This window comes from Seriola aureovittata, chromosome 22 (genome assembly GCF_021018895.1).
Source record: "Seriola aureovittata isolate HTS-2021-v1 ecotype China chromosome 22, ASM2101889v1, whole genome shotgun sequence".
Taxonomy (NCBI): Eukaryota; Metazoa; Chordata; class Actinopteri; order Carangiformes; family Carangidae; genus Seriola; species Seriola aureovittata.
The window spans coordinates 8,877,069-9,415,628 of record NC_079385.1 but is presented as its reverse complement, the minus strand read 5'-3'; the positions used below and the strand labels follow the sequence as shown (position 1 = coordinate 9,415,628).

Genomic DNA, 538,560 nt, shown 5'->3' with positions numbered 1-538,560 from the left:
GTTGGTAATGAGATGTGAGCCGGTGTGCTCAATGCTAGCACTGAGGCCACAGCACCTGGATGGAATTCAGCCTTAATTAATATTATTTACACCTGTGCTTTCGTCGCTGTGGCACGTCAAAATTTCCTCCATGAAAAAGCCACAAGGACCGCTAGGAAAAAATGTTAACAAATATAAATGTTCGCCCTTTGGATTTAGAAGAACAAGAAGAAGGTAGTGCTTAAAATGTTAGATTTTAGCAGGTTACTGTTCCCAAACCTGCTAAGATAAAATGCTGTAGCTCCTCTGTTCTGGTGGGTTGGACTTTAATTTTTTTTTTGATTTCCTTTGGACAAACTAAAGAGGGACTTGATTTGCTGATCAGGTAAGATCAATTAGTTTCTCCGTTAACCATGAAAAGTGATTTTGACATTTTGCTGTTGGTCCGTTTTCAAGGACAAGACAAGTTTTTTTGGGAAACTATCCGTTGTGGCTTAGTAGGGTACAACAAGTTTATATTTTGTTTTTTTCTTGGGTGGAAAAACACAAAAGAAATTGAAGTTCCCACAGTTTCCCCACTGTTTTGAATGGCTTTTTTTTAAATTTAGAAATCGAGAAGGTTAGCCTAATTTATACCTATGCTGTTCTGCACTCTTTGACTTCTTGCTAGTCCTGGTCGTGTGCACTAGCCTAGCGTAGACCTAGCTGCTCCACTACTGGCTAGCTAGACATTTCCTGATGGATGTGGAGGAATATCAGGCTAGCTTTCAGTGAAAAACCGTGAGTAAAGGTAACATTGGAGTCCGTGCAGCCTTAACCTTATTTGAAATTAAATTTGATTAAACGTTCGATGGGTAAATAATTTGTATGATTTGTGGACGTGCTAACGTCTAAAAAGATACAAATTGACCCACTTCGTCACTCAATTTTTAAAAAAATGTTTGCGTCAAAACGTCGTAATATGACCAAACACCCGTAGAAAATATTACATTGCCACCAGTCACCGCTGTACTAAGTGTTAAAACACGGAAATCCAAGCGGACATCACAGTTGCTACCATGGCTGTAGACTTGATTTAGGAAAAGTGAAGGTCCATAGCTAGAGCATAAAGGTACATACACAGGGAAAATGGCCTTAATATTTAGCTCATGACCTCCAAAAATCATTTTACACTACCATGCTTCTCTATCTTTTATACGCAGGAAAATACAGTTAAGTAATTATAGTCTACTAGTCAAAAAGAGGAATCCCTTGCAGCATATATGTAAGACATGTATGAACTTACATTTGCTTGTCAATTGCTGCTCCAATGCCCGGACCATCGGTACCACTGAATTAACAAATCATGGTTTACACATTTTTTGAGAAACAGTTGTGCCTTAGAGTTGGATGGATTCTTAAAAGTTTCATATTCTACTTATGAATGGTGGCATTTACATTGACACCAAGATATGTTCTATGTCAACACATAGCTCAATTGTTAATCTGCTCCTCTCCACAAATTCCACAAGCTTGGCCATCCACTGCAATGCACAGTGTTAAAGGCTGTGGCACATGCATGCGGTTTAGAGATTGTAGATGGGTTACTGGTGGGTGATAGCAGAATACACATTGAAACAGGGTGGCAAGTTCCTTGTTCATCACAAACCATTTGTTTACCCCACCACTGCACATGTACTGCAGACCGTTCTCGCTTCGTAATCAGTACAACAGTTGTGTGTTGGTGGAACTGTGCTGCTTGACCAAGGGACCTTGAACAATTGTAAATTGGCATGGTGTGTGTAAATTGTGTGTATTCCCTCACTCTCCCGCTCATAAACATGCTGTGTTGTGCCATGCTGTGATGGGGGGAAGAGCACACTTCACCTGTCAGCCCTCATCATAATTGTTGGTGGTTGGCTGTAATTTGACAGCAATTTTCATGTCAGCAATGAATTCCCAGCTAATCGCAGAGTCTCCTTGCAACAGAGGGTGCATACTCCAGTGACAGGAAAGACATGCCTCCACCATTCAGCGAGCCTGGGAGAATCGTTGTCGGTTACAAACCTCCACGGGCTTGTCAATCTCCCCATTATTGAGAGAAGAGCTGCGTTCTGCTTGTACTGGCAGCGAACAAAGCCTGTCTTGGTTAAAGGACAGGAGAGAGTTAAGCAGGCAACAAATTTCTGCTGATCTCAGCCAGTGACACAGGGCACAGATAGCTTCCTTACAACAAAAGGAACCATAGCTGGAAGGCAAAGAGCTGTAATAACATGTAAATATAAAGAACCTGCAGAGCTCTCTCTAAGTGTGGAGTCGCTCAGCACATTTCTGAAAGATGCAACATTCATTATATCCAGCACACGATTTTTGCAGAATAGTTTAGCCCTATTATACAAGCACTAAACATCCTCCGTTTATAGCATTCATTGGTGATGATCCGTAATTATCAGGGGAAAGGCAGTGCTAGGTATTAATTTAAAGTTGCCCGGGGCAAATTTTGGAGAACACACAGCCGCAGAGAAACCCAAGGTGTTTGTCTCGCTCTGCAAATCTCTCCAGGGAGAGGAGAAGCTGGAGCAGCTCTGCAGGGAGCAAAGAACCTCCATCTCAGAGGCACACTGAAGAGAAGTTTCAAAGAGAAACTCTCAAGAATAGATGGCGTGTTTTATCTTTCTGCTCTGCTCCTATAGCTGCTCTGTTGTGTTCAGCAGCTTATGGGTGGATTTTCACCTGACAGCGTCAGATACTCCAGGTTGTTTTTAATGGCAGGATGAGTGAAGTTTAATTTTTTCACTTGTGCGGTCCTCAGAGGAGGACTATTGCCTCAGCTTAATGGGGAGTTGACTGCTAGTTTCAAATGCTTTGAATACTGAAGAAGAGCACAAGGCAAAACGAGATCAGGGAAGTTTGTTTGTGTGTGTGTGTGTGTGTGAGAGTGTGTATTCATAGAAGAGGCATTCTGTATATATTCCTCCAGGTTTGTGCTGTTTTCTAAAACCATTGCAGGAAGGTGTAGCATGGGGTTCATCCTCTGTGCTAACAGTAGGCCCAACAAAAAACTTCTAAAATGTTTTGTGGAGCATCAGGATATGCATAACCAGCCACTTAGCACACTTAGTGGCTTAAAACCACCAGAGCGTGACTTTCAAACTCTCTTCTCTTCTTTCCCACAGAACCTTAATTAATCAGGAATCCAACCAATTGTAGAACCATGACATATATTAATATGAACAACCAGATATGTATAAGAGGAAACAATAATTCAACAAAGGAATAGTCATTATTGTCAACACTGCACTGGAGTTGCTCTCCACAGAAGACATGAATGAAAGCACAACCCCTTGATAAAAGCTTTCTGTAGAGCCCAGATGAGAATACATTATTTTCAAATGCAGTGCATTTGTCAGTGTTTTAACTATACCTGTATGTAGTTTCAGACACACTGGCATCACCACAGTGTTATCTTTATGCAAACAATTTTTACACAGCAAAAATGTAGGTAATATGTGCATTGAAACTGCTACTGTAAAATAAAAAGTGGAATATTCAGCGTGGTTAAAATGGTGCAAAACCCCTGAAGAATATGACCTCAAGTCCTTCCAAGCTTAAAAGTTAAAAGGTACTTGAAAACTGGGATTTCAAAAAAGCTATTGAATCCCCTGAATACCTTTTGCCCATTATAATACAGCTGTACTGCAATTCTTAGGGGAAATTTGGTGTTAAAGCAAGAGGTTTTGAAAATCTGTTCTTAAATTGCAGACACATCTCACCCTAGATTATACTTATTACACCTTGCATGCATTGGTTCATAGAGAGCCAAGAATTTCAATACATTTTGAAATTTAACCCTTTTAACCCAAATTAAAAGATTGTGTTTTAGTGTGGCCTGGGACTTGTAAAATTCTTTTTTTTTTTTTTTTTTTTTTTTTTAATATTTAGATCCAAATGGAAAAATGTATAAATGCACCTGTGGTCAACCTGAAAGCAAGGCGGTTTTCTTCATTCCTTAATCACACAGATAGAAAAAATATATAGGCATGATTTTCCCGATATTATGTAAAAAGTATACATTTAAAGCTACTTAAACCTGAAAGCTTGAGGCAATTTATACATTTATACAACCTGTGAAAGCATTTCACTTAAAAGTATTAACTAATCTCTGTATGCTATGGCTGTGCTTCATGCCTTTTGGGACTCTTTTATCCAACACAACCACACTACGTCAGTACTCATCATATACCCCTATCCTTTCCAGTGAGTCATCCTCTGAAGGTCAGCACATGGTGACCCTGTTTACTGAGCTTTCATGCCCATCGAGAGGTCTCGATCCTGGCTTCCACTCCAGCCATCGTGGTTCAGTACTCTGCATGGCAAGACCAGAGGCTGCGTCAAGACTTGCATCAGGCCAGCCATGTTAAAAGGTACTGTTTTGCCCTTATCCAACCTCTCGCTGTCATCTGCCCTCATTCTCTGTGGGGTGTACATTAAATTAAATGTTAGGCTCTCTCCATCTCCACTCTCTTGGGTGATCACCTTAGTTCTGCCTGGCTGGTTCAGCTGTGAAGAGGCCTTTCTTGTTTCTACTACACACGAATAAACAAAGTCAGATGAAATTTTGAAGCGTTGTCCCCATAAGAGTCAGCTGTTGAGTTAAACGCTAGCTCAGGAGTTAAACACCAGCTCAGGGAGGATGGCACGGTGAGGGCAATGAGAAGCAAGCCCGTTTCAGTATTAACCAGACTACTTCAGACTGGAGTAGCTTGAGTAATGGTACTATTTTAATAAGCTTAAAGCAGAACTGTTCTGAGTGGAAAATTATACAATTGAGGCAATTTCATGTAATATTGCAGACTACAAGTTTAAAATGAACTGGAAGACATTGGGCATTGTTTTTTTGGGGGGGGACACATTTTCAGAACTCACCCCTAGCTTTTTGTTATTATAAATGAAGGGCAGTTTAATAAATAGAAATACTGATAAAGTAAGCCTGTGTACTAATGGTGGAAGAAGTATTCAATATTGCTAAACATGACAATACCGCACCATGAAAATAGCCCATTAAAAGTTAAAGTCCTCAATTCAAAATTTTTTATTAATTGAAACATTATTAGTAACAGATGTTCATAAAGTATCAAAAGTAGTACTCATTGCAGAATGGCACCCATCAGTGTTGGATCATTATGTATACATAATCCTCTAAGCGGTACTTGCATCAATCATAGTAAGGCATGCTTGTATCTCCCTGGAATTTACAAAGCGGTTATGCTTTCTCTGTAGATTTCTACAAAAGTAGCTAACTGGATGCCAAGCAAACACCAGAAACTCTTTTGTTTCTCTGCCTTACTGCAAACTTTTCATTTTTCTGCTTGTTTTCGACTGCCCCCAAATTGTAAATGGTGTTTCAAAAGACAACACTGTCAGACTTTGGTGCCCGGGTATGTGATGAAGGGGGCTGGCGGCGGGGGGTAAGCCATGGGAAGGATAATGCACTGCTTGAGCATGCATGGTTTGATTCTTGCAGGAGAATGACTTTACTGGGCTATTACCGCTTCAGCTAGACGGCACTGAATTGTTCTTTTGTTCTGGCAGTGGAGCTCTGAGGGGGTTTCTCACAATGAATTCCTATTGATTTTTCTGGTCATGTCATCAAATTGTATGTGGCTTGAATCGTGACTACTGTTTTCTCATCTGTTCCCTGAGGTTCCTCTCCTATTAACTTTTTATCCTATTTGGAAGGGACAAAACCAAACAAAAGGCAGGCAGAATGAAAGCTAGGATGAAATTAGAAAATAGATGTACAAGTGAGCATGCCTTCCGTGTAAGTCACTTGTTCAATAAAGTTCCAGGAAATTTGATGAATTTTGATCCTTAGCCATTTTGTTTTCATTGCTGTAAACGTTTACATGATGGGATACGTATGAGATGCAGCTAGGTCCTTACTTGATGTTGAAATTTTTGAAAATAGAATTCTTTTAGAAACTAATTGTTGAATTCATTCAACAATGAAACTGCTGAATTTAGTTCACTCAGGTGTTTAACCCTTACAGCCTTTATTCCAATTATATTTTTATCACTTCAAATCAACAGTCTCATTAACATAGAACAATGCTTGGGAAATACATTTACTACATGCATACAGTCCTATTGATCTCTGCTGTCATTGTCAACTTGACTCTTGTTATAGGCTATGTAGGTATGTGTCAGTTTTACCATTGATACAATTTCTTCAGTGATTTAACAGCCATTGGTCCTTCAATGGTTGTTCTACCCTCACCTAGTTCCTAGTCATCTTGTAGTTCGCTTTTGATGCATACTGAGAGCCCTTCCATTGTGCTTTGAGTAACTTCTTGATGTTTTTTGTGGCTTCTAACGCCTGTTATTCCAACTCATTACATGATTTATTTTTGACATTTGTGTGGTGAGTTAAGTGGTTTCTGTGGGATTACTTCAACTGACTCGGATGCGTTAACAACTACTCAGCCATTTGGTCCGCCATCTTACCAGACATCCAGCTATTACAACTGCGAATTTAATAGCAAATAAATGAACATTGCAATCTAACTGACATTACTGTCAATTTGCTGACTTTATGGATCTACTGTTACATTATGTTTTGGAATGTCATAGAGAAACCTTGATTTATTATGAAAGTGAAAGGCAAGGCAAAAAGTAACTTGTGTAGCACCCTTTAACAAGGCAATTCAGTACTTAAGAAAAACACATGGAGATGTATAAAAGAAATACAAGGCAATATAAAAAGACATGATTTTAAAGCAATAAAATTAAGTAAAAGATAAAATGTTCAGATAATGACATTAAGCAGACCTGCCCCAGATGACCTTCAAAAAGCTTTAGCAATCACTGCAACCATACACTGTGTCAAGCAACTTGAACTAGCATCTTTCGTCATACTTTGATAAGGCAGTCCGTTATGCTTTAACATGCTCACCAGGCATCTTCTCTCTCACTCTCTTGGTGTGATACTGAGGCCATCTGTTAATGTGCTGCAGTCTTAATTATGCTCTCATCACACTAAGTCAATCAGAGGTGCGTCTGAGCCAACTGTAACACAGCTAGCAGGGCTTTACCAATCAATAGACTATCCTTCCAGGACTTCTGTAGCTCACACCAGCTCACCATACCTTATCAGTCACTTAGTCTCAGTGCACTGATTGGAAATCTTGCCATTATTCTGGTAGAAGTGGTTTTAATGACATCTTTGTATACTGAAAGCTAACAGCAATTCCTGTGTTCCTCAGTTGTAATACATTTTTTTTCCATTCATCTCATCACACTCAGAATACTTGTCTCATGGTTCACGGATCTTATGGTTAGTGGGCCATCACTCACCACTCATGTTGCCTCAATGTATATGCAATAGTGGATGTATATTTGTGAAATGATGTGTGTGTTGTGCTTTCACAAGCCTTTTTCCCAGAAGTGTTGTTTTTAAATGCTTGATAAATTGTATTATCAGCTAGGCATTTTATGATTTTCCATTGCCATTTGACATTTTCAAGGTCTCTAGTTTGACAACAGTTGTATAACACGCACGCACAAGTGTTGTTGAAACAGCAGTGGTAGCAGTGAAGACAGCGGTTTATTTAAAAAAAAAAAAAAAAAAAAAAAATTATATATATATATATATATATATATATATATATATATATATATATATATATTATATATATATATATATAATATATATATATATATATTTATTTAAAAAGATAATGAACTGTGTCGGTTGTCAGTGTGCTAGCTATATAAGATACCCATATAATGAACCTTAACACAGATTAACATTACGTTATCTCAGGAAGGTGATATTTTATGTCAACATTGAGACCCAGCAGTGGACAAAACAAATTGCATTTCTCTGAATATCTACCTCTTTAGCAGTAATCCCAAGGGAAACACTGGTTCATTAAGTATCTTAGATATAAAAACTTCTCACCTACACTTTCTAAGTGGCTCATTTACAGCTTTTTAAGTCCTATTTACTGATATTTTTATGACAAAAAAATGATTAACTTTCCTGTATTAAGCAGAATATGCATTCTTTAACACATGACTTGATGAAAAATGTATGTAACCACTAACTTATAGCCTTCATAGTTAACCTTTCATTGGTTGGGTAGCACACATCAGTGAAGTAAGGATGAGAAAAATGAACAGGCTTGACAATTGAACCATTTAGTCCGCTCAGTTTGTCTGTCAGGAACGCCACAATGAACATAGCCGAACTGCAACGTGCTACCTGGAGGTTCTGTTACCACATCTGCGTAAACATAGAGCCAAGGGTTTTAAGGGTGCTCTTGAAAATAACCTTGTTGTTGATGAGTCATTAAAACACTAATGGTTGTTCTGCACTTAGTTGAATGGATGGGAATGTTGTTTATTTACCTGTCCTTAAGTTTCATGATCTTTTGATGATGATCTTGAAATTTCTGGCATTTGCAGTTCCTCTGTGAACCATTTCACTCAATCATTGACATTCAGTCGACCTCATTCCATATCATCTCTTGGTTCAAAAGTTCATGTGAAGATGTGCCTGTGTACTGAGCATTAGCTCTCTGCCCAGTCTGCTCTCTCTCCCTCAGTGGGCTATCGGGCTCCATCGGAAGCTTGGCTCTAATCTGCCGGCTCGGGGGTGTGTTTCCTGCGTCGGGGCTGTGGCCCAATCCATCTGTCTTCATCAGTGAGCTGGGGCGGCTGTGGGCTTGGGCCAGCAGGACCCTGCTAAGCACCAGCTGCTAGCTGCCTTTTACACAGTTTCCCACCAAGTGGGACATATTTACAGTACAGCAAGCTGCCCGGTAAGATTAGAGGACCTTTCAGCTCTTAGCGCCTGGAATTTTCTTTTCCCTTGTGGTTTCCTACTGTCTGTTTACCCCCTTAGGTTTCTCAACACCCTCCACAGCCTGTGCTTTTTGGACCTATTTATCAATCTTAGTGTTATTCTGTCTGCCTATGTGCCTGTACATCACTCATATTTTGGTGTATTTAGGTTAACATGGGTACATAAAGGGTGTGCATGTCAGTTGGTTGTAGGTCCTTGACACTGGCTTTTGACAGTTTTCAATGGATGGACCATGTAGTTGTTGGTTTAATGATCCTGGCTCATGCATGTCTTTTTTTTTTTTTTCTTCTTTGTGTGTCTGCCAACTGTAGTCTTTGCTTACTGTCCATCCATTTGTCCATACTCTCACACTTTCACTATAGTCGTATAAACTCGCCACTTGGGTCAACAGCTTCTGCATATCCTTCTTAAAGTGAAGGTTTTATTAACAGCTCCTCTGTGAGAAAGAAAATGCTTCTCTTAAAAACTCACCACCCCAACAAACATATTGCTTGGGTGCAACAATTTGCTCATAGAAATAGAGCAAAAAAAACAAACTACCTACTTATACTTCCTCTGCTCAGTCAGTAACAGATGCAGGTGACCCTGTAGATTGGGTCATAGTGACTGGATTGATTCAGAGGGGCTGCCACTTAGCATGGTGAGACACTAAGCTAATTACCTCCCTTATAAACACCAGCCTGGCCTTTAGATCCTATTGAATAAGGCCATGGGCTCTGAATGATGAGACTGGGCGGAGGAGGCCATGAGGCCGGGGGTCCTTCCTATGGAAATCAATTTTGGTCTAAATGGCAATGAGATTAGTGCAGTACTGATCTGTGACTTTGATTTTCTTTTCCACCTCCCCACAAGCTCCCCTTCCTGTTCTAACTGCCATGGAGTACTGTCATGTGAGCAAATGCAGATTAAGTAGTGTGTCCTCACCAGACTGGAGAAGCAGTGGAAATGTCACTTGAAAGCATACAAGCAAATAATTTGTTTATTTTATCTGTGGTACCGGCATGGCACTAGGGTTGATGTTGGACGGTTGGTCCACCACTTTAGTCCAGACATGAAATATATCAAAAATAATTGAATTGATTGCGATGAAATTTAGCACAGACATGTTTGAGGATGAATTGCAGTAACTCTTTCTACCTGATGGGTCACTGGATGAATTTCAATTTGTCCAATAGTTTGGTTTATGACAAAATACCAGCAAAACTGTATCTTATATCAGACTCAACTGTACTGTGTTTATTGCTAATTGTTAGCATACTAACACACAATACTAAGGTGATGAAAAAGGTAAACGATATACCTGATAAGCACCAACATGTTGGCATTGTTGTTGTGAGTATAGCATTTAGTGCAAAGCACCACCAGCACAGACTCAGAGAGCTGCTAGCAAGATTGCAGACTCTTGGTCTTACTAGAATTCTATGGCCATTAAATAACAAGGAAGTCTCTTTGTAGAAGAAGAAATACTATTTTACAGAAGAGACCTGACTAAAACTGCATAAAATGGTTAACATGGGGAAAAACAAGCATATAGCACAATAAGATATGACCTGAAAAAATAAACTATGCAATAACCTTGCCAATTTAAAACGACTTACCTTGTAGATTATTATATGAAAAGCCAGTTGTGCCAAAGTCCAGAGTAGACGACAATAACTCTGTTTGTCTCAATACATTCTACATATACAGTACATGTGAATAGAATTAACCATGTAGCCACAGTAAAATATCCTTTAGTCAGACATACCAAAGTATTTAACTGCACACATGGTATTTCCTTCTATGCACCTACCTAATCTCACCTGGAGATTGTATATCCTTTGTGATTGGTAAAAGCCATCAACTATATACCTCTGCAGGATTGTATACGCTTGATGCTCCAGGAAATAATGAAATATATGTGCTGGCTGTTCTTTCATGTGCTGGTCTGGTCTTGATGTTTTCAATAGCAAGGAATGAGGGTAATGCACTCTAGTGTTGGCAGTCACGCTCCAATAAACTGCGATGAGTGACAACAGCAGAGGTCCAATTGATACTGATAGTACAATGACATCTCTTGGCAGGGCAGTAAAAGAAAATGTCCTCCCTACCATCTCGAGCGCCATTCATCCTATAGTGAAGCAACATGATCCCATGGGCTTTGTTGACTGGGATGTGGTACAGTATGATGTGATTGAAGCTTTCTCTTAATGATTTGTGTGTGCGTTTGCTGGGTGTACGCCTGTGTTCTTGTGCATGAATTAACTCGGTATTGGCAGCCATATAGCATGGAATGACGATCCATGAAGCACTTGGTATTTCGTAGCCAAGTCTATATTTATATTTTATGCACATCAACCAAACTCTAGAGCAAGTGGTAAGTCTTGTAAATATATGTATGGCTTACAGACGTGTTTATTTAACTAGTATTTATTCTGACTGCTGTGACGTGATAATGTGTTTATTTTATTTTTGTATGTGCATATGTCAATACAGACTTGGGTGTGAATCATAGAGAAATCACGGAGGTAACCGCAGCCTCTGCAACCATCTGAGCAGGTTCTGCAATATATACAGCAGAGAAGAGGTGTTGTAAAGTGGGAATACTCAGCTCTGCCTGGAAGAGAACAAAAGACAGATCCTACCTAAGGTCTCATTCTCTCACAAGATATGAGATGGCACGTCGGCTTCTGTTCAGCCCACTACTGTTTCTCTGGGGTTGTGGTACTATGACAGCAAGCAACAGAGGCTAATTGTGTTGGATCTAGTCAGACTGAGAATTTGCATGGCCCCTATTTGTCTGCCTTTGTGGCATAGCTGTATTATTTTCTTAGGTTTTTTTTTTTTTTTTTAGGGCAATTGCATGCAATCAGAGTTGGATCAGACACTGCAGAGGCTGTTCTTTCATTATTGGCCCCACTCTAGTTATCTCTTGATTGAAGTCTGCTTTTTTGCTCCTTACCTATGTTGAAACACAGTCGAAACACTGCCTTCCTGCAGCATGTTACTCAGTTTTTCATCATTTTCTCATAATCTTACTTTCTTTTTTTCCCCCTCTCTCTCTGAGGGATTATCCCTGAACCTTAAGCTTGTGTTCCATGCTAACTGTGTCAAACTCTTAAGATATGCAGTAAACAACGCTGGCATCGCAAAGCAGAGTAGAATAGACTATGCCATATGTGCTACAGACAACATACATGTTTCCCAATGGAGATGCTAACCTTTAAAATGTTAATTGTTGTGCCCTGTCTTTAATCATGGGAGAGAACCTACCTCCAAAATATAGCTGTTCTTTCTGTCTGTGCCCACTCAAATAGAGCAAGGCTGATTTATATTGCATAGGGATGACTTTAAAGACAGCTTCAAGGCAATGTTGCGCAATGCTGAGTTGTCCAAGAAGTGCTGTTTAGTGTAGGTAGTATGAGAAGCAAATGTGGAGAAAATCAAGCAAAATCTAAAACGGAGAATAAAGCTCTTTTGTATGCTTTTGTCAATTTTCTTTCCCCTTCTTTTTTTGTCAGAATCGCTGAATTTCTACACTTTCACTTCTCAATCCTGCTCCCATTTTACTCCAGAAGCCATCCATGCCCCCCCCAGCCCTTTCTCTCTCCACCTCTCTTCCAGCAGTTGATTTATTATGCCTGTTATTCAGCGGCGGCATCATAGAGCTGCAGAAAGCAGCATGCCGTTTGCAGGGCACCAGCAGCGCCTTTGTCTGCAAGGCACGCTGCTACCAGCAGGCCTTTGGATGCTTGTTGCCATTTCCACTCTCAGATTTTATTGCTGCGGAGAAATGAAAGCCATATCATACCACACCCCACGTGGGGTGCTGAAATGAATATTTTCCCTCTTTTCTTCACAGCCTGGCTCATCTCCCTTTTAATTTTTTAAAGACTGGTGAACTCCAATCTAGAGGTAATATCAGATGGAATTTGTCTTTGTGTCCGGGTCATGCTGTGAGCGGTTATCGTCAATGATGTTGATTTCACAGTATGTCAGATTTCACTAGACTGAGTAATTTCTTAAAACTGCAGTTACCAGTGTGCACCACTTAAACACTGATGTGTGATAAATTGTGATACTTTGTTTTTTCTGTTCTATTTGACTTGAATGAATGAAAAAATATCAGAGAAATTGGAAATAAATTACTGTGCTGGTTTTGTAGATCTTGATGTTAAGGCGGATTTTACAGTGCGTTGCCCCAACCTCATTATCTGGGCAGAAGAGCAGAAATCTTTAAAGAATGAAACTTAATCATTTAGCATGGTGTCTTCATAAAAAAAGCCTGATTGCTTTGAATGTAGCGTACTGTAATTCTTCCCATTCATAAGCCTCTCTTTGTTGGCAAAGGGGGCAGATAAACAATATTCTTCACAGTAAAATCACAGTACATGAGTCACTCTATTCTACTGTGTTCTATTCACTTAACAGTCTTATCAAACTGTTTTTTGTCTATATTGTGTACTAAAAGCTCCCAGTGTAGTAAGATTATTTCAACCTGTTTCAAATAGATACTCTATCAATTTGTTTCAAGAATTTTGTAGAAATGAGTGCCTGAAATCTTCGAACAACAAAGACTAATATAAGTTTTACTCTAAAATCAAGAAAACAAGAATTTATTTTAGAAAACATTAAAAAAAAAACATTATAGTTTCGGTTAATTGTTGGTCTGCAGTGTAATGCGTGCAAGTTCCAAATATTAATATGCATTCAAGCATAATACTTATATTATCTCCATACTGTTTGCATTATATTTATTTGCAATATAATAACTGTCTGCATTAGAGTTTATATGTCATGTTTCTGTTTTCTGACAACAGTACCTTGTTGCTTTTTTGGAAATATGGGAAGTAAGCTGTCAGAAAGTGGGAGCTCTGATTGCGAAAAGACAGGATGTGTTGTAGTGTGGTGTAGTGTTTTTTGAATTGATGGGAGAATCAGCATGGCAATCTTCAATAAAGTAACTCAAGTCTTTTGTCAAGTAACAATGGAAACTAAAGTCTAATGCTGGCCGCACTAATCAATATTTTTGTTTTAAGCCTGCTTTAAATGGCTGTAATATCAAAGGTGTAACTTGTAGTGACAAACAGAAAATTATCACCAAACACTGCAGTTAACCTGAGGTGTATATAGAGTTTTAGTGTCTTTCAGCTCAATCTTTTGGTTTTACAACCTTCAACATTAGTTTTAATTCAGTCTCATCAGTCACATCAAAAATCCGCTGATAAGCTGCCTGCACACTACCTGCTCAGATCAAAAGATTGTTAAAATTGGATTCTTTCATTCAGCAGGTTGGCTCAAACACAAACACCATGTGACGGCTGGATGAGTAAACAGCAACCTTTTACTTACACCATTGATATTGTTAGCCATATGAACTGTAAGCATATTAACTTGAACAGGAATCAAACAGAAAATTACTTAAAAGGGAGTTTTTTGTTTGTTTTTGCAGTGGTTTAGTCTTTAAACTGACCTTTTTTATGTTTCTTTCTTGGCTACACCTTTTTCATCATTATTTAAAATGAGCAGCAGTTAATGACTAATGGACTGATGGTTATCTTTTGAACCCCAACACATTAACTGTTCTTTCGCATCCAAATAGAGAACGCAGCAGTGTCAGAACATTCATAATTATACATCATTAAAGTAATTCGATGCCCAGAGGAGCAACACAATTAAATGGAATAGGTTCTTCATAATAGAGGTCTGGAGATGTGTTGTTTTCTTGGCTCAGACATCACGATAGAGCCACAGCACACTGACCCCATCAGAGAAACAGCTTGTTTGTTCTAATTAGAGGACACTGAGGGAACAGTCAACTGCAGAAATGAAAGTCAAAACCTTCACCTATGTTTATCGCTACATCTCAAGTTTGAAAATATTCAAATTCTTAATTCATGAGGACACACAAACCTGTTAATATAAGCCTGGGGTTTTATTTGTACACAGAAACAAATCCACATGGACTTTGAATTGGTTTCTAGTCATGGGTGACCAATTAATATAGTTTGTGGCTGTGAGCAAATATGCTGTCAATGCAGCTGTTTGTTGTGGAGCTTGTTACCTTCACTGTAATAAGTTAAACCTACCCGGTTCACCTCTAGGAAATTAATTAATTAACATCAGCACCAAAATTCATACACTAAAACACCAAAACACTCTTGTTTGCAGAAAAGTTTGATGATGCAGATATATTAGAATGAACTTTAAAAAGCACAAACGGCTTTATGAATGATGTGACTCTGTAATTTATTTTGAACAAATGGAGAAGTCATGTATACAGGGCACTAGTGGAGTTAAACGGCGATCCTGCTCAGTGTTTTTGCACTGTGTGGTACTTTGATGCATAATCATTATTGGTGAGATTTCTCCAGTTTTCTATGTGTTAAGTTGAATTCACACACCCGGCCTTCCCCTTACAGGTGTTGTTTCCCTTTGGGGAACTGAAAATGTGGCTGTTAATTAACTTACTGCCGATCCCACACTTGTAGCTCTCTGTCAACACTTCCTTTACAGGAATAATCTAAATGGTCTGGGAAGTCACACGTTCACACTTGTGTGCATGTGTGAGCAGTTGTATAGTTGTGTCAAATTAAATAGCACTTTCTCACCAACACATCCACACAGCCACATGAGAAGCAGCGGGGGATTGGGTGGGGCAGTTCAACCGATATGCAGATCAACTGGACACTCTTGCGAAGAACTTGCAACATTGACTTTGATCTTCACATTGTGCAACAGTTGATTATTGGCACCAGTTAAATTTTACACATACAGGCCCAAGTGCAAGATCATTTGTAAATACCACATGTCTAAATTGTCCTTTCACCAGTGCCAGAATGCCTCTGGCTGTACGTGGCTGTATGTGGGGGTTAGCGTATGAAGGGAGTACAGTTGCACTCGCCATTGGAAATAATGGCTTTGTGCTACACATTGTAGCAGTGTATTTGATGTAAAATCTGTTTAAGCCCAATTGATTGACAATTTTTGTATTTTAATTTGGATCTGAATTATTTTTTTTTATTTTTTATTTTTTCCCCCCATGGATGGAAACATGCTAACACCAATACAGACCTATTTGGGAAAGAACATTACAAATGTTTGCGACAGATATTCACTTTTCAGCCCCGTTTTGTAGCCTACATTTGTTTACTTTTTGTCTAATTGGGTGTTGTAAAATAGGATTTTAGCAGAACAGCAGCTTGGAAATGGTTTGGAAGTGATTGCTGGTTAACATGTAGTCTCGATGGGCTGCACCTCAATCACTATTTCATTCTTGTTTCATTGTCTGATAGAAACAGAAAATTGTAAATGAGAACAGCTTTCGGGAATTCAGCTGTATTTAAACACTGTAAATGACAGAAATGGAAAGGGCTGAAATGACAGAAACTAGTCAGAATCCAAATACAACACAATGTCAGTTGTTTACAGCGGTTTCATGAGTTTTCAGTTACGTCCGCACTTTTGGACATTGACCATACGCGGTCCAGACATTTCCTTAGTTTTGGGCTGGTCTTGTTTCTGATTTCTAAGCAGATTTATGGATGTATATTCACATTGAACATCAGAGATGATGTCCTCGGAAAGTGTAAGTCAAATTGAGTGTTAAGATATGACTGACTTACAACTCTGACAAGGAGTACAATTTTTGACTGAAATTCTCACAGTATCTTTGCCACCCCTTTCTCTCTCCCATGCCTCCCTGAGGTTTTTGGCTTTTTCTTTATCCATATCATATCTGATCATGTCCTGTAATTTTGTGAAGTTTTAAATCATGTCCTGAGTGGACGAGTTAAAGGGACTACAGAGAATATTTTATCCTCCACTATTAACAGTGGTTAATTAATACATAAAGCAGAAATAAGGATTTACATATCAGTAGGCAGTTACGTCCACGATTGGTGATGACTTTTCTTTGTCCTCTGTCAAAATGATACACTTAAGGGGGCAGTAAGTACTTCAAATGAAGTCCAACCATTTCAGGCAGCAATTAGCCAGGTGTGTGGAGGTGAGAAAGTATGCATAATTTGAAATTCTCTCTCAACTTCTCTTTACAGTTTTCACATAGCTACTGCTGTCGCTTTTTGTGTAAACAACCTAGTGTAACACCATGACTGCCTTTTGAGGAAAAATTATCTGAAAGTGTTCATTATTACTACTTCTTGCCCCTCTCTGACAGCAAGCTTTTCATCTGGCCTCCAAGTGAGGCTGTTGAGAGCACCTATAAACACCCTTCCCTTCAGTTGTGTTTGAACAACACATTATATAAACTACATTGTTTCAAGCGTACCTCAAGGATAACAATTTTGACAGAATTGCCTGTCCCAGTCGGAGGCTGGCATTGCCTGACCTACACAAGCCCCATTCTTCAATAAAATACAGTCATTCAAATGCTTTTAACCCATTTGTAGCGTGCTACCCCAAGATACACAGAACATTACAGATCAATAATTCAGGATATTGATTCACAGACAATTGCGAAAATGTGAACAGCCTGGGACTGCAACGTTAGGACCAAAATTCAGAGGCCCAAAATGCCTGTCTGGTTGCTATTTATACTTCTTCCGTAAGTAAGGCATGGAATAATACAGTAACACAAAAACTGACTTGAAATGTATAGTAAACAGTTGAGTTGCTGCCCTGAGATAATTTTTAAAGGTCTTGTCTGTCTGTCTGTCTATTAGTTTTAGTTTATCATTTTTGGTGACTGTATTTGTTCATTTTTCGTTTATCACTTCAGTTAAATTCTTTACTCGCAGGTTTCTTTTGTAGCCTTTTGTTGTGATTGGAAAAAGTGAAGTGTACAGTATGGGCAGTGATTTGTGTTGCTTTTGAAGGTAGAGTTAATAATGGCCATAGAGCTCTTTTTATGAGGAAGATATTTGTGTATCGTATGTTGAAGCTCTACAAATGATAAGTCTGTCTCTGCTGTCAGTACCTTGAGTGACGGTAGTGCTACAGATAACATCAGGAATGACCACTTCTAGTAAGGCCAAAGGATACAGAAGTACCATAAATGAAATTGGAGAAATGTGGATGAGCAGTTTGCCGTGCCTTTATTTTAAGAGTAGAACAATGGCAGAAAATCAGAGGTTGTTGTCCGTTAGCATCAGCTGCAGGCTTTCTGCTTTCTGCTGTCTACATCAGAGGAGCAGCACTCATTTGATCTCTGAGAAACTGGCTGTCCATCCAGTACCAGTCTGTTTTAAATAAGATAGCTTCCTCAGCCGGCTGCTCTGCACACACTCATGTGTAAGTTCCACTTTTCACTGCATGATTTGGCTCCAGTCCCAAGACACATTGTTTGAAATGTGTGTCTGTTTGGGAGGAGCCCTTCACTGTGAAGTTCAGTCATCAGAGAATGGATGGATGTGAGGAGACAGCTGGCATGGTACAAGCACACACACATACTTGCGCACACACACAAGGGTCCGTAGGGATCGTATACACTGTGCCAGGTAGGGCAAACACACAAATCATACATGCGCACTCACAAACACACATCCACAAACAAGCCCCTTAGGCTCACTTACATAAAGCTGGGGCTAGTTTAGCTGGGGATGAGGGCAGAGTGAGCGGAGTCGAGCAATACAAGGACAGACAGTGGGCAGGCAGGCACCCTCATCTATAGTTTGCACGAAAAAACCCCTGCAATGGAAACATAGTATTAAATTTGCTAATCAGCCAAGGTGTGGTAAATTCATCTACATTTAGTAGGTATAAGACCCACATGCATGGATGCATACAGTATGTAATTAGATTGCAATGGTACAGTTTTCACTCATCATTAATTTAATCAATTTTTATACCTGGTTATTGGTATTTGGGCTCACAGGGGCATGCGGTGTAAGTATTATACCGTTTTAAACATCACAAAATTGTGCTTTTTGCAGGAATTCTATCACTATACTGTGATTTGCATTTGTACACAAGCTGAAAATGAGTACCATTGTATTCCAAAACATAAAAAACACTCTTATACATACATGTCTTTCATCTTAGTTTTCTCATAATGCATGGAGTATAAGATCAGAATTTTACATAGTTTTAAATATTGGATCAAAGCAGTTGTTGCTTGGTCTGCCCAGGTATCCAATGCAGCCTTATCATTATCCAAACAACATAGAGCCAGTGGTTTTCCTTTCTTCCTAGTTCAAATGAATGATATCCAGTTGGTCTGATCTATTCTTAGGAGCATTTATCCAAAGGACATTTTTCTTCCTGTTCCAAACAGAAAATATCCTCACACTCCTCTGCTTTCACAGCTCCAATATTTATAGATGAGGTTAACTCGGGACATGCTCATGTAGGACACATCTCTTAACACCCAATACCCATTCCGACACATACCATGATGCCAGCAAGCAAACAAGCAAGTATTGAATTACCTTCAGTGCTCTCAATCAAACTGTCCTAAACATCTCATGCATCAGTGGACAGAGCAAGTGATGTTTTGCTCGCTTGAAAAATTGGACTTTCACTATTTTTGCTAACCATCTCACAGACTTGCTTCACTCCCAAGCTTGCCAAAATCAACAGCCCACTGTCAGACTAACATTACCTACCACAACATTTGCAGACCCTGACTTGTGAATTGATTATTAAGTTAGAATTACCTTTCTCCAGAGGGAGTATGAAACAGTTCAGAAAGCGGAAGAAAACAAACATCTGTCGTTTTTTTTGTTTTGTGTGCTCTAGCCACAAGTGTGCTTATTTGCTGTGTTTTGGAAACAGGCAAGGTTGTGCTCTGAGGTGCAACTTGGAGCATGAGTCGACATGAGTCACAGGTTGAGTGGTTCATAAAGTTGATCTTGATTTGTAAAACAAAGATTTTCAATGTTCGCTGGAAGTCACAATATTAACAACCATAAAACAAAACTCCTGCCCAACATGACCAACTATAATGCACTACCTCTGATAGACATAATTGTTCCATATCTGTAATAAGCTGCCAAGTTAAGAAACATTAAGATTAGGTTAGGCTAAGAATCTGGAGCAACACATACACATGTTCACAAGCTTTGGCCCATAGCATAAAATTTGTTGAATGCTTGTTCCTTGTTTTTTGTACTCTTTTCATCTTTATTCATGACCTCTGATCATACTGATGCATTTAGTGAAAAACCTTTTGTGTTAAGAGCACTTTATGAATACATTTCACTGTCTTTAACAAGCACATCTGCTCCTTATAACCTTTTTGACTTTCTGCTCTGTTCTCCATACTTGCCTTGTTAGAAAGGCTGTGGCAAGGGCCCAGATGTAATTCAAGAAAGACATTGCTGCAGTTACCCTTCTCACATCCTCCTTTCTGCAGTATATCTGTTCTTTTTCACTCTTTAAGAAGTGAATCCCTAACCTTGTGAAAGTCAGCTGTAGTAGAGTGACTTTTGATCTTTGGTTGTCAGAAAGGGAGCAAACAGAGTTTTAATTTGCCACATATAACATTCAAAAGTAGGTGGTACCATTTATCATAATGCTTAATACCTGAATAATACTATTGAACAGCATGCTTGCTCAAAAGGTCAGGGAGTCTTTGTAACAATGGGGAAGTTGATGCCTTGCAAGACGCAAAACTTAGAAAACGGCATGCTAATCTCACATAATGACATCAATGATAAAGTCAAATCAGGTGCTTGTTTGGCACTTTACTCTTTACAGTCTTGAGTGGCTTTCCAACAACAATTTTAAAAGCAAAAAATCAAAATAATGGATGAACTCATGAAAGGACTGAATATTAAGGACTTTTTGTAAATATGAGAACCTCAGATTATTCATGCTTGTAAGTATTCAGGGCTACAAGCAAGTCATCTTTGGGGAGACATTTGCCATTTCCGATGAGGAATATGGCACCCACATTCTCTGAGAGGGAGTGGAGAGGATGGACACCTGGTTGTTCAGATATTTAATTAATTCAAACAGGATGTTCTTTTGCTTCCACTTGAAAGGTGGCTGTTAAATCCTAACTTGTCTAATGTGGGCTAACTTTTGCTTTGTTTGGCTCAGACACAGTAAACAGCGGGTTAATTTGACTCATGCTGTGGAATCAGAGCTATTTGCTACTTAAAGCAGTGTAGCTGGTACTGTATGATGCACTCAAACAACCCAGCTGAAAATCCTGCATACTAGCTGTGTAAGTGGTGGACTAAAAGGAGGTTATAATCCTGGGCAAAGGAAGTAGAAGTGACTGTTAGGGGTCACCGCAGCAGAACACCATCCGCATAGTTGATTTGGCATATGTTTTTATGCCGAATGCCCTTCCTGATGCAACCCTGGGTTTGAGGGGCTGGGGGATCGAACTGCCCTACCACCTGAACCATGGGCCCTGGAGCTAAGAAGTGAGTGAGTGCTTAAAATCTTGGTAGGTAAGCCAGCATAAGAAAAAATGATTAGGGCTCCAACTAGTAAGTAGACTAATGATTCATGTACAAGGAAATTAAAATTGCATTAAAAAGGCTCTCTACAACTCCAAGAGTCCAGGTGACGACTTCTAATTAATAGTTTTGTTAGACAATAGTCCAACACCCACACATTACATATACAGGGATATAAAACAGCAGTGAATCCTCTTATCTGTGAAGCTGAAACAAGCAGTTATCTTAAACTTGTTGGCTATTAATTTTCTGTTGATATATAGTTGATTAATCATCTAATCATTACAGATGCACTAAAAAATTTTTTTTTTTTTTTGTTTGGTTTTTCATCTCACTTGAGTTTGCTGGCCTGAGTTTACAAATCCAACTTAACCATCATGCATGCGATGTTTAATTGGGTTGATTATGTGATGGGAGGTGCCCTAATGTTCCTCTAACGTTGGCACTCTCTTTGCTTAAGACACTCATCATGTTCTGTTCACAACAGACTTGTGGGTCTTTGAAGTTCCCATATCAGTGCAAACCTAGATAAATCACTTTAAAATACGTATATTAAATTGTTGAAAATGTATAATCTCCATTACCATTACACTGCCCAGAGGGGGCAGTGTGTCGCTGTGCGGGGATGTTGAGCCCCGGGTCAGGGGGAAACTGCAACATTTATCCCCTCTTACATCACCTCTCCTCCTGACGAAGTGCACTGAGCGCTTCAGGGGCATACTAATTCTCCTGATGTGTATTAGCTCCCCATATCTGCCATTCAACACAATGACGATAATTTGGCAGAAAGGTGAAAACAAGTCTAGACCCAACTGCAGGTATCCACTCAGCACGGAAGCTGATTTAGCTCAAGATGTCTGCTTGTGAAGACAATGAAATGATACAGTGCAGACATTTAACATGTACACAAGTCCATGCAGAGGTTGATACACTGTAACACTGAAGCATAAGAGAGATGCTAGAAAGCTTTTACATTTGCTTCACTTATGTTTTATGTGCATTTTTATTTGACATACAACTTGTATGAACTGTTACATAATTTACACATCAGTTTTTCAGCCTGATTTAATGGAAGGTTAAACATTTTCTAAAAGTGAGACAAGACACAATTTGCAAGTGCTGCGAATGCTGGCAGTCAGAGCACCAGGGGTTTGATCTGTGTCACAAAAGCAGACGCACAATTTTTGAGACAAGAGAAACATATTCATTCCACAGTCTCAGTGTGAGCGAATGTCTTATTCAGCATTTTAATTTCAAACATGTTTGTTTCTAGTGCAGATTCTAATTCTCACTTATCATTGATATTCACTCTTGAAAGCAAATAGTTCAAGGGAACATTTGGGTCCACAGAGAAATGCCTTACTTACTGAATGCCCTGCATTTTCAAGAGGCGGCATCTGACTCAGAAAAACACCCCGTCACTGGTCGCTTCATGAGGCCATGTGGAGCTCAGTACGTCTGACTTTTTGTCATGCCTACAGTAGGGACCATTACAAACCTGATTTATTCGGCATGCTGCTGTGAGCACACCCATCTGTGAGCTGCCTGTAAAACTGATTCGTGCAAAGGATCAATTTCCATCTGATGGTTCTATTTGTCTGTATTCCTGCACGCTAAGAATAAGTGTTGCAAGAAATGTGGAATGAGATTTCATTTTCCGCATGGATCCATCATATGCTGCATTCGCTGGCATGATATAGTATCATTATTGTACATCAGCCATCTAATTTTAGTTATGTCTCTACGGAAATACAAATTGCATCTTCTGCTTCACTGCATGGTGTCCTGCTCCCAACCACAGACACATTTTCAGGATTTGTTATTTGTTTAGTGTCATCTTTTTAAATGAAATATTCATTGTATTGTATGTGCAGATATTTATGTATGAGCAATGGCGGAACGGGAAAACAAACTTTAAAAGACAAGGATAGTTCATTCAAGTTCTATTTGCTGCTTTCTTAGTGTATTAGCATCCTTCAAATGCAGGTTGTATCTGTGCTTTTGTCTTTTGACTCACTCCCTCTTTCCCCTCCAGTGCCAACTTCAAACTCTCAGAGCCCACATGCAATACCAAGAAAAAACTAAAACCAAGATGTCGGGTTTATTTTCACTCTCAGAAACATGACAGATGAAAAATAGATGGAGAGAGAAAAAATTCTAGGCAGCGGTGACAGCTTTGAAACCTTGGAGAGCCCACTGCAACCAATCTCTGCTTCACAGGCGTGCAGTGGTGCACTGTGGGAAGTCGGGACGGTGTACGGTTGTTTCAGGAGGAGAGAGAATGAGAGAAAATGGCAGCAAATGAAGTTGGCGGGCTGTGGAGTATTGTTCCCTCCTGCTCACAGTAATGAACAGGCCATTGGAACAGACTGGGGAAATTGGTCCCTGGCGGGCCCGGAGCCTTCTTTCTCACCTTTCAGGTGTGTTCACTACACATGGAACACACACATACCTGTGGACAAATATGCATGAAGATTGTCTGCACATACTGGCATGCACTCAAACAAGCATCCATTAAAAGAAGCCTAACACTACAACTCGCTGTACTCAGCAGAGGTGGTCCCTTTTCATCCCCTTGTCTGTGTATTGGGGGATTCCAAACGCATTTCCACATTCAGTTGCCCTTACACTAGGCTTGTCATAGCCGCAGATGGAGACGGATGATGGTACACAAGATCAGCTATTAGGGCTCCTGTTCAAACCTAACCTTGCGTGATATGCCTTGCTCTTCTCTCGTTTATTTGTGCACTACACATCTTAAGAGCAGTTTTCATTGACCAAACCTACCTGCTGTGCCTGAAATAGTTTTAATGCTCATCCATGAATAATAATAGAGAAATGTTAAACATGTCTGCATGCCAGCCTTCATAAAAAGAGGTTCTAGATTCCTTTTTAAAAAAAGTGGTGTGATTTGACTGGACAAAATGAGTTTATGAATAACTAATGATGTGTTAAATTTCCTTCCATTTTATCTATTTATTTGTGCTGAAGCAGAAAATAAAATATTAATGACATTGCTGCTCAAATATATATCATACAGTCATAGTATAAACCATGTTCTCTGCTCACTTAATCTCTTAGTTTTAACCAAGTTTAAGTCCCACTGTTCGGAGCTGTACTCCATACAGGGTTGGTCATTAGGGACCATTGAACAGCCGATATACTGAATGTAGTGCATGTACTCTTAAGTTCATATGCTGTGTTACGTCGGTATAAGGTTAACTGGATGTTTGAGCCACTCTTGCAGCTAGTTAGCCTTGAATGGGACATGGATGGAGATACTCATCATTACAGGGCAGTAAAGCTCTGGAGAGACATCAGTTATGAATAGTTGATGTGTATTTTGTGAACCAATCTCATAAAATATTACATAATACAGGGAATTCTGTCTCGCAACACGAGCACCAGTGTAAGGAAGTGCATCTATCTGCAGTTTTATAAGCTGCAAGCACTTGCTTGTCTGGCTAACTAGCTTACTATCTACGGTTGTTACCTGTTAATTCCAGTGGCCAAGGGGCATATCATTGGCTAACTGTAGTTTGTGCAATAACAAGTTAGGAGAAAAACAAAAATGTGGGAGCCAAGATGTCACTATCAGAGTTTATAGTAACAAGTGTTTCTGGCTTGCTCTTTTTTTGTTTGGCGAAGTCCACAAAAACCAACTTATATTAGTGTTACATTTGCCATAATCATCTGTTGGTCCTCATCGTCCAATCAATTCTTTTGTAACGGTGAAACATCTTGTTTGAAAATATATATTTTGCATATATATATAATAGAGTATTAAAGCATAAATGAAACCACTGTGTTGCTGGTCCAGGTATGATTAGGATTAAGTGTCCAAACCATCCAAAGGTTACATTAGTAGAATAATTTTAGATGCAATACGCTAGAGACGGATCTTCCAGCCAAACTGCTGAGTGTTTAGCATTACCTTACAGTAGCTGGCTTCAGTTGATCAACTCTTGTAGTGGCAATTGTCTTTTCTGCTGACAAAATCTATGGTTGTTGGCTAAAAATGAAAGACTTGTTTGTTTGTTTGTTTTTTAAACCATGTATGAATTGGAAGACCTGAGATTGAATGAAAAATCTGCCAAATTATTATTTTAGAACTACAAAAATGTGACAGCGAAAAGCTTGAAGTAGCATCAGTAATTGCGGGGCTTAGCGAATGGTCAATGCACACACCCCAGCCACTCTCTCACCGGTCAGTGTCGTCCCCTCTGACACATAATAAACATTAATCCTTCTTGAAAGGTGTTTCTACCAGTTTTTGTTTCTTCCCCAGGCAGCAAAAGTGCTAACCGTTTAAGAATTCATTTAAACTTCAGTTGTAACCCGCCTTAGGAGGATGACCCTGAGTCACAGATGAATGCTAAGGTTTATTAATACAGTATGTTGTGGCTCTCGTGTTATTACTGCTGTTCCCTTTATTCGTGATTCTTTATTCTTTGGAGTGAAAAGGGATTTCAGTCTTGGTTTGAGAATGACTATGACAACATGGGAGGAGTAAAGCCCAGATCGCTGAAACATTTTGTCTCTGAGGAAATGCCATCTCTTGGCCTGTTCACAGCAAGAGAATCTCTTTCTCAGATTAAATCGAAGGCAACTGGACTTGTATTTGTCTGTGGAAGACGTTTCGCCTCTTATCCAAGCGGCTTCATCAGTTATGTATTCTTATGTAAGGAAAAGGCACACTCTTTTGAAGACAGCAATGTCAAAATCTTGGACAGGGAGGACAGATGGTTTGAAAGGGGAGTCAAGGAAGCCATCTATGTAAAAGTGGAGAGGCCATCGCTAAACAGGGGAGGGGGTCTGCGACACCATCTATCCCATCTCAATGTCGCCCTTTCATCGGTACCCAGGAGAGTCAACAACATAACCTCAGACGACTCTCAACGATCGTCATCCACCAGGGGCTCACCTGACCCTAACGACTGTCGTTCACACGGGATAACAACAGGGTCACCTGACCCTAACGACGGTCGTCCACATGAGACCACAACAATGGTCAGGTGAAACCAGTACTTTCACAGGTACCTTGGTGGACCCACCCACAAGAGGTTAAATACCTGGGTCCTACTTCACTTTCTTGGTCAGACTAGTGCGGACTAGAGAGACCAATACATAAGAACTGATGAAGCCGCTTGGATAAGAGGCGAAATATCTTCCACAGACAAATACAAGTCCAGTTGCCTTCGATTTAATCTGAGAAAGAGATAACAATGACCTGGACGAATGAGAACTTGCACAGACAGCAAGAGAAGGGGAAAATAATATGATCATTGAGGAAGGGGGCCCTTAAGAAACTTGCAAAGCCATGTTTCTCAGTATATGTAGAAGAACTGTGCAGTAACTGAAGTCTTTTCTGTAATTCTTGGTCTTCTGATTGCAGTAATTAGATTGCCCAGTGGAGGAGTGAGAGCTTGGCCATCTCTTTCAGCACTATAATGTCCACCCCCACCTTAACATTGTAAGGAAGACCTGTGACTCATAACTTGCAAACAAGACTGAGCCCTAATGTGTAAAATTAAAGAAGTGTTCTCACTTCAAGCATCCATTGACCTCTAAACCTCTATTACTGTAGCAACATTATGTGTCTACAGTATGTCTTTTTCTACAGCTAGACCTCTCTCCTTCCCTCTTTATCTTCCTGTCTTTCTCTTTTTTCCTTGTTCGCCCTTCCTCCCTGACTGACTCAGCTTCACATCAATCATGCCAATGTTTATTGTCAATGAAATATTTAGTACAAGGGGGTCTGTGTGCGCCGATTGCAGATTTCGTCTCAACCCTGAAACAATAGTGTGTGTGCGCGCGCCCCCGCCCGTGTGTCTCAACTGATTTAGATGCAGGACCTTGATGCCAAGAATCTTGATCCGTTTGTATGCTATTTCTGTGATTGGAGTAGGATATTACAGGTTCACATCTCAAGGTTCATCTGATATTTGACATGGCTGTCGACACATAAATAACATGCCTGTGAGTGTGTGGATTATGGATCTTAATGAGGTATACCTGTGCACTATGCAAACACAGAGGTAAAACACAAATGCATTTTCCAAATCTCTCTACAAATAGTGAAATATGAATTAATATGCTTTTTAGGTGTTTAGTGATAGTTTACAAATGCATTAATAATTTTAGTGTTATCATTCATTCACCGTTTTAACATCTTTATAATTACACACATAAACAAATCTTTGTTAGGAAGCATTTTGTAATTGTTTATACCCATGAGCAAATCTACTCTTGTGGGTTCAAAACTGTATGTGTTTAAAGGCAATTATATAAACTAGGCTCCTGTTAATCTTCCTTAACAGTCTATACTCCAGTTATGGATGCTTTTATAAGAGAAATTACAATATTTACGAGTACACCAATAAACACTTTAAAATGTCATTTTATCTGCTTACAACTACTTTGTGCTAAAATAGTGTCATAAACCATTTAGTAATTGCTAATATACCTTTTTTGAGGTCAGCCTACTGTTTCCACTCATAAGAGGACTGTATATCTCTATGCCACAGAATCAGCTAGTATAAGGCAAAAAAAAGTGCATTCACTTAGGAGTCAGCATTTGATATTTTGGAGGAAACCAAGGACTCATATTAAAAATTGGAGAGTTTTCAAGTGGTAACAAGAACACATGGCTAGAGACAGTAAGCAATTTAGTAGCAAAGTTTAATCAAAGTGCTGCTGTGGATACGTTGCGCTGCTGTCTGAGTGGTTAGAAAGCATCGAGCTACAGAGTTAAAATGCTACCTCTCTAAAGTTGCTTTAGAGAGAAAGCTTAGGAATCTGATGGACAAGTAATGGCTATAACAGTGTGTGTGTTGTAAATAAATGCAGAGACTTGTATGTATATACATTTGCAGTGTTGGTAAATGAAGATAGAATTATGTGATGGATGAGAGAAATGCGGACTGAAATGCTGATAATTGTTGACTGTACAAAATTTTGGCTGAATGGAGCTGGTGGATGAAATGAAGGTGTGAAATATCAGATAATTAAGAGTAGTTCTTCTAAAACACAAGGCCCAGAAAATGGAAAAACTGAATTCCAGAAATCACGCACTCAAAACGAACAAACACACATCTTTTGGTATGCAAATGTATGGTCATTATGTGTTATGACAGTCTGAATTTTACTTACATTTTGTAATATTCTAGTTGACAGTACCAACACATCCTAGCACAGTTGTTGCTGGTGGATGTAGTTGCTTAGAAAGTCATTGAATCAATGAACTAATAGTCGGAACATTCATCTGCTGGTTTGTATCTGAAGTACCTTGTTATATTTCAAATACCATTATTTATTTTAGCGGTTTTGTCCCAGGAGTGTAAAGATGCTCTCCAACCCTGCTTTGTACTGCACCTATATAAACTCTGGACTTTGATACATAAGTAATTGAGTTTTCGAAACAAAATGTTTTGGATAACAGAGTATTTAATGCCTCCTCAACAGAAAAGAGGGCGTTCATAGCTGGGGACAGAGGAAAAAGGAGCCAGAGAAAATGATAATGGACAGAAAGAACACCTACTGGGCTGGAATTGAAAATAAACTGCAGGGGACAGTGTGATACGGAGAAATGTGGAGTGGGAGGAGAAAGATCACTTGGCTATAAGCAGCTGGGGCAAATGGCGGAGGGGACAGGGTGAATAAGCCAAACCGTTTTTAAACAGGTTTGACACAAGGGCCCCAGGCCATCTACTCACTGCACAGCTCAGTAGGCTGCCTTAATGGCACCCCACCTACTGCCACCCACACACCCTCTAATGGCACTCAAACTGCCAACGTCTGCCTCCCTCAAGGCCACTGTATACTTGCTGTAAAATGTAGACCTCTGGCAGGTTGTTGCAGACAAGACACAACACATTTGCAGGAGAATTTGGAAGCACTTTGAGTTTGGACAGTGGGCACAGGCTTGCTAGGAAAAAAGTGGAAGTTATCGTTCTTCCATTTCTTTGTAAATAAAGGGTTGGTAGTTTGATCCCTGGTAGTCTTGTCTGCCAGTTAAGTTTATTTGAAAGGTATGTGCGTTGGTGAATGTGATACAAGCTTTTTGTGTCTTCTAAGGTTAAAGTAACAATTTGATATTTAGGGAAATACTTATTTGCTTTCTTGCTGAGTTAGATGGGAAGATTATATCTGTAAGAAAGTGGCCAGCAGCTGTTAGCTAAGCTTAGCATAAAGAATAGAAGCAGTGGGAAATGGCTTGATTCTTCATGATTTAGTTACATCAGATAAATACCAATACTGTGTAAAGCACTTCTCTGAATTTATCTCAGTAGCTGAAATTTCATCTACATTTAACAAGTGAGCAACACTGTTGTTTCCATGAATATAAAATTGTATAAAGTGCACATCATAGGCTAAATTGTGAAAACATTTTCTTGGTATGAAGCTGTGGACCAAGGACTTATTTTCCTTGGCAAATGCAAAACGACTAAACCATGATACATTTATATTTTAGGCCCTGTTTTAAAACATGCACCATTTACAAGGGCATCATGATTAGGCATATTTTAAAAAATAAGTACTACCCCATACAGCTACAAATGGACTGTCATTACTACATTCAACTAAGTACAGACATTCTTTAGTCCAATTCTTTAATTATAACTTTGAGTATAGACAAGACAGAAGCTGGAAGTCTGCTGACTAATTCATCTGCACTATTTGTGTTGACAAGATATCGGCCTGATCTCTGCAGACAGCTGTTAGCTGGTATTTACTTCCCAGCAGGGACAGACTGAATAAAGTAGAATCCACACTGTTCAGTCGACTTCCACAGCCTTGCATCTTGTAACCAAAGTTAATATCTTATAAACCGACAAACTATCCTCGGATCAGTGTGCTCAGTCTTTCTTCAGCCTGTCCCTCTCACAGATGTGATCGCTAGACGAGCTATGAGATGGCCAGAGTCAGCTCACCATCCTGAGTCATGACAGTCATGTAAACTGCAGTGGGTCCACGTGGACTAATAATTTGTTTACCAGCTTACGAAACATAAGGTCGCTGATGTAGCCACATAACTACCTAAGGATTGATCTCGGGATTTTAAGAATTGATTTTGAGTCATTCAAATAAATATTTTTCCTTTTTATCCAGCCCTAGTGATGTGCTAGACTATTTCTTCCTCAGGGGCTGATAACATAATCTCCATGAAACCACAACCTTGTGATACATCTAAACCAACTGTTTACCCCTGCTTCCAGTATTTATGTTAAAGGGGACCTATTATGCAAAATGCACTTTTCCATGGTTTTCTATCGGTAGTATGTGTCCCTGGCATGTCTACGGACCCCCCAAACATGAGAAAAGTCCATCCTCTCGTTCTTTTGCTTTCTCCACCTTTCAAGAAATGTGTGCTCAAACGAGCGGATTGGAGATTCGCCCCTGGTGACGTCAAGAAGGGCGATGCCCCTCCCCCCGGGTGGGTGACGCTCCCCGAGCTAGGTGTGTGTTCCGCCCCCTGAGTCCGTGTTACAGACGGTATCGTTACTTCCCTCGCGAACACCGGCTTCGGTAGAACAATGTCGAAGGTACGAGCGAAACACAGTAGTTGCTTTGTTGTTGGCTGCACAAACCAACACAGAAGTCTTTTTTTAATCCCTCCGCCCGAGGATCTGAAGACCCAGTGGATTAATTTTATTTTTGATGGAAATGTTCCCGCTCCAACTCCGAAAGTGTTGTACGTGTGTGCTAACCATTTCACCTCGGACTGCTTTCTCAACGAGGGCCAGGACAACGCAGGATTTCCTACAAGTCTGAAGATAAAGCCTGGATCAGTACCGACTTTCCGTGACCCAACTTTGAACGTGGGAGCTGTAAGTTTTACCATTTTATGTTGCTTTACTGTTTGTTCACGAGAGCCTGTTGCGTGTGTTGTTAGCATGCCAGCTAACGCGGCTAACGTTTAGCGTCGTCGACACGCAGCCGGGTATAGCGGGGTACAGATTGTATGTAATTCTTCTGCTTCGTATCGCTGTGTGACATTGCTTAGAGCCACCCTGTTAAATGTATTATACTTTAAAGGCGTTTTAGCTGTCTGTAAAGTCAAGCAGGTAAAATTCGGACTAAATATCGGCTCTGTAGTGATTAGCATAGGTGTCCGGGCTTGTTTATTAGTGCTGTGAAAGTTAGTATGAGGAGTCACTCTTTATGATGTTGTCTTAACGTGATATAATCTTTACACATACATTACCTTCAGGGAATATCTAGATAAGCGCATAGTTACAGGGACTATGTGAAAGGGGATAGGCTATAATATACATTTTTAGCATTTTATGCATGTAGTAGGCTATTTATTGCACTGCTTGCAGCTGTTGCCATAGGACACATTTGGAAAGATGTTGGTGTAACCTCTGTTTCCTTTGTTCAGGCCAGCACATCCAGTGCATCTATACAGCTTCCTGCAACAAGGGATGTTGCATGCCAGACTGACCCACTGCAGGCACACAGTTATCCTTGAAGATCTTCAGCCTCACATCAGAAGTACAGGTCTGTAGCCATCTGAAGTGCATCTACTTTTGATAAACCTAACAGTCATTTATCAGTCTTGGAATAATGTGCAGGTAAATGAAGCTGTGGTTACTTAGAATTTGTGAGAGTGTGTAGGCTAAGGTTTCTGTCATCATCTGTCACCTGGCTGCCATGTAGTACAATGAAAATGCTGACCGACCACAAGCCCAAACAAAAGAAGGTGAACCACTGTTCAAGGTCCAATTTCCAAAAGCCATGAAGGGAGAATGCAGAGCTAAACCAATTAAGACTGAGGCGACATTCTATAAGTGTTATATTATTTTATTCTTCAACCAAAAAATGTTTTGTACACATTGTATTAAATATTGCACATATAATGTTATGACAGTTCCATCAACAACAAAATACAGTAAAGAAAATGTCAGGAGGTAGTTAGAAACAAACTTTCAATCATTGTTTTGTAAAAAAAAAAAGTGAAAAATGTAAAAAAAATCTTTTGTGTTTTATCAAACAGGGAATGTGGTGGACCTCATATTTGAAAAAGTCTTTGTTGACCTGGGACCATACACAGAAGCTGCTTTGGCCATCCCCATCCCAGAGGACCTCACTGCACAGTTCGAGCGGCCTGAGAAGGAGGAGGAGGTCATATCCAGCTCTGTGTCCCGGTTCTATCATGGGCCAGTCTAAAACCCACGTACCGGCCTGTGGCGTCTGGAAACACGGCATGGATGCGTAGGACCACGCAGGCTGGAATGACGACTCAGATTCTGCGACCAAGGAAGCACCAGCTCACAAAGCTCCTATAGGCTAGATACCTGTACTGACTAAAACAACTGGACAGGGCATTTAGTCTTGCAAACATATATCTATGTTGTGTCTCACAATTTTTTTTTATGGATCCAGTGAATCCTAGTGTTTTTTTATCATCACTGATTATAACTGCCTCATTTGATGTAAATAAATGCTTGATTATTACTAAAGAAATGACTCCTCTGAATTCATATATTATATGCACACTATCTGCTGATAGAAGAACTTTACAAATCAAAGAGCAGCTAAACTAATTTATTTGAGTGTGTGTTACTCTATTTGTGGTGTGTTATTACCATTGTAAAATTATGTGCACTGAAGTAAAACAAGACTGTCTAACATCTTTTATTTAGATTGAAACTATGTTTTTACAAAGAATCAAAACGTACTGGTGTATTCCTCTCAACCGTAAAGGACCATAGTCAGTGCGGTACATGTTGCAGGCAGAACACATTGAGGCAGAGCGGCTCCAACCCAGGACGGTCTACCATACATGGTAAATCTTCCACGATCTCCCATAGCCGTCTGGTAACCTACAGTGAATTGCAAATGGTAAATGCTATGGTTGATTATAAATGTAGTGTAATCAAAACAAATTAGTGATTAGTTTGTCCAGTGAGAATGTTACCTGTGGTATCTCCAAGCAGCAGATGTTCTCAGCTTCTGTGGGCATGGTTCCACAGTTTCCACAGGAGCACCTGTCCAAAATATAGAGAAAAATGGAAACATTCACCAAAATATAAAGCTTGTGAAATTCAAACACTGACAGACAGTGGAGCTAAGGTGGGTAAGAAGTAAGCTTGGCTACATATCAAGCGCATATAACATAGGTAACTTATAACATGTCACTTATTGCATATAATGTGGAGCTTGACAACAGTGTAGTGTAGAAAACTGCACAGTTCAGTCTTTGACTAAAGATTACTGTTGCTGTCAGACATGTTTATGCTGATTTACAGCTTTCATTGTAATACACAAAATAAATTTACTACATAAAGGAAGATGTCATGATGAGCATCACTGCTCAAAACATGGAGAAAAATGATTTACTTTGTCAGCACCTATTAAAATATCTGACTAATACTGACATTGAACACCTGTAGCAGTCCACATACAACAAACATTTTCACACTGTAAAAGTATATCTAAGGAGGCATGACAGATAACTACATTACACAATTCACATTAGTGCTTATTTACCAAAAGAGCTCCCAGTAATGACGAGACAGTAACAGTTAGCATTAGCTACCTAGCTACATGTTAGTAACTGTGTGCCAGCTCTCATCAACAAACTGAAAATGAAATGTCAAAATACACAAAATTGGTTACCAACCATTCAGAAACGTCCTGCTGCAGTTGTAGAGTTTGAACTTCTTCAGCAGCCTCTCCCTCTGGCTCAGATTCTGGATAAAAGTTGTGTGGTTGAACTAAATCGCTACCGACGGCAGGTCGCCGGTCATGGTCACCGTAAACATTAGAGCACGGTGCCAGAAGCCCGAACGGCATCCCGTTCCAGAGAGGGGCGTGGTCAGGCACAGCTCATTGCATTTAAAGCTACAGACACAGAAACAGCCTGTTCTGAACAGGGCTGAAACAGAGGGGTTTACAGGCATGCTGAAATATAGGATCGGAGTGGATTTTTTAGCAAAAAGCTTCAAATACATGCTTTGGGGACGTCTGAGACTTATTCAAACTTGTTGAAAAGGAGCATAATATGTCCCCTTTAAGTTAAGCTAACTGTCTTGGCTGTAGCTTCATATTCATCATGAAAAAGCACAATCTAAGTCCTTTCCATTTATATCTTATTCTGCGACACCTTAAATATTTGACAGACACAATGGTGTCAAGGGGTCATGCTGAGGATTTGGGTCAAGAATAGTAACTGTTCAGTCAGTGTCTGTCTGCTGTCTCTAGTCACACATTTTGATGAGCAGCTAAGAGAAAACCGAAGCACTGCTTCAATTTCAGAAGCCATCTTATGGAACTGCTATCGGAATGAATGCCCCACCGTGTTTGGATTGGAAGATTGACCCCCTGTGTAGCTAAAATTGTCCATCAACTGTTTGTTCTCTCAAGGTCTTTAGGTTTCTTGGATGTAATGAACAACAGTCTCTTAGGAGTGCTACACTGGTTGTGGTTGTGCTACATTTATACATTCAGGCTTGTTTTTTGGATTTGAGATCTGATATGATATGATCCATATGCTATACTTCTAATTGCACAAAAAACATAATTTGTACTTGAGTGTGCTCAGTCAATTTTTTATTTCCTGTTAAACTTTTTAGTCCTAGTCTCTCTTTAGTACAGTTCTGGGGCAGAAAACGTGTACACAGCGGTATGTGCAGCGTTGGAATGATTATTTGACTTTAGACAGCTTCTGGTAAGAATAGAACCAATGGGAAGCAGCAGCCGACCACACATTCTACTGTGGAAGCATGAGACAAAACAGAAGAAGGCTGTCTGAAATGTGATATGTGGTTGGGCTGCTTTCTGTGCTGCTTCGAACTTCTTGTAGTGTCAATTTTTTAAGTTATTCATCTGGCTCAATGCTGATATTTGTTAAATTGCTGAAGATCAAGAGTTATTTTTGGTCTTAAATATATTTTACACAAATTTTCTCCTGCATTTAAATGTATTCATCCAACCACTCAACCTGTCAACCCACAGTATGTTGTTGCTGCCAATAATGTGAATCAGAGTCTGCATGGCTGCAGCCTGACGGTATGCTGAATGTTTGGGCACAGTTTGGTCAGTGACTGATCTGAAAGATGTTTGAAAGCCTATTTTAGCACTCTCTTTCTCCCTCTCCAACCCCCTCATGCTCTCACACTTAAACACTTAAGGACAGCCTCCATCACACTGACATTGGCAATGACACTGATGAGGCAACTAGGCCACTGCTTTGACATATTGAGAGCAAAAAAAGTGCAATAATTACTCTTAATTTGTGCCACATCATTAGTTTAGGTCAACTGATGATTTCACATTAGCGCCTTTTGGAAAAGACTGTTAGAAGACACCATTAGAAGAGGCCGACTGTTCTGACACAAACTTAACTTTAAACGAACAGAAGAAATGAAACAAACAGGAAATGAGACTGTGTATAATTTTGAGTGCAGCTGGTGAAGAATAAGGTTGGACTTATTTTAACAGCTGCCCTGTGGAGAGAAGGGAAAACATCTGTTTTTGTACCAAGGGCAGTTATGAAGATTGATCAGTCAATTTGCAATGACTGAACCCTATCTCCTCTGAAAAATTGGCTTAAAGCATGTGGTCTTAAAATAAAAATTGCTTTTGAGCAGAGTGTCTCTCCGGCTTTGTGGGTGATGGGGTGGGGGGGGTGTTTCTTGTATGTATTTACACTTTTGTGTGCGTGAGTGCGTGCATATGTGTTGAGGTGTGTGTGAGCACAAGTGTGTTCTTGTTTGCGTTAATGTGCACATGCATTCTTTGTGGTACATGGGCATTGTCTGTATCTAGGAGCTGTCCCCCCTGTCAGGTCTCAAGTATTTATAAGTCTTGACAATGGAAGACAGATCACCAGGCCTCAAGCTGCCGCACATCCATCCTTCCAAGGGCTTCCAAAGACAGCCTTCAACATGCATTACTCATTCCCATGCTGCTACAAACCAAATTTTCAGCAGCGTTCTATGGGTTTTTCCTCACGTGCCGGGTGTGTGCATCAGTGGGAAGCATGGGTGTGGTGATGTCTGCAGAGCTGCATGAATCTTCAGGGGAACAACTTTGTTCTCTTTAAATTCATGCTTTGAATGACACTGTCCCCTCTGTATAGTGCTTTCATTTCCTGTGGTGTGCTGTCTGCCACCTGAAGTCGGTTTCACCTGTGTTTATTTGCATATTTGTCTACAACTCTCAGTATGTGGTGATGTCTAAGAGTGCTTGGTTGTGTATGGTTTTGGGAAAAATAGTCTTCAAGAGATTTGAGCCCAAGCTGCAGTTACTGCACAGTAACACACATAAAATCTTAGTATAAAATCATTTTGATCTATGAAATATTTGTTCGACAAATCTGACATTTAAATTGGGAATTGGAGTCTTCTAAGTGGGTTACTAAATATTGGACACATTTTGACCTGCTGATGGCGCTAGATGAAAAGACCATGAACATTGACACTGAGTTACGTGGTAATACATCCAACAGTTGCGGAGACATTTCACAAATGTCAAATCTGCTGGAGGAAAAGTCAGGAGATCACCAGAGCTATTAGGATTCATCCTGTGGGTGCTGTTAATGCCTGTACCAATAATGTTGTAGCAGACTATCCAGCAGTTGAGATATTTCAGTCTGGAGCAAAGTGGTGGATAAACCAGCAGACAGACATCCTTAAAGCCATGCTGCTAGTGTGTCTGAAAGTGTTTTCACACTAAACATTTCAGCCCTCTTGTCCGTGCGTATATATAAATGTTAACAGCGTAAAGAAGTTGGCAGGATACTGGAAGGTTGCCAGTTTGAATCCTCAGACCAGTCAGGAAAGTAAATGAGTAATGCTGTCTGCTCACTGAGTAATAACCATAGAAATCATATGTTGAAGTGGCCTTAAGCAAGGTGCTTAATCCTTGACTGCCACAGAAAAGCTGCTTAGTTGCAGGAGACAGGAGATGACTCTGGTTACTGTAAGCAGCCTTTGGCTGTGATGTGTGTAACTCTTCAAATGGTTATAACAGGGTGAAGTTGAAAATAGCTTGGAAATTCAGCATCAATTCCTGAGCAATAATTACAAAGTAATATAAAATTTCCATGTGCTAGCTGTTGATTGTTCTCTTTTGTCATGATATAGGTCATATATAACTTTGTATTAATTAAAGGCAATTAAAGGCAAATAAAATATTGGCCCAATATATAAGGGTAATAAGCCATATAATAATAAGGGTGCTGTTACTGTTTTCATTTTGAAAACACGATGTGTGATGTTTTGATATGTGGGCAGATGGAATGGTGAGTAGCTTTTATTTTACATCCCATGTGTCACATGTTGTAATATGGCTACTGCTAAACAAAAATGGAAACAAATATCAACTTGCATACACTTCAAACCTTGGAAGAATAAGATTTCTGTACTGTGACATACAAGCATAGATCTCTGCAAGGTGAATCTGTGACCTTGACATTTTATGACGGTAAACAAATTTATGAACTGTGGTACTGACTGTCTTAATAAAGCCTTTTTATATTTTGCTTTTTATTAATGAATATCTTTTTTTTTTTTTTTTTTTTTTTTTAAGTAGCCATTGTCCATGAAGTATGATGAACTTCTCATCTAGAATTGGCATACATGTATGAAACATACACATTTCAACTATGTGGACAGTATACCAACCTGAGAAATTTGGTTAAATATTGAAAAGTGGTTCCTACATTTACCACTCATGAAAATAGGGACATTATTGTCAGTCTTATGAATTGTGTTGCCCTGGTTTTACTATTTGGGGAAAAAAAACAAGAGTTGAATTAAGATCATAGCAAGGAAAACCCAGTTTTTGTTAGCATAATCCCAGTAGTGTGGATCTTATTGATTCATAAGGCAGAATTTCACTCTGATTTTCATAGGATCCAGGACTATGTTACAGAAAATCCTCTGAGATGCATATAGTATTGCATAAAATGCCAAGACTTTTTTTTTGTGCCGAGTGAGATTATGGGTGTATGCTCGCACACTTGAACACCGACACATAGTGTACACAGCAATAGTACACTATCATTTTAACTGACCGCAAGTGCGGTTTTTCAACTTGTATGATGGATTGTTTCCTTTATCCTCTGGCGGTTTTGGACCTTTATTTTTGGGTCTGCTCTACAAAAGGGAATAGCCACCAGGGACAACACTGCCTCTTCTAATCCAGCAAGTTCTAAATCTCCAGTATGATTCCAGTCTCAAAGAAACAATACACCCTGGAGCTTAGGGAGAACTGAGAGAGAGAGAGAGACGGGGGACAAGAGAAATGGGAATAGAGAACTACTGAAGGGAGTTGAGAAAGTGAACTCAATCCTTTTGTGAATACAGAATAGTGTTGAAAGATGGCATATTAAGGTTCAGTGGATGGGCTTTTTTGGCCCAGAAGTAGTATTTTGGTATTGTAATGCTTGTACAAAAGCCTTCTTTAAATCTATTGATGCCAAGTTGCATCCGCCCCTTTTCTTTCAGTATATCTGGAGACTGCGGTCCTTATCAATAAGGACATATTTTGGGATTTGGAAATGCTGTACAATTCACTTGCCAAAAAAGGTGACTAAATGCAATTGTGCTGGGAAGAAGGAGAACGCTATAAAAGGAGACTAGAGAAAGAAAGAGAAACATATTGAAAGAGACAGAGCTGGAGATAGCATTGTACATCCTAGAGACCAGTTTTTAGAGAACACATGAAGTGCAATGGCAACCTTACCCTGAAGTTGGCATTAAGTTCCTATGGAAAAGGACAGGAATCCCTTTAAACCCACCACCCTGCCTGGATCAAGGAAGAACTGCTGAACTCTCTGTGGGTTCATAGAACAAGACGGAAAGATAAAAATAGGCCTTCTTCCTCTGAAAAGGAAAATTTGATTTGCATCTTTTCTTTCTTTCCCATTCCATCTCTCTCTCTCTCTCTCTCTCTCTCTCTCTCTCGAGAGAGAGAGAGAGAGAGAGAGAGAGAGAGAGAGAGAGAGAGAGAGAGAGAGAGAAAACCCTAACACGATCATCATCATAGTATTTTGCCTTTACTACTACTTACTACGTAAATGCAGTTGCACACATGGGTCATATCTGCTGATATTGAGTCTTTGATATTGAGATTTTTTTTTTTTTTTTTTTTTTTTTTTTTTTTAAAGGTGATAAACCAAATGTATGATGCCCAGTAACCCTAACCCCATTTACCCTAACCCAACTAAAAAGCCATTTGTTACTGAAGACTAAAACGGCACCAAGAGAAGAGTGAAGGTTGAACTTGCATTTTTCAGGTGGCCCGAAACTTGACTTCAAATAAATGCTAATGGTTTTCCATGTCTGCTAGATGTGTAAATAGGCAATTTTTGCTAACACTTGAACTTTAGAAGGTGCTGCTACTATGTCAATATGCTGCTTTTAAATGAGTAGACTGGGTCATGTTTTGGCATTTCACAGCTGCATAGATTTGTTTTCACACAAGAGGGGGGGGAATATAAAAATATCTTTGTGCAGATGAATCGTAGTGTGGAACCATCACAGGTAGGATGGACACACCAGGCATTTAGCAATGGATTAAAATTCACAAGGGATCTAAAATGGATCAAGTTGTAAATAGTCTTTATAAATCTATAAAAATGTCTTGATTTGCCAATCTATGGACTGGGAAAACTGTGGTATATACTAATACTGTATAAACTATGCATATGGTCAGAACCATCATACAGTATATTGGCTGTATTTGGGTACAGTCACAGTAAATACACACCACATGTTTACAGCTAGAATGTCGCCTGCATATCATCAGGTTATTTAGTAATGAACTCAGCGAACTGTGGCTACCCTCAGTGCACCTCATTACTCCCAGTAGATCACGACTTTATTGCCCATCATGTCAGAGTAAATGTGTGATTATATGTGGTTCCAATTTAACATGGTGAACTGTAAAGTAGCATTAATTTGGGATAGAGATGGCAGCCAGTGAGTGGAACAGTAAGCCGAGAAAGAGAGACCGTGTTGAACCGAGTTGTATACGGGTTTGGGCTGTTGTAAAGAGCTGCTGAGGCATTTGTATAAATTATTCAATCTTAATCCTCATTTTGAAATACAACAAACCTTCTATGTTGGCAATAGGTCTTGAGAGCGATGCAGTTTGAGAGCAAGAATGGGGCAGCGATGCCATTATAATATTCTCACAGGAGCATTTTCTGAATCTGCAACAGCATTGAATAATGAAAATGCCTTTACCCAACAGATCCATTCACTCCTTAAACAGCAGAGAAATGTGCAATGGCAGTAGAATACATGATGGTACTTTGAATTTGCCACTGAAGAAAGGTAGCTACTGGCTGTAAAACAGATAGGCATGTATTGCAGCTCTATTTTGTCCTGCTTAAATTAGAATGTGTGAGTGTACATATGAATTTGCCTGCTTGTGCAGGCTACCCTCATCATTGATTTGAATGTCCTATATGAGTGCATACACGAGTGTGTGTTTTTTAAGTGCATGAGACACTGTCTAAGACATCACAGAGCTCTGTGGCTGCATCTCTGCTGTGAATAGTGGGGATTCTTTACTTAAGCATGCCCCCGTTTGGCCCCTGAAATGCGCGAGCCTATTTCCCCATAATGGTTCTATCGTGTAGCCAGCTCCCATGGGAGCCTTGTTGCTCGCCTCGTTCTGCTTTACTAACCCCCTCCTTCACATATGTGTGAAGGGGGAGATGAGGAGGAAAGAAGGGAGCGAGTGTGCTGTACAGTGTTATGATGAGTGAACACTGATGAGGGACAGTTATTATGCAGAGCTTATTATTCTCTCTCTGCACTGGGGGGGATTGTCAGTTGTGGCCGCAGCTATTCATTAAAGCTATGAAATATGACCCAGCCCATGGTGTGTGTGTGTGTGTGTTACCCAGAGGCCAAGCCAACAGATCTACTGTGGAGCTTTTGTAGTAACTAGAACTCATTCACTTTTAAGAGTTGCTGGACACATTTACTTTGAGTTCTTTTTACTGCTTGTCTTTGCTGCCTCTTTTCTTACTTATATGTAGACACTCATGAAAAGAAAGAGCTCAGTAAAATGAATTTTCAATCCAGTCATTGCTTTTTAATGGTCATAATGGAATAGCTTAAATTGAGGACTTGTATTCCTAGACACATCTTTTTTGGAAAGCATTTATAAACCATAAGTGTGTGTGTATATACCTTCAGGCTGCAATCATACCCATGTTACCATTGACAGTTGCTTTCACTCATCATATTTGTCCCTGTAGTGTTTCCCTTGTTATTCTTTTGTTACTGTAATACATTAGTCATCATCTCAAACTGAGCAGTTATCAGTGTACCTGATGGTGTGGATCAGGCATGTCCAAAGTCCGGCCCGGGGGCCAATTGCGGCCTGTGTTCAAATTTTCACCGGCCTGCAGCCTCTGTCATAAAATCAATAATATGCGGCCCGCCAGCACTGTTGACCACAGTATAAAATACAAGTGTACAAAAAAAGCTATTTTACATTTTACCTGTGCACACAGGTGACCTGTGGATTGAAATTGGAGTATTTTTTCGCTGAATTACGAAGCAGTCGGCACCAACAGCTCCCTCTTGTCGACTTCTACCGCCAGCTGGATGAAGGCAGGTTCCAAGAATTACGAACATTTGCTAAGAAAATGCTGAGCTTGTTTGGCTCGACATACTTGTGCGAGAAGACATTCTCGGTTATGAACATTAACAAGAGCCGCGTGAGGACGAGACTAAGTGACTCTCACCTGCGTGACGTCTTGCGCATCAAAACCACTGTTTTTGAGCCAGACCTGGACTATGTACTGCAGTCGAGATCTCAGTATCACCCTTCACATTAGTGCAGGCAAGATATGCGTTTAGTCCTCTGAGGTGAATAAATTCTAAAATCTCAGTGAATTGATTTTTTCGTGATGATCAAAACCACAGTTTTGAATATGCACGGACCACTGTTAATTGAATTTAGAAGTTTACAGTGAGCATTTAATAGTGAATAATATGTAATGTTTCAAATGAACCTAAATATGTTTCATCTTCCCAAAAGTTTTTTTTCCAGACAGACTTTTTCTTAATTTTATGTGGTCTTCCAATATGAAAGGCAGTAATTTTGGCAAAAACTTGAAAATGAAAAAAAAAAAATGAAGTATGCCATTTGCAATAAAAATTTCATAAAATAATTCATTTGTATTTAATGTTAATGGTTCAAAGAATGTCGGGCTGAATGGTTGGCCCCCACACATTTTCACCTTACCAAATCTGGCTCTCTTTGCAAAAAGTTTGGACACCCCTGGTGTAGATGCACAAAAATTAAGTTACCAAATGTTTTGTTTTTTTGTCACTGAACCTGTAATAACTGCTGTTGCTACAGACATGTTATCACCTTTTTAGTTCATTTGAGAACTTGTCAGCAAACGGTTTCAGTTATAGAGCAACATTAACATTCATTTGGAGTTCAGTTTCTGGCTACTAGCTGATAATAAGTCTAATATTCCCTGTCCTTTTAGTTCTGTTTTTGGTATCCAACTTTGTTTACTAATGCCAAGCTGGTTTTCTCTTTTTTCAAGTGGTGGTGACCTTTTTCTTTTAAATGGTAGATACATTTGATCTCTGCTTTCCTTGTGCTATAAGTTAGGAATTAACTACTTTTATTAACAAAAGATTGAGCGCCTGACATGTTTTATATTAAAACAATAGTGTGTAGGTCACAGGGTGAATGATTCATTAAGTGGAAAGAGAACACATACTGAAATCTATAGTTCACTCCCTGTTTCTTGTGTGCATGCCCCTGACCTGTTCCTATTTCTTACTAAAAAATAGGTCAAGGACCCTTAGGCCCAGAGCAGCATGGGCCCCAACCCTCTAAACCATCTTGCCCCCAATCCTCATTACCTATCACCTCAACAGATACTTCAGTGGCAAAGCCCACACCTACCTCCTCCTCTTGTTCCTCTCGGCAGCATCCCCCCAAACTTCCATCATCTTGGCCCCATAGCCCTCACCTTCAGCCTTCCCCCATTCCCTAGCCTCGACCCGCAGTCTCCTGTATGAGATGATCTTTACAGTGATTAATGCAAGAGGGAGGTTGAGACTATGCTGTTGGCCCATCTCAAACCTCCAGCCTGATGTGAGGCTCAAGCTGGCGAGAAGCACTGCTATTTTAGTCTCGGTTTATTGCTGTTTTTGCATTTGTGTTGCTGTAATCTACAACATGTCACAATACCTTTGCTAGCAGAGTTCAGTGAAATACCAGAAACCACCTTGCAAGGTTCATGTTTTCAGTGGTGATAATAGCAGTATTGGATATGTGGATAAATTATTTTTTGTAAATTGTCTGTGTATCACATTTACAGAGTCTGCTACTTTGTTCATTGCTCCATTTAACCAATTTTGCTTATCAAGTACTGTTTTTTTTTTTTTACTGCTATTTGTCACTGGGATCAGCTAGTACATTATACATTTTCTAAAGAAACATTGTCTGTTTTTTAGATGTAACTCAATGTGTACAGACTAAATATGAGCTTACATTAAATGTTTAGAGTTGCATTTTGTCTGGGATTCTGCAGATCTGAGTAACTGTTTGTCACCGCAGTCTTTCAGTCATAATACCTTTCAGAGGGCTTTGTAAATGACAGGCCTTGGTGGCCATTTTTCATGTGGTTGCTAGGGTAACAGGTTGAATCAAAGACGTGCTCTCAACTGCGTGTGTGCGTGCGTGTGTGTTTGCTGTCCACCGCTTGTCTGCACAACTGTAACTGTATTATTATTTGAGGGCTCAAAACCTCTTGAAAGGGTATGAGCTGTATAATTTGTTCAAACAGTAAACCAATTGAATAAGAAGGTCGATGACTGAGTGTGTTTGGATTATGAGGATAATGATCGTGCTGACAGATAAGGGCTTCCTAAAAGCTGCCAAGATCAGCCTGTCCGCACAGAGAACTGCCTCACATTTTACCTGCAGAAAAATCATGTAGTCTTTCTGCTCTGATTCCTTGAAAGTTGCTATTCTATTACTTGAAATCATCATGATGTTATGATCAGGGTTTCAATACACAAGAAAAAAGGTCATGTGTGCTTGATAATGAATACTAAAGCTATCATTTGCCAGCACTGCGAGACTTGTCACCCTTTATTGCAGTTCATGGCACCTTTCTGAAAGCGCCTGGGGGCCATAGTAGGCTTTTAATTGGTGAGCCAATGATTTTCTGTTGTTGGACCATTGATTTTTATTTGCATAGTTATTTGTTGATGGATAAAAAGCTGGTGGCAGCCTATTGATCAGGTTTACAGAGATAACATTGAGAAGTGATGGGGTTGAAGGACCAGTGGGGAATTAATATTTGGATTAGAACTTGTAGACCAGTATTATAGTATTCTTAGTGAAGCCTAGTGTCACTAGTGTTGTATGCATCATAAATTTCATTAATGCCATCCACATCCTACAGATGGTAAAAATATTAACTGGTTCATCTTCTCATAACTGGCCATTGTTACTGTGGGTCATGCTAACTTTTCACTGCCAACTTTTAGACATATTAGAAACACATACATAGGAGGAACCAGCGTAAGCCCTCGAGGTTTCTGACTGAATTTCAGTTTTACAGAAATTATTTTTAAATGTTTGTCTGAGTTTGACTGAAAGTAAATACAGAAAGTACCAGTCGTATTGGCTATTACTAACTGCATAGAGGTGTACATAAGGAGCAACTAGCTAGCTAATCAAACTAGCTGCATGCCAGTTGGTTTACATGTGTGAGGCTGTAGGTGCATATCGGGTAAGTATTAGCAAGTAAGAGAATTTTTTTTTTCAGTGTTTTTACCCTGCATGTGTGCTGCTTCACAAATGTTGTTTTTGCTATGTTCAAAGGTCTTAAAACAAATAACTTTAAAAAGGACAAGGTAGTTTTCAAACTAAAAATATATTTAATGATCTAGAGTATCAGGATTTATCACTGATTTTTGTTGTCCAGTTTGTAATCAGAAATCACAAATATAATCTCAACAAACAAATCTTAATGTAACAGAATTGCATCACCGTAAAGAATCAAAAAATAAACGGAATCAGAACTTTTGGGATATATGCTCATTTCTTTTCTTGCAGTGTTAGAACAGATGAGCGATACCACTCTCCATTAAACTCCATTTAACAAGTAGCTTGAACCAGCAGCTGCTTAGCTGAGCATAAAGGAAAGGACTGGAAATGGGGTTCACTTCACTCTGAGTAACGCTGAAGCTGATGAATCTAATTAACTTTACATTTTTTTTGTTACAAAAACAAAAGTGTAAAACTTTACCTTTACTGTAAGGGAGGTTCTATGTGGGAATGTTTCTTGGCCAGTTACATCACGGCATCATCTTGTCATCACAGTGACAACAAGACTCCAGGAAGCGGATTAATCAATCAACTTTTCTTTGTACTACCACCTGCTGGCTCCCGCTCCTTAATGAACAGACAGACCTGAGAATGGTATCAATCTGCTCATCTAACTCTATTGATTGCAAAGTGTCGTCAAAATTGAAAGCATTCAACCAAGCACCAACTATGGGAACAGCATTTTTATTTTGGCCCTGCTGCATTAAAAATGATCAAGAAAAAAGACCTGTAAGTTTTCCATGAACATTTCCACTCAAACTAGTGTATTGGCATGCTTCAGCATTACAGATTGTTAGAATCTACAATTACACTAGACCATTCTGATCTGAATCTTGAAGGACACACTTGACATCAAGCTGGTTTGGCAGGAGAAGGTCAGGTCATGCTTGTGTTTTTAGAGGGCGTTTGTGTTTACCTCTCAGTTTGTGTCGCCTTGCTTCAGATCAATCCGTAGCCAGATTAGCTTTGTTTAACAACGTTTCTAAGGCTGACTTTGACACATTTCGCCTTGTCCGCTGAGAATTCATCACATTGAGGAGAGCCAGCGCAATCCCACTCAATCCCCCTTCCATGCTAGCATCAATGACAAAGGCTCTAAATGGATTAGTGTAGGTGATTATTGCCATTGTCACCAGTCAATAGCTTTTGGGTGCGTGTTGTGTGGTGTCGCCCAAGAGTGTATGGCATGTGTGAGTGTGTCTACGAGTGAGTGTGTTTAGACTTCCATTTTTAATACCTAATGAAAACAGCATCCTTGTTAGAGATTTTAAGACTCTGTCCCCAACTGACAGAATGAGATGGTCTTTTTAAAAAAAAAAAAAAAAAAAAAAAAGGCAGAAAAGCGGCACACTGAAAGAAGGGATGTAGTGACATGTGTAAGGGGAGGAGAGGCAGGGGAGGGGTGTGTGAGGTGAGAGCAATTCACACTACAAACAGTATTAGAGACCCTCCCTGCAGAGAGCGAAGGAAATTGCCCAGAATTAAGATGGACCGGAAGGGTAAGGTGGTGATGGTGGCGTTAAGAGGAGGGGTGGGGGCTGCACTCTGCAGGATGCAGGGAGTCTTGGCCACAGATCAGTCAGCCAGGAGGACGAGTGTTGGACAGGACACGAGAGGGAGCCTGGGGAGATGGGTAAAAGATGCAGGCAGGGAGAGAGACTGAGAGAAGGAGAGAGACAGATGGATCGAGGTGTGAGGGAGGCAGCAGGGTATCGACAGGGGAGGAATTGTGTTTCAGGACCTCACTGCCAAAAATATGTTTCCATCATCCAGATAGAGCGAGAGGAAAAGGAGGGGAAGGAGCAGAGCAGCGGGCAAAACACTGAACTATGTATTGTAAGAATGGCAGGGGGGGGCGTTAGTGGAAGGGTTAGAGAGTCAACTATAAATAGTAAGACCCCTAAGGTGATGATTTTCCGTGGGTTTTAGAGCACAGCATTATGTGCAAAATAGTGAGGTGGGTTGAATTTTCATGTGTATGTCTGTGAGGTCAGTTGAAGTGCCTCTATATATGATGGTCAAATAGAAGAGAGGCAAGCACTGCACTGTCTGTGGTATTATTTGTGTATTTATCTACAGCAAATCATGTACTGCTGAATGTGTTTCCCCCGACTGTATCCTGGGATGTTAATTGTACTGAAAATCTAACTCGATAACTCACTCTGATTTCAAGGGAGTAGCACACATAAGTCATATCTCGAAGTTTAGGGGATGTAGTGTAACCTGCATATCATACACATACATACTTGAAATCTGTCTTCTTTTTTTAATGATTCCAAATATTGTTTATTTAGCTGTTATTGCTTCCTCATGCAACTTTCAGAGGACAGACTACAGCGAGCATGGGGGGGGGGCAGTCCTGTACTGAGGACTCCTTCTAGCGTATCAGTTTTCAAGCCAGTGTTACCTATCTGTTTAATTAGCAAACATCATGCCAAGTTTAGAAGTTTACAGAGGGCTACAAGTGAAAGCCAAGTCTGTTGGGGTTACCAAGCGCCACAGCGGGCAAGATCAAAAACAACAACAAAAACACAGCCTCGGCATGCTCCTCCTTCAAATACAGAAATCTCCAGAGTGGATGAGCTGAGAGTGCACAGTATTACAATATGTTCTTCCCACCCATGCTGATATTTAGCAAAGTAGTCATAATGCTTCAAGACAGCACTACTATGACAAATATGACTTGAAAATGTTTCCACTCATGGATCCCACACTACAAGAAAGACTATTCATAGTTTGGTCTACCACATACAGCACAATGCTGCTTCTGTTTAACAGCAGTTGTAAGTATGGCTCATGCATACAATAATTCACAGTGCTATTTGAACTGAAGTCACAGTTCTAGAATGCAACTTCATTTTCAAGTGGGCTATAATTTCTATAAAGTGAGCATGACTTAAACATGGAGAGCCCAACTAATTTGATATATCTCCACCCACATCTCCTTCACCAGTATTGTTAAATCAATAACAGGATCAGAGGAAGAAAATAATTGATTAGACCTCAATGTTCCTTTGGAAATGTAAAGAGTTTTTTGGCAAATGATATCGAAACTTAGACCTCTAAACCATGCCAGCCCCCTGCTAGCTAATACCCCCCCCAAGCTACAAACTACCTAATATGACCCACAAGCAAGCTAATACAATGTGTGCGTTACCTATTACAACCTGAAAGCTAGCTCATGTGCCCCAAATTACAATGGGTTTTATAATTTTACATATAGACCCTCTAGCGCAGAATGTTTTACAGGAAGAGAAAATTGGGTAACTTCTGGCAACAACCAATTGGCACATTATCAACTCATAAAGTTAAAATGTTAGCAAACACTTGACCACGGTTGCCTATTTACACATCCAGGAGCAAAAGTGGATTTTATTTAGTCGTGTTTCTCTCTTCTTGGTCAATGTTGGTCTCCTTCCTTTTTGGCTCTGTTTTGGATTCCACTAACTCTGGCTCTTTAGCTGCTAAAAGAGCACTATGATCACCAGCTAGTTGCTAACTTTATCTATCTGTCATTTAGTGCTCTCCTACCCTCAGGTTGCCAGAGCTTTTTCACTGAAAACAGCTGCCTGCTGCTCCTGAAAACAGGGTTTATGAGTGGTTAGTTTGAACCAAAACAATAAGGCTGTGGGTTGTAAAACCAAAACAATTACATGAACGTTGTGTATTGCCGAGGGGAACTGCAGAGATGGTGATAATTCTGTTCCTTCATCACTAGGAGCAACCTGTTACCCATCACATGAAGCAATTTCTTCTATTGTTAATAGAAAAAAGTAAAGGTTGATTATTGCGGCTTTAAGGTCCACCACAAACACAAAAAATATTAGTTGGTTGCTAATTTTTTTTTCCTAAAGTAGGTGTTGCTGCTGGCCAAGGTCACTGTATTTATTTATTTTTCTGATAAAGTCAAGTGAGCTGGGGAATCTCTTTCAGCTGCCAATAACATAACACCAGTCAGTGGTGTGTAGCGCTGAAATGTTACAGCTACATCTAAAAATCAGTAGCTCAAAAAGGTCAAGGTCAGTTATTCCATGTTTTGTATTTAGGGTCAGGCAGAATGATCCTATAAATCGGTTGAGTGCTTTATTGGCTGTTGTAGGACATGAGCTCCTTCAACACCACTCATACTCAAGTGTACAAAAATATTTGGAACATGTCCTATTTTAATGAAGCAAAGGTCACTAAAAGCTATCAGAGGGTTTAAGTTGCTTCTTATTCTTTGGAAACCATGATTTGTTTTAATTTTGGTCTGTTGATCATTTTAAAAGAATAGACTTCTAAAACTCATTAGTGACCTAAAATGTTGAATATGTTCTCATAACAGCTGAGAAATCATTAGAAATATGCCTGGTTAAGTCATTCTTAAGGCAGTATGGCTGGTGAGATTTGAGAAACCATGTGCAATTTAGCATGAAGACAATTTCATATTTCCAACTACATTTCTCTCTGCCAGCCTAGAGAGGTTGGCTGAAAAGCTCTTGGCACATTCTGTTTCGGATGTGTTCACAGGCACAAATGGTTAGTGGGAAAACAATCCTGGCGAAGTTATATTAAAATGCTTTTCAGCCTCTTCCTTTCTATTTTTTCTCCACATCTTTGCGTCATTATGCATGTTTCTCTTGCTCATTTCTCCATCCTGCTGTCACACAGTTAGGAGGTGCAGAAACTCCTTTAAAGTGACTTGATTGCTTTGATGGATTCTGATAGCTTGTATGAGTTCAAAAACTTCAGCAGGAGCTCCTTTACTCTGATGTTATTGAGGGCAGCACACACTGATTCTCTTTCATTTTGGCCAGTAGGACATCTATACCTCCAAAGCATATCCAAAACTTTCTTTCAAAAAGGCAGCATACCAAATGAATAATCCAGTTAGTCCTTGCAGCTTTTAAATTTTGCTGACATTTTCTCTACATTGCACTTCCCAGATCAATCAAGTAATCAAACTGTTCCAAATACCAAGCCATCTTTTCCTTTTGAGAAATGTGGTATTTAATTTAAATAAAATGCTGCTGCTGCTATCAGAGATGTTATGGATGACATTCTATGCATAAGTGTGGCAATTACTTGCAATTTTTCCTCTAAATAGATTAGATAAATCTGTACCAGTGCACCTGCAAATTGTGCAAAAAATGTTTAGCTTCTTTATTTATCTTATATATATTTATCATTGAAGTGCTAACTGCCAGTGGTCTTCTACGCTGTCTCCTAGAATTTACGTTCATATGCTACTAATCTTTTTTGCCAATGCAATCACTGGCTCGATTATGTTCGTCACAGGTAACACGCGCTACATTTTTATCAGCAGCAGCGATGACGGGAGGTGGTTGGGGTGAATGGCGGGCGTACAACTGTCACACCACAGTGGTGGAGAAGTTCGTATCCACAGTCCTGTCTGTGGCTAGGTTAAGGCAACAAAAGCACTTTTATTAATTTTAGGGAAATAATGTGATTGTCATTAAATGTTAAAAATCAGATAACGTCTGGAATCACTGGACATTTTATGAATAAACCAGATCGCAAGCTTTCCTTAACTTTAACAGGGCAATGTGCCATAATCCATAAAAACGTTTAATGCTGTAGTCACTACATGTTGATATGTTATATGATATTTTACTGATATGTTCTGTATTGACATTTTTGTTGATGTAAATTAACATTTCCTCGTTAAGTTAATAGAAAATGTAATCTGGTTGTAATTTTGTTGCAAATGCATTTATTCGAATTAGTTAGATTTTTTTTTTTTTTTTTTTGTGCAGGCAACACCACATATGTAGCCCGTGTAGTGGACAATACTAATCAGCAAACTATAAGTTGCTCTTATAGTTCTTGGGAACTTCAAGGACTGATAGGAAAACACTTGCACACACAAGAGTCAGGGCAGATCTGAGGTCAGGCTGACACAGGAGAGAGAGAGACTCTGGGTTCTGTCGGTGGTAGTTCTGCGTCGGACAACCTGGTTCATTTGGCCAGATGAACCGGCGGGCTGATTGTGTGGGTCACTCTGTGTTTGGGGATAGTGGTAGAGGTGAAGAGGTTAGAGTCCTGTTTTAAGCGGGCGGAGAGAAGCAGACTGTATGCACGACTGAATGTAATCCCTAGGAGAAAGGATTGGATCTTTTACACTGTACATTAGAAAGTTCCCAAACCTCAGGGCACAGAACAGTACTTAGCCACAAAACATTTGATACAGGTCTGGTATGATTCCCCATAAAAGCAAAATAATTATAATTCTACAACTTTATAGGCTGTTTTTGTGGTAAATACCTCGAAGTGGATGCAGTCTGTGCTGCATTGTATTTCTCTCCCTCTCTCTCTCTCCCTATCATGCCCCCATCAACAATACAACCAACTGATTTTTTTTATTTTTATTAAAGTAGGTCACAGCAGTGTGTGTAATGCCCTCTGACAACCAGGGAGTCCCATGCCGTGCACGGTACCTTGAACCAGCCACACATTCTAAGTAGATAACACTTCACAATTGTCCATCCTATGATAGATAAATAGGCCAAGTGAAATGCACTGAAATGTGCAGATTGTAGTTGCAGAAGCACACTCCATTCATTTCAAACTCTGGATTTCTTTTCTTTGCTCAAGTCGATACAAATGTTGAATTTTGGCTAATGATTTATGGTTTCAGTGTAATGTTTACTTGTGATTTTGCACACACGAGATCAGGCTCAGATCTATCCATGATTGTACACACTGTTCGCACAGCTGGCACAGCATGCATACCTTCATTGAGCAAGACGTAAGGACAACTGAGTGTTGCCGAGAAGTCTTATCTTAGTTTTTAGTTCAGTTAGTACTTAAAATTAAATTCAGAGGCAATTTCTCGACCAAGTATTCAGTAAGTTTTATACTTTATGGAGGAAAAATGATACTGTATGATGTCTCTCATATACATTAAATCCCATATTGTGCAGATGTATAAAGCAGGAATATAGTTTAGCATAATTTAGATGATATTCCATAACAGCTTAGTTTCATGTTAGAAGTCTTGTTTTTATGCGTCTTGCCTATAAATATTTCATATCCAAATAATAATGTCTTCATGTGATTGTTAAAATGCTGCTCCATTGTAGCCACAGCAGCTCAAGAAGACATAATTTGGGAATCTGAAATGAAGCCTGACAGCCAGTCAGAGCATTGGACTGTCTGGCCAGAGGGCCCTCACACCCTGCTGAGCTCAGTGAACGGACAATTGAACATACTGCTTGCTTGTCCTCACACATTGTACTCTCTCTCACACACACACACACACACACACACACACACACACACACACACACACAAGCAAGAATAACAAAACCCTCACAGACAAGGCAGGGAAAGAAAGATCGCTGTGCAAACCCACAGGCAAGGGTGAAGGTAATGTTCATAATGTGTTACATATAAGTTTTATTCTTTGGTTTAAAGTGCTCTTTAACACAGAGGAATATACTTTGGGTAATTTTTACCCAAAACGGATTCATAATTATAATAAAAACAAACTCATTAAAAACTTTGATCTCACTGGGAACCCATCCTCTACCGAAGACAGGAACACACACACACAGACGCACACAAACACACATCTGGCTGCTGTGTGCAAGCTGCAGATCCTCTCTGTTCCTACTCAAGGAGATGAGTCAACCTTAGGTTTCTGTCACTGCTCTACAGTCTAGAAATACCTCATTGCCGATGGGATTTTCCATCCATATTATATCAAGATTTATGTTTTGTTGCGTTATGTTTATGTAAAGAGACTGTACATTAAAATAGGAATACTTGTTTAGTCAATTTTATGTAGAGCACAACAATTATATTTGAATATGAAATTTGCGACTAATGAAGTTTGACTTGACGTGACTTGACAAGTGTATCTATTGCATGAAAAGTTGGGGACTGTCCTGTCTTCATCCCACAGCTCCCCATGAACAGAATTTCTGAGCTGTCGGAAAACAACGCAAGGAAGGTCACGCTTTATAATGTTACCTGTCAGCCAGCCAATACAGCATTGCCCCGGAAGAAATTTAATTAGCTTGAAACGGCAGCAGGGAGGGAGGCGACATTAAAGGAATTGAACGATAACCAGCTTTTAATCCCGTCCTGGCAAGAGAATAGAAGAAAAGAGGGAAAAATCGTTCTCTATCGAACAGTCGTGACTTTGATTGAGGTGGAATTCTTTTAAGGTGATATGCAGTGTAATTAGTAATGTGCATGTGTTTACAAGATAAATAAACCACCCTCACTTGCTTTGATGTGTAATGGAGCCTTCCTTAGAAATCGCAGGCTGGCAAAGACTGGCCTCGCTGAGACGGCTATTTACACCATGTCCTATAGCAGGAAGCCCAGCAGGGAAAGCTTTGTGGTGTTTTCAGTATAGTGAGATGCAACTGTGCAATTATATCCAAGTTTCAAACTCTTTTATGATCCAATCAGTCTAAAAGGAGTCTTAGTGAGTATCCTGCAATATAAGATTTGAATAGAATTTCAGGGTTTTCATAGGGACAAAAACACTGGATCCTTTTTCTCTCACAGCATTCAAACAAGGTTAGCCAATGCATGGCACTTTATTGCAGAATGCTGATGCGGTCTGTATTTAGAAGGGCAGTTCTACTGAAAGGCTAGGGCGTGAAGATTGTGACGGCAGACACTCACTCTGCAGTATCCTTGAGTAAGAAGCTGAAATCTTATAATACACAGGTTTTGTTCTATAGCAGAACCCCTGACCCTTCAGCTCAGTCAGTCTTGGTTAAAATCCTCCTTTTCATGAGGACTTGATTAAGTAAATACCTATATAGTTATGATTAATATATTAATTCAGTTTTTGCATTCTTTTCTATCGGAACAGTTTCTCACATTAGTCCTTGAGAAAAGCAATCATTGCACTCAAAGTAAAAGCTGTTTGCAAAGACATTCAAGTCTTAACAGCTGCATTTGTATTCAACAAGTAGTAATACCGACAACCTTCACAGTAATGCAGCTTGGTTAATAACACAACTTCAATGAATAGCATGAATTAAAAACATACTGAACTCATTTTCCTAAAGTCACCAACAGTTGTGTTAGTGACATTTTATAATTTGCGGTTGTTGCATATACATGGGGGAACATCAGGGCAAAATATGAGCTGTGTATGAAATTGTTATGCAAGAACACAATTTTTTTTTTTTTTTTTTTAGCTTTTGTAAAAGACCCTCAGTAAAGTCATTTAAATTAGTGATGATGCAAGCAGTTCGGTTAAGTATATACATCTTGAGTAGATTAATATTGACTTTGGTCAGCACAAATTACAAAGAGAAGAGTATCTTACAAAAATGCCTCATTCTTCAATCAAGGCCTTCTGGTTTAGTTACTTGCCAGAAAATCTAATTTTGGTCTTGGATATATGTTTCTCATCAAATTGCAAGCCAAATCTAAAACAATGACTGTTTTGTGTTGATCTTTGGCTGGAAGCAGATATAGCTGTAATAGCTTTTTGTTAATTAAATGTTAGTGTTTAATGTCAGTTTTGTTAATGTTGAAATTAAAGCTGAATCAATCATATCAGTTGTCATTACCAAATGTTAGCATGCTAACATGTTTAGCATTTAGCAGAAAGCCTAAGTAGCACCTCAGAGTTGACTGTAGACTTGAGCTTGTTCACTAGTTGCTAACTTTGTCTGCTTTGTACATCAGGGTTATCAGAGGTTGTTTGCATCAAATGGCTGCTTACATGGAGTTGCTGAGAGCATCTGAGACTCAACCATACAGTACATAAGTGGATGTAAAACCAAATCAAGCTAAAAGTCTAAAAAGCATGTTCTGTGCAGTTTCTATTTCTACTTAACAATCAATAGCCACAGGCCGTACATTTACAACAGTCCATAATTATATCACACAATTATTCTATGAATGAAATACAAATTGTTTCATAAACAGAAATGTTTAACCGGTCTGGCCGCAGAAAGCTGGTCTCCTAGCATAATATCATTTACCTCTTACGCCTTTTGATAATCTAGTAAACATGAGCTGGATGGAGTTTACTGACGTCAGATTACGCAATTTCTGATGGTCACATTTTCAAACATTCTCTTTTCAGTGATCTGTTTTTTTTTTTTTTTTTTTTTGTGTAGCAGTTCATGGTTTAACAAGTGAACTATGGGAGGGATTGATACTACTGAGTACTACAGAAACCACATCACCCACCCAGCCTATCTCTGTCTTTGTTCGTCTCTCTGCCTCTTGCTATCAGAAGAAACGGAACATATTTTTATGTTTTAGCTCCTGTTTTTGTGTGTAGCCATTCACTTCTCCTCTTCTAAAATATTCCCTCTGAAGCACTTAGCCTAATTAGAGATCATTTATTCCCAGAACTAATCAGTCCAAGTGTTTTTATGTCTTCTAAAATAATAATATGAGAGAAAGCTGTTGCGCTAAGTGAGGGTTCAACAACCCACGCTGCTTACTTAATTTGACTTGCGTGTTTCGTTTTTTTTGTGTGTGCATGTTTGTGGGTTTGCTGTTATGCAAACCATACCCTAATTTGATTAGTGGCTAGAATATAAATACTTAGTAAAAGAAGGCATGTAGGATTCCTCTGATAATTTATCTTCATAAATGTTGTGTTGGATAAAAAGACATGGATTGTGGTGGTTGCATGCTGCTTCTTTCCCAATCTTATTGTTACAGTTACTGGGTTGATACACTCAGGAGTTGGAGGCAAGCAAACTAAACAGAAGCTAAGTAAAAGCTGTATAGTGCAAAGGGGTTTTAAAAGAGGGGAAATACAAGATCTGCATTGGGTGATATTGCATGATTTGTCTTTTAAACTGGAGGTTGTGCAATTTGTGGCAAGAAGCCCATATGCTATGGTGGAAGAAATATTGTAAACCTTAACTCGACTAAAAGAAGAAATACCAATATGTGAAATATACTCCATTACAAGTAAAAGTCCATGATTAATAACTAATTAATAATCATTGTTGAATTATTTTTCAACTGCAATTGTGACGATGAGTGGAAGAGCATCACACATGCATGCATGCAAACCCACAATACTCTGGTGGCAAACAGTGTGCAAATGAATTTCACATTACTGTAGGTCACTGAATTCATTTCTGAAATGGCAATTGGTATAATCTCTCAAGGGACTTGTTGTGAGTAGTGGGCCGCATTTACCCAGTTACCCTTAAACCCCAGTGTAGATTAAGAAATACATTTTCCCACCATCATCCCTTCTACCAGAGCCCATTTGTTCCCCTTTAGACGATATGGATTGAACTGTTTTTGTCTGTAGTTAATTTTAACTGGGATGCGGCCGGCTGTGAAAAAGTCAAAAGCTTTTCCTGGAGAACAAACATCCTCCTTCTTATCTTGTCCTTTTGTTTTATGAAATACTCTCCCCTAGGCTCATAAAGAGAAAATCTGGCTTTTTGCAGCCTTATCTGCTGTGATCTGAACTAGAGAACTCAGTCATACAATTCAAAGTCAACCTTGATCTGCAGGCCAGCACTGTACAAAAAACATTTGAGAAGTTATTCCAAAAATTAAGTATTCTGCCACACACTAAAAGGCTTCAAATCAAATCAGTCATTTTAAAAACTTTAATATTTTAGAGAGTAAAAGCCAGTACATTGAAACAAGGCTCTCACTGAAGATGAATCACAACAGCAAGCTAATTTAATGCGTTTGTTACTGAAGGCAGAATATCACAACTGCCATGCTGCTATTATGGCAATACAGTGTTTGCAGAGAAACTGTCCAAGTACCAGCACTGCAACACAACCGCAAACACAATTCCTGTGCTAAATTGACTCCAGCTGTCTGTGTGTGCGTGTGTGTGTGTGTGTGTGTGTGTGTGTGTGTGTGTGTGTGTGTGTGTGTGTGACCTTGCGAAGCTGACTCTCCTCTTTAACCCTGAGCTGTGTAGCTAGCTCAGCGCTGTCTCTCCCACACCTTGTCCCCATTGTTGCTGATCTTATCGTTCAGCCTATCAGAGGACTAATGACCCCGGCAATCGTTGCTGACCTGTTGGGGGAAGTGCAGCTGCCAAAGAGAAGGGAGGAGAGTCCATTAAAAGATTAATGTAAGGAAGTGGACACTGTCCTCCTGGACCTGTGGAGCACTACAGCAGGAAGGGGAATTTGATTTATTGTCATCCCCCCTCCTCACTTGCTGAATAGGCAGAGAAGGATGAGTGGGGTGAAGTGGCTTGCTTTGTCAAGAACTGACTGCAGGAGTATTTGTTTTAGATTTGGAAAAAAAAGAATCATGCTATAATGACAATAAACACCCATAGTCTTTAAATAATTTTAGTTTTTAAAGATTTCATTGCAAATGGACTAAATGCTTCCATTTTCGGCTGGCATTAGTCAGCAGAAAGTTAATGAGCAAGTCAACACTGGGGTCTGACCGGCCAATTAACCTGTATTTTTAAGGGACCACACTGCCCTATTCATCATTCAGCATGCCACAATCAGGCATTCTGTTACTTTGGCAACCATTTTTTAATATATATTTGATCAAAGCGTAGAGTGACAGGCTCTGCAATATACCACCATTACCAATGCATTGGGCATAATGTTGGCATTTGTGCAGGAAAAAGTTTCCTATTATATGCTTTTAGTAAAGATTTGCTGTCAAGCTTGAGAAGCCTTGTTTATCTGACTCCTTTAGTAAGGGCCTGAACTTTTATAATGGGCACAAACAAAGACTTCTCCTGCACTACATGAGTACTGATAGAGTCGGCTTACTGCTGAGAGAGAGACGGGGGGGGGGGGAAGAAATTATTCTTCACTTTTGATTGTCAGGTTGTTGTCTGTCTTGTTGACATCCGTTCTTAAGTCTAGGCTTCATCTAGCAGTGCATTGCAGCTGTAACAGCTCATACGTCCTCACTCATAGGATAAAAGCTGTGTTGGGCATCAACAATTTCTCAGTTGAATCACTATAAAGTTAACATCCTTCATTAATACCAGCCTCTGAAGGCAGGAATCCAGAGTGAGGGTAATCCACTTCGCATTCCTCCGCCCTCATTCTCCACCTCCAGTTGATCGTATCCAGGTTAAATGTTAATTAGACAAAATCTCAGACCTCCTTTGTTTTAATGGCTGTAACGATTGCACCGGTGAGAGAGAAAATGAGAAGTGCAGAGTTTTAGGAGAGATGGATGTGAATGGTTTCGCAAACACAGCTTGGCTTAGTCTGTGTGGACTGTCCACATTTCACAATGGACCATAATGGGCTTTCTTGCCATTCGCAGTGTTTGCATCATTAGCCAGTGATGACTTTGCATCTAAGCCTGACTGAGATGACCATGGCTGTCAGATGTCAAATAACAATAAATGGGCTACTGAAGCTAAGTGCCCCTTGCCACGAGCAGAACTGGTACCTGTTGGAATATTACAATATCAGCAAGTCCAATGAAACGCATGAGTTCTGTGCTCACAGAGAAAGGTTATCATGCTCCAAATGGTTAAAAGTCAAACTCTTGAGCAATTTCCTGTTGACTAAGGAGAAGTGGAAACAAGCCACAAATATTACATTGATGTCACATTTTAAGTTGATACAGGGAACTTGCTACCAAACTGTTGCCAATCTGCACACCCACCATTAACATTCATTTGGAATTGCGTGTTGTCTCCTTTTAGCCTCGGTCTGGTCTAACTCCACTTTAGCTGAAGAGCACAATGGAGCATTTAGCAGCAAGTTGCTTACTTTGTCTGTGTGCCATTTGGTGCTGGGCAAGTAGTCTTTTTTTTTTTTTTTTAAATTCCTGAAAACATCTGGAAACAGTGGTAATGAGAGCAGTTAGACTGAACCATAACAGCAAAGACACAGGCCAGATTATGAATACAATCAGTGAAAAGATACTGAGACACTGTGTAGAACTGGGGGGGAACTACAAAATCTACCTCTTTCACATTACAAATAGTAATTTGAATCACTGTTGAAATACAAATGTTGATTTAGCTTTGACTTCATCTGACGTATCTTTTTGGGACTTCATAGCTATTTCTGCAAATTAAAATATGGAGTATTAATGTTATAAATAATTCAGTCCTAAGTACAGTGTGTCATTACAAAATGGCATACAGTATGTTTTATTAAAAAAGTGGATCATTGTAATCTGGCAAATATAGCGGCCTGAACAAAAGCTGGATTTAAAGTAAAAGTGATTCTTCTTAATGCCATTTGTTACAGTAACGTGAACATTTCAGTCACAAAATGTATGTAACATCTCAGGGAATATGAAGGTTTCATATTAAAGAAGTCAGGTGGAAAGTCTCTAAAATGGCTCTCAAGCCTTACAGAGACATAATTTGTGTATATTTTAATGATCAGTCAGTGATGGTGACATAGTCATTAGTTTGAGAGGCAAAATTGATTTGTTTTTTTTTGTTTTTTTTTCAATTGCAATATGACAACCAAAATACCCAGATAGCAGCTAATCTCATTGCTGTGACAGTTGCATAATGACGAATTAATTTCAATGCACATTGCTTACACCCTGTCTCTGGCTCTGTACAGAAACAGCCTCCACATAATATTTCAAGAAAGAGGGGGCAACCTATTACACAAAAATGACAATCACCAGCACAAATATCACTTTCCTTTGACTTTCATCTCAAACATGCTGACATATTGCACAGACATCACCTGAGGGATGACATCACCTGAGGGATGAAGTCACCGTGTCAGGAAAATATACACAATAGAAGGCAGTTGGTTATTTCTTGCAATTTAGGTAATGTTTGACATTTGCGAACAAAATGATTACCTCAACTTTTCAATTACTGTACTATTACAGAGAGTAGACAGATGCATAAGACTTGGACCTGGACCTCTCTTTCTAACATAATTTCCCACTGACAGCTACGTTTTTTTGGTCTTTAAAGCTTTTTATTTTATTTTTTGCTCCATCTAGTCACAATGGAAAGTAAAGGCAGGGAAGAATATTGTATGTAATGTGCTAGATCAACATGTTCACTTTGGCAGCCTTTCAACTTGTCACAACTTAATGTTACATTCCACCCAAAAATCTATTTTTGAATACAAAAGAATCAAAACATCCAAACAAACATACAGCTGGACAACAGCGGATAAACTTGATTAAGTTTCTATGATTGCATTTATCATTTTTCCAGCTGTAAAAACTTGTCACTACTGCAGTGTGTTTAAGAGCCTCCTTTCAAGTCTACATTGTGTAGACTTTGGGAGATGTGTCACTTTAAGTCTTCACTGCTCTCCAATTGCAAATTTAAAGGGTAATTCATGTGTTTTTAGCATTGCAATTTTGGGGAACTGATGCAGCAGATGCCAAGATATCCTGAGTTGTACTCCCTCCTAGTAGAGCTTAAGCTCCAAAAAAACACCAGATTCGACAATTCCCATAATGCAACTCAGTAGCTCAACTCAGCCTCAGTACATATTCAGCTGTTTTCACAGGTTGAGTTGTACTCCTCATGATAAGTAAACTCATGTTTATGGGTAGAATCGGTGGAGTGCCCCTGTAGGTTTGCCAAAAAGCGTTTTTTTTTTTCTTTTTTTTAATCAAGTGTTATTGAGCCTAACAGTCACATTTGAACAGATGGGGAAAAAAACTTGGTCAGAGAGAGAGAGAGAGCTGGGTATTGGAATAGGAGGATGGACACGGAAAAAGGAGGAATGGTTAGAAAAAAGACAGAGGGGTCAAGGATTTAGTCGTTCTGGAGTGTGGTCAAAAGCACTAAAAGCTTTATGCTTTAACAGGATTGTTAGGCAAGATACCTCAGGCCTCACTGGCTCATGTTGCTTAGAGCGTAATTATCGGTTGGTGTGGTATTTTATATGCAGCATGGGTAATTAAATCGGTGGATACTGTTCCGGAATCGATAAGAGCCCAGTGACATAAAGTATTACCACTGAACCACTGTGTGTGTCTGTGCATGCAGGTGGGGGACAAAGTGAGAGTCAGACAGAGAGATGTGGAATGGGGGGTGGGGGGGTGGGGGGGGGGCAGCACAAATTGCAAGCTAAATTTTTATTATGACAGATGAGATGGGTTATTGGAATCCAGGCAAGGCTTTTTGACTGTAGATGCCATTACAGGACACGGCTGCTTTAAATCTGGGTCACCTATCGACTTAACCTCGCATTGGGCATCAGCAGGGCCTCATTGCTGTGTAATTATGCCTGGAATAAATAGGGCATTTGGCTTGTGGCACTACACCACATAGCAGCTGGTATAATGGACAGTGTGGAATTCATTTGTTCTCTTCTGTTCTTTCCTAATCCCTCCTCTCAACCTCTATTAACTCTCTACATTTTTCATTTCTTCCTCTGAGCCCCCTTCTACCCTTTGGTTTTCATACCATCATTGTTTCGGTCCTTTTTTTGTGCCCTGCTTTATCATATTCCCAGCTGTCCTTGAGCAGAAGGAAGGGGGGGGGGGTCATATGAGCCTCAGAAAGGATACACCATTAAGAAGGAGTTTTTAGGAAAACACTCTATGAAGTGTGAGGCAGGGAGAAATTAAAGGCAATCCGCAAAATGTGAATTCAACCACCACAGCCCAATCAGGGAGCATACATATTCTCTCTACACTGAAATCCAAAGCCTCCTTATCATCTAGCCTACTGTTGTCGGAGGTTTTGAAGATATTTTGGGTGGCCGCTTGGCTCCATAATGCTTGTTCAAACCAGATCTAAGTGCAGCACATTATTGCCTGCAGAAACAGTTTCTGGCGCTTTGGCCACACAGCAGCTCAAAGAAACTAATGCCCCCCTAAGCTACTAGCAGGGTGTTCTCCTACTCCTGGGTGTGACTATCCTCCTTTTGTGTGTGTGTGTGTGTGTGTGTGTGTGTGTGTGTGTGTGTGTGTGTGTGTGTGTGTGTCTTGCTGTGAGGTGACCGGCTCAGTAATTGGTCCTCGAGGCTTTTACCTGGCAGCAATGACTGGCCATGATGGTGCCTTTTTTTTCCCTTCAACTCCAAATGGCCTCATTGGCCATTTAGAGCTCATTACCAATACTTCTATAAAATGTTTCAACTGGCATGAAAGGGGGGGGAAAAGGGCAGTACATTTTTTGTCTTTAATTATATGCCAGACATTTGTTAGAAGTATGCAAGCCATTTTCATGCGTATCACAAAGAGAGCAGACGCTTGTCCCTTTGCCTTCATTAGAATGAATTCTGTACAACTTTGCTTTTATTAAAAACAACAGGGGTCCAGTCCCCGCTTCTGCCTTCATTGTTTTTAATCTTTGCTAATTAATTTGAAGAGGTTCCGATTTAAAATAATGGAAATGTCTGAGAAGACATTGTCTTATGCTTATATGAATTCAATGCAGCTGTTTGAACAATGTATAAGAGAGCTATTCAATAATTAAATACTTTTGTGTCACTCTGAGAATGGCTTGTTCCAAAACATATGCATGTTTTTTTTTTTGTTTTTTTTTTTTAATAAAGTTCAATAGTGTTGAATCTTTCTTATTCTGAGGAGCACTTCTTTTGTTTTTACTGTAGAGGTCCCGCTGGAGTGGGTTAGGTTTGAATTTGGGAATGTACATCTTAATTGCTTCACTTAATTGAGTTGACTAGTTTCCTTTTGTAAATACTTGGGTAAAATTCAACAGAATTAACCATTCTTGGGAAGTGTATTTCTTTTCCACACCTCTGTGAATTATTGTACCACTTTGACACACCATCCAGAGAATGTGAAAACATAATCTCTACTGATCACAGGTAAATATTAGGGTGTCAGCAATCACATCTGTAGTTGTGTGCACTGCTAAACTATACAATTATACCAGGCCTTGTATAATTCTGTTTGCAGAATTGTCAGCAAAATTGTATTTCACTATCAATAGAAAAATGGCTGTTACACTGTTGTACAGATCACATAATCAACTGACAGAAGATTGATGATCTGGTGAAAAATGTTTTTTGTTTTTCATTCCTCTTATGAAATGTTTATACAATGATCCATGCTTTACTGATCATGCTCAAATGATCTTTTCGAATAAGAAAAGCTTTGTTTGTGGCTGAAGGGACAGTACAATATTTCTATCATTAATACCTACAATAGTGCTTTCATGGGTTCTTGTTTTCTGTTCTTGTAGGTATGGAAGTGGTGACAGCAGCGCCATACAGGCTTATCTTCATCATGATAACGTTACATTGCACCTATGCTGACAGGCCAGATGTTGTAGAGAAACAACAAAGGCATCGACAGAACACAGATGTCTCTTGGTGTAATAATAAAAGCCTTCACTTTCCTCAGATTTGTTATTTGCCACTATGTGGGGAAAAAATGAAGGCGCTGTTCTCCTGACAAGTGACATCTTGTGGTCATAAAAAAAAGTCATTTGTAGTGGATGATGGACCTTTTTGTCACAACAGACATGTTTACATGTCAAAGCAAGTAAAATACACAGGTGTAACTAGAAAATTCCAGGGAAATTTTGAGTGCCACGGGGGCTACTGCCGGGATGAGTACATGATTTATTTCCAGTGTTCAAAAGTCACCCTGATCATATTCTGGTTTTGAGAAATGTCTTGATATAAAAGACTCTGATATAAAACAATGTCACATCCCTCCACCATGTATTATGTGGGAAATATCTCATATTCTGTGTTGTTTTTTTTAATAAAACGAAAGGCAACATGTCTTCAAACGGGCATTTAAAGGGTTAAAATCCTGAAAACTAATAAACATTTGGTAGGTTTGAGCAGAACTGAAGTGGTTTAAGAGATGTATGCAAAAAAAAGCAGAAAAAAATATTGATATATGATGATTTTATAGCATTTTCTTTGTGTGTCCTTTTTTGGACGCGAGGAACCCCAGAGGGTACAAAATGTGTTACCAGTGTATAATAGACCTGTAACAGTAACTGACATTAGATTTTAAAAATATGTCAAAAAAGACAATTTCTTGCAGAAATCCATACCTTCAGCTGTAACACAGCCAAAATGATCAGCAAATCAAAAAAGAAAAGTGAAGAAAATGTCCAAAAAAGGACAGAGGGAACCCTGAGGGTTAATAAATCCCATGAACCGCTATTTAAAATACCACTTATGTTTTTTTCTGTGCTAAATTTAACATTACTGGGAAGGAGAGCAACGCGACTAGAAGTGACAGCGAGAGAGGGCTAGTAGCTTCTCCTCTCCTCTGTCTCAGCGGAGACCGTCACAACTTCATTCACTCTTTTAACAAAACAAAACAAAAAGCTACGAAGGAAGCAGTAAATGGACTTACATATTTAAGACCTAACTAAATGTAATTTAAGACCTAACATGCGGCTAATGTAAAGCTAGCAGAGCTTGGAGAGTTGGTTATCTGGTTGCTAGGCGCACGCACGCACGCACACAGGTCAGGAGCTGCCGTTGCCATGGCAATGCGAAAATCTGCCCAGAATTTGGCTTCTACATGGCTTCAAAACAACTGCAAATTATGAGAAAACCGTTACTTCTTTTCAAAAACTGAAAAGACAGTGCCAGGCACTGAAGCCAGAAGTTTCTACAGTCTCTATTTTATTCAGATATTCCTTAAAATGAGTGAGTAAACTCCGTGCGAAGTCAGAGAGAGATTCTTTTGAAAAAAAAAAGACAATTACATTAGGTGTCAATGAGAGAGGGACAGGTATTGCTGCTGGACTTGGCACCCCCGTTTAAATTTTGTGCAGAACCTGCCTGTCAAAGTTACATTTTATGAATCCCAACAACTATGTCTACATTTTCAGAAAGAATTATTTGTGTTAATGAGGATTGTAATAAAGGACTGTATTAATTGTTGTTTGTTGATCCTGATTTCTATCTTCGCCCCAGGTGTGTCTGTCAAAACACAGATGCTGACAACTCTTCTTTGATTTGACTGTTTAATAGGTTCAGGCAACAGTACAGAACATGGGCACAGCTTTGTGTGAATGGTTCTGTCCAAAGGAAAGAAAAAAAACATATTATCTGGCCCACATTACACACACAAACATATATGACATATGCACCTTTAATATTCGTAACAAACACACCTTTCTGTATATGTAGTACAACTAGTTAGCATAAACAGCAAACTCACTAACTTAAATACAGAACAAATATGTAGCCACACATCCACTTCTAGCTGACCAATTAACAACCATATGCTTTAAGTTAGCAAGCAGCTCCAAGCTAGGTGTCTATAATTATCAACTTATGAAAACAAGGATAATGAACTAGCAACATAAATAATACGACTTACAGGTCTCACGGACGCACGCACACAATAACGGTGAAATCAATTAGTCTCTGACTGGCAGCCTCCGTTCTCTCTCTCCACTCTGCACCCTTTGCCGTCTTCAGGCTCGCATGTGCTCGCTCCCGATGCGCCGCGCGTATCCGCCGCCGATCACCGTCACGCACCCAGAGTAATCGATAATGGTCTATGTCCCTTTTGTACAGCCGCCCCCAGACAGCGATAGCTGTTTGCACCAACAAAGGGCTAACCATCCTAGGAGAGTGTGGGTTGATCCTTATCATCTGGTATGGCTGGGAGGACGACCAGGCGGGCGACAGGCCTGGTGTAGACCTTGTCCTTTATCTTCACGTCGGCGGACCTCACATGACCGTCTGCACTGGTATGCACCTTGATTACCCGTCCAATAGGCCAGAGTGCCCTCGGTAACTGGGGATCTACCAGCATGACTACCTTGTCCTCAGCGAGGTTGACTCGGATGGTGTGCCACTTCTGGCGAGCTTGCATACCAGGGAGGTAGTACCTGATAAAACTTGACCAGAAATGGTCTGTCAAGATCTGAGAGTGTCTCCATCTGCGTCTGCTTAAGAGCTCAGTAGCTGGATACACTACCTGAGGAAGAGACCCATCTCGCCGCCCCATCAATAAGAGACTTGGGGTCACAGGGTCTGGATCAGCAACGCTGGACGATACGTAGCCCAATGGCTTAGAGTTCAGAAGGCCCTCCACTTCTATTAACACCGTCCTAAGTACCTCCTCAGCCTGTGCCTGAGCCCCCACGGTCGTGTAGAGTGCCTGTTTGACCGAGCGAATCTCCCTCTCCCACACTCCTCCAAAGTGAGGAGCCGCAGGTGGGTTGAAATGAAAGGCTATCTGCTCCTTGGCGAGGCTCTGTTGTAGTTTAGGCGACAGTGCTGCAAACGCCTCTCGTAGCTCCTTCTCGCCTCCTCTGAAGTTCGTTCCTTGATCTGAGAACAACTCTGCTGGGGTCCCTCGGCGGGCAATAAACCTCCTCAGAGCCATCAAAAAGGAGTCGGCATCAATGTTGGTGAGGAGATCTAAGTGCACGGCCTGCGTGGTGAGGCACTTAAAGATTATCCCCCCTCTTTTCAAGTCGACGGCCTACCTTCACCTGGAACGACCCAAAGCAGTCCATACCCGTGGAGTAGAAGGCTGGCTTGAAGAGGCGAAGGCGAGCGGCTGGTAGGTCAGCCATCTTGGGGACCACAGGTCTGGACTTCCACCGATGGCACTCTGCACACGTGTGCTGGTGGCGACGGATAGCTTCCCGCCCCCTGAGGATCCACAAAGTACGCCGAATTTCGGCGAACACTCGCTCCGGTCCAGGGTGATGCAAACGGCTGTCGTAGTCCTGTATCAGCAGTTTGACGGCGGGGTGGCTGGGGTCCAGGACGATAGGATGCAGGGTAGCGTAGTCTAGCTCCGCCGATCTCCGTAATCTCCCACCAACCCGGATGACTTTATCTGACTCGTCGAACTCTGGGGACAAGGTAAGTAATCGGCTACTTGACAGAACAGGTTTACCGGCTTTCAAGAGGCGCATCTCATCTGGGAAGCTGTCCTGTTGGGCTTGTTGGAAGATGAGGGTCTCTGCTTCCTGGTAATCTGCCACTGTAGGACTACTGGACTGATCTGCCGCCCCGTGAAGCGCCTTTGCAGTAATCTCTACAAGCTCCCTCCATGTGCTGCACTTGCTGGCGTCTTGGATTCGGGGCTCACCAACTGTAGATGTGACTCCGCAGAAGGTCGACTTCCGGAGTTCTGATACCTCTTCCTGAGCAGGAAGGGGAGGGTTTCCTGGCCACTCATCCCGGGCTTGGAGGAGGAACTGTGGGCCCTGACTCCACCGATTGGGTTCTGCAAGATCTCTCAGGGTCTTTCCTCTTGTGATATCATCTGCAGGATTCCTTGCTGAATCCACATAGCGCCATGTCCGGAGATCTGTGAGTTCCTGGATTTCAGCCACCCTTGTTCCAACGAAAACCTTAAAGCGGCAGGAATCGGACTGTAGCCACATCAGCACAGTTGTGGAATCAGTCCACAAAGTGATCCCACCGATCTTCAATGTGAGCTCCTGCTGCATCACTGTGGCTATCTGCGCTCCTACCACCGCTGCACACAACTCCAGTCTTGGCATGGACAGAAGACGTTTGGGTGCCACTCTCGATCTTGCCATGAGGAATGCCAGGTAGGTATTACCCTGATTGTCCTCTGTCCGCAAGTATGCCACAGCCCCATATGCCTTCTCGGAGGCATCACAGAATATGTGGACCTCACGAGTGACGCTGGCACTGTCCACTGCTTCAGGGGTGTAGCACCTTGGCAGGCTGATGGATGGTAGGACTTGCAGTTCCTCTACCCACTCATTCCAGGCATTTAGAAGCTCTTGGGGGAGGAGGGGATCATCCCATTCTCTGTTTTTGTCCCAGAGACGCTGGACCAGAACCTTGGCTCTGGTTGTATAAGGCAAGATGTACCCAAGAGGGTCATACTGGCTTGCCAGAACCTTATACACATTCCGCATGGTCGGCACCTCACACTCCACTGGCCGCTGCTTGTACCCTAGGCTGTCTGACTGGAAGTGCCAACTGAGCCCGAGCGTTGATTCAGGGACCTCTACACTATCTTGGGTGAGCCAGAGCTCCAGGCTATCTGATCGGGCATCCTTTGGCAGGTGACCAACGACGCTGGGGTTGTTGCTGGCCCACTGGCGTAGCTCAAAACCACCGGTGGCTAGAAGGGTCCTCAGCCTGTCCACGAGTTCCCTGGCCTCCACTACTGTCGGTAGACTCTGGAGGCAGTTGTCCACGTAAAAACATCGCTCCACTGAGGACCGAACACTGTCTCCAGGCTCACTGTGGTCCCAAACATGCTTCTGCACAGCATAGATCGCGCAGCAGGGACTACAAGTGGTACCGAATGGTAATACCTGCCACTCAAAGACATCTGGAGGGTCGTCTCTTCTCATTTCACGCCACAAAAAGCGCAGTAGAGGCTTATCTTCTGGTAAGAGGCGGACCTGGTGGAACATCCCTTTAATGTCACTGCTGATGGCCACAGGATGTTCTCTGAAACGAAGCAGCACCCCCAGGAGTGATGCACCTAGCGTCGGTCCAGGCAGGAGAGACTCGTTGAGGTTCAGGCCTTTTAACTGATATGAGCAGTTAAACACAATGCGATTTTTCCCATTGTGGGTCACCATGTGGTGCGGGATGTACCACGATTCCCCTTCTTGGCTGAGTGCGTCAGGCTCCAGTTTGAGGACTGCGCCTGCATCGACCAGCTTCTGTATCTCAGCTTTGTAAGCTGTGGTCCTGTCTGGATCCTTGGCCAATCTCCTCTCTGTGCTCCGAAGGCTTGGCATGACTGCCTCCTTGGTGGCATGGAAGTGTGGCATGTTCCTCTTACGGAGAAGTGGTGTGGCATAGCGCATTACTCCGTTCACATCCACACGTGTGGTCTTCGTTTCAAGTAGATTTACCGCCTCTTGGTCCTGTCTAGACCGGGTCACTACTTTCTCCTTCCTATATGGCAGTGTATCAAGCTGCCACAGCTTCTCGACGTTTCTGAGGAGCTCCGTGTTGGCAGGGACTGTGGACGTCAGGAGACACTGCTGCGGCCGTAGTTGTTGCTCCACTAACCGTGCCGGGCCCTGCAGCGTCCAACCCAATTTAGTCCGAATGGCGACTGGTCCACCTGGGGGACCCAACTTCACTGGCTCAATGGGGGTAATGAGATGTGGGTGATCCGCACCAATAAGGATGAGTGGTCTGGCGTTCTCAAACTGCTGGAGGGGGAGACCTGCTAGGTGCCTGTATCTTTTCTGAAGACTAGCCACTGGATAGGAATGGTCAGACAAACCCAAGCGAGTAGCTGTAAAGGCTCTGTTGATGCAGAATCTCTTCTTGGGCTGTAAGGCGGGAGATAAACTGAATGATACAGCAGCCCCCCGGAGGATCTGGACGTCCTGACGGATGGTTCGAAGAGCGAGATCTTCTGGTGTCCCCTCTAGACCCAGCTTCTCTGCAGCGGCGGAAAGGAGCATTGTGCGCTCAGACCCATCATCCAGTATGGCATAAGTATCCAGGGTGCGCTTACCGTTACGCAGGATCACCTTAATCACCTTTAGCAGCACACGGTTGCAGTCCGTTGGTCGATCTAGGTAGAGTACCTCGGTGGATGTGTTTACAAGGCAACTTGTCTCTTTTGACTCCTCCTTAGGCGCTCTGCTGTTAACTTCATGGAGTACTTGCAAGTGCTTACCCTGGCAGAGTCCACAGAGCTTCTTAAGGGTACACTGTGCAGCCTGATGGGACCTTCCGCAGCGCCAGCATTTGTTGTTGGACCGTATCCACTCAGTGATCTGGGCTTTGGTGAGCTTCTGGATGGCTGAGCACTGATTGAGGTAATGTGCTTCATTGTCACAGTAAGGACAGTATGCCTTTGCTTTAGGCCTCCTCTTATCTGAAGGGGCGGAGGAGTTGATTCCCCTTCCCTCTGCATCCTTAGCCCCATGGAAGACAGACGTCGTACGATGTACATAACGACCCTCTGACCTCCGTCCCTGGTTTCCTTTCTGTCCTTTGTTAGGTGAATTGCCATCAAAGTCTTGACACCATGTCTCATACTGGAGCCAATCTGCGAAGTCCTGGAGTGTGTACGTGGTTCCTGGACTGCGAAACATACAGCGCCGAAAGTCTGACCTCATTTCCAGCGGCAGCTTACTGAGCAGACGTGCTACATGCGATCCACATTGCAGCTCAATCTCACCTGCTGGACCCAGAGTCTTCAGCATTCCCACCAGCGACTGAACCCGTAAGGCGAACCTCTCAAAGGCGGCGGTGTCACCGCGACAGATATCAGGTGAGGTCATAACACTGTCTATCCTCTTTAATGCGACCTGGTACGGCTGCCCAAACTTCTCATTCAGAGCAGCCATGGTGTCTGAATACGGAGTGGGTGAATGGAGGTATGAATCCGCCACTAGGCACGCTTCTTCCAGCTTTAGGTGGTCTGTTAAGATCTGATATTTGAAGAGCTCTGTTGCGTCAGCTGGTAACAGGTTCTCTAGAGCAATCTTCAATCGAGCGAACTGACTTGGGTCTCGCTGGCTGAAGTCCGGTACAGTTGGCCGGGGTCCCCTGTAAGATGACTCTGCTCGAGGGGGTTCACTGTAGGACTGTCCGTAGGAAGGCTCTGCCGGCCTTCGCTTAGGTGCAGGTGCACCTTGCGGTGGAAGCGCTGGTTGAGGTGGGGCCCATTGTGCTGCTGGTGTATCAGCCTGCAGGCCTGGCTGGTGCTTGATTGGCGTGGAGCTGGACTGTGGAGGATGCTGCTGAGGATCTCCATAACCCAGCTGTTTAGGGAGCGGACCCACCTGGTATAGACGACCCCTGTCTGGAGGGGGAGTACTCACTGCTGCTGGTCTGTTGTGGGTCTTAGCAACGGAGGGGGTATTGAACCTGATTTCCTGGAGCTCGTGCATCACCTGGTCCAGGAGGTCTGCCACTTTATTCCTCTGTGGTTGCTCCTCGGGCTCTGGCCATGGTGGTGGGGGTTCTGGCCATTCCTCTTCTTCACATTGTTCCCCTGCTGAAGGCAGAGCTTGAGCCGGTGGGGGTACGTCGTCAGGCCACTCGCCTGAACCTGGCTGTAGATCGAGGGACCTTATGGGGGCGTTACTTACTGTAGCTGCCTGTGCTTCCTGGAGGCTGCGTACTGAGTCAACGAGCGACCTCATGTCCTTTCTGAGTGAGTGAAGCTGCCCGAAATCCCTATGAATGGCTAACTGAGCTTCACGAAGCCGTGTGTTCTCCTCCCTTATCACCTCCAGCTCCTGATAGAAGCCAAAGGAGCTATACTGCTTTTCCTGGTCTCTCTTGCCTTGGAGGCGATAAGGTGAGTGGTTAGAAGAAGTGAGGGAGGTCATCTTGGCTGCTCCCTCTTGGTGATGATACTCATCCTCTTCATGCCCATGTTCGTATGGTACTGTGCTTGAGTAAGGTGTAATTTGTGGTTTACCCCTTGGATAGTCCAGTTCGTAATCCTCTAGATGACGTGGTGGATGTCTATCCCTCTTAGGACGGGCTCCACTGCTGTACTGTTGCATCCTTATCCTGGAGTGAAGGTCAGAATCCGGCTCGAAGGACCTCAATGTTAATGAGGATTGTAATAAAGGACTGTATTAATTGTTGTTTGTTGATCCTGATTTCTATCTTCGCCCCAGGTGTGTCTGTCAAAACACAGATGCTGACAACTCTTCTTTGATTTGACTGTTTAATAGGTTCAGGCAACAGTACAGAACATGGGCACAGCTTTGTGTGAATGGTTCTGTCCAAAGGAAAGAAAAAAAACATATTATCTGGCCCACATTACACACACAAACATATATGACATATGCACCTTTAATATTCGTAACAAACACACCTTTCTGTATATGTAGTACAACTAGTTAGCATAAACAGCAAACTCACTAACTTAAATACAGAACAAATATGTAGCCACACATCCACTTCTAGCTGACCAATTAACAACCATATGCTTTAAGTTAGCAAGCAGCTCCAAGCTAGGTGTCTATAATTATCAACTTATGAAAACAAGGATAATGAACTAGCAACATAAATAATACGACTTACAGGTCTCACGGACGCACGCACACAATAACGGTGAAATCAATTAGTCTCTGACTGGCAGCCTCCGTTCTCTCTCTCCACTCTGCACCCTTTGCCGTCTTCAGGCTCGCATGTGCTCGCTCCCGATGCGCCGCGCGTATCCGCCGCCGATCACCGTCACGCACCCAGAGTAATCGATAATGGTCTATGTCCCTTTTGTACAATTTGTCTCCTTTTTACGGTTTGGCCGTGAGCTCGAGTTAAAAATAAAAATAAAGGTTATTTTTTACTGCTTTACGCACTCTAGCCAACTGACGCTTTCACTCTAACTTTGAAGAAAAAGTGATTTGCACTCCTCCTTTGAGTGCTCACAGTTTGAAAAGTTTACATGTTATGTAAAAACAGTTCCTGTCTTTTTGAGAGAGCAGAAGTTTTCCTCCGTTTTATAGTTTGAATCACATTTCTACGTGCAGGTATGAGAGAGCTGGGTGACTCAGAAAAAAGGTGCAATTTTGTAGAAAAAAGGTGGGTTTCTAAAGAAAATTCCAATGCATTTCTAATGCATTATTTATTCCCAGTTTTTTGGGAATAACTTTGGGAAAAATTGGAATTTTAACACCAAAAGTCATAGCACCCCTTGCGGGATCAAGACGCACGTTTTGATGTATATATTCCCGGGGTTTTCTCAATGCTGCGGGACGAGTTACGCGCCGAAATTTGGCGGAAGAATAATAAACCACAGCTAGAATAGCTGTGGTTTATTATTCTCAGCTCCTCTCAGCTAGAATAGCTGAGAGGAGTGCCTCGGAGCTGAGCACCCGTGGCACTAATTAATAGCAACAATGAAGAATGCATTCCATTTAGTTGAGTCAGGTCTAGGGTTTGGTATTGCACATGCTGGCTTACAAGATTTGCTTTTTGGAACACTTTATTAATGACGCTATCATCAATTTTCATGCTATTATTGGTTCCACCTGAGCTTTTCCTGGTATGACAAGTCAGAATGTGTGCTGTGGAAAAATGTCTATTGGGTGCACGAAGATTCTTATAGATTCTTAGAACATGGGATCATTTTGTGTCCTAACCGTTTTGGCAATGTCGGGTCAGTTAGTTGATACCTTTGGTTAATGACCAAACACCTTCCAAACTAACAGACATGTTCAGTGCTAATTGACTTCCACATTCTTTTCCAACAACCAAGTGGTTTTAGAAGCCTAAACTTAATCAAATCTTAACCAAGTGGCAGAAAGTGTTCATGAGTTATTGCTGTAATGGTCCTATAGAATCTTTTTAGAAGGCACTTGCAATACACTACTTTGCAAGGGAAATGATTACATATCTCATGATAAATAACCACAAAGATTTTGATTTTCCGCTCCTGCTCCTGGGCCCATTTTGTCAGCTCTAAACAGGTTGTTCTGGTCTACTCTTTTCTGTCTGACAGGCAGGCAGCTAAAAGCTCATTTTGGGTACAACGAGTCAGAACACATGGAACCTGTGGAAGAAACTCTCTGAGTGCTCATCTCAGGCTGACAGCAGGCAGTCCCTCAAGCATTACTGTAGTTGGCCGTGACTGATTTCTCTGAGGCAGGCAGAGCCACAGGAGGCTAAATGTTCTGCTTTGGCTCGTCCGTTTTGATTTGCTCTCGATGTACGTCTGTTTGACATTGTCTTTTGAATGTGCTGTCTTTGTATTCACGCTGTTAGCAGCAGTTGTTTACACCTCTAAAAGGCAGATAAAGCCAGGACAGCACAGGTGACCGGGATATAACACAAAAATTATTTTTAGATGTGTGCTTTTAGATGACCTTTCGCAGGTTATTTTTCACTACAGTGAAGTGCATTGTGTCTCAGTTGTAAACATGGATAACATTCCCACAAAGTGCTGTAACCAGGAAAAAATAACCTGCATTTAGACTTTTAAAATATACATGATGTGTCTGTCCTCTAAAAGCACATGAAATGTTTATCTGTGTGTGCGCAGGTGTCACCTGTTAAGCAGATGGTGGACAGAGCGACAGGCTGATTCATGCAGAGAACAGCTGCAGAAATCAACCTGAATGTAGAAAAGTACTTGTATTATATTTATCCTGTCAAAGCCTCAGATATTAATTTATTTTTTCTGCAAATGATCTCTCATGTTGACAGCAGCAGCACATGGCATGTCTTTTGTCAATGTGCACAAACCTAAAAAGGTTGTAGTGGAGTAATAAAGCATTTTATTTACTCTATTGTCAGTTTGAGCCATAGGAAGATGTTTACAGTGACAGTCTGCCAATAAGGGAATAGACATTCAGGCTTAGAGTAAGAAGAGCTAGTGCTGGAGACCCATATGGTGTGCGTGTACACTGCAGAACAGTTGCCAAGGCGACGTTATCACCCATTATCTATCATTGGAAGCAACAAATCCAGGCTCTGTTATTTATTCTGTTGTTTTCTCAGAAATGGAGGTGACAGAGTGATGGTGGAGAGAGTACATTATTGATCAACACAAGACCCGCCTTGTCCCCTTGTTCGTTCTCTGATGGCAATCCCACAGGCCTTCCACTGAGCTGAGTGGTGGGCTATCTTGTTCAACAGTGGTTTATGGGGCCTGTCATTGGGATGTGAAGGAGCATATAGCACAAAGAGAAGCTGTGCCAAGAGAGTCCTGAGGGAGGCAGGAGATGTGGGGCTGGGTCAGAGGTCGCAGGCTGTGAGTACAACAATTTAAGGCTACGATTCCTGAGTGGAAGAAAGAGAATGGTTGAGTATGTGCAAGTTGTGCTGCGCCAATACAGTACTTCCACATACCAATGCTTTGATCAGAAGATGAAAATAAAAGTGAAACTGAGGCACTTAATTGCCATAAATCTTCATTGTTGTCTATAAAAGAAAACACAGAAATAAGCCAGAATGGGCACCGTGGGCATAGACTGTCCTGGTACCAAAAAATACTCTAATGCATTCAACACTTGATAGTCTGCTACAGTGTGTATTGAATAGGAAAGGGGATCAAGCACCAATGGCTGCGGTACTGCAGTGGACAGGACATGATGATTGTACTTTTTTTTTTTTTTTTTTCTCTCTTTTTTTTGACGTCCCACTTTGAATGCTTGCATTGTGAGGTTGGGACACACATCTTAAATGCATCACAGTTGATAACTAAAGCTGTATGGGCTTGTTGAAAAAAAGCATCAATCAAAGTTCAATGTATATACAGTTTAAAATACTGCAGTCAGTAGTGCACCAAGTTGACAGCGAAGCTAGCCTTCAACTGTTAGCCATTGCCCACGCCAAGACTTGAAACTTACATGCCATTTTTTCCCCCCAAAATAGTTTTATCCTGTTTTGAAAAATTTTAAAATATGCACAATAGCTGCAGTACCATTATGAATTTTATTTCATTACACCAGAATGAATAATTCAAGTTTGAGTTCAGAAATTATTCCAATCCTGCCAACCCAAACACCTGAGGAAACTAAATGGCAACAATTTTCTTTTAAACTGAACAAAAAGACTTCAAATGCAGTCCCTCACCCCCCTCCCTACATTTAAAACCAAAGACAACCCACGCTCAAAATAAGAGCAGTGTGACACTCCCTTTCTATGACAGTACAAAGATGGCCTTCCTCTGTTAGGAGAGATATATGAGATGGAAGATACAAAGCCAAGGCTCTTGATAAAATTCATCTATTTCTGTCAGAGCTGGCCAGGGGAAAATTTGCAGCAGTATCAACCGACAGCTTTTTTTTTCACTTCTTTATCTCATCCTACCTCCATCTCCTCTTCTTTCTGTCTTCCACTCTTTCTTCCTGAGCAACAGCATACATCAGCAGAGAGGGAGGGAGAGCGTCACCTCGACTGTCACTGATATCTCCTAAATCATTTTGTCTCTCTGAAGGCTGACCCCTCTGCTGTACATTTTTGGGCTATCAAGTGGCACTGAAAGTCACACTTATCATGAAGTAAGGGATGACTACCAGGCTGCCACTTATTTCTCGATTTCACCGTGATGGGAGTATGTAGGTGTGATTGAATTCTCCCCTTCTCCCTCCTCTTGAGCATTTAGGCCCACTATGGGAGAAGTAAGTTGACTATTTGAAACTGCGCCACACATTCCTCAAACTAGATTATTGTTATTTCTTCACATCCTGGATAGAGGTTCATAGTCAATATGCTGCTATATGAAGAAAAATGTTGCAGCAGCAGAGCTGCCCCCACAGTTTCAAATAATGCACCATTGTTCTTGGTGGTTTGTAGTAGTCAGTGCTGAGGATACTGAGGGGTAAATATGATGAGAGAATGCGTAAACACATCAGTCATACTGGTGTTGCGGAGGTTGCTGATATACTACTGTAGGTGGAATTGTCATGCCTGGGGATGATGGTGCAACTCTTCTCCATGAGAGCATGAAACAGGATTACGAGCACATCAGCAAACATGCAAACCACAACCTTTATTTTGGGACAACTATTTGTCAAAATAATACAGTTGCTGACTTAAACCTTTTGCGTTTGATTTACTTCTCTTGATATAGCACTTTGATATAGAAGCACATAACAAAATGACATATTAACTTTATGTAGCAGCTAGTATCAGTGTTCAGTTTTAGTCTGTTAATAATGAAAATAGTGTGTCACACTTATACCTCAAGTGAAGCATTTTCACACCGTGTGATTTGTGTGATTTCACCTATTTCGTGGTGGTATCAATAAAGCACCTCATTTTATCATGAGGGTGTCATCTAGCATCTTATCACCAGAGCAGCATGTCCAAAGCAATTCAATGAGAGCTTGTCATGGGAGTGAAAGTGGCTCCTCAGTATAACTGACAGCTTTCCCACATTCAGCATGACTGTTTAGATCTGTGCTTTCCTAAGGACTTCACAGACAGGTTTCAGTATGCTTGGGGGGGTGGGGTAAATGCCCCCCCTCCGATTGGACCTTGGCTTTTGACTGCGAGCTGATATGACTGGCTGCTGCAGTTTTGCTCCTGACGCTTGGTTACCCACTGCTTGTCAGCCAGCTCCCATCATGCCACATGCCCCTGCAGCTGTAGCTATGGGCAACACACACCTTGTCACAAGCAGGAGCATGATAATACGCCCATAAGTTAAGTGCACAGGTTGTCACGTCCTGACCAGTAGCAGCTCGATTCACACGTAAAAACACTTCTTTCTCTTACGCCTGTCACATCACATATCTAAATAGCAACAACTACACTGTTACAGACCTCCCTACTGTCTCACCGTCTGACCACTTCCTGACTTTAAATGGCACAAAATCCAATCGCTGCTCAGGTTGTGGTGCGAAATGAGACCCAGCAGATGCCTCCTAACATGATCTGTCAGTCTGTTGGAAGGGAGAAAAATATGAAGCAGGGGGGTGGCTCACCTTGATAAGCAGCCTTTCCTGTTTTTGCATGATTCAAATATGGATACACACTACAAAGATGTATCTCCTCCCACCAGCCGCATGTTTTTCAAAGGACCCCCTTCTCCTTTCTTCTTTTCCCCACCCTCCACTCCAACTCCTGCTTCCTCCATCAGTGTCACCAATTGCTTTTTTCCAGCCTGCTTTTAAATTAGTCTGTCTCCCCATCTTCGCCTCTCATGTTATTTTCATAGAAGGCAATCCAAAGTGCATGTTAATTCAAATATGGGATCACTGTCCCTCACAAGAGATAGTGGACAGAAAGCAATTGGAGCCCAGGAACAGGTTAGACATGTCTGGCAGACAAGCCCCAAATGTGTCTTCTGCCAGGACGAGTGACAGAAAATGCAAATAATTTCCATCTCACTTAGCCAGTGTCTAGACGCTGCTCTCTTCATGACTTTGAAGCTACAGAACACTTTTCACTAATAATATATAGCAGGGTAGTTGTTTGAACAGCTTTTGATTTATTTATTTATTTTCTTTCATGGGTCCATGGGTCACCGGCTTCATTAAAAATGGTGTCATTTATTATGCATCAGAAAAAGTAAAAAAAACGCATTCTTAAAGATGTGATTAATTTGGAAAGGGCTTGCTTGCACACACTTCTAAGTTACACACACGTAATGTACACACACTAAATGAAAAAAATCCTGGTCCTCAACTCTTTGCCCATGACATGAATCCACAAGCAGCAAGCCCAATCTTTGGTTACAACCATATTGATGAACATCTACATCCAATATGTTGCTCCATTGATTCTTCATTATTCCAGTTCCCAGGACTATTTCAATGTGGCATGGCAGCAAGATGTACACAATTAATTTGTGCTTTCTATTAAAACCGAGTCATTAAAAGCATGCTGCACAACAATTTATAATTAAAATACCAGCACAAGCAAGAGGTGAAAGTCTCATTAGCATTGGTGCAATGTGCTGTTTATTTCCTTGACTAATTTAAACAGCCAGTTTTAGCTGTTACTGTGATGATTTATGTACTGCACATACTGTATGTATTATAGGCTGACTGTTCAGAGATGGTGACAATACCAGGAAAAATAGGTTTCTTTAATTACAAATAATAAGTAACATCGATGTCAATGGTGTGTGTTTGTGTGTGTGATGAAAAGCAGGAATGCTGCATGTTATTCACATTATCATATGCTAATGTGGCAGCCCTTAGCTTTTTGAAGCTCCAGTACTTCACTTGAACTCAAAGTTTTGTTCAAGACCAAATACCGTTTAAAACTAATACTATTCCCATTAACCTCAGCAATGTTAGATTTTGAACATGATAAATGATACCTGCTAAACATTAGCATATTAGCGTTGTCGTTGTGAGCATGTTAGCATGCTGATATCAGCTTTTGGCAAGAACTGTTGCAGTTGGCCTTATATCAATAATTAGCTGTTGCTTGATAAAACCTTAATGATCAATGTCATTGACAGGTGAACTCAAATTTGCACTGAATTGTTCAAGTATCAGTCTTTTGTCAATATTTTGTGTCCAATGTCACAGACATAGATCTATGCCATGATAATGAGACACAATTGATTAGCTTTGCTTCTCAAATGAGCCCTTCACAGGGAAATTGAAATAGCACACAGTCAAACCATACGGACATGATTAATGATGTTTTGAGATTGGGATCTAGTGGTATTCACATAATCAGCAGGGGAGAATTAGTTATTTCCATTGCTGTGTTGTGGATGAGCAGCAGCTCTTATGTCATCCCGTCACCCCAATTATGTTGCATTGTCATAAACTCTTGATTTCTCAAAGGCTTTGATCAAGTGATTGGACAGATAATGAAGAGAGTTGTTAATCAAGTGAAAACATTCCAAATGACCGAAATAATTAATAGGCATATATGTAATTTTAACCATATATTTACTGTCGACATGGAGTGGAAGTTTTTGTCGTAAAAAAGGAAAAGCAAATGTGCAGATTTGCGCTAATGCCATTTGACATATTAACTGTTTACATTGTGAGCAATCAACTCACATGTACAAAATTCAGTAAAATTCAATCGAGACATGGGTGGAAAGTCATACATGTAAAGTACATGAAGATTGGGGTTTTCTCAACCTTGAGTATATTTCTGACAGACCGTGATTGTTGCTTATTTCATGCTACAAACGACATACAATATTTAGAGTTGATATAATTGACAGTGGCCTGGAAACAATATTGCTAAATTCCGATTGGTGCATGGAATTACATGGCATCACCTTGCTCGCCAAGAGACCAATATGCATACAGAAATTTAATTTGAAGTAATCAACGCTGTTCTAACTTTTGCATATTGTGTGACCATGTGGGTCCTCATCACTCATAGTTAGAGGCTCATTAAGAAAATAGGGCCTTCATTGCTGCCTCAAGGTTATTCATAACAGATTTTTAAAAGGTTTCTGTCATATGTATGATCTCATTTGACATTTGCTTTTGTATGAACATAAAGTTGTGAAGAGTCACAGACTACAGAGTGTTTTCCCTCGTGGACCTTAACACTTGCTTATTGAATGTAGTGATGAAAGTGGGGTTTGTAATTGTCAGGGCTGGATGAAATTAATTGCCCTGCACATCTCAGTTAAAGTTAAATAATGACTTCTACTGAGCAGAAATTTTGTGTTGTCAAAATTAGATTTTGGGGTTTATTGCAATTTCAAGTTGAATGAATTCAACTCTCTATTTGGAAGAGGAAAAGTGTATTATTTCCTCTTTTAAATGTGCATAGGCTTCCTTTTTAAAGGCCAAATTTTAGCCACACTATTGTACATTACTTGTGTAATGTCTTCCCAGCATAAACTTTCCCTCCATCCACCTGACTATAAGCATGTCTGGACTCTTTGGGAAGCTAGTGAACTGTGGAGCGGAAAACACAGACTTGCGGTGTCAACAAAAAAACATATGCAGCTTGACTGTATACAGTCACGCTTCATTGCTTCCATGAAACTTTATGCAGAGAGTTGACCCCTGTAGTGTGTGTGGTCCAGTAAAAACACATGAGCCATGCACATACTCACACACAGTGAGAAGTTACGCCCTGGGACAACAAAATGCTACTGCTTGTCCTCTGCTTGTTCCGCCACTTAAAGGTCATGGTGTGATTTATGCACCTGTTTTGTGAGTTAGATGGGAGCTGTTTGTGCTTTGGGGCACCTGACTGATCGAAATGTGAAATATGAAAATGAAATTCTGTTTATGAATTGATTTACAAGGTTGAGCAGGTATTTAGCTGCCCAACAGAGAGCACCTGGATAAATACATACCGCATTTTGTGCCTGTTCGTGCATTTATGTGGGTGTGCTGATGTGTGCATGCAGGCTGCTTTTAGCATGTGTGCTGAGTGTTGCATGCAGTCATACCAGTGCAGTGTCCTGTCATGTTAAGGTCAGGTCAACATAGTATGATGTGTTACCAACCACACCAATTAAACATCAAGTCATGACATCACATGATTTTTTCATGTGCCTGTGGTCTGCTAGATAAAATAGTAAAGTGAATGCATCCACACATTTGTGTGGGTGGGTACTCACACTGCTCCATTTCTCCATCTGATGCTAGCATCTGTCTTGACATGACAGTGTGCTGCGTTGGAGACATGTTTTCTTTAACATGGCAGCTCACAGGGGAGAGACACAGATGGGCTTTGACTTATTGGATGGCCAAGGATGATGTTATTCTAGTTGACAAGTTGCCCCATATCTGGTTTAATCAAATACCTACAGCATGCTCCTTTTCATAAAAATTTGAATTTTCTTGTCGGTGATGAATTAATCAATTAATTTAAGGGTGGCCTACATTTAGAAAAGATAGAAGTTGCTGTGACTCCCAGATGAGTTTGTTTTTTCTTGTGAAACTTACATGTTTGAACAAAACAGATGAGTACATTTTGAAAACCTTAATAAAATATGAGAATTGTTTTATTTACCATGTCTTCCCTGGTGATTGTGTTATTATGGTTATCATCAAGCACACTTCCAGTTATCATTAAAAAAAAAAAAAAAAAAAAAAAAAAAAGAAAAAAAGAAATCTACATTCACATGAATTTTTGCTCTGGTACAGTATGTTCTCCAAAATCACACAGCATGTTTTCTAATGCATTTATTAAGTAGCTACAGCAGCTAAAACTTCATTTATGAAAATATTGGAAGGTAATGATATAGAATTAAATAAAACAAATGACTCCTGCACTCTGGGGCTTTTAATTGAGAGCATGAGGCAGTGCATTTGTAATAACGCATTCACGCCAGAGGTAAATAGATGGTACTTTTATGCACAAGCTTGTTTAGCACGACAGCTGTGTTGCATACATTACTGCATTAAATCAAACTCAATTACTGCCAACTCATTGCCCCTATGCCCCGAGAGGTGTCTGATGCAAATGCAGAAGTACACAATCCCCCAGTGCCACTGTGTGTGGTAAGGAGGAATCCTACAATATGCAATGTAAAAATGGAGGGAGCAAATGTAGCATGATGTGGTAAACTTGCACATGAATCCCGTTCAATTAGGATATCTTCAACAGCTCCTATGTTACAGTTGTTCTGTGCTTTTTGCTCTTGGGTTTGCTGCGGTGTGCTGAGGAGTTGCTCCAATGTGGCCCATAGTGCTGATGTTGTTTTTATGTGCTGCTGCTGTGCTTTTTGTCACTTTAGAGGGTCAACCAACACACTGTGATATCCGCTCCAGCACTTAGATGCACTATGTTACGCTGATGGAGGAGGCTTTTTGGGGACAGCACTACTGGGATTCGATCTGAGTGGTAACCTCTGAAATGGAACGATGTATGAGCATATATACGTGTGTGTATGTGTGTGTGTGTGTGTGTCTATGTGTGTGTGCTGAGAATATGTTTAAAAAAGAAAGTGGGGCTGCACTGAATGACAGATGAAGGGAAAAGAAAAAGACACAAAGGGAGAAGCAAGCAATATGTAGAGAGTGCGAGGAAGAAAGGGAATGAAAAGAGAAAAAAGTGGGGGACTTGAAACACTCAGACAGCCAAATGGAAAAGAGGAGTGCCACAAACACTACAGCTACGCAGAGGGCCATGGCACCAGTTTTCTCCAGTGAGACACACTGGAGGTGTCTGTCAGGTCAATTAGTACTATTGTGCTTACATTTTCCACCTGACTTCCTTCATTAGTGTTTTTGTCTGCAGCTTTGAGCCTCCTCGATGTGTCTGCATGTTCAGGAATACATCAAGCCTTTCCCTTGCACTCTCAGCTTATGAAAGTAGTTTAGGTTTGCCAAGCACTCGACCTACAGGATGTCACAGCTCTCATGCTATGGGTTTTTAGCATGCTTGCTGGTTAGTCTGTCAGTTGGTCGGCCAGTTTGGTCTAGACTGAACTATCTCAACAACTGCCGGATAGATTAAGATGAAATGTTGTACAGACACTCATGTCCTCAGAGGATGAATTCTACTGACTTTGGAAATCCCCTGGCTTTTCCTTCAGGGCCACAATGAGGTTGACATTTTGGATTTTAGTATAGACCTCTCTAAAACTGCTGGATTGATTGCCATTAAATTTAGTTTAGACATTCCTATGACTGTGGTGATTTCCTGACTTTACACACATTTTGGCACTTGATCCTCAAATGATGCAGCCTAATAACTTTGGTCTCTAATGCTAATCTAGTGAACATTGCCTGCTAAACAAACACAGCAAGTTAGCATCGTCACTTTCTCTTATGATGCTCTGCATTTAGATTTTTTCCAAAGACAACATTTTGACATTCTGTGCTGCAGCTTTATGGCAGGTTTTGATTTAATGTTGCTTTATATGCTTGTTTTTCTCAGTGTTTTTTTTTTTTTGTTTGTTTTTTTTTTATATAACAAATATCTTGTGAAAACATACTTCTTGAGACACATTTTTTTGTTTGGAAGAATTATAATAATTTGATCAATTTTGCCTTTTTGTTTGAGCCTCGTGTGGAACACTTTTGAACTCTTACTTTTTTTTTTTTCTTACTACATTCACGCTTTTTAGTCAGTTGCAGCTCTTTGTTTCATGCTTGTGCACTTTAATTTACACATTTACATTTATATATTCTGCTATTTTACCAACACTATAAGCATCAGGTACAGAACCATTGTGGTATCTTTATAATAACTGATAAATGGCAGCTTATGAGATAATGGGTATATTGTATATATAGTCTATCACTGTGTAAAATCAATAGAAATCTGTACAATCAACAGCAGGTCTCTTTGCCTGTTCATTTATAGTCTATAGTTTCATTGATCCACTCTCTGTGTGGGTTGCTGAATAATCCTGGACTCTGGCAATTACAAACATTCCCAGTGGTCCACTTATGCATGATTCAAATTCTAGCAATGTCCAGCAATGACATGTGCCTTGATGTGAGATGGGCAAAAAGCCAATATGCACTGAGATATGTGCATATGAAACACTTGTCAGTCACCTATGGGCGCTCAGTATAAGCTATCCTACAATAAGAACGGAACAAATGAATAAATCAATCTAAAGTTATAATAATTGATTCAATGAACATAACTCTTGTCATCCCCAACTTGCAGCATCTTTTAGTTTGTATTTACTTAAAAATGTGTGTAAAGCACAATAGCAACGTGAAATGCAGTCATTTGAGTTTTTTTTTTTTTTTTTTTAAAGATGCCTGAAAACAGCAGAGGCGCGCCTTTTTAAATGTGTGTTTTGATGTGTCGCACTTTGAGCACACACAGAGCGGCTGTTTTGTGGGGGCCAGGAGATAAGAGACAGAGGTTTGAATGTGTGATAGGGAGGAAGGGCAGCAATTCCCTTTTCAGGTTTTTTTTTTTTCAGGCCACCTGCTGGGTCCTCCAAACACAGCCCCACGTGGCAGATCAAAGCACAGCATCAACACTTTGTTTTAGAAGGCTTCGTACAATTAGCAGTGTATTTATGCGCGAGGAATGGATCTGACAGCATTAGCAGCTAAGTGACTTGAGCTAGTGACAGAAGTCATCTTGTATGAGACAGCTGGGAATTCATTTAGCACTGACTGTCAGTGTGTAAACAAACACAAATTACATCCTGAACTGCTTTTCTGGCATGTTCTGATACAATCTTGGACATACATTCCACTGATTGTTGTACCAAAATATGAAACGAAGTGGCAAACTGTTCAAATGCCACAGTAAATATGGAACCATTGTAGCATTTGCACCCTAAACAATGGTTTACTAAGATCTATGTCCATTTGTCTTCTGGTTCCAGTGGACTGCTTTAAGGCCTTACCAACCTTAACTGAGCGAATAAATCGCCGTCACACTCCTCAAATGGTGTGATCGCCTGTCACAGCCCTTCACATCAGTTTGCTTTATTGGATGTGGCTCACGCCTCCAGATATTTATATCTTTTTACAGCTATGTACTGTAGTAGCTAACAAAACAAAAGAGAGAAAAAAAAGCAGTGAGGGAGAAAGAAGAGGCAGGAAAGCTAGGCAGGCAGCTAGACAAGTAATGGTGTGGAATACAGAGAAGGAATATGTGGAGCTTTGGCTGGGGACAGCCTCTAGATCCATCTTCTCCTGCTTAAAGCCCCAGCGCCTGGGTAATGGCCGCACGGTGGGTGCTTTCAGAGGTTACAGCGCAGGAGATGAGGGATCTAGGAGTGGAGAGGCCAAACTGAGAGGTGATTTCCCCAGAAGAAGCCTCTTCATTTTGGGGGCTGGAGGAGGTGTTGGCATTGCCACTGCTGCTGGAGCCTGGAGGAAAACAAGCAAATTGCTCCCCACAGGAACAGGGCACCAGCAACAAACTGGATCTGACATGAGAGAGTGTTAGCTGCTCTACTGCCTCTCTGTTCTTTTTACTTATCTCTGCACACATCAAACATTAATTTTATCCCTTGATCTATTTATCCAGCTTTTCCTTTAATGTGTCTATGCATACATGCATAGTAGATTACATACATTCATCTATACACTAATGCATCATTGAAGTTAAAAATTAATTTTGGATTTGGCATATAACAGAAAAAGATGTATTGTCACCTACAAAATCTATTGCGGCTCACAGCACCCACACGTTTTAATGAGGTCACTACTCTGACTAGAATAAACAGAGTGCCAGGCACATGCTAGATAAGATGCATGCAACTAGTGGGGGGGGGGTGTCTCTTCTGGGTTTTGAATGAAAAACTATGGTTCCTCTGTTTTAGGTTGAGATGCAACAGTTTTGAGCAGGGAAGCCAACCTTTACAAAGTGAGTCACCATGGCAAATGCATTGGTTCTACATTTAAGTCAGAGGTAGAGTGCTGGAAGAAGACAAGGCCCAACGTCTAAGCTGTCATCTTGCATTGTGAATAAAGAAGGGAAAGCTTCGTGAGTGGAACAAATTCAACTCTGGGCTCACTCCTGCTTCCCTGATGACGGCGGTTGTTGGCGCAAAGCTGTTGTGGCCTCTCAAGCTTTATCCCTTTTCAGTAGTAAATTATATCATCAGCTTCACACCAGCAAGATATGGTCTTCCTTCTTTTATTTTCCCCCTCTAAATACTTGAGTGAGATTCAGTCCATTTACCTGAATCAACTTCAGCCATCTTCAATTTGTTAAAGGCTCTTTGGCACCCCTGAGTACAGAGGAAGATAATTGAATTGAGCTCATTCTTCTTGCTGATTTCTCATGTTACCTAAAGGGACTTGGGGAGGAAAGCATTCTCAGTAAAAGGCCTTTTTCAATTTATTGCAAAGGATATTCATGAAAGGGAGTATGTAAGGCATATGCAAGGCTTAGAGGGGGGAGAGAGTATGGCAGCAAAAGAGTGGCACTCTGAGCTTATTGTTTGTATGAGATCTTCTGACCGTTTCCTCACCAATACTAAATGTTCCATTCAAGTATGTTGAAATGCTCTGAGAAGGTTTATTTTGTAGGTTGGCTAATATTAAAAATAATATTTAAAAATTTAATTAGGATTTTTTTTCCATTCACAAAGACAGTGGATGAGTCTGTTGGTGCACCAGCTAGTTAGCAGTTGAGTACTGATCAATGGTTAAAGCTAGCAGATGGTAGCCTAAACAATAGTTTATTTCTTTATTTGCACAATTAAAACAAAATACACAGAAATAACAAAAAATAATGTACTGTGCAAGGAGAGGCAGAAAACCTAAATGGGCTTATTTGAAGCCTTCACCTAATTCATGTTAAAATATTAACAATATTGGACAACAGAAGAATTGACAACAGAAGATGAATAACATTAACATATATACATATATTTGTATATATGTGTGTGTGAATTTGTATGATGTGAGAATCCCATATACATTAAGTACATCACAGTCATATTTTAATAATCTTCATCATGATATCCAGACATTCATAACTGAGCAGTAGCTTGTGCTGTCAGTTTGTGGAACTATAACATTAGCTAAGGGGGCATTAGCTCAGATGCTAAAGTTGAGACTGAAAGCTGTCAACAGGATCAATTTAAATCTTTATCAGATGTGATTTAACAGATGTTTGTCACGGTTACCTTAAGAGGAAAACTACATATCCATCACTAAATGTAATTCCACTTTTTAATATAAGAATAATGGAAAATAATTTAAGGAAAGTAATATAATTCTAATGTGAGTTTTGAAGTTGACTTCAGGTGAGATACATCTAACATATTTGTTAATGGCACAGATAAACCCTAATGAAAGAGAAGTACTTTCTTTCCCTATTTTTCATCCATGTTATATAATCAGTGCAATTTATAAACAAAATGTTATGTCTAATTTAATATGTGATCCCCTCAAGCAGTATTACTGGAACCATGCATTTGACAAAACAATCCTGCATTAGGGTCAGTTTTAGGTTAAAATCTGCATAACTTGCATATAACCCAACACACAGAGCACTGCCCTTTCAGCCATCTTTAATTGATGTCGATATACCAGAGGGACATTTAGGATTAAATTAGCCCACTGGAAAACGAGAATTAGAATTCTAAACTGTGAAACCCACAGTAAGAATCAGCGAAACAGTCGTGAGCCTTGGGCCCCTCTTAAATGTGTGAAATTAATATTATATAAAGGCATAAAATGTCCTTATTAGAGCAATATGAAATTGAATTACTAATAGAAACAGTAATAGATTTAAATAGACACCACATTCAAAGAGAGATCCATGTTTTCTATGACACTTGTGAAATGCACCAGAACATGGAGTTAGAAGTCTTAAATAGTAAAATGACAACTTCTTCTGTTACAGAGAATAAAAGCTCTCCCAAAGCAGCAAGATCACTGTTAATTTCTAAGCTGCTGCAGCATTTTGACATGTCTCCAAAACTGTTGACACATTCTAAATTAAAATCATCCCTCTTTTCTTTCTTATGAAGTAATACTTCATTAGCTATGATTGTTCATCCATGCCATGAATACAAAGGATTATTTCCTGAGAAATAACAAAGGACCTCTTTTGCCTAAGAACCATGGAAGATAAAAGGGTAAAGCCTTTAATGAATTACTGTGGATAAAATCAACGGCGTATGTGTATTCGCACAGTAAGTAAAATTCAATTATAAAAGAAGAAAAAATGCAAATGCAATCATGGAGAAAAAACAGTGTATGGTAGAGATTTTTTAAAGCCAAGATTCCATCAATTCAGGTTTCAAATGTTGCGAGTGCTTCGACATTTCATTTTACAGCTCTATGAAGAGAAGAAACATTTTTTGTTATTTAAATTATGTTTTTGAGTGTGTCTATACAGGTGTATGTGTGCCTATACATTTCATTATAGTATGCAAATATGTATTTCTGTCAGTTTTTGTTTTGATGCTGGCCTTGGTCTTCATTTCCTAGATATGGTTTGGTTGGAGCAAGGGAAAATATTCCCTGTTGGAAGGGATGGAAACAATATATCTCCCAGATTGCCACACTGTTGGGCTGTCAATCCGTTTGTGTTTTTACCACCACAACAGCAAAGTCTGCAGCTTCCCACACACACAATCACATCAGCCACCACAGTACATTCCTATGAAGATAGCAGGTTTGATGTATGTGTGTGATAGGGAGGGGCTGATGTTTGTGTGAATGGAGTTGACACCTATCTGAATGGGTCATGGCTATGTTGTTGTACGTCTTCTGCTCGTTGACTTTTAAGGCTTATATTGAAACAGTAAAAAGGACATATTGACTGCTACCACTGACACTGTGCACACACAGATTGCCTATATTTCACCTGACTGAGACATTATAGCCACTGTGCAGCAGAGGTTGTTGCGGCAGCCTTGCTTTGACAGTCTTGAGTGACACTGGCAACGTGTGCTTACACACAGACCCAGGGCAGATGGACACAGACGGACAGACAACAACAGAGGGAAGCGAGGGAGGGAGGGAGAGAGAGAGAAAGCAGCCAAGGGTAAATTCAGCACCATGGACAGCTACCATCAGACATCTCTCCAGGCAGCATTTGTTTGTCGTTATCTCCGGGAGATGAATCACTTAAAGCCAGCAAAGCCAGTGCTGGATAAGCACACTGGTTTGAAATGTCACTATAATAGGATTGCTTTCAAGTCCCACATTCTGGGGTTGGTTCCTTCCTTTTACTTTTTTAATTAATTTTTCTCAAAGTTCCCTGAGTTTCTCAGATAATCCGCCTCTAGTACCATGTATGTACCTCACCAGATCAGATGGTGTTAGCTTTATGGACTACAGCTTCCCACTCCAGAGTCTGACAACTTGCTTACTTTTGCCTACCTATAGCTTTTAAGCTAACTACACATTACATATCATTGCAATGGAAGAATTACAATCTTAATTAGGTGATACAAACTCACTTTGTGCAGTGTGAAGGTTTTGCTTTTAACAGCATGAGTGGTTAGGCATGGAAGGCTTAGCATGGCCTTAGAAAGTCATTCCACTGTTGTGAGATTTTTCATCACTTCTGCCAAACCCCTACAGAGGACTGGTGATTTGGGATACAGCAGATCTTCCATTATAGTGATTCAGATACAGGATCAGCTTTGCTGAACTATGAATAAGTTACATTGCCTTAAATCAGCTCAGTATTGTTTAAATTATTAGTAAATTACAGCTTTCTACTCCTACATGTAAGAAGTTGTAGTGCTCTCTATCTGGTGAATATGGAGCTAGCTAACCATCTTCTGGCTGTTGCTTAATTTTTAGCCTACAGACATGAGTGGTCGATCTAACTTTTGACAGGAAAGCGAATATCCCAAATATTGAACTATTTCTTAAACCCTTTAAATTGTGAAGTTTATATTGTGCTTGAATTGAACATCTCTTGAAATGAATATTGGTTTAATCAAATTATCTGAGCATGCAGTAAACCAGGGGCAGGGTAGTATTCCAGATTATTAAGATATTGCATGGTTGCCAGGACTTTCAGTATATAGGTTGGGGGAACGTGTGTGGTGGGGCACAAATGTCTGGGGCCCATCACACACTAGTCAAACATCTACAGTCCTATAGAAATTTCAACTTTTTACATTCTAACTACTTTTGCAGTCAAAGTGGAAGATAATACAGTAGCCAGTGGATTGTGGATGCCTATTTCTGAGAATATTTGCATTGAATATGTTTAGCTGTTTCGCCACTTTAGAATTTCTATCATAACTAGAAGTGCCTTGCTTAGCTTGGTTTTGTTTTTGTGGTGCACTGAGAGTTGATCAGCTCTAGGTGATATATGTTCCTGTCCTCCACCCACTTGATCCAAACCCCTGTGCTTGACAGAGATTACTGCTGACCAAAAGCTATTTTACATGGTCTGAGGTTGCAGTACTTAGAAACAGTGCTATACTCTCCTCTGCTGCACTCTGTTCTGCTTTTGCTCTCCCAACATTTGATCCATAACACCACTCTGTTTTTTAATCAGAGCTTTCAAATTTGACCTTGACTTAAATCCATCAAGCTGACATTTCGGGTGAAAACGGGGGCTCAATGGCAGCCTCAAAAATCCAATGATCAGCTCTCCCATGTGCTCTCAGAGGGCACAATTCTCTGTACTTGGAGCATTATAATTACAAGCTGGTTCCATTTGCACCCTCCCTGCACTTTTTTTTTTTTTTTTTTTATAAAAGGTATGGAGCCTGTGAAAGCTAGCAAGAGGTAATTATCATAAGAGTGTGTGGAACAGGGTTCCATGCATAGGAGATTATAGTCCTCTTCATCCCTCCCTCTTTCCCTCCATCCTCTCTTTCTCTCTCGCCCTGTTTGTGAATCACTTTTAACCTACAATCCAAACAGCTTTGACAGGGATTATGGAGTTTTGATGAGACACAGAGAGGCTGGGAGAAAGTGAGTTTGGGGTAATGAAGCAGCAATGTCAAGGAATGATTTATGAATGGCTCTCTTTCCTTCACTCTGCCTTCACTGAGATATAATCAGTTCAAATATCACATTTCAGAAAAATTCAATTCTGACCACGCACAAGGTGATCAGTGTACCATTTCGAGAAATTGGATGGCATTGTTTGTTTAATATAGTATTCCAAGCCTTCCAATGATATGTCAGCAATATTTCCACATAACAGGAGAACAATGCACATTCAGGGCAATATCTGAGGAAGATTGTATGGCTCGGCAAAGAATCATTTATTAGGATTCACGGGTTTTCTTTTATAAACCTTCTCACTGTGTTGAGGCATGGGGAAAAGGGTTGTGTTACTGTTTATGATTTCAGACAGATGAGTCATAGGCAAACAAGGCCCAGGGTCACTGCCTGAGCTAATGAACATTTTACAGGCAACACCATCAACCACAGAGTAGACTTCATCTTGTTTAAAACAAACCGGTGCGAAACATCATACACTCAAAAATAACGAAGCATACTGCATACTAAATATTAGCTAAAATTGGATTTTATAAATGCTGTGGGTTTTGGCATCGACATTAAAGGTAGCATGTAGGTTGTTATGACAACCATTGATACCGCCTTTATTGGATTATTGCACCGTTTTCCCTCCCACCGCATATTTACATTTTAGACATTAAGCTGACATTTTATCCCGTGTTGCCTATAATGAGTAAGCAGGTAGGAGTTCAGCGTCTTGTTCCAAGACGAGTGAACTGACAGAGTGCAGGATTGCTTGTGAAAACCAGACATGTGACCTTCAAGTTAACATTTCTCATCTGAATGGTGAGGTTGTGGAAGCTAGGTTCAGTCATCAATCAATCATAATGCAATGATCATCACACATGACGAAACATGTCACATGATGAAATGGCTAGTCTCACGCTCTGTAAAGTTGAAACATTCAGATTCCAGTACCCCCAAAGCTCAATGACCAGTAGTATCTTGTGGACCGACCTCTGGACAGAGCAAGGATACCTTTTAAAACTTCATGCTAAGCTAATTGCCTCCAGGCTCTAGTTCTGTTCTGAATGCACAGTCATGAGTGGCATCAATGTTCTCATCTAACTTTTGGAAAGATGGCAACTCCAATCCAAAAATGTTGAACTGTTAATTTAACTTGGTAGTAATGTTATGTCTTATACACATTGGGTGGTAAACTAGATTTCTTAAGAGCAGAAAAAGTCTAGCATAAAGTATTGGTGTGTGTGTTTGAGTTTTTCTGATTTTTTTAATTTAACAGTCAAATTTCATGACCCCAAACAACGTGCAACTTATCAAACTTGTGTGTATATTCTTACCAGCAGCCGTAGGGAAATATCTTGTTCATAGGCCTTCCATCATCTTTGACATTTATACTGACTTATGTCTGTTACAGTCAGTGTGCTGCTCTGTGCTAACCATAACATATTGTGGTTTTCCATTTGTCTTCATCGAGCGTCTTGCAAAGCAATCACAGTGCCCATCTTGCCCAGAACCATGAAGGATGACTGCGACTGGTGGAGGGCTCATGTTTGTGTTCCTGTACAGATGATGCGTTACATTCCTGGCAGGCCTTTGATGTTCTTTATGTCTACCAATCAAAATGTATCACCTCATTTGACTATATATTGTTATGAGTGAGCAACAGAGAGCTACAAACACACGGCTCTCCCATTCTCTGACTGACTGGAATATCACTATCTGTCTTTGCAAAGTGACTGGCCTTATTCATAAGGGCCTTGGATGAGAGTGTATTGTTTTGAAGGAGGGATAGAGGCTGCTTTTGAATGAAGCCTTGATCATCACAAATGCATATCAACAGACATTTGTTGTGGAGGCGCTGCTGTGTATGCAGGATACAACTTCACTGGTAATCAGGAAGAACAAACTTAACCAAGCTTTTAATTGTTGTTTGTGTAACTGTCCTATTTAAATCACGATGGGATATCTGCGCAACATAAAGGCATACAAGTGGCATAATAAGGGATTTTACAGTATATCCTCTCAAAATAGATTTGGGGGTTTCCGTAAGAACAGAGTCGACAAAGCCAATAAGACGTAATCATTATAAACTCTCTGTAAATTTGGGCCGACAAAAAGTTTTATAGAGCAAGTCCATGGCTAAAATATGTTTCCTGACTTAAATGGTTTTTTTTTCAGATTCTGATTCCATTAGCAGAAGTTATGTGAGCAACAGCTAAAAAGAGGTAGGTCATACCCAACAAATCTTCAGAGAATTTAGAAAAAAAGTATTCATTTTAACCATATCAATTTTTCCTCCAATGTCCTTTTCCATTCCACCATACTATACTTAACATCAAAATCCTGCTTTAGCAGTCCTCTGACACAAATGAAAAATGCATTTGACCAGTGTTTCATCACTGTATTCTGTCTGTCGCAAAGCCAGACCGCTCTCTTCAAAACCCACTGACAGCTGTAGAAGAAACCCGATGTGAGCTGTACAGTACATGAATTACAGCCTGAGTTGAGACAATTATGTTCCAGAATTCCTTCTAGGCATCTGTGTTACAGATCAACGAATCTTTTGTATTGCTGTTAAAGGAGACATTGCCCATCTCGTGAAGAAAGGATTCAGTACTTTTTCCCTCAAGTGGTGCAGTTGAATCACTTTTTACTGACGAAGTTGTAATAGAATCCACTATAATTCAAATAAAGTGAGGCTCTTGTCTCACTTGTGCAGAATTTAACACAGTATTGTTGTCATTTCACAACTGCTTTTTTTGACAGTGCAGGTTTATCACGATTTAACAGTAAAATAAATTGAAAACTGGGTTTGGCAGTAGGTTCACGTACGTTACCTTGCCTCTGTGGATTAATCCAGTATTCTACTTCATGTTCATCGTTTTTGGCTTTTGCAGTTCCTCTGAGATCAGATGAAAAATGCATTTGAGAGTTAATTAATAGAGAAGTGTGTCTTTTATTCACGAGCAGAATCCAGTTAGAGGAAAAATGTCCTAGTTAACACCTGACCATTGGGCCATTGTCAGTTGACATTATAGAGAGAGATCTGAATGCTGATACACACATATTCACATATCTCATACATGAAAACATACACAAACACACATATCTAGAGACTGGATCCCACTGAGAGACCTACTAAGAGGTTTACCACACTGAGCCAGAAGGCTGGCAGCCTTTTTTCAAAAAGGCCCCCCAGCAGACTCCAAAACCCACTCTCCTGCTCCTGTACATGAAATATGGAACAAAGATGAATTATACACAACACCTGCTCATTTGACATGCCAAATATACACGCCTTATACAGCAGAACAGGAGCTTCTGTGACGGCACACCTGTTCCCCAATGTGACAAGGCAGTGACGCCTCATTTAGGTGGCCCCACTGAATCATTCTGCCTGTATGTATTATTGATACATTTAATCTTTCATGTCGCTCAGTGTTTGACCTCTCACTGCAGGCTTCGCGGGCAGGGTGTATCATAGAATGTAGTCTTTGATTTGTCAGTGTTTAATTGCTTTTTACGGAGATGAATGTGTTTCAAGAGGGAAGGGTATTGATTCAAGGTTGAGCGAGCAGTAATTCTTTGTTATAATTATACTTACGAGGCTGTCACTCATATGAGTTTGCAGGTGCACTCTAATGATCTAAGAGCAATGACTGGGTTTGACATTCAAGACATCGTGGAGAGAGCGACAGATTCAAGACGGTTCACAGGGATTGCATTGAGCAGAATAACAGACTGTTTGCCAAGAATTTCTGTACCAGTATTACAGCCTCATTTAAAGCTTTATTTAGACCATCATCGCACATATTGTTTGACAGAACTTTCCTCTGGATTTCATCTTGTTCCCACCGACATAATACCACTACTAATACTTGAGTGAATGAACACCTTTTAACACTCTGAACATACTTTAAAAGCAGAGTTCCATTAAATGCTAGATATTGGAACAGATGCTGTCAAACCCTGCTAGTCATTGTATGAAGAGCTGCCTGTCGATAACTGGTAAAGCAGGACTAGACATTAGGAAGTTTTTAAAATACCACATGCTGACACTTATATTTATATACAGCATTCTTTCTCTGTGTACCTGCATCTGTGCTGTTAAGGCATGCTGTTCCTCTCATCTCCTGTCCCTCCCCTTATTCGCGTCGCTCCATAATATATGCCCACCGTCTGCTTCTGCCTCCTCACATTCATGATAACAGTCATTATCACCCTCACAAGGAGGCATGGCATCCCCCCAAGATGGAGACTGCCAAGACTCACTATTGAAAGGTCATGCAGGAGGGGGGACAGAGGGAGGTAGACAGGGCGAGGACACTGAATCACAGAGCCGGTTCCCAAAAGCGGTCTCGTGAGGCAAAACAGGTGAACTTAAAACGGTCTTTGTAGGTCAGAAATGAGCGATTGCTGTTGTGAATGACACAGTAGCCAGACAAGGAAATGAATCCAGAGGGCTAAGGATGGCAGATGGTCATCAAAACATCTGTCATGTATATATACAGAGGTTAATTGCTCACGAGAAGCAGCTGGGTGTGCAGGTGATGAGCTGAGGCGGGAAACTGAATAGTGACGATAAGTGGCAGGGCTCTATGCTCACTCTTTTCAGAAAGAGCATTTGGGCTCCTAAGTTGAAAAATTTAGGAGTGCATCAAGGACTTTAGGGCACAATGAAAATTAATCGAATAATGTGTTCTTCCTCAATAAGGGGACAGGAGGTGACATTAACAAGCTAAATGATTTCATTTATTTGAACACAAAGTGCAGTAGATTTGTAATATCTTTCTTTAATTAATAATGATGTAATTATGACAGTCATCACGATGTTCATGATGAAGGTCATGGTTCAGAAAAATAGTTTATAAAATTTACTGATGTGATATGAAAAAGGTTCAGTTGGGCGAAGCCCCCAGTTTCATCGTTACTGTTATTTTATCAACCTCTGGGCTGTCTGTCTTACTTTTTCTTCACACACAGTGCTCTTAAATACATCTTACAGTTTTCACACATATATTTTTAATGGCAAATGCAAGTGAAATGCTCGCACTGTAGAGCCCTGGGTGGGCAGGTGAGGAATGACAGGTCTGGAATGACAGAGGTCAGTATCCACTATAGATTGGATAAAAATACATTATTTGGATATGAACAGATGCTAGCTTCTGTAAATCAACGCGATCTTTAAGTATTTCCTTCATCTGTCATTTTAAAAAAGTGAAGCCTGTTTCTGAGGTGTGCTTTCCAGAGTATTGGGGTTATCGTAACTTGGTGTTATCTATATCCATAAAACTCACCTATGCTGTTTTCTAAAGTAATTTTTTCAATTTTAATCTGCTTTCTAAAACCTTCTACAGCCTTTAGTGCTAGACATTTAATGTGTGGTGGTCTAGGGCTTATGGGAAATAGTCAGATAAACTGGAAAAAAAACCAACTGTCCAGTGTGTCTTCATTAGGGCATCCATGTGTTGGCATATCCATATATTAATAAAGGATTTTTAGTTTCACATCTACAATCGGAGTGCCCTGGATATTTTTTTTTCTGACTGCCATTGCAATTTCAACTCATATGAGACTTATTACACTGGACAGTTGTTTTTTTCCAGTAAAAACAGAAATACCAGATACCAATATTAAAATAACTTTTTAAAAACTACCATCCTTCACTAAATTTACAAAGCGAGCCAGATAACACACTGTTGTGAGAGGCTCTGTTCCGAGGCCGGATTTTTAGTCATTACAACAGTAACAAATGAGGTTTCTGTACTTATGGTACAGAGCTGGGAGGCTCTGGTTTCACTTTGGTTCTCTATTTCTAACTACTTCTGGTATAAATCTGATTAGATACTATATACACTTATATTTTTGTGATAGATACAGATAGTAGCTTTGTCCTACACCCTTACACTACAGCTTAATCAGATCAACTGGAGGAAATAAACACAAGAGGCGGATGGAGCAGCTTTTGCTCTGTCAGGAAGAGTGTAGTAGGGAAATGCAAAGTGCATATTGAACAGATAACCCCTCAATACATTGTAAATAGCTGATAGACTGGGCCACACGGGACCACTGCCACGAACCATACATTTGATATTGAACTATGAGAACAAAGAGCTTCGGTTTGAGAGTTGATTAGGTTTGAATAGCTATAGAGATGACATTATATGATCATCAAATACAGTTCATGATCATCAAGTGCATTGATTTCTGTGATGAAAAGCACTAAACAAGATTCGCATGAGTGGGAGTCTGCTGCTCCGCACACAATCCCACACTGTGATTGTGGAAGTAAAGACATTAGGGAGGCATAAGGATTTACCTCTTGCTGTGAAATGAATGAAGGTCCAACTCATTAAATAGAAAATGTGAAAATGCTGTTGCTAGCTGCTAATTTGCAGAGTTCAGAGAGTTTACTGCGCTCCCTTAATAGCCTGAGAGGATTATTTAAGTGTCAGCGTTTACTAGTCAATATGATACATGTTAAACTAGACTAAATAGAGGGAAATGTTGAAAGCACACAAAGCGACAGAGGTGCATAACAGGAACGATTGAATAAAGTGAGAAAAAAACATTCAATCCATTTACGCTTGTACAGATCTGCTTCCACTTTGCTAAATGCAATTAGGCCCATCCACTCTGTCCAAGTGACACCCAGAAGGCCTTTTAAGAAGTCAGCACAAATAGATCTCCCGGCTTAAAGACAAGAGAGGGAGAAGAGGGAGGGGTAAGGTATATACAGAGGAGGGCTATACTCTCTCTCTCTCTGTTTGAATACATCACAGAGAGAGACAGAGTGAAAGACGGACTATACACACATTCCCTCAGAGGAATCCGCTTTGTTTACCCCCCGACAGGAAGGCAGGGAGGGAGAGAGAAAACATGGGCAGGAGAAGTGTTCATAAATCATACTTTACCATTTGTTCATCCTCTCCCCACCTTCATCTCCCTCTCCTCTGTTTGTATCAGTCCCTCTCGCACACAGTTGAGGGGAGAGACAGATGCACGGTGGTTGTAGGAGAGTGAAGAGCCCTACTGAGATGTGTTGTGGAATTATCTTTGCCGTGTGAAGTTCCTCGTGAGATCAAACACCGTGGCCATCCCTCGGAGTGGGCGAACAGTCATAAACCAGCCAAGCATTTCTTACTTTCCAACTGCAGTTGTTCTCTGCTTGTCTTGTAGTCTTTCTTTCTACTACATCTTGCTAGTGCATGCTACACCACCAGCCACACACTGTACTCTCACTTTGTCACAGAAGCTCTCACTGTCTCTGAGTGTCGTGCTGTCGATGTCCAGACTGTATCAAATTCTGTCTCTGTTTTTTGAAGCTTCGTGGCAGTGATGTTTACTCACTACCTCCAGCACTCCATCATGCACATCAATCCAGATTGTTTGTGTGTGTCGTTGGCTGACTGGAAGTCTTCTGTGTGGAACCATAGAGCAAGTTTTAAAAAAATGTTACTCACTCTTGAAGAAGTACGACCCTTCATCCATGTCATCAGCACACTTTTTATTTGATTCTGTCTGTGGCACAGATGTCTGTTATGGTATTGAGCTCAGGACTGTGAGACTTTAAATGAGACTCCAGAGAGGAAGTTATAGTTGTTTTGAGTCTGCCTGCATGACACCCTGTAACACTGATGTTGTGATCGAGATCACATGGTGGACCTAGCTCCAGCTGGAGTTACTCAGGCAATTTTTGGAGGTGGTTGAAGTCACAAAGTAATGGCAGTTTTGAAAGTGTCTCGCTTCCATAATTGGACATATTTGAAGATAAAACGGGACGTTTTGGCAGAGCACAGTCTCCACACTTTGCCAGCACAGAAGGAAATTTTTAGCTGGATTCTGTTATAAGAGCAATTATTGCATGAGTGTATGTCTCTTAATCCGGTCAGAATCTTCAAGGATGGGGCAAAACTCTAAGTTAATGTGTCCTTGCAAAATATGCTTGTAGTAGTCTGAAAATGATTAAACTGTAAATAAGTCAAATGATTTTTGTGTATACTGTGTATCTTAAGAGCAGTTTTATTACTGAAGTAGGATTTCTGGTCCATAATTTGGCCTACTGCTTGATCACCCCTCGTCTAAATCTAAATGCAAGCTCTCCACACACCTATACATCTGCAATTATGCTGATAAACAAGACTAGGTCAAAACCTAGTGTATAGCTGGACCGCATATGGTCAACGTTTGAATTTGAGGACGTAGTTGAAAACTGTTGAAGAATGGCTTTAAACAACTGACATCATCATATCCTATTCACTCCTTCTCACTGTGCACACTTGCAGTATTTTAATACAGCTGAATCCCTAAGAATACTTGTCATTTATGTTTTTCAGCTTCAAGTTTGAAATAGTGAGTGAAACGTTGCCCATTAAGACTACATTGCTGCTCTGCCTAATAAAATCCTGATTTTATAAGTGTTACATCGTCTGTCTTTAACTTATGTGTTTGGTGATTTTGTCAAAGGGTGCGGTGTGATTTTTGGCTATATTTTAAGAATAAAAAGCCAATAACTGTGTTGTTGTCGGCCAAGCTAGCAGCTCTAGAGATTTCAGTTTTGGTCAAATAATTTGGTCAACTTTTCTGTCAAAATTTCAATTTATTCAGTAGTTTGTATTAATGTGCTAATTAGCGATTATTAACATGCTAATGTGCTAAACTCTGTTGGTGAGACTGGTAAAAAAATTAAACCTGCTACAACCTGCTTGTATTACCATTAGCGTGTTAGTGTTATCTTTGTGAGCATGTTGGTTTGCTGATGTTAGAATTCAGCCATTGTTGCCAGAATATTAGGCTTCCTGCCCAGTTGAGCTACTTGTTATTTAACTGGGGAGGTAGAAATTGTTTTGGGCAGGTTATGATAATGTGGGTTATATTTTGTACCATTTGAGTGGTTTCCTCTAACAAAAAGTCTGGCTTTGCTCCAACAAACCTCCACTGCTCTTGACACAGAGAAACTGCATGATGCCCATCAAAACCAAATGTCATTTCGGGATATCACAACTTTTTTCTTTTTCCAATTATTCTGTCGTAGTTGTGTGATAGAGGTCTTATAAAAGCTTGATGTTTAATATAACATCTAAAAAAAAAACTCTTTCCAAAAATAACTAATTGGGCTACTTTTGGACATTTGGGTGGGTTCTTGGCACTCATCTTATTGTCGGCCCAATTTGGCAACACTGCATTTAGCTTAAAGCACCACTGTTCCTCAGTACAGCCTCACAGAGCTGCTAGTGTAGCTGTAGACTCTTAAACTTGGTTCAGTTTACATGCCACTACTCTTAAGAATTTAGAGATCTGTAAATGCGAAGCTGAGAAACCCTTGAGAATACAAAGAATTACATGTGATAAGCTCATTTTTAGCCTGTTCTTTGACTCTTTGTAGTTGCACCCTTCTGCTCTGTAGCAAATGTGCTAGTTGAAAGGTTCCTTTTCCAAAAATGAAAAAGAAAGCAATGAGCATATTTTGGGTTAACCTACCCATTCGTAAGAGTGCAGTTTATCGTTACAAATCATTTAGCTAATATTGGCAATTTCATTTAGCTTCTGAGCTATCAAGTTGGATTTCAAGGGTGACAAAGAGTAGACCAACAAACTTTTAGTTGGTGCAATCATCAACCTGCATTTCCTTACACTACCAAGCAGGGTAATCCAGCTTTACTGCCAAAGGTGTTAAAAAAAGGTGAAACTCCATAAAAGGAGAATTGCTGACATGGGCTGAGCCTCCCAGGCAGCACTTTCTCCCACCCTACCACTAAGATTGGCAGACCCAAAAGCCCCGACAATGGCCATAATCCTAACCTGTGAGTTAGCGCTGCCTGAGAGGCTCAAATCCCTTCACTGAGCTAGTCCCTTAACTGGGCTCTGTTCCTGCTCAAATTTAACTGCTGGAACTCTTTTGGGGTGAGTCCTGACCCATTTCCACCCCTGCTCATGGAGACGATAAAGATGGGGACTTAAATAAATGGAGCCATGGAGAGCAGAGAGGGAAAGCAGGAAGAACTAAATTGCAATATTTTGCCAGTGGGTGGTTTATACGCGCTGTCCACATTCTGTGATTTAGACTAACGCATGGGGCTGTTCAAATGACAGAACTGTATGATAATCAAGTGGCGTTAATCTGTTTAATGATGCTTTGCAAGTTCCAGATGCCTTAAATAATAAATAATTTCCATCTATTGGGATGTACCACATTCTTTATCTCAAGGAAACGCAGTATTAGCAGTGAACATCCATGAATGCACAAATGAACCATTTTGCCAGATGTGCAATTATGAATATGCAGGTTTAATGTGATGGATTGATGGTATTTAAAAAAAGAAATCCACTTCTGTTAATCTGATGAATCCATTTGTGAATTTATTGAAAACTTATGCACAAATGTGATTATTTGTGTCTGCAAACAAGCTTTCACGCTCATTTGTCTGTGTCCACATGTCTGTGTATATGCCACACATGCATATCCAAATATCTGCGAATCGTATACGTTTGGCTCTCTGCCAGATGCAAGCCGACGTGTGTCACATGCCTAACCTCGAGCGGTGGCCGATGCTCACTGCTTAATAAACTTAATGGACTCGTTGCTAACCTGGGATGAGTTCATGAGGTGGCTTCATTTCACACTGGCATTTTAAACTCCTCATATCTATGCAAAGCAGGCTAGGGCCAAGGCCGCGTAGTACAGTGAGAAAGCATCTAACACTGTGACTGGCTCTTGATATGTATTGTTTTTGATAAAATAATTGTTACCACTTTAAATAACACAATCTCCCTATTATTAGAACAATATGTGAGAACTGTGAGAACAATGGTCTTCCTCTGAAGTTGTTTATTTGAATGCAGTGCTTATTTAATAGCATAGGAAGTTGACGAGCATTTGCAACCTTGTCAAGAGATGCGTTCATAATGTGACAGTAATTTGTAGTTTTATATATCAGTCTGGCAGTGTGTGTGTATGCACTCATGTTTGTGTTGTTATTTTCCACTCATATTAAAATTTAGCATGTAGGAATATTATTATATATATACATAATACTTTAGCAGACAAATCGGCAGCAATGAAACTTTATTTCTACACGCTTTGCTGTGGTTTTCACTCACAAAAAGAAACTTCATTATTGTCTACCTTATTGGCTCATGTCCATTTTAGCATATTAACCCAACACAGTTCCAAAAATGGATTCAAATATTCATTCACAAATCACCAACTTGCTTAAAACTAAATACATTAAGTCCCATTGAATTTAAAGGATCTAAACAGCACTGCAGCCTCAGCCCATCCCATTACACTGCTCACATTTAAATGGCAGTGTTTGTTTTTGAATACAGATCACATTTCAGCTTATCAGAGGGACTCTTGTGGTGGAGGGTTTGCAAATCTGCAACTGACTAAAGGGCACAGCAGCAGAGACAGATGTTGCAGCCACTGCTGCTGATGCTGCTGCTTCTGCTCGCAGACACTACAGCTGTTGAGACTGCTCTGCCAAGATGATCGTATCCCCCACTCACCACAAACACACTCCACACAGTCTTACAGTCTGCTATGCTGATCTCTTGCACCATCCTTTGTTTTCAGCTTGTTGTTCTGCTCCTTGCTGCCTCTGCTTCATACTGTTTCTGTGTTTGTAGATACAGTTAATTCTCCAACTTCCCATTGCAAGTATTTAACCCTTCACCAGGCTGTCAATTTAAGTTAGAGCTAACTCCCCTGCTCCATCAATTTAAAAAAAAAAAAAAAAAAAAAAAAATCTATATCTGTCTGTCTCCATTCCATGTCTCCTCCTCTTCCTTGCATTTTCCTCTCTCACCTTAAATTTCTTCATCCAACAGCTTCATTTTTCTGCAGGATGAATCCTCTCTGCCTGCTGCTGGCTAGAAAATAAATTGCTCCACAAAAGCCCAAGAAGCTCATGAAAAACCCACCTCTGCCCAGTTTAATCAATAGCAAAGCTTCTAATTAAACGCTCCTTCAGTTTCATATGCTCATACACTTCAACCTGTAATTTTCTGTACATTTCATGCGCTCAGGCTAATCTTTTGCCAGCTTTCTTCAGCAGGTCAAAATTAGATTTCTTTTTTTCCCCCCTCATCCCCACTTCTTCACAGGAGTTGTACCTCCATAAATGTCAAGCGCCACTGCGGGTCTTGCACTCGCACAAGCCGATCATAGATTTAGACTCCACAATTATGTCAGAGCGCAGGAAAAAAATATTAATGAAATACCATGTCTCGAGGGACCCTAAACTTTACCTTCACCCATCATTTACATAAAGGAATTTCACTCAGTATGTTTTTTATGGATAGATCCATATTGGCCAGGTCATATTTCATAGATCATTCACACATGACTGAAACCCTTGTAAAACCACCAACACTGAATGGCGACTGTTTATTCCCACACATCAGTCTTTCATGCCTTTTACAGCAGTTTGCAGGCTCTGTTATTTGTCATATCAGTCAATCAGCATTTTCAGCTGAGGTGGAATTGTTGCTCTAAATCTTTCACTGTATTTTTTATTTATTTATTTTTTTTATGTCTTTGTGTCCACCGCAGAGGTAATTGACAGCTGTTTGTGCACCTTCAAAAGGAATAGGGAGGAAAAATTAATGGGATGAATATCTCAAAGGTCTAAAACAGGAGGTGGGTTTCAAACTGACAGCTTACCCTGGTGCAGTGACAAAGGAGGCACAGTCGCCACAGACAACACGGAGAGTGTCACGATAAATTGCGTTGCTGAATAGTTTGGCATTTCTATAATCAGGACTTTGAGGTGGCAGACATGAAGCAGGACAGGCGCAGGGATGATGGAGGAGGTGATGACAGCAGAGGATCAGCCTTAAAACACCACCTCTGGTATCCCTCCTTTACGTAACATCCTCGTGTGGTAAAATGCTGCTTTTTAGAACAGGTGAAACTGAGTATCTCTTACTTTATCGTGTTCACTGTCAAGACCTTGGACATGCATGTTGAAATAATCTCTAACACTATTACCTCTTGGTCTGCCTTTTCTAATTTTACCGTGTTAGTGGTTGTACGTCTTTGGCCTTTGCAGAGCAGATAAAACCTGATGAATGTTGGAGTGACTCTTTCGGCCTCAGCTGATTAATAACTGTTTAATCAGGGTTTAGTCGTTAACAGCTGTGGACATCCTGCTCCTCATTTATTTAGCAAAGGCACGTCAGTCACACCCTCCTTGCATTTCACCCTTGTCTTCTTTTCTCTTTCAGTCTTTTTTTTTTTTTTTTTTTTGTTCTCTCCCTAACTCAAAGCTATCTGTTATCACTTAAATTATACTAGGAAAAACTAAATATATAAACTGGTTCTCTAGCAGCACCTTGCCTTATAGTCATACATGTGCAAAGTATTAATGAAACAGTTCAACATTTTGGAAAGTACTGTTCGCTTTCTTGCCGAGAGAAAGATGAGAAGATTGACACCACTCTCATGTCTTGGCATTAACTATGGAGCTGGAGAAAAGAGTAGATTAGCTCAATTTAGCAGAAAGACTGCAAGGAGAGATAGTTTGGCGCTGCCGAAAGTTCAAAAACAATGTAAGCCTACTAGTACCTCTGAAAGTCGCTAATTAACAGTCTGTGTCCCGTGTCTTTAAACTGTTGTTTACTTAAAGCTATAGCTAAATAGCTACAGCAAGTAAGTTAGTAGGTGTGTTTTTGAACTTTAGAGGCGATTAGCTTAGCATAAAATCTGGAAGCTGGGTGAAGCAGCTAGCCAGCTTCTTTCCAGATCAGATTTTTTACTTCTACTTAATGTACAGACATGAGAGTGGAATCAATCTTTTCACCTAACTCTTAGAAAAAAAAGCTTATATTTACTAAATCATGATCATCTTTCTTATAGTGACTTGTAGCCCTTGTTTTAATGATTCTCATCTGAGTTGCCTCAAATCTTAAAAATCCTTGTGAATAAAGGCTTTTACCTTGAGTCACCTCAAAAGTAGTGGGGGGAAAAAAGACTTTTCCCTGCTCTTCAACATTTGCCATGTATGCAGTCACAGCTGTGACTTTACAGCCAGTATTTTACTGATGGCCATTAACAGATTAGGTGGGGTTAAGCAAGATACTCAAGGATGTTTGAGCAGTACATTCTGAGGAAGCACCAAGATTTTATAATTTTTTTAATTTTTTTATTCAACTGCCGATTAGTCACAATGCCAAAAGGACTTTCTCAAATCAAACTGCATTAGAAGGTCAAAACCACCAAAGCTTCAAACTGCCCTCTTCAAACTGAGTGTGTGTGTGTGTGTGTGTGTGTGTGTGTGTGTGTGTGTGTGTGTGTGTGTGTGTGTGTGTGTGTGTGTGTGTGTGTGTGTGTGTGTTTTATTTTTTACTTTGGCAATCTGTGCTCTACAGGGACGCAAGGTGAGGTAGCTCTGAAAGGTTTTGCTCGAAGATAAATTGGGTAACCTTCTTCTGTCATTAGTAATACCTTTTTCCACTGGTGAACAGCAAGACGGTGCAGGCAGAGGGGTGATGGAGGGAAGACGAAGCAAAGGGGTTGGGGAGCCGGGGGGGTGCAGTTAAGGGGATGAGAGCCAGGAGTCAGCGGTAATTAGCCATGAAACAAAAGCCCAATCGGCTCCGTTATGGCTTGAGTTTCACACCTTGAGCCATCTCTCTGTGCCTTCGAGGCTCAGAGCTCAGCGAGGGCCGGGACTGCTGCGAGGTGTCCAGCTGAAACAGTCGTTTTCAAATCCATCACGCCGCCTACACACTTCTGTCTCAGTCTGGCTGGTTGGCAGGGAGGTGCTTTGTCTGGCTGACTTGTCATGTCCGTCTGGGGCACATGACTATGGATCCCGCTATAGTCACGGAAGCAGCTTCACTGGTGAAACAACTCCACCAACACGGCATGCTCTGTTATTTGACTGTAATTTGAGGCAGAATGTTTCCCTGTCTTGGAGAGGGATGGATGAAAAGATTGATACTATTCTCATGTTTGTACACTAGGTATAGAGATAGAACCACATAGCCTGTCGCCCCGTAAAATCACTTGTTTTTACATTCTTGTTTGTGAACGGATCAGAAAAGGAGATACATGTTAATTAGTGAGCGTTAGAGATGCTGGTATTTGGAGGGAAACTATCATTTTGTGAGGAGTGACTGTTCAAAAGTGCATAGGCCTACCAAATTCATTTTTAATCAAATTTAACATTTATGTAAAAGTTGCATGCCAGGATATGGAGATTTTTTGTTTGTTTGTTTCATTCTGAAGATATGTTTGAGCTTGACTAAATCCATGTGAGGATTTTTGTTCTCTGTCTGCAGACAGCAGAGAGCAAAAATGATGAGAAGTAATATCATTTAAAGGAGGGGTATTATGGTAAACAGCAATTGTCGAGTCTTGAGGTGAATTCGCTGGTTGAAGATGTAATTTAAGTGCTGTTAAAGCACAAAGCTGGTACTTTTCACTACCACACAAACTTTTGATGTAACAAAATTACACCATTTGAAGAAGCCATGTTGAACTGCCTCTCAGTGTGATCTTACAACTGTAAAGAAAAAAATTTGAGAAGTTGCACAAGCAATGTTTGAGTGTGAATTCTGTTTAAAAACTGCTACATAGATTGGATCAGCCTTTTAAGCCTGTCATCCTCCTACATAGCTTGCTAGCTCCCTGGCTACAATCACAAGAATGGCCGTTAGTGTGAATCAGTTTCCAGCAGCTTTACAAGTTGTTTAAGATACTTTATCTTTCCAATGACAACTCGTACATTAATAATGTTGTGTGAAATGTTTACAAAATAATTGTAATACTTTCACAAATTGTGACACATTTGGAAAAAGGAGCTTTCTCCGCCACCTTAACACTATGAATCAGGTAAAGTAGCATTGCTATCAAGTTAGCTAAACCTCAGTGGCCCATGGGTACCTATTAGAGTTTGCATTTCCAGGTTTGCACTGAGCAAGCATAATCAAAATGCAGGTGCTGAAAATGCAGTTGAACTGTTTTCGCTTTTCTCTTCAAGATAAGATCCAAGTGGGTCTCAGCACAAGCTTCCCTCCCACCTCCATGACTGCACTGTTTTCAGGAAAGGCCTGTGTTGACAGGCCCTTCATTAGAGTCTTTGTCCTGGAAGAGCCTAGTACATAATTAATGTCTCCATGATGGATTACATGGGTGCATTGCAAACAGCGAAGAGGTCGGCAGAAAACAGGGAGAACTGATGCAAGGCTATTTTCCCTATTGAACATGCCCACTGTGTGCCCCTTCTGCACTGGCACCGAAATTGCTGATTATAAAGTCACAATATTTACACCAGTGGTGACTCTAGTACAGGTGCAAGTGAAAATTAACCCCCTGCGTCTTCACTTCCCTGTTCCTTTTGTGTGAGAGTCGAAGGTGGACGCTGCCTGACGAGATCATCTTTATTGCGATTCTCACAGGTGGGGCTTTGGGTAGAAGTAAACCATTAATCAAAGCCATTGTTAATGATGTAGAAAGCACTGTGGAAATTAAACCCCTTCTGTTCCTCTTTACATAATGTTGAGGTGCTCTGTGTTTATGATGAAGGCTCTGTGGAGAGTAAGTTCTTTTGTTGTACAGGTTTTTTTTTTTTCTTCATGTATCAGTTGGAAACTGTCAGCTCTGTATTAGTATTATCCTATTATCATACTGTTTTGTGTTAATGAATTTCAGGCATCTTGCTTTATGTCAGCTTGCAGCTCAAAGGTTTAGTTTAAAGATTTTATTATTTGACTTCTATGTAGGATATCAGGATGAACATCAATGTGCTCCCTTTCCTCACAACCTCCAGGCAAAGTTTGAATAAAATAAATTAAATTTGAAATATTTGCAACACATGGCTTTTTACATGAGGGATCAAGTGGGCTCAAGTGGAATGACATCTAATTGAAAGTGCAGGGAATGTTTGATCTCAGTGTTTTCATTTAATACCATCCCCAGGGAAGCCAAGCACAATATTATCTGCCATTTCCAGGATTTTTGGAAGTTTGATTTAAATCTGACTGGAACTGCTTCGCTCCATCCACAACAACTCCAACATGTGTTAAGGTTGTAAGAATCCCCGTATCCTGAGCCTTCCTGAAGCACGTCAGTCAGCTCCAGATTTTAGTCCAAATAAATTTGTCTGCGTCTTGCCAGTGTTCAGCGTACAGTCTAGCGCATCAGTGGATGAAGTGACTGGTTCAATTATACATTTACTTAGACAAGTAATAAAGCACTGCCACTCTGTGCCAAAGCTGGGGCTGATAATACCGGCTGTACAAGCTGTTGTCCCAGCCTCCTGTTCCTCCCCTCTCACTGATCAAGACATTCATCCCACAGAGAGGCACACTTATTGGAGCGACTGCAGCTCCCAGCATTACACTGGTACGCTGTCAAAAGCCCCTCCTTGCTGGTTCTTCCATTGCAAAAACACATGTTTTTTTCCCTCCTCACAATCTTCAGATACTGTATGTAAGCTTACTTTTCCAACATCCTCATATGATGACACTATCAGCCCAACCTCTTACCGTGCCTCATGTCTACAGACGTGATGAGCTTTATCAGGAATGCATGCTTTGATTTTCATGCTCACCAGTCACAAGGTTGTGAGGAGAAAAAAGGTCATAATTCTCTCAAGGGACATACTGGCATATTTGTTTTTAATTTTATCAACATTAAAATATCTTTAAATAAATGATGCGATCACATTTTCATGAAGGGGGGAAAAAAATAAAATTTTCCCTTTGCTCATTGTTTATGTTTGCCCTTTGATGAAAGCATGTTAAAGCTCACATGCAGCTGGGGTGTGTTTGATGCTGTGAATACCTGCTGTTTAGGAGGTGGGAGAATGTCCCATTTGTTTGTGGAGGGTAGTCTCATAAAAGAGCATCACTTATGAGCTTCAAGAAGGCACTCTGAAAATCTTGAATGCATTATGTATGAACAGTGTTTACATGTGATCGCAATAACGTCCATAGCATTTTCTGATTCATACGGCTATTTGTTGCTCATGTATTTTTCTCTTTTGCAAAGGATGCAGATCTCTGGGGTAAAGCCATCTTTACATGCTCATATTTACTGTGTCTGAATTTACAACTCAACAATATACCTCCTTTCTCCACTTCTTCTCCACTCTCTGTAAAACTACCAACCACCATAACGTATAAGATCCCCCGAGAGGCCATATCCCCTGCCTCACTGCGAGAGGGAGACAGACTGACGGAGAGTTTCTGATTGAATTGACAGCTCATGACTTCTGCTAAGCTGTCACATTTGGAAAATGCTGACAGGAAGAGACTCCATCCCGAAGCTTAACGCTCCGCTAATTGGATATGCATGCAAGAGAGAGGGAGAGGGGGCTTCATTTAAAACCAATTAGCCAACTTGATAGTTTTAAATTAACCTGAGCTAGATCCAAGCTATGCAAATTTTCATTCCTTGTAACCTCACACTCACTCACACGCTTTGACACATGCTCTGCCTTGTAGCTGATAATTTAGCAACTATCGCGTGATCATGTGCAGTTTCTGAAAGCTAATAGTTTTGGCACTTATTTCTTCTAACCACTGAGTTATGAGTGGAGGATAAACAACAGCTCTTCCAATTAACACTGCTGCGCTTTTGGGTGCAAATGATTGTTCAACACTTTCAACATAATGTGACTTTATGGAAATGGATACCTGAAAACTCTGCACATGCTTTAAGAGTCATCTGCTTAGCAATGCAGTGCGATAACATCTGTGGAAGTGTCCTTATCATAGACTCTGTAATCCATAAAAGAAACCACCCAAGCTGTTAGGAATGAACTCTGTATTTTAAGAGTCTTAGAAGAATTTTGGGAATTGTTATCCTTTCACAAATGTCTATCACTAAAATGACCAATGTTTTGGATAAAGGATCAGTTCCTCCAAGAGCAGAAGAACAATTCAATGTGTTGGCAAACGGTTGCTCGGTACAAGCCCTTTCTTGGCCTTTGGTTACCAGGGAAACCTCTTAGGTCTGTGTGTGTGTGTGTTTGAATGTGTTTGTCTATTTGTACTCGTATAATTATACACATACACAGCTGGCTCATCCATGAGTTTTTATGTAACCATGGATATATGGCTGTGACTTATATATTCATATACCCTCTGCCCACCAGTAGTGTGAGGCAGGGTCGGGAGGGATTACAGGTCTAGTAGATGGAAAATGATATGATCACTAACTGTCGTGTGTCTGCGTTAACACAAAGAGCGTCATAATGGACCTTTTTCACAGAGGACATTTTGACATGTTACAGGGGGTAAATTAATGCTAGCCGGATTCCATTCAACTACTTTAGTTTCCGGGTCCTGGTATTGTGCATGCTGGCTCGTTTAAATTCGCTTTCAATTTTTTTTTTTTTCTTTCCCCAATGTGCAATACGTTATAATAGTCTTAGTTGTTTTTCTGACATGCTTCCTGTCCTTCAAACAAGGTTAAGTCATCTGTTCCAGGCAGGTTGCAGAAAAGTGCTGAAAACTGCTGGTTGTTTGATTCACATAGTGTTCTCTCTTGTACTCTTCTGACTTATATAAATATTTCCTCTGTGGATGGTCCTGACTGTCTCTGAATCTCCTTTTTATTATTAAGTTCCTCCAAAATTAAAGCCTTGGCTAAAAATGTAAAATACACAAAATGTTAAAGAGAAAATAAAAGTGTTGGAGTATATTAGGGTGCCAGGAAATATTTTTATCACACATTTCAGTAGCAGGTCCTCTGTCATTGTACTCTATAAATATGCCTGATCTGATTAATATCACAAATTACACCTACATCTTAGTTTCAGAATATATTGTTTCTTAGTTGAGTGAATATATATATTTATGTATATATGGAAAATTATGGTTTATCACAATGTGGGTCTTATTTTATACACTGTAGGTTGATTGCTAAAATCCTGCAACTTGGCAACATTGCCAAAAATAAGTCTGATTGGCCAGAAACTAAAGAAATAATGGTGAAACTAATGAAAATAAGACCAAGTTGTAATAAAGTGTAATTTTCCTTTAAGGTCTTGCAAAGTCTGAAATGGTCCAATACCTCACTGGAAGATTTTGCGGAGATTTCCATACTTCCGTGTTTTCTACAGGTGGGTCTTATCCTTCATGCTGTTTTTAGTCATATTGGTACAGTGAATCAGAAAGAACTACATGGACAAAACAAACAAGGTTGACAGCATGGAAAGAATTGTAGCTGAAATAATAAGTTGTCACCCAGAGGAAATCTACTTTACATTAATGTTGTGACAGCAAAGCTGTAGGACTTGGCCAGGCTTCAGATGGTGAACCATTCTTCTTTATCTTCCCTGTTCACACAAGGTGATGCTGACGTGCGTGGCCAATCGGCTCAAGCGGATGCACTGATTTTGACTTGAGGGAAGAGCCGCAGTTACTCATGCGGATGGGCTGATGCCATACCGAGAGAGCCGACTGGTGGAGGTAGGATATGAGTCTCTCTGTCAGTGGCAGAGGAGAGGGGGAGTCAGGTCTAATGAGGAGAGACAGTTCTGCTTTACCCTCTCCTCCCCTCAGTCACTTATCAGAGGATTGAAAGCCGTGATGAATCCACACCTTACACACTTCCAGTACACACAGTACTGCGTGTGCACTTTAGCTCACACACTCAGAGAAACATGCTGTCTCCTATGAGAGGGACTGTCACATCCCCAGTACGTCAGTACATATTTGGCATTCTGACTTTAGTTCCAAAAATTCACTCAGTATCTACAGTATGTTGGTTTGCACAAATGGGTGACTGTTATGTCAGTAAAATTAAAGTTATAATCCTTTACATTTCAACCCCAGTTCAGTAGGTGACGCTCATGGTTACCATGGTAACAGCAAGTGTGGTTTAGTACTACAGCAAGCACTCCTTGACCAGCCACTTGGTCAGAAATACAACAGAAGAGCAATTGGTGTACCTGTCTGTAGTGCAGCAAAACAAACTGATGTTGTAATGCAGGAATTGGGCAATAATAATTGGGAACATGAGCTGATTTCATGCTGTACACACATTGTGAGAGGTTTTCCACACAACAGGGCAGAGTAAGGTCTGTTACCCTGCTGAGGAGCGAGAGGTGTGCCGTCTGTCATGTTAAACTTCAGCTAACACTGACTGTTCGTCCTTGTTCCAATACTTAACTGATCAACTGAAAACATGTATTTCCTGTGGGTCCTTCACAATAAATGGCTGATTGCCTTTAATGTAAATCAGCAACAGAAGGAAACAACAAACAGCTCGGATAGGAGAGTGAACAGTAATCATTAAGGCTGTTATTAGTGACATAACACGCTTCTTGTCCTTCCACTGGGAGGAGGGTTACCAGGTCAAAACGATGCAAAAAACTACTGTATGGAGAGGTAATCACGAAATGTAAATATACTGAATGTATAACTTTCACTAGAAATTGAAAGTACATTAGTAAACAGTAAATGGTGCAGGGGCTGCAACTAAAGATTTGTCAGTTAATTTCTTGAGTATTTTTCTGCTAAATATAATAATTGCTTAAGATTTTAGATTTTTTTGTAAAATTCTCATCACAATTTTCCAAAACAAACCAAACTCACAAAATATTATGTTTGATGTATGAAAAAAGAGAGAAGAAAATCCTCACATTTGAAAAGCTGTAAGCTGGATGAGTAACTTCCACAAGTAATCAATGATTTTTTTTGTTTGTTTTTTCCCTCAAATTGTTTAAGTATCAATGAAATGTTTTTGCACCCTCCTGTCTGTATGCGTTTGATTAAATTACACAAAAAGGGAGACTCTTTGTGTGTGTGTGTGTGTGTGTGTGGGATGTAGTAGGAAGAGAGAGTGCACATCACATTTCCATGACTGTATAAATGTGTGTGAGAGATCTGCAGCACTTTAAGGTTGTTGTTTTGTCATATCTCCTCCTCTCTCTCTGTGTGGCATTCTGTCAGAGCCAGCCCAGTGACATTTTCAGGCAGCTGAACTCTGGGACCTTTCAGTGTCATCCTCTGTTGTCATTTCTGACTGCTACAGCCCAGACAATGATGCACTCACACTGTTGAGGGAAAATGATATACAGCCAACCTCAAGGTCTGCCTGCCTCAAAGTTGTTTTTCCACTGCTCCATCAAACCGGCTCTTGTTGGCACAGAATACCCCTCACTGCTTTGATGAAAAAACAAGGGGAAAAAAAAGATTTTAGCGATGTAATGTGTAATCGGGATTTGAGAAGAAATCTAACAAAACTTTAGATTTATATTTGCTATTAAATCTGGCTGACTCAAATATGTGGAACATGTGCAATACACATCTAAAAATAATTCCCAGTTTTAGTTTCTTTCTTTTGCTTAATTATCACAAACCCTAAAAATAAATCCATCATCTTCGTAGTTCATTGTATTCCAGTTTGCAAGCCCCATCATTAGCATCAGTGGTGGAAGTGTTCAGATCCTTAGTAAAAGTACCAATACAGCAATGTAAAAATACTCCATTACAAGTAAAGGTCCTGCATCAAAAATCCCACTACTACTAAGTACAGTATTAGTGGCAATAAGTGAAAGAATAAAAGTAAAAGTACTGGTTTGGTCCCCTTGACTGATAAAGATATATCAGTGTGTCTGCAGCATGTTACTGTTGTACCTACTGGAGTCGGAGCTAGTCTGAGCTACTTTATACACGGTTTTATTTACAGGGACACCAGATAAATCTGAGGGGTCGTGGGATGATTAATGGGGGAGGAAAACAAAGTTCAGGTACTCAGGCCTGTTTCCAGTTTTTGCACTTTTTCTTGAAGCGTTTTTTGTGGAGATATTGGATCAACTGTTCATCTGTTCAACTCAAGAGACCTCTGAATGTGACCCTGGCTACCCACTGCTTTTCGTCAGAAGCCAAAAAGTGCTCTAATCTATAATGTCCTGTATTTTAAAACTAGGTTATATTATCAGTTGTATAAAATCTTCATTTTAAAAGTAACTAATAACTAAAGTTGTGAAATGAATGTAGTGGAGTGGAAAGTACAATATTGGCCTCTGAGTATTTCATTTCTTATACAACTTTTATACTTCCACCATGACATTTCAAAGTGCAAGTATCTCAAAATTTTACTTAAATACAGTTCTTGAGTAAATGTACTTCGTTACTTTCCACCACGGCCCATCGTGGACTGTTTAATTGCCCCTGACAAAATCAAATGGGCTTGGTCCCTGAGAGAGCATATAACCACACGCATCTTATCCATAAATCAGGTTCGTGGGGCCGATGCAAGGTGACAGTGGCAGTTATATCGACGCCTCAGCTGAATCACATGCCTGCTGCAAGGAAATGGACCTGTCGGAAGGGCTGTGAAATAGTGCGGCAGCTGCGTCACTCACAGCTCTGCTGCTTTATTTCATTATCATACTGGAACAAAATGTGTGTGATAGTGTATTGCACCATGAAGGCAACAGGTGCAGCTGAAACAATTTCCAATTTGTGTGTTTTTAAGATTCAAACGTGTGTTTGACATGAGCAGCCATACACCTGTTTGCCTCCCACTACCACTTCTCTCAGAATTATCTAATTGCCTAAGAGGATTTAACTTCTTTCTCAGAAGACAACCTGGGGACTGTTCAGCCTCACTAAGATACACATCTGCTACCAACAGAAAACTGCTGCATTACCCTTGTCCCAATCGGCTTTCATTCATCTCAGAGTTCCCGTGCAGTTCTGTGAGCGTGGGGTGCTGTATGGCTGCCTTTAACCATGTTCTCCTTATTGATTTGAGTCTGGCTGTAACCTCGTATCAGGGCTTTGCAAAGTTCTCTGCTGCATTAAGTCCTGGTCCTAATTGAAGCCTCCCAGAGGCTAACTGGCTCGATTGCTCCGACATGTCAAAAAGCATCAGTCAGTTAAATGGGGCTGGGAGATGGAGAACCGTTATTGCTGCTACTGCTGCTGCCTGCAGGCTGTGACCTTGTGGTAAGACTGAGCTTGAAATGTCTCCTCTAAACTCGTTGCTTCCCCAGAACATCCAAGTTCTATTCTTGACTAGATATCCACCAATGAGTAAACATGTGCGTGTATGCATGTGTGTTTGTATGTACTTTAGGTTCTGGTGCATGATGTAGGCGTGTGTGTGAGCTTGTAGAAAGATATCCAAGGCCCAAGGCTGCAGAGTAAAATGAGTGACAGTTGTTTTGAGTGGCTGGTGATCCTGCAGCAAATCCTCTCCAAGATTCATCCTGGGCTGCTGGGGATGGACGATTACATTGCTGGATCTGCCAGGAGATAGGGTCAGAGCATACAGTACTGCATGTAAGGGCTCACTACAGAATGTTGCCATAGTAACGCAGAAGTGATGACAAGTTGTGATAAGCAACATACAGTTTATGGTCCCTGTAGATAGATGGTAAAATAACTTTACAGTTAATGTGGTGTGTGTCATGAATGCATTTAACAAATGCTTAATGCACACCCTGGCACTCAAAATTCCAGGGAAATTTTGAGTGCCAGGGGGGCTACTGCCGGGATGAGTACATGATTTATTTCTAGTGTTCAAAAGTCACCCTGATCATATTCTGCTTTTGAGAAATGTCTTGATATAAAAGACTCTGATATAAAACAATGTCACATCCCTCCATCATGTATTATGTGGGAAATATCTCATATTCTGTGTTGTTTTTTTTGATAAAACAAGAGGCAACATGTCTTCAAACTGGCATTTAAAGGGTTAAAATCCTGAAAACTAATAAACATTTGGTAGGTTTGAGCAGAACTGAAGTGGTTTAAGAGATTTATGCAAAAAAAGCAGAAAAAAATATTGATATATTATGATTTTATAGCATTTTCTTTGTGTGTCCTTTTTTGGACGAGAGGAACCCCAGAGGGTACAAAATGTGTTACCAGTGTATAATAGACCTGTAACAGTAACTGACATTAGATTTTAAAAATATGTCAAAAAAGACACTTTCTTGCAGAAATCCATACCTTCAGCTGTAACACAGCCAAAATGATCAGCAAATCAAAAAAGAAAAGTGAAGAAAATGTCCAAAAAAGGACAGAGGGACCCCTGAGGGTTAATAAATCCCATGAACCGCTATTTAAATTACCACTATTATGTTTTTTTCTGTGCTAAATTTAACATTACTGGGGAGGAGAGCAATGCGACTAGAAGTGACAGCGAGAGAGGGCTAGTAGCTTCTCCTCTCCTCTGTCTCAGCGGAGACCGTCACAACTTCATTCACTCATTTAACAAAACAAAAAAAAAAAGCAACGAAGGAAGCAGTAAATGGACTTACATATTTAAGACCTAACTAAATGTAATTTAAGACCTAACAAGCGGCTAATGTAAAGCTAGCGGAGCTTGGAGAGTTGGTTATCTGGTTGCTAGGCGCACGCACGCACGCACACAGGTCAGGCGCTGCCGTTGCCATGGCAATGTGAAAATCTGCCCAGAATTTGGCTTCTACATGGCTTCAAACAACTGCAAATTATGAGAAAACCGTTACTTCTTTTCATAAACCGAAAAGACCGTGCCAGACACTGAAGCCAGAAGTTTCTACAGTCTCTATTTTATTCAGATATTCCTTAAAATGAGTGAGTAAGCTCAGTGCGAAGACAGAGTGAGATTCTTTTGAAAAAAAAAAGACAATTACATTAGGTGTCAATGAGAGTGAGACAGGTATTGCTGCCGGACTCGGCACCCCCGTTTAAATTTTGTGCAGACCCTGCCTGTCAAAGTTACATTTTATGAATCCCAACAACTATGTCTACATTTTCAGAAAGAATTATTTGTCTCCTTTTTACGGTTTGGCCGCGAGCTCGAGTTAAAAATAAAAATAAAGGTTATTTTTTACTTCTTCAAGCACTCTAGCCAACTGACGCTTTCACTCTAACTTTGAAGAAAAAGTGATTTGCACTCCTCCTTTGAGTGCTCACAGTTTGAAAAGTTTACATGTTATGTAAAAACAGTTCCTGTCTTTTTGAGAGAGCAGAAGTTTTCCTCCGTTTTATAGTTTGAATCACATTTCTACGTGCAGGTATGAGAGAGCTGGGTGACTCAGAAAAAAGGTGCAATTTTGTAGAAAAAAGGTGGGTTTCTAAAGAAAATTCCAATGCATTTCTAATGCATTATTTATTGCCAGTTTTTTGGGAATAACTTTGGGAAAAATTGGAATTTTAACACCAAAAGTCATAGCACCCCTTTCGGGATCAAGACGCACGTTTTGATGTATATATTACCGGGGTTTTCTCAAAGCTGCGGGACGAGTTACGCGCCGAAATTTGGCGGAAGAATAATAAACCCGAAACAGAAGATTAATAGATGGCTCCGCCCCGAGGCACTCCTCTACAGCTAATATAGCTGAGAGGAGTGCCTCGGAGCTGAGCACCCGTGGCACTAATAATAATACTACTACCTGTTACTACTGCAGTAAGGCTGACCAGACAGTGTTATATTTGGTGGTTTGGTAGGAACTTTTGTCTTTTTGCTCTCTCATAGCACTCGGTGCACCTTCTCTTTTGATGCCTCTGTCTGCATCTCCATGTCAGCAAGGTGAAGAAACTAGTGACTAACTTCAGAAGGAAGAAGATACAGACACTGAGCACAGCATTGAGGTGAAGTGCAGTGCATGGCGCAGTCTCACAAGTACCCAATCAAACATGCCTGCAAAGACCCTGACTGGTCTAAGAAACTCATATGCCGCTATTGAATCAGTTGCAGCCAGTGTGTTGTTCTTCACAGTAGTGCAAGTGAGGCAGCACTGAGATGTGGGAGGCAAACAGAATAAACAAACTGGTTTGGAAAAAAAAGGATGGCTGCTACAGCCTGAAGGCAGTAGCAGGGCATAGGGCGCAGACTAAACTGTAAACTGTCCTACAAAAAACCATCCATCCCCTCTACTGTGAGCTGATGTCATCAACAGAGCACCTCCAGCCTCTGGCTTTTACCCCCAAGGTGCAACATGAAGTGCTTTAGGCACTCTGTTGTGCCAACAGCCATCAGACTGTGCAAAAGCTTTTGTGTGAATGGCCAACAGCCACCTACTGTAGGATAGTGCTGAAACAGGGCACCTGCACTCCCTGTGTAAACTAACCTGGAACACCCCTGTAACGATTTATTTTGCATGGCATGGACTGCCCATTTATAACTGAGATTGATATAAACAATCGTTTTTCCTGTGAATATGACAAGTTCTGCTGCTACACATAAAGCACGGCTGCTAATTTTGTGCGCCTTACTAAATGGGTTATAGTGTTGCACTTCCATAAAGTCAGGGGACTCTCAAGAAACAGACAAAAAGAATGAGTAAAACTGATCCTGCACCTCTCACAATGGAACTCAATAGCATCTTTCATTAGATCTTCCCCGAGTGTTAGAATTTTTACTTTGTTGTGCTGTGTGTGTTCAGTATGAGGTCAAGAATATGCAAGTTGAACTATGCTGTCTTGAATAATTGCACCTGTTGCCACCAGTGCTGTGGCAGTCGAGTTAATGTCACAGTATTTAATTTATGCAGTGATACAGTGCAGCCTCACCCTAAAAAGTGGATGTGCAGCACACAAAACCTCAAGTTGGTCATTTCTGGTTTAACTTCAGCCACCATATAAATGAAAAACAGTTGCCTCCAATACAGGGGAAAAGGAAACAGGGTATAGTATAATGTGCTTAGTTTAGATTGAAGAATGCACACCCACAGCGCAGTTGCCAAATACCTCATATCTAATTTGACAGCCATGCCCACAGTCACTGACTGAGATTGTCAACAACCGGAACAACATCCTAACTAATGTGTAGGTTGTTGCTGTGTTTCAATTAAGTACAAAGAAATTTTACAAATGATATATAATTGCGTAGTAGTTAACTGCAGGTTGGAAACCTCTCGTCTTTTTTGTATAATTGTCCTCAGTGAAACAAACATTGCAATTAAACTAATTAACATGGAAATAAACATTGAACATACATGAAATCGTCCTATAAACACCTGCTTGTACTCATTGGCAGTCACTAATTTTCTATCTGAACATTTACTAGAAAACATTGCAATAAACCCTACTTGGGTTTTGTTGCAGCTCCAAGACACATCATTCAGGGACAACTCTAATATTGTTTTTCTTCCTTATCTTACTCTTGTGGGTGTGTTCAGGTTTAATCTAATCTAGGTTTTTCTAGTTGTTTAGCCACTTTGGAGCAAAGGATATGGATACGACTAGCACTGGGATTGAAGTTTGCAATGGCAGTAGGTGCATGACTGGCAGTATCTCCCAGGTACACTTTCTGTTTGATTGATGATGAAAGATTATGGCTTCAGTCTTTCTCTGTCACCCATTGTACCACAATGGTGGATAGAGATACCAGAAAGGCTTTTGCTTACACAGCGCTGTTTGCTTGGAACTGGCTATCGACACGGGCCATAAATCACTCTCTAATATTTTTATGCATCCAGTCCATCCAACTGCTGCTAATGTTTCCTCTCCCTGCTTCCTTTGTAGCTCATTCGAGCTGAGCAGCGACGCATGACAATGTGTGCGTAATGGGGATTGCTAGAATCGGCTTGGCAGAGACACAGGCTCTGTTCGGATTGGCTTAAAAGTGCAACTCCCTAGACCTTGCAATGTGTGACATCAAGATTATGTGGAAAAGGGCAATTGAAGACAAATCAAATGCAGCCTTGAATTATAAGGACTTGCCCTCCAATGACACTAGGAGCCCCAATCCTACATAAATCCTGTGAGTATTTAAATGGCTTCCACGATTCTCAGATGCTAAACACTGTCATGTTGCATTACAAAACCTGTCCTTCAAACGCATGCTTACTTTTCCATTCCCTGTGCATTTGTACAACTGAACTGGCCAAGAGACTTGACCAAAAAAAAAAAAAAAAGCCTCAGAAGCAGTAAATCTCCTAAAGCAGTTACATCGTTTGCCTTGAGTTGATCACTTCATCTTTGACCCAAACCTCAACAATCTGACTCCCCAGCACAGTGACTAAGGCTGTTGTTGCCTTCACGTCCTGACCTCTACTGCCTTAGCTTGTCACGCTCTTATCAAATGCTATCTGATGGCACCGGAGGGCCCAAAGCAAGCAAACAATCTGATATGATCTGTCTGACTGGTAAAGGAGATGCTACTCCCCTCCACTCTTCTTTTTTTTTTTGTCTCCATCTATCAACACCTGTGGTGGTTTAAGGGAAATCAAGTGCTCCGTCTGTGTCTTTCATCTTTTTGTTTTTTATTTATTTATTTTTATTTTTTACCTATCTGAACGTCTCATTTGCGATGTGTGTGTGTGTGTGTTTGCAGCTCCACGTGTGCATGATAAGAAAATAGGATCACACTTTGAGAAATAGTTCAAAACTTTGGGAAATAAGCTGATTGTCTTTCTTGCCAAGAGTTAGATGACAACGTTGATACCACTCACTCACTTGTCTGTCACACTGCCTTATCCTGGCTATAGTTTAAAGAAAATCCACCTACCACCACCTCTAAAGCTCACTAATTAACATGCTATATCTTATTTAATCTGTAAAAAAGTGAAAGTGAAGACAATAATAGTTCAATTATTAAACACCAGGTCCTAACAGCGATTGTCCAGTCATCCTTAACAACCATAACTAGGCATCACAGGCCCATCAAGCGCTCTCTGCATGTTGAAGCAGAGTGCATGGGTCTGAGGTAAGAGCACATTCATTGTGGTGTTTTTCCCCTTTGTGTGGAGGCTCGTCGAGCCAAAGTCCAAAATAGCATTTCTTTTGCCAAACACGTCAGTTAGTCTGAACACAAAAAGCGTTTATCTCTGCATTATTAAGAAGGAAACCTACAAACAGTGCAGCAATCATGTAAGCTAAACAGCTAAACTGTGGGAAAGTGAAGTTCAGAAAAGCAATAAAACACAATCTCTCAACAGTCTACAAGACATATTAAATATACACGTAAAGTCACTCAAGATGAAAAATGGCAAGTGCAGAAAATAGTTACTAATGAGTAGGTTATTTGAAAAAATAAATAAAAGAACATCTGATGACAGTTTCCATTATCCCCTCTATTGCCTGTTTCAATATAGCTACGTTGCATTTGCCGGAACCTGACTAATAGTGCAATTTGTAGCCTTGTATTTCAATTCACACAACATTTGCAGAGAAATCTATAAAGCAGAAGGAGCACGCCGCTAATGCACCATCCCACACACATCATTCAATTTCTCTTTCATACACAAAACACACACATAGACATAGCAAATGACAATGTATTCACAACTCCTTCATCTCAGGTGCGATGTAATGAGCCTACATTATGTCGCCGCTTTGCCTTGAATGAGGCAAAATTCAACGAGCATGCAAAATTCAACGAGCATTCAACATTCGACAATCACAGTTTTGAATAGACTGCTCACTTTCCGTGCTCATATGAAGTGACAATAAGTAAAATGAGGAACCACAATGTAATTTGATTGCGCAATTCATTCTACTTAAAAACACTACAAATTCAGCCAATGACAGAAGATTTCCTCACAGGCTTGAAGGAAAACTCACCATCACGAAGATAATTTAGGGCTTAACAATGCTGATGTGGGTAAGTGAATGCATCATCAAAACACAAATCCCTTTCAAAGCCTCTGCAATAAAAATATGGCACGAAAACGGAAACGCCTGTGACAATATTTTGTAAATTGATGAATAAATGATGTATTTAAAATGCAAGTCAGACTATCACATTGGGTTTTGTTCAGTAGCTGCTGATGTTAGAAAGAATAAATAAAATAACTCGTCCCTCTATTTACCCTACTTCAATGAAGTGGCAATCCAGTTTGCAGTGGTCATCAGGATGCGAGTCACTTTTAAAAGGTGATGGCCACAGAAGCACTCATTATAATAGTAGACCATGAGAGCCATATGGAGTGGCAAACTGAAGAGATTTGTTTTGAAGGCTTGTGATTTTCTGCATGTCGGCCGTTGAGCTTCTCAGGTCTCTAAAACTGTAATCTGCACATCTCTCTCCACTTCTATTCCCTTTCCTTCTCTCTGCAAATATCATCCTTTTTTCCCCCCATATTGACCATGGAGGATTGTAGTCCCCATTTGGCTTAGCAAACAAGCAGACAGACCCAAAAGCACTTAATTGATTGTGATGGCCCATTTGACCTTGATTCAGCCACACTGGGTTGCTTTTTAAAACACTAGGCCTAGGCGACACGACAAGACAATTCAATAAGACTCTGTTTTGTGTTTTGATTTGCCAGACGGCCTCCGATGCCACAGCCTGCTGATTGCTCCCTCTTTTTTTTTTTTGTACAGTGAGCTCATTTGACGGCAGCAAACAAATAACAGGCTGCTAAAGTCCACAACATTCTCCCTCATTCACACATACACACACACTTTGTCTTTTGGTTTCCCACAAACCCCAACATACCTGAACGAACAAACACACACACACACACACACACACACACACACACACACACACACACACACACACACAGTATTTATTTTGCTCTTCTCTCTCTCTACCACCACAATTTGGCAGGTGGCACAGTGCTGGGTTCCATTAGGAAAAAAAAGAGGGAGAGAGGAAAAAAATCTATAAAGGCAAATAAACAAGAGTGGGAGCTGCTGCCAGCTTGCCTTGCATTCTCCACCGGATAATAGAAATGGAAGTGCGATAAGGTTCTTGTATAACCTCCCACGTTGGGGTGTAACTGAGTTCACTTTGCCTTTCCTGCATTTAGATTCTGGCTTTGGCACTGGTTGATGCTATATGATTTGGTCTAAATAAATCAACTACTGTACAAGACAGAGTGATGCACTGCACAGCGTAGTTTGTGTGTTTTGTTATTTTTTTGGCACAGGTATCCAAATTAGGCCTTGAATGTCCATGTCCGTTTTATTTGAGTTGTTTTTATCCCTGTATCTATTTCAATTGTGTATCTAAAACAGTTGCATAAGTGGTTGACACAGTTTAGAAAAGAAGCAGGTGCAGTTGCAGCCATGCAGGTGTATCAGGCTAATTTGAATACTGAAGCAGCGCTTGATGTCAGGAGTTAATTATACATGCCAAATAAGTGACTTTGTTATGCATGCCTCAGACTAAGCTTGACTCATTATCAATAACATTCAGCATTCAAAGGCAGGTGCTTGTAAGTGGAAAGCCATAGTAATTGATGACAAACCTCTTTTATTTTAGTGAAGGAGCATCAGAAAACCATATCTCTACCATAGATTTTCCATCCAAGTAGGTAGGAGGGGGGACCTGTCAAGCCCCAGAAAAGTATCTACTTTCGCAGGCAGACAAAAGACTGACACAGTGCAGTAATTTACGTACCTTTTTGTACCTCATCAAGCACTATACATTGCTGAAGGCCTCAGGTTTTATGCACATTACAGGGACACATTGAGTTTTATGTTCTGTGGAACATGATATAACAGGGCAGGGCTGGGGTTGATTCATCGGACCGTTTGACTTCCTCTCTTCCTCATATTAAATATCCTTATCCTTGGAAGAGCTTTTGGGGAGCGAGAGGGAGCCTTTTGAAAGCTTGTCTTGTCCTCTGAAGGAACGTATGAGGCATTCTCTGCCCCCAGTGAGAGCGAGTGATTGATAATATAATCAGAGGAAAATACAACATGGGCTGTGAGGTAGTACTCAGCTGACTGTCTTTCTTCTTCATATCATATAACATATAGTTAAGATGTGTACAGTAGTAGCTTTTGGTGTTTTTGTAGTGATGTCTGCTGTAGAAGAGTTTTTTGGAACAGCAGCTTTTGGAGATTTTTTTTCTCCAATTTTCTTTTTTACTGTGAACACTTAAGCAAAAATTGTTCAGAGATGATGTATATTAAACCAACAGATGCTTAAAAGTTGCTTGTTTACTGCTGAGAGTGAGATGAGATCATTACCATGTAGATCAGTGGTTCTCAAAGTGGGGTCCAGGGATCCCAAGGGGTCCTTGAGAGGGTTCCTGGAACAAAATCTTAACAAATGGGGGTCTGAGGTCTAATTAGTTCAGGGGTCCTTGATGTGAAAAAGTTTGAGAACCACTGACGTAGATAACTGCATGTTGGATATGAAGCTACAGCCAGGAGATTGTTAGCTTAGTTTAGCAAGCTAGGAACAGCTAGCACAGCTAACACTTCTAAAGCACGCTAATAATGGAATAAAAAACTAAGGTGTAAAAACGAAGTTGGGGTTGTACGGGTGTATTACTACAAATCCCGGTGGGCTGCCACTGGAACAACGCTCAGGCCCTTTTTTTCTCCCAGAGAAGAAACGGAATATTCACAGTTGGCACAACTTGGTTCAGTTACATCTTTTTAAGCACTTGAAGATCCAATCACCACTAAAGTGTATGTCACTGCAAGAGAGCCAATAAAAACAAATTGAACTGTCAAAGTTGTCATGTTGACATTTAAGGTGAATTAATGATGAGGTCAACTCATGCATTGAGTAACATGCAAGAAAACATTCCACCTTAAAAGTTTCTTGTAGCTGCTGGTACACTGAATTCATTTTTTTTTCTTTCTTTTTTTTTTTCTACCTAACTGTCGTCAAATACTAAAGATAAAAGGCAGCAAAAGATCCTTTCATTCATCATTCACTCTTCTGATGGTGTCTTTCTTTGTGCTGCATTTGCAAAGAAACTTGGACAGCTTGTGCTGATGGAAAAGAAAGCTTGCTTGTAGTAGTCTGAGCATGATGAAACTTTTCCTAAAGTCAGTCTAACATTTGATCATATGGGCTGTCATAGTTGACTGATGTTTGTAAACTTGCCACTGTTTGAACAGTGCTTATACATCTTCTAAATGAGCCACAACCTTGAGCGCGTGCCTGTCATAGGTGTGCTCCCCTGGGCCAAATCCACCACTGCTGAAAAACAGTCCTGGGGGAAACGCTGTCCTCCTTATGGACGGTAGAAATAAAAGCATTCCCCTTGTGTTTTTTCAATAATCTCTTTAGCCTAATTAGGAATAGTGGGGCCTTTTAAATGTTTGAGTCATTGTAGGAATACAGAGGCCGACAGGTGAAGATGGAGATGAGAAGCTTTAGACAAAGAAAAGAAAGAGGCTGCTCTGATGCATTGTACACGAAAACAGAGGGTTTATGTCAAGACAGGAGGAGGGATGGTGAAGGAAGCGCAATGAGGGAGAAAGAGAAACAAACAAAAAACGTGAAAGAGAAACATGGATGGGAAAAGGCAGTGTGAGAGAGACGAACTCAGCTTTTAAGGTTGTGAAAGAGCAAAGATGAAGCCAAAAAGATGAAGGGAGATGGAATGAGACTTCCCATTACCCTCAGCTCATTTGTCCTGTGGCTGTAAAACCTGAGGATAGAGATACTCTAATGAGCAGGAATGCTTTGTGTGTGTGTGTGTGTGTGTGTGTGTGTGTGTGTGTGTGTGTGTGTGTGTGTGTGTGTGTGTGTGTGTGTGTGTGTGTGTGTGTGTGTGTGTGTGTGTGTGTGTGTGTCAGAACACAGCTCATAGCATGAGCAAGAGGAGAGTTAAGTTCTTTCATTAATCTCACAGGATGTCCTATGTGGCACATGCATGTATAGGAGCTCTCCTGTGATGTAGTTTTGCTTTAGTGTTTCATACTGTTGTAATGTGATGGTTGTGTTCTTCTCCATTTACACTGATCTGCTACCATTGTAGCCTGCTGTGCCCAGAAGAATAGTAATTTTAGGTTGGAGTATTATGATGTAAAACCAAACATGACAGATTTCTGAATGCTGAAAGAAACATGAGTAAGAACAATGAAAAAATAAATTCTTAGCAGCTGAAATTGAGCTGAAAATGAGGCAAAAGAAGGCTTATAGCCAGGTTCCCTGAGTGTCCTTGTGTTTTGTTTTTCTCTGTATTACTCTAAGCGGAATTTTGCATAGAGAGGAAGTTGCATATAAATCCCTCATTATCCCTGTTCTTTGAGGTGAGGGGTGTGTGCGCGCACGTGTGTGTGTGTTTGCATGCATGGGTGTAACTGAGCAATACAGTCAGTAAGTGCATGAGGTCGGGGGGTGTGTGTGTGTGTGTGTGTGTGTGTGTGTGTGTGTGTGTGTGTGTGTGTGTGTGTGTGTGTGTGTGTGTGTGCGCGTGCGTGCGTGCGCGCACGTGTGTGTGTGCGTGCGTGCTCTTGTCAGAAGCACATGTTCTCTAAGAGCCTTCACTACATACCCGCAGCCTGTGGGCTGATGAGCATTGATTGGATGAATGGAATTATCAGATGCTGCTGAAGGCCACCCAGTATTTCTGTGTGTGTGTGTGTCTGTTTGCATGTTTACAAGGAGACAGGTGTTTCTGTTTGTTCTCATAATTTTTTATTTGTTTTTTTTGTGTCTTTCTGACCCATGTGTGTTTGTATAAATGAACATACAGTAGATTTATTGTTGTCAGATGCTGGTGCTGAAGGCCACCCAGCGTCTGTGTGTGTGTGTGTGTGTGTGTGTTTGCTCATGTTTGCTGTGTGCTTGCACATGTGTCTGCATGTATGCTGGCGACAATGCCCTTGTAGATTACATGGGGAGTGCAATCTGTGTTTAGCACACTCGCCCTTAGAGGGCGGATTATAGGATAAACAGTGGCAGGCTCCTGTCACCATATACACACGCACATACGCACACACACATTGTGGGTTCTGCTGCTGGGTACTATGGGACAGATGCAAGGTGGTGATCAGCTGAGAGAGCCGTGAAAGTTGTGCACATACGCTGATGCTCATTTATCTGCATTTGCACATGTGCTGACTGCCTGATTAGTTAGTTGCTTACAGTATTCACACCCTGCAGGCTTGTGTGCGTGAGTGAGAAAGTGAGAACAACTAAGAGGAAGCATTTTGTTATTTGCTGTTTTTATTCACATTTGAACTGTATTGTTTTCTGTACAAACACTGATTATTTACTTCAACTGGATACAGTGAGGTACAGTGGGAGTTCTCATTCACAGATGAACTTGAATTGAGAGAGAGAAATGACATTTCATTTGAAAATACTTTTATTTTGATAATTTTCAACGCAAATGATGTTTGATTAGTTAAATCAATGAGGGATTAACAGGTAATGCAAGAGAGCTGGACACTAATAACTGTTCCATTCATATGGACACAATCCCTTAGATTATGACAGTATCATGTATTTCAATCAGGAGACACTAATAAGAGGAACAAGAGAGTATGAGAATTTAAATTTAAATTTATTGTGAACAGAAAGACTTTTGCGCTCAGACCCCGGCAGGAAGTGGATCACCATGGAAACGATCCATAAGGTTAAGGTCATTCCAATAAGAGGAATCTTCCCCCGGAGTCTAGACTCTGGTGGTGGCTATGAGGAATGGAGCTCAAGGATGGGAATGTCTTTGAGGGGAAACTTGATTGGATGGTCTAATTGGAGATGGGCTGGAGTCCACGGTTGAGGTGGAAAAGAGCTGGAGGTGGGTCGCAGATTCTTCACAGTGCTGGGATGACAGCTGAATGACAGCGGAGAGAGAGAACAGTTTTCAAGTTTGACAGCTTACGAGCGATTGCCTGAAGGCCACCGTGTAAGGTTGTGATTGGGTGCAGATGTGAATAAGTGGGTGGAGCTCATAGATAGTGGGAAATGATGCTTGTGACATAGAAGGCATGCGCAAGGAGATAGTCTTCCTGAATGAACTCTTGCTAAGCTTCAGAAGACAAAAGGGTCATCTGCAAAGCTGTAAGGCCTCATTATCTAAATCACACTTGTCTTCTTCTGTCTTTGGCCACTTATTCCTCTTCAACCTGTCATTTCCACACTTGGATTCATACGCACTCTCACCAGCATTCACTCATCCATCCATCCATCCATATTACGATCCTCACGTGCACTCAAATGCATGTAGGCACATGTTGACTTATACATGCACACATGAAATCACACTGTCTGTTACGAACACACACGGAGGCACACTCCTTTGTCTTCCGCCGTGAACTCAAGGACACTCAGTCAACATTTACTGCAGCTTTGATAGCTTTACAGCCAACGTTATTGCTGCCTCCCTTCCTCCTCCTCGTGCTCGTGCTCCTCCTCCTCCTCCTCATGTCATCAGCAGGCCTCGGTCTTTTGTATCATGTTGTAATTAACCACGCAACAGGGAGTGGCTCAGCATCCAACTTTCAACTCTGCTTTGAAAGAGCAGGCTTCTAGCTTCAAGACAAAAACCATCTGTTCCTTCTTTTTTTTTTTTAATTTGGGAGACACTACATGTAATTTGAAACATCATTTCATGTCTTGCTTTGTTGCAACGGCTTCAAATGCGCTTCAGTTTGTACTGACACTTTCTAACACAAGTCTCCATTTTGTGTAATTTATGGAAAAAGTCTCAACTGGTACCATTTAAAGGAGGATAATAGCGGCAATGTAAATACACTATAATTGATGCTATTGCAGTACAATTACCTTTCGACCATCGTGAGAGCATGGCTCAATGGATGGCATCGTTAATCATTCCACCACTTTGGTGACTGAAAATTCTTAGCGAAGATAGGATGCAATAGCATGAAATTCTGTACACTTATTTCTGATCGTCATAGGCTGAATCGTAATGGCTTTGGTGGTGGTTTTGAGTGAAACATCTTGATTAGACATCTGCAAAAAATCCAACTTGATTTTGTTTTATTGATTTATCAGTAGAGGTCCATGTCATGTATGTTAGGTTGAGATGGCTGAGTGACGTGCAGCACCTTTTCAACACTTCCTCTTTTTTTGCTACATATTGATTTGATGGTGTTTTAGCAAAGAAGTTACAAGATCAGGAGGAAAAGATTTTTAACATGCCCTTAGGAAATGTTGCATTTCTCCCTTTGATTTTTGACATTCTTCTATCATACCTTTGATCTTTCTAATGTGCACAGCTGGGAGATGATGATTTGAGGATGAAGTGGAGGAGAATCGTTTTAAGCGCATTTATAAAATGTAATTCTGTACGATTTTAGATTGAACACAACACGCACAACTGAAGCCTATTTTGGTTTACCATCATGTTTCTTGCTGTTTACACTGGGCACAGGCAGCCTTGTGATGTTTCTCACAGGGGTGGAGGTTTAGTTTAGTATCGTGGAGAACCAAACTGAGACGTTTCAAAGCAGTCTACTGTAGTTTGCTTGATGAAATCTTGCCCGGCGGCATAATTCCAGATTCAGTTAAACCAGCATTAAACATTACCACACAGTCACCCACATCTCATCACATCATCCCGTCCAAACCTTTGGCCCGGCACCTACAGTGCATTTCACCCGCAGAGCCCCTCGTGAGCCCCTTATCGGTAGCGAAGACGGAGAGGAAGAAGGGTGACAATTCATTTAATCGCACCATGAATGCTCTTCTTCTCTCTCGGGGTGATATTGAAAAGATGCTCCAGGCTTTCCCCCAGCAAAGCGCCAAGTGGAAAGGCCCCTGGGAAATATTTTATTCAGGCGACGCCAGATTTTGTACTCTGCTCACACACAGACAAACTGCAGTTTTTATGAAAGAGGCATCTCTGTCCTATATTTCAGTCTTCAGCTGCCGCACACAGTTTCATATTCTGTAGGATGATTTTATTCTAAGAGACTGGAACTTTGAAAATGAAAGCTGAAGGTTGTTTTAACCACTTGTTCCCCTTAAATTTCCCATTAAGCAGCTTTGAAGATAGAACACTTGACAGTATCACACTTACATTCCATATCTGCCTCTTCCAGAAATTCACTGAGGCTATATCACACTTATGTTGAAACAAATATGAGTAAGAACATGTGGAGTACTCTAAATACACAAACCTCACACACATGGCTGCTTTCTCTCCATCAGACGCTCTCTTTTGTTTTTGTCATTACCTGGGCACTGGTGATTGTGTTGCAAAAACACTCTTCACATTTTCACTATCCTGCCATCTTGCCTCATTAGATGTGCACACATGTGGGAGCACCGCATCCTGCTACAACCCACCCAAACGGGCCCTCACTAAAGTTAATGACATGGAAGTCCCCTACTCATGTTGTGGCCCTTGAACATGTTTCTACATATTGCATGTGTCTCCAGTTCTGAGTGTGGGTGTTCCGGGGTCTTTGAATGATTTGCTCTGCTCTCAGTAATTACAAGAGGTGTGAGTGAGATATTTCACATCATAATGCTCTTATTGAGCCGAAGCTACCAGGATAATCCTTTTTACTTTGACAGTGCCATTTAAAACCAACGCTGCTTTATGTAAATAAATGAATGAATAAGGAATTGTGCAAACCACTGCTAATTTGTAGGTAATCACCGAAGGAATTTCTCTCCTAAATGACTTGATACTTCCTGAAAGCAATACAGCTGCAGGCCCTGTGTGCTGCTTTCATCAGCTGTTTTATTTATTTCCTTCCTTTTCTGCATTTACAACTCAGCTCATTGGCAATGATTTTGCAGAGCAAAGGGATCACAGAATTCCAGGCTGATAAAGTGTATGTGTCTGGTGCATTGTATTTGTATGCGAGTGACTACTCAGTTGGAAAAGGAGATCATATTTATTTATTTTTTTTTTTTTGGAAGTCATTCCTGTCAAGGGTTGGGTTTCAATAACTGGAGTCATTTCAGATCTGGTTTCCCGCTGTCAAATTTGCTATGCTCCAATGCTAACAAATCTATTATCAAATCTCATCCTCTCCCTGCTGTTTTGTTATAGACACAAAAAAGCCGTGTAGAACATTTTAAGGCACCTCGTTTTTAGGCAGCACTAATCATCATTTTCAGCTGTCAAAAAAAAGCCTATAGAGTCTAAACTTAAATATTGTTAGTGAAAATAGAAATTATTCTGAGTGCAGTGCCATTAACGCACAACAGACTTTAATCATGTTTGATTATGTTATGTAATTATGTTATGCAGTCGACTACAGAGATTACTTTTTCAGAAGCACTTCTCCACTCCATGAAAAAAACTTACATTATTCTGGTGATAAAAGCTGATTTTACAGCAAGGCTAACAAGTGTCATTCATGTGATACCAGTTCAGTTTATTTCTCCCCACTCAAGAAGTTATCTCTCGATTATGTGACACAACACTATCGGCTCTTTTTCCACAACATGATACAGGAAGACATGGAGGAAAAGAAACTATTCAACTCTTACATTACTTACCTGTTTAGCGTTCTAACAAATAATTATGCCACCTAACAATTCACTGATGGGCAGAGAACAATGTGCATCGCCCATTGTAAATACAACATTCCATCGATGCAATCCATAGAATCACATTTCAGCATAATCTCTCATTAATGATTAAATTCAGAGCGCAAAAGAAGTGGTTCATTAAGAAAGGTGCAGTTTCCAGCTAGTCAACTGCAGAAATAAAGCATGATGTTATGCATGATAACACAAACTCTCTCAAATAAAGGGGTAATTCACTTTTTTATTACATATGATTAATTATGGTAGCTTTGTTGATGCTACTTGAGTTGTGTCTGCTGAATTATATAGTGTTTTTGGATTTTCCCCCAAATGTAGGCCTATACAGAAAGCTTCTGTGGTAACAGAACAAAACTTCATTTTATCTGGTTTTATTGCAGCAACAATCTTAAGATAACTGCAGTATCATTTTCCCTCATATTGAAGTGCAACTTAAATCATTCATGTAGATTTTAATAGATATTTAAGACATAAATGTTAAAATTCAAAATATAGCTAATACTTAAAATAGCTCTTTTATCTATTTGATATATTAAATGTATTTTTAGCTAGTAGTCATATTGAACTAATTGATACAAATTTTTCTTGTTTCTTGAGGAGTGATATCGACTGATATCAATTACCGTAATCGGCTATCAGCTTTTTCCTGCTCCAAATCACTACTATATCAGCCTTTAAAAATCCACTATTGGTCAACCTCTAATTTGTAGGTCCAGTGTGAAGAAAAGGTTGGATGACTGTCAAAATAAAGCCTGTCTTTACACAAGTATATGTGTGGTGAGTATAAAATAGAGATGGGCCTCCGAGATTGCGTAGCATTCCTTTAAGTGCTGTTGTTTTAGGTGACGTGAAGCAATCTGACCTGTTGATTGGCGAAAAATGCTGAGAGCAACGATTTCCTGGAGTGGCGAACTGACCTATCTACTAATTGTAAAACCACACAGCAATCAGCAGTGAGGGATGGTGGGCACAAAAAGATGGGCTTCTCTGTGGAGAAACTCATCTCTCCTGGTGCGAGCAGTCAGGGACAGAAGAGAACGGAACAAATAGCGAGGGGAAAAGAAGGACAGAGTGCGGTTGGGCTAGAAAGCTGTTTTTCCTTTCTGTCCAGACATTTTTACTCAAAAACATCCCTCAGGTGCAGTAGTTATTATGGAGCACAAAATTGCCTAATGTGCTTATTTCTACTGCTAATGCAGCAGGCAAGCAGGAAGACAGGGTATAGCTCTCCAAGGGAAAGTGTACAGTACAATGAGACCTGTAAGCACAATTTAAGTAATTAGATGTTGGGGCTGGAATTAAGGCCCTGTACGTGCACAAAAAAGTACTCCCACATACACTTGCACCCATACACGGCATGCAAACACACGCAGCATGATGAAAAGCAGCAATAAAAAGCAAGTTGTAGTTATCCATCCTTTTCCCACTTCTTTCTCTCCATTATATCTCCCCTTTTGACCTCTTTGCTTCAAAATCTTATTAACAATGAATAATAATTTCAGTATAATTCTAACACCCATGCTGTACTCGGCAGGTGGCAACTCGTCCGCTCACAGTTTGAGACAAAGGACGGTGTGATGTAAATTTGGAGGAGGAGGCGGGAGACCGAGAGAGAAACAAAAGGAGGGGGGCGGGAGACAACAGTGGAAACAAAGTAGGAGAAGGAAACAGAAAAATAGCAAAATGTAGAGGCACAAGGAGCAATAGCGAGGCAGTTGTGGCAACATGAAGAAAACAGGAATAGAGAAGCAAAGCCAGAACAGCAAAGCAGATGGGGGAGGGGGGTGGACAGTGAGAGGAAAGCAGGGGGAATGGAGAAAAAAGGATAAAGAAGGGGGAGTCAGGATGGAAAGTAGTGTGGGTGTGTGATTTATGCCTGGGGAGCTCTGTGTCTCCTGGTGAGGCTGCCTACTGATTCCCTAACCTGAGAGGCAGAGGAGGAGGGGGGGAGGGAAGGCAGGGGATTATCATCAGCCTGTATGGTAGGTATATGGAGCTTAGAGACTGGAAAAAAAAAATGTTTAAAGCCAGATAAAACAAGTGAAAATTTGCCAAAGGAATGAAATAGTTTCCCTTTTTCAAGTGCCAGGATTTAAAATGATTCATGAAGATGGTTGTTTTTGCAATGTAGGGCTCCTACAATCCCCACAGCAGTGCTCATAACCATTATATGACCTGATCAAACACACATCATGTTGAACGTGCTGCAGAGTTTCTGTGAAGTGAAATAAATATTAAGTCTAAATGATGCACACCAGGGATGCAACATATGGTCTCTTAGCTTTATTAGCTAAGGTAAGAGGTGAGGATGGGTCAATAGCTAGACCCATCTTTATCTTAGTGGTTTTTATTTTGCAGCTCATCAAAATGTCTATTCCTCCAACAGAAAATATTGGTAAGGGGGGGGGGGGGTGTCCTGTGTGAGATTTAAGCCAAGAAAGTCACAGCTGAATGCTATGTTGCACATGTCACACAACACGCATACAGATTCTATAAGGGTGAATATAGGATATATTATTTCTGTATCGTCACCATGGATGGAAAGAGATCTGTCTACCTTGTTAGAATAAAAAAAAAATAATAATAATAACCTTGGTGATCCATTTTCCAAATGACAAAAGACATCCACACTCTGTTGTTCCATTGTTGTTTTCTCTCTGTATTTGCTGTTGTATAAATGCTATGCATCAAGCTGGGTAAATTGCCTCCCTTGGCTGGATAGAAATACAAACACATGGTCACACTGAGATGGCACTGGTACGTCATGCAGAGAGGCAACACACATTCATGCAAACATACATAAAGTATGTGCATACAGAGGTAAACATACATGCTGTGCAGTATCTAATTTCACACTTCCCTGCTAATTTCTATTGACTGACACAATCCAATGGTCTCACACTGATCACAGCTGATGAGATGTTGTGCCATAGAACATGCTTGACGAGCAGAATTTGGGTAAACAGAGGCCACAATGTAATACACACCTCTTATCTGCTGAGCTTTTGCATCCATGTGAGCCGGTTGTGTCGTTTTCTCTCTTTATACAGTGTGTGTGCTTGCTTTTCTGAGAATATGTGCGTACTTCTAGACTCTTCCACATCTGTATCATTGGGGTGCTGTAAGTCAGTGTAGTAGTCCCTTTGCTATTTATGTGACTGTGCTCCTCTGTCATCCTACATTACCCATAATTACCCACAAGAAAGATAGAGAACATATCCCCTGGGACAGATGCGCACACACATCCAGCACATAAACAAAATAACAGAGACGTGTCTATGAACATGGAGACAGTGTATCCTCTTAATTATCTCCTCTTCAGCTACTTGGAATGTACCGTAGGAAAACACAAATTGATATAGCTGGCGGCCATCCCACTGCAGGCATTACCATTTGGTTTACTGGTTGGTATGCTTATCTCAAATTCGTCGTCAAAGAAATGATATATGATGTGGCGTGCTGGTGTTTAAGTATGCTAGTATGCTCAGCAGAAGCTGTGTGGGGCAGAATTTTAGATCGCAATTTGCATTCATTTAGTCTCAAGCCACTTTCTAGGCTGTCTTCACAGTAATGTATGCGATTAATGAGATGTAGTTCACGGACAGAAAGACAAAAGGAAAACAAGTGATCTGTTAAAGTGATGTTTTTTTGGCTTTCATACATACAGCAGTATAGTGACATTTGCGATAGAACCTGCACGTGATACAGAAGACTAAAGCCTGTTAGACCAAACTGTAAAACTGAAACGCAAAATACATCCATTAAAGCATAATATAAATCCTACATTTGGAAGACTTGTCTCTGAGACGCATACACTCGTATGCAAAACGCCATATATGAGCTGTTAGGATCTCCTATAAATTAAAAAACTTTGAAGGCAGACTAACTAAAACTAACTAAAAGTTTCATTACAAACTTGCAAGTCTACCAACATTAAGACTGAGAACAACCCACAAAACCACACTCTCTGTACGAGCCAGTATCGAGATATTGATCATGTGAATATATGATTGCCTAGTCTTTTATTTGGGTCTGTGTCATAACCTGCATGGAGAGGAAGCAGATTGTAATTTCCAAATTTCCATTCATCCTTACAAAAGCAATGTAGTTTGCAAAAGTCACTCTTCAGAATCAAATCTGCCACTTGAAAAAGATTTATTTTGATCACGGTGCTGCATTTAGCTTCACTTCCTTCTCTCTCGTAGTTGGTTTTCATCATATACGCAAAAATGTCATATGTAAGAATATTGAAATCTTGCCTTTAATGGCTGCTTTTTTTCCAAACGTGATGTAAAATTGGCAGTGCATAATTCTTCCTTTCCCTCTGAGTGTGTTGAAGCAAATGATTGTTTAGCCGCAGCTTGAAAGCACCTCTTCTGTGCTCTGTAAATGTTTGCAATAGATTGCTGTGCAACTAACAAATGCCAGAAAGTCATATCTCTGGCACCTGTTTATTTACCCCACAGTGTTTAGGCACACTATTTCATAGTGGGATCCCGAAATAATTTTTATCGCATGTGTGCGGTAGGTTTAAAACCATTAAAGTTAAGATCCAGCAGTTCGTGCAGCGGCTGATAAGTAGGACAGCTTGGCATCATGCAAATGTGGTGTTGATTTTTGTGCCAGTTGAGAAAATGTATTCTTTGAATCAGGACAGGTCACTGGCCAGAGAAGAATACGCTGTTTTTGAGTGTTGTCAGAGAATAGTTTGTTTTTCAGTGATTTGATCTTCAGTAGTTATGGGTAAACAGGCTCTCCACAAACTTTTTATTTTATTCTATTTTTTTTTTTTTTGAATTTCAAATCAGTGATCATCCACGTCTGATGGCAGTAGCTCATTTCAACCAATCAAATTGCCGCACAGTGCCCACCATTTAGTCATCCTTTGATGTGAGGTTCAAAGGGTTGCAAAGCTGTCAGCAGTTGTCTTCAGATACATCACCCGCAATAAACTGAGCTGAAAGCGAGGCAGACCTCTTGCCGCTCTTGCTCGCTTCGTTTCTCTTACGCAACACCAAACAGCAAGAGATCTCAGCCGCCGCAGACAGCGAGCAGAGGAGTTTTCAGGGTCTGTTGGAGGGGAAACGTGGACACTATCAGGCTGCAAAATACAACGCAACCAGGCAGCTCAAGGTCCAACACACACACACACACACATACACAGACACACAGACAAACAAACGCACACATGGCGATGGAGGGAGATTTCAGAAGATGGATGGTCAGGTCAGGATGATATGACTGCGGTGAGTGGTGAGTGAAGATAAGCAAAAGACAGATGAGCTTCCCCTTTACCAGCCGACTGATGAGCGGGGGTCTTGGCGAGGGGAGAGGGTAAAAGGTGGGTAGCAAAGAAAAAAGGAGGCAGTGGTGAAATATCATTCATTAATGGCTGCCTGGGAGGCTAGGACAGGTAGAAGTGTTGGGAGAGTTGAAAAGAAATTCACAGAAGAAAACAGGTTGCCATTTGCTAAGCATTTACTTGTTTGGTAGCTTGAGTGTAGCTTACTGTGATGCCTCAAATTAGAACTAAATATTTGCAATACTAATAACAGTAATTCCATTTATAGCTCTAACTCCGAAGTAGTGCAACCATTCGTATTGCTCAAGGAGTTCTGCACTGTTCGACATCATATCATCCCTCATTTAGACAACATTAAAATCTGTCCAACCGGTGCTGTCACCTGCTGATCTGTGCAGCCATCTGCCATGACTGTGCTGCATGTTCCATTACACTGCTTTTGTGAAATACACTCACTTCATCCATGATCACTCATCTTGTCACTCACTAATAGTCTTCTCATCAGTCACAATCTTTCTCTTCATCAGCTGCAATTCTGGGTCTTTCCCCACACAACTGATGAAGGAAGAAAAGGCGCCAGTCTTTCATTTAAGGTTTTGTGTATAATTAATGCATACAAGCTGTTCTGCAGAGACTGCATCAAACTGTAGGCTTTGAATTCTTCCTCTTTCCTCCAGACTCGTAGAGTTCAGCGTTCAATGAAACAATTGTGCACACAGGACACACACGCGCTCCTTCCCTCACAACTTTGACTGACTGAAACTTCCTTTTCACGGGCAGGTGGCACATCTGTTTTTAACTCAACTCCACTCCTGCAGAATACTGAAAACATATGCAGAGGCAGCAGCTCTTCTGAATGTGTTGCTTATTGCCCCGCAGCAGTCAGTACATCACCTGCGAGGCTCTATACAGTACATATTTCTGAGGCACTCATCATTGCCGGAGACGTGAGCTGCATTTTTTTTTAATCCGAATGTCAAATCATCAGAATTCCATTTCTAATATTTTCTTGTTGGTAAAGATGGGCTCGGGGCTAACACAGGCGCTGACTTCAGTTAGGGTGTTGTCATTGTGCTGGCAAGCTAACCAAGCATTTTTTTTTCTCTGCAAGTGAGTTGCTAATGGAAGTTAAATTCCAAAGTCAGCAAAACAGTAAAAATAAATAAATTTTTAGAAAATGATGTGTTTACTATGCACCTTTAACATCCAACACATTTCAAAAGTTTTGATTCAAAAGAAACGGCATTCAGCAAAGTTTAACTTTGACGTGGTTGCTCTTTGTGTCACAATCAATTGAAAAATCAGCAAATAAATAGCCACACTAAACAAATGGACTCAGTGATAGCAGCATATGTAACATAGATTTTATTAATCTGTCTTGGGTGTACATGTGATGTAATTTTGTAATTTGGGATGTCACAAATATAAGTGAATGCCCATGTTTACTGCATTTGTGAGAATTCTTGAACAAGACATGATGGCAACACTTCCATTACTTATGTTAAGTTACTATAAATTTGTAGCATCACTCCTTCTGAAAGGGCATTTACTCAGCATAGACTGAATTACATTTTTACAGATGCAGCACTTCTAATCCATCTTTTATGTCCCAGAAATTTGGAGAAGTTACAGAGCACCACTTTAAATAACAAATTAACTTTTTACTCACTAGTAACAGTGTGGAAGACTGCGTTTTAAACCAGCAGCAATGAACCCGACGAATCAAAGCCGACGAGAGCCATGAACCGAAACAGTAAAGTTGTTGGATGTAAAACCAAAACAATGAATTTAAAAATACTAATATGATGTGTAGAGCTGAGAGGAACTGCAGAGTTGTGTTCTTTGGGTTTTGTCACGATCAGCAATTCTTTTCACATTATGCAGTCATTTAATCCATTGTTCATCTAAAAATACTGCAGCTTTGAAGAAAAGGCAATATTAATACAAGTAAAAGTATTTGATAGCAGGTTTTAAAAATAGACAATGTCCAGATTATTGTATTGTGTATATCTTCCAAATCTATTGTTTTCAGACACCTTGTCCGACAGCCACAATATTGCATGTCACACCAATGTAAAGGCAGGGCTTAGAGTGCTCAACATTCATTGTGGTTACATACCCCTGTGAAGGTTATTACTTTATTGATTACCAGAGTATTTAACCACTACCAGTCTCCTAGAGCCCAAACTCCATTGATTTTTCCAGGCTGCTTTTAGACAAAGGTGATGAATTCTATTGAACCTGTTCACATGGCGGAACTTCAGTTTCCAGCTTTTAAGGTAAATTATAGTTTTAATCTTTCACTCTAACCCCCTGCAACCTCACCCCCCACCCCTTCCTCCTTTGAACATTTTTTGTTGCCATTTGACCGCTGCTATCACACTGAGCCTTGAGGACAAAGAGCCTGTGCATTGAAAATGTCCTTTATGAGGAGATTGTACTGCAACACCCTGCTTCTCTAAAGACTCCGCTGGCAATTCCTGCACTGTGTTTACTCCCTTTATTTCACTTAACTTTTTCCTCCATCTTACAGTAAAGTTAATTTCAAGCTACTCTGGTTTCTGAAATCTTTTTACACCATAGAGAAGAGAAAAGAAAACAACAATGTCTTCTCGTGACTCCAGGGTGGGCCCCTCTCCAGCTTTCCTCTCCATAAGGCCTCAGATGGCACACTAAGTGGACGCCAACATAAGATAGGAAATAATAATAGCAAAACAACAAACCACAATGCTTTAAGCATGGCTGGTGAAACTATCAAACTATCAAACTAATTAGCAGCCTAGCGCCTGGGATCTTTAGTTAGTCATCTGAGAAGCCCATTAAAGGCCCCCCTCCTGACTTCTCCCTCTTTCCTCTTGCGTTCTTGCTCACACAGTAAATTTATTTCAGAAGACATCACTTTGAACATTATATTCTCCAGTCTCAACACATTTAGCCTAATTTTGGCCTCTGTGTTATTACAGCGCATCTATTTGGGTCACTGGGATGTTGAATCATTATTTTACAGTATGTGTTGACATTTCAAGGTAATGTCTTGTTTAGCACCATTACTGACAATACAAACTAACAGCATAATCATAGAACAGTGTAATGGGTTTTATTGACTCTTAATTTGCACTAAAATGTTTCTTTGTTCTCCCACGGGTCTCGCTCATTTTCATAGTCATTATGATTTATTTATCTTATTGTATCAAGTCATCTTTAGTGTGTAAGATAGATAAATAGACAGGTAGATGGAAAGATGAGCAGATGGGTAGATCTTAGAGACGAGTAGCTAAATAGGTGGTTTGATAGATAGATAATGGATGGATGGATGCGTGGATTGATGGACAGATTGATGGATTGATACTGAATAGGTAAATCGAAGGATTAATGAAAGGATACTTGGACGAATGGATGGATGATAGATGGATGGAGGATGGATAGATAACTGGATGGATACTTGGAAGGATGAATACTTGGATGGATGGACGGATTCTGAGATGAATATGTGGAGGAATACATGAAGGGCCACTCGGATGGGGATATTGATGGGTAGATGCATGGAACCTCGGATGGAAGGATGGATGGAATTATATTGAATTGATGGATGGATACTTGGCTGAATGGATGCTTGAAAAGATGGATGGATAATTGGATGGAATAATTGGAATGATGGATGGATGGATGGATTCCTAGATAGTCATGGATGGTTGGATGATGGAATGATACAAAGAGAGTACAGCATGTGCTCTGTAAATAGAAGTGGTAATTTGTAAGCAAAACATTTTGAAATTCTCAGCAGCTCGGACAAGTGGCCAAAAAAAGACTGTGCTGTGTGTATTGCACAACATATACTGTATATACTGTATTAGTACATTGTGTCTCCCTCTGTCACTGTCTCCTGAGCAGCTCTTCCTGTCTGTCAGTGCACACCCTAATTGGGGCATTATGGCCACACGCAGACACACACCAAGCATGTGTCTGACCCTGTCCTAGAGCAACCCTAGCCAAAATCAATATAACAAAGGACATGGCTATTCCAATCATAGCCAAGCCTGTTCTCTGTGTCTACTGTAAAGCACTCTGTCTCAAGAAAACACGCATTATAAACACCACCTCTGAGGCATCACATCAGTGGAAAGAGGACACACATCTCTTAGGGCTAATGACATGCACATATTTCTTTTTCTTATTTTGATGCAATAAATGGCGGAACAAGCATGATAGCAGAATAATGGTTTGGTATTTATTAAGTGGGTTTCTGCCAGTCTGAAAGATCCCTGCTGAGAGTGAGTGCTGCTAAATTGAGACCCAGAATTCAAAGGAGCTGTATCTAGATAAAGGCTCCGTCTGATTCACACAATCACAGAGTAGTTGCAGGCATTGTACGGCTGTCAGTCAAATCCAAACTTAAACTAACTTTTCTCTGCAGTCATTTTTGGTCATGCGTTTCGCTGCCAGTGATGGAGGAGGTGAGAACATCTGTCAAACACCCCCCCCACACATACACACACACACACATACACTCATACACTTTTCCCTCTGAACTTGCAGTTCCTGAGGACGCAGCACGTATGTCAGGCTTCAGCTCCAAATCTAACACGCTGCAGCAAGCCAGTGGAATCGCTAGGTGTCCACCATCTGTGTGTGTGACCTGCCAAGTGCCATGTCATCATCATCACCATCATTCAAACCTGCATCAATCTCTGTGTGAATCTGTGCGTTTGTGTGTGTGTGCCTGATAACGGCGCATAGCTTCCTGTGAAATACGTGCATGGTTGCACATCAAGTCTGTTGTCTGGTGTGTGTGTGTGTGTGTGTGTGTGTGTGTGTGTGTGTGTGTGTGTGTGTGTGTGTGTGTGTGTGTGTGTGTGTGTGTGTGTGTGTGTGTGTGTGTGTCTGTGTCTGTGTCTGTGTCTGTGTCTGTGTGTGTCTGTGTGTGTGTGTGTGTGTGTGTGTGTGTGTGTGTGTGTGTGTCTGTGTGTCTCAGGTTATTCTTTATTAAACCTCATGAGGAAATTTGCTCTCTCTGCCTTGTGACCCAGCTGGGGACCAGCTCTTTTTCTGAGCTCAGTGTCTTAGTCAAGGGCAGTGGCAGGATTATTCCCTTATAACGAATATGCTGGGAACTGATGTTTGTGTCCTCTGTCCCAGGTATGGTTATTGTTTGGTTACTAAAACAAAATTAGGGAAATATTGTGATTATAACCGATGCATCCTGCCTAATGCCTCAATATGTAACCAAAAACATTATATTTCTAACCTTATCTTTCCTTACAATGTAGGGAATAAAGATGACATTGGACAACAAAGGCTTTGCAGACACATTCATTATCAACATTTTACTTTGGTTTTTTGTTTTTTCAGGTCTACACATTACACACTAGTCCCCGAATGCATCTATGTATTACACATGGGAAGCTGAAGGAATCAAATAGTACATAATACTGAAGGGTATGTCTGTTCTACACTGACTTTTCTATGTTTGGAATAAATTGAAATATTTTATTTTCTAAAACGAAGCCTGGCGTTCAATCTATACATATTAAATAAATATTCTATAAAAATGTTGCTTTATATTGTTTATTGTTTAACCGTCTTCCATGCCAGAGGTATAAGCAGGCTGATTGCATGTTTTAAAACAACAAATGTCAAAGCTTTAATTAACTGTATGTGGGCTGAATCGATATTGTGTGTTGTCAGTGAGCAATTAGTCCTACAAACAGATTTGTATTTACATAAAAATATCACTGACATGAGTGCTATGAAGTTGCCTAGTGTGGCTGATGTTAGCAACACCAGCAGTATTCTTACCTTCCAGGTAAACATCCACATGCCTGTGCTTAATGTGGTACACACTTAATGTTGTACACACTACTCCAGTTGAGTGATTGTATGTCAGTTACAACCTTATTTTCATTTTCTAGATCAAATTACTACGAGATGTCATATGCACCACCTTCCACCTTGCTTGTTTACAACAGTCTGCCATTAATGTGGAGAGCTCCGGCTAGTGACTCTATCACATCTTAGACACAACAGTTAACCAGAATTTTTCATTATTAATGTTAATAATTAATTTAACTGACTAGTATTTCTGGTGCCGACTAGCAAGGGTTGCAATGTTTAATCCTGTTGTTTATTAATTGCGCACATTCCTAATTCATATAGTGCCACAAAATTCAGTAACAGTTTTGGAGAGCACATTTACTGTATATATTTCATTCCAGAGGAAACAGCTTCAAAAGAAAAAGTGATGCCAGAGTACAAGAATCAATATTTTATTCTGAAAAGACAAATCTCTGATGCCAAATACGAAAGATATATATATGCGAAAGAGAAACTAGTGCATATGAAATACTGTTACTAGCTAAAAAAAAAACAAGCCCTTATAATTATAAATGTTTTAGCAAATGAAGCAAGCTTCAAAGATAAATGAACTTCTTTTTTTTTCGTTCTAGTTTCCATTTTTAATTGACATTGTTATATGTTATTACTAAATTTCAAGTGAGTTACAGTAGAGCACAGCCTGCCAGGCGGCGTAGGCAGTATTCAAAATGTATCTTCAAACAACTCGATCACCTCAATCTATTGTCTCCCCGGTGATGAGGGACCTGGCCTTCTGGCAGAGTTATTCTATTATAGAGCAGCTCATGAAAAAAACAACTTCCTCTCTGCTCATCCCCAAAATAAGATTTCGATTGATTAAATGCCACTGTTGGAAGGGAACATCATCAGATTTGACCAAAGTCTCTCAGCGTGTTGCCACTGCTTCAGATGGGTGGAGTTCTGAGAAAGTCTGCAAGTGGGAAGATAAATGGATGGAGAGGGAGAGACGGAGGGAGAGGAGGAGGATGAATGTATTGTGGAATGGAGAAAGATGGAAAAGAGGAGACATAGGAGAATGGAAGGGAAAGAGCAAAGCAGCAAGGTGATGGATTGTAGGGAGGATGGGGTGGCGATGGAGGGGTGTAGAAAGAAAAAGCGAGACTGAGAGAATTCTGCCCTGATCTGCAGCATAATCATCCAATGTGTCTCCGTCTGGCTTGGCAAAGACATCATTAAGGAAACCCGAGGTCGTCTGGGTTCACAGAGCCACCGAGGCTCAGCCACGCTCCCTTCCCTCCTGCCACTCAATTTGTATAATTTACCTCTGTTCAGAGTCTCTTTTGAAAAGAGCCTGTTTGACCCCTAATGTGGAGGAGTCAAAAAGTTGCGTCTAAATGAAATGGATGGCTGAGAGACTCTTTGCGAGTGTGTGGCCAGTCAATAGCCTGGCAGGGAGATGCTGATGATGATTCTAGGGGATGGCTGCACTTTGGAGGAGTTGTTTAGGTATGCAGGGAGAGCAAGGGAGGGAGACAGAGCAAGAGACAAGAGAGGTGGTGATGGGAAGAAAATGAACAGTTGAAGTGTGCCCTTCCCTGAGGTGATTTGTACAAGTGACCCCAGATTGAAGGGATGCTCAGTGGCATGCACACTCCTCCGACTCCTGTGGAAGAAGTTGTACATTCTGTTTATGTTTTATACTCCGTCATGATGAGGCTGCACTCTAAGGGATGGAGGGATGGGGAACAGAGGGGGTTGAGAGTGTATGGTGCAGTGGAGGAGTGATTACCCGGTGTAGAGCTGAGGGATGAGAGCCAGACAGGTATTTTATTTTGTCAATTGGAGTGTGCAAATGGAAATGTCAGAGCGGCCGGAAAACTAATGAATCTGATAGGAGAGATGCCACCTCTCTCGCCGAATGCCTGATCAATTGCCATTGTCTTTTTTTGTGCGCTGATGTTTTTCGTTGTTATTTTTTGATTGTTTTCTCCGCCTTGCCATGCTGTTTGCGGTTAAGAGTTTGGTGGTGAACTTTGAGTCAAGGAAATAAAGGAATCGATCTAAGACAAGAATCAATGCTTTCATCTGTTACTTACAAGTCTGGGCCTTTGAAAAGTGATTTTGGATAAGAGTTCTCTAACTCGGTTAGCAAAGTAAACTTAAACAAAAGAGGGTGTGCCATCCCCAGAACAATTTGTTTGCCTGTGCCACGGTTAAAAACGTTAATTCACGCTCACTTATTTCTACATTTCCATTTAGTCACAGATATACACTCCCTAATGGCAATAACAGAAAACAAGTTTTCTCATTTCAGTTAAGCAGGTAACTTCCATAACCTTGGAGCATTTTTGTGCATCAGTGACACAAAGTGACAGATACGTGTAGCTGAAATTTAGACTGACAATGATCCAGTGTGTCAGGGCTTTGTGCTTGTTCAGTCACAATTTCTGGTTACTTGATGAGAGACTGCAAGCGCTACACTGGATCAAAAGAAAACCTTGCATTTGCACTATTCTATTTTGACAAGCAGGCTAATTTCTGCCCAGGGTCATCAATATTTCTGACACTTCAGTGGTGGCATAAATATAGAATGAATGTCCCTTTGTTGTGCTTGGGGATCGACATGTCTCGGAGCATCAACAAAAATCACTTGGATCTGTTTGTTAGCTTGTTCAGTCAGTCGACGAGACTGTCGCCGGTCCCTCTGGAGTCTGCTTTCAATATCATGCATCATAAACAATATCCAATTTGGACTATTGAACTATGAAAATACACTGCATGAGCAGGGGAGGGAGATGACAAGAAATCAACCAGCTGTGTGAGTGATGAGTAAAAGGAGTGGTTTGGGGTAAAACAATTCAGATGTATGTTGCAATGTGATTATTTTTCATCAGAAGTAGGAAAGAACAACATGATGGTTTGATATAAAGAAAATAAAGATCTGTCAGTGGAATCAGTGTGCCGTTATATCTTACCTTTAAAAATAAAGGGTATCCATCCCTTTGGCTGCCTAACTCAATCCCACACTAATGTGGCTTTGGTTGAGTTATATCAGTGTATATCAGTTTCCTGACTGCTGTGGGCTTAAGACCTCTTTGTTCTAAGCAGAGTCACATTCCTTTGATTGAATCCCCCTCATTACCTTAGTTCCCTTTTGATTCTGATCAGGCTCAACAACCCCTCTCACATTTTCTCACCTTGCTAAACCTTTGCCAGAGTTGCAAACAATGGCACTTGCTCAATCTTTACACCCTCTGTTTGAAGCCAGCGGTGGCAACAAGCGCCTTCCGGCTCTAAATTGAAAGCCAATCAAGACAGAAATGGTCGTTTCTTAGAATGGAGACCCAGCGAAGAGCCTTTCCCACTAATGGCCTGCAGGACTAAGAGAGAAGAGCCAGGCCCTCGTTATCACCCATGTTCTTTTGGACGCACTTCAGAGGAATGAGGAAAGCTTTCTCTTTTGACAGAATTGAGACAGGGTTTACAAATGGCATTAATCTCTACAGCGAGTCACACAGAGAGTATGTACCCTTTTTCTCATATTCATATATTTTTGAGTCTTTTTCTTGACACTTTTTCTTTACTGATCTCAACATATTCAGTAGTAGGCTCTCACAAAGCTATGCGGTAGCTTTTCATTTCCTAGTGAGAGCAAAATATTTCAACATGGCCTCAAGAGAGAATAATTTGTTACTGGGACAATAATGAATGTGGTGGTATTCCACAGTCTGCTACTAATTCCAGCATTAACATAATACAACTTAATAGGTCACTCAATTTCTTTTATTTCATAGATGAACAGCTTTCAGTCAGTAGTAACATCATTCTGAATGCGTACATTATGGAGGAGAGCAGATTGCCAGACTGTTAACTACCCCGCTCCCTTCATTTCAGTTGCAAATAATTTAGATAGATAATTTATGTAAAACACAACTATCATCAATATGAAACGGTCATTCAATTTTGTTGTGATCTAATCTAAACTGGTGGATTTGTCTTATCTGGAGATGAGAGGAAACAGGAGATGCAAGAGAGGAGAGAAAAACACAAATATCAACACAGAGAAAGGACAGAGAGAGGGAATCTATCAAAAAGATAATGAAGATCAAACACAAGGCCTTGCTTATTGTTATTCTAGTTTCCAGGGAAGCGTGTAATGAACTGAAGGAATATGGGTGTTTTGTATAACCTTACTGTGAGCCACATGCTGCTCCACAGTGTATGGAATCACACAGAGCTGCCATCCATGTGTACCGCGGGGTTGGGAGGATGATTGATAGAAGAGCGCAGCCATTTGTGTGTTCATTTTGGGAGCAAGTTTAAAATATCGATGTAAACAACCCTGACAGACAGCAGGGAGCCGCACACAAAGACGTCTTTTTCTGCCCTTCCCCTAATTTGATTAGCATTAAGGCCTGAGCAACAGACAAAAGTGATGAGAATTGTGTGTTTGCGGTGCAATCACCGTGTTCAGGCACGGGCAGTAATTTGAAACGTCCGCGAGTAAGAAGCGCAACACATTGCCAGCACCGCGGGTGTTCCTGCACTGAATGGTCATCATGAGCCTCGACCCCCCATCCAATAAAACCCACCCCTCTCTCCATCCAACTCTGCCATCATTACATCAAAGAATAAGGCCACCCGTTATGATGAAAGAGAAAATCAGAGCCATTTTATTTGGGACAGGCCCCTTTGCTGCTGTATTCCTGTAGCACACAAATTCTCTGGAGCTTAGAGGAAGGCTGCCGCTAAAATTCATTTTTAGAAAACTGACCACATTAGATTGAGAAGAGACAAAGTATACAAATAAGGAAAATATAACTGAAGAGTGAAAGAATGGAAGTAAATGATATCATTAAGTCTAATTATGTTATCACAGGAGCTTTCTTTACCTCTAAAATGTATCAAATGTGCTTACACACACATTCATGCACTGAATTTGAAAATGCCTCATGAGTTTTCCAGATTTCTTTTCATTGTTACAATATGTTTGATGTTGGTCATCAGCTGTAAATTCACTACTGTACAGCTGCAAAGAAAATAGGCAGTATGTGTCCGTGTTGCCATACCAGCACATCGCATAGGTACAATCATATAATGAGCCAGTTATATGAGCGTTGATTGTTTTAGCTTTCTATTCATGTTGCCTTTGTTTGAAAAGGTTATTCCAGATCATTTCATCCAGGATTAACAAATCAAACCTTTAGCGGCACCAAGAGGAACCAAACTAGATGAATGACAACTAACAGGATCATTTTAGGTGACTAATATCATGTTAGCCTGGATTAGTTAAGCCATGTTTGAGGAATGAGGTCCAAGCCATATGACAAGCATTAATACAGTAGGAGGTTATAGGCCTATTTTCATTTCAACGTGAGTTCTCTCATTTTTTTTTGTATTTATTTCTGCCAGTCTGTGTCGACACTTCACTAACCAGTCAACAGAAACACAAAGTCATTTAGATGTGCCAGCAATCTCAAACCAAAACTGTACATCTCTTTTTATTTTTGTGCATCTGAGCAACATTGATGTCTTTTCCTTGTCATGCTCTCTATGCCTAGACTATTTTGTTGTTGATGTTCATTGCTTCATTTAGTTTTCGCCTCTCAGAAAAGCTGCAATTTATGGCCTTGTAATTGCTGCAAAAAGTAAGCCTGAGAAAAAAAAAAAGCAAGTCAAGGAAAATGGTACCGAAGTGGTTTTAATGAGACACCCAAAACAATTATATTTAGGTTTCTTTTTCCTGTACATTTCTGTATCTTTAACCAAAGGATCTTGATAAATGACTACTACACCTTTTAACATAACACATCTTAAACTAACAATTTCACACAACCTCTTCTATTTGTTGGCTTAAATTAAACATAAATTCCATAAGGTTATAGTTTCCCCATCATTTTCCGTTTTTTTCCCTCACATGCTCCCCTGGTTATTTGAAAAATTGTGACAGTTGGCACAGATGCTCTATCACTTTGGCCAGTGCATAATTACCAGTGAGTAAATTAGCATTTATGCATGTGTTTGCAAATATTAGTTTTATAGGCATTCATTATTTAAATCTCAAACGTCCTGGAGACAGGTCTACTTTACCTCAAAGCTCCATTGAACAAGTATTACCTATCTCTTCTTGAAGCCTTCCATCATCCTAATGGAGAGAAAAGTCTGCAGCCGGTATTTTTACAGACGGTTCTGAGTGAAGCATTAGGTGAGCAAGCCTGCAGTAAAAAGGTGGTACTTACACAGAGACTATAACTATAGGTGCCTCTTCAACCATTTCACAACAGGAATTTAATGTTCACTGATGATTAATGCCGGCTGCCGTGAATGTCGATGGTCTAATAGCGCTAATGAATCTGATGGAGGCGACAGTGCCTGTGCGCCGCAAGGCTGACAATACTTTGTTAAACCTACTAAGAAAAGAGGGCTCCTGCATGTACTTACATGTTTGCCTGTTAGGACCCTTCTTACCCATTTTTTTTTTTTCTTCCCCCCAATCCCAATCCATTATTAATGTGAGCACATGTACGTGAATAACTCATTAGTCTCTGCATCGATCTGATCCGGGCACAGGCTGCATCCCCACTTCATAGAGGCAACTGCAGCGAGACAAAGGGAGGCAGCAATCAATCAGTAGCCCAGGAAACCAATCATCAGTTTGACAATGGGTATTCCAATTAGCGGAAAAGCCCTCTGTGGAGTCATATCGTTCCCACATTCAATCCAGGTTGATTTTTCACTGACCTAAACAAGAGTTATGGCCGGGTATTTGTCAATATGTTGGGTTACTTACGCTGAGAAACCTCTAATTTGCATGGCTGTCTGAATCAGTGGGCTCCCTCCTCTTTATATGTGGAAATTCATTGATGTCATGCAAATTGTAAATATGAAAGCAATTCTAATCTCATGTTAGTTCAAACTCGAAATTACTTCACATAAAGTAGCTGTGTGTTTTGGTATTGCACTGTATATAAATGGAGTTCCACACGTGGATGTGTGTGCATGTTCATGCTATTCTAACCACGCACTGCCTAGACTGGAAGAAAAGAACATCATTTTTAGCTGCACACGTTGGGAGTGATGGTTATGGAAATAGAGACAGGAAGAGGCCAGACGGAGCAGAAATGCACACACACAAATGGCTTTTGACTGGTTGCTCTTTGATGAGCCATACCAAATCTGATGTGACATTCTGTCTCTACTTTTCAGGAAATACACAGAAATGCATGTTCAGAATTGCAATGCACTGGCTCACTGATGATACATGAAAAAATTCACCTGTCATCGGCACTAACATCAGCTACAAGTGATGAGACACAAAACAATTTACACTGCTGCAGCAAAACTGTTGCTTTAATTAATACAGGGTCCAAGAGGCAAATACATTTTTATTCTGTCATGAAAGAAATCAGTGCCTTGTTATTGCAGTCCATAGGTCATCCGGTTGTTTTTCCAATAGCTGGCTATAAAGGCCTCTTAAAAGCAAGCAGTGGCATTAAACATAGTGCTAGCAGCAGGACTGTAAATGCATGTTGACATTTCACTTTTCATTGGAATGTGGCTGCCTGTAGCTACACTGGCTGACCTACGTGGAAGTTTGTAACTTTAATAGCCTGATAATTCAAACATATAAAAGTGCCTATAGCAGCGTGAACATTGTTTGCTTTCTGCAGCCCTTGCAGTGCTGTAGGAATTTTTTATCTCATCTCAGATAGAGGGTAAATTAAATATTTAATTGCAGCTTTCAAAAAAGAAAAAAAACATTTATTATGAAATCAGGCTGTTGTCTGAATAAAACTATAATGAATGTGAGGTACTTGGAGAACTATTAAGTACATTGTGTTTAAATAGTACCATTGTACGCACTCTAGGAAATTGTAGTAGTGTTCCCACGTGTGCTCTGTTGTAATAGCAGGTCTGAATCAACTCAGCAATATTAAACAGGCTCACGGATTCACATTTCCAGTATTACATTTTTCCACATTTATTCCATCTAGTAATGTAGAAAGGAAATTACCTGCCAGTCTCTGACTTAATGATTGCCTTGTGTTTAAATAAATAAATAGACTATTGAACTTGCACCCACCACTGTTGGATTGCACCATCAAATCTCAGGCTGTGTGACAATGATCCTCAGAAAATTAAAATGAATATGTAACCAGTAGGAACACCCAACTCTAAGCTTTCACTGAGCACGCTTTAATATCTGCCTCAGTGCAGATGGCTTTTTTGAAAGGAACAAGGAGGTTTTAATATTTGAAATAGTTGAAATATTTGAAATATTTGACGATTCAGCAAGAAACACTGTGGATTAAATGGTGACAGCTCACTGGTTCTTTTCATATGGGATTTAACTTAAATCCAGAGGGTATTTGTCTAATATAGGTTGCTTTGAATGTTCAAATTCAGACAAAAAAAAAAGGTCATATGCCTGCCAGTGGAGGGAGAGTGTCGACGGTGACGGGAGAGAGAGGGAGACTAAGCCAGAGGAAAGAGAGATTGTGGAAATGCATAAGATTGGGATAGAAAGCAGGAGAGATGAGTTTCCAGATAACATTAAGCTTATTCACTCAAGTATGTAATCAAATCATGAGTTGTAAAAATAAAAAATAAAAAAAGAACAACAACAACAATAAGGCTAATATCCATGAGCTGCTTTAATTTCATAGAACATGTTTGGTCAGTCAACTCATTTAGTGGCTTCTTTGGCTGTTATGTTGTGTTTCTCCAAGCACGCAGACTAAGAGAGACTGAAGCTGCTAAACCTCTGGGTATGAAAGGTTTGTGTGTGTGTGTGTGTGCGTGTGTGTGTGTGTGTGCGCATGCTTGCGTGTGTGTGTGTATATCAAGTGTGCCCTTGACTATTTTGTTCTATTTTTGTCAGCTTCTATACGTAACTCTTTGTGTCAATCGATGACCTTGAATTCATGTTTGCATGTACCTTTGCATGTTTTTCTATAAATGTAAGTAGATTTTAGCTCTGCCAGGCTTGTTTGTACATCTGTACTTGTGCCTGTTTTTGCAAAGAGACAGACTCAGTCTGACCTGAGCATTACCTGAGGAGCGCACCATGTTATATTTTAACTCCTTTGTCTTTGACAGATGCCTTGGCACTAAAAGCCTCTGTCCATGGTGCTGAAGGCTGGTCTGATGTATGAGCGTAAGGCTCTGTTTGATAAATCCGCCATGTCACTCTGCCTCTGACAACCATTCATCATGCTTGGCTTTCTCATGTGAAATGTTCTGTGTGCTGGGTAATTCAGTAAAACAAATAAAATGTGAGTCCTAAAGCTTAGACTCGGCTCTATCCAACCCTCCGTTGACTTTTCAGTACTGCACTTTATCTCTCTGTCGTAGGGACGCTGTGTCCCTCTCTAAACAGGAGCAGCAGCAGCTGTAGCTGAAACACAGTGACTATATTCAGACCAGCTGAAGGACGAACATGTTCTTAATGAGGCGGCTAATGAGTTCTGTTCTTTTGTTGCTGTTTTTTTTTTGTTTTTTTTTATTCTGGGTAAGGACGACCATTCAACCATTCAGCTAAAGTCTCCTGACTTTTTCCCTGTGGACTGACTCAAAAGGCAGTTTTTTGTTCTGTACCACTTGGATATTATCAATATTTAGTTTTACATACTTGTAATTGAAATGTCACATAAGTTATTAGACACTACACATTAACCCATGGCTGAATGATGGAGAAAACAAATATGAACCAGATGTATTATGACTAATATGAGAAAAAAAAAAAAAGCAAAAGAGAGAAAGTAGGCAAATGTTTGTAAAAGAAACAATGACATTTATTTTTTTTCTCAGCACTTTTGTTAATTAGTCTGTTGTGCCCATTAAACACATATAATACAGTTAATAAAAAAATGGCTTTTTAACTTTACACCCAAAGCAACAACGAAATGTTTTCTTAAAATATGTATGCTAAAAATACTGAGAAGGTATTTCCACTAAAATTACTGGAGAATAGCTTGTGATTTTGCAATGATGACATGGCCATGTTTTGCTGTGACTGACATGTTTCTTCAGTTTCTTCTGTTTACCTCATGTAGTTCTTGTTGTAGGCACTTACCAGGGCAAAACGGACTGCTTCTAGCGGCAATAATGCATCAGTCACCTCAGTTTTTTTTTTGTTTTTTTTTTTATCAACCTGTTATATCTCTTTTAGTCCAACATATTCACATTTTTCCCAGTCACCATTGCAATGAGAACTACACAGCATAAACAGCCATTTGGAAAATGTCCTCTCTAGATGCCCATTTTGTAACTGAATTTCATTAAGCTTAATGTGACATTGTAATCAAAAGTAGTCTGCTCCTTGCCTTAATTTAAAACCCATTGAAACCGTTCAGATACAGAGGATTTGTCATTACATCAACATAATAGAATATCTAACAGTATTTCCATGAAAAATCAAGAATCCATTTTTAAATAGAAAAAGGGTGGGGGGGGTATATTTCATCAAAAGGCTTACACCATAGTCACTGTTATTTGTCTACTCTACTAAATCTCCCTTCCCATAATAGACAGGTGTTATTACTGTATCTCTAACTCGTCTATGGATGTTTGACAAAGCATAGACGGTATTGCTTGGGACCACACAGACAGTTCCACAACTCTGAACACATTTAACAGTCAATTACAAGAGAGTTGACCATCATCATCATCATCATCATCATCATCATCATCTTCACTTCCTTTTCACTGCCTGCATTTCTGTATGAATGGTACTGAAATGTATCTTTTTGCAGTAAATGCCCCTTCCTGTTGATGTTAGCTTGGTTTGATGTAACGGTTACAAAGCCACCAGCTACGGTTGAAACTGGGAGAGCATGTAGTCTATTTTAAACAGTTCCATCCCAGTCCAGTAATAGTTTTGCCAGTGTATCTGAGACAGGGACCAGCAATGGGTATGCCTTAGAAACAGTATTACAGATTCCTCCACCCCTGCCCATGGCCTTGTCCATTCAGTGTAGTTGGTGTGTGGTGTTCCACAAAGCTGCGCTTCTTAAAAAGCATTGTCAGATACATTTATGACTGTGGCTTTCACTTCCACTCCACTTGGCAGTCCCTTACCCGAAACCCACAGCTTTGTAAAGAAAGGAGAGTGCATACCGGTAGCTTCCACTGGTGTCAGCAAAGCTTTGGAGTCGCATTTCCTTATATCCCCATAAAGGTGGTGGTTCCTCAGAGACACATAAATAAGCAGGCAGGCCGCTGAAATCACAGCCAAGAGCACACCAAAGACAGTGATTACTGCTGCGTCCCATTTTTCTGTGTCCTTGGCTGCCAGCTCTAATCCCTTAGTGGTGACATTGACACATTTGGTGTCATGGTTGTAGTGGATGTTGCGGACATCCACACATACTTTGTAGTGAGTGGCAGGGCTTAGGTGGGTGAGGTTGTAGACCTGGATGTCAGAAGGAACTCTGGTGGTAAACGCTGTGGTGGGATAGTTGACATCTGACAGAGTGTACCATTTAATGTTGGGAGCCAGGGTGCCAGGGCCGGTTTTCCAGGAAACCAGGATGGAGTTTGTCTCCACTGATTTGACCGCGATATTCAGAGAACCATTGGCAGGTTGGGGAAAATATCCATTCACCTCTACTGAAACCGATTTAAGATCAGCTCCAACCAGATTATGGGCAACACAAGTGTAAAGACCAGCTTCATTTTCTGTTACATCATAGATGTCAAACGTTCCCTCTGGGTGCATGTAGAACTTGTCAGACACTGTGTTTGGCAGGACTCTGGTACCAGATGGGGTGATCCAATAGATGTCCGGCTCTGGTTCAGCGAAGGCCCGACAGTGGAGTGACACTGAGCTCCCATTCTGTGCTTTAATATGCCCAGGCATGCTTTCGGGAGAGATGAGTGGCAGACAAATCTCCATCATCTCCCTGAAGTGCACCTGTCGAACATGCTGCCCTTCATACTCTGGAGGCTCCACACAGTAGAGAGAATCGGGCTCCATGAAGCGAATGTTGGTCTTGTTCATGTTCATCCAGCGGACTACACAGTCACAGCGGATAGGGTTGCTGTGCATACTAACTTCTCTAAGATTTGGGAGGGACTCGACAGTAATCCTGTGGAGGGCACTGAGCGCATTGCCATTTAGCATTAGGGTTTCTAGGCGCGGTAGTTTGTAGAAAGCATTAGGATGGATATAGGAGAGTTTAGGATTGTTGGTGGCTTCTATTTTGGTCAGCTCAGGGAGGTTATTGAGAGCAAAGCTGTCAATTGAAACTAGCTCTGGCATGCTATTAATCCCCAGTTCTTTCAGATGGAGCATATCCACAAAGTCCCCTCTCTGTATTCTTGCAATTGGGTTTTTATTTAGATCCAAAAATTTAAGATTTTTTACATTTCTTAGGGCTGAATGAGGCACCTCAGGGAAAATATTATCATAGAAAGAGATGCTCTCTAAGTTATCAAGACCAGCCAGTGCCTCATCAGGAAGCTGAGACAAGTTCATTCTGGTAAGTACAAGACTGCGGAGGTTACTGAGAGGTTTGAAGTTCATATCATCAATAGAAAGAACTGGATTCTCACCAATCATCAGGATCTCCAGATTTGGCATGGGTTCGAACCACTCTCTTTTAATGGTCTTCAGCTTGTTTGAATTGAGGTGGAGCCGTACAAGGTTGCTGAGACCCTGGAAAGACATCGGGGAAATGGAGGAGATGAGGTTGTGATTCATGTAGAGCTCCTGAAGGTTAGCAACCTCTGCCAGACATCGCTCAGGCAACTCTCGTATCCAATTCTCCTCCATGTGAAGAGACAGCAGCTGTGGAAGGTTCCCCAGATGGACGTCACTGATAGAGGATAAGTTGTTTTGTGATAAATCAATCTCTGTGATGTTGGCCAGGTAATCCAAGGGTTTGTCAATCTTGGCAACATTGTTTGTTTGCAGTAATAGTACCTGTGTGCCCACTGGTAATTTTTCCGGCAGGCTGAAGAGTCCCAAGTCATTACAGTCAACTGTCTGTGCCTCCATGTACACGGAACTGGGAGAAAACCAGGGTCTAATCTCGCATACACAGAGCTTTGGGCAATCAGGCCTCTCCTCAGTGGCCACAACAAAAGAGGCCATGGCCAAGCCGACAAAGAGACGATCCACAAATGACACGTCCTTCATATTGGACCGATTCCCTCCAGTAAGAAATTGGTCCTTGTAGATTAAGTGGTCTGAGCTGTTAACTTCACAAATAATGAATCATTTGCTGTAGCTGCTGAGGCGATTGACTCACCGCCCCTGCCACCACCACCACTACCAGCTGCAGTGGGGTTCCCAAGGGATTTTTTTGTCTTGCTGTGTAGACGCCCTTGGATGTAATGACCAATCACTCAATGTTGTCTGCTGGTGTCGGAGTTCAGGGCCAAAGTTTCAGGCAGGCAGACCCAAGAAGATGGGCAGGGGAGAAAAGAAAAAAGGACTGACTGATATTATATCTCAAAGGACTTATATTGAGCACATTTATAGTCGTCTATGAAGACTCTGCTGATGGCAAAGATGGATGTCCTCATTGATTGTCGTTACTAGCTTCCAGAGTCCACAGCCCAGTCCATTCCTACCTGTGTAAGAAAAACAGGACAGAGAGAAGTGGTGTGAGTATTACATGATAATAGAGGTCATCAGGGAATGTAGTAAAAGAAGGATTTGGGCATATTGACATTTGTTATGGGCACACTGATGCATGTTGACATTTATACACGCTCCCTTCAAGACACAGAACCATGGATTTATATCTGCTTGACCTTCTAGACTTCATTCTGGGGACATACTGCATGTGCCCCTACAATATGGCATTCAATCCTGATGTTAGCAGTGTTAGTCTATTATTGGTTAAAGAGAAGGCTTTATTAAGATTCTTAAATGGCAGACATCCTAGGGCTTAAGCTTAGCCTTTAGGACAAGCTGCTTAAAAACACTGGAATATGTCAGTCACTATAGCAACAAGTAAACGGGCAGCCAATAACACACACCATAGTGAGACAGCTAGGCTTATATAATATATGAAATCAAACAATCGACCCAAATGCAGTTTGTACCTGTTTATTACAAGATGCAGCGACCATAAAAATGCATTAATGTGTTGACATAATAAATTTTTCTGCAATCAACAAATCTGCACATTAAGAGGATTTTACATTTTTGGGAAATGCAGATCATGCAGCTAGTCAGTGGCCACACATCACTAACACCTAACTAAAGGTGTACACACATACGTGAGCGCACACACACACGCATAGACAAACAAACGCACACATGGCGATGGAGGGAGATTTCAGAAGATGGATGGTCAGGTCAGGATGATATGACTAGTCTAAAGGGAGAAAATGCATAATTATACTGCCATGGTCTTGGAGAGAAGAAAGAAATTACTACAAATCAAATCTATGGTTTTGCTAAATGACAAAATCATCATCAAAATGAAACCATAGCTGTCTCTGAAATATCTCTCGAAATATATCTGTGAAAACTGAGACTGCTCACAGAAAGTAGTGGACATGCCACTGACTGCACTATATAAAGTAGTGCATACATTTCCTGCTCAGAATTCATACAATCAAATAAAATGGTATAGTAACTCCGCTCATTGTGTTTTTAGGTAACAACTTGATATTTAATATCAAGTTTGTCAATAATATTCAATAAACTTAATATTTGTAAGTAGTTTATTTAGGATGGTAAAATGCGTTTTATTTCACTGTCAATGAATTAAGAGCCAGAAACTGTTGACCAGCAGTACCTAGTGAGTGTGGGAATTTTTGGCACATTATAACTCAGTTTTTAGCCCTTTTATGAAATAGGGCACATTTAACAGTAAATGCTTAAGCGTTGTAAGGCCAGCAAATCCACCAAGTGACCACATTTTACTTTTTTATCTACCATTTATGGTTTGGCAAATGGTGATACAGTTCTTTCAGTAACAGATATTGATTGAAAAATCTTGTTTTTTATGTAGTGTCTGTTCTAGCATCATGTTATTAGTGTCCTCTATTTCCTGCTATGACAGAAGCTCCACTGTTGAAGTGTGCAATATATGTAACTGCCTCTTACTGAACAGATAGGGTTGATGGTGCTTGAGATATTTTTGGCGTATAAGAGCACGCACCACATCATATGAAAAGTCAAGAGAGACGAGGGATGAAATGGAAAGAATCAAAAGGAGATGTATGACGGCGCCTGGAAAGTGAGAACAAGAACAGAAAGAAATGGTTTAATTTCATCACCCTCACTGTTTCCACCTCAGTGGCCACAGGGGACATGTGGGGGAAAAAATAAAATGAAATAAATAAGTAAAAACTTCTGAAGGCAGCAGAAACGCTGCAGTTTGCCCCACTGGCGAAGCCAAGCCATGGGTTCATTTTTCAACCTCTGCTCCAGCAGGGGCTGGAGCCTGGTTTGGACGGGGGAGGGTGGAGGGGAGGCAGACATGGAGCTAGTAGAAGGAGAGTGAGAGAGAAAGAGAGCGGGTATTATTTTTCAAAAGCACCTTGCACTTTAATAAGCTGCAACACCCAGAGCATTCTGATAAACAGGGTTTAAATTCTCTCCCTCAGCACTGGCTCTTCATTGTGGGCTATGTAGTTGATCCGCACCCTGGAAACAGGGCCAGATTCTGTAATTTAACCCACAGCATTTGGATCTCGTCTCTCCTCGCTATGGCTTTCCTCTTTACTAATCACAATTACCACCAGTGTAATGTGGTCAGGTTAACTGTTATTGCATAGCTTTATTGTGCAATCACTGCTGGAGGCTCTAACAAGGTGTGCTGTTGTGTGTTTTAACCGCTGTGTTAATTGTGTCAGTGTGGATATATTTGGACTTCCATTTTCGGGATCAATATTTTCTGTTTGAGACTTTGCAGCACTCCAAAGCAGAGCGTCCGTATTGGCAGTGTTGGTGTGGAATAAGAAATAATGTTGCAACACATTAAATCAGGTATTACTTCATCGATTTTGGCTAGGTTTGGTGATGGTTTGGGATCCTAAGAAGGGTTAGAAGAGACAGATTGACTAACATTATTTTAGTTTAATGTGTCCCACATTGATGAAAATTTAGGATAGGATTAGTAAGGCATTACCAGAGAATTGGCAAAGTGGTGTGGCCAGAAAACACAACATATTTCCCTGCTTATTAATGAGGATAAAATTCTGTTAATAATCCAACTCTTGGTTCATAAAAATCAAGATTTCAGATGTGGTTGTGGCCAGTAGTTATTTCCCAAGCATCACACTACATTTTGTCAGTAAATTAACAGTTCCTGCAAATGTTTGGAATGGATGTAATTTTTTATTTTCCTTATATAATCTTCTGATTATTTTTTGGATTATCAATTAATCATAAATCTATATAACTTGGTCTATAAGATGCATATAAAAGGAAAATATTGAGAAATGCCTATCACAATTTCCTAGACCTCAAGTTGATTAAATAAAATTGTCTATTTTGTCTGACCAGCAATCCAAAATGCAAACATTATCAACTATTAAAAACACAAAAAAAAAACAGGAAATATTGACATTTGAGAAGCTGGAACAAGTACAGTACACTAATGGCCTTTTTGCTTCTAAAACACCAATTATGCAATTATCAAAACAGTGTACAGCAGATACATTTTCCAATAACCAAAACTAGTTTCAGCTAGTTCATATATCAAGCTTTCAGTCTGAAGTAAAATGGCCTTAATCCCACTAGAAAACGGTATCACATTACACACAGAGTCAAAGCGTTGCTTTAATAAAACCATTAAAATTGTTGAGATTTTGTGTTTTGAATCTCTAGAAATTAAAAAGACTTCAACATTAGCTCTAGCGTTGACGATGAGTCATGTGAACTAAGTCAATACATTTAAAATTGATATTTTTTCTCAAATCATTATTATTATTATTATTATAATTTTATTATTATTATAATTTTATTATTTATCAATGCTGTTTTCAAATGTATGTTGCCACTTAACACTGTGTATATCATCATATTGAATATGAGAGCAAGACCAGATCAAATATTGACTATGTTTTAAAGTTACTGTATTAACATTGTAGACAGATCTATTTAAATCTGGTTTAATTTACAGTCTCCAGAATTTCCGCTCAGGTCCCAGTGAAGGGCTGTTGAAGTAAAACATTAAGAGTCACTTGTAAAAAGGAGCTGACTGAATCAGAGGTGACATCTTGTGTGGCAATGTGTCTGATGTGGCAAATGTACCAAGACTTCAGGCATGCTTACTGCCTGAGTGGAGTAGTGTTGAGTCAATGACTTGGTTACATAATAAAACAGTTTAGAATAGATACAATTGAGATACGACAGCTATGTAGTACACCTAGAAAATGTTTAATACAATGCTTTCTTTCATTCTTTCTTTTGGCAAATGTAAATGACAAGCGGAACATCGACGTAGCTCAATACACCTAATCAAGGTGTGTTAACACATCAGCAAAACTGAAAAGCTCTCAGCAACACAGCCACCCTTTAGAAAGCTTGTTTTGCTGCAGATATTGGGCTTGTTAAGGGTACAGCTTACTACTGCATTTCATCACACTTAAAATTGAAATACTGCAGTATACTTTCCCACCAAACTACATCATTTTAAGTGAACTATACTAATCAGCTACAGGCAGTTGAACAGGCAAATTGGTATTGTGCGTTTGCATTATGTGAAGCCCAGAGAAGAGGCAGTCTGTATTCTCGGGGCCTTGCACCGTGACTGCTGTAACTATGTAGTCCACACACCGCTTGCACTAACCTATTAGTAAGAGGTCCAGTCGAGCTACCCAGCACTGCATCTCTCACACACACACACACACACACACACAGACACACGCACACACCCACACACACACGCAGAGCTTCTATATAGAGCTAATTTCCCACAATCCGTTGCTCAGTTTCTGGTAATTGAGGTGGAGCGCGAGTGGAGGGAAAAGGGAGAGAAGAGATCTGGAGGACAAAATGACTTGCCAGAGGAAGAACTTGTTATAGTATCAGTAGTGGTGTATTAACCTCTGGTGACCCTGAAAATGCTGTCATTGCAGGAAATATTAACCGTAGAAAGACCATGAAGGAGAAGAATCAGCCAAAAGCCCAGAAAAGATTCGGAGACAACACAGACTTCCAAGCAAGAGAAGATGTGTATTTGGCATTAAGCGGCTGCGTAACTGTTGGACAAAGAGGAATGTGGTTTAATATGGCTGGGGCAAATACAATTCAAAGATGGATGATTGTAATCTGTGCCTGGAAAAACGTGTGGAAATCTAGACCGGGGCGATACATAATCAACAACTGGTAATGTAACCTATAGGGCCTGAAATGGGATCTCCTGTAAACTAATGTCTACCTGCAATAGCACATTAAGCCTACACTTTGACATTTGCTCAGGGAGCCAGTGGAAGTCTTTTATAGGTCAGTCCAAGGTGTTCACTCATGGAGCTAACACGAGTTCCCAGGTGTACAGGAAGAAGAGGTGGTGGTGGGGGGGAACATTCAAGCAACAATCTCCAAAGCACCTCCATTACAGTAGCAGGCTGACAGTCTAGCCTATGGGCTTTTCACTTTCGCCAGTTTTAATCCAGAATGTGAACATTACAGCAAACAAGTTCCTGGTATCTGGCTTCTGCCTTAACTGTGTGAAATACGGCCGCTGGTTAAACCTGTCGGGTTCAGATATCTTTTTTTGTTTGCCACATGGGGGCCACAGACACAAGCTGTAAACACAACGCTGATATTTTATGTTCATACGAAGAGCTTGGCAGCATATTGCGTATTTACATATCACGCAGATATAGAGAAACATTAGCATTTATTTGTGACTCTGTAAGTCCAACGTAAACTCTCTTAGCTCTGTTTTGGTCTCCACCAACAACTGAAGGAAATCTGTGGCTCTTTAGCTGCTAAATGCTCCACTATGTTCACCAGCTAGCTCAGTCTCTCTCCTCAGTGATGCTGGGCAGACTGAACAGTGGGTTCAGGCTGAACATCTGCCTTCTAAGGTTGAAAATGACACTGCGAGCTGAAAGACGTTATAATGCTCCATAGGGCTGAGGAGAGCTACAGATTCAGGTGATTATTATTAGAACCTTACTGATAACTGGATTTGTGAGGTCTGGTCAATTTATTATATCTGATTATTATCTGTGGGTTTGTCATTACAAGGGACCTATGGCAAATTACACATAGTCAATTGATGCATTACATTTAAAAAAATATTAATTATAACCGCTTTTAAGAAAAGTATCTGTACTGTAGGCCAATGTCATATAGATTTTCACGCATGTATTCAAAAACTAAGTTTTATATACATTGTGGCAGTGTCCCTCCATCACCATTAACAGTTGGGAGCAACAATATATGTGTATTTATAGGCTTATTCCAACTAAGAAGCGATTTGGAAATGACAGTGTCATTGCATCACCATTATAAACTGGTATGTCTTGTCTTGTTAGTCACAGATTTCACTCTTAATTAGTATGACATTTGACTATAGTGGATGCCTTGAAATCTGTCCTCATTAAAATCAGCACATTTAGGCAGTCTTACCTGCATAATTTTCTTTCTTTTTTTTATTTTTTTATTCTGTTGTCTTAATTTTACACAGGCACATACTTCATGTGTTGAGTGGATTTCATGACTTATGTTCTCCAAATATACTATTTGGAGATTATTTGTCCCCGGGAAGGTTTGCCACACTAATCATGATATACCTGAATTGGGACACGTCTACATGGCTACGTTTAAGAGTTTCACCCACTGTCAAGGTGAAAAGCCTTTCTATTCAGCATCTTGGCAACACCCCACACTTATTTCCCACCGGGCCACCTCCATTATACTAACACCGTGGCTGTTGCGGACAGTAATGGCACAAATGCAGTTTGATTAGAGACCAGTGAGATATGACCACTTTAAATTAATGAGTGTGCACAGTAGAGGCACAAAGCGTTGCTCCTCGTGGCTCTGCACTGCTAATTCAGGCAACCCTGACTCAAATCGGCCGGGCAGCCAAACAGCCAGGCAGAACTGTTTATTTTATGCTGTTTATTGAAATGAGTTATAAATCCTCCCCATCGCTTCACAGGGCTTGGATGGAGTTTTGCAGAGTGGGGGAGCTAGAGATGATTACTTTGTTGCAAGTTGGATGCCCATCGATGCCCTGTGTGGCTACAGGTTGACCTACAGTTCATGTAAAAGTAAAACTATTTATTATACAAAATACATGTTCTGTAAGGATTATGGTGCGCATAAAAGGAAAATTTGTGAGATCTGTGCTGTGGAATAAGTTTCAATGTAGGTTTTGTGGGAGCATATTGGCCCTTTGGGAGATGATTATGAGGCCTGCACAGTTTAAGTGGTAACAAGGCAGTATTGCATTTGCTGAGAGGTAGACATTACACTCTCTGTGGTAAAACTGGGTGGAAGACATAAAGGTCAGACGTAAGTGGAAAGTAGGGCGCAGCCAGATTGCCTCCTCTTTCAGGAGAATAGCCTGTGTATTGTAGAAGTGGTTCAGTGGGAATTTTGATCCACTGGTAATAAGCCTCACAAGGCTTTCTTCTTCAAGCCCCCCCTCCCCTTTCTGGCTCTTTCTTTTTCCTCAGTGTTCGGTCTCTCATTCACTTTTTCTCATGATATTGCAACCCCCACATATCTTTTTATAAACCTTGTCCTTTTCATCCAGTTTTCTCACATTTCTCTCTGCTCTTCAAACCCTTATGACGAACATTCCTCCTTATGTTCTCCATTAGTATCGCGATCCACCCAAGCAATGGGCTAGAGAGAGAGCAGGCATTTCAGTTTGTCTCCCTGCATATCTCCTTTTCTGTCGGCCTAATTGCCTTTTCAATGCTTGTCACCCCTGCTGTGCCACATCTGTCTGTCTATCCTGTCTGACCGTCCTCCTATTTTCTTACTGCCAACGAGTTTTTGGGAACCCCTTATCCCCACCGAATGTGCTTGCGTTGGGTTCTGGTTGCATTTCAGTTACCAGAGCTGATCATTTTCCACCTAGAGCTTCAATTTCCATCAGACACATGAGCTGTGAGCCTCACTTGCAGTTCAGGTGCCGCTCTTCTCCCTACTCCAGTTTGCGCCTCTGACATCACTTGTCAACGTAAATACTGTAAATCCATTTTCATTTACGGCTGAAATAAAATAAAATATTGTTAATACATGCCATGGTAGGATAATGAGTGTAACTAATTTCAGACTGCACATAACATACTACTTTTATTTTGATTTCTTTATATTACAGGCAGTTGCTTTGCAAACACATATCTCCAATTTTAGTGATTTTGATTTGAGTCCAGAAAATTCTCTTAATTTTAAAGTATAAATAAACCATTAAAAACCAATTGGATAATATGAAAAACAGAATTGTCACAAAGCAGAAAAATAGTTTTTGTGTTGCCAATCTTTTTGTAGTGGGTACTTTTCTTTTCAGAGTGAATTATTAGCAAGGACAAACGCTTGAAGACATGGAACCTCTGCAACATTTCTGGTTGACACTGTGGTGGACATGTAACAAAGCCGTGACACAACCAAGCCACTTCCATCACACATCCTGGGTAAGCCCCTTAGTAGGTGGGTGCCTCTGGAAGGCTTTACTGTCCCTCCTTTTGCCCTTCACCTCATTGATTTGCTATTATACTTTCTCCAAGGTAAGGGAGAGTCCATTAAAGGGAACCTTCTATGCAGTGTGTATGTATAATGAAGCTTTCAGTATGTATGTGCATCTGGATGTGTGCACGTGCGTGTGGGAAGCGGATGAAAACCTTTCCCCTTACATCTGCACTTGTATGGCCATGAATCAGTGGCAAGTCAACTGTTAATGTAAAATCAATGATCCAAATTAACCACAGGACCCTCAACTCTGGTTTTTCAGCTCTTTTCTGGACAGGACTTACCCTTGGGCTGAGTGAGGGAGAACACACATGCTGCAGTATCGAACGCTATAGCACGCCCACCTGCACTCATCCACACACACACACACACACACACACACACACACACACGCACGCACACACACACGCACACACAGTGGACAGGAACACATGCAAACACACAGAAAGGATCCATGCATTTTGCAGACACGAGCCTGCACACATAATTTAGCCAACTGTCTCCTCACAGAGAACATAAAAAAAACAAACATGCACCCGCTCATTCGCATAATGCATGCATAACGCACCACACAGTGAAAGAGCACAGCTTGGTCTCCTTGTCTAATTCACATAGTGCTGCATCTATTAAAATTAAGCGAAGGTATCCAGCTTAAGGCTGCAGCTGATAAGGTCAAAGGCGTAGCGAACATTCCAACACTCATTTCTCCCCCAACATAATCGCACTCACTCTTGACAAAAATCTGCATAATGTTCCATGTATAGCTGGTAGCCAGAATGAAAGAGGGAGGTGTGAGGACTGGTGGTGGGGGTGGGGGGGACGGGCAGGGGGAATGGAGCCAGAGGCATATCCCTCAAAGTCAGAGCCAAATTGAATCTGCAGGTGCAAATGTGGCATGTGTGCTGCCTCTAAGATGCGCAGCTATCTATATTTATATGAATAATATATGGCTGGTCAAGGGGCCACAAGCCTGCAGGGAATAAGCTCCTACGGCAGACGGAATCAATCATTATATGCCACTGAAATGCATTTATCGCTGGCTTGGACCTCTTTATTATGATTTCATGGGGTTTGATATGGGCTTTCTCTTTCTCTTTTCATTCTCGGCTACTCTTCCTCAGCTAAAACAGATGAAAGATATGGTGTTTTCGAATGGCACAATGGCTTCGTATCTTTCCAGAGGCTTAGCAGTACAATGAAATTCGGCGGCGGTAATTGCTTTGTAATATAAGTAAGTTAAGCGCATACCTCTATACATGTGTACAAGCATGCATCCATCTATAGTATACATGTATGTGCCTGTACATGTATGCATATTCCCATGCATCAGTCACTGCAGTTTCATTAGTGCATGAAGACTTTGGTCTCCTGATACAGTATCACTCATTCACTCAGCTTTTCATTAGTGCACTGAGGGCCTATATGTATCAGCCTGAATGTAGAACAGATGGGCGGCACAGCAGTAGCCCTCAGATGTCCTCTCCTTCTTCTCTGCTCATGTTTGAAATTGCAATATGGACATATGTCCCTATCATGTCCATCTCTGATATGAATCTGCAGAATAGCAGACTAATTACCAATTAATAGCTTTGATTTTCTTTTTGTGAGCAACAATATCAGTTTTGGTTTTTGTTTTCCAAATACCTGACATTTATCTATAATTATTCATAATAAGTTTCAATAAACCTTTTTGTTCAAGTGCTGTTCTGGCATGAAAGACTTTACCCACACACTTTGGAAGCGTGTGCTAGCTAAACACCAAAAACAAACGTAAAAGCAAATGTCACTGGATACAAAGGAAGTGTCACATCCCATTTTGACATTTGATATGAAATGAAAAAAACACCAAAATGTCATGGATGCTGCCATCAAACCATGTTTTGATCCTTTTTGTTTTTGTTTCCCCTTTCTCTCTTTCTTTTGTCTCTTCTCATATAATTTGGGTCTGCTACAGTCCATCCACTAGATCCAAAAACAAACAAGCACACCACTCTCTTCCCCCCTGCTCCTTTTGCCCTCTGTCTGTGCTTATTCCATTTTAATGGGTGCCTGTGTTTGTTTGGGAGCAGGATGCTATCAGCGAGCCTATGCTTGGCTGCACAGGCTGATCCCCTGCAGCCGTCTTGTGAATATGTTTACATGCATTTCACTCAGGAGCCCTGATAGATCCTTGGGCATCTTGTTACCACCATTATGGGGAAAAAAGAATCTTGTGATTAATTTGATTTCGATGGCGCAATTGTAGGCTTCCTGAACACCACTTTGAACAAATAGTAGCATTTGGCACCCATGCATCCTCTCACCTCACAGGAACCTGTCGTCCTCTGCCTATAGAGAAATTAATATGGAACCCCCACACTGTGCTGCCTATCATTCTCTCCAAACCTCGACAAGGCCACTGCAGGCACAATACCACTTCCACCCCCCCTTCCCACCTGCTTCTTACCGTTTCACACACAGATCAATAGGCAATTCGCAAAGCCACTCACTTTAAGCGTATGACTTGTTGTGGACATGTAATATTGATTTGTTTTGAACAAATGTGCCCAAATTAATGAAGAAGCCCATTACTCCTTTGCTTTATTGTTCTTATCACCATGGGGAGAAACTGTAACGTGGCTGTAATGTTATGATGCAAGCATATACTTGTGTTTGAGCTTCACAGATATTTGGGACTGTATTTTGCACAACATGGAATCTCAGCTGCAGGCTCACTTTTGAAAAGCTGGTGGCTGAATATAAGATATAAACAACCTTGGTTCAGTCTAAGTGGGAACAATACGTAGCATGTAGGCTGAGGTTTTCTCAGCGTGGCATGGTGTCTGATGTGAGGGCATGATGGCTCTCATGTGGCATTTGACTGTGTTTCGTATTGAGCAGCTGCCTTGGGTGAGTCATTTGCACTGTGGAGGCCAAAATCTATTGTATCCATCACCGGAAACAAGCAAGCGGACACACACACACACACTCGCGCATGCATACACCAAACATGTCTGCACAGAAGATTACAGCAGTCAGATTCAATAGCCCCCTTGGTGAAAATCACATTTGTCATTATCAGCCATTATCTGTTTATCTGCCTGTGAAATATTCATGAGTAATACATCTGCTGGATGACATACATTTTGGACAGAGAAGAGAGGGTGTGAGAGATAAAATGGGAGGGGTGAAGGAGAGAAAGAGAGGGTAGAGAGACGCCCCACTGCAGTTATGGGATTAGTGAATACCCCCCAACCCCCCACCCCCACCCCCCCGTAGCCGGATCCCTGGATGTGTGGGTGTAGAGGCAGAAGCAGGTGAAGTGATGATGGCGAATGCGTTCGTACATGCCTCTCGGTGATTTTGTTAATTACGCAAAAGCCGTGGATGCAACGTGCCGATATGGCGTTGAAAGCAAAGACACCCCTCTTCACCAGGGAGTGTGTGATAGTGTTATGGTTTTTTTTTTTGTTTGTTTTTTTTTTTTTTTTTAAGCCCGAGGATGTGTAACGTACTTTGGTGGCATGTGTAGGTAACGACTTTTCTGTTTGCAACAGGAAGGTTTAACGGGAGGGTGGGGGGCATTCTGTAGATTTCTTCGAGACGTGTCTGGTGAGCGCTCACTAAGCAGGACCGGGGGACATGAAACTACCAGTCCATCACTCCATGCACACGCACTCACAAACACACAGACGCGCGCGCACGTGTCCGTTTTGTAATATGTCTTTTTGCCCTGAACAGAGTCCTTTGAGAATCCGGTCTCTTTGAGGCGCATCCTGCATAGTTGCGCAAAAGCGCGACTCCACGTCAAGTGAGGGTTCGAGGCCAGTCATCAGCAGAATTATCTTACAAAATTTCCCCTAATTTCTGCAATCACGCGCGGGACATTAGTATGTGTGAGGCGAAATGACGTGTTAATTCAACGGCGAGTCGGTATGTCTAGTAAAAAATCCCCGAATCACTGAATCCAGGCGTTTTTCATTAACTTGGAAAATGCGTTGCGCAGAAGCAACCATGCGATATGTATCAAATGACAGAAACATATTTGAGGAGTAAACAGAGTAAACTTACCCGATTTAACCATCATAGTCCTCAGAACAGTATGTGTTGTCTATATTCCCATCAAGTACGCCGCTTCAGTGACGAGAGAGCCCCAGCGCGCCACATAAAGCCAGTCAACAATGTGTGGTCTTCTTATTTTCACGCAGTTGATGAGAAATCAGTTCTAGACTCTCTTCCACTGCAAAATACACGGCTTCTGCGTGAGGGGAGGGCAAAGCCAAACGGCGAAGTCCAAAAGCAGGCTGGCCAGAGTGTGGAGAGAGATTCATGTGTTCCCCGTGCCCTTCCCTTCCCGTCTTCACAGCGTCTGTTAAGGGCGCATCTCTCCCCTCGATCAAGTGTCAGGCGGACCACATAGATGCGCCGCCGTCTCCTCAGCAGTCATTAATATCAGAACAAACCCTGACTCTCCAGAGGACAGCCAATAGCGTCAGAGAAGCAGGCGAGGTGCTCGCAGCATCCCTGCTCTGGTTGGCTGAGAGGAGCCGTCAGTCATATCCCAGAAGCCTGTTCTCATCTATGTCTTCTTCTCTTGGTGGTGAGGCACGCTGCAAAAAATATCCATATTAACAAGTCAGTCAGCCTAGTCATGAGTCGTAAAATAGTGTTTAAAGTAAGAAACACAAATACAAGTGGATAAGATAAGCAGTTTTAACATATTAAAGTCTTAATATTTAAATAAATGAATAAATAAAGGCGCTCCACTGACATCCAAATGATGTCAGTTCAATGTAATAGGTTGAAGATGTTTATCTGCACTGTAGGGCTCTTTCACTTCCTAAGTCCTGGTGCCCACTAGACAGCACCAGGCATGATGTCTGACCCCGACACTGGCCAGTTGCTCAGTTTGACTCACAAAATACTCCATAATTAACCCTTGCAATGTGGAAACTCATGTCTGAGTGTAGCAAGTTCACCCCTGTTACCTAGTGGACTCTAGACCTGGGAGAAAATCAGGTTACACCAACGTCACAACTACAGTCTTACTACACATGATGATACTTAATTTTGCTAATTAGTTACTTAATGCTTGGGGATGTGCTATTAGAGCCTGTAGTCATGCAACATGTCATCCAATCACACAGAATCCATTAATGTAAACACAGATGTCACTGCAGCCTGACACGCTGCAACAAAACATTAAAGACTGTTCCAAGTGATACAGGAGCCGTGATGGGAGATGTATCTTTTACAGAAATAGAAGTAACAATACTACACTGTAAAAAAAAAAAAAAAAAATACTCCATCAAAAGTGTAAGTCCTGCATTGACATTTTTAGCAATTAGAAAAACGTAATTCAAAGTATTAAAAGTAAAACCGCTCATTGCAGAGAAGCTAGCTGTCTTTCAGAGTCAAGCTAAATCTGTTGATGTTTTAGCATCGACTGCACAGATTCAGTTATATAAAGAAAGGAAATGACTGTGTCCAAAGTTAGACATGCTGTAAGAAATATAAAAGTGCATAATTTACATTAACTTAATTTACATGTACTCTCTCTCCCTCTTTATGTGCAAATATTTTTCATTCTAAAAGTTTAACTACTAAACATAAGACTTCCCTAACTTCACTGTAAATTCTCAGTGTTTGGAGGTTTTAAGTTTCATCATTACACTTATGTAAGCTGCATATTCGACCATGGCTGACTTCCAAATTAGCTGTGATGTCACAAAGTGCTGCTCGTACATGTGCGTGTGAACGTGTTGAGTCAAGATTTAAGGTGAAGGCAGGGAAACCTTTCCTCCTTCGGCGAATGAATGTGAAACAGCTTGTGAGGGTCAAACTCTGCACATACATCATTCTGCAGAGCGAAGGACAAACCCCGAAACGACATCACAATAAGCAGAACATTTTTGTGCGGAGGACTTTAATGAAACGCACTCATAAACACATAATGCTGCCGTCATCTTGTGTGTTTATCACCTGCAGTACACTGTAATCTTACTTTAACTACAGATGTGTTCATATTTTTTATGACAAAGTTATTTTATCCATTTTCTACTATATTGTCCTGTTTGACTTATTTTTTTATTTTAACAGAAACGTTATGTAAAGCAATTGAATTGAATATCATATTTTGATTTGCCACCACTTCTTGGCAGATTTACTAATCGCGTCAGCACAAGTGCACTGCTGCTGTGGTTCTTTCTGCAGTGGTTGGAGTTTAAAATCAGCGCAAACTGTGCCTGGCCAGCAGCTGCCACTTTTGGTGTGCGAGTACATTTGAGATGGACATTTTTTGCAGTGCAGGGCTATGAGGAAGAAGGCGGCAGGCAGGGAAGAAAATGGATATCTGTACCTATTAGCTCCAGAGCTCCCGACTCGGATCCCAGGAGGATTTCTAACACAATGTTCTACAAACTGATGGTCCTGGAGGTCGAGAAGGGTTATCCGCAGCCTCGGAGAAAGAGACATACCTCATCTGTCAGCCCAAAGGGTTCTGATCCAAAGACTGTACTACAGCAGGATGTTTTAACACCACCTGTGTCTGATTTCACCAGGTTTAAGTTTTAATATATACAACCTTCCCGTACATGATGTTCTTTTATCTACTGTGTTTGGTGTCACTCACATTTCTGTAAAGCCTCAGGGACATATGGGAGTTTTGCTGGGTCATTATCACTATAAGTTCTCTTTCGAATCTCCAGTAGAAATTATTCAAATTTCATGTAAATTGCCCAAATTATTTATTTTGAAAGTTTACTCATAAATGGATGACCTTTATGAATAAATATAATGCCATGAGAATATTTAGACAGTTTCCTTTAATTGGATGCAGAGGATCCTGCCATGCCCCAGGTGCTGCTCACTCAAACTAGAGTAATTATGCAATTTTTCTAATACTTCCCATGTTTTCCCTTTCCTTTGCTTATTCTGCATTTATCATAATGCTAGTTAAGATTTGTGCGGGATTTGCCAGCCTTACCCCCCTGTCTGTGATAATAGGACAAATGGCCTTTTCAAGAGAGCCCAGCAATGTGTAATGATAGTAACACGACCAGAAAGCTGTTTTAATTCAGTTCAGTTACAGTAGCAATAGCACGGAGAGTAGCTACAGTTTGTCTGTTCTCATTTTCAATATGTTGGTATACAATGTGGTCAGGTTGAACCACATTTGGCTGATGTAGTGAAATATAATTCTGTTATTCACACCATGATTATCTGAATCGAGAAATGTTTGAGAACAAGTACGTGGCTAAGCTGAAATGTCCGTGCTTTACACATTTATTGTACCGGCTGTCTGACAGCTTCACTAACAGGATGACAGGCTACCTGACAGGGTGACACATTTGTTTTCATCAGTATTTTTGTTATAAACGCACACACAGAATCCAGATTTTAAAATGATAAAACTGCAGTTTTCTTTTCCCAGTTAAAGAGGAGGAAGTCTCCACCTCTAAATCCACCAAAGATTGTCCCAAATTGTACACCATTATCGCCCTATTTAAACATAGCTTGCCTTGTTCTTTAACAGCCAGCTTTTCATCCCCATAACGAATATTAACCACAGACAGGACGGGATGGATGTGAGCTCCAATCTCTGGTGTGACATTCATGTGCTTCGTATATGTCCACTATCTACGCCAACCACCCCTGTGGTGACTCCACTGCCATTCATAAATGTAGCGCTTCCTCTGAATGAAATCCAGCCAGCAATTATGTTGCCACCACAATGTAACTGGAAAAGCAGTTAAGTAGTCTATGAACATAAATTTCTAGTAGACGGAGGATTGAAAATCTGGGTGTGTCTGTCTGACACGATACTGTTTAAATATGATGATAGGTGCGTTAGATTTTGGGCAATGTTTGGCTTCTGAAAGTGACAGAAAGTATTTTGTGTGTGTGTGTGTGTGTGTGTGTGTTTTTATATATTTATCACACTATTGTGTATACGGACTGAAGCCCCTGACCTAAGCAAATGTGATTTGTTATTATAACATTTCATAAAGGAAATGAAACCCTATTTAAATTACAGAGTACTAACAAACCCTGGTAGACATAACATTTTTTTCATGTGGTTAACTGGCGACTCTAAATAGCCCTGTGATAGACTGGCGACCTGTATCTCGCCTCATGCTCAATGTCGGTTCGGATTGGCTCCAGCCCACCTGCTTATCTTTTGAGGATAACTAGTTAATGGATGGATTTTGGTCCCTATCCCTGTCCCATCAGTTGATTCTTTGATTCATTACTAGGTGAGAAGACTATGATATTATTATTCCTGACTTCATGAAACTCAGGTCTCATTAGCAAGAATGACATTTTATAGTTTTAAGATGAAGCCTAATATAATAGTTAATTTTTTTTTCTTTTTTTTATGCACACGGCAAGAAAGAGTCAGTGAACCCTTTGAAATGATTTTGTTTTCTGCATTGATTGGTCATAACCCTTGGATTTAATAACTGATCAAACCTCCTTTGGCAGCAATAACCTCAAACAAGTGCTTTCCGTAGCTGCAGATCAGACCTGCACAATGTTCAGGAATTTTGGACCATTCTTTCTTTTACAGCTGCTTCAGCTCAGCCATGTTCTTAAAATTGGAGTCAGCCAAAATCAGAATCAGCTCGCCAGACTTATTAAAAAATCTGAATTGGCCTTGACAATTTTATACATGCAACTCTAATTTATAGGTGTCTTTAACATCCTTACGTTTTGAAGGTGATTATGTACGCGTGTAACATTAGTACAAGTTTTGCACAGCTGAAAATTGCTTGAGATGTGTATTCAAGTGTGGACTACAGGTAGTGGCAAAGACATGGAAAAACACTTTATCATGTGGGCTGTCTGTGTATTTAACCTTCTACACAGTGAATCCTGTCTTACACAAGATTCTGCAATGCTTGAAAAATACGCTGTGAATATTTAAAGTATCAAGGTCTGGCTTTACTGTTCCTGAAAACAGAGTTTAGTTTAATGCTGTGCATTATGACAAAATGTAGCTGAAATAATAAACCGTCATTTTTTTGAGAGGTCATTATCATCGTTATTTTTAAGGATAGCCAAAAAAATTGGTATGTTCTACTTTTCCATACTTACAAAGAACAAAACCTCTAAAACAGACTATACTCTCTCGGATGAAAGGCACCGATGGCTCTATACCCAGACCTGAGTCTGCATTTTTGCCTTCTAGCCCTCTCTGCCTCAGACCTTTATTGTACAAGTTGACCGTGGTGACTTCACACCTCATGAAGCCAGTGAAGGGTGCACTCAGAGCATCATAAAACCCCAGCCTGGCAGTGTCAGGGAGGAGCTAGGATTTTTCAGACAAAAAACTGGATATCACCCTGCCATGAAAAATATGCATCAAATTTAATACTATAAAACATTATTTTGGGGAGGGGAGCGTCCTGTGAAAAGGCCTGAGGTGTTTACAGTGTGAGTTATGCTCTCGCTCATTCTTGTTTAATGCGGAGTTTGGGGAATATTCTGAGGGCGTTTCATGGTGACATTTTGTGATGTGTTCCGCAGAGGGAGAAAAGGCCGTAGAGGGCAGTAGAATTTATTGACTGAATTTCACAGTTATAAATGGGCCTTTTACAAGTGACATAAAGAAAATGATCTGTTCACTGCTGAGGCGGTGGAGATCTGTAAACTTGTTATGTGTACTGCCAGCAGTCATGGCACTTGTATTAAATAAAGTTTCATTCAATAGACTATTTGCTTTTGATAAATATTGTGCAAAGAATCAAAGATGAAAGCAAAGTATTTAAGACACCTGAATAGTTTCTTCCTCTGAAAACCTTAGGCACCACATACATTCGGTCTCCAAGCAATATGTTCATTCTCCTCAGGCACTGCATAAACAGCCTGCATTTGCATGTCTGTATATAGTTCGAGCTATGTTCACTATTGGTCTTGTATGTTTTGTAAAAAACCTCACTCCCATTCTTTACAGAAGACATTGTATGGCGAGATCTCCAGAAGAATTATCGTCTCTAGAGAAAAGCTGTACACAAAGAGACCACTGTCTATGTGGCGCAGTGTTACTCAAACAATACATATCCCTCACAAAACCACCTCAAGGCTTTAATGTCTTTTCTCAGAGTGCTGCGTTATGAAAAATACAGCTGTATTGCACACCACAAAAATCAACTGTTCATAAATCAAGCAATTTCATCAAGAATGAAGATTGAATTTTTTACTTTTCTGAAAACTTGGAAACTTATTTTAGCAAATAAACAACTTACCAGTGAGGTGAGATAGTCCAAAGTGACAAAGTATGTGAATCAGACAGATAACACCTTTTTTTTTTTTTTTCTTCAAAGGCAGAGATTGAAGAGAATATTTCCAGCAGGTTGTCTTTCACAGGTTTTGTCTCACTGGAATGATAAGTAAAATATCTCAACTTAGATCCTTTAAGTGAAAACCATGTATACCACACTGACAAAATACCTCATTACAATTACAAATCATAACAAGCCCTGCATTCCACATCTCACTTAGTTAAGTCATCAGTAAAATGTACTTAGAGTATCAAAGTATATTTTATATACTGTTTGGTAGTTTTTTTTAGTCCAGGGGTTCCCAACCTAAAGGTTGGGCCCCTCCACTCTAAATCCTCAGATGGTATTTGGACAGAAACAGCTAAACAAATTAACATTTCTATTTTCTCTAATCTCTATTTTTAGTATGAAATATTGAAGAATTTTCTTTGGGCTTCAAACAATTATTTAAATGAAACCATCTGAAAAGTATAAAGGAAAATGACTCTTAGGTGGAACTGCCCGCAAATCATTCATAAACATCTGAAGCGTGACATGGTGTCCTGAGTAGAAACAGTTTTTTGGATTTTTTTTCACAAGCCAAGAAGGTTGGGAACCAAGAATAAAGAAAAGAAAAAGTTGGGCCTTACCTTGACTCAGTACGCCTCCAAGTTCTTAGCCCAGGCTGTGGTTATCTTTTCGCTTTGACTACTACAATGCCCTTCTGGCAGGCCTCCCTTCACACGGTGACTCACAGTGAAACCCTTACAGATGGTCCAGAATGCGCCAGGCCGTCTGGTCTTTGATCAACCTAAAAGGCCACATGTCACTCCGCTGCTCATTGACCTACACTGGCTACTCATGGCCGCCTGAATCAAATTCAAGTCACTATTGCTTGCCTTCAGTGTGACTTCATGGTCTGCACCCATCTACTTCAACTCAAATCGTACAGTTTTATACTCCTTCTCGGCCACTGCGTTCCTCCAAGGAATTTCGTCTGGCGTTGCCATCCCTGCATACAAGACGATCTCAGTCCAGACTGTTCTCGTCTGTGCTTCCCCGATGGTGGAACAAGCTACCAGACGTTATCAGAGCAGGAGCATCCTTCTCTATCTCAAGAATCTCTTGAAGACTCATCTCTTCTGAGAGCGCCTCCTCTCCTAACACCTCTACCACCCTAACATGCCTAACTAGCACTTACTACATACTATGCACTTTCTGTGCACCTCCTTACCTGATGATCTTGCACTTATTGAATAGATTTTGTACTCAGTACTTCCATCAAGATCTCCTACTGCACTGAAGCTTTAGTGTTGTCCCTTGCTTGTAAGTCGCTGTGGATAAAAGTGTCTGCAAAATGAATGAATGTAAATGAAACTCAGAAAAGCAATTAAATTACGTCAAGAGTGTGATGTTGCACTCCTAAGGCACATTTTCTCCTTTTATGAAAGACAAAAACTGATACCATAGAAGCAAATATGATTCTTTACAGTTGTGCAGGTTGGCTGTCTTCAGCTATATTAATGCGTTCTCTGTCATGAACTTAACCCAGTCTCTAAAGTCAGGGTTAACTTGGCTTTTCCAGTTATGAAGGATAACCCTAGCAGCTTAAATAAAGCCTTTTAGGGAAAATGCTGATTTGGAAAACATAATGGGTATGATGAGGTAAACATGATCTGTCCCCTAAGAGACAAAGTTGAATTGATTCAGGCAGAGGTATACCTACCCATTCTTTTCATTACTTCTCTCTCACAAGGAAAAACTACAGGAATAGCCCACTTTGCATGAATAAAGGTACCTTCATGTCTTTAACATTTCCAGCACATATTCTTTTTCTGGTAAACCCACTTTATGCAGACAGATGGATGTAAAATAGGATCAATGAGGTGTCTTATAGTGTGTAAATTTTCCCCAAGCTTTTCTTGTAAACCAACCTGCACTGGATATTATTTTTACTCAAGAGTCCTTATCAATGTTTAAATTCAAATCCCTCTACCAGATAAGACTTGGCTTCTCACAGTTATCATATATTGCATTAGCTCTTATCTGAAGCTGAATTATTACTTTTAGGTAATTTAAAATAGAGCTGTACCATATTGTCCTCTCTTGGCAGTTGCCTGAGTAAAGTCCCCAAACTACTTTGTTGTATTTGCAAATATTTCCATAAGTCTGATTTATCAAACCGTGCACTAAATGGACGATTTAAATGTTTAAACTGGTTTAAACTGCACTGTGCGTTGTATGCCCATGATATTCTTTCCAGACTATCTCAACAACTATTGGATGGACTGTCATGATATTTTGGAAATAGCTCTCAGATAAATGTAGTAGAGTAAAAAGTACTATACTCATATTTCGCTCTCACATGTTGTGAAGTAGACGTGTAAAGTACATGTACCTCATAACTCTACTTAAGTACAGTACTTGGGTAGGTTTACTTTCTACCACTGTGAAAAACAAGATAAGTATAGTGACACACAAATGAAACAATGCTTTATGAATGACTAGTCTATTAAACGTTTTGCATCTGTTGACCTTCAGCCTCATTTTCTAGATTTTTGTTTTTACATTTGATAAAATCTTTGATGCAATTAGCATCAGTGTTTTGTCACACTTGTACTGAACCTGACAGAGATTACCTGTGTGGTCACAACTGTGACAGCTTGTATTTTATTTTGAGGTTTGAGTTTCTGTCATGGGCACTGTTTCCTTTCTCTGTTTAACCATTGAGGCGGTTGCTGTGTATGCTCTCTACCTAGGGTTTTCTTTATGAAGCAAACTATGCAGAGATCTTTCTCTGAGAAAAACCTGTCAAACACCAGTTATTTAGAGGAGCAATTGTGAAAGCTTGATATACCATTGAGCCACTTCTGTCTTCTGTTATTACAATCAGCAGTGAAAGGTAGGAAAATGGAAATCTGAATAGAAATATTGCAACATTCAGTTATAATTTATCAATATTCTTCAGTGCTGTAGGCGTTTTAGTCGCATTCCCTTGAAGTTGCCATTCTTAGCTCTGATTTCAATCTATTTCTAGCTAATCACACCCACCACAATAGCAATGACGTCAAACATTAGCCCTCATGGGTGCTTCCTTAAATAATAGTTAAGACTCACAGTGCAGGTTTGTACTCAAAGCAGCTATGTGTATAAGACAGATCAGTCAGCCTGTGATTTGGTTAAAGCCCCAAAGAAATGACAAACCAAGACATTGGCAGACTCCAAAATACAGGTTTCAAAATTCTCATTATACTCTTTAGTCTCCTGATGTTTGTTTTGCGTGTGCCAAGAATAAAAAGGGAAAAAATATATAAATGCATCTTGGGCCTGTTTTGTTGTAATTTTTCTCTTTTCTGTATCATGCTGTGTGTGATTAAATTTAACCTAGTTCCCTTTACAAACATGTGAGAGGAAATTGTATTTTCTTCCTGATAATTATACTTGTGTGATGGATGATATAAGAATATCCCCACAAATAGCAACCTTGAATGTTGGAAATTAAAAAAATCATCTTGTGGGTAGAAAAATAGGCTCATTTACTTTATCTCCCATAGAGAGGAACTCTACCCTTTACCAGTTTGCATCGTGTTCGTAGTATACACGCAAATAGAGATATCTAATGATAAAATGGACAAATGCTTGGAGTCAGCACGCAGGATCTTGAGTGAGTCATTATGTCACAGTATATGATGACCTACTTCACATTAAAAGACTATCTGGCTGTTGTGTGGCAAGCCAATTTACTTCATGACAGAAGAAGAGAGAGTGACAGGGAGCAAAAGAGTGTGTGTGTGGGGGGGGGGGGCGTCACGTTATCTCTACAGACCTTGTTCTTTCTAAAGCAGTCAAAATGCCTCAGTTGCGCCCACACACCTCTCTGAACCTCCTACACACATGCGCGCACACACATACACGCACACATACACCTCACAGCCTGAAGCACGATCTCCAAGTGTGGTCAAAAAAAAACCTGGAGAGTACTTCAAGTGGTGATCAATATGCAGGAGATTTGAAAACTGAAGACAGACAGCTTCTTCAAAAACTCATTTATGATGTCCATTTCACTGCCAATTGGCCTAAGCCCCGCCCCCTTGGTTACTGTTTCTATGCCTGCTGAGCTTTTTATTCTCACCTGGCACATTTTTTATTTACCACTCAGAATTCTTTCTTATTTTTTGTAACTATGGGTATTGATTAGCTTCAGACAAAAGCAGGCTTCACATTTCTAGCTGAAAAAACAGGCAGATTTTATCAACTTTAGCTAGCTGGCTAATTAAGCTAATGTTAGCTTCGTAATTGCTGAAAACTGAGGATTCCTGGTTGACTTTTTTTAATGTTTCCAGCTGAATTGTTGTCAAACCACATTCTTAATAGTTTTTAAAAATGCACTTAATGGCTGCATATTGCGCAGAAAGACAGACTAAAGCTACATGTCCCGGGCAAATAGTCAGCAGTCTCACCAGATGATTTATCTAGCTTGAGGACAAGGAAATAAAGTCCTAGTTAGTAGTATAATAGTAGTTAGGTAGTAGTATAATAGTCATAGTTTTATTAGTATGAAGAGGAAAAGTTCAAGATGTTAACATAAAGTTATATTTGTCTATATTTTCAAAACAATATGTTTCACTGGTCACCTTACATGATAGAAGCCTTTCAGGATGAAGGCTAACTGATATGTTTGGCAAGCTTAGCACTAACGGTATCACAGGTAACACTGGCTGGGGTTACCCGAGTGTAAACTTCCAAACAACCCAATAAATCAGATCGTGCCAAAATCTGATACAACTGCATTCAAGGAGCGGCTCACACACAGTGGGGAAATACTATCCTGTGATTGTGCTGCTTGTGAATGGGTTTTTTTTTTTAATGTAACCTTTAACTCTAATGCAGCATTAGTTAGCTGATGACACGCTAACTCTTGGCCCTGGAAGTTACTTTAGTTACAGTTGCTCAGCTATGATTGGATAGTCGTTGCTCAGGTAGGGAATAAGCAAAGTGTTAATTAATCTCACCTGTTAAAACGTAACTGTCCTCTGCTATAAACATCAAAGTGGAAAAAAAGCAGCTGTATTTCCAAGGGTTGCTGCACTGTAATGAAGGATGGAGTCTGTGTCAGCAGGTCAACTTGGCCACGAGTTTATTCCACTCAGCTTCTCTGGCAGCCCACAGTGGTTGCAACAATGCCCTTGTCAAAAAGATCACACCTCACAAGTAACAACTTAATGCCCTACCATAATCCCCATGTTTTGCAGTCAAAGGAGCGTTAACATTTGTATTCCTCATCATCCTTACCCTGCTGCACTTACTCCTAAGCCCTGTCTACAATGCAGCAAAGTTTACAGCATAAAAGCTAAGTTTTTGTCTTTTCACCGTGAGAGAGCTGAGGCTGAGGAATATTGCCTGAGGATGTTTCATATCCCCACAGCCCTGTCTCCACAGTCTCTGCTCTCTGCTTCCTTCTTTATCTCTCTTTCTTAATCACGAGTCTTTTCACTCCATCTTACCATATCCCCCCGTTTTCTCTCCTGCTTTGACTCTTTGACTTTAACCTGACTTTTTTCTCCCTCTGCAGTTTTCCTCCATCCGTGCCTCTAATTCTTTTCAACTTCCCTGCCCTTCCTACTTTCTGTCTCCATACATGTCTCTCCTATTGCACTGCTCGTATCTTTTCTTTTTTCTTTTTTTTTTTCCAGTGTGCAAGCAGGTATCTCTGTGCTTTCTGGGTCTCCCCTCTCCCTGTCAACCCAGCAGCATCCAGAGGAAGAGGCAGCACTGTCACTATGGACAGGCTCCAGGGAAGACGAGGCAGAGCAAGTGAAAGTTACAGGGAGTAGGGAGGGAGCGGGAAGAGGAGGGGGAAGGGAGAACATGACACGGAGGAGGTGTACAGATGACAAGTCCCGTCATTGGGGAGTTTTGTGAAGTGAAGGAGCTGCAGAAAGGGAGAAAGAGAGAAGGAGAGAGATGGGGAAGAAGGGGACACCAGCAGCCATGCAGGATGTGTGTTAAGGAGAAACGGCTCAGGGATGAAACTCCTGCACTTCTCACCACAGGTTGGTTGTTCTGCGAGCGCTCCTCAAATGAGCTAGCCGACTGCACAGCGCTGTGGGCAGATGTTGCTCACATCCAGCTCGATGGCTGAATGCATAATTTGCTTGTTGTTTACATAAACCAAATCTTACCCGTCAGTTGAAGGGCACGCAGCTTTATGCAACATGAATTCATTGAGTCAGGGAGACAAAGGCAGCTTTTACAGAGCTGTGTGCATTTGCCTCACAACTCGCAGTTTTTTCTGCTTGGTTCATGGCTGCGTTTGTGTGTGGTATTTGCATGTAAGGCTAATGTTTTCATACAGCGAACTCACCAGGCATACATGATCTTCTCTACCTGAATTATTGATTCGCAGTGCTCTGTTGTTAGTTTAACATCCATGTTTAAATCAGTACTGTATGTAGCCTTGATAAGACTTTTACTGGATTGGATAGTAGAACATTTTGCCCGTCCTTGATCTTTCTTACACATTTCTACCAATTTTTCAGTTCCCTGTCCCAACATCCAATAAATAAAGCACTTTCACTTCAAAGTAGAGATGCATTCATTTTGAACAATTCCTGGTGGAAGGCTGTAAGGCCTGTTGATCAGTGCTCATGCCATTCTCTTTGATGAGAGCACATACATTTTCTAGTTGAGTACTCCCTGGCTGTGAAAAAAAAAAAAAAGCTCTACAGAAGGTTTGTTTGTCCCTAAGACACCGCATAGCTGGATCAATGATTTCTTCCCCCCCCATTGAGACCAACAAAAATAGTTTTACCACCACTCTTTTCATGAGACAGTTTGCCCTGAGGATTTGGGGAGTTGCAAAAGTAATGCTTTTCTGAGTGAAGTTACTAGGACCCACTGGCCAAAAAACAGGTCATTGTAAAAGAGGTTGTGACGCCGTGTGTCCAGCAACCATAGCAGAAATCCTACTGTACCTCAAGAACAGAGTCAAGCAGGTAATACAGGTCACGCTGTTAAATTGGAATCAGAAGAACAGTGAACCAACCTGACAGGTGTTTGGCATCAGCAACGAAAATGAGCAGCAACAACTGCTTATTTTTTTCCCCAGTGTTGTGTGTCATAGAGGCAGAAAATTAGCATGTCAGATTTTTTTCTCTTCCTTCTCTCACACACTTTGACAACAACTATGAGGTGTTCATGAAATGGACCCATAGGAGCTCCTCTGGAGGGAAAGAGGAATGATGTTGTTGTTGGTCAGCCCAGTATCTCTAGGAATTACAAATCTGCACAGCACGATTTATGTACAATGCCAACCTTATTTTCCACAGTGAGCGATGGGCACATCAACTGCTCATTTTTTCCCTTATAGAGGGTGATAGTCACAGAAACCATCGCAGCATAACCTGACATGTCCTGACCAAAGGATTTGCGTGCTAGAATCTTTTTTGTCCCTTTTCACCTAATTTGACAGGTTCAGCGACATGTTATGTGACAGCGAGTGCTTTAAACACTGTGAAGCAAAAGAGGGATGATGTGATTGCTGCTGTCAGGCAAACAGTGGCCTCAGCCTCTACCGTCCCCTTTCCAATCACTTATGTACCTCACACAGTTCTAAAAAAAAAAAAATGACGATGGTCAAAAGTTTAGTCTAACAGTGTCCATCTCGAAAGACAAATATTATCGACCAGTCTAATCCTGGCATCAAAAGCTTTGTTCTCTTCGCTGATTCTCTTAAAATCTTCCGAAAGTGATCAGAAATCCTCATCTAAACACAAACTGAATATTTAATATTGTTGCAGTACCTCCCACTTTTCCCATCATCAAACTGAGCGGAATATAAAGCTGTCGTGTTGAACCTTTCATGAAAAGGCTGTATAAGATCCAATAGCCTCGAGAGAGGTTGGAACACACCTGAGCCCCTGCACACAGCTGTTGAATGTGGAAAAACATCTTTAACAAAATGCCCACCGCTCTCCTGGGACCTGGAAATGGCTCATTTATTTTATTTCATTATTAAAGTGGTTTATTTCTGAAATGTCATATCTTGTGCATAAGAAAATAATAAAATTATCATCAGATCTGTTAAACGTAAAACATATAGATCACATCATGCTTAACTACAGTACATTGTGCCGCAAAAGGAAAATGTACCTGATCTCAGCTGCTTTCCACAGACTGTCATGCTTTAGCGAGTAGAACAAAGTTTGGAGATATAACCGTGGCTTTAAAGGCAGGTATATCTGACAGCTCCTGCTGCTTCCACCTACTGTGAGTGTTGCAAGAGCAAGTTTGTTAAGGATAAGAGGATTCTTTTTTTTTTTTTTTCCCCACTTCCCACTCTCTGGCTCACCTCTCCACCAACTCTCCACAAATACAGCAGCATAAGTGCGCCGAGTTATGCAACCTGAATACTCGGGGACACATTGACCAAAGCATTTTGCGACTTCCTTTTCCTTTAAACAGATGATCGCTACATCTCTCTCTCTCTCTCTCTCTCACTCTCTCTCTCTCTCTCTTCCAGCTTGGTGGCATTGTGTGTGCAGAATCGCGCGACAATGACTGCCCTCTCAGTGCGAGTCTTCAGTGGCTCCCTGAAATGCTTCTTGTTTCTCTGTTGCCTCATTATAATCCTTTGTGTGTCCTCTGTGAATGGCTGATGATGATTATGCAAATGTGCCATCGGAGAGCAGCATGGGTAATTATCACAGCAGAGAATGAGGCTTTTTGAAATTCTCTGACTGCTGAAGAGAAAACCATGGGTCCTCAGTGTGTGTGTGTGTGTGTGTGTGTGTGTTTGTGAGAATGTATATTTATCAGTTTGGGCAAGCTAGGGGGCTTTGTGATAGTGGCCATGGTGATGCTTACCAAACCTGTAGAGGGTTTTGTGAGGTTTATGCATTGTGAGTTGTTTATCCTCCAAAGAATTACTCCATCTGCACAAGAAGTTGAAGAGAATTTTTAAGGGTTTGTTATTGTGTTGCAAAGTTGTTTATTTTATCCTGCAAAACCCATTTTCATACAGCTGTTTCATCTCTGGGATGTGTTCAAGATTGTTGCAGGGCCTGCCCATCACTTACCTACTAACAGGTTGAGTCCGATTTGTATCATCTGTATGCAGCTGTAATTGACACCCAGTGTACGCTGGATGTGATCAACATGGAGACAGACACATGCAGGGCATCAGTATTCACACGGGCACTAATGAGGGCAGCTAGGAGGTGCATGGTCCCCTGGTGAACAGGTGGGATCCTGGCAGCAGACCTCAGCACGTCTCTTGGAGGTGTGAAGTGTCTCATCATGCGTTTAGAGGAATGTACAGATAAACTGAGAGAAGTACAGGCTCAGATTGAGACTTGAGTTAGAGAGGAAAAAGGACAAAAACAGTGAGACAGCACAGTTAAAAGCCTGTGGTCCAGGAGGAAATAGGAAAGGGACAAAATCCTACAGAGAGGCCAGCTTTGAGAGCTTTAGTACCCAGAATGAGTGGTCCCCTGACAAGGGTGAAGGGAAGTAGACTGCCTGGGGTCAATTAACCTCTAGAGCGGCCCGATCAGGGCTCTAAGGAACACTGGTTTTTATAGATACTGACGAGGCACAGTTTGTCTCCTCCAACTGCGAGGGTGCTTGCATAAAGCGGGTAATGGGGCAATGAGGCGTAGAAGGCATTGCAACAAAAAAACGGTTCTCATTTTGGCCTGGCACGCCACTTTCTCTCAGCAACACTTCCTTTAGCGGGGTCAGGTGTTGTGAGAACTTTAGCAGGAACTTCACCAGCAGCAAAAAAAGTTAGAGTTTACCACAGAAATTGCATTTTCAACTGATCTATTTTCATTGCTTTAGAGAACAAAGGCATGTCATCACCAAGCGATCCGAACAATAGGTTGAATCTAAAATCCAAGGGACTCCGGGTGGGTAGTCATCAAGGACAGAAACACAACATAAATCATCACCCAAAAAGTTGCCTTCCCCTTTCAAGAAATAAAAGTCCATTTGTCAGTGAAGTCAGCAAACTTCCCACAGTTCTTGTAGCTGCCTGGCCCCCCGCCAAATAAACCAACTGAGCAGAAAGGCCGAGGCTATGATGTGTGTATCTGCAAGGATATGACATACTCCATTCTCTTCTCTCGCATTCCTAATGTGATTAAGTCAGCCCAGTTAATGTAATAATCTTGCAACAATGCACAGTATAATGCTCAAATCAATGCCAATAAAACTGCACCCCTTCCACCTATTGGCCATGCCTAAAACACATAACTCATCAAGTCTGTGTTTGCTCCTCTTCACCTCCCTCTATCTCATCTCAAAGCATCCCAGTGCAACAAATAAACAGCAGAGGAAGGAAATGGAGAGGAAAGTTGACACCATGGTTCACATGAAATATAAAACGAGCATTTCTTGATTGTCTCTGCTTTTGAATCGCTTTCGTGTTAAGACAGGCAGTAAGTCTTCTATCTGTCTGTTGTGTCCATCTCTGTTTCTTCTTCCCTTCCTCCCGTCGCTTTGTGGGAAGCTGTCAGAAAGGCAGCGAGCGTGCATGAAAGGGAAATGGCAGCAGTGCATGTAGAGGCCTGTGTAGATCGCAGCAGGTCTAAGGGCCATTAAAACGCATCATTATAGGGTTCTCTCAGCTGCGGTTCTTATGGGAGGAAATGGTTGAAGGAGGAGGATGATGAGGGAGGAGCTGATTGGAAGGACCATCTTGCCCAGGCTTCGCACTCTAGGAAACCATTTACACAGTGACAAGGAAATGGAGGGTTGTTCTTTCTCTTTTTTTGGTCATCCTTCCTCTCTTTGTTTCTTCATTTGTCTTTGCCTCATTTTTCTTCTCCCTGCATCACATTCATTGCCATTTTACTGCGAAAGTAAATCAACACTGTACCAATAACCTCTTCTGGGCATATTTTGTTCAGTGGTGATTTTTTTTTTTTTCTTAATTCAAGGTGGAAATTTTGGTCACTTCTCTGATTTGATTTATTTTGTTCCATTCAGTAGGAAAACATTTTTTTTCTTCTTTTTGTTAACCTCACATCAGTAACACCCACTCTTCATACTCTCTAAACATAAAAGCGCCTCATGCTCATTTTACATTCTCCATGTGTTCTTCTGGATTTCTGTAAACTTAGCCTGCTTGAAAATATATTTATTAGATTGTAAGCTTGCTATGTAAGAAATCCTGATGATGGAATACAGAAATCTATTGGTCTATTGCACAAAATATATTTAAACCAGCATATAACCACACCAGATTTTACCTTTTCAAAGTGGTGATGCACACTGTTCTAGTTGTTTTGCTTGTTTTTTGGATGGTTGGTTATGGATATTATTGAGAGCAGAACAGGCAACAGAGAACTGTTGTGTGGAGATTCCAGGCGTCTGAGTGAACACAGACCAATGTTCTAGGTCTACAGGGTCTTACCAGAGAATAGATGATCAGCCGTTATGCAGGAGGTTGATGCTGGGAGTCTGAACTTCATGACAACTAGAAAAATCTCAAACCCAGTGGTAGCTCAAGACAAGCACATGATGGTTACCTGAGTGAAAAGGGGGAACATGGCATTCATGTCTCTGCTCTTCTGGAGTGGAACACAACAGTGATGGCTCTGCCGCCTGCTGGCGTTGTGGCAGCAACACCTTTTGAAGAGGTTGCTCATCTGATGCATAGTAGCACTTCAGTACTGGGAGGAACCCTCCGACACTCGGGGGGCAGAAGAAGAAGTATGACAGTGTTTGTTGTACAGACAAGTGGAGAGACAGATGGGTCCCTGTTGTACTCTCTGCGCCTCACAATGGACTTGTCCTGAGAACAAACGTGCAAATTGACTTACGTGGCTCCAGAGCCCAAAGCCTGTGTGAAGCAGAGCTAAATTCAAGACCTTGCATTGTGTTGCAGATGATGTCACTTCTCAGTCACAGAGAGTCGCAGGCAGATCATTGACTGAGGTCTGTTCCATTTACCGCACCATTGGAGGAATCAATGGGACGTTTAGTTAATGAGGAATAACTGGAACTAATGGTTGTCTGCTCCAGTGAACACACATGGGCCAGTTCCTGAATGTAACATCCCATTTACGCTTATCATCCTGCATTAAGCTGTTCGTGTTATCAATTAACAATGTACTTTTATTATATTTACAGTCTGATTATGTTGCTCTTTAGAGATTGCAACACTATAATAAATTAAAAACTGTAATGTGGTGTATAATATTATGTTTTGTCATACTGTAAGCTAAATTGTTGCTGCTAGCTAAATGTGAAACTTTAAATAAACAGTTGATTGACACTTATGCAGGAAAATACTCATACAGTATCATACATTTAAAAAGAATGCATCATCCCTCTTTCAGTTTTAACAATTCATGATCCATTCAGTCAATGCATTGAGCTTCACATAAACAGTAATCCTGATTTTATGCTCTCTGTAATATATGATTAGTTTTTTGTCATTTTCTATCAGTGTATTATGAAGAAAAAACACAAAGTATATGTCAATCATCCAGAGAATAAATTGCATGAATATGTGAAAATAGAAATTGAAAACGTGGAATAAAACATCAGCAGTCCAGCCGGCTTCCATGCTAATTAATGGGGCCAAAACACTTTTTCACAACTTTTCTTTCTCTTAAATAAGCTTTTATTTTTCTCTGGCTGACAATGGGAAACAGGGAGATGGTGGCTGAAACATCGGCTGGCTAAATATGGGCCTTTCATCCGGCTTAACTCTACAAATGGACCTCATTGTCTTGAAGAATTCGATTTTCTGCCATTCTGCGGGCACACAGTGTCCCTCTCTGGGGCCCGACTGCAGCGAGCGGGGCCCTTATCAACAGCACTCAGGGTGTAGAATTGAGGAATTGAGTTCTGCCTCAAATCAAGCCATGAGAAAGAACGACAGAGTGAACGGGAGTGAGAAGAAGAAGAGAGAGATGCAGAGAGGAAGGGGTGGCGTGGTGGAGGGAGCGGGTGGGGTGGGGGGGGACTTCAGAATAATTCCCCAGATGCTTTCACTCTCCCACTTAGAAACAAGCCACACACACACTCGCACATCATGTGTGCACCTGTTCAAGCACACACGAGTACATACTGTATGCACAACACATGCATACTGCATAAACACACACGGACACACATGAGCACACACACACTGTGTAAAATTTGCCAGTAAACACATTGATGGTGCTCCCAGTGGGGAAGCTTTTATACGCTCTAATTTCCAGTGTTATCTTCTAGTGCTCTGAGCCAATGCCCAAATAGAGCTGTTTTTATCTACCAGATAAAGGCTGTGTTCTTTTGTGTGTGTGTGTGTGTGTGTGTGTGTGTGTGTGTGTGTGTGTGTGTGTGTGTGTGTTCTCGGGTGTGAGTGATCATCTGTACAGCATGGCTACATTTACAGCGTCGCAATTTCTATTTATTTATTGCTTACCTCTTACTGTCATCGCAAGAGGAAAAATGTAAGAGAACATTTTTTTTGTCATCCTTGATTACACAAATGATTTCACCTGATTGCACAAGCAGACCCATGCAACAATATATCTTACTTCTACACAGAAACACCAAAAACAGGGGAGGTAAAAAAAGAAAAAAAAAAGATGAGCGTATGAAACCAAATTGTCTCCATCAAAACAGTATATAATAATAATAATGATAACTAGAAAATTCCAGGGAAATTTTGAGTGCCACGGGGGCTACTGCCGGGATGAGTACATGATTTATTTCCAGTGTTCAAAAGTCACCCTGATCATATTCTGGTTTTGAGAAATGTCTTGATATAAAAGACTCTGATATAAAACAATGTCACATCCCTCAATCATGTATTATGTGGGAAATATCTCATATTCTGTGATGTTTTTTCCTCTCAGCTATTCTAGCTGTAGAGGAGTGCCTCGGAGCTGAGCACCCGTGGCACTAATAATGGGATACTGAGAGCTTTCAAGGACTGTTTTTTCCTGACTTTTTTTGTTTTTCTTTAATGGTGAAGATTCATTGTTCACCATAACAGACAATATGTTGAGCTATCAAAATGACTTTTATAGTGTAGTAAATGCATCTAAATTCACTTTGTGTGTGTATAAGATAATATTAAAGCACTTGTACTGTACATAGAGCATGTAATGAAAAAAACGCAAATTTATTTCAGTAACTTTCAGTAACTGCATCACGAAAAAGAACAAGATAATGGCCGGACTGTTTGACTGTGTTTCAGGGAATTTGAGCAGAGACACTTTGATATTACCCGTGCCTATTTTGGCAGTTAGTGGTAACTTGTGCCAGTGCACAGAGGGAAGAGTAGACCAGCCCCACGATGAACATAATGATAAAATCCACAGAGGCCGAGGCTGTTGCAAACCAACAGCTGTTGAGTTTTCTCACCGTGTAAATAGTTAAACCCCCTGCTGTCAGAGCCTATAGGCTGCATGCACACCTTTTGTGGAGTGTATCTTTTATAAGAACAAGTGTTCTCATTTCACTGCTAAGTGGGTCTAGAGTGCCAATATGTGAGTGCACTTTTATGGGCTTTGTCAAAGGTGATCCGCCACCGTTGTTGCACGTAGTGGTTGCCACGTGACATCACTTGTTGTGAGTGGCTGAACCTGTTATGTCACAGGTGAGAAGTGGAGAAAACGTAGCTGAGTGAGAATGAAATGTCAGTCATCCAACTTTCATGCAGTAGATAGAGGAATAGATGTACAGCATTAGTGTTTGGCGTCTGGTGGTACAAAAGGGTAGAAGAGGAGTGCGCGGACATCTAAATAAACGGCTGAGATTAAAAAGGCGCGTTGTGTTTCAGTGAGAGGAGTGTGCCGTGCAAGCTAAGCAACGGACTCACTAGCTCGCACAAATGTCGCATTTCAGCCAAGTAAAATTTCACAATTTGTGTTTCATTCAGTGAGATGTTTTTTAAATGGCACACAAATTAAAGAAGATATGCTAATTGTCTTAACTGCTCTTCCTGTTTATTCATCACACAAATTAAAGAAGCACCTTTTGTGTACTTGAGAGAGCAGCGTTTACTTTCCTTGTCTCATGTGATCGACCTCACCGAAGCGCTCATTTGCTGTGACGAGCAATGAATACAGCGCAGTACAGTTATTTTTGTCACTGTCCTCTTCCTCCTCAGGCTGATGTCATGCGTCCCATTAACCAATTAACCAGAGAGAGGGAGACGGAGAGAGGGAGAGAGAGAGAGAGAGAGAGAGCCTGTTGCAGGTAAGGACCGGAGCAGACGCACACACTCATATTGAAACGCCGCCGCTATCAATCTGATGTGAAGTAGTGCCATTTACAGCGGGGCAAGCACTGAGTCACCTTACTCGTGAGTGTCATTCACCAGGACACGGTAACTAGGCCCAGTGGTGTTCTTAAACCACCGCAGGGCACCAAGCCAGTGCGTGAGGTGTCAAGGCTAAGCTACACATTGAGGTGTGACATTACTGGCAATTGTTGGGACAATAAACCAGGGTTGCCAGGTGTTCTACAGGAGCTTTTACCCACTGAGCTCGAGTCATCGCAAATGTCAAGAGGCAGTGCTGTAATTTAAAAGGTAATAAAAATAGGAGTAGAAAATTATTCAGTTTGAGCTGTGAGTCAATATTTATCAACATCATAGTCATCTTAATCAAAATTATTGAATTTGAAGTGTTTTTTGTTTAGCATAATGTGTAGGTGAGTAAATGCTCTGTAGCTCAAGGAAACTGTTTTAAAAGGCACAATAATGCAGCAGTAGGTTATACAAAGAAACCAATCAAGATATACAAGTTCATATAGGTACATATAAGTGGTTTAAACACCAAATCTTAAGTGCTTATGCCTATAAGACCATGATCTAAGGTGAGTCTCATTGTGTCTAAAATCAAACCCCTTTTTGTAACCAAGTTTTGTTGCTTTGCAGACAGTACCATACTGCAACAACTGATATTTTTCTTTGATGTGTGCATGTAATGCAACAGCTACTAGTCTTAGAAGTGCTCGGGGCAACCATGCATCTTTGTCCCTCCCACTGGGCAGTAACACACACATACAGACTTGTAATGATTTTTAGCTATGGGGAGCCGAGCTTCACGCGCACCACTAGCGGCTGCACCATAGAACAAATGATGTTGCTCATTCAGTGCGCGCGAAGGGCAGCACAGTGATACAGCATGTGCTACACAGAGCTTGACTTATTATGGCGAGGTGCATGTGTAAGTGCTGCTTGACTGAGGCACATGTGTGCTTGTGGAAGTATATGTTAGTGTATAATGTGATCTCACTGATATCGACTAGTGAACAGAACAGCGCAGCCGTTCCATTCATGTGTGTGAGGGAGAGAAGTCTCCCAACTGACCTTGACCAGTTTTTCACCTCCATTATTGCTCCTACCTTTTTATATATGTGTGCATGAACGAGGAGTATGTGCAGTGTATGTTGGTACTTGTGTGACCCGAAGTGAATGTGTAAGATGGAATAGCTGCCGGCATAGCATAAAGATTTCCTCCCTTGGGGACCTACCACACAGACAGGCACCTCTACACTTATGTTTACATGCTTTTTTTTAATCAGAATTATTCAGGCAAGATGGTTAAATGAGCACTCACAGTTTAGTACTGCGTTTCGATAAAGTTGGGGGACAGTTTAGAAGGAGAATGGTCAAAATTGAAGCTAAAGAGGACGAGATATTCTGGCTTTTTGTCACTAACAAAGGCCAAGCTCCAAAAAATGCCACCTCCTACACTTCCCATTATGCAAATGTTGAATGTCTTTTTATTAGACTCTCCGTGCCTGACACACACATCTTTCAAAATACAAGCCCCAAATTTAATTTAGGCTTTCTGTCAAAAGCTTGTAATCTCCCGTGACATCGTCAGGGTTATATTCTCAAACTTGAAAATGAATACAGCACTGTGCAAGTGAAGATACTTTCAAATACTGTACAATGCCATGAATTGTTTATAAATAAAAAAAAATCAATTGATAAATACACTACAAAATGTAAATCATTTGATGTAACCACCCTTTGCCTTTGAAACAGCACCAACTCTCCTCCATGCACTTGTGTACACATTTTTCAAGGTATTTGGCAGGTAGGTTGTTGCAGCATCTTAGAGAAGTCGCCACAGTTCCTCTGTGGATTTAGGCTGTCTCTGTCTCTTCATGTAACCCCACACTGACTCCATGATGTTGAGATTAGGGCTGTGTGGCGGCCATATTCCATCTGTTGATAGTTCTTTATGACTCTCGGCTATATGTTTGGGGTTGCCAGAAACTTTTGCACAGTACTGTATATGTTTAAAAACAACAGCTTTGCAAATGTTACAAGTGGAAGAAAATGCACTCAACACATTTGTTAGACCTTAATGATACACATAGTGCATTTTGGTGAGTAATGAATGAAAGTGAAACAGAACTTTATAAGAAGCCACTACTGGGCGCCTTTAAATCATCATATAATGAGCAACAAAACATAAAAAGAACTTTGTCAAATTCACCTAAATCACATAACAGAGTATTTTCTCTTCAGGCGAACCATCAAAAAATCTAATTTAAGAGAAAGCTAAGGAAAGCTAAGGAATGAAAAATACAACTGTTAACTCGCAGAGACACAATGTTCACCAAACTGCTCTGATATTCCTCGATTTAATAATCATTCATTCTGCAAGTGTGTGCAAGTGTGTGCATGTGCACGTGTCTGGTGGTGCATGTGCACCAACATGCATGCATGGTGAGAGGACCTGCGTTCGTGTGTGAATAAGAACCTATGCAAATGTATATCTACAGGTGCGGCACAAACTCGAGCAAAGCCACCGCTGGAGGGGCTCACATGTAATTGAGGTCAGAGCACTTGTTTCTCAGCCTTGTTCTCCAGTCAAGTGTCAGCAGGTTTTCCCTGGTCATTCCAGCAAAATGTCCGTCATTAAACCCACCTGACAATAGGCACCATAATCCAGCTCCATTAAGATTTTGATTCCCCTTGTCCTCGGAGGACAAGGTGTTATAGCTCAAAAACATCTATTTAGGCAGATGGGAGAGAATTTATTAAAGGGGCGTATTTCATGAATATAACCTCATCTTATCATCTTCCTAAGCACTTTTGATTACAGGTCTTAATAAGTATCATTGAGAAGGGTGGGTACCCTGCAGCTGACCTGGACCTACTGATAAACTAGAGGATTTTCCACAGGAATGTCTTCATTTCATCTGCCATTAGCAAATCTTAATTTAAAAAAACGGTAGGAAAAGGGCACATACCTGCAGGTTCACACCCACATGCGAAGGAGACCTCCGAGGATATGAAAGGTGATGAAAGCTTTAATTTCTGGTAGGATCAACACAGCCTTAGTGGTCGCTGCTTACAGTTCTCATAGGAGGGAGATGTGTGTGTGTGCAATGTGCTTCAGGGGGTTATGAATGAGTGCAGGACAGTCCTAAATGCATTTTGATTTATTTGTGTAGGCACGCAATATTTTTCCTCTACATTAAATGTTGGCTTGGAGGCTAACCTTATTTCAGGATCAGATGCTGTGCACATAAAAGCACTGGTAATGCCCAGAGTTGTTGTTGACTGCATTGGGAAGACGCAGTTGAGTTTTCTTGGGGGTTTGACGCTTTAAGTGTCTTCAAAGCAAGAAAAAAAGACCTCTGCGCACCACATAAAGACATGCTGATTTCACTGATTTCATGATCACCACTTTTCTAATAAAATAATGGAAACATTGCAGCTTACCAAGATAACAAGGTCTCCGACAAAATCTGCGAGCCACCCCTGTCATTTGGTCGCACAGGGTTCATTTCTTCATGGCGGAGCTTTAATTCATTTGTCTTGTACAGGGCAAATCCTTGACCTTGTGGATGGAGATTAATGAAGAGCTTTAGTGGTGATGAAGGCTATCAGGCACCATGCTCCCCTCGTCTAATAGAGCAGGAGTTTTACATAGCCAATTATGTTGCTTGCATTCCGCTTGTAAGCACAGTTCTGTCAGGGGCAGCCCAGTCGGCTGTGGTGTATTTGTGGAAGTGCAATATTAGGGTCATTCGGACAGAGCAGGCCGGAGTGAATAATGATTTTTGTGCTGCTCTTGTTTTAGTTTAATTTTTAATTTTTGTGATGAGGAAGATTAGAGAGAATTAAGCTATTTCATCAAACACAGGTTTGGAAAAGCCAATCTGAACAGCCTGTGGAAACAAAAGACATTGACATGCAATCTCATGCATTTCTGCCCCCTTGAAAAAGCTACAAAAAGGCGTGTGTGTGTGTGTGTGTGTGTGTGTGTGTGTGCGTGCGCGCTGCAGTTGAACACTACTGTAAAAATGTCTACAGCCTTCAGAGCCTGTTTGATCACAGGGTACAGAGTGTACAAGTGCAATTGTGAGCCATTACCAGTCTTTGTTACAATTAATGTCAGCCAGGCTCTTTGGGTAAGACACTCTTCGGTTCTGGTGCATACACAAAGTGTAATTTTTTTTACTCTCCAAAACAGGACAAGAAATTTTGATCTGCGAGTCAGTTCAGTCTCACTATCTTGTCATCTGAGGGAGGCTAAAGAAAGATAGAGAAAAGTATAGGTGTGGGAGTGATAGAGAAATCTACTATAATCAATAGGTGTGTAATTGGAAGCTGTCAGTTAAATGTTTTAGTATCCCCGTTGGTAATAGTGGCTGTGTCAATTTCTATACAAGATAAGGCAATTTGGTTCAGGCTACAAGAAGCTAAAAGTGTGTTCAGCGGGGGCTTGTGTGAAGTGAGGGAGCTGTCCTTTCTTTAACCATTCAGGGTGGATGCATCTTTGAGGGCGTTCAAATGACAGCACACTGTTCAGTCATCAGAAATTGTCAGGCTCACTTTTACTGATGGGAGATCTTTTCAACCCAAGGATCCCAGGCGGCACGGAGAGGGATGAAGAAAGATTTGCACATCAGGTCATGTAAAAGCCCTTTGTATTCCCTTTCACTCCGTATGGATCCTTATTCTTGCATTTTAAAGTACTTTTTTTCTAAGTAGAATCTAAATGAGTAAATGTAACAGTTCTGCATCATTGTCCTTGGCTATATCTGTGGGGGGAAGTGCTTAGCACTCTCGTGTTGCACGCAAGAGTGTCGAGAGATCAACACTTTTTTAGATGGCGGGGACTCAAGTTATAGTGGCAAAGACCCATAAGCTTTAACTATTCTGTGGCATTTTAAAATTTGCTCTTTCGTAATTAGCCTAATGGGTAATGTCCTCAGATCAGGCAGCAGGAGGAACGTGTTCCATTAAGCTCTCTAAACTGTATTTATATCAGCTTTTTGTGGCATGCTCTCCAATTTAAATCTGTCCATGGTGTTAACGGTGAATGATCTGCACTGTATTTGTTGATATTGATATATTTAGTTCTGATTAAATAAAAAAGTAACTAAAAATAGTAATAATCTTAAAACAACAAAATTGCTTTAGTATGCCTTTACTCTGCTCCTGTTTGTCAACAAATAGTTACAGCATGTAATTTCCTGTAAAACCACAAACTTATCAAGCTTTAGAGGCGTTAGTAGGTGCATTTTTGAACTATGAAAAGCAATCCAGGCTACGTTTCTCCACCTGCTCCCAGTGCTAAACTAGACAAATCACCTACAGGCTCTAGCTTCATATTGAACAGAGTCCTCTCATCTAACCCATGGCAATGTAGCGATTAAGTGTATTTGCAGAAATGTCAAACTATTCCTTAAACAGTTTCTAGAGGTTGTGAAAGAATGCCATTTCAATAACATACAACTTAATCACTCAATACTGTTGGCTGGACATTTTTTAACAGTGCCGGCCAAGTGGTACAGCTGAGCAAGAGGTCAGAGGATGACAGATGTCAGTGAGATCATCAGAAACCTGGTCATTTCCCGCCGGTGCCAGCCACACGGCAGCGCCGGCTGCCTGTCTCAGTCCCCACGGGTCGGCTGACGCTCCTGAGCAGGCTCTTAAGAGGGATCTGTGATGTTGCCATCAACCTCTCTGCACTGACAACACACTCTGTGGTTGTGACGGATGCGAGCCCAGTCCCGTCCCAGAGCATCTGTTCTGTCCTCTCACTTGCTGGCTGGTTTCTGCCTGTCACACCAGAGCTATCTACATGCATCTGTGTTTCTGTCTTTGTACCTGTCTACATATGTAACTGTTCCTGTCCTTAGTGCTCTCTGTTGGTGTCTCTCTCACTGTCTGTATCTCTGTCTGAATCGCACCACCCCACCCATCCACCCCATCTCTCTCCACAACTGAGGATTACTGTTATGTCATCAGTTAGTTTCCTTGTCTGAAATGGCCACTCACACTTTGCTGATCACCAAGGTTGTTGGTTTCATCACTGCCACCCCTTACCTGCACACTCTGTGCTTCTCTTTATCATCGGCTACAGTACGTTACTGATACCTTTAACAAATACTTTGCCCATTTTCAAACCTTCCCTGTAAATCTGTTGATGGCTCGCATGCCTATATTCAACTTTTTTGTCAATTCTACAGTATCTGAATGTGGTAAAAGGCTCATCCACAAATCCTTCAAATCCTGATGATGCAATCATGGGACTAGCAGCAAGGGAGTAGCAAGAAAAAGTCAGTTTCATCTCAAAGATCTTGTAATTATCCTTTTCACCAGATACAACAGAGAGGCTGTAAAAAATCTGAAAAACTGCAGTTTTTCTTGCCCAGCCTGTGACTGCGCCAAGTTCTGTGGTGGTGAATAGAGCCTGCCTATGTTATACAGAGAGTATTGATAGGTTTAATGGAGTATATAAACAACAACATTAAGAGAAGATTGAAAATCAGTGAAGTAGTCATTCAAGAAAACTGCAGAAATCTCCCTAATTGTAGCTTTGTAGCAGATAGTAAATCATTGGTTTTGTAAAGTGAACTATCATTTTTACCAAACGAGCCTTTGCAATTTGTAAAAGACTCTGGTGTGAAATCGAGGGGTCATGATCACCTTGAAAAGGCCAAGCGTTGCAATTACTGGCCTCTTGTTCATCAGTCTTTTCATGACATTCCCACTTACAAGATATTAATTATTCGTTAAGAAGTGTTAATTCAAGCAGTTTACTAATTTCTACCTAAATTATAGTTTGGCAGGGCTGCAACCACAGAAGCATCTAAAGACCAATGAGAGGTTTGTGTAAGTACAGTATATTACCTGCCGTACTGAAATTTTAATTTCTGTCAAAAATGGTTATACAGTTTAATGTGCAATATTTTGTATAAATTAAAATGCATCAAAGCCATTGACACCAGCAGTGACAGATCCTGCTGAAAGGCAGAAGCTAAAGTGTAAAAACCAGAGTCAACCGTTCTGACTCAGAGTTAAAGAAAGCCAAGAAGGTCGGAAGCAGGGTGGGCCAAGGTTCACCCTGGATCTCATGCCTCGCTTGGACTGAAATAATTTGCTGGGCGCTCAGCATCCAACAAGAAGAGAGGCGGGGTGGTGAGGGGCAGGGAGGCTGAGCTATACAGCCTCCAAATAATGAGGAAGCAATGAATTCAGTTGGGATTTCTAATTCTGCCAGACTGTGATTAATCCCATCAGTAAACAAAGCAGAGGTCATCGTGTTTTGGAGAACTCCAATTAGAGAGTAATCAGTGCTAATCAGACAAGCTGCTCACCGGCATCTTGGTGATTTCGGCAGTAAAGGGCTCTCTAGTGAATAGTCTGCCCTCCACAGTGAGAACGACCGACCCACACTCTGTGATCCTGTGTTAAGGGAGTGGGAGGCTGAAGAAAGAAAAGAAGGCTAATTAGCGCTGCCATTCATTAGCGACTGTGTGTGATGTGTGCTTGGGTGGGCTGGTGAAATGTGAGTGTTTTTCTGATGTGGTGAGTGTGCTTTAAGTCGGTGTGTGCATGAGGTCTCTGTGTCGAAGCACGGGTACAGTAATGCCTGCTTTTGGCCTCTGTGTTACTGATCTGAGAGAGTCCAGACTTAGGGATAGTCACTTACTTACAGATCACCAGAGGGCATGCTGCTACAGATGTAAATGAACAGTGACTCACTGTTTTCCTCCACTTTCCGGCCTTGAATCATAAAACTTGCCTTTGCATTTGATGCCAGCTTTCAAGGTTAAAGGCTCGACACCATGAGATTGTTTGCCAATTGATGGGACACTTTGCATTTGAAGCTTGAGAGGGGGAAAAAAATTAACTTTTTATCCCCTTTAGTATAATAATCACATAGTGGGCTTTGTTGTGAAACCACTGTGAGATGCATGTCTTATACATCTGACAGTGAACCACTAGGAAATGTGGGACTTGATGTCTTGATGACTGTTGGAAATTAAAGGAATAGTTTAATAGTTAGACATATTGGCAAATGCTTTCTGAGAATTGGATGTCTGTATGCTAAATATGAATCTGCTGCCAGCAGCCGTTAGCCTAATCCAACACACAACATCCTTTAAAAAACAAATTTTTGCACTTCACTTTTTGTATGGACTGAACAAATGAGATTTATATCTTAGAGGTAAATTTTGTTACCTTTACTCTACTTTATTACCTTTTATCTCTCTCCCCTTGTTTCCAGTCTTAATGCAAAGCTAAGCTAACCGCCTCATGGCTGTAGAGTCATATGGAATGCAAAAAAATTCCCTCTCAAAACTCTTGGCAAGAAATGAAATGAAAAAGCGAATTTCCCATAATGCGGAGCTGTTCCTTTTAATAAATATGATTTGCTTTCGGTAGTTTATTCACATCAACAGCAATCTCTCTCTCTCTCTCTCTCTCTCTTCTCTGTAGCAGCCTGATTGGTCCACAGGGAGCCCTAATCAAATAACTCGCAGGCCATTGCAGCTGCCATTTCAGCCATTTCGGTGGAATACTCACAGATGCTGGGTGTGTTCCCTTCTGGCCTATCAGACCAAACAGTGATGTAAGGCTTTACTCATCACTATTACCTGTCTCAGCACTGGAGACATTTATAGGCCAAGGAGTGCGCTGCAATAATGAGTTTGTGTTTATTGCTAACGGTGTTGCCTGTAGAAATGGCAGATCCTAAGTGATTTGCGAGTTTAATTCCTCCACCTGGCCCTCTGATGGCCTATTGTCCCCTCCCCCACGCCCCAATATACATAAATGACATGTTAATGACTCATACGCTGATAATGGCTTCTGTGGGCGCTGATTTGTTGGGTCCATTCATACCTCAAGGTTATCTCTGAATCATACCTCTGACTGTGAGCTGCTTCAACGAAAATCAAGAAGTACTTTGAAGTCGTTTTAGATTTTTTTCTTCTGTCAGACTTTGGGATTTTCTGATCAATGTTCATTATGTCATCCACATGTCTATATTGCTTTCAGGAGCTCTCCGTCTTTATCCTGAGAAAAGTATAGTTTGGTCATTTCATGTACCTTATATTTCATTAACATTGCACGGCAAATGGAATTCTTTTTCATAGTTGTTATTCGAATGGAAGCTCTGAGAGAGGAAATCAAAGAGCAAAACCACAAACAGTTTGCTGACACTGTACTCCTACCTTTCTTGTTCTGTCATGTTTGCAAAATCTCTCGCTTAAAAAGAAGCGTTGTTTTGGGGCAGTAGACTTGGCTCATTTAAAAGAAAAAAGCACCACTGAAGCCCTTTAGCCTAAAAGATTTATTAAAAAAGAATGTGGCCTCCCCTTGGCTAGCACAGCCTCCAATTAGCATCTAGTTAAGCTATTTGGAAGAACGTTACTGTGGAATTTGAAGGCAGTCCGCTGGGAAAGCTTTCTCGCTGAGGGAAGAAAGGAATCCTTATATCCTTCTTAATTAAAACATGATTTACGCTTAGTCCCAGCTATGAAGTTGCCTTTGATGGTTCTTTTGTCAATTAAAAGTAAGTCCTACAGAAGATTACATAGCACTCATTACAAGCAGGTTATTCTCAAGGACATGCAAGTTCTGGCTTTCAAGTAAGGGGCTGCTGGGTGGGTTAGTGCAAGGACACAAAAGGGGGGACTCAGAAAAAGTATTTCATACTTACTGCGTTACATAACTCTTCTATCGAGGGCTGGTCTCTGAAGAGTCAGACCACCTCGTTTCTCTCCTATCCTCCTTCGCCTCCCTCTCCCCGTCTCTCATGCTCTCCCCCACACAAACAAAAGTAGACATCTCATTGCTGTCGTCAGATACGTGCCTCCGTGTTCTACCTTCATGTAACGGACACGGCTGTTTTCAGCTGAAACCTGGGCTGCACATCTGCCGAAGTCCTCACGCTCCATTTAAGCCCCACCATTGAAACACCAATACAGCACTTATGCACTTCAAAAAAATCTTAGCCTGCCTGAAAGAGAAGGGCAGCATGAATATTTAACAAGGAAACAGCTTTTAGATTCTCGCAGGCAAAAAAAAAATAAAGCGGGGCACACCTGGTCTAAATGTCTACCTGGTGAGACTGAGGCAAATAACAAGCCACCCATCTACCCTCCAGGGGTAATCTTCCATACACTCCTCATACACCCAATGGAGAGGCTGAAACCTGCTCTGTTTTTCCTTTCTCCACACTTTTTTTGTTCTGAATTAATTGCTGTTCCAAAGTTGCCGTGAGGTCAGACAAGAGAGAAACTATGAGCTGTTCAATATTCGACTGCGGATTCAATATTGCTAATTCCCCTTTTGGCCCAGAGAAAACAGTGCGCCATGATTTAGGCTGACAGCCCAACAGCAGAGTATATATTTGAATGAGACAGTAAGATATAAGACCCCCTTCTCCTGACATTAGTCACCTTGCACCCTTATCGTCTATCTGATACAGCTTCATTGCTTCCTGAGATTTTCCGTCACAACTGCTCCTCCCCACCTCCATCTGAGGGTTGTAGGTGTCGATGAAAATGGAAATCGACAGGATCAAATGGGATCAATTATTAAATCCGCTGTTTGACAGAAGATGGAGTCGAGGTGGGTGGGAAGAGGAGGAAAGGGGAAGGAGAGAGAAGCTTTTCCTGTGAAGGGTAATATCTTTCATGGCTGGAGAAAACAGAGGATCTGTGCGCTCCGGTGCGTAAAGAACAGGCGGTGGCACAATTTGACAGTTTATTTAAGAGGCTATTACCTTTACATACGCTGCTTTGAAAAAGGCATACACATGCATTGCAATTCAAGCCCCCAAGGCTCTGGCTTTCCTGGCATCCATGATGCTGAAAAGATACCAGGTGACTACTTGACTAATAAAAACATTTATTGGCAGATCATTTCAAAAAGGGGAGCTTGGCGTTGCTGGTAATATCTCATATTTCTCTGCTTATAGAACTGGAAGAAATACTGAGAGGCTGACAGCTTGACCTTTTTGAATTTCATGTTGGTCTTATGGAGGCACTTCGTACTGTAAATCAATAAGAAACCGTACATTAATCATATTCTGTGTATTGTTTTGTGTCATGAAGATAAAGTGGAGGGACAAAGCCAAAGAACAGCTTAAAGTCCGTCCAACATCTCAACAATTGCCCTTTGTTTACTTTAATAATTGTGTGTGCTCAGACATATAAGTCGGAGATCCTGTTTAAAAAAGGCCTAACAGAGAAAAAATACGCCAGTATGTGTGTGTGTGTTAATATATATATATATATATATATCTCAGAGATAATTGCACTTTGGCATTTATTTCTCTTTTGCAGTTATAACCTCATATTTCAATCCCCAGCATTTAAAGAAAAAAAATTGTTTGATACAGCATGTGTAATTATATTACACAAAGAACACATTTGTAGAGACGGGCAACCTTTACAAGTTTTTACACTTTTTTGCATTTTCAGATTGCAGGTCATGTTTCAGAAGAACAATTGTAAAACAGGAAACTAATGATAATAATTTCATGAATATCACACTTCTCTGTTCTCATTATCGCTTAACGCCTAACCACTCCTTTTTTTTTTTTCAAGGGTTGGAGTTATGTTTTAATGGCTCATACATATACTGTCTATTTTTCAAAGCAAATGCAAGGTTCAGAGCTTTGAGTAAAATTGTGGCCCTAAATGATAAGGCTGGTGTTAGTCTATATGTTTCTTACTGTGAACAAATTCCATAAAAAGACCAAAACCAACAATGTGTTAATCCATTTCTCTGTACTTTACAACCTCCTTCCCCTGTGGCATACAGCCCAGAGCCTATTTGTTTGTACTGAAGATGTAAATCTTTAAAAATGGGTCACAAGTATGTATATTCAATTTAAAAAAAAAAAAAAAGTAATTTCCTAAAACAGCTTGGCAATGTAGTTTTAGAAAAACTTAGTCGAAGGGGTGTATGGAGTGCAGTATATGGGATCAACTTAAAAAGAATGTGCTGTGTTCAACAGTGTGGCTCATCAGTGTTTTCGGAGAATAATGTAGGAACAATTCTACGTTGACTATAAGATATAAAATATAGATCACCAGCCTTATCCTTTAAGTTTGAGAAATACAAATTGTTCCATGTTGCACAAGGTAAGGAACTGTGCATTATCAGAACTAGGACTGGAATTATATATTAATTAAAGATCTGAAAATCTGAAAAACTGCACACATGAAAAGAAGAAAAAAAGTTTGGACCTGACATCAATCAGACGTAATATTTCACCTGGCACATCAAGTACTTTACCCTTTCTGGGCAGCAGGGTGGTGGAGTGAGAGCTCAGACTGTCCATCAACTGGAAGGCCCCAGTTGAAGCCTCCATGACAACAAGCTTCTACACTGCTCAAGCATCATTCATTTCCACCAGCTCCATGAAGGGTGGTCCTGTAGCTGACCAGACCTTTGACCTCTCTGTTAGTCGGAGACCTCTTTCAGGACATGAGTAATATCACAAACTACCTGATCCCTCGTTTGGTCATGTTTGAAACAGTTTGGGAGAATGTCAAGGGTGTCCCCCTCTTTTGTCCTTTGGCATCCAGCTGGGTTGGACAGACAACGAGGCAGAGGCAGGCGACCGCTGTGAGGAGCTGATTTAAACCACCGCCGAACCAGGGCTCAACTTTCATTAGCCGTTGCCATTATTCCCCGGCCGCTGTCTGACAGATGGCATTGTGGGATATCGGATTTTATGGCAGGTCATCTTTCATATCCAATTTCTTTTCCCATTTGATGAGAAGTTCTCGCTCCAGTCAAATTCATTTTGCAGTTTGAATATTGATCGAACTCTGCACTCTGTCTTTCGCCTACACCCCCCCCCCCTTTTTTTTTTCTCTCTATACCGACATCTACTGCGAGTCTCTTAAGACTTAATGGTCTCTTGCTCTTGGCGCTCGGTCTCTATCGCTGGTGCTTGTCTCTCTGATGTACAGCGAACCACCATGAAAAAAACATGAATAAATATGAGGTGAGTTTGGAAGTCAATTAATAACCCTGCATTTATCAATTCTCAATTTTGAAGTTTGCATTAATACAATCATTCCCTGTAATTACTGTAGGGCCTAATTACCAGAGTACATTTAAATAAAATTGAATCAGTAATGCAGTACAAACAAGTGTAATGGCATATAGGAGCACAGTGGGGCTATAATGCTGCTCTGCCTAATCTATTATATCAGCAAATCCTTTGAGGGCTGTTGAAATTAGCTTTGGCTTCACCCTGAAATAAATTGATAGCTTTTGAAAGGTACCGTCCGTCTCGCCGCCACTCCGCAAGGACATTAGGGGTCAAGATCTGGCTCTGATACGGCAGCAGCAGGCTTTTATTCCCAGTCGTTTTTTTTTTTAATTTGGCAGACAGGATGTAGTCGGGGGATCATTGGAGATATTTTGCCTGTGCAGACGTTGACCTGAGAGAACCCTATTCCACCTGTTTGCACTGACAGAACCGCTGCTGGAAAATGGCTGACTGTAATGACCCATTAAAAATTCAGTAGTTGGCGTAATAGGATGATCGTGCCCTGCCAGTAGTGTCTTGGATATGAGGAACATTGCATAGAGAGAGGGGGGCACAGCAGCACGACATTATATTCTAACTGATAAAAGGCTCGAAGGGGACTGTAGATATAAGTAGGTCTGGTAGATGAATACGTCTTTATCATGTAAATATGACTTGCTTCAATGAGGCTGGGAAATATGAGGCCTTTGGTCAGAATGAGCTTTGTGTCATATTAGTGTAAGTAATGGCTCATTTCTGAATAACACGATTTACTAAAACAACCCATAAAATGACTTTTTCGCTTAGGCACAGAATGAAACAATCCAACCTAAAACTCGCAAAGCATGAAGGAACAGATTTGTCTTGGCGAAATATTGCAATTTGAGAGGTGATCAAGCATGAGATAATGGAAATCTCAATCTGGACCGGTTCATTTCCAAACCCCTTCCTGCTCTCTGGGGCTACAAGGCAAGCTGTCAGCATGGTGATGCACAAGTGTTCAGAATGCAAAAAAACTTCACCGCTTGTTTGTTTTTCTGCTCCATCAACTCAGTTCTCACAGAGGTATGTCAAATACAAAGAGCGCAGCAGAGAATTACCATGACTGCCTCTCCTTTCTTTCCAAAAACGCGCTTAGATGCAATCACTTTAAATCTGCATTGAGAACAGTAAGCCAGCTCCCTTTGGTGATATAGTATCAGCTGGTTTGGGCATCATTTTCCATCACAATCCCATGGGAAGCTTTGGATCTCCATGCAACAGTAGGGTTATCCACTCATGGACTCTGTGAAGGACTGGCAGGAGTCAGCTATAAAGAGCGCCTAGCCAACCTAACAGTGCATGAAACACAGAAGCCTCCGTGGTCCACTGGTCCTCCCCAGGGTTAAAGTGAATGGTGAACATCACAAATAGTAGTATGTGTGTCTGTCTGTGTCTGAGGAACAGAACAGTAATGTCTACTGCACAGCATCTGTCCAGTTGCCAGGGAGACCTTCATCCCCTCCCTGAGCTGTGGAGCGAGACATCACAAAGTATGGAACAATGTGGAACCGAGCTCTGATTGGCTGGCTAACGACCCCCGGCATTGTATCACAGGCGTGACACCGGAGCTGGATGCCAAATCCTGTCGTCACGGGAACAGGGCCTCAGAGGTTCTCGGGAGACTCTTTGGCGGAGGTGGATAGACAAAATGTGTTTTTAACTGTGTTCCTGTCTGCATGCAACTTTGGGTGCTTACCATTGGATTTGTTTTATGGTTTTAAGTCATTGCCAGTGTCATTGCTCCAATCAGCATTTACAGTAGGGAGCTTGTGTGTAGAGGCTGTATCTCCCTTTATTCTCACCAAGGGACTTTGATTTAGTGTCTCCACCACCATGAAAACACAAAGACAAAACAACAGTCATGCCTAGCGGCTTTGTGAGTCTGTACTTACACTGTAGGCACAGCAGTGCTTTGAACTAAATGCTAACACGCTGACATTTAGCATGTGTTATGTGTAATTCTATATTCATTAACTGAGTTGACCAAAGTATTCGACCAGATAAAATTTTGACCTGATCATGGTGCTACCTGAAGTTAAGGGGTCACCAAAGGTATTACATTCATTCTGAAGGGGCATGAATGTCACATTCATAGTTTCATGGCAATCCAACCAATAGCTGAGGAGGCATTTCACTCAAAACCATAAATGTTGACTTCATGGTGGATGTAGAGGTCAGGGGAAGTTAGGGGATCACCAGAGTCAACAGGATACATCAGCTTGGAATCATGAATGCCAATTTGTGAATTCCATTTTTGTGCCAATTTATCAAGTAGATGTTGAGATATTTCACAAATTAATTAATAAGTTTGACCTGCTGGTGCTGCAGTATCAGAGTATTTAAGATCCATCCTTTGGGGATCATGTATGTCTGAATCAAATTTCTTGGCAGTCTATGCTATATTTGTTAAGATATTTCAAGCTTGACTGAAGTTGTGGACTGACCGACCCAACAACAGACCACCATAGCCATCCAAAAAGCAATGCAAAATCCTACAGTTAGGTCATCATTGGGTTATGGATAAAAAAAGAAAAAAAAAAAGTAAAATTTAGGTTTAAGATTTAGATTTGGTGTTTGATTAAGTTTTGATAAAGATTGTATTGCGGAGCTACTCGAGATACATCATGTTGTCACTGTTGCCATGTAGTTGGCGGGTCCCTCATACAACTAAATGTTAAATCAATGAAACCCATGTATCCTTTTAAATATATCCTTGACCTTTGCATCAAACCTTTTAGTGGAAACCCTTTGTCTTTCTGGTCACAAATGTCTCTTAAATGTGTAGTTGTTCACGTAAGATGGTGCATATTCACTGAATTATGAAGTGGTAACAAGGGTTTTTCAGCACAGGAAAGACATAGCGACATAAATCAGTTGAGCAGAACCAGTAAGAAATAAATGAGCAGTCAAGCTAAATGCATGGACAAGACAAGTTCAAAAATATGGGTGAGGATCAGTATTGCCTTGTTTATGGCAGCTTGCCTGTGCTTGCCATCTGCTTCTTTGAAGCCTGTAGTAGCTTTCTGAATGCCAGTTTCTTCAGCCTAAGGCAAGATGCTGTCTCAAGGTAGACGGCTCACTGAGGGCCGAAACCTACCCTTCTGATGGGAAGAAAGTACTTCCTACATCAAAAAGAAAGTTACACACCGTCACTTTAAGACAAATTCTGCAAATTTGACTGTGTTTCTATAATTACTGTGTCCACTTGCTGACTTGTTCTTTCAGGGAAATGTTGAAGAATCCAAGCAGCAATGAGGATTCTGCTTGGAGAACTAATCTTTCATTGATAAACAAATATATTAACAATAACCATTGTTACGTCAACCACAGTGAAAATTTAGCACATAAGGAGGCTGGGATGGTGGAGAGAGGATCAAATGGCATCAAAGTGGCCATTCAGTGCCCTGCCTTAAGTATGCTCTATGTTCTATTCAGTACTCACAGAACTGTAGATGTTCTATTTTTGTGTTTTTGTTCATATTTCCTCCAAGGGCTCTTCTTAGTAAGATCAGCCAGTTGTTACTCTTGGTCAGATCAAATGTTAGAAGTTTAGAGATGATCAAATGCCTCTAAAGAGGGAATCTGGAATTAAGGATAAAAGTTGTTTGCTCTTATTTTGATCTCAATTGCTCTTTGATTACATTTGTATGATATCAGACATCGGTGTTAATTCAAAACCAAGCATTTACTGAGATCCCAAGTCTTGTGAGTGTTGCCTTTGAAAGTGCTTGTTTATAGTTCTCTCGAAGACCAACAATTTCAGTCAAACTAAACAATTCTTGTCACTTAACTCCAACCAGGTTGTTGGCGTTCTGGTCACTGAATGTTTTTTTGACATTTTTGAGCACTAACTTGACTATCTACCTGTCACTCACATCAGAAACAACAAAAGCAAAAAGGAACATTTAGAGTGGGGTAACGGCACTTTCCTTCCCTGCAGTTCGGAGCAAATGCAACGCGGTCTATCAAAGAAATATCTCGTCTCAAACAGTTTTAGGATGAGGATGAACTTTAGACTCTTTAATATTTTGCAACTACAGCCTTGAGTGTGTTTCCACCACATTTTCCCATGCCTCAGCTCTATACTGTAAAGATTCAGAAGTTTCTGAATTCAGGTTCAGCCATCGATAGAGACACTTTCTTTTGGGCTGTGAGTCATTAAGTGAGCTGCAGATAGCCCAGCCATTAAATGCGTGGGAAGATCATCTGGCATTTGCATAGAGGAATATTAATAGGGGCCATGGCTAACTTCACATGAATTTTTTCATTTGAAAATTGGCTCGTTCACTGAGGTGCTTTTGAAAATGGCTGCCAAGGCTCAAATAATTAGGCGGTGGTAAATATTTCATGATAGAGTGATTTTAACGGTCCTAAAATCTTTGTCAGCTTCATAACTAATGCCAAAATAATGAAGTGACTGCTTTGTGGGCAATAAATAATTATATCTTACACTGGGAGAGGGGCAGTGGATTCTTTAGTGTTACTGTCAAAAGGGTGTGTTTGAGCATTAAGTCAAACAGAGACAGGAAGTATTTTGGTATCAAGGTCAGTATTGCAGCATGCTGTAAATGGAAGATAGCAGGCATGCCAATTGATGTCTCACTCCAGCACTGGCTCTCATGTGAAGCATAAACAACAGATGTGTGAAATAAATTGAACATTTGATGCATGTAAGCATGGGCATAAAACTACTCATGCTGCTGCATTTGACTCAGCCACATCTCTGATGGAAGTGCCACCCAAGTTCTTTTGGACCTGTGCACCACCTGACAGCTTGAGAAGAGGCTCTGGGCCAATAACCAAAGCTGATTTAGAGCATGATTCACTTTCTGTGCAATCTTTTTCTCATTTCTTGTGAGCCGCTGAATTGAGCTTCACCCCTATGCCTCCTTCCGATTACGGTCACCTTAGCTAACGAGCGGAGAAAGTTGTTAGGCAAGTGGTCACTCTTTTCTTCTCTTCTCTTTTCCCCTAACTTTTCCGTTCCTTCTCTTCCCTTCCCACGATTCATTTCTCTGCCGAGACAGCTCTTCCTGTTAAGAGTGATCTAAATGAGCATTTACTTTGAAAATTCCACCTATAGTGGTGGATATGTTAATGTAGACATCTAACCGTATCACACAACTTCTCCTTATCGTCTGTTTAGATATTCACAGCATAATGTAAATGAAGGAGCCTGCCTGTGTGTAGCACCCATCCAATTACTGTGTTGGATGCAAACGGCTGCCACATGATGGACAGCTGAGCAGTCTGGCAGCGGGGGATCTGAAGCTTGGAGTGGGATCTACAGTGGAGAGTGAGGGGAAAATTGATTTCAGTGCTGAGGCAGAACAAGTTAGGTGTTGTGGAAGCATGTTAAATTATCTTCAAACAGGAATAGTCAGTGGTGATGAACAAATCAGTGACACACACTAACACACACATGCCTCTGGGTGCACTCACCATGTGTGGAATGAGTCACAGAGGAAGTTTGATATTTTAGAGCTGGGAAGTAACATAAGATGAGTATTCCCTCTGTGTTACTGTTCGTCTTTAGAGGAAAAAAGACTGCACTAAGGGCCGTCTTTTCCAGGACATTTTCAAAGAGGGCACAGTTGGTGGCTGCTGGCACTGCCATGCAGCATTGCCCCCTCCCAAACATGGTGGAAATATTCATTCAGAGCCTTTTGCAAATTTCTACCAAAACCCAATCTCAACATCAAGCAGTTTTCTTGGACAAAGATCACATAAATTCAAGCAGTTGCTGAGTTGAATAATTTTAGTTGCTAAAAATACAAATTACATGGAGGAAGGCCCCTAAAATGATCACAAAATAACAAGGACACACAGTGCCATTGATGCAAACCTCCCAAAAGCAGGCCCAGACAGGATCACTGGATTGCAGAGCAGCAGTGGCAGCAGTATCTGACCTGCAGTTACAATCCAACACAAGCCAGCTATTGGCAAGTGAAATTACAACAGCAGACATTTAGAACTGCAGAGGAAGACATGCTGCTACCGGTAAGCAAATGTCCCATTTGCACTTGTCATTTCAAATGTCTCATATCTGGATTAAATCCAGGTAAGATTTAAGACACTTTCATTTACACTTAACTACATACAGCGGTTATGTATATGGATCACCGTCGGCCAGATCACAAATCTGATTGCAAACTGTCTTGTCCCATACATGCAAATCAGGGTCGTCCCTACATCTGGCTAGATTCTGGATTCTTGGATTTCAGTCCATCTTGGATGTATTTACCCCTCGCTTTTCACATCTATCCCCCACCCAATTTTTTCAGGGTGTGTTAGGGGGTGGGTGGCAGAGGGGAAAATGAAACAAAGACAAATATCAATGCTCACTAAATAATATGAAATATTTCTGCATAGCTAGTTATCACAGGAGTCAGTGGAAAGAACTAATTGAATCCTTTAAATTTAAATCATAGATGTTCATTCAGAAAAATACATGAAAAAGGAGATTACAACTTCTTTAGAAGATGAAACTAGATTTTTATTTTTATCAACAATTAGGGTTTTGCTAACAGGTCTTTTAACAAGATGGTTAAAATGTTAAAGGCATGCAAAAAATCAAAAGCACGTACACCCAAAGAAAACATTGCCCTAAAAAAGAAACAAGAAAAGCTATAGATGTTAACACTCATTGCCAGCAGGTGGCCGAAGTCTTAAAATGTCAGCAGCTACAGCGGCCATGTGGACCTATCTACAGCTGCAGGTCTAATCTTCTGTTACTTTGCTTTCCTTCAGGTTACGCAGATTAGATAGATAATTAGATAATGAGTGAACATCTCCTCCTTGTGGAGAATCTTTAGCCTGTTAAACATAAATGAGTGCGTTTGTGAGATACAATCCTATTTTTAGTGACTGTATGTTGTTTGCTCTGCAGAGAACATGTTTTAAATGAAAAAAAAAAAAAGAAGGAATTTCTCTTGGTTTTGCTCACTTGGCATTAGTGGTATCTAGCCATTCAGATAGCTTTGGTTTTTATCTGCTCTGCTTTTGAGATATCCACCTCTGCTGCCTCCGGTTTGTGGAGGCAGCATTCAAAAATTACATTTGAAAGACTCAGTAGCATGTCTTTTCAGAAAAAAGGTCCCTGTTAATCCACAGACCTCCAGTTTCCACTGGAGCTTCTTCTTCACTGACGAAATATCCCATATATGAAAACTATTGATGTTGAGGTCTGTGTATTATCCTGAGTAACTAGGACATTGTTTCTGGTAATTGCTGTTTTGTTTCCCTTTTTTTTCAATTATATTAAGGGACTGCATAATCAGCAGCTCATTTGCATTTTCTCGCAATTTTTCTTCACTTTCTTTTACCGGAAGCATTTTTTAAGCTTTTCTACTTGTAAAAGGACCTCATTTACTGTAAACTGCAGTGAAAAGTGTCTTCCTGTAGAAACAACTAGAATGGGAAATCAAATTCATGTGAAAAATGAGTTTAAAACAATCCACTCCTGCGACTTTGTGCTAAATATATAATGAGACCCAATTTTATGTATGTACACATCAAATATGTAATCTGCTACTCAAAGATAAGAAGATTTTTCTTAAAAGGAGAGCGTAGTTTTATGTAACTTGTGTATGCTTTTTGTTTTGGTGGTAGTTTTTTTGTGCGTGTATGCGTGCATATATTTTCACAAAAGGAAGAGAGTGAAGACATTAAGATGCAGGAGATGTTACCCCTTCTGGGATAAACTGCTTATTAATCTTGCACTTTCACTTGTGCATCATTTACCCCAGCAATTCTGCCAAATGCAGCCACAACTGGCGTTGTAAATACATAAACAGCTTCCAAAAATAGTCTCCCTTTGTCCTGTTGTGTCAGACTAATCACACATTCCCTCCTGCAACTGTTTTCAATAATTCAAGCTGTTTATATCACCCTTAGTTAGAATGTAAAATATGTGTGGATAGTTTATTATATACAGGTATGGGACAAATTAAAGGAAAAACCTTAATAAGTAAGTGCAGGAACATAAACAGAGAAACATGTGCACTGCATGCTACAATTAAGCAATATGCTCAGCCTTTTAGAATCAATGACAAGCAGCACTGAAACTACTCCAGTGGCTCGTGGTGGCCCAGCACCTTACTAAGACACTCAGTTAGTTTGTATGCATCACATATATCTATTTGTCTCAGACAAATGTTCCCATTTTGTGCTGCTTAAACATCTCCTTTTATTGAAAATCTCTCCATATAGTTTTATTTTTTAAATGAAATTAAAGTAGCAGTGAATCGTAGCTGCTGCTGTGTGTGATATGAATATGAAATGATACTGAAGTACATGCTCTGCAAACCTGGGAAGGATCCAATACTGTGTGTCTATCTTCCTCTGTTACTTACCCTTCCCCAGGAGACATGTTTATAATGATAATCTTTCTGCGAGCAGACAAAGTGTGTGTGTGTGTGTGTGTGTGTGTGTGTGTGTGTGTGTGTGTGTGTGTGTGTGTGTGTGTGTGTGTGTGTGTGTGTGTGTGTGTGTGTGTGTGTGTGTGTGTGTGTGTGTGTGTGTGTGTGTGTGTGTGTGTGTGTGTGTGTGTGTGTGTGTGTGTGTGTGTGTTTGAAGGCATTCAGTGTTCACTTGCAGGGAATCCCAAGGCCGAGATGTACATGGATTCATACACACCGCATGGCTGCACCTTTTCTATGCCTTGTTTATTTCACTGCAGTGAATTACAGTTTTAATTTGAACAGTGGTGCACTTTCCTAACAACCCACCTGCCACCCTCCCACCCCCCTGTTTTCTAAAAATATATAATTCACACTAACCAGAAAATACTGTGTTTCATCACCCCCATGCCACCTTTGAACAAGCATTTAGGATTATGGGCAGTTTGGTTCAGTGTTCGCTCTGAATTTATTCAGCACAGGTAAATTATAAATAAGTATTTTCAAAGCTGTAATTAAAAAAATATCTTTCTAAAAACATTTTTTAATGGCCCCATAGCACATTTGCAAATCCCATAGCATGCCCATTCTTGTGCGTCTTGTACAAAGCAGCCGGCTAAAGATAGCTTTTACAACAGAAAACGTTCGGCTGAAAAAAAAAGCTAGTTCACTAGTTCTTTTTTTTTTGTGTGTGTGTTAAATTTCTAGGTGTATTGGATGCAAGCAATTTCCTGACATGGCTCAGGGCTATATGTGAAATTAAAAGCCATGTGTGGCAGTTTGATGCTGTATATCAACATGAGTTTGAAGGGTTGCGCAACGGAGTCATTCATTTGGGACGCCAGATCCATTATATGCATGAATCATTATCATTGTGCATTTCCATCACATTCGCTTCTCGGGCTGAAATATGCATAATGTTTTCCATTATTTTTTTTTTCCACTCACTCCCTCTCTCATGTGAAGGTGCTTGAAGCAAAAAGTGAAGTGAAGGAACGGGGGTGAAACATAGACATTTATCTGTGTGGGATTCATTTCCAAAGCGAGATCCTATACTTAGAATAAGGAAACAAAACACATAATAAACAGTGTTTGGAGATATAAATAAAGTAATGACAATATGTTAAGGATGCTAAAGTTTTGTTTACACCATAACTAAATATATTTTTTAATCGTGTGGGTTCTCTATTATACCGTAGTCTTGAATGTTATCTTAAAGGATGGGGTGCTCTGCAGAAAATATGAGGCAATTTCTCCAGAGTTCACTGGTGCTGGTCTGCCACTTTAACATTTTATTGTGCATTACATGAAAGGTCAGGGTCATTGAGTGGACGTTTGCTGTGCGCTGGGCAGAAATGTGCAAGAGCCTTTATAGCAGCAGACAAAACAAAAAGATATACCATCTCATTTCATTCCCTCCCTGCACACACACAACTTGCCCGCATGCACACACTCTTGAGATCCGTCCCTGTGGGTGGACAGAACCACTTCCTTATCCACGCTTCCTTGCATAATGCCTCTCTGCACTGCGTAGGGTACAGGCAGTGCACTGGCAGTCACAAACTCACAGCAACAACAGGGCTACTTCAGAGCAAACCCACAGCTCACACTCCCAGTCTGCCTTCATTGTGTGTGGTGTTGTTGTTTAGCCCCGAGACATAAGATACAGCACCAGCAGGCGAGGACCCCCGCAGCTACTGATATAGATCTGCATCGAGGGTCTGAAAAAGTTTCCAGTCAGATGAGCAGGCCAGAGTGAGCGACAGATTTCTCTCGAGGTCAGCGCTCAAGATGTTTGGCACAAGCTTTCTCTCTGTTGCCAACAGGAAATTGACCTACAAGGCTTGGGATGGTGTGAATTCTTTCAGCCTCTGGCATGTGTGCAAACCCCTGAGTAAAGTAATATCCACAACACTTATAAATAGAAAAGAAAATAGATATTCACAAAAGTAAAACTTTCTGATATAAACATGTCCTCGAAGCGGTACATTGGCATGCCAGCGTTGTTTTTGCCACAATTTATAGACTTGATTTAAATAGCTTTTCTAAAACAAATATTTGTAAATATATTCTACATAGACTTAAAGTTTGAAGTTCTGAATCAGGTGAATAGGTGCAGGTGTCTGGCTGGGCATGAGACACAGAAAATGTTTCTACGCTTCATGCAAGAATATTTTTGTCTTCTTATCCGAAATCTTTTCTGTTTTTACTGGTAGGAGTGTTCCAAGTTGAATTCAACATTTTTTTTTTAACTAGACAAACTTGGAAACTTGCAGTTTCAGTTAATTGGCTGGCGTTGTGATGATATTGATCAGCAGACTATTATTTCGCAATCACTTTATTCTATATATTTTTTACTTAAGTTGATCTTGGTTACATATCTAAGCTGCAAATTCATTCAGATTAACGCTTTACAATTCATTAGTCAAACAACAGCTTTCCCTTAGTGAGAAACGGCAGGAGGTTTGAGTATCGGTTGTCTTAGTATATCCAAGTCTGGGCCTCTAAATGTATCGACTATTTCAAGTTTTTGAGTATTTGATATTGCATACTTCAAGGCCACAAGTACAGGGCGCATTAATATGATATGTCAAGGTATTGAATGGAAGTAAAGCAATACGCTCTATTATTCTTCCTAAATATGAAGCCGTAGGCCATATAAATCTGATAAATGATGAAAACAAGAAGTGTTTTACTTAACTTGCTGTGCTAATTCCATTAATGTGACAGGTGTTTTTAGTTTTACAGTCAATATACAAAACTCTTTTTTTGTTGTATCATGACAGTAGCAGAAATATGAAAAGAACTGGACACAAAAAAGGAGTATTTAAATCAAAATCCAAGACAATTATTTACACTACCACAGACTAAAAGTTGTGTAACTATCAACCAAGCCGCAGCAGTGAGTCTCTCCGAAGTCTGCAGGCAGCAGGAATTGTATTCACATACTAACCGGATAATGAGACTCACATGCTCTCTTTGGTATTCTTCTGCGTACGAGCTGCAGAACGTACATGAATTGTCGAGGGCAGTGAGCCGGTATCAGCAGCAACCGAGTCGAGTTCAGACATGAACTGTCTGTAATGTCTGCCGGTTGAAATGCATCCATCTATACGACTGGGAGTTAGTTTGGTAACGGAAAAGCGGAGTAGGCTGAAGATCACAAAAGCTTTTGTCATGTCAGACTTTTCGTTTGGTCGACTGTTTCCTGGAAGGTTTGTATCAGCAGAAACTCAGTACATATAGAATTTGTACCAGTAGAAAAGATTTTTTGTTCGTTTTTTGGCCAGAACTATTGTGGAGATGCTTGACCCACATGACATGTCCAACAGATCTGGACCACAAGGCTATACATTAAGCAGAATTACACAAACCCCTGAAGAGTGGTGGAGAAAAATATGTGATGTATACCTGCTTTTTGCATTTTCAACAAGAAGTTTCCAGGGAAAACTAAACTTTTCCTGCAAAAGTGCAAAAGAAGTATAAAAACCGAGGTCAATGTGCTTCCTGTTCATTTGGGCATTGTTGAGAGAGGGCAAAGCCTTTTGCAAGACGATACAAATGTTTTGTGAGAAAGCACAAGAAAACACTTTTTTCCTTAATTTTGCAATGCTCTCTCTATCTTTCCTCAGGGGCTCCACTGAATTACATTCTTCTCACTTTTCATGTGCAGGCTACATTTGCTTCTTTTTAACACAAACCTTTCAGACGATAACTTTAAGAATCTTACACATTTATGAAAAAAGTCAGTTAAACAAAAACCTACAGTGAAGAAATAATGTAACGGGATAGCATCCAATTCATGATTTAGAGAGATAACCAATGAGCTTCCTTCAGTTGTGAAGCCTGAAATATGGACTGGACAGCTCCAACATTATGAAGTTGGTGCTAATATTTTATATATTTCACGCACTATATTCTTTGGAAAGCAGAGTCTTTATCTATGAAAGAACTCTTTCAGCCGACAAGCGTCGTAAAAAAGATTCACAATAATGGCCTTCCATCAAGATAGCAGTGAATTCTTGTTGTCATATCCACAACTATCCATAAAACACCTGCTCATAACAGCAGTCTTAACCCCTGCATGCTTATACAGGCAACAATGCCCTCCTGTAAACATTTAGCACAACAATTCTGCTCTGTCACCAGTGATAGATGCACAGGTAAAAACTGCCATATTGGCATCCAAACAATAGGCTCGGCACTACAGTTAAGTATTTCTCCAGAGAAATCTAAAATTATGTTCTATGAAGGACATTGCCGACCGAGCATAAAAAATAAAAAAAAAAGAGAAAAAAATGGAAAGGGGGGGGGGGATTGCAGAGCACCCTGTTTTGCTCCCCAGCTGTTTACACAGTGCTGCAGAGGCTGTAAATTCTAAAGAGCTGAAGCATATTGGGCATCATCTCCGGCACCCATCATTTCAGAAATTGCCTCTCTTTACCCCTCTCTCTGGAGAAGCGCACAGTTCATTGTCATGCCTGTGGATCCCTTTGCACTGTCACTTTGGTGGTGACACACAGAGGCCACATAAACAACCAGCCTGTACGATATCTCAAGGGTAGGTGTCTGGATTGGATGCCTGCCTCCTCAAAGATATAAAAGGTAATAATATTTTCCTTACCCAGACCTTTTTTTCCGCTCATCATGGCTGGGGATGTTGGGCTTTAAGTGACAACAGGAAAGCTGGGTGCTACTCAAACTCCCATTTTGGAAACATTGCATATATATGTGAGAGGCTTTGGTCTCTGCTTACATATCTGCAGTCAGGCAGTAACTTTGACTTGTTTTCATGTCGCCTGCAGTATGTTGGAGCGAAGAAGTACAAAGTTTCCAGCCCAAGCAATCTGGCTAATCGTGTGGTGCATTTTTCATTTGAGCAGACGACTAAAAGCTGTTAAATTGCAAAATTAGATCTTAATTTAGTCTTCAGTGGAACACATTTAGAGAGAAGATGCAATTCCCACACTTTGGCCTGCGAAAAGAGGCAATGATGCCTTGTCACCACTGTTTTGAACAGTTTAACTAAAGAGGGTTTTTTTTATATACTTTATATAAATATACATATACAGGTCAACTTTTCAACCCTCTTATCACAAAAGAAACACAAGAAGTAAACGTGTCCTGCCTCACCGCAAAACAGGTTTTGTGGTTTCCTGCGTGTGGTCCCGTTCGACTTGCTCTCAGTGAGGTTGTTTAACGGTGACGTCTCTAAAGAGGATGTTGGAAAATTGAGGGAACCTCAATGTGCCACACTAACCAAACTGATTTACAATATAAACATTCAACACACTGAGAGTCATCTCAGATTGTACTTTTGAAATTGTCCAGCAGGCATAGCTCATTTTAACTATTTAAACTAGAAACCATGAGTGTCTTACCAAGATTGATGCCTTTGACTGTCTATTCCTTTCACTTCCTCAGTATATCTTTTGAATGTTAATTTTTCACAAGGTCACGTAGGAGATGTGCGCCTTCTTCACACTGGCTAATTATCCCAGCACCATCTTTTATTGAATCTGACACTTTGAAGGGCTTTCTCTTGGCCCATCCCTCATTTTTAATAGTATTGATTTTTCACCGATCATATCAGGCCTTGCATTTTCAAAAAGATGCTGCCAGCATTTTATTCTCTCGCGCTCCCATCCACCTCACAGCCTTTTTCGCTTTTATTCCTGTCTAAATTGTTTCAGAGCTGGCAGAATTGTAACTGTAAACACACATCTTCTGCTCAGCAATTATCAAACAGGGCAGAGTGGGAGAGGAATTGATCTGCCGGCTCACGGTACAGTAAACAAAGCCTTGCTGTCCCATGTGTGCTGGGCAATTATGAAGTGCAAGAAGTAACAGGTTTTGCATGAGCTATAAAAAGACTAAAAACTGTTGGAACCAAAAGGCTGCAAAGAAACACTTACAATTAGCTTTAATAATGCACTGCACTTCCATCTAATAAGCTCTATTCACTTTGTTTTTTGATTTTTTTCAATACACATCCTTGATAATTACATATGTTTTTGCATAGGGGGCTCAGCTGTCTTTGTCAGGAGCGACGTCCTCTGCAGGCGCAGCACAAAAAGCTTTTCCAGAGAAAAACATAAACACTCTCACCATTTCCATGCAGCTATTCAATTCAATCCATTGTTTTCAACGAGCTTGTTTGTAAGCCCTCTTTCTCTCTCTCCCTCTGTCATGTCCATCTTCTATGTCACTGTATTGTCTGTAGTCCCCCCCCCCCCGAAGAATCCATTCATGCAACATTAGATTTAAACTCTGATATGCAATGTCCCTGGGCGCTAGGCAGAGATGGATATATGAATAGCATTTAGGAAAATAAATTGATCTTTGATGCTTGTCCTTCAGGGGGAGATTATGTGACATTGGTTACTGTCAACAGTCTGTTCTATTTCTATTTCAGCTGAGCGCCATGGGTGAAAATGCACTCACAAGGTCCATTGGAATCGAAACGAAATGGGCTATTACCCTTCAATGTGATATTTCTGAGGCAATGGAAATGAAAAGAGGTCTCTCATTTGTGCTGCAGTGATCTGGTTATAGCTCCGATGCACATAGTCAGAGGGAACCTATGAAGTTCACATTTATCAATTGTTAACTATGTGTGGAATATTGCATGCTTTACCAAATGGGGAATGTGAAATACAAGTATAAAACATACTGTATTCATAAAGATGATGGGCTGTCATATTTGCTGGTACAATTTTTACAATTAGGGGGGTTGATGTATTTTCTATGTCTTGTAAAATCTCGACACACTGCCGTTTAATAAAATCAGGTTTTTACATATATACATGTATACTATTTCCCTCTCCTCTCTGTTCTCCAATTGCACATGAGTAATAGAGACCATCTGCCTAAAAGATCACAGTCAGCAAAAAGGCGTCGCGAGGGCTGCGAAGATTTCAATTATCAATATACCATTTAATACATCGCCGCCAGGCCAAACAGCCTGGCATCTCGACAGGGCAAGATGGAGAATGTTATTTCTCAAGCACATCAGCAGATAGCTGCAATTTGGCATTGTGGTGCGGCGGGGTTCAAACCAGCCTCCATCCATCAAACTGTACTTGCAACACTGAGAAGCAGAGGACCCTTTACTTACACACGGGCAATCATGTTGTAGTGCACACAGAGTGACTACAAAAGCACAGAGCCCCTCCAAGAGTTGTTTGATTCTTGTGATCAAGAGATAGGAAACTCTATTGTGGATGTGTCGGCCACTGCGTGACTGCCTTTGATTCCTATAAGGGGATGTGGCCATCGTTGCTGATATGATTCTTCTTGTATTATAGTTTGGCTTCACAAGAAACACTAATCACATGTAGATGCACATTGTGAGAGAAGCGTGGTGAAATCTGTGGTTGTCGATCAGACACGGTCATCTTAGCAGAGGCAGTGGATTTAGAGTTTGGATGAGATGGGCTGCATGGAAATTTTGACAGTGTTATAAATTTAGTACCAAAATCTTTCAAAGGGATTGTTGCTATGAGCCACGTTTAAAAACCAACCAATCAAAATAAGACATGAAATGACACACAACACACTGGTGAGCTAGTATATTATATATATATTTACCCCAAACTCACTTAGCATATCTTCATTCCTTTTTGCCCTCTTTTCCTTGAGCACAACGGGGTCCACACTCTCCCCCTCCTCTCTCTCCTTCTCCTCTTTTGAGGTTTTTCTATGAATACAAGAGCCAGTGTTATGGCCTTTAGGGATGGCAGTGGCGGTGGTTGGTCAGGTCACTTTGGCCCAGATTGATACATCTCAACAACTACTGAACAGGTTGCCATGACTTTTTTTTCACCCATCATTCAGAGGATGAAGCTCTCTGACTTTGGTGATCCCCTGACTGTTCATTTAATGCTAGCATGAGGTTGACATTTTGATGTTTTTGGGAATGTCTCAATAACTATTTGAGTAAAACTTTGACGATCCCCTAACTCTTCAAGTAGTGCCATAATCAGGTCCAATACTTTGGTTTATTACCAAATACCTGTGAAGCTAATGACATTCAAAGCATTAGAGCAAGACCACCTGATGACATCAGTTGATGACATGTATCTCCTTGCATGTTCTTTTTGTCCTATTTGCATCCTGTCGCAATGATTCACCTTACAGTCCGACACAAACTATGACAAGGACTTTACTATGAGAACTATCTGGCAGAGTGTGAAATGCAGTGAACTTGTAAGATTGCTTGATTCTTACCACACAGCCTATAGGGACCTGAAGTCTGTGAACTGTGATGGATGTTATCAGTGGACAGTGTGGGTAACAGTTCAGCTGCTCAAGTTTGGCTAACCTGGGTGAATCCCATGTGTTTCAAATCTGTGCAATTGACTGCTCGAGTATAGCGATAGGAGTGAGTTGTAATAAAAACATATCTTTTACTGCCAGTTACAAGTACAAATGTACAGTGCAGCAAGACGGTATTAGACATACGTAACACTGCAGCCCAAGGATTGTTCAGACATAACATAAACACAACATTCAGTTAGCATGTTGTCTGAGCCTGTTTGCAGCAGTAGAGCAGGCATGGTGACAAGTGAAGCATAAAGTAGCTACACTCAATAATGTATAATTCCTGAGGCTGAAATGTGTCATACTGTGAAATGTTTGTGCAAAGAAATGGTGGCTCAGTGTGGAACTGCTGCATCAGGAGGACTCTGAAAGCTCTCCTCTCATAAGATCTTCATTAGCTGGAGCTTTACTGGAAGGATATTATGAAAGCACTATCTGAGCCATTGTGGAAGCGCTGTGCCAAAAGAGAGGTTTTTGTGTGCATGTCTGAGTGTGTCTACATGTTGACAGCCAGATGGACAGGTACCTGTGTGTGTGTGTCTGCACCTGCCTATCAACTGCCCGTTATGAGTGTATGTGTCTATCTTCTTTGTGTGTCTGTCGGTGTGGCCTGTCACTGTGCTCTCATCATGGTTTCATATCTTGAGTCTTAAGCTTTCACCATTTGGCCGGGAGAGAAATCAAATAACCTGCTTTGCACTTGGATTTTTGAATGTGGCTTAGTTGTTTACCAAGACTACAGAGTGTAAACCTGCCACATTTCCAATCCATTGCTGAAACTCTATAGCACTTTTAAAAAAGAGTATGATAATGACTGCTGTACTGAAAATTCCCTTTTTTTTTTTAAGTATAACCGATTATTACATGTCCTTGAAAGAGATCTCATTAAGATTGTCAACAGAATCACCATGGCTAAGCAAACACGATGAATTAATTGGAATTAACATATTAATTTTCAGTACATCTCTCAACAGTTTATGTAAATATTTAAACAAGACTGAGAGTCTACGCTAGCAGTTCCATGAGCTTGTACTTCGGCACAGCTGTGCTTCAAGCTAATTGCCGACATCAGCATGCTAACATCACAATGACAATGCTCATATAATGTAAAAGTAACGCACACCAAGGGTTGTAATGAGGTACTGATCAGTGGATACACACTTAACAGCAGGAAGAAAATGTTGCACACTTTGGCTCCATATGTAGTTTTCTTTTATTAAGACAAACACATTTCGTTCCTCAGGCCTTTTTCAAGATCGACAAAGTCCCACTGTAATATCACGATCTGATGGTGATTAGTCAATAAAGTCACACCATATAGGTGGGAAGCAATCAAGAGACCTTCAGCGAATCCAAACTCTTAAAACAGTGACAGAAATCACAGCCAGTCAGATCGATCCAAAGCACACACACCACCATATCTAACACCACGTAGAGAGACTCTACTTAAATCTCCAGCAATGTGACTATTTCATATAAAAGAGGGGGAATCCCAAGAGTCAAGAATTAGTCAGTTGAAAACCTTCTGCACCATGTGCTTTTAAATTAACTTACTCATGAAAATAGAATGAGATGTGATTACCATTTTATAACCTCTTTTGGCATTGATCTTACACTGTGTACTGAGCACAGGGAAAGCTCACATGCATTTGTAATGAAGTGTTCTGATGTGACTACTGGAACAATGAGGGGTAGTGCTCACTAAACACTTTCAGATAAAAACTGGCAAAGAGGTAGTTCAATCAAGGTTTTCATCACGAACTGAGGAAAACACTCAGAAATATTCTAATTCTTCTGGTAAACTCACTTAAATACAAATAGATGAGTATTTTTTATAGTTTAGCTGTTTGTCTTTATGTGCAAGGTCCAAAAGAGAATGATGTTTGTAAAGCATAATTGTTTAGACTCAGATCTATTTCAGATGTTAGCATGTAGGCCAAAGTGGAGTATGTCAGTACGGACTCAGAGGAGCTTGTGTAGCTCTAAGCTCTGTTTCGTTTGGAGGTCAGGTCTGATGGTGGGCTTTGATTTCAGAGAAGAAAAATATGTATTTATTTAATGATGTTTAAGAGACAGTCAGCCAAGCCACAGTGTTTAATCACACCAACTGTAGAACTGTGGAAGCAATTTTACTGTTTAACATAAAAACGGGGACATGTAATCTCATCTGCATGGAGAGATGGAACTGCAAAAGCATACACGGCACATTTTCAGTTTTCTGAGGAAGCTTTCTATGACCATGTAGGGATAACACGCTGCCACATTGGCCCACCACCCACTCCCTTTTTAATTACAAGGGTTTATAGCCCAATTGAGCATGCACATGCACTTTAAGCCTCTGATGAAGATGCAAAACCAGACCAGCATCAGGTCCAAGTCAATTAGGACAATGTCCAGTTGAGTCTGAGACAAGACACTGAACCAGTATCTAAAATAAGTTGAGAAAAGCCAAGTGAGCCAGTGAACATGTACTTCCAAAGTTAAAAAATAATGCCAAGGAGTGTCTTGATGTTTAAAAAATGTAATTGTTTTAGAGCTCTGTACCGACATCCGGCTCATGATCACCTTTCTTTTGTTGCAGTGGAGAAACACAAATTCTTGTGCAAACAAAAGTTACAAAGCAACAGAGGCTGATGGTAAAATGTTTCTTTCTAATACTCCCTGTTAGTATGCGGTTCTGCAGTGTGAAACAGACGAGAACAAGTTTCATGCTACAAATGTGAGAGTTGCCACCTCTGCTACAGCTTCCTCCAACAGGCCCCTGAGCATCCTCTGTTCAATCTACACACAGACGGCCGAACCTGCACATTTGCATCTTTGAAATTTAGCGTGTGGGTGGACAGTAGTAAAAACAAGTGTTAACGCTCTTTCATATCGTGTCGATCGTTTTTGAAGTTGTACAGCAACAGACACCGGTGACCAATATAAGAGCTAATCAATGCCAATGAATCATGCATTCGAAGCTGTTGCAATCTGGGGGTTTGTGCCAACATCTGCTATGAAGACTCAAGGTTAAATTTGTCTCCGGGGTAACCATAATTGTTGTGAGCATATGCTGTTTATGAGCTTTGCTGGAGCTTTAAAAAGAAGACCAGATTCTCCTGGAAACTAGAGATTTACAGTGGTACATGTTAAGAAATAGTTAATCCGAAGACTAATTGCCTATTTGTATTCATGATTCACGTTGCTGTTTAAGAGAAAACTGAAAATTAAAAACAGAGTTAAACCGCTTGCTTTTGGCAAAATCCTGATGTCAGTTGTCTTACCTGAAGTTTGAATTTCCCGTTCCTTAATGGGTGACGTGTGATTCATTTCCTCTGCAGGGTGAGGTGGGCAGCAGCTGTTTTAAGTGCCGAGATTTCATTTAGTCTGCTCTGAGGCAGAAATCAAATCCTATCAGAGGGCTCTTAGGCAGCCTCTGACTTCCGACTAGTGACAGATAACTAAAAACAGTCTGTCCTCGGGGACACCTACCATCATTCTAATGTATGCCAATTTGACTTTTCGTTCCTCTGCCAAGGACAGAATACCACCTGCTGAGGGATCTGATTTTATGTGCATGTTTATGGACATCTCGGCTCCAGAAACCTGCCTGAGCGATGGCTCTCCGCTCCGCAAGGAGAAACCTGCCCTACCCACCGCCACACTTCTGTGCTCATTTATCAAAATGACACGAAGAGGGGAGAATATCTCCATATCCACACATCCTCTCTGCTTACATGGAGGGTACAACATGTCTGCAGACCACTGACAGGTGAGAAGAATTAAAGACAGCATGGGTTAGTTGAACGCTGAGGGGAAACATCAGTCAGTGAAAGGAAGGAAAGATGACATTTGATAAGTACTTTGAAGGAACAAACAATTTTCTGTTCTGGCAGCACATCATGTGCCTGTGCCTTCTAAAACCATTACAAATCAATATTGAAAGGTCAGTCCTTTTTACGATATGGCAGTGATATGGTTATGGTTTGCTTAGGTTTAGGCACAAAAACAACTAGAGTTACAGAAACCTTGTGGTATGGGTAACACTCGAGGAGTGTCGGTAGCAGTGACAAAAGTACATCATAAGATGACGGGCTGATTCATTGAGAGTACCCATGTGACCTTTTGACCCTCTCTCATCTCTTCACTTAGTGTTCTTTATTTAGTCTGACACATCAACCCTCCAGTCAACCACATCCACACGCTCCATGATAATATTACTGAGGTGTGCCGACTGCGGAACATTTACACACTTTCAATGGCTTCCTTTTTCCCCAATACTCGCCTGATCGTTTGAAATTCAATTATGCTAATCATAACTGAGGTCGAGGACATACCGGCACTCTGCCTCTCTTTTTTTGCTCTGCTTCATCAGTGTGCCTTTGAGAATAATTATTATTCTTAAAAGCATAATTTAGACCCCTTTAGGACGAGGGAGCAATTTGTGCACTTTGTATGTGAGTATATGTTGGATCCTGATACACTTGAAATTGTTGACTGGTCAGAGGTTGCAGATGCTGAATAGGCGCAGTGGTGAACTGTAGTGTTTCTGAGGCACTTCAGACTTTGACAGGCTTTTTATTTTTTGACCTACAGCCAGTCTAGGTGAGTGTTTACACTTCACTGCACTTCAAACAGCACAAAATGAGTACAGTTTCCAGGTTATGCAGATATTTCCAGTGGCTGATACAACAAATTAAGCTGCTGCATGAAAGAATGAAAAATAAAATGTGACAGTTATCCATGTCCAGGCCGAATTTATTTGCAAACTATTTGTAGATAAATGTCAACTTAACGTTTGTCACAAGGCATAATTATGATGAAAACAGTGGCAGATTCACCCACTCAAATTTCTAAGTAATTTTTTGAAATAATGAGTCCTTAATCTCAGACAGCTCACTTTGATTTCTCCAGCTAAATGACAACTGTTACTAACAGGTTTTTTCATCAGTAAAAAAACTAGCTGCTTTAGCAAACATGAGCTCCATTCTTTAGTTTAAAATGCCGACTCTGACTAACCTTTTGTTTCCAGATGACTTCTTTTAAAACAGGAGCTTTGTAAAAGGGCTTTAAAACTTCATCGTGATGATTAAATATATGATATTGTGCTAAAAAGCTGAGGCTAAAGCTACATGTCTCTGACAAAAAGTTAACATCCTCACCACTTTATGATTCATGTAGTTGGCAGGAAATATAGAAACAGCGTTGTTCTCATATTGAAGCGTATAGCTAGTTAGCCCTTGTATTAAAGGTACAATAAGGAAAAATGTGAGATCAAACTCTCATGCTAACATAACCCCGTTTGGCTGCTTAGATGTTTAATCTGATTTAAAAAATATACTGTACTGTCTCATTTTCTGACTGGACTGGAGTAAACTGTAGTTATACTGCTGAAAAGAGCATTTGCCACGATTTTCTGGTCTATAACTCATTAAGTGGTCTGCCAGTCTGAAACAAGGATTGTATATTTTCTGTAACATCATTATGTCGGTTCCCCACACAATCTCAGCATCATAATTATAATCCTGTACCGCTACTGCAGTGTGATAGAGCTAACTGGCACTTCCTGAATTCCCAGTAATATATATTTATTTAGATTTTTGAATAACAATCCGATCTTATGACAAAGTCAAATCTGCAACTATGAAATACATTTCACTTTGAGTAATTAGTAAACATATTGAACTCACTGCACCACAAAACTCCAGTCTCAACATTATTCCTGATCTCATGTACAGTACACTGCAGCAAAGGTTCTCCAGGCTTCATGCAATGCAAAATTCGTTTCTGTAATTCTCAGAGCCAGCGAACTAATAATACCATCTGGCCACGTCAACACATGTGTAGCTGAATCAGTCAAAACCCAGACACAAACAGTCAAGCGAATGTGTTGTTTCAAGAGGTCAGCCTCTTTCTGAGCTCCACTACCTCTCAGTTTTATGTTGTGTTTTTTTGGGTTTTTTTCTGGGAAAGGAGCCCAATCCGGCTTTCACATCCAAATTCTCTTGAGTGTAAAAAGTCAAGGGAAGGCTGCTGAAAACATCTGTTACTGGAAATTTATCGGCAGACTTTATGCCATTTTATATGCATCCAGTTTTCATGGTGTGTCATTATAATCTAAAATATGACATGGTTTGCAAGAAAGTCAGGGTTGCTTATTAAAACAAAAACATGTACATGTTATTGCATCGACACACATTCAGTTCAAGAAAAACCTGTGAAAAGGGACAAGTCAAATTGTTTGAGTGACCTCAGATTTTCCATTTTAGAGTTTAAGCTCACAGCAAGGAAAGAACATTTGCACCAACATGAGTTTATTTTCCTCAGGGGAATAAGAATAGTGCTATCAGACTACAGCCCACTGTTATGGCCGAGTTTCTTTTTTGAACACAGTGGCCACTTAACTTAATTTGCATTAATGTCAATTATTTACTTTACAGAAGCGTGCATTTGCTCTTGCTCCAGTTGGTCGCTGTGACTGATATTGTTTTGGGATATTCACATAGCGGGTAGGAAAACTGAATTGCCTAATGTACTGTAGAGAACAAAATGTTTGGTAAATGTATTATTTGGCTTGATGAGAGGACCTCGGGCGGTTATGTACCTTCACCGTTTGGCCAGTCTGCAGCTATCATTCAGCACACTAACTCCATTATCACTGCAGCAATTTTCAGCAAATAATAAGTGGTTATTCTACAGAGAAAAAAAAGATGACTGGTAATTTTCTCCATTAGTTGCCATCAAATTTCTTTACATGAGTCTTCTTCTTTAACAACATACATTTCACTGAGATTGCTGTGAAAATTGAACATGTTCATCAGAGGAAAAATATCTGTAAACTCATATCTTCTTCAACAGGCTGGCGTTTACTAACACCAATTATACAGTAAGTTGAAGCAGAGAGTTTGAAAACAGGAAAAAAAAAAAAGAGAGATGCAGTGAAAGAGTGTGGCACAATTGGAGCGCATGAACACTGGGGCTGAGATATGATAGCCATTACAGCGATGGCAGCTTCGGCCAGGTTGAGGACATGGAGGTCATTCACAGTGGGATTTGGCCACACATACACTCTCACCTGCCAAACAGCAAAGGCAACTTCAATAGCTCTACAACACATGGCCACAAAAGGCGGGAGGAGGGCTGTCCTTGCCTGCTTTACATTCAACAATGTCATCTTCACAAAAGACAGACGCATACAACTCTGGCTGAAGTCATCAAATGCTATTGACACTGGGATAGCCTTAAAAAAAAAAAAAAAAAAAAAAAATTGCTCTTTCCATGTCAAGCTTACAAGGAAAGATCAAGCAGATGTGCTTCACATAGTCCCATTTAACTATGCCAGCTGACCGCCGTTCTAACATTTAACTAGATGTCCTTGATGGTTTACTAATTGGTATCCAGTGTTGAGCATTAATTAATTACATTGTTCTAATTTTACAGAACAGAAGAAAGTAATTAGTTACATCACTTGTTACATTACATCCTGTGCCAGGGTGCCATTAAACAAATCCACATGGCACATTGTGTTTGATTCAAACAGCTTCCAACTCTGAACAAAAACCAGCAGGTTTGGAATGCCGGCTTACCAGCGGCCAACATTAACAAGCTAGCCAACATATAAATGAGACAACTCTTGAGCCAATGTAGTGACTTTGGCACTAGATTTGGTTACTTTAGTGACTTCTTCATCTATCGAAAAAATCAAGTAATGTTTTAGGAAGACTCTAACTCCTCTCCCTCGACAGAGTCACAGTGAATGTGTTATCATGAAACATGGATGAGCTATGAATGTGCATACCTAACAACCACCCACTCATCCCCATTATGCATACTGATGAGATTATATCAGTTTGAAAAATAGTAATGGCTAATAATAAAGTTAGGTGGAGTCTGTTAGTTGGCTAACTTTTTTTTTTTAACTCAATTTTATTTAAAAAAAAAATCTTGTACATAAATTGTTATGCCTTCATGGATATGCAAATTGCCTTGTATTCCTGTAACATCTAGCAACTTGTTGAGCAGGCTTTAGCTTTTTGTTTTTATTAGAAATAGTTGGCAGCACTAATTTCTCCTCTTCAAGTAGAGGACATATTTCCAGCCTCTGTGCCAAGCTAAGACGTACAGGAACACTGTGTCCACTGAACGCAGAGAGATCAACATGATTTCATCGCTCTGTCAAATGTCTGATAAAACAGTGAATAAGTAACAGAAGATTACTGGGACCAGTAACTGTTACACACTTCATTACTGGAAAAGAAGTAATCACATTATTGTAACATGTTAATGAGTTGATAGCAGATCAACTTTGAATAAAAAGAGCATCTAGACAGAATTTGTACTAAATGCAAGTCAACCTATGATACTCATGGAGATGCAGTGATATTCATAAAGAAAGTTGTTGCTAATGGCATCCTCCCTTCACACTTTGTTGTCATTATAAATTCTGCCAATGCTGTTTTGGATGAGACTGTGGCTTCCCTTATTGACTGGCAGTCATTTTAAATGAAGCAATTTTGAATCGTCCATGGCCCAGTGGAGTGCTAAACATGTAGTCTGCAATTAAGCAATGATAACAAATGCGGCATTAAAACTCTGGGGCATATTCTGTCAGTTCCTAATAAATAAAATGTTTAAATTGACTTTGGGGGATGCTTAGTAACTTTGCTTTCAATGAAAGCATAAGCAGGCAATTTCGACAAGAGAAATGCCACTGCTTGTGAGTGACAGAGCCATGTGTTAATATGATTCTAATACATCGCAGAGGTGTAGAAAAAAATAACTAGATGGAATAAATCCATTTCAGGAAATGCTGAAAGAAATAAATCTACATCCCAAATGTCAAACAAGATATTGAAAGAAGATGGGGTGTCAAAGGCAGCATGACTTCTTCAGCTACATCAAGGCACCTTGAGTGCAGTGGCCGTTAATGTATTCCAAACACCAAGACAGTTTCTTAGAGACCAGCTGTCCCTGGCTGCAACCCAACCGCCAATCATCTTGCAGAGACAGACTCATTCCAAAGTTGAGCCCAAGGCAGAGTTGAAGCAAAGTACAAACATGAAGGAGAACCCATATGGGAAAGGAACGAGGTGACGGGAAAAAAAATATATAAAATGTGGAGTCTGGGAAGTGAAAGATAGCCCCTGGTGGAGTTAAAACTATGTGTAAAATACCTCTGGCTTTCAGATATGTCTTTGATTTGATTTATACAATGACCTTAAAAACACAGAACGAACAAATGAAAATGTGAAGGATGCCCCAAGAATGACAAAAAACCCACTTATGATGTAATGAAGTCACCACTTCTTCTCAACACTGCAGCATAATAAAAAGGAGCAGATCCAGCCCTGCAAACCATAATATTTTGTTACACACAGTATATTTACATTGGATCTGTGATACTAAAGAAATGCTCTGAACACCAATTCTAATAACTGCCCTTTGTCTTATTATAATAAGCCCCACTTAGTTACTGTTGCTAAGACTGTTAAGCTTTGCTATTCTTACACAGCTCATAATGCAGTTTATTTAATAATGGTAATGGTTTTTAAAACAGTAGGTCCTTGATTTCAGACAGTAGTAGGAAAAACCAGCCTTCTCATGTCTGGTCTGTAACTGTTGATTTTGATGGCTGAGATGACAACTGTTGCTGGCAGCTATTTTATCACCTCCAGCTAGCTAACTACTTAACATAGCTTAACTCTGTGCATTGTTTGAAAATACTGTTTCTGACTGACATTTAAATTTTTCAGCTGCCTCCTTTAAAAAACGAATCTCATAAAAGTGGTCGTAATGGCTATGTGCATGTTAGCATGCTAAAGGTTGTAGCTTAAGCTACATGTCTGAGACAAAAAAAGGCAGCATCTTTCACCAGTTGGTAGAAGGGTTAAGGAATAAGGTATGATCACGTTTCAGTTTTAACGTTTCAAGCGATTAGGTTTTGAGAATGTGGACAAGCCAAAGTGTTTTGCCAACATAATGCTCGGGTAATGTCATGGGTAATGGGTTTGGTTGTGGAGATGCTGGAGTGTAGTTTTTTCACAAATTCAGCTAAGAGCAAGTTAGATCTACCAGCATTAACCAAACTCTAATATATGGTAGTGGCATCCAGAAGAATTGCTGTTATCTTGCTTTCTTTTTTTTTTTAAACAGAAAAAAGACATTATTCAAACTCTTTAAATACAAGCGTGTCTCTTACTACAGCCACATGCTCTCTACACTTCAGCATGTACTGAAAGTCAGACCTGCAGCTAGACAGACCTGAAGTGCCTAGTTACGGTTGCCAAGCTATGACTGGTCAACCACTGTTAGAGGGAAAGTTTTGAAGAAAATCTACTAAAACAATTACTACAACAATACATAAAGCCTCTTGTGAAGGTAGCTAGCAAATCAGCATGTGAAGTTCTATCTTGCATTTCATACATAATGAGATTTTTTTTCTTTTAAGCAATATTCAGACAGGAGAGGTGTCAGTATGTTTTTTACAAAGTGCTCTGTCTCCCATGGGCTCCACTCCTGCATTTGTCTTCTAAGACTTTGCTTTGAATGATACCAAGTCCGACCCTCGCAGTCCCTTTCTCAGTGCAGCAACAGTGGAATAGAGAAGGAGGGGCGGAGTCGAGGTGGAGAAATTGTCCTTGAAACAAGTAACAATGGCTTCAAGTGGAATGTGACACATCTCTCCAGGGTCTGACAATATTAATCTATCTGCCAATCACCACAGGCACCCAGTCCACTCTGGCACCCCCAGAGTGTGCATTAATTAAGATGCTGTCACGCTAAACGAAGTATTTGGTGCATAACAAGACGGTATCTCTAAAGTCATTATCGTGGACACTACGTGGGCAGCAGAATGCTTTTATGTTATTACTCAAGTGACGTTCTTTACAATATTTTTCTGTGACATTTTTATGCAGGGTAGTTTTATTAAATAATGCGCTGTGGATTTATCTGTCAACACTAGCCGTTCTACTCCTGTTTATGTAATATGCGGCAATGTAATGAAAAAAGATTCTTTCTTTTTTTTTTTTTTACAGCTAATTCATCACTTTAACATAACCTTTGTCTAGAATATTAAAAATTAGTTGTGCTTTAGCAAAGAGAGCATGTTGGAAACTGGTAAAATTAAACATCTCTGTCAAATCAAGCCTCTAATCTAAAGGGGGATGGAAGTGAGGGACATTGTGTGAAGCAGCTGACCGTGTTTCCACAGCTCAGCTATATAAAGAATGTGGTAATGTGACTCAATGACAGGGACTTGGCAAAAAATGAGGCTACCTTCCTCAAGGGTCCCTGTCTGTTTCAGACGATAATTGAAAATAATGTAAAAATAGTCATGTGCTGCGGACATAGGTTAACTCTCTGAGGACAAGGTCAAACCCTCTCCTTTTACTTTAATTTCCACATGATTAATTACACACCCAAAGTTGGTTGGGAAGCATGTTTTACAAGTTCTATAGGATGTACTACACTGATTTCCTGAGTTAATTTGATTAAACCACGCTGGGAGAGCGGTTCTGAGGGTGGAGGAAATGAGATGTACATATGTAATACAAGATAAATGCAAAACACAGATCTACTTTGTTCATATATTGCAGCGCTGTTTCTTTTCCCTCCTTCCTATCTCCCTCACAACAAATTGACATGATAGCTCTAAATGTGATCATCTCAATGCTGATCGTCCTCCAGAGAATGATAATAGACGGACATTCTCAGACTGTGAAATCAAAATGTTCACACCAATCAACTGTCAGATTTCAAGTTCATCACATGCAGGGTTTTGTTGCTATGGACACTGCTGGTATGAAGAGCACCAATTACATAAATCAAATCTCAAGACAGGCACTCAGTTCAAACTCGTATAATTGCTCTGACTCTTGACTCTCCGGTATTTTTTCACCCAGCTAAATAATTTCATCTTTATCAACAATCAATCAGGAAATAAACGATATTCTTAGATTATAATGAGTGTCTCAGCCCTTAATCGTCTTAGAAATCCACGATATGGCCGGAGTAATCCCACTTTGATTTTCTGACTGATCAGAGAAACATGATTCTAATCTAGAGGTCCAATAGGATTACTTAAATAATGAGCATGATTACACAACAACACAAGGCTAAACTCGTACTGTTAATTTAATCACTGCATGTAAAACCTGACACATTTACCCTCAGTTAAGGGTCTGATTCAAGAGTATAAGACCCCTTACAATGCAAATGCATGCTAAATTAGTAGCTCTAGCCACATCTGTGATGCATTTTGGTGTCTGAGACTACTTAATTAACATCAGAGCTAGATAACAACTCTCAGATAGGCATCATTAATGTACCGAACTTTCATAACATTGTGCATGAGTATGATACAATACACATGGATTCTCTATTTGAAATGAATGAATTTCCATCTTTGAATGTAAAACAGTTTTACATTTACACAGCATCAACAAAGAATAGCAGAACATTAAAACATTATGTTTCCAATGTAAATGAAACTTAATATTATATAATACTTAATATTAAATAAAAATGTCTGTAAGAAAGGACGGAGTCTGGATTAACTTGAGCTGTTATTCGTGTCTTTTCCGAGACTCTCGAGCATTTACTCAGCAGCACTTCAAAAGCTTCCACAACACACTGAGTGGGTGCATGATTAATGTCATTTACTGCTAACCACCTTACTTACTAATGTACACACTGTAATTCACTCTAGCACTCAACTCTCTAAGGCTTTAAAAGGCTTTCAAGTTGTTGTATTTGATTTCAGTAGGATTTTTAATGTGCCTACTTTCCAGTGGCAACTCACAAATGCCTTATCCCACGCTGCCTCGCATTAACGCTTACTCTAAAGCTGTTGTGAGCCTGATTGAGCTGTCCATCTTGCTACAATGTCTTCAACATCTCGCAGGCTGCGTTCATGCTGGGAAGGGAAAATCAGATGAGTGCAGGTAATGGCATGGTAGATGTCAACCCCCAATGCTATCATGGAAGGAGACAGTAGTAGGAAAACATACATTGTGTGTGTGGACAGAGGTAAAGGGAAAATAGGATGGAGGGAAAGTAATAATGAAAGTTTTAAGTAGCTCAGTCCCTTACTGCAAGCAAGATCAGTCAAACTTTGAAGTTGGAAAAAGAAACATTCCAAAATCAACAGCCCCTGTAATCTACAAACACAACAGAGAAAGAGAGTTGCTAACGGGAGCCAGTGCCGAAGGGAGATCCAAAGCAACTTCAGATTTGTCAGTTCGCACACACAAACAGACACAAGCGCACACTCCTACTCTCCCAGCTCTCCAAAGAAACACAAGAAACACTCGCACAGGCAGAGACGCACACACACCCCTAAAGACACGTTCACTATCAGACACAAATGTGTGCCTTCACATTCATGCACACACGCAAACAACAGAGGACAGACTAGTGGGGTTTGTTGTCAAGATATCATAAAGACAAAGAGCCAGCCTCCTCTCGGGATGACTGAATTTGATCAAAGCAAAGCTTTGTTCCAAGTCAGTATCACTTTTCAACTTCTTAAGCTAATGAACAGTTTATACTGCCTAATGAAGTCATCAGTGGCCAATGAAGTTAACAGTGTTTTTGTGTTGTTCACAGCACATTCTAAGAATAACATTGTTACAGTGTTGCCGTACAAAGCCGAACAGCAGCGAGGAGTGAAACAGAGGAAAATGATTTCACAGTCTATCTCCCGTCCCACAACGAGAACAAGCACGTCAAGGATAATCAATGTTCGCATATTTTTGGATCATTTAATTCCTCCCTTAGCCTATCGCTTATGAGAAATGTCAGAAGTAGTAGTGTCTCTCTCTCTCCAGTATGATCTGTACTGTAGCTGTGCCTCCAAGCTGACAACCTGCCGCAGTCACTTGGCCATATTGTTGATGTGCAATAAAATACAACTGTAATTGTCCATTAATCTAAGGTTGATAAGCATTCATTATGGTGCATGCAGGGAGGCCATTGAAACACTGCATGCGTCGTATTACATAATTTTACACAGTGGCTGGATGGCTTGGTTTACAAGAAGGCTGCATTTATAATATTGCTATAATGTTTGTTCGGCGAGAGCGCGAATGATCTGCCAGTCTGTACATAAAATTAGCTTCAAGTCGAGGCGAAAATGTGTGATTTAGTTGTTACATATTGCAAAAGTGATTTGGAATCCAATTTAATCTTTAACCGTTCCGTTTTGTGGCTTTGATTACACATGCTGCACATGTGCACCCTGAAAATGAATATCCTGTAATGCCTGTAAAATGGAGTCAGATTATTTTCTGTTGGTGAGGGTATTCATTGATAGATGCCCAAAGTTATTACAATTTATGCTGAGCGAAACATGTGTCCCTGCACAAAAGTTCACCAAAGTCCAACCTCATGGTGATGCTGGAGGAAAAGTCAGGGGATCACCAAAGTCATTAGGAGTCATCGTCTGGGGGCCTTGAATTTCATCGCAGGCCTTTAAAGTTCCTCTCCAGACATGTTTTAAACTATGTAGAAATCCTCTGCTATGATTCATATTTTTTTTAACATGGTTTTCCCACATAAAAAGTGAAAAAGAGACTCAGGCACACATTTGAGCCTCAGTCAGGCCCAGACTCAGGTGACGAGTCTGTTGTGCACCAAAATGAGAACGGTTAGCGTAGTTAGCATCTTTTATTTGTTCATGTTGTCTGTTAGCTTATAACTGGTTGTGGCTGACACAGTGTTAGTGGTTGTGCTAATGCAAACTCTGGTTCTCTGTGCTGACAAGGTTTCAGGTTTATTTTAGGAGTGGGGCCCTTAGGTTAGTAACATATGAAATCCTTGGTTCACTGCAGTTCAAAGGTGGAAATAAGCAGTCAAGTCGTTGACTGCTTATTTTGCTCATGATATTTTGTTTCATATAAAAAAAAAGATCTTATGGACGTGTTACAAGGTTAAAAACTTGATTTTTATTGGAGGTGGTCTTTAAAAAGTTGAGATATTTCAGTCTCGACCAAAGTGTAGATCATGTGGCCCGTGTGACCTCTGCAGATGATTCCACATTAAAAGTTAATCATGAAAACTAGTAAGGCCTTGAGTTGGATCTTAGATAATGGGATAATGATATCTGAATCCAAATATGCACATCTGTTGTTTTGTTCGCCACCTGGAAAATTTTGTTTACCAGCATTCTGATCCAACCTATTGTGATACTGCACCTCTGCCTTGTTAACCACGTGTTCACTGAGCAAAGACAATAAAAATACAGTAGGTTGTGCAGCCCTACTTTAAATGCATTGAACTTCCTTATTTCATAGCTGCATGGTCCTTTGGATAAAGCATGATTACACTGTAAGAAAGCTCCTGCACCACCTGCCAATCTCCTCCTCGTAATAAAAGTGTGCTTGCTCAAACAAAAGACTACGTGCCTTCCACCACACTGGCATAGCAAAGGAAGGGAAGTCACAAATCACTTATGGCTGAGAGACAGTTTTACTGCGGCAGTAACTCTCCCTCTCCACAGAAACACACACACCAACACTGCGGGCCGACCACGGCGGCATGGTTGCTAGGAAACACCTTGGGGCCAGCTCCCTTAGTATCTGACCTGATTAGTTAATTGCAAAAAAGTGAGCAAGTGGCAAAATTGCTCTCACTGTCACTGACTCACTGAGGTTGCAACTCTCCAGTAGTTAGCAGGTGATGGCCTTGTAAAGTCTCCTCCTTAGTTAGCATGTTGTAAGACATTAAGACACAGGATAAGAAAGTATGGGCTGTAGCTCAGTAGACTCTAACGTAATGCCTGAGTGCACCCAGCCGACAGCAGCCATGTTGAAATGAAAAAAGCAGCCGTGTTTCCCACAGGGTGAGAATTTATTTGTGGTGGTGAGCGGCGCCGTGTGTGACTGATGTGCATGCAGAGACTCATGCAGTTTAGAGGGGGAGAAAGCGACCCAGGTTATTTTCTGTTGCTACAGTATAAAGATCTCCCCTAAATGCCTCACATGAAGGTTGTCGGTAGATGCTAGCTAGGAAGCTGCGCAGAGAGAAGCCTTTTGTCCCCAGTCCATTACTGCAGCATAGCAGGAAGTGAGTGCATAGCAGGTGCGTGGCCCAGAATGAGTTAAAGCGAGTGATTTTATCTACCTGGGCAGGCAACTCAAACACTCAAATAGAGCCTATGTATGGGAAATGCTGAGCAGGTTGAATTCATTTAAGGAATACTACTCATCTGTCTGTATGAAGCTGGACAAGACTGAAAACTGAGAAAACTAACTGATCAGCACACAATATATGTTTTGTGTATGCTAAATAAAAAAAAAAAGTGTATGCAGTTTTAGTGGAGGGCTTATACCTTGTGACAGAGCCAGTCTCCTGTTTCCATCCTTTATGCTATGCTATGCTAAGGTAAGCGGCTACTGACTCCAGCTTTATATTTACCATACAGACATGCAGAGGTGAATCGCCAGGAGAGGCAAACCAGGCAAACACTTGGGGCACACAAATGGGCCTCCGATGGCCCCTCAGATTAATACGTTGTGCAATGACAACTATAAACCCCCTTAAACCACCCATAGTGACACGATAGTGCACTGCTGTTGTCCCCCCCCTGGGGTGGGCCCCTGATGATGTGTGCTGTAGCTAGTGTCTACCCGTATTCTGCATTAATGCTTAGATCTGCTAATGTCAAATAACAGTAATAGTGCAGTCATGTATTTTCAGGTACAGCTGGATGTATTCGTTTTACTGCCGTCTATTTGGTGGATGCTAAAGGATGTACAGTATGGGATTCAGTTTGTTTATTGGACACAGTTTACCTGTACATGGTTGTTTTCATAGGGATTGATATATTGGATGAGAAAAGTATGTGCCTCATGGCCTTTGCATTTCCACTTACTGAAGAGCTTGTAAATTACATGTAAATAGCACTTTCAGCACCAGTGTGATTTTTGCCACCAGACCCATCCTTCATCAGTCCCCCATTGAAATATAGGCGGGAGAAGACTTTGACTTGTGCCAGAAAATGACCTTTGCCTCAGAAAGGAGTCATTGGTAACCCAATTAAAAGGAAATGTCATGCTGGTAATTGCGTCTCACAGTGTGAATCGTCCACACGGGGTGGCTCACACTGAATGACGGGGTGACTGGGTGATATGTGGCACTGAAGTCTCACTGCCTCCCTTTTGTTCCCCATCCTCATGCCACTGTCTCTATCTATCTATTTATTTGTGTATTCATCTAGTTATTTAAAATCTTTTCATTTTCTTGGATGTACATAATAAACATAAAGGATCAAAGGCAAAAAAATTGTTGAATTGTTCAGTTGTTTAAAGTTCCTATCTAATTTATCTATCTGTCTCAGTTCCTCTTTTGTCCTTGCAATCTGTGGAACCCAAGACAGAATCTGAGTGATGTCTGGAAGATGTTCAAATATGAGACATTTGTCATCGACCCAAGGTCCAGTGGAGGAGGCAGAAAAGATGTGATTTGATTTTCAAAGTAGAGTCTTGACATTTGATTCACAGGAAATGGTTATTTCAAATCCGAAATAGCATTGGTTCTTGCAATTGAAAAGTCTCGATTTGGGCTGGGATCAATAGTGACCAAGGTCATGAAATAGCGCTTCACCTATTGTGGAATAATCTCTCATAGAGTTATTAGAACAAGTTGAGCATTGAAAATGAAAAATGAAATCACCTCTTACCGCTATACGTTTTATATTAAGATTTAGTATTCTTGTGATAGAAAATTGTATAATCTTGGGCCTGTTATCTAGATTGCCTATTTTTCCCTGCTAAATGTAAATGTTAAAACAGAACCAGGCGCAGATGGCTGCTCTGCCTCTGTCCTACATCACAGCAGATGGGAGGTCTCAGCTTCACGGCCTCACATTCATTTTGCTCTCCATTCCAGTTGTAAATCAAATTTAGAGGATTTTTTCTGTCCTCCTATCTCCCCCTCTCCCTCTCGTTTGTTAAACCTTGCTTCTCTTATCATCAGCTGGGGCAGCCCATCTCGCAGACTCATGAATTATGTGAAAAACACACAGTGCTCGCATATTGCACATTTAGTTGATATTTTTATTGTTTCGGTATTATACTGTGCTGATACAAGCTGGAAAAGGAATTGTGATTCTAAAGGTTTGTGTTGAGGCTGATTTGTTGTGATTGGTCAAAGGGATGAACCTTAAGTGTTTTCAGATCTCAAGAGTTTGACAGCCCATGCAAAAGCAACTGCACCGGCTCTACTTTTTTGGGGGAATTTGTTTTGAAATCATGAAAATGCACAGCTGGTACTCGTCTCAACATGTCTGCTGCCTCTTGTGAATGCAGCAGAGAAAGGGCCTTTTGCTTGTTGCCAGTCTGAGGGCTTGACCTCAGAAATGTTAGTGCATTTCACTTTTGATAGGATTATCTCCTCCATTATGGAGAAAGAAGGGAGTCTCGCAATGTGGTGATGGCTCTCTTTCATGTATTGTTCTAATCTATAATTGCTTCTATTCATGAATTTTGTGGGGAAAGGTTAGGCTGGTAAATCTTACAGTTACTTGGCTCAATACTAAATTATCAGCTGAACCGTGAAGGGGAAAAAAAATCACTGGATTTACTGTAGAATTGTGTACGTTTGAACAAATTTGTGTTTATGGGCATTGTAGGAGGACTCTCCGCTCTTTTATTGTTCTTTTGTTTTCATTTAGAAAATCATGATTGCACTTTCAGGACAACACAACATTCTGCACCATGGTGTGTGTTGTTAAGAAGCAAACTTGGTTATCTGATCATTACAAAATGATTTGTCGCAGTGGACAAATATTAATCATTAGATTTTCTTTAAGTCACAAGCACATGTTTATTATAACGAATTCAATAAGTCACATGGTTTCAGTGTTTTGGTTGGGAGGAGATTATAAATTACTGTGCTTTTACAGCTAAATTTAATGACATGTTCTTGTATGCAGGGGTGGCAGATGTTCGTTAAAATGGATTAGAGTGCAGGATATCTGAAGCCCCTCTCTGTTTTAATTAACCAATACCTCTGATAAATATTTAAAACCATGGCAATGACATTGCCACAGAAAGAGGCACCCAAGGGTAGATTAAGCTGAGTTTTCTGGGGGGTTATATTTTTAAACTTCCAGACTACTGAGTAAAATATTTGAGGATACTTAAAGAGTCTGAGACTATGGTTTAATGTGTGTAAAAGTTGCTTGAGCGCAAGTCTTTTGATGCTAAAGAGCTTGAAGTGACGTCTAATTTGTAGGAATAGATTTGAGTATAGATCACACATTATCACATACAGTAAAACATGCTAATGTGTTGGTTGGATGTGCAGATGTTAAGTAGATCAGTATCAGAGGGAAAGTATTAGCTAAAAAATGCTGCTTATTATCAGTGTGCATCAGAGGGACTCCAGTGCTACTCATGCATTTCCAAGCAGCAGAGCACCTCATCCTGGAAAGATCTGTTGAGAATGCCACAAAGCCGATCATCACGACATCCTGTGGATTTGCTAACATCTATATTGAAAGCTAATTTACTGATTAGCCTGGTTTGAAGTGAGAAATGAGTTTCGTTGTGTCATGCTTCGCTGGCTGCCAACTGTCATCTCTTCACTGTGCAAGCAGTGGAGAGAGACTGGGACCATGCATTTCATTTAGATACAGTATCTGAATGGAGGCTGAATAACCACTTTTGTCCCCACAGGCTATCATTCTATCAATAAATCTGTCTCCTCCTCAACAAGCCAGACTGAAAGATGAAAGGTTTTAGCAACAGTTCTTCCAAACTAAGACACAAAATAGGCTGGTTGTCTCTGCCTTTTTAAAAAAAAAACAACAAAAAAAAAAAACACCTATATGAGCATTTTCTGATACGACACATCGTTCAAATGCCTACATTTGTCATTACCTTCCAAAACCATTACACAATTATCATTTTCCAATTTGTCATCTCTATGAATGGGTTGGTGAGAGCTGTGAGACTGAGCCAGTACATTACCATTGCAGGTCGTTAAACCAAACAAGGAGCTGAAAGAGGCTGAAACGCTGTGTAGAGCTGAGGCAAATTGCTGATAATTCTCTGTGGGTTTACCACTTGGAGCAACACATAAATATAGTCATTTGAGCCATTGTTGAAACATAAATATTGATTAGTGGAGCTTAAGGGTTAGGGAATTTGCTAGATAATAATGATAATACTATTGTTTACAGTAAGGTTATGGTAATCAGTTAAATTTTGGTTAAAAATAAAGCTGTCACTTATCATTATGTGTTGGTTTGGATTGAAATAGATCATAAGACATGTTATAATAAATTCAATAGCGCTGTAATATATAACTTTCAGAGGGTGCATCATAGATACATAATTGAGATCAATGATTAAATCAGCTTTTCATAATATGACTAGACTCATTTTTCCAATAAAACACAATAGAGTGTAATATTTGTCAGGCTCATTGTCTTCCACAGGACAGATTGCTCCAATCACTGGACAGTCTCTCCAACCACGAGTCTATGATCGCTTGACAAGTTAACCTGTCGTTGACCTGATTCTTCAGTTCCACTCTCACCCTCCAGAGGTTGCATGTCATTTACACACACGGGTTGAAGCAGCAGACACTCTTAATTCATCAGATAAATTGAACACTATTTATTTTGGATCCGACGCTAACTGAATAATTCTGCTCTTGTGCTCATTAGCACTGGCAATTCCCTCTGTACAGATGAGACAAGAAAGCTGATCAAAATCCAAATTATAAATTAAAAGTCCATAAGTGCTCAGCAAATAAAGAGTCCACTTTATCTCCGTTTATAAGGTGTGAAGTTATGAGCGCCCAGAGGATGGAGGCATGTTTCGAATGTAAAAAAAAAAAAAAAGAAGAAGCTAAACATCATTTCTTTACACTGCACCCTGTGAAACATCACGATCAACGGCAGAGGAAGGGCAGAAACTGAATTTTATTTTTCCTGCCACTGTTATCAAGATTTAGTGTTGGTTCACCTCCTTACATTAAAGCAATGATAAGCTTTCTGACAACTCCGGCATTAGTCAGAGCTTTTGGCAAGGGAACACTCTGCGAAATGTAGTGCTAGCTGTAAGAGGGAAGCTATCTTCAGAATGGTTATGAACAGTGTAAATCCATCAACCAGACCCATGCCATTCTCACATCTAATCCCTTATCATGCTGATGAATGAGCGGGCCACGCATTCGTTTTGGGACACACAAGACATTTATCAGTGTAAGTGCGGACTATTCTGATTAGTTCCTTTGAAGGAAGCAGAATTTGACATTATCAGAGAGCAGTATGGCCATTTTTACCATTTAGTAATCTGGAGGATGTCATTCATGCTCATATCCCTCACTGTTTAAACTGCTCTACAGTATTCTGTCTTATGCAGCAACTACAACTTCAAGTAGTAGAGACAGAAAAAAAAAAACTAAAATCTAGGTCCTCATTAGTTAAATGTAATTTTAGAATTGCTTATGAGACTTAACTGGTTTTACAGCATGATGGGTCTGGCCCAAAGCTGTATTGCAAACTTTTTAACCTCCAACGAACTAGTGCCAGCTTCAGATCCGCAGCCAGAGCTCCTCTGGATTTTCCAAAATCTGGGTTTAAGACCTCAGGCCTCTGCCATATGGGATCCAAAGCTTTGAAATGACCTGCATTATTGGAGCTCAGGCCAGCAGGCTCATCATTATTTTATCACTTCTTTACGACAACTTTTTTACAGTATCTGCTTTAATGTTGAGTTTTATTACATCATATATTTTTAATAATATTTGCTTTTAATGTGATTGTTGAAACTGCACAAGAGAACACTTTTTTTTAAATGATAAAATAATTCACACGGGATATTGGGACAGGAAAGTTTTCTGTTGTAACAGAAAGGCAAACAAGAGTCTTTGCTTATTATGACAAGAAATGTTTAATGGATTCTTTAATTATGAGACTTTATTTTTACCCTTGAAATGACAACCTATGAACTGCACTGACATTTGAGTATTAAATGAAAGAACAAAAACTGACACAGATGCTCTGTAAGAAATAATGCAAAATCCTCTAACATCGCTGCAGTTCACTAGTGGCTTAGCCGGAGAGACAAGTACAACTTCTGAGTCATTTTCATTTTGTGCTTCTGTTCTTAAAAAATGAACTGGTACATTCAAATGTTCCTGCTCATCCATTTTGGCAATACATTGTGACTGCCCCTGTTTGTCATGGAGTCCCAATATGCAATTTCTCAGTCAGTGTTGGTAGGAAAGTGCACAATCCCCTCACTCATCTGATCAACATTTATATATGCTTGTTCCCTTGTGTTTAGTGTTTCTGCTAACACAGATTTTTTCTGTAGGGGGACTTAAAATCCCTGACCTGCTGGGCCCTTTATGAAGAAGAAGAAGTGCACTTCCCCTTTAAAAATCTCGTTGTGGCTAGTTTTTACTGTCAGTCCCACAGAAGGGAAAGCTGACTTGTTTATCAACTTCACTAACAATATTTTGATTATGCCTCTTGAGAAGGGGAATTTGATTAACATTTTTGTCAAAGTACAATTGAGTATAATTTATAAATAAGGGAAGATTGATGCCATCTGGGTCAAAGTGGCAGTAAGTCCAGAGATCCTCCCTGATTGGCCACAGACAGCTGGTGAGGCAGCAAACTGTTTTTCACTCTCTAGGAAAATTGGGGACAGCTAGTTTTGTTTGTACTGTGAGGGTTTTTTCCACTAATTGGATAAACTGTGAAATTGTTTTGTTTCTCCTTTTTGTGGTCGGAATTATTTTCATTATTTTATTTTTTTTTATGTGAAAAATCAACACCTTCATTCTGGTCCATCCTTCCCACTCACACTACCTACCACCCTCAAGTACCACACTGTTATAACAACAAAACTTTTATAATGAGATATGTACCTTGTTATTTGCATCTTGTTTTCTCATTACAGCTTTTCTCATTACTGGAAATGAGTACAACCTCGTTATCTTGATGTAATCATTAATTCATTCTTTAATATTAATAATGTTTTTTTGTTACAATCCCACTGTTGTGTTGCCGTATACAATCACAGAAGACATTCAGACATGTCACAGAGGCAAAAGCACAGGTGTAAATAATATTTAGTCCATTTAGACGCTTCAGTTTCAGGCTCGTGGTGTTGTGCTTGGCTCCCTGTCACACTGTCATGTCTTACTGGAACACTTCGGACAACTAACTATTGTTAGTAACACCAAGTCAAAATGTCACTGTTTTGCCGTTGCAAAAAATCTTCCCTTTAAAAGGTAACTTAAGCAACGATGTAAACCCTTGCTTCATTTTTTTTTTTTTTTTTTTTTTTTTCATTGTTTATATTTGCAACTGGAACCATTTACATTGGCACAATTTTTTTGGTCACTTGGGGACAAACAAACTGTGAACACAACAGTCATATGACATTTTAGGTTGATTTTGAGCATGTTAGCAGGGCATCATCATTATTACTGATGAAAGTGGCAAGATTGAAACAAAACGGTAAAACGTGCGACCCAAAACAATGAGTTACACTATGAATCTCCCCTATAGCTAATGAGAACTGCAGAATCAAGTAATAATTGTGTGAATTTGTCACTATAAACGACGTAATTATCTGATCCATTGTTAATATAAAGAGATTACTTTAAAATAGCTATTTGTAAGTTTTTTATTGTTACATAGCCAACATTAGCATTAACAGCAGTTTACTTACCAGTCTAGAAGAAACGTTCCAAGTTCAGCATCAAACTTCCTTGCTTTACTCCCCAAGAGCTGTCTCCAGTGGTGCAAAGCCACGGCAATGTTGACTCTTGTCTCTGTCAAGTCTTTTCTTTCATTGAAGTTAGCATGCTAACCAGCTAGCCCAGGCTGTCCCTTCACTTTCTGGTAGCGACTCACTGTAGCTTCCAATCTGCTGTGAAAATGTAGCGCTGCTCAGAGGGCGTATTATACACCCTTGTCTTGTAAATGCAACAAACTCAAGCAAAACACAGGCAAGAAACCACATTCAACGGCAATAGCCCCCTTTAAACCAATTTAGTCAAGAGGGTCTTCAAAAACAAAGAAATTCAGTGTACCATTATTTTGTAACTGCCACTTGGGTGGCAACTGTTCAGCAAAAATAACATAGTGACACTTTATTGTAATATTTAACATATGACGCTACGTTTAATTTAGTCTCATAAAAAGGCAGCCCCAATTTCAAGGTGTTGATTTAAAAATAAATAAATCAATAAAATATTGCCACTAGGAAATAAGATCATAAGCATTTGTATATCAAGTAAACACTCCCCAGCTATTCAGGTGATGTCACTGTTTCACCGAGAGGATCAGTCTAATTAAGTATTTGAGAGAAGCAGATTTATCTTCAGGTAAATTCACATCTAAAGAGAGAAAAAGAAAATGTGCAGTACGACCCTGTCACACGCATGACACTACTCTAGACTCTGAATTAATAATTACATTTCAGAGAGATACGCATGTCTGAGGGTATGAGCAAAAAGAGTGTGGGTGTGTGTTTTGGTGGCGGCAGGACAAATGATAAATGTGAGTCACACACTGTATGAGTTATGTGTTTGCACAATACTAATTACATTGAGTAGAGAAAAAGGTCAAACACTGTGTTCAAAGTGAAAGGGAGGCTCGTGTCAAACGCTAACTTTCATTTTGCTTCTGCAGCACAGTTTGATGAAGATATATGGAAGATGTAGTTAATGTGTTTTTAGCATAGCCAGCATTCCTGTGAATTCAATCAGAATACATCCTAAAGATAACACACAAATCCAGGCAGATGTAGGGGATCAAGTACAGGAGACGAGGAATTTAGAAGGGGATGTTTTATTTCTAAATTCAAAGTGGCAGCACCCCGCACTCCACTGCCTAGCGCACCTATCATAGGAAATTGTGTAATAGGTATCCATTTGTCAAATTAGATCAGAAGCTGATATTGAAGTAAAACTGTTCATATCTCCTATGGGATTCCATCAGGCAGTGAGGATATTTTCAATAGGCATTAATATGTTTTGCAGTCTCTCATACCGCTCAGATTTGATAGCTGGCTGGAACATCCACTGTGCTGGAAGTAGCAGACTTTCTCTTCCTCTAGCTTTCTCTTTCTTCTCTTTCTGCCATCCATCATTTGCTCTTCCATCTTTCTGATACAGCCCTTTACACACAGTCCACATACTACTCCCTGTCCATCACAAGTCAACTCAGTCTCACTTCCTCTGAGACATTTAAGAGAAAGGTTAAAGTTTTTGTCACTTATTTAAGTTACCTCCTCTTCACAGCTTTGAATAACTGAAACTTAAAACTAAAGTCAGATACAATATTTTTTATACCAAGCATCACAATCACATGAACACAAAAAAGACAGGTACAAAAATATTACCCTCTATCTCATAGTTTTTCTGTAGCTAGATGCTACATTTAGAAGGATAACAGTCATATGGCAATTGCATGCTATTCAAAGCAACATACAGCACCATGAGTGCATGTGTTTTCACTTAGAGGGAATCATGTTGCTGCTGGTATTTGCTATATTAGTACCACCACCTGCCATCTACCTACTTATTTATGTTGTATGAAAGCCTCTAACTATTCAGTATTTATGCCAAGCTTCATCCACTGATCTATGAGGAACAAAAAATATAGGTTGCCTGAACAAATGAATAAAACCTTTCTTAGGGCAGAGAGACACCAAGTGCATGTGGAGCTGTTTATTCAGACACTGGTGCATTTACTGGCTCAGGTTGATTTGTTTGGACAGGTGTGAATAATGCTATTCGCATTTGGGTGGCACCAAATAACCGCAGTGAGATGCCTTGAAGTGTTGGTCTTGGTCCCATTCCAAGTGAATAACTCCATCGAAGTTTACTAAACTTACTGAGTCTAGCATCAAGTATATTTCACCACCAGCAACTGGACCTGGACCTTTGTGTGTTTAAGTCTAACAAAGCACCTTCAACAACAACCTTTTCCACAGAGGTATGACTGCACCTTTAATATGAACTACAAGACATTTTTCCTGCCATAGGAGTTAACTTCAAGCTGTCTGTCGCACTGGACGGGTTATGGATTTGTGTTCCTGGTGGAAACCAAAAGAGAAAAAAAAAACGCAGGCAGAACACTTGTCCCCACTGCATATGTGCATCTTGACAGACTTTTATAACCTGTGGCAAACAACCTGTGTTGAATTGTTTCATTTAGCTTAAATGGCTTTAATTAGCTTTCATTTAATTGGTAGAGGGAGCCGATGCCCTGGGCAAGGCTCCCACGTCCCAGAATTGAACAACTTTCTATAAGTTAGTGAATTAGACTGAGACAAAGCTCTGAAGAAGGCTGTTACATGCATGTGAAAGCAATTTGAATGGAGCGCGAAAATAAAACACTACTCAATGAGATAATGACTGAACGTAAATACTTTCATGAAAAATATTTTATGAGAATCTCAAGGATTATAGCATTAAATACACTTTAATGCTGGAATGCAGCACATAGCTGTTTAGAGTTAGCTCACACTTCCTCACTGACAGTCCGGACCGTACATATTTGGACTGTTTATCATTTTTTGTTCTTCAGGCTCTGTGCCTCAGCACATTCAATTAGGAATAAAATAATGGAAATTATATTAAAGTGCCAAGTCTCAGCTTTAATTTGAGTAGGTTTACATTAATATAGAAAGAACTGTGTGGGAGATATAACCCTTTTAACGCACAGTGCCCTCGTAGTTCAGGGGTTCAGAAATAACAGACGGGAACACATGAATTCATCATATTTAATATTTTGTGGAAAATTTTTGTATCTTCTCTGGTGAATCCTCTTCACTGCACTGTCACCTTCAGCTCTTACTTGTTGTGGGTCTCTGACTCTGACTAGTGTGGTTCTCAACAGATGGAATAAAGCTCAGTCAGATTGAGATCAGGTGACTGACCGAAGCAGTCAAGAATATTCCACCTCTTCTCTCTGAAAAGCTCTTAGGTTGCTTTGGCTGTATGTTTACGATCGTTGTCCTGTTAAAAGATGAAACATTGTCCGATGAGGTTTGATGCTTTTGGCTGAATCTGAGAACAAAATGTTCCTGTTTACCTCGGCATTCATCCTGCTGCTTCCGTCAGCAGTGAAATCATCAATAAATGTCAGTGTGCCAGTTCCATTGGCAGCCATACATGCCCAAGCCATAACTGAACCACCACCAAGTTTGACAGATGAGGTGGTGGCTTTGTGTCTTCACACTTTCCTCTTTCCATTATTTTGATAGAGGTTGAGTTTTGTTTCATCGGTCTATATAACTTTGTTCCAGGACTCTACCAGTTTCTTTTGTGTGTTTTTTGTCAGGTCCTGTTAAGTTTAGTTTTTTCCACTTCCTGTTTTATTTTGTTTGGATTCCCTCACTTCCTGCTTGTGTTCTCAGTGTCTTTACTCCCTGTGTGTGTGATTGTTCATTGCCTTCACCTGTGTCTCATTATCCCCTGCTCCTGTGTGTATTTATACCCCTCCTCTCCCAGTGTGTCTTTGTCAGATCGTCTGCGTGTTTTGTCCCAGCGTTCCGGCTCTGTTTCCCTGTGTTTTGTTCCCTCGTGTTATACTGAAGATTCCGATTCCTGGTTCCTGTCTTTTGCCTACTGATTTTGTACTTCTGCCTGGTTTGACTGACTTCCCGTGTACCGACCCCTTTTTGGAATAAACTGTCTACTGCTAAGCGTCTGCCTCAGCTCTGCTTTTTGGGTCCACTGCCTGTCTGCTCAGTTCGTGACATTTTTGTGAACTGCAGCCTGGCCTTTCTGTTTTTGAGCTTTACCAGTGGTTCCCATCTTGTGGTGAATCCTCTGAGGCTGTGGTCATCAAAACTCCCATTGATTACTGACAAGGAAACATGTCTGGCTACATCCTGGAGAGCAATCTTGACTTGCTGTGCAGTTGTGTGGTTTCCACAAAACTTTTGCTTATTTTGTATTTATGTATTTATTTTGTATTTATGCAAAAGTCTGATGTTTTGTTTTTTTTTTTTACTGCATATGCATGTCTTAGCACAGACCTTCATAACCTGTGGCAAGCAACCTGTGTTGAATTGTTTCATTTTGCTTAAATGGCTTTAATTAGCTTTCATTTAATTGGCAGAGGGAGCCGATGCCCTGGGCAAGGCTCTCACGTCCCAGAGTTGAGCAACTTTCTATCAGTTAACAAATTCGACTGAGGCATAGTTCTGACGAAGGCCGTTTTCAAGTCTGCACATCAGGAGCTGACTGAAACGAGCCTCCAATGGTAAAAAGAGACACATGCCGTTACATTTTAAAAAATATAACAGAAAGACTAGTGTGCCCAGTGCATGTCCGACAACGGAGAGAAAGCAGAGGGAGTCCATCGGAGATTTTCACTCTTGGCAGTATTATGAAGAGCAGTCATTTGTGAGCGTTTTATCAGCGGCTGTCACATCTGACACATGGTACAGTTTATCTGCATGCAGTCACATATCACAAAGAGAGAGAGCGCCTGAGTGGGACGGGGGAGGGTCTCTCAGAAGTCAAATTATGCAGGACCTACATGTCAAAGAGGAGCACGGAGGCTCACAGCCATGCATGTAAAACACTGAGGGGTGCACACATGAGTGTTCATGTGAACATACAAACACCAATCCTGTTTAATCTCAGCGCCCCATGAGATAAAATTGATCTAATCTAATATTGCTCCATTAGTATTCCATTCCAAAACTCCAACTGACTATTTCTTATGCATTTTACTACTGTGCATATACAAAAAATACCTGGAATGATATGCTATGATATGCAAATGATAACTAGACAAGGAAAGCATTTAGTGACTAGGTCAAGAACTGTTTAACGGAACAAACTGGACTGATTGGACAGGACAGGTGACATCATGTTGGTGCCGGAGCCTCAGTACTGGAGACCAGATTGTTTTGATGAAATATATAATATATAATGCATATGACACACAACAACAAATAAATGAGATCAAATAAAGCAAGACGTGTAAAGCCAGAATGCTGCAGATGCCAGGCATCCTCACCCGCCGAGCCACCATGAATGTTTACCCACAAGCGTCATTCAAATGACAGAGGGGGCGAATCCCTCTCAGTTTGACCTCTCCCCAGTGCCACCGGTCCTCTGTGCACCCATTACCGAGCAGACTTAGTAAATTGAACTAATCATCTTTGATTAAGTACAGACTCCGGGCTTGTGATACAGCAAAGACAAAGGTCATTCTTCATAATGCGATATGACATCGCAGCTTGAATCGTCGAGGCAGTGTGCCGTGGCAGCGCTTGTGCATGCACATAGCGTGAGGGTTAGGAGGGGAGCACGGACAGTAATTGCACATCATTCATTTAGACGGATCTGAATACGGCCTGACTGTATAATGTGAACGCTGACTGGAAAGTTAGCACCATATTATCAGTGTGAATATGCTCAGATTTTTCTGAAGGCCAGCAGACAACAGCAGTGTAGGTTGGGCGAGCCCATCATCTGGCTGTATGGATTTATTCTATAAAGATCACTTATGTAACAAGTGATAAGCAGTCAAGAATGCAAAGAGAGATGTCAGAAACATTGTGGGTTACTTATGTGGACTTTCATATCTTGGGAGATAGTAATAATTCATGCATAAAACTTCAACTTTAGTTGAGCTGTGATTGTGTTGTGACTTCTCTGCAGTATCAATATTCTATGAATTTGTTTTAAAGACAAAGAGAGAGGACAACTCCACCTCATTAAAACAATTCCTGTTTCTTAACCGCGCTGAGGTGACGTGCTGTTTCGTTTTCATCACCAGTCATCGCTGAAGCATGACGACGAAAGCCCAGAATTTCCCGTCCCCTAAACGCTTTCGGCCCACTGTAGTGAGATGCAGACACATAGCTGACAGTGAAACTATCTGCACTCCTATATTGAAGGCCAGCGTCTTACCACGATCGGCGATGTTTGCAACAAGGTGTCAGGGCCTTGCAGTTTCATCGTCAGACATAGTTTCACATGAATATGCAAAGCGTTGGGACTGCCAAGCTGCCAAGAGCTGGAGTGGAGCAGAAACGATACAGCACAGCCCTTTGCTATTGTGGAGATCTAAGCTTCTGCTACTGAAAGTACACGTGATTTATTTTTTATACCATGCCGAGTGCTCAGCTGCCTACAAATGGAGTGATCAAAGAAATTCTGCTATTTACTGCATTCTTGTTGTGATTTTGCTCTTCCCATTGCTTTTCTCTACTTTATGATAAACCCATTTGGTGATATGGCTCCATAGGGGCTTGACTGTGCCTGAGAAATGTAATTTTGAAATATCATATTTAGTTTTCTGGGAAGATGGTTTAACGCATTGATTTTTTTAACTATGTTTCGAAAGCTCAAGGCAGATTTGTTTACAGAATTCATTTTCTGTTGCAGTACACATACAGGAGGAGTTTTTTCCTTTCTCTAACAACGATGAAACAATTTACTTAAGTCAATATCAGATTACAAAAACAATTACCACATTTGTTTTCCACAATATTGTTAAATGACTTATAATCCATTTACGTCTTTGGGCATTCATTTCACAAACAAGAAGTAGCTCATTCAAGCTTCAATTTGTGCGCTTCTAGACCCAAATGTTTGCAAAGCTACTTACCAGCACTTCTCTGCAGGGAATGCAAAGCTCGCCTTGTTTATAAGAGAGGGAGAAATATAATTTGAATAAGCTTTTAATCTGTGGAGAGATGATCCAAAGGACTCAGCTGCTACTGCTTCCCATTTCAGGACACAATCTCCTTACAATGATGGGACTCTATTATCATTCTGTGGCACATACACCAGTGAACAAGAGGAAAATCATCTAACAAGGAGAATCAAGACGGCGGGAGAGATGGGGAACCTACAGTACTGCTCACTTTTTGAAACGCTTCAAGGAGATAGGAGGTTGCCCTCTATACAAAATGTATTGCTAAAACAGTAAATCAGCTTTATCTCTTTCACAGAAGTCAATCATTATCCACATATCTCAGATAAACCCAGAGAGGAACATAACCAAATCCATTAACTCTCTTGGAAAAAAAAAAAAAAGTAGCTTTTTATGCACTTGTAATTTTGAAAATATTCTTAAAAATCTGTAATTTAAAAAAGTGTTTTTATTTAATCATAGTGTCACATTGAGTGTGGTTTTCAGCTCAAAATGCTAGAAAAAATTGGCTTATTATTTCACAATATTATGCCGTGGGTGTAATTAGTTTAGCAGCGACTGCAGTGTGAGCTGCTAGACTGTGAAGAGGCTTGCGTGGCATAAACAAACATGTATGCAATAAATGACAGATAAATGACTGACAAAGATCCGACGCCCACTTTTGTGTGCCCCGTTTAATTCAGAGGGAAACATCAGACCTGATTTGAAAATACAGACTGTGTGTTTATAGTCTTATGACCACTTATCAGTTTGATGTTATAAAACTGTCATCCGTGAGTCGTGGGGCAAACAGCAGTGGATGTAAATGCTCAACTCTGCATCCAGCGTCTGATTGTGACATCCAACTATAAGCATTTTCCTCATTCCTCCTGTGCTTTACATAAACCACTGTGGGATTCATTATATCCACATTAAATTCAACAGTTTTTCTCAAATGAAAATTTAAAGGAGTGTTATTTTGTGATTGTGTACTTGTGTTTATAAAAGCACAACTGCCCATAAAGGGCCTTCCTGTAAGCCTCTAGATAAATGTAGAAATAACCAGAATGCAGCAAATCAATGAAAGATTTGTGAATATCCAGCAAAATAGTTTCAGGATGCTTTAGAAAAAAAACATTTAAGAAAAAACTTGTATGTGCACTTTCATACTTTGTATCAAAATGTATGCTATTTTAAAGTGAATAATGGTGATGATGGAATATCTACTTTTTACTTTTCTTTAACTACATTTTGACACAAATGATTTTGCAACTTGCTTGAATTAATTGTCTTTAAAAGGAACATTACTTTTGCTTGAGTAAGACATTCCAGCTGCTGTCACTCCGAGTGATAGTAATATGAAGGCAAAGAGGACGTAATATTTTCAACGATACATTAAACATAAACAAGTGGCATTCTAGCATAGTTGAAGCAAGCTGTAACAGAGTGTGCAGCATTGTGAGCTTTTCAAAGTAGGATGTTTGAGTTGCCCATTTTCTTCATTAGCCTCCATTGTTGTGACAGTCTGGAGATAAATTGGCTGAAATAGCTGAGTCATGTAGATATGGTTTTTGAGGACAGACTGCACTTGGCTAATTACTCCTCTAAAAGACAACAAAACAGCTCTTAGAGCTTGAAAAATTTAGACAATAGACCATTAAGTGCACTTGAAATCACTGAGTTATCATCAAGGCTTTTTATCCGGCTGTAATTACTTTTTATTGCAAATGTTTGTGGGGGGAAAATGCTATTCATAAGCAGCCAGTGTGCAGAGATTTCAGAGAGCAGAATTAAACTTGCAAATTTCTATCATCTGTGATTAATGCCAATACATATTCACCACCAAAAACAAAATTAATGTTGAACCCACTCAGGGAGAGAAGATGGAAATCAGGGCAGTTCTAAAGATACTGATTGCAGGGGGGGGTGAAACTGAAGCGGAGCACCCATCGACTGGTGTAATTCTTCAATTGCGTTACGAGTTAGATGCTGACAACAATTACATGGACAAAGAAACACGAAGAGTGAGAGATAATACTTTACTGGTATTCCTGATCAGTGGCGTCATGCTTCGATGTAACTTTCACATTAAATTCCTGTTGTGATGATAAGAAATGCAGCAAATGAGAATGTGTCCTAAATTCATCTCTCCTTGGGGATTAGAAAGCAGTTTCGGCTCCAATCTGGAGAGAAAAAAGGCTCCTGATGGAGGCAAAAAAATTTACTGAGAAAAATCATTTTCTGCAAACATGATATGCACCACAAAGAAGCTTCATTTTTCAAAACCAGGACCTAATACTGAATCTGCAGGAGCCAGAATCAGTTGAAAATCAGTGGGTGTGAGCAGGTATGTCAGAGGAGTTTAGTCTCTGCATTAGGTCAGGATTATTGACCATAGTGATTTACTTCAACCCGTTTAGTTTCTGGCAAAAAAAATCTGAAATCCTCTTCATTTGCGGAATTTCACACAGAGATAACTAATGCTGAGAGGCATCCGGCCTCTCTCGCTCTGCTGCTGCTTCACAGCAGCCATTCAGCTAAGCAGCTGAGTGGAAGTGTAATTACTGTTCAGGCAATATTCCCAATCTCAGAAAAATACCAAAACAGATAAGACCAGCCGTGAATAATATGTACTACTGCCAGTCCTTTACATTAGATGTACAGTGTAAATAGGGCGCAGAATATCAACAAACTGAAACTGTAACGTGGCACCAGAATATGTGATATTCTGATATGTTTACCCCAGCAATATAATATCCTCAGTAATAAATGCAATGGCTTGTTGTAATGAAACTGCTTCTTGAATAGCTTCCTCAACAAAAGAAGGTTTTTTTTCCTCCATTACTATCCAATTTCTGTATATGAGCAGACCTATTTCTGCTGTCGCTTTAGGTGCAATGACAAATGCTAATAAACTCCCCTCCACAAAGTACACCTCAGTTCGTGTATCAACATCGTCTGTTTTGTATGCTGATAATTTGCTTTTACAGTTTGTACCACATCTCCACGATCAATCACTGCTTTCGCTGGCACGTCTGGGATTCATGTTTACCTCAAAGATTGCATCAAAACACAGGAGCCCCTCCTCAAAGTTATAACGCCGCTCCTCTCCGTGAAGAGGCTTGGGGGTATCAGATAGTGAGCTGTACCCAATCACATTTCCACCTTCCTCTTCCAAAACACAGCACCTTGCATCCGGGGAGGTTTCACTTATCCAAATTTGACTTACAAACTCAGAAGATGAAACGCTGAGAAAATCATGTGGAAAAAATATGTTTAGTTGTATTGCTTGTGCAGTTGCATATGTGCATATACGAGCTTGCTTTTGCAGATGTGTGATGTTGGGATAACGATGTTAGAATGGTAACAGTTTATAAGATACAGCTCTCAAGATGTCGCGCTGTGCGGGCTGCACATAATAAATATGGAAATAAAACCAACAGCATCCGTGATAATCTTCCCAGACTTTATTTTAGGGTGTATCGGGACCCTATATAATAAAGGCAAGTTTAATAGGCTGCTCTGTCAGAGCAGTGCTGAGGGATGAAAAGGGTTCCTGACACCAGCTAAGCCCCTGAGAACTCCTGACAGCAAAGGATTGTGGGCCGAGGAGCAGGAGTCTGTGCATAGTCTTTATGATTATCCATTTCCCAGCAAGTTGCATAGCAGGAGGAGCATGGAGTTGCTACCTCTCAATTAACATCATTACAACCACACTCAGGGGGTTTAAAGGTAAACAACACTAGTGTGTGTGTGTGTGTGTGTGTGTGTGTGTGCGTGCGTGCGTGCGTGCGTGCGTGCGTGCGCACGTGTGTTTGTTTCTGTGTGTATATGTATATGTGCGTGCGTGCGCGAAAGGGATAACAATGGCCAGAGGTTGTCAAACTCCCCCGCTCCCCCATAAAACCATCATGCTGTGCCTGTGGCCACCATGTCGCCTCAGCCAATTATAAATCAATTAATCAGCTCAAAGTCTGTGCTCCTGCTAATGGACTATGTGTGCTTGGATTGATAAGGCCAATCATTGTTGGTGTTGATGCTCTTATACCTCCATCACCATTATGTTTCAACAAAAGCTGTATTTTTAATCTGGAGGATCTGGAGCAGACCGAAAGCAATTTGTTCAGGGTTATAAGTTAATTAGCTTGCACCTCATGCTTTCTTCCCAATTGAAACATTGTGGTAATTTCAAATATGTATTTTGTTTCCATTTGCAAGAGATTATGAGGCACTAGCCCTTCTTACACAGACATATACTGTATGCTTATTTGCTTTTTTGCCGAGAGTTAGATGGGGAAGATCGATACAACTGTTCTGTCCATATGATACATATATAGCTAAAGCTTGTGGTTGGTTATCTTAGCTTAGCATAGACTGGAAATGGGGAAACATCTTGCTTGCTTCTGTCCAGAGGTAAGAAGATCTGACCCCCAGCACCTCTACAGATAATTAACACTCATATGTTTACTACCAGGACTGAATTGAAAAAATCCATTCAAATCTTCACTTGAATATTCAGGTATGGATTCATAAATTCCTCTTTAATACATGCCTTTCACAGTCTCCCATGGATTTGTGAAGTGCAACCCTGTTAGTCTCACGTGACCATCCTTCTTGTCCAACAAGATCTGCTCACCTAGGAAACAAAAACATGGCACACGCGGCTCCACTGAGGGCTCTGGTTTAAAGGCATCTGTAGCCGGTGCACAGAGGTATGTTAGCAATGCACATGACTATCCTACCTATTATTTCTTGAGCTGTGTGTCTTAACTGTTGGTGACGTTACGTTAAAACTTGCGTTAATGTGACTGCCTTGGGTCCATTCATAATGTAAACAGTTAGCATTTTTAATAATGCACCAGGTTAGAGGTATAATTTAGGCATATTTTATTACCTTTGGACAGAACAAGGCTAGCTGTTATCCCCTGTTTCTGTCTTTATGCTATGCTAAGCTATCCGGCTCCTGGCTTTGTCTACATATTTACCATACAGATGTGACGGTGGTATTAATTGTAATATCTAGAAAGCAATAAGCTTATTTTCCAAAATTTTTGCTATTTCTTTGAGCACTGTTGTTTTGTTATTTTTTTCAGAACTACTGCATGTTTGCTGGCATGCTTCAGCTTCCACAATGGATATGATTCAGAATCTTTTTTCTATATTACTATTTCATCCCTATTTCATCCTCTGTGTCCTCTAAGTCTGGACCATCATCCTCTTTCCATAAGAGCTTTCTTCTCCTAATCATGTAATATGAAATCATCTTCCTGGATCCAATACACCCCCCTCTCTCTCTGGCTGCCTATCTTTGCTCCATCTCTATCCATCAACTTCTTCTATTTCTTCCTGCAGCCCAATGTTCAGTTCCATACCCCCTGTCTAACCCCTACCTGTCTCAGTTCCTCATCTTTCCTCGGGTTCCCCACGGCCTTCCACATGGTTTCCATCCACTATCTCTGCTTCATTTGCCTCAGGGCAGTCTGTACGTACTTTATATATTTGTGTGTAGTTTCCCTGCAAAGATTCAGCTACAGCAGAGGGATGGGGCTCTGTAGACCTGTGATGGACATGCTGGCCGATACTGACACTGACCCAAAGCGCTTCGAGGCAGCCCACGGTGGCCTCTGGCCCACATCGTCTCCCGTCAGTTCCCATGACAGTACACAGGATGTTATCACGAGAGAAGAGAAGAGAAAAGAAGGGAAGAGAATGTCACTCACTCACTCACACACATGCACATATCCTCATGTACACAGGCGAGAAAGCATACACACATCGTTCCAAACAAACACCTGGCAGGTCTTAGTGACAGCAGGATAGACTGGACGAACACACCAGACACAATTGAGTGACAGAGATGTCGCTTTCCACAACAATGCAATTAAAAGCTACAATAACTGCCTACATGAAGTGAGTGAGGCTATTATGCTGTCAGAGGTTTGATGGATTTAAGACGGCAGCATTGTAAAGGCTCCTACTTGACGATGTAAAATCAAAATTTTCACCTCGACATGAGTTACTACAACTCCCTCGGCCTCCTCTTCCCTCCCTTTAATGCATACTGGAAAATGGATTCATTGAGCTGTGCACTCTGGTACCCCCCCCGTTTTCATTATCATCTTTAACAACTGTCTGTGGCATGTTTACAAGGCCGCTCATTTGGAATCATGGCATCAGTTTTCCTATTCCCCCTGCATCGCCTGTGGAGCTACTCAGAGCAGAGGACTCTACCCCCTAGTGGTCAGGACGAGTAGTGCAACTGAGAGGTTACTGTAACAGTGTTGCCTCAATGGCAGGAAAAAGCTTGGTTGCGCACCGCTGACTACTTTGATTCATATTCACATGAATGATATGGTTTCTGGAATTCCTTTTTCAGATTTATCAAACACATGCTGAGTAATGGTAATCCGAAAAAAGCAAAACATCCAAAAAAGCACCTTAATTGCAAAGAGTATGTGAAATTGGGTTTGAGGGCTTAAGTCACTGGTGTGTAGTGAATCCATGCATGTGTTGGCAAGATTACTTATTGTGCAGCCTGATCATACATATGCAAATGCTCTCTCATGATCCCAGAGCATTGAAAGAATTACAGCGAGCATCCGTCACACTGAAAGACTCTATACTGGCCCATATAATCACTCAGCTGAATTGAGGGCAAGTGGGAAAGAAAGGAAGTGTTTTTCTTTCTCTCCACATCAGCATTCAAAGACCAGAGAGGGAGAGAGAAAGAGCTCTAATGTACTGCTGCACAGATGCTTTCGAATCATTTTCAAAGACCTTTTCTTACCAAACACGCCCCCCCTATGCACAGCGATCGGGTACAGCTTTTTGGTAAATATTTGATAGTGTGGCCCTGTGTCTTTGAGACATGGAGAACGTCCGTGAGGAGTTGTTTTTAGGTCAGCTCCAAGAACGCTTTTCTCCTTCTTCTTCTTCTTCTTCTTCTTCTTCTTCTCCTTCTTCTCCTTCTCCCTCTCCATCCTCCTCGCTCACTCCTGGTGTAAACTGCAAAGGACAGGATGTGATAGGCGGAGGAGATTTGTTTGAAATTTGCCCCAGTTCAGAAAAAAAAGGCATCAAGCATGTGTGTGTAAGTGTGTCAAGAGATAACGGAGGATACCCCCTGCCTCTCGCTTTCCTCCTGCTGGGTTCACAAGCAATTCAGGGCTTTCATCCATGTTAAACAATGTACCACCTTCTGTGAGAGAGCAGGGAAGTGGAGATAACCCTGAGACGACTCGAGAAATGATGATTGTTGATTTGGATTGGGGAGTAAACATATGAAAAAGATGAAAAGTTATGGTATGGCGCCATGCACTGAACCTCTGTTACATCACATCAGACAGTTTGTTTGATTAACCTCAAAATGCAGGTAAACATAAGTGTACAGCTCATTAATATACAACTGTACCATAATGAGGTTTAATTGATTTAAGATAGATTGTACCTCTAGCAGTGTTTTACTTTGAAGGAACAGCCACACAGGGCACATTCTTAGAAATTCATATAAGGTGTCCATTAAAATTCATACATGCAGCGTTTTCTCAAAACAGTCGTTTCAACTTGATGTCTTAACACTTCTTGACAACATTTTTATACAGCGATATTGTCAGACTTGCTCTGGTACACTTGGTACACTCCTGGTGTCGCTAAGTAGCTACACCGCCCACAGACTTCAAAGTAAGAGTGTGTGTGTGCGTGGGGCGGGTAGGGGAACCAGTTGGCGCCATCAGTGCGGGGTCACCAGGGACACAGTTAATGGGAAATCGTTATGTAAATCCAATCTAATTAAAAATTAGAACCACACTAGTCAAGTCTAAGGTATGGATGGGGAGAAAGGACGTTAAATCATATTATTACTGTGACTCATTTGCATAACCTACTTCACCATCATGCAGTATTTGTCTTCATACTCATATCTGGTTTCATCTTTGAATAAATCCAAACAAATAAGCGCGTTGTTGGGCTCGGGTATGGCTGCCGGTGAACAGACGTAGACCCATGTCAGCTTGGAGTGTAGAGGTTGTTCTTTCGAAGGTAAGCTCACACTTGTTCTCTTTCAGGCAGGAGCTAAGATGTGAACGAGGCCTCAGTGGCTGCCATCACGTCTGACGACATGTCAGATCTTCTCAAATTTACCTCGCAGGATTATCGTAATGGCTCATGTGCGTGAGAGCCAAGCTGTAGGCCGCTACTTTTAACACCACGATTGCGGAGTCTGTCATATGATTAGGAGGCTTAGCTCCTTCCCTCTGATACATGGCAACACTGAACCCGTGTGGGTGTAATGTACAGTGTGTGTACTGCATTTATGTGTCGAGATGAGAGAGAGAGAGAGGGAGACTTTTTAATTTAATCCATTTCAATGTCATGCATCCATACGTCTCCAGCCCACATGGGATTAGCAGATGCATGCACACATTATCTTGCAGTTTGTACTGTAAGTATAAATGTATTTCTATTTATGATAGTTTCTCGTTTCTAACTAAATATTTGTTCGGCTTTTTCACCTTCATTGGACTTGACGAGGAGAAGGTGGCTGATATGACGAGGGTCCAAGGTTGGATTTAAGTTGGGGGTTGGGCGGCAATAAACAAGCGTTTCATTTAGGAACAATAACCTAACGAGGGTAAAGATTTCTGGCAAGGCTTCAAGTTGGTCAGCATGATTAATTCAAAGAAAAAAATGACATTTAACATGAAATGAGAGAGTGATTGAGCGAAAAAAAAATATACGGAGAAAGTCGATGTTGCTCTCGAGCAGCTCAGCCTTTTTTGTTTTGTCTCTGAAGGCTCGGCCAATTTAGGCAAAGTTCCATTTGCATTTTTCATTTGCACAACAGAAACTAATGAGAAACTAATTCAAATGAGCGCCTGTTGTGACAATATTGTTAAGAGTTGATAAAAAATTCAATCAGTTCACGTGTTGGGGAGTCTTAGCTCCCAAATTTTGGAATGACAGACACAGTTTGGGAAACACTGGATTAGATCATTTGACTATAAGACTATTTCAGTAATTGGAGATTAGTTGTGGTAATGAGGGGTTGTACTGGACTATAATGTATTACAGTATAAAATTACTCTTTAAGTATCATCCAAAGTTTATTGTCACACAGGCAGATTTATGAGTGTATCATATCTATACATGGAGGAGGTTTCAGGTTCAATCTAGTCTAAAAAGTAAAGTACATGTCTAATTGTAACTCATCATTTAGGCAAGTGACACAAACTAAACTTCAGGTTTTCACTCATTGCAAACTTAGCAGGTAGAATTAATCTGTTGGCTGAACCTTGCTATTTTTCTATAGCTAATGTTACTGTATTCATTGTTTTGGCTGTTTCATGCCTCTGTCATACTTGGTTTTTCATATCGCATGTGTCACCAAAAATGTATTCTAAACAAGTCATTGAAAACAGTAGTATTTCTTAGAGATCTACTAAAGTAACCGTCTGAGAATGAATTTTTGAAGGTGCATGTTCACATTTCTAGTCTCGAATTGAAGACAGTCATGTCTGGATCTGATTGCTCTCAGAGATTTGATGTAGAAAGTGGTTAAATGGCCTTCTGAAAAGTGTTACCATTTCAGTTTCCTTTGAACTCCCAAACACCAGCAGCGTTAGTGATTTGAAGTGATGGTTACAGGCTATTTGTGCAGCTGTGAAGTGTATACATGTGGTATCATATGACTTACAGGCTTGCACTTCTGTTAATACATTTAGCAATGATGTACCACCGAGATCAGTCGGCACACTTGCTGTGTTTGTTCAAAATCAGGGCAGTAATATAACTAATATTAACATTAAGACACACAAATATCTTCAGCCAATAACTCTGAATATAGTTGGTTATTAACAAGAACATCAGGGAGTGGGTAAGCTTATAATGAAAATTTAATTTGAATAGAAGTCTATGTTGAATGTAGTGTGTGTCTGTGTGCATACAGATATGGAAATATACAATATGTGTGCGTGTGTGTGTGTGTGCCTGTGCGATTGAGTGTGTGCTTATGCTGTGTGTATCTACAAGTATTAATGTGTTCCTTTTTTTCTTGCCTGTGACTGTGTGTGTGTGTGTGTGTGGGGCTCTATCTGTACGTGTGGGATTTGGCATGTGTTTGGGGACTGTCTACAGGGGCCTGTTCAGCTCATGCAGAGCAGCGCTGTGGGACAGTATCAGGTTACCTCGCATCACTGCACGCAGACAGCTGCGGAACAGTTATTTTTGATCATGGAACAAAGCATTGTATGGACTCCTACCTCAGCAAATCTTTCGTGTGTGTACACACACAGTATATATGCACGAATGTGTGTGTATATGCGCATACAGGCTTTAGCATCCTGTCAACCTCTTCTGGAATTGCGTGTTGCGTTTGCAAGGGAACAGCATGTCCCCATCCCCACTGATGTCTATTTGTGCTCAGACAGCAAGGTCAGCCTGACTCAGACAGACGGGCAGAAAGCTCTGGAAGCACCTCTTCCTCCCCTAAAGGCTGCACACACCTTCAGCATCTGCCCATAGCCCACAGTGAACTAATATCCACCTGTGATTAACCTCACATTACCGAACCCAATGTGTTATTGTCTGGAATTCAGAGCCTTGAGGCTGCACTGAGTCATAGTGTAGCCTCATAAAACGCACCATTAAACAATTATGAGGCTATACGACTGCATCACCTGACCGTAAGCACATCCACAGCCAGTGTTGTGTTTGGAGGTGGGCAAAAGGGGGGCTAGGTTTCATAGGGGATGTGGCTGGGGCTGATTACCCTGCCAAAATTATTGACCCTTAATCTCTTTGGTTCCCAGGCCTGTTTTTATGTGGTAACAGCGAGACACTGAAGGAGCTGGATATCGTCCAAATAAGAACAGCTTGTATAGTTAGGAGAAGTAGTACATGTTGTAATGAGTCACACACACATAAAGGAGCTTCATTTTAAAATTCTGTGCAGCATTGACAGACATTTTAAAAAGAAGAATCCACAGTATAGAAGTGCATTAAAGGAGACCAGTTGCAACCAGTTATCAACCTTGTTATTGTGTATGTGGCTTTTTTTTCCCCTGGCAATGATCCAAAGCAGATGTACACAGTTTGCTGTTTGGATCCACACTGCACAGAAAGTTGAAGGGTGTTAAACTTGACCTCTTGACCCCTGCTGTGTTGACCTTTGTGAGTCTAGCCCATGGCTAAAGGTAGCTGCTATCTCATTACAGATGAAGAACAAATGAATATGGTATGTTTCTAAAAATAACTATTATGTAAATGTTTACCAAGGGGAGCTTTATGCATTACACTAACTTAAACAAAGTTGAGCCACATAAACCAGTTCTTCCATAGACATGGGATATCGTTATTTATTGGAATTCAACCTTCAATAAAATGGCATTGGTGTCTATTATTGAATTTTCCAGTGTGGGATCATTAAAATGTATCTTGTTGTCTTAGGTTTTAACCCTGTAAGGCCCCGTTTGATCGCTAACTGAAGTAGCTGACAAAACTAACGTTAGCATGCTAACAGATAATGTTTAAATCGAAGGGGTGAAATGGAATACGATGGACACATCTTTACCTGTCATTTGATCAAAACGCTGGTAAATAGTGAAGTGTAACGTTAGCTGACATGATGAAACAACATAAGTTAGGTTAGCATGATCAGATATTTGCCACTATCATTAAAACATATCTACAGAATTATACAAAGGATTGGCAGTTAAGTTTAACATCTTTTTTACCCTTTTAAAACAGTTGTTTTTGGATTTTACAGTCAATATATGTATTACTAAAGTAATTACTAGCTAAGACGTTTACGGTGAAAACCAATCACTAGCTTGAAACCCAGATAGCTGTTACTAACAACTTTAGATTGAACTTAGATTTCCAAGCTGATGCAACGCAACCCACACCAATGACATGTTAAAACACTGGCAAATACTAAGTTACCAGCAATTTGCAATTTATTTCCCAAGTACAGGTCATTATCATCCCATAGATCAATCACAAAAACATGTAATCTTCCTTTTCTCTGTAGTCGATTTCACAATTTAACACCTCCACCCAAACCAAACTGCCTCTCTAAAGTAAGTTATGGGGTAATGAAGTGTTATTAAACCCAATACAATTATTCTTTGAGAGTTTTGTTTTCATGTTTCGAATGGTTTTGTTATAATCAAAGCTAAATATAATTCAGTTGTTCAGAGTTAATTGTCTAGTGAGTATCTCTTGCAATGAGATGTATGAGTGATGATGAATACAAATAGGTCAAGTCTTTGTACTTTCCTGAATGCTTTTGTAGGTGTGTGTGTATTTTATGTGTGCATGTGGCTGGTGATAGCAGTGTCTCTCTAAGTCTTCCTGCAGGTCACAGCTCATATCCTTCTTCATATTTTAAGCATGAAATTCTGCCAATAAAGCTGCATTTTATTGGTGTCAGATCGTTTGCCTGTAAAATGGTGCATTGACTTCATTCCCCTCCTGTCCTTCTGATTCTTATTCATTTGCAACCTGAGATACCTCTGTGTGTGTGTGTGTGTGTGTGTGTGTGTGTGTGTGTGTGTGCGCGAAAAAGAGAAAAATGAGCTCTTGTCAAGAGGCTCTGTGTAATGTATTGTAACCTTCTAACAAGATGGCCACATTCTGGTCTGTGACATTGTGACATACAGTACAGAACTTGTGTGTGTGTGTGTGTGGTTGTGTTATAGCTCAGGGGAGCTAATAAGGCCACCAGAACCTACAGAACAATGTGTCACAATGAAGGTCACAAGTTTAATCCCTGCGTGTAATGTCACTCCGGTGACATTAAGGCAGACAGCCTTTTTAACTCAGCTAACTCGTGCTGGTCTTTGGTACAGAAGACACCGTGGCTGAAACACTGTTATGTTCCTTAAGCCTCAATTACAGCATGAAATCTTGTCTCCTACGAGTTAATGTTCTCCTTCAAAACATCTGAAGGGCAATCGGCCACACGAGTAGGAAAAATCGTTGAGGAAATCAAAGAGTGGGAAAATCAAAGGATCTCTTTTAAAACTTCTTCACCTTCTTTTTTTTTTTTGTTTGTGTCATACACGTGATTTCATCCAAGGACCCTATTAACCCGCAGGATGAACTTTCGTCCCCTTCTCAGATATCCTCATCTCTGCGTGTGATGAGGGAGATGGGGGCAGCTGTTTTTATCCCCAGCCGAGGCCGCCAGGACCTTTGTTGATCCGGTCCCGGGAGAGGTGGCTGTAATAGCATTTTCTGTAGAAATCATAGGACAAGATACAGCTGGGGCCGGGGTCAGCGTGTAGGAGAGGAGACCAGTATGGCCGTGGGACTGTAACACAATTACATCCTGATAATCAGTGCTGCCTCAGCCATCGGCTCCTTCAATCAATGTGATGTATGTTAAATTAGAGCAGCTCGTAACCATTTATGGGTCGAACATGTATTGATATTCCCTGCTTCTCTGAGCATGTGTGAAGATCAATGCTATATTATAGTTGGTATTATTACAAAAAAAGACATATTAACATTGTGTTAACATATTTGATTATATTATTAACACTAATATGTATCAAAGCCTTTGTTACATAGATTATGGCCCAGAACAGTTATCATTAGTCACAAGGCAAATATCTTACAACACGTGATCCAATAACACATAATCAAATCTCATGATCTTATAATACATGCCATATGGTGCCTGGTATGACATGCCACAGCTGTGAATTTCGACCAGCCAATTGCTTATCGCGCCGCGTTGGCTCTCTTGATCAGGAAATCTAAACAAGGACAACCTTTCTGAGGGCTCATTGTCTGCCTGTCACACTGTCGTGCATTTCAATCAGTCATCTCCTTAATAATGTCCTTGTTATTGATTGCAGTTGGGAAATTATTCACTCGCTTCTGATGCGTTTGTTTGTTGTCCTCCGCCTTGACACAGGCCATGTAAGAACAATTATTGGTCTTGATTTGTTATTTTTTGCTGCCGGTGGTGCTTCTGTTGTCACCCCGTGTTGTCTGGTCCATTTAATCCCGAAGCACCTTGAATTAAGACAGTTGTTTTAATGATTTTGTTTGCCTATCTGTGATTTTGTCATTAATTGTTAATTGGTATTCTTAGAGCCCGATGCTAATAATAACCTCAACTTGTCTCTCAGTTTTACAAAAAGTGATGAAATGTTACCTGTCCTCATCCAAAAACAAAATCGGTTTTTGTTTCATTATATCATTGTTTCTGAGACAAGTGTCCTTGTTTCTGTCCATAATAAGACATGCCAAAGTTGCTGTTATGATGAAAGGAAGGTTTTTACACCAAACTCAAGATAAATAATGATAGAAAATTATCATATGAGAAATTTTCGGCTCGTTTTTAGACTAAAGTTTTTCATCTTTAATCTTTTAAAATAAGTTGAGCATGATGGTTGACAGCAGTAGTTCTAGCATTTACTTGCATTATTTAAAATGAATTAAACCATTGTGTGAAATTTTAAAATCAGTTTTGGACCACTTTGGTAGCAACACTGAACAATATGAAATTGCTAATAAATAAGCTATTGAATATACAGTGTGAGATCCTGTTGAAATTTTCTATGAAACAAGAGCAATGGCTGCCTGCGAAGTGAGGTGATTACAGGAATTGACGCAAACCATTGATTAAACAACGTTTTGTTTGCATTTGACCCTTTTGAACCATTTGTTTGGTTCATCAGAGCATTTCCAGGAGAAAAGTCAGCAACAACAGAAGTTTGTGGAGTTGCTTTGTGTGTGTGTCTGTGTGTCCGTGTGTGTGTACATCCCCCTGCCAGCAGGTCTGGCAATAGGCTCTGACACACTGCCGACTGTTTAGTGGTTCAAGGGGATAAAAAGGTCTTTCCAGCATCTTAAGTCCAGGGGGATTCTTGCTTGCAATTATCTACAATGTTGTGACATTTCCATGCTGTGTGAAAAATAAAAAATAAAAATTACAAAATTACTGCTGCAATTCAGATGCCTGTTTTGGAGTGCATTATCTGTTCATATCCAAACAACCTATCTGCACTGGGTTACATCCCTGCAGGCTATCACTGAAGGGTAATCCACTCTGCAGCCTCTGGTGTCATGAAGTCTAATGGAGGCTTGTGCATTGGAATCAAAGTGCCAAGAAGTGTGTACTGAATAAATAGTGTTCTCTGTCCCCACTATGCACCATAAACTTAATACATGGCTAATCGACATGGCAAGCTGTTAAGAGGGGCTGAGGCCTCGCCTGGTTGTGGAGCAGAGAGTCGAGACTGCAGAGGCAGTGATGAAGTACATCCTCTCAAAGTCTGTTCAGAGTCTGCAGGTACACAGCAGCTACACCTCGGATACAAAGAAAAGAGAAAAACCTTTGTTGAAATGGACCTATTGTGCATATGATAAAAGTACAAATGACTCTAATGGCTCACATATGACTGTGTGAAATTAAAGGCACCCTTTATAAGCTTGGCTTTTTTTATACATACTGTTCCAGTGTATATTTTTGTTTAAAAAAAAAAAAAAAGTCCATTAACTTGCTGTTTCCACAGCTTTCAGCCAAATGTGTAGCTCAGTAGATAGAGTTGCTCAGTTGGCGTGGAGATGGTTACCATCTATCTAACAGTTCTGCTGAGGAAGGCCATGAGCTGTGGCTGAAAACTTTGGCAACACCAAATAAATGAACTGAGATATGAGGAGGAGTTATCAATGATCTTTGCTGATTGGTTGAGAGTAGAATCTTAATTTTTTTTTTTTTTGTGAGTTTAAGTTCACCTTGATTTATATCTTCTGTTGCTTTTCAAACAATACAGTAAGTTAATATGTACACACTATTACTGTGAAAGGTGTTGCCCGTAGTGACAAACCCACATGACTGTGCAGTTCCCCTCAGCTAAACGTTGCCTTTCAGCGTCTTGTTTTTGTTTTACGACGCGCAACTTTACTGCTTCGATTCACTTGATCAGCCGGTATGCATGCTGGGTAAATGTTAGGCTTGCATCAACGCTTGTAGGCTCAGATTGTTGTGACAATGTATCTTGTGTCTTTGTCGGCCTGTTGTGGTTTCTGTATTGTTCTCTCTAGAATTCTGCATTTGCTTTTGTGATTTGTAATCGCTGTCATTCAACTGTCAAATATTATTTCACGCTACCAGGAGCCATCTGCAGACGCTGAATACCCAGCCAGTTTACCGCTCCACAGAGCTTCCTGAATGTGTGCACTGGACTTACATAAGGATAAACTTTGTCTATAACATCAAATAGACATTTCCTTTGCTGCAGCAGTGGCCGTGTGTTTCTTACATAAACAGCATCTCTCACTCAGGTGTGTACTTTTCTTTCTAAAAATCCACTTTAAAAGATATTATGCCTCATGTCTAGTTGATGGCTGGGTGAATTTTTAAAGCCATGGCTTTTACATGCCATTTAATGATGAATCCTTCGCTCTTTCGTTTTATTTCCTTTTTTTTTTTTCTCGTAGTGGTTTAAAGAAGGCTGCGTCTGTTCTCCTCACAGGAGCTCTGTAAGGATTTGCAATGAAAGATTGACACTGTGGATGATGAGCGCTACGATATTGAGGTGAAGGTGGCCAAGAATGAGAGAGAGGTACTTGTCTTTGTAATGGAAATGAACAGAAGTTTAACTCTGTGTCAGAATTTTTATGGAAGCTAACCGTACTTGTACTTTACCTGAGATAACCTCCAGCCTTTTGAAGTTCAAATGCTACACTCTCATCTTAATCCTCCTTCCAAGATTATATCTATTTACGTCTGTAACCACACCAAAGTGAAATTATGATCTTGTATGCACTGTCTGAACTAAGGGAATTGCAGAGATTGGTATGAAAAGCCATGCGTCATGTCAGATTGGATTCTGCAGACTTTGTGATCTGCTCTAATCCACAAAGGATATAGAATGAAAGATGTTCTGTATTCATGCTGTATTTGCCTGCAACATATCCAAGCTAGATTGAAGGTTGTAGAGGGAAATAGCCCAAATAGAAAAAACACTCAGCCTCACTTTATTTCTGTTGCTGACCCACGGTCCAGTTCGTTATTTTAGAAGATGTTGGAACAGTAGGTTCATAAGAGGCTGAAACCTGCAGCGGGTGGAGCGGTCCAGAGACCAAATTGAAACACCGTGAAGAAAAAGGGAAGTAAGGCTGGAGGCAGCGGCTTAGTCTGCTTTTTTCCCTCATATTTCTTATATTTGAGTGGAAGGTTCATTGCTTGGCATTTTAAAGCTGCCGATAAGTGCATTATCTTTTTTGTTAAAGTATATTTTTTGGCCGTTTTTTTTTTTTTAATGCCTTTATTTGATAGTATAGTGGAGAGAGACAGGAAACGGGGTGGCAGAGAGGGGGAATGACATGCAGCAAAAGGCCATCCGATGCGGGATTCGAACCGGGGCCAACTGCAACGAGGACTGTAGCCTCTACACATGGGGCGCCTGCTTAGACCACTACGCTACACGACGTTACCATTGAGAAGGTAAACATCAGTTGTCAGAACAGGCCAAGACTCCAGTAGCACTTGTAGAATAAAGAACAATTTTATTGTTAAATGTACAGCTAATGCTTAGTCATTGTTACTAAAGGCAGGCCTATTAAAAACCCCAGCAATCCAGTGTTTACAGACATTTAATGATCCCTGTCCTTGGAAATTACATTTCAAAAATATGGTGCATTAGAGACCTCAAGAATTAACTGAATGATAATGTGAAATAAAGGGAATGAGTCATATGGTATGTGGGTCAAGGTTGGCCCAGGTTTATACAATCAGTACTCCTCCCTCTCCTAATATATCACATTTGCAAGTGTTAAAATGTAATATTGAACTTCATGACTCTATAATGTAATGTGAAGCAAAGAGAGAGTCTGTACAAACAATTGTTAGAAGGTTGAGAAAAATGTTAAGGGCATGTGTTTGAGGACACAGAAGTTCTACACAGACATGATTTAAAATTTTCTGTTGCAAGACATTTAAAATAAACTCTAAAGTCTCAACTCTTTGTTTCTGTGCCAACAGAATCTGCCAACAGATTACAAAACCATGCAGAGGTGGTAATGTTGATCAAAAACTACTTACATCTGAATGTAAATAGATTTTCATCCACAGGGTCTGAATGAGGAGATGTCTTTGATTGTTTTTTTAATGGCTAGCTGTGGTATTTTCTGGAGGCCAACATACTACGGTTGTTTTTAATTTTTGTTGTATATATACACATACGTGTGTGTACATTGAGTTTGATGTATGTGTGAAGAATACTCTGTTTGCCTCTTACGTCCTTTTTCCTCATTGGCTGTTGCTGTAGTTTTCATAGTTGGCACCCCCTCATAATTTTGGGTCTTTGCTGAATGTAAATAGAAAGTGTAATGTTCCTATGGAGTCAGTTACTTGGACCCCATTTATTTATTTATTCATGTAGACATTGTTTGTTTACATCTCTACAAATTTAGCCCCATTAACACGAGCTATTTGCAGTTCCCGTGTGCAGTGTGCCCATGTACAAACAACTATCGCCGGGTTACTTTGATGCTGAAGAACACTTAAAAATGTGATGATCCTCAGGAAAGTTCTGGACTTTGGATCATATTTTCTCTGTGATTTCAAAGTGGATTCATGACAGTTGATTCACAATGGATATTGGAGATATAATATGCTTGGGAAGTGTTAGACACATTTAGTCTTTGAAAAATTTAGCGAGTTTAATATTACTTTAACACTACTATATTTTCTCACTTTTTGTCACCTTTTGCACATGGCATGAATTGGTTCTTTTTTGCATGAGTTGTCTCTTCTACTTTTTGGGTGTTTTTTTCCTATGAGATTAGACTTTGGAGATACAACCATGTGCTATTCCATCTTTTATGGAACTGCCCTCAACCAAAGAATGTTATACTCCACTTGCCTGCAAAAAAAAAAAAAAAAGATACTTGGCTATAAAATTCCATTTGTGGCATGTCTGTGTGTTTTCGGTGATCCTTGGTCTTCCTTCAAACATGTGGCCTTCCCTCATCCTCAGATTGGAGACCCTCCAGGCTATCACAACTGTGATGGAATCTCTCAGTTGAAAAGGAAAAAATCTGTCAAGCACCACTACGCACAGTATATAGGTGCTTAACATTACAGCCGAGAAGCTCTTAATAATTAGGTGGAGAAGTTGAACTGAAAGTGGTCAGATACTTCAATCACATTAAAGGCCCTTGAGGCTGGCTCATTCAGGTAGCAGCACACAGAACGTTTGCACTGCAGTGTAACTACTGTGAGAATAATATGCTCTGAGCCTGCTGGCTTCTGTTGTAACCTTTCTCTCTTTGTTTTTGTTGTCAGGCCTGTTAAAAGATAATGCAAGAAAATTCATTTGAAATATCCCTTGAGTTTTTTTTAGGCTACCATAGAAAAATTTCAGTTATCCAAGAAAAAAAAAGTGACCTTTAAAGATCTTTATTGTGACCCACAGACCAGTGTTTTACATAGTGATTCATCTACTTTACATTCTGAACTGTTGGTGGCAGTATAGGTCAGGTTGCTGACACCATAACAAATAAGGGATCTGACTCATACTTACAATGTTCACTTTATCATAATCTCCACCAGGGGCTGTCCAAGCATCACCCTCCATTCATCCATACATCCTGTACTGATGCATGAAATGGTTTAAAAGGGAGGACAGTACAATGGCAAGAAGATCAACCCCACTGTGTGATTGGACTTTACTGGTCCATAGACACTACACAGTGTACATGTGTAATAATTTATTCACATGTATAATAAAATTAAGCCAGTTTTACTTTATAGTCTGAGAAAATAAACTTACAGTAAGTAAGCAGGTAGAGTTTCAGTGGAATGTTGAAAAATATAGAGTGTGTTATGATTGCACAGAGCAGAACTACATTTCCACATGTGCACTATATGTACCGTATCTGCAAAATATACATAAGAAAAACAATTCAGTTTCCTGATGTTGCATACTCTTCCTCATGTCATTTAGCAGGTTTTTTTTATGCTGAACAGATGGCCTTGTTGTGATTGGACGCAGATGGGGTTTCCGTGGTAATATCAAACATCCCACACAATGTTACAGTATATTTGCCCCAGCTTTGACTCCCAAGCAGAAATTATTTCAAAGCTTTATTGTCTGCTGCTGTCTCATGTGTGTCAGTGCAGCTTAGTCCGAAACAAGCAAGAAATAATACAGAAGGACCATCATTTTCCATGAATTGCTAATACTACTGTACAGTTGAATGGCACAACATGAAATGTCTTTGAATTTCCTCTCATGTAACAACCAAAGTCTTGGCTGTCAGATCAATCCAGATCCAGATATTTATCTCTTTATGTTTGTTGATGTGGCTGTGCTGGGATTTCATAGGAGCTTTGCAGAGGTGTCATGGGAATGATTCACTTAAACATCTGTGATGGGAGGTGCCCACTTAATAACCTCAGTGACATCTCTCTCTTACTCACCCCTCTTTCTTTACTATGAATCAAAGCCAGGATTCTACAAACACACCTTTTCACATGGGATATGTGTATTACATCCAGTTTTTTAAGCAAATAAGAAAACTTTGATATTTTCCAGTGGTCATCGCTGTTTTTATAAAGAGTAAACTTTTTCAGACCTGAATATTTCCCATATAATGAAAAGCAACCGTTCGAGTGGTGCTTTGCAATTAATGTGGCAGGAAAATAGCCACTGACAACGTGGCAAAGATCCATTGTTGGATGCTAGAGGTGGATTTTGGTCATGAGTGAGCTTGGTAATGGTTACAGCCTGGTGAGAGCAGTTACCAGATGGCCTGGAAGAGACATACCAGCTATGTCAGCTCATCTGTGGGCAAATGTGTTTTTTTTCTTTCTTTTTTACCAGTTCTTCCTTGGTACACTTGGTGTGTTTGAAATGCTCTTGCACCTGACTGTGGGTTTAGGTTATGGGTTCTTAATAATGCAGAAAGCCAGATGCTATATATGTCTTCTCAAAAAGAAAGAAAGAAAGAAAGAAATAGAGGCAAATCTTTTCTAGAATAATGACAGAATGATGGAAAAACATTTCTCTTCATGTATGTAGTTTTATGCTCTACGCCAGCTCTTGGGAATTCAGTTCAGAGCTACTTTGATGTCATGAAACGCGACATGAAAGAGTTCTTACCTTTAAACCACATTCTTCACATAATGGCACTAAGCCAATTTTTTTTTTGACAAACTCTCATATTTTCCTGACTAGATTCAACATTTCATAAAAAGTCAACAAGCAGGGGATTCTGTGTTTGCTTTGGTTAGACTTATAGCCAGTGTGACGGAGTCCCCCAGGGACACATCCCAGGGACCTTGAACATGTGAAAGAGTTAGAACTTGAGCCAGGTGGGTCAGAGCAAGGCTTTTAATCCCTCCTTGAGCCTCCTGCACGCTACATGTAATTGATCAGTATAAATCATTTTATATAATGGTATTAGCCGTGCAAGGAGGTCAGAGGGCTTAGTGCAGGGAGAGGATTCGTTTCCATCATGCACATTAACAGAAGAGGCTCGGATTTCATGTAACAGTTACTCTTCTGGTGATCCACATATATACTGTCAATCCACCTTGATCTAATGCTGTCATATATTAAACTGATGTGCATTACACAGTAATGTTGGTCCCAAATATCTGAAAAATGATTGGATAAATTGCCATGAAATTTGGTGCGGACATTCTTTGGTGATGCCCCAACTTCTACTCTATAGCACCAGTAGCTGACATTTTAGTTTTTTGTGAATCTTAACAACTGCTGGATGGATTAACATGAAATCTTGTGCAGACATTCAGGGTTCCTAGGGGGATGAATCCTAAAGACTTCAGTGATCTCCTGACTTTCTCTATAAAGGAATATATAGCGCCACTATGCTCTCCTTAAGAATAATTATCTTAACTCTGGTGATCCTTTAATCTTTCATCCTTTGCCATTGTTAAATTAATATGTTAATTTGTCCAATACTTTTCCCCATCAGTTAGCATGCTGATGTTAGCTGAAACCACCACTGTGCCTCAGTAGGCTACTAGCATGACTCTTACATTTATTTGTTTATTTTAAAACTTTATTAGGATAATTTTTCATCCTTCTCATGGGTGTGGTACCAATGTCATCTTAGCCAATTTACTGTTATCTGTGTAGTGATATTCCATCAGTTCAGAATACTTAGAACAGGTCATTTGTGGAGGGGTACAGCCAGAGAATGTGACATTGTTGTGATAATGTTGTTGTTTGTGCATGGAATGTGGCAGGGCAGTTGTCAATATTAACTCAAGCAGGAACCTTACACTAGGGAAAGAGTCCAGATGTTTTTATGCTGCAGGTGTCTATCCTTTGTTTACATTTTTGTGTTTAACATCACACAATAGAGAGACAGAGGAAGGAGAAAGATCAGAGTGATAAAAGTCCTGGATTATACCCAGGACACTGCAGGTGTTTTGTATGCACATCAACCAGCTGAGCTACCGAGACATCCTGGATACCAATCATCCATCATACATACACAGTCTGAGTAAGGCTGAAGTATCTGTTACTGCATTTCAAGTTGATATCTCACATGGATGACTTTTACTTTATTCTTAAACAGGGAGATCTGATTCTATTTAAAACTGTCCTGGTTTTGAGTTGTTATGTTTTATTGCACTGTGATAATTCTGTTGCAGAATAACACATGGGGCTTTCATCCTTAACAATAACACTTTTCTACAACTGAATACAACTTTGAAGGCATGTCCTATCCTCACCTCTAATGTCAGTTTCACACAATATGGCATCACAGTCTTTCATCTCATCTAAAACAATATAATGAAATGGGAAAACGTCAAAGGTTTGTTAAAAGCAATGCGGTGTTAAACCTTTCTAACTGGCTCTGAGGTGTTTCATCTGATGTAACGTTTTGAAGGTATATATGTCAGGTAGTTTTGGCAATACGAATCTCTCTGACCTGAGGCTGATCTGTGCATCTCTGACAGCAGCTGCGAACAGCTCACAGAGAGCAAAACAGCCAAGAGCCATAATGTCTCCTACTTGGTTTGCTGCCAGATAACCATGGACCAGTGTCCATATGTTCACTGCTATCTCTGCTGGCACTAATATGGCCAAGACCTATGTCCATTCAGGTGAGGTAAGCCTCTTTTTTTCAACCACAGGACTCAATTGCTAAATCATCATGAAAAGCCTCAGCCCTGAGGAGGCTGAGCATAAACTATAGCATTGCTGAGGTAAACACCTGAGCTCATGATGTGGATATATAGCAAGTGACTATCAAGTACGAAGCATTATACTAACCCTAAACATGCCCCAGCTATGGCATCTTTTTTGGCAATCAAATTGTGCCATGAAGTGATTTTGGATCATGTTAATGGGGGTTTCAAGGGCCAAGATATTGTGTGCAAAACAAAGGATGACAAGTTTATCTTGAAATACATATTTGTTAAAAGAATAAAAAGAAACCATTTAATTTCTTGAGCAGGATGGGTATGTGTGTGTGTGTGTGTGTGTGTGTGTGTGTCCCGTTTTGTCACATACACACATACAACAGGCACATGCACACCACACACTTACACACAATTGCACATACACAATCAACAGACTGCATCTATTTCGCTTTATCTTAAAGAAAACACATGTATAAAGAACACCAGCGCATATGGTGCTCATTTCTGCACCAGTGGCCTAATGCTCTTAAGTTCATTCTTTGTTCTGAGTATCATTGTTTTAAAGGGGAAGACAAAGCGGGGTAGTGTCCACATGCTGCTGTTCAATAGTAGAAAGTAGAACACAGAAGCTATTGTGTTTGTCACCTCCAAACTCCCTGCATCCTTAGCAAAACTGCTGACAGAGAAAAGGTCACAAATATCAGGGGTGCATTTGGTAGAGGGGACTAAACATGACACCACACTTTTATCAGTATCCTTTACCTTAAAGAACTTTATATGCAGTACATGGAGAAACTGGTGCTTGATGCATGATCGTCAAGTCAAAAATTAATGCTCAAAGTAAAGTCAGGTATGTAGCTTTAATTGATGATACTGAAGTCATGTCATCTATATTTTTCAGGAAATTTGGGGCATTTAGCAACCATTTTATATTTAAAACCCTACTATTGTGAGTATTCTAGAGGCTGATTCCAGTATTTTTTAAGTTTAACTACTTTTAGACCAAAAAATACAAAAGAATTATAAAAAAAACAGCTAAGATTCCTATTTTCAGAACAAAAAATATCCGGCCATCCATCTTTGAAAAACCCAGACGGTTGTTTTACATCTTCTTAAGGTATTTCCAGAATCCTCAAAGTCTTCTGGATGAAAAATATTCCATCAAAAAGATTTTTACCAGTTTCTTAAGTTGCAACTACATTTCCTTTCTAGGTAAACAGAAATGACACATTCTTTATTTTTTGTGCAAATGTTAGCATGCTAACACGCTAAACTGAGATGGTAAACATGGGGAACATTACTTGCTACACATTGGCATGTTGTATTGCTAGCATGACATTAGCATTTAGCAAAAATGAAAAAAATAATTTAGTTCCAAAACTAAATGCTAAATGCTGTATACAGCCTCACAGAACTGCTAGCATGGCTGTAGACGAAACACAAGAAATTTAACAACAATATAAACAATTTATTTCATACACAAATATAAAATATTGTAAAGTAATATCAATATAACTCAAAATAAATGAGCTAGCAACTACTGCTGCCACCTGTTTGGATTAGAAAATGAGGAACTTGGGGAAACAGGTTGAAAGTCTTTTTAATCATTCCTCTGACTATTTTTTTGTCCAGCGGGAAGAGTCTTAACTTCAGAATAGCTGTAAGTGTTGTTAGAAGATTCAGAAGCCAGAGAGCCTTGTGACTTAAAAGTATATTAAAGGCAAAAACTGTGGCTACATGTTAGCATAGTCTGCGTTTCTTTTAAGTGAAAAAATGTAATATTATAATATTGATAATAGTGGTGGTGGTTACTTGAGGTCAACTGCACCTCTTTTATGAAGTTGCCACCACATCAATGTTAATATGAAACCGTTCAGGCCTACTGGTCTGCTTGTGAACAACCATCCCTCCTTTTTGTCCAAGATTAACATTTCACATGATCACTCCTGACAGTTGATTTTCTTTCAGAGGCCCCCCGAAGGATAACCAGAAAGGGCACTTTCTGTCTATGAAGTCACTGTAGCTGCTGGGAGTGTTGCACGGGTTCTTCGCGGAGTTGACACATTTCATTTTTCATTTCGGACTCAGACAGGCTTAGTAAAATGCTTTGAGAGTGAAGTCTGAGCTGTAGCTTAGCGTTTCGAGAGCAGACTGGAGCGGACAACTCGGCCAAGAGTAGATGAGCGATTATATCTTAAAGGGAGGGGCTTGAACTGGTATTCAGTTTGGTTTTATCATTGAGTGTTGTGGAGGACTGACTGCAGACTGGCTCTCTCTCCTCTCCTCTCACTCGACTCAAGAGCTCTACTTTGTCCGGTTAAGATCCACAGGTAAGCGCAAATACTGCCTGCACACTCTGCAAACTCTTACAGTTTTATACTCGCTCTCAGGAAGAGAGTTCATGACCCACTGATGCTCTAGCAAAAGTAAAATACGATGTATTATTTGACGATGGGAGATTATCACATTCCGGGTCTCCACTGTGCGCATGGGCTGCTGCTGCTGCTGCTGATACTTTTCTCAACACATTGCCGCTCCCTCTTTTGTGCAGTTTCCACGCCAGCAGTGAACTGAGAGCGAAATAAACTCACAGTTGCGAGGTATAACAAACTTTTCTATAGCTCGAGCAGTGATGCTGTCATGTAAATGTTTTGTTAACCGCGGGACTACACAAAGAAAAAGCATAGCCTCCGTCCACTCCTGTAAGGCGCGCGCACTCTTTCAGATTCTTATCGAACAAAGTATGAAGGGGGGGGGGGGGGGGGGGGGGCGACTCCTCCAAGCCCCTGGCCTGCCAAGTTTCTCATAGCCTCAGCAGCCGACATGGCACTGAGCACTGCCTGAAACAACTTTTTTGGACTGGAATAGAAGATTTGAGAGACACACATATAGTTTTTGTCTTTTTTATAACATCCTTTGTCAATAGCATCCCCCAAACTCTAAAGGAAAGCTGTGTTTTTAACCCATAACAGCAGAATGTGGATGTAAACTTGTTGAAATTTGACATGTGGAAAGTGTACAGAGTTGGCTAAAGGCAAGGATGGGCCTCATATGCCTACCAGCACACCACATGCCCCTCAAAGATCAAATCTGACTGTGATTGTGCTCAGTTACTGATTACAGTTGTCCTTTGGTGGATGAACTTTAAACACATCCAGCATCTCTTGCAGACAAAGTCATAGCGTAGGCTTGCAAAAGGTAGGCCTGCTCATTCGCAGATGAATCCACTTCTCATCATTTCAAGGTATCACATTCTTTGTAATCCCACTACCCCTGAGGCGAAAGAGACTCTTCAACTCTCATTGTAGTTGAGTTGGACAGCAAGTCTTTTGATGTCAGCTTTATTACATAGTAGCATCTGTGAAATGGAAGCATGGAAAATGGAAGAGGGTGGAGGGAAGGAGCTGCAGAGGGTAGATCTGTAGGTTCTCTTCTTTTAAAAAAAAAAAAAAAATGCTTTCAGGCTAGAGACAGCATAGTAATTGTCCATGAAACTGTATCTGATAACTTGTGCAGTGTTTGGAAAACATGTGGAGAATGCCCTCCACTCCTTATAAGGCGCAGGCCCAACCTGGTGACAGATGATTGGAATAGCCTCTGGAATGCAATGCATGACAATCCTCTCATACAGTGGTTCACAATGTTTTTGTCCGATGTACCACCACAGCCCTGTCAGATGAGCTAAGTACCCCTTCAATGCAACCGTTGTCATGTTCCAGATGTGTTCATTTCAACTCCTGCTCCCTGCCAATTATCCATTATGTTTAGCTAACTATTTAAACCATCGGCACCTATATGGTGCATGCGTGCACGTTCACGGTTAAGTTGTGGTTTGTCTCAAAGGTTATGTAACCACTGTTCCTATGGTGGCAAGTTTACATACATTAATACACAATACTGACCAAACCACACCACACTGGCTTTATGAGTAGATGAGTTGACGTCGTGATTCAGTCAATACACTTTATTGGTTCTCTTGCATTTTAACTGGATTATGCGAACTGTGAATATTTTGTTTCCTCATTTGAAGACAAAAAGTGGTCACTGGCCCACCGATGTGGCAGCCCGATGGCTAGGATGTCCAGTAGCCAGTCCGAATATGAACATCTGCCTTTATCTCTCCTCTCTTTTTTTTATTCTTCATTCTCTCTCTCAACCCATTGCCCTCGGCAGGGTGTTGCTTAATCCATTGTTTCAAATTAAAAGCCCTCTGCAGAGTCATGTGTTTAAACAACTGTTTAAACTTCTCTGCTCGCTTCCTAGCCAGTTTTCATGCACTATCAATCAACACATGTTGTGTGAATGTGTTACGGCCGGCTATATAGATCACTTTCCCAAAGTGGTCTCAGACTTTTGGAGCCCATTGTATATATATTTGAGAATCAAAGCTTTTTTTCAGTCTTTGCATGTATGTTCACTTGAACACATACATTTGCACACAGCTATCTCTAGGCTGAAACACACAGAAAACCACAGGCTTTACAGTCAAATGCATGTAGTGCTTTGTAGTGTACTTAGTAGGGGATTTTATAATTGGCATGATATGATATGGGTGCAGAGGAATCTGGAGGTAATTGCACAGAGTGATAACAGGGGTTTGGCAGTGTGGGGCGAGAGCCAGGGCCAAGGTTAGGGCTGGGCGGGCAGGATGTAGGGAACACTGCCATGCATTTCCGGAGTCTGGCTCTGGACTGCACAGTGCGGTGAAGGCTTCTAGTTACTGTACGCTGGCTCCCTCTCCTACTCCCTCCCTTTTCTCCCTTCTCTCATGCACTTGATTAATGTTAAATGTTGTATCAGGTGATTATTGTGCCTTGTTCTCATCATAATCCACATCTGCTAAACCGTGAAGCATTCATGAATCTGTCCATGTACAGTTATGTGTTTACATGTATGTAGTATATGTGGGAGCTTTGTTATAGTTTGATCCTAGATGCTCATAATCCAGCACAGTATCAAGTTCCAAAGCAATAATCCAGAGTTTCCCTGCAAGGCAATAGTTTCTTACCACCACTGAGCTAAGGCAGCCAACCAAGTGGCAAACTGAATTTGAATAGAGTGGAAAACTGGCAAAGATAATTTTCTAACACAAATGATCAGACTGTTCAGTTCCTTTTTATTAGATGTTTACCTATACTGTGTTCAGTGTTACGGTTTTTCCAATGTGGCTCGGCCTCCAGTGATCACATGCTGACACGTCAGTCCAAACATACATTGTTTCTGCACAGCAGGTGCCAGAGCTATTTTCTGGTTTCTTCTCATAACGGACCAGTGAAACTATGTCAAGCATGTTTCCTGTGTTCTGAACTTTTTGCCCCATGGCTTAATTTTATGCAGACTTTTTTTTTTGTTCTAAGAATATGGTTTGAGATGGCGATGCAGCCCCACCATGACTGCAGAACCGCAAGCAAAATGATTGCCCTCTGTTTCATCAATGGTGTCCTTGTCGTCTGTGTCTACCACTTGCTTGGAATGAAGTTAGTTTAGGTTTTAGGTTTGTGTCTTCTGGACAACAGCAGGAGTAGGACAGGGTTCAGCTCATTTGAAGTGATTGTGATTGACATGCAGCTAGCGCTCATGGGACTGTGGTCCTGGACTCGAGCCCCACAGTGTACTCGTTCTGTTCCCCCTCGCCTTTGAATTCGATAGCATGTAATTTGAATGCGCTGCATCCAGAACCGCACACTAAGTTGTATAATATGGTGAGCTTGGACGGACGGGCAGATCTCGGGTTGGAAAAGAATCCTTAACTCCTTCACTGAGTAACGACGGTCAGCAAGTGGTAGACAAAAACTGGTAGTGCTGCTTAATTGCTTGTGAAGTCACACGAGGGCATGAAACCTTAGACGATGTTTATTTAGGTCCTGGAAAATATGCAGGACGAGCTCTGCAGATGTTTGTGATGTAAATTCAAAATTCCGGTTATTTGCCATTTTAAAAAGAACGACCTCTCATGCCATGAAATTTCCCTCTGTGTAATTTAGCTTTATATCCTGTTTGTTGTTCCTCGTTACGCAGCCAAGATGACATGGAACAGTTCTGTAGGGGAATATCCACGCTGCTCTCGGATGATCTGCCATTTGTTCACTGCACAGTTAGACTCTGGTTGTCTCTCGGGTGATGGAGAATGCTACTCTCATTTCTTTTTTCGTCTTTTAGTTGACCCATACGCTGGCCTATAATAGAATCACCACCAAATGAAGTCTTATTTAATCAAACCACATTTACATAGCTATTTTCAAGCCACAGATTAAATATATTTTACATGCAAAAAGAATTTCACTGTGATCCTTCTTCCTATCTTTACGTCCTTTCTTTGCAAACTATTTCCCAAAATTCGATTCCTCTGACTGAAGCAGTCATGTGGGCGTGACAGACCTGTGTTTGAATTCCTCTGGGCTTTAGTCACACTCTGATAAAGAGGGTTTGTTAGATCAGCCTCTCGCTCGTGTCATTTTCTGACTTTAAAGTGCTATCACTCAAGGCCAGATTGCCTAATAGGCAGTATGGCATGTCGGTGTTGGTAATTGACATATTGGTCCGCCATCTGCTAGTTGCCAGATGCCAAGCTCCATCAGAAGTTTCATGGCTATAAAAAACACAATTCTATTTCTTTCCCCCTAACTAAATCTTTTTTTTAAGTGGGTGATGATATAATTCATGAGGCAGCCTTGCTTTATATCTTAAAAGGTAAAACCTCCTCTCTTACTCACGTGGTCTACATTTCTTGGGGTTTTTGTGGATGATTGATTGTGCGAGAGTGAGGTCAGTGCTCCTAAGCATTGCTTCTGATGTCATCCAACAAAGATGCATGTTCTCCCCTTCGTTCCCCAAAGCGGGTTATTCTGAGAAGTGTACAAAACTGTTGAGAGGGACATTTAGCCTTTGGGCTTCTTCTCATCTGATAAAACAAGCACAGGAAATGTCTCTGTTAGCTGATTGGCCTTGTGTTTTCCTTTCGGCGTCCTCCCACCGGGACCTCAGACGTGCACAGTGTGTCCCTGTGGCAGAGAAACCACCTTACTTGTCTCTGTCCTAACAGCTACATTAACTTTCCCTTCGCCTCTCTCCTTTCCTTTGACACCAATCTATTCTACCTCAGCCCATTTCTCCAAAAAATAAATGATTACTATAACGTTCATTCTCACTTCACCCTGCTTCTTCTCTTCGCCAGCTTTCCATTCTTCCCCGTCTGTCCTCTCTTCACCTCCCTTCTCTTCCTCCTCCTCCTCCCTTCTGCTCTCAGCTTATCGTCTTCCTCTCATAGCGTCCCAATACTAAACAAACATTGCTAATCAAGAGACTGTCAAATCACCTTTTAAAAGTCCCATATTTTAGGGTAATGGGGAATTAAAGGAACATGGAGGTAATAAGGTGATGTAAATCCCAGCGGCGTGTGTGAAAAATACCACTGAGTGTAAACACATGACTGGTGAGGTCATGTGTTTACACAGTTAGCAAGGTTAACCGCTCTATGAATCGCATGGGGGAAAACAGACAGGGCAGTGTGCGGGTCAGTTATAGGCCTGCTGGATTTATGCTTGTGGCTATAGAGGCTCTGTGTGTGTGTTGAAGTGTGTACAGCAAATGTGAAGGACAGCTTGGAGCGTCCACGTTGGACGTCCGCCATCATGGGAGTGAGAACTGGCGAGAGCAAGATCAGCCTTGTATGTGGTAATGATGAAAGTGAGGACTTACCTCATACACATAAAACAATCACTGTGTCCTTACAAGGGTATTCACATGAGTCAGACTTCTGTTTCATTCTTTGGAAGAGCTTCAAAGAGAGTATTTTTTATTCCAACTAAGTTCTAACTATTTGAACATTTATTTAAGTCTTGGTGTAAAATCTAAGGAGAATACAATATTGTCTGATGGTTTCACAACTTATTAATTTAGGGCTGTGACTAGTGGTTATTTTTACCATCCAATCTGCTGATAATTTTCTTGATGAATCATTCAATTGTTCAGTCTATATTTCATCGCAACAGTTAGAGGTTATGTCTTGAAATTGATTGTTTTGTCAGACCCACAGTGCAAAACAAAGTTATTCGACTGATAATTGTATAAAACATAGAAAAACAGGAAGTTCTCACAATTGAGAAGGTGGAACTGGGAAATGTTTAGTATTTTGCTATGTAGGTGCCTTCAACCTGCATTAGCCTGCATAACTGTTTTTGCTGCCCTGTGGGCTGCGTTAATAAGTTGAACACACTACACTGACATATTATCTACTTTTTTTTGTTGGTATGTCTGACGTGTTAGCAAACAGTTGCACATCCAGCAGACACGGAGCAACATTAGCGTTTGTTTGGCGTAGTGTTTATTGACTCCAAGTCCAATGTTTACTCTCCTTTTAGGTCAATTTTGCCCTCCTCAAACTCCTGTGGAAAATTTCTGACTCATTAGCTGCTAAATGCTCCACTATGTGTACTAGCTAGTTGCTAACTTTGTCTGTCTGCTGTTTGGTGCTGGCCAGGTAGCTTACAGCGGGTTTAGCAGAGCTTTTTTGCTGAAAAAGTTGGCTGCTGTGTCTGGAAACAACGCTGATAAGCGCGGTGAGAGAGAATCAGAACAGTGAAGTTGTGAAACCAAAACAATGAGCTGAAAGACACTAAAATGACAATAACACCCTTTGTGTAGCCGAGGGGAACTGCAGAGTTGATTAATTACTCTCTGGGTTTTTCATTATGAGCCCCACTTTCCACATTATACATCTATTTGATCCATTGTTAAAATTGATAAAATTTTGATTAAAGCAGCTTTAAATGAGTCATCATCAGTTAAAGTTCGGGTGAGTAATTTTCTATTCGGTCAGCTAATCATTTAATCAAGTACTTGTCTAGTTTTAGCACAAAATAAAATTTCATTCATCCATAATGCATCTGAAACCTTTTGCTGTCTGGTTCGTAAAGTGAAACTTTAGACATGTGTCTTATAGAAAGGCATGCTGTTGTAAATGGTCTGTATCCATCTTTCCCACCTGAATGAGCCAGTGAGGCAGCAGCACAGTCTGAGGTCTGTGTCGGGGCTGCAGTCAGGAGCAGTGGTAATTGTTTAAGAGTGCATTTATAGAGTGTACTCTTTGTGCCTCCTAATCAGAAGCATACTCAGGCATTTACATATGAGCCTCCGAGGATTGCTCAGGAATGTATTACAAGCAAGGCAAGAGGACAGAAGAGTAAGAAAGCCGGAGTTAGCGCGCCACTCCTCTGTTGCCATTTCTTTCCACTTCACATGTCACAGCGCTGTTGGGAGCGGGTAAGATAAGTGTGTGTGTTGGAGAGGTGGGTGGGGGGTTGAAAGTGATTTAGGCTGAAGATCAAAAGCACACAATGGCTGATGCAAAGCCATTCCTCCCTCAACACTAGTAACAAATGTAGAGTATGTTTAGGCACACTTTCAGCATTCTCTTCCCGTGTCTTTGAGACATGGATACCAACAGTTTCTTTAAAAAAAAAAACCCAAAAACCCGGTAGAAATCCAACACTCTCATCTATCTACCTACTGGAGACCTTTATAGATTAGATCTGCTTTTTGTGGATTCATTCAGTATGCATTAGGTAATTTGTCAATTTTTCTCTCTGTACTCTAACTCGGGTCTGGCAAGGGGACAAGGAGAACAAAAATATGCTCTCAGAAAACCATTTTAATCAGACAGTGCTCTGCAGGGACAGAGGCTGGCATAGGAGAGCTCTTTACCTCATCAGAGATCTGCCAGTGGTGATTGGGAGAAACACTCAGTCAGGTTTTTATTGAATAACCCCAGCTCTGTACTGGAGGGGCTTTACTGTAATAGAGCAGCTCTACAGCCGCCGAGGTGACAGCCAAATGGTACTTATTAAACTAAGGGCTGATTCATACTGTATGCCCTACTGCAGTTTAACCTTGTTGGAGGCTTAGGGTTTGGCTTTAATGCTGAAGTCCAGTCACATTTTTTATGACTGAGATACATATGCGTACCATTATCCTCTGATCAGACAGCAAATTTCACAAATTTCCTACGCAAAAAGACACATGAATACAATTATTTAGAAGGGACAGTAATTCATTTCATTCTACTTTAAATTGAAGTTGTAATATCCACTTGAACTGTGGGTGTGCTCACTAGTTTAGCTCAGAGCTTTCTCGGAGATGCACATTAGCACCTCGACAGTATCAGCACTACTGAGATGCCATGCTATTCAGGAATAATAGCTGTGAGTCCCGTCATCTCTGCTTATTTACCCAGTACACAGCTCTCTGCACAAATTGAGCATGACGTCTAATGGAGTGCAAGCGTGGATTAATTACCCCCACATTTAGACTAATGGCTCCTTCTCTTCTGATTAATGATGACACATGTCACACGGAGGAGCGCACAGTGAAAACATGCATAGTTTTATGCTAAAATCATATATTTGGAAGTTGAAGATATTTATACTGACAAAGTTTGCTCATATGAAGAGTCTTTGTTTTAAATGTTGAGTCATAAAGTCATTATCATGTGCATGTACAAATACAAGTTATAGTGTATTGCTTTTGGGAATCAGTGAAAGGTGTGCAATGGTTTGTATTAGAGCTGCATTGATTAGTTGTTAGAAAGAAAATGAATCTGCAACTATCTTAAAAATAAATTGACTGTTCTAGTCATATTTAATGGAAAAATGCCAAATATTTAGTGGTTCCAGCTTCTTAATTATGAGGATTTGCTGCTCATGATAGTAATCAGTAAATCCTCCCTATTTAATAGTAAATGAAATATGTTTCGGTTTGGGCTGTTGGTCAAATGTCACTTTGTGCTTTGTGAAATTCTGATGGGCATTTTCCACAATTTTTTTCTCCATTTCACAGACTAAACAGTCAAATAATTATGAATATAATCATCAGATTAATCACTGAAAATAACTGTTAGTTGCAGCCCTAGTTTCTAATATAGTATCAAGTATTACACGTGGATGTGTTTTTTGTACACGTACAGTTTGTATGTGAGTGCAAAAGGGAAACTTACTACTCTAACCAAACCAATACTGAATTTATGAGGCAAATACCAACATCAGTATTTGATATTTAAATACTTTTCCTTAAGGTTTTTGATGAGCATCTCTTAAATGCAAAGGACTGTGTCAAACTATGTAATGACCTCAAACATACAGTCTTGCCATTCCTTTACTGCAGTTTCCTCTTACCTATCAGAAAGCACATATCCTAATACCAATATATCTGCAATAAGATAATATCAACATCAATCAATCAATATCAATATATCGACCTGAATGATGTACTGGTCTAGCTCTCCTTGCTATGATGCTGAATATTGATATATTAGTATTCGTGTTTCTTGGCCTGACTTGGTTTTATTTATGCGGGAGCAAATGGTTTTGGGAGCATTGTTGATGGTTCTTCAGATCAGATGTTGAATGAGGTACAAATACAGCAGAGTGCACAGGAGGGATGGGATGGGGTGCCCATTCTGGCTGGCCTAATTAAACCTGCCTGAATGAGAAACAAAACACCCAGACGCTCCTCCAAGAACAATGGGTTCTTGTTATCAAGGTCTGCGTCCAGTGTATGATGGAGTCTGGCTTGCGTCCCGGCAGATTTTTCATTTTTCTCTGTGCCTGAGTCAAACCCTGAGCCCCGCAGTGCCACTCACTCCTGTGACAGCCACCTGGGAGACCACCTTGGAAAATGGGCCCCTATTAGTTCAGGTTAGAGTTAATGACCAGTAATGGTACACTGGCCAAGCTAAACTGTGCAAAAGGGCTCCGGGCAGGCCGAAATGAAATACCAGTCACTCAAGCTCTGAACATAAACACAAGGTGGGTGGTGGGTGGTGGGTGGGGGTGGATAGGTATGTCTGTAGGTGCCTGTCTATGTGTATGGGTGGGGGGGGGGGTTCAGACATGCATCTATGTGTTTGAGAGCATGGTTGACCCAGGTGGAGGAGACAATTTCGAGCGAGAGGAGATGGGTGAACCCCCCATGGACAGATTAGTGTCAGGGGGGAGGTCGGGGGGAGGTCAGCTGTGGTTTTGGATTTATTCCCATTTCGCTCTGCTGCTTTGTGAACCAAATCTCATTTCCAGTTTTGCCATCAGCTAAAAAAAAAGCTAGCAGCAACCTCAACTGAGCAACCAGAGAAGCCTCCTAAGAGCACCGCTCAATTATTTACAATTTCATGGCTGTCTGAAATATGTGTTATTCTAATAAATTTAGGAATTAGGAGGCTTAAATACTGCACATGTATTAACCTCTAAAGCTGAATTTTATCCTCAATTTAGCAGTAAATGCCACATCATGCTAATGGCATTCAATGATGATTGCGTCTTCCATGGTCTAAATAGTGTGTGGTCTGGAATTAGCACAGGCATTAAAAGTAAGTAACTCCAGCATTTAAAATCGTATGATATGAGTCAATCAGCCACTGAATAAAATTACTCTCAGCTCCCTGGGAGAATGAGATCCAGAGCTTCCAGGCTTGCAGAAGGCAGACAGAGAAACATAGTGTAATCTACAGTGAAAGAGACAAAGACAGGGGAAGAGAGAGAGCTTTGTTATGTCTCATGAAGCTCTAGGGTTTCCTGGAATTTCTGGCAATGGATCCCAAAGTCACATAACCACAGAAAGAGAGAAGGAATAGAGACAGACATGGGGTAACTCTCCTGAAGGACTGACAATGGCTGCTCTGCCCCTGTAAACTGCAGGTATGAAGATCTCTGCTGTTTGCCCTGGCGGTCACTTTTACCTGCAGACAGACAGACAGACAGACACAATGGACACAGTACAAACACACATGGAGGGAGTGCAGAGTATAAAGTGGCATACATTACCTACTGTATACTACAGATTAAAGACCTAGGTTTGGGCCTTTCACCTCGAGGGGAATTGAGGGGGAAAGAAGACGTGTACCCATCCAAGCTGGCTGGCTGCCACACTAATAATAACAGCCAGCACAGCCATGCACGAAATGGGAGATCTGGTAAAGCTAGTGAACTTTAGCCCTGCAGAGCCCTGAAAGGATTTGAGGTATGAGGAGTGTGGAATGTATTTTTTGGAAGAGGAGGTGAGCTCTCTGTCACTTAGAGAATGTGCATCCGCTGATTCAAAAGCAACGCTTATGCTTTAATATCTTAAAATTTGATACTACAAACCACTGAATGATAGGAAAAATGTCACATTTTCCACAGGGGTGTGATATTTGTCGGGATTTCATCTTGGCCTGAATTAGGAATGCGCGATATAAACGATATACGATATAAACGATAAAAAAATGGCCTACGATAGAGATTTGAATTATATCCCCTATCACGATAACGCATGTTGATCACGCAATCACAAGGCATACTGGGTGTACCTTAATGGCGATTTTACTGCTCCACTGACACTTTTTTTTCCTCATAAAAAATAACCTCACGATCGGAGAGATACACTAAATGATGTTATTCATTCTGTAATGTAGATATAATAAAACCCCAAACTTATGTCTTACTTAATAACATAAAACGAAATTCAATATAGACCGATCTGTTTATTTAAATACATTTATATTTATTTAGATTGTGTTATATATACTTATAACATGTTACAGCCCCAGAGGAAACGCTGTTGTTCAGTCCAGTAAAAACATGAAGCTTCATTTTACATTCAGAAAAACTATTGTTGCGGCTGCAGTTGTTAATTTCATCTGTGAAACCAACATTTATCTTCCAAAAGGGATTATATTACCCAGCGGTAAATTTCAGGCCAGTTCATTAGATTGTTTTGTCCCCGGGATGATGGCGGAGGTCAGGGGTGGACTGGGACAAAAATTCAGCCCTGGCATTTTCTGTCCAGACCAGCCCACTACATTATCAGCGGACACTACATAGAAGTCCACTAATCTCGCAGCATCTTCTCTCATGCATACTACAAAGAAGAGTCATATTCCTTGATAGCAGTTAACAAATAAAGCACTTAACTATGAACTCAAGGACTAAAATTGACAGCTATAGCAATCAATCAATCAATCTTTATTCATTATAGTGTCAAATCATATCAGAAGTTATGTCATGACTAGGGGTGGGACGAGACTAACGGGAAGAACCTTTATGCTACCCTTTCAGTTTTTAGTCTGTAAGCCCAGCATTAGTTAAAACCAGACTCGGACAATAATAACAAAAAAATATCCTGACAAATAATCTAAATAGAAACATATTACAGACAGTAGCAGCATTAGAGCTGAAACTCACTCGCTCAACGGTGAGAAAAAAAAATATATATAGCTGTGTGAAAAAGTCTAAGACATGGGTTACAGGTCTGAATAGATATGCATTCTCATATACGTGTATGTGCACAAGTATGTATTGCCCTACTTCCTCGTCCGCAGCCAGCCAGCTCCGCTCCTCACCAAATTCATGACCTGCAAGAAACAGCAAACAGAACTTGTACTCAGTATCTGTGTACTGTCAAGTATATGTAGCCATGTAGACTTTTTGTGACGTAGTGACACTTAGTGAACAAATTCATTTGTCATGAAGGATGACTTAAGTCTCAAAAGAGCCCTAAGGCCCACCTGCATAACTGTTAATTGAACTTAAAAGATATGCAGATGTTTGAAATTAAAACCATCAATATGAAAATATTCAACCAGGAAATAATCATAATCAAACCTTTTGTTTCAATCTGAGACAAAACAAGTTGCATAATAAACTCACAAAGTCAAGACGAAGCTCTCAGATATGATGGATGACTCAAGCATCATAAAAGAACTTCTAGCAGGTCAGGAAAACCTGTTTGACAGGAGATAATGGTAGCAGAGAATATAAAGAGACATTTATGAATGACCAATTGTCATTTTATCACACATATAGTATGTTTCTTCACATAAACCTTTAAACATACACATATTGCATTCCTCTCACCACATGAAATGAGCTCAGGAACCCAAAAGTGGCCCAGTGAATGATGGAGGAGACAAAGGAGGTCCTCAAAAGGGGACAGAGGGAAAACAACTCCTTAGGCTCTCATATATAGGGTGGTCAACCTAAAAGAGACATATACTTATATATACACAGCCATTTGAAAACTACAGTAAAAGTAACACATTTACACACAAATTAAAGTTACACACAAATTATGAAATAGTTATCACCTCAGTAAACAATAAATGAATTGAAAGATTACAATAAATTCAATGGCAAATATTGCAAATTAAACTAATTATTTCCTATAGGTTTACTTGTATTTTGTGCTAAAATTCAAAGTATCTCATCTGTATTTACAATACAGCTTGATTCTGCATCTCTACTTACAGCTCATTGGTCCATGTGAATGTTTACTGTTGCTATGGCAACAAGAGACTACTGATGTTAGCAGCTCTTAGCTAGCTTAGCTAAATCATCTGAACAATAATAACCCATAATATCACAATTCGGCATATTTAAACAAAATCAACCACAACTACCAACTTTCACAGCCCTTCAACTCTGGGCTAATATGCTGTCACAAGTAGGACTATGCAGTTAATTAGGTCACATCATTCAATGTAAAAACATTTTCTACTTTTTTTTGGACATGTCTCAAAAATGTAGCCTAGCCAGCCCCAGGCTAACGTTACTTACCGTGTATGTCTCCTCTCGCTCGTCTCCCGGCGCGGCAGCACCTGCTTGGGTGGTGACCCCGGCACCAGATAGGTCCGTCAATTTAGAATATTTAGCAGCCGCCACCTCCAGAGACTTTAGCTTTTTAAGTCGCAGTTTTTCAGCGCCACCCGGGCGTTTCTTCCGCTTATCCATCTTCAGCTCAGCAGCAGCCCGTCTCGCGACTCCCGCCCATGGCATGAGGTCCCGCCCACCCTGGTTTGTGTTGTGATTGACAGCACTGTCAGGGCTCTCTGAGCCTGTCAGCCCATGATTGATTGACAATGACAAACAATAGACCAATAATATGTGTCGATGCTGGCAACACACTGCTAGCCCTCTGCAGCCAATCGGCCGGCCCAAATGGAGGGAATTTAGAGGAAAAAAACAAAACAAAATAACATAGCGGACCGGACCGGCCCACATTGGGTCAACGGCCCACCGGGACGATGCCCGGTATGCCAGATGGCCAGTCCACCCCTGGCGGAGGTTCACCGAGCCGGTGATCATGTCCATAGTCCGGCTGCTTATAAGCAGCTGCTCCCGGTCTGTGGATCCCACATCTCTCATCTCCGAAAACGTCGGACAAAATTTCATTAAATATCCAAAGTGGTTCAAAGAGCTGCAGGTCCGTTCATCGGATCGCTTTCCCTCCGGGATGACGAGGGAGGTAAACCCCGGCTATCATCTTCGTACTCCGGCTGCTAGCTGCTAGCTGCTCCCGGTCAGCCATGTACCCTTCTGCAGGTGTTTCGTGTTAACTGGTGCCTTTTTCACATTACATTACGTTACACGAGATGAATGAGTCCTTTGAATGCAATTTAACTTGCATACACGATTAGATATTACACATATTATTAAATAAGACCAGTTTTAAATGTGCAACATTTATGTTTACAGAATACTGTATGATTACAGTGGGGCACAATAAATGTTGTATGTCTACATACTGTGTTCTATGTTTTCTTTTTTAAATATATTTAGCAGTTTAGTTTTCCTCAGGGTCTATGTAACCTGTTCTGAAACTATTCTATTATATAATCTATGTATCGTGATACATATCGTTATCGCAAGAGGCTGCTGTGTATATCATGATATGGATTTTTGGCCATATCGCCCATCCCTAGCCTGAATGAAAGAGCTCCATATTTCTAATTACTGGCATCACATCTGTCAACCAGTGTAGGTGGACTGGGATTACGACTGGTATACGCCACTGAATTTTGTGCTGACTTTTGCGGTCCTTTGTCAAGAGCTATGCTCTGGCTTTTTCTATTACAATCCTTCTTCTTCTTGTAACTATTCCCCTCCATGTGCTCTTTGCACCCTCAATTTATCAATCACCTTATACTTGAGAGAAGTATTACTTTAAAATTCATGGAGTTCAATATAGAATTCAATCTCTTAAAAAGACCTCAAAGTAGTGTTGGAATTTTTACTAGTAAGACAATGCAATACCAATTCCTGCTGACTGTGGAGGGCAGTAGATTAATGCAAATGCATATTGCATGCAAGACATAAAACATAATGTGTACTGTAATGTGAAAGGCGATGTGAGAAACTAATAGAAAATGATCACTCAGCAGTTAATCTCAGCTATAAGGACCTTTTTAGCGCATTCTCATTGTTTCGGATTTACAGCCCCTAAGTTTTTTTTGTCTGACTCACTTTCGGCACTTGTATCATTGTTTCTCTTTGAAAAAAGCTATTGATGGACACACTCTTCACTACCTGCTCACCACCGAACGGCAAACCGTTAGCATTTAGCAGCTAGAGAGCCCAATATATCCCCCAGGAATTGGTGGAGACTCAATCAGAGCTACAAGGAAAGTGAATACTAGACTTACATCTGCCAGGTGGCCAGAATCATCTCTCTAGATGGATGTTAAATGTTGCTCCATATCTACTGAATGTGTAACCATTTGCTAACAAGTTAGCCACATCAACTTTTTAGGGTGATGATATGTCAATGATCTGTTTGTAAGGATACTGCTGTTTAAAGGAAAGTTCCACTGAGTAGCTTTAAGGTAGTCCAGCAGTGACAGACAGTGAAACTTAAATATTGCCTCTTACCATATTCTTCCTTGCTCACTATCACCGCCTCTGAAGCCCATTTATCAATCATCTACAGAGTGTACTGTGGAGAGAAACCTTTTAGTTTGTACACCTGGCTGAGGAGTCTCAGTACATCCTCCATTAAACAGTTTGGCCCTGCATCAATTCACTGAGAGCATGTCACGGCCACATGAATACCCATAGATAGGAAAAGAGGGAGTCACAGGATTAAAACAAAACATCCCTGACTGTCTCTGTGAAAGGCTCTCTATTATCATTCCTTTTTCTCAATTGTGCGTATGCAGCATGTGTCTTGTCTGTGCGTTCCCTGAAGAAACCCCTCTGATTTCCAACCCTGTAAGAGTGAACTGAAAGCACTGTCAGGGGATCACTCCACCTCTCCACATCCACTGTGAGTAATACCCCCTCTCGGTCAGGTCATCTCGCTCGCCAAACCACCCCACCCACAACACCACCCGCTCCTTAATCTCCTCCTATCTCTCTCCAGGAATGCAGCCCCTTATTTTGAGAAATACCTTGTCATGTAATACCCTTGAAAAGCCTCGCAGCACACTTCAAAAAAATATTGGCATTCTGCCGCATGATTTACTGACTTGTGTGTTAAAACAAGGCAGGAAAGATAAAGATTTAAGAGAGATTTAAATAAATATGTCCTCTGTGAAAGTGATTTTCTTTGTCTTTTCCAGATATGGCTGTGGTGCATGCGCAAAAAAGGCAAACTCGTGTCAGGGTTTGCACACAGCTGTCATGTTTTCAACAGGCTCTCAGTGTGTGTGTGGGGCATTGCATCATGCTTTTTAGCCTGACTCTACCCTCATGTATGTCTCCATGTAAGGTATGATGGGAAGACGTCCTCTCTTCGTGTGGTTTGAGTCAGCCACATAAATCACTCCACCATTTATATTCTTTTTTTTTTCCTTCCGATTTTCTCTTCTTTTACTAAAGTGGAATTTTTCTCCGGCAACGGAGAGCCACACGTCCACCCTGACCGAAATGTGACATTTGTAGGAAGTGTGTCACAAATGTTCAGCAGGACCATTTTCTTTGCAGTTTCTTGCCTTAGAGAAACACATCAGGAACCTCTCAAGCTTTATGAGACATACATTTTTATGTTCCACTTAATATTTCCAGCATTTCATGTTATTGCCCGTGTACCAGAGGCTTTAGGCTGCTGTGGATCATGCTAATCACATATACTTTTACATTTCAGTGATTGAGCTTTGGTGCATATCCCGAGTGACTTACACTTATGAAAATGGTTCAAGATCTTGCCCGAGGGCCTTTTAGCCAGACAAACTGGCTTTTTTGCAGTGATCGAAACTGTGATCTTTCAGTCCCTGGTTAAAAGTTCCTCACAGATTGAAAGAAAGCAAGGTTTTAAGCAGCGTAGAGGTCATTTCAGTCCCGTTATGTCCCGTTTTTATCCTTTTCCGTTCGATTCTGCTCTATTGCCATCAGCTGGATAAACTGTTCTCTAGCTGCGCTGTCGGCAGTAGCAGTGCTTAGACTAAAACCCACCATATATCAGCGCTCAGGTTCCACTAGTCTCCCTGGTCAGCTCACTAGTAGCAGATTAATGTCCTGTTGAGGAGACACAGACTCCTGCCCAGGCCTCATTTACTCTGACAGAAGGCAGGTGTCAAAACGAGCTGTCCTAAAGGAACAAGAGGAGGCTGCTTTTCTCCTGGAAATGAACACAAGAGAAGGATGAGGAGGGTATTCGTGACAAGTCACATGTCCTTGTGTTCAGTCTAGAAATAGTATTTTTTTTCTGAAAATGAGAGAAAAACTCTCCCAAGGGTGCTAGAGGTTTCCAAGATCATTAAATGACCTGCTGTAAGATGGGGGGCTTTTGTCAGTGGATTGAGATTGCTATCATCTCTTTTGTCTTTGGTTTCATTCAGCTGCTGTCTGTCATTACTTATTTACAGTCCTATTTAATAGATGTCTCATTGCACCCTAAGGTACTGAGAGACAAGGTGATGTTGTCCTTGTATACTCATCATAGCTCTGCTGCTTTGTTGTGACAGGAAAATAATGTGGAATGATTGCATTTATTTATTCATTATGTCCTGTCTTGTTTGGTTATGACTATTACCAGTCTATTATAGTCTAGTTTTGATACTGTCTTGGCCCTTTGTAGCATGTATGTTCTGAAACTTGCTCCTGAGTGATGAAAAGATGAAGGCTTGAGTACGATGTCCTAGCAGAATTACACAACACACTGTTAGTATCACATGTCAAGTGCAGGGTTGTATAATTATTGGGATTTTTTGAGGATTTTTTTTCTGGATATTTGCAACAGAATATCGGATGTATTTTTTTCAAGGAGGTGCCTCAATAAGAGAAAAGTAAAACCACCTGGATCGTGAGGAAAAGGAGAAAAAAAGTTGGAATGGATTATATATGACTTTGTTCTCTGCTTGTCATTGCTGGGCAGCAAAACCAAAGATGTCTATTTAAAAAAAAAAAAAAAAGTCTTTTTTTTTTCTTTTTAATTCAGTTAAGTCAATTGTATCATGCCAGGGGAACTTGGCATGATACAAACAAGCTATCAACAGGTTATTTCACTGATGATAGATGCTACTACAGCCAACTTTAGGCTACACTTGTATAATTAGCTCGGTTTAGCATATACAGTATATTTCCAGCATGTCTTGAATTTAGCATCTGTTTTACAGTAGGCTGGAACTAGGCTAGCTGTTTCTCCCTGTTTCCAGTCTTTAAGCTAAGATAAGCTAATGACCTGCTAACTTTAGCTTCATATTTAGCGTAGTGTTTAGACATAAGAGTGGTATCAGTCTTCATATCCAATATCAAACCAATAAACTTATTTCTCAAAACTTTTTCTTTAAGATTAGAAGAAGATAATTTTTTTGTTTAGTTTATTGTGTTTCCATTGGAAGGATTGCTCAGTATCTAAATTATGGCATTATTATGACTAAACAAGAAAAAAATTTTTATTGTTGTAGTCTGTTCTCCATCACCAAGCATAGCCTAAATAGTTTCGTCTGTTTTACTTTGTTGTGTTGTGTATCGATATTGTATGAGCCAAGAAGTTGAGCACTAATCTGCGTAAAACCTAAACCTTTTTTACAATTTGGTTTTTAAACGAGCTAAACCAAACCAGATATTATGTGTCAATTAGTGAGATTTAGAGGTGCTATAATGCAGTTTCTTTTACCCTCAACTAGGATCATTTAACTCCTGGAAAGAAAGTGAATAAGCATATCTAAAATGCAAAACTGTTCCTTTATGGTGAAATACAAAGTTTCAGTGACTTGTTAAGCTGGACAGTTTTGTAACAACAGAAGCACAAGTCCTTTTATTTATTACTTTGTTCTGTGCTGACTGCAGAGGTTTTTTTTCATCTTCCAGCAGTTTTCGTTCACTGCTGGCAGCTCACAAACACTCAAAAAAATGTCCTAGATAATTTGATAAGTTTCTTGTGAAATGACATGCCCGCACAGACATTTTTTTGCAGTGCGGCAGTGGCAGGAGAATGTCAGAGCCTCTCCATATAGCGAGGGGGGGGGGCAGATAAACAAACCGTTTCTAACTTAAGCAGAGGACTGTGGCGTTTGAGATGGCTGCTTTTTCACCAAGAGGAATGTTCCCTTCCAGGGGGCTCCGATACAATGTGTGTCGCGGAGACTCCAGTATAGAGATCATATGTAAAAGTGAAGAAGGCTTTTGTGTTTGTTTAAAAATGAAATGTCAGAGCAGTAAAAAGATCGGTGTGCCTCTCTTTCATGACTCCAGAGTTGTGCAGGTGTGTGTATGTGTGTGTATGTGTGTGTGTGCGTGCGCGTGCGTGCGCGTGTGCCCAACAGTGTTCGGCGAGATGTCACGACAGGTCCACCATCACCATCAGTCATACTGTTTTGAGAGGGAGCCAACTCTGTGGCCACTGTGTAGTGAGTGTGAGAGCTCTATCTTGCTGTGCACACAGCATGCAAGAAAGCCTTCCCTTTTTTTTTTTTTCCTTTTTCCCAGTTTGGTTACGGGAAAAGGCAGCATTTTTTCCTTCCATATTTGGTCATATGGAGCACCGCCAGCGAGCAGTAGCCTTTTGATGCCGTACAAACATCCCTATTTTGTGTGGGATTTGTACTTTTTGGAATGCTTTTTCTCCAATTCTGCCTGATTGTGGGTGTAGCATCTGAAAGTGCACTTTTAAAAGGGACACAAGGCTTTTAAAAGTCAAAGACTGGATAGGAATTGTATTGGCTCTTGCTGCTGCCCCACAAAGAAGTTGCCTTTTTACAGTATTATTTATGATTTGGGCTGTAAGAATCCAACTTCTAATGCAAATGTCCCTCTTAAAACCAACATTTAAAAGTAAGACAGTGTTTTATAGCCTTTTTCCTTCAGCCAGCTGCTGCATCAACCCCTCTTGGGTACTTATTTAATTCAGTAAATTGGATCAGCAGCTGACAAATAAGAATTTATCATCTCATTTCAGTGGTTAACTTTAAAATCCTTCAAGTAAGACTTTGAGAGCTCCTGGAGCCAGATTTATTCAGATCTCTCTCAAAAATGAGAATAAAGATGAGGTGTTTGCAGTTTAAATAGATTTAAGTTTACAGTTTAATCTGTGTGTTAAAACCTGCCTGTCAAAAAACCTATGAGTTTCAGATGATGGATATGGCATGTTAGGGTTATATTTTTATTGCAATTTAAGTGTGACTTAACTTCAGGTGTGAGGTTTAAGGACACATAAACACACCCTCAGCCTGAAGGGTAACGCTGGTTGGTGAAGCGCAGGTGTTTTCAGCTGTCTCAGAAGGTAAAGGTCATAATACCTTCAGATGTAATGCAGCCTAAAATGTGATGAACAGTGCACAACTCCCATCCATGTGTGCTACCAGGGGAGGAGAAAATATTAAAAGAACAGTGAGTCATAGTCTAAATATACGACAGATGACAGTGTGCTCAAAGTTTAGTGAGGTTATCTTGCTGACAGTGGAAAATAAAACACAGGATTCAAGAATGCTACATAGAGAGCCATTTGTTTTTATCAGAGAAACACAAGAGTTTAGAAAGTATCAAGCTACAGCTTCCTTTCCAAAAGGGATTCGTCAGTTTGAAAGATAATTTAAACAAGTGCTATTTATTATCATGACTTTCTTGTGAGGGTTATAGCTGAGTTACACATACTGAAAAGGATCATTTCAGTTTTGGGGGGTCTTACTTTTTGTAGTTTTGGCCACCATTGATGTTGGTTATGGAAATATTTTACTCCTCACAGTAACTGTTGAGACCTGAGAACATGGCTGCATTGCTCAACAAAGTCCAATGAGGCAAGAAACACAAGAAATCAAACAATGAAAGAGGTTATAAAGAAGCCAAGAGACAGATCATCTAAACCTGTATAACTGAAAGCACATCTAATACGTTGGAAGGCTGTGTGCACACAACTATGGCAAGTACAATGGGTTAAAGTTGACCCAGGGCGGTGGTCTTTAAAGGGAGTCTACAGTGTGTTTACTATACTTTTTGCAGTTGTAATAAACCAGGTATTCCTTAAACACCATGAAAACCTATTTTCTCAATTAGCCTCGTACTATGAGCGATGGGTCCCACACAAACAAATCTTTTACTAATGTTAAACAGTTTCGGTTGTTTGTCTTGTGTTCTGGCTTTTCTCACTGTTTTCACCTGGATGGAGTTCAGTTGAAAAAAAGTGCTGTTGCATCAATCAGTTTAGCAACATGTGAAAAAAAAAAAAAAAATCTAGGTGAGCTAACCGTAATCCTTTGATGCTGATTAATTATTAGTAATCACTTAGTCGTTTGGTTGTGCATTTGATCTTTTGGCTCACTGATTCTGTGATAAATTCAGTGGTTGGTTAATCCCAGCAGAGTTTAGCCTGCTACCAGCCTGTATAAAATAATGCATGTGAGGTGTGTTTGTGTGTGTGAACAGATCGGCCTCAGTCAGTCTGAGTAGTTAGTGTGTCAGTATGAATCACAGGGCATAGAGAGGTGTTATGGAATGTGAACCATTGTCTGGGAATGCAGGAGTCTCCTTTTTCTTCACCAAATGGAAACTTAACATCTTTAACCTACAGGTCTTTTCCCTACACCAATGTGAAATTTCCCCTCGCTTGTCGTTTTCTATCCGATAGCCAGAGTCAGCACAGAGGGCAATTTAAAGGGAGGATTGCGTCTGATCGGCACATCTTAAGTCACTAATGACAATGCGTCTGAGGCATTCAAGGTCCCAAGCCCAATTTTTTTCCCCCTAACCCTCAAAAACGTCGGCACATTATCCCACCACATTTCAATTGCTGCAGTGGCATTAGCTTCTCAGGTTTGCCTGTGAATACCGTCTGCTCATGCTCGGTGAAATTTTTCCCCATTCGAGCTGAAGTCACACTTTCAAAAATTTGTTTTGGGGGAGATAGAGTGTGAGTGGAAAGCAGATGTTATTGAGATTGAGTTGCGCTCTGATGCAGTTGGCCACCTCATATGTTGCCTAGAATATATAGTCGCAGCTGAAGACCTCGGCTTTGACAACAGAGGCTATTGTGGTTGATATTCACACTGTGGCATGCGGATGCAGACACAGACAAATACAGGGAGAAGCTCGGCTGTTTGGATTCGGGTGAATCCTGTAAAATTTAAACCCAGGACTAAGCTTATCCAATCCTGTGTGTCTTCCTATTGTAGCTGAACACAGTGTGCAGCTGTTGGCCACGCTGCTGCATTGTGGTCCAAGAGGAAAGAAAATCAGTGGGAAAAGGGTGGAAGACAGAAAGAATAAAACTGGGGGGAAAAAAAAAACTCGACAGACTCAGGATTTTCAATTTCACTTTTGTTGATAACTGAGAGTTTAAAAACACCGATAACAATATATTGGCCAATACTTGTTTTAAACACATACCTTGAACATTACTGTTATTAATAAGGGTTATTTAAATTTGGTTGTTATAGAGTTGTGTACAGAGTGAGACATTTTCAAGATAAGAATAAACTTGCATACACTAACAGGTAACATAATACATTTAAAACAGTAAACTGGAAATTGAATTGTGTCAAATTGTATCAACAACAACTATAAATAACGAGTATTAGCAATATAGAAAATGCAGCATATGAAGAAATAAATCTTATTTAACATTACTAAACAACATAAAGAAAATAAACATTAATGAATCATCAATGTTCTTCTTGTAACTCTATCTCAAAAATCACTGGATTGCTATTACCTTGTGTCGCCTAATCCTAAATAAGGTTTTAGAATTGTGCTTCTGTTCGTACAAAGTACCTCTACTGCTTCATTTGAGAGACAAGCTAATGTTAGCTTGTAAAGCAGCTGTGTTTTACATTAGAAAAAGGGCAAGAATTGCCTGGTTTACTGCAGTGGTCAGATGGACAGGCCCTTGGTGGATTAGAAAGGCACGGCCTGTCGTGCTTATACTCTGTGAATTTTGTATTCAGATTGAATATTTGATTTTCAACTTGAAGTTTGAAGTTCAAATAAAAAGTGGCAGCCCTGTTGTCCACCACTACACAGTATCGTTCAACAGTATCAGCTCACCAGAGTATCGGTTAGGCTCTGAAAGGGAGGCTGAGAAAAAGGAATCTAGATGACAGATGAAGCCGAGAGAGGGATAGGCGGAGATGGAAAGAAAGAGAGAGAAACTCTTGGCCCTGCTATGCCAAAAAACCTCCAGTGAGTTTATGAATGCTCATCCACAGCCGCTCCGCATCCTGGGCCTGTAAACGTGTTAATGCTGCCGAGGCCTGGACGTGTGAGAGAGGAGACACATAGCACAGAAACCCACAACCACAAGGCCAGCTTTCCAAACACAGCACTGCAGGTGGTGATGGATATCACACATGTACACACATTTACCGTACCATATACACGCACATACAGTACGAGCAGTGGCCTCACATATTTGCAGTATTAAGGTTGTATAAACCTGTACTCTTATTCTAACGCACAGAAAAGCTTGCAATCATTCGTAAAGTACCTCCTCTCTACACATCTAAAGCGCTTACCACACACACATTTACATAAATACACATTTACAAATGTAAATCTTGTTTGTTAGATACTGTTTATAATGATGCACACACCCTCACACACAGGCTGAACATATTTTAACCGCCCTGTCAGACTACTCTCAGGAGACTCCTTACCCCTGCAGAAAACGTTAGGTTTACCCAACTCAAACTGTCCCCTGAGCCTCAGCCAAAACAGCTGTTAGTGTGCGCTACCTACAGGCATGCAGTATCTCTCTCTCTTTATTTCTCTCCTCTTCCCCATTTTACTGCAGAAGGTTTATCTGTGCGATAAAATAATCATATAATGATCATTCTTACTATGCCAGAATACCTTACATTGCCCATATATCTTAGTTTAGTTTATCTTAGCTTAGTCTGAAACAATAGACTTCTGTCTCTATCTGTTTTTTTCCCCCTCTAGTCTCCTTTAACTCTCATTTGGTGTGTGTACAGTGTGTTCATGTGAAGTTAGCATCCAGTACTCCCATAAATGGACAACTTGCTGTAGGTTGTCCTACAGCAACATACAAATGGAGGAGCATTTCAGGGTTAGCAGTTAAATTCCCACTGTGTCAGTTAACTCCTACATACTCACAGTCTCTCCCAATATGGATACTTTAGTGACGTGGTTGAGTGCAATTAATAGCTCTCTCTCTCTCTCTCTCTCTCTCTCTCTCTCTCTTTCTCTCTCTCTCTCTCTCCTGCCTGAAGTCCCATAGTTTTAACATTTAAAAAGGACATAGCGTAGATTAAATCTGATTTATAGAAATATTAAATGCTTGTGGGTTTAAAAAAAATCATATTGCAATGAGTAAAAACCTTTTTTGTTGTATTGCAATGGTTAGCTGCTGGGGCTTATTGGCAGCAAGGCTAACTGACCAGCTCTTCTATCCAGCTTTTTTTTTAAATACATTCATGGAGTACACGCATGAGTAGAGGGGTGTAACTGAACATGTTCCTATCTACAGTTTTCATGCTGCTTTGCTGTGTCTACCAATACAGCAGCAAAAAGTCAGGGAGGAAGAAGACTGCTAGCTAGCAAACATGGATAAAAACAATACAAAAAAGTAGCTGTTTTTCAGGAAGGAAATTCATTCAACACTGTTGTCAGGCCTCAGTCATACATAGATGCATTTTGTGAGAAACACCAAACGTAAAAACACAACTTTGTTTCCAAGAAAACTCTGCAGTGCCTTTAAGTTAAAGTGACCATTAGCAGAGACAGTGGAAGAGGCTTTGTTGCAATCATTTCTGTTATAAAGGACTGGTGAATTACATGTAGTAAGTTAGTCTGGCAGACCCTTGACAGAATTTGAAGAGAGGCAATCCTACTGTCATAATAAAAGCCTCAAATTTGTCAGAATGTGGAGACAATTGTATTTTCAGCCTAGAATTTTTAGTCTGGCTGACTACATGTTGATTGGTGAAGACAGCTGATGCCAAAATACTGAAATCCTGCAACTTGTGAAAACTTTCTTTTCACAAGCTCACAGTCATCTTTTATATATAGCCTATTCTGTATCTTCTCAATGATATTTGACATTATTTTGTATTATATAATTGGGTATCGCTTTGCAGTAGTCAGAACATATTTAACTATCACATCTATCTTGTGTGTCATCCTGTCTCCTGAGGTAGTTGATACTTGAATAGACCAAATTGCTCTAGTAAAAGCGTGGGAGTGGCTCAAGAGTTCTCCAAAATACCAACCACTGTAGCAGATGGGCAAAATATTTTCTTCCATTGATGCAAAAGCTAGAAAGACCAGGCTTTGTGCCGGTGTTGCTTTCACATTCCAGATTACTGGGATACCTCTCTTCACCTGGACACCTGCACAGCTGTGACCTCCTCTCAGCTCCAGACAACAGTATGTTTCTATGGAAACCAGCAACAGTCTCTTTATCGTGAAAGTGTCGCTTTGTAAACTAAACGCTAAATCATAACGCACAGTTTCTTTTTAGGGTAGGGTACTCTTTCACTTTTTAAACCAAAGGTTTTTATAAAAAAAATTAAAAAAACTGGAAAATTAAAGACATTAGCCTCAGCTGTACCTCTTCAGTGCTAATTAGCAAATGTTAGCATTCCAAAATAAACTAGGGAACATCATACCTGCTAAGTGTTAGTTTGTATGTTAGCATTGTCATTTTCAGCATGTTATCATGATAACGTTAGCATTTAGCTTAAAGCAGTGGTGTGCCTAGGCACACAGGGATGCTAGCATGGTAACTATTGACAATAATTTATTTACATAGCTAGCTGATAAAGGGTTATCTTTGTTATAAAAGTAAGTTGTGTTCTAACATGTTTGATTTAGCTATGTAGCAGGTCGTGTTAACATTAAGGACAAGTTTGTTTTTTTTGTTCTATCTTAATGCCATAAAGGTCACTTTCTAAAACCTAAAACTGTATGTGACTTGTGACTGTTTCAGCCTTGAAACCACCAGCTGTAACAAGTCGCCATTGTTCCTTTATTTGCCAGCATCACAGCTGGCAAGCATATAACTTGTGCCAAGCCAGTTTTTACTTGTTTATCCTCACATTAATTCCCTTTACTCAACAACCAAAACAGTCACTGCACGCACAAGATCCGCGAGGAGTTGTTTTTAACTGGCATGTGAGTGAGTAATTTGGAGGCTCTTTCAAGTCCCCTCTGCTAAAATCAGAGGTTAAATAGGAGCATTCCTCGCATAGCTCCATAGCCATAATGTGGAGATTAATGTGTTTGTCTAAAAGTTGGTAGGGGATAGTTGCTCAGAGCATCACAGAAACAAATCTAACCAAAAAGCTGCAGTCTTCTCTTCTCTCAAAATGCTAAGCCAGCGTTAGGAACATTTCACCAAAGCCAAAAATAGATACACTTCTAGCTCATACTTATACTTCAGCCCTAGTCCAAGACTTTTGCTTGATCTACTCTGTCCCTCATTTGGCTGTTAAGGGCCCATTGTTTTGCTGCTTTAAGTCAAGCCTTCGTGGGAAGATAGAGGCATTATAAGGTGGTGTAATCCCAGTGGCTGTCAGGATAATATCAGCTTGGCTTTAAGGCTTTTTAAGAGGCTGGCACTTAGACACTGGGTTCTGTGCCAGGGTCTGGCAGTCTCGACAGGTAGTAATTTGACTGGTAAATGTGTCATTATAGCCATTGTAGAAGGATGGGGCAGACAGGGAAGAGAAAGAAGGGGAGGAGACTAAAAAAAAGAGACAGACAGAGAAGAAGGGAGGTAGACTGGCAGAGATAAATGGTAGAATAAAATGGACAGATGCAGGGAAGGAAGGAAGAAGACATTTTATAGAAGACAGGCTGAACTTGTAAAAACTCTGAAAATGTCACAAACTTGTGACTTCAGGTTGCTCAGCTGTATGGAATGCTGTCTTTCTCTTGTTCTGCCTGTGTTAGCTTTTGCAAAGTGTGGGTGGTCCCATCAGCGATGTACACAATTACATTTCTACGTCGTACTGAAGGGCTTTTCGACTGCTGTTCTACGTGATGTTGCCCCATGTGGAGACAAGACAATGGGACTATGCTGCAGTCAGTCCTGCACTCAATGAACAACTCTTTTCATACATAATAACTCAGTTTAAAAACATAATTATTGCAGGGTTATTATTCAAGTAAAATCTTGTATATATGATCCACTTTATGATCAGCTCGTTGACATACGTGCTTTTATTTTAATTTACCTTGTGACGACTTTCTAGGAGTAAATCATCTTTTAAACACATCTTTGAAATGATCTATGACTAATTATTGTACAGAATTGAACACTAAATGAAAACGCAGTCCTTTCAGCTGCATAAATCATGCATTATTTGCAACAATAACTCCAAATTTATATGCTGCCATGCATGCATTAGTCTCCCTTGGTGTTGCTGGTTCTCGGAAGTATGTGATTAGATTGGTCATGTTTGGAGGCCTTGTCGGTTTTAGTTATTGCTCTCATTTTATCTTAATTATGGTTGTATGAATAACCCGCCCCAAATTTCAGAAATTACACTAAGCGTGCATCGAAAATATATCTCTCTCTCTTTTACAGTATAATAGCAGGGGGAGGCAAGGCTGTGTTTACTGTACAAGCACACGGGGGATGGGGTGGGTGGGGTGCAGATGCAGTGGAGAGGGTGAGGGTTAAAAGGATCCCTTGGTTTCTTTTAGCACTTCTCTCCTGTGTGTGTTTCCTGCCCATGTAGACATCTGTATGTGCTCAGTAGTATGTTTATTAGTGTGAATGCATGCACACAAATGCTGTAATGTTGCACTTTCATGCATGTGTGCAATGCATACTTGTATACAGATGTCTATGCATAAAAAGGCCCTCCTTCATCCCCTTCTGCAGATGGGGGAAAAGCAGAAAACAAGCATATGACACACAGGAAGCTGGGCTCAAGAGTCGAGTCATGTCCTAGCACAGAGTTTTGCCAAGCTCTGACATGTCAGTAAACAACACAGGAAAAGTTAGTGGTAGAGATAGGGAGAGAAAGAGAGACAGGACGGAGGAGGGAGGGAGTTATGGGGTAAGACTGGGGGAAAGAAGGAAGGAGGTCACTGAGGGATGGAGGGAGGGACAACTAGCAGGGAGGGGAAGGAACAGGCATTTGCCTTTTCTGTCAGCTGAGGCTGGACTGTGGGAGACTATTACTAGTTGCATTGTGTCTCTGCTTGGAGAAGTCATTGTGAGAAGCTGGTATGGTGTGAAGGAAAAGACATTGTTTGACTCAAGGTATGACAGTCACAGTTACTTCTTTGTTTCTCCAGATTTGTCCCAGAGCACTTTAAAGCATCTTGTTTTCTGCCTCACTTGTTGCTTTCCTACTTCTGTTCTATCACAATAAAGTATATATAGTATTGATTTATGACTGTATTCAGTGCAGTGCTTTTATTCTGCAAGCTGTCACACACCTTTGTCTTTTACCCTCCACTGCTCAGCTTGTGTCTGTTTGCTCAGCTTCAGTGTACAGTAGATGTTGCTGGTGGTTTAGCGGGGATCGTAGAGGTATGATGGGAGGCTCAGCAGCTCCTGGGTGGTCTCTGTCCTAAAAGCACAGCCAGTCACGTACCCTAGCGGGGTATTTTTAGTGAGACTTGCTTGTAACTGATTGAGTTAACATCCTGTCTTGGCTTCTCCTTTCTCGTTCTCTTTTTGTCTCTGCTCTTCTTTCTTTCATCTGTTTTCCAACAATGTTTATGGGCATAGATTCAAGCCAGGCTGTTGTCACCTAACTGAGGACTGTACACAGTGGTATACCTACAGTATATACTTCTGGTCACTACCATATGTAGTAGGAATGATTTTACTTAAAGTTGTAATCTTTAAGATTTCAGTCCAGGTTGATTTAGCGATGCTGGTGGTTAAAGGTGGTAACAGTTAAGTTAAATATTTAGTTTAATATGCCAGCAGACACTACAACTTCTATTCTTGTCCCATACAGAAATTAAAAAAGGAATGAAAGCATGGCAAAAATGACCTCCTGTTTTTTTTGGGGGGGGTTTTGTTCTTGATGAATGATCACTGTTAGTGCTAATCATTGTGACTTCAGAATAAAAGTTACACTGTGTTTCATCAACTTTTAATCTGAAGGATGTTCTGTTTGCATTAAAGGTTAACCTTAATGCGGCTAGCATATGGTGTAAAGACAGCAAACGATAAACGGTGAAGTAAACAAGTAAAATTAATGAGATGAAAGACAAATGACAATCTTGGATTGCATGCATGCCTCATTTCCTGTGAATCACCTGTGCACGTGAAGGCACTTTTAACCCAGTGCAGGAAATTTGGTATTTCAATAACCAGATATCAGAAAACTTACAATTTATTTGACTGGTGAACCAGCATTTCTGCCCTCTCAAGACTTTGTGCTTTCCTGAAATTGAGTAAATTAACAAGTCTGTGTTCAATGATGTCATCCCACAGGGCACAATCATGGAGGAAATGGACTTTGAGCGTCGCCGGGAGCTGCGGAGGCAGAAACGGGAGGAGATGCGCCTGGAGGCTGAACGGTAAGACCCATTTGGTTACTTTTCATTCATGTGCAGATTAGCACTCCACGATTTTCCCACTAATTCTCTTACAAAGCAGAAAGTGTTTAAAAAGTCAGTCCTCCACAAAAGCTTAATTTGTAGTTGGAACCACAGAGGCCCTGCCATTCAGAGGGGACGACGTTGCTGTCATTTAAGATCTCACTACTGGAGGTTGTGTGAACCTGAGGGAGCAGTCTGTGTTGTGTAATGTAGCTCTGGTTGTCAATGCACAGCGCACCGCCTCTGATGTCCATGCCAAGTTGGAACAAGAGGGAGCCAGCTTTAATAGCTTAGACCCACCTCTAGGTCTTTAAAGGCATCGCTCAGCAAATATTGGCTTCCCCAGCCCAGGCTAGAAGAAAAAAAGTTTGATAAGAAATCTGATAAGCAATGAGATGACCTTTAAGTGGGAATGTTCAATCATGCCCTCCCTCCCTCTTTCCAATTTTCTCTTCCAGATACTGTGGCCTTGTGATCCCCCTTTGATTCAGTGGAAGAAATTGATTAAACTTAAGTTCATTTCAGTAAATTGATTGAGTGGTAACATGCCAAGTGCAGTAATCAAAAATAGTAAAAAGGGGGGGTTTATTGTGGGAGGTTGATACATAGCTTGCCAAGGAGGCATTTTATAGGGCCTTTTCACAAAAGTTTCTTCATCTGTACTGTAGCCAGTGCAATTAAGGATGAGGTTGATGTGGATGCAGATACTAGCCAAGGTCACTTACTTTTTTGATGTATCTGTGAGAAGTGCTTTATTAGAGCCAGTTACTCCATCACTGATGAAAAACAAGCCGACATAGGTCTGACCACTGCTGAATACATAGATGTTTCTCTCTGATAATTCTTTTTTATGACACAAAGAATACGTGAGTTGCATTTACCTTAGTGATGAACATAGCCCTTTGCTCAAGGTAAAACAACATCTCTTGCATGAAGGAAAATGTCTACAATAATGGACATTCACATTCAGAGTTAAGTTTTTTTTCCACACATTGAAAATAAAGTGGCTGTCAGCTTGTGTGCTGTATGGATGATGTTAATTACACATCTATTTCCAGAATTTTTCCTTTGTACTCACAAACTGAACTTCAGCTAAGAATGATAGATAGAGTGAGAGATTGTGAATAGAGTCCGACCAATACATCTATATGTGTGTATGTTTATATATATATATATATATATATATATCATTATCTTTCATTTGGAGTAGTTTCATGGGACATCCAATAATCCAATATTCACTCTCCCTTTAGTTCTGTTTTGGTCCCCACCAACTCTAGAGAAAATATCTGGCTCTTTAGCTTGTAAAACTATGCGATGTCCTCCAGCTAGTCGCTAACTTCGTCTGCCTGTTGTTTGGTACCAAGCAGAGAGAGTGCAGTTGGTTTATCAGAGCTTTTTAGCTGAAAACAGCCCCTGGTGTGGCTGAAAACGAGGTTGGTGAAAGCAGCGTTTGTGAGTCAACAAACCAAAACAGCGAGCTAAAAAAGAAATGCTGCGAAGAGCTGAGGGTTTCAGCAGAACAGGTTCAAATTCTCTGTTGGTCTGTCACTATGAGCAACACCTTTCACAAATTAATGAACCAAATTTAAGCATTTCTTTTAGAAAGTGTTTATGGTTTGTTTTTATAATAACAAACTAATATCAGCTGATATGTCCTTAGAGTATAGAGTATGGGTTAGACCAATACTTTCTGGAAGTTTGGTAAACAAAATATGACCAACCTACTTATACACATAACCAGTTGCTACTTCCATAGCTAATCATTTAAAGGCAAGATCCTGTACATTCTCACTTTCTGTAACAGTTACACAATATTCTCCTACTTGGCATCCTTTAGGTTTTACCTCTTTTTGACTTTTATGCCTCATTTCCCCAGATGCACTCTAAATAGCTTGATTGAAGTGAAGGTTAATGCCGTTGTTACATTTCATGGCATACAAACCCCATAAACCCCCCACGGCTAGAATTATTTATGCAGTTTTGGAGTGTTTACGTTACACAGAGAAGATGGAATTTGGCAGAAAAAAGTAGACTAAGAGGACTGACGGACACAAGAGAGGAAGACTGACTGACTGAATAAAAGAGGAATGAAGTGAAAGAGAGTGAAAAAGAGTAAGAGCTGTAAGCCTCTACCACATTTACGTTTTCAGCTCGGCAGGAGTTTGTCCATGACTGTTTATTTGGTTCCAAGCAGCAATAATGTCAGCTGGCAGGCGACGCGCTGCTCCTGTTATTGATAAAAGATTACATCTCTACATTGTTTCCATTTCTGCCAATATATTGAAACAATCAATATTTACATGCCCCTCTTGGTCAGACTAGTCGAAACCACATGTTGTCTCATTGGCCTGCTTCCATTCAACCATCACTGAGCACACTGTGAGAAGATGGAGAGCGCGGGGAGAGAGTGGGGCCATATAATAACGGCTGTAGGAATGCCAAATTCCTGGCTATTATAAGTGTTTACTGGCCAGGTCTCCATGAGCTGTTTCCTACATGCTGGGACACTGAGGTTGTCTGTGTGTGTGTGTGTGTGTGTGTGTGTGTTGTGTGTGTGTGTGTGTGGTGTGTGTGTGTGTGTGTGTGTGTGTGTGTGTGTGTGTGTGTGTGTGTGTGTGTGTGTGTGTGTGTGTGTGTGTGTGTGTGTGTGTGTGTGTGTGTGTGTGTGTGTGTGTGTGTGTGTGTGTGTGTGTGTGTGTGTGTGTGTGTGTGTGTGTGTGTGTGTGTGTGTGTGTGTGTGTGTGTGTGTGTGTGTGTGTGTGTGTGTGTGTGTGTGTGTGTGTGTGTGTGTGTGTGTGTGTGTGTGTGTGTGTGTGTGTGTGTGTGTGTGTGTGTGTGTGTGTGTGTGTGTGTGTGTGTGTGTGTGTGTGTGTGTGTGTGTGTGTGTGTGTGTGTGTGTGTGTGTGTGTGTGTGTGTGTGTGTGTGTGTGTGTGTGTGTGTGTGTGTGTGTGTGTGTGTGTGTGTGTGTGTGTGTGTGTGTGTGTGTGTGTGTGTGTGTGTGTGTGTGTGTGTGTGTGTGAGCGTGTGTGTGAGCGTGCGTGCGTGCGTGTGTTGTAGTCTGTGCAGTTGTGCTTATGCCTTTCTGTGCTATGCATGTGCATAGGGGTTAGGATGAGCACATTCATGCAGTTAAGCATGTGGGTGTTCGCTTTAGTGTTCATGTGTGTCTGGATCAGCATCAGGTGATGAAGGCTTGACAAGCTCCATTCAAGTGTGTGTGTGTGTGTGTGTGTGTGTGTGTGTGTGTGTGTGTGTGTGTGTGTGTGTTTAGAGGGAGAACATTCAAATCTTCACTGCTCTGTCTTACATTAGCCTCAGTTATAGTTGTAAGAAAATTATTATTGACATAGAGGTGCACAGTGGGCCTCAATACCCTTCTAGTTTACTCGGTAAAGAAACACACAGACACACAATTTTCTGCTCTGCTAAGTTTTCTCACACTTGTGTTCTTCAATTCCCCTATCCATGCTGTTGATCAATGTTATAGTCCATTTCTGTTCACTTGAACACAGACACAGGAATGTCCCGACTGCTTTTTTTTTTCATACTTTTTTTCCAAAGAGAGCACAAGGATGTGGAATTTTCCCAGTCAATTCAGTGATCAAAGGCTATTTGCTACAGTTAAAGATAGTGTTTTGTAACAGTGATATTACACATAGCCTGCTGAATGCAGCTGGAGCTGAGCAGTTCATTGTCCCATACTATAGTGTATTCTGTACAAGCACTGTGGTGGTTATTAGATGAGAACTTTCATACCACTTTGATTCAACTTGTTGTTTATTACACTTTTTGTACTGGTAAACAAACAAGACAGGCTAGCTTTTCCCCTCTGTTCACAGTCTTTGTGCTGAGTTAAGAACTGACTGACTGTAGCTTCATGTTTATCATACAGAAATGAGAGCGGCATCAGCCTTCTCATCTACCACTCTGCAAGAAAGCGAATGAGCATATTTCCCAAAATTTTGAATTATTCCTTTAATATTAAGGCTTTGATTCGCATTTCTTCTTTGATGTCTCTTTTAGGAAGTGTTTATTTTTGATTTCTGCCTGTTTTCTTCTGTCATATACCATCTTCTCTCATTCTTTATGCATCCCATCTTCCCTCTCCTCCTCCTTCTCCCCTGGGGATCCCTGTCTTTCTTCTTCAACGCTCCTCTGCCTCGTCCTTTTCTTTATGTTCTCCCACTATTTTCAAACCTTCATTCTTCTAACCCTGCTCCTGTTCTTTCTCCTCTTACTTTCCTTTCCTATTTTTACCTTTTCCTTCTTGTAACCTTTTCCCTGCTCCTTCTGTTTTGATCTTCTTCTTCCACTTACTCTTCATCCACTCATTCTCCATATCCCTCTCCTCTTTTTCCTCACTGTCTGTCTCCTGTCTTCCCAAAATGTCCTTCTCAGTTTCATCTCTTCTCCCACACACTAACACACACACACACACACACACACACACCATACTCCTCTTCCTCCTCTTTCTCTTCATCATTCCCTGCATCTCTGCTGGCCCCTCCGCCTGAGAGACCAGGAAGGGCTGAGGAAATAACACCCATCCTCCGTGAATGAGCCATGCTAAACAATCCCCACCCTGGATGAATGGACTTTCCAAACATGACCCGGTCCTGCATCGTAAACCTCTCGGTTCTGACAGGAAGATAGAGATACGGATAGAGAGAGATAGAGAAAAGGGAGGGAGAGGTTGATCCAGGTATGCCAACCTCACACTTAGCACATCAGCTTGGATATGATTCCAGCTATTGTTGAAAGATTTTACTGATTTTACTCATACAGTTGTGAATTTGAGATTTATTTTTAATATGCATGCCATACTGCCCAATTCATCTGTGAGTGAGAATATATGCAGTCTAGGGGAATTCTGTCACAGTTAACATTGTGCATTCTTGGAGCCAGCCCAGCAGAGAGCAGGGTGGGGAGGAGAGACAGACGGGGTACGATGTGGTTCTTTGGGTCGGCAGTAGGAAGGGAAATAGTCCAGAGAGGCCAGCGTGGGAATGGGTCAGCATTTCTGACAGCGCAGGCCCCCACCCTCTTTCCCTCTCCCTTCATCCCTTCCTTCTCTGGTCTCCCCTCTCCTCTGTTCACAGCAGTTTTTCCTCTCTCTCTCTCTTTCCATCTTCCCTCTTTTTTACTTTTTCTCCCTTCATTCCCTCTATTCCCTCGCTTACTGAGGAGGGGTGAAGAAGTCTTTTCTCATGGGCTTTTCCCAAATTGTTTTCACTGACATTTCTGAGATATTTTGCTGTAAAGAAAATATTTGGACATATTTCTCCCTAATAGGCTCACTGATGGCGATGTTTTGTGTGCCTGTGCTATCCACGCAGACATTTGCTTTGTGAATGAAGAATCCTGCTTAAATCAGCTTTTCTGTGCTGTGCACCATGTGAGACATTCAAGAAAATTATGAATTTATGCGCATGTGTAACAAAACTTTTAATTTCCTTTTCAGCTGCGTCAGCTGCCACATGTAAAACTAAGTGTGTAGGATCCATATTAGCTGTCAGTCAGCAGTGTGTAGTTTACTGTATTTGGCCACCCACGAAAAGAGCATCTGCTGCATGCTATTTACAGGCAGACGCATACCTGCAGTTTGTAACTGTGGCTACACATCATTCTGTACAGGAAAACATGTCGTCTGTGATAAAATCTGCAGATTACTCCTTTTTCCATTATCGTGCACGCCCTTTCCTTTCCCGTCTTTCATTTCCCACTTCTCCTCTTTATTCTCACTCTCCATTTCATTTGCTCTTTCTGTTCCTCTCCTTTTTTCCTTCACCCATCCTACCCCCGTCCACCTCTCCCCATATTTCTGTGTCAGTATGCTGATAGAGTTTGGGGCCTAGGTAAGGAGAGGGATATTAAATCAGGGCTTTGGTTGTGTATGCGTCGCTAGCCAAGACTGTGATTGACAGGAATGCTAATTCAGCTTTTAGGAGTTTGTTCTTCTCTCCTACTGAGGAATCTTTAACCCTGAGATTGTCATCGTCACCACCACCAAGGACTCTTTTGTTCCATTTTTAGCAGTTGTCGTTTTCTCTTTCTCATGACATTTGGTGCTGTTTCTGGGACAGTGCAGTCCTTTGGGATTTAAGGCAGTTCTTTCGCAACTTTTTTTTTTTTTTTTTGCTTGCAGAAACAACATATCACTCTGACATTTTAAATAAGGGTTAATGTTCTTTCTACTGCAGGGGAGCTCAATTGAAGGTGATGGAATATGAATAAAACTGAAAACAAAGATTTATGAAGAAAACTATTTATTTAACACGAGACTATCTAACTTTCTGAAAGAAGAAATAAAACATTCTTCCTGTTACTAATAAAAAGTTGAATAAGCAGTAAAACACACACTTGCCCAGTTCTGTAACACACAGCGGGTTTTTGGCTACATTTTTGATTGGTTTAACTGGCTCACGTTAGCTAATATTAGCAAACTGTAGATACTGTAGGTAGTTTCAGATATATAATGCTAAATGTCGTGCTACATTTTAGCATATATATCACCATGGTAACAGCGGCTGGCATTTAGTAAACGTCATACATGCTAGCTTTAAAGCTGAAAAGGGTCTGGCTTCCATCTGGATCTGACCAGTTTTGAATGCTCAGAGATTCAGAATTAACTGAGCTAAGCACATACTCATGCACATGTGTAAAGCATTGCCTGACGTCACTGATGTCATCGTCCCATAGGTCCAGCTTGGGCGTTAACAGATTCATCTGTTCTGTTATGACAACATTTTTCATCTGAGAGAAAGAGGGAAATGGAGGGGAACGGCGTAGGGGAAGTAAAGGAAGAAGAAAACTGTTGTTCACAAGCTGTAAAACCTCACATAAACCCAAGCTGCTTTAGCTCGGCTAACCACACATGTTGCAATTAACATGCAATAGCATGCTTCACTGCCTGACCTCAAAGGCTGCGCTGTGATGTTAGGTAGCTAGGCATGTGGGTAGCAGTGGGAGTGTAAAGGTCAGTCAGGGCAACACAGATCAAGCATGGAGCTGAGTTCATAGATGTCAGGTGGCCAGATACACAGCAGTTCACAAACTGATTTGATACTTCAGAAGAGAAAGTAAACTGTGTCAGGTGGCACCGACATCCTCAGTTTATGATGTTTTTATGTGTAGTTCAGTATCAAATACACTTAACTTTTTTGAGTGTTGCCTCTTTCCCTCAACCTGTCTACTTCTACTTCAGCTAGATTTCATGCCTTTTCCAGAATGACTTTGGACCGGCCCCAGAGAAAGGCCTGAACATGCTGTGTTTAATCAAATTTAAGCACATAAATATACAGTAGCTCGCTAGCCAACTAAATTGGTAACAATGGAGTTGTGTTGACTATTGCACGCAGCCACACCCTCTACATAATCCACCGCATTTATTAGAGACATGCATAATCCACTGCATGACTGCTTTGAATTTTGCTGTGTTAAGGCAAGATGGTGAGTGGAGAAAGAAGAAATATCTAATGCAAAAAAACAGATGTTAACCCATGATTTTTTTTTAGACCTGGCATGACCTTGCTTTATCTACTGTATGCTTGATCAGTCATGCATAGGAATAATACAAATGAACCACCAAAGGTGAAGAGAAAATTCAAGGGACACCACCAGAAGCTATGTTTAACATTATTGAAATATTCATGGTTGTGATTTCCTGCTAATTATTTACAAACATTCTTAGATTGTGAGAGTTTTATTAAAACAAGAAGTAGCATTAAAGAGGTGACATCTTTAAAACCAGGCTCCCTCCATGTCTTATAGTATAAAATTCTGCTGAATATTTTTGTCTCTTTAAGGAATAGTTCAACCTTTTGGAAAATATGTTTGTTGTTTTGTTTTTTGCTTTCTTGCTGAGACCTACATGAGAAGATTGATACAATTCGGTCTGTCCATTAAGTATACACCTACAGCCAGCAGCTGGTTAGCTTAGCTTAGCATAAGAAGTTAGCATAAGAAGCTAGCTGTTTCCCCCTGGTTCCAGTCTTTGTGCTAAACCATGCTAACCCTTTGTAGCTTCATATTTCAGAGGTAAAACTTGTGTTGAAATGGGTGTCTCAGCAAAACTGAGCTCTACAGTTTTATGAAAAGGAGAAGCAGTATCTTTAAAACGAGCTTGCTCCACATACGTCAGCAGAAAATACTGCTAAGTAGTTTTGACACAAGAGATTGTTTAACTCCAGTTTAACACAATCACATAAATGTGATTTCTAGATTTTATGTCATATTAAATTCCTTGTAGAAATATAAACTTTGTGGTTGTTTTGCAGCACACAAACACACTTATACACACACACCTTCCCAGTTTGATCTGTTTCAACACAACGCAGACCAGTATAAACTGTGGGCCAGAAACAGTGTTTCTCTCCCTCTCTCTAATCCTCAGCCAAGCCGTGTCTCCAGACTGAGTTTTATCAGCTCGTGAAAACTGCTGCCATGATAAGAAGTATTACTTGTTGCACAGCTGACAGGTCAGCTTGATAGGAGAAAAGGAAAAACTCTGGACAAATCCAGCAGGTTTGGTCACTGTGGTGATTACAGTCCAATTTAAAGAATCGTTCACTTTGAAGTTTTTAACTGTGAAACTAAATGGAGGAAGGGAAGAAGCAGATGAAAAGTTGAAAGAAGAGGTTGGGAAAAAAAAAGAAAATGTCTCTCTTTGTCTCCTGACTCAGTCTCTCTATTCTTTTGTCTCCCTCAGGTTGGCGAGAAATGATGATGATGAAGAAGAGGCGGCCCGCGAGAGGAGGCGCAGGGCACGGCAGGAGAGGCTGAGGAGCAGGGACAGCGAGGAGCCCAGCGGACAGCCAGACAGTTTGGTCATGACCAACAGCCACAGGTGACCGCAGTAGCAACACAAGCTCTGTCTGTGATAAATATGTAGTCAGCAGCCAACTGCTTGGCTCCCGATTTTTTTTTTATTACTGTCAAAGGGCCTGTACCTCATCAATTCTGGATAATTTTTGAAACAATGTGTCCTTAAATTAAGTAGACAGAAGCAGCTTTCTCATTTTTGGCTAACAACTGCTGATTTTTCCATCTAAAATGACAACAGTTTCTGTGTAATTTTATTAGCTGTTGGCTTCCGGTTTACTCATTCTAAAAGGAAAACCCTGCAAAAAGGGTCTTGAATATGCATTTAATGGCTACACACGACAACGTGCTAAAAGACTAAATCAGACTATTATTTTGTTGGCTCGTAACCCCGTTTAGCTGCTTATCTTACATACATGATCGGATTTTTAAAAAAAGTATGTAAGCACTTTTAATGTTAAGAGAATAAGAGAATAGGCTTTTACAACAACGACTAGCTGATGTGTTTGGCAAATGTTATGCTATCATGGGTAAAGTTGGCTGGTAGCACTTGGTTACTACTGTATATAGTAAGCTACTTAGCCAGACATGCTAACAATTGCTAGAGCAGACAAACACTTACACTTGGAGAGGTAAAAGAAAAACACAAAACACACCCCACTTAACTCTAGATGCTGAGTATCGCTCTTACTGCTGTCCCATGAACATGGCATTAGCGTGGAGAAATACAAAGCTTGACAGATCTGTGTCCAGTTATTATAATGTTGTGTTGAAGGTGTTGAATGATCAAACATTTTTTTTGCTTGATGAAATGCATTTACAAATGAAAGTCCCTGCTGTCATTATGACGACCATGTATTATCTCATGGCTATCCATCAGAGAAACTGCCATAGGAACAAAGGAGCTAAATATCCATCTCTATGCATTTTGAGACTATGAGATCAATCGTCTTGGCAACAGTGGAAGTGGTGGTGGGTTGCTCTGACATCTACCAACACAGATGATGCTTTGTGGTCATGAATGTTTCCCGTCTATGAGCTCAGAGATACATCCTGGGCCGCTCGAACAACAAGGGGATTGTGCAGGAGGATGCTGAGGCAGGATCTAGCGCTGACTAGCCATTGTTGATTGTGTAGATACAAGGATAATGTTTGCCAGACTTTTAGGTCAGAATTTGAGTTTGAGTCAGTCAGTTGAACAGTTTGTCCACTACATTTTGTTTATTTACATCAAAGTTGATAGATAGCTGCCATCTGAGTGAGTGTATAGATACAGACCTGGAATCCAAGAGAACTTCACAAGAATTTCAAGAAACTTTTCTGGGCATCTGCTTTTATCTTTTCAAAGCACTGTGCATATGCTCAATCATTCATATCTCTGCTATTTGCCTGTAAACAACTATGAAACAGTTGGAGGTTAGGGGCCTTGCCCAAGGGCATCTTAAGGGTAACAGGAGATAATATTATGCATCTACTTTAACAGCTGACGTCTGTTGCTCTGACCTCAACGCTTCCTCCTCATTACCACACAGTGAAATGTTTGTCTCCTCTCTCTCCTCCTAGTGTGACAGAGACAGTGTCTGTGAGCAGCTCTTATGGAGGCGTTGGAGACGAAGATGACCAAGCCCTGCTGGACCGCATGGCCAAACGCGAGGAGAGACGGCAAAGACGCATGAAAGAGGCACTGGAGAGACAGAGCCAGCCAGACCCCACCGCGACAGAGGACAACGGCAGCATCGCCACGGAGAAAAACAACGAGGAAGAGGAGAGGCCCTCCTCCTGGCGTAGGGGTCGTTACCGTGATAATGAGGAAGAAGAGGAGAAGACATTCACGTACAGCTCAAGGAGAGAGGAGACGGAGCGAGAGGAGCCGAGAGAGGAAGAGGAGGCTGCTCCTGACGGTGGAGAGGAAGCAGAGGAGGGTGTAGATGAGGAGGAGGAGGAGGAGGAGGAGCAGAAAGTGGAAGTGGAAGAGGACAAACCAAGAAGGTCTTACTTGAGAGAAGAGGTGAGTCATCTGTTCATTATTGTCCATTTACTTTAGCAGTTTGTTGTGTTTTTGGAGCTCACAGACCCTGCGAATGTGATGCTTGTTTTTGTAGGAATCAACTGAAGAGCCTAAAACTCAAAACAAGGTATGGTCATTGATTTATTGACTTTGTGATGCACATTGTTGAGCTGATCCCTGGTCTCTACTTCAAAGAACCGCTGTAATCCTTTTCCGTAGGAGCTTGCTGAAGAAGAAACACATTCAGTAGTCAGTGAAAGTTCAAATCAGGCCAAGTCAGCAAATTCAGAGGCTGAGGAGTATGCAGTAGAATCAGGGGAGGCTGAAGAGATACCTGAGGATGATAATGTAGATAATTCATCAGAGAACAAGCCTATGACACTCATAAATGAAGAGGACAATGAAGTATCTGAGATACTGCACTCAGAGGATTATGAGGTATCATTCATGTGGTAAGAATTTCAGTAGAGGTGTAATGCACAGCACAGAAAATCTCTCTGGGTAACTTCACTGTCTTGATGAGATATGTAAAAACTAACCCACAAAAATTTCTCTTAATAAGGCTATCTTGTTGAGTTCGTGATTTATGCCGGAGCCAGACGCTGAAATTACCCAGACACCTTGTGTCGTCACAGTGTGGTTTGCACCATTTGCAAACTGGTGGTAACTGAGCCAACATTTTATGAGGTGTGGTTGTAGCAATGTGCTCTGATTTTTTAATAAGGTTAATGCTATGCTCCACAGAGTGGTCACAGTGTTTTATTTTTCTGCACGTTTTCCAACTCAGCTATGAGAGCAGCAACACTTCACATTAAACTGACTCCACTCCAAAAACTGACTATAGCAGAGAAACATAGTTTGATTTAATACGATCAGTATCTTTACTGCAAGGGGACATAATGGGGAGATCACTGAGCCATCATATCATGTGGACGCTTACAATCAAATGTTTTAGACCATACTCGATATACATTTTATATATTATTATAAAGAAAAAGAAGTAGGCGGTGAACTGAGGATTAATTGCTTTGGAAATGCAAAATTTATAGTCAGTGGGCTGATGGCTGACTTGTTTTCATCAGTACACTTTTTTATATATGCAGTAGGTCATTGTTTTTAAACTCCAAACAAGCATCTGAACAGTTTTAACTACTCAAGTGAGCACTTTCCACCTGAATTCTTGTGTGGTGAGTGTCCTCTTACATAAAGTAAGGACCCTTATGGACTAAACGTTTTCATTTGTACTAGTGTGGGTGTGTCAGACCTGACCAGAGCTGTTCACAGTTTCACTATGCCCTTGATGGTGTAAACAACAGTGCTCAAAAACAATTCATGCTCCATAGCACTTTCTCTGTTAAGATACAGACATTTCTTATCAGTTATTACCTCAGTAATAATAGTGAATATGTTTCTCAGTTTTTGAGCCAACGTGTTTTAATAAAAGCATGTGTGCTTAAAAGGTCCACCAAAATCAACCTATGCAATATTAAAAATGCATAGACAGCATCATCAGCAAGACATGCATATGATCTGTGCTAAAGGTGCATAATGGGTTTTTTTAAGTTTGACACGCATAATAATAATAATTTGTAAAACTTAAATTATGTTTTTGATGATGTTAACAGTGAGAAGTAGAAAATACACAGCTGGAGACACTCCCAGGTTGATCACATGTTAGATAATCCTCTGTCAGCAGTAATTCTTGAGTGGACACTGTTTGATGTGATGTTCTGTGTTATTTTGTTTTGGGTTTGCTCTCTTTCTCATGTGACATCTCGTGATGTCACATACTCGATCCCGTCCATTCAGCCTACCCACCAATTGCATGTTTGCTCACTGTCCGGGCGGTTGTTTCTGTGCAGGTGGATGAGAGAGGCGGGGCCAGGGAGGAGAGGGAGGAGCAGAGGAAGCAGAACGGAGGGTTTCATGAGGAAGCGGCTCCCAAACAACACAGGAAACCTGAGAGGACCGTCAGGTACACAGACACAACAACACAAGCAAAGTCACTGCCTGGTTCTCACTCTCAGGCCAAAGTTGACAATAGTCTTATGAACTATTCAAGGAACTCTGTTTTCCCCAAAACCAAATTTCTATGATTCATGTGACAATTTGCTGCCATTTAGTAAAGAAAATGTTTGGAAAATCAAAATAATGTCATTAGTCTTTGTAGTAGTGGGCAAATATCCAAATTATGTCTTTCTCTCATACAGAATCACTACCACCAATATCAATGTTTTAGGCCAAAACAAATATCCAATATTTAGTCTCCTGCATTTTTCATTATTTTCCCAGTTGGCTGATATTAATTATACAGGGGTCCTTGAATTTCAAGACATCAAACATACCCACTAGGGCTGTAACCAATGTTATTTTCATTATCAATTAATCTGCTGTTTACTTTGGCTTTTTTATTTTCATTATTATTATTATTATATTGTTTAGCTTGAAAAATGATTGAAATGATTAATTGATAATCAAAATATCTGCCAATAATTTTGCTGTCAATCCATTCTTATCGTCTCAGTTCTAATACCTACCATATTTATTCTGAAATTTTGAAACTAATTTAACAGTCACAAGTGACACACAGAAATCCCAATTATTCAATCACCCCAATACTGGCCGTAAAAAATAGTAGAGAATAGATAAATAGTGATATTGCTTTATAAAGCTGATTTCAGCAGTAAGCTGATATAGCAGTGCCACTCTACTCTCAACCAGTTGTGGAAAAACACTGCAGTAACCTAATATTCTTTACACAAAGGTCAGCTGAAAAGATCAAGTTAGCTAACAAAGATCACGGTTACTTTCCAAAAAAGATGCCCAGAAGTGCAAAGGAAAGACATATTCAAGTGATTAAAAAAGTCTCGCTATGATTTCACCTAATATGAAAAAACAAATGTATTACATTTTAAAGGATGCTAAATTTACTGAATTATACTACTGCAGACTGTATCTTATTTTAAAAATCATGTAGGAGTCTTCATATTTGTTTCAACACTCCTCAGTCTTTGCATATGCTGAACTGGGGCAATGCAATCAGACAGGGACTTCTTGCAGCCTGCAATGTCAGACTGATATTACTGACTGACATTTATTGTTTGTCTCCCGGGTATTGGCTAAGGCATCTGCAAAATAACTGAATAGCGTGACTAGGATTTTCAAGCAAACAAGCTGTTTTTGTTCAGCATTCAGCCGTGGCAGAGTAGTGTGTGTTTTTGACTTGCATCACCTAAAGTAAATCCCCAGCTTGAAGCACCGAATGAGACTTCAGCTGAGCTGTAACCTTATCTTTGCAATGGTGATTGTTGGTATTTGTATGGGAACACATGCATTGTCTGTGTGTGTTTGCTCATCCAAATCCTTCAAGTGCATCTTTAAATATTCAGTTTGTATCAAATGTCTGGTGTTAACCTGTATGTCAACCAGCTTCGTTCCCTGCTTGTTTTTGTTGTGATCTGCTTCTGTGCACTGACCTGTGGTTTTGTGGATCTGTCCCAGTCGCGGCAGTGTGCGTTCCCCCGAGGTGTCCGCGGGCGACGACCAGGACGACGCTGCCCGCCTAGAGGCAGAGCGCAAGCTGGAGGAGCTTAAACGCCGCCGCGACGACGCAGAGAGTGAGGAGTTTGAGAGGATGAGGCAGAAGCAGCAGGAGGCCGAAGCCGAGCTGGAGGAGCTGAAGAGGAAGAGGGAGGAGAGAAGGAAGGTGCTGGAGGAGGAAGAGAGGCAGAAGAAGCAGGAAGAGGCAGAGAGGAAAGCCAAAGAGGAGGTAGGGAAAAGAGAGGCATGTTTTGATGATTTTTTTTTTTTTTGTCATTTTTGAGTCATTTTATGGATACGGTTTGATCAGTGCTGCTCTTGAAATTTTTCTCAGGTTTTGTTTAGGAATTTGTATTGCTGCAACGAGCTGCGAGTGTGCATATTTTCATTTTTCAACAGTTAAAGGATATATCTGTGGAAAAAGCATCCAAGCCTCTGTGTGTGTGTTTCCTTTGGCAGCAGTTGACTGGCATTTAAGAGCTATGACACATGATGTCAACTTCTGTAATGTGCAACTGACTGAAACATGACATAGCACTGGTTATCTGCCGTTAGCGGTTTGAGACATCTGCACCCTTACCACAATTCAACACTTCACTGTGCTGTCACTCAGAAAATGAAAGCTAACAAGCTAAGCTAACCATCTTCCACCCAGACACTTGCTATTATAAGCACTGATTCCCACCAGACAGTACTTTTTATTGATGTTATTTCAGCATCTGCTGAGTCATTGGCAGCTCCTACACACTCAGTGCTGTGGCCATCCTACATTAGAAAGAAGCGGGTCTGGCTAATGTTAGCTGGCTCTCTTTCATAAGATGATAAGATTTACCCGAACTGATCGCCCACAGGGGAAATTCAATTTGACACAGCAGCACAAGGGAATATAGTAACATCAAAGAAATACATTTCCATAAATACCTATACACCATAAATAAATAAATAAATAAATGAGATAAGATAAATCTAGAATAATAGCTATAATAAAATAGATCTGTGTTGTCGACAGTTAAAATGTGAGTGGTATATGGTTCTGATGCATCTAGGAGCTGTGGCATTGTGGAGTCTCATGGATGCTGGCATGAATCAGCCTCCTTAGCGCTTTGAGGCATGTGGCTGGATGAGTCTGCAGAGCCACCTCGGCCTGGCAAAGAAAGGATGAGAGGGGTTGTCCATGATGGCCTTCAGCCTCCCTCTCATCCTCTTCTCTGTCACTGCCTCCACAGTGTCCAGTTCAATCACCACCACAGAGCTGGCTTTCCTCACCAGCTTGCCCAGTTTGTTGGCACCACAAGTCCCAATGCCACCTCCCCAGCACACCACGGCAAAGAAGCTAACACTAGCCCCTACAGACTGTTAGAACATCCCTAGCAACCTAGTGCGCACACATTGAGGGACTTTAATTCACGGGTTCAGATGTGGTGACAACAAATAACCAGACTGTCAAAACTCACGGCAACGAGAAGTCAAGAAGCTGGTTTCCTAGCATAAATGACTTGATTTATTTTGATCTTTTCTTCCAGTTATATGTTCAAATTATCTTCAAATTTCACAGCCCATATCCTCTCATTGTTTTTTTCACACCACCTTCATGTTGATTTAGCCTTTATACCTGTGTGTGTCGAAACTCATACATCACACTCAGTCTAGCGCTGCAGTGACGTTATCTCTCCATACTTCACCGCTATCATGACTCAACCTATTTGCGTCCCCACTCATAGCTCACATATGTCAGTCTTTTTTTCCTCCCCTTATAACAACTTCATCCTCATGTATCTCAAACGTGATAACCTCCCCCAGCGTGTGCTCACATCTGTGCTCAACCACACAACGTGGTTCTTTTTCCCTTTCAGCCGCTCACTCTGAGGCCCAGCCATTCTCACTATTACCCAGACTGGTCTTCTTTGTTGATCTTGGCTCTGAATGTGGCGGCCCGTCTCTCGCTATCTGCCCCTGTTCTTCTCCTCTTGTGTGATGTTAATGAGGCCTTTTGGTTTATAATTAAAAGATGGCCCAGAGATACAGAGAGACTAATTAACCAAGACAAGGCTGCTGGAGAGGCATGATATACTGCCAAGCACCAGCCCTCCTCTTAATACCGTACAAATGGTTCATACATTAATTGTTTAAAAAAAAAAACTCTTGATAATCTGCATGTCTCAAGCTTTCCAAAATGGCTTTTTTTCCTGTGGCAGGCTATCACTGTAAATAAGAATTTGTTCAGAGTAATTGAATTTGTTCCTGACCTGCTTCATTGGATAAAGTAAGTAAATCAATTAGAAGAGTGGCACATATCTATTGTGTGGGTTGCCTGCATGTTGGTTTTCTGTTGGCAACTGGTGCAGTTTCACATAACCTATGATAATATAAGTACAGTTCTCTTTTATTATTCTGTGTCATAGGAAAGTAATTTGAGTTATACCCAGTTCTTGAAAAAGGAAACATTCTTTGCTGCAAACACTGGGTCTGTTAGTTCATTCCCAGGCAAGATCCTCTAGTGCACAGGAAGTGTGCTTTAGGTTTCCAGCAGCAACAGTGGTTTGTTTAGAGTAAATAGATGAGAAGTACGCCGTTAGCATGAGCAGCAATATCCGGCATGGCTGGACAGGCAAAGAACAGAGCGCCACCTACATATGCTCCTGTTATATTGACAGGAAATTTTCCTGGCAACACCAAATATCCTGTAAAATATATTTTTTAAAAATGACAAGGATCTTGAGGATTGCTACTTTATTTCTTTTGAATGTTGTGCATCTGCTGAACTTCCTTAACTTTAAGTGCGTCTCTCTTCCTCAGGAGGAGAAGAGGAAGATGAAGGAGGAGATCGAAAGGAGGAGAGCAGAGGCAGCCGAGAAGAGACAGAAGGTGGAGGACACTATGGATGGGGAGGATAAACCCTTCAAGTGTGTCAGCCCCCGAGGCTCCTCCCTGAAGGTCAGTCTGACATTTTTCACCTCCAACAACCATGTGTCAAACCAGCCCTATTTTGCCATTTAACTGTTTGCTAAGCACCTTCCCCTTAATTAGTGATACTACGCCTGTCAAGCGTCTCCTTCTGGCACGGCACATATGCAGTTCATAATGATAATGACGGCAGATTCCCCACTGGAAATTCTGTATTTCACACAGTCGATTATGCCACCTGAAGAGACAACTGTCACTGGCAGATTTTATCAGCTGTAGCTATTTTATCTAATTAAGCTAACATTGGCTCCAGAGTTGGTTGTAAACTCCTCAGATTAGAGCTGACTTGCGAGTGTTCCCAGCTGACTCTTTTTGAAACAACAGTGTTATAAAAAGGCGTCTTAAACATGCATTTGGCGGCTACATACTTGATATAATGCTAAAAGCCTGAGGCTAAAGCTAACAGGTCCAGGATAGTAAACATACTAACCAGCTGACCCATGTAAAGATGAGGGAAAAGGTAAAATAATACTGTTATTTCATTCAAACATAACAGTGTTTAGCTGCTTAGTTTACATACTTATTTGTATTTTAAAACAGTTCAAGCCTGTAACCCACTAGTTAGGTACACATGCTAACTTTAGCTGCTAACATGAAAGCAGCCAAACACACTTTTGAATATTTTTATACACTTTTGCTTGTTTTGGAGGAAGACTGCACCATCCAAACTTTTAAGATACAGAGTATCATACTTACTACAGCCCCCTCACGCGGCTTCAACATGTGGAGAAATCCAAAGCTTGACATGTCTGGCAGTTATTGTTGCTAAGCCGTGATTGGACACTCTCAGTTCAAGGAAGGGGAAGTTTACCTCAGCCAGTTCTTTGTAAACACAAATAATTCAATTCAACATTTCAATACTATACTCTTAAATCTGTAACTTTGAGGGACTTCTTGTGCTCTCTGCCTGTGCTGTAATTGCATCCCGCACAGCACAGTTGTCAATATAATAGTTCTGCAAATCCCACTCATCTGGCAGTTCAGCAAAGCTCAAGCTAAACATTCAAAATATTTGGAGAGATTTAATGCCAGATGACCCGTATCTGCCCCTCTCACCTCTTTTAGCTCTTTGCATGAAGTGTTATCTGATTAAGATGAGGGAGTGTTCATAATTGGAAAGAACCTTGATGAACTGAGAGAGACATGTGGAAAAGTCAGCTTCTGGCAAATTTGACTATCGACTTTGAAATTTTGATGACTTGTTAACCTGTTTGTCACAAGAAATGCATAAGAAAAAGCAACCCGAATCAAACCAGTGCATACCCCTCACCTCATTCAAAGATAAATGCTTGTCATGGCGAAGGAACATTTAATCAACTCCAATGTGGATAAATGTTTCCAGTGTTGCCAAACGCCAACTCCCACACATTGAAAATCGAGGGGGATTTTCAGCCAGTGGACAAAATCTAATTAGTGACGGTTAGCAGTAATATATCCATCTGGCCCAGTGCAGTGAGAGTCCAGGCTCGACGTTCAGCTCTAATGGTGTGTGAGCTCTGACCGTAATAGACACACTTTGTTTGTTTGTGGTCAGTTTGTGGTCAGTTGTGTAAATTACTGTATTTTTCCACCCCGCTGCACTTGCCGCACAGACACAGCTTAACTTTCTCGTCATGTTCACTGTAGGTACACCTGTGTTTCTATATATGTGTGTGTGTGTGTGTGTGTGTGTGTGTGTGTGTGTGTGTGTGTGTGTGTGGATGGATGCATATGTCAGTTTCACAGATTATACACTGTACACTATTGTTTATGACTTGCTGCTTTGCAGTTGTGTTTATGTGACGCTGTATTACCATGTCATAATACAGTTGAGCTGTGTGTTGTATCTTCCAGCTTTGGAGTTAATTTTTTTTAATGTTTTTCGCCAACTGCATCTAAGTGAATGCCATATAAAGACCACTATGTTCTACACTTATTTTATGCAAGCACAAGAATTTAAAGATATTGAAAACTGTTTAATAGTTTTTTGTCACTTGGGGGCAGTAGAACACAAAATAGACGTATTATCACCTAATGAAGTTGACATGGCTATAAATGTTAGTAAACGGTGTTGGCTAACATGTTAGCGACTTCAGCATTCATTTGGAGACATGCTTCTGGCCTTTTTTTTTTTAGCTTTGTTTTGTCTCAAACAACTCTAAAGAAAAATATCTCTATTTCTGTCTTTAGCTTCTAAATCCTCCACATGTTTAACGGCGAGCCACTAACTTTGTCTCAGTGCTGTTTGGTGCTGAGCAAGTAATGTACAGTCGGCCTGGTTTCTGCTGCTTCTGGAAACGGCAGTTGATGAGAGCAGTGAGACTGAACCAAAACATTAAAGTTACGGTTTGTAAAACCAAAACAAAAGAGCTGAAAAAAACCTTAGAGTCGTTTGACCCATTGTCAATATAAAAATATTGATTAGTACGGATTTAAAAAGCGATTGATTATCACAGCCCATAATACAGAGTGTCCTAATGCGCACATAAATGGACAGAGCACATAAAAAGGGATTTATACCTATCTTATAAGTTGCTAGGGCCAAACTAAAACTACACAACAGCAGTTAGATCTGCTTTTTCATTTTGTCACATAAATTTTCTCGCTCCATTTATGTGCTGAGTGCATTTCATGCTCCGTCAGTTCTTTTCTATTTCAAATTTCAAAACTGCATGTTTCTGAGGACATACATTGTTTTCCTCATTACCTTTTGCCGTTATGTGTTCTTCGCCTGACAACAGCCATATTATGGCACTTGTTACACTAAAACACGGAGAATGGTGCCCTGCTATCAGCAATCACCTCCCAGCGGAACACACAGTCCCAGGAGCTCGCCTTCATGTTATCAGCAGTAAACCAGCATAACCCTGCTCCATATTATAGATAAAGTGCAGTGTTCTCTGGGAGAAAAGGACAGAGGGACAGAATGAAGGAGAGGTTGTGGGGATGCAGGGAAGCGATTATGGTTAACAGGATTACTGTAACTGCGTTCGGATGGATACAGCTCTTTAAAATGCGTCTGAGAATGGGGAATTTCCTGTCAGGGAGTATTTTGGGAACTCCCACATTCGGTAGCAGCCAAGCACAAGGTCTTTTTTCACAGAGAGGGGGCAGAGAGCTTTTTCTGCTGTTTCTTCTTTTGTCCGTTTAAAGGTTTTTTTTGTGAGCGTCTAAGGAGCACATGTGTTGCCCCCTCTTTTAGCCTTTTTGTCATATATCATAAACAATCCTCTGACATTCCCACAGTCTAAAGGCAGAGATAGGGAAAAGCTTGCTGTGTTTTTTCTGTGTGTGTGTGTGTGTGTGTGTGTGTGTGTGTGTGTGTGTGTGTGTGTGTGTGTGTGTGTGTGTGTGTGGTGTGTGTGTGTGTGTGTGTGTGTGTGTGTGTGTGTGTGTGTGTGTGTGTGTGTGTGTGTGTGTGTGTGTGTGTGTGTGTGTGGGCTTGTGTGCATGTGAGACACACCACTGAGGCACACCACTGTGTGCATGTCTTTCAGATCATTTTGCACACACAGGGATCAGTTACAGTGTGTGATCCTGGTCAGGAGAAGCCAACTTACAGACCATATGAAGAAACTAGACAAAATGGAATATAGACCATTAATCAAATACAGTCCGTTGTAGTTGAATGATTGTTGACAAGAAAATTAAGTACAGTATGCTATTTAAGTTATGAATCATCATTACAATTTAGAACAGAATCACATGTCTACATATACGAACTTCAGTCGCAAATTGGTTTTACAGTGAAACTCCTCACAAACAATAAAGAAACAAAGTAAGCATGGAAATCAAAAGGAGGGCTGGGTTAAACATCTGTTTTGAGGCTACTGAAGAGTGAAGGAAGAATGTTTTGTGTTGCAGTGATGTATGCATGAGTGGAACATCACTGCGATATTTATAACCTTTCTAACCTTTCTCTACAGATCGGAGAGCGGGCAGAGTTCCTCAACAAGTCGGCACAGAAAAGGTAAGAACACAACTAAAGCACAACCAACCAGTATCTTGTTGTCCCCCCGTCAACAAAGGTTTTGCTTGAGCATGCAAACCTTGCAGCAGTGGGTGTAGGAAAGATGTAACCCAGAGCTGAAAGTTTAATTCCCATTTGAGTGTTTACTGTCAAGGAAATAAAGATCAAATATTATATGATATTTAAAGTGGTTGCATTTGTTGTGTACTGTATGCTAACTGCTTGCTTTCACCCAGCAGCTCAGTGAAGATGTCTCATTCTCCTGTGGTGTCCAAGATAGACAACAGGCTGGAGCAGTACACCTCAGCTGCTCAGGTTAGCACTGACTCCACCGTAAAAATGCAGAACTTGTGCCATTTGAAACATTTGGCCTAAACCCATCTGGGATTACAAGACACCACTGTGTGTCAAACATCAAAAATATAACAATACATCTTCCATGGACAGATGTACAAACATGGACTAAGGTCAGCGTTAGGTTTAGGTGAATTATAAAATGTTTTTTTATGTGATTTTAGAGAAAACTAGCTGGAAAATCTGCAATACTTCCAGACCTCTGACCTTATATACTGTAAAATTTGTGGAACTCAAAGTTATTTTTTAATTAGTTGATTCATTCATCCATCCACTCATCCATTTTCAGTTGCTTATCCATGCTGTTTTAAATGATTAATTAATCATAGTATTGGGAATTACAGTTATATGCAGCAGGGAAGTACTAATGAATTCATGCACATGGTAATTAATCCTGGGACATATCATTTCTACTGGTTTTCCATAACTTTCATATATATGATCATCAAGCAGGTATTGAATTACATTAAATGATGATTGATGCAGAAACCTTTCGGGCACCCGGAACGTGATATCACATTGCAAGTAGCATAAAGGAGAATTTGAAATCAGATTTGAGCAATAAGACAGACACAAATGTCTAAAACCCTGAATATAATTAGATATTCAACTGCCAAAAATCAATTTCCATAACCAATTCCACTCTTACTGTAAAAAAACTAAACAATCTGATTTTGGGAGCCATTCTGGGACTAAAAGTAGTCCAAATGTACCCTGCCTGTGCCCTGTTTAAGTGGATCATAACAGCTGTCCCCTGCTATTCTCCAGTTTAAACCCGCCACTTTGTCTCAGCAGAGAGAGAACAAGGAGTCTCGTTCCCCTCGCTCAGGAGCGGTGGATCTGCCCATGGTCACCGACAGCATACGAAACATCAAGAGCATGTGGGAGAAAGGCAACGTGTTCACCTCGCCTGGAAGTGGCGGGAGCACGTTCAAGGTAAAAGACGAGGTGGTGGAGGATGTGAGACAGCTGATTGTGTGACTGGAGCAGGGAGAGGGAGAGAGAGAGGGAGAGAGGAAAGAGCCCAGTTCCGTGGCACTTCCTGCTCAGCCCCCGTTGCCGATGACAACCAGGCTTAGCTGACCTTTGACCTTGTCCAAACAGGAAGCAGCTGTGATGAAGACAGGCGTGGCAGGCCGCATCAACGACTGGCTGAATAAAACCCCGGAGAGCGGCAAAACGTCAGGAGGAAGGCCAACGGTATGTCTCCATAGGTCATGTTCGTAGTACAGTATATGTACTGTGCCGCTTAGGGCTCTATAGAGAAATACATGAAAAAACTATAAAATGACAGATGCAGCTGTGTTGGTTGATCTGCATCATGGTTAGAGTCATCTTTATATACCTGAAGGCTTGTTTTGACTTGTCTAACATGGCTTTCTTTAAATCCCAGGATCTGAACACTTACTTTAAAGAACCAAAAAAAATCCTCCTTACTTTGAGTGACTGGGTCCTATATGAATACAAAATTTAGTGCCATAGTTTGAACACATTTTTTGAACAGCTGGTTTTGTGTGGTCACTGTCAGTCGAATTTGGTCAAAACATCCACAGAGTTCTGAAAAAAGCAGATTACCTGAGTTTCAGAGTATTAACCTTTTATAGATAATGATTTAAGTAACGTGTCCACTTGTAGTTGGAGTAAATACAATACTTGACACATGCATTTACTGTGTTTGCAACCTTTCAAATGCTCTTGTCTGAGCATATTTGTATTAAGCATTCAGTAGTCAGTCATGCATAGGAGCTGCATTCATTCAAGCAAAGACTGGTCAGCTTCATACTAAACTGCAGCACTCTCTGCAGTGTTATTACGGTAATGGTGCAATTACTGCTGGTCACGTTCATTACAGTTCATGTTTTATAATGATTCTCAAATGATGCAGTAGAAGCAAGTCAGGTCGTCCTTTTGCACATTTGTGAGATATTATCTGTCTGGTGCCACCTGGTGGCCACTCATCAAAATAACTTGTGCAGATCTGAGCGTGCTACAGTCACCTCTTAGATCTGTCATAATATCCAGATACAGTGCATGTGTATATTTTAGATTTGGTATCGGTTTGGTGTATAGTGTCACTTAAGCATTTTATCTTAAGCTATCATAAGCTTTTCTAGTGTTTTCTCTCATGCTCATGTCCTGCCATCCTTCACTCCAACAGTACCTATATTTTACCCAAATATTTATGTTAGAGCTTTCCATGCTGCAGATTCTGGCTTGTGCTAAAATTGGTAACACACAGCACAGGGTATGAGAGGAAACTTTGAGCACAAATATTTACAGAAGAGAGTGTCCAACAAGTGATAGGTTCTGTCATTCCTTAAGCTCTCTTCACCCCTCCTGTCATTCCTTCCCTCGACATCTCAGGTACTCTGCCAACACCGCAATATGATGACTATCTTCAAACTGACCTACGAATGCTGAGCACTGCTGATATACTGCTGTTGTTTGCCTCTTTTTTTCTGTCTCCCTCTCACAGGACCTGAAGCCTGTTGACGTCACCAACAAGAGGAGTCTATGGGAAAACAAAGGCGCCTCTCCAACCAAGGTAGCTTTTATTGATTTCAGACTATCCACTGTCCAGTGTTGTGTAAAAAAAGATTTGTAGGGTGATCAGAGTACCAGTCTCACCCACCGGGGAAAATCCAAGTGAGCTTTACACATCTGGAGTTTCTCCAGATGAAGTTTAACTATGCCAAATTGGTTTGTGGTCTTGGAAGGATATTCTGTGGTTTTTCATGGTTTTCCAGTTGTTGTCAATCTTAATTTTGTTAAAGAAATTGTATAATATTAAAATAATAATATTAGACTATTAAAATAATCTCACAATTTTTTAAACCCTGGTGTGGCAGCGACGGGAGTAATAATCACTTATGTTTGTTTTTGTTTTAAAGAACTCTCATAGCTAGTTGACCTCACCATTAAATCTGGAATAAGCCTGGAGAGGTAAAAGAGTTCCATGTTTCTTCAAACTGCTTATCACACAATGAGCTCACACTCTGCTGTCACACTTCTTTGCTCTCCGTCATTGGCAGGGCTGTGCTCTGTTCTGCTCTGGTTGGACACTGCTGCTTATTTTAATCACAATGATGATAGATATCTAATAGCTTCAGTCCCAAACGAGGTATTGACAAATGTCAAATGACCATAGCTTTTACACTCAAAGTCACAATATTTTAGAGGATGTAATTATCTGAATTATGTAAATATTGAGCAATAAACAAAAATTGCTTTCCAAAATGCACATAAAGCATTTTGGAATTAAACCCCTCCCTTGTAAAACATGTTTGCCAAATGCTCTAAGTGTTGTAAAATTAAAGGAACAAAATGAACATCAACAAAGCCAGAGCAAAGCCAATTTTAAAGAAGGATTACACTGTTGACTCCATTAACACCCATAACTTGTTAAAGCCGACTCAACAAAACCCAGAAGATTACAGTTCAGTGTAAATTCTGTGTCGTAAAAACCTTTAACAGTGCGCCTGTTGTCCAACTGCGGGCTGAATGCTTTTCATAAATGGCTGTATCACATCACTGCTCCTTCTTCTGACAACCACAAATCACTGCTCTCCGTCCAGCTTCACTTGACTTTTTATTGCCCTAATGGAGAAACTGTTTACAGCATTCTTTACAACTAAGCCGCCTTGCTGAGTTCGCAACGGCAGTTTGACAGATTTGAATCACTATTATCACCTCACATTTTCAAACAAGTCTGACTAAACCTGACATGAATAAATTCTTATCTTATTTTCTTTACATAGATGAAACTGTGTCTGTAGAACTGCTGCTTAATAGAAGTGAATCGCCACATTTTAAAATAGAGCATGACAAGGATGTCCTACCTACCCACTTACTTTCCTATAAACTTTCCTTCCTTCCTACTCTGGTAGTGGTGTGTTCCTGCAGCCAACAGCTGCCGAGCAGGCCGGGGGCTGTGGTCCGCTGCAGTGAGTAGTGGGGTTGGAGGGCACCAGGCGGTGGTCTGCACTGACGTAAAAAGGGCCCTGGACAGGAAAGGTAGCGGTTAGCAACCTTGTCATTAGCTAACCGTGCTATGCTGTGATGTCAGGGGAGGCAAGAGAGCAGGATGATGATTGGTGTAGGTTCAAGAGTCTGCACAGATGGAAATGTTACATCAGAAGTGAGCACTTGCTGCTTTAGCTAGAAGCTTTATAGGTGTGTTTTCTGATTTCCTTCATCTTTGCTGCTTTACTACCTTCCTGTCCTCGTGTCTTGCAGGTGGCAGGCAGAGGAGAGACCAAATCAGTCGCCAATGGTGAGTTTTTACAAGACACCAAGAAAAGTATCAGCTTGTAACTGTGGAGCTTGTGAATTTATGTGCAAGCAAACATACAAAAGGGCGGGCATGCATGCTGCAGTTGTCTGGTGACCTTGTGACTTGTGTCGACTTTTCAGAACCTGTCTTGTTCTTAGCTCTGCCACAGTGCATTTTTTCATTTTTCTAATTGGTTTCAGAAACCAAATGACAGGGGGCTTTTTTCTGGACCCATAGAGAAACAGCTAATCCTTTAGTTGAGGTAAAAACATGGAAATTACCCAAATGAGTTGCAACATTTGTGCTGTTATAAGCATGTAGGCATTTATAATACACATGGAGACACATGACAGTACATGCAGTAATTTTAAATAGAAATGGTAGCTTGACACTTCAAAGGGAACAGGGACAGAGAATTTCTCATTGTCAACCAGTTGTTTCTCCTGCTAGCTAAGACCTACACTGGGAGGACATAACATGCAGAGGGGTTCAAGCTATTCACCCAGGTTCCCACCTACATCCCTTCAGCAGGCTTGACCCACTACTAGAAGTAGTCAATGCAGTGAAAAGCATATGATCCCTCACTGGTTTCCCATCAGCGAACATAACAGATGTGTTTGTTGGGATAAATGTTTAAGCATGGAATTACAGATGGCGGAATTGTAACCATCTCCGCAGACTTGCTCAGAAGGTCTTATGGGTAACCATAGGTCACAGAGGCTCGCATAGGAAACTCAACAACATCTCGTGTGGACCTACACACGAGATTGATTGGTTGATTCTACCTGTGTCAGGACTCGAATACCCATCGGACACAAAAACAAACCTAAAGGTCCTAGTATCCAAGTAAAATAGTGTCCACGTTTGCCGATGTGCAGCTCGGAGAAGGTGCAACCTTTCATTAAGTGTGTCATCTTGTCACTGGCTTTTTGATTTATACAACACCATGTGTCCCAAAACCAATAACTGACCCTGTCATAACCCAGCCTGCAGTCTTTTTCAGGCCGTCTGGCCTTCTGCACCACAGCGTTTTAGGATGCCACTTAAACATTGCTTGCTATTTTAAAATCAGATCTGAGTGCAGCCTCCTCCTCCTTTTGTTCCCCCCAGAAGAGGGGTTTTGGCCTTGAGGGATTCCGTACACGTCTGCCTAATGTGTTGCTTGTTCAGCACACAGGATCATACACACACCAATCTCACCTCTGTAAACCCACTCAACAGCCATCTCGACACCACTCAAACCTTTCAGCTTTTCCACTCATGTGCACGTCCACTCCTGCTGCTCAGACCGCAGCCCTGCCTCTTGGAGTGTCAGAGGCGGTGCTCCTGCCAGGCCGGTTTGTCACATTAATAGCTGGTATGTCGGAGATTAGCACACCATCACAGTCTGACTCAGAGGATGACAGAGGCTTTGTATAGATTTTGTGTTTCTCGCTAGTAGTTGGCTGCAGCACTTTACAGACATATGAAACCACACCTGGACCACATACAAGTTAGCCTCTCCACATGCTTGGCTCTGATAGAGGACTTCCAAAATAATGCTCTGCATTTTGGAAAAAAGCGTAGGTGGAAATTTCACTCTGACTGAATTTATTGAATTTAGAACAAAAACTCTCAAGTAAGAATTTTTTGGTCTCCATTGTACACGATGGAGAAATATTATTGTGTACAACAGTGTCTAACTTATGGAACAAAAAGTTTTGGTCTGCCTCGAGTTTGCTTCACTAAACTTGCCAAAGATGCAAAAATGTCCACGAACAAACTCCTGTTCCTCTGTATTTTATTAAGTCAGATGAACCTATCAAGAACCCTTCTGTAAATATTTTGCAGTGATGTGGCCTGTTTTGACATGCAGGTTTCGACCATGAAATGTGAAACAAGACAAATTTCATGATGATCAGTCAAATAATTGTTGAGATGTTTCACTAAAAACCAACCAACCAGTCTTGTTAATGCAATAACAATCTTAAGCATTGCATCCAACAAACAACCTAAAACAGTAAAATTGTTGACTTCAGTTTTCTTGGAGCCAGCATCAAGTAGCCTTGTAACTGTGTGTTTGCTGCGTCATTAACCCACACCTGCCTGCAGACTGGTAGTAAAGCCACTGATTGACCTGTTGTGTGTCTTTCACCAGGGATGGGGCACTAATGTCTTGAAGGAGCCACTGAAGACGGGGACCACGACAATCCAAGACTCTTCCTTTGACTTTGTCTTAAGAACCAAATAATGACCACACTCCCAAGGGGGACCCCAAGAAAACGGAGGGACAGGAGAGACGCTGTCCAAGCACTGTACCCAAACAAGATCATATTTTTGTACGGTTGCCACGTGTAGTGCCTTTGCACAATGATTTTTGCTTTCTAAAAGAAACGAAATGCTGTGAAATTTGGACATTTGTAATTACTGTTACTAATTACTTCATACAATCCTGCCAGGAAGAAAAAAACTAATTAAATTTAGATTTATCTCTTGTACTCCATGCCTACAGTTTTGATAGAGACAGAGTAGATGAGTTAAAAGTTTCCACATTCCAAAGAGATGGGTGAAATCAGTTCTCTCCCTCACACAGATCATTTTCCATCTCTTTTTTTTTTTATTTATATTTAAAGCAAAAGCTTCACACATTGCTATTTTATTCAACGTTCACCAGTTCAGGATAGAAATATAAGCACTTCTAGAATTTAGCTGATTTCACTTTTATTATGTCTTACCAATAGTGCAGCATTGGTCTGAGTAATATATGTTAGCACATGTGATGTTTTGAATATGACCTATCATACTGTATCATATATAACATCTCTATACTCCTAACAAAAGGTATTTTTGCTTTTTTGTATCCAGAAACTATTCACCAATGGGCAGTTAATTTTGGAGGTGACAGGAGTGTTGAATATTCAGAAGGCCATTATGACTTTTATTATCCTTTATGTCATTTAATTTATGTGTTTTTAATGTGTTTTTCTTTTCTATTTCAAGCTGTTTTTGTAGCTTTTGTATCTGTTCGATCACTTTAAAATCTTCAGACATTCCTCTTAAAAAGCAGGTGCACAAGGTGCCTTCACTGCTCAAAAGCTGTAGGTTTTGTAATGTAGGAAATCGGCAAACCAGCCTTTTTTTTTTTTTTAATCTACCTTTAACTTCTTTTTTGCCTCTATGCACACTCTTATGCTCAGCGATCATTTTCTAATTGAGGGCATACAAAGTAAAATCAGGGTGCCTAAGTATTTAGCAAGATACAGTACAAGGATATTTACCACTATGTAACTCTTCTGGCCTTATGATTGCAATGACAACATTTATGACAGCTGAGGTACAGTACATAAAAGCCTCAAAGCAACTCAGTATGATATTAAGACTTGTGATTTTCATGTTTATTTTTCACTAACATGGTCTTAAGTAGCGCATTCCCTTTCACTAGTTTTTGCGCGACACAAGCTTTGACAAGCACATGAATGGTTTGACAGGGCATTAAATTGATCCATGTTACTGCTCAAAAGTCTGACAATCACATTCCATTGCTCCTGAAAAGAGCAGGGGGGCTTGACCAAAATATTTTTAAGCGTGATTTAATGTGACATTTATGTTTTTTAATACAATGGTTTCATAATGCCGTATTGTTTTTTCTACAACCTTGTTTTTTTTAATTCTTTTATTTCCATGTTTAACCAGACACTTGTTTGTGTAGCGATAAGCCTATGCAAAACACACTATCTGTAGTCTCTCTAAACACTCCCAATGTCATACAAGTGGGCAGTTTCCAACTGGATGGATGTTTTAAACATTGTACCCTTGACTCAACAACAGCAATAAAGACATTGAGGTATTCCACATTGTTAAGTTTCCTTACATAACTCTGCGTTCTACCATAGACTACATTATGTGCTGTATATATCCATTGTTGCAAGAAATGTTGAAATAATTAGTCAATTAATCAGTTGATGTGGGGCCATGAAACTGACGAAATACAGTAGGTTATCAGAGAAGTTAAAAAGCTGAACACATAAATAAATTGTATAGTTGAAATATTATATATTATATAATTGAAATATGGTGTAAAAAGATGATTTAAAAATTATTTTCTTTCAACCTCCTATCAGTTGGTTTAAAAAGCTTTTTTGCCTTTACCACCACTCATTAGATTTACAACTGAAAATAAAACTTATAATTGAAACTATAAACTCTTCACTAGCTCATATTTTAGTTTTCAACTTCATTCTCCTGTTTTGGGGGTCTTGACTATTGATGTACATCCACAGTCTTGGCACAATAAATTTAACACTTTTCTGACTGCTTTACTGATGTAGTAAAGATAAACACATGGTCTTTTAGGTAGCATTAGCTTTTTAACTAATGTCACTTTGCTGGGTAAATTTTAATTTGTTTTATCAACTAATTGGAGGCAATGTATACAACTTTTTGCAATATCTTAATCATTTATTAACAATTATCCTAATTTATATTTGCTCAGTTATATATTTTAATTAAAAAAAAAAAAAAACCTTTTAGAGTTGAACAAATATTCAAAAACATTTCACTGGTTTCAGTTTCTCAAATTGGACCAATTGCTGCTTTTCTTCATTTTGTACTGTATAACTGTAAATTGAATATGTTTAGGTTTTGGACTGTTGGTCTGGCAAAAGTATTTTAGAATTTTATTACAAAATGTCCTTTTCAAAATTGTGATTAAAATTGTGATTAGTTGTGAATAAGTAATCATAATTTATGCACGAACCATTGCGACCTTAGTAAAGGCTATATTTGTATAATCATATTGTCTTCAAGGATTGGTGTTATAGGGACACACAAAGGACCCAGTCATTGTCAAGCCCTCTGCTGCCTTCAAGTGCTGTCGGGAATGTAGGCAATGCAATAATGAATTGAGTCGACTTGAATGGATAACTTTATCTTGGATCAAGTGGCCAAAACATGATGTGTTTACAGTGTCAGTGAGCATTTGATGGTAGAAGGCTGATCGGAAAAGTCTTGTATAAATTCAGGATCTCAAAACTGTTGCATGTCTTTTTTCTACTTTTCATTTTGCTTCAGCAGCACAAACGCAGCCGTGTTTTGATGTTTCTTAGAGACAAAAAGAAACAACAACCACAAAAAAAACTTCCCAAGATCAATTTTATTTCCAGTCAAAAACTCATTTGAGGTGGAACAAGTTGTGTTTCCAATTTCTGGCCTCGGTTGAAGCAGATCACGAGGAGCACTTGAAGGCAGCATTCCTCCCCAGGTGTAACTCATCTTTCTGCCTCCAACAATAGAACTGACAACCCTAACCAGTCATACAAAAGATATGTGGTCACATGACAGACAAGGTCGTATTAAGTATGCTTTTTGGTGGGGTAGATGATTGAACTTGTCTCTATCTGGATGTGAAAGAATAAGACCTGAACGTGCTGCTAATCCCGTCTCTTCCTCAGGGATATAAACGAGGTAAGAGCACGACCATGACCTCTGGGTGCATGACAGTAAAAACGTCAGTAACATCTTTCAATCACTGTTTTTCTTAACTCTGTATTGATGTTCAGTTCATATTTTGCAGTTTTTTAATGAAAATATGTGTCCGTTTGTTTAAAAATCTTGATCAATTTGACAAAAACTTAGACGAGCTGTGCTGAATTAAATCCATAAAACCCCTCAGCATGATCTAACATCTAGCTGTTAACTCATACTAAGCCATGAATGCTGAATTGAATTGGCTCAAACGGTGCCTAAGTAGACTCTTAAAGATTTTATGATGGCTTTTCTTTGATGTATTCTGATCTGAGCAGTGCATATGCTGGTGAAGAAGGTGCTAAGCTCGCCCCTGAGACTGCCGTGTTGGTAGCATGCTTTGGGCTTTGACTTAATGCTGCCTAATGCCGAAACCAGCACCCGCAACATTCCTGCCTCTGTCAGATTGTGTGTTATTCCACAATTTCAGCCAGACGGGGACTGACCGCATCCATTAAAGCAAATACACATTTAATACCCCAGCCATGACAGCCCTCATACACACACTGAGAATTCTTTTTGGGTTTCCAGTCAGTGCTTTTCTTCAGCCAGATGGTATTCGTCTATTTCTCCTTTTCTGTCTTTCCCAGGCTCGCTCACTTTCTCTTCACTTTCTCCTCCTCGTATTTCTCTTTTCCCTCGTCTTTTGACGTAAACTGCTCAGATCTGACGACACAAGTAACAACCACAATGGGACTCCATGCACCACCATGTTTGAATTTGAGCAGAGATGTAACAGAATTTAAACAGAAGCATGACTTTGGACAGTAACCATATACAGGGAAGGTGTAAATATGGCATGTAGAGATTGAATGTGCAGCTGGCCTGCTGAAACGACTTGGGGGGAAAAAAGAACAGGAGTGCAGCCAGGCAGGAGGAGGAGGAGGGATGGTGGAAATGGAGATGTGGAGCTAATTTTCTCTCCTAACATCACCCGTCCAACATGTATATGAAATATGTTCCTATTATTACCAAAAAATTAAAAAAAAAAAATGGAATGAACTGGTTTCTATGATGAGGAATATGTTTAAGAAACAAGACAAAGTCCTGAGAGGCATTGTTATAAAAATGTTCCCCAACCAGCAGCTGACCAAACCACAATGACAAAAATAGCCTGTCTGAATGTGGGTCCCAGCTCACTGATTTACTGTGAGTACGTTGAGGTGAGCCAAACCCATTGTCTGGAGGAGTAGCTCCACACCTGTTCAAAAGCACGCTCTATTATTCTTAAAAATAGACCCTTGCTCTCCCCCACTGTTCAGCTCCACTGACACCAGTTTTATGATCTGGTGATTTATAAGCATGTGGAAAATACGTGGTCCAAGGGACTGTTGTGCACAATCATATTCTGATATATAAGGAACCTAGCGATACCACGGCCTTATTGCATTCATCCCTGTAACCTTGACCCCAAACACCCTGGTGTTGTTTTTTTAGGTTATGAAGGCTAGATCGACTATAGTTACCCTTCTTTATATAAAGATACTGTATATAATTGGAATTTTTCCAATGCATACAAGCTTACTGTATTTTCTTAAATGATTTAGCATTGCACAATACTTTACAAAATTTTTATTAAAAATGCATGTTTGCTTTTTTGCCGAGAGTTAGATGAGAAGATAAATACAACTCTTACATCTGTACAGTAACTTAAGTGAAAGCAAGAAGACGGTTAGCCTAGCTTAGCATAAAAATTGACAACTAGATGGAAACAGCAAGCCAAGCCTTTTCCAAAGGTTTTTTTTTTTTTTTGTTTTGTTTTTTTTTTTGTTTTTTTTAAAAAGGGATTTTACCAGTAAATCCAAAGGGTGGAAATTAACATGTTATATCTTGTTTGTCTAAGTCATACAAAAACCAACCCCTCCAAAAAAACAAGTTGCGTTTTTACAGGGTAAAGTGCTGGACTATATCTTGACCTGGACTCCAGGTACAAGAGTGGTATCGATCTTCTCATCTAACTCTCAGAACGAAACAAAGCAAACAAGTGTATTTTCAAAAATGACAAACTATTCCTTCCTTCCTTCCTTCATTGGTATGTACGGATCAAGCTTCAAAAAACTGTATCTTAGATTTCCCATTATACAACTCAACAGAGTGTAGCCTACTTCTTTCACTTCTTTTCAAACTTTCTTCAAAAAAGTCTGAGATAACCTTGATGGCATCACCATGACATCATCAGGATTATTTTCTCAGACTTTGTAAAGCTCCTTCCAAAGCAACAGAGGACATTGTACAACTGTTTATTCAGGTTGACAAGTACTCCTCATGACAGGTAAATTAAGTAAAATTTCTGGAATGCCCCTTTAATGAGTCAAGTAAACTGAACTCAAATGGAAGTGTTATGACGGATATTTCTTTGTGTACTTCAAAGTCTTTCGAGCACCTGGAAAATTGTTTACGTATCAAAGCTAATATGATATGCGTGGCTTCAGAAAAGTCAGGGTGTCCCTGAAGAACTCTTGTAGTCCTGGTAGTTTCAGTGCTGTTCAGACTCCAGTCGACTGCCTGAAGCCTTGATCAGTGCCAAGAGGAAATGGCTGAGGATTAGGCCTGGAGCTGTTTAAAGCCCTGGGCCTCTGCTTGCAGTGCCCATGGTGGAATCATTTCAAATTCTACAATTGCTCCAATCTCCCAGCATGTAGCCAAGGTTTTTTTTTGTTTTGTTTTGTTTTTTCTTTGTAGGTTTTGGTTTAGTTGTTTGCACAAAGGATAAAAGCACTGAAAGGAGAAGAAAAGAAGAGCGCTACAACCCATCTGTCCGAGGGAAAGAAATCTCAAGAGCTCGTAGAAAACATTACAGTTGATAAGATAAAGAGGAAAATATCAAGAAGGCAAACAATACAAATCACAGCAAGAAAAACATTAAAATACAAAAATAAATGTGAACAGTCCTAATTATATTGAGCCCAAGAGAACTGAGTATTTGTGTGAGTGAGTGTGTGTCGATTTAACAGCTGCATTAAAATTCTGTTACTAACTCAAAGCAAAGGAATTCATTAAAAATGAGTCTTGAAATCAGTGTGATAAATTGAAGTGGAGATATTTGCATTTATTGTGTGCTTTCTGCTTCGATTCAGGTACTTTTAATCCAAGATGTCTGAAGTAGAGGTAGAAGTAGAGGAGATGCTGTGAGTACTTTCACTATATCTTCCAAGCATTTCTTGTTTTTATATACAGAGTTGATTTTGACTTATTCATCCAAAAGTTCAAATCTTCACTTCTTTTATTTTCAGGGAGGAAGGTAAGTAAAGGCTTTGAGAGCATTCACTGTGTTTTTGAAAGCAAAATGTCAAGTCCAAGCTTCCATTGCGAGATGTAGCTGACCTGATTATGTCCACTCAGAGGTAGAAACCCAGGAAGAGGAAGGTAAAGGCTTCTGCACGGCTTCACGTGTGTGTGTGTGTGTATAGTCTTGTTTCCTGTGTGTCTACTGCTGTTAGTGTCTGCTGTCAGTGATGAAAACCATAGCAAGCTAGCTGAATGTATTTTCTGTTTGAATGTTAACACTTCATTTGTCAACACTGATCCGTCAGCTAATGTACAACTGTCACTTTGTATCAAAATTATCTTCATCCCATTTTTAGCACTCATACATCTGTGTTTCAATATTCTGACAAAGGTTGCATGGAGGGTTTTCTGATTTGACTCCAAGTCAGATTTGACTCAAAAGTCTGTATGTGTGGTGTTTTAATACATGCCATTATTTGGTCAAATAACATTATATTCTTTTTTTTTTTTCTTTTTTTTTTTTTTAACTGCAAAAACACACTATAAAAGCATCAGTGATGGAAAGTAACTGAGCACATTACTCGAGTACTACTCTTTGTACTCAAGTAATGTCTCTTTTTCTTTTTAACTTTTAGTATTTATAGTTACAAAAAATGTATTGTTAAATCAACGGTTTGACTTTGGAGAAATATGACAATTAGCTTTCCTGCCAAGTAAGATGGGAAGACTAATGTCTATGCTGAGAATCTAGCTCGAGCTAGCATCTGGTTAGCTTAGCTTCCCACAAATAATGGAAGCAGGAAGCCACGGTCCAAAGGTAACAAAATCCACCCAACAGCTACCTCTAAAGCTTGCACATCAACACGTTATATCTTTGGTTTAATCTGTTAAAAAAAAGTGTCAACAAGATTTGTGGTTTAGCTAGCCAGGCTTTCCTCTGTTTCCAGTCTTCATGCTAATCTATGCTAATCTAAGCTAACCAGCAGGTACGAACATCTCTCACCTTTGGCAAGAAAGCAAATTAGTGTATTTCTCAACATGTTTATGAGGTCACACTGACCTGTGACTCCTCTCAAAAAAGTAGTGTAGTTGAGGCCCCGTGTCTATGAGCTGCCCCGAGTTTTGATACTTTTACTTAAGTAAGGTTCTGAATGCAAGACTTTATACGTTGTAATTATAAATTGGTACTTTTGAGCAGTAGACAGAGAAAAACTGCACATTTTTTTTCCTGTTGTTCTGTTATGTGTTGAGATTTTGTATTGTTACAAACAGCTCACAGGCTCAGTTTGTTATCAGATCATTCACTGTTTTAGCTTTGTTCAGAATGAATGCACTGTTTTTTCAGTGCATCCCAAGAGACAATATCACAGTGCTCTGAGTTTGACCAAATCCCAGCCGCAAGCTGTTTGCCAGCGTCGCACTGATCCACTAATCCATATTTTGTTCACTCAGTCATAGAGGCACTGAAAAAGAAAGGTTTGTATGAATTGTTTTTGTCTGTAAATAATGCCTTTCACTTTTTTCTTCACTTTCACACTTGTGGGATATTACTGTAGTGTGTGTTGGGCACCAGGTCTTCTCCTGTCATGCTTTTTGGCCAACAAAGACAGGTTATGGCTTCATTAATCTTTGTCATGTTCTTGTTATGTAGAAGAAGCTGCGCCTGAAGTAGAAGGTAATTTTCTTCTTTTTCCATTTTTCTGTGTGCCAGTAGGCTATAACTGCAGCTGCTGTTTTATAGAATAATCAAAGCATTGTTTGTGCATTACATACAAATTATATAAAAGCTCTTATTCTCTTCAAATAGAGCCTCCATCTGCACATCTTAGTAAATATTAAATAGTCTTTTCAGTCTCTTCTCACTCACTACAGCATGTCACTATTCATTTACTTTTATCAATATTAGCTTTTTCATGTTGAGTATTCACTAATCACTGCAATGTTTGGCTGCTGAGGAGCCGCCTGCTGAGTTAGTATTTGATGAAATCATTCCAAAATGAGATATCTACTTTGTTTAAAGTGTGACATCTACTCAGACAAAATTACCGTTTGCCTGCAAGAAAAAGTCACTGCTGATTATTGTTGAAACTTTGGCTATTATTACTTTGGCTTTATCTATTTACAGACACAAAATTGATTTTTCAGATTTCAATTTTAAACATCAGTAATATGATTTATTTAATTTGAATGTTTTGTAAACCTCTTCATCATCACTGCATATACAGTATGTATTTACTTGCTTTAAGACTGCAAAAAGAGATTGTTTGTCTAAAATGGAATTGTTGCATATAATCAAATTTTCATTATTTCACACCACCTCAGAACCTCCCACCGCTGAAGGTAATGACTTTTTCTACTGTTAAATTCTATTGTGAAACAATAATCAATATCCTTCTTGTAATTGCTCGAATATCAGCTGTTCCAGTTCAAACTAATGTGGTGTTCTTATTTATGAAAAAAAAAGTAGCATTTTGTTTTGATGTCTGACATCTTTTCTTTTGACTTCAGCATGTTTTGGCTGAATCATTACCTTAGGTAACATGAATATATTGTAGCTGAATGATACCATGAATATTTACTGATGAGCCATTCTCCATTTCTTCCATTGATCATGATCGCTGATCAACTGTCTGCTCACATTGCCTTCGCAAAGAGCCTGCAGAGGAAGGTAACATATGGTGTATCTGTTCAAACTTTTATGCATGGTGTGACTAAATAACACTATATCACTCTGGTATGTGCATCCCACCTTGTTTTGCAGTCATTTAGTTGGGGCAAGAAGAACTTAGTGCTGAGATATTTGTGGGGAATAATTATAGTAAGTTTCAATCTTTACAAATCCCTGTTACAGAAGAATTCATATATGGTACTATTTTTCTTTTTCCTTGTGCCTTATTTATTCTGTTAAAACACTTATAAAAGAACTGCCCCTGCTATCTGAAGGTAACCTAAGCTTTCATGGCTTGAAACCCCTTAGAATACTCACACCGTAACCCAGTATGACAAAGCATACAGAAACCGTTTAGACTTTCCCTTTCTCCCTCTGACAGGAAGGGACGTCTGTCATATCAAAATATATAAAGCAGATATCTGCTCTGAGTGAAAAAGTATTTGTGAATAATACAGTAAATCCATTTGTATTCTGCCTGCTGATGCACTAACAGTCTTTTTTAATGTCTTCTGCCGTAGAGTCTCCAGCTGCAGATGAAGGTACTGTTGCCTGCTGAGGAGGCCTTATGGTTAAAGTCTGTGATCATTACTGTAGTTTACCAGGAATGTCTGGTGTCTTCAACTGTCTGTTTGATGACTGCTGCAAACCACAAAGTGCTGTACAACACATGCTCACAAACACTGCCAAAATAAAGGCTATGTGGTATTTCAAAAACAGCTTTTGAGACACCATGAAGAAATCTTTTTTTTTTTTTTTTTTTTTTTAAAGACAGAGTGCACTGAATTTCAGCATGTTGTTGCACATTATGTTACACATGCTGTTCATTATGTGACCATTGTGCTGGACATTCTATATAAAATGGCTACAGACAGTGCATGATAGTTGTAACAGACAGGATCAAATCTTTTGTACAGAATCCAGCAAGTAATTATTCACAGACACGGTAAATTTTGTTAGTGTGTGTTGAGTGGGTTTGCTTCCTATTGTTCCAGTTTTGAGATTCAGTCATTGCTAATCTCAGCCTGCAGGAGAGAGTCAGGCTAAGTGAGCATTGTCATTTTATTTCTCAATGATCAAGCTATTTGACATGTTAGATAAAAATGTTTATATCCAAATATATTGGTTTCTTAATATTTGGTCTTAAAAACTTAATTGATATTTAAAATAAACTTGTACGGAAGATGAAAAAGTATACTGTATTAGGTGGTATCTCAACTGTGATAATCCCTTCTTTTTACTATAATAGATGACTCAAAACCCAAACCAAAGTAAGTCTTTCATCATTTGAATTTGAATCATTCCCCATCATCCAACTGGTGACTAGTTAAAGTTCTTGTTATTCTAACCCAGTAATGTTATATTTCAGGGCATTTGCTCCGCCTATAACTGTGCCAAAGATACCAGAGGGAGATAAAGTCGACTTTGACGTGAGTGATTGATGTCATTTTATTTAAAATTATTTTTTGGGGTAGTTTTCTTGCCTTTGTTTAGATAGGGACAGTGAGAGAGTGACAGGACAGTTTGAGAGAGAGAGAGAGAGAGAGAGAGAGAGGGGATGACATGCAGCTGAGGGCTGAGTCAGACTCGAACCCATGGCCGCTGCAGTAAGGACTGAGCCTAAGTGGTACGCGCTCCAGTAGTTGAGCCACTGGGGCATCAAGATTGATGCCATTTTAAAAGAATAGTTTGACATTTAGGGATCTTCTTGCTGAGTGTTAGATGAGATGATCAATTTTTTTTCACATGTAAATGCATCAGCAGACCACTAACTTAGCTTTTCCACAAAGACTGGAAACAGGACGTTTTTACACTTTAGTTTTTGTACAGGTTTAAAAGAAAATAAGATAGATTAGAGAGGATTTATTTATGTATTAACCTTTTTAGAGAGCCAGGCTCGTGCACAGACATGAATGATATTGATTTCCTCATCGAACACACAGAAAGGTGTATGAGCAGTGTTTCTTTATGCAACACAGATACAAATACACTATCATGAATTTATAATTAATAAATACAGAATGAGTAGTTCTGTATTTCTATTAAATATTTCATGTAAATGTATGGTGAAAGTTTTTTTTGAGTGTATGTATCTACAAGGTGGTGTCTGCCTGCTTTTCTTATGTACTTCTAGATTTCTAAGAACTAAGTGTTTAATAGTTTAGTGTCATGACTTTTAGGTAACTGAATAACTTTGAGTTGGTTTGGGCTTCTGTAATCCTAAACCCAGGTCTTGATTTTGAGGTTTTGGAATGGATATCATGAGTATAGCACTACAAATGTGTGTATATGACTGCAGGACATCCAAAAGAAGCGTCAGGAGAAGGATCTGACAGAGCTGCAGTCTCTGATCGAGGCCCACTTCATTCAGAGGAAGAAGGACGAGGAGGAGCTCATCGCTCTCGTTAACAGGATTGTAAGTCTTTCAGAGAAGCATGCTAGATCCCTTGAGTGATGCACCACCCAACAATTACATTGTGTGTGTTTGTGTGTGGACATGGATGTGCAGGAGAAGCGTCGTGCTGAGAGGGCTGAACAGCAGAGGATCCGTGCCGAGCAGGAGAAGGAGAGGCAGGTTCGCGTTGCTGTGAGTAATCAGTCATCTCATCTTTTTCAGGACATGACCCTGTATACAACAAATAAATGACTGGCACCCTGTAGTTTCAGAGTTCCCAAATGCAATTAGGGAGTGGGACATGTGTGTCTCCTGGTGGGAAATCTTCTCTGGCTGCAGAAGTGACAGATACAATCTACTAATCAACAGTGGAGTAATATTCTGTCCATTATGTTTTTGGCAGTATTTCCTCTCTTTAATGTGATATACTGCAAAGCACCAGAGAAAGGCCAATCTTGAAAATATGAGTGTGCTATGCCAAGTTTATTTATGTCACAATACAAAATGTCCTTTGCAGCTTTAATATCGGCTCAGACGACCTAGATTTAGATCAAATTTAAGTCTTTGCCTCGTAGTTTTGATTTCTGTTACAAATTATTCACTACATTAGGACTGCTGTGTAAAAATAATGTATCCCCAAGATGGAGTTTTCTCTTTCTTACTTTAAAGCTCCACTAGTCAATCCTTTTGATAATATCAATGGATAAAACAACTGTTTAATATGAAAGGAAGACAACTATTACCAAATTCTGCAGTACCTCTTATAGCTATACAGAGCGTTTTAGTGTCTTTCAGCTCGTTTTGGTTTTACAGCCTGCAGCTTTAATGTTTTGGTTCACTCTCAAGGCTCCCAGAGCATTGTCTTCAGCTGCCGCAGGCAGCTATACACTGCCTTCCCCAGGAATAATGGGCACACAATTAAAAGTTAGCATCTAGCTAGTGAACACAGTATAGCATTTAGCAGCTTAAAAGCCAGAAACACGGTTTCAAATGAATCGTAAATAAAGTTGCTTCATATGAACTGAATAAATGGTAACTTTGCAGATCAACCTAAAAAGTAATAATATGTTGATGATGTGGTTACACCTTGTATCCACTGCCCCCAAGTGGACAAAGAAATAAGTAAATGTAGGTAAATCTTGAAATCAAAATTAAACTAATTGTCATGGCAGATTTTCTTGCAGCTATGGTAAAGGTTACTTTAGTATTTCGAAGGTGAGCAGGTGTTTCTTTTCCCCCATGACTATGTTGTACAATCTGTACTGCAGGAAGAGAAGGAGAGGAAGGAGCTGGAGGAGGCACGTAAGAAGCTGGATGAAGACGCCAAGAAGAAAAAAGCTCTGACAAACATGACTCAGCAGTATGGTGGCGTCCAACAGAGGGTCAGTCATCCCACAGAAGCACACATGCATTTGAGTTTCAAAATTTGCTGCTTAGTTTGTAATGTAAATGTGGCTTCTTTCTTTCTTGTTCTTTCATCTTTTTAATTCTCCCATCCAGCAAGATGGCAAGAAGGGAGCTAAGAAGCAGACGGAGAGAGAGAAGAAGAAGAAGATCCTGGCAGAGAGGAGGAAGCCTCTCAACATTGACCATCTCAATGAGGACAAATTGAAGTAAGGACACAGAGTTTTTGCTAAGCAGTTATTTTTCACAGTTCTGTAGACAGACTGATAACCACATTTCCAGACTGATGCAGGATATTTTTTGTCTATAAACTGCCATCAACTTCCCATTCCCAATGTCAGTGTTTTACAGTTTTAACAGGGCCTTTGAGTTTTCTGATTTTTAACTCCTCCTGGTTTTTGCTCAAAAGGGAGAAGGCCAATGAGCTGTGGCAGTGGCTGCTGACACTGGAGGCTGAGAAGTTTGACCTTGGCGAGAAATTGAAGAGACAGAAATATGATGTAAGTACTTTGCCTCGGGACGTTCATGTGGCGATTGCTCCGTGAAATCGCATAAGTGAAAACCCTTTCTCTCCAAACTTACCTGCCTCTAAAACAATGGTGTTAGTTAAAAAGTTAATTTAGTCTGGTTAGGAAATATTTTTAAAAGAATAGTTTGACATTTGGGGAAATACTCTCATGTCTGTATGGTAAATCTGAAGTTACATTTAGGAGCAGCCAATTAGCTTATCTTAGCAAAGACTGGAAACAGGGAAACGGTTATCTTGGCTCCGTCCAATGAAAAATAATATGCTAACTAGTGAGCCTTATAGGTACTAGGCAGATTTTATTACCTTTGAACAGAGCCAGGCTAATTGTTTCCCATCTTTATGCTAAGCTGCGCTAACTGGCTGCTGGGTCCAGCTGCAGCATTAAATCTCCCCTGCTAACTCCCAGTAAATGAGGGAGTATATTTCCCAAAACTCCTTAATATTTGTTAATGATTTTTGCTTGCAAAATAAGGAAATAATAGGATGTAGATCTTAGTGGGTTTTTTTTTGTTTTTTTTTTAAGAAAAAAAGAAATCAATAAATCTCTATGGCATGCCTAAGAAATCAGCGCATCTATAATATATTAACAATTTAAACTGATTTATGTTCCTACATCAATTTAGTTAATTGGATAAAATGATAAAGCCAAACTGCAAACTGATGGTGCACAGTCTACAGCCCTGAAAAAGCCACATATTTTGAAAGCTTAAACTACTACACTTCTAATGCAAGGCTGTCCTCAGGGCACCTATCTAAAATAAATGTGACCTGACTTCCAGATCAATGTGCTCCAGACCCGAATCAATGAGCAGCAGAAGTTGTGAGTAACTCTTAATGAGGAGAGTGAGCCTCATGTTTGTTGTGTAGTTTTGCTGTCCGTGTGCTGAAGGGTCACAAACCGAGACTCGGGCTGCAGGAAGCAGCTGAGCGACACAAACAGAAGGTGAAGCTGGTGTTGTGTCTTGATGAGGAAGCTTGCACAAGCTGGACTGTGGTTGTATTTAATCCAGGAAGAGAAGTCCCAAAAGTCAGATATTCTATGACTACAGCTAGTCAGTGTTTACCGTTAAAGTATGCACAATTTAAAGAACCAGAAACATAAGACAGTAGTTTGATATTTTAGGAAATTATTTCTTGTCGACAGTTATATGAAAAGATCTATACTACTTGCATATCTCTCTGTTGAATGTAAGGTTTTGGCCAGCAGCTGTTTAGCTTAGATTACTGTGGAGATGGAAAATGGGAAAATGGCCAAAGGTAAGAAAATCCAGAATGAACATAAAAGATGTAGAGTGTGTATTTCCAAGCTTCCTGCAGCTGTCATACAGTGTTGGCAGAAGGAGAAAACCTCACATTCTGCAGGGGAGCTTTCTTACAAGGGTGTAGGTTTGCTTATGGACGTATATTTGAGTGAACTCGTTCGCACTATGTTTGGAGTGAAGTCACATTTGATCATTCCAATGTGCTTTCCAAGAGGATATGTCTCCAACACAACCGATTTTAGGCATGCTAGCATTTGATTGACTGAAAGGGCAAGGGCTATCTGAGGCTCACGTCATGTGAGAATATCTATTTAACCATTTTATCTAGCATTAACTAGCAAGCTACCCTGGCTTCTGTCTTCAGTAGGCTAGCAGTCAGGTTGATTGCATGAGTAAACATGAAATGGTGGATCTGTCAAAGTATGGGGGTAGTTTCTGTGGAAAAATCCCATGAAAATATCAACATGAATACGATGACTTTTTTATGCCTTACTATACTGTGCCTTTTTTTATACCTTAATATACTATGACAACTTTATGCCTTACTATACTATGACTTTTTTATACCTTACTATACTATATCGTTTTTATGACTTTTCACGCCTTAGTATACTATGTTGTTTTTTGGCCTTTTTATGCCTAACTACATAATTTTTCTGCCTTGCTTACTATGACATTTTAATGCCTTATTATGCTATGACATTTTTATGACTTTTTACGCCTCACTATACTGTGGCGTTTTTATGCCTTACTTTATACTATGTTGTACTCATAACTTTTTATGCCTTAGTACACTATGATGTTTTTATGACTTTTTATGTCTTGCTATACTGTGTGGTTGTTATGCCTTACTATTCTATGAGGTTTCTTTGACTTTTTACGCCTTAATATATGATGTAGTTTTTATGACTTTTTTATGCCTTGCTATACTATGACATGTTTATGCCTTACTATACCAAGTCATTTATATGACTTCTTATGCCTCACTATACGATGACGTTTTAATGACTTAATATACTATGTCGTTTTAGACTTTTTACGTCTTACTATATTATGACTTTTTATGCCTTACTATACTATGTTGTTTATTATGCCTCATTGAAAAGATGATTTGTTATGTCAGAAAGATGAAAAGTATTCATACCGACAAGTCAACACCACAATGTGGCTGGTTTTATTTGTGAACAAAGGAAAGATTTGGTACAAGGCACACTAAGATCTTTCTCCAAATACCAAGTTCGACTGATTGTATGGTCTTTTGCTCTCTGATGTGATCACATCCATGGCGCCTCTTAGGTTTTACTTGTCCTTCTTCAGAGGTCCTGAGATCATTCTCCATCTGTGGGATTTTAACAATATAAGCAAATACAAACATTCATCAATCTAAACAGGATCTCCAGATGTGTCCTGAATATGTCTGTGTCCTTCACACACACATATATATAAATGTCTCACTTTTATTCTTAAGTCAAACTTATTTAAATGTATAACAATTAATATCTTGCACTATTCTATAACTGTGATGTTTTCATGTCTTTTTATGCCTTGCTATACTATGACATTCTTATGCCTAACAATAATATGTCTTTGTGGCTTTTTATACCTTACTATATGATGATGTTTTAATGCCTAACTGCATAAAAACTCATGAAAATGACATAAAAAAAAACATGATAGTATATTAATGCATTAAAAGTCATAAAAACGTCATAGTACTGTGAGGCATCAAACGACATAGCATATTAAGGCATAAAAATGCCAAAAAAGTCTTAGTATACAATGGCATAAAAATGCCAAAAAACGTCATAGTATGGTGAGGCATCAAATGACATATCATATTAAGGCATAAAAATGCCAAAAAACGTCATATGGCATAAAAGGTCAAAAAAACATGATGGTATATTAATGGATTAAAAGTCATAAAAACGTCATAGTATGGTGAGGCATCAAACGACATATCATATTAAGGCATAAAAATGCCAAAAAAGTCTTAGTTTACAATGGCATAAAAATGCCAAAAAACTTCATAGTATAGTACGGAAAAAAAATTGAAAAAAACATGATAGTATATTAATGGATTAAAAGTCATAAAAACGTCATAGTACGGTGAGGCATCAAATGAGATAGCATTGTAAGGCATAAAAATGCCAAAAAAGTCCTAGTTTACAATGGCATAAAAATGCCAAAAAACGTCATAGTATAATATGGAAAAAAAATTGAAAAAAACATGATAGTATACTAATGCATTAAAAGTCATAAAAACGTCATAGTATGGTGAGGTATCAAACGACATAGCATATTAAGGCATAAAAATGCCAAAAAATACTTAGTATAGTATGGCAAAAAAAGTAAAAAAAAACATGATAGTATATTCATGCATAAAAGGTCATAAAAACGTCGTAAGATGGTGAGGCATCAAACGACATAGCATATTAAGGCATAAAAATGCCAAAAAAGTCTTAGTATACAATGGCAAAAAAAGTCAAAAAACGTCATAGTATAGTATGGCAAAAAAATTCATAAAAACATGATAGTATATTAAGGCATAAAACGTCGTAAAAACGTCATAGTATGGTGAGGCATCAAACGACATATCATATTAAGGCATAAAAATGCCTAAAAAGTCTTAACATACAATGGCATAAAAATGCCAAAAAACGTCATAGTATAGTATGGCAAAAAAATTTAAAAAAACATGATAGTATATTAATGCATTAAAAATCATAAAAACGTCATAGTATGGTGAGGCATCAAACGAGATAGCATATTAAGGCATAAAAATGCCCAGAAAGACTTAGTATAGTATGGCATAAAAGGTCAAAAAAACATGATGGTATATTAAGGCATAAAACGTCATAAAAACGTCATAGTATGGTGAGGCATCAACCGACATAGCATATTAAGGCATAAAAATGCAAAAATAGTCTTAGTATACAGTGGCATAAAAATGCCAAAAAACGTCATAGTATAGCATGGCAAAAAAATTCATAAAAACATGATAGTATATTAATGCATTAAAAGTCATAAAAATGTCATAGTATGGTGAGGCATCAAATGACATATCATATTAAGGCATAAAAATGCCAAAAAAGTCTTAGTTTACAATGGCATAAAAATGCCAAAAAACGTCATAAAAACGTCATAGTATAGTATGGCAAAAAAATAAAAAAAAACATGATAGTATATTAATGCATTAAAAATCATAAAAACGTCATAGTATGGTGAGGCATCAAACGAGATAGCATATTAAGGCATAAAAATGCCCAGAAAGACTTAGTATAGTATGGCATAAAAGGTCAAAAAAACATGATGGTATATTAAGGCATAAAACGTCATAAAAACGTCATAGTATGGTGAGGCATCAACCGACATAGCATATTAAGGCATAAAAATGCAGAAATAGTCTTAGTATACAGTGGCATAAAAATGCCAAAAAACGTCATAGTATAGCATGGCAAAAAAATTCATAAAAACATGATAGTATATTAATGCATTAAAAGTCATAAAAACGTCATAGTATGGTGAGGCATCAAATGACATATCATATTAAGGCATAAAAATGCCAAAAAAGTTTTAGTATACAATGGCATAAAAATGCCAAAAAACGTCATAGTATATAGTATGGCAAAAAAATTGAAAAAAACATGAAAGTATATTAATGCATTAAAAGTCATAAAAACGTCATAGTATGATGAGGCATCAAACGACATAGCATAGTAAGGCATAAAAATGCCAAAAAAGTCGTAGTTTACAATGGCATAAAAATGCCAAAAAACGTCATAGTATAGTATGGCAAAAAAATTGAAAAAAACATGATAGTATATTAATGCATTAAAAGTCATAAAAACGTCATAGTCTGATGAGGCATCAAACGACAAAGCATATTAAGGTATGAAAATGCCAAAAAAGTCCTAGTTTACAATGGCATATAAATGCGAAAAAACGTCATAGTATAGTATGGCAAAAAAATTGAAAAAAACATGAAAGTATATTAATGCATTAAAAGTCATAAAAACGTCATAGTATGATGAGGCATCAAACGACATAGCATAGTAAGGCATAAAAATGCCAAAAAAGTCTTAGTATAGTATGGCATAAAAGGTCAAAAAAACATGATGGTATATTAATGCATAAAACGTCATTAAAAACGTCATAGTATGGTGAGGCATCAACCGGCATAGCATAGTAAGGCATGGAAATGCCAAAATAGTCTTAGTATAGTATGGCATAAAAATGCCAAAAAACGTCATAGTATAGCATGGCAAAAAAATTGAAAAAAACATGATAGTATATTAATGGATTAAAAGACATAAAAACGTCATAGTATGGTGAGACATCAAACGACATAGCATATTAAGGCATAAAAATGCCAAAAAAGTTTTAGTATACAATGGCATAAAAATGCCAAAAAACGTCATAGTATAGTATGGCAAAAAAATTGAAAAAAACATGATAGTATATTAATGGATTAAAAGTCATAAAAACGTCATAGTATGGTGAGGTATCAAACGACATAGCATATTAAGGCATAAAAATGCCAAAAAAGTTTTAGTATACAATGGCATAAAAATGCCAAAAAACGTCATAGTATAGTATGGCAAAAAAATTCATAAAAACATGATAGTATATTAATGCATTAAAAGTCATAAAAACGTCATAGTATGGTGAGGCATCAAATGACATATCATATTAAGGCATAAAAATGCCAAAAAAGTCTTAGTTTACAATGGCATAAAAATGCCAAAAAACGTCATAGTATAGTATGGCAAAAAAATAAAAAAAAACATGATCGTATATTAATGCATTAAAAATCATAAAAACGTCATAGTATGGTGAGGCATCAAACGAGATAGCATATTAAGGCATAAAAATGCCCAGAAAGACTTAGTATAGTATGGCATAAAAGGTCAAAAAAACATGATGGTATATTAAGGCATAAAACGTCATAAAAACGTCATAGTATGGTGAGGCATCAACCGACATAGCATATTAAGGCATAAAAATGCAGAAATAGTCTTAGTATACAGTGGCATAAAAATGCCAAAAAACGTCATAGTATAGCATGGCAAAAAAATTCATAAAAACATGATAGTATATTAATGCATTAAAAGTCATAAAAACGTCATAGTATGGTGAGGCATCAAATGACATATCATATTAAGGCATAAAAATGCCAAAAAAGTTTTAGTATACAATGGCATAAAAATGCCAAAAAACGTCATAGTATATAGTATGGCAAAAAAATTGAAAAAAACATGAAAGTATATTAATGCATTAAAAGTCATAAAAACGTCATAGTATGATGAGGCATCAAACGACATAGCATAGTAAGGCATAAAAATGCCAAAAAAGTCGTAGTTTACAATGGCATAAAAATGCCAAAAAACGTCATAGTATAGTATGGCAAAAAAATTGAAAAAAACATGATAGTATATTAATGCATTAAAAGTCATAAAAACGTCATAGTCTGATGAGGCATCAACCGACATAGCATATTAAGGCATAAAAATGCAGAAATAGTCTTAGTATACAGTGGCATATAAATGCGAAAAAACGTCATAGTATAGTATGGCAAAAAAATTGAAAAAAACATGAAAGTATATTAATGCATTAAAAGTCATAAAAACGTCATAGTATGATGAGGCATCAAACGACATAGCATAGTAAGGCATAAAAATGCCAAAAAAGTCTTAGTATAGTATGGCATAAAAGGTCAAAAAAACATGATGGTATATTAATGCATAAAACGTCATTAAAAACGTCATAGTATGGTGAGGCATCAACCGGCATAGCATAGTAAGGCATGGAAATGCCAAAATAGTCTTAGTATAGTATGGCATAAAAATGCCAAAAAACGTCATAGTATAGCATGGCAAAAAAATTGAAAAAAACATGATAGTATATTAATGGATTAAAAGTCATAAAAACGTCATAGTATGGTGAGGTATCAAACGACATAGCATATTAAGGCATAAAAATGCCAAAAAAGTTTTAGTATACAATGGCATAAAAATGCCAAAAAACGTCATAGTATAGTATGGCAAAAAAATTCATAAAAACATGATAGTATATTAATGCATTAAAAGTCATAAAAACGTCATAGTATGGTGAGGCATCAAATGACATATCATATTAAGGCATAAAAATGCCAAAAAAGTCTTAGTTTACAATGGCATAAAAATGCCAAAAAACGTCATAGTATAGTATGGCAAAAAAATTGAAAAAAACATGATAGTATATTAATGCATTAAAAATCATAAAAACATCATAGTATGGTGAGGCATCAAACGAGATAGCATATTAAGGTATAAAAATGCGAAAAAAAGTCTTAGTATACAATGGCAAAAAAAGTCAAAAAAACATGATAGTATATTAATGCATAAAAGGTCATAAAAACGTCATAAAAACGTCGTAAGATGGTGAGGCATCAAACGACATAGCATATTAAGTCATAAAAATGCCAAAAAAGTCCTAGTTTACAATGGCATAAAAATGCCAAAAAACGTCATAGTATAGTATGGCAAAAAAATTGAAAAAAACATGATAGTATATTAATGCATTAAAAGTCATAAAAACGTCATAGTATGGTGAGACATCAAATGACATAGCATATTAAGGCATAAAAATGCCAAAAAAGTTTTAGTATACAATGGCATAAAAATGCCAAAAAACGTCATAGTATAGTATGGAAAAAAAATTGAAAAAAACATGATAGTATATTAATGGATTAAAAGTCATAAAAACGTCATAGTATGGTGAGGTATCAAACGACATAGCATATTAAGGCATAAAAATGCCAAAAAAGTTTTAGTATACAATGGCATAAAAATGCCAAAAAACGTCATAGTATAGTATGGCAAAAAAATTCATAAAAACATGATAGTATATTAATGCATTAAAAGTCATAAAAACGTCATAGTATGGTGAGGCATCAAATGACATATCATATTAAGGCATAAAAATGCCAAAAAAGTCTTAGTTTACAATGGCATAAAAATGCCAAAAAACGTCATAGTATAGTATGGCAAAAAAAGTAAAAAAAACATGATAGTATATTCATGCATAAAAGGTCATAAAAACGTCATAGTATGATGAGGCATCAAACGACATAGCATAGTAAGGCATAAAAATGCCTAAAAAGTTTTAGTATACAATGGCAAAAAAAGTCAAAAGACGTCATAGTATAGTATGGCAAAGAAATTCATAAAAACATGATAGTATATTAAGGCATAAAACGTCATAAAAACGTCATAGTATGGTGAGGCATCAAATGACATATCATATTAAGGCATAAAAATGCCAAAAAAGTCTTAGTTTACAATGGCATAAAAATGCCAAAAAACGTCATAGTATAGTATGGCAAAAAAAGTAAAAAAAACATGATAGTATATTAATGGATTAAAAGTCATAAAAACGTCATAGTATGGTGAGGTATCAAACGACATAGCATATTAAGGCATAAAAATGCCAAAAAAGTTTTAGTATACAATGGCATAAAAATGCCAAAAAACGTCATAGTATAGTATGGCAAAAAAATTGAAAAAAACATGATAGTATATTAATGCATTAAAAATCATAAAAACATCATAGTATGGTGAGGCATCAAACGAGATAGCATATTAAGGTATAAAAATGCGAAAAAAAGTCTTAGTATACAATGGCAAAAAAAGTCAAAAAAACATGATAGTATATTAATGCATAAAAGGTCATAAAAACGTCGTAAGATGGTGAGGCATCAAACGACATAGCATATTAAGTCATAAAAATGCCAAAAAAGTCCTAGTTTACAATGGCATAAAAATGCCAAAAAACGTCATAGTATAGTATGGCAAAAAAATTGAAAAAAACATGATAGTATATTAATGCATTAAAAGTCATAAAAACGTCATAGTATGGTGAGACATCAAATGACATAGCATATTAAGGCATAAAAATGCCAAAAAAGTTTTAGTATACAATGGCATAAAAATGCCAAAAAACGTCATAGTATAGTATGGCAAAAAAATTCATAAAAACATGATAGTATATTAATGCATTAAAAGTCATAAAAACGTCATAGTATGGTGAGGCATCAAATGACATATCATATTAAGGCATAAAAATGCCAAAAAAGTCTTAGTTTACAATGGCATAAAAATGCCAAAAAACGTCATAGTATAGTATGGCAAAAAAAGTAAAAAAAACATGATAGTATATTCATGCATAAAAGGTCATAAAAACGTCATAGTATGATGAGGCATCAAACGACATAGCATAGTAAGGCATAAAAATGCCTAAAAAGTCTTAGTATACAATGGCAAAAAAAGTCAAAAGACGTCATAGTATAGTATGGCAAAGAAATTCATAAAAACATGATAGTATATTAAGGCATAAAACGTCATAAAAACGTCATAGTATGGTGAGGCATCAAACGACATAGCATATTAAGGCATAAAAATGCCAAAAAAGTTTTAGTATACAATGGCATAAAAAATGCCAAAAAACGTCATAGTATAGTATGGCAAAAAAATTCATAAAAACATGATAGTATATTAATGCATTAAAAGTCATAAAAACGTCATAGTATGGTGAGGCATCATATGACATATCATATTGAGGCATAAAAATGCCAAAAAAGTCTTAGTTTACAATGGCATAAAAATTCCAAAAAACATCATAGTATAGTATGGCAAAAAAAGTAAAAAAAACATGATAGTATATTCATGCATAAAAGGTCATAAAAACGTCGTAAGATGGTGAGGCATCAAACGAGATAGCATAGTAAGGCATAAAAATGCCCAAAAAGACTTAGTATAGTATGGCATAAAAGGTCAAAAAAACATGATGGTATATTAAGGCATAAAACGTCATAAAAACGTCATAGTATCTTGAGGCATCAAACGACATAGCATATTGAGGCATAAAAATGCCAAAAAAGTCTTAACATACAATGGCATAAAAATGCCAAAAAGACTTAGTATAGTATGGCATAAAAGGTCAAAAAAACATGATGGTATATTAAGGCATAAAACGTCATAAAAACGTCATAGTATGATGAGGCATCAAACGACATAGCATAGTAAGGCATAAAAATGCCTAAAAAGTCTTAGTATACAATGGCAAAAAAAGTCAAAAGACGTCATAGTATAGTATGGCAAAGAAATTCATAAAAACATGATAGTATATTAAGGCATAAAACGTCATAAAAACGTCATAGTATGGTGAGGCATCAAACGACATAGCATATTGAGGCATAAAAATGCCAAAAAACATCATAGTATAATATGGCAAAAAAATAAAAAAAAACATGATAGTATATTAATGCATTAAAAATCATAAAAACGTCATAGTATGGTGTGGCATCAAACGAAATAGCATAGTAAGGCATAAAAATGCCAAAAATGTCTTAGTATAGTATGGCAAAAAAATTCATAAAAACATGATAGTATATTCATGCATAAAAGGTCATAAAAACGTCATAGTATGGTGAGGCATCAAACGACATAGCATATTAAGGCATAAAAATGCCAAAAAAGTCTTAACATACAATGGCATAAAAATGCCAAAAAACTTCATAGTATAGTATGGCAAAAAAATAAAAAAAAACATGATAGTATATTAATGCATTAAAAATCATAAAAACGTCATAGTATGGTGAGGCATCAAACGAGATAGCATATTAAGGCATAAAAATGCCCAGAAAGACTTAGTATAGTATGGCAAAAAAAGTCTTAGTATAGTATGGCATAAAAGGTCAAAAAAACATGATGGTATATTAAGGCATAAAACGTCATAAAAACGTCATAGTATGGTGAGGCATCAACCGACATAGCATATTAAGGCATAAAAATGCAAAAATAGTCTTAGTATACAGTGGCATAAAAATGCCAAAAAACATCATAGTATAGCATGGCAAAAAAATTCATAAAAACATGATAGTATATTAATGCATTAAAAGTCATAAAAACGTCATAGTATGGTGAGGCATCAAATGACATATCATATTAAGGTATGAAAATGCCAAAAAAGTCCTAGTTTACAATGGCATATAAATGCGAAAAAACGTCATAGTATAGTATGGCAAAAAAATTGAAAAAAACATGAAAGTATATTAATGCATTAAAAGTCATAAAAACGTCATAGTATGATGAGGCATCAAACGACATAGCATAGTAAGGCATAAAAATGCCAAAAAAGTCTTAGTATAGTATGGCATAAAAGGTCAAAAAAACATGATGGTATATTAATGCATAAAACGTCATTAAAAACGTCATAGTATGGTGAGGCATCAACCGGCATAGCATAGTAAGGCATGGAAATGCCAAAATAGTCTTAGTATAGTATGGCATAAAAATGCCAAAAAACGTCATAGTATAGCATGGCAAAAAAATTCATAAAAACATGATAGTATATTAAGGCATAAAACGTCATAAAAACTTCATAGTATGGTGAGGCATCAACCGACATAGCATATTAAGGCATAAAAATGCAAAAAAAAGTCTTAGTATACAATGGCATAAAAATGCCAAAAAACGTCATAGTATAGTATGGCAAAAAAAGTAAAAAAAACATGATAGTATATTAATGCATAAAAGGTCATAAAAACGTCGTAAGATGGTGAGGCATCAAACGACATAGCATAGTAAGGCATAAAAATGCCAAAAAAGTCTTAGTTTACAATGGCATACAAATGCCAAAAAACGTCATAGTATAGTATGGCAAAATAAGTCAAAAAAACATGATAGTATATTAATGCATAAAAGGTCATAAAAACGTCGTAAGATGGTGAGGCATCAAACACATAGCATATCAAATATTTTTTGGGGCTTTTTATGCCTTTATTGGACAGTGAAGTGGAGAGAGACAGGAAACGGGGAGGCAGAGAGAGGGGGAATGACATGCAGCGAAGGGCCGTCCGATGCGGGATTCGAACCGGGGCCGACTGCAGCGAGGACTGTAGTAAACATGATAGAATATTAATGCAATAAAAGTCATAAAAACGTCATAGTATGGTGAGGCATCAAACGACATAGCATAGTAAGGTATGAAAATGCCAAAAAAGTCCTAGTTTACAATGGCATATAAATGCGAAAAAACGTCATAGTATAGTATGGCAAAAAAATTGAAAAAAACATGAAAGTATATTAATGCATTAAAAGTCATAAAAACGTCATAGTATGATGAGGCATCAAACGACATAGCATAGTAAGGCATAAAAATGCCAAAAAAGTCTTAGTATAGTATGGCATAAAAGGTCAAAAAAACATGATGGTATATTAATGCATAAAACGTCATTAAAAACGTCATAGTATGGTGAGGCATCAACCGGCATAGCATAGTAAGGCATGGAAATGCCAAAATAGTCTTAGTATAGTATGGCATAAAAATGCCAAAAAACGTCATAGTATAGCATGGCAAAAAAATTCATAAAAACATGATAGTATATTAAGGCATAAAACGTCATAAAAACTTCATAGTATGGTGAGGCATCAACCGACATAGCATATTAAGGCATAAAAATGCAAAAAAAAGTCTTAGTATACAATGGCATAAAAATGCCAAAAAACGTCATAGTATAGTATGGCAAAAAAAGTAAAAAAAACATGATAGTATATTAATGCATAAAAGGTCATAAAAACGTCGTAAGATGGTGAGGCATCAAACGACATAGCATAGTAAGGCATAAAAATGCCAAAAAAGTCTTAGTTTACAATGGCATACAAATGCCAAAAAACGTCATAGTATAGTATGGCAAAATAAGTCAAAAAAACATGATAGTATATTAATGCATAAAAGGTCATAAAAACGTCGTAAGATGGTGAGGCATCAAACACATAGCATATCAAATATTTTTTGGGGCTTTTTATGCCTTTATTGGACAGTGAAGTGGAGAGAGACAGGAAACGGGGAGGCAGAGAGAGGGGGAATGACATGCAGCGAAGGGCCGTCCGATGCGGGATTCGAACCGGGGCCGACTGCAGCGAGGACTGTAGTAAACATGATAGAATATTAATGCAATAAAAGTCATAAAAACGTCATAGTATGGTGAGGCATCAAACGACATAGCATAGTAAGGCATAAAAATGCCAAAAAAGTCTTAGTATAGTATGGCATAAAAGGTAAAAAATACATGATGGTATATTAAGGCATAAAACGTCATAAAAACGTCATAGTATGGTGACTCATCAAACGACATAGCATACTAAGGCATAAAAATGCCAAACAAGTCTTAGTATAGTATGGCATAAAAAGTCATAAAAACATGATAGAATATTAATGCAATAAGGGGTCATAAAAACATCATAATATAATTAGGCATAAAAACATCATAGTATAGTAACACGTAAAAACATCATAGTATAGTAAGGCATAAAAACGGCATAAAAATGTCATCGTATAGGAAGGTATATAAACGACATAGTATAGTAAGGCATAAAAACATCAGTTTATTAAGGCATAAAAATGTCTTAGTATAGTAAGGCATAAAAACATCATAGTTTATTAAGGCATAAAAATGTCTTAGTATAGTAAGGCATAAAAACTCATAACGACATAGTATAGTAAGGCATAAAAATGTCATCGTATAGTAAGGCATAAAAGCGTCATAGTATAGTAAGGCATAAAAACTCATAGAAATGACATTGTACAGTAAGCCATATAAACGACAGTATAGTAAGGCATAAAAACTCATAAAAAATTACATAAAATAGTAAGGCATAAAAACTCATAATTACAACTTAGTATAGTAAGGCATAAAACAACATAGTGTAGTAAGGCATTTAAACGACAGTATAGTAAGGCATAAAAACTCAAACACGACAGAGTATAGTAAGGCATAAAATGTCATAGAAACGACAGTATAATAAGGCATAAAAACTCAAACACGACAGAGTATAGTAAGGCATTAAGGCAAAAAATGTCGAAGTATATAGTAAGGCATAAAAATGTCATAGTATAGTGTATACACTGTTTAAAATCTGAATCCATGTCTCTAGAACATTATTTCAGCTGTTGTACTTTTTTTCCAACTTTTGACATCTATAATTTGATCTCAATGACATTTCTCTGACAGTGTCTCATCCCTCAGTTGTAGCTGTAAGGGACATTTTGACTGCTCATGATGCAAGCACAACCAGAACGTCATAAAAAATATTGTAGTTCTGAGCGTCTGTGGCCAACCCTTTGGGATTTAGTTGACTGATAGCTCAGTCAGGAAGACTAGAGGTGAGTCCCCATCTGCAGTTGAAATTCTCTGCAAGTCAGGTGAATATGTCTTGCTCTGCCCCTCTTTAGGACCACAAGGTCCGCTCTTTGGCTCAGCTAGTGTCCGGCTGTCTCTGCTGTTGTTTGTGTCCTTAGTCCGTCCTCCATGTTTGTCACCCACAGATCAATCTGCTCCAGGCTCGCGTTCAGGACCACCAAAGGTAAGTAGCAGCCACCTTTGAACCACACCTCAGATTTCCTGAAAAATCTGAGGTGTAGTTCAAATTGGTGCTCAGTCTTTTTCCTAAAAGCCACTGATGTAGTATTGAGCTGGTTCTCATTTAAAGAGCCTCGGGATATATTTAGTCAGATCATTTTTCTGGCAAAATCTATTCTTTAAAGCTGATTTTGATATTTTATGCATAGCTATCGCTATCCTAGAACACGTTTAAACTCTTTCTTTCACTGCTTTACAGGTAAATGAGATTGTAATTTTCAGATCTTCAGTCCAGTGTTACATTATCTCTTATACCCAAGGCCTTTTAAAGTCACATCATCCTACTTAATATAAAGTGGGAACATGTGATGCAGTTCTTTCTGAGTGAGTTGTGAGCATACTGTAGATTAACATAGTGAATATAGTGTAGTAAACATATTTCTAACTCTTAGGCTGTAAACAAGTAAAAAAAACATTCAGATTTTTACCTGTTTGAGACAGCCATGGAAAAGGTCACCCAAGTAGTAGAAATTCTGTTCTCTTTTTTTAAAGTTCTTGTGTAATGCAGCCTTTTTTTGGGCATGAATGCAGCATTTTTTTTTTTTAAACTATTCTCCACTGGATTATACACTCCTTAGTATTCCTTATTCTCTTAACTAATGTAGCAACTCTTTTCCATTCATCTATTACTCAGCATCCCTCTTTATGTCTTATTCTAAGCTGGCTGAAAACATTGTGGTACTGATCCGCAGTTACATTTGAGCTTTGAAATTGATAAACTAGAGAAGCTCTTGTGGTTTGAACGAACATCCAAAAACCAGACAGACTGGATTCCCACATCAGCCATTTGTCCTGCAAGATGACAAAGCCTCAGACGCTCAATACTTCATGTATCAGTATCAGTTCCAAATTTTGAAATGTAAATCGATCTGCATGGCCATTCTTGGGAAAACGGACTCTTGAAAAGTTTAGTACATAAAAGTTTAGGGCAGAAAGGAAACAAGACATCTGTGTTGAATTTTCTGGTAAGTGTTTACACCCTGCTTTTCAAGTCGATTATCTGGTAGATTAAACTGTGGTTGTATCAGATCTTATTGGCAAAGGTGCAAAAAAAGACAACAAAGACAGCGTATCAAAGGTAAGGTTGTTGAGAGTACAATCTTCATTTACCATCTGTGTTTTGTGTGAAATTGTGTGCTTTGCCCTCTAATTGCATGATGCTTTGGTGTTTGCCTTCTCCTCAATTATCCCTCCACTCCAGTTCACTCTCTACTATGCCAATGTCATTTTCTTAATGAACACTAGAGTACTTATGGCACTACATGTATTGATGAAATGTTACACTTGAAGAAAAATCTGTCTATATTCAGACGAGAATGTGTACTGGCAGGTTAATTCATTCACACAGAGGTCTGGGTAATGCTTCTTTGGTAGTGACTAAAGTTAATCTGAAGCCACAAATGTCAAAAACTGAAGTAGCAAAAACCATTTATTTATTCTTTGATCCATTAGTTCCGAATTTAAATCAGAATTTCTCTTTTGTTAAATGAAAAAAGGATTTAGCCAGAAAACCATGCCTGTACTCCTAAATAGAGCGAGAGTAGAAAAAACTTAGGTCTTAATTGTAAGTAGACTTCAAATTTAAATAAATAAGACAATATGAAATAACAATGAAGTTGTTTAATACTCCAAAAATGTTTTTTAATAGGATTATTTACAATGGGCGTCTGTACCGTATTGCCAGTAGTATCTTAAAATGTGATACCCAGCTTTTAACATACACTGTGATTGTCAGGGGCACACCTGAAACTGTAACAACGAACTTAATTTGCATTTATGCATACACACTTAATTGTTAAATGATTTTTGTCTGTGACTCCACAGCGCCAAAGGAAGAGGCAAGGGCAAGGGCAGGCTGAGATAGAGGAGGACCTCAGCAGGAGTTCTCTGAGGAGACGTCGGAAAATGAGCAGCACTATTGAATCAGATGACATTAATGTTCACTTGATGTACACAAACAATAAAGAAACTTGTGCTTTTGAGTCACGTCGTGCCTGTTTGTGTGGTTTACGTTCAAATGATCTCACCTCAGAAACATCTTTCCACCAATCCCAACTGTCCCCACATATGAAGCTAAATCACTCAAGTGGCAATAAAAACCTCTATTTATTCTTTCTTTTGGGAACCATACACACAGAACCACAGTGCACTATAAATTTCACATGTAGGCAGCGATATGTAAACATGATTAAATGACCTACCACAGCAGGCTGCAATAGTGCTCAGAACATTATCCACACACTTAAATAACAGATTAATAAATAAAGATTTTGGCAATACAGTGTCAAGATGATGGCCTCTCTATACAGTACAGTGTGGTGACAACAGTGGAAAAAATAAAGTGATGGAGTATGTACACAGGTATGAGGAATAACATTTGCTGCAAGTCAGGAGTGACATATGTATGGTAATTCAGTGAACCAATCCCTGCTGTATTATTACACTATGACTTCTGAGGGGTCCACGGTTTTCTGACACATGACAGCTACTCCTGAATGAAAAGGTTGCAGATGAGGGGCTGTATAGTATTTTTTTTTTTTTTTTTTTTATAACCATAGAGCCAAAACATTTTTCAGAATGCATTGTGGAGCTGCCAAAATGCCATCAAAACTTTCATTTCTATTTAACACAAAAGTCCATTTCCATACTGGTTAACCACAGTCCGTCAAAAATGAAAAGTGCTTTGCCTTTGGCTGCAACCTCGATTCCTTCAGGAGCAGTGGGTGGCAATTATAGTTTCTAAAATCTTAACGTGAATCTTAGCGAACAGAGGCAGTGCATTTTCATATAATCAAGACAACAACAAGCATTTTAAATAAACAACTTCAATTAAGTTACATTTCTTTCAGGTAGCGTGTGAGCCAAAATGATACCTACTGTACGCCTGAGCAGGGATCAGAACAGTGCATTTTCATGGTTGCAAATCCAAAACTTCAAGTTCAGACATGAGTAACTGGAGCATTTGGCATGGCTGAGATAACTGATCAGGTTCAGCTCCCTTTGTTTATTTTTCACCACAGATGTGTTTCCCGGATCTCAGCAATCACCTGGCTGGCTTTCTGCAATGCCTGTGTGCAAGATATAAAAGAAAATAAAAACATGTTAAAATGATGGATTAAGGAGCTTCAATCCATCAGGGAAAACTATTCGCTACAAGGTGGAGTGTGTTACCTGCAGCATGTCCGCGGCTTCCTTGCGCCGCTGGGCCATATCCTCTGACTCAGTCAGCAGATCATTGAGGAGGCCAGATTTATACAGCTGGCCAACAAGCTCGCTCTGGAGGCTGTCCTTCACATGGTTGACCAGGAAGTGCATCACTGCCTTTGGCACACTGCGGCAGATAGAGGGAGAGAGGAATCAAACTGAACAGATGGTTGAGAACAAGGCGGCAAGATGGCCTGGTGATTGTGTTGTCCCCCAGATGGAAGGGCTGAAGTTTGACCCACCAGATGGCCGTGCCTGACGAAGTATCGAGTTGAGTTAAATACAAGCTAAATACGAGATATGTAACCCTATTGAGCTCTACAGGACCCCAACAATATGGCAAAAATTAATTTTTTGTCTTTGTTAGGAGGTAAAGAGGATCGGATTGGTGATATGCTATGCTTATGTTATTTTCCTAGATGTTGGGTCAATTTCAGGTCTACAAGTTTTACACATAGTTGGAAAATATGGAAGGGGAGACATTTTAAAGGAAAAGACTTACAACGGTCTGTACTTTTGTTATTATAAATGCATCACATGAAAAGACCAAAACCAACATGTTAGTTCATCTCAATACTTTTAATTTCCCTACCCTGCCTGTAGCTCGTAGCCCATCTGTTCCTACCAATGTAATATATCAGACTTCAACTGTACAGACAATACTCGTTAATAAGACCCATACGTCATTGGTTCATCAATATATATAATTATCTATAACATTATGGACTTATCCTTTATAAAAGGAGTTGGTTGGCCTACCTGTCCTGGATATTCTTGCGGACAATGAGGAAGTAAGACTTGATGAGGCGTTCGATGACCTCACAGTCCCGCTGCTCACGTGATGACAGCTTCCTGGCGACTGGCACAGGCTGGAGCAAGAAAGGAGGGAGAGCGTTTTAATCAGTTGGTCACCGACAAATACTGTAATCTTCACACTGTTGCGTGCTGATAGGCTAATGTTTAGCTACCACATCAAGTAGGTTGACAGCTCCTTTGAGTGGGCTCCCGGGACCAGAGCCCGGGGCTTCCTCTCCTTTCTTCAGCATCCCCCTCCAGTTCCCTGTGCCGTCCTGCTCGCCCTGAGGTCCAGCTGCTGGGGCCTGAGGAACCGAAGGAGAAGAAAAATGAAGAAAGACAAACTATCATCACACCACCTCAGCCACTAACTCATTAGAACAGCACCCTTCGCTTGTCATCAGGGTTCACAGGGAGAGGGTGGTTAGGGTATGTAGCATAATAACCTTGACCGGGTCATATGCAATACTGTAACCACAAGTCAAACAGGCATGTACACAAAGAAACTTGAAACTTGAAGCTAAACATTTAAAACTGGGCACAGTGAAGCCCGTTGTCATTCTCCTGCAGTATGCACTTTCCAGCCCAAAAAGGCTGAGATAAATGATGCACAAAGGAAGAATTTCAACTGTCACACAACGCCTCTTTAGTAGGAACAAAAGACAGAGCAACCAAAGTATTAAAACACTGGAAAAGGAGAGGGAGGGGGGAGAAGGCATTTTTTGGTGAGACAGGTGGACCAGCTTTGGAGAAAGACACTGCAGAAAACGTAACAGTTGTTAGTGCAAGTCCACACAGGCTGGGGGGGGGGGGGGGGGCAAACCAACAGCACGGCATCAGCAGACAAAGATCAGAGTGCATGCCAGCAGCCCATGCCCATCCATCCATCAACCATCCATCCATCCATCAACCATCCATCCATTCATCCATGCCCCACCACCAGCCACACAGCCAGTCAGGCATAGAGCCAGCGAGCTGCGTACGTGCCCACCTTGGCACCGTCCATGTCTGCTCCAGACGCAGGGGGCTCGCCAGAAACCACAGTTGGGCCAGGCGGGCCTTTGCCAACAGACTAGCAGGAATATGAGAGCAGGAATGGAGAGAGAAAGAGAAAAAAAAACACTGAAAGGAAATGTGGAAAGACAGAGGAAAGGAGGCTGGCTGTCAAAAGTCATTGGAGGCTAGGAAAAGAGACGCTCTGAGAAAGAGAGGAAGAGATGTGGGATAAAATTCCTCGATGGAAACTATCCGAAGCATTTGGTTCACAGATCCTCGTCCTGTAGTGCTATGAGTGATTAACACTGCACAGAACCCCTTTATACTGGGGACACTGAAAATATTAGAACACATAGGCTTCTGTTATTATATTTTCAAATAAGGCTGTTTCTTTTACCTTATCCCTGGGCACTGCAGTAGGCAGCTCTCTCATCCTGTTTCTCCTTTGCTCCTACAACACACAAAAACAGATTTTGGTACAGTTGCTGGTTTTGGCAAAATTACTTAAACTTCAACACATCCTCGGAAAGTATGGAAGATAATTTACTGGAAAGCGCATGATGAAAGAAGTTATTCTACTTCTTAAAGAAATGTTTTAAGTTCTACCAACCATTCTGCTAATTAAAAACACATTTCATCATTTAACAGAGTAAACCTTTTTCTGTGTTCAGTATGATATATATTATATATATTTAAATGCTACATGTACCTTTTAACAGACTCTGATAACGCACTAATAATTTCCCAAATAATAAAAATTCTAATAGATAAAATTAAGTTTCTGTACTTGTGTCATTAAATCACTTCCGAATACTTAATAAAAATCAAAAAAATTAAATATGTCAATTTAGGTGTCCAGTATTAAACTGATTGTATTCAATCTGCTCTAAAAATCGGTCGGTCAGGTTGGACTGGTGAAATTCAGAAACCAAATTACAACCAAAATGAAAATGACAGAATTGGAGCAACTTCAATAAAATGTTTGACACTTGCAAATTTTTTTAGCAATATTTGTGAACTACAAAAACTGCTTGAAATCAGGTGTTTGAAATTGTAAAACCTGATATTAGCTACAAAGATGGGAAATTAACTGACATTAATTCAAATAGATGGTTTTCAAAATATAAGATTTTGGCTTTTATTTACTTCCATACATTCTGAGTGAAACATTTAATACTTTTTATATACCTAAATATATGAATATACATATATATTACATAAGATATAATCCCAGGCCAACAGAAAGCAATATCAGGTTTTCACCTCTTTATTCTGCCATGAAAATATTTGCATTTTAGGGTATTTAATGTGAGTACTGACCTCTATATTGTTATTCATGACCCCACAAGCATCTGCAAAGTCTGGATGTTTGGTGTTGATGTAAGCCAGCTCAATTGCAACCAAGTTGTGGACCTATGACAAGAAAGGAGAACACCTTCAGTCTATCAGTTCAGCCTTTTGCTGAAACACATCAACACTCATAATGACTGATCGTGACAGCAGAAGATGAAAGCAGAAATGCAGAGGTACCATTTCATTGGTGATAGGCAGTCTCTTCCTTAGGAGGGAGGTGACCACTTCCACAATGGCCTCATGTAGCTTAGGGAACCTCTGCAGCTCCTGCAGAACAAAACATTATGAATGCGAATGCCTGCATGTGAGGGAAAGGTAAATACATGAGTTCCCTTCTTTGACGGAGAAGATGTGAGTGGAGCTCATTACCTGTGTGCTGTAGTTGCTGCAGTGCTGGATGATCCTCTGCATCTCCTCGTGGACCAGCTCCACGCATCGCAAACTGGGCTCCTCCAGGCGTTTCACCTGCTTCTTCACCAACAGCTCAAAGGATACCTCAGGCACAAACAGGGATGGACGTGGGCCCTGATGTGGGGACAGGGGGCAGCTGCAGGTTAGCATTTACCCAGAGCAATTTTTGTTAGCAAAGAGAGCAAACAACAAAAGAACAAGAATAGGCTATATCTTACAGAAAAGGTCATGTTTTGTTGGTTTACAATAGCTCACAAAGATGAGAGGATAAATGCAGTGACACTAATGATATAACATTTATGAAATAATGCAGCAGCACTCACTGTTGCGTTCCTTATGGCTGTTAGGATATCTATGGTGCTGAGTCCTCCCAGTGGATCCACAGACTCCAATGTTCTGCCAAAAGTCTCGTGGAATATGTAACAAATCCTGGCTCCACCGCACCTGAAAAATAGCAGCAGGGGGATATTAGCTGTGATGTGAACCCCGTGGCCTCCTCTCCTGTCAGCTCTTCCTTCACAGAGGCTGTGCGTGCTTCAACTTACAAGTTGTGTCATATTAAATGATGAAACCAATGCAGTTGTTTTGCTCATTTTCACTGCTCTGGACCAACAGCATCACCATGTGGCCGAGCAGAGGAGAGGCACCGCTACTCACAGTTCTGCTGTCTCTATGTATTTGGCCGTGCCCTCGATGGTGTTGCAGTACTCTGTGGCGAACTTGGTGATAAGCTGGAGCAAGGTGGCACTTTGGTCCTCGACAGGTTCTCCGTAGCTGCTGAGCAGGGACTGGTACTGGGCTGCCAGGACGTTGATCCGTGTCTTCAGCTCAGGGAGACAGTCTCGGATGTGATGCATCAGTAACCTGACATTATGACAGCAAAGGGCAGAAGGTTCCGTTTTTTTATGCAGATATGTAAATTATAGTCAAATTAAATGGCTATTGTCTAAATGGCAGACACGAGCAATTCCTCTGACGGCTGATTATTGCCAGGCCTGCTCCTCACATTCAACATACTAATGCTGACATAACTTCATGTGTCCTTCTGTTAAATCTACGCCTATACAGTGTATTCAGAAAGTATTCAGACTTTTTTCACATTTTGTCATATTGAAGCCTCGTGCTAAAATCATTTAGAGTATGTTTTCCTCATCAATCTTCACTCAACAGAATTTTTGAATTTTTTTATTAATTTATTAAAAAGGAAAAACTGAAATATGACATTGATATACTGTACATAAGCATTCAGGCCGTTTGCTGCACTGTCAGATGCACAGTATGTGTCACATCTTACTTTTTGCAGTCACTGTTCTGTTTTTTAAATTGATTTTTATTTAGATTTTTCACTTGAAAAAGACATTACCAAAATAAAACTATTCTTGAACCATTCTGATCACAGTTCGCTCTCTTCTGAAGGATCACTCTTAAAAATGTACGGTCACAAAATCTGAGCTGGTATAAGTAGTAGTGAAATAAATTTAGAGAAGCACAAACATGTTGAAAATGTTTTTATAGTGTTTATTTCCTTCTTTTAATTTGACTTTTATGGGTTTTTTTTTTTAATCAACTGTTCTCAATATGGTTTACAGTGATAGAAGCATGAGGCTTTGTGCTTTCAGATCATATGTATTTTGTCATGGTAACGATTGTTATTACAGTTACCTATTAAGCGTCCTTGCCAGGTATTTGGTTCCATTTCTGTTGGCGAGAGACGGATATTTCTTCTGCAGGAAAGCATGTTCGTCTCGAATGGCATCAGCCACAGATTTTTTATTGTTGATGTCCAACTGGCTCCTAAAAGTTCAATTTCAACAACACAACACTGATATTTAGTGCTGGGCAATAAGACAAATTAGTAACAGTCGACCATCTTACATTATGTATATGTCATGACATCTAGTTTGATATGGAAAACAATTCTGACTGATGTTCATCGTATTGAACTGCATAATAAAGGAAGGTGGATCATTTCATCATATCTGATAGTAATAAAACAACCAACAGAGTGATGATTCAATATAAACAATAGATAATGATACAGTATATCTGCATTAAAAATGTATCATAGCACACTAAACTCTACTGACCTCTATTATCACACACTCATCTCCGGTCTGAATAATAGATAGCCTAATGTCATAATATGTTCAGTACAGTAAACAGTAAACTCTTCAGACCTGTTGACTACTCCAATGAGGCCCAGTTTGACAGGTATGACTCTGCCCATTAGTACATCCATAGCATCAGTACCAGCGTCCATCAGGTCCAGCTTGGTCACCACAGCCAGTGTCCTCCTGCCTGGTGAGTCACAAAAATGGCTACTAACACTCATCTTCTTCAACATTAATTGTCTAATTAAACAGTGGAAAAGTCAGACAATAAATGTTATTATAATTCTGTCTTCCTTTCAGTGTTTCTTACCGTCAGGGTCGACCTCCCGGGCCACCTTGAGGGCCTCCGAGGTGGCCATGTCTGTGTTAGCAGCCGTGACAGCCAGGATGATACAGTTGGGGTTGGAGATGTGCTTCAGGATTAGATCTCTTATCTGAACCTCAATGTCCTTAGGCTGATCCCCTACGGGCACCTGAAGGGAACAATACCAATTAAACGAAAAGACACAGTATGTCTCAATTTGATTCATTAGGAACTACAGCAGGGGGATTTCTCAGATTAACAACGTTTTCAACCAGAGGGAAGGAACTAATGAGGCTGGAATCAAAGCCTGCACACACTTGGACTTTGACAGCACATGGTTGGGAGCATTAAAACTGAGCTGATAACTCCCTGCCGTCTATAAATACACAAAAGCATCGACCAGACAGGGACACTGACAGCAGTGACCGGGCATATCTGGTGAAACCTGGCTTATAGGTGTTTTCGGTTTTACATTTTTCAGTAATTGGTTGTTGCAGCGGTGATCAAAGCCTTGTCTTGGTGAGGAGAGAGTACAGCATGAGTTACCTTAGTAATTCCTGGCAGATCCACCAGTGTGAGGTTGACAACGTGAGGAGAAAATATCTTCAGGTGAATGGGTTCATCACTGATCCCCTGCAGAGGGAAGAGACAGAACAGATGTGTACTGTGTTGCTTAACACTGTTTTATAGAACATGTTAAAAGAATTTACAAACTAAGTTTTGCTAGAGCACAAACTTTGCCTACTTGCTGTCAGTTTGGGTGATAATGATATAATAGGTAGCATTTTGATTCTCTTGCAGTGTTCTGACGCCGCTGCTTGTCTGCTAGCTCTTGTCTCACCTTACATTTCAGTTCTCTGAAAGACAAATACCCAGCAGTATTTGAAACTATGTGGATGAAAAAAAGAAATTGTCACCCGCTGCATGATGAAAATGATTTTTAACCTGTTCCTTGAGTTGCAACTTCTTTTCCTAATCCAAGCAATGATGGTGATTGCTGGGACAGGGAACACAGTTGAAGTTGAGTACTGGTAGCCCTAAACGTTTATATTTATATAGTTTAGTTTATATAGTTTTGAATATGTTATTATTTAAAATCTTCTCATGACTTCAGATCTCCTCCACCTCTCGTTCCATCACAAGGTCATCATGCTAATCTTTCTGTCACTGGTGTCACATGTATTTTCTTTAAATATTTTGTCTTGTCAGAAATTTCTTCTTTATTCTTCTTTGTTTCTTCTTCCTTTTGTTTGAAAATGTGCTTTGTAAGTAGTTGACTTGTTTGGTCATACCAGACAGCGGGCAAACCGAATTTGCTGCCAGTAATAATATACATCATAGATTTGTTTCCCCATCAACAGCACTTCCTTGAAACCCAATCATTTGAGATGTAAGACACATGTCATTTGTGCAGTAAATCCTGTAGGTCTGGATTACGAAACATAAAGAATGTCCTCTTCCTCCTCCATCCACATCTCACCTTATTATTCCCTGATATTCGCTCCGTTTCATTTTCAATTTCTTGCCTGATTTCATCGAAATCTGTGTAGATCTGTGTAAGGAAAAGGAAAAATTTACAAAAACAAGCAAGGACCAAGGCTGTTACTCAAATGATTTACATTACACAAACCCATACCTTATTTTTTGTGTGAAGAAACTTGCCCCACTCTTCACCTTCTCTACCTGTGAACAACAAGAAAACAGTATGGGTCAAATATTATTCACTTAGCACTCTCGAGGTGGAAAAACACAGGTGTTAAACTACTGTGTGCAGGAGGCTAAGCAAGCACCACTAAAATTGGACCTACAGAAAGTACAGACACCTGACGACAGATACTAGTCCTGTGAATAAGGCAGCTGGAATGACAGGTGTAGTTTTGTGAAGGAGGGAGCAGAACTAGGACACTAAGTCAGGGTATTTAAATGTGAGGACAGCTGTACAATGCACCTTTGAGTAGCACATTGCTTTTTCACACCCTGGCATCTGCAAATGATTTGAAAAACAATGACAGAGCTTTAGAACTAGTGTCTGCATACTGAGGACCAGAAAATCATATGAAGACTTTTTATATACTGTACACCAACAATTATGGGCACAATCCCTCCAAATGTGTGTATAATAACATAAATACTGTGCAAGAGCAAATATGAAAACTCTGCTGCATTATATGCAAACAGCATCCAAACATGCCTTGCACAGGAGGCAATATCTAAAACAGTGGACTGCTTGTTGGAGATCTCAGGGATGTTGGTACCTACCGCTGTCATCATTTTTCCTGGCGTCTCCAGGATCCACATGGACCAGCTGGAGGATGAGAGGTCGCCTGGTTACGATGCCAGTCCCACGAGGCAGCAGATCCCTTCCGACCAGGCTCTCCAGCACAGAGCTCTTACCGCTGCTCTGGAGACACAAAATACAAATAGAGACATGAGTTAGATGTGGGATAAATCAGGGACTGCATCTACCTCCCAATTTAAGACACCAAATCCAGCATAGCCCTGATATGGAACCATGGTGGACCAGGGATAGAAACAACACAGCTAATTGCACCTGTCTTTTGCACAAGCATTGACCTGGTTTAGCCAACAGAGGTTAGTGTGTGGATGAGGCTCTTAAAATAGCAGTGATTGAAGATGATTAAAATAGACTTCACTGCCACTGCCAGTGCAGACTTGCAAATGAGGTTTGCAGCAGTCTAGTTAAATATCTAGTGGGGTTTTAGCAGTGCTCTCTGCATCTACAATGGTCTCTATGTAGCCTCAGTAAATTCATTCTGGTACCTGAATATGTTGTATTGTACAAATTATTCGCGGCTAGTATAACTCTTATTATAATGCTATCTTTATTCATGCATGCATGATATTAAAGCAAGGTTATCTTGCTAGCATGACAGCCGCTAATCACAAAATGCTCCCAACCACAGCGTCTTACCTGAGTCCCGACTACTGCTATCTGCGGCAGCTGTATAATATCGGCGCCCACTGTATTGAACACATCTTGGAGCTTGTTTATAACGGGGATAAGAGCCTCCATGCTCACGTTTTGTAAATAAAATGAATAAACCGGTTATTTTCGTGATGGAGCCAAAGTCATTCAATGTCCCACAAAAGCCACCATTGCAGCAACACCCACTGCACGGGCGAGAGATTTTGCGCGGCACTGGGAATTGTAGTTCTCAAGTGAGGAACAACTATAGCTCAGTTTGAGGAAAAGGACTACAATTCGTCTGCTCTGAAAAATAACGTGAGACTATTTTCTCGCGCATGCGTACACTCATTGTTGATGACAAGCTAGCTTCATTAGCCAAGCGACTTGGTCGATTTACCCTGTTTAGCTCTGAACTTACTGGCTGCTTTTTAGTCAGTAGGTTAGTTTGCTGTGGATAGTCCTGTAGTGACTTCCTTATTCCACCATGCTACAGTTCCTGGTGAGCTAAATGGACATTGTCGTACTTGACATTTGTCTGGATGCTTAGAGATGTCAACGAAGCTAGCCTAGCTAACGTATTAGCATAATGGTAACTGCCTGTCAGTAGACATAGCTGTAGCAGTAGCAGCGAATTGAAGTTTTCTGTTCTAGTAAAGTAACATAAAAGTCAACCGCCACAAATTTAACAGTTAACTATGCTACTACGTTAAATAAACATGAGAATGAGTTTGCAAATGTTGCTTGAAGTTATCGGTAGATAAGATATTTCCTCTAATGACATTTTTTGTTCCATCTTCCAGGCTGGCTTCACCCTGGGGAATGTTGTGGGGATGTACCTCGCTCAAAACTATGATGTAAGTTTGCCTGATTTTAGTCTTTATTTATAAACCTTGACAATTGGATTTCAACGAGTTAGTAAAGTTACTTGCTTGTTTAACTGTCCAATCTCTGCCACACCCTCCTTCCGGTAAACCAAGGGTGTCTGGAGACCTGTCCTTGAGCTATTCCACTTCAATGACCTACATCAGTTGTTATTTTCATTTGGTACACCTGGTTCAAACTAGTGCAATCGTATACAACATAACAACCTAAATCTTTTTAATGTTACAATGTTACGTTTTTGTTGCATCTGTTTTAGTTAGGTTAGCTGGGCCATCCTTCGTGATACATTGAATATATATTGAACATAATAATAAAAACACCTCAGTATAGGTCCAGTACAATGTAAGATTGTATGTTAAACATTTGCAACAAAAACTGAACATTATAACACTCACAAATTACGAAGTTGTTATATAAGTTGCATTTAGTTTTGGCAAGGTGTACCTAATACAACTATATACACTTACCAGATGTACTGACTGTAATGCTTTTTCTTTCCTAGGTCCCTAACATAGCCAAGAAAATTGAAGCTTTTAAGAAAGATGTGGAGGCCAAGAAGAAGCCCCCAGAGTGAGCACAGCAGGACCATGTTGCAAGCAATACCAGATTGACTCTGCAGAGAAACTATTTATTTTACAGGGTTATGGTATAATGAGTGTACATTTGATAAAGGGACATATAATGTAAAATATGAGAATATTAACAGTGCCTGGAACAGTATTTGTTTCTTCCCTTAGTTTTATAGGCATGTTCTCATAGTAGCCTATTTTTGTAAGATAAATTGCTGATCCAAGACTGGATTTAAAGAACATTATAAATAACTAGTGGGAACACTTTATGTCCAGTATCATGGCAATGTTGGCTGGCCTTTTCTATGATGCACTATGGTGTTCTAATTTACACATGACATTCATTATCTCCACATAATGTTCTTTAAAATGAATATTACTTGAGTATACATTTGCTCTTCTCTGTCTTATTCTGCTAAGTTGAAAGAGATTCTTTCACAAGCTTCCAATTTGTCAAAAGCTGCTGCCAAGCCTTTTACGATATGAGTGAAAACAATTCTGACTAATTCAACTTTCAATAAAGTTGCTGATAAAAATGTTAGTCTTTGCCTCGTGGATTATGTGACATTTTTCTGTTATAACATGCATTAATATATATATATATATTTAATATATGTATTAATATATTTCCATATTGCTGCATTACACTAACTCTAGCTCTCGTAACATGTTTAAATTGGGATGTGTTATGATTTGTCCACTAGATGATGCTATTACCAAGGTATTTAAGTGAAACTATCCCCTTAACCATGAGAAAAAAGTCTAACTTTGGCAAAAAATTCTGATTTACTTTTTCTTTTTTCTTTTTGTTCCCTTTTTCTTTTTCTTCTTTTTGTTTGAGTGTGGCCACCCAAAGCCTCTGAACTCCAGACAGTCCACCGCATTATGAGCAATGTAGTAGATATTCTCCATGGCTGCTGGGCTGAGGATGTCCACATCTGTCTTGGTGGATTTGGCACTAGAGGACCTCTTTTTGGGTGTTTTTGGACTCCCAGTCGTCTTGGCAGGCCTAGAACTGTGGGACCTTGATTTCCTGGATTTGGGTGGCTTTGAAAAAAATACAAGTGGTTTTGGTTTGGTTCCTCCCGTGATCATACTGAACAGTTAGCATTGAACTAATAGTTTACATGGAACAAAAGTTAAATATTCTTTACCATAGTGAAAAACTTAAAGGTCACATCCAGTGTGATGAGAGATTATTTACCCATCTGAAAAACAAGACAAATACTATAGAATGCCATAAAAAGCAGCAGGTGACTATTTTATGATTAAAAACGATGCTTTAATGGATACATAGTATGTGCCCTCTCAAACAGCTTAAGCACAAATAAAAAATACATATATCTTACCAGCTCTGGACTTGGCACTGTTGTAAGTGGCAACTGAATGGCTTCAACTAGGACAGCAATACCCCATATGTTTATGTCTGTTGTCATAGAGACTGAATGGACTCATGAATGAAGGGGCTGGCCTCTTCCACAAGCCAGTAAATTTGTTTGCTGCATCCAAGAGGCAGCTAGGTTTCAAGTACAACACAAAACTTAGCAAAAAATTTGTGCAAGAGGTAAGAGCAAAGAAAAATCAACAGCCAAATATAATTTCTTTTTTATTTTTAGTGCAGTGTGCAGTTCCTCACTTGTTAAGACAATAAGCTTTCAGGTTCTTTGGTGACTCCACATCCACCACCTTCTCCTGATTTAAAAAGCCCTTGAATTCACATTGTGAAAGTGTGGTTTTGACATCACTGTAACATTTAAATACATTCAGTTAATGTAAAAGAACTAAATACCATGCACAAGCTCTTGGAACTGTCAACCATGCATTACAAATAAATATCCACAACCATAACAAGTAAGCAGGTACTGTGAGTAAAGACATCCAATATGGACCCAAGAAAATTCTCAGTTGTGAGCAAGATACTGTACACACAACCTAAAATAAAAATGCAATGTATACAAATTGTATCTGACATCAAATTCACAATCAATGTGCCAATTTACTGCACATACAGTAGTAGTATGGCATCAAAGAAAAAAGCTTTTCTACAGTTGTGATTCCTAGGTATCAAAATAAGACAAGCGCTTAATTCCAGTAGTAACAATGCTGGAGGTTTGTGGATTAACCTGCATAGAGCCATTTTTTTTATTTTCAAGGTATAATTTGCTTTAAAAAGCCTCTGGTGCAGCAACACAATAATAGCTTTGTGTAAACTGATACTTGTGGTAAAGTGCCAGGTGGCAGCAGGGTGGTGTGGTGACTGTCCCTCCACCAGAGGACCTCAATTCAAGTACAATATCTGCCCAGCTGATCTGTCTCTAAAAAATACAATAGAAATTTTAACCAGTTTCAGGGTTGTTCAGCCTGTTTTTCTTAAGTAATGATTTAAGATATTAAAATTAAGTATGTAGCAGTGCTGCAGGAGTACAAAGACATTTATACTGCAGAGCTCCATGCATTTAAGCCCTTGAAGGTGATAAAAAGGGACAAAAAAGGTTTGTTAGGGAGCAGAGCTACTGTGTAGAGATGAGGTGGACGATCATGTGGATGATGCGGGATCCGCGGGGGCAGCTGCACAGGTCCATGCTCGGGTTCCTAATTTTGTCCTCTAGCAGCTGGTCTAGCTCCCAGCGCAGCTCCTTCACCAGCTCAGCCACCTGGGTCACACACACACACACACACACACACACACACACACACACACACACACACACACACACACACACACACACACACACACACAACACACACACACACACACACACACACACACACACACACACACACACACACACACCATATTCAGCACCAAGTTGATTTGTAATTTTGTGCAAAGAATTTATTATCATTATTATGTTTACATAATGATTTTTATGTGATAATATATGTGGCTTGGCTATAGTGCATTGTTTACTTTGGAGTAAAAGCCTATTAAATCTTTAAAGTACATTTAACAGGTTTACAAACAGCTTGTAAACTTTTTACAACATCATCCCAAAAATGTTTGCAATGGACCTTTTAAGGATATGTGGAAAGATAAATAACTTTGTTCCTGTGATTCTAAATTACTCAAACCTTTGTCACTCTTATCACTGACCTGATGAGAGGCGGCAGCAAATCGGATCCATCCATCATCCAGGGAGATGACAAACTCTCCCTTGTGCAGCTCCACATTGACCTGACCACCTCCAAACAGCACTAGCGGGTAAACAGACACCATGCTGCAGTCCCTGATGAAGACACGGCTCGTTTTCACCTTCTCGTGGTAAACCAGGTAGGGGCTGTTGTAGTGACGAACCTGAAAGACCAAGAAGAGTCACAGGACTTGTTTCTCTGTTTATCTATTGAATGCAATGCCCCATCTTTTGATTTTTTATCTCACATTGTAGTTGACAGATGAGGGGTGCACGTGAACACAGCCGTCGTTCTTGGTCATGAAGCGAAGCTCGTTGGCTTTAGGTTGCATCTTCATTGCTCCTTTGCTGGTCATCTTGTAATTCCCCTGAGGAGCTCGTACCTGGATCACATTGTCAAACACAGAGCAGGAGTGTAAAGCCTATTGGCATGAGCCAATTTATATTGCTATCACTGGCTTTCAGTTTTCTATTCAAACAGCAAGAATGAATAATCACCTGCACCACGTTGGGATAGAGGGCAGCACATAGCATGGCGGACATCAGCCGAATGTTTTCTGAGTTCAGGTTAGCCTGGAAAGATATGACATTTATCATTATTATCAATTTTTCTTCAAGACTAAGGATAGACTGTTGAGTCCAAAAAAACATATCTGTGCACTTAAAAACAGACTGTGCACCTTATAAAACTGAAATAAATTCTCTATAAAATAAGCCAGATAAAAGCAGCTGACTAATAAATATCATACAACCATATATCTTAGCGTATATTGCAACAACAAATTTAACACTTTCGGCACTATAATGTGTGTGTGTGTGTGTGTGTGTGTGTGTGTGTGTGTGTGTGTGTGTGTTACCTCAGGGCCAGTAGCCTCTAGAACTCCATCAGTGCCATTAGAGCACATGCGCTCTATAATCCTGGCCCTCAGTCCCTCCTTGATGAAGCCAATGTCAGACAGCAGCTCAGCAAACTGCCTCTTCAGACTGGCGATCTCCTGCACACGTCACGGCACACATTTTAAGAAATGTAAGATTAAGAAAAAAATTAAACACAATTAAACTCAAGAACTACATTAATGTCAGTTGTTTTAAAGCTTAAAAGCTATTCTGCTATATGGAGGTTTAGATTTTTTTAATGCCTGCAGGTGGTAAATTCAAAGGAAAACATGTTCAGTATATTAAACACTGCTCTACTGCCTGGCTTGCTGCCCAGGAGCTCTACAGTAACAGCATTACACAATAATAGGAGAGAATAGATTGCCTCAGACAGCGCCGCCTAACCTGTAAACCTCGCCAAGACAGAAAGTTCTCCCTGCAGTAAAGGAAGCCGGCCCGGTTACTCGTCTTTGCAGCGCAGCACCATCCCTGCAACAGAGGAAAAATCCATCACATCAAGAAACTTCCTAGATTCAAAGGCTAAGCCAACAGTGTAACAGATCAATACTATTCATACTATTTATAATAAATGAACCCAGGCAGTACCTTGTATGCCTGTAACAAAGCGAGATGGTCGCTATTGGCCACGGCAAAGGCCAGTTTCTTCTCATTGGCTTCATCTCGCTTATCCCATGGAGACACCTCAAAAACAGACACAAGACCAACTTTAGACACTATTTCTACAGAATAAGACACTTAAATGTGAATAATAACCATTATGTGGGTTCTTCTCTGTTAAAAAATAAATGCAAGGATGAATAATCTGCTTAAGCAACTGTATTTTATACTGGATGTACATGTGGCTGTGACATAAATGATCTGAAAAGTGACACATATGGCCTCTCAACAGTGGCACATGGGTTCCTTACAAATGGTGATTTGAAGGCCAGACTGGCAGCGATGGTGAGTGCTGGGTCGAGGCAGCGAAAGATGGCACCAAACAGCATGAGTTTCCCAATGCGCACGTCAACGGGCAGGCAAGCCAGGTGGTATCCCAGCGGGGTCAACCTCTCATCTGCAGTCAGAGCTCCCAGGTCCTGCAGGCGCTGCTTGGCTGCGTCCAAGCTTCCCATAGCCGGAGGTTCAATGAGCCGAGAGTAGACAGACTCCAAAGTCTGCTCGGCAAACACGTCCAGTACCTTGATTCTGTCAGAGAGAAGGTGGAATGGTAAATACTAGCATGGAAATCAACTGTTTTCATTATCCTAAAATCAGAGAGTGCCACAGTTAAGGCCTAGGAGGGGACTCTCATGACCCAAGCAGATTGGACAAAACCCCCCCATGTCCTGGCCATTTTTCTCAGGTGGCATTTTCGATCACAAATCTGAATACCCTTGTCATACATAAACCTCTATTATTCACATTTACAGAGACAACAAAGCAGGTTGGCACTGTGCAAAGAGCAAACAGATGGATCTACCGGAGGCAGAGCTGCTCCAGGGGAACTCTCTGGATCTCAGGCAGCTGTTGCTCAGCCAGCTGGTGTTGGAAGCAGTGGCTGGTGAAGAGGTGGAAGCAGACACCCGAGGCCACACGACCTGCTCGACCCTTCCTCTGCAGTGCATTGGCCCGAGAAACCCATGAGTCCTCCAGGCTCTCCATGCTTTTAGATGCATCATATCTGAAAACAATAAATCAAAATAATTCCTAAATTAAAATAATTAATGTTAAATCTGATTGTAAGTCGATTCTAAAAACTGTGTGGCAACAAAAATGTAACACAATTCACAGCCATTGTTATCAAAAAGTTACAAATAGTATATCAAAATAGTCAACATAATATCTGCTCATTTTAGCTTAACATTAGTTTACCTTTTCTCTTTCATCTTGCCAGAGTCAATGACATATACCACGTCATCAATGGTTACAGAGGTCTCTGCGATGTTGGTGGAGATGATAATCTTCGTGACACCCTCTGGGGGCCGACTGAAAACTGCCTGTTGCTCCTCATTGGACAAGGTTGAATGAAGTGGGTACACCACACACCTGATGTGGGGATGAACACTCACAGACATTAGCGTTTGACCAGTAACGACTATTCATTTCTCACTATGATTAACTATGGAAATAAGACACAGCAGTATACATTCTGTACAGTACCGGTATAGTACTATATACCACAAATGATCCTATCTGGGGGTAAGATCTGTGGCCCTTTGCTGCATGTTATCCCCTCTCTCTCTCCCTGACTTTCCTGACTCTTCCTCACTGTCACTATCGGAACAACTGCAAAAAAATGCCATAAAAAATAACTTAAAAAAAAACAAATGGTCTTACCTACAGAGATTGTTGATAGCTGAGATTTTTCAGTTTTTATTTGAAAAATGAGACTGTACATGATTTCACACCCTGTCATACTGTAGTTAACTAAGGATCCTATGCCCTTGTTTTTTGTTTTGTTTTTAAAGGAAAACTAAGAAACTAGGAAATACTACAGAATATGAATTTTGATGCGATACATCACTTTGTAAATACGAAACAATAAAAATAAATGAAGTTGCCGTAAAAACACAAACATGCCTTTAGACACTGACCTGGTTGCGCCTCTGTTGTTGAACATTCTGTTGGACTGGAGCTGTTCATAGAGCATCTTGATCTCAGCCAGGCCTGGCAAAAACACAAGCACTGCACCTGGGCACAGAAACCACAAGGTTACACCAACATAGCAAAACTTCACTCCCCAAGTGTCCATGACTCAGCTTGACATGGCTGAGTATGTATTATGTGGGCGATTTTTACCTGGAGGGTAGTTGTGTTTTCCATCTACAATCCACTCCAAAATGCTCTCCACCAAGTCCATGTTGATCTTGTCCAGGTCCATTGCAGCTATGGCCTTCAGCACAGACTTCTTAGTATCTGCACCAATAGCAAAACAAAATGTGGTATTAATGCATGGATAGGCAGCAACAGTTTGTTTAAGTAAGACCCAGGAGGTAGAGACCCTATACAGCACAATAGTTCAGTTTATGATACTTGTTCTCAACTTACCTTTGTATCTGACCGTTAGATCCTGCAGGCTGAGCTGCTGGTCTGGGATTGAGTCTTTGACAAAGTCCTTCTTACAGAAAGACATGAAGTTCCACATGTCATCACCCAAGTCGTCAACCATGTCCCTTGGTTCTCCTTTGCTTGTTCGTCCACCTGTGGAAGACGAATTCTGTTTCCCTGAGCGCATGTAAGGGCTGCCATCCTCAATGACATAGCTGGGAAAATAAATGAGAGAAAAGTGAATTAAGACAGTACAAGAAACAGACAATTAATTACGTTCTTATGCATTTATAGATCGGAACAGTTTAAAAACAGTTATCAGTTGAAGTTACTTAAGTGTAGGAGAATGTGATTACCCGGTTTTAGCAATGGCATCTTCAAGAAAGAACTGGTCAACAGGAAAAGTACGCCCTGAACGAGAGATGTTCATTGACAGGGGGAAAAAAAAAGATGTATGAGAGGAATATGATTCAGGATATGTGTACAATAGATACTACATTTATTACCTGGTATGTGGACAGAGGGACAGTTGTAGAAATATTCAGAAAAGAGGTTGGCATTAAGTGTGGCACTCATGAGAATAATCTTCAGGTCTGGTCTCTGCAGAATCAGGTCTTTGAGCACCAGCAGCAGGAAGTCACTGATAAAAAATGAGGATATGACGGAAAGACAAGAAAGTGAGAAAGAAACCAGCCATTAAAAAAGTGAATTCGAGAAGGGATCAACTTTATTTCTAAAGCTGTGAAGTAAGGAGCATGAATGCACACTTTCTGCACCATACTCTACATGAATGATCTGCACCATCTCACCTCTCCTCTGTGCGCTCGTGTACCTCATCCACAATCACGTGTGTGACTCCTTTGAGGTCTGCCTCACTCTCAAGTCTTCTCAGTAACACACCTGTAGTGCAGTACAGCAGTCTGGTGGCAGACGTCTGACGGAAAAGAAAATTTTATGATATAAAGCTTGGTTACATACACTTAGGTTTCATTAGTGATTTGAAAATGTCATATTCAGGAGCTTTTAGAGAATTAAAGTTGAATTTTATTCTGAATCATTTGGACCCTGTGACTAAAAGCTTAATTTATTCCATATATTGAATGTGTATGTTGAATGTGCCCATACCCTGACACACTCCAGGCGGATCTGATATCCAACTGAGTTACCCAGACACTCTGCACGTTCCTGTGCCACTCTCTGAGCCACAGAAATGGCAGAAATGCGGCGTGGTTGGGTACAGATAATGTTGGCCACCTGCTGCGCTGGACCACCTAATGAGGCGTCCAGAATGAACTGAGGGATCTGGGTGGTCTTACCACACCTGCAGAGAAGTAAACAGAAAATAAACATTGAATAGAATTATATAGATAGTCAGGAATAGAATGTATTTTTTTTATTTTTTAAATATTGGGCTTCTGATGCTGTGAAATAGAAAAAAAGCAACAAAAGAATATTTGCATCGTTTTTAAATATCGAAAGGAAAAACAAATTAAGTCAGGTTAGAGTACATGAAGCCACTTACAATTTTCCATACATCCTTGTACATACAAAACACCATGCTACTGAGCAGTAGGTTGATACCAATGCTTGGGGTTTCTCTGTGTAACTCACCCTGTCATCCCGCTGACCACAAGCACCTGACACTGGTCTAACAGGTCTAAGATGTTCTCTTTTTCTTGCCAAGCCGGCAGGTTCTTCCTCTGATCCAGCATGGACCTGAAGCGCCTGGATGACTGGGTGAAGACAAAAATGAAATAACAGCAATTCATCACAATATATACATAGAGTTGGAAAGGATGTAGAGTGAGAAAATGTTAAAATAGGATGTTCGATTTTTTTTTTTTTTGTCAATCACAGCACTTCTCTTTTACCTTTTTCCTCTGGAACTCTCGGCACAGCTTTCCATTTTCTTGCAGTAGGTTGTCTATCTTCAGGTTGTGCTTATTTACCATCTTCTTCCTCAGATTAACGTAACTCTCGCTCTCAACTGGGACAACCTCATCTTCATCATCTTCCTCCCTCTCATCCAGCTCCTCTGCCTCTCCCGTCTCTTTCACTTTAAAGACAGAGGTGATTGATTCAATGCAGAAGCACATAAATACAATTCTAAGCTGTGTTTAATGAAAACAGACATAAGTAAATAATCTTTTTGACTCACAATCCATGGGTCTCTGGTTGTTGGGTGGAGCAGTCCTTCTGCTGTTAGAGTGATTATTACTACTAGTCCTGCTTTCCTCTGCGGCATTGCTCCTCAAACTCTTACTCTTTGCTATGGCGAGTGAGGGTGGAGTTGCCACCACAACAGCTGGCGGTGTGCTGTATTTGTGATGACTGACAGCCAGCAGTTCCTTCATGGTAGCTTCATCCTCACACAAAGTGATCAGAGTGTAAACAACAGGTTCGCTGCTCTTTGCTGCAACAAGCGCCTCTCCAAATAATTGCTCAGTCAAGGTGAGCCTCACTGCAGCTCCAACATACTCGTCGTTGGTGCTGAAGGCAACTATTGGTGCCTGAAATGGGTAACGATTTCCTTTGGGGAAACGGACCTCTAGTTCATACTCAGGAGGAGAATAGCTGCTGAATCCAGGCTGGCTTGGACCCTTCAGGTCTGGGGAATCAGCCCCAGACCTCCCTTTGGTGGGAAGTTGGTGTTTAAACTTGCACTTGTCCCCAAAGCGGCAGCCTTGCCCTTTCAGGTAGAATCTGCAGACATCACGGATATTAACAGATCCTCCTCCACCTCGACTGCCAACTGCCCCACCTTTCTTGCTATTCTTGTCTGAGAGGAATGAGAGATCCAGGGTTACAGTCCAGACTGCATTAGCAATGCGTTCACTGAAGCGCTCACCATAAATGGCAGCTAGAGCCAGAGCTTCCTCCTGCCTCTGGCTCAAACACTCATCCATAGGCACCCCCTCGAGGCCGTCAGGGGAAACTGCTTTCTGGCCGTAGCGCTCACTAAAAACCTGGTGGAGGAGTTGTTCCAAAGTGGCCCCGAATTCCCCGCCACCAGACTCCAGTGCCAGCTTACTGCGCTCCCTGTCAAACCCAAACCTACAAAAAGGAAATGTGACAAAACAGATGGGGTAGAAGACAAGGTAAATATATACAAGGCTTAGTTGTTTAGGTTCCTGACAGCACAACAGTGAAAAAAAATAAACCTACTCGATTAATTTCAAGATAATTCTAAGTACCTACAAAATCTGTAATGAAAGAAAAGACAAATCTGAACATCACCTGCAGAGTTTCCCTATGGCAAATAAGGAGATGACAGGCTCAGGGGTTGGCCGTTCATCGTCAGACTCTGGCTCATATGATGGGCTGTCTGCTCTCTCCACAGGCTCATCATTAGTGGCCCAAAACTGGCCTTCATCACGGTGATCCAACTCATCATATTCCTCCTCATCCTCTTCTCCCCCCGAATAATCTGAACCTGATTCACTGAGGGAGAGAGGGAAGACTAGTTAAAAAAAAACATCACTTCATGAAAACTTTTATTTTCAAGCATTTGAATTAGCCTTTCTCAACAGACAAAGGGGTGCAGCCTATCCCATGCATGTTTACTAGAATGTACTTACTCATAGGGCTCATCAAAATCTGCACTCTGCAGATCCCGCAGCAGCTCTTTCAGTTGTTCTTGGTTCTCATTAGTCATGAAGATCCTCTGCAAGGGCATGGTGCTCACCTCCGACTTGATTCCCTCCCCTGACTTTGGGCACGTTCTGATCCTCGCCAGAGAACTTGGGAGAGCCTTACTGCTGCTTTTCCAATCACTTCGGCCATGGCTATCTCGATGGCCATCTCGATCCCTATCTCCCCTACCTCCTCTCCCTCCCCTCCCTCCTCTCCCTCTACCTCCATCCCTGCCACCAGCACGGCTGCCACCGCCTCGTCCTTTGCCAGGTCTGGAGACACAGCCAGGTAAACAGAGAGGAGAACAATGAGATGTAAGTGAGGAGATGAAATGAGGACAGTGTGATCATTTTTAATTTGATAATTCATTCTTCAATTATGAATTTATACCTGCTGGAACGAGAGGGTCCAAAATCAAGGCTGAAATCATCCCCATCATCCCATAGACCAGCTCCCCCTTTCCTACTTCCACCTCCACTCCCGCCTCCGCCTCCACCGCCTCCACCGCCTCTGCCTCCACCTCCACCTCCTCTTGACTTGTTAAATCTCCCCCCTCCTCTGTTGGGCTTCCCACCTCTTCTCCTTGCATTCATTTCTCTGTGAAAACATTTATGAACACTTTGATCACACATAATTTATTTTAAAGCAGTCTAGCTTCACACTATCAACACCAACACGTAATGGATTACTTATAATACACTGCTGTAAAACTCGAGTGTACTCACCTTCAATCACTGTCCTTTCATAGCAGCCAACAATCTGTGAATAGAGACATAAAATGCATTGTTTGAATAAATCCTCCCAACCTTGGGAGTATCCAATAATCCTGAATACGTCAGAGAGAGCTGCTAGCTGCGAATCCAGGCAAAGCAGGCAGCTACTGTACATCAACTGCAGAGCACAAGAGTCGCACATAGCTGTCGGGTGGCACACCAGTTCAAGTGGGAGCAATGAGGTGGTGGCTGACACACAGCGCTGGTGGCTAGAATTATGCAATCAAACGAAGCACGCAGACAAATAACCAAACGACGGCAATGACCATTTTACTTGCCCGACTAGCTGACACTGTGTTTTATTAGGAAGTTATGAAAGAGCATTATATTGCTCGTTTTAGAAATAACGTCTTATTGTGTTGGGACTGATATCTGAGTCAGTTTCAAGTATCAAGCTTGAACTAGCTAGCAAGCTAGCAGGCTCACTCCTCACTTTTGAGTCATCAAGCTAGCGTTAGCTTAGTTGTGAAAGGCTTCCTCACAAGTCAGGTCGAGAGGTTAAATGATTAAGAACGCCACAAAAACATAGTGAGCTAAATTATAACCGTTAAAGAATAAAAGTTGTTGAAAAACTTTACTTTCATAACAAGTGAGAACATACCTGAGACAGCTGTGCAAACCACCGGTAGCCTGCGTCTCTTTCATTGGTCAAAACTCGGGGTTCAAAGTTTCTCTTCCGGTGTTCGGAAACGTTAGAGGAAGAAAATGTGTAATATTTGGTAAATTTAATATTTAAAAGCAATATATGAAAATCATTGGAATAAATTAAATGTAACATATGTTGAGCTAAACTTTTTTTTTTATATGAAAAAAACTCTTTTTTAAAACTAGGGCTGCACCAAAAATGTAACCATGGTAACGGCATGCGTCAGGCTGTTAGTACGACACAGACAGCGGAGTACCTATTTTAGAGTAGACAGGACTGGTTATTTTTAGGGCAAATGACTGAACAAAAATAGCATACCGTTAGCTTGTGTCCTTCCCACAACCTTTTAATTAGTTGTTTGACTTTTTGCATCATAGAAATTGGCCAGTACACAACGTTTGTTGTCGGTTCTGGCAGCCATCTGCCAGCTGGGGAAAGCTGTCACGGATGTCTGGTGGGGTGTGATTATGAAGATTTGATTTCTAACACTCAAGGACACACACATCTTCTTATGTCTTTCCTATCTGCTATCTAAATTTGTTACCTTTTCACTTTCAGACAACAAGGAAAGGAATTATTTTAATCTTCATGGTAAATATCCGTGTTGGAAAAATTAGCATCTGACAAATAAGGTGCTTGAGGTAAATATGTCTGTTTGTTTGCAGGAGAACAATCTATAAATGCATCTTACATTTTCCCAACTGGGGAAAGATATGGTGAGTGTTAACTGATGATACAGTTGAACATTTACATTACACATCACATTAGGTCTGTGACAACATCTCCTCTGCCCACAGAGGGGGAGTGCAGCAGGTCTGCATCTGGAGCACTGATGAGGAGTGGTGTTGGTAAACACACCTCAGCAGATGGGATCATATACACTGGCGAGTGGCTTCAGGACAAGGTATGCATTAACTATATGTCTAAATGCTCATCTGAAGTCTATGACTAAGGCCTGGATGATTGTAATTTCTCTGCAGTTAGTCATGCTTGTTCTCTGTCTCCCTCTGTCCCTTCTCCCAGATGCATGGTAGAGGGACCTTGCAGCATCCTTCTGGAGCACTATATGAAGGAGAATTCAAAGACAACATGTACCATGGCACGGGAACATATACCTTCCCAGACGGCTCTACTTACAAAGGTCACTTTAGCAAGAACAGGTAAAAAGCTATCAGTATTTGGCATTTACTGTGTCATTCCTGTAATGCTTTCTGAAAAGAGCTAACCCTAGTAAGAGTTTTCATACGATTATACTGCAGTTTAGTGCTCTTTTATGTGCATGTGTTTCAGATCAGCCCTCTTTTATGATCAGAATAGAGCAGCAGCAGAGAGGCTCAGAACTATTGTACATTAGTCAATGAATCAATAAGTCATCCAACATAATTAATCAGTGACTGTTTTGATAATATATCTTAAACCTAGTTTGAGCTTTGGTTTTATTTTGTGTCTTATGCGATACTAAATCAATCATTCTGCATAATTTTTCCCTATTTGTGATGATTTATCAAGAAAAATAATCAGTAGAGTGATAGATAGTGACAGTTATCATTAGTTATGGCTTTTGGCATTAATTTTTATTATTGTTTTGGCTGCACAGTTATATCAAATATAAGATTTTAGATGTTTTACCTGATGTGTATTTCTAGGTTGGAGGGAGAAGGGGCTTTCACTAACACAGAAGGACTGGTTTGGACGGGAGAGTTTCATGGCAAAGCCGCACTGGGCCTGAAAATGCAGCACAGCATTTCGGCAAAACCAACATTATAGTAATGTAGTGTATAAAACATCGGATCATACTGTATATTCTACATCTAACTGAAGTGTATTAGAGAAGGGTTTTTTTTTCACTTTGGGCCTTGTGTTCTACACAACTCCTTCTTTACCTGTGATAAATTTATTGTACTACTGACAGATAGACCTGTGTTTCTGCTCAACACTATCAAGATCACACATCCTCGTATTTCTGTGTATTGGTGGTTAGATATCAGTGAGTCATGTTTCTTGCTCTGAGTCACTCTCTCAGTTGTATCTCCTGCTTTCCTGGTGGCGGTGCTCAGATACAGAAAGTGTCTCTTTGTGTGTGCTTCGTTTCACTCATGAAATATCACACATGGGTTATTTTCTCTGGCCTTTTGTCACTATGCTTTTATGCAGCCGTGAGTGGAGGGGTGAAATTACAAGGTACATGACTCTAAAATAAATCCAGGAATATTAATGTTAGTTTTGCACCAGTTACTTCATCACACACATTAACTTGGTTACTCAAGTGGAAAAAAATACCTGCGTAAACCCGTTTTTCATTTTTCCCTGGTTATACTGTATCATGACTGTGAGGGTGAAGGACGGGTGCAGGGCACTTCTACATCATTACACCACCAGCCAATCGCTGAGGGGCATATGCTCACATCCCCATCCAACAGCTGTACCCGAGCCGTTGGCCAGAGGAAGTGTGTGACTTGATGAGAGTGTGTGGTCAGTCTGACCTTCAGTGTTTGAGTCTGTGTGTGTGTGTGTGTGTGTGTGTGTGTGTGTAAACAGCTTTGTGTGTGTACTAGCTCTCCACTCGCTGTCACCCTGCACAGCTCTCTCAGTTAATAAATAATTACTTCTCAAACAATCACAATTGTTCAACATTGTTTAATAAGCAACTCTGATATTGTAATTTGTCATTCTATTTAATAATGCCTCTATGGATCTGTAATTGCACATACCCCTGAACAAATTCAGTATTGAGTATTTATCTATACTATACAGATATGGAAATGTGTGTAACAAAAACACATATATATTGTAGTAACATCCATACAATGCTAAACACTTCTGGTAAAATACTATACCAGATACAAGAAAACAGCAATTTTCATTGATTGTACAATTTTCAGGTAGAAAATAACATTTCTGTATTGCAAACCTTTAGTGGTGATTTGAATGAAAAACCTTCAATATGATCATGGAGGCAACAACAATGAAATAAAAATAGAAAATGGCACTCAAATTTGGCACAAGATACCAAAAATACATCTGAACTTGAAATGCAACTGATATAAATACCAACAAGTTATTGTGTTTAGTGACAATGTGCAGTCTATGCAGGAAATGTTTCGTGCTTCAGGTGTTATGTTAGTATAAGAATGTGACGATAAATGTGAATTCACCACTACAGGTAGTGAGCTAGATGATGGGAAGGAAGCTTTCAAAACTGTTGCAATATATTATCTCCATAAACCTGAGAATCTATAAAGTATACAATTATATTTTTAAACATTTCACCTTCCTGAAGAAGAAAAAAATAAATAAAATCCCTTGTAATGCAGAACACTGTGACTAAGATAAAAAAGTACATCTTCTAATTGTGCTGGAAACATCATTAGACAAAGAAAAGCCATTCCAAATACCATATTGAAGTGTGAACAGGTACTCAAAACAAAACAGTGGCCATGCACATTCCCACAGAGAAGCACGAGACAAAGAGAGTGTCAAAATTATTGTTCTATACAAAGATAATAGTTGACGGCTCTTGGCCCCTCGAGGCGAGTCGATAACAATCTGAATCAGTGATATGAAAAAAAAGGTGACCATGCTTTTTTTTTTTTTGTCCTCTGTGCTTCTTTGTGTGCTTCAGTAGAGACATTTCCAGGAAACCCTTCACTGCTCTCTACTCAGGTAGTAGGTAGTCGCAGGTAAAAGGAACGAGAAGGTACAGCTGAAGACGAACTAGAAAAACAGCACCATTTTCTGTGACAACTGTGGTTCTTCCAAGCAAGCGTGGCAAAGCGTTCGCCAAGGCCGCCACCCGTGAACTCAGCGCTTTACGTATTGTGCTGTTGACTGGCAGATGGAGAACGTGTCAGTGGGTTGAAGCAAGGGAGTCAAAATGAACCTACTAACAGAAGTCTTTCCATTCTGATCATCGCTGAGGTTCGAAACATGTACATGAATAAATCCTGGACAACATCAGTGATTAGTGATTCTGTGAGGTCAAAGATGGTGACTTTTTCTGGAATAACAAGGATAGTTATAAGGTAAATTTTCTGTTTTAAAAGAGATCAAATAGGCAACTACACCTTTCTCAGAATGCAGTTTCTTCAAGCAAATGCTGTTTGTTTTGTGCTCCAAAACCATCCTCTCCACATTTACCCATTTTTAGATAACCAGTTTTTCTTTCTGAGCATACATACTTATAACTTATAACATCCACGAACAAACCATACACTTAGAGCTGGTATATTTCTCTTTTTGGTGCCTTTTTTTTTTTTTTTGGATGAAATAGCTCCAACATTTGTACTATCAGAATAACCCTGTGGTTTGCTTCCAAAAGGCCTTTTTTTTCTAGAAAATACATAAGAAAAACTTTCAAATCCATCACCGACAAACTACAACCCAATAGGCTCTGTGACAAAATTAAAAAAAGGCATTAACTGATTAGAAATCATTTAAATTTACATCTTCTTTCAAAAAATCATGTATCATAAAATGCTTAAACTACACACATGGATAGAAATAAATAGGAAAACATCACCAAGGAGTCAAAAAGCACCAACATTTTATAAAGGGGGACATACAGTAGAAACTGAACTTTTGTGTTGTTGTGTAACATGGGGGGGGGGGGGGGGGGGGGGGGGGGGGGGGCAGTATAACTGGCCACAACAGTCTCCTGCTACAGTGATACAAGATGTTTCGGCTACCTCTGTTCTTGTCTGTCACCTCCATGTGTGTTCACAGTAGTCATAGGCACATGTTAACGTCAGGTGTGTGTGTATGTATGTGTGTGTGTGTTTGTGTGTGTGTGTGCGTGTGTGTGTGTGTGGCATCTATTTGTGCTGAGCTCACAGTAGGAAGCTCCATTTGCTCGTCAACTTTGCGTCATACTCAATCTCCTCCCATCACTGCCTGACCTGGGAGGTGACTTCTCCGTCTCCAGTCTCTTTTTTTCTTTATCCCCCCCCCCCCTTCCCTCCACATCACTGATGTGCAGAGAAACCCCTATTCCTCCCTCCTGTTCTCCTTGTACTCCATTTTTGCAGTAGCGCCACACCCTAAAACCACCCCAAGCTCACATGTGACCTCTCCTCTGTCACCCCCCCCACCCCCCCACTCTCTCTCCCTCCCCTCCATCACGGATTCTGCAGCAGCCCCTCCCACTGGATCGGCTGGGAGAACACCTCTCTCTCCAGCCACATCTCGTAGCTGTAGTGGAAGTCCTCGGGTAGATCCACGCGCTGGCCCAGCACACTCTGCAGGCAGTTGTCCACGGGCGTGAAGTCCCCATTCTTATTCTTGTCGTAGCGGCGGCTGTTGAACTTCTCGATGCTCTCACGCAGGGCGCACTCCTCCGCCTGGAAGTCCCAGGGTCGAGCATCAATATCTGGGACGAGAGGAGGGAATATTTAATCAATCGCAAAGACACTTTTTTCTATGTATGCTTGAATGTTCACACTTATGCCTTTCACCTCATATGTTAAATGTAAAAAACCTAATTTTTCTCAGCAATGACGCAAAACCTAACACACCTTCCACCTCTTATCATCCTCCCCTCCTCTCCCCCTTGCTCCTACCATCCCATCTATCCTCTCTAACACTGGTGGCGACAGATCACTTGCTCTCCCGCAAGGGACCGTGACCCTGAAATGTCCCCCTGTTCTCTGTTGCTATGGCAACGCAATCCTGCTTGCCAGTGGCTGTTGAAGCATTGTATTTCTCACAAACACACACACACGCACGCACGCACGCACGCACACACGCACACACACACACACACACACAATAACCATAGACAGATACATAAACACACATGTACACATCCACCATTAATTGTACAATTAGCATGTATTGACCTGAAATGTTCACACAGCTTTGGGATGTCTTTGTTCTATTAATCAGCTGTGTGTGTGAAGGCGGAGGAGGACTGCTGGGACTAATTATTACCATGACCACTTCATTTATGAAGACCTGAGAGGCTGAATGGATTTATGGCTCCAGGTGAATGATGATTAAGGGCCAGATTGCGTTCTGCAGATTATCCTTAAATCTATTGATCATCGAACCTACTCTAATTTAATTTATGCATTAATTGTTCCTGTTTATTTCATCATGTCAATATTTACTATGTCCCTTTTTTATTTCTCAGTTAATTCATTAGTCATGGTTTAAACTGCATAATCTCTGTACTATGAATTAATGACTATGGCTGTATCAAATGCTAAAACTTCTGTTAAGGTAAAAAAAACATAGAAGTTGCTGTGGATATTTAATCAGTAAATGTCCGTAATGCACAAAAAGTCCTAATCAAAACTTGAAAGAAAAATTAAAGTGAGGCACAATCTGTAATAAAGTGTGGCAACGCACTAACTGACTCATGTTGGATGTGAATCACCATCTCTACACTGACAAAACAGTTCTTTATCAGCTCAGCTTAAACCAAACTGAACAGTTTAAATAGTTTAAATAATCGTTACCATTTCCATAGGCCCAGTCGTCATTGAGTCTGTGGCGGACTTTCTGGTAGATGGCTGACATGGTCTTCATATTGCTCTTCCTCCACTGGCGGCCCAAGTACTTGGTCTGGATCTTAAGCAGCTTGAGAACGTAGAGCTGCATCATGGCCTGTTTCACCTTCAAAGCTCTCTTCAGGATGGGGGCGGACTTGAACACCACCAGCATCTGGCAAGAAATTGGGAATAAAGAGGGGATGTCTGTTTAAGCATGCTGTGGCCGACCAAAGGCTTGTTACAAACAAAACATCCATCCATAGCGGAAACATTTGTTTTGCAGTCCTCCTTGGTTTTTTCTCTTCACACTGACCTTAAAAACAAGATTTTTTAGACTCAAAACTTGTCATATCGTATCACAAGACACGTTAGGATGGAAACTTTTTTTTTTTTTTTTTTTACACAGTGGAACAAGATGAAAATTTCATCCCAATGCTTCAAGGCCTTGCTGTGATTCAGGATTACTCACCATGGTCCTGGAGTGTTTCCACTTGGTCAGCTTGTTCAGGATTCTCAGCAGGTTGATACAAGAGAACAGGTTCCTCCAGCAGAATTGGTTGCTGTCTCCTGCCTCCTGAAAACACACACACACACACACACACACACACACACACACAAAGTGAAGTGATAATGATATTTCGAAGACTACATTCCTAATTGCTACTTCTTCATACATTACGGATCAATCAGGCGTTTTCACTCACCAAGCTCTCAGCTGTGAGCTCAGGCATCTCATGCACCACACAGTGGGGAAAGTCCAGTACACAGATACTGCGATGAAAACATACATAAACACACAAGAAGCACATTACAGATCAACTCATCATTATATATACATACATTTTTTTGATCGTTTGATGCTGCATCAGATTACATGTATTCATAATTTATACAGTCCAGTTTTATAGTCTGCACATAAGCCAAACAGACTGACTCGATCCTGACTTGGTCTCCTTTCACCTACTTTGTAGCGTCATGTTTTGTTATTTTTTCTTTCACACCTGAGTTTCCTGTCACTGCATTGCTGCTGTGTGGCCATCTGTTCCACCTCCTGAAAGTCACACCCATAATGCCAAGCTACCTATTTTGTACTCTCAAAAACACAGTGTCCAATTTTTCCTTTGAGAAATTTTACAATCGGTGTAGAGTGCTTTCAGTGGGAATAGGAGCATACAGCAGTGTGTTTTCTTTGGTGGGACATTGAGAAATAAACTTTGCTATTAAGAGAGGCCGCCAATTTAAACATAGTCTTGACCAAGTGTTAGAGCTTATTTGTGTCAAACTAAGCCTGCCGTGTGTTGATTTATAGTGCAAGAGAAAAGGATCCTACCTGTTTTTGGCGCTGATGTAGGACATGATGTTCTGGTTGAAGAACTTGAGGATGAGTGGGATACAGTTGGCAAACACCAGGTGCTGGGACACAATTTCAAACTGCAGGAATAGAGGAGGCGGCAGTGTGAAAGAATTAGAGAGTTTGACAGCCTGGAAAAGAGCACCGACTAAAAATGTAACTTTAATGATCACAAGTCTGATTTTATCCTTTGGTCTTACAAAAAATAACTTATTTCATAGTCACGAGGCAGTTTTTAGATGTTGTAAAAGGCACAGTAAAGGACAGACAGATGACGATGTCAGTGGGACAAAGAAAAAAAAAAAAATCCATATCTCTAGAAATAAGGGAAAAAAATAATTCTTTAGCTAATAATCCTGTATCATTGATGAGTTTCCTTTGTGGGGAAAAGGTCAAGAACCAGGATATTTTTATCCTCGTGTGGCAGCAATATAAATCCTTCACCTCATCCAAGATGATTAAAACCAGGAGCGATTTTGCTGCTGAAACTCTCATGAGCTCATATTTCAGTATTTTATTGACTGTGGTTATTTAAAATGTGCTGTATTTTTGCCTTATTTTCTACATGCAATGATTCCTGACTAACTAATTTATTCTTAAAATCAGCTGTTATAATACAGTGTTAGTGTGGAGGTCAAATAATGTACAAGACTAATCGATATGACTTCCCACTACAGCTGCATTCTGCTAATGCGTCGAAATGTAATCTCCTTTTGTGGCAGCAGAGGGCGCTACAACTGCAACTGTAAAGCGCAGCCAATTAAAACAGTGTGAAGGAATGTCGCTTCCTAGCAATAGAAAATATCCCCAGCCCACTGAACCAAAGTACTGCTGATAGTAGAAATAAAACAAGATATTGAGCACCTGAATTCAGGCCAAATCCTCCTCAAAAAAAGAGCAGATTTTAGACCACATGCTCTCTTTTGACCTCTCTCCCTTTCCTGTATCCACTGAGACGGACAGAGCTCCAACTGTGAGTCTATAAGGCTGATGCAGGTTGTGAGGTGTGAGGAGGAGGGGTCCAAAGGTGGGGGGAGGAGTAGGAGGATGAAAGGAGGAAAGTAATTGCACGCTTGACCGGATAATCAGGTGGAGGATAGTGGGGGAGGTGCATGGTTATTAGTGTATGTGTGCACTGGAGGGGGGGGGCAAGGTGGATAAAGAGAAGAAAAATGAAAGAAGCGAGAACGACGGTAATGCGACGTGCCTGTAGGAAGGAGGACTGAAGGTGTGTATGGTCTGTGTATGTGTGTAACCTGATAGATATGGTTGAGCTTGAAGTGCTTGAGGAGCAGCAGCAGCAGAGCAGAGATGGCCTTGACGATGATTTCCTTGTGACGGTTCACGTCAATTCCCAGCTTCATGCTCTGAAGGACTGTGATACTGGAGGACACACACACACACACACACACACACACACATATTGTAAGGCCTTCAAGTCTGTAATAATACAGCTGTGTCTCAATAAGAGAAAAAAACATAGGCATTAAGAGACAGACTCTTCACTCCCCTTTGAAAACAAGCAGATACTTTCATTAGTCTGTTGCTGATGCATCAGAGGTTTTTCCAGCTGGTGTAGAATTTCAAGTCGTATGAATTTCAGTCATGAAAATGTCAGACAGGGTTGTGAATCTTTTGGTGGTTTTTATTCTTTTCTCAACAGGGAAACTGTCAGTGTCATCTGCTCTAAAGCTGGACGCTCCCGTAGACCAAAATCAACCCATAATAAGTGTATTTCTGAGAGTATTTCATCAACCCAGAAAAATCTTATGTGAACATCTGTAGCTTCAGTTTGAAGATGCTCAATAAACAGCACATGTAAAAGGTGGTGACACTGACAGCATACAGATGTACTGTATGTGGCTCTGCAGCTTTAAGAAATGCAGCGGTCTTTCCACAGTACTTACGGCATCTCCTCGGGCAGCACATCAGCCAGGATGTTGATAGAGTCCGTTTTGGCCTTGGAGGTGGGAGCTGCGGCCAGCAGCAGCTTCAGGAGGGCGATCTGACACAGAAAAATAACAATGTAAAACATTACACCTAGACACAGCTTGAAACATGTATTTAAATTTAAATTTAACTGAATTAACTGCAACGTTTTACTAAAGTTTGTCTGAATCCAGCAAGTTTTGGAACATTGCAACATTATTTTGCTGGATAACAACACATTTTATAGCAGATAAGTGTGATGTAGTGTGTTTCCATGGTTAAATGGAAAATTCCATATGCTGTTCTGGGTGGTGACCACATCAAACAAAGAGCAATAATGCCAAAATAAATAATGTCAAAAGTCCTAGTATTATGAGTTACTCACCACATACTGGGAAAGGTTAGGAAGCATGCCCAGGTACAATATCTCTGCTGGTGTCTCCTCCACCTCCTCCTCACCCTGTACAACACAACACACACATGACATTTCAGACACAAACAAAAGAGCATTTTTTTGTAGTAGTCTGATTAAATATTTGTCACTTTAAATATTCTGTTAATGTTATGTGTGTGTATATATATGTGTATATATATGTGTGTGTATATATATATATATATATATATATACTGTATGGTTGGTAACATTACTGACCAGAGTCATTGGACACTGTTGTAGCTCCTCCTCCCTCTTGATCTGGACTTCGGCAATAGACACATATTTGTGCTGGAGAAGAAAGACAACGACAAATTACTGTTAATAAAAGTAAAAGACAAAGTGTTAATTAGCATGGCCAACTGACAACCAAGGGTATATTCCTCTGTGTAACTACACTTTTCAGTCTGTTTAAACAGGAGGTATAGATTTTTGAGTGGGATGCCAGTGTCAGGAGATTCAGCAGCGAGGGAGTATTGATTAAGAGACCGTAATGAGCCAATGCAAAGACGAACTAGAATTACAACCTCACGGTCGCATGCCTCCAAACAAGTTGCAGGAAATATGGTCACAAGCTCAATTTCCCGAGTTACAGCATTGAATAATGGCCAGAATGTTTGTGCCAGATGTGAAGAAATTCCCTCAAGAAGTTACTTAGATATTGCGTTCACGAGAATGGGACAGACAGCCCAAAAACATCATGCCTCTGGCCCTGGCTGTCGCCATCATGGTGGCATAATAATAAAGTGGATGAGGACGTTTGTAAATGGGAATCTGTGTATTAGTTCTCAAATGAGTCAAAAATATAGAGAGAATGAGATGCTACATCAGTGATTTCCTCGCTCACCTGTTTAAGAGTCTTGACACTCTCGTGGATGGGTCTGGGCAAGCCAACCAAGGTCTCTGTGTCACTACAAAACAATGAACAGTTACACCAGACTAAAAGAGGAAAAACTTTTTAAAAATATTAAGAGGTCTTATTGTATCAGATGAGATACCCACTTTCCCAGTGTAAAGCCGATGAATTTGTTTCTACTGGTCTCTAGGAAGTGCTCGATGTCTTTCTCCCTGTGAACAGACAGGCAGGCTGCAGTCAGATTTTAGATTCGTCTAAGGCTGCCACAATTGTGTATCCGAACAGCCAACAAATCAGCTGTTTTTCAAGGGAGCACTCATGTGCACACACCCACGCAAACACACACATTAGCTTTCTCAAATCTCATCAGTCACACTGCGTGCAAAAGGTTCACAACCTTCTTCTGCTCCTATGTTGCAGCACTGTGAACCAAAGACATGGAAATAAACACACTTAATGATAAGGTTCGCTCAAGGAGAAACGGAATATAGGTTTGCTGATACTGAATGCATTGTAAATGCAATGCTATAGTGTCTTTGTGTCCTCTCTCAGATGCATTATTCATGTCCCAAAGCAGCAGCCACAGCACCCTGGAGAGACACACAGGCTACTGTCTGGAAAACACAGATGGAGAGCATATTGCTGGATGATAATAAGAAAGAAAATCGAGATATATATATTTTTTTTATATTTAGTTTTAACTTTTAACTCAAATGATGGCACAGAGTCAGGTTGGGAAACTGACACCAGCTGCCAGCCAAATGGTGTTAATCCTGGCTGTGGGTGGGAAGTTTTCTCTACTGTAGTGGTCAAAATGGCAAGCGGCCAACCATCATTTGGAGTATTTATTCTGTGGAATAAAAGCTAAATGCTGTTAAACCAATGAAAAGTCAGCTAGGGATCATCTTTAGTAGTCACAGTAATGAATACCTGTATTATTTTTCACAGAAAGGTCTCACAGAAGCTGTTTTTGATGCCATTTTGTGTGCTGTAACACTTTCAGGCCTACGTATGGATATAATCAGCATAATTTATCCTGAATTAAGGAAGAAATAAAACTGTAAGAGAGCACTTTAAAGCACTTTTTCAAACTTTGGGAACAGGTGTATATCTGTAACCTTGCCTTACCTTGTTTAAATACTTGCTGCCTAAAGCTAAATAAGAAACAAAAACTGAGCAATTAACCTGACTTTAGGGGCCCAGGGGAGGCCCTTGGGGAAGTTGACCCTCTCTGTCGGAGGTCTCAAAGGAGGCGGTGGTGGTGGAGGCTGGATGATGACATCCCGGTCCAGGGGGTCCACCTCGCCCTCGATGCCGCTGTCCGTGTCCTCGGGGTCCTCCTCCTCATCCCGGGCATCGTCGTTTTTGAAGGGGTCCCGTTCGTTGTACGTGTCGAGGCTGTCCTGCTTAACCAGGGGCTGGGAGAGAGAGAGAGGACGGGTGTTTAGCATGAGACTGAGTAACTAACACCATCCTATATTTTAAAATGTTCTTAAATACCAGCAGCAAAATTGTAAATCTGTGTAATAACGTGTAACTTGTAATAACTAATAATAACTAAAATCCAACACACACACTTGATACCTGCTACCTGATAGCTTTGGCAGTATATAAGCTTTAATTCTTCAACAAACTAACTCATGCTGTTAGCTTGTTTGCACATTGAGAATAAAATGATGTACCAGACGTAGAAATTTCCATTTGATAGAGTGATGAATGGTTAATTTTAACACTTTAAAACCTACTTTCGAACAAAACAGGTATGTTAAAAGGTTAATGTTCTTGGAAAGCTTTAAACATCACTATACTGGTCATGTCCATTATTTTGAAGAGGTCAAGTTAAAGGAGAGAACTGGTTTTATTTTGAGTTATGGATAATATACTGGTGTCTACATCTAGTTTTCCTCATTATATTTCATTTTACAATGCATTGTATATAAAGTAGGATTTTTTTTTATCCCAAGTGCAATGACTGTCTGATGACAACAACAGGAATAATGTAAAGCAGAAACAGATACAGTAAGCTACATTCAGACCTCAGGTAGACTGTAAGTTGCCCAGACAGAATTTTCATTCCTTCATGTGGGTAATACTGGTGTGTTTTTAATATCAATGCAAAGTGAAAAAAAAATTATTTCATCTGGCATTTTCAATCTAGACATGTGCCAGTTTCATATGTTGTCATTTCATCTGGATGCATACAATATCAAATTTGTATGTCAACAGTAATAATGCACAAGACAGATGCGTTTCTTACAGACAAAGCATTACAGAAAGCTACTGACATGGTTATTTCAGTTATATCACATATTGGCCAGAATTAAAACATACCATGTACAGCCTAAGAAATAATAAAAGCAATAAGTTTTGCAGTGTGGGTGACTCCCAAATGACTCACACAAACATAAAAAGGAAACACTGGTCTCATCTTTCAAAGGAATTATTTGACATTTTGTTAAATGTACTTTTTCCCTATTGGAATAAAATAAGATGAGAAGATAAGATTGACACTTCTGTCATATCTGTCAGTTAAAGATATTGCATACCTAAAAAGGTGTTTTTAATAACCATGGCTGACTAGACCTCTGGCAAAGTGCAAGTTTAAGTAAAGAATTACATGTCACCAAACCTAAGGTTATGATAAAGGTCTAAGTTGTCGCAAGGTGCAAAAAACTAACAGGCAGATGACATTATGTCATTCGAGGATTGTACACAGCCACACACTCCTGAGACGAGGCTTAATTAAACAACATAAGTGAAAACACCTGTGTGGGTGTTTGCTTTAGGTGTGCAGTTTTAATTTTTTATAATTGAAGCTACAGCAGACAGTTATCTTAGCTTAGCATAATAACTGGAAAAAGTGAGAAACAGTTAGCCTGACTTTGTCCACAACACAAATTAACATGTTACATTTTGAGATGCTGTTCGGTACATTTTTAACCTCTGGACAGTGCAAGGCTAGCTGTTTCCCCCTGCTACAAGTCCTTATGCTAAACTAAGCTAACTGTCTCTTTGCTGTACCTTAATATTTAATTTAGCTTTATATTATCCGCCAACTTGATGGTAGGTTGATTTTTTTCAACCTTTGGACAGAGCCATTTTAACCACCCAGCTATTTCCCCCTGCTTTCAGTCTTTACATTAAGCTAAGCTAACTGGCCGCTGGCTGTAGCTTCATATTTATCACACAGACATGAGAGTGATATAAATCTTCACCTAACTCTAATATCTAAGTGAAGAAATATATTTTCCCAAATCTTCTCTTTTCTTTTGTCTTGTAAAGTCCCCTGTCATGTTGAAAACCACTGGATTACCAAACTCCAGAAAAGACAGCTAAAGTCAATGTCACATTTACTTAAAGTGGGACAACAACACAACTTAGCAACAGCAACTGCAAGCAACATTTCTGATTCAACTTACCACACAATTGCACTTCAAAAGATACAGGCAGAAAAATGCAAGCAAGACCCAATAAGGCTAAGACTTCATATTTAGCTCTTATCTGCAAACAATCCCATTTCAGTTCAAGTGCGAATCACACTTTCACACACATACAAACACAGTATCTCAGTTCAAACAAATTCTCTAATGAATGACTGTGGCAATAGTGCAAGCATCAGGCATGAGTCAGCGTTCTGGACATTAGTTGAGCTAGTGCAGTTGATGTATGGTGCGTCAGTGGTAGTACTAATGCTGGACTACGTGAAGAGTAGAGTGAGTGTATGGTGAAGTGGAGGGAGGGAGGGAGAGAGGAGGAGAAACTGTGTCGTGAGCCATTCTCTATGGAGAAGCCATTCTCTGCTATGTGGGACATAAAGCTATTGTTTTTCTACCAGGGTTAGGGGGCAACTGCTTTCAATGACATCCATTTAAGAGAGAGGTCAAGTGAAACCCAAGTACAACACCTACAGAAGTAAAACTATGTCCATAGCGATCTCAGTTCACCTCCTCAATGAATGCATTTTCATGACATTGACCCCTAGTCCAGAGTCTACAGTGCAAGGTGATTTTTGAGGCCAAACCCAGTAGCGATGTGATGAAACTACAGGGAAGATGCTACTACTGTAGATGTCTGAAGTGACTGTCTTTATGGGATAGTGGATAGTGACCGCTCCAGCGCCAATGACAACAGCCAGCAAGTCAGCCCTGTCTCTCAAACCCCACACCCCCGAACTGAGCAGGCCACAGTGGAGGAGGAGGAGGAGGAGAGAGGAGGAAGAAATAGGGTATGAAGAAGAGGGGAGGGGCAGTATGTGGTGGCAGTGTTAGTTGATGGTGGAGAAAGAGGCGGAGAGGAGAATGGAATGGTGGAGTAAGCACAGAAAGGAAGTTAAGAAAGTAGAGGCACAGGTAGGAAAAGGAAGACATGAGCAGGAAGAGCAAATTAACGAAGAGGAAAAAGAGAAAAAAATAGGAAAGGGATTAGGAGAAGGTGGAAGAACAGAGGAGGAAATGAAGGATCTCAGGAGGGTAACAATAACATTTTAAAAAATGTCAATGGGAATGGAGGAAACAGACATGGCAAAAATAATTAAAAAGATAGGTGTAAAAGGAAGATAAGTTAGAGTAAAGGAAAGAGAAATATAGGACAGACAAAAAGGAAAGTGAAACAAATATGCAGGTGGAGTGAATTAAGTGGAATTGAAGCAAAGACCAAGGCTGCACCAAGAACATTCAACTTTTTTCATCCTTTTCTTTGTAGATACAAATCAGAATTAAATCAACATGTGAAAATGGTAAAATATAGTTAAATAGTTCTGGTGCATCCCAACATGTGCGGATGAGGTTAAATGACGGGAGAAGGAAGATGAGGAGAGAAAGAAAAAAGGAAGAAGGAGAAAGAAAGGCAGGGGGAGAGAGAAAAAAGACAGCAAAAAGAAGGTGGCAGGGATGTGGGAGAGGAGTGCAAAAAGTCCAGCGCAATGCAGAGAGAAAATGCAGAAGGAAAAGAGGGAATTCGTGGGTAAAGACCTGCTTCTTGGTAAAGGGACTGTCTCCTTCCAAGCTATCAACAAAGGCACTCTGTGGGGACACAAGGAAGAGGGGCAATAAGAAACCACAGGGCAGTTAGAGAGAGAGAGAGACAGAGAGAGAGAGAGAGAGGAGATAGAGAGAGAAAAGAGAGAGAGAGAGAGAGAGAGAAGAGATAGAGAGAGAGAGAATAGATAGAGAGAGAGAGAAGAGATAGAGAGAGAGAGCCTGTCCTGTCAAAGCTCTACAAATAAACAGAGGGCTGGGATTCCCAAAGCCGTCACAGCACCAAGATCATCTGTAGTCACTGACCTACAACAGGGAACTGATGATGTTGGCACTAAAGCACTTTTAGAAAACCCGACCCAGCAAAGAGCTACAGAGTTACAGAGGGAAATCCATAGATCCACTTTACTAGAAACAGATGAAACTGTTCAACGATAAGAAATGGAAACATGAGCCGAGTTAGCATTTATAAGGCCATGTTAGTAATACAGTTCAGTTATACTGTAGGGTTATAGGTACCAAACACACGTTTACATTCTATGTTACTGAGATAAATAAACAGCTGGCACAACACTGGGACTATGTGAGAGACTGCATTGGTAGGTGTGTGTGTGTTTGTCTTTTGGCTACAGAAATACTGTGAAGACTCTAAAGCCTGACATTCACACCTGTTTTTGACTATGCAGCTTTCAATGAAAGTGTGTGAATTTGAAGAGAAGCTCTTGGCTCTTGTGAGGGATCAAAGCGGAAGTAAAATATAAGGTGTGACTTTAAAAATAGCACATATTTTATCCATGTAACTCTACCGGTACACTAAAAATGTGTTTGTGTGTGGAAGATGGGTGGGTGGGGGGGCTGTACCCTGCGGCTGCGGCGGCCCCTCTTTTGCTGCTGCTGCTGTTCGATGAGCTCCATGGCGGAGGCCGGGGGAGAGGCTGCTCTCATGGCTCTAACCACCTTGATGCTGTCCTCCGGTAGTGGAGGCAGGTTGAAACGCTCTCTGCCCCGCACCTTCATCTCCTGGAGCTCCTCGAAACCCCCCAAGGTGAACTGGAGGGAGACAGAAACACAACAATGTACAGGCTTATTTAGAGGGAATCATGTACATAGGAGAGGCACAAGGGTGGGAAATGTAATGCAGTGGAAAGTACAGGATATAAAAGTTCATACATGTACTTTGTGCCTCTTGTCGGCAATTGGCCTAAAGCACACTACATATAATTTTCACAATTTTTAATTAAATGGAAATCAAAAACTGCCATTGGTCGACAGAACTCTAGGACAGAGGTTCACAACCTTTTTGGTTTGTGGCCCCTAAAATGAAATAATGTCCATGTGCGACCCCTGATCACAAGTTTAAAATGTCTGGAAAATTGTTACAACTTCAACTGATGTAATTTTCATCTCAAAAATGTTTCTCTTAAACACATTTTACACATGTGAGAGGCTAAAAGAATCCAGTATTTCACAAGAGAAAATGACCATTTTTATGTAGAAGAAATACTGAATGCTTTGATTCTCTCCAGTCCCATCAATTATCTTGTGATCCCTCACACTTATCTTGTGTTAACACCAGGCACAGTGACAGAAATCAGTCCAGGACTTTATCGTTTCATCCCTTACAAAGTCTGATATGTTGTATTTTTACAAATATATTGAAATAAGGATTCACAATTAGAGAAACATACTAATAAATGGAGAAAAAAAAAGAAATGACTGGTGTGCATTACATGTTGATGCATGACTGGTTGTGACCTACTAACCAGTATTGTCTTCCAGAGTAGTAGTAGTACTTTCTTCATGGGGAAGTGTGGGGCGTTCATGCTGCAGAACTTGGTCACCATGGTGAAGAGGAGCAGGGCGAAGGGCTCTCCGTTGTACAGGGGTGAACCTGAGGGGACAAAGGTCAAAGCCAATGTTTTTGGATTGGGTATATGGACATATGAGTATAACTGTAATATCAAGATACTAAATGACACACACCTAACTCATTCTTGAAGGTCTCTCTGGCTGCTATCCACTCAGGTCGGTCGTCCTCTGTTCGAACTCTAACGGTCTCCACCATTAGGTACATGATGCTCAGTAACACTCTGCAAGGAAGCGGATCATACGCAACAATTAACTTGACTGTATCTATGTGTTTGTGTGTGTTTGTGTGTGTGTGTGTGTGTATGTGTGTGTGGGAGGCATTTAACTGGTGTCCTAAACAATGATAATGGGCATAACAGGTCTACATGTACAAGAAACAATAGTATAATGGAATAGATGCAGAGTAACAGTAAATGATAAGTGCTTGGTTTATGCAGTCTGCTTCTGCCTATAAAAATGGGAGGAGATGATTCCTGGGCTCTGCCAGATAATGCCTGATAATGCACCATCCATTCACAATTACCTGATGTTAAGTCAGGTGGTGTTTTGGGGCATTAAATGCTTTGTTCACTCAAAGCTTTTCACTTTGTTCAAAATAACTATAATGGTTTTTCAATTTTGTAGCAGCAATTAAGTGCAAATCTACCCCTCTAGTCTGTAATTATTTGTAAGTGTTCATCCGGGGAATGCACAGACGGAGCTTTGTGTATGTGTGAAAATATGGGTGTGCGTGTGTGTGTGTGTGTGTTGTGTGTGTGTGTGTTGTGTGTGTGTGTGTGTGCGCGCCTGCATGTAAAGGAGCATTTGGCCTATTTTATTTCCAAAAATCAATTCCATTAAGAATGAAAATGAATGTGAGGGAAAGGGACAAAGAATATAATTACATTCTGGAGATTAGGTGTATGTGCGTGTCCACAAAGGTGTATGTGTGTGCATGTGGCCAGATGACAGAAAAGTAAGCATGACAAATACTGAGGTGAATTGAAAAATTGTGAGGAAAAACAGCAAGGCAGGAGACATAAAATGGAGGGATGGGAAAATACAGTACACATAAAAATCTTTTTGTGTATTACTTATTGGTTTCCCCATTATTTGAAGTAGAGGAGAAGGTGGAGCAGACTGTGAGTAATGTGATTATATTCCTCACCTGAGCTCTGTGCTGTCTGCAAGAGAGATGGCAGGCTTCCTCACTGCACTGCTGCACGCCTGGCTGTTACTGTGCACACACAAGTAAATAATTATATCATTTTAGTGGCTAATTTTAAAATGACAAGCCAGTCTGCACAGTCAGGGTAATACAAATACATAACATGTGACAATATAGGTATCAGTATGACGACCACATGATAATAATAATAATGATATAAGGATACAGAGGGTTTCACACGTACACAACCAGACTCATTTTCAATGAGATGCCTTTTTTCATGTTTTTTGTGTAACCAGCAATGACCTGCAAAGCACCATGTGTGTGTGTTTGCCTGATTGGCTTGCTTACACTGCTTTGCCGTGCAGCCTGGTGATAGGACAGACTGTGCCATGATGCCTCATAGCAGCTTATGTAACAACAAAGACGCACTGGATCCCAACTCGGGCTGACACCAGCAGCAACAAAGCTGACTTGAAGGAGGCGCTGCCGCGCCGCGTCCCCAACGGATGGTTTGAAGCGTGGATCACAGACGGCGTGTTTCCTGTATTCCTTGCACTTCAGTTACTCTCTGTGTATTTATAATCCCACAACCCTCGTCTCCTCTCATTTGACTGCCCCCCTCTTGTTGTAGAAAGGAGATGGAGGATTTTGGGGGAGGAAACAGGGGACGTGCTGAGGGAGCTGGGCTTCAGTGGGAGGATTCTGAGAGAAGTTTGATCTTGTAACAAGGAAAACACATTGTTTCCTTCAGTGCTTGAACCTGTGACCTTTTAGTAACATGAAGCTTGCTGCATACTGTATGAAAGACCTCCGGATAGGAAGGAAGGCATTCCTTTATCTGACAGTCATAATAGCATTTCTACCCTTTATTTCAGCCCTCACCCTTCCTTTATCGCTGCAGACCTTCACCCAAGGAGGAAACAAATTTTAAAAAAAAGATATGACGAACTGCCTTGCATCTCTCTGAGGCCCTGTTTACTTCTCTGGCTTGCTTGCCCTTTGTGTCCCTTTCTTTTACCATCTATTGTTAGCAGTAATCCTATAGTCTCACCAAACAAATCTATAGTGAAAGTGACACTATTAAAGAAATGGTATTCTTGATTTTTCGCAGTAACTGATGTCATTATTATTATTGATGTCGATTGAATTATTTAAGAAAAGTTTTTAATGACTCATATATCCCCAGTGTGTTCAGTACTACTCACTCTATCTCCATGCTGAGCAGCTCCAGCAGCGCCGTGAAGATGCCCATGTCGTAGAGCAGAAAGACGTTGTGTCTGGACCAGTGAAGCACATCCACCTCTGTGTCGCACTCATCAAACACTCCTGGGGAAAGGTGTAGAGGAAATGGGACACAAAGAGTGTGTTTTTGGATGTATGATATATTTCATAATGCCATATTTCTTTTCTTTTTACTTGGAATTTTTCAGGTTATTGAATAATCTCTCTCACATAATAAGTGTTTGACACTGTATATATTATACAATATGTGCTATTCTTTGCATTAGTATGCATTAGTTAAAATAATTTTAGATAAATGCCACTGGGTGTCTAGTATCATGCATATAGACTTTGAGAAGCAAATATATGTTAAAGTAAAAAGTTAATCGCAACAAGTGTGTGGTATACAGGTGTATATTAACTGCTACAGTTGCATTATACATGGAGTTTTTTCAGGAAAGACATTTCCACACAGTAGAAAAAACACACGTGACCATAATAAAATGAATGATGGCTGAATATCATTTAGTTCTGGTATTATGCATGCTGGCTCACTGTCATGACTTAGTCAGATACTGGAATAATGTTAATGTGAAAAATGCTTGTTGCTGGCTGTAATGTGTTGGGCCTACATACCCTGAGCCAGGTAGAGGATGGCTCTGGCCACCTTCAGCCTCTTGTCCCTGTCCGTCACCTCCAGCGCGTCCAGCAGCCTCATCACATACGCCCTCTGCTCCTCCACCGTCAGCTCGATCCACCTCCTGCCTCGAGCTCCAGAGAGGACACACACAACAGCAGTGTTCAAGGTGAGATTCAGAAGCACTTTCTCTGTATCTTTATCCTGTGCCTCACATTATACAGTTGAGGTTGATTTACTGTGTATCCATGTTCTCTTTTTATTGCAGATTTCTTCTTTTTGACATTTTTGGCTTATTACAGTGACAGAAAACATGAGGAGAAAGAGACGGGGGGTTGACATTTTTTTTTTTAGAAAGACCCCAGATGGAAAAAAATACCAGTTATGCTTCTTAAACAAGACAATGCATTTTTAGTAATGTCCACTCTACAAAAAATATTTAGCTTAAGTGTACCAACATTACCAACTTCACACTTGTTAGCTTACTCATTAGCTTAATTAATTAGCTTTTCTTTCAGTCACTCCACACTTGTTATTCGTTACCATACCCACTAGCTTACTGCATTACGCTGAATTATCCAACCCGTTAGCTTTATGTACCATCATACTTTTTAGCTTACTGCATTATCGCACTTGTTAGCTGCTGAATTATCATTCTCGTTAGCTTCAAATATCATCATACTCGTTAGCAATTATGAAACTTGTTAGCTTACTGTAGTTACTATAGTCATTTTCTTTCCTATCAGTCACTTTGTATTTGTTATCATCTGGTATTAATACAGTATTTAAGCCACAGTGTATCATGTACTGTAACGTAAAATGTAATTACTTTTGACTGCAAATCATTTTAGTCAAACTGTTCTCTTGACCTGAACATTCACTGTCTTCATGTTATAGTGTGTGTGTAAATATAGAGACTGACGGCTGCTTTGCTCGGTCTGTCATTAGTTTTCAACATCATGTTCAGGCCCACTGCATCAGCTCTAGAAATAGCTGAAAACTAGGGAGGCATATAGCGCAGCAATTACCAGAGCCAGTGGCGTCATGAGGGGAAAAGAGACAGGTGTGAAGGTTATTAGCACTACCAAAAATGTAGTCTTATGTGAAGTAGATCTCAAACTACTACAAAAAGCATACAACTTGCAGAAATGCAGGCTTCTCTGGCAAGGATTCAAGTCTCTTTTTTCCACTGTGTAAGTCCTCTATTCTTAGACTCTTCATTTGATGAAGTGGACAGTAATAGACATTAAGCAGTGCACCATCATCATGATCAGTGGAGCCCTGATCTTCTACTTAATATACTCTGACTTGCACTGTCCACTCAAGTCAGGAAGCAAACGTTGCTTTCTAATTTCAGCACTGTCCCCAAAACCATACTTTTTCTACAGCAATCTTAAATTAGACATGTTGTGATAATCACTGTAATTTATGTGAGTGACTGAATTTATGAGCACTGATTGAGCAAACTGTCAGTGGCTGTGATGTATACACGCTCACACAAAGAGCACAAGTCAAACCCGAAAAACCCACCTTTTGACAACTAACATACAGTGCTCACTGAACACACACATACACACTAATGAAAAGCCTGTGGTGCAAAGACGCAGATCTGCGCTCTATCTCTGTAAAACAGCAGAGAGAGAGAGCTCTCATCTAATCCTGCTATTCATTACCATTCAGCTTGGAGAGGAGGTGTCAGATAAAGGAGGACAGAGCTCGTCTCGCTCTTTTTCAACTCCAAATGCAAGGTATTCTTTTGTCTATTAAGTGTGTCGCAGAGCCTTGAGACGTTTGTGGCTTCTTGCTTATTCTCAGTGTTTTGCTAGACACAATATTTTCAAAATGACTGGCCTTCATTCCCAGAAAACAGACTTTGTTGAAACAAATTGCACTAAATGGAGGAGAATGACAACAAGTGATAATGCTATTCTATTTTGATGTAATAAATATTAATTATTTTCACATGGAAAAAGCATTTAACACAATGAAAACATGATCATTTCTGCACAGGATATTTTTGCTTCAGCATATCAAGTAAAGAAACCCCGTATTAAGGACTCATCTCATCAGACTGACTATAATGCCAAGGTCCATGTTGGAAAAGCCGCTTTGTTCTCGGTAACCAATAATTAATCGCATAGTTGGGATGGGCCCTCCCATCTGTATCTGCGGGGATATTCATTCTTTGAACAGCTTAAAAGAGCAGAGCTTTGATGTGCCTGGTCTCACTCACCTCACACTGGTCAGCTTAAAAACATTTTTTTTTAAAAACATTTTTTTTAAAAACCCACAATAACACACTGGAGAGCAACTCTGGCTTGTGTTGTAGCTCTGAGCTGAGAAAACTGAGCTGAACACATTGCTTTTACAGCTTTTAGTGTAAAGTCGAGAGACGCGCAGAGGGCTGGAGGAGTGAAATGGTTTCATGACGGAGAAATTGTAGAAATGTAAGTGCAAGTTAACTTTAGTCAGTCTGTGGTTTTATTATTTCACCCGTAATTCCCTTCAGTACACACTTCGTCGTGCGTGTACCACGTTGAGAAAGCAGTTAACCTTCAACATTTCACTGAAGGACGCTGTTATCAAGCAGTAAACTGGATCCATTCGGGGCATTCAGAGCTACATAAAAGCACTCAGTCTTGTTGTGTCAGTCAACAGAAGTCACGCTGGTGGAGGAGTTGTCAAGGTCTCTGTGATAAACAACAGCAGCAACACAGGAGCACCAGTCTACTGGCTGTGGACTTGTGTGTGTTTGATATGGCACGGCAAAGCAGAGTGTTGGCAAAGTGTGCGTAGCCATTTTGTGTTTACTTTCTCTTCCTGAGAGGCAGTGGCAGAGAGGGGAGGGACACACCTGGCAATCGACAGGTAATCTGAAAACATGGCTTTAAGACGTGTCACACACACACAACACAGACACACACACACTCAGTACCATGGCTCCTGAAGTCCTCCTCAAAGTAGTCTCTGTTCAGGGCAAACTCCGGCTCCTCTGTGTAACTGTAGAGCTCTGTGAAGAGAATAAAACAGAATTATGGCTGAAACAATTAGTTTATAAATTGACTAGTTGATTGACATAAAAATAAATTAACAACTATTTTGCTAATGGGTTAATCGTTTGAAGTCATTTATCAAAACAAAAGCTGTAATCATTTTCTTGTTGCAGCTTCTCCAGAGTGATGATTTGCTGCTCTTTTTGGCATTTTGACGTTTTATGGATCAAGCGATTGTCTAACAAGCCTAACAGTCTGACAATTCGTCACGTTGTCATGCATCTCCTCCTGTTCTGAGAGCAGTCATCATTCCTCGGCCCCCGAGGAGCTGTCGCTAGAAAGCTGCTGTGACTCTCTGCCTGCTTGTGTGTGTGTGTGTGTGTGTGTGTGTTTGCCAGTGTGACTAACACTCTTGGCAAATCAGCTGCCGCTTGCCATCTACCAGCAGGACAATCATTTTGACTTTAAACCGCTGCTGTTATTCAACGGTTCTTTCTGCACATCTGCTGGATCCGGGGAAAAAAAAAAAAAAGTTACTGCTGGACAGGAGAGGAATATAAATTATACACTTCAAATAAACTAAAGTAAAATCAGAAACTATCTATTTGTGCATCTTTTGGCTGCAAGTCACATTTGAGGCATTACCAGACACACAGATGCCGGAGAAATTCAGCAGTTTTGAATGTATAATCAAAGTGTTTATGATTACTCAGAACATTACTCATGCAATGTGTGTCTGAAAAACATGTCAGGACCAGAACATTGTGTTCTGTGTCAACTTATTGTCTTGTTTTTTTTTTTCTTATTCTTATGAAAAACACTGTAACATAAAACAGCTGAGGAAAACCTGAGGAATGTAGATGCAGAGTTAGTTTTCCAATCAATAGCACATTGTAATCTGTATGCCAAGTAGAAACCAGAGGTATTATTGCAAGAATTCTGTGGGTGAAATCTTGTGTCTCCCATAAAAACCATTCATAATTTTAGCTGAAAGTCAGACTCTGATGGACAATGGATAAAAGCTACAAGTGGAGCTGTGCACAAAGATTCATAAAACATTTTTTAAAAAACTGATTTACAGAAGTTTCTTGTGGGTGTAGCAGGTGGTGGGTGTTACCTGAAAGCTCAGCAGTGAGTGTGTCTGTGTCTCCATACTCAAACTCCAGGTTGGGAGACTCCATGGAGCTCTGTGAACAAGAAACAAAACACACATGAGCATACATTGTAGTATGACACTGAACTCAGCCAACCCACACACACACACACACACACACACACACACACACACACACACACACACACACACACACACACACACACACACACACACACACACACACACACACGTCCTGACACCCACATACAAACAGATACTCCAACACAATACGCTATTCACATTTTGTAACACCTACCACTACTCTGTACTCCCATCAGCTTCACACATCACCCACTCGCTCTTCAGGCTCGTTCACAGTTTTGCCTCATCATGTGTGTTTTCACGTTATGATTGGCTGCCGGATCTCCAGTCGTTTACATTTTTTTTCCCCCTCTCAGATCCTCTCATCCAGAGCCACTCACAGTCACAGGTGCTCTCTGTGGGCACACACAGCTACAGTGCTGCTTTAATCAGTGTGATTGAACCGTTACAGGAGGTTCTCCCTAACAAAGTAGTCCATCAATCTGCACCAGTAAAGCAATAAACCTGCAATAATGCAGCACCACAGCAAAGAAGTGAGGAAAGAGAGGGCACAGGAGTCAGCGTGGCCCCCTGGTTCAGAGCAGATTAGCTGCTGTACCCAGGCCAGGGTCTCTCTTGGCTTTGACTTTAGCCTCATCCTGTGATTAGCACGTGCCCGAGAGACAGACTGCACACATTAAGATCCCTGTGAACACCCTCGCTGCTGCATGCTGTTGCACACATGCACAATCTTCACGCGATGTTGCATATTCAATCCACTTTGGTCCAGACTGAAATATCTCAACTTTTAAACTAAAAAAGAAATTGTACAAATATTCTTTTTTCTTTTTTTTTCTTTTTAAACCAAATACCTGCCAAACAAATGGCATTTCCATCACACTAAACTAATCTGGTGAATGTGGTTAACATCATACCTGCATAACATCAGTATGTTAGCATTGTCAGCGTTAGCAGGTTAGCATGTTGATTATCACAAAGTACAGTTTTTGATTAGCTTGACGAGAAAGTGGTATACACACACACTTGTACTTCTATCTCTGTGAGGACACTCACTGACAAAATGCATTCACTAGCCCCTTACCCTCTCCATCACAACTGAATGCCTGACCCTAACCCTGACCCTAACCCTGACCCTAACCCAACCTAAACCTAACTCTAACCCTAAAGCCAAGCCTTAACCTTCAAACAGTCATTTGAAAGTACGTCAGAAAGTGAGGACTGACCAAAATGTGCTCACTCTCCAAAAATGTCCTCACTCTGTTAGGATAAAACATTTTTCTTTTGGTTCTCATGATGTAGCATTTACAAGCACACACACACACATTTCACTCAGGTGAAGGGGAACAGAGAGTGCACATATACTCAATTTGAGCAAGAGAACACTGCACAATAAAAAGCATATAAGGTTGATCAAGGTCTTCCAGTACATGTATAAAAGTCTAGAAGACATACAGTATATGAACTGAGCAGAGGGGTAAAGGGTTCCTGCAGACTGAAACCTATGTATGGGAACTACTTGGGAAAAATAGAAGCCTAATAGCAGCAAGAGAATTCGCCTGGTGACTGGAACATTTTCATCTCTTTATCTTTTGGGTGGGAGATGTGAACTGATGAAATTACCCTACGGGGATGATTAAAGATTCATTTTATGTTAATGAGCATTAAGGAACAGCACTGACAAGCTGAGAGCTCAGTGTTAGATGTGTTTAACCCTGTGAAAACTGCCCCGAGGGCCAGCTCAAGACTGTAAATAAGGATGTGCTCTGAGTCAGCTATCCTGGTTAAATAACTGCTGTGTGCTGTCATGTAGCTGTCTCCTATAAATACCTGCTGCAACCAAGTCAGCATGAACTGAAATAAACAGGCCGTCAGCCGGCGGTTTGTTTATGACACAGAGCCAAAGTAATGTGATTTGATGTCATTACTGCACTTGTAAACCAGGAAATGAGAACCACTTGGGACTAAAGATGATTCAACAAAATTACCCACAACTCTGAGTAAAGGAAACCTGTGGGTCTTTGTGACCAGGTGCTGCATCACTTTCTTACCGGATGCTCATTTGACCAGATCTGTCTACATCTTCAGACTCTTCCTTAGCTTCCTACATTACAAATAAATGTAAACATCCTAATGTCACCCTCATATAATGCAGCTTATGGCATATAACTGCTCGATATTGATCTAGCTGCAAGAAGCCAATTAGGAGCACCAATATCAGCACTATCTCATATAATTATGTGCTGAAAGCATCTCATGGATGATTAATTGTTTTAGTCATGAATAGTGGAAGATAATAAGGAAAATAATATTTTGTGTATGTAAGTATGTTTTCAGTTAGCCATTTGTACAAGCCATGTGTCTCTGGGCAGTATTAATGCATGCTCATTATAATTTAAAACAAGCTCACTGTAAAACTGTAAAATCCATTTTTTGATACTGTAAAATCAATGCCAATGAAAGCTCACAACTGTAATTTAACAATAGGTTTCATTAAATGGCAGCTTCTATCATGTGAACTATGCTGCTGTTCTCCCATGAGAGACAACCTCAGATATACAGTAGCTATTACAGACTTGTTGGGTGATATCATCACTGCTGCAGGCAGGCAACACCAGCATTCATCCACTGCTGCCACCACACACACACACCCCCCACCATTCATCCTGCTGTCTGATAGTTCAGTGTGTAGTAAAATAGGGCTAGAAAATTTCAATATTTTTCATTATTGACTAATGTGTTGGATATTTTTATGATTAATCGATTATTGGTTTAGTGTGCAAAATAGCAGACGATTGTGAAAATTCCATATAAAAATTTCCTTAAACCGAAGGTAACGTCTTCAAATTGTTTCTAAGTCAGCCTAAAGGTGACTTCAACACATCTCTCTCTGCATTATGGGAAGTGTAGGATCTAGCATTTTTGGTGCTACAAACTAAAATTTACAATGTCTCAGCCTCTTTTTAAAGAGCCAACTCCGCTTTATCTCTTTAAAATGAAATTCATATTGTTATTTGAAAAGAAAAAAGATAACAAAATCTTGTTTTTTGAAAGAGAAACTGTCAAACCAGCAGTTCAAAATCCAAAGACTTAGACTACAGCTAATGATGATTTTCTCTACAGACTAAACTGTCCATTATTTTTTTTCATTTAATCCAGTAACCATTTATTATGTGTCACAAGTTGTAAATTGTTGGAGGCTACTCCAAAACCAAATCGTACTCAACAAATTTTGGGCCTTTTTGCTTGAAAAACAACTGAAATGATTAATTGCTTCTCAACATATTTAGCAGTAAACTTCCTGTCATTTGACTCATTGAGTAATCAATTAATTGTTTCAGCAGTAATGACATGAAACTGAGAAAAAACAGCAAGTTGTCACATTTGAGAAGCTGGAACCAGGGAATGTTTGACAGTTTTTCTAGATAAATGACTTTGATAAAACTATTAACCCATGATCAAAATTGTTATCTACTAAAGTTGTCTCATCCTTCAGGGGTTTAATGAAGAACCCACCACTCTCTCCAAACCCAACTGAGATCTCTTCAATCCCCAGGAGCATCAACACAGACCAAACCATGCCTCTCTCTACCATCTCTCTCTCTCTCTCTCTCTCTCTCTCTCTCTCTCTCTCTCTCTCTCTCTCTCTCTCTCTCTCTCTCTCTCCTTCCAGTCACCCAATCCTCCTCACCTTCTCTCCCTCTCCTTCATTTTTTCATCCAGTCTCCCCTCTCTGCCGCCAGCTGATAACGAAAGCCGTCCTTGCTCTAACCTGGCACAGACTTCTGTGCCCACACGCTCTGAAACCGCATCAGTGTGCAAACACTGGGCACCATGTCAAGGCAGACCACCCCCACTCCTACCAACATATGCCACACAGACAACAGATGACTGCTCTACCAGGCACAAATGACGGACCATTTACATACACGAATGAATCAGATCTGAGCTTCACTTCACCCAGCAGACCGACACCGGATCCCAGTTGTAGTGCATCGAGGCCACGGGGAGAGTCAACATCAACACAAACACATGGCTTCGACGTTAAGTGCTTTCAACGTCTGTGTCATTCACCCCCAACACACCATCACCAAACCCCCCCCCCCCCCCCCCCCCAGAATGCTGTGAGATGAATATGCTCTAATTCCCTCAAAACCATTCAATGTGCTCATACAAAAGGTGGAGGGGGTGTTATGGACTGGGTTTTGGCCCTGGATGACAGCTTTGTCTGATGTATCTGAGCTGAAGCAATGCAGCAGTGAAAAACCATCTTTGTGTAATTTTTTCATGAGGGTATGAATTATAGCTGCATGGCACTAAAAAAGCCCCAACGGACTGAATATAAACCAGTCAACCATCATGTCTACAAAAGCAGAGTAGACTTACAGCTCCATATTTCAGACGGTGACTCCAAACAACTCTTAAAAATCACATCAAATTTGTGAACTTGATCCATGAGTCAGATCTTGATCCATGTCTCAGCCATTATGACTGGATAGAAGGAAATATTGTAGGGCTCACCTATTTTTGATTTGTTTTGCTTTTTTTGTTTTGTTTTTTTAAAGAAAATTTAAAAAAAAAAAGCCAAAGAGAAGCCAAAGTGACCATCAGTCCAATGCCACAGATCTTCAATTTGACAAGCTGAGACCAGAAATAAAATGTACTCATTATCATATTGATCATCAGAATTGTTACCAGTCATCTTCTTTTCAATGAATGAATTGTTTAAGCTCTGAAATACTGTCAGCTAGGCATTTTGTAAAGGTCATAAATCAGAATCTATTAGCTATAATTAATAGCAATATCAAAAACATGAATCCAAAGATAATAAATCAACTATTGGGTTAGTTGGTTGACAGAAGATATATCAACTGTTTTCGAACATGATGGTTCTTGGTTCTCAAATGTGAGGATTTGCTGCTTCTCCTTGTCATATATGTTGGATATGGGGATATGGATATTATAATTAGCCACCAAGAGACACCATAAGGGAATAAAGATCTATAAACATAACATGAACATGATATTCAGATATGTTTAGTAGTGGTGGTGTGGTCCTGACAGCACCAGTCACATTTCACCACCTGCATTCTCCACGTTGAGCACCACTGTAGGATTACTGCTGGGTTATTTATAGGAGCCGGTTGCCAAAATAACACCTCGGTGTCTGCCTGCCTGCCTGTCTGCATGTATGCATGCTTTCGAGCCAAGACAGCGACTCCACCGCATGGAAAGGACATTCAGCTGGTCTGAAAGCTCCCCAGCAACAACACACACACACACACACACACACACACACACACACACACACACACACACACACACACACACACACACACACACACACACACACACACACACACACACACGGACGCATACACACCTCCAGTGCGCTCCTAAATATCTTGTAGCTGACTGTACACAAACGCCTCTCAGATTTACCTCCGACTCCTTCTGCTGATCCTTGAACACATCTTTCCCTTTCGGCCTCTGTCTGTCGCCGTTATCGTTAAGGTTATTAATGATAGGTACCTCCATGTCCTCCGCCTGCATCTTTCACGGTTGGCGCGGCTCACTTCCTCCTCCGCGGATAGTGCATACCGGTCCGGTGGAGAGCTGAGACTGCGCCGCACCAGGAGGAGCATCGACTCCGGAGCTTTTTATATACAGCCTGTGCTCCGGAGCTCAAGTTGAGGATCTCCTCCGCCTCCTGCTACTCCAACTCCCCCCCACCGCCGCCACCACCACTACCACCACAACTCAAGTCTGTTTGATTCGCTGTCCCTGTGCGCCCCGAGAAGGCGGGGTTAGAGAGTCATCATGACAGCAGAGAGGAGCATGAGCTGCACACATCAAAGTTAAAGGAGGTGGCGTTACACGAGGTTAGTGTAAAGACTAAAAGGACTAATACACCTCATAACAAATTAAGAATGCTAATTGAAAGTTGAACTGTCAGGATATCAGATTTTCACTACGTTATCGTGGCCAAAAGAATTCATGATAACAATATTATCGCGATGTCTATAATTTTTTTTAAAAACAATAAATAAATAACAATATTATCTTGTGTGTTTTGTCTATTTTTGGCAAATGATTTAGACTCAAACATGAGTGAAGGGAAGTGTAGAGAGTCTGTAACAATAACTGTAGAAAAGAGTACAAAAAGAACAGTTAGGCCTACACAGGTGAAAAGGCAACCAGATGAACTAATGATCCACAAGTGCCTAACATCTGTCATCACAATATTGTCATATGGGTATTATTAATATGATATTTTTATTTTTTTAATAGTTAGTAGAAACAAGCTTTTGGCTTGACAGTGCTCTATAAAACATCCTCCACATGTAAAAATTATTCATGTTATGAAAATATCCAACTGTAGGAATATATTAGCAAAGATAACAAATAAATAGAAAGATAAAAGAGATAGAATAAATAGTGACAAACTGGTTTACTGTTTATTTACTGTTTTAAAAAAAAAAAAAAAAAACACAAAAAATGAAAAATCCTGTTGATTTCATAGAAAACTTTTTTCAGGGATTAAGAAATGTGTTAACTTCCAGCTTTCCTGCAACAATGGAAGTAAACGAAGCTTCGAAGTTAATGCAAACAATTCCTACAGGTTGAACTTACAAACGCTCTGTCGGTACAAAGGCAGAGTTGGAACAAACTGTGTCACTGCACCCTCTGATGCATTATTAGGATTATACTGTGCTGCAGGAAGTAGTACAGTTGATCAGAGGTTCATCTTACAGCAAGATAATGACCCAAAACTTTATAGAAGAAAAGAACCAGGCGGTGGCTTCACATGATGGGAGAGCAGCACTGTCTCCAGGCTTAAACCCCATGGAGCTGGTGAAAGCAAAGCAAACTGCAAATGCAACACACTCATGGAAACTTCTGCAACTTCATGCCTTTTAATGTCGATTATTAGTCACTGTCACAGAAGCTGTTAAACGGAGCAAAAAGTCATATTCTGGTCTTAATTCTCATTTTCCCTCCCTTCAGTGGAGCAAGTCAATTATTGATATGTGAAGGTGGGGGTTGGTGTCTAGGCTGTCACACACACACTCCTACCTACCAACACAGACACAGACACAGACACAGACACACACACACCCCTGACTGTGAAAACCACTTTAAGATGACATGATTGGATTGTACAGTTGAATGTAGGCGTGAGCTTCTGGTGGAACGTGACCACCTGGCAGGACAGTGGGTGTGTGTGTGTGTGTGTATGTGTGTGTGTGTGGGGGGGGGTTCATGATTAAATAATTATTCACTGGTAGATGAATCAATTTAGACTCAAGTCTGACAAAGCTAGAAATCCAATAAAACGCATCATCTGCAAAGATGAACTGCAGCAGTGAAGAGGTTTAAAATCTGACACTGGCAGCTTTGACTGAGCCCTTGAAAAAAGACATCAGCCCGTAGTTTATACAGGAGTTTATCAGGATTCAAAGTATGAAGGTTAAAGTGCTGAAAAACTTTCTTGCTCAGTAGATTTCATATCCTGGAAAAAGGTTCAGGCACAAACAAGGACTAAAAGCAGTTTTTCAAGAGCATCTGGCTTGTAATTCATGCTGACATACAGCAGGATCATTGGCAGGGACACAATGAAAAAGTGTAAAACAATAGGAAATCAATAATGGAAAAAATGTGGGTATGATAGGAGGAGTCAGAATGTTAAAACATGTTATTTCCGTGGTTTGTTTAGTGATGATATTTAATTTGGGCAACACTACAACCATTAACAACACATTTTTCCAAGATGAAAGGGATTTTGCAAGAAAAAAACATTTTCCTGACTATTACTACATGAAAAAGCAAATAAATGAATAAAGAATATTTTCTCTTTTTACTTTAAAGGAATAGTCCAGCTAAAACAAGTTGGGGGTGGTCAAAATCGAATTAGACATTTAGCTTTAGTATGGGTCAAGCCTATAAAAATTACCGGATCCTCCAATTCCCATAATGCTACTTAAATGTAAGCAGTAAATGTCCGTTTTAAACTCCTTTAAAATCCATGCACCCAGTTTTTGACTCACTTTTGGTTATAAAAAATAGATTTTTTAAATAACCCTGCTGACATCAACAGGGTCATGTTCTCTACTCAAGAGAGTTGGTCCAGATCTACAGAAGCCCCCCCTTCAGAAATGATGTAGTAAATCATCTGAAGGTTTGCAGAAATTCTGTTTGTAAAAACCAAACATTTCTTTAAAATCTAGTGTTCAAAAGCTAGTTAAGAATATTTAAATTGGATTTTGCTTTGACTGAGAAAACACTTAATTGTCGTGCTGTTTCATATGTCAAATCTTGTTTTAGGCTTCTAAGGCCAGAAACAGGAACACGGACAGAAGTGCTGTCTATTGTAAACCTCTAGATTATAGTGTTGTTGTAAATGACATGACGTTTCATTGTATGTGTCAAACTCGTTGGATCCTGTTATGCAGATTTGTGTGTCAGGAATAAATAAAAGCTCACAGCTGAACCCTGTTGATGTCAGAGACGTCCCGGTCCGATGGCTCAGATGAGCTCACTGTGGCTCTGACAGACCTCAGCAGCTGCACACACACTCCCCTTCCCCCAACACACGTGAACGCAACTACACAAATGAGCCCACTATGAGAACAGACTGGAACAACACACACACCACACATTGTCATAGGGACAAAGCAGGTGATCAATTATTGAAAAGGAGCAAATGTGTTTGTAGAAATTAAGGACAAGCACAAAAACCAGTTACAATTTTTACATCTTTATTCATTAAGATTACAGAATTTTTTATTATTGCTCATCATCTACTATTATCACTTGCAATATTTAAACATAGGGTTTTTTTTTTCTTTATTAGACAACTTAAAACATGTTTGAGAATTTTGCCAGTTTGCACTGTATGAGGATTTACAACAATAAATACAGGAGTTGATTCTTCTTTTACCATCCTATACTTTTAAAGGTTGTCATATCTGCATATAGTATGTATATACATATATGATGCTGGTGTCTTCCCCCGCCCACTCATGTGTTGGTCAGCTCATAACTGACAAAACAAAACAAAAAAGGTTTCTCCCCCTAACGCACAGGCTAGGATCCTGAGGCAGCTGTTAATGAACGACCATGGCCTACGAGAAAGGATGTGTAAAAACATGTAAAGACACATACACATACACACACACACACACACGCACACACACTAGCTATAATCACCTCATCTTTCAAGAGGTAATATACTCTTACACACATTCACACTTACAAAAAGGGGGAAAAAAATTAAGACTTAAGACAACAGGCTTAAGAACTACACTGACAACAGGTCACACTACTTTAAGAGGGGACTCTCAACAGCACAAGGAGACAGAGAAAACGCACAGACATTGGGAGGGAATAGCGTGACGTTGAGGTTATATGGGCTGTGACACAGTATTGGATCTTGTCATTTCATGGCGGTGTTATGGGTGTGCAGTAGGTTCCTACACACCTTTACAGTTTCTTTAGAATTAGATTTTTTTTACCAAATTTAAAAAAGGAATAGTTTGATATTTCGGAGCTTAACATAAAGACTGGAGGCAGGGAGAAATTTCCCTCGATTTCCAAACGTCATGCTAAGCTAAGCTAACTGGCGCATGATAAATATTTAGTGTACCTAACATGAGTGGTATCAATATTCTCAATTCACAAGAAAGCAAATAAGTGTATCTCCTGGAATATCAAACTATTCCTGTAAAGAATTTGGTTTTGATAATGTCACACGAAAACTAAATGGTATATAATGTGTAGGCATATTTGTAGGCTACTTGAATATAGCAACAGTATTTATTTGATTGGTAAACAAAGCTTTTTGTGCTATTTCCACCTGTTGATGTAAAGTGACCAAATTCATTTCCATACAGAGTGAATTTTTTCAGACCTGGATAATAAGCTTCTGTGCATGTGTGTTTAAGCATTTGATCCCACTATGTGAGAGTTGAGCCGGCAGCATCTCCCAGCAGGTTAACAGAGACTCTGACTGGTTCAGGTGCAGTTAAGAGCTGGTAGCGGCAGGGTGCACCCGGCCTGTCGGGTGAAATGACTGTCAGGATTTTCTAATTTCCACCGTCAGGTCAGCTGGGGACAGCCGTGCAGCTCATTATAGCGAAAGGATCAAAGCTTTTCAGGTGTGGGGAGGAAGAAACTAAAATATAATCAGGCCTGACGTGCCAAGTTTGGAGATTTTTTTTTTTTTTTTTTTTTTTATAAACGGGGGAAAAAAAAAAAAAATCCCTTTACAGGCAAATGCACACAAATTTGTTTCTTGGATGGAGAGAAAGTAAATCATGGTGGAACCTACTCCCAGATTTGATTTGTAAGCTGAACCCCTTGACTTTATCTGTAAGTACCAAAGAGTTGTGTTGTGTATGGTCAGTGTAGTAAATCTAGACAGCACCATACTTTTCACAGAGGACCTGATTGAAGAAATCTGCCTAAGTACTGGACTGGCAACAACCTGCTGCACATTTGGTATCTCTGTAATCATTTTTTGTCACAGTATTAAAAATGAAGGTTTAAGTTAGGTTAAATTTTGTACACTTATCATTAGAACATTTAATTGCTTTATCTTTATGACATGTTGATTTTTTTTTTTTCTCCAAAAGTTATGATATTAGATGGCGCAGGAGAGAAAAAGATAGAAAAATCTTAGTTTCTATATAAATATCTAAATATACAGTATACCCCTTGTAATGTTCTGACAACCTGCCATGCTTCTAATACAGTATAGTCATTCTTGGTAAAGGAAAAGACAAACTGTAAAGGTCAGCTCACACTAGTTTGAAATACTTTTCATGACTTCAACACTGGCGTCATGTGAGCAGCTGGAAGCTGAGAAAGAAGCAGCTAATGAGATGGTTTCACTGTGGGTTTGAGTGACAGGTGGGAAGAACCGGCCACCATCCAGTCATACTAAAAAAAAAAAAAAAAAAAAAAAAAAAAAAAAAAAAAAAAGTTACGACGGCTGATCCAAAGGGACAGAACGTATAATAAAAAAATGTTTAAAAACAGACAGTGAATTTCAATGAAACAATCAAATAAAAGACATGATATGATTGGACCCTGAGATCCTGCCTAACCCCTTCCCTCCTCATGTAGGTCTAACCCCGCCCTCGCAAATATTACACAAGAGAAAACAAAAACATAATCACAAGTAGAAAAGAAAAGACAACAACAAAAAAGGACAGGAAAAAGTGTCCGTCACTAAATCTTCAAAGATCATCTTCATTCACACAGATTTTTTTTTTAATCAAGTTTTTTTTTTTTTATATAGTATATATCTTTTTAGCGTCAATAATTTCATCTTTAATAGTTAAACAATAAAAGATCTGACAATGGGAAGGGAGGATGGAGGGTTTACATACAACTCGACACACAAGTGAGCGTCTAAAGAGAACGAGATAATGGTGGTGTGTGTGATGACGAGTGGGAGGGAAGCAAAGCATCTCCCAGGAGAAGACGCAGGGGAGCTAGCTAGTGGCGGATGCTAGCTCCACACAGTTAATGTTATTATTATTATTGTTGTTGTCGTCAAGCGTGAATAAATAAAACTGCCATATGCGCATGGAAATCCACCCCACCCCCCCGCAAACCCCCTTCTCCTTCAGGGCTCAGTCAGAGCCAGCCCCCCCCCCCGAATATAAAGCAGGTGTGTTGACTTTTCTGTCCTCCGTTCTGTCTTCCTCATCCTCCTCCTCTCCCTCTGTGAGTCTGTGCGATTCATGGAGTATTGGTATTTGGTCAAAGTCCAACCCCAACACTGGTTTAATACCTTAGAGACAAAGACAGAGTGGTTTCAGTCAGCATGTGGTCATACGTCTTCTACCATCTGGGTGGTTCACCTCAATGAAAAGTTCTGTACCGATGAATCTGGCCCTACTCTCTTATGAGAAGTATATGTGAGGCTGACTCGGCAAGTAATGACTGTAAACTGATGACTGACAAAACCCAATGATATTTCAGTTCATTTCAATGTAATCTTAATGCAACATTATCCAAAAGAGATAAGGAGATCATTTTTCATTATTAAAAGCTAGTTACACAAAAAAAAAAAGACTAGGTACATTCTAGGTTCTGACTGAATCCACAAAATTTGTGATCGTTTTTACCTTGACAATGAACTAGCAGGTAAGAGAGCTGGCATCTTGCTCAGTGACACCTGACTATAGCTAACTGATGTTAAACCCTGCGAGTAAGTGGACAAAAATCCACAGTGACACTCGACAGTGGACAGTGTTTTTGTAGTTTAATAAGATCAACAGAGTGATGACTCCTCTCTGGTGAAACGATCTCCGACTGCATCATGTCAATTACAGGAGGGGAATCTCTGTCTAACTTTCACTCATTACAAAAAATAATCACCTCTAATCACAATGCGTCAGATTTATTTCATCCGGCTGCCACCGACAGCCGTTTGTCTGTGTGTCTGTCTTCTCAACCGACAACAGCTGATTACAGATTTCAGCTGAATCTTTGTTACTAAAAGTGTTGAAGATCAAACTAGAGCTGAAACGATTAGCTGACTAACTGAGCAACAGCAGAATAGTCGACAGCAAGTTTGATGAGCGATTCATTGTTTTGAGTCATGTTTTAAACAAGCAGCCTCTCATATGAATCTCTGCAGGTCGTCCTAGTCCTCTATGATAGGAAACTGAATATCTTGGCTAGCATGAGATAAACATTTTTATTCCAGACTTGGTAAAATGTGACTGAACTCCAGCTATATACACCCGGCAGACAAAAATGACAAGATGATCTCTTAAAAGCACTTAAATGCCGATCCTAACGAAGTGAGCTTGAGGAGTTTTCATACCTATAGTAGTTTGGCTTAAAGGGCCCGTTCTTGTTCAAGCCCAGATACTTGGCCTGCTCGTCGGTCAGCTCTGTCAGATGTGCATCGAATGTAGGCAGATGTAGGCTGGCCACATACTCATCTGGAGGCGGAGAGAGAGGAAGAACATGTTAACATTCACCAGGCATCCGTGGCTGATTAATCATTCAAATGAGAGGAAGAGGAAGCAAAGTTGAAGGGGTGCTCTGGGATTTACCATCTTCTTTTCTCCTCTGCAATCACTACTGTCTTCCATCTTCATCTTTCTGCTTTCCTTCTTCCCTCATCTCAGCCTCTCTTTGTATCCTTTCTTTCTTTCTTTCTTTCTTTCCTTCCATCATCTTCCTGCCAGTGTGTGTGCCGTGGTAACAGCAGCAGTCACTGGCAGGGTGACCTAAATTTTTTTGTCTGTTTGTCTTTACAATGTATGCGTGCTGCACACTGAGGGAAAGCTAAGAAATGTGATGGGCCAGCACTGCAGACATGCTGTGGGCTGTGCGCACGCACACACACACACACACACACACACACGCATGCACGCGCACACGCACGCACACACACACACACACACACGCACATGTACACATACACACACATACAACTCATTCTACTGTGAATGATTTGCTATCCAGGGAGACGACTCTGGGCTGAACAGATGAGACCGACTGTGTTGTCTATAGAGATAAATGCAATATGCCTGCAGGCTCTCTGCTGGGGCAAAAACAAACTCCCTGTAATCACTTCCTTGCTTGGTGGCTACTTAAGAACCAAACCAGCTTATTGTTCATCTCCCTGGCCTGGTAGCTTACTGTGTTTGTCTTATTTAACAGGGATTCATGCTTCTACATGGTGTATTGTTGTATTCTAGTAGTACAAGTTGTCTTTCTTCAAGTTTTATTCCATGAATACAATTTTAACTAAAATAAATCTTACCCATCTTTTTGGGCAGCAGGTAAACATCCTGCTTGTAGCGTCCCTCTGGGGCATTGTACAGCTCTATCAGAGCCAGAGCCTGGGCACAAACACATACAAGTGTTACTCACACACACACACCACACACACACACACACACACACACACACACACACACACACACACACATACACATAAACAAGACAGACATAAACTACAAAACAAAACCAGTCATGTACAAGAATGTAAATAAGACAGAAACTAATGCTCTGTTTTACCTGGGTAGTGGCAGTGATGGACAGAACAAAAGTGGGCACAGTGGAACAGCTGAGGTTCAGCAGGCGACCCTGGAGAGGAAGAGAAAGCAATACAAGGTTGGAGCACGCAAGGCAAAAACACCCAGGGGTGCTTAACCTTGTGTGACGATGTGAAATCGGACATGATGAAAAAATAAGAAAGAGGGATGAATCAACCCATCTGACAGGCAGCTGTGTACAACTGATATCAAACCGGCAAATCAGAGCATTTGCAGAGGGATTACATGACATGTGATTAACTTTAAAAAATTTTTAAATCTTACATCTGACCTCGGGCCATTTTGTATTTTCCCTCCACCTTGGTGTGAGTTACTGTGGCGCATCATCTTATACTAACAGGAGCAGGCTGTATTGTTGATGTTGCAGGATGAAAACTTTAATTTGTCCCATCACTCCTGCTCCTCCTCCATCACTCCTTCCCATGTATTTAATTGTAGAAAAAGTTTCTCTCTCTCTCTCTCCCTGCCGAGTACAGCTCATCAGTTTGCATAAATAAATGCATGAGTGTATAGTATTACATTGTGAAGCAAAGTTATGAAAAGAGGAATGAACAAAAAATTGCTCCTCATTTCACTATTTCAAAATTAAAATGATTCTTAACCTTTAATGAAAAGCAGCTCTTCCAGATTCTCTGTATCTCAGATTCATGAATGATTTAACCTTTAAATAATCTTTTTTTTTGCATTTTTGGAACAAAACTCTATTTTGGATGAGAGCTGTGAGGAACTGGGAGTGTGATCTGGAGGGAGGGAGGGGAGGTGAGGGTGGAGGAGCAGGTCTAATGATGTGGTTGAAACCTGCTGCAGATCAAACAGCGGCAGAGACACAGGCAGAGACGGGCCAGCAGGTTGTCTGGTCCCGTCAGACTGCTCTCATTCTGTCACGGCTTGGAATACACACACACACACACACACACACACACACACACACACACACACACACACACACACACACACACACACACACACACACACACACACACACCGAGCCTTTTTCTAGTATGGGTCTATACAGGGGTGTGTATCTATATGCCCTCACATTTTCTACACCCTAATTTGTTGACTAGATTTGCTAATGGAGTTCAGTGAGATGTTTATTAAATGTGATGGGGGTTTAACTCAAAGTCTAAACAATAGTCTCAACTTGGAACAATAAAGTTGTTCTATTGATTTGCTCTTTTCCTGATTAAGTGTGTTTGTGTGTGTGTGTGTGTGTGTGTGTGTGTGTGTGTGTGTGTGTGTGTGTGTACCTCAGCCAGCAGCACTATCCTCTTGCCATCTGGCCAGATGACGTGGTCCACCTGAGAGCGCACCCTCTCCCAGGTCAGCTCAGGGGTCCGCAGGCTCGCCTACAGGGTGAGCACAACAACACATCATCAACAATTATTTGCTTTTGGAATTGTTTTTTTCCCCCCCTTCTTCTTCTACTTCTCCTTTCTGTTCGGATGAACTGTCAGCCATCGTTTCATTGCGGGCTAAAAATTGACTAAGTAGGCTCCGTCTTTTCCAGGGCTGAGGTACTTTGAGAACGAGTCACAACTTCCTCTCATGTCTGAACAACTTCCTTCATCCAACACTCATTCCGAGTACTGTTTTCCATTCCTCTGGTATTTTTTCTATTCCGAGCATTTCTGTCTGACTGTTTCATGTGAAAGGAAATACAGTCAGAGCACCACAACCCTGTTCTTTGTTCCTTAGCATCACCTGCCCTTCATTTATGTGATTTTATTGTATTTTAATGCTGCACTCACTCTATGAGGACATATGTTAAAAGCCTATAATATTAATATAATTCAACCCGTTTGTTAGTTTACTTCACAACTAAGCTTGTGTCTCGACATCAAACAGCTGCATCAGAACCTTCATTAAGGTGAAATGTCAATAGTTAAAACTGCTCATCTGTATGTTGTGAGGCTACTAGCCTAATTCTGACCACTATAGCCACTTATGGATCAGGCCTTTCACTACAACCCCACTGACTCGAGCTAAGCTGTCAGTTACCATGACAACATTGAACAATCACTGCCCAAGGTCAGGCTTTAGAGACAGGAGGATGTTCAACATGCTGTCAATCATGTTAATGGGAGCTGAAGCGCTGTTGTTTCTGTAGTGACAAGTTACGCTTTGATCTCGTTCCGTTACATCTGTCTTTGCTCGTTGACCTCAAACAGCGGAACTCATACTATTTAATATATTATTGTAAGTGTCAGTCAAAAGTTTAAATAAATACAAATGTGTAGTAACTCACCACATCGATCTCAGTGTTGGAGTGTCCCATGTTGCAGACGATGCAGCCGTTCTTCATGCGGTCCAGGTACTCTCTCACCACCACGTTCTTATTGCCTGATGGAGGGAGGGGGGAAAAAAGGGAAAAGGCAAAATTCTGTCATGGTTGAAGCTATATTTGTTAATGCCAGCAGGCAGACAATGAAGCCAGTTCACAGCCAGAACTGTGAGCCGACTCTGTATCCATGTATCCATTGATTGCATTTGTTTTATACGTACGTCATTGTTTCTGTAATTTATGTAAAGCTGCGGTAACACTGCACCTTCCCTTCGGCATTAAAAACTCTCTCTCTCTATTCCTGGAAAACTAATGGAGTCTTTATTGATTTCATTATTTCTACCCTCCGTACTTAGGCTTAGTTAATAAAGTCTGAAAATGAAATCTAGTTTGATTTCATGAGTCTCTAAAAGGACGTTTTCTATCCGACGTTTTGATTCAAACTAAAGGAATTCTATGACAAACCACACTACCACCTCTTTATCTGTCTATATATGGACCTCCAGATGCATGTTTGCACACAGGAAACATGCTAATGATGCGGATCTGGCTTAAAAAGGTGTATAAAAATGTAAGGCTAATGTTATTGACAATACTAATCCACATCAAACATGACATGACAATTTTACCATTATATGATTTATCTAATTGCAGAATAATAGTGGGACTTCAACATTATAGTAATGATTATCAATCAACTGATAATTGATTTCACTACAGCAGTATTATTCATTTACTAAGGGTCCAGCGAGCTCTCTCCGTTTTATTGCAAAGGCTCTAATGAGTTGACCTTAATAGAGTTAACAGCACATGACCTTATTACAGCAAATGCTTGTCCGGTTGTATTTATTTCACCGCACTTTGTAACTTTATTAGCAAAATTTTGCACACAAACCATGTGTCTACCTCATTAGTCTCTTATTATCTTTCCCTGATCAACTACGTTTTCACCCTAAAGCCAGGCCACAGTTTCAGGACTGCCAGCAGCCTGAGGTAATGAAGCAGAGAGACAAGTAATTCTCTGCTCCAAATAAGTGTTCGGGACAAGTCCCTGGCTGCTGAGCTGAGAACTTGTTCTGCTGCGGACTGATGACAATGACTGAATATATCTGTCCAGCCCCCCTCAACCAACAGTGACAGAATAGTACGACTCAGTGTTTTATGTCTCGCAACTTCCTAATGCACATAATCAAAGTTGGTATTCTCCGTTTATTAACAGAATTTATTTCTGCACTGTTGATTGTGGACTATGTCCCAGCACAGAAGCCAACAGGATAAATCCCTGTACAGCTGCGGTGAGGCAATTAGTCAGCAATCCAAAGGTTACACTGCGGAGACAAAGACTGGAGGCTGAACCAAACCTGTGCAGGTGATGACGATGTCCACTTGTCTGATGACTTCATTCAGCTTCACCAGCCTGAAGCCGTCCATGCTGCCATCCAGAGAAGAGACAATAAAGACACGTTAGACTAATGCATCGGCGACACCAGCGGTGAGATAAGAGGAAGAAAATAGATAAGCGGAGTCTCACCAGGCCTGCAAGGCACAGATAGGGTCGATCTCTGTGACGTAGACGATGGAGCCCATTGCTTTCAGGGCAGCACAGCAGCCTTTTCCAACCTGAGGAAGACGAGGGTGGGATGTTAACACACAGTACAATAAACACATCTCAGTAATCAAATGAGACAGCATAACATCATGTCACATGCTGAAACCGTCAAGGCTCGTGTTGTGTAGGTCAGTGGATAGAGAGTAGAGCTCTTTGTGGGTTGAAAATTGAGTCTCGAGTCTGTGTCAGATCTGTTCCAACAAATCAAACCTCTGGTAAAGCAAGTCACACTGCCAACCTTTGGACTTTGATTTAAACGAATCCATCCTAACAACGTATGGCTGTTATTTATTGTTGTGTGAAGCGTCCATGAAATTTGCCACAACAATTCAACTACAAGTGGTGTCTGGTTTTTAATGCTTATTTATTTGAACATTTATACATATAGACCAGGACCAGGGAGAGGACAGCAAACTATGCTCTCTGGTAGAGGTACAAATAATCTAAAGCTGCACTGATTAGTTGATTAATCAAGATGTCAAGCAACGGAAACCTAATCAGCAGCTATTTTGATAATCAGTTCATTGTTTGTCGTTTTCCACCTAAAAATTCCAAACATTCCCTCGTCACAGCTCATCTACAGCTAGATATTGGATTTATTATAGCATTAATGTGATTTCACTTGATATATTTTATGGAGAAGACATGGCTCTAACATTTTAACACTCTGTATGAGCTTGTGTGAGCGTGTGAGCCTTACCTCTCCATATCCACACACCACCACCTGTTTGCCTCCAAACATGACATCAGTGGTTCTCTTCAGGCTAAGGACACAAACACAATTACCTCACTGGCAGCCTGATATTTATTCAGACTGTGTGGAACAGAGAGGAGGAGGCGGGCGTAATTGCCCTGAAACAATAAATGTAAAAACAACTATCATTTTGTGTTACTGAGGCTAAACAGGAGCAGGAGAATGTTTCATACCCATCCAAGATGGACTCCCTGCAGCAGTAGAGGTTGTCAAACTTCTGCTTGGTCACAGAGTCATTGACGTTCATGGCTGGGACACACAGCTTCCCTGCCTTAGACAGCTGGTACAACCTACACATTAAAAAAAACACACACACACACACACACACACACACACACACACACACACACACACACACACAGAAAAAATTAAATATTAAAAACAGATGCAAAATTTGTGACAGAACATTATATAAAAACCTGTAATTGATTTTCTTCCCGTTTAGTTATGATAATGCAGAGTGATAGACATTAAGCAAGAGAATTATTATTTATTTCAGTTTTAAGAGGGGATTGGTTTTTATCTTTTATCTATCATATATTTGTATTTATTTTCATTTATTATAATGATTATATTGATTATTTGCTAAAATTCTATTTGATTAACACAAGGTTTCATTAATGAATTGTTGTGTAATCACAGCACGCTGTTCACCGCTAGATGGCGATGTTACCACATCAGAAACCGCGTGAGACTGTAAGTATCTCTGTGTGTTAGTGTGTGAAAATGTAGTTGCACAGTCTCTCGTTTAAAATATTACAATGCTCCGCAGATTAAATCACTTGTCATTAAGACTTCTACAACAAGAATTACTCAGGAGAATGTAAGTCAAGTTTATTTCTAAAGCACATTTAAACACAGCTTAAGCTGACCAAAGTGCTGTACAAAAGGATATTAATACATAAAGTAAAAGAAATAACACAACAACAACAATAAACAGCCAGGTACAAATACCGAATTCTAGACATCACAACAGATAAAAGATTAGTGAGTCAAAAAGGTAACACATCTAACTTATGATGGCAACTTCCTCCACAATCGTGTTTTAGTCGTGACTGTGGGACTCACAACAAAGATTTGTCTTAAACTGGATAATAAAATGAAGAGGGAGCCAATGAAGAGAGGCTTTGACTGAGGTCATACGCTCACACTGTTTCGTACCAGTCAACATCCCTGAAGTTGCATTTTGAACCATCTGCAGGTGAGTTAAGAAGACTGGGGAAGGCCCAAATACAGGCAATTACAATAGTCCTCTTGTGATGCAGTACATTTTCATCACGTAGGTTTGTTGCCAAGTCCTACCTGTGCACACCGGTGACGCTCTCCTCCACAATGCCCTTGATCTTCTTGAACATGTTGGGGTATTTTTTATAAATCCAGTGAGTCAGGTCTCCACCATCATCCAAGATCTGACAGGCAATCAGAGACAGGGACAAGCAGAGTGGAAGAGAGAGAGAAACATTGAGGGGGGATATTGGGCAAGAAAAAAAAAAAAAAGAAAAGAAAAAAAAGACAGACAGAAGCTGCTTAAACTTTGAAACTAAATCTCAAACTTGTGGATAAGCTCCATGGTGAAATAACAGTTTTCACTTCAAGTGTTTTTTCTTTACCAGAAAAAGTAAATCTATTCCATAAAAATATTTAAATAACTTATTTCTGTGGTTCAGTCCTGAATGTCTAAGAAACGTTATGGTTCAAAAAATAAAAAGGCACCATTTTTAAACATTAATCTCAACCGTGTGCTGTGCCCGATCCCGATTCTACCCACAGTGGCAGGTAACCAAGGCTTGTGTAAAATCTATTATCTGGTAAAAAATAGCAGATGTATGCATCAATGAGAACTGTAGGATGGAGAAAAAAAAGAAATGCTTCAGTAGGCTTTATTCAGAATGTAGGTGTGCTACCATGTTGGGTTGCCAGCCCTCCACGTTGACACAGCGATCGATGCACCACCAGAAGTCGTCCTCTGACTCGCCCTTCCATGCAAATACGCTGAAACCTAGAAAGACAAAGGAAGCCTTTCATGTACAGAAGCCGGTAAATGTGAGACAAAGAGATCAGGCCCGAGGTGGGGAGCGAGTGAAAGAGAGTTTGAATATTTTAGAGACAGGAGAGAGGAAAAGTGCAGGTGTCACACACAGGAAGTCCCAGGACTCTCACCTCCCTCTGCCAGAGCAGCTGCCACTTCATTCTGGGTGGAGTAGATGTTGCAGGCTGCCCATCTGCACTGAGCCCCCAAAGCTGACAGAGTCTCCATCAGTACCTGAGGAAAGAGAAGAGAGGGGAGGATTATGATCGACTTTTTATTGCAGCTGCTGATGTGACACTGTATTAACACTGTTTAGGGTGTGAAGGAGTTTGTGTTTTGTGTATTCCTACTCACAGCAGTCTGGGCCGTGATGTGGGTGCAGCCCACCACCTTGGCACCAGCAAGGGGTTTCTCCCCCTGGGCTCGCTTCCTCAGGGCCATCAGGGCTGGCATCTCTGAAGGAGGAGAAGGAACACACACACGCACACACACACACAAGAATCAGCTGGATGGGAAGGAATTCCCATCATTTAATCCTTCTTATACTTCATCGCTAATCCATCGACTCAACCAACTGAAGGAGTTACTGATGCTAAGGATATATAGTGTGTGTGTCTGTGTGTGCGCGCGCGTGTGTGTGTGTGTGTGTGTGTGTGTGTGTGTGTGTGTGTATAGCCTGCAGGGTTCAGCTGAGGCTCTCTTGTACGTTCTGTGAAGTAATTAGGGAAAGATGTGAATAACACGTTGGGTTTTAAATGGTGTTCACACTTGTAGCAGGGGACATATGGCCACCCATCAGTGCAGAAAGCAGCCACCCCCCCCCCCCCCCCCCCACACACACACACACACACATCCAAAACACCCTTAAAGCATAGTATGCCCTCATGCTTGTGTTACTGTAACTGTTATGTGACCTTCCACTGAATGTTCGCATCAGTCACACCGTCTTGGAAATCAAGCTACCGACTTGCGCCCATCCCTTGAACCACTATCCCTTTTGTTTACACCTTTTGAAGGCGAGCACTGACGGGTCTTCTGCTTTACCTTGCTCGGCGATCTCGATCTCTCTGCGGCCGAAGTCGGCCTGTTTGATGTTTTTGATGCAGAAGTCTCCGTTGCCCTTGGAGTTCTTCTGCTGTTTGTCCCGAGGAGATGTCTCATCATCAGAGCTGTCCGTGTATGACGCCGCTAAAACAAGACACACAGACAGAGACAATGGTATTGTCAATATGTCACTCACACACACCCATAAATAAGGTACAATACTACCGAATGGGCCCTGTTGCAATATGGGTAAGTGTATGTTTTTTTTTATTTTTTATAAGGCTTCAACTGATGATTGTTTTCATTACTGATTTATCATTTTATATGTAAAATGTTGAAAAAAAAATAGCGAAAAGGCCTTTAAAATTTCCCCTACAGCCCAAGGTGATCATGATTACGAAATAATGTTTTAATAAACTAATCGCGGCAGCTCTATTGTTTTTCAAACAGGATTTTGTTCTTCACTGGATTCTTTTATTCAGAGCATCTAGGTTTCAAAGTGCAGAACAAACAGCGTGCCTTTGGTTTCTACATTGTGAACAAAGCCTGTACTTTCCCAAACCCTGCAATTTGACTTTGGTCGGCCACAGATTCTGCACAGCACCGAGTTCAATTGACTATAAAGCTACCATTTCCTCTTCCTTTCCAGTATAGGAACAACAACAGAAAGTAAACACAGTTCAAATGTGTCATAACACTTGCACATAAAACAGAAAGGTGTCACAGTATCAGTTCACCTCTGAGACATAAACAGTAGTGCCCACAGCCCACAGCAGCTCACTCAGGAGGGATATGTCTCAGTGTCTGGCACGAGCACCGTGTGCTTGCTACACAGGTGTGGTCCTTCTTGTAAATGATGCCAGTATCACTCCTACCACCCTCTCAAAAGGAACATGGACCAGCACCAGATAAGACTGGGTGCCTTGCCAGCACCGTAACAATACTGAAGTTAAAGAACATGCTGTACTCTGCCAGGAGGGAAAAGGCTTGAGAAAAAAAAAATGTAGGGTAATAATCCTTGAGTTTACTGTTAGGAAAAATCTTCTTTAGAAACCTCCCATCCATACTGACAGGAGCAGAGGCTGGGGGATAATGTGAGCTGAGGAGATATTAGGGGTCACGAGGGCAGACGCACTGATACTTGCAAAGGATCCTGGGACAGAGGCGAAGATAGTGTGCAGGTAAAGGAAAAGTCTTTCACCGTACCTTTTTCTTGGGAAACTTACAAATTTAAAACCATGAGGATTCATTATCTTTTTCCACCGCAGACGAGTTTTATATAACTCTGAAAGATAAATTATAATTAACCGAGACACTTACTTAAATTTAATATGCTCTCTCAGTTTGATACTTTAAAAGGTTATTACAGATTCTCACTTTTTATATTTCAATATGGCAGCGACTTTTTTCAAATCAATCCACAAATCTATACAGCTGCACTTTAAAAAAAAAAACCATGTCAAATTACAGTGTCAAACTACATTAAATGTTGCTTTTTTTCCACATTAGAGAAAGATTAATATCAAAACTTCTACAAAATCGATACCAGACTGGTCTTGGGGGAAAGCAGTACTAGTGTGCACTCTGTACTGTGGGAACCATCAAAGAAATAAGAAGCACTCTGGTGAGGGAATTATGGGAGAAGACAGGGAGTCAGCAGAGAGGGATGAGAGGAAGAAAAAAAAGAGCATAGATCAGAAAGTTCAAAGGGGGAGACAGTAGAGTTTCACAAGTGTCGGAAAATACTGTTATTATTGACAGTATTGACAACACTTCACTCATATTACAATGGCTGCTGTTATTTGCTCGGCATAAGACACCAACAGCACAGTCAAAAAAGGAGCTTGTCAAACCACTGAGTGAAATAAATGCAGACTAAGTGCTCTCACCACTATCACAATATCTCGGAAAAGAAAAGTCTAGGTCATTATTCTAGTAATGATGTGACAGCCTCCGGCTACAGAGAGAGGTTCTCGGGAAGTGGAGTGATTTAGTTGTGAGCTGCCTGTAGGAGGGAGGTAAATAAGAGCTGAGGTGAAAGTGGAAAAAAAAAAAAAAAAACATTTCCGACTCTCACCTTTGAAAGGGACCCTACATCCAGAGTGCCAGTTTTGATCTTAGAGCTGCAAACCAAATACAGAGCCGAACTAAATGTAAATATTAAACATAAGAGATTCAAACGGATTCCTGTTTCTGTGCGGCTAATTAAGACAGTAAAACTGTTCAGTTTCCTTCAAATGTAATTATCATAAAGGGAGCAATAGTTTAGAATATCTTTAGTCCTCTGAAAACCACACAGAAGAGACACACACCCCCCTCAGTATAGTTCATTATATTTTAGGCCTTAGCTGATGCTCTTTTTCTTATGTAAGCAGCTGAGGGCCAAGTGTCTTCATTTATAAACAAAACAAGATTACTTCTGGTTGATTTTTCTTCCTGAAAGAAAGAAACACAAGGTCCTTTTCTCAGCTGACCCTGATTGGTGTCGCTTGCCTTGGAAAACATTTAGCCGACTGCAAATGTGCCGGTGGGAAGTCACAGGACCCAAACGTTTCATCTCTTCTCAGTTTGAGTTCAGAGTACTGAGCAGACTTTTTTTTTTTTTTTTTTTTTTTTTTTTAAGCACTCTTGACCTGAGGGACCCATTACAGCTATCCAATAATACTGACTGAAAGTCCATTTGTCCATCTGCCATCCATCTGCCTGTCCATCATTCTGCCACTAGTAGCGGCACTGTCCAAGCAGCATCTCGCACAGATTAATTCATCATGTTAATGGTGTCAATAGAAGACCTACGGCCTGCGAATGACCCTGACGCACAGCAGGAAGTCAGAGTCTCCTAAAATGAAGCAGCTTCAGCAACATATAGACGTTTAGGAAAACTCTGCTGCTTTTAGAGAGTTGATGAAAAGACAAGAGGGCAAGAGGTTAAGAGGAGAGCAGGGGAGGGCGGAAAACAAGAACTGGATTATTCATATCAGACTGTGCTCTTGCATTTTGATGCAGTCCTTCTATTCCTCAATAACAAAGTCAAAGCTTTTCTCTGGTCTTTGCCTTCATGTTAAAGGAATAGTTAGACTTTTTTTGTGAGTGGTGACTCCACTGGTTGCCTAGCAGCCTCACAATTTTAGTATAGATTAAAAGATTAGTTCACAGTTTGTCAATTCTGTCTTGAAACAAAAGGCAGAATCATGGTTTTGCTTGCTGGAATCATTCCTCCTGTTCATACTGGCCATTAAAAGAACCCCTTATTAATGTGCTTTCGATGTAAGTGATGGGGGGACCTAGACTGCTGAAGCCTCATATTAGCTTCAGATTCATTTTTCAAATATATTTTGGCGGAAAATGAGGACTGTGGATTTTTTCCCCCAAACATTTAGATTGAAAGTGCATTAGGATGGGATCTTTTAATAACCAGTATAAAAAGACAGACTTGCGAATTTTTCAACATTTCCTTTAGGCAAACAAGCTATAAAGGTGCTTGTAGTCCAACTGTTACCTATTGACCAAACCGGGCTGGCTGTTTCCCTCATAATCAGTCTTTAAGCTAAGCTAAGCTAACCATCCCCTGGCTGTAGCTTTATATCTAACCAACAATAATGAGAATTGTTCAGGCTAACTCTTGGCAAAAAAAGCGATTAAGTATCTTTACCAAAATGCTGAACTATGCCTTTACGGCAGTGCTGTAGGTTCCCTGGAGCTGCTTCACTGGCCAAGACAGAGAATATATTGACTATCTCTCTGGTGATAAACACATTTGAGCAGGTTCTCTTCGAAACACTTTGGTCAAATGAAGGTGCCCCATTTTTCTGCGTGAGCAACTGACAGCTCTTGAACATCACTTGGCTTGTAAACCTATTTTATTAGCACTAGATAAAGTAAAACAAATCAGTTTTCCTCCTCTACCTTTATCACTATTTCTGCAGCCACTGATACTGGTCACTCCAACACCAACTTTCCTACACTTACCAATTCACAAACCCTACATGTTGCACACAAACTAGATTTCCATTGCTGATTAAAAAAAATAAAGTTTCTTGGCAAAACAACCAACCATAACCCCCTTTTTTCATTCATCTTTCCCAACTTTCTTGTTTCTCACCACTACAGTCATGAATGGGGATTTGGGTCCCACATGCCATTCAGTTTCAACCACACCCAACACTTCCCAGCTCTTTAGTCTCACCTCTCCCCCCTCTCCAGTAGACCACCAGCAGCTAATCCTCTAACACAGGGCCCACAGTTTCACATGAACCGCAGTGTCAGAGTGTGAGAGCGAGAGCCAGGGAGATGAGGGGGTTAGTGAGGAGACAGGCGATGTCGGACAACTGTTCGTCCCACTGGAACACTTTCTATATCTTTGGTGTCGTAAAAAAAAAAAATAATTGTAATGGAAACATGTCATATCCACTAGTAGCATGAGGATTGAGCATTAGGGAGAGAGAAAGAGTGTGTGTGTGTGTGTGTGTGTGTGTGTGTGTGTGTGTGTGTGTGTGTGTGTGTGTGTGTGTGTGTGTGTGTGTGTGTTTTCACCTGAGCTGTAGCTGTCTGTGGAGGACTGGGAGATGGAGCGGGAAAGAGAGCGCCGGCCAATCTTGGAGGGACGCTTGTTGAATTCCTGTTTCTGGTCGGCAAACTGGATCTGCGTACGGAGAGAGGGAGAGAGCGGGGAGGGATCAGATCTGCATTCACAATTTCTACGACTTCTGCTTCATTACGCTACTCCTGCTCGTTAGAATCAACTTTCCAGTTAGCCCAAATAAGCTGCCACTTGACCACCGGGCTACAGCGCACAAACTGTGGTAATACATTAACTAGGGTTATGATGACACTTGAAATTCAGTGGCCAACCATTCAAATCAAACTTTGACTTCATCTTTAATCTTTTCCAGTCAGGTCATGCTGTCTCTTTGTAAAGGAAAATCCACCAGCTTTGAATTCACCCTGACTTGAAATCTGAAAAGATTAAAAAGGAGCCGACAGTGAGGCCATTATCACCCTGGCACAAGGCCACACGAGGTGCAACAGTTCATCCTGGTTCTGCAAAGTGGGTGGGAGTTGTCTGGCTATTCACTGCAGTCAGGCCACTAAACTGACCATGATTCTATCAGTCTGTTAGTCTTTCTGAGTGGATAGCCTGGTGCATCATAATTCATGTACTGATTATATCGCAGAGTATGAATGGATGACTTATTTCTGCAATAAAACTTCGCGACGAGAACAAAACATGCTAGTGGGGGTGTGTGCATTCAAGCATGACAACATGAAATTGGTGGGGTTTTTTTTTTTTCCCCTCTCTCTTTCTTCATGTCTCAAAGAGAAAAAGTTGTTGAATAACACCCACGAATCAGCAAATCATTTCTGTCAAAACACGGACCGAGAGGTGAGATTCTGCCAATGCCACAGTCTGACGGAGGTGGTGTGACGCTTTACAGATTTGATTAAAAAGCAGCCAGATGAGCGTCATTCACAAAATGCTGTCCTTGGGCACAAAACAAGCAAAAATGTTCTCAGTTTTTTTTTTTTTGTTCCCCAATCAAAGAGAAATTACAAAACAATTCTGACATTCAGACAAATCCTTGTGTGTGTATGCTATGCTCATCAAATACCAAGAGGTTATGTTTGCGTGGGTGTCTTCATTCACTCATTCGTTCTCACAATGAGCGAGACACAGGGTAAATGACACAGGGCAGAGCTGCTGTCCAATGAAAAAAGACTGAGTCATCATAACCAGAGGTTGTACATGTACACATGAAATAAAACAGCACTAAAAACCTTTTTCTCATTTCTGTATCTTGCATTTTCTCTCGGTTCTGTGATCTCCATTTCTTAAGTAGCATCTATAGTGATAATGCAGACTGGACCATCAACACGTCTCCAAGACAATCAATCATATTACACAGAAACGAGCAAGGAAGCAACTTCCTGATATCCAGTGCAAAAACATTTACCATTAGCTTTGTTTTTCCCCAATATCAAGTGACTGCTGAGTGTCCATGTCTCAACTTCCAGCTGCTGATGTCACAGCATCAGCTTCCTACAACCCGCCGTACAGCCACATTAATCCGGCGTGTCCTTTCTCCTTACCTTTTTGACACAGGGCTCACTGCCTTCCCCATCCTTTTTCTTCTTCAACATTGCCACATGTGTGTCTGTGTGTGTGGGTGTGTGACTGGAGGCCTTCTGCACTGAGGAGACCTCGTCTTTCAAGGTCTGATCATTGCATAGGCTGCACCTCTTCTCCCTCTGCCTCTTTTTGGCCTCCGCTTTTCTTGCAATCCAGCCCAAACTGGTCTGACCATGCGCCGGCAAACACAATGCAATGAATTGTTTCCCCTTTCCTTTCTTTTCTTTTCTTTTTTTAAACCCTCCCTCTCTCTCCTACCTCTGTATTCTTGTTTAATTGTTGATTGTTCGAGAGATTGGGGTCCCTGAATTGCTGGTATCAAAACCGAAGCTAAGCTTTACCCCGGCTGACCCGAGACGGTTATGAAGCGTAGCATTAGGACTGGTTATTGAAAAAGGAATGAAACTATCAAAAAGGTATCAATCATCTTCTTTGAGTTTATTTATCATTACAAAAAACCCCAACATGTCTCTTTATAAGGACAAGCAACGAAAGAAAGATCAGTACTCAAATTTAAAATACAAGATGATCCACAGCCCCTCAGAGGATGCATGGAGGTCCTCAAGATGTCTAAATATGTTGCTCATAAACTAGGGTGGGACTCTATGGAGTTGTTAAAATGTATCCCCAAACTGGAGCACAAAAGAACTACTCATTATCTAAACAACTTCCTATCCAAAAGGGTCTTTGCCAAGGATAAAAAAACAAAACAAACAAAAAAAAATGACAGTAAAAACTTTTTGAATCAGCCATAATATACAAATGGGAGTGGTGAACCTAAAAACCCTCAAAAACAAAAGGATGTAAAAAGGCAGCATCTTATCACTACATCAAAGCTGTGAACTGAAATATAGAACCACAAATTCACCTTTCTGAAAGCTGATGCTCCACGGACGAGCAGTTTTCAAACAAAACTATGGAGAAGCAGTTCATCATTTAGGAGTTCAGCTGATTGTGCCAATAACCATGACTCCTAAAACAGGCCATAATGGGTCTATTGGTCTCTTCAGGCTTATCGGATGGAGGTTAGATGACGGGCTTTAGGAGCTCAGAGTTGCACTAAAGGATTGAGGGTCATTTTGGGAGCTCAGGAGGAGGGGATCGAGGGGCTTACGAGATGTTTTTTGGGACAAGATTACCACAGGTTAGCTCGGGCCTCAGGACAGGGGGTTCTGCCAGAGAGAATGACACAGTGGTTTGTTTATTTCGGCGAGAGCAAGTGAGCGAAGGACAGAAAGGTTACCCATTCTGCTCTCACCCTTTAGTGTACCGCTCTGTACACACGACACACTAATTGACGCATATTATTCTCACGACAACAGCAGATTAGATTTTTATTCGCCAGCAACAGATTCTCCAGAATTATCATTACATATTAAACCATACATGAGCAGGGAGGCAGACTGAGATATTAACTAGGGATCGACCGATTATCGGCCGGGCCGATTATCGCCGCCGATATTCAGCATTTTGACGCATATCGGCATCGGCCTTTTTTAAAATTCGACAGCCGATAAGAGATCAATTTAAAACTGGGTTATTTTGGCTATGATGCAGCCGCGCCTCTCTGTCTGCTGTCACTACTCTGTCGCCAGCATTGTCCCACCCACAGCACCATCTGATTGGTTACAAGCAGAGCCACGGTAACAGCCAATCAGCAGTGTAAGCGGTGCATGAACAGTCCTTACACACACGGTGGAGAAGGTCCGGAGAGCAAATACTTGTTTTGAAGGTAAGTTAAGGCAGCAGAGTTTCCCGAAATTGTAATAAAAATCCCAGTCCTCTACAACTGACAACTACTAGTAAGATTACTGTGAGCCCATTAACGTTATATAAACATAAGCGGCAGCTCTGCTGCTCGCAGTCCCTCCAGACGTGCCTGTTAATCACTTGAAACAAGGTTGCTGATAATATCGATATGTCCGGTTTTATTGCAGGGAAGCCCGTCGAGGTGAAGGCTGGTTAGCTTTTAGCGTAACGTTAACCCATCGGTCCGCGAATCTAGATGCTCAGCAGACTGTAGCAATGGGGAGAATGTCTGTTATGGTAGAGAAAAGTGTGTGTTTGTGTGGAAGTCACATGAGAAACTCTACAACTCACGACTACTAACGTTACTGTGAGGCCCAAGACGTTGGCGGCAGCTGTCTGTTCCTACGATAAACACTGATTATTAAAGTGAAGATGCTTTAGGCTATTTAGTGTTTAATCCCTTGAAACAAGGTTACTGATAACATTGATACTGAAATAGTTATAAAAGTAAGAAGTGTGTGTGAGAAAGAGAGACACAGAGAGAGAGAGAGATTGCAGGGAAGCACGTTGAGGGGATGGCTAGTGAATAGTGTGTGTGTGTTTGTGTAAGCCACATGAGAAGCTGCAGAAACTGACAGCAAGTACCGTCTGTCTGAGAGAAAACTGTAGGGCAATAATGGCTGTTTAACTACCAAGTACTTTACCTTTTTCTGTGTTGATTGAGAGATCCCAAGCAGCAGAAAATGACATATTGTTAGATGAAGTGTGTCCTGAAGCTGTCTTTGATAGTTTCTTGTAGAGAGGAGCAGGATATTGCTGTTCAAGACTTAAGACATAATGTAACTGCATCATAAAGCCTACATGAACTGCATTCTTCAAACTGCAAACTTCAGGGAACTATTTATTTATTTATTTAAATTTTCAGTTAACTTTATAAGAGATGCTGCTGACCCTGGGAACTCCTTGCACTTTTTGTTTTTGTTTGAACTTAAAACAAAGATAAGTGAAAGATTAACATTTCAGTTATATTGAAATTTTGGAAAACTTTATTTACTGTAGAAAACTTTAGTGAGCTATTTATTTGTTTAAGTTTTCATTTAACTTTATAAGACATGCTGCTGAGCCTGGGAGCTCCCTGCATTTTTTGTTAGAATTTTAAAACAAAGATATCTATTGTCTAAGAAAAAAAAAACTTTAACATGTTGCAAATCTGAAAAGCTGTTAAATAAACATATGATTAAAGGCATTTGAACAAAGTTAAGTGGAATTTTTCCATTATTCAAAATTTTCACGCCAATATTTTCCCTTTTATTGCAAATAAATATCGGCTCCAAATATCGGTTATCGGCCTCCTTGACTACTAATAATCGGTATCGGTATCGGCCCTGAAAAAACCATATCGGTCGATCTCTAATATTAACCATCTTTTTACTTATAACAGGCCAAAATTTCTTTCATAATTCTCTATTTCAACCTGCTGCAATGAGACATTACGATAAAATTTAAGGCTGTGAATGAGCTGATGCTCTTATCCACAGCCGCTTACAATAACCCGCCAGCCAAATGCTGATCAGCTGTTCCTGCAGCTTACTACCCTGCACCGAGTTGTATTTATGAATGAAGTCTGTGGTACTTTCAGCGGTCACATTCTGATATGATTTAAACAAGAAAAAGATATTTATTAGACATGCATTAATCAAAACCTGGATGACCTAAGGTAATACAGTAAACACGACATCATAGTAATGTGACATGACCGAGGCTCAGAGAGACTCATTACTGTAGATCTTATGTAAGAGAGGCACTGAGAACAGCTAATAGAGACAGCAACACTCTGCTCCTGCACTAGTAGATTAGAGTGCTACCTAGGAATAGGTTTGCATGACTCAGCATCACATAAAAAGGTCACTTTCCAAAAACACCGGCCGGCAGTTATTTTTGGAAAAATCATTATGCAGAGTTCATTCAATCCGTTTAAAATTTAGAAAGCAGCTCTACAGTAATGTCATCATGTCGACCAAGAACCTCTTGATATTTACAGCATAACACGATCTGTTATTTTAAGTTGAAAACAAGAGACAAAAAAAGATCCACTGAACTGATATCGGCAGCTCATTTTCCTGTCAATCAAACTTTTGTCTCTCTTTTCACCTGTGACATTTACCATCTTCCACCTTGTCTCCATCTCTCTAACCTTGCACTGCACACCTTTACATTATGGATGGTGACTGATTGGAGGGCTAATGACATGTGAATAATAAATGTTAACTCAATACTGGGACACATGGGAGCTCACCCAGGACCCAGGGCTGCTACCTTCCAGTCGTGTGTGTGTGTGTGTGTGTGTGTGTGTGTGTGTGTGTGTTAAATACAGTTGCAGGAAACAGGGAGAAGGAGTTGATCAAACTCAATTCTGAAGTTAAAAAAATTAAATAAATAAATACAGCAGTGACCAGGCTCCATCAGTAACACCACAGAACAGAGGATACGTGGGATACTGGGAGTGAAGCCAGGTGTAGGCAGTCCCTCTGAGGTGCACTGTGTTGGTTAGAAAGGATGACTTCGACAGCATGTTTACACTTGTTTTTACTGATACAGATGCATACAGATGCAAGTAATAGCTCCTAATGTTGCTAAGCAACTATTACAAAGCTGTTTCAAGCACGGTGCTACACACCAGCACTCAAGTAACTAACAAAAAAACAAACTTATATTTAGATGAAAAAGTTCCAAACAATGAAATGTCTATAGAGATATATAGAAAATGTCTGACGGGTCCACAAAGGAACTGATCAGCTTATTTATATAAAAACAGAAGTTGAATAAGTTCACATCATCAAGTGTGACATGAAACGGTCTTTCGATAACAACAGGAGTCAGGTCTTCGATTATATCAATGGGCTATTTCATTTCAATAAGGATCATGATACTATCAGGCTATTTTTATGTCAGCTAAAGGACACGCATAAAAAATGACTTCTCCATTTGTGTGTTGGGAGTCGGGTGGAGGTGGAGGCCTAAGATTAACCTGTAATAATTTATATCCTTTTAAGTCAGACTAGAAGCTCTAAAGCAGGACAGAGCATGTCTGACCTCAGAGATCGTACACACTGGCTTTGTGTCCTATCTGCTTATTTAACTCGGTAATGAAACAGTAATAATCTAAATACCACTATAAATGCCAGAAAATGTAAATCCTGCCCCCTGCCATCCAGCATGCACTCTGCTTCCCCTCTGAAGGGCATGGTATGGTTTGTTTTAACTGGTAAGACACGATGTTTCAGGACAGGGTGGATCCCGGGTTAAAGACAATCAACAAGCTAGCTGAACGCCATGGGATACGCAGCACAGGGAAGAGAGAACGTCTGAGCCGGCCTGGTGAGAAAACAGAAACCCCTCTGGGTGAGAGAAGGAAAACAAGCACAGATGTACTGTAGCAGCAAATAGGAGGGGAAGGGATACTGTATGTTTTCCTCACTGAAGCAGCTCATCCTGCTGATCTGGCATCTTCCTTTACTAACATCTTCAGAAATTGATTAAGTTTTACTACATGAACCCTTGGAGACCTCCAACAGGAAAACAAGGACTGCTGCTATTGGTACTGGTGCTATTTCACACAACAGACCAAGCCAAACCTGTGTGTGTGTGTGTGCGCGTGCTTATTGTTTAGACATCTAGTGGGGTGATCACAAAAGAAGAGATCCCGTCTCGATCTATAGTTTCAGCACATGACACCCACTTGTCACTGCTGTAATTAATCAAAGATGCATACCCCTGATGTCAGAATATAAACTCTTTTTAGGCGACTGCACTGCCACTCTGTCCGACAGCAAATGGAGCCAAATGTGAACATTAAGGTTTTATAACATCCAGTTTTAAAGTCCAGTGAATAACATTTAGTGGTCAAAAGGTGACAAACTGCCTTAAAATAAGTGGAGGTCAATAAAAACTGAAAAATCATGTGAATTCTAAAGAAAACAGAAGAAGAAGAAAGGTGTTAACTTCCAGGTTTTCTGCTGCAATGAAAGTAAATGAAGCTTGAAAGTCAATGCAAAGGCTAAACAAAGGCAGAGTTGGAACAAACTGTGTCTCTGCACCCTGTGATGTATTATTAGGACAATACTGAGCTGCAGGAAGCAATATTATATATTGTTACCAGAACGGTGAGGAAAGGGTCAAAAGGAAGGGAGACTGGTCGGTCAGACATTAGAAGAAAAGAACCAGACAGTGGCTTCACATGATGTAAGAGCAGCACAGTCTCCAGACTTGAACCCCATAGAGCTGGTTTGGGATGAACTAGACAGAAGTTCAGTTGCAAGTGCAACACATTTACAGAACTTGCGCAACAGTGTTGTGACGAACTTTCTGAACAATGTTTGATTTCCATTATAGAAGGAAGCCACGAGTTTGTTCGGCTGCTGAATGGTTCCAAAATTCAGTTCAATGAAAAGATTCCATGACTCCTTGTTTTGAAAATCTCAAATTTGTTTGATACTTTAATTTCAGAAACAAAGACAAACTGTACACATCTGGGACAATGGAGCTGCTGACCTGTAGTGTTTATTTCATTGAATTCATTTTCATCAATTTGTAGCAACATAAAATTCGTGTGATATTAACCAATCAACCCCTTTTCAAAAATCTGGGATTTTTTTTGTAAAAAAAAAAAAGAAAAAAAAAAAAGAAAAAAGATTGACTTTATATAATGCACTATTTTGATCAAATCACCACAAACATGAAAGCCCAGCATTACCTTGGAGTGCTTAGATTCTCTGCTCGTCCCCGTCATCTTCAGACCCACCAGGGAACACACTCTCTTCATGATGTTTCCCTTTAAGCCTAATTCAATCAGGAAGTCCAATCTAAAACTCTCAAGGTCATGAATGCTTCAGTGCTGCTACCAAACATACGTAGAATCTAAAACATTTGAGAATTTCTGTCTGCTTGTACAGACTGTACCCTCACTAAGACGCAGGCAGAACCAAATATTAAGTACAGACGCTGTCGCAAAAAACAGTGCAAGGAGGGTGGATTTGGTTACAGGTAGGCTTGTGTATGAAACTTGAATCTCGCATGGCAAAGAGGTGGTACGCAGCCTTTTGTAACAAGATTACTTCAGATCTACCTGAAAAGCAGCAGGGTGAGGTGTTAAATAAAATGTTATATGTTCAGAACAGGTGGTTTTTATTCCATAAAACCAGCTTGGTAAAATAATTCTCCCCCAATCAAACAATAACTCTGTAGATTTCTGCACAGAACAATGAACATATTAAGTGCAAAATACCAAGCTCCCTCTGCATTTCAGCTGCACTCAATAAGCCTCTGACCTGATTCCAAAGAAAAAGATTTCTCCCCCCCAAAAATTAATGTCTGGCTAAAATGTTTCCAGCTCTGTGAGAAACTCCAGATGAAATCCACAAGCTGCCTAAAACCTTGTAAGATTAGTTTGATGTTTGGCCAAAAATTAACAATGACTGGCTCTTCATGCACGCCTTGAAACAGTCAGAGTACTCCGACTTTTAAGATAATGAAGACCGTGACTGCATCAGAGCTCAAGTTTGACGTCTTCAGTGACGTCACTCATGGGTGAAACAGCAGGAACCTGAACTCTAACCAAACAGATTTATAACTAAATGCATGTAGGCCTGACATGACTGGCATTTCTTTGGCTGGTGTTTAACCAGGAACAGCTGTCTGAACAGGCTTGCCCTTTTCCCAGCAAAATCTACCACATACCCACATAGTTATACAAACACCTGATAACTGACCAGTAATACCACAGTCATTGGACACTGATTGATAAGCCGTCTTGTTTGGGGGTAGGGTTGAGCGATGGAACCTGGCAGGTATTGACTGTAAAATTGTTTATAATTTAAAGTTTTTTTTAAAACCACAAAGCCAAAAATTAACTGGTTGGGTCCACCTTCTCAAATTTGGATATTAAGTATTAAACAAGCAATTTGAAGACTTCACCTTGGGCTCTATGGTAGTGAGATTTTTTTCACAATTTGACATTTTATGCACCACGATTAATGCAGAAAACAACAGGCAGATTAGTTGATAAAGAACTTGAAATAATTGTCAGTTATCCTTTACAGGGCTGCAACCAACAAATTCATAATTTCAAGTAATAAGTTACTAATTAATGTGCACTGATACATTTCATTCTGTCCTTTTCCCATCCTATTAGCATGTATCAGATAGGGGTTGTTGTTTTACAGAAAGAAAAACTAAAAGGAGGCTTCATCAAGATGCTGCAATTTGTTGCGACACTGTTTCTTCTGTGTGTGTACTCAGCTGCAGATATAAAGAAACAAGCTGGTATGTGATACATACAGCGATGTCTTCACAGCTGTGTTGTCTGCAGGGTTTCCACATGTGTCCCATTTGAAAATTGCCTCTTTAAAAAAAAAAAAAGGGTTTCCTCTCGGGACCTGAACATTTTAATTTCTCAAAATTAACCGTTCGGCTGCGTAAAACTACATAAAGTATGTATCACCGTTCAAAAGCTTTTCTTGTGCTCACTGCTTTTTTGAAGTCATTCCAGACCAGAAGAGATTCATCTTCTGTATGTTTCCAGATCTGCGTAGGAAGGAACTCGATCCTAATCAAACACAATGGGGTCATGGGATGGAGCAGAGACCCCTGCAGCAACACAACACTGAGCCTCTTGAGCCGTCAGCTGGGTCTTAAATCCTCTCTTTACCTCCGCACATGGAAACACGTCATATGAGCCCCACTACTCACAACTGTCCACACTCTCACTAAGTGTTAGTATGATTAATGTTGCACTGCAAAAAGATAACAATCTGAGTGACTTACTGTATAAACCTAAATGCAAACTATGATGGAAACATTTGAAAGCTGCCACTGGATAACAAACTCTGTAAGAACATGTTCATTGGCCGCAGGGGTTCAAGGATTACAAATTCACAGGTGGGCTTATTAGCAGTTAATTATGACACTTCCTGTCCCATCCCACTACCTGCTGCATCACTAACCCACATGAACACTGCACAGGCCTACAGCCTCAGGGCGCACAGTGGCTCATTCACAGACTGCCATGTTTACTGAGCTGAGAAGGGAGAGACAGAGAGCAGAGAGGTTATAGAATCACTCAGAGGAGATAGCTGCTGACAAGCAGTAATGTACTATAAAGAAAATTGAACCCTGATGACGTCCATAAAGGCAGAATAACCAGCTTACTTTTACTGCATTTGTTGCAGTACATACAGACTACAACAATTTTTTGCACTGCCTCAATCAGCTCCCCACAGTCGACCCTCACCTCAAACTGGTCAACAAGGTCATATGACTGTTCCACGTGTCCTCCCGGGGTAACATGTGTCTGATTCATTTCTTTGTTTACATCGCGCTCTATGCTAAATGACCACACAAGACCTCTTGTCTCACAGGAGGCAGGCTGTGTAAGCTCTACCATCTGGTGCCAAATGTCATTATATAAACACACATCAAATTACACTCACATACAGTCAGACATTTTCATGCAGTGTCATGTTGACAGCACAATGGATTTTTGAGCCCTTACTCCCCAGCACAACAGGAATCGGAGAGGAATGTCTCTGGTGAAGTGAGGACAACAGATGAGTGAGAGAGGAACAGGAGGGTCAACATAACAAAGATAAATAAACCCTGAGCCTCGTCTCTCACCATTTAATCATATTTAAAACTCTTAGTTGTAGAGGGTCTATAATGAGCGGTCTGAGGAGACATAATACTGACCAAATAAACAACCTAAAGCAGTTGTGTACTGTCTCTAGGCCTCCACCTCAAAGAGCTGCAATAAATGATCGTGGGCCAGGTCATTCACCCCCCCCCCCCGCCCCCCTCCATTTCAAACCAAAGAGCCATTGTCCACAGGGAGAAAACTGAATGTGAATGTTTGTGTTTGTGTCAGAGATACTGAGCCCCCATGTGCAGAGTGAGATGGAGCCTCATCTGAATGACTTCTGACTGTGTGCGTTTTCCTGAATGAGTAAACTCTGCCAGCAGCTGTGATTTCTGATGCATTTCATAATGTCGGTAGAGCCTTTTTCCTGTTGAACTCAATCTGAAGAAGCAGGGTTGCCATCCAGACGAAAGAGACATTGAAAAGCACATTGGGTTTTTCCACTTCTTATCGTCTCTACAAAGTTTCTGCTAGGTCATGAGATGATGCTATGCAAAGTGAAGTTGCTGGGGGTGCTGGTATTCATAGCACAATTAAGCACAGCACAAATATATTTTGAGGGAGTTAGTTACAGTAACCATGACCCATTTTGAAAGCTATTATCACCGAGTAGGAATTAAAGGAACTGGGGAGGCTATGGCCGCACTGCTGCTCCTAAAATGAGTTTTGAATTTGTTGCAGAGCAAACTCCCCATAGACATTTGAGATCCTACTTCACTGACTCGTTTTCAGTGTAAAGAAACAATCTGTTTAACTGCTGATATCTTGACGCACGGTAGTTTCGTTCACTGAAGCCATTTTTTCTTGTTGGAGCTTTACAGATACTGGCTGAGAGAATAAAATCTCACACACATTAATATATTTTTAGCTGATGGGAGACTAGTTACATAGTTATAGTTATAATCAATCATTCGGTGACTGAATCTGACCACATCTTCCAGTGAGCCTGGAAATCTACCTGAATCAGGGAATGGAGATGCACTACAGGCCAACCTGGGCTGTGCCGGCAGAGACCTGATGCAAAGTTTCCTTTGTGAGGAAACCCAAAGGGAGAAGAGAGGAGGAAGCGCTCTCCACCAGGGGAACCAGTGGGAAGCTGTTTACTGCTGCGCTCCTCTGGGAAGGACCTGACCTTCATGCCTGGCAACACAACCTGAGCTCAAGCCAAGGAACACACACTGAACTTTGTGTGAACTTATATGTACCAGGACTGGGCATCAAGAGACAGAAACTATATCAGCCTGGTTTATGTTTTTTTTTGTATTTATAGTTATTTTGAAATATCTCATCCTGATATTACAGCCTTTTTAGCACTGGACAGACAGTAGCAGAGAATGTGCTACTGTGCTTATGATAGTCATTATGTGGGCACTGGTCTCAATTCTAAGGCAGCAAATGGTACCAAAAAAAAAAACAACTTTCTGTATTTTATTCATAAATCGTAGCCATTCGTGGCAAACAGCAGTTTAGCACGGTAAAATTACATTTAAAAAAAAATAAAAGGTTAAAAAATTAGTTGTTCGTTGAATGTGGATTTAGATTTAGATTTTTTTTCTGCTATTTTTATGTGGAGTGCTCATTACTGGGACTTTTAGGGAAATGACAGTCACAACTTTGGCATCACATTAATCAAAGACATGTTTTGGTCTTAAATTGAATGAATGCAATTGAATGAGTGCAGATATTGGGGGAAAACGATGTACTGAAAAAGATACACAAGACATCTCAGACCATAAACAGTCAGCAACACTAGACCAAAACTAAACACAATTTACTGATGACCCATTTCAATGTTAACTGAAAACATGAGTTGCTACTACAGTATTGTGTCAACACCTGCTCTGTGCTGGGAAGCTAGCCCTGGCCAGGAAATCTCATATTACCAGACAGACACAAAGTCTGTATCGGTGATGGATGGCTGATTGTGTTGGCAGAAAGCAGCTCAAGTCAGTCAGACTTGTGATAGGTTTTCCAAGCAGACATATGTCCAAAATAGCGGCAAAGTTACTGTTAGAGAAGCTTTGCAGCCACAGCCAAATTTCACCACTATATGGCCAGGGGTTGGCTTTCTCTCCATTTTTTCCCCATGGTGACTGAATGTGATATCTCGCCAAGTTTCCATGTGATAATAGCAGTATAATAGCTGATGATGACTCAACAAGTTTTAAAAGGAGAACACACTGAGAGAGAAAATCAGATGGGGCTAAGTGCAAGGATGAGTACTCTCTTATCAGACCGATGGGATTTTAATAGCTTTATGTTTGGATGTTGTCTGCCAAAAGACCTGGAAAAGAGAGTGATGGCATAAATAAAAAGACTCAGTGCAGGGAGAGGAAAAGAGGAACACGTCCTGTTAATGGCTTAACGCTACAAACAAATGTCTGGAAATATCTTCAAAGCTAAATCCTAAAAGTGCTTCTGCCAGACTGTCCCCAATCTGGGAGTGATGTAGGGGAAAAAAAAAAAAAAAAAAAAAAAAAAAAAATCAGGCCCATGATTCCATAAAATCCTCTGACAGAGAGGTAAAAATAATAAGAGACACGTCTGAATGCCAAAAACTGTAACAAGGTAAAATGATAATGCACATAAAATACACACATGGCATTTTTATATGAAAGTCTGCAAAAGCGGGTGAAGACCTTCACACATTTTGGCCTACATCCAAATCAACGCAGAAGAGTTTACTTTTAGGTTCCTGGAACTGGTCAAGTTCTAAAAACAAAAATCGATCCCATGTTTCCTATAATGCAACTCAGGAGTCTTTCAGAAACCTGAGTGTCTGATGACATCATCAGGGTTACCTTTAGAAAGCTCCTCCAGAGCTACAGAAGACATAACCAGTGACAACAGCTGTATTGAGTAGTGCTCCTTATGGGAAAACTCACTGTATAAAATAAAAAGAAGTGGCCTTTTAATGCCAGTTAATGTTCACAGTGTTGGATTGACAAACCTGTCAAACCTGGCTGGATGTTAACAATGTAATTTTATACGGTTAAAACTATACTGTTATATCTTGTCTGTAATGTATCGACTCTTATTAAAATACAGTTCATTCATTTGCCATTTAAAATGCGCTGCAGGGATCTTTAACCAGCTTTCTTTTTTTTTTGCATTTTGGAATGAATCTGCTCCTATTCACACACACACACACACACACACACACACACACACACACACACACACACACACACACACACACACACACACACACCAATATACACACAGGGTTGTTGGCAGTCACAACAAAGTGTCACCGTCCAACTCCGTTCATCAGACCTTCCCCTGGGGCACAACTAAATATCAGGAAAGTGTCATCCAATCATCAAAAGGTTAGTACAAAAAGTTCATTGGCAGCAAAGAGCTGTCAAGACATCTTGTTGGAGAATAGTAATGTTGTGACATCTTGTTACCTTTGGCCTCGGCTCTTAAAGCAGCTGAAGTCCTTTATATCGCAGTCTTTTAGGCCTACATGAGGGGCTGCTGGACAAAGAGGCGGATGTCTTATTTTTCAGGTCTCCCACGCACAGAGCTCTGTGGAGGACATGCACTTATTCATGCTTTCTTTTCTCTGCGTTTTAGTCACTTCACTCTGTTTTCCCCCTCTCCCTTCCTTCTTTTCTACAGCCACAGCCCTCTTCCTTACACAACTTGATGCAGACCACAGTTTATTATGTGCATGTTTTTAAGAAGCCCGTGGATGGCACATCAAAGAGCTCTGGACTTGTTTCTCAGTGTTTTCAACCGCTATTTCTGGATTACTATTGTGCTTGTGTAGAAGAAAACCAAAAATAGACTGTAGCAGACAGAGAGGTGCCCATGTTTTTGTACTTCTGTGTCTCTCTGTGCTGCTTTCTAGCACTACTCTACACATAGTCTCACCCTTTTCACAACTTCCCTGCATCCGTAATTGAAGCTGGATCAAACACAGTCCCAGCTAGCCAGGGATACGATGCCCTCTGATTCAACTCGCATGGCATCGATGTACAGCCTGTGCTGTATACAGTCTCAGACACGCAACAAGAAGAAAATATATTTACCATGACAGAGCTGACAGGTTTCCCAGTCTTCTTAACAGAGCGCACTGGTGTTGATTGACACACTGGCTGACAATCGAGCCTGTTGCCATTTATGTTGAGTATAGGACAGTCTGTCACGCCCCAGGCCACGCTGACTTCATTTAGACATGAGGGGATGAGATTTTGATTTTCTTGTTTGTCTGACTGTTTTAGAGCACTTAGCAAGTTGTACAACCAGTGGTCTTATCTCTTTCATTAATAACAGTGATATTGATGAAAGTCCTGTGTGAGCGTCTGCATGAACTGTGGCACCGATGTTTTTAGCGTTTCACTGCACTGACTTTAGATGCTGATATATTTTCCTAATCATTTCTGTGTTAGGACTGAGAAAAGTTTGAGCAGAAATGCTCAGGATGAATTCAGCTACAATAAAATGTCTACATTTAATCTATATTTTGATAATTCAATGAATTAATACATAACCACACCGGTAATTTTCACAATAATTTAAGTTTCAATATATATTCCTACCAATTCAGTACAGTCTGTTGCGCTTTAACTGGCCAGCAGGGGGGCAATGTGACACGTTTAGTGCCATCAGCACCCCCATGGTCACTTTATGTCTGACTAATGCCCAGTTTTTCACATCACTAGCACTTTCCGAGTGATGCAAGGAATAGAGTCACAATAAGGAACTGCTTTGTCAGAGAGAAATCAGAAGCAAGAGAAGTAAATGTGCAACTGATGTTTGCAGGCTCATAAAAATGTTGTTTAGATGAGAAAAATACCATGTAACAGAAGCCATTTTTGAAACAAAATCTGGTTAGCCTCTGAAGTCAGTGGCAGAAACCAAGGCCTGAAGTCAAACCACAGGAAAGACCAGGCATTCAAAAACAGGCGTACGGCTCTGGCAGAAAGGCCTGGCTTTTAGTGAAACAGCTCTGTAGTTGTCAAGCTCTGGCACTGCACACACAGGAGAGTAAAAGCAGAGAGGTGCTGGGACTAGCAGTGTAGAAAATGAATGAAGTTGCTAAAGATAATAACACGCAAGTACATCTCCACGAGAACATGCAGAGATTACTAATGTATGTGTGTAATGCTCATGAGTAGAGATGGGAGATGTGTGTGAGCCCGCTGTTATGACCTTGACATTCCATTTCCATACTAGGGTCAATATGGCACCGTGTCCCTCCAGTGGACACACATACAATTATCCATATGACAAACTGTTTTCCTGCAAAATATGAGATACAACAGGCTGATTGCATGTTGGTGTTGAAGGAGAGAAAATGACAGACAAACAGGAAATACAAAAAGTAGAGCATGAGTATAAATAATGCTGCTACAATAGGTAATACAGAAAGGGAAGGCGGCTGTACTAATTGTGGCGAAAATACCCACCCCTCGTCCAATAGTAAAGGACTCCTGACCACTCAGACCAATAGAAGAATGAGAAGGAAGAAGGAAGTGGCAAACATGAGGTGGTGAGTGTGAATGTGTGTGTGCATGTGTGTGTATCAGAGCGCAGTGTGCCGTCCTGAGGGGGCTGTGATGTAAGAATGGCTCCTGCTGATTTATATACACAGACAAGTGCTCAGACTGTAAATAATGACACACACACACACACACACACACACACACACACACAGTCACGAGTCAAATGCACTCACACACATGCAGCACCATGCATACACTTGGCAGTTACTGAGCCCACATGCAATTACCAGTGCCCCAACACGTGCCTGACACGTTTCTACTAAACACACGAAATGTCAACTTCATGGTTGCACAAAAAGGAAAAAAGGATTCATCCTCTGGGGATCAAGAGTGTCTGCACAAAATTTTCTGGAAATTTGAAACAGACAGAAGAGATAAACTTGGGTTGTGGGAAATTAGAATGGGCATTTTTATCTATTTTCTGACATTTTATAGACAAAATTAATAATCAGCTGATCAATCATTATGAAATCAATGATGAAAATAAATGTTAGCTGCAGTCCTAATTGAGAAATTTCAGTCTGGACTGAAGCAGTGGACCCATTAGCCATCCCTAAAGCCATGACGCCAGCATGGCTAAAAAGGTTAACTCAAAAATAAAACACCCTCAGTGCCATATCGAACATTTGTTTTTCCCTGTGTGTTTAAGAACTGTGAAAATCACAATATGAAACAAAAAAACTGAGATTTTAAATTAATACTAACACTTCACTGCAAGACTCTGCAGCCCTGAATGATCACTGCCCTGTTATAAAACTATGGAAAGTATGCAGAGCTAATATGAGCACTGCCCACTAGAACAATCTCTGTCCCTCTGATATGGTCCAATAGTCATTGTAAAAGCCAGGGACACTGATACTAGAGGAGAACAGGCAATGAATGATGGGGCTTAGTGACAGATTAAACCCTACCTGCCTCTTAACAGAGAGGGAGGAGAGGAGAACAGCCACCACACTCAGGGCTTTCTCTAATGTCTTCCTTCTCTTTCACATGCCTTTCCCTTCTTATGTGCCTCTGAATAGAGGAAGAGTGCCAGGACTGCAGGCTTCACATGTCCTTCAACGACAACTTAAAGCTTCCATTGAGCTTCTGATTTTCTAATAAGCAAACATTTTGTTTACATGTTCAAATTGCACAATGTGGGCTATATGAATATTTAGATTTTTAGATTTATACACAGACAGGTTTGCTAATGGTTTTCCCCTTAAAAAAAAAAAAGGAATAATTCTTCTGATTATTATATTATCCTCAACCAGTCTAAATACAGTCTCTCACACACTCTGACACTCACACTCTCTCTCACACTCACACACACACACACACACAAGTTGTGTAACAGGGTCTTGTCGCCCATGTAGACCAAAATAGGGCACAGTGTAGAGCCCCAAGGCTTAGTGATCCCAGCTAATGATGGTGGTCAAATAACCTCCACTCACGCTTACAGCAAAGTGATCAGCAGTACCGTTGATCAGATGGTTTAAAAATCTATTGTTTGCTACTCTATATGGCTCTCAAATCAGAGAAAACACATCAGGGCATACAGTAGATGGTATCTGATCCTGTGAAGGCTCAACAATCCTATGGCTTTCACGCAAATTAAACAGCAATCTCTATCTGCTTTATGTATCCATATCCATCCACTCATATTTACCCATGCACTCATCCATCTACATGCTTTTCACCATATTAGTCACTTTTTCTACCAGCTGTGAACAGACAATAAATCCTTTCACTAGATTGAAAAACAAATGGATTGTTAATGTGTGTAATTTAGTTAAGTGAAACCATGAATCCTTCCATGAGCATCAAAGCAAAAACAAAAAATCTTAAGATTTAAAAGCAACAAAAGTCTCAAAAATCAAGTGGTCCATCTCTAGAATTGCGTGTTTGTGTTTTTTTTTTTTTTCTTCTGCTCTTGAATTGCCAAAAATAGCCATCTATCCCTGCAGGGAAGGTATAATTACATCAAAGGCACACATACGGGGGTGGCGCTGGTCTATTTTTGAATAAACCCGTTATGGGGTCAATGATCTATGTTTAATTAGGAGTGTGAAGCAATTCTTCATTCGTTATTAGGCTGGATTTGTTTTTTTTTGTAAATCCTCTTGACAAAAGCTCTGGATACAAAACAAAAAACAAACATTGAGCAATGTGGGGAAATTCATCGTTTAAAGCTGCTCTAATCAATATTTTTATATTTACTATGGATCAAATAACAATGGTGACTCATCACCCAACTGAGCAGCTCCCCTCTGCTCTACAGAGTATTTAGCCTCTTTCAACTCATTGTTTTGGTTTATGTTACTTATGATAACATAATAATAACATGGTGCATTTAGTGAATTCTGGGAGTATTTATGCATTGTATAGCAACGTGACCCACTAACATTATACTGAAGTTTCTCAATTTCATATCATGGATTTCTTTTAAATCCCAGCCCCAAGGTGTTCCAGCCTCAGCTGCTCTCGTCTCTGTATGCCAGGGGTCGGTGGTTTGGCCTGACTAATAGGAAGCACGGCAGACAGATGGGTGTGTGGGGGTTCATTTCAGGCTTTGTGAGGGGCCTTTTGTGAGGCAGCACTTTCTGAACACAATGTTGGCCCTTTGTTTGCATGCAGTGCTCGAGTATGGAGCTGCATTCCTCGTCATGCTGCAAAGCAAGTTCAGTGTTAATGTACACTACTGTCTAGTGATCCTCAAAATAGTGGGCACATATACACATCAACTGGGTTGGTGTTCACTCACTTGTTCAATTGTAGCTCAACCAAGGGGTTTAGAATTTCACACCGTGTTGGTTTCTTGTGAACAGACAGATTCCAGGAAAAGTGAATGCTCTCTCTTTCCCTTCGTGTTCCGAGAACCTGAGGCTTGTTGAACAGCTTTTGATGGAAGGATGTGTAACTCAATGAGCTGAACATGCCCAGTAATACCAAGCTGCGATGAAGAGGAAGGAAATGAGTTTCAACTGGGGAGCAACAGATGCAGATGTGTGAGAGGTATGCTCAGGAGCAGCGAAGCACAGACACCAATACTGCCAATACCAGCCTTAAAACAAATGAACCACATCAGAGAGACGAAATACTACAACCCAAGAGCCGCATGCCAGAAACCAGGGTAAAGCTAACCGATTGTCTGCCTTGGGATAAGTGTTGGGGCTCCATACACTGAGTGAAAATTGGATTTGGTATGTTGAGTACAGCACTGGGTGCCATAGCCAGTGCACTCTGTGAATACTCAGTTTTGTTTGATATTGGAAAGTTAGCTAAGACAGTTGACATTATATGGGAGCCAAATTAATTCGGACACAATACATACTGTAGGTAAAGCAAACATGCAGTTTCAAGGCAGAGGCAGACGGAAACCATGAACAGGAGCTGGCAGGCCACACAGGTACAGTTGTTTTCTTCTGCATAGTTTCAATACCACAGAGGACAGCTACACACTGTTAATGTCAAGGAAACCTTAATTAACTATTGTTTGGAAATGTCACAAAAGGTCTACTATGATCATTACAAGAGCTATTGGCCAATAGAGTAATTTCCCTGACATTTATGAAATTCTATTAACATTTGAATACGGGTTTATTTCAATAGAATTAATCTAATAATAGTTTTGCTTGATATTGACTCGATTTTAAATTTCAGCCCCAGCTAAACACACTGAGTGATACTCCAACACACATTAGCCGTGTGTGTGTGTGTGTGTGTGTGCGTGCGTGCGTGCGTGCGTGTGTCTCAGTACTGACAGCACATACATTTATCTCTTGGTACTTATGGCCCACTATTTCTGAATTACACAATAAAAAGCAGCCTCCTTTATAAGTGGGTTTTACAAATCCCCATTTGAAATCTGTGAATTTTAGTTAGTTTTTTAACCATATGTAATTGCATGCATTTCAGTTAAATTCATATATATTTAAACATGTATAGCTGCATATAGTGGGAATGGTGTGAATCTAATAAATTAATAAAATGCACAAATGAAGTTTGAGTGCAGTGTTATACAATCCAACAGACCAACCGTGCATCTGCAGTTACGCAGCTGATCATATTTAGTTTTTGTTGATGCTGTGTTGGAAATGCGTTCAGGTATTCTGAGGCTGGCAAAAGTGATTGCAATAAATATTGCATGAGATAAATTGTGATCTCAAGTCTTGAGTGGAAAAATTGTGATTTTCACTTTATCAATTCAGTCAGACAGCCTTAGAGAAATGAAGCTGCTCGAGAGTCCCGTCTGGACAGTGATGAAAAGATCAGTATCTGACAACCTGCGGGTGAGAGAAACTCAAACTGGTGTAAAGTACCAACAGTCCGTTTCCTGATTCAGCCTCGGTGGCAGGGATGAAGATGGTTAGAGAGGTGTGAGCTCACACATGCTTTCGCTGTGTGGTGTTGAGATTTGCGCTTCTAGAAGGCAGACACACAATGAGACTCTGAGAAAACTAGACCGGAGCACGAAAACAACAAAACAACAAAAACAACAGAGGAAGTGGTGTCCTGCGGTGGCTGTAATTTGTAACTCAGATAGACAGGAGTAATTGCTGAGTTTTGTTTTATTTTAAGTAGACTGCTGAGCCACTTTATGAAGGGTACAAACTGGTATTGTTGAGTAGGCTGGTATGAGGAAACAAACAGGGCCAGCACAAACAGAAAGGAGATGAAGCAAAAATAAAAGTGTTGTGGCGTGGTAATTTGAGGAAGAGCATGAGAGAGAGCACCAAAGAAAGATCAGATTAATCAGGGTTTCACTCATAAGTCATTAAAAAGAGCGATAAACCCCGGCTAAGTGCACTGAGGGCAAAGCGGGCCAAATATACACCCTCTTCCATGGGTGGCAGAGGCAGCTAAGACATGCCAAATTACACAATAGCACCACTGGGTTCCTATATGCATTTATTTTAAGACACATTTCTTGTTCTGCTGCCTGGTAGAGTTTCACAGTGATCCAGACATACAGCTCTCTATTGCTCTACATTTCTTTCACAGCAGCGCTGACCACAAAAAAGGGTACTATAGATTACATACAGCACAAATACCTAAAGGCTAAAAGGTAAAGAGAAAGTACAGCATGTAACAGATGCACACCCTGTCTTGTGGGTGAAAACCATATTATGCTTCCTGCCCAGCCTGCAATCCAGTCTCTACAGCATTTAATGTATGCAATAGGGATGCAAATTTTCTGCATTTTCTCAAATCTATGTTTTATATAATGTATGCTTGCTCACAGGTCAGCACAGCGGAGGTGTCTGCTAACGAACCCTGGGACTGATGTCCTGGAGATGCATAAATGCCGCCACTCCAAATTTGTGCCTTGCTGGTTCACTGTGTTCTTGATTGATCAAATTTTTTCCATTGTCAAACTGATAATTGCTTAATCATTAACATCCGAGGTATGTGCTCAAGCAAACATGAAACTCTACCTACACCCCACCCCCACTTCTCATTATAGCCCTAACCAGGCATGCAATATTAGTAGCAAGTGCATCATATGCAGGCCTGGCTGAGGTTCTCCTCAAAGCCTCATGATTGAATTTTCTCACTCTCAGCCAGTCTCTGTGATAAGGCCTGGAACTCTCCCACCTGTTTATTAAGACTGGCCTTCAGCCTCTTTCTCCACATCTCTGTTGTGTTCTTCTCCATCCATCACCCCAGTTTCCCCAGTGACCTCTGACAACGGTCAAACTTACTTTCCGTCCTCCATGATGACTCAAAACGCAATGAATGCGCTTGTCAGCACAAGAATCAGCACAACAGCGTTTAATCTAATACAGCGCTGCAGAGAGCTAGCAGGGAAACTCCTGTCACTGTGTTTCCAAAACAATATGAATGTTACTCTTCAAAAGAAAAGCCCTCTTCAAGCTCGCCATGTTTAAAGATATCAATATGACAGAAATTCTGTGAGTTATGTTGGGCCTGCTGTGAATGACAGGCTGGGCTATAATTAAAAATCATGCTATATAAACTCAACAAAAAAATAAGGATATATTCAAATCATAATGATTTTATTTGAAGGAAGAAAGGTTTAAGTGGGTCAGGTCAATGCTATGTTTACTTTTGAGGCTCCTTAACATTTTTTCCTAGTCCAGTTGAGCATGTCACGCTCAATGCATTTCTCCTCTGTTGCCTGCAGTAGGTCTTTAAATCATATGCTTTAACTGCATCAGTCTGTTCCCTCCAAAATACTTTGCTTGGAGAGGTGAGATAATAGTGGGAAAACTACTGGTTTATGCAAGAGCAAAATGGGTACATGACGTGGTAGCTGCAATGCTTTCACAAAAACCTTCTGTGATCAACATCCATGTAAAAAGAGGGGGAAGACTTGTGTGACAACTGGATTTGTAACCAACGCTCCCTTTCTTTTACTTTCTCAGGGCATTTTTCAAAATTCACACCATAGTGCCACATTCCCCCTTGTGAGCACACACAGCAAAAGGATGTGTGAATGTGTGTTTGTATGGCTTAAAAGGCCGTCTCTATTTGTCTAATGTGGTGAGGACAGGCAGTAAACTCAGAGGGAAAATCACATTTGGTGTGTTTTTATGCTGCTGCCAAATACAGCGAAGCTGGCATATGCCAGCGTACTCACTGGGAATCTAGAAGTTTTTCTTTTGGTCTTCAAACAGCTTCTTGCAACTCTAAAAACTTGTCTTTAAATGCATAAATCTTAAAAAGTCACTTGCGTTGTAGTTTGGACAGGGGAAACTGACCCTTTCAAAAACTATGACATATTGACATGAATACAAACATGTTTTACAAACATACCCCAATTATATCATCATAGCTGCAATGTTAAATTGCTTTTTTTCTGCTCACAAAAAAAAAAAAAAAAACACAGAAGCAAAAATACAGGCCAAGAGGTGTCTTAATTGGGATTTGTATACATAACTAAGAAAATATTTCAAAAATCCATTTGTTAAAAGACAAAAAGTAGGATTAGGCTACAACAACAAAAGTGTGTGTGATTACCACTGTGCGCACACCAACAGACACATACGTAGACCAGCTCAACTGCTGACGTGACTCATGAATGAGACGGGGAAAGGAAGTGACACATACTCCTTTGTTGCCAAGGACAGTCGCAGGCAGATAAAGATGCTCAATGACCTTGTATGAAGACGACAATGCTGACAGTGCAGTGACTTCTTATACTTCACAAGATAACGTTGTGAACTCATATGAATGAGAATGGTTGGAGAACTAACTTGGTGCTGGGGCTTTCTGTTAGCTTATTTCACATTTTCATTCACCAACCACTTTTAGTTCCAACGGGTTTAACAAGTAGCGTTAGCCTGTCCGTTTTTTTTAATGTATACTGACATCAGTATACAACAGTTCACCCGCTTTGAATGGGCCAGAAAAAGGCCAAACGACAGATCCACAGGTGTTGTTTTATACAGAGCAAAGTGGCACAAAACAGTCGTTGCAATCAGTGAAGATGTAGCATTAGACAGGACAAACTATAGCCTCACAGTACAGTCAAAACTATACAAAATAAACACAAAATTTATTGCAGACATTTTACAGAACCTCTTCTTCCACAAGGTTCTCTTCCCAAGTAGAGCAGCCACAGGTCACTGTAAGCCTGTTAACCAGTGAGCACCTACCAGGAACACCAGCTTAGTGGCTGACATAACATTACATCGGAGAGGGATGACCTTACTAATACACCGATCTCTGGAGTCATTCAGAAATATCACTGTGCATGCTTTAGTCATTGCCAAGTGCACATCAGTGGAGAACTGTTTCAGTCTGTACTTGCAGGGTGAAAAGCCTTGTGTTTGGTCAGTTTGCTCAACAGGTTAATCATCTGCTTCAAATAAGACATCAGGTGACCCTACTGACCCAGTATGAAACTAAAACAAGACTTGTCACAGCCTTAGCCAACAACCACAAACTATGACCATGCTAGCAACTAGGCCTGCTGTTTGCAGAGGTCTTTGCTAGTTTCCTTCCTTCCCAACCACCCTGGACTTCTCAGAAGCTGGAGATATGCGTGCCAAGCCACACGGGTCACAACGAAACTCATCATTCACTCAAAAAGCTTACATCTGGACGCACCTACAACAGAGAGCTGGCCTTTTAATCCCCTCATGTGGCGACATGATAAAGGCATGGATTAAAGGCTAGGCAGCCATCCATCCAGTCAGTCAGTCAGTCAGTCAGTCAGTCAGTCAGTCAGTCAACACTGCTGCATGTGTATTTGCATCATCAGTCCCACTGCTTCACTTACCCTTTATTGCACCAGGCAAGCAGAATTCAGCAGATGCTCAAGGCCAGGCAGTAGTCGTATATCTATAATGCAGTGTGCCATAATCTATAAATAGGCTGCAGGCAACATTCTGTCCAAGTGGCTATAGTGGTTGATCAGACAGGTGCAGTGACAACTGAGTATTTACATTATTTACATTAATATAGCAGATGAATCTCTGCTCCAATGTATGTAGAGTGTCTATTATGCAATTATTGGCCTCTGATTATATAAATAAAATTATTATATAAACTGATTATATTAAATTGCAGTCTCTTTACATTACCATGATCTCTTTAAATGGAAATGGATTTAAAAAATGATGAAAGCCCTGATCTGATTAGATAATCAGTGAGTACACTGGCCTACAGCCTCTACAAAGTTTAATCACAAGCTTTATTTGTTTAAAGACAACTGGCCTTAAAGAATCATAAAATGCAGTTCTAAAAACAACTCTGATGACATAACATACATAAAGGAACATTTGACAATAAAATTTTTGTCACCACCAAGAAACTTTTTTTTTTTTTTTTTTTTTTTATTTCATGAGAAATTAAAATGACTGATTGTGATATTTTCACTAGAGTAGAGAATTTTAGAAATGAACTGTCTGTACCATGGTCTTGTATGTGAACTTGGTCTCCTCAATAATCCAGATGTGGCTGTTGCTGTCTGGTAGGTCAGGCTTGGGGCTGGCCCCCACATGTGGTTCACCCTGTGGATGTAGTTCTTCCAGCAGCTGGTTGACTTCCATGTGCCTGCGTGCTGTGACAGCCTGAGGTACATAAAGCCATCTGCTCTGTGCTGCTGTCGGTGTGCAGTCCATGCTCACACTGTACTATCCAGCTATTCCCCTCTGGGTTTTTTACTGGGGTTTCCTTAGGGGTTGTCTAACCGGATAGGATCATTGTCTGAGCGGAATCGACAATGTGGGTGTTGAGTGTATCCCACCCAACTTGTTCTGTATCCAAGTTTCACCCTTTTCTAAGGCTGAGACCTTCCCTACCTTTTGCCTTTCCATCTCAATGGTTTGTTGTGAAAACACACTACACTAGTACTTTGCAATGACGTCAAAGGCGGAGCACAAACTGACCCACATACAATTAAACCCATCTTGAAACCAAAACTTTCAGCAGTTAGTTTGTTAGGAACATGTGCCTGGAGGAAGTCAATGAACCAGAGAATCAACTGCTGAATCTGACCACAACTGATAAAGTGCACTACAGTGACCACAGGCTATAAATCACTGTCAACTCTTAATAATAACTGGGATCAGAAGAATAAAGCTGGCAGCCTCCTCAAAGGATTTCTTATCAAAACTGCTCTTTCCTTGAACATTGCCCTTAATATCCATTTCTGTCCTAATCAAGACTTTGCCAGTCGCAGAAAGATAAGATGCATTTAGGGCACTAACACAGCGAGGCAGTTTTGGGATCCTTCCTTGCCAAGAAAAAGACAAGCTAAGTCAATCTGACCTCTGAATTAAGCCACAAAGGCAGGAACTCCCTTCACTGAAGTATCAATCCATGGTGCTCCAAAGGCTAAATCAAGCTTGAGAAAACTAGGTGATGAGTGCCCCAGGGTCACGGATTATTGACTAGTGTTATGTCTGAGTTAGATCACACTTTGGATGACACTGCATCAGTCAGACTAAACTTACCACTGCTTGTATTTTAAGCAGTGAACCGTAAATAACCTGTATATACTAACCTGCGGAGGTCAAGCAAGAGGCAAAGATCACCTGACCTACCTGGCAGATGAAATGAGGCAAAGCAGGTTGTCAACTAAGCACACACATCAGCATTTCTGCAGGATTAAGTTGGTTATATAGCTACCTAATATGTTTATACAGGAAGCTCTTGCTGAAAACCACATATATCATTTGCTAGCACTGTGCTGCAATAAGGTACCACGTGTCCCAAGACTGGAAGTGACTGAATTGTTTTTTTTTTTTTTTTTGCTGTTGACCAAGCAAAAATGGCCAACATTAAGGCAAGTTAGCAAACAGTCAAGACAGCAACTTATGCTTTAAGTGTGTGACTGTGTTTAATTTAACAGAGTGTTGTCCGGTGTTAATATTATTTTACTTTGTTGCACAAGATCATGGCAAGTCAAACATCCAGAAATCCAGGTAAAATACGTGTTAACTATGGTAAGGGAATAGCTAAGTCTTTTCAATCTTGAACACACAATGTCCACAAAACTTGTGACAACAGTTGGATACTCGTATCCAGCTAACATGACTGAGTCCATGTCCTGAAGATTTGGCTATGTCAGCCTAAATTAAATGAGTACACCTTTCTTTTAAATAGGTGTTTAGCCCTTATTACACCTTTCACAGTGTTATTAGCACCGAAGACCATTATTTAAAGCGTCCACTGAAACAACTGAATCAGCTTTGGGACCAGCTAGCCTGTTAGCATCGTCACACAATGCCAGCTTTTCCAGGGAGCTTTCATTGCGGCGAGGTGCTTAGTGGTGGTCAAGTAACAGCGAGGATATAGACGAGTGCTTATGGAAAAAAATGTTGTCTCTCTCACCTTTTTCATCCGCGGTGCCTCGGCGACGGTACCGTCACGGTTGACAAAAGCCTCTCCGCCGTTCTGCTGAGGGTCCGACCGCTTCATAGCCGACGCCTGCGGCATCTTCGCGGTGTTCGGGGTGAGCAAGCCCAGGCTGCCTTCCCCGGCTTTCGCGGAGGGCTCCGCTGTAGGGGACACAGCGGCAGAGGAACCGGCCTCGTGCGGGTCGTTCCTACCGAGACTCTTGCCGTCTGACGTCGGTGTCATTGGAGATGCAGCCGGTAAGTCTTTGCCGGTGGGGACGTCTTTGAGTTCGACCTCTGCCATTTTCGCTGCCACAACCTGGACTGACATCGCTGCAGTTTCACAAAGTCCTTTTTCCACCACAGATAGCGAGTCGAGCGGATGTGAGCGGAGGAGCGACGGTGGCCAAAATGCATTGTGGTCCTCGTAGTTCCTCTAAGCATCTCTTCCCCCTCCCTCATTGGCCACCTTCAGTACCAACAATGGACACACGACTGACATTTGAACAGGGTTAATTAGAATGGGGGGAAAAAAATAAAACCTCTAACATATGCATTTTCATTTTTCTGAAAAATATTCATAATCGACACTTTGACTACATTACCCAGTTGGTAAAACTGCACTGTGAAATGTATTATGGGAAATGAAGTTAGTAATAAAAAAGGACAAGACTAAACTACAAAACAAACGCGAGTTATGCCAGATAATGCTGTTCACACAGCAATCACGTTTCCAATTTCTACATGGTCTTCTAAAACCACACACTGAAATGTTCATTACTATATCCTTAATCTCACATATCCAAATTTAAAACAACAGGATGCATTTAAATCACTTCATTATGAAGTGCATGCGACTACATCATGAATCCCCCAGCAAAACTGTTTATCCTCAACCGATGTGTTGACATAAAATTATTTTTATAACACTTGAAATTGTCAGTCAGTATTGTTCCTCAACCTCAAGTCGTTCGCTGGACGTGGCTGCACAAGATACTGCATCTGCGTTCATGCCGTGGATATGCAGTATGTCATTAGAGAAAATGGGACCAGGAGTAAGGTCAAATTGTTAAAAACATATGAACTATATTGCCACCAAGTGGATGCCTATGATAGTTTAAAAAAAAAAAAAAGGACATGAACAAGCTTCAACTGTTTTTATATCTAAATTTTATTTTTGCATCTCAGGTGACATTTGTAAAATAGCATTATTGAAAACAAGCAAACATGTAGAAAGTTTGAAATTTAATGAATGGCTGGATTAAGGGAGGATAAATGGCATTCAGAACTCTTGTAGAAGACATTATATCCTGAGAAAAGACTTTGGTGATTCAAAGGCTTTTCATTTGTTCTCCATTACATATTCAAAGAATTAACAGTGTATGTATGTGCAGCACTGCAGCCTAGTAGTATGGAAAAGTTAGTAACTACAGAATACTCCAATATTTCTCTTATTTTTGTATTGCTGCTTTTTGCACTGTTTTTTTGCAGATAAATTCAAGCACATGCCAGGAGTATCCCTATTTCTGCAGACATTCATTCTACAACAGAACAGGAAAAAAAAGAAAAATAAACTGTATACAAACTGATTACTGATGCTGAAGAAACACGTCAAGTCCACACATACTGTATTTACATTCAAGCTGAATGGGTCTGTGAGGTATATTATTTACAAGGCTGCCATGCTGGTACATTCTCAAAATACAAAAATCAACAAATCAAACACTGTTAAAAAATACAGCTCTGCATTAGATCGTAAGCACATTGTGGTGTCAACAGAAATGTTTTCTTAAAATGTCAATGAAAATACAGCATGCTGCCAATTTGTAGACTAAAACCGGCAAAATGTCCAAAAATGTGCATTTATTGTAAATTTCAAAGTCTCATATGCTCCTTAAAGAGCAGTATTTAATTTCAGGAGATATTCCAACCAGCGTAGACAGCATCGAGGAGAAAAAAAAAAAAAACAACCACGTGTAGCTTTTTGTTGTTTGAAAATTACAACATATTAGTCTTCAAATATCCACAGGATGTTCACACCAGAGAGGCCAAGATTTACTCTCCTGGAGAAAATATGAGAAGCAATTTAATTATCCCACAGTGGGCAAGCAAGGTCAAACCAATCATTTTCAATCACAATGCATTCTGCACATGACCTCTCTATTGTGCTAATGATTATTTTTGGCTAGTTGGCCATTCATATGATTTTAGTTGTGGAAGTACTCACCCCAGCATCCCTGACTCCTTGGTCTTAATGACATAAAGAAACATGAGGATCGTGTGGAACAGGTTGTTTCTGCCCTGTAATAGAAATCAAGATGGGTTCGTGTCACTGCCGTCAAAGTGTTGTCGTAGAGCAAGACATCCTGTGTTGAATGAGAATTCTGTTTCTAAAGGAGCTTGCAGTTTCATACTACATGTGGGGATAACTGAATTTGAACTTCTAATGGAGAGAGATAATGAAGCTAACAATTTAATAGAGAACAAAGACAAATTATTTCAGTGTAGGTCAGAAAAAGGAGGCACAGTTCATGTTTATAAGACGTTGTCTGAACAGAAATACTGACAAGCTTACATAAGACTCTTAAACAGATTTGTCAAATGTTTTATGTGTTGCTGGAAAAAGCTGTACTGTACAGTAATGTCTTAATAACTTTACTGTTGGAAATCTGAGCTACGATGCTCTCCCTGTTATTTTTTCATGTCCCCTGTATTTATTATTTAGTATCTTATAAGCATTTGGCAAATTCACTCCTTTTCATTTAAATTGATTTAATCTTATGTTGAATTTAGTTTCACCTCAGGGAGACGTATAAATAGCACAACTTAGACGATACAAAATAAGAGAAGAAGCTGGTAAGGGCAAAAGAGCTTTTTTATAAGAGACTGAAAAAAACAGAAAAAAAAATATTTTTGAAAAAGAGTGACAACACTGAGGGTTTCGGCTGTCACCTTGGGTAGACTGTAGATGTGTCCCTGGTAGATGAGCTGGTAGTGAGGGGGGGTGGTGCTGCTTTGGTGGATGCAGAAGAGGTTCTCCTTGGTTACATCTGTGACAAAGAAGAAAAGTGTAATGAAAAGAAAGTAGATGCAATGTTTCAAAAATGATAAACATCAGTGGAAATGACAAGCCTTTTATCATTCTTCCTTCCTGTGTATGTGTATTTACCAGGTTTGTCTGGGGTGTGGCTGAAGTGCTGCGCTGTGAAAGTCTTCCCATCTGGGTACTTTGGGTGTGGGGGCAGTCTGGAGTCCAAGTATGTGCAAAACATATGCATGAGGATCTGAGGAAATTGACAAAGACAGTGACCTGACTATTTGGTCTTCAAGTATACACCAGGTATTTGGAAGCATTTGGTATTTGGCTGCTGATCCCAAACTGATGAGGAAAGCCACCTAGACTGTTAGTGAAAAATGCCTGCAGCACTGTACACCTGCAGTCAAAACCCAAAACAACCACGGCCAGTTTCATAGTCTAAAGGTCTGTAAATGGAAACAACTGCATGTATTCATGAAGCGAAACAAGCCATTATGTTGACTAATCCCAACCTATAGAGCCTGTTTTACTGATACTTGTATTAGCATCTGTTTTACCCCCAGTCCTTGTAACTTTGTGGACAAGAAAAATAAAAGCCTATTTGATGACAAGAATGTAAACACTGTTGCAATTGAAATATGAAAATATAAATAGGATAAATTACATTTCATATTCCTAAATCTTTTATAGAAAAAGAACCTCAAATAGACCCTAAAGGAATCCAACATTTTGAAAAATGAGCCTCATTCTGTGCATTCAATACAGTGGCACTGACACCTCCAGGAAAATACATTAAAGAGCAATTAATCAATTAGCTGATCACAAGAAAATTTGATAATTGATTAATCAATTAAGTAATTTCTTAAGCAAAAATGTCAAAATTTCACTGCTTTCTGTTACTCAGATGTGAATATTTTTTTGGTTTTCTTAGCATCTTCTAATAGTAAATGGAATATTTGGGGGTTTTGGATGGGAGGTCGGACATAAAAGGCATTTGAAGACATCACATTGAACTCTTGTAACTTGTGGTGTGAATGTTTCAAAATATGCTGGTATATTACAGGCAAAAAAATTTATCAAGAAAATAATCTGTAGATCGAGTGATAACGAAAATGAACGTTAGTTGCTGCACAAACAAGATAACCAGATCAAACTTGGATTTGAAACAGTGCAATGACAGTTTTTACATGGTTGCACAACTAGCTGTGTGTGTGTGTGTGTGTGTGTGTGTGTGTGTGTGTGTGTGTGTGTGTCTGTGGACTCACAGCACAATCAGTGGGGAGGTCTGTGTCCCATTTCCTGTTCTTCAGATCACCACCCCTGTTCCAGCGGAAGGAGCTCATGCAGCCGCTGTGAGCCAACTCTGATTGAACACAACACAGAAAACACATGAAACACACATATACAGTCTACACCGTATGTAACACAAAGTGCCAGGTCTGCGCTTTAATTTCAATAGGTTTACATTACTATAGAAAGAAACAGTGTGGGAGATAGAACCCTTTAGTTTCAATTATGGAATAAAAATGAAGACTGCTTCAAGGGGTTTACCTTGTGGTACAGCAGAGGGCACCTAAAATTTACTATAAGCTTGACCTATTGTAGGTCCTGTTGACCTAACTAAGCTTATCAATAAAAATGGAAGAGGACTGATAGGATTATCACGACACCAAAGCCTCTGAGAAGGAATGATGAAAAAGGTCTGAAAAAACAAAATGCGTTATCGTCATGACTCATAATCCTCGATCATACAGGAGTTTTTTTTAGATGTTTCACAAAAACATTTGCCAATGGGAAGCACTACATTTTATATTTTCGAACATTCCTCTTGCAAATAGTCACGCATTCCAGTGAGCTATTTTTCACACACGCACACACACACACTAGATACTTGCGTACATGCCATCTAATAAGTAGTAGGGACTTAATGCACATATCAACACAATTAATTGGTCTTTAAAGTTGGACCTACCTTTCATGCGGTCCACTAGATATTCCTGGTTGGGTGTGATGTCCAGGTATTGGACAATAGAGTTCATGGTGGGGATGGATGAGGCTTTCATCACCGCTGCCTGCTTTAGGCTGCTTATACTGGCCTCTGGTGGAGGAAAGGGGGAAAACTAGTCTAAAGTTTCTAAATAAGAAAAATACTACATCTTGAAATTGCAGGAATGACTACTGCGTAAATTTGACACTGATTTCCTTCTTTGGTCCTGTATAACTGGCACTTCCCTTTCTATCTGAACATATCAGCAGTTTGAAATACTAGATTTGCCAAGATTCATGTTCTCTGTAGATGGTTTACCTCCTATCTGGAGTTCAGGGCAGCCCATCCTCCTGAGCTGGCTGTTGACCGAGTCTATTTCCCTGACCAGGGGGACCAAGATGGTGTCACTTATCCACTGCAAAATAAACAATTATTGAAAATAATTTTGAAACATTTTCAAAAGTTTCCTCATTATGTAGTCCTGTAAATATATTGGAACACTCACATTCCTAAGCTTGGCTGTCCAGGTATCGATACGGTCCACTACAGGGCGACTGGTTGTGATTCTGGCCCACACCTGCAAAACAGGAAGGGAAAAAGATATAATGTCACGCTAAGCATATACTCCCCCTCTGACACCAGCAGATTTATACACACCAAACAATAATTTTTTTATTAGGTCATAATTCACAGACCTCCTCTGCAGCCTGTTTGGAACCCAGGTCCGTCTCGTCCTTGTGAGCAGACGGAGCTTGAGAGCGGCAGGCTGGCTGGTACAGGAATTTTCTCAAGCTCTGAGCATAATCCCCCACAGAGCGGTTGTAGTTCCAAAATGTTGGACTGTGGCTCGGAGACACAGACTCTGGACTCCCTACAAAGGGCATCGGCTTATCACTTTGTCTGACAGGTTTCATTCTATTACACTACACATCCACATGTGGAAAAATTTACTTAATCTTTAAATCATCTAAAAGAAATGACTGGCTGCAGCATCTAACAACAATTTCTTGGTCTACATCTGCCTTAATACCAGTGACTCTGGGTAAGTTGGTTAGTTGCTAGCAGTGGAGTTCCTACAAAACTGATGTATTGTACCCAGTTGGCTGCGGTGACTCTTCTCCTCCTCCGTGCGGAGGAACCTCTCCAGGCTTTTCAGATCCTCCATGTAGTCCTCCTTGCTTCCTGGGGAGTTAAACACTGAGGGTGAAGTGCGGTATCGAGCCCTTAAGCTGGAGCCTTCTGCTGGCCCAATGCTGCTGGGGTAGGGAGAAGAACCAGGGGAGGGACTATAGTTCAACACCTGAGACAGGAATAATACAACATGTTATTAAAATATACTTAAGCTTTTCCTACACATTATATCAGTGCTGTGATGAACATACCTTTCCAAAAGCCACTGAGGGGGAAAAGGGCCCCCCTGCACTGTTTGGGGTGGATGGGTTACTGAGAGGAGGGCTGTAACCTGGTACACAGCTGGGGGAGAACTTGGGGCTGGTGGTTGCTGGTCGAGAGGGGCTGAAACTCAGCACGCTCTGGCCCTGCAGGGGAGATGACTGGGCTGGAGCTGGGGTCTCCTTTTTCTCTGGCTTCTGGGGCGGAGAGGCCTGAATACCTGCAAAGGGACAGACAACGACAGTACTTAATTAGCGTATTTAAATACATGTAATAATGATGAATCAAAATGAGAGAAAAAATTAAAAGTCTGAAGGAAAAGAAAAACAGAGCCTCACTTGTGTTCCTCAGCCCCAGGAGGAGATGCTGCTCGGGGGATACAGCAATGGTGGATGGAGCCATGGTGTATTTGAAATATTTCCAGAAGTCAAAAAGAGCATTGAGGCTAAAGAGAGAAGCTAGCACCAGTTCTGAGAAGGAGGAAAGAAAAGAGGGCACAGGGTCTTCTGTGACAAAGTATAAATACTTGGATGTATTTAAGCTCTATTGTTTAAATAAAGATGAATCTGAAAATAAATTTAGGCCTGATTACATAAGAGTGTACTCTTTATAGTTATTCATGCTTTTGTGTTGTTACAACTTTTACTTTAATACATTTCATGACTTAATAACATCAGCAGACATCCTTAGAATAAATTAAAGTGTAGTGGGTCCTCACCAATGTACCAGATAGGCCAGTAGGTGATGTTATAGTATCGGCTCAGCAATTTCCCTGACCTAACAGAAAAGTAAAGAAACACAGATATCATCACTCTTTGCACTGGAAGAAGAGAGATGGGAGATGGAGGGACAGAAAGTCAGTGCTACATTACAAACGACTGTTTATGTTTGCATTACTGAACTTGGAACAACTTACATTTCAGTGTAAATCATGCCAGCTAGGGACACGTTGAGCACAGCCCAGGCGAGGACCACCTGTCGAGCCTGCTCCTCTCTCCTCATCCTCAACGCACTGTCTATCATACTGGGCATCCCCTCCTTTGGTGGGGTCAACATGATTTTATCACACTGTTTCAGGCTAAGACGAGTAGCAGAGAACAAAATTGAGACAAAATGCTACATCTACTAACAAATTCAACGAACTTCTCTAACATATAGCGCTACTATTCTTTAGCTCAACATGAAGTAAGACTGTGAGGCATGACAACTGTACTTGACTTACGACTACTGGTATGGCACGGGTAGCTGAGCTCCTTGCTAAACGGTTAGCTAAAATTAGCTAGCTAACAAATAAACAGTATGGAATTTGCGGAGCGAACGAATCAGTTACATTTCCATTAATGATATATAACAAATAATACATTATTTTAGCCTAAGTAGGACATAAGCAGAGTACAAATAGAAGGCATAAGAAACATAGACAATTCCTACCACGCTAAAGTGAATGACAACTGCGGCGCTGCATAATTTGTATTTAACAGGAAGCTACAGTATCTACTTCCGTTAGCAGTAAATGCTAGGTTGTAATGTTAAAGCCCTAATTCTCTTTTAAATACATACCATAAAAAATAAATATATAAATAAATTGAGCATACCCATTATATGATAAAATATTGCAGATATTATTATATTATTATCATAACAATTCCAACAATTATACAGTTGGTCAGTGGGAGAAAGTAAGTAAATATATTTACTGAAGTACTTTTATTTAAGCACAATTTCTTGGTACCCGTACTTTACTTTGGTATTTTCATTTTATAATATTTTATATATATCTGACAGCTTTATTTAAGTATATAGATAGGACATACATTACATACATAACATTTTTGGCTTTTAACCCTACACAAAAATAAATAAAACGTTTGCAGCTAGGACCCTTTACATTTCTTATGTGAATAGTATAAGTTAAGTTTGTAAATTTAGTCTATTGTTAGCAGATTTACCAATTTCCCCCCTTAATTTACGATGGTTTAATTTAAATAACTTTTTGAGGCCAAACAAGTTAAAATGATCCAATATTTCACAAACCCCCCCAAAGACACAAATTTGTACAACACACCTGTTTTCATATTTGTTTTTCTCATTTTATCCTCAGATGATCTTATCTCATTTTATTTGGTGATCCTTTGGACTAAGCTTACAAAAATGAATTTAAACTTAGTAACTAGTTACGACTCACCCCCTACAATAGTGAAATGCTAAATGCTTAAACCACTCACAATCTCATGTCATACATAATTTATGTATCACTCACATGAGACACTAAGTGAAGTGTGACATTCACATGGCCATGTGGGGGCGCTATCTCCCTGTTTTGTAATTACACATATGGTTTTACTGATTGGTGATCATGTGTTGAATATAAAGGAGAATGGGTCAGCTATGATCATCATGTAGAGACAAAAAATTCAAAGTTATGAAGAAAAATTGTAAGTTATACTTTAACTCTATCATGACTATCAATCAACAACATAAAAGAGCTGTAAATGTTCATTTATTAAATCATTATGCAAAAGATAGGATGGAGCTATAACATTATTTTAACATTTAATCACCATTCACACAATGAGGACTATGACAATAATGCCCAGATTCCTGTTTTCAAGGGGCTCACTTCCATTCACACAGACAATTTAAATAAAAAAATCCTGCTATTCATAAATAAGGAGTAAAAGCACAGGCATTTAGCAGTTACATATGATCAGGACTACAATGCAAAAATATGGCATGATAAATTTTAATTGACATTAATGTGCAACTACAAATGAATGTCAAACATTCACTCTGTGTTATTGAATGAGGAAGATCAGATTAAGGAATAACAATGAATGAACGATAGCTTATATGAATGTCATCAACCTATAATATTGCACAGGCCTGAGTTAAATGAAAAAAGAGAGAATAGCTTTGTACAAATACAGTCAGATCTTTACCAGCTGGCTTTATCAAATACAAAAATTATTTTAGCAGCAGTGTTATGCTTGTGAGAAACTGAAGGAAAACATTTTTAATTATGAAAAATGTGGCAATTAAAATTAACTGATAATTTAAAATGATACAGTTCAAATTTGTTGTAATGATATTTGGCAAAAACTAGAGGTAAACATCAGTATTGTGGTAAAAGTAAATAAATAAACAAGACATCTCAACAGGCACAGTGGTGTCAATGGGGGGGTGACAGGGACTTTTCAGAGTTATATCCTCCAACATCTAAACCACAGTCTTCATTATTGGCTGAGTCAACCAGTCTCTCTCCTCCTCCTCCTCCTCCTCCTCCTCCTCTTCCTCCCCTGCTGCCATCCTCATCCTCCTCCTCCTCCTCTTCCTCATCGACATCCTGCTCCTTACGGGCCGCTCTTACTGTCTTGGGCCCTTTGCATATCTTGAGGTGACGGGTGAGGTGGTATTTGGTGAGGAAAGCTTTGTGGCATTTCTCGCAGACAAAGTCTCTGCGGCCCTCGTGAGAGTTCATGTGCTTCTTCAGGTGGTTGGTCTTGAGGAAGTGTTTGTTGCACTTTGGGCACTGTATCCGGCGCTCACTGTGGTGGGAAAGGGCAAGAATAAGAAGAGGAAACATCAGTTCTCAGAGACAATACAGTCAATACAACAATCAGCCCAAGCCATAAGTCTGGTGACTTGAAAAATATATTTTTCTTAAATAGCAGATTTATCTAGAATACAATAAGTAAGTTACATACTGCGTGTGAGAGAACATGTGCTGCTTCAGGTCATGTTTCCTGACGAACGCCCGGTCGCAGAGGTCACATTTCAGCTTCTCTGCACCGGTGTGGATGAGCATATGTGATGCCACATGGGATTTCTGTGTGAAGGACTTTTCACAAACCGTGCATCTATAGTTCTTCTGACCTGTGAGTTGGAAAAGGAGTTTCAGAGGTTTAACAAAAGCAAAATTTGGGTATCACAGGGAAATACAATTTTTCAATGCACAGATATGCGAATGGTATCGATCTTCTCATCTAAACTCTCTGCCACAAAGTGAAAAAACATATTTCCAAAAATGTTTAACTATTCCTTTCAAACAAGTCTCGTTGACAAGTTTTTATATGTGTCTTTTTTACATGGTTTGTAGGGAAGACACAGGCAAAACTGCGGGGTTCATATGACAGCTGAAAGACAGATGCTGCCAAAATCAAAACTCCAGACTACTGTTTACACTTCCGTTATCCCTGTGCGTACCTGTGTGAATCTTGAGGTGCATCCTGAGGTTACTGGGATCGCTGAAAGCCTTACTGCAGTATTCGCACTTGTGAGGTTTCATCCCCACGTGTCCCATGAAGTGCACGTTGAGCTTAGTGGATGTGATGAAAGCTCGTGAACACATGCTGCACTTGAATTTCTTCTCCCGCACATGGCCCTGACCTTTCGCTCTGGAGGTAACGTTATTAGAGTTTCTATTATTGCTGCCGCCGCTGTTGTCATTGTTCGTTTGTCCTGCGGCATGGGCGTGGCAGGGCCATGGCGAAGAGGAGGAGCTTGAGGTTCCATTGGTCATCTTTTCTTCCTGGTGAGAGTGTTGCTGTTGCTGTTGCTGTGGTTGTTGCTCTTGTTGCGGTGGCTGCTGCTGCGGTTGTTGCTGCTGCTGTTGTTGCTGAGAGTGGTCCTGCTGTGACGGGCTGTGGCTGTGTGGAGGTTGGTTATGGCTGTGGTTGCTGTTATGGCTGCTTAGATGAGACTTGAGCTCAGAGAAGGAGGAGCACTCTTTGCCACACTGGCAGATCTGGCCCTCAGGCACCTGAGGAACACCTGTGGAGACATAAAAGTTGGTGGAAACGGTCAAGTTATGGATTACCATGTAAGAAGTGATGTGAGGGTTCCTTAAAATCACAGCTACTCATCTGTCATCTCACCCATCATCCTGCAGTAGTCTCTGCTATAATAAAAGAGCAGCTCCTGGTCTGGGTGGATTTCTGTGGTTGTACAGAAGAACAGTTTCCCATTGGCAGGGTACGCCACCAGGTTCTGCTCCTCACGAGTCCTAAATATACACAACACACAAAGAACTGTTTATTAACTGGGCAAGCAATAATTGTTTGGACAGGAAACTTAAATTACACTTTTTTTTTTTTTTTCTTTTTTTGCTCTAAACAATGTGAACTGTTGTCAGCAATCTTTCACTGTGGCAGCTGCTTTTATGCAAGCACTGCTGCTACTCTGTGTCATACCTTGCCTTGCGGACAAACATCATCCAGTTGCATTCGTTCTCATCCGTTGTCACGATGTAGAACTCCAGCACGTTGTTGTGATACATCTGCGACAGAGAAAATGGCTCATCATCCTCGTTTACGTAGCGTGGTTTTGCACTGACCACAAAAATCACGGTCCAACTAAAGCCTCTGTACTAACCTTCCACAGTTGAGGCGCATCCTTTTCCGGCCAATCAGACAGATCGACGTTGCTACAGTGCTGGCCAACCATTGGTCCAAAGCAGGTCCTCGGAGGAATGACATCTCGTGCAAAAACTCCTACAGTAAGCACATTTTGCCAGCAATTTAATTGATGGTCTACCAAGTTGTTCTTTCCATGAGGCATCTTGATAAATCCTAAATGCCTTTACGTTGTTAAAACCCTTACACAGTGTCCCAAAAAGTTTGTGTGTGTAAAAGCTTGTGTGAGCCTTAAAAATGATTTTATTCTGTTCTATTAATGATACAGGAATGAAAATGTTTTGAAATTGAATGCTTTTTGCCTCTACACAAGTTGCAAGATTATACTCGTTTTAAAATTCCAGCTAAGGATTAAATCCAGAGCGGCCTCACCAAGATTAACAGACATTTTGATTGACGGAACAAAAAACAGACTAATAGTCAGATATGGCAGCCATGTTCTCTCTTAAAAACAGACATGATATCAGTCGACAGAGTAATGACTCAGCTCTATCCTGCTCTAACTGCCACAGAAACCCTTGTTTAAGGGAGTTTATTCTCTTACCAAGTGGTTCATCGGCCACTGAGATGCGCAGGCACAGTGGACGTGGCAGAGAGAGGCGAGCTCGGCTTTGGATGGGCGTGTCAGGGATGAAGGTGACTGGGCCATGCTCTGGGCAGTCTGAGGTATATGAGCGCTCACACAGCGTGCACCCTAGTAGACACAACACCAGCACAAAACTTTTTCACAGGTGAGTTATTTGAGTCACTGCCCTTTAACAATCATGTTCATTTCACTTCAATTCTATGACCGCTTATGACTGCTGAATAAAAGTATTTCCCAAAGATTTATTCACTGGTATATTCATTTATTAAACATCCAAAGGAACTAAAATACAGACTCACAGATGGTGTAGGCAGTGACCATGTTCTCCTTGTTGGAGGTAGAATCCTCAAGTTGCAAGGTGGAGTTCACCAGCACCAGGTTGTTTTCTGGCCCCAGTGACACCTCTGCAGTGATGGGGGACACATTTACTGCCTCCAGCCCCATCCCAGAGTGTCCATGGAGAGGCACCGGCTCCAACTGGCCCTGACTGGCCATCGAGCCAGTGAGCACCACACTGACGACTCCTGAGTTAAGCTCCCCATTCGAGTGGAGCTGCTCCCCGAGTCCTCCTGCTCCTCCCCCAGCATTTCCAACTCGACCCCCCATATGATCTTGCTCCATCACCACTGGTAGTTCGAGCACAGGGGGCCCGTGGAGGGGCAACACCCCACCGGATGAGTCCACACCAGTCAGGCCCTCATGCGACTGAGGCTGCCTTCCACCACCAAGCTGCTGCTGGGTGTCAGACACCGCCACCACCCCGACTCCATCCATGGTGGCCAGCTCCTCTCCCATCCTGTCAGGGGACATGGGGCTGCTAACACGTGACTCCATGGCCAATCCTGTAGAGTCCAGTTCATGAGCACCTGTCTGGTGAAGGTCTCCCTGTCCACTGACTTGTCTGGAGTCCATGGGCACCAGGCCCTGCTCCAGTGGGCCTCCAGGGCCACTGTAGGGGTCCAGACCTGAGGGATTGTTGCTGGTCACAGACAGGGTCCCATCCATGTTAAGGCTGCTGGGATGAATGTATTGAGGTGGTGGACGGTCTGCCAGATAAGACAGGATACCTGTAGAATGAAGAGAGACGAAGTGTGATTTTTAATGTACTGAGAAGCGTGCATAAATGTTTCATTAACCAAAATAATTTCAGCCGAAAGAGAAACAGGAGGAAGGCTACCCTTCACACACAGCAAGATGACTTAAACAAGCGTCCAAACTATAAGAATCCAACCAACTGCTTTGAGAATTTCAACAGAAATTACTGATATATCTCACAGACAGACAGTGCCTCACCTGGCAGTATGTGTCGGAAGTAGCTGCTCTCCAGGTGGGGGTATGGAGGAGGTGGCAAAGAGTAGTTCCTCTCCGGTAAGCCGCACATCACTCCTCTGTCACTCAGTGGACCCATGGGGAGCATCAGCGAGAGAGCAGAAGGGAGGGAGCCCAGGGAAGGACCCAGGCTGGGGATGGCCACCGGCATGCCTAAACCATAATTCAAATGAACAGATGAATGAGGGCTGGGGACTAGTGTGCAGAATACAATGTAGTGAAAAATATAATGCATTGGTTAAAGGGATAGCCCTTTGTTCATTTAGCCAAGAAGCACAACACATTACACATATTAAAGCCCAGTCATCATCTATAATGCAGTAGTTAAGGGTTCAGTTTTTCTATGATTTTGGCAGGTGGGAAAGAAAGTTTACAACACAATCGAAACACACTGCCATGACCATAATCTGCATAGGTAAGTCACTGAATAAGTAATGCTGAGTCTTTTCACACTCAGTTAGGATAAATAAAGTCTTTTAGTTTAATGCGTTTCCCAGTCTGAGCCAGCAAGCCTGGGGATGCCTTCCATACCTGGGGTGGGGATGGGGTTGTGTGTGGGTGAGGTGGGCAGACCCAGGTGGCTGGCACTCACTGAGGGCACACTGAGCTGATCCATGCCCACAGGACTCAGGTTCATGTCATTCATCCTGGGGAAACAGCATCATCACATAACAACGTTGTGTTTTATGTTTGCAGTTATAAGAAGTGAACTTTGGCTCTGATATCTTGGGACCGATACAGGAGATTATTGTCAACATTATACAGAGGAAATTGTGAATATTCAGTATTTAACATAAAGCAAATAGACACTGGCCACATTAGCTTACCTGAATTCAACAACTGTCCATCAGTATCCGTGTCCTGTCGAAAGGTGCTTTTCTATTTCTCTCCCTGTTAAATACAAGTCCTGGTATGAAACAACTTCAGGCATCCTTTATGCGTATTAGAGAACTCTTATTCAACAGCCAAAAATGATAGTTAACTAGATATTTAAAAGGACTGGTTTGCAACTAGGTAGCGAAACATTGACCAGTTTGTCACACTGCTAACGTTAGCCTTGCTAACTTACGTCTCCATACATCGTCAAAACAGACAATAGTCAAGAGTTTTGAGGTTTGAGCTTGGCAGAAGTTAATGTATTCCTGCTCACATGCGGAGGTGTAGCTTCACAGCAAAAAAACAGGTTATTCGGGAGGGAAGATGCCTTAAAAATAACAACATACCAGCACAATACCTCCATGAAAGGGGCCATGACAGCATACCGCTCCGCTCCACTGCGCATGCGCGGTGGCATGTGAGTATTTAGGCTGATCACAGGTCAGTTCTTATGTGCTCCACGGTCCAAACTGCTCTCTTCACTGGGGCCCAGGTTATATGGGCTGTTAGGAATTACTTTACCATATCTTTGAAGTGTAAGACATAAAAATGAATATAAAGATGAATTTGGTTAAGAATGTGAGCGATGAAAAAAAAAAGTAAAAAGTGATATTTAAGGAAATATAAAGCTATTTTTACCATCTATTAGTGATAGCCTATAGTGAAAAATATAATGTGAAATGTGAAACAATATGACGCAACTGCTTCTGAAGGGAGACACAAATGACAGGTGGCTTTACAGTTGAATAAAAGAAAGCTCAGCAATTGATCATTTGCATGTGTGATTTGTGTTTACCTTGAATGATCATTCACAGCATGAAGCACAGTTTAAATAAACTGATCTACTGAACTGGGATCGAATGGGTTATCCCGAGATTGTCTCACAATCTGTCCTTATGCATATTCTTCCATGGTTTATTAGCATCAGTTAAGCCAGTTATTACAGGCACGTTTCATGTTGAGAACCGCTTCACGGTCTCGACGGAAGGAAGAAAACGTTACGTAAACAGTTTTATCTTTATGAGAAAAAGTTTCATGCCTACATCCCCGCCCCGGATCACACCCACCCTGACGTTAGCCTCAAACCCCCACAAACAAGCTGTCACTGATTATGTCCTGATCGAAGACAGTCGACTTTTAAAAGGTCACAGTCATATCTAACATTAAAGTGGCGACTCTTTCACAACGCACGAGATGACTGCGAGGCGACTCTGACAGGGTGAGTATACATTTTTGTAGGTTATTTGGTGCAGAATCATTTGCATATTTTACTGCTTCCTAACTGTTTAATATAAAATTGTCTCCCTTTGGATTTTCTTTTTCTTTTTAGAAATATGTCTTATCACAACAAGGAGTTGATGGAGCATATTCCATATGTCCCTCCGCTGGCTCTCCACGGCATCTCCATGGACAAGACCGGAGCGCACTACAAAGATGCGCTTCGACTCGGACTGCCCTTCCACCTAGACGCTGCGTACCTCAACCCTGTGCACGGCCACATGCTACCCTACAGACGGCTATCCTATTTCCCCTTTCACGGATCTCTCGGTGTGTGTGATTATTCCTTCGAGCCCGCGTTCATCCGGAAAAGGAACGAGAGGGAGCGACACCGTGTGCGCTGCGTAAACGAGGGTTACGCGCGCCTCAGAGAGCACCTGCCGCAGGAGTTTGAGGACAAACGGCTCAGCAAAGTGGAGACTCTGCGGGCGGCTATTGACTACATCAAACACCTGCAGAGCCTGCTGGACTTGAACGTGTCCGGGATGGAGATGTCGCTTGGAGATGCGCGCAACCGTGCGCCGCTGCCTCAGAGGACAGAGTGCAACAGTGACGGAGAATCCAAAACTGGCCTCAGCGACGGCGGGGAAATTGTTTACTAGCTCTCTCTCACTCTCTCTCGTTCTCTGTATGACATGCTGCATATGAATTACGCAACACTTAGTTATAATTAAGTGTAATTAAAAGTACAAACTGAATGAAAAAAACCAAGAAGAACAGTGAAAACAACCACAAGTTTTTACAGTAAAGATGTGACATGAAACTCCCAGTCCGTACATTGAGCACGAACAGTTTGTTTACATGTGGGGAGGCAGGAAAAACTGTTTTTTCCAGGTGGACATTAGAGGCAAAAACAATAATACTTGATCAATATTTGGAATTTCATTCTTGACCTTCAGAAATAATATGTTAAATATCATTTGAATGAAGTTTAAAGTTGAGATAACTAATGTTGCTGATTTGGTGATTGTGGGCCTCATGAAGGTCATCAACAAGGTGACCAACACGTTATTTCCGTGAACAATGTTTGATTGTGTGTGATGCTGAGGTTTTTTCCTTTACATCCACATAAACAGGCTGTAGTCAAAATGTGTCAGGGGTAATTGTATTCTCTGCAGGGAAACCTCACCTCATCATGAATACTGAAAGTGAATTCAGTGTACAAAGCCATTGTTTTGGGGAAATTGTTATTTTTTTGTATTGTATTAAAATCTTGTGAGCTTATAATTATCTACAATTATTGACTCTGTTTCAATGCAAATGAACAGTGGAAAGGCTTTTCAACACTACAAAATACAACTTAAATATTTCAGAATCACATATATGTGCAGATCACCACATGTGACATGTTCGCAAAAACAACATAAATAACATAAATAAATCAAAAATAAATATTTGTAATGATTGAATCTACCCCTTTAAAGTGGACTGATTACTCTCTTAGATCCCCACTGGTCCTAATGTGACACGTAGAGTCATATGCATGTGCTTCATTCACACCAAATGAGCGAGCGACTCGAGTTCATAGTGTTTGTCTTAACTTTTCTAATCCACCTACACATTATGATGTTGCACTATTGCTGTAAAATCAGACAACCCACTGCAATGAACAGAATACGATCTTGGATAATGCTACAGTTTCTATCTGTGCCACAGAGGCCTTTTCCTTTTTGACTAGCAGGAGCAGCATGGCTGTGTGTAGTAACATTAGTAATTCAGATCCAGATCTACCCAAATGTAATGCAGCCATTTTTGTCAAATCATTAATTACTGCTATGTCTCTTCTATGAGCAAGACGTCATGTTATGGGAGTGAACATTACATTACGGTAATCCAGGCTTGACCGGTTTCCAAAGCACAGAAATTGAAATCTCAAACCACAAGTGTCTCCTCATAAGAAAGTTTCTCTCCTTGTTTTCAGCTACCTGAGTGCTCTTCAAAGACCACCAGCTCACTGTACTATCTCAGGGTCCCCAGGAAGTTTTTTTCTCCTAATAGCTTGAGGAATGCATTTATCAGGGAGCCCTCAGCCTCGTGAGAGGAGCCCCCCGAAAACACCTAATTTCCATCCAATTTGTGTGTTTATGCTTCCCACCTCCGCTGACCTGCACGGAAACCGCTGACATTTTCTGATTTACTGTAATACCAAAACCACAAATTAGGAAAAAAATTAAATAAATAAACATGATATTGTATACAAGCAAAAGGGATGTGGAGAGACCGGCAGAGTGCTGCTCAAGTGAACCGTGGTAGTATGGAGGAATGGCATTGACAAGCATGAAGGCATGACAAACCCTCAGCAAGAGGTGTTTGGCTGTGCAGTTTGTGAATTAGACCCAATAATTAGCCAAGTGCTGGTACCCTGGGCTTGATGGTTCAGTGGCACTGAAGATAGGGAACATGAAGCTACTTAAATGAAAGCCTCTGCCTTAATGGATGTTTTCTTTTCTGATGCACACAGGCTGATTCTAATCAGACTCCTGCTCAGATTCCTTGCAGGCATCGCTCTACTTTACTGGAAGAGTTGTTGCTAATGCATGCATGCGATTTAATATAGAAGACAGAAGAAGAAGAAAGGTTTATAACTTTGGAGAATTGTTGCAATCTAATTCTAATTTATCTCTGGAATTACCTCACATGTGTTAAACCCTCCAGCACTATCAGCTTCGTGAATCTGTCACAACGTTTGCTGCAGGAAAACTGCACAAAACCTTGTCGTCTTCAACACAACAACAGATACAACAAAGTGCCCTCATACTGCACACTGTCTTCTCTCCGTTCTGTTTACCTTCTTCCATAATGACTGCAAGTTTCTGGCCAGGCACTGAAGTTAAGGCTAACAACAACATCTCCAATCAGACACAGGGCCGCCATGGGTCCCAGAGTAAACACACACTCGGGGACAATTACAGCACAATCACTTTGTATGAACGGTCACACAAAACAAGGTCCTGATTAAGGATACAAAGCATGAAAAATGAAAACAGGTCAAAAATAAAAAAGTGGAACAATCGAGCAAAATGGAGTAAAGATTGGTTTAAAAGTGGAACTATAAAACCTGCAACACGGAGAACACCTCTGCGGGTGTCAGACACATATTTGGGTTCTATATTAAGCCTGCGAACGGTGTCTACTGTGTGCAAGGCTACCTATTTGTGCAGTGCAGGAGAGAGAAAAATTCCTGCTATACATGCACGATGACTGGGCAAGATAAAGTTTATCAGATGAAGTAAGATCAGTGCGGGACCACCGGGAAAGGTTGCTACTACGTGTCGAGACAGAGAGCCCTCATGCAGAGGAGGAAACGGAAGAACCGGTTGTTACAGGACCCCGGGATGCTGGGCTTTCCTCTGTTTGCTGCAGAAAAGCTTAAACACTGGAGTCTCACGATAAAAGCAAACTTCATTTAACTGCATTAATGCCACAATGTTTATCACCATATACACAGTTTGGGATTTAACTGATTTTTTTCAGCATAGCCAGACACCATGTAATAGTGATTTTAATATACGGCATGTTGATGACAGTGTTGCATGTGCATAGCAATACCACATCATAAAAGTAAATGACCTGCATTAAAATTTTTGCTTAAGGAAAAGTACATAATTATTGCCAACTAAATGTATATTAAGTATCAACAGCAACTCATTACACAGAAGGGCCCCATTAAGTGTTTGAAGGTATTACTGGATCATTATTGTTGATGCATCAACATATTAATAGTACTTTAATTTCAAGGTGGAGCTAATTCTAACTGCTTTATACACATTTTGGTAGATTAATATATATAAACAAATATCATATTTAATAAACTGATGATATATTTTGTATGTAAGGTTTTAATTTGAAAAGTAACTACAGCTGTGAAAAAAGTAAAAAGTATATTTCCCCATGGACTTTTGTACAATAAAAGTATAAAGTAGCATAAAAAGGGAAATTACTCAAGTAAAAATACCTCAAATACCTTGAGTAAATGTACTTAGTTACTTTACACCAACTAAAGTATTTATCTAATATCTTCTAAACCATGGGCCTCCTTCATATATTAAACCACTAGTGTAGAAACTGTTTACAATTTTAGCCTCTTGGTAATGTAACATATCCCAATAATTATGAGTTCTAATTATTAGATTAAGTTAATTAATGGTGTAAAATGACAGCAGGGCTTGGGTTTGACAAAGTCAGTTGTGACTCATGACACCAATAGTCATTATGTCAGTCAAGGTATTCATCAGTGACAGCCCTTCACAAACACTGGTTCACAGAACAGGAAAAACATAGACACACGTAATGCATCATTAACTGTAATTTATTCACTTAAATACATATTTACAAGTAGTTAGAAAGTGATCAACTGTGTGACAATGAAACGTAAGTTTGTAGGGCAGGACGTGTGTATTTATGTGATTGTGTAGCTGGTGGTCAGTAGGCCTGCAGTTCATCAAGCTGCTCAAGGAGAGCATGTCTCTCCAGCTCTAACATGGAGATCTGACGATTTTTGTTACTCACCTCCTGTCAAAGACAGAAAGACAAACCAAGATATTCATGTGCCATATCACACGCACACACAAACAGACCAATCAGTTGAAGCAAAAGTACAAAAACATGCAAAAACATGCACTCTTATATAACTTTGATAACAGAAATGAATACAAAATAGGAATTTCTGTATCTTGAGGCCTTTAAAGTTGTGTATGAACCCGTAAAATGCAGTTTAAATTCAGTTTATATCAATTTACTTGACCTTCTTGACCATTAGAAACTATTAAATACCTGTTCTGTTATCCTTACCTGAGTCAGTACTGAGTTGTGCCACCGGAGGTCGCTGTCTGCCACTGTTTCGGGCAGAGAGGGGTTGCTGCTGCTCATGACATTGGGCTCGGTCATCACTGAGCCCAGAGAGCCGTTTACCCTCTGGATACGAGACCTGAGGAGGCAGGGCCGAGCCTGGGGAGAGACAAGAGTCAGAAACAAGCTTTAGAGGTATCCGTGAGAAGATGATATTCACATGCTGCTTTTTACAAGGATGAGGAATTAGAATTTCTAATTGTAGGTTATTTTTTTTTATTATGTTCACATCCATTTCTAGATGTAGTGACAAAACAAAATCTGTATGCTGCTCATCCAATCTAACTTTATGGCTTTGTCTCAGGTAACCAATTGTCCAATTAGTCTCAAAGATGACTCCTGATGACGCCCTCTGGGTTCTCTTACGATGTCATATTAAACACAGCAGTTGAAGAGCTTTGATTTAGTCTTTTTTAATCACCTCTTGTGTTTCTAGTGATCAACTTTCCCAGAATAGCTTTCAGTGGGTGTATGGTGAAGTGAGTAGAAATGCTAAAGCTCACTCACCAATCAGTTTGTGGATAGTGAGGGATCTCTATATTTATAGACCAAACTGGAACACACAGGGCGCTAAGGTCAGTAAAGTCAATGAGGCTCTAATCCTCAGCAATGTTCTCTACCTCAGCTGCACCTCCCTGACAGGAGCCAGACCCACTTTTGGTCTCGATGTCATCCTGTCGGATGCGGTTTTCCTCCAGCCGCTGGAGGTACCAGAGGCGAGTGTTCTCCAGAATCTCCATACCACACCATAGAGCATCCTTCTCCCTCTCCAGATCCTTCAGACGCTTAATCTGAAACAGGAGGAGCACAGTTAGATCAGGTATGAAAACATTACATTTTGCCCTGTAACCTGCAAACCCCACTTTTGGATAATTACAAAAATAATTGAAAAACTGTTAGGGTGGTTTCCTGTCATATTTCTACTCTCTAACAGAGCCCAAAAAAATGCCCAAAACTCCCTGAAAAATAACCAGAAATGTTAAGATTGATGATATACCCAGTTTCATTAGGAACGTGTATGTTTACATGTGTATTTTGATGGCATAAAGTACACATGTATTTTGTGTATGTGTGTGTGTGTAGGGGGGGTGGGGGTTGGGGTGGGGGGTGTGGGGGGCTGACTAAACAAGCCTGACCACCAGCAACCTGCCCTTCAGCCTGATGTAAAGCAGCATGACTGGCACAGTGCTGCCTGTTGTCTTCCAGAGGCCCCAAGGCTTTGTCCATGAGCGGAGCCAATCTACAGAGCAGCAGGAGGCCTTTAGTTCTATTGTCTACGCTCAGCTGGATTTCACGCACTTTAAACAGGCTCACACAGAGAAACGTTGCTACAGCAGCCAGGGAATCATAATATGTGGTGGTGATGATCCACCTGTGGCATCGTGAGGTCAGCAGCGAGCTAGTTTAGGATGACATTAAAAACTAATGACACTGATACATCACTATTGAATGATTAACAGCCTATTAGACGCATTTGACTCATCAAATTTTCAAGGAAGTACCATTTTTTTCTGCGTTAACCTTGTCGCTGTATGTCTGTATGTTAAAACAATCTAAATATATCACTGTTGGTTTTTTTGTTAGTTACTGTTTGACAGCTACTTTTTATGATCATAGATTTACAGCCAGTGGAAACCTGGTTATATTGAGCCTTTAACAGGAAGCTGCGAGGAGCGGACTTGACATGTGGGAATGTGTCAGTGGGATGACCGCAGCCATGCTATCTCCAAAACAGCACGCAGACATGATGGAAAACCTGAGTGAAAACAGAATGACTCTGCAAGTGTTTTAGTTCAACATACAGCATGAAATGTTGATTTGGATTTATATGAATAATTCAGTTCTCCCATTAAAAACTATTCTAAGGTGAGCCCAGAATGACCAGAGTGACTCCTTAAAATGTACTTCAGATTAAAGAAACTCCTTATATTAATATCCATATTCAATGAAAACAAACACTTTTGTATTATTGTTTGAATGACACAGAAACACTGTATTTCTGCAGGGCTGTAGCTGCCACTGTGGCACTTAGATCAGATATATTAAAATGTGATCACTTTTAGGCGTGAAAAGTGAATAAATACATAATTGAACATTTTCTCTGGCAGAATGTTATTTCTGGCAGCTTTGAAACAGCGTTTTGTGGAATAGAATCTACAGAACATACAATCTAAGATTAAAGATTAAAAAATTAAATTTTAGATTTTCTTTTGGGAGTAAGTAAAAAATCTCTAAATGAGATGAAGCACTGCGTGGACTTGGAATCATGACTAAAGGTGCAACAGTGAGTTGATTTATTGATTAAATCATCAGATAGTGAATTGACAATCTTTTGATAATAAATTATTGAGATAAGTTTTAGGGAAACATTCTCTCCAATGTGAAGATTTTCTGCTTAAATATCTTGGACTGTGGAACAGCAAAAAAAAAAAAAAACATTTGAAGGAGTCACCTTGGACTCTGGGAAACTGACATTTTCATTGTTTTCTGACCTTTTCTACACAATTGATTATGAAAATAATACGCAGCTGCAGCAACACATGTGTTGATCGGGGGTTTCTGCTGTCAGTGAACTTTGGCACACCCTCCCCACCGGCTTGTACTTGCTTGCACTTACAGCGAGATGTGTACATGTGTGGAATTGCTTTGAATGTTGCCATTTAGCGCAAATCTATCACGTGTGTGTTACATGAACCTGGAGGGAGACAGACCTCTCTCTGAAATTCTTTTTATTTTTTGTTTCTAGTATCAGTTCAAGCTGAAATATAAAAGTTTTGAAAAACAGCATATCTGCTCATAACAGATGTCCCACATCCCAGCAGAATATAGAAGAGGTCATGTAAATATACTGAGCAAACGTGACAAACTGCCTAATGACACTAATCAGACACATATGAGTACACACAGGCGCTGATAAGAATCACTAACTCCCTTACACTCCAGCAAGACACAGTGAGAAATGACTGATTAAAGTCAGAACCACGCTGGTATCACACCACACACACCATCATCTCCCTCCTCACCCATAGGTAGAAGCGAAGTGCGTCCAGGCTGTGGAGGCTGGTCCTGAGCGGGAATATCACCACGGTGTAGGAGCCAGAGCCGGAGGGATGACAGGCCATGGAGAGGAGATCAGTCACTGACAGCTACTGCTGCCCCATGTAGCTGGCTGCACAACAAACAACAAATCACAGCTCGCTAGTGGCTGACTCTGAATAATACCACAGAGAGAGAATGAGTGTGAGAGGGAGAGAGAAGGCAGGGGTGGAAAAAAAAAAAAAAAAAAAAAAAGCAGCAGGATACACAGGCACAGACAACATGGTGCCCCCGGGGCGAGGTAATGAAAAATTCCACATGTCACTGCCATGACTGGTTAATCGACATACAGTGACATACAGAGAGAGAGGGAGAGAGAGATGGGTGGAGAGATGGTAAAACTGGCAGTTGTGGATCAAATAAAAGGGAATAGGAAACAGTGAGTGAGATACAGCGGGAGATGTGAAAATGAATCGGTGGATGGGACATTCGTGAAGATAGAGGTGAGACTAGACAGTTGCCAGCTCCTGCCAACCAGCGCTGTTGGCTAAAAAATATTATTCATCCAAAATCTCTCCTAAAGGGGAGAAAACAACTTCAGTTTCACAAGCTCTAACAGGGTTTTCTCAGCTCAAGGACTGGGAGACTTTTTCTAAGAATCCTGTCATCCCTCAATTGAAGTGGAAACTTGACATTCCTCCGTCGGTGCTGCTGAATGAGAGGAGAGTGCATGTGATCATTTTTCTCCTCAGTTTCAGGTGAGCTCTCTTGTCTCAACATGTTCCCCTGGAATGTGACATAACCCGCGGACGAGAGAGAGATCACGCAATCTCTGCCAGCACAGAGGCGTGGAGTGCGTGTCAGTGGACATTAGGGCAATTGAGAATAGACATCAAGGCAAACAGTAAACAGGACAGAGCAGTTCTGTGTGTGACAGCAGAGCAGGACGGGTACAGGGTGGAGTACTCATGGATCTCAGCCACATTGCATTGACCTTAACGTCATTACTATCAGCGCTCAGCTGTTCAGTTGGTCAGCGCCAGCAGAGAAAATCAGTGGCACATGTTTGCTTGTTTTTTTTATTAGGGCCTCAGGCCAAACTGGCTGTTAGACCTCGTGGATGGATGGAAACCCACAATCATTTCAGCCCACTGTGATTTCTAAAGGAAGAATATGAAGATTCATGTAAAAACAAAAAACAAAAGAACAACTTCAACAAGTTTCATCATGTGAAAACCTTATCTGAGATATAAAAGGTAAAAGTAAAATGTTATTATTAGATTGTTAATCCTGATGTATTGATGCATAAGCAGCTTTTTACAGTTGCTGCTCAAGGAGGAGTTGGTTTGAACCACTTCATATACAGTCAGTTATTAGTCCAGTCAGGGTCAGGCCCCTCCAAGACGGTCCCAAGATAAATCTGAGTGGCTGTGAGATGATTAATCCAGCAGGAAAGAAGACGTGTTCATATTTTGGACTTTTGTGAAATATCTGATACTTTTACCTTTTAAGACCTGGTGCGTTTATTTAAATGAGAAGTTTAGAGATGAAATTGCTCTTCCCTCTCCAAACATCTCAACTATTTTTGTAAAGGGGTCACAACCCAAAAAGATTGGGAACCACCGGTTTAATCACTGACATTGTTTGTTATAAGCTTAATTAATCATATATTTTTCTTAAAGTAGTTGTTTTTTTATTGAGAAATGTTCATTTAGAAAAGTAAAATGTACAGTAAGTGAAATGAAGTGGAGTAAAAGTGTAAACTAGTATAAAGAATGGAAATATCCAAGTAACAAGTATCTCAAAATTGATCCTTAACTTTCCATCACTGCATCACTGGAAACTATTGACATGAACATTTGTATATTTAAATCAGTGAGCAATATATTTCCTCAGAGAACAGATTAACAATATTAATATTTCCTTTATCATTGTCATGATCTCTTTTACATATTTTATTTTCTCCCTGCCAGCAAAGACAAAATAAGGTGCTATAGTTTTAGTTCATTTAACACTAAGGCTTCACTTTATACTGTAACTTTGCCCGAGAGATGCTGAAATGTAAATGTTTGATTTAGAATTGAAGGGAAACTCCATTAATTCCACCCAGCCTGTTATCACATGTTTATACTGTCTGCTGAGGCTCTGGAAGACAGGTGTAAAATATAACCCCTTGTGATGTCACAGTGATGTCATCGGGGGGGGGGTTATCTCAGCTTAGCTCGGGCTTTACACAATTTCTTCTTCGAACAGAATCTCTGCAGTGTGAGCTGGGGGTGTGAAGTTTGAAAGATGTGGGTGAGGTTCTAACAAGTAGATAGTAATGAGTTGCATTATGGGAAATGTAGCAGTTTTTTTTTTTTGTTTTTGTTTTTGGAATTGACCCATACTGAGGACTAAAATCATAAATAAAAAAACTGAATATCTCTGCCACTGCTGCATCAAATCTGACCATTCTTTCGTCTCTTACGGCTCCTCCAACTTAAGGGGAGCTGAAGTACAGGAGTGTTCTTTAAAGCTGCAGAGAGGACAGATATACATACAGTATACATTGTGTTTGGATTGTTTAGTGGGTGTGGTTCAATTTGGAGACCCTCCCGTTTGACGCTGTCAATATGGGGCCCTCCCATAGATCTCAGCTACTAGATTATCACACTACTGAACCGAACACCACAAGACACAAAGCATTTTACTTGATTTGAGACTTCCCTCATCTCCTGCTCTCTGGAATTGAAGTGCTTTAAAGCTTCAGTCCTGCTTGATCACCAGCAGAGGGAGCCGTCCCGCCTCTCTGAGTTGAAGATCATATGAAGAGCTGACATTTTGTGGCTCTTATGATATTGGAATTAGGGCATGAAGCTGTACCTTTTACAAAACACCAGATGGCACTACACAATGAAGATCCAGAGCACTGAGATTTTCTCAGAAGTATGTCAACTATTTTCAGCCTCTCTACAGCCTAAGCTGTGATGCGCTTTTGTTATTTTTACTTCCATAAGAAGCGATACGTTCCAATAATATATAGACAACATGCTTTTCGTCCTGTAGTGTTTACAGCCTACAGTTCACTGAAAAACACCATGAACTTCATCTCAATCACAAAAGATGACCAGATTGCGAGACTAATAAGTCACTTTTACATTGGTATTACCTGCAGACACTAAAAACTTTGTTTCTGTAGTATTTTCATGTGAGGGAACGCAGGTCACAAGCCGAGGCCACGACAGCACTCAAATCAAAACATGGGATTAAGATGCCACAGAGGAATGGCTCTCTGTGCTCTAGCATCCCTGAGATGGAGCCTGAGGGGAACCCATGACCCTGTGTTATATCACCGGGCATGTGACTGTCACCGGAAAAGAGCCTAAAGCTTTAAATGAGCTCATGATATCGTGGACACTAACAAATGATGTGTTTTCACACTCTTTTGACTGTAGCAAACACAGGTAAGAGAGATTTTAAGTTCACTTTACAGACGCCCTCCACCATCAAAGTTAAGTCTCACTTGTTTCAGCTGCTGTAGATACAACAAGCAAAATCATGATGAGTTTGTTCCACGAGCCCCCTGAAGAGGAAGTTCACCACATTGTCACGCTAATAGTGTAAATATATTCACACAAGTTAAATTTCACACATGTATTCACATTGGCGGGCTTTTGAGTTTTACCCTTGAGGCTTAAATACACACTCATTTATACACACACATAGTGCAGTGACCCATTTCCCCTCGTACTGACTCTTCTTAGTCACTACCACAACTTTGCGGCTGGGAGTGGGGTGCGTAGATGCTTCCTGTCTCACCCCTTCATACTCATACACACTTTCACACACAAATATTTTGCTCCCCCGCTGTTACTACTACTTTCATGCAGGATATTTCAACCAGGAAGACCGAAAACGACACGCACACACTCCAGCAGCATGGTAACGCACATCTCTTCAAGATACAAAAACAGTTTAGTATTTTGTTTTCTTTCCACATTCTGGCACTGTAAAACAGAGCTGAAGAGGCTCTGCTAGGTGAGGTGGAGACATTATTCTGGGCCAAAAAAAAAAAGCAAAAAAAAGCCGGGCACTCCCTTCGCCTCCCCGGCCAACGCCAGCGCTGGCCACTCCAGGCTCACTGTTCCAGATCATAGCTCCCAGGAATCTTATCCAGATATGTAACCCCCTCCAGACACACACACACACACACACACACACACACACACACACACTCTTCCATTAGGAATGAAAGAACTGCATCTCTTATTAGAGACAGACACTCACCTCCTTGACCTGAGACCCAGATCCACACACTGGATTGAGGTAAAACAAATAGATAAGTCGCTCCATTTTTTTAAGCCACACCAAGAAAGTGTTTCGATGTTAAATACACTGGCTGAAAGCATAACTGGGGCACACAAAGCTTCATATTAAATATTGAAAAATTACCAATATACTGTATATAATTTTTTCAGACTTTTCTCTGCAGTGTTTCTCTTATAAAAACTGTTTAAAAAAGTTTAAAGAAAGTTTAAGAATGTTAAATCGTCTTACAACTAATGCAGCTTGTTGGCCTCATATTAAGAGGTTGTAAGCCAAAGAAGTTGTGAGCATATGGCCAAAAGTATGGACACTTTTCTGCCCGTGTAAATGATAAAATAAACTTTGACCCCACCGACCAGCCAGTGGCTCAGCATTTACAGCACAAACATTGTTCAAATCCATGAACATCGTTCAGTTTCAATGAAACGTTGGAACACACCGGTACGAAATACAGATAATACTGTCATACAGTGTGAAATAAGATGATTTTTCCAGCCTTAAAACTATTTAAAGGACAAGGCTGTTGTTTGTCTGTATTTTTGTTGTCATCAAAAAATCTTTTTCCACTTAAGCTGTGGCACTCAGCCCCAATACAACTGGCTCCTACTGAAGACCTAAATATTTAAAGGCAAAAGCTCACAAATATAAATTCAGTTTAAAAAGGGCTACAACAGTTGGGCACTAGATTTTGCAATTATTTGTTGGGTACTATTTTACTATTTTTTTGTAGTGGATGAATACACATTTGGTGCTCCAGTGGGTATAGACTGCTGCAGAATTGAGTCTTAAAACACAGAAATCGGTTAGCATGTTTGCTAACCTCATCCCAAAGTCAAAGTAGTTTTTTTGAATGGGTTTTTGGTTAGATGCATAAAACATGGTCTGTGGTTAACACAAGCGCAAGACATTTTCAAGTTTTTTTAGGATAGGCTTTTGTAGAAGAGTTAAGGGCTGAACCAAATGACAAGTGACGCTGAAGTCATGTGACTGTGGTGTACTGTGTTTATAGCCTAACATTAGCTTTATACCTCTGGCGATTGTATTTAAGCTACAAAAATCTTAGAAGCAGTGTTTATTTGTGATTATCTTCCTGAACAAAATGTGTAAGTATCATAAACATTTGTTAATCACAGAGCTTATTATATCCCAGTGGCTTTTTGTCGAGGCAACCAGGGTGATGCTAACTTTCCGGGTTGACCTACAAAAAAACACGTCATCCCTGCGACGCTCTATTTCCAGCAGCAGGAATGAAATTCTGAGATCAACTCAAAAACTACATTTACTGAGTTCACCATAATGAACAGTGTAGCTTACCAATGTGTTCATGGAGACCTATGTCACAGAGCAATTAGTGACTGTTTATCAGATTGTGGATACACAGGCAACACTTGTTGGTACGATACTTGTTAGTCTTTTGCAGGGATTTGGTGGCAGCAAGAAGACCACAGACAATTCACTCAGTTCAGTTGAGAGTAATCCTTTAAGGGGAAATAAAAGTGGTTGTGGTAAAGAGCCAAATACGCTTGAATGTCAAAACAGAAGCGAGGACTCCATCTAGGGACAGCTCAACAGTGTTCAGTGCGGAGCTGTAGTCATCCCTGTGGTATCCCTCACATCACATACCGGCCAGGCTGGTAAACACGCACGTGTTGTGTGCAGCTTACTGGTGTCACGTGGCCTCAGGTCACTGAACTTCTTATTTTTCCATTTGACTGCTAAGTTAGAGCCATCAGCTTTGATCATATTTCTAACTTGAAAAGACAAAGAACCCTTTTATCAGAGAGACACATGACGTGTTTTTATCTCTTTCTCCATTTATTCTTTCTCTTGACAGGTTAATGCAGTCAGACAACACACAATGCCTCGGAAGATGTACCTAAGCCCTGCTGGCCCTGTTACCACACCATGGGCCCCCAGCACAGTGACTCCACTCTTTCCTCCTCTCTTCTCTCATCTCTATCTTCCTTCCTCACCTTCCCTCTCCTTTCAAAGAGCTGGATGTAGCCTCACAATCAAAATTAGCAAAAAGCGCATCACTGTGGTCGGCTGAAAACCTGGTATCTTCAAGATCAGAGTCGTGCTTTTTGTGACACATTCTGCACTTTATCCAATGACACCAAGAGTTTCAGATAAGGCTGGCTGCTAGACGTGCATGCAGATTTCCCATCTGATAGTCGCAGGTGCTGAACTGTTTGCGTGAAATATCAGATTTTCCCCTAAACAACCAGTGTAATAATATACATGAAGATTCCTGCTCTGCATTCTTACAATTTAAAGCAGGAAGATTAACATTACTGGTTACAGGCCAGGTAACACACAGTCACACGCACATACACTTTGCTCTCATTTGCTTGCTCACTCACTCCCTCCCTCCTCATTTATCCCCTCGCCCAGCCAGTCACGCACACACATCCAAATTCACAAATATATTCCATGCCCTCTCCTTCTCTTTCCCTCCCTCCCTCTCTCGCTCTCTCTCTCCCACAAATACACATATTGTCACGCTCACGCACAGCCCAACACTACATGGCTGAGGCCAGATGTAAACCAGATGTTCGCCAGATGTAGATAAGGGCGAAAACACATCAGCTGAAGTGCGCCACCTTTTCACCTCAGCTGCACGGAGCAGAAACAGACGGCCCTCCTGTAGTCCTGAATGGCACATACAGTATATTTTTCAGAGAGTTACGTTTATTAGTATCATTCCTGCACTTACAAAAATTTAAAAAATAAATAAATAAATAAATATATACAGTATATACAGTAGATATATATTTATATATTTTATTAGGGGAGATAAGGTTTTATTTGGAAGCAGCATTTTATGCACTCTGTGGGAAAAGAGTTTCTTTTTTGTTTAAAAGAAGCACATAATTGTTCATGTGTCTTTGTCTTGCAGAGACTGTGTATCTAGCTTTGACACTGAACTCGGCTCAAAGTCACTGCAGTGAGGCCAAAACAAGTTCCTCTCGGACACATATCGAGGGACAAAAACAAATTTACACTCACCTCGTACCGCCCTTCAATCCCTTCCCCTCCTCCTCCTCTCCCCACGCCCACAAACACACTCTGCAAAAACAATATTTTAAAGCGCAAGATGTTATCACCTCAAACCACAGGCTGCTCTGGTAAGAACAAGACACGCTTTCAATCTACAGGTAAATGCAGGAAGGGAATATACACACACTTGAATACTCATACAGACGACAACTGCTTAAAGAAAATAAATCTGTACGCCCCCCCCCAAAACAGGCAAGCCCCTGAGGACCCCCCAAAGCAAACACAGTGAGTCAGGGTCTCCTTGGGCACATTTCATCTTAAACCCATTCACCCTGACATGCAAGCTCCCCTGGTGAACCCCTGACAATATCCAGCTGCCAGCCAGCAGCCTCGCTCTCCTTGCACCCCAAATTTCAGCAGACCCTCTCCGAACAAGCACATACACACACACACACACACACACACACACACACTCATTCTCTCACTCTCTCATACACACATATGAAATCAGAGCACAGCTCACTCCTCCCCACAACCCCCACCTGCGGCCTCCACAGCTGGGCGAACGCTCCCATGGAAACACCTCCCACTTTATGTACAGAGTACTTGTGTGCGCTTGTAACTTCATTTTTGGGATCACTGCCTTTTTTACTCCTCTGTGTATTTTCAGTACTCACTCGCCTCCTCTCGCAAAGTACAAAGTTCCAAATATAGTTTACACCCCAGGGATCATTTGTGTGTGGTGATAAGAAAAAAAGATAAACTGTTGCCTTGTGTTGAGACCTATAGGTTAAACAAAGACAACATTTCTGCTCAGTTTTAATTCACATCACCTGCAATTCTCCAAACCATGTTCACTGGGATCACTTCATTTTCCACACTCTTACTGTACCTGCATAATGTGCCTGCATGGTTATAGCCCACAGGTATCTTTCACTACTGTTATACGTAACTTGTTTTTGGTTAGATCTCTATCTATTGTATGAATATTTGCATGTGCATCTCAGTAAATATGGATGAGCTGCTTGAAGGTGAAAACTCAATCTTGCAGCTTGTAGACATAAATCAGCACATGAGAGCCCACTCATCTCCCAAACCAACAGTTAGCAAGCAGCTCTGAAAGCTTGCCCGAGTGATGTTACACAGTTTCTCTTTTACGTGCTTTAATTTGGTTTCTTTCTTCCTGTAATTCTCTGCCATTTACCGTGCCGCGTCTCTACATTAAAGTCTCTCTCCCTGCTCATCGCTCGCAATTTGTTGTGGTATGTCTGGAAATTATGATTGACGTAAACAATCTACAGTCTGTGGTGAGCCTCTTCTCAGTATTTGCTTCCGCAGCTGAGGGGCAGAAGGATGTGGAAAGCCCCATACTGCACCTGTGAACCAACAACTTCCTCTCTCTCTCTCTATTTTTCATCCTGTTCGCTTTATCACAGCCTCCCCTTCACCAAAGAGACTTCCTGTAGAACCGAGACTGCCATATGGTACACACCGTACATCCTTCAGTGTTTCGCTAAAGAGCATCTTCAGCACTAAACTCTCAGCTTTAATGTTTTGATTTTGACTATGACCTCTGACCTGCAGTTCCCTGAAACCTCTGTCTCATCCGGAGTGAAACCAAACAGCATTTCAATCTCAAAACAACATAGCAATGCAGTAAGTATTATCAATGATATTAGATGTTGTACTGTGAAAGATAAAAAGCACTATCTATGTACATAGATGTTGCACTTTGCCATCATATCAATTAAAGCCACATTTCCCTCATAGTACAACTTCACTTGCATAATTCTGTCTTTTTCTTAATCTCCAAAATTATATTATTCTTTTAGATGTAAACATGACAAGAGTAGAGAGAGACTGATAATAGCCACAATGCTGTTGAGTAACTAATGAGATTAAAGAAATTTTGGGAAATTTGCTTTTCATCTTTTTTGCTAAGAATTACCTGAGAGCACCGATACCACTTCCGCTAAATTCTAAAATTGAACCCCCCCCTCCCAAAAAAACAAAAAACAACAACAACAACCACCACAAAAAAACAAAAACAAATAAAAAACAAAAACAAAAAACAGTATGCCAGATCAGGTCTGAGTCAAGCTAGCTGTTGTTTTCAGTCTTATTGCTAAGCTAAGCTAACCGTCTGCTGGTGCCAGCTTCAGCATGAAAAAGCGAATATGTTTATTTCCCAAAATATCAAACTATTTCTTTAATAAGAGTAAGACAACGACATGTGTGTTTTAATCTGGTATTAAACTGAATGTAACACAGTGATGAGCATGAAGGCTGCTGACAAAGTCTCAGTCATTTACTATGTTGTAGTTGCTCGATTTTGAATTAAATTTGACTGACTTTATCTTATAAGCAGCTTCCTTGGATTCTCTTCCTGATCTGACAAGTACCATTACATCACACATCACTTCCAACTGATTAACACTCAAACCAAATACAATTGCATTCGACTTCCTGCTGCTGTAGGATATGTGCAGCGTTAGCTTCCTAATGGGCTCTCTGTTGTGTCCTTTGTTTGCATTATTCTACAGTGAATCAGTAACATTTGACTGAAAAGAGCCACATCATTTTTTTTTTGTTGCAAGCACAAGACCCACCATGACAGTCCCCCAGCATGTCATCTTCTGACCTGAGTCACATTGCACTGTGTGACTGTTGTTTTACAAGCATGCTAATGTATTCAAAGGGCACTGACCGTGGAGGGGAGACAATGGGCTTAATGACTGCATAACCAACTGTAACATACAGCACAGGATTAAGGATGGGGGTCGGGTGGGCGCACACCAAAACACACACAGCACTGTAGACAATAAGAAGAAGGATTAGGAATTTAATGGAGAACAATAAACAGACTGTAAATACAGGTCAGGGAGCTGACAAAACAGTGAGGGATCATGCTGCTGAGGGCTCATTGTCTACTGTGAAATATGACAGTGTATAAAGGCCGGTTGACACTCAGATTAGTGGGCCATTAGGGAACTGGGACACAACCCTTATTTGACTATTATGATGGGAAACCTAAAATAACTCAGCATGTAGAGGTTTGCGGTGAGAAAATGATGTCAGTGGAAGAGTTGATCATTCATCGACTACAATCACATTTTTTTTCTTTTTTTTTTCTTTAGAGGCTGTACAAAAATAATTGGGTCAGATGAGGTCAGAAAGCAGGGAGAGAGGAAGGTTTTCAAATAGATTTGCTCCAGAATTATTATTATTTATTGTATTATTCTTGTCTTTTTTTAAAGGTTCAACCTCTCTCTCTAACCTTATCATTTTCATACAGTTCCTTTCTTTTTGGTTCATAATCCAAGTAAATCAAATCAGGATTTATTGTTTTTCTTTTGTAGAACCCATAAACACACTTGGCTGCATTTGGGGAAACTGTTTTATTTGCTGAGTGCTGAACTGCCTTGAATTTTTGCACCCCCCCTCATATGTGAAAATAACGTTTTCCAACCAAGTGGTGATATAATTACTTCTAGGCTTCGGCTGTCACACACTACACACACAAACAATAAGCACTCCACAGTCGCTGCTACCTGCTTTGACATTATTAAAGCAGTGCCTCTCATAAACTGCAGCAGAAACATTGACTGTGTTTCCAGTGTGTGAACTGAGAAAACATAATTTGAATGAAACGGTCCAGGCGCTGTGTAAAACCTGGAATAACCTTTCTGAGTGAGGGGCGTTGATCGTCTAGCAGGCCTCTGAGATGACTTATATTATGCTATGCAACAGTAGGACTGCTCCCCATGTAATGAGTGAGGAAAACGTGACAGAAAGCCTATGTAATAATAGGAAAGAAGAGGACCCATGTCACAATTACATTAGGAAGGAGAGCCTACAGTGTGTCACAAAAGAAATGTGTCACGACTGGTATAGGAAGGCTGCTGGGGAAACAAGTCATGTAAAACGGAAGGGTTAATGAGCACGCAGTCATTCAAGAATTGGAAATAAAGATATTACAAAAGTTTGAGGGGAAAAAACAGGTAAAGATGTAATGCAAGAAAGGAAAGGGTGAAATGTAATACTCATGGTTATTAAATTGTCAATAATCTGCCTTTTACACATGGGAAAATTGGAAAAAAACACTTTCAATTTTAGGGCTGCACCTAATTATTATTTCATTAAAAATGAATCTAGGCTAATTAATTTCGCAATTAGGCTAATTGATTGATCATGGGAATAAGCCCATCTTAAGATCTGGATGCCCAAAGTTGCAAAAAGCTTTTTTTTATCAAACTACATGTCTAAGACCCAAAGATATTCCGTTTATTATGAAAAAATACAAAAAAAAACAGCATTTAAGGGCTACTGGGTTACTGGGAAGTCTTTGGTATTTCTGTACTGAAAAATGACCTAAATTATTAATCAGTTACCTAACTTGTTGGTGTCAATCAGTGTAGCTTTAGAACTCCAACATAGATTAAACCAGAAAAGTTAAGTAAGTTATAAAGGTGGAATTTTCATTATTATTTTAACAATATAGGTCAATTAAAAGGTCAAAAAGTCAAAATTTTTTTCATTTATAAGGAGAAATAGAAGTATTTGTTCTTCACTTTTTCCATTAGTAACTACATGCACATAACCAGGCACAGGGTGGGTCAGTGATTTTTATCACTCCATAAGTAAATATCCAAATGGATATGTGGTAAATCTGCAGGAGAAGAAGTCAAAATGGAGTTGTCTCGCTCACGTTGCAGTTCAACGTGACTGGAGGATGTGGGCGCGGCGCCCAAACAAAACGTGATGCAAGCACTACACGAGAATGTGTGTCACATTTGAGAGAGAAGAGGAAATGGCCGCCATTGCCAAGATATTTGACCTACTTCTAGTTGCTCTGGAGAAGAAGCAAAGCACAAGGGCGCAGAGGAGAGTAGGAGCAACAGGTCAGCAGCAGGAGCGCACAAAGACAAACAGGGGATTTTTGCATCATTCATGATCACAGGGTAAGAAACTATTTATTATCACAATTAACGTTTCATGAATGCATAACAAAACCGTATGGAATGCAATTATATTACTTTTTCCCCCTCTCATACATTTTGGATACTTTTCTGCCCACTTTTGCATCAATTCAACTGCAGCCTCTTATGCTTTTAATTGTCGTAAGAAATTGTGATAGCCTTGTTTACCTCCTGGCCGAGCTCCAACAATAACTGTTTTGGTAGAAACCACGTGATTTCAGTCCGCTGGAAGGACGCCCCCCTTGTCTCTTGAGTCCATAACAAACAGGTCGCAGATAAGGGGACAGGAGCAACCCTCCTGTGAGTCAGGTCTACTATAACTTCTCAACGTGACAGTGTCTATTTCCACGGGACTGTCGGGGACGCCTTTCATTGCTCTGTCACTGTAGGAATTGTGTTTAGTTTGGGGACCAAAGCCGTCAAGCTCCGCTTTTGAACACTTAGAAGTATTGACGCTGATGGTAAGAGGAAAATGCATTTTTTTTGCTTGTCAGTGTTTAAAGTTATAGTATGTTATATTTTTTTAAGTATTTTATTCAGACAATTGTTTGGTCGGTGGTTCTTTTTCATTTGGTATGGATAAATGTAAGGTTGATTCAGTTGTATAAGATTTCATTCGCTTTGCTAGAGGCTTCGTTAATGACATTAATCAGAGGCAAGGTCAGTGTAAACGTGAGCTAAAACTTTTCTGTTGCTGTTCGTAATATAGAAGTGAATATTTGTGGCTGTTGTGTGTGTAATATGAGTGTTAAGTGCCGTGACAAGATGCGGGCTGTTTGTGTGTCGCATCTCATTGACCCACATCCTCAGTGAGTGTAACTGCGTCACGAAGTTTTTTCTCCAGACTTTATTTATTTTACAAAGTTAATTTCCCCATGTTGTTATAGTCAACAGTTTTCAGTGGTGATTTGGGGGTTGCAGAAGTAGTTGGTGCATTTTTTAACTTGCTTTTGGAGAGTTTAGGTGAATTATGGGGGGGGGGGGGGGGGGGGTTTACTCGGTGTTTTTCTGGAAGTGGGGACACCGACCACTATGGAAATCTGATCTGCATACCGCGCCCACTTCATTTTCGACGCAAACAACTTTCACCCGGGGACTTCAGCAGCCATGGTAGCGAAAGAAAGAAAGCGGTTTTGGTTTTTTCTTAAGTTGTCTCAATGAGTCTTTTTTTTTTTTTTATAAAAGAGCTGCGAAAGAAACGTAAATAGGTAAACTGAAGTTGAGCTGGTTAAATGTGTAATGAATAGAAATAAGAGCACAGTGCGCACTTAGGAAAATGTGTGAATTAGTCGCCTGCTGTGGCTTCAAACACATGGTTTCCAACGGTTTTTATGGGTAGACTGACATCGTAAAATTACAAGCTATTTGACTTGTGAAAGTGCTCTTCTTAGCCATATATTCTGTATGTGTTAAACAATTGCGCAACGCTCTGAAGACCCCTCCCCTGCCTCTGGCTCCGCAGGGGTGTTTTTTTAAGTCGACCTCTTACTTCTGTCTTCAGGCTGATCTTGCGATGATTATGGTGACATAATGGTATTTTCTAAAAATCACTCACACACATTTTTCCATTTCTGTGTTTTAACTGCCAAGTCCTTATAGGCACCACAAATGACTTAATCATTTCCAGTTTAATTGACCTAATTAAGCAATTATAATAAACAACTTACTGCTTTTACACTGAATCTATTTTGTTGTCTGGGGATGAAATGTATCCTGTGTAGTCTAGTAGGACATTATCAAAAAATGTTTTTTTGGGACATTTGGGGCATGATTATTGATATTTTCATACAATTTCTCTCTAAACTACATCGCTGGAGTAACACTGGATTAATTAATGAGCTAGGCCCGCCCCCTTTAAGGTCCCACCCACTCTTTGACTCTAAATTACTTTATGATAACTGGATTACATGCAAATTTGTTTAGGAAAGTGAACCATAAAAGCTAAATATTAATTGAAATATTAAAGGTGTTATAGCTAGTTTTGGACATAGGGCCCCAGTACATGACGGGGCAAAGATCGAATGATAAAAATGCAGGAGCCACCTTACCAATTTAGTTTATATTGTATGTTAGGGTTTAGGATAAGACCATATATAGTATAGCATTACATCAGTAGCAGAACCTTATATCTCTATAGTAGTTAGTGCCCATCCCAGAAAACATCATCTGCTTTTAGTGCCTACACATAGCTGATAAGGGTGAGGCTCAGAGGCTCAGACAGAGTCAGCAAGAGATGTGGTTGTTATCCACGTCCATGTGAAATATTATCTGAATGTGCTTAGAGATAATGTAGGTCGAGATGTGATGAAGCAGGAAACTCAAGGTAGAAAGCCAAATACCAGTGTAGATCAGTCTCAATCACTCTAATTAGATAAGTCAGATGGGGAACGCGGAAAACATTCCTCACAAGTGGTATAACATGGGTCTTTTCTCTGTGTGACCTGCTAACCTTTATTGTCGACCTTTGACTGGTAGACACCAGAGCAGGTGGCGAATCAGGTTGACTTTAACACGGCAGGGCATTGAATGTTGTTGGAGATTTATTTGGTGTTGGTTCAGTTACCTGTTGCTGCAGTAATTACTTACCGGGTTAGGGCACACATGTATTTGATCACATAAAACACAAAGGCACCCAAGAGGGCAGATGGTGTGTGAGGGGTTTGAGCATTTAATAGCTTGGATGTGTGTGTGTGTGTGTGTTTGTAATCCATTCCAGTAAAACCTCATTGAAATCACACCTCATTGAAACTCTACAGGACTGACAAAACCAGCATTCAACCTCGGCCCTTCCTCTAATGCTGTGTGTGTCTGTATGTGTTTATTCTCTAATAGGGACATGGCGATGGCCTCTCCATCAATATCAACCGCAGGATCAGCTACGGCATCTGACTCGGGCCTTTCCCGCCTGGGGGGCATCGAGGCCTTGGAGCTGAAGGTGGGGCCAGTGCGGAGGAATCTCTTTGGGCCCGTGGATCACCAGCAGCTGCAGCAGGACTTCCAGAGGCTGCTCTGCATGAGTGTGGAGGTGGCCAACAAGCGGTGGAACTTCAATTTCCAGAGCGACATGCCAGGAGAGGGCTCCAACATGAAGTGGGAGGAGCTCAGGTGCCAGGATGTGCCGGCATTTTACCGCAGTTGCATGGTGAGGCCGGTGGCGCGGCCCAGAGTCGGGATGACGAAGGGCATGAGGCGGACGTCGTCTTCATCGGGTGAGGGTTCCCCAGTGTCCAGTAGCTCGTCTGGGTCGGGGGACGAATACCTGGAGGTGACCACCAGAGGCTGCTACAGGCTGCAACGGCCAGGGAAACGTAGACAGTCCGCTATCACAGGTCAGTCCATGGAATGTCATGGTTTTTGGAAATCCTCCTCTTTGCAGTCTTGCTGAGTTTGATGATATTGAACGTTTCCTTTAAAACTGCCTTGATTTCTTGACCCAAATCATATATATTTATGTCCCAATGTGGTACAAGTACAACAGATTATAGTTGTTGTACTGTTTTTTTTTCTGACATTGCATTGTCTTTTTTTCCCCTGTCCAGATTTCTTCAAGGTGAAGAAGAGGAAGCTTCTGCATTACAAAGCATCTTCCCGTCAGTAGAAAAGCACAACGAGACCCAGTGGAGGACCACCAAGTGGTCCACATACCTCCACACGTCACCTCACATAGATATGTCTCATATCATATGTATATATGTAGCAATTTGTAACTGACTGTCCACAAGCTCATACAGCATGGGCTTAAAAACTCCTCCGACACCACATACCTTTCATTTTCAGCACAAGGAAGCTACAGTTTCCGTAGTTAATCATGCTCAGACTTTACAACGGTTTTTGGATAATTATCAATATTATACATATAGTGTATATATTCTATATACTGTTTTCCTCAGCTGACTATACTGTGAAATGATTTTGAATGCACTCTTTCAGGAAATAACAGAAAATGGGCTTTAGTTCTACGAGGTTAAGTTTCTTCTGAAACGGGCCACGGATAGTATTTGACCTCAGTCCTCGACCTTTTTTCTCCCTCTCGCTAAAAGTCATAAGAGGTTTTGATTAGATGAGTTACTATTCCTGGCCTCGCATCACACTTAGCCCTTAGTCTCACCCCACGGCTCCAAAAGCTCGAGTTGAGCCAGGGGTCAAAACCTCACCCAGGGTTAAAAATTTTGGCAGCGCGACTGTGATTAGCATCAGGTTAAAGGTCAACGGTGGAGGTTTAGCAATGAGGTCATGCGGCCAAACCTGTATGGTAGTGACTTAAATTTTGAGTAATAATTATAATATTCCAATTGTCACTATTTATTTATTTTTCACGATGCTAGATCATCGTCTAAATAAATTATAATAAAAAAAAAAAGAAAACGAGGTTAAACGAGGTAAGATAAGGTGTTTTTGGAAACGTGCCATTGCCCCCAAATTATGCCTAAGACTAGAAGTTATTATGGCTCATATACACTCCACCGTTGCCACTTAAAAATATTGGCCATATATATTTTACACCATAACAACATAGCAAAAGATGTTCAAATTCCAATCTATATTCCTTTTTTGCTTTGTATTATTTGCATAATGGGGTTGTAAAAATAATTTTTTGGCAACAGACCAGAACATACCTTATTTAGTTGTATGTTTTTTTCCAGCTTTATGCTTTTAATAATGTAGCATCTCCCACTCCTTGTCTTCATGTGATGTCCAACTTGTAGGTTTTAAATGCAACTCTTTTCTCCATGAAGGGAATGTAGTGTTTTATCACTGTGTTGCAGCTCAGAGGAATCAAAACTTTAGATTCTACTTTTGGTAATTTTTTATATGAAGAGTTGAGCTGTATCACATTTGCTATCGCAGTGCAGTTTTGAAAGTGTTTGCATTGTGTGTATATGTGTGTATATGTATGTATATGTATGTATATATATATATATATATATATATGCATGCCAGTGTGTGTATGAATGTGTTGGTGTGGTTTTATCTTGAGGTTTTCACCAGTTGTAAAAGTTGCGGCAGCTGAGGCAGTTGAACCAAAGAGAACCTGCTGTGCCACTTAATTAGAAACAGTGAGTGATCGGTTATGGGCCACAGAAGATCTCGAGATGTAGCCCATAACTGCTCAACCTTCAAGAGAAGTGACTCAAATAGGATGTGCCTACTTTTCTCTCCCTACGTACAGTCATTCTATTTTGTATTCAGACATAAGCCATAACCTGAGTTAATCCACTCTTACTACCTCATCATGTGATTTAGTTACTCAAACAAGTTACATACACAAAAAAAAAATTCAAACAAAACCAATCTAGCTCAGGTTGTTGCACAAAATAGAGACAGAAATAATTATTCCGTTGTGGTAAAAGCTGTGGAGGTTCAGCGCTTCATGTCGAGTTTCACATCAGGTAAAAGAGTCAGTGTGTCAGAGTGAGGCCCTGCTTGGTGCAGAGGAAACTCCAGCCTCTCCCGGGGGGTGGAGGTGGGTGGGGAGGAGGGAGTTCAGGCGGCTTTTGTTGTCTCTCACTCTCTCACTGCCTCACTTTGCTTTGACAGCTTTCCCAGAAATAGACAGAGCCGAGGAATAGTGGTGTGGGGGAAGGATGAGGGGAAGGGACAAAATTTAATAGAGAAACTTCAGGAGAAAACGCCCCAGAGCCCGTCTGGATCAAAGGATTTCTGCGGCCAGACGAGTGGCCTGCGTTTCAGACGAGCTTTTGTCTGCCCCCTTAAAAGTCTCACAGTCTCTTTCACAAACAACCCGCCTCAGTCTCTGCGAAAAATCGGCATCAAAGCAGTTGTTCATAATCATGTTAACATAATGTTGGGGTTTTTCATGGCTCTACACAGCTATATTTCACAGATTTAAAAATAGCACGCATGGCTATTTAAAATTGTTTTAAATTCGTCAGGAATCTTTGTTTTTCTGTCAACTTATATATGTGTGTGAGTGTGTGACAGTGTTTGTGTGTGCATCTATCCTCTCAGTGTGTTAAAGACAAAACTTTCAAAGTCTATATTAACTTATTTTGAGTATTATATCATTGTTTTGTGGGGAAATAATTCTAAATTCCCTGCTATAACTAACTGTTTTTTCTGAAACTATATCTTTGCACTACTTTAAACATTGTTGACAAGAGAACTATTTTTTTATGGTAATCTTTAAAAACCATACAAATCCTCAGTGAGAATTTCAGGCACAGTTTAGGAATTTCTTGACAATTCAACTTTTTTTTCCTCCCATCAGGCTTTTCACATTGTTGGACAGAGTTTCTAAGGTTTTCTATGGCCTTGTTTAAATTCAAGTCAAGTCCATTGGCAGGGAAAAAAAAAAAAAAAAGTAAAACTAAAATGATGAGTCAAGACATATCTGTTGGGTGTCTCACTGTGCTCAAGCAAACTCTGCTTTCCTAATTCACCTGTCGCAGCTATATCAAAGTGTAGTGTTTTTGTTACTTTGTATATGCATGAATGTATGATAATCTTTGTATACCATTTGTAATAATTTTATTGTAATTTAATAGTGATTTATATTTCCTTGCAACATGTAAGAAGTGTAATTATATGGGATCAGAATTATATCCGTTTTGATAGTAATATTTGTATAGAAAATGTTAAGAGATTCGTTTGATGGGTTATTGGTGCACTGTTGCCTTTCATAATTTTAATTTCAGAGTGTGCTCAAAATAATAAAATGTTAATGAATGAGAAATGATAAACCACAAAGTACTGGTCTCAAGTTTGTTTCAACTGTTTGACGCATCAGAGAAAAAAGGACTGAAATGGAAGGTTTCTTTTGCATTAATAGCGCCTCTCGGTGGTTTTGATGCAAAACTGCACATATCGAGTGCAGATTAGAAGCTATAATAAAATCAAGTTCAAGTTTCCACCCAAACCAAAAGAATCCTATCTGAAATATAGATGATTTGCAAAATGTCATTTGCATTTATTTAAAACAACAATTATATTTACATTGGTTAAAACCTGAAACATACAAATAATAACAAATAAAAAATACACCACAGATGCAGTTAAATTTACATTCTATTAAATTTGAGTTCAGAGATACCAGAAGTTCAAGTATCATTTTAAGCTCCATTGCATTAGAAACGTTTAGTTGTTCAGTTGAGCATTAGGAACCAATCTCATACCAGCGATGATGGTAAAAATATGCCCTGATATCAGTCTTCCTACATGTTAAAAGCACTTCACGTGATGATTCATGTATCTGCACACAAGGGTGCAAACTGTCTCTAGTATCTACTGACCATAGTGTTTGGAAAATCACCTACTTTAGTCTGATTCTAACCAAAACAATCTTCATTGAATTGCTGGCTGGTTACCAACCAGTGTGTCTAATAATACAGACACACAGTGTTCAGGTGTAAACTAGCAAACAGCTGGTGTTGTATGATCATTTACCCACCCTGTATATCATGAAATAAGACATAAAAAGACCAGTATTTTACCCCCCCAACAAACTTGTAGCTCCGGCTACAAACAGGCAAAACCGTTCCCTCTTGTACGCTACACTGTTAACTAAAACGGTGAGAAAAGGGTTTTCACGGGGATCTCTTGTAACCTAAGAAACGGTATACACTCCTTCGAACAGGAAGTGAAAAGGGAATGATGAGCAAATATTAAATAAGTAACTGAAATGAACAGAGAATCAAGAGAACTAGCCCACGTAATGAAAAGCCTTTACAGTATAATTCCTGACCCCGATTACACAAAACTGTACACAGTAGAAATCAAGTGGCCAGCGAAAACCTAAGTGGTTTACTAAAATCTTTAAGACTTTATCTAATCATTGTAAGAATCCTAGAGTGCAATGTTTATTATTTCAACTAAAAACAAATATCATACATATCTACAAAAGCTGACAATATGGTTCTACATAACAATTATTATTCACATTCGTTAGGCAATTCTGACCCTCAGATTGTCTGAAAGGGCCTCATCTTTAAATTAAGAACTCCAGGTTTAAAATTCAAATTCATGATCATCATTCAAATTCATACTTGACTCAAGTACATCTACATGTAAAATATTTACATCCGTTTAAACCCTTAAATATATACACTAGTACATTCTGTGAGGGCCCTGCAAAGCCTGAATTCACAGACTGCTCTGACTGACATCCGGTTCCCTTTCAAAACTTTGTTCACTCAGACATTTCAACCTCTAAATCCTTGCATTTGCACTATAGGGAGTGTACAATAACATTTTAGGTTTTCAATGAGTGGATAAAACCTCAGTGTTGTGCTCAAAGACTCTCTGCCTGCTCACATGGGTGTTAATAGGCATACGCTTGCGGTTGTGGGTGTGAAACTCTAGGTCACCTTAACCCTCTTGATCATGAGAAATGGCCTTCACCAAATCTTTGCACACCCCACAACTCACCTACAAAGAGCTGTTTCTGAGCAGATCTGCTGTGTCGCCACTGATAACAGTAGAAACGCTGCGGTGGGCAGATGTTGAGGCTTTCACAGCTGGTGTCGCAGCGCTCGTCTGTCTCTCCACATGGCACGCAGTTCTTTGAGGAGCAAGGGAGTGATGAACACAATGCTGCCCCCTGTCTGTAGTAGAAAAACAAAAGAAGGTGGTATTAATTCATGCTCTTTACTCAAGTCAGAACTAGCAATTGAGAAGTTGTTTTTACGCCAATGTAGGTGTAAAAACATCAGGTGTTACACACAGCAGAAGTTCGTACTTAAAGTAAAAGGAAAAGCACTGTTCTATTCAAGTGTAGTCACAGTAGGCTGTGACAGTAGCCCCTTTTTATACAGAGATCCCTCTATATTGCCGCCAAAAAGACCACTCGTTACTCCGCATTTGCTTGTTTACACTGGACCAAACAAGCAGGAATAATTCTGGCCCAGTGTGTGCTTTTATATAGCATGCTCCAGAGTCAGAAGCGTGACCTCAAGGCGTAACGTGTAACAAAACAGCATTGGCGTCTGTCCCACCATGCCGGCTCTACACAGACGTGCTCTGTGACTAGCACTGCTGCGGACATAAATCCAAAACAGCAATGCCCCACACAGAACATTCCTGGCTTGAACATGCTGTATGACAGCAGCTAGTGTGACACTGAGGGTCCTGAAACTGAAGCATCATTCATTTTATGAATTACACCCGTGCTCGGCCTACTGTCAGAATGTCCTGTGAAAAAGGTCTGTTGTAATTTTAGGGGAGATCATCTTACCATGACGACGAAGAAGTAGAACACACACATCCAGCCCAGCTTGCTCTCAATCAGGGACACCAGGTACTAGAGGGTGATGGAGATAAAAATGCACTGATTAAAAATCAATGTGGATGCGACTGTGGGTAGAACCACTGCTCGACACTGTCGTATTTATGTCTACAATATTTACACTTAATCCTCTCTGTAGTGCTGCAATGTTCTTGTAATTAATGCTAATTCAGAATTCAGTGACGCCATTTGTACCTAAAATTGTTTTTAACATGATTAGGTCAATGACCAGCCGACAACTACTTATCTAAGCTAAGGAGTAGCAAAATTTAGTAGATGTGTAAACCTTAGTTCTCACAGTTAACATGGTGCAGCGGCTGCAAAATGTGTGAAAGTAGTGTGTGTGTTGGAAAACCTTAAAGTGCAAGCCAGCATTTCCATCACATGAAAATACAAACATGTTGTCAAACGTATAACTTGCAGTGCATCTATTTTAAACAGACTTCAATGGCAGGACAAATGTACCAGGACAAGACCGTCCATGATTTTCAATAGCTGAGTACAGAGAAAATCACTGACCATAGTCATAAACTATTAGGTCTTTTATTTTGTAATTTAATCCTGTTAGTGTTATCTTTTCCTGCTGTTTTCTCTTAATGAATTTTAAGCACAATAAGCTGAGTCCTTGTGGAATAGCCTGTATTTTTGTTTACCTGTCCCCCCGCAGCTCCTATACTGCCAGTTCCATCCACTATACCAGTAACAGTAGCGAGAGCCTCCTGACTGCCTCTCAGAGCCTCCTGTCTCCCCAGGTCGGCAGATATGGCGGAGCTGATCATATTGGACGGGCCACCAATGAAGAAGCCGGTGACTGCCAGCAGCACAGCGTTTATCACCTGGTCGTTAGGTGATCCTGAGAGAGGAGGGAGACGGATTACATTTTTAAGCCTCAGAAGTGCAGATTTTTATCACATCTTGAGCTTAATATGTTGAAGTGATGGACAGCAGGAAATAAGAAAAACAAAAATTCATTTTATTATTTCATTTTGATCATTTAGTCTTCAAAGCGTGATAATGTGTATGTACTCACGGCTGTATCCCACCAGGGCTCCCATCGCCATTGCCAGACTGAATGCCAACACCGGGGCTCTCTTACCCATGAAGTCAGAGATCAGACCCTGAACTGTTCCTCCTGACACAAAGAAACAAGATGACAGAGCCACGCTGAGAATTAGAGATTTATAAAAAAGACAAGACAGAAGCAGTTCATATCCATCAGAATTTTTGAGTAAGATAAGCAGTGAATACACAATGTCTGTTTATGTAAATGTTTCTTTTTGATAAATCATTTTGTCAATAAAATGTTGCAAAATAGTAAAAAAAAACCCAATACTCCACACAGTTTCCTAAAATCCAAGGACAATTTCAAATTGCTAGTTTTGTATGGCCAACAGTCCACAACCCAAAGGTTCAGTGAATGAACTCGCAAGTCAAAGAAGAGCATCAACTCCCCACACTGGAGAAGCTGGAACTAGGAACTTGAAAAATGAAAAATGACTTCAATTGATTAAAATAGCTGCAGATCATTTGCCTGTCGGTCGATTTATCAACTATTTGTTTCAGTTCTTATTTATTTCCAGCCTATTAAAGAGATGTTATTCTGTCTCCTGTCTTTGTGATATGTTAAAATGATTAAAACAAAAGTAGCACCACCACTTACCGATGATTCCTCCAACGTCATACCACACCGACAGGCGGTCGGCCTCGGCCTCCTTCCAGCCGTAGTTGTTGCTCAGGTAGAAAGGAAGCCAGAAGAAGAAGGAGTAGTTGACCAGCTTCAGACATGCGTAAGCCAGGGAGTACTGCAGTTCAAACAGAAACAGAGTCTGTGTGTGGCAAAGTGCCAGTTGTAAATGAATTTGTCTTGACTTGTTGGTACTTCAGACTCACAGGCAGCACTCCGGGCAGACAAAAGGCCTGGCAGAAGCTGATAGCTTGAGGTGACTCGGCCAGGGGTTCATCCGGCTGCTGAACTGTCTGGTATCGTCTGCTATACACCTCCGCCTTCACCTCATCCTCCTCGTCACTCATCAGAGGCCTGTGGCTGTCTGTGTCCGTCTCCACCGGGCTGAGTCTAGTCTCAGACTCCAAACTCAAACCTGATGTGCACACACAGACACACACAGAAACACACATTCAAAGCTGTGGAGAATTCAGTCAAGAGTGTATGTAGCACAAACACACACAACTGTTTTTTATTTCAGGCACAGTTTCCCAGTGTGAAGTGTGACACAAGTTCAAACTGGTTTCCGTGGGAACAAGGTCAATTTAAAGTAAAGTTGAAAAAGAAACAATGTGACTGAAAACATATAGTCATTGGGATTTCATCTTCCAGTGTTATATGGAAAACAGGCATCTAAGCAGCATTTTACATAACATTAGGATGCACTTGAATACATTCAGAGAACACGTTTTCTAATATGTTCCCTGCAGTCCTTACCAACTTCTTTTGGAGATGTGAGCAGGCCGAAGAACACCACCACCCCGCCAGCAAACTGCACCACCGAGGTCACCAGGAAGGCATACTGCACACAGCAACACACATCAGACCATGTTAGCATTTAGCTGCTGAGAAGGTTATGGTAAACGGCATCAGTAAAGTGTGTACGTGTGTGTTACCTCGTATCCATACTTGAGCACACTAGACGCTAAGAAGGCCCCCAGGATGTTGCCTACAGAGGCACAAGCACTCCAGAGGCCAAACACAAAGCCCCGCCTGGAAAACAATATCCAGAAGTTTAATTATTAAAAGTTACAAATATTATTTTTTAAATACTTTTGGTTCTATTTTCAGATAATGCCTCCCAAAAGAAAAAACACTTTAAATACAGAACGTAGTATATTTTATGAACCGGTATTTCACAGACAGCTCAGTGACTTGCTATTTTTATAGCCAGCAAATTATATTTGCAAGTTCTACTGCTGCGGAAAACTGACTCTAAATGGCGTCTATGTTTTGGCAGAAGCACCAGTGAATGGATGTCTTTGTGCGAGTGTGAGTGTGTGTGATTCTGTGTGTGGGTGTGCATCATAAAGCTCGACTTGACTAAATATTTCTGGGCTTGACAGATGCTGGGAATACTTGAAGGAGTGTTGGATAAAAGCAGGTTTCATAAACGGAGAAACGGCACACACCCAGTTTTGCCGAACCAGTTGCCCATGACGGCCACCACGCACGGCCACACGGCCGACTGCAGCAGCCCGTTCAGCACCCACAGGCCACAGTACAGATAGATGTTGTAGATGTGGAGCCATTCTGTTAGAGTGCCAAACAAAAACTCCTGCAAACACACAAACAGCTACAGTTGTATTGAAAAACATTATTGGCTATTCTTTTTAGATGTTTAAAAACCCACATAGAGGATTAAGTCTTTTACAACGTTGGCATTTGATTTATACTTGACAACATCCACATTAATACATAGTGAGTTTTATATTAACACCAGGTATCACAATGTCCTGGTAGACACCAACTTTTTTTTCCACCTCTTACATATCTTATTTCTGCCTTACACCTTTAAAAACAAATAAAAAAAAATATATATATAATACATTTAAAATCTTTATTTTAGCCTTCAGAAAGAAAAACAGTAAAGGGAACAACATTTCCAAAAACAGCCAATTACAGAAAAGATAAAATGCTTTGAATCAACACCATGACGATTTACAACTTGACACCAACAACAAAAGTGGGATCACAAGGGAGCACTACCAAGAGATAAATAATACCACTCGTCCATGTTCTTACCACTGCAGCAGAGCCACACAGGCCGAAGCAGAGCACGTAGCGCAAGTTTACTCTGTCCCCAATCACACCACTCAGATACAGGCCCTGTGTGGACAGGAACAAACAAGGGACTCAAGATTAAAAAAAGATCACTTCAGGTCTGATTTGGATCAAAATTAAACGGTATGATGTACTTCACACTGTGTCCCAGCAACAGATGTAATACGTCTGAGGGGTGTTATGAGGTGCTTTAACTTATTTTCACTTTGTTTCATCATATAACAGGAATTTTCCGTGCAGTTGTCTATTTCAAATGATTTATATCTCTATTTTTTTTTCTGCTGTTAGAGGCCAACATGCCTGAATAAATGCGAGCAACAGGGATCAGATTTCAGTCCCAGCCCAACTTGGCAAACTGTGAATGCATGCCAGCATCCGCCTTGGCCAGTTCTAACTCATTTCAGTGGCAGATGTTGCTGCTTTCAGGAGCTCGTTAAACACAGAAAAACATACTCACCACGGCATATGAAAAGAGAAAGATGGAGTCCAGAGCTCCAAGGAACAGAGTGGCCTGCTTTTCATCTGTAAACAGACGATTGTCCTCCCATGTCTAGAACAGTCAGAGAAAACACAGTTAATCAAATGCAGTTTAGCTACAACAGGGATTTCAATTATCATTTGTTTTATTGAACCAAGTGAGCATCTACAGTATGTGTGGGAGAAGCATTGTTCCTGCATTGTACTGTCTGCTGCTCTGTTGTGCTGGTGCTCCATACCTCGCCAGGGGAGAAAGCGGCTGCACTGTCATTCTGGATGGATGGCGTCCACTGGGCTGAGATGCTCACTTTCACATTGCTGAACGTCTTCCGTGACGCATGCAGCAACACATAGCTGGAGAGACAGAAAAGAGCGTTAGTAAGAAAAACTTATTTGATAGGAGATTTATTTAACAGCATCCATTTAGAAACAAAAAGGTCATACTTCAGGGAGGGGATGCAACTGCTCTATTACTTAATGCTTGTTTAAAATACTGGAACAATTTAGTGCTAATGGTTTGAAAAGTGGCAAGAATTTGCATAAAAATACCACAATACACCACATTATCTTGTTTTGGTTTTTTTTGGGCTTCATAAGGTCAAACAATAAAAGCAAATTTTCCTTTTGGACACGATTAAATTCCACAGTGGTAGCAGTTAAAATCTGATGCAAGAATTTACAGGAAACACTGATAGCTTTCCATTGTTATCTAAGAAATAGGAAATTGGAAAAAAAAAAAAACATCCAATGCAAACACAACTGCAGAGTTCACTGTGTGCTACTATCTGCTGCAGACGGCACTGTGTGTCACGACTATGGTGACATGGCCACAGACGTGTGATATGACAACTACTAACTAATGATTAACTATGTGATTGAGTTTGGCCTAAATAAAGAAGTATATGGCTGATGTTTACCAGATGGTCATAAACATGATATAATCCTCGCTCTGTTCGCTGCACATTTCAAAATTACTTGACTTTCTCTACAGCGGTTGATAAGGATAAAGAAATAAGTGCTTCAGTGAAAAAAAGAAAAAGACCGACAGTGTACAAACCTTCTATCCACACGGATCATCTCCACAGTCAACACTTTACAAAATATGTGCTATTTACAATATTTTTCACATTCTTTTTTTTTTCTGCAAACTTCTTACAACTACAAAATATTACATTTCATAAATTCCAGGCTGTGTACTGTAGCAAGCCTGACTGTTGGAAATCAATACACATAGTTTATGCTATCTTGACAATGCTGGACCTGGGTTAACCTTGCCCCATAGACCTTTCACCTAAATTAATAGCTCACATCGATTCAGTGTCTTTCTACACTAGCTACATTGATATTTCCATTTCACTTTGCATCCACTATTCTGCTGCGGCTCAGCAGGTAATGAACGGCGAGTTTGGACATTTTTGTTTCTAAACTGTTCAATAAAGTGTCAAGCTTTAAAAGCTCCAAAATCATCCAAAAACAAAACACAATAACCTTACAAAAAAGACCCATAAGTCACACTGTAGAGGTCACTGGCACCAGTCCAGCCCTCACTGGGTTTCCAGATACTTTGAGGACATGACTGGTATCACAGGGTCATCTAAAAACCCAGGACTACATTTACAATGCAAAACAGCTCTAACAGCCTTCAGCAAAAATCTTTACATCAGGAGGCAGGGCGGGTTTAGTTTACCTAAAGAAGGTGAGGAGGAAGGTAACCAGATGATGATGGGTGTACTGTGACAGGTAGCCACAGCACGAGGGAGGCATCACAGGGGCGGCCGGAGGGAGGAAGAGGAGGTATAGGAACAAGGAAGGAGGTGGTGTCGGTGGAGGTCTTCGGGGGAACAGCGACAGGATAAGGAAGGGAGGGGGGTTCAGCTAGAATTTCCCACTATGCCAGATGGGACAAGCACATCACTAGAACAACAACAAAGCTGTGCCTGCAGAAAGAGGAAACCAATATTAAGTCAATTAACTGTATTAATATTTCTCATTTATTTGAGAACTCGGTTAAATAACTAAGGACAACTTTTACAAAAGAGAAATCCACATTAGAAAAACCACCACATCCCAGGTTCACAGCTGACCAAGTAGTCTTTAATGAAATTTCAATTTGTTTCAAAGTTCAACCGAGATTATGAACACCTGGTGATCTATATATTCCTCAAACTGGTCCTGGATGATTCCTGCACTACTACAGGCAACACTTTCTTGCTGAAAGCATCCCTCCCCCTTAGATGTAAGAGGCAACCATTAATAGACGCATCCTGTCTCAATGCTGGGGTGTGCACTGCCAGCCACAGGTATCAATGGGCCCAGTGTCACCACCTCCCCCACCAGCCTGTTCAGCTGCAACTATGTTGTTTACACAGGAATCAACTAACTAGGAAGTCAAGATGCATCAACCCTTCTTCTGTTCCAATAGTTCAACTCTAGGTATCTCCCGATCTCCTCTCTTTTCCCCGAATTGAAAATCTGTATACCTTACTGTGTGGAACTCATTAGACTCATGCTTTTGAAAGACACACATGAGACCAGAAGCTGCTGTGTGGTACGAAAAACTGGCACAGTAACTGAATAACACACAATTTCTGTCATGACTGGGGGTCGAAGCCAAAATGTTGAGAACCATTCCTCTCAGAAACACTGATATGAAAGTCAGTGGCCTCACTTCCATTTCCTTGATAAATACTTTCAATAACCAGCTGATGTTTTTATTTCACATGACTGCTACTTAACCGAAAAAGTCCTGGTACACTGCCTGCCAAAGGACATTTACTGTATCTGGTTGTGTATCTGTTCACTCTAGCTCTAAATGAAATGCAATAAAAGCCTGCCTCAGGCAAATAACACAATTGGGCATGTGACTGTGTCCTTTCCACAAGGACACAAGAGCCATATTTGAGAAGTTGCTATTACATATTTTTTAACATGTACCCAACAAGCAGAGCCTCAAGAATCATGTAATTAATAAAATAACCTCTTTAATTAGCTTAATATTATTAAAATGTCACAGACTGACTTACCATTCTATATTTCTCCATTCTTTTAGCAAAACACAACCTCAAGTAACTGTTACCTGCAAAAGTGCAGGTTAGACAAACTCTTTGAAGGCAAATGAAATCAATCAGTTGTTTGGTGTTTGGTAGCATTTTGCAACCCCCTTTAGGATACATTAACTTAGAGTTAGGACTGTAGCACTGTACACTGTGTGCACAACACCACACTGAAAGGGAAAATGTAAGCAGGACCTCCTGTTCAAAGGACGCCATCAGTTTTCTGTAGATTACACAACAGACGAGCTCTAATTTGTGCCTCTAGAGTAAACAATGTGTTGAGACTTTGGTTATTTAAGAAAGGATTTCTGCGTGTTCAAAGATATGGACACAACGTTTTTTACTCCACCCAGTACTCACATAGCCGTTCAGTCAACTGTATTCATTTTCGGCAGTAATTTGTCGTTACAGGGAGAATTGCCGCTTCAGTTTCTACTCATCTCTTTCTTACTGAGTGACAGGGCACATAACGTTATACAGCCTTTATCTACTTTTTCAGTTCCGGGTCTGTTGCACCGAAAACACAAAATAAGCGCCTACAAACAGACAACCAACAGTTACAGTTTCAACGTCCTGCGAATTAAGAAACAAAACAAGGCGTTTTCTTACCTCTCCGTTCAGGTTATCGTTAGCTAGCTGGTCCTCGGTGTGGCGACAGTCTGTGTTTACTGTGGATTCATGTGTCACGGACGTCACCGGTCACAGAGCTCAGCGGCGCACTGCTGCCACCAGCAGGACAGGGGTGGAATTACACGTTTAAAAGCACAGCTGACCGTAGAAACTGGAGAGACAGCTGTTCAGCTTTCACCTGTCACCGTGCCACTTGTGGGGAAGAGCCAACCTATCATTGGTTCATTTTTACATAGTTTAAAATATGCACCGCCAAAAAATACTTTTGTCAAATACTCCAGTTCACTGCACTGCAAGCAGGGACCCGGAACTGAACTTTATCAGCACTTGAATTCTGGTAAGCCTTTATCAATAATGTATAGATAGTTTGTTAAGTATATATGTGTTTGAACTGTGTGTACTCCTTATGTAAGAGGTGCTGTGTATGACTTTAAAAGACTAGATGTTGTTCCAAATTTCCACCATGCTTGAATCTAGGCCTACTATTTTCCAATATTTTGTAGCATCTATATATTCAAGGTTTCAAGGATATAAAGGCAATTTTGTCACATACTAAGGAAAGATGTACAGTGAAGTGATATGTCCTGTACTTGCAAGGTTATACTAAAAGAGTAGTGAAAGAAATGAGGATTAGAAAAAAGAACTATATGAATAAAAATTGAAGACAAAAATTATATATAAAAAAATTTAAACTGTATATATATTATAAATTCAACTAAAATAATATTTAAAAAAAATATCAACAATGCCTTTAAGTTTTGTAAATGGGTATAACGAGGACAGGAAGAAGAAATAAATAAATAAATCAGAAATACATTACAATCAAAATTAAACAAAATATGTCATAGGATGCTTTCTGTGCAGATTTTAGAAGTGATTATGAAATTTTAATGTATTATTTTATGGTCACCGCATTATTTAAAAGAAAAATATTTTTAGTCATTTCTTTTTCGATGGAACATTTTTAGAAGAACCCCTTGTCATTATTTTCTTCATTTGCAGTTTGCAAATCTCATTGGAGCACTCTTATTAATTTTGGTATGACATTGAAAACACAGCATGGGGCAAAGGGAGTGAACTGATACAGTACAGCTACATGAGCAACTGCTGCCCAGAAGCAGCTGTGGCATGAATCCCAACGAACTTCAGATTTGCAGAGAAATGACGTACTACAATGACGTCTGTCCCACGAGTCACTGGGAAAGGTTATGGAAATTAAGTCATATCAGTAAGCATTAAAAGTAATTCATTCATTCTACATAGCATGTTCATAATGTCATTTTTGTGAGAGACAGCCAGCAGATAGAGACATACGTAAAGAAAGAGAGAGAGAGAGAGAGACAGAGAGAGAGAGAGAGACAGAGAGAGAGAGAGAGAGAGAGAGAGAGAGGGAGGGAGGGAGGGAGTCATATTCAGGATGTGTGGAGGAGATAGAGTGAATGAAAGTTGAAGATTGGAGAGGAAGCGGGGAGAGGAGTGTATGAACAGTAGTTGGTTTCTATTCTCACTCAAGTAAACGTCTGACAACTGATATCAAGGCTTCAATCAGGAAAGAAAAATTATTGCAGGCTGTTTAATCTGGACATACCGTGCCACTGGTGTGGTTTGGAAGTTATTCTAATGGATACTGTGATAGCAGCATCTTTGGTAATATGCTCCTGTTTCACTAATGAACACATGGAAACTGTACAACACAAGGAGGTAAGAAACAGATTTTGTATATTTAATACACAGCATGTGATTAGAGTGGGATTTCAATAGACTTCGTTGTCTCATATTTTCATTGCTGTGTTGTTGCTTAAAATCGCACAAACTGGTATTAAATTGAGGCATATTTCTGTTTACTCATTTTAATAATTGTAAAAGAATTTGCATAATGAAAACTGCAACCGCTTATGCATTTTCTAATTAATTGTGCAATGTCTGGATGGTTGCTGTCTCTATCACACAGTAACTAAATATATGAATACCTTGTTTCCCAGCTAATCAGCTAACCTACAGCTTTAAGGGCTGTATTCAGTCCCTTGGCTCACGCACAGTCCCTTGGAAAACATGTCAACTAAACAAATGATGACACCGGTTCCAGATCTGGGAAATTAGCACTATCTTAAAGGCCACTGAACTTTGAAACATTTGCCTTAGAGAAGTGAAAATATGGGAGTCATGCAGAGGGGAACAGAGCATTTTTGTTGCTGTCGGGGTCAAAGGTCAGTCTTCTGTGTAGAGAAAGTGGCAAAATAAGGATCATAAAATAATAAAGGAAAAAAAGAGTAGAGTGATTCAATCACTAACAGTCCCTAATGACTGTTCAAATGTTGTTTTGTGTGATGAACTGCTCAAGGGAGCTGCTGTCATGTTTTTCCTTGAGTCTGACCAGCTGTTCTCTGAATACAGTACATTACCAGCTGAAGAAGAGCAATGGCACTGCATTAAATGTCAAGTCTCACCAAGGATTTTAACCTCAGATTGATCTGTAACAATGAAAAAAAATCTGCAAGTGTGGTGATACAGATACTTGATAATGCAGTTTCGAAATTAACATATTTTTAGACCACTCTGTTGCATTAAGGGAAAAGGTTTGTGTATTTTTTTTATTCATCATATTAATTATCAGATTCCCTTATTGCTTTTAAGAAAAAAAAATCCCAAATTTGAATTAAGTGCTTCAGAGAAATGCAGTTTAATTGAAAAAGCCTGACATTAATTGTCAACTGGAGCTAAGCCAGACAGGATGTCAATAAAAAATGTTAACATCCAAACTCTAAACGTCTCACGCAACAAAACTGAGAAATGAGTGAAGGTGCTGACTGAAGATCCCTCTCTCTCTCCCTCTCTCCATCTTTCAGGTGTACAGTGATCATGGAGGCCACTAAGAGAATGAAAACAAAGGAGGACTGCATCTACTCCACTGTCAACAGGTTTGTATTGGGGCAGGTTTATGAGTGAAGGATTCTCCCTTGAAATGATGGACATTATAGCTCACAAATTTCTCCTGAGCATGAGAAATAAGTAACAGGGTTTAGGTTTGGCCTTTATTCCTCACATCCATTAAGGAAAAGTCAGTAAAGGTCTTTCAACTTAGGGCTTCCCATTTCCTCTGGTTTATTTATTAAAACATAACAGTTTGATGAAATGGGCCCCAGTCCAAGTATGTGTTTATTTAGTGAGGCTGATGAGAAGAAGATGCTCGGTCATAGGCTTGTCCTCTGGCATTTACTCTCAGGCTGAATTTTCCCACTGTCGCCAGAAAAAGACTGTGTCCCCTAGCTGGCAGTAACAGTGACCGTACTGGGAAGTTCAGGAAACTCTGGTAGCGCTCTAATGCTTAGCTGTTTGTTAGCACAATATTGCATTTTCTGACTGAATATAGGTAATCACTGATACAACCACGGTTCCAAACCTTTTTTTTTTTTTTTTTTTTACACTGTTTTGTTATACAACTGACAAGGTCACTTTGGTCAGGTCTGTATTCATACTACTACAACTTGCAGTGACAGAAGCCGGACTGCTGCTTCATCACTTTTGGCTATTTTAAGCTTTTTTTTTAAATACATTTAGCTAACGATTTCAACTGCTTATCATCTTTTTATCTATTTCAACTGTTCCTCCTGTATTTACAGGCAACTGTTTACTCATTACTTTTAGCTGATGATTTCAACTGCTAATCCATGGCTCTTAGATGACTATTTTAGCTAACTATTTCCATTAGCCTACTTTTAGCTAACTGTTTCAACTACTCTAGTTGTTGTAGCAATAAATGTACTAAATATCAGTAAAACACCAATTTGTAATCCTACTTGTTTGGTGGTTTATGTTTTATTTTATATTTTTTACATTAGCTGAGTTACTCCAAATTCTTTCCATGTACTCCCTGGCAACTTAGTAGCCTAGCAGGAAGTCACTGCTGTGAAACCTGGTCACCACTCTGCATTTTAACATTTAATCTTAATGAATACTTTGACGTCAATCATTTCATGTTAATTTGTAACTTTGTGTTTTTTCTTTGTGTGTTTAGGCTAAAGAAGGGCAATCTTGGTGGGAGTAGTAGTTTCCATATTGCTTCAGTGGAAAACAAGGGAGCTGAGCAAAGAAGAGAAGTTGTGCCAAAACTTCCCTTCGCCCCATTAGACAACCTGAGCAACCAGAGGGAAGAATCACACATGATGGCTCACAGGAGGTCAAATTTTGACCCTCACAGCAATGAGAACACTCTCTTGGCTGGCAACAAGGTCCCCAGATCCAATGCTGGAAAAATTAAGGACAAAATTTCTCTTTGGGAGGGAAAGGAACCCACTCATTCACCCATTACCTCAGGTTCTTCAGTACAGTGCACTACTGTAAAAAGGACAGAATCCCTGACAAAAAGCAACAATAAAACTACTGATGAGCTGAGTGCAGAGAGTTGCAGGAGAGTAGCCCAGAAGGAAAAGGAAAATCTTGGGAAAGAGACTGTAGGAAAGCTTGGGGATTCAAGGCCTTGTTCACCTGTTGAACCTGGAAAACAGCTAAGAGGGACGCTCAAGAGCAGTAAGCCCTATGAAAACCAAAGAGAGGAGGATTGCAAAAGAGTGGTTCACAAAGACAAGCAAGATCATGAGAAAGAGAATGTGGAAAAGCTTGGTGATTCAAGGCCATGTTCACCTACATTGGCAGCGCAGCAGCAGGTAGGCACGTTGAGGAAAAGCAGTGACAAGAGAGCAACAGAGCAAACCAGCCAGGAGAAGAGAGCGGTGTTCTCTCTCTTTAAAAAGCTGGAGGCTATGGGGGAGAACCATGGGAAAACACCTCCAGAGCTCGGAAATTACTTCAGCCCTCCGAGTAAGGACAAACAGGTAGAGGTGAAGAAGAAAGAATCTGAAGCTATCAGTCAGAGTGGTGCAGTGAAAGCCTCCGGGGCCGGAGAAGGGAAGCAGCACCAGGAGCATGTGTACACAGAGCCGGGAGCGCTCCCCATCAACCCGGTCCCCAAACCCAGACGTACCTTCCAGCATCCAGCTGTCGTGCCCATGGGGGAGAGTCAGAGGCAAGGGAGAGGACAGAGGAACCTCCCTCCACTGCCCTCCATTTCCTCAAGACCTTCCTCAAAACCTCCTTCCAGTGTCTACGTGAGACCCAGGGGCGAGAGAGTACGAGACAACATCAATAGGTACAGCAGGATCAGAAAAATGAATTCCTCGCTGATGTAATAACCACAGCTAAACCAATTATATAATCATTTGTACCGTTCTGTTCACCGTGACAGGAAATCCTTTGAGTTTGAAGACCTTGCAGGGTCGACTAGCCCGCTCCTCTCGCGTTCACTATATCAGGAACATCACTATGAAGACATCCTGGGTCAGACACTTCTATTTCCCTTGATTGACTTCCCTTTTGAAATCTGTGCCAAGAAATATAGATAATGTGTGGAAGGTATGTTAGAGAGGAAGCAGTTGAGACGAGTGAGATGGGAACTGCACAAAAGGACTGTTTTGTCACTCACTTAAATGGGTTTTCTGAGGTTTTCCGCCACTCCACTGAATATATTCTGCAGAAAACAATAAATACATCTATTTTTATTTGAAAGTTGACAGTATAGAGAGACAGGAGATGGGAGAGAGAGAGAGGTATTACATGCAATACAGATCGCCCGGTTGGGAATCATACCCTGGATTTTGCAGTTTTGTGGTATGCGCCTTAACAATTAGGCCCAGTAAATGTAATTTTATCAGAAACATGTGGATATGGTGCAATTACTCACAACATTTACTTAAGTAAAAGACATGTAAAAATACCCTGTTACAAGAACAAGTCTGGCATTCAAAAGTTTACTGAAGTGAAAGTCTGAGAGGAACATTAGGGAGTGTAAAGAATGTTCTGCAGGACCCAGTTTTAACTACCTTATATGCAGGTTGACAAAGTTGTCTTACTAATTATTAGGTGTGCTTTCAGAATCCTTTTTGACACTGAACCCCTGCTCATTTTTAATGTACAAAAACAATAATTTTTCTCTCTGCAGATTCACCCAAAGAGAACCCGTATGAGGACATTGAGTTGGAGAGTCAGTGCTCCCAGCAGTCTTTGCCCTCCTCTCCTGGCGCTGATACTACCAAGGTTCCTGCAGTAAAAAGCCAAACATAATATTTAACACTTCTGATTTAGAGATGAAAAGCTTAGTAATTATTTTTCGGTTCACAGGCCTCAAGGCCTGGCTTCTTCAGGCAGAATTCAGGCAGGGGCTTTAAGCTGCTGGACCTGCGGAGAACCAACCAGCAGACCCACAGTGCCAGCAGCAGTGGGGGAATTTCATCTCCACCCCAGCTCAGCCCTCCCTCCACCCCCACTGGTCCTGAACACGCTTCTTGGCTGCCCGGCGAGCCCTACAGCCGCACCTGCCGCAGGATACCAACGGTCTGAATGTGTTTGAATGTTAGGCCAGCAGCCCTGGATCACGAAAATAATGTCACATGTTGTAGAAACTGTTTCTTTTTATTTAAGCTGAACTTTTTTATGATGTCAGATTAAGCACAGATCCCCTTTTTACTTCCAAGAGATCGTTTGATGGATCTTTAATCCAATTTATAGATTAAAGTCAGATTTTCTTTTAGTCCAGTATGGCTGCCAGGTTTCAGTGCAGCTGCCAAATATCATTAAGGAGTGTTTTGTTCTCATCCTTGAGAAAAGACATGACGCTGTCGTAATTCCTTACACTGAACTTTTTTATCTAACAGGTTGTGTTGAGAATCAATAGCATCTTTGAAGCTCGAATTGGAAAGAAACATCTACGGAGGATCTACCATTATGCTGAGACAAGCTCAGGAAGAGGTGATGTTGGTGAAATGTTGGCTATCTTGAAGATGGTCTGTTTTATAATGTCTAAAATATTAATGTGGATTTTTGGCTGATGAAATTTGCCTTTCGTTTATAGTAACAGATGAGAACAGTGACTCTGAGAGTGAAGTTGAAGATAGAGCAAAAGGTAGGTTACATCATCAGAGCTTTTTAACCTCAAGGACACCCCTTCATCTTTCATTATATTTATATCAACATATTTATCCGCACTGTATCTTACTTCCTCTCTCTCAGCCAACCGCCAGCGCCTCGTGTCAGTTCAGTCCATACTGAGCCAGCCAAGCCAGGCCCAGGTCCACTACAATGGTACCAACAACAGAAACAGCTCTCTGGAACAGGACGTCCACCAGCGCAAACTTTTTGAATATTTCCTGGTTGTATCGCTGCAGAAGTCAAAGGGTGGAGCCCACTATCTGCCGGAGGTCACACAGCAGTTCCCCCCTAAGGTCAGGAGCAGAGGAGTCCTTGAATCATATATTATTTTGGGGGTAATTTCATTTTAAGGTTGAGGACCAAATATCTCAAAGTAGAAATATACACGTCTTGCACACACACACGCAGGCAAAGGTTCAGTCAAAACAATTCAAAGAATGGAACTGAGCTCAAATCTGCTGGACAAAACCTGGTGAATTTTAAGAAGCTGAAGTAAATAAAGAAGATACAGAAGTATAAAATATCCAACCTCCATTAAAACAGTAAGCTTTAATTTGTCAATAAGAACAAACTTCTTCTGGATAATTAACGATAAAAATACATTTGTAATAATGGAAATAAAGTTAATGGAAATGCATGAAAGTCTGGGCTTTTGTTATGTTGCAGTTGGAACGGAGTTTCAAGTTCATGAGGGAGACAGAGGATCAGCTGAGGATCATTCCTCAGTTCTGTTTCCCTGATGCTAAAGACTGGGAGTCGGTGGAGAATTACCCGAGGTGAGAGTGTAAAATTAACTTACTGCCACTGTTTATGAAATTCCATAATAAATTCAGCTAATTTAATGGTGAAAATAGTTTTGAAGAGGCCGACTCCCCCAGAGTCATTTCACTCCCTTAACAACTCCATGAAACTGCAACTCTTATTACCACTAGAAAACTTGCTTTTTCTCCCATGCTGATGTGTCCGTTTAGACTGCACAGAAATACTCAATGTCAGTACTACAGTTTGCATGTATACTATTATCTATGTGAATTCTTTATATGTACAATCAAAATATATTAATCACGTGTTTATTTGTGTATTTGCTGTGGACCATCCCTCACAGTGAGATGTTCTCCTTTGTTTTGACTGGAGAAGACGGGAGCAGGAGGTTTGGATACTGCCGGCGTTTACTGGTAAATAAAAATGAATAGAATAAATAAGTGTCCAGCCGCTGCTGGACAGGAAGTGGCCAAATACCACAATGACGGCTGAGTAAATAAGGGTGCCAAAATAGTCAGCGTGCCTGTGGGAAAACAGTCCATCTCAGACTCTGGGCGGAAGTGTGTGAGACTGGGAAAGTGTGTATGTGTGTATAAAGTATGTGTTTGTGTGTTTACATGTTTCTGTGTATTTCTATGTGTGTTTCAGTACTCCTGATATATTGATTTTCATTTTTCAAAGTTTGATGTGGGCAGATATAAACTGATGTGTCACGAATTATATGGGATTGAAAAAATTCTAAAATCATTCTAAAAACATACAGTTAGATATTGTTATACCTGTTCGACTGAACTTTCCTCTTTTCTCTTCAGCCCAGCGGAAAAGGCAAACGTCTACCAGAGGTCTATTGTATCGTCAGTCACCTCGGCTGTTTCAACCTGTTCTCCAAGGTAAATCACTCACACTGGTTCCATGTGATAATATTATTGGCATACAGTATTTTACAAGGTATGTGTGTTTGTGTATATGTGTGCGCTGTAGGTGTTGGATGAAGTGGAGAGGCGGAGGGCTCTGTCTCCAGCCTTAGTACAGCCCTTCATGAGAGCCATCATGGAGGCCCAGTTTCCAGCGCCGGGCCGAACCATCACCATCAAAACCTTCCTCCCTGGCTCGGGTACTGAGGTGTGTGACACTGTGAGCACCAACACATTCTGTCTGTTGAAATTAAAAACATAAGATAAACTCTCATCCATCCTATTTCCCAGTCGATGGAGCTCTGTCGACCCTCTGACTCTCGCCTGGAGCATGTTGACTTTGAATGTCTGTTCTCCTGTTTGAGTCTGCGGCTGCTCCTCCGGGTGCTCGGCTCTCTGCTGTTGGAGCGAAGGGTCATCTTCACTGCAGACAATCTCAGGTTGGTCATATACCCCAAAGCTTCGCACATCCCCTTAAAATCTGTATGTTGCATATATGTGTCAGCTCTTATAAAACATGAAGTTGCATCATTCTTCCAGTGTTTATGTAAGCAGACATTAGGTGAAAGCGTTGGGGATGATTTTATTATGAAGTTATAAAAAGTGTGGGTGGTCCAGACCAACATTTTTAAATAAATTTAAGGCAACCCCAGTTTTATTCAGGGAACATACCAGAGAGATATTTTGAGGCCAGGCTGTAAAGTTGTTGTTGTGCTGGGGCCAGTTTGTTTGTTCTGCAGGAGAAAGCCAGTGGGAGTCAGAAAGTATGGTCACAGTAGTAGGGGACAGGAATGCGAAGTCAAGTGACGTAAATGAAAGTATGCAGGCTTGCTTTCCTCTATGGGAAATTTTGTGACTTTAGGGAGTTCGCAGTGTTTAGGGTGCATTTTAGATTATGCTGCCCTCATATGGCGAGAATGAGCAAGTCACTCTGCGTCTATGGCTTTCTCTTTTTTCTTTCTCTTTTTCCAGCTCTCCTTTTCTCTCTCTTCGCATGACTCTCCTTCTCTTTTCATCTTTGCCTCTTCCTCTTGCCTCCCATCATCATCCCTCATTCAGGAAAAAGCTATTAAAAACCATAAAAGCATCACATCTGGTGTTTAAACATGCAACTAAAACCTTTCCCCTATTTATGTATAATTTAATAATATCTCAAATTCCTCATCTGTTCCTCCTCTCATGACTGTCTTTTCTTCTTGTCATCCATCTTGCAGTACTCTCTCCCAGTGCTGCCATGCAGTGGTGGCACTGCTTTACCCCTTTGTATGGCAGCACACTTACATTCCTGTGCTGCCCTCGGCTATGCTCGACATCGTCTGCACCCCGACCCCGTTCATTGTCGGCCTGCTCTCCAGCTCCCTGCCCCAGCTCACTGAACTGCCCCTGGAGGAGGTCAAAGAGGCACCAATTATTAGCAGTTCACATCAATACACAAATGAAAAAATTTTGTGCTTTACAATAATGTCGGCTTTGTGTGCACAGGTTCTTGTTGTGGATCTAGGAAACAGTCGTTTTCTCAGACAGGTAAGCCATGCATTGAATCATGTTTGTGTGTTTTTTATGGCTCCGCATGATCTGTGGGTGATTTATTTCAACCTTTTCATATCTACATCTACATATCATATCCAACCCTAACCTTTTCCTTGTAGTTGGATGATGAGGACTCCATCCTGCCCCACAAGCTTCAATCAGCCCTGGAGAACGTTCTAGAAAGGAGAAGAGAACTTGCTAATGACAGAGGAGGAGACACGCCCAGTGGTAAGTCGTTACAAGGACAACTATGAAAGTTTATAGTTCCAGCTCTCTAATTTCTTGCATCTTGCATCCTTTCAGCGGTATTGTTGATTATGCTATAACTTCCTCTTTTCAGACTCTGGACATCTAGGCACTGTTGTGTCTGAGGCCTTTGTCCGTTTCTTTGTGGAGCTCGTAGGCCACTATCCACTCTTCATCATCGGCGAACGGGAGGATGGCTACTCCTCCTCGTCCTCCTCCCCAGTCCCCTGCTCCTTCCAGCGAGAGGGATTTCGTAAAGCGATCACTTCTAAGACTGTCCGTCGCTTCCTGGAGGTCTTCATGGAGACCCAGATGTTTGGCTGGTTCATCCAGGAGAGGGAGCTCCACAAACAGGCTCTGAGAGGTATAGAGGTGCGGTAGCAAGCTCAAGTTCAGATGCCAGGAGTTGATCCAGTGGTTCATGATTCTTTCTCTTTTCTCAGGACTGTTTGAAGTGAGGGTGCAGGAGTATCTAGACTCTATCCATGAGAATGAACATCGACGGGTTAACAGGTTTCTCAAAGGCTTGGGTAAGGATGTCCCTGAACTATACTTGGTCAGAATTTCTTTGGTAATAGTGAAATAAGCTCTGTTCACATGATCTACAGATCTATTGTAGGTCCATACTCACCTTAAACCAATCTTTTTTTCCATTATTCTAGGAAGCAAAATGAAATTTCTTTCCAAGAAATAATGCAACTATAATTGCAAAAAAAGCACTGAAGCACTGAAACAAGGAAAGACTTCAAGGACTGCAGAAATCGAACAAAATTCTAATTTGAGTGCTTCTTCAGAGATGCTTGACTTTGCCATCCTCATCCGTGTCAATGAGTGAGACTTGAGGGTTTTGCTCAAGGACTCATGATAGATGGGGTTACTGTTGTGAATCACAAATTGTTCCGGCCAAAGGAAGATGCTGCTGTATTTCACATAAAGGAAGGAGCTGTGGAGATATTAAAGAGGTTCCTGGTTTGTATGATATTCTTCAGACAACTGAGCACAAATAACACTGTGTACAATATAAAAACAATGTTGGTGTTAAGATTATTGCTGTAAACTACATACGGCTGACAATTAATTAAAGGATGACATGAATAAATTAGTGTAGAAAACATAGTAAATGCAGGGCATTGTTTGATAAGTATGAAAATTTGGTGAATTATATGCTACACAGTATGGTAGTCACCCTTTGTATGCATTGTAAGTTTTAAGTTCATGGTCAAGGTATTTTCTGAATCCACCAGGGGGCAGTAGTATATTTTCTCTGATTAGATGATCTTGATGCTGACCGTGACCTACCAGACAATGACACAAACCTGCTTTCCCGCTCTTTAATCCTTCGGTTTTCTTTTGGTCATAACAGTGACAACATCACAAATGCTCTGATGCTGACAAGTTAATAAATATTCAGTTTGCTGTTTTGAAGTGCTGAGTTATTGTGTTGATGTTGTCATGTTTTTTTTTCCCCCTGTCAAAACTGAAGTCCAGGTCTCCTACTCATGTTTGTAGAGTTTAGATGTCATTATTGTAAACCTTGTAAATCTCTTTTCCTACCATAGCTACTCCAGTTTGTAAATTATGAATGATGAGATTACTTCATGTTAAATACATAATGTATCAAATAACACTTTACAATAGGAGATTTGTTACACATTGGAAAATCATGAGAGGCTAATCAAAGCCAAGAGAATTGTGTTCACTCAGCATTTGTGTGCCAGCTTTACACAGTGAGTAATCCGCATAGCACCCATTTGCTAACCATTCACTGCTGTGTTTGTGTGTTTGAAGTTATTTGGCCATTTTACTACAAAGAGCCTTGGTTCAGAGTTGGTGGCAGCTTTACTATTTTAGCTTCTGAGTCATGGAAACAAAGCACATCTTTAGCCCACAAAGAGGAAAGCACATCTTTGTCAGCATGAAAACATAACACAGGTGCAAAGCAGAGCATAGTAGTGTATTGTCTGTGGAACAGTGTGCTCAGTTTGGGCCTGTTGAATAAGCCTGAGGGCATTGCAAAGCACCTATAACCTGTCACCCTGTTAGCGGCAAGTTAACACACACCTGCTGACACAGATGTTGATGCATATACACAGATGGACAGAGTGCAAAACATACATTTAACAGACACAGACTAAAGCTATACATACTCTAACCCATTAGCAAGGGGTAATTGTGCCCCAAGGGGCACTTCTGAAGTTGCCAGGGGGTACATAGCAACATTGTTGAGTAGTTAATGTGAAAAACCACTTGATTTGTTTGAGAAACCACCAGTTGAGTACCACCAGAACAGTAGGCAACATGTTGCAACCATGAGTGTGCAAGAACTTGTTAGCAAGCGAGCAGATAATTTTAAGCACTTAACTAAAAGTAATTACGTTCAAATAAACTAACAATTTAGGTAGCTAGTTATGGAAACATTTTAACCAAATAACAGATAGCTACAGTATAACTAATGGATGAATGGTTATAGTTAACTAAAAGATGACAGCTGAAATATTTAGCTAAATGGTTAATTGCTATAGTCAACTAATACGTAATTATACTTATCTAAAAGTAGATAACAGCAACAGTCATTACCTGAAAGTACTGGATTAAATTGTTAAACTAAAAGTAAACTGTTAGCTAAAAGCATTGGATAGCTAAAGCTAACCAGTAAACAGTTGAAATAAAAAGCTAAAAGTAATGGATAAATAGTTGAAATGTCCAGCTTCTTCCACTACATGTGGTAATAATATTTGCTACTAATAAATTATTGGAACATTATCCACTGTTAGTGAAACCTCAAGTTTAAAATGAATTCGAATGAACTACTTTGGAGCATGACGGGTGGTGTTGAGAAAGGGGTAGTTGAGCTCATCTGACATGGCTGTGGGGTTACATCAGTCAAAAAGGGTTGAGAGCCACAGCTCTAAAACACACATGTTCAGTGGAGCTGTCAAAGAGTAACAAATGTGAAAATCATACCGCAGCTTCCTATCTGGCTCCCAAGGTGGGAAAGCTGCAGTGCTGTGGGACAGGAGGCGTCTCAGGAAGATGGATGTATGTGGTGAGAGAACAGCACTGACGGCTGGCGAAATGTTTGCTCAACTCACTCAGGTTCTTGGAGCCTGAGTGTGTTTGTGTATGTGCTCAGATGGGTGAACACCAAACCCAAACTGTCACATACTGTTTCCTGCTAAACACCTGGCTGCGGCTCAACACAACTGGCTCATTAGTGCGGAGGTAATTATGGTTTCGATTAATTCCAGTAAGCAGGGGTTGACCCCCCAAAGCCTTACATCCTGCACTGGTGTATTTCCACAGCAAACCTCCTTGTGGAATATCTCTCACCACTGCAAATAGAAATGTCATGTATTTTCAGTCAGGGAGAGAGAGCGCTCTTATCTGCCACTTAGAAACAACAATAGCTTGTTGAAACTCTAATCTTCCCTGCAAAGTGCCTTTCATAGGTTCCTATTACCTGACTGGATTCCACCCTTTAAGAGATGCTAAACAATCATACCACATTATGCTAGTAATTAAAAGTAGCTACCTGCAAGTAAGAATCAAGTAAGCAATTATGCCTGTTATTCTTAGCGGAAATAAAATCATACAAACATCATGGCCCATTAAAACCAACCACCAATTCAATTATAAAATCTCTCCAGAGATTTAGTGACCTCATTTCAAAGCTTGCAAACCTGCATTTCAAACTCTCTGGCGGTTGCCTCTACTAATTACATGATTTATGGTGTAATTTATGGAGGCAAGGAGGTGCAGCAACTGAGCAGCACTTGCTATCAATCAAAATGAAAAGTGTAATGTCATTTTCCATCATTGTGTTGCAGACATTTTTATATCTTTCTCGAGCACAACCCTCAATCAAAATGGCTGTTTCAATGAGGTTCTAAACTGATTTTTATTTGCTAAAATGCTCAGGGTTATGGTGGAGTCAAGGTGGCATATGCAATTTTGTACAAATTATGCAAGTGTGCCTCAGGTAATTTTGTCATCACCACACAAATATGGTACCTACGGGTTCCAATAGAGTCCTCTTGTGCGTGGTTGGAACTTGGGAACCCTAGGGGCCATGATTGAGACCACTGCTGTACTACACAACGTCTCACACTGACTTTAATTTGCCTAGCACTGCCTCTGTGGGAGCAGAAGTGTGGGAAAAACAAATGAGAAAAAAAAGTGGGAAAGTAAAAAAAAAAAGGGGGGAAATGGAGAGGAAGGGTGCAGAAAAGAGCGGGAGTTTGATGTATGAGAAAAAATGCCTGACCGTGTGCACACAAAAATGCATGCACATGCACGCTACACACACATACACGTAAACCGAAGGGTTCCCAAACATGCGCCCGTCAGCTTGTTTTTCGGAGCTGCAGGTGCAGTGTCCAGCTGCAGCCCTGCCATGCATGCCAGGGAACTGAATCATTTCCCCCTTTTCAGAGGAGGAGCCATCAAAGCATATGGAGAACATAACAGCAAGGCAGGAGGAGGTGGGAGAGGACAACGGCGGAGAGAAGAAGAAGAGGAAAGGAGAGGTGAATTTGACGGGAGAAGAAGTGAAGTGGTAGGAAGTATAGAGGAAAGAAAAAAGGATTAGGGAGGGGAGGGTTTCCATTTCCCTGCTGTTAAACCATGTTACAGCAAAGCCTGGGGGAGGTGCAAGGAGGGAAAAAGACAGAGGGAGGTAGAGCAGAGGAGGGCGCTGGACGTGCAAAGTAAGGGTAGTTTTTGAGGAGAGCAAAACCATTGTGGGTTGTGAGCTTGACCCTTTTTTCATGGCCTCTGTTTCTCTCCCTTTAATCTCAAATTTTGAAAGAAAGAAAAAGCGTGAGAGAGGCTCAGAAATAGACATAGAAAGAGAGAGAGAGAGAGGGAGTGGAAGGGTGGGTGTGAGGGGTGGTGGGCAGGGAAGCTCAGGCCACACACATAGCTTTCCAGGCCTGAGGGTGCGTCAGTCAGGCCTGTCTGCATGTGGTCTGCTGTATGTGTCCAAGTTTATCCACACCACTATTACGCCACCATTAGTCATGGCATCTGATGACAAGGGTTAAAATCCGTTTCTCTCTCTCCCTGTCTTTGTCTCTCATTCACTCATTCAGCTCAAAGCACCTTTTAAAGGGTCATACCCCCAATTTTTTACATTTTCCTATCTCACCTTACATCGTCTGACTTTGTGTCTACATTGAGCATGGAGAGGAGCCTGTCTGGAGCCTGAGGAGTGGACTTGGCCACACACACTCAGACACACACACTCACATGCACACATAGGCTGGTCGCAGGGGATTCTTTGTCAGAGTAGTTACAGGGTGGTCTGTTCTGTAAGTGTCAGTAAGTAGACTCATCTCTCTTCATGTGGTTTGTATGTGTGGACTTTGTAGCTTTGTGTGTGTCCTACCTCCTCTGTAAGTCATGTGCACAATGCAATATGAAAGCAGATTTAAAGGTTTAATTTTAGGATTTAGCCAGAAGTGGAAGAGACAATGGCCGTGTCTGAAATCACTCCAAATGTGCTATTTAGCGCATTATATTTGCTATTTTATGTGAACCTCATGGTGACGCTGTAGGAAAAGTCAGTGTTTTGGCTTCATTCTCTGGGGTCCATGAATGTCCGTATAAAATTTAATGACGATTCATCCAGTAGCTGTTGAGATAGTCTGGATAGGCGAACAGCCACGCTGCTAGCATGGCTAAAGAGTTTGCATTTGCTTGCACATGCATGACTTTTTGCATGTCCGAATACATGCATTCTCCTTTTTTCACCTCTCACCTTCCCTCTCAGAGTCTCACTGGCTCGCCAACATTAACAATGTGATTCCACAACAATCATAATATCTTTTCCTGTAAAGTCTGCCATCTGCTAAAATGATAATCTACATGAAATGTGATCCGCTCGTACCTGCGATGGCGCTCTCTCCGGCACACTTGCAGTTTAACAGTGGCCAGCATGACATAAAACAGCTTGACTGACAATTACTGCTCTCTATAAAAGGTGGAGAATATACAGTAACACGTGGTTTTCACATTAACATCAGGCTTTTGTTTGAGTGTGTGTGTCTGTGTGTGTGTTATTTACGCATGCATGAGGAATCAAGGATTGTTTGGCCTCTTGTGGTGAATATAAATTGAAGATAATTTCATATTCTGGGCTGATGTCAACTGTAGTAATAGAGGGCGTTTCTAAAAATGAGGCTAATGTGCAGGCATGCAGGGCATATCGAGCGTGTTGAGAGAGAGGTGCTATTTGCAGAGAGAGAAAATTGCCTGACAACTGTACATGCCGCCTGTGAGTAATGTCGCCATGAGGAAGTACGCCCATACAAATAAGCTCTGTCTTTAAGCTGTCACTCAGCCATTCATCACCCTGTGTATTTATTCCCGGGGAATAGAAATGCTTATCTCTTGGTGGCCATGTTTATTTTCCTCTAGAGCTGTCACAAGAGTGCTTTTAGCTGCTGTCTCTGTGTGTGTCCAGAATGCTCTACATCTCCACTCAGGTGTAGGATATGTTATTGTTTGCCCGCGTTGCTTCCCCGCAGGCCACTCCTCCGCAGGCCACTCCTCCGCTTCTAACTGATAGTGACCTTGAAAAATCCCACTATTCAACAATATTTGACTCACATTTTCGGCGGGTAATAGCTCCTGTACATTTTGTCCAAGTAACCTTGAAACTTTCCACAGGTTTCTCGTACATCCCGCCAAGATACTATCAAGTCTCTGAAGATATGCAGTATATTGCTGTCCTCCAAATGTTGTGTCTTTACTGTAATACTTTGGCTCCCGCTGCTCTCCACTTAGGATGACAGTAATAGAAAACATGTTGGGATGAAAAAAATATGTTTCTGCTTTATTTAGGTCCTCTTCATTTTCCACTTCAGCCAGTCTTCACAGTGATTTGTGCTCCCGTAGGTTTTTTAACCGGCATACGTCTGGAAAGTTCTGGAAAAGGTTATAGGGAGGTTTGGGATTTTCCACAAATGCAGATTGTGCATGGTTTTGAATCAGTTATTGTAGGTCAAAGAATGGGGTTTTTACTACCCCAATGTGATGTGATTTGATTCAGACTGATGTTTTAAATACTGAAAATCCATTATTGTAAAAACTGAAGGACTGAAATATATGCGACATGTATTCACTGTAGATGATTTGACAAGAAAAAAGAGAACAGTAAAAATTGGGCATGGAGGGATCCCAAGCACATGGGAAATACATTGTCCAGTAAGAAAGAGGAGCTGTGTATGTGTGTGTGTGTGTGAGTGTGTGTGTGTGTGTGTGTGTGAGAAAGAGAGCGAGAGTTGGCATCACTACAGCCCTATAACTTGCTTCAGATCACACTTGTCTGTATGGGTTGAAAATTTTAAGTCTCTTCAACCTCTGACCACACCCAGCTGTGATGCAGCTATGGTGCCACGCGTCATCACAGCTGCACAGACTGTGGGAAAAGCATGTTGTTAGCACTGGTTGCAAGCAGGATTTTTACACTCTCATAGTGCAGACTAACATTTTGACATCACTGTGTCCTCATCAGAGTCAAAATGGGCAAACACACAAGCCAGAAGTCAACCTATAAAAGATGCTGCCTTGTCACCGGATGGTAGATTGAACTGGATTTCAAATCTTTTGGATAATGCAAAAAAAAAAAGACTATGCCACATGACAACAGACATCATGGCGGAGGTACTGCTTTGTATGTACAGTTCACATGAGGTAGCTGGACCTCATTTTGATAAATGTGGGAAAAGGGGAAGTGGCTGGGCTGTGTGTTATCTTATCTGTGTACCGTCCAAGCCACTGACTGTGCCGTGTCCTAGGAGTGACAAGCACAGTTGTGTGTGTGGTAGCTGGCAGCCGCCTCGGGGCTGTCTCTCTGTACAACAGAGGGAGTCTGGGAGACAGTGCAGAGGTTTCAGCGAGTTCTACCCGGGATGTTCCACTGCACTATGAGTTGATATGTACAAAACTGTCCGGAGAGAGAAAAAATGTTGTGAAGGAAAGTAGAGTGTGATTGCACTCAGCTCATAAGCTCGTATTTGGCCAGAGAGCAAACCAAAGACATTTAATGACTGCAGGCCAGAGACATTTAATGAAATCTTCTAAATGACATATGGGTCAATTTGGCTGCAATAACCCTTGAACATTTGAACATTTGGTTCCAAAATGAGATATCCATTATTGGAAAAAGGTGAAACTTCATCTTGCCAAACAGCTCACAATGAAATAGTGAAAAAACCTCCATTGACAAAATACTTTTACATGCTGGATACTCTTTATTTTAGAACCAGTGATTAATGACGTTCACAAAAAGTCCTTTTTCCCTCTAATATTGCATCTTGGAAGTTGGACCCACCTTTTTTGCTGCTGCAAAGGCAACATTCCCGCTGTAGTCAAACCTTTTCAACTTTGGACTTTAAAGTGAACAAGCTGATTGATTGACTTATGGACTCTGGCCAGGGTGTCCTCACTTGAACTGTCTGAATCAGAGAGGCCTGCACTGTGGTGGGAGATAAACTCAGCTCTCTCCAAAACCACAGCAGGTGGCCTGTGTTTGGGTTGTACACTAGCTCGGTATCAAGTTACCTCCTTATACACATGTTATCAATTAGTATAGATCCTCAGTGTCGTGGAGCCGATTGCTCATCGCTTTCTGTCTTCTCTCTTCCAAACCCAAAGATGTGAAGAGAGAAACAGTAGTAAACAAAAGAACCTGGCCCGACCTACAAAAAAATGCAGTTTACATTTCAGCAGCTTTTATAATCAGTTAGGTGTTGAAATTTCAAATAAACCTAGGAGCGGGTGGTCCAGGGGTTGAAGCTCACTGGTTGCATCGAAAAAATCTCCTAGTAACTGTGACAGGCAACATCGTAAATGTCAATCACTGATATATTGACAGTGCATATATAAAATCCAGGCAATAAAAAAGACAGCTTGAAGAACTGCACACAGTAATGTGTAGGCACAGGTAGAACACAGTAGGGCCTGCAGATGAATTCCTGAGAAATGAGGCAGGCCCTGGAATCTGACTGGACCCATCAGAGAGGAAAAAGTTGTGATTCCGAAAATCGTCCGTCACTTAGTCCCATTCAGAAATATGTCTGGGACCGGTCCTATGTGAAACACTTGTACAAACACAGACTTTGTCCTTTTATACATTTTGGCTGTCGGTCTCTTAGAGAGCTGCCTCCGGGGAAGAGTCTCCTTCCAGTCAGTTTCCACTCAGAAGAAACCATAACACATCCTGACCTGGCTGTGGAGACTGTGACATTTCAGGCAGTGTGTATGCATGAGAGGCAGAAGCACACACAGAAGAAATTAGTATGAATTAAGGTCAATGATGTAACTGTTTGAAAGCGTAAAAATGACTTGGTCTGACAGCAGAAAAGCCTAGATGGTAGCAAAGGGCATTAATACCTGCCTTGGCCCTTAATGAGAGAGCTGGGTATTAATTCAGTCTTTGACTTGTCATCAGTTAAGGCTTTGGTATGACAGCTGAAACAACATTCACTGTTTAATTAAAGTTCAAACAAACGACTTCTATTTTGTATATTTGAAATCCTCCTTGCATTCCTGTGTGTGGCATTACATTAAAGGAGTTCCTGGTGTACTTTGATGTGACCACAGCTGAAAAATACTCTGCAAACAGCTCTTCCAGGTAAAAGCAGTTGCAGTTCTTCCAGTTCTCATGCTCTTCCAGTCACTGTTCTTCCAGGAATAAAAAGTGCAGAGTATGAAATGTTTCAAATGCAGCATTATGTGATGTGTGTGCAGATGATTCTTGAAAGTTTGGTAAGCAGATTGGCCCTTACTTATCCAAGATTTTATGATCTTGTCAAACACATCTGATGGATCAAGGGAGACCTTGTGTTCACATGAGCAAAAGAACATATCCATTAGGAGAACAAAAAAACTGGATCATCAAACTTAAGCCCCAGATAACCATCTGACTCCAGTATGTGGCAATAGCTGGACATGTCCATGACCAAATCATTTCAAATCAAACAGAAGAGATGTGATTGAACTGGTCAA

General features: G+C 40.4%; 18 protein-coding genes and 2 long non-coding RNA genes across 44 annotated transcripts; 7 read left to right on the top strand and 13 right to left on the bottom strand.

Annotated features, from left to right (window-relative positions):
• Positions 1–64,727: 64,727 nt before the first annotated feature.
• Positions 64,728–66,263, bottom strand: LOC130163644 (uncharacterized). Its single transcript, XM_056367976.1, has 2 exons — positions 65,194–66,263; positions 64,728–64,888 (listed from the first exon to the last, which is right to left on the bottom strand). The coding sequence occupies exon 1, from the start codon at positions 66,208–66,210 to the stop codon at positions 65,443–65,445; it is 768 nt and encodes a 255-aa protein (XP_056223951.1). The 5' UTR covers positions 66,211–66,263; the 3' UTR covers positions 64,728–64,888; positions 65,194–65,442.
• Positions 66,264–145,454: 79,191 nt separating this feature from the next.
• On the bottom strand, positions 145,455–167,745 carry LOC130163472 (leucine-rich repeat neuronal protein 3). Its single transcript, XM_056367695.1, has 2 exons — positions 167,369–167,745; positions 145,455–155,271 (listed from the first exon to the last, which is right to left on the bottom strand). Exon 2 carries the CDS (start codon positions 154,832–154,834, stop codon positions 152,705–152,707), a length of 2,130 nt encoding a protein of 709 aa, XP_056223670.1. The 5' UTR covers positions 154,835–155,271; positions 167,369–167,745; the 3' UTR covers positions 145,455–152,704.
• Positions 167,746–274,429: 106,684 nt separating this feature from the next.
• cald1a (caldesmon 1a) lies at positions 274,430–333,807 on the top strand. Of its 9 annotated transcripts, XR_008826441.1 has the most exons (17): positions 274,431–274,688; positions 303,958–304,043; positions 312,776–312,913; positions 314,452–314,896; positions 314,991–315,023; positions 315,116–315,334; positions 316,759–316,871; positions 318,398–318,665; positions 321,233–321,370; positions 325,306–325,349; positions 325,586–325,664; positions 326,496–326,639; positions 326,808–326,903; positions 328,180–328,248; positions 328,595–328,646; positions 329,940–329,976; positions 332,114–333,807. XR_008826441.1 is itself a non-coding variant. In XM_056367358.1 (16 exons), exons 2-16 carry the CDS (start codon positions 303,967–303,969, stop codon positions 332,125–332,127), a joined length of 1,914 nt encoding a protein of 637 aa, XP_056223333.1. In that variant the 5' UTR covers positions 274,430–274,688; positions 303,958–303,966; the 3' UTR covers positions 332,128–333,807. The 9 variants fall into 9 exon arrangements, 8 of the variants coding, with proteins under 8 accessions (XP_056223333.1, XP_056223336.1, XP_056223337.1 ...); XM_056367358.1 differs by lacking the exon at positions 328,595–328,646 and having other exon boundaries at positions 274,430–274,688; XM_056367361.1 differs by lacking the exon at positions 328,595–328,646 and having other exon boundaries at positions 274,433–274,688; positions 325,589–325,664.
• On the bottom strand, positions 286,082–288,439 carry LOC130163289 (uncharacterized). Its single transcript, XR_008826444.1, has 4 exons — positions 287,940–288,439; positions 287,241–287,362; positions 287,034–287,108; positions 286,082–286,738 (listed from the first exon to the last, which is right to left on the bottom strand). It is a non-coding gene; the product is annotated as an uncharacterized LOC130163289 (long non-coding RNA).
• Positions 315,025–318,510, bottom strand: LOC130163288 (uncharacterized). Its single transcript, XR_008826443.1, has 3 exons — positions 318,373–318,510; positions 316,715–316,855; positions 315,025–315,122 (listed from the first exon to the last, which is right to left on the bottom strand). It is a non-coding gene; the product is annotated as an uncharacterized LOC130163288 (long non-coding RNA).
• Positions 333,808–340,428: 6,621 nt separating the features above from the next.
• tnnt2e (troponin T2e, cardiac) lies at positions 340,429–362,405 on the top strand. 4 transcript variants are annotated; one of them, XM_056367367.1, is made up of 13 exons: positions 340,429–341,046; positions 341,360–341,374; positions 341,896–341,916; positions 342,624–342,645; positions 342,744–342,804; positions 343,674–343,790; positions 343,884–343,961; positions 345,038–345,151; positions 345,270–345,382; positions 345,583–345,673; positions 346,482–346,522; positions 360,330–360,367; positions 362,248–362,405. In XM_056367367.1, the coding sequence occupies exons 1-13, from the start codon at positions 340,980–340,982 to the stop codon at positions 362,280–362,282; spliced, it is 813 nt and encodes a 270-aa protein (XP_056223342.1). In that variant the 5' UTR covers positions 340,429–340,979; the 3' UTR covers positions 362,283–362,405. The 4 variants fall into 4 exon arrangements, 3 of the variants coding, with proteins under 3 accessions (XP_056223342.1, XP_056223343.1, XP_056223344.1); XR_008826442.1 differs by lacking the exon at positions 346,482–346,522 and adding an exon at positions 360,016–360,167 and having other exon boundaries at positions 340,430–341,046; positions 362,248–362,298; XM_056367368.1 differs by lacking the exon at positions 360,330–360,367 and having other exon boundaries at positions 340,431–341,046.
• Positions 362,406–362,510: 105 nt separating this feature from the next.
• LOC130163280 (dynamin-1-like protein) lies at positions 362,511–372,745 on the bottom strand. 2 transcript variants are annotated; one of them, XM_056367356.1, is made up of 19 exons: positions 372,530–372,745; positions 371,857–371,998; positions 371,234–371,280; positions 371,078–371,149; positions 370,144–370,230; positions 369,604–369,766; positions 369,360–369,480; positions 368,845–368,976; positions 367,840–368,046; positions 367,506–367,626; positions 367,141–367,296; positions 366,949–367,038; positions 366,739–366,831; positions 365,816–365,869; positions 365,414–365,494; positions 364,596–364,727; positions 364,387–364,496; positions 363,595–363,754; positions 362,511–363,491 (listed from the first exon to the last, which is right to left on the bottom strand). In XM_056367356.1, exons 1-19 carry the CDS (start codon positions 372,629–372,631, stop codon positions 363,435–363,437), a joined length of 2,127 nt encoding a protein of 708 aa, XP_056223331.1. In that variant the 5' UTR covers positions 372,632–372,745; the 3' UTR covers positions 362,511–363,434. The 2 variants fall into 2 exon arrangements, with proteins under 2 accessions (XP_056223331.1, XP_056223332.1); XM_056367357.1 differs by lacking the exon at positions 365,414–365,494.
• A 121-nt stretch (positions 372,746–372,866) lies between these two features.
• On the top strand, positions 372,867–374,518 carry stmp1 (short transmembrane mitochondrial protein 1). The gene is made up of 3 exons (XM_056367373.1): positions 372,867–373,025; positions 373,327–373,380; positions 373,911–374,518. The coding sequence occupies exons 1-3, from the start codon at positions 373,011–373,013 to the stop codon at positions 373,980–373,982; spliced, it is 141 nt and encodes a 46-aa protein (XP_056223348.1). The 5' UTR covers positions 372,867–373,010; the 3' UTR covers positions 373,983–374,518.
• LOC130163284 (small lysine-rich protein 1) lies at positions 374,021–375,416 on the bottom strand. Of its 2 annotated transcripts, XM_056367371.1 has the most exons (3): positions 375,327–375,402; positions 375,132–375,185; positions 374,021–375,024 (listed from the first exon to the last, which is right to left on the bottom strand). In XM_056367371.1, exons 2-3 carry the CDS (start codon positions 375,132–375,134, stop codon positions 374,764–374,766), a joined length of 264 nt encoding a protein of 87 aa, XP_056223346.1. In that variant the 5' UTR covers positions 375,135–375,185; positions 375,327–375,402; the 3' UTR covers positions 374,021–374,763. The 2 variants fall into 2 exon arrangements, with proteins under 2 accessions (XP_056223346.1, XP_056223345.1); XM_056367370.1 differs by lacking the exon at positions 375,132–375,185 and having other exon boundaries at positions 375,327–375,416.
• Positions 375,417–375,570: 154 nt separating this feature from the next.
• dhx57 (DEAH (Asp-Glu-Ala-Asp/His) box polypeptide 57) lies at positions 375,571–386,070 on the bottom strand. Its single transcript, XM_056367355.1, has 25 exons — positions 386,040–386,070; positions 385,391–385,424; positions 385,056–385,262; positions 384,611–384,937; positions 384,270–384,473; positions 383,191–384,086; positions 382,904–383,088; positions 382,644–382,765; positions 382,158–382,353; positions 381,842–381,966; positions 381,539–381,672; positions 381,389–381,443; positions 381,033–381,247; positions 380,784–380,900; positions 380,579–380,675; positions 379,857–380,030; positions 379,465–379,665; positions 378,914–379,190; positions 378,591–378,686; positions 378,390–378,473; positions 377,966–378,103; positions 377,607–377,681; positions 377,357–377,491; positions 377,072–377,272; positions 375,571–376,631 (listed from the first exon to the last, which is right to left on the bottom strand). Exons 3-25 carry the CDS (start codon positions 385,256–385,258, stop codon positions 376,488–376,490), a joined length of 4,401 nt encoding a protein of 1,466 aa, XP_056223330.1. The 5' UTR covers positions 385,259–385,262; positions 385,391–385,424; positions 386,040–386,070; the 3' UTR covers positions 375,571–376,487.
• A 241-nt stretch (positions 386,071–386,311) lies between these two features.
• Positions 386,312–388,701, top strand: morn2 (MORN repeat containing 2). Its single transcript, XM_056367759.1, has 6 exons — positions 386,312–386,538; positions 386,643–386,675; positions 386,750–386,800; positions 386,882–386,988; positions 387,108–387,244; positions 387,731–388,701. The coding sequence occupies exons 1-6, from the start codon at positions 386,532–386,534 to the stop codon at positions 387,849–387,851; spliced, it is 456 nt and encodes a 151-aa protein (XP_056223734.1). The 5' UTR covers positions 386,312–386,531; the 3' UTR covers positions 387,852–388,701.
• Positions 388,702–388,706: 5 nt separating this feature from the next.
• On the bottom strand, positions 388,707–416,972 carry strip2 (striatin interacting protein 2). Of its 3 annotated transcripts, none has more exons than XM_056367756.1 (22): positions 416,625–416,972; positions 411,105–411,174; positions 409,930–410,004; positions 406,994–407,128; positions 406,342–406,462; positions 405,134–405,202; positions 404,101–404,207; positions 403,881–404,008; positions 402,979–403,167; positions 402,112–402,162; positions 398,327–398,559; positions 397,288–397,353; positions 397,133–397,196; positions 396,505–396,576; positions 396,238–396,312; positions 395,831–395,928; positions 395,180–395,306; positions 393,903–394,003; positions 393,277–393,343; positions 393,042–393,146; positions 392,540–392,744; positions 388,707–391,449 (listed from the first exon to the last, which is right to left on the bottom strand). In XM_056367756.1, exons 1-22 carry the CDS (start codon positions 416,733–416,735, stop codon positions 391,199–391,201), a joined length of 2,520 nt encoding a protein of 839 aa, XP_056223731.1. In that variant the 5' UTR covers positions 416,736–416,972; the 3' UTR covers positions 388,707–391,198. The 3 variants fall into 3 exon arrangements, with proteins under 3 accessions (XP_056223731.1, XP_056223733.1, XP_056223732.1); XM_056367758.1 differs by having other exon boundaries at positions 416,715–416,971; XM_056367757.1 differs by lacking the exon at positions 402,112–402,162 and having other exon boundaries at positions 416,625–416,969.
• Positions 416,973–419,924: 2,952 nt separating this feature from the next.
• Positions 419,925–465,267, bottom strand: ahcyl2b (adenosylhomocysteinase like 2b). Of its 2 annotated transcripts, none has more exons than XM_056367555.1 (17): positions 464,857–465,267; positions 437,523–437,631; positions 432,990–433,133; positions 432,300–432,400; positions 432,077–432,179; positions 431,821–431,915; positions 431,219–431,325; positions 430,090–430,206; positions 429,863–429,926; positions 429,085–429,173; positions 428,915–428,985; positions 427,518–427,612; positions 426,520–426,618; positions 425,232–425,300; positions 424,975–425,053; positions 424,024–424,144; positions 419,925–422,982 (listed from the first exon to the last, which is right to left on the bottom strand). In XM_056367555.1, exons 1-17 carry the CDS (start codon positions 465,190–465,192, stop codon positions 422,976–422,978), a joined length of 1,806 nt encoding a protein of 601 aa, XP_056223530.1. In that variant the 5' UTR covers positions 465,193–465,267; the 3' UTR covers positions 419,925–422,975. The 2 variants fall into 2 exon arrangements, with proteins under 2 accessions (XP_056223530.1, XP_056223531.1); XM_056367556.1 differs by lacking the exon at positions 464,857–465,267 and adding an exon at positions 439,077–439,441.
• A 747-nt stretch (positions 465,268–466,014) lies between these two features.
• tmem209 (transmembrane protein 209) lies at positions 466,015–472,759 on the bottom strand. Its single transcript, XM_056368303.1, has 15 exons — positions 472,709–472,759; positions 472,194–472,355; positions 471,996–472,054; positions 471,616–471,747; positions 471,268–471,497; positions 470,981–471,185; positions 470,581–470,756; positions 470,391–470,462; positions 470,204–470,300; positions 469,871–469,996; positions 469,164–469,261; positions 468,031–468,145; positions 467,814–467,911; positions 467,089–467,162; positions 466,015–466,924 (listed from the first exon to the last, which is right to left on the bottom strand). The coding sequence occupies exons 2-15, from the start codon at positions 472,331–472,333 to the stop codon at positions 466,870–466,872; spliced, it is 1,677 nt and encodes a 558-aa protein (XP_056224278.1). The 5' UTR covers positions 472,334–472,355; positions 472,709–472,759; the 3' UTR covers positions 466,015–466,869.
• Positions 472,760–473,761: 1,002 nt separating this feature from the next.
• prdm4 (PR domain containing 4) lies at positions 473,762–479,876 on the bottom strand. Of its 3 annotated transcripts, none has more exons than XM_056367003.1 (12): positions 479,827–479,876; positions 479,431–479,494; positions 479,135–479,250; positions 478,568–478,756; positions 477,574–478,341; positions 477,233–477,382; positions 476,648–476,766; positions 476,467–476,552; positions 476,152–476,279; positions 475,481–476,047; positions 474,982–475,150; positions 473,762–474,822 (listed from the first exon to the last, which is right to left on the bottom strand). In XM_056367003.1, the coding sequence occupies exons 3-12, from the start codon at positions 479,247–479,249 to the stop codon at positions 474,447–474,449; spliced, it is 2,667 nt and encodes an 888-aa protein (XP_056222978.1). In that variant the 5' UTR covers position 479,250; positions 479,431–479,494; positions 479,827–479,876; the 3' UTR covers positions 473,762–474,446. The 3 variants fall into 3 exon arrangements, with proteins under 3 accessions (XP_056222978.1, XP_056222979.1, XP_056222976.1); XM_056367004.1 differs by having other exon boundaries at positions 479,838–479,868; XM_056367001.1 differs by lacking the exon at positions 479,827–479,876 and having other exon boundaries at positions 479,431–479,818.
• Positions 479,877–480,593: 717 nt separating this feature from the next.
• LOC130163622 (achaete-scute homolog 4) lies at positions 480,594–481,984 on the top strand. The gene is made up of 2 exons (XM_056367938.1): positions 480,594–480,698; positions 480,810–481,984. Exon 2 carries the CDS (start codon positions 480,814–480,816, stop codon positions 481,357–481,359), a length of 546 nt encoding a protein of 181 aa, XP_056223913.1. The 5' UTR covers positions 480,594–480,698; positions 480,810–480,813; the 3' UTR covers positions 481,360–481,984.
• Positions 481,985–485,048: 3,064 nt separating this feature from the next.
• Positions 485,049–501,237, bottom strand: sapcd1 (suppressor APC domain containing 1). 4 transcript variants are annotated; one of them, XM_056367265.1, is made up of 6 exons: positions 501,097–501,200; positions 498,657–498,761; positions 488,629–488,774; positions 486,226–486,396; positions 485,549–485,704; positions 485,049–485,269 (listed from the first exon to the last, which is right to left on the bottom strand). In XM_056367265.1, the coding sequence occupies exons 3-6, from the start codon at positions 488,725–488,727 to the stop codon at positions 485,180–485,182; spliced, it is 516 nt and encodes a 171-aa protein (XP_056223240.1). In that variant the 5' UTR covers positions 488,728–488,774; positions 498,657–498,761; positions 501,097–501,200; the 3' UTR covers positions 485,049–485,179. The 4 variants fall into 4 exon arrangements, with proteins under 4 accessions (XP_056223240.1, XP_056223239.1, XP_056223241.1 ...); XM_056367264.1 differs by lacking the exon at positions 498,657–498,761 and having other exon boundaries at positions 501,097–501,237; XM_056367266.1 differs by lacking the exons at positions 498,657–498,761; positions 501,097–501,200 and having other exon boundaries at positions 486,261–486,396; positions 488,629–489,169.
• cdkn1d (cyclin-dependent kinase inhibitor 1D) lies at positions 500,751–507,636 on the top strand. Of its 2 annotated transcripts, none has more exons than XM_056367261.1 (3): positions 500,751–500,910; positions 503,761–504,257; positions 504,468–507,636. In XM_056367261.1, the coding sequence occupies exons 1-3, from the start codon at positions 500,900–500,902 to the stop codon at positions 504,524–504,526; spliced, it is 567 nt and encodes a 188-aa protein (XP_056223236.1). In that variant the 5' UTR covers positions 500,751–500,899; the 3' UTR covers positions 504,527–507,636. The 2 variants fall into 2 exon arrangements, with proteins under 2 accessions (XP_056223236.1, XP_056223237.1); XM_056367262.1 differs by lacking the exon at positions 500,751–500,910 and adding an exon at positions 501,213–501,389.
• A 190-nt stretch (positions 507,637–507,826) lies between these two features.
• On the bottom strand, positions 507,827–518,198 carry slc37a3 (solute carrier family 37 member 3). Of its 2 annotated transcripts, none has more exons than XM_056367259.1 (14): positions 518,096–518,198; positions 516,121–516,370; positions 514,673–514,787; positions 514,414–514,506; positions 513,918–514,001; positions 513,305–513,450; positions 512,789–512,885; positions 512,610–512,694; positions 512,060–512,268; positions 511,830–511,971; positions 511,200–511,301; positions 510,823–511,022; positions 510,119–510,184; positions 507,827–509,489 (listed from the first exon to the last, which is right to left on the bottom strand). In XM_056367259.1, the coding sequence occupies exons 2-14, from the start codon at positions 516,195–516,197 to the stop codon at positions 509,397–509,399; spliced, it is 1,509 nt and encodes a 502-aa protein (XP_056223234.1). In that variant the 5' UTR covers positions 516,198–516,370; positions 518,096–518,198; the 3' UTR covers positions 507,827–509,396. The 2 variants fall into 2 exon arrangements, with proteins under 2 accessions (XP_056223234.1, XP_056223233.1); XM_056367258.1 differs by lacking the exon at positions 518,096–518,198 and adding an exon at positions 517,847–517,998.
• A 79-nt stretch (positions 518,199–518,277) lies between these two features.
• Positions 518,278–529,981, top strand: LOC130163868 (DENN domain-containing protein 2A-like). 2 transcript variants are annotated; one of them, XM_056368306.1, is made up of 20 exons: positions 518,278–518,453; positions 520,963–521,034; positions 522,132–523,262; positions 523,359–523,450; positions 524,112–524,206; positions 524,291–524,503; positions 524,824–524,917; positions 525,021–525,071; positions 525,179–525,390; positions 525,764–525,873; positions 526,203–526,272; positions 526,672–526,749; positions 526,841–526,981; positions 527,065–527,213; positions 527,988–528,165; positions 528,256–528,297; positions 528,423–528,531; positions 528,644–528,913; positions 528,993–529,079; positions 529,212–529,981. In XM_056368306.1, the coding sequence occupies exons 2-20, from the start codon at positions 520,976–520,978 to the stop codon at positions 529,241–529,243; spliced, it is 3,213 nt and encodes a 1,070-aa protein (XP_056224281.1). In that variant the 5' UTR covers positions 518,278–518,453; positions 520,963–520,975; the 3' UTR covers positions 529,244–529,981. The 2 variants fall into 2 exon arrangements, with proteins under 2 accessions (XP_056224281.1, XP_056224280.1); XM_056368305.1 differs by lacking the exon at positions 518,278–518,453 and adding an exon at positions 519,564–519,817.
• Positions 529,982–538,560: the final 8,579 nt, after the last annotated feature.

Coding starts and splice junctions, on each gene's coding strand:
- LOC130163644 (XM_056367976.1), bottom strand. CDS start 66,210: ATGGCTCTGAGGAGGTTTATTGCCCGCCGAGGGACCCCAGCAGAGTTG.
- LOC130163472 (XM_056367695.1), bottom strand. CDS start 154,834: ATGAAGGACGTGTCATTTGTGGATCGTCTCTTTGTCGGCTTGGCCATG.
- cald1a (XM_056367358.1), top strand. CDS start 303,967: ATGGAGGAAATGGACTTTGAGCGTCGCCGGGAGCTGCGGAGGCAGAAA. Junction 304,044..312,775: donor ATGCGCCTGGAGGCTGAACG/GTAAGACCCATT, acceptor TGTCTCCCTCAG/GTTGGCGAGAAATGATGATG. Junction 312,914..314,451: donor GTCATGACCAACAGCCACAG/GTGACCGCAGTA, acceptor CTCTCCTCCTAG/TGTGACAGAGACAGTGTCTG.
- tnnt2e (XM_056367367.1), top strand. CDS start 340,980: ATGGAATTGTTGCATATAATCAAATTTTCATTATTTCACACCACCTCA. Junction 345,674..346,481: donor TGAAGAGACAGAAATATGAT/GTAAGTACTTTG, acceptor CCTGACTTCCAG/ATCAATGTGCTCCAGACCCG. Junction 360,368..362,247: donor CGCGTTCAGGACCACCAAAG/GTAAGTAGCAGC, acceptor GTGACTCCACAG/CGCCAAAGGAAGAGGCAAGG.
- LOC130163280 (XM_056367356.1), bottom strand. CDS start 372,631: ATGGAGGCTCTTATCCCCGTTATAAACAAGCTCCAAGATGTGTTCAAT. Junction 368,977..369,359: donor CTCATTGGAGTAGTCAACAG/GTCTGAAGAGTT, acceptor TTGAACTTTTAG/GAGCCAGTTGGACATCAACA. Junction 364,497..364,595: donor CTGTCAACCTACTTGATGTG/GTAGCTAAACAT, acceptor TTCTTGCTCCAG/CCTGTGCCAGTCGCCAGGAA.
- stmp1 (XM_056367373.1), top strand. Junction 373,381..373,910: donor ACCTCGCTCAAAACTATGAT/GTAAGTTTGCCT, acceptor TTTCTTTCCTAG/GTCCCTAACATAGCCAAGAA.
- LOC130163284 (XM_056367370.1), bottom strand. CDS start 375,413: ATGACAACAGACATAAACATATGGGGTATTGCTGTCCTAGTTGAAGCC. Junction 375,025..375,326: donor CAGTGCCAAGTCCAGAGCTG/GTAAGATATATG, acceptor TTTTTTTCAAAG/CCACCCAAATCCAGGAAATC.
- dhx57 (XM_056367355.1), bottom strand. CDS start 385,258: ATGAATGCAAGGAGAAGAGGTGGGAAGCCCAACAGAGGAGGGGGGAGA. Junction 384,087..384,269: donor GCCATAGGGAAACTCTGCAG/GTGATGTTCAGA, acceptor TCCTTTTTGTAG/GTTTGGGTTTGACAGGGAGC. Junction 381,444..381,538: donor TCCCTCTGTCCACATACCAG/GTAATAAATGTA, acceptor TCTCTCGTTCAG/GGCGTACTTTTCCTGTTGAC.
- morn2 (XM_056367759.1), top strand. Junction 386,676..386,749: donor GAATTATTTTAATCTTCATG/GTAAATATCCGT, acceptor GTTTGTTTGCAG/GAGAACAATCTATAAATGCA. Junction 386,989..387,107: donor GCGAGTGGCTTCAGGACAAG/GTATGCATTAAC, acceptor CCCTTCTCCCAG/ATGCATGGTAGAGGGACCTT.
- strip2 (XM_056367756.1), bottom strand. CDS start 416,735: ATGCAGGCGGAGGACATGGAGGTACCTATCATTAATAACCTTAACGAT. Junction 403,168..403,880: donor TACTCTGGAAGACAATACTG/GTTAGTAGGTCA, acceptor GTCTCCCTCCAG/TTCACCTTGGGGGGTTTCGA. Junction 397,197..397,287: donor ATCGGCTTTACACTGGGAAA/GTGGGTATCTCA, acceptor ATTGTTTTGTAG/TGACACAGAGACCTTGGTTG.
- ahcyl2b (XM_056367555.1), bottom strand. CDS start 465,192: ATGTCAGTCCAGGTTGTGGCAGCGAAAATGGCAGAGGTCGAACTCAAA. Junction 431,326..431,820: donor AGGGCTGGCAACCCAACATG/GTAGCACACCTA, acceptor ATTGCCTGTCAG/ATCTTGGATGATGGTGGAGA. Junction 429,174..429,862: donor TGGTGTGTGGATATGGAGAG/GTAAGGCTCACA, acceptor CGTCTTCCTCAG/GTTGGAAAAGGCTGCTGTGC.
- tmem209 (XM_056368303.1), bottom strand. CDS start 472,333: ATGTTGACCCCACCAAAGGAGGGGATGCCCAGTATGATAGACAGTGCG. Junction 470,463..470,580: donor CCAAACAGGCTGCAGAGGAG/GTCTGTGAATTA, acceptor CCTGTTTTGCAG/GTGTGGGCCAGAATCACAAC. Junction 467,912..468,030: donor CCACACCCCAGACAAACCTG/GTAAATACACAT, acceptor TCTTTGTCACAG/ATGTAACCAAGGAGAACCTC.
- prdm4 (XM_056367003.1), bottom strand. CDS start 479,249: ATGAATGACATGAACCTGAGTCCTGTGGGCATGGATCAGCTCAGTGTG. Junction 476,280..476,466: donor ATGTTTGTCCGCAAGGCAAG/GTATGACACAGA, acceptor GTGTATATTTAG/GACTCGTGAGGAGCAGAACC. Junction 475,151..475,480: donor GCACCTCAAGATTCACACAG/GTACGCACAGGG, acceptor TCCAACTCACAG/GTCAGAAGAACTATAGATGC.
- LOC130163622 (XM_056367938.1), top strand. CDS start 480,814: ATGTCTTATCACAACAAGGAGTTGATGGAGCATATTCCATATGTCCCT.
- sapcd1 (XM_056367264.1), bottom strand. CDS start 488,727: ATGGCCTGTCATCCCTCCGGCTCTGGCTCCTACACCGTGGTGATATTC. Junction 486,397..488,628: donor CACTTCGCTTCTACCTATGG/GTGAGGAGGGAG, acceptor CTCCTGTTTCAG/ATTAAGCGTCTGAAGGATCT. Junction 485,705..486,225: donor GTCAGGGAGGTGCAGCTGAG/GTAGAGAACATT, acceptor GTCTCTCCCCAG/GCTCGGCCCTGCCTCCTCAG.
- cdkn1d (XM_056367261.1), top strand. Junction 504,258..504,467: donor TAGACAGTCCGCTATCACAG/GTCAGTCCATGG, acceptor TCCCCTGTCCAG/ATTTCTTCAAGGTGAAGAAG.
- slc37a3 (XM_056367259.1), bottom strand. CDS start 516,197: ATGCCTCCCTCGTGCTGTGGCTACCTGTCACAGTACACCCATCATCAT. Junction 512,886..513,304: donor AACTGGTTCGGCAAAACTGG/GTGTGTGCCGTT, acceptor ATTGTTTTCCAG/GCGGGGCTTTGTGTTTGGCC. Junction 509,490..510,118: donor TCTACTTCTTCGTCGTCATG/GTAAGATGATCT, acceptor TTTCTACTACAG/ACAGGGGGCAGCATTGTGTT.
- LOC130163868 (XM_056368305.1), top strand. CDS start 519,786: ATGAACACATGGAAACTGTACAACACAAGGAG. Junction 525,072..525,178: donor AGTTGAAGATAGAGCAAAAG/GTAGGTTACATC, acceptor CCTCTCTCTCAG/CCAACCGCCAGCGCCTCGTG. Junction 527,214..527,987: donor TTCACTGCAGACAATCTCAG/GTTGGTCATATA, acceptor TCCATCTTGCAG/TACTCTCTCCCAGTGCTGCC.